Source organism: Microtus oregoni, unplaced genomic scaffold (assembly GCF_018167655.1).
Source record: "Microtus oregoni isolate MIOR12 unplaced genomic scaffold, Mior012 000035F_ref0000213, whole genome shotgun sequence".
NCBI classification, from domain to species: Eukaryota; Metazoa; Chordata; class Mammalia; order Rodentia; family Cricetidae; genus Microtus; species Microtus oregoni.
In genome coordinates, this window is record NW_024543094.1 from 14,742,821 (window position 1) to 15,319,536 (window position 576,716).

At 43.1% G+C, this 576,716-nt stretch overlaps 7 protein-coding genes across 14 annotated transcripts in view; 4 read left to right on the forward strand and 3 right to left on the reverse strand.

The window, feature by feature from the left end:
- The window catches only part of Sfmbt2 (Scm like with four mbt domains 2), a 178,680-nt gene extending 172,685 nt beyond the window's left edge, over positions 1-5,995 (reverse strand). For both annotated transcript variants that reach the window (XM_041630819.1, XM_041630818.1), the window contains exon 1: positions 5,732-5,995. The gene's annotated coding sequence lies outside the window, so the exon portion shown is untranslated. The remainder of the gene's footprint in view (positions 1-5,731) is intronic.
- A 128,702-nt stretch (positions 5,996-134,697) lies between these two features.
- Itih5 (inter-alpha-trypsin inhibitor heavy chain 5) lies at positions 134,698-225,417 on the reverse strand. Its single transcript, XM_041630775.1, has 14 exons — positions 225,309-225,417; positions 213,597-213,641; positions 197,685-197,848; positions 196,563-196,664; positions 192,784-193,034; positions 180,428-180,597; positions 179,462-179,578; positions 152,445-152,613; positions 149,634-149,943; positions 146,646-147,205; positions 145,197-145,250; positions 142,286-142,402; positions 138,952-139,329; positions 134,698-137,295 (listed from the first exon to the last, which is right to left on the reverse strand). The coding sequence occupies exons 1-14, from the start codon at positions 225,396-225,398 to the stop codon at positions 136,967-136,969; spliced, it is 2,856 nt and encodes a 951-aa protein (XP_041486709.1). The 5' UTR covers positions 225,399-225,417; the 3' UTR covers positions 134,698-136,966.
- Positions 225,418-246,963: 21,546 nt separating this feature from the next.
- Positions 246,964-288,833, forward strand: Itih2 (inter-alpha-trypsin inhibitor heavy chain 2). Its single transcript, XM_041630695.1, has 21 exons — positions 246,964-247,131; positions 248,337-248,411; positions 249,863-249,895; positions 251,301-251,470; positions 255,387-255,491; positions 259,550-259,712; positions 261,986-262,093; positions 262,735-262,863; positions 264,063-264,179; positions 266,345-266,513; positions 267,328-267,453; positions 270,080-270,261; positions 271,471-271,656; positions 272,040-272,179; positions 274,549-274,718; positions 277,233-277,370; positions 283,992-284,105; positions 284,470-284,668; positions 285,389-285,561; positions 286,730-286,841; positions 288,154-288,833. Exons 1-21 carry the CDS (start codon positions 247,048-247,050, stop codon positions 288,299-288,301), a joined length of 2,841 nt encoding a protein of 946 aa, XP_041486629.1. The 5' UTR covers positions 246,964-247,047; the 3' UTR covers positions 288,302-288,833.
- Positions 288,834-290,870: 2,037 nt separating this feature from the next.
- On the reverse strand, positions 290,871-299,132 carry Kin (Kin17 DNA and RNA binding protein). The gene is made up of 5 exons (XM_041630696.1): positions 298,969-299,132; positions 295,253-295,347; positions 293,569-293,612; positions 293,362-293,484; positions 290,871-291,799 (listed from the first exon to the last, which is right to left on the reverse strand). The coding sequence occupies exons 1-5, from the start codon at positions 299,080-299,082 to the stop codon at positions 290,997-290,999; spliced, it is 1,179 nt and encodes a 392-aa protein (XP_041486630.1). The 5' UTR covers positions 299,083-299,132; the 3' UTR covers positions 290,871-290,996.
- A 95-nt stretch (positions 299,133-299,227) lies between these two features.
- Atp5f1c (ATP synthase F1 subunit gamma) lies at positions 299,228-320,659 on the forward strand. 4 transcript variants are annotated; one of them, XM_041630697.1, is made up of 10 exons: positions 299,229-299,366; positions 307,139-307,173; positions 308,002-308,133; positions 313,016-313,220; positions 313,688-313,831; positions 313,934-313,998; positions 315,998-316,153; positions 316,818-316,914; positions 319,874-319,910; positions 320,537-320,659. In XM_041630697.1, the coding sequence occupies exons 1-9, from the start codon at positions 299,311-299,313 to the stop codon at positions 319,878-319,880; spliced, it is 897 nt and encodes a 298-aa protein (XP_041486631.1). In that variant the 5' UTR covers positions 299,229-299,310; the 3' UTR covers positions 319,881-319,910; positions 320,537-320,659. The 4 variants fall into 4 exon arrangements, with proteins under 4 accessions (XP_041486633.1, XP_041486632.1, XP_041486634.1 ...); XM_041630699.1 differs by lacking the exon at positions 319,874-319,910 and having other exon boundaries at positions 299,228-299,366; XM_041630698.1 differs by lacking the exon at positions 320,537-320,659 and having other exon boundaries at positions 299,228-299,366; positions 319,874-319,915.
- Positions 320,660-332,175: 11,516 nt separating this feature from the next.
- Positions 332,176-486,931, forward strand: Taf3 (TATA-box binding protein associated factor 3). The gene is made up of 7 exons (XM_041630806.1): positions 332,176-332,527; positions 336,396-336,638; positions 447,578-449,403; positions 459,342-459,424; positions 480,551-480,800; positions 484,096-484,202; positions 486,064-486,931. Exons 1-7 carry the CDS (start codon positions 332,362-332,364, stop codon positions 486,176-486,178), a joined length of 2,790 nt encoding a protein of 929 aa, XP_041486740.1. The 5' UTR covers positions 332,176-332,361; the 3' UTR covers positions 486,179-486,931.
- Positions 486,932-522,262: 35,331 nt separating this feature from the next.
- On the forward strand, positions 522,263-542,426 carry Gata3 (GATA binding protein 3). Of its 4 annotated transcripts, none has more exons than XM_041630801.1 (5): positions 522,263-522,690; positions 525,005-525,541; positions 531,002-531,147; positions 536,381-536,506; positions 540,929-542,426. In XM_041630801.1, the coding sequence occupies exons 1-5, from the start codon at positions 522,450-522,452 to the stop codon at positions 541,211-541,213; spliced, it is 1,335 nt and encodes a 444-aa protein (XP_041486735.1). In that variant the 5' UTR covers positions 522,263-522,449; the 3' UTR covers positions 541,214-542,426. The 4 variants fall into 4 exon arrangements, with proteins under 4 accessions (XP_041486735.1, XP_041486736.1, XP_041486737.1 ...); XM_041630802.1 differs by having other exon boundaries at positions 531,005-531,147; XM_041630803.1 differs by having other exon boundaries at positions 540,937-541,132.
- The last annotated feature ends 34,290 nt before the right edge of the window (positions 542,427-576,716 follow it).

Here is a 576,716-nt window from a genome sequence, read left to right on the forward strand (position 1 = left end):
CTTGTAAAGAACTGGGCTTCTATCCCCAGCACCCACTTGGTGACTGCAAACCATCTGTACTCCAGTTCCAGAGGATCCAACCCCCGCTTCTGGCCTCCACAGACTTCATGCACACGGTACACAGACATACATGCAGGCAAAACACCCATGCACAGAAAACAAAAATAAATCACACAAAGTAACAAAAGGAACTGTCCTGATCTTACAAAGAATGGACTGCCCAGTGGCCAAACCCAAAGACTGCAGATAGAAAGTTTTAAGTCTCCCAGGGGACAGGGGACACTTTCTCCCTAGCTACCAGTATTCCCTAGTCATCAAGACACACTGCAATCATTATCCAATGCAGTCTGAACAACCCCCATCAAATCTGGGATAGTAGTGTACATAGTGCAAGGGACCCGTTTAGACCTGGGAATGAGTAGACTCAAATCAAATCGGGCATTTCTTCATGACTTGCGTTCAAAGAAACCTCATGAAACCCAGTACGCACTACTTTCCCGAGCAGAGATGAAAACAAGACCTCATGTGGCTCTTCCACCACTGAACAATAACAGCACTTACTCCTGCACGGTGGCCTCCAGCTCACCAGCTGCTCTCGGACCTTATGTCACACAACTGTCACCTAAGGCCAGCCATGTTTTACTACACTTTGGGGACGTGAAGCTCAAGCATAGCTTGAGCACGTTAGCATAGACAGCCGGCATCATGGACTTTGTCTCTTTGTTTCTGGTCCCTCGTGACACAGCGACATCACCGAGTAAAACTCCAGACCAAGGTTCTTTTGTAGACAAGAAGGCTCAAACTCGTAGGATAGCTACATTCATCCAGGTCACACAACTAGACAGAGTCATCTCTGAAACTAAGCGCCAGACCTCCTGAATTTTCCCTGTCTCTTCCTATCAACAATTGTCCTTATATACAAACTAGGCAGACATTCCTGGGTTATCAAACTTAATGCACAGGCCGACCATCCAGTTTGTTACGGAAAAAGTATATTTTCCCTATTTTCTTTCCATTGTAGATCAGCGACAGCAAGTTGCTATTGAAGCAATATGGATATAAAGAGCTGGGAATGGAGCATAAATTTGAATTACAAATCTCAATATCACTTTGGTACAAAAAATCTTTATGAGCTTCACTTCCTGACAAGATAAATTTCCTTTTGAGAGCTGTATTGTTACATAGACACACAAGTTCCAAATCCTGAAATGCAAAGACAGAAGTGTTATCCAAACTGACTATACCAGACTCGAGGGCATTTAAACCCCACAGTAGAGCTTTTATTGGTTGATTGATTGATTGCTCAAAATAAAATGTTTAGAAAGCTAGAACTCTTATTCTAATATCTACAACAAACTTGTAGACTTAAATGTGGGCTCAGAAAGTGAGGGGTTTTGCTTGACTCACATTCAAAATTATATTATATTAAGTAAAACATAGCACATGTATTTAGGCTCAGCTCAGAACAATGTTGCTAACACTTCCCATTTCTTCCCAGAGTTTTTTGGAGGTATTATTGACATGAAGAACAAAAAAAGAAAGAAAATGTCACCTCAGCATGGGCAGAAAAGGGATTTGATGAACATAGCAGAGCTTGTGATAAAAAAAAAAAAGAAAAGGGATCTTGTTTTGTGTTGTGGTTTTGTTTTATTTTTCCATATCAAGAATCATGGAACTAGCTAGTTATACCTACAAAGGGCCATCGTTTTTTGTAAATGTAGTCTGTACTATCTCTCAGCCAAACAGACTGTATGAGGTTCATGGTCTCGGCACCCTACCTGGAGATGGGAAACACTCAATGTGTCACGGAAGCAGATCTAGGCTAGTATGTACAGAGCAATGGGTACTTGGTGCTGTTTTTTCTAAGATGAGGACTGCCCGATACCCATCCCTACTCAACTATGTTTGACACTGGCCTAGGAATGACCCTTGCAAGCAGTAGAACTTTGCTGTGGCACAAGAGATCTCTTAGGGTAGTGAACTTTTTTCCTGCCCATTGAAGGTCCCAGGAAAGATCTAAAAGCCATTTCTTCGTGGTTTGGAGGGTCTCAGAGAGCGCAAATTCAGGGGTAAATATGGAGAAAAACACAGAAGTTTGTCCCAAAGACAGCTTGACCAACCATTCCTTTAAAACACTAAAGCCCCCTCCCTATTCCCTATCACCAATTCCCCATAAAGACAGGCAGCCCTTTCCTCAAACCTGATGGAGCCTGAATGCATTCATTTGGTGTAGTTAGATTTGGTTCTTGGACTATGGTACCAGGATGAAGAGGTGAGAGTGGGAGGCGCTGACAATGATTTACTAGGGCAGTGAGCCCCGGTTCAAAGTAGCTTCCTTTCCACCAGGGGCTAAGACCTTCCCTTCCCAGTTAGTATCCAGATAGGAGCCCCTAATCCGCCGGTAACCAGGCATATGGGGCAAAAATAGAGCTAACAGGAGAGAACCTGAAGTCTGGAACTGAGTGAGCCACAGGTGCACGAACGTCGCTAGCCTTTCTGGGAATCCCACACAACCCTACAATCTTCCATATCCCTGAAATTCCAAAAGTGAAACTGAAAAGTTTGGGAACTGTTTCGGGAACCAGGTTTCCTGGCATTGTCTCCGGTACTCCTGGATGCTGCACTGATATCAAGACGGAGCACCCCGCCGCTGCTCCTCACAGGTTCCCCGGAATCTCCCTTGGATTTTTTATGCAAAGCCACTGGAGTGCCCCAAGTCTCCTCTGTGCAGCGCTGGTCGCTTACACCACCTCAGTTCCTCCCTCTTCTCTCCGCTTTCCATGAAAAAGGAATACTTGGGCCCTGCGACAATCCTGTGGAATATTCTTTGGAATTAACTGGATACTAGATTCCATAGCCCGAACCGGTGCAAAATTGTGGGTTTTGAAGCCTTAGGATGAGCTACGCCCTCATCAGCCGCAACATCAAGGAGGAAGAGGGGAAGGAACCATGGTTAAAACTGCAGTTTACAAACACAGATTTTGTACTTATCCTTATTTCAACAGAGCCCACGGATGCCCTCCCCTACCCCACCCCCATCCCCGGGGACGCGCAGGCTGGGAGTGCTGGGAACGCGCCGCGTGCTCTACTTGGGAAGATGAAATGCTTCCTGTCCCGCCTGTCAACAGTCGCTCAGGTGGGAAGAAATAACCTGCGGTGGAGTCTCTAAAGCTCATCTCCCACCCACCTGACACCACGAGCGGACTGGACGCCCCCACCCTACTTAGCGGAGTCTGAGGAACCCAATAAAAATCACCCTCTGGGTCCCTGCAACTGCCAGGTGATCACGTTGTTACAGTAACTACAGACCTGGCTTGTCCTGATTTTTAATCCAATCCTTTATAAATGCCTCCTCGATCTTAGCCTTGCGCTTTCACATCCGTTGGCGGAAGAATGTCCTCCCAGACCAGCCCTCACCAGAGCCGGCGAGCGCCTGGAGCGTGGCTCACGCCCACTCTCCTAGGCTCTTTTCTGCTCAACCCGCCGCGCAAACCTTACTCCTTGGCTGCGTCGTGGACACGGGCGACCCCTATCGGGGACCCCTGTTCCCAGCGAGGCAACTACGATCATGCATTCTGGGTGGCTTTTTTCCAGGTCCGGGTTTACTGGCTTTCCTAAGAACCCCTAGAGTGGCTCCAATCTTTGTCTCCAAACTCCACTCTTAGACCCTCCCATACCCATTCAGACGTCGGGTGTAGACCTTTCCCCTGCACTCCAACTTCCCTTCACATCACAAGACTACAGCCTAGCCCCGAGCGCATACTCATGGAGGACACCCCTCCCGCAGCAGTCCGGCTGGTTTCTAAACTGAGCTAGGGACAATTTTTTCCTAAAATTCACTCCCCATCCATCACCTTCCCTAGAACGGAAAAATCGAAAGTGACCTGGCAGCTCTTGAGGTTGACCTTGTATGCCTTTTGCTGGGAGGTCCGTGCTTTCTCGTCGTCTGCAAGACTCGGCCCCGGCCCCCAACCTCCCACCTTTGCAGGGAGTGCAGGAAAACAGGAGCCTATCCCTAAACGTGGCACGTACCTAATCTCCCCGGGCACAAAATCCCATTGACTGCGTGCAGCCCTCCCGACTGCACCGAGTACCCTGGACAGTTAGTCTTTTTTAATAAGCACCTCCTCGCTCCTCCTATTCCACGCAAGATCCAACAACACGGAGGAAAAAAGAAAATACAACCCCTACAAGAGCGAAATTAATCATTCCCTCTGCCCTCGTGGATTCTGCACCTCGTGTCAGCAGTTTGTCACGTCAGAACGTGGTAGAGTCTGGTTCCGAGACACACACACACACACTGACGTGGGGGATGGGGGTCTCTTTAATACACACCCTAGCGACTGCACATACAGACTTGTGCACGGTTCCACAAGCACACACACGAGGCAGTTGCGCTTGGTTGCCCTCATCCCGGCCCGAAACACCCCTCCACCTTGGACCCTCTAGCAATGGGCTAAATACGGATAAACCACGGGGGAAAAAAACTGGAAAAGCTAGCTTCTCCTCTTTTTTCCTACTTAATTCGCTAAAGAAGCTCCTGGAGTAACCAAAAGGAGTCGAAACTAAGGCGTGGCCACTTTGGTTGGGTTTTTTCCCACCTCAAAACCTTTATTTTCAGTTTTTAAAAGCCACCTTAGCCCGCCATATTGGAACTGGTACGGTGTCTAAAGACTCCTTCCCCGCTGCTGTAGCGCTTCCAAGAAAACACAAGTATGGACTGAGCTGAAGACGTGTGTCCGGCCACTGCAAATCAACCACTTCCCACACCCAATGTTCTCCCTTTCCGAGCCTAATCTCTTTCAACCGCTCCAAGTCAAAAATCAAAACATTCATCTAGCAGTTCTTACAGTTGCTTTTTTTAAAAGAGAATTTCAGCAAGACACACACGCACATAAAAATAAATAAATAAACTCCAGAGCTCGATTGGGTTAGTAATTCTGAAAAGAGACAAGATGAGTGTACACAAGAAAGCCCCGAGTGACGGGATATTACTTTAAAGGGTAACAAAAAATGAACAAAAAGATCGCCCTTGCTAGAGCTCGCTCCGAAACTACTATTGACAATTTCAATTCCGCTGCACAAGGCAAATGTTTCCAATCGGGCGATTCCAAATGTCTGCGGGATTTTGGAAACAGCCCCCACCCCACCCCTGCTGATTTACAATTCTACCACCACCACCTTGTTCTCCCTAGTCCCCACCAAACCCCCAATACAAACCAAAAGAGGAAGACCCCAGAGCGGAGGAGACGCGGGAACGCGGGGTAGGTGGCAGAGGCGGCTGCGTCGCTAAAACGAGTGCACAAACGAGGAAGGTGGGCGGCGGGAGGGAACAGGCTGCACCCGGAGGAGGACGAGGTCACTTTGCAACTCCGGACAGACTCCCGCAAGGCCTGGCTTTTCAGAGCAGGGAGCCAGGGGAAAGGGGGTGGGGAAAGAAAAAAAAAATGACAACCCAGAGCGCAGAGAGGAGTTAGAGGCTTCGCTCGTCGCTCAAGTGCTGCTCATTTCCTCCCCAGCCTCTGCTCTTCGGGTTTTCTCCTCCTTCCTCCCCAACCCCCCGCCTCCCCCACCTCCACCCCTAGGCTGGTTCGGGCTTCCTTTTTTTTTTTCTTTAAAAAAAAAAAACTAAACTGGAAAAAAATGCCTTTCGGTGCACTCAACCTGCGGGCCAGAGATCTGCTCAGGGGCCGGGTTAGGCGAGGGGACAGTGACTAGGGAGGCGTCTTACCTGATGAAGTTTATCCTGCCCAGGATAGTGAAGCCAGGCCCCCGGGTACGACAGGAGTGGGCGCTGGTCCCGCTCACCCGCCCTCCTTGCTCACTCGCTCTCTACCCGCCGCCTCACTAGCGCGCCCGCTCGGGTCCTCCAGCTCCCACTACAGCCTCATTCCAATATGGCATCCTCTCTATGCGCATGCCCGGCACTCTTTTTTTTTTTAAGATTTCTCTTTCTCTCTGTACAGCGAACTCCTTCAACGACCTTTTCCAGCGCTTGCAAAATGTCTCAAGCCAATTAGCCTGCTGTTCGTCGTAGACTCCTTCCGCCCAAAACGCGACATCCTCCCACCCCCACGCTCCGCCATACAGAGACACCTCCCCCAGCAGGCACAGTCCACGCCACGCGGCCCCCTTGGGGCCGCTCCCTTCCCTCCCCTCCTTCAACTCCCTCCATAAGTGATGGGTAGAAAGTTCACACTGCAAGCATTCCCAAACACCCATTTGCACCGACAACTGAACTAATGCCTCAATTCCTTCGCGGTTGTTTGTTTTCTGGGTTTGCAATGCCCTGATCGACCCAGTATACAAACTTGTACTATATCTGCCCAAGAGCTTTCTAAATGGGGAGGATGAGGACCCCCCAAAACAAAATCGATTGTCCCGCCCGGTCCACCCCACCCTGCTCTTTAATTGTACTTTTCTACTAAGATTCTCAAGTCTCCTGCCTTTGGGGGAGGGCAGAGGGATCTAGGAGAGGTTTTCCATGGACTGGTAAAACGCGTGAAAAGCTGGAAATTAAGTTTGGACTGTCGGGGAGCTCTACCAGCTGCGATCAGCTGGGATGCGTATGACAAAGCGCGCCGGGCTTCTTGTGGGACACCTGGCCAGAATGGGTTCCCAAAAGGTGGGGATAAGAATCCCTGAGCAGATCGAGAAAAACGAAGACTGCGGAAGAAGATCAACGCAGTCTGATTTGCGGGGTCAGTCCGCACTTTGTCAAAGATGTGGTGGGAGGAGAGAAGAGCTTTCCCAGCCTTAGGCGTGATGACTGGACAGAACGCAAACGAAATGGAAATGTCCCCGGTACGGAAAAGCTGGCGACACTTAGGTAGGCAAGATCCACGGCTTACAAAGCTAGGAAGCAGAGGCGAGGTGCGAGTGTAGATCCGATTATATAGACTAGGAAATGAGCAGACACAATTGCTCCCGGTCTTTGCCTTTGCAACCTTACATAAAAGTTCCCCACGCCCGAGTCTTCTATTGCCTATCTCTCTCTTACACCAATCACTAAAAAATTGGCACATTCTGGGATTTTTGTCACCCTTCCTGATCCCAACATCCCAGATATATATCCTCCCTCATGTGATGAGGACTAGGGACCTCCAGTGGAGTTTAAGGAGCCTGGGGCTAATCTTGAGCAGGAGAACTCACCAACTATGAGGCTTTAGGTCATCTGGAAGAATCAGGAAATGTGTCTGAAATGACTCTTGCCACAGATGGACCTCCACAAAACCTGTGGGCGAAAGTCAGGGATTTGGGGAAGGTGGTGGAAGTTAGGAGAGCCTGATCACTGCCAGAGGGGGAATACCCTATTTCCTTGACGTTTTTGGAGAACTCCTTAGGAACTCTAAAGCGCATCGCCTTCCCCCTCAGACCTCCATTTAGAACATGAGCTACCTTAGACCCAGAAGCGCCCAGTCACTCGGTTAACAGCACTCTCTGAGGCGCACATGTTAATCCCCAGCCTAAATTCGCCACTCCTAAAGCTTACCAGTGTTTTAGGAACACCAAACCATAGTTCTGAGCTCATGCCCCTTAAAGTCACTGACGGCAGAGAGTCCTCAAAACAACAGTGTCAGGTCCCTGAATATTACCCATCCCACCTGCGCCCGCAACTGACTCTTTCATTGTCTGGAAGCGGTTCCAAGATGGATCCATAGTAAATCCGAGGATTCCAGTGTTAACTCTGGATCTCAAAATCTTAAGTCACCTCTTTCCTCTTATTCAACACACAGTAGAGCCTTCAGAAAGAGGGGGGAACAAAATGAGAGACATCCTTAGAAACTTAGAGCGCACAAATCCGACTTGCGCTTCCGTCCTGGAGACAGTGGTCAGGGTCTTGTCCATCCCCCCAAGTGCAAAGCGCTCTTGGACCGGAATGGCCTGGAGCTCAAACTGGCTCTTCCAACTTCCCAAAGCCGCAGGCTGGGGCTGCGCTAGGCGCCCTAGGCTGCGGGACTTCTTTGTGCGACCCAGACCGCCCACCTAGCTCCCAGCTCCCCACAGGACTTCCGGGCAGCTCTTGTTTGGAAGGAAATCGGATTTTATCAGTCCACCAGCCAAGAAACTTGAGTTGTAACCAACCCGTAAGAAGTCTCGAGTATACTTAATGGTCTTAAGTCATGATTCCCCGTAGAACGTTATTCCATCAAAATTTTAAAACACACATCTGATTCTCTTACCTGATTCTCCAAGGCAATTGAGCAATTCCTCCAGATGGTTGATACTCAGACCCACGTTATATAATTTTGCCCGTGGATCTAGAATAAACGGCTCGGAGTTCCATTTATTTATTTATTTATTTATTTATTTACTTACTTATCTACCTTTCGTGGTTAAGGAATAAAAACATTGCGCTACCACAGTACACAATGGCTGCATTGTTTACACAATGATCTTCAATGATACCTACAGCGATCTGTCTCAAAGTTCAGTTTCCTTCACTTTTGATTCATTCTTTGCATGTGACTTTCCTTAAAGTCCCTTACCCTTTCTTTCTTTCTTTCTTTCTTTCTTTTTTAACCACCTCCCACTATTCTCTTTTATCCAAGGACACCAGAGAGACAAATGAAGACTGGTTAACAGATTACCTCAGGCAATTAAAGCTACCCCCTTCATCCTACTCCAATGCCTTCCAATTTCCATTTTCATTTAACAACCAGACCTTTTTGGGATGTGGGAATCCAAATGTGGGCTCCACCCCCAAATCAATAAAACAACAACCTTTGCCAAGAATAAAGAAGTAGTGGGAAAAAAAAAGACTGGTTTTTTTTTTCAAAGTAAAGACAATTTGCACTCCAGCTCAGAAAGTCATGTAAGTCTCACGATTAATACAAGATTTGTCTCAGCATCCTTAACACTTAAAGAAAAGCTCTTCCCAAATAAGTCTTTGATAGAAATGGCTATAGGCGCCATTACACTCCTAAATTCTAGCTAAACCATGGTTATCATTACCATGTTAAAATATTCAAATTCTTTTTGTTAACTGCAAAGTGTGTACATGCTCTTCCATTTCTTTGGTGACACAGAAAAGAAAATTAGGAAGTTCACAGACAAAAGTTTCTCCTTCATTTTCTGTACATTCCTAAGAATTGTATCATGAGAACTTGCAGGCTTGGAAAAGTGTGTGCTTATATTTATATTAAAGGCATGCAGGAGTTTAAATCTTGTTGCATTCTTAAATAAATAATAAAAATAAATACATGCTGCTTACTTGCTTAGGCACATCCAGTGTTTACATTATCACTTCTTTCAAAGGAAAAAAGAGAAGAAATCGCCTTCCCAGAGACTCTTCCTATGTGAATTTTCTTTAACAGATACAGGGTATGGAAGCCTGCACAAACCAGGAGCGCTAACAGCCAAAACTAATATTTGACAAATGTGTGCAATCTGCTCTTCCCGGGAACCTTTACCCCCAAAAGTGTTTTCTCTTAGTAAACATAAGAGAGCATTTCCTATCCCCTCCTAAGTCACCAAGTCCAAATTCTATCTCTCTCCTTTTCACCTTTCTTTATCCCTTATCATCATTAAAGTACTTGGCCAGAGTGCCAGGAATCGAATGACCTTGGTGCTTGCTTTGTCATTAATTTATCTGTATAAGCTCTGGGAATTCAGTGGCCTATCTGCTGCACGTTCTCCCAGTGTGTAAACTAAAGGCGTGGAGCTAGATGTTCCACAAAGGCTTTTAAGACTCCAAAGATTTTGTGATTTGCTTTACTCCAAAGCCATACATTGCTTTCTGTAATATTCTAACACTATCTCTACCACTTCCATATAGGGCAAAGCATAAACTGTGGAGGTCACAGAAAGAAAGAAAAATCAAGTGCACAGATTTGTGGGGCCTTCTTTGCCTGATTGGCCTGGGAAGCTATTCTTTGGATCCTGTTTCTTCCTTTCTGGACTTCTGTTCCGTTATTAGCATTACTGTGTGGGTTTTGCCTTGGCCTCCAGAAATGTCCAGAACTGAGGTGAGTGTGCCAAACATGAAGGTGATTTCGAAAAATACTTGGAGAAAGAAGGCATACTCACATGGCTAAAAAATTATTTATCTATATTAGTGATGTTCACAAAAATATAACCATGTCTCTCATGTATTTCTAGAAATTCCAGAGACTTATTATTGCTATGGCTACTTGTGTAATTTCAAGACATTTTGTGTTCCTTTGGAAAAAATTTAAAAAAAACATACACGAAATATTTTAAAAGCGCACTGTGTCTAGATGGGGCATTTTTTTTTCTTTTTCAAAGAGCTAACATCTTGTTTGTTTGTAGAGTGTCAGTTAGACTAATGGCTACTTTCTCCACAGAGGAAAATCCTGACAAACATCACTAAGGACTTTCACAGCTATTGACTTGAACACCTGGCACCCAGGAATGTATCTGAGCGGACAATGGTTCACACATTGCATCTTATGACGTTTTCTCTCAGGCAGCGTGTTTCCTGTCCTGCAGCCTCAGGCCCAGTCATTTTGAGAGCTGGAATCCAGAAGGATTATACGGTCAGTGCCATTAACTAGACAGAGCAGTAGGAGCAGCGCTCTGGCTTTCTGCTTCTGGCCCTTTGGGTTCCACTGTGCTCCGAATGATAACAGAAAGGGGGGTTGTTTTGCTTCCATTTCATTTCATATAGCCCAGGCTAGCCTTACATTCACTCATATACCAGAGGACGGTGGGTCCTCACAAGCAGCAACACAGCTGTTTCTAATGGGATTCTCGGGATCAAATCCAGGGCCTTATGAATTTAGCCAAGCACTCTACCAAGTGAGCCATTTCCCCAGTCCCAGACACTTGTCTAGGCATATTTTCATACATGATAGCATGTAATAACTATCAGTCAATATTGTGTATAATGTTTCTTCTAAATGGTTTTGAGAGAAACATCATAAACATGTATTCTTTGATATACAAAGTTCCAACTCTTTGTCACTCTACCTAAACATTGTATAACTTTTTAAAATTAGGGAGATGGCATTTTTCTGGACAACATGTCACTGGCTAAAGGTATTGCACACGCGCGCGCGCGCACACACACACACACACACGGAGATAAACTGGTCAGGGATATTGCTTCTAACTCTAGAACAGTCTTTCCTCTGTGTGTGCTGGCCAGCTTGAATGAGGTCAAATCGACACTGTGCTAATGTATACAGTCTCATTGGACTCATAACATAAAGTAAAATAAACGAAACAAGCAGGTAAAATCTAACATCATGCATAGACACAGTGGGTCACATCAGTGACAGGGAGTCCACTATTTTAGTGAGTATCCAGCTACTGTGTGTAGACAAGATGTCAGTGACAAAGCACAGTGCAAAGTCTCCCTATGTTTTGTGGTCACTGTGTAAGCTTCTTTATATGACCTTATAACAAAATAAATAATTATTTTCATAATCAAAGAAGGGACCTACAAAGGCTTGCTCTGCAGTGCCATCTACTGGAAGCAAGGGCTGACCTGCCTTTGAATTTTTTAAGGGTGGTCTTTTTGTTATTATTTATTTGTAATAGAAAGAACATTGGCCGATGTAGGCATCAATAGTAAGGGAAGACATGGGTCCTGATTATGTTTAATGTAATCTCATGTATTGATATCTCTGTGTAGAAAGAAGCTGCAATATAACCCTATCAAGACATTTGTCCTTTAAGTAAAAGGCATATAAAGTACTTGAATGTTCTTTGAAAAGTAAAATTGCTTCCACTTTTCAAAATAAATCATTAAAACTAGCTCTTTGAGAGAGCTATTTTTTATCATCCATTTAAGAATTTGTTAAATATTTGTCAGTGCCCATGATATGAATATCATGTTAAGTTCTTGGAGGTGCCAGCCTTGAAGAGAAGGAACTTCTTCCAAGTTTTCCTAAACCAATTTATTGAGGAAGCAAAGGTTTATCATTAAGTCTGGAAGAATGTGAAGCAATGAAAACTGAAAGCAAGGCTCAGACTGTGACTCGGCGATAGCATTGCCTCCTGGAACACACCAGGCCCAGGGGTCCGCTCCCAGCACGGCAAACAACCAGCAAAGGTAACTGCTGTGTTCACCCCGACTCCGATGTCCTAGACATTGCTGTGGGTCTGAACCGCAGAGAGAGAAGTTTTAATCCACAGTACTTACACTCCATTAGGGAGAAGTCAAAGGTAATCAATCTGACAACATGCCACTCAGAGGTTCACAAAAGGGAAAAGAGAGAAGCAGAGAAAGGGACAACAATAGAAAGAGGCATGGCATTTTATTTGGAAGAAGTTTCTGGAACTGACATTTGGGACAATGTGTGGAAGGAACCGTGGCTACAGATGCCCTGGGGTTATCTTGACTGGAAAAAAAAGAATTGTATAAAAGTCAGATGATACTTGTTCAACCACATGAGCATGAACTGCTAACTTTACCTGCCTAAACTAAGCCATGTGTTCAGAATTCCAGATAAGAAACCACATAAGTCCCTTTCCTTCCTTCCTTCCTTCCTTCCTTCCTTCCTTTCCATTCCTTCCTTCTTTTCTCTTTCCTTTCTTTCTTTTTGTTTTTGTTTTGTTGCTGTTGTTATATTTATTTTTCAATATAAATAGGGTTTGATGCAGCCCACATTGTACACTCCTTATGCAGCCAAAGAACCTCCTGCCTCTACCTAACAGACGCAGGGATTACAGATGTGGACCAGCACATCTGTTTTATGCAGTGTTGGGGATTAAACCTAAAGTCTCTTACACACTAGGCAAGCACTCTACCAACTGAACTACTCTCCCTTTTTAACCTGATAATTAACTAAAGTGTCAAGAATCAAAGAAAACCATAGAAACATGTTATTATGAAATCCAGAAATGGAAGAGTCTAATAAAAATGCCCAAATTAAAGTTTAACCTTGAGTCATATAAATGGGAGCAAACATTCTATTTTTGCCTTGGCTGGTCCTTGGGCAAAATGACACCTAGAGATAGCTATCTCCACCTATTCCTACCTCAGGTGCGTTATAAAACTTACCTTAATCCAAGTAAGTTATTATCAGCACTATTCATATTGTTTAGTTAGGTACCACTTGCTTTTACATTTGTGCATATATTTCAAACTGCCTTGGGCTCTTATACAGAAGAGAATTACAAAAAAAAAATTTTTTTTTGAGACAGGGTTTCTTTGTGTAACAGCCTTGACTATCCTGCAACTCACTGTGTAGACCCAGCTGGCCCTGAACTCAGGGATGCACCTGCCTCTCTACCTCCCAAGTGCTGGGATTAAAGGCATGCACCACCACGCCCAGTGAGAATTACAAAATTTTTAGCATGAATAAAATTTTTATTTTAGGTGTGTGTGGGGTGGTGGGATGACCTAGCTCAGGTCACGGAGTTTGGCAGGAAACACCATTATTAGCTGAGCCAACTTGTCAACCTGTAAATGACATTTCTTGTGACTCTTTTGCAGGTGTGGCTTTCACTGGTATAGCAGAAGAGGAAGAGGAAAACAAGAAGGAAAAATTGTAAAAATCAGAAAGTTCTGTGAGACAGAAATATCCTCATCTCTTTTTATAGTCTTCATCCTCGGTCATAGAAACCATGTTGAATGAATCAATATTTTCCACACCAAAAAGCCTCCAAGTATTTTTTTTATTCTTTCTGTCTACTTATTGAGGAAAATTATTTAGCTTGTGCATGTGTGCGTGCTTGAGTGTGTGTGTGTGTGTGCGCATGTGTGTGTGTGTTGAGCGGATGCACATACAGAAGCAGACTTAGGATACCTTGCTCTCTCATTCTCACACCTATCCCCTTGAGTCGGGGTCTCTCCCAGGCTAGGTTGATAGTAAGCAAACCCCCAAAATCTTCCTGTCTCCTCCACTACCTCTCACCACAGGGCTGGTGTTACAGATTCTTTAGGTGGGAGCTGGGGATTTGAACCCATGCTCTTCTGCTGGTGTAGCATGCGCTCTTCTCTGTTGAGTCATTTCCCCCATTGCCTGGCTCACTTTGGGCAGTGAAAACACGCCTATCTAAAGATCACAGCTTGAACCTGGTATTTACCTCGGTAATTTGTTCCTCAAAGAGTCTCAGTAAATGTTTGCTGTGTGAGGTCAAGGCTTTGGCCTTGACCTGTATGTCATCTAAGCACTAAGGCCTTCTTCTCCGTTCTGTAAACAGTGTAGTGTTACCTCGTGAACACTTGAGAGAAGACTGTATAGAAATCGGCCAGTGCCTTTCCTTAACTTCTCAGGAGAACAAATCAGATTTGGGATTTTGAAAGCAAAGTTTATTTACACTGCTTCTGAGTGACCCATGGACTCCATAAATGCAAGGTTTGCATTCAATGTGTATTGTGTCATTGGAGGGTGAGAAGGTGGACCCTGCCAGGGGTGGGAAGGTGACAGTAAAGGGCTGCTGGTACCTTTCGTAAGAATGCTACCTTTATCAAATGAATGTCAGCCATACGTAACCACCTAGAGGATGCAGAAGCCTGAGGGTGACTCTCACTGGGATAATCCAAGGTGTGGGCACAAAGCAGCTTTCTTCCTTCCCATCTCAGCCACAAGGAACGACACACGTTGGAATGTTGGTTTTCTTTGTTTATTATTGTTGCTCTGGAAACTGAACCAAGGGGCCTTGCAAGTCTTCTGCCACTGGCTTACTTGCCCAGCCCTCTTCTTATTTTACGTTCTACTGTCTTGTTTTGTTTTTTGAGACAGGGTCTCTCTCTGTGTAGAAGAGGCTAGCCTCAAACTCACAGAGATCTGCCTGCCTCTTCTTTTCAGTGCTGGAATTAAAGTGTGTGCCATCATATCTGGTTTCATGTAGTAGTAAGGATGGGAAAACTGGGGCCTCCTGCATGGTAGGCAGGCATTTTACCCACTAAGCCACTTACCCAAGCCTTATTTTCAATCTTGAGATCAATCTCACTAAAGTCACTAAGTTGCTCAGGATGGCTTTTTTATTCATTTTTTTTTTTTTCGACACAGGCTTTCCCTGTAGCTTTGGAGCCTGTCCTGGAACTGTAGATCATGTGAACCTCCAGCTCACAGAGATTCGCTTGCCTCTGCCTCCCAAGTGCTAGGATTAAAGGCGTGCCCCACAAACGCCTAGCCAGGATGGCTTTCAATTCACTCTGTAGTTCAGAATAATCTGGAACTTGGAATCTTCCTGCTCCAGCCACCTTTGACCTTGGGACTGCTAGCTCCCAAATAATGAAAGAAAGACTTTGTATTAATTCTGTAAGCTTGGCCTTAGCCTTGCCTTGTTCCCAACCAGCTCTTATAACTTTAATTAACCCTTTTATATTAATCTCTGTTCTGCCACGTGGCTCATTACCTCTCTTCAGTATAGTACAGCCCACTTCCTCTGTGTCTTGCTGCTGAATTCCCCAACTCTTAGATTCTTTCACTGGGTACCTCTCCCTCCCCACCCCTCCACCCTTCTACCCCCCCTAACCCCCCCCAGTCCCTCATATCCTCTCCTGCCTAGCTATTTGCTGTTCTCCTCTTTATTAAACCAATCAGAAGGTGCCTTGGCAGAGACACAGCTTCACAGTGTACAAAAAGATTATCATCCCACGACACACTTGTCCTCTGATGTGATGGCCTCCTCCAAACATCTCAATGTAAAAGTTCTCTGTAGCAACAATGGGAAATTAGAAGAGAGGAACTTGTAATTTATCCTGGGAGAAAGCGCATGGGTATACGCTGAGACCACTGATTTGTGTCCTAATTTCATTTCTACTGCTGTTATAACATATCCTGGTCAAAAGCATCTTGAAGGAGAAAGGGTTTCTTTTAGCTTAGAGTCCCAGGCAACAGTCCATTCCTGCAGAAGAGTCAGAAAGGCAGGGTTTTGTGGCAGCTAAGCGCATCACATCCACAATCAAAAGCAGAAAGAAGACATGCATGCTTGCTGAGTATTCAACTTTCTAACAGTTCAGAGCCCAACCCCAGGCAATGGCACTGCCTTATTCAGGCTGGGTCTTCTCACATCATTAAGGCAATGAAGACAGTCCTCCATAGACTGACCTTATCTAGATAGTGTCTCATTGAGACTCTCATTTCAGATGAAGCTAGGTTGTGCCAAGTTAACAATTAAAGCTGACCATTGTAGGATGCAATCAAGGAGCAAACAAATGGACCAGCACTATCAGTCCTAAAACTTTGGCTTTCTACTCTCCTTTGCCAAAGTGTGGGAGCACAGAAATAAGGATATGAGCACTCTCAAGGTTAACCTTGTGTGTTAGCTTGAGACTGAGTTGCAAATTGCCCTTTTCTGTTTCTGGAAGCTTCCACACTTCCAAAAAAGAAAATCATCTGTAAAGCTTTTTTTCGTTCACAAACCTCCCTCCCTCCCTTTTCTCCTCTCTCTCTCTCTCTCTCTCTCTCTCTCTCTCTCCTTTTAAAACAAGTTTCTTGTTATATTGGAGGTATTCTCCAAGCTTGTATCTATTATCTCTCTGATTAAAGCGCTGAATGAACTCAGTGGCGGTCCCTTGTAAAAAGCAGTTCCTAATAGAACCACCAGGTTCTATTAGGACTTCCAGAAGCAAAGGTTAGCACAGGAGAGATGAATGCTTGGGTGCTAACTCAAATCTTTTCAGGATCTCCACTCTGTTAGGGGCCACAACACTGTAACTTCTGCCCCTTGCAGACCCAAAGAGAATGAAGTCTGCTTCCCATTCAGTTCAGATGTAAACATCTTGAAGCACATTTCAATACTGTCCTAGCTAAACAGTGTGTACACTTTTTATTTCGTATGTGAGCCTACCCGGAGGGAAACTGAAGCACTGATTACCCCAGAGGGAACTCCTAAATACATGAATGAGTAGCAGTGGAGAAAACAGCTCAGCCAGGTAGTGCCCGGTCTTCAGATACCCTACCCACTCAGACATGGACTCACTCGCCTGGTGTGGTACAAACAACCCCAAACCACAGTCTAGATTAGTTTGATTCCACATTCTGTTATCGTCTTGGCCAAGTAATCTCACCACTTTCATTCTAAATATCCTCTAGTTGAAAAGAGAGGGGAAAAGAACAGACCTGCGATCAGGTTTGTCTACAATCTGCCCATTCCTCTCCTCTGCTTGAGTTGATGCTGTTATCGTGACTGAGAGATTGTAAGTGCTGTCCTTATCCCGTTTGTTTCTACCTCTCATCATTAAGAAAAGCATTAGCTGCAGGAACTCATTATGAGACTGTAAGCAAAGATATTCCGAAAGCTGCTTCAAAGATGAGACGCAAGATTTCCTTTTGGAAAGCAGAGACACAAAAATAAAATTTAACCAAGAATGTTTAAGATCCACCTTTTCTCCTAACATTTTCCTAGCTGGCACACAGGCACACTCTGTCCATCCATGGGAGGCAAAGACAGGGATTCCTTCTGCTCCTGTCCTTGAAGAAGCGCAATGCGACTCTTCCACTTTGGAAGAGCTGAAAAAGCTGAAGTCAACATTTCTTTCTGCCTGCTATCATTCTCAATCTCAGATTTAAGGAGGCAATGCCTATAATCTCAGCACTTAGGAGGCAGAGGTAGGCTGATCTCTGAATTTGAGTTACAAAGTGACAACTAGAGCTAAGCATAGAAACTCTGTCTCTCAAAGAGAAGAGAAGAGAAGAGAAGAGAAGAGAAGAGAAGAGGAATGAAAAGAAAGCATTCAATTTTTAAAAGAAAAAAGTTTAACTGAATCCATTTATTTAGAGTGCATGTGCAGGTTTGTGTATGTAGGTGTACACATCCTCACCTTCTCCCATTTAGGGGTTAGGGACTCAACTGGGGTCTTCAGGCTTCGCAGCAAGCAGGTGCCTTTACCCCCTATGCCATTGCTTGGGCCCAACAAGTCTCAATGTTACATGTATATCTTTACCTATCAATTTGGGCTTCTAGGAAGCTAGATTAAGAAAACAAGACCAAACTGGGCGGTGGTGGCGCACGCCTTTAATCCCAGCACTCGGGAGGCCGAAGCAGGCAGATCTCTGTGAGTTCGAGTCCAGCCTGGTCTACAAAAGCTAGTTCCAGGACAGGCTCCAAAACCACAGAGAAACCCTGTCTCGAAAAAAAACCAAAAAAAAAAAAAAAGAAAGAAAAGAAAAGAAAAAGAAAACAAGACCAAGACACAAACATGCATGCCTTTATCGCATAATTGTTAAAAACGCTCATCTCTGGAGAGCTGATTTAATTAAGTGATGTGCATACATACAAAAGAACAAAGCAGGAATTAGAAACTGTGTTCTCAATTTATTTACTTTGACATGAAAGCTATTTCTCAAATACCATGTGTAACATGATCTCAGGTGTTTAAAAAATACATTTCTGCTTGGAATTGAAGATTCTCAAAATCTGAAAATAAATATGATAATAATTGGATGATAGTTAAAATGAATAATTTCACTTTCAATATATGTAATTTTAATTTCTCTATTTATTATAATTTCTATATATTTAAAACTATGTAATGTGTATTATAAGATGCATCTTGACTTATGAAAAGTCCTTCATTTAGTAAATAATATTTGCACATTCGAAATGTAAAGGAGAGCAAACAATAGTGACAAGGAGAGCTTTCCTCCGTGATCTGTGCCAAAACATCACTATTATTCCCTTCCTAGTCATAATTCTGTAGCCCAGGATCTCCCTGGGGTAGATTCTGCCTTTCCACATGTTACTTCTGTGATCAAGAAAACAATAACTCTTTGAAAAGAATAATTTGGCAAAATTAAAATTCAGTCTTTAAAAGTTAAAGAAAATGGAAGAACAAACGGAGTAATTCCCTGACTTGAATTGTCTTATTTGCTTTGCCAAGAGTAGGGGAAAGTACCCAATTGTTACTCAGTTCTGTGATTGCTAACATCCTCTCCTTGGGAAATTCTATTAATTCATTCACATATTCAATTGTTTGTTTATTTATTTGTTTTGAGACCAGACCTTCCTATGTATCCTAGGCTGAACTGGAACTTGGTATGTAGCCCAGGCTCACCTCAAACTCATGATCTTCCTGTTGCTATCTCCTAAGTGCTGGGGTTCCAGGATGAGCTCTGAAGTGTAAAACAGACTTTTGTGTGTAAACCCTTCTCCCTCAGCCTGTCTTTAAACACCCTTCTAATTCTCTTGCCTGTCTTTATAAGTATGTGGTACTGTGCCAAGGAGTCCCTCCTCTTCCTTCCCTTCTTGTTTTAAGCTGTGGATCTAACTTAGGGCCTTGGCTATCCTGGGAAGCACTCCCACCACTGAGTGGTATCCAGCCCTAAACAGATCATTTTTGATGGCAAAGTTGTTGTAACACAAATTTGTGTTCTCCATAGTGTCTATGGGCTATACAGTTTTTTAAGTTTAAATTTCTAAAGTGTACAAGCTATCAAGATCTTATAAGGGGTAAGGTTCTATTAATACTAGGGACTATCATAACTGTTAAATATACTTTGTATGCAGCAGCAGGAATTATATATGCTTCATAGATAAACAAATATACCAAGTTTGAAATGAGATTCAAAAATTGTAACTTGAACAGCAATGTAAGCAGGTCCCTGCAAGACTCAGTCACTGTGTGCTGGGTTTCTCAGTAGTTGACAGGAATGACATCATTTTGTCTCCTCAACTGTGAAAACTTCCTCTACTTGGCAGATAAGGAAACCAAGGCACAGACAGAGCAGGTCATCTGAAGACCAAGGGGCATGGCCTAACCAAGCAGCCCAGCTCTAGAGCAGAGGCCCTGATGTCTGTTACTCTGGAATTTAACTTAAGTCCTTCGGAATGGATAAACAAGCACACACTACACTTTAAAGAGAGCCGTGCTGTTGCTGAGGCTGAATGTCAGTTACCTCAATGTCTCCAGCTGAGCTGGAGCGCCAGAGCTCTGTCTTTTCTCTATCCATTCAGCAGTAAAGAAGGTTGCAAGGAAGTACGGTGAATATGTCTCAAGCATGCAGTGTTGATCAAATATTCAAGACAATTAAAAGGAGAGATAGGTCTGAAGAGAGACTGAGTATGTGATCTTCAGCTAAGGTGAGTTTTATTTAGTTAGTATTCACTCATTCATTCCTTTTTCCCTTTTTTTTTTAATTTTTATTCCTTATTGCTGTGGGTATGTGCATGATGTGTGAAGGGGGAGGGGCCAGAGTACATATCTTATACATGGAGACCAGAAGATGACTGTGAAGTTTGTTCCCTTCCTTCTACCTTTCCCTGAATTCCAGGGATCAAACTCAGATTGTTAGGCTTGTATGACAAATACCTTCACCCACTGACCTGTCTCGCTGGCTCAGAATTCATTCTTTCCCCAGTTTGTGGCTTTTACTAAAACTTGACAATGCCAATTATCTGCTAGGCCAAAGATCACTCTTAAAAAGATTTTAAAAACAAAACCTAAAGCTGGGCGGTGGTGGTACATGCCTTTAATTCCAGTCCTCAGGAGGCAGAGAAACAGACCTGGTCTACAGAGTGCCTGACTAGCTAGGGCTACACAGAGAAATCCTGTCTTGAGAAAAACACAAACAAACAAACAAACAAAAAACCTAGGCTGAGCCTTCTCCAGGGAGGTGAGAGAAGCAAGATGAATGAGCAGTCATGCCCTAAGCTCCGCAGACAGCTCCAGCAGTGCACGATGGAAACAGAAATCGCTGGGCCATCTGAAGAAGTTCCTTACAGAGAAAAGAGGAAGCGTATGACCTGATATTGCCCCGAATGGAGGTCTTGCATCAGCAGCACAAGCACCACTTTGGAGCAGAGTGGGAGAGCTGACTCCCAAAGGCTCACCTCACAGATCTCCTGTTTTCAGACCCGAAGTTTTAAAAAAGATCCCAGGGTGGCACACATGCAAGCTGGAGTTTAAGAAACTGTGTTCCACTTCCATCTCCTTTTTCTCCAGCTGAAAATAAAACTTAGTATTTTGAAAGAACCAAATATACAGGGTAAATTTAAGACATAAATCTAAATGGAAGACTAGGAACAGACCAGTACGGTAGATATTGTCTCAGACTATGAGCTGCACACTGAGAGCTGAGCTTGCTCGGCCTGTGGCTGTCAGTAGAAGCTAAGGGTGATGCTGCAAGAGATACCTCAGTTTCCATGTAACCAGTTGATACGTCCCTGACCCCTACAAACGCTTATTTTTTTTGGGTCACGTGTATAGTCCTTCAGTGAGAATAATTTTTCCGGAATCAGGGTCCCCTCCCTTGAAGGCCTCAGGTGCAACTTCAATTAAAAAAATATAGGCTGTCTTCTCTATGATATGATAATTATTGCCATATTTAAAATGCAACCCTCTTCTAAAAATATGAATGTTAATGTAACATCTTAGCGCTACACTGTGATTATCTATCATTTTAATTTCTCAATTGATTTTCCAAACAGTTTCAAATCAGCTAGGTATTTATTAGAAGATTTTTTTCCCTTCTTCCTTTTGAAAAAAAAAAAAAGATGCATTTATGTTTGGACCAGTAGGGGAAAGCAAGTGATTCCAGATTTTAAAAACTTTTCAGACCTCAATTTTATTTATTTATTTATTTGGTTTTTCGAGACAGGGTTTCTCTGTAGCTTTGGTGCCCAACCTCAATTTTAAAGTCTTGGGAGGGACTAGTGATTATTTTGTATTTAGAAACAACAAAAAAAATGGAAATAGTTTCTTGAATAGCAAAAGGCAGTTAAAGTGTACAATAAACAGCCTTAAAATTGGGGCTTTTATTTGCCGAAATGAGAGAGGAATTTGAAGAAAACAACAACAGTCATTGTGAATAGTAGCAAGTTCCAGTAGCCTGAGTTTACACACAGATTTCATGGGAGAATCTTGTTCAGCTTTCCCAGAGTATAACGATATCCCCGAGTGTCGTTCTTAATCTCTTCCTCTGTGCAAAAGACTTAACAGGAATTTTTTAAACTTTTCCACTCACATTCTCTCACCAATTACTCTGCTAGTATTTACCAGCTGAATCGACCTTGAGTTTTAAATTTCTAATGAGATGAAATGATTTAAAAACAGACTCAGGGGGTTGGAGAGCACTTGTTGCTCTTGGCAGAGGACCCTGGTTCACTTCCCAGTACTGACACATTGAACTCCAGTTCCGGGAATCTGGTACCTTCTTCTGTCTTCTGTAGGCACCAGAACACACACACACGGGTGCACATACATGAACGCAGCACACCCACACACAGGGTACACAAAGAGGAATGCAGGCTAAACACTCATACACATTGAGAAGTTGACTTAAACGAAAAGCTTAAGAAAGAGTCAGAAGGAAGTTCAAGGACATTGTTCCTAGAGTTTGAGAGAAAAACAACAGGGCATGAAAACTTCAAATCAAAGAAGCTGCCTGGAGGAGGAAGATGGAGACGAGAGAAAAGCCCTGCCATTTCAGTTAGGTTACTGCGTTCAATGTGGAGGGCAGCAAGCAGTCACATGGTGAAAGTGGGGTAGTGTTAGAGAAAGCCCCAAGGGCCGGAGAAGCCATGCTGAAGCTTTGGGACAGATCCCGAAGAAAGAGCTAGGAGAGAAGAAAACTTAAGCTTTTCTAAAGCTAGGACTCAGAAAAGTAGGCGGACTTAACTTCCTGGCAACAGCTCCATAATCCACTGCACCAAGGGAGGGATTTCTTAGAATGAAGAACATTATATAATTAAGGGGATAATTATTCCTCTCATCTTTATTATGGCTTTAAGTGAATCACCTTTCCCAGGGGATGGTCAAGTGATTGACAAGCCCAGATAGACTAACCCTTAAGAGAGATGGCAGTAGAGTGTAATGTTCCGGTCTTTAGGGAAGATCGGAACGCCGTATCTCCATCTATTCTTTTGTCCAGAAGGAAACAGATTTTTCTGAATGGACCCCAACAGAGCCCTGATATGGTCCAAGGCATCTGTAACACTAGACCTTCTCCAGCTGACATTTTATAACAGAGATGAAGAACAGATCAAATCAGTCCTCTTGGCTTCAGTTATCTGTTCTTCCGTAGCACGCAACACAATACGGCCCGATATCTTCAGGGAATTAGATGATTTCTTCACAAAGTGGGTTGTAAATATGTGGGTTTCTAAAAATGCCCAGTCATTGTGGGGTGGTACTGCCCACATTAGACTAAGCCCCCTACATAAATAACCAGGACAATCTGCCACAGACATGCCCATGTGCCCACGCACTGTAGGCAGTTTCTCAATTGAGACTCTCTTCTCAAGTGGACAATCAAAGCCAATTAGGCAGCCTCTAAATTCCTCACAGCTCCATCCAACATCTTTTTACTGCCTCTTTTATCACTACATTATAGTCTATCTAGTGATGTGTGCCTTTCTGGAGATAATTGTATCTTTCTGCTAGTTTTTAACTCTTCAATACCTTCTACAGTATTTGATCTCTATAGTCTCCTCTTTTTTTTTCTGTTCTTTTTTTGTTTTGTTTTGTTTTTTTTTTTTCAAGATAGGGTTTCTCTGTAGCTTTGGAGCCTGTCCTGGAACTAGCTCTGTGGACCAGGCTGACCTCAAACTCACCAAGATCCGCCCGCCTCTACCTCCCGAGTGCTGAGATTAAAGGAGTGTGCCAGCACCGCCCAGCCTAGTCTGCTCATTTATCTCACAAGGCATATCATTTTCTCTCTCAGGAAGAGGTCTTTAATAAAGAGATCTTAAAGTTCCTTCCAGATGTTAATTCTCTTAGCAAAAACATCTTTTTTAATTTGTCAGTCTTGGACAACAACCGATATAAGGAGGTTCTGTGACCTGTGACAGTCATGTCAAAAGATGAGGCTAGAACTTGGGTAATTACACACCGAATACAATCTCAGTATTCCTTGTACAGAAAGAAACTGAGACAAGAAATATGATAAAATACAAAACGAACGAACAAATTAAAAAAAAATTACTGCAAACAGGCCAGTGAGATGGCTCAGCAGGAGAGGGCGCTTGACGCCAAGCTTGTTGAACATGGCAGAAGGGGAGAACAAACTGTAGTAAGTTCTCGTCTGACTTCCAAACCTGACACATGTGCTCATATACATACATGCACGGGGGCACAAGACAAATAAATGCAATTTTTAAAACCTCTAATCATCAAGTAGAGGAGCCCAGCATTGTACTGTTTCCTGGTGTAGAACCTGCAGAATGACTGCTTAATGGTGACTTAAACACTAAGATACAGGAAAGCTCAGATGGCCAGGGTTTTATCACGGCACTCATAAATCACACGTGGAGGACTTTCAGGATCCCTACAAAGTGTTTTTTGAATCATTAGAGCTAAATGGCACCTGTCGAAATAAATCAACCAAAAGCACTTCATGATTCAGAATTCAGCGTTTTATTGTTTCTATAAATTCATTCATTCTGAAATCTCTTCCTACAAAGAGAGTGGGTTAAAACGAATTTTGGCAAATGTGACTCTGCCTTTGGACTCATCTGGACTAAGTTTTGTCATTCAGTGTGAGTTTCCCAGACCCTAAATGACTTGTCCTTATAAAATGTTTTTACAGCTTTATGCCGTAAAAGTCGACCCGGCTGACAGATCTCGGCTGTCGCTTTTATGTACGTCTGTTTGATTTACCATGCTTCTGATTAACAATGGAGTTTCCTGATGCTGTCAAAATAAGTAAGGTATTAAATGCCTTTCTAGAAATGACTGTTTCTAAAAGAGAGATTAAGTAAACAAGCCGTTCCGCCAGTGAAAATAATTGATTATGTTGTTGACTATTTAAGGTTATGTTTAGTGGCACTCCCTGGGGACAGGTTATTACATTAGCGCAAACAAAGACAGAACAGGGCACTCAGTGAGGGAAGCAAAGCGGGGAAAGGGAGGAGGCAGAGATGTGTGTTTGGGGAGAGAACAAGCGTTCTCCCTGCTAAGTGACCTGCAGCCAGCATGAAAATGCCAGGGCCAAATGGAGAGCCGTACGCTTAGTCTTGCTGTGGTAGAAATAGGTCCCAAGTGTCTCACAAGTAGCTCCTACTTCTCAAACGAAACAAGCAATTCCGAAAATATTTTGGTTCATAAAATTGAAAATCCAAAGTCCAGTAGGTTTGGAATCGACTGTTTTTAGTGTTCCTTTTACTTCATATCCATCTTGTTTTGTCCCCACATCCTGGCAACACTCTGGGAAAAACCTATTCATTTCTTTTCTATGAGCCCCCTTAGTTAGGACATCGCAAAGAGAAAGCGGTCCATCTCCAAGGTCTCCTTGCTGAGTGAGATCGTTGGTTGGCTACTGCATGGATAGCTATACTTCCTTCTGTATAATGCTGTGAGACAGCTATGGGGATTTCCTGGCATATATTTACATTTGAGGACTAGGAAACGTTTATCTCTGTTGGATTTTGAAAGGAAAAGGAAGCTCACACCTGTTAGAAACCTACCACATCTTCCTTATCCATTGTGGAGGTGGGGAGTTTGAATAATCATTCTTTGATTACTTTCTACTCTAAAGCTGGGGAGGTCGACGTCATCCGCATTTCTCTAGCTCTAGAAGCACACTGAGTGGGGTCTAGTCATTAACCCAAGGCCACAGGGCTCCTCAAAAGCTTTGCTTCATGAATTCTCATCTTCTTGATGGTAAAGCTCACAATGTTTCCAAGCCCAACCATGAATGGAGACTGTAACACACATAGCCACATATTCCCCTTCTTGGGGATCCAGATGAAAATTCTAGCATCAAAGAATCAAAGGGAAGTGTGGAGATACCACCACTGACACATCCTGAACCAGCCTAAGAACACACACACACACACACACACACACACACACTCACACACGCACTCACACATACACCACTCCGGTTTCTCAGAGCTCTCTTCAGCCTGTCATCTCCTTTCATGGGCTAAGCCAGTGGCATCATGATGCGTCCCATTTTCTCAGGAAGATGAGCTGGCTGAATAAAACTGTCAAGAAAATTACCTCAATTCAAGGGATAACATACATTAACTTGGAAGTAAGAATACAGATGTGAGGACTGGAGAGATAAGAGTCGTCGGTGGAGGAATTTATAGTCATTGTTTCTTTTCAGAGTTTAGGGACCTTTGGAAGTCAGGTTCTTTTGTCCAGTTCTTCATTACTGGTGTATCTGGGTTCATATTTGTTCACAGAAGTGTTTTCTCCCCTAAACAAAAAGTCATAGCAGCTACAAGTGTGGTTGTGTCTCTGGTACCATCAAAACCCAAAACACAGAAAGAGTTGATGAGATTGGCACCTTGGAGAAGGATTCAACCATGTGTTGCTGTGTTGTGTGTAGTCTAGCTGGAAGATCATGAATTTTGCATTCCGAATGACCTATGCACATGGGTATGGACAAAGTCACTAATAGGACACATGAGCTCAAGGGTCACATTCTAGCTCCACGCAAGGAAGAATGAAGTTATGTCATTTGCAGAAAAATGGATTCAACTGGAGATAATCTATTAATCAAATTAAGGCAGACTCAGAAAGAGGAATATCGTGTCTTCTCTCCTTGTGCTCCCTCAATTTTATAAAGATATATAAAATGGTGGAAGTGTAGGGGCATGGCTGTTGAAGTGAAGTGTATGAGGGGGAGGGGAACTAACAGGACAGAGAAGAGAGGGAGTGAGTTGGGAGGAGACTGTACAATATATGTTTGAATGAAGATTCAACTAAATACATAAGCTAGAAATTAGAAAACTCTGGCTCCCAACTTGCTATATGGCCTTGAACAACACTTGACTCCTCTGGGCTAGCCTGTCCTTATTGGGCTGTGGCAATAGCACCCTAGTCATGGTCAAGGTAAGAACAAGGAGGCCAAAGTGGAACCTCTAGGTGCTGGTTAGGAGAAGATTGGCCAGAGCATGGGGTGCAGCCAGTGAAAATGAAGGATGGAACTCGAAACAAGAAAAGCACATATTGTGTGGCTGGGCCCACAAGACAATCATGTTTACCAAACCCATGTGACACACACCATACAAAAGATGGGTGGAGTTGGAGAAATAAGAGAGGGTGGGGCTATTGCTGGGTCCATGAGATGGCCTAGAAGGATGTGAGCACACTGGGTGGTCAGGAGGATGAAAGGCCATAATGGGAAGGGTCTCACCTAGAGTTACTGATCAGTTCTCCCAACAATGCCTCTTGTTCTTGCTTCCCCTTTCTGCTCTCCATAATAGCTGCTCAAAGGGATGCTCAAAATCCACCTGTCCCAGATGAGTTACTTCCAAATGACAGGTCATTAAATCAGTGACATTGTTTGAGCATGCTCGAAATCCTAAGACTTCCAGATGCCCCACTCAGCGTCACTTGGTGCTCATTTGTCATCATTCTTTTAAAAACAAGCTTTTCCATGGTAATTTATCCAAGGATAAAAATCAGAGCTAGTTTAACTTTTGGACCCAAGAAGCCAACCTTCTGAGAAAGTGGTATTTCCATCATTTTAAATTCTCACCACGTGTTCTGAAGCTCAGTTTTATTTTTTTTTTATCACAATAAAGCCAAATTCAGTTGGAGGACTGAAGCTGACCCCAGTGATAGTTCTCATTCTATTTTTTTCAGTTATATCAATGCTATAGGAATGGCATTTCACTGTTTGTCTACCATTGTGCTACCTCTAATATTATTATACCATATAAGATGTGACAGTGTTACTTTTAGAACCAAACATTAAGTTTCTTATTCACTTAACCACTAATAAATAGTTCCCAAGTGGATGGACTTCTTCCATGACCCTAGACTCAAAAAGAAAAAAAGACTCGGAGGGGTAGCTCCATCCTTCATGGACAAGGTTGGGGGCAAAGGCTTGCCTTTGGTGGCGGAACAGACACAAGCAGTGTGAACTCACTGTCAACTTGCTTGACAGGATGTAGGATAACCCAGGGGAGAAGCATATTTCTGAGGAGGTCTCTAGATCAGATTAATTAAAATAGGAAAACTGACCGTAGATGTGGGTGGCACCATTCTGTGGGCTGGGGTCTGGGTTGACGACAGAAACAAAGTGTGCTAGGCACCAGCATTCATCTGCCTGCTTCCAGCTATAGATGTCGTGTTAGCAACAGCTTTGTGCTCTCACTGCCTTGACTCCACCGTGATGAACCGCACTGCAAAACTGTAAATCCAAATGAACCCTGGCTTCCTTGCGCTGCTTCTGTCGGGGTTCTCAGCAAGAAGACAAAAGACAAACAGCAGTCCGATGCCTTCCCAGCCCTCCTCATGCTCTCACAGAATGTGGACAGGTACAGGAAGCGTATTCTCCTGGGAAGACCTGAAGTGGGTTCTACAGGCGGATGTGGAAGATGGCAGGGACCCTTTCCACTGATTTTCCCATTCATGCTCAGGACAGTAGCAGCAAGATTGACTCAGTCATGTTGTGGGAGTTGACCTAGTTAGTATATCAGAGCACTCATTCCAGGACTGGGGCTGTAGCACGGTGGTAGAACCTGCACACAGCAGTGTAAGGATTCAATCCCAGCATAAAAAAAGAAAAAAAGGGAAGCCTGGAGGGGGTGGCACACGCCTTTAATCCCAGCACTTAGGAGGTAGAGGCAAGCAGATCTCTGTGAATTCAAGGCCAGCCTGGTCTACAGAGTGAGTTCCAGGGCAGGCACCAAAGCTACAGAGAAACCCTGTCTTGAAAAACAAACAAACAAACAAACAAATAATAGAGGGCTGGAGAGATGACTCCATGATTAAGTGCACTGGCTGCTCTTCCAAAGGTCCTGAGTTCAATTCCCAGCAACCACATGATAATTCACAACCATCTGTAATGAGATCTGGCCCCCTCCTCTGGCATGGAGGCAGAATGTTGTATATATAATAAATAAATAAAGCTAAAGAAAAGAAAAACTAAATAATAGATAAAAAAAGGAATAAAAAGGGAAAAGTGTATGCCATCTGACAGTGAGTGTAGGCATCAAATCCGACTTCATGACCATCTAATACAACCCTTTGGAAAGGACTTTATGATGATGTTTTCTTCATCCTCTCAACAATTAGGAGAACTAGCTAGAAATAAACCCATCTGGCCACAGGAAAGTGGAGCCACAGAGAACTTACTCCCGAGTTGCTCGGGAGCGTGTGGTAGGAGCTGGGGACTCCACTTGTGGTTGGTATAGAAGCATGACCAACCCGGAAGGGCCACACGATCTATAAAGAGCTTGCTGCTTCAGAGAGAAAGCCCCGCGCTCCTTATAAAGGAAAAATTTTTACTTTTTACCTGTGAAGTGACGTTAACTTAAGTTACCAAAGCCAGTGCTGTTTATCTCCCTACAATGGCTTTTCTGGAACCCACTGATTCTGACTTTCACCTGTTACTTCAAGGAATTAAGATAAAATGTCATAATGAGGGTCAATAATCTACCTTGAGGAAGTAGAAGGTATTTAGAGAGAAGCTATAAGCCATGCAATGAGTAAACACATGGTTTGGGACCACCCCCTCTCTTTGGATTAAATTATAACATAATTATTGGCAGTCATCCAAAAACAATAGCACTTGTATGTAGCATCTGAAGTCACTCTCTGAAGGAATTGTTTTAGTGACTGTCCAGTTGTTTCCAGCAATGTTAAACTTGGCTGTGTAAATCTCTCCCTTCCCCCTCCACCGCATGTGTAAGGGAAAATTGTTGAAGCTAACTTCGTAGGGCCTGTGCCACTTACAGAACAGAAGGGGTGCTGTATGGAAGAGAAGAGAGGAACTCCACATTTCACAGGAGGAAAGAAATGGAGTTGATGTTTGGAGACTGGGCCAAGACTAAGAGGTCAGGTGACAGTGTTTCCAGGTCTGGGTGCTTTAGGGTGTTAAGTATTATCGTCAACTGCACTCTGTAATGTTCTGGCTTCTGGGGCCTAATGTCCACTTTCAACAGCACTGAGAGCTCAAGCAATTGAAGGATAATAAGAGGAAAATGAGTCATGAACCCATTTTATTATATGCTATAAAGGGCTTTCATTGAAACAGGCTGTGTTTAGCCTGGTAATAAAAATGAGTGAGGAGCAGACATTTAACATCGCAATTGGGTCAAGCAAAGAACATGTTTTCTTTCTCTCTTTCCCTTCCTTCCTTCCTTCCTTTCTTTATTTGATTTTTTAAAAATCTTTTTAAGCCCTAACAATTTTTTTAGGTTATAGGGAAATTTCATGCTGAGAAATTTTCTACGCCTATTGTACAGTTTTTATAGACCTTGGCAGGTGTGCTTAATGCCCACCCCACCCCCACTTCTCTCTCATTTTTTCTTCTTCATCTGTGGCTTGAGATATTGGTAAGAGCTGTAGCAATAGCCAGAGAAGTAAAATTTTGTTGTTGCTGTTAATTTGTCCCCATGTGGGCCTCTCTCTCTCTGCTGAGAATGAAGATGTTGAGAACATGACATGTTTCTGAGGCTCTCAGAATCTCAAAAATGGACAGATTTGTTATTCAGATAGTGCAGTTACAGGCCAAGTGAAAAGTCTGGGTACTGGAGCAGTGCGCGTTGTGAGGACACACCTGACACTCTTAGCAGGACACTGATTCTAACTCTGTGTACTTCTCCTTCTCATGGTTGTGACCAAACTCAGAAAAGCCTCATGATTTGCCTATTACTATGTAATGCAGTCTGAGCTGAAAGATGATTCCCATGAATCCTGGAGTCCTGGCTGTGCCTTTCAGAGTGATCACAATGCTTCACAGTCACCCAATTAGAAAAGGCAAAAACAATGATAACAATAAAGACAAGCAATAGAGCTAGGGGATGGCGAAGTAGGTGAAGGGTGAGGATTTAAATCCATATGCCCAGAGCCTCTGGAAAAGCCAAGTGCAGTAACCAGCATCTCTATAATCCGTGCTCTTGCAAGGAGATGGGAGATGGAGACAGGAAAATTCCCGAAAGATGGGGAGCAGCTATTCTAGTGTACAGCAGAAAAACAACAATAAGATTCTCCAGAGGTTGTTCACTGACTTCTACACACTTGTTATAGCACATTCACACTGCAAGATAGAGATAGATAGATAGATAGATAGATAGATAGATAGATAGATAGATAGAATAACATGTACAGACACATAAGACATTGTTTTAAGAGACAAACAATAAAGAAGCCCCTCTAGGAAAAACAGCATGGCTTTCTGCAATGTCAAAGAGCAGAAACAATTGTCCTTCCATGCAACCCTGGATCTATCCCCACTCGTACCATCTTCAGACCTTTATGTTACCTTCTAAACATATTTCCTGCCTTGCCTTTTGGACAGATTACAGAAGAAACTGAGAGTAGGAGGAAATGATGGGAGACTTTGTCAGGGAGGTAAAGATGAAATTAGAATAGAAAGGAGAGAGGAGACTGTGGGTCACTCCCTCCATTTGCTCCTGGCTGTGAAGTAATCCATCAGGTTCTACCAGTCCAATTTACTGTTTCTGGGAACATCCCCAGAAAGCGAAAGGACTTGCAGGGAAGAAAAATGATCCTCTAAAATTCCCTCATTGTTTCTCCTTTGAAATTGCGCGAGCCATATCTGGTTCACCCATGCTTCTTGGAATGCCTAGGCAAAAGATGAGATTGATGCAGAAGGTTCTAAGGTCTAAAGTGTCTGCACCATCATGAATTCTGGAGCTGGAAACATGGCTCAGCTGGTAAAGCAGTTGCACATGAGCATGAAGACCTAAAGTTGGTCGGATTTCTAACATGCACATAAAAAGACAGGCAAGGTTGCATGCATCTGTAATCCCAGCCCTGGGGAAGCAGAGACAGGTAGCTCCCTGGGGCTTCTTTGGACAGCCATCCTTCAGTAAGCTCAAGATTCAGTGAGAGATCCTGTTTCTAAATATAAGATGGATAGTTGGGTGGTGGTGGTATACACTTTTAATCCCAGCACTTGGGAGACAGAGGCAGGTGGATCTCTGTGATCAAGGCCAGCCTGATCTAGAGAAGGAGTTCCAGCACAGCTTTTACTACACTGAGAAACCCGATCTTATATGATGGAGAGAGACTGAGGAAGACACATGCTGCCAAACTCTGGCCTTCACATGCTCATGCACACGAGTATAGGAACAATGAAGCGCACATACACACATCACACACACACACACACGCCACATACACAGATTTTCATTTCAAAGCAAAATTCAAAACAACAAAAATCCTCACTGTGTCAGTTATCTGCATTTAGTACTTTTTGGTTCAGAGTCTCCAAAATCCATTAGAACTCTGCAGACAGAAGACCTGGAATATGTAAAATAGTAATGTGTCATAAACTGGGAACAAACTATTACCTCAACTGGAGGCAATCTACCAACTCCCATAAACAAAGCAGTAAGAACGTCAGCAGATCTGTGGAGGAGGATTACAGTCAAACTGTAAGAAGGGGCCATACAATCTTGAATAGTTGATCTGGTCCCTGACTGGCTAAGGGTCAAATGGCAATCAATTAACTACTCTTTCTACTCTGTAGTATAGTAGGTGTAGTCAGGGCCCCCTCACTGGGGACAGTCCTGCCTTCTAATTCAGAGCCTTGTGTTCAGCAAACAGGGATTCGATTTTGCAACAGTTGATTGTGTTTTGTCCCCAGATCCGCTGGTCTGGCACTGATTCAGGCTCCGTGTAGTCAATTTCTGTACAAGAAACACTAGCCTGAGTTTAGAAGCTAGGGTGTAGTCTTCCCACCCAATGCTCGTGCAACTACACTTTCCTTGACTTTCTTGTTGGCTTGCAGCCCTAGGATTTGGGTAGAAGAGGAGAGGTGAGAGGGAGAAGAGAGGAAACAGCTTAGCACACCCAGAGAGGGCAGCCGGAGACTCAGGTTCAACAAGTTGACATAGCCAGTGGACATCCCAAGAGTCAATCTGGAGATGAGTCAAGTGTCCCGATCCACAAGATGAGGGACTACCATAGGCCTCCCTGAGCACCCTCCGTGTGTGTGTGTGTGTGTGTGTGTGTGTGTGTGTTGGGGCACACACAGAGGGCAATGCTCAACTTCAGGTGTTGTTCCCTGGGGCCCATTTACCTTTTTATTTTCGAGACAGGGTCATTTACTGCCTCCTGGGGGCTTGCAGACTGAGTTAGGCTTGCTAACCAATAGACCCTAAGGATCCATCGGTCTCCGATCCCCAGCACTAGAGTTACACTTGGGCACCACCATCTCTGTGTATTTTACTTGGTTACTGGGGGCAAAACCCAAGCCCTTATGCTTGCAGGGCAAGAACTTTAACACCTGAGTCCTCTGCCCAGCACCTTCGCGTCAACACTGAAGTCATGACTTGCTGAAGCAAACGGAGCCGGAGCGAATGAAACCAACGGTCTCTGACATCAACACAGAGCGTGTTCCACGGCTTCTTCCTCTGTTATTTATTTTCCTCCATAGCCCAAGGGAAAATTCAGAGGACAAATACTCCCTTCAACAGACAAGTCAGATGACTTCAAAGTGAGAAGATTGCAAGGCTGAAATGAACCCAGAGACTGAGCAAACTGTTTGTAAGCGAAGCACTGACAGTCAGGGCCTTTCCATACTAAAGAATAAGTAATGTTTTTAAACAATGGTTTTTTTTAAATAGAAAGAAAACAAATTTATTTATCATACTGCAAAGAGAGAAGTGGGCCTGGCATGAGCAGAAGAGTAATTTACAAGAAATCCAATCATGATATTATCTGGAATAGAAAGTTAATTATGTTAAATCCTATGTTTTCTTTAAATGTCTACAGTGGTAATTTGTTTTAAATGTTTTTATTCTTCTAAAATCTCTTATTTTTAAAAAGGCAAATTTTATGTGTGTGTATGTGTGTGTGTGCACAAATCTGTGGAAGGGAGAATGTATTCCGGTGCCAAGGCACAGTCTGAAATTCAGAGAACAACTTGCAAGAGTCTGTTCTCTCCTTCCAACCATATGGGTCCCGGGGATTGAACCAGGGTCCTCAGGCTTGTCAGCAGTTTCCTTTACCCACTGAGCCATCTCACCATCTCTAAACTCTTATTTTGTTGTATCTACTTGTTAAGTTTTCCAAGAGGAACACTTAGAGGCATTTGCCTGGGCTCAGAAGACACTTACATCATCACAGTATCTAGGGTTTCCTTGTCTCTGAACATCACTCCTTAGAGCAAGGAGATGAGAGTGGGAGAACCCATGATTCAGATGCTAAAGTGGTGGGCTCCAAAATCATCTATTACAGCGTAACTGAAGCTTTCCATTACATGAATACTTATTTACTGGTAGGCTAGAATCCTGCATTATTGAACTGCATACCGTTATATCATAAATGGTCCGGGGGGGGGGGGGCTGATTAAGAAGCAGTGAGCTCAACTTTGTGAGCAGTTACCCACCCTCCTTAATTTAATCAACAACTTCCTGATTAAAGGCCATCGATTGAGCACACAGGAAAGGTGACTTCATAAGAATACTGCTTTGGTTTCCAAGAGCAGCTTCTTCCTCATATATGCTGCCAGACAAACACGCCACCCAGTCCAGCAAACAAAAACAGAACCACCACCCCAGGGAGCCTCATTGCCTCTGTCCTAAGTATATTTCACCCTGCCATGTGGCTGCCAGTTCATCATCTATGGCAGAGGGAGCTGCCTTGACTAACTGGTTCTGCCCTTCCCTGTGTGTCTGCAGAACAGAGCTGGAGACAGGCCACTGGGGTAGGGACGGACTTTTCTTCGCATATGCGTTTCTCATGAGACAATGCAGGGCACCATCACTGCCGCTTTCTCCGTTTCTCTGGGCCTAATTGAAGTCCTGTTGGCTATGTGCCAGGGCAGCTCGGTTCTACCTGGTGATGAACGGGCTTTCACTCTCCAGCTACCAAGCTCAACTAACCCTTGGACGAGCAGGCTGCTCTCCTGAACGGTGTTCCCAGCCCAGGGCTCTGTGTTGCACATAATCGATGTTTATCAAAATAAGTTGGCCAGGTCCAGCAGAAAAGCATAGCAGCGTCAGACACCAGCATATGATGGTTTTCCTGGCAAGGGCATGGCCTTCCCACACTCACTTGGGAACCTTGTTGGAGATTTCAGTAAAAATAGTCAGGCCATAATGTGGCTTCTTGAGAACACTCTGTTTAAAGTAGGATATTCCTGGCATCACTGGGTAACCATTTCTCTCTCTATCTAAATAAATAAGATAAAATTTGGTAGGAAATGGCTATGTGTACCACCCACCTATCCAGAGATAGAATGACAAGCCAAAAATGTATTGAATACATTGCGTGTATGCACATGTCCGTGTGTACATGGGTATGCATGTGTAGCGAGTATCCTTGTCGAACTAGATAGAAACCTCATGAGTCTTCCCCAGACCTACTATAGCTTGGTTTTTGAGGCAGAGGTTTCCCACTAGCCTGGAGGCTCCAGCTTTAGGCTGGGATGGCTGGCCAGTAAGTCTCAGGGACCTGCCTGTCTCTAACTTCCCAGTGCTCGAATTACAAGCATGCACCGCAACGTCTGGCTTTTAATGTAGGTTCTGGGGCTTGAACTGGAGCCTTCATGTTTGTGCTGCAAGCACTTTACCAACTGAGCCATGTATCTCCCCAAGCCTTTGTGGGTGTTTCTGAGCTTGTATAATAACACCAGCAATGGGAGAAATCAGAGTTCAAAGAGTAAAGAATTCTCCAGATCATCAAAACCTTAGCTACTACTGGACAGTGACCCACTTGGGAACTTATCTGTCATTGGAATTATTATTCAAAAACAAATGTTAACACATATTTTTAAATGTGGGATGTTATGCTTATTCTGGTTGGGTTTTTTTCAGTTTCCTTTCTTCTTTTCAAGTGCATAAATTTAGAAAGCTAAATAGTCGTCAATCAACATTTTACAAAGACAGTCTAGAAAGAAAAAAAGAGAACTAGAAGGCTCCATGCTAAGGCCAGGCCAAGACAAAACTATCAATTTCCAGAACAAAGTTTCTTGATTTCTAAAATGTCACAATTCATGTAAAACAAGACATCCATTTCCTCTGGGGCGTCTTCTCAGCTCACAGCAAAGCAGAAGTCCGCTTTCAAGTCAGCAAAATCAGCTGCTGTCTGGTCAGCACGAGCAATGGGGCCCGCTAGACTGACTAGCATTTGGAGGGTTTTCAGAAGCATCTTCTAAGTTACAAGTCTCACACCAGCAGTCAATCCTTCATCTGCGCATCGAGTCACATGCTGCTCTTCCTGTGTCGCATGCCTTAACAAGCTCAAGGTTGTTCAACAGGAAACATGGCACACATGCACACTAACACATGCATACATGCACACTAACACATGCACACTAACACATGCATACATGCACACTAACACATGCATACATGCACACTAACACATGCACTCATGCACACTAACACATGCATACATGCACACATGCACAGTAACACATGCATACATGCACACTAACACATGCATACATGCACACTAACACATGCACTCATACACACTAACACATGCATACATGCACACATGCACACTAACACATGCATACATGCACATTAACACATGCACTCATACACACTAACACATGCATACATGCACACATGCACACTAACACATGCATACATGCACACTAACACATGCACACATGCACACTAACCCTCACTCCGGCCCTTTTCTGTAATGGTACTAACTTTCTGGGCTTAGGAAAATCACATAGTCTTTGATCTTAAAATATTTCAAATAATGATATGATTTAAAATGAGGGAATCAGGGCCTTTCCCAGGTCAGACTTCTAATGCCATTGACCAGCAGTTTCTTGCATGCATTCTGACCAATGTAAGCTTGACAGACTCACCCCCGTGTCTTTATACAAGTGGAGATGTACAAATTATGTTCTTAGTGTTCTGATGTTCTTACTTGGCAATATTACTTGGTAATCTTCCTTTTATGTTGGTCTACCTGTGTGAATGGATATAAGGAATACCATGCCTGTGCTGGTACTTAGGGAGGCCAACACCATGGACCATGGACTTTTCTCCTGTCACTGTCTTCCTTTTTTTTAAAAAAAAATATGCTATTATTGCATGTGTATATGTGTGTGTGTAATAGAGTGTGATTATATGTGTGCCATGATATGTATGTGGAGGTCAAAGGACAACCCTTAGGAGTTGGTTCTTTTCTTCTATAGTGAATTCTAAGGATTGAACCTGGGCCATCATGTTTGTGCAGCAAGAACTTTTACTTGATGTGACTGAGCCATCTAGATGGCCCTTCTTATTTATTTATTCATTTTAGACGAGGTCCATTACTGTACCTGGAGCTTCCATTTTTGCCTACACTGGCTGGCTAGTGAGTCTCTGGTATAGTTACAGACTTGTGGGGTCATACCTGGATCTCACGTGGGTGCTGAGGCTCAAACACCAATCCTTCTGCTTGTGCGGCAAACACCTTCCCCACGGAGCCATCTTCCCGGAACAATCTTCCTGTGTTGCATAGGAAGTCTCCCACCCTGGAGCACTGAGAGACGGCATTACATATGTGTAATCCAGTTTACACTGTGGCTGAGATCACTTTCAGTGTTTAATCTGAAAAATCAGCTGTTATGTTTTTGTATAAATCTTTATATACATTTCCCGTGCACTCACGGTACAAACTTATAAAACTAAAATGGCTTGATTGTAACTATACCGTTTTGATTGACATCACCAAACAACACTCTAAGGCAGTAGTTCTCAACCTGTGGATCATGACCCCTTTGGAGGCCCAACAACCCTTTTACAGAGGTCATCCTAAGATCATCAGAAAACACAGATATTTTTTACATTACAATTCATAAAAGCAGCAAAATTACTGTTATGAAGAAACAATGAAATAATTTTATGATTAGAGTCACCATAACACAAGGAGTCGTATTAAAATGTCACAACATTAGGAAGGCTGAGAGCCATTGCTCTAAGGTAGGAAGAACAAGTGCATCTCGGAGCACTGTGCCAGTTCATACTTGACCTATGACACTTGGGAGGGGGGATTTCCCAGAGCCTCTTAAGCACTGACCGTTGTCAAGGAGACAAGTAAAAACAGTGCCCTGGTTTCATTTGAAGTTCTTACCAGTGAGATTGGGGGCACTTCGATGTTGGGGCTCTATTTATAGTGTTTTGTTTTGTTTTTTATGCCAACTGCCCACTTTTTGTTTTCTTTCTTTATTTCATATAAAAAATTTTCCCAACCTCTGATTTTTAGACTATATATAAAAATCTCCCAATCTTATGTATTACAAATATTTTTCTCTGCCATTTGCTTTTGGTATATTTCAAAGTATTAGTTTAAGATGTGTGTGTGTGTGTGTGTGTGTGTGTGTGTGTGTGTGTGTGTGTAAAATCTTTAGAGAAAGAAAGATAAAAGGAGAAGGGAGATTAAAACATTTTCCTATAGCTTATGAGGATCTGAGGTTGTGTCTTGCATCAAAAATACTTTATCTAATGCAAGATTATACAATAAAAAATCCTATATTTTCTCCTAGTTATAGTTTAAGTTTGGAAAGCTCAGCTCATGGCTCAAGTGTCTACTTCCCCACAGCACAAAAGGCTTTGGTTTCCCCTGAAAACACCAAAACACCAACAAATCACAGTATTTTCAGCAGTAGCAAGCAATGATTAAGGACTCGCTGAAGACTTACTGAGCTGCATTTCATTAAAATGACCTTGCCATTGGGCAAAGAGAAGATAGCAAGTTTCTTTTCCTGAGGAGTTTCTGATCCATGTATTGCAAGGCTGCCCTCAACCCTCAACAGAAAAAGAAGTCTGCTGAGCTGTGGATGGAGGTGAAGGCAAGAAGAGTGGGTCAGATTACAGATATGCCTTCATTGTGAAAATGTACTGGGCAGTTATTCTCACATCCCCCACCCTTATGGTTAAACTGACAAAGCGGTACATGTGAAGAAAAGGTTGAAAACAAAGAGGAGAATTTTGAAGACCCAGGAACTCTCCCAACAGTGCTCAGACTCCAGGATCCTACTGAGTGGCAGCTAAAAACCCAAGAGGGATGTCTAGAATGGAATCCCAGAAATTCAAATAGGGGTGACAATCAAAAGATAGCAGTAGTGCAGGGATGAGGGGGAGCTTGAAGACAAGTCACTTCAAAGTTTTTAAGGCTTCAATTCAGACCTAAGGCGATTTGATTCTAGAAAGAATCTCAACATTTTCCCTTTAGCTTCTCAGAGAGAAAGGCGCTGCATTCTCTGACAAACACAGCAAAAGCATTACCGTATTTAAATCATCACTGTGTTTTATGTGCACATATTAGATGCAATAAAAACTTTAAGACAGATAAATAGGAGATACTGAAAAATAACAAGAAAACCCACAAGCACAGTCAATAGAAGCAGACCTATAGTTAGGTCCAGTTATTGGAATCAGGTGCAATCATTTTAGAACAATTATAATGAATATTTTAAATAATGTAAAGTAATTTTAGATATAATGGGAAAATATAAAAGTATTTCAGAAGCCAGGAGAAAGATTTCAGGACCCTAAAATGCAATATTTAAAGCATACTGGATGCTATTGACAGTCTCTTGAGCCTTAGATGAAAACGTTGGTAAACTTGAACACAGGCTGACATGCCCAATTGGGACAAAGTGTGGGAAAAGATTAACAATCACAGGAGTCATAGAGTTAGCAGTAAGAATCACAACTGACTGCTCATCAGAAATGGTGTAAGCTGGAAGTCAAAGATAGGGTGACTTTCAGGGGGCGGAGAAGAAAAACACCGTCAACCTAAAATGCTAATACAGTAAAACCACCTCTCAGAGGCACATCCAGACAAGTCAGACACAAAAGGAACAGTCGAAGTGTGACCACCAGTAAGGAATGGCAGATGTCTGATTCTGAGGGCACAAAAAGGTATCTGGTCCCCAGAGCTCTTATTGGGTCATGGATATTAGCATCTTGTTCATCCAGATAAGAAATCATTGTTCTTTTTTGATTTTTGTCTTCAGTAGTGGCTGCTTAGTCACTGATTTATTTTCCCAAATCCTCTGCTTTCTCTTCATTTTTCACTTTGTAATAGCAAATCACCACAAGAAATTGGGAAAGCCCTCTAGACTTTGTACCCTGCAGGAGTGCTGAGGGTCTAATTATTTCGAAACAGAGGTTCCTCACTCTCAGTCTTTCCAGCTTTATATTTGTGACTGTGAGATGTTTAGATGTGTTTCACGAACGTTACTTTGTGCTTTAATTGCTCACATTTTAGTGCTGAAGCACAGAGAAGTTGACACAAAAGAGAACGCCATGTTTCTTCCAGGGGTTGTGGACCTCTGGGTAACCATTTCCTTCTTGCACACAAATATCATTCAACTAAACATGTAAATTCTCACAAACACTCTTCAGAAGAATACAATGAAAGAATGCAATACCACCCATTGGTTTGCAAACACTCAGAGATGGATGATGTTGCCCTTAGTGAGATTATACAACGGTAGACAGGTGTCAATGGGGGAAATAGACATATAATAAAGAGAAGGACAAATAATTTCTCACTGATTTGTGCATTCTAAGCCAAATGGGGGTCTTTTCTAAATGGCTTTAATTTTAATTAACTATCCTCTGGGCCACTGTCATTTATCAGTATAGCTTCTTCAAGCAGCATGGCTGTTACTGGGAAGTTGCTGTAGGAAGTGTCACCTGCCTGCCACCATGCAATGGTGGCATGTCTCCAGGTACTTTGAAGGCTATGTTTTCACTTTTGTTTGTTTTCCCTCCTTAAACATTTAAGGTTGGCATAAAATAGATGTCCTTCTTCCACATACATAGGAATTTAATCCACAGTTAATGAAATCTCTTCCCTATTTCTTTTGACTCTTCCTCCTCTCTCTATCAATTTTGTCCTCAAGGTGACTGCTCCTCAAGATCATATGGTGACCAAAGCATTGCTGGACACCACAGTCAAACATAACTGAAAGGGAGGGAAAGACAGAAGAGGAGAAAGAAAGAAAGGCAGACAATTTGCATGCATAGAACAGTGCCTGGGCACCAAAATATACCTGGTCTCAAATTATATCACAGAGCCACAGTGACAAACACAGCGTGACAGTAACACAGAAATAAACACGCAGACCAGGGGAGCAGAATACAGGGCCCAGAGACCGAGCCGCACCTGAGTTTTGACAAAAATCTTTAATTAGAAAAAAGATAATTTTGTCAATGAATGATACTGGGAGAAGTAGATATTCACATTCAGAAGAATGAAATTATGTTTATGCCCTTTATCCCAGACAAAAATAAATTCAGAATGGCTCAAAGATGTTAACATAAGACATGAAACTTGGCAATTGCTGGAAAAAGACAGAAAAGAAACACGTCAAGATATAAGTGTTTGAGTTCGAGACCAGCCTGGTCTACAGAGCTAGTTCCAGGACAGGCTCCAAAGCCACAGAGAAACCCTGTCTCGAAAAACCAAAAAAAAAAAAAAAAAAAAAAAAAAGATATAAGTGTTTATATCTTCGCCCTAGCCCCCTGGCATCCATTTTTAGAATGTTGGGCAAAAAGTTCCATTTCAAAGCTCCTTCCTCTGGGAGTTGCCTCAGTCCAAACTCCACCTCCAAGAACATTCGCTAAATGGTGACCCCTCCCCAGGGAAGGTCAAGACCATTCTCACAGACTATTTAAACTAGCCCCCAGAGAACGAACACTTGGTCTCCCAGTTTTCTGTGGTCTTTCGGTTTTCTGTTCTCCTCTCCGTGTTTGGGGGGAGGGGGATGCCCAGGATTTGGCAGCCATTAAACTTGGGTATATTTCCCAATTTGGTCTGATTGGAATTACTGCATTGGCAGAGTGGTTTGGTGTCTAAGGAAAAATAATTAACAATCAGCACAGGTAAAGGCTTTCCGGAAAGGACTCCAACAGCCTAAGAAATAACCCTAAGAAGTGGCAAATGGGGAGGCACGAAGTTAAACAGCCTCTGCGTCAGGGTAAAGACCCACCGGCGCAAAGAGCCCTACAGAATGATGATGTCTGCCAACTGTACGCCAGGGAGAGGTTGGTGTCTAGACGGGTAAAGAAGGGCCAAAAATTCAAACACCAAAAGTCAAACCTTCCAGCCATCACGTTGTCTAAGGAAGCGAAGGGACAGTTCTCAGAAGGAACACAAATGCCAAGAAATGTTTGAAAAGCATTCATTGTCCTTAGCCAGCTAACAAATGCCCATGAAAACTGCTTTGAGAGTCTTTAGGGAGGAAATAACCTCTTTTCTGATCTTATGGTTTCTTATTTATTTTAGATTTATTTTGTTTTTAATTGTGGATAGGTTTGTGTGTCTCTGTGGTTATGAGTGCAGAAGCCCTCACAGTCTGGAGACATCAGATGCCCACTTTGAGCTGAATTCCAGAAAGTTGTTAACTGACGGCTGTGGACGCTGGGAAGACTCTCGTTTTCAGCAGGGGCAGAACCAGCTTTGTTTGTTTGTTGTTTGTTTTTGTTTTGTTTTGTTTGTTTTTTTTAGAGAAGCTTTCTCTGTGTAACCCTGGAACTTGTTCTATAGACCTGGTTGGCCTTGAACTCGGAAGTCCGCCTGCCTCTGCCTCCTGAGTGCTGGGATTAAAGGCTAGCGCCACCACCAGCCAGCACAGTACCAGGTTTTAATCACCCAGTCACCTTTCCCCCAAGGTTCTAGCTTCCTTGTCTTGGTCAAAGTGGCTGTCGACATGAGTAAGACAAAGGACAATACATGTTGATGAGGATGTGGGAGAGAAACCCAGGGACGCAGATTGTCCTTCCTTATAAGGCTAAATGCAGAATTTCCTTATGATCCAGCTCTCGCCCTCCCAGGCGTTCACCCAAGGGGCTTTAAGTTGTATCACAGAACCTCTTACCCACTCGTGTTTATTGCTGCTCTAAGTCATGACGCTAAGAAGTAGGAGCAGCCTAGGTGTTCATCTGCAGATGAATGATAAAGAAAATGAGCACACACACAGCAGAATTTTATTCGGTGCAAAGAAATTACTTATGGCTTTTGCAGGAAAATGAGTGGTACTGGAAGTCTCCATGTTAAACAAAACAGACAAGACCCTGAAAGACAAACACCACAGGTTTCCTCTCATCAGAAACAGTCTCTAGGTTTTAACGTGTGTGTGTGTGTGTGTGTGTGTGTGTGTGTTTGTGTGTGTGTGCGCTCATGCATGCAGAAAAATGCCAAGATCATAAAAGCCTGTAAGACACCGTCACAGGGGGAATATGAGGTCTTAAAGCAGGGAGAGTCAAGACAGAGAGTAATGTTATACACTATACACTTGCTGCGAAAGAGTCAGAGTACTACCCGGAGGCAGGAAGTGAGCCACCAAGAGGGGACAGTTAGGAGGAGGGGGAGTAGATGAACACAGGATATGTAAAATTGTCATTAAAATCTATTGTCTTAAGTGCTAACTTACACTAATACAAAAGGAAGCATTTCTCTAACTCAAGTGCACCTTTGTAAGAATGTATATCTAATTAAAGAGGCTTCTCGCAGGGAGAGATATGGTTGCGAAGTACAACACTCAAGACTAGGAACTCAACAAGGAGCCGGCCAGGCTGGAGGAGCTCTGAGCTAAGAGCTGCCCTCCTGGACATTAAACTAAAATGTTGATGTTGCAACGACAGAAGCTTCCAAGTTCAGGCCCTCATCATCGGACTTAGATCACCCAACTCCTTATTGCCTCTTCTTTTTTCCGTCCCAGCCATCTACATACTGTTCCAGAGGGACTTTTCAGAGACACACATCTGGTCATGTGACTTCCCTGTGATCCTGGTGCTCCCATGTGTCCCCAAGTCCTGGCCCCTGCCTGTGTCTTTAACCTCATCTCTCATTCAGTGCCCCAGCGAATGTCTGCGGAGCCCTGCTGTTATAACATAGTCAACGCTTTCCGGCCTTTGGCCTCTGTACATGCTGCTCCCTCTTCTGGAATGTTCTTTCTTCCTTAGCCTTCTATTAAAATTTCATTTAACTTTCAAGCTTCCATACAAATATTTTATTTGAAAAGTCCACTGCCATCCAGGAGAAGTTAGTCAACTGCCACCACATTTTTCACCACCCTGAAGGACAGTAGCCATAATCTACCTTCCTTAAGTTAATTTTTTGCCAGGCTTTATCACAGCCAAGAGGAACGTAGCTGACACACCGTGCTTATGGGGTGTCCAGACCTAATGAATCTCCTTTCTCTGGATATCACCCAAACGTGGAGATTCTGATCTTCAACAGGAGCTTGATAAATCCCCGCAGAATTCATAAATAAAGGAATTCATGAATGAATGAATGATGAAGTCTTTACTGAAACAATTTAGTACTGTTATTGGCCCATGCACCTTATAGAAAACCATAACAATTTTTTCTAGACATTTTTTTTTCCTGTATAATTCTTCGAGTTGGCTTCTCTGAAACTGTGGCCAGAGATTTGTTAGGTTTTTCTCACCAATAAGCCTCTCTGCCAATGCAAATAATCCCTATCAGACCAAATCAGGCCAAATTTAAAGATATCCAGGTTTAATTGGACATCTGGGCTCTCGGGTGGCCTCAGGAAACATAGGGAAAGGGAAACAGGACAGAAGGCTGACATGACTACCATAGAGGAAAAGGGGTGCTTATTCTTTTATTCTCTGGGGGGGGGGCAGTTTAAATAGGCTGTGGGAGTGGTCTTGACCCTCCCTGAGGAGGGGGCCAAGCTTTGGCAGGCTTTCTTGACCATCCCTGGGGAGATGGAGTTTGGACTGAGGCAACTCTCAGGGGAGTGGTCTTAAAATGGAGTTTTGTGCCCAATATTCCAAAGATGGATGTCAGGGGCCAGGATGAGGCTCCCAACTTAATAAGATTAACCTTGGGCGTCTTCTGTACTCTCTAGTCACCTTGTTTTTCATCGATCACTGATTTGGATCAGCTGCCTGCCCAGCAAGTCCCAGGAATGTGTCTGTCTCCATCTTCCCAGAGAAGAGATTACAAGAACATACTCCTGCACCAGACCCTTTTTTTAGGGTTCTGGAGATTGACCTCAAGTCCACTCTGTCAACTGAGTTCTAACTCCCTAGCCCCCAACCAACTTGTTTGACTAGAAAGCAACAACAACAAAAACTTACTGGAAGAAAGACTTCCCTGTACTTCAGCGCGGTGCGCTATTTTGTAAGCTAGGAAACGCAGCCTTTTAAATAGCACGTGCTTAACTGCTCTCTGGTGGATAATAAATACTCAGAGTGCCTCTCAGCCCAGAACCATTAGAGCTGAGAAATGATTATGGTTCAGTGGGTAAGATGAGATTGACCACAGGGGTGTGCTTTCTTTGGATTTGGCAGCAAGACCTGTGCTGTTTCTTCTCTGGATCTGCCTAGAATAGGGAGTTAATTGGTATGGCTGATGGCAATTGCTCAATTCTGGTGACAAATGCCTGCCTGGTGAGCCAGGGAGACCCAGCTCTCCTGTGCTTCTTTGAGGAAAGACAAGATAAGAAAATTGATAGGTGGGGCGGTTTAGCTAGAGGGCACATACCAGGAGAAATTTGTGGAGAGCCAAAGCTGTGAGCCTATTTTCACCTTGTCTGGTGGTCAGAGAGTTGGGAGGTTGCTCAAAATGGTTGACAAGGGTAGCTACCCATCCTGACTAATGATGTGACTACTTGGTTCTTTTGACATTAAGATGGCTCATACAAGTAGATCCCTGCCATCCTGACAAATGATCAGGATATGCAAGCATACTTCTGCTCTTTCCTTTTTAATAGGAGGTTACCTGGTAAGTAGCGGCCTTTAGGATACTTGGTCTAGTATGGCTTTAAGTCCCGGGTCCAATCCCAAGTACATGTGTAGAGCTTTTTACACACATATGTGTCTGTCGAATCTCATGACATATATACAAAAATACAGTCGGTTCTCTGTGTCTTTGGGTTCTTCACTTTAGATTCAACCAATGTAAGAAGGAGGATCAGGAAATCAAAGTCAGCCTGGGACACAGGAAACTGTCAAAATAAATAAGAAAGAAAGAAAGTTTAAAAAATGTCTAGATAGTTCTTAAAAGAAAAATTCAATTTGCCATACGTTAAGTGCTATATTAAACCTATCTGTGGAATATATTCACATTATATTGAAATAAGTAATCTGATGACTTGAAGTATACAGGCAGATGTGAGGGTCACATGCAGATTTATTTGTAGGCCTGGAAAATCTCTGACTGCTGATTAGATGGGCAGAAAGGGTTTCCTAGAGCCAACTCCACATGGATAGGGAAAGACACATGTCTCCAAGACTCTCTCTATTCAGCCACAGACTTAGCAGTTGTAGAATAACAGCAAAGAAAAGAAAACTTATTTCCCAGACCCAGATGCTGCTAGATCCCAAGTCACATATTTGGTTCAATGTGGTCCAGCATTTGCTTTTAGCTATCCTTACTCCATCTAAAGCATTCATCACACTAGAGCAAGGATAGTGGGATAAGCAGTTTCTCTTCTGCTTCCTTCACTATTAATAACTACATAGACTCAATTGGCAACTGAAGCAGTCTACAGGGCAGACTCAAGCTCGTTCTGTGAAAACTGTAGTGTGTACCAAATACTAGCTACTAAGAGAACTAAATGTTGCCAATGAGTCCAGACAAGGAGGGGAAATGCACATTAGGGTATTGCTAGATTTTAGTCAACATCCTTATTCTCTTCTTGAACATGCGGAAGATGGAAACCCATTACAGCATTACAGAAGTTGCAAAGTATGTGTAAGTGGCATCCTCATGCTGGGACAACCAACATCCCATTCTGTATCCATCTTCTGCCCCTTCTCACCATCTCTATGTGTCCAGGAAGCAGAGAGCATGAGATGGGAGAACTACGCTGTAGTAGACTTAGGTCTGAGGAAGAGCTGTCTAACAATGTTGCATGACATGCAAAGAAGTTCATATAAACAGAAAAGAAGATGATCTGTGTAAAGCCACTGGGATTGCATCTGTTGTAGAAACAGATCCAGTTCTGTCGTTGGTCCCTTAAGTCCATCATAGAGCTCTCCTGTGTCCTCCATATGCTGGAATCTCATCTGAAGAGCAGCCTTCCCTCTCACTCAGTGATTTCTCTGCTGGTAGTAGACTGCTCACCCTTAACATGAGACCTGGAAAAGATTCTAGGAAACCCATACCTTTAAAAGTGACCCTTACTTAACAAGGGGTTAAAGTTGGCGACTGAGGATCTCAGCTGCTTTGCCTCTTGAAGAAACAACTACGGAAAGCAATCTCCTTATTATTTTGGAGTTCTGAGCAAGGTTGAGGTTCCAGTAACTACTTCTTCATTAGTGCAAGCTTGATGTAACCTCAACATTGGGGAGGCGAAGCGAGGTGGGGCCTTGGAGCTCACTGGCCAGCCAGCCTAGCTGAAACAGCGAGCTCCAGGTTCAATGAGAGACCCTGTCTCAAAAACTAAGGGGAAGAGCAACTGAGGAAAACACCTGATAATGACCTCTGACCTCTAAGTGCATGTGCATACTCCCTGTCACATACATTACACCACATACATACAATGCATACACAAATCAGTGTTGAGTGAGGACTTCTACAAATGCCAGGTTTCTAGGGTAATTACTGGTTGCATTTTATCTATGTTAGTCCTTTATCTCTATATAAGACCCACCTTCCACCCACAGTAACCACATCATCACCCCAATCTGATACCCCTGAGGAGCCTCAAGTTTTCTATCACGGTTCTGCATTCTTATAAATCACCAAACCATGTCACGTTTATCAATATGAATGACTTTCAAGTTAGAACACTATGGCCTCGATTGAATCATACAGACTTGTTCTGCTTCCAATTCTAGTCTTCAAGCATGTGGTTACAATCCTGTCCCTCAACAGAAGCCATGGTCAGAGGAATCATAGTTGACAGTGTCACCAACCTTCCACATCTTTCTCTGTTCTGCTCGAGGCAAGAACTTTTCAAAAATATAATTCTACTACTTACAATTACTATACACGAAGTACTAGATAGAACATAAGTGAAGGTTCACAATCTCAATCACAATAAACTTCAAATTTTGTAATTTTATTCACATGTCTAGTTCAGGATGAATATCGTTGATTCTTAAAATTGAGGGTTTTCTTTTGAGAATTTAATGAAAGCATGCAACTTATTTCAATCATATTTTAATTCCTCCTGCACATAATCATTCACTTAATTAACCATTAACCTTCCAACTTAATGCTTTGTGTGTGTGTGTGTGTGTGTGTGTTTTATACTGAATACAATCACCGCTGTCCAAATCCTCAATGGTGTGGGGCCATCCCCTGCGGAATGGACCATCTACAAGGGACCATATCCTTAAAGTAAACTGACCCTCCCTCCCTTGCCGTCATCAACTCTCAATAGCTCCTCAGCTAGGGTTGGGGTTGCCTGCACCCCTTCCTTATCTATGATCAAGCAAGAACCTTTGATTTGTTCCATTATCACACTATCAGTTCCTGCCTCTTGAAGGCTTTTAGATATTTGAAAGGTGATACCAGGGATACAAGAAACATACCTAAACATAATAAAGGCAATATACAGCAAGTCAACAGCCACCATCAAATTAAATAAAGAGAAACTCACAGTGATCCCACTGAAATCAGGGAAAAGACAAAGTTGTCCACTCTCTCCATGTCTTTTCAATATAGTTCTTGAGGTCCTAGCTAGATCAATAAGACACCAAAAGGAGATGAAGGGATACAAATCAGAAAAGAAGTCAAACTCTCACTGTTTGCTGATGATATGAAAGGTTACATAAGTGACCCCCAAAATTCTACCAAAGAACTTCTACAACTCATAAACACTTTCAGTAATATAACAGGATACAAGATTAACTCAAAAAAATCAGTATCCTTCCTTTACACAGATGATAAATGAGCTAAGGAAGAAATCCGAGGAACATCACCTTTTACAATAGCCACAAATAGCATAAAATATCTTGGAGCAACTCTAATCAAGCAAGTGGAAGACTTGTATGACAAGAACTTTAAATCTTTGAAGAAAGAAATTAAAGAAGACACCAGAAAGTGTAAAGATCTCACATGCTCTTGGGTGGGTAAAATTAACATTTTAAAAATGGCAATCTTACGAAAAGCAATCTACAGATTCAATGCAATGCCCAGCAAAATTCTTCACATTCCTTGAAAGAAAGGTACTCAACTTCATATGAAAAAGCAAAAGACCCAGGATAGCCAAAACAATCCTGTATAATAAAAGAACTTCTGGAGGCATCACAATCCCTGACTTCAAACTCTACTACAGAGCTACAGTACTGAAAACAGCCTGGTATTGGCATAAAAACAGACAGGAGGACCAATGGAACTGAATTGAAGACAAGGATATTAATCCACACACCTTCAAACATCTGATTTTTGACAAAGAAGCAAAAAATATCAAATGGAAAAATGAAAGCATATTTAACAAATGGTGCTGGCATAACTGGATATCAATATGTAGAAGAAGGAAAATGGATCCATATCTATCACCATGTACAAAACTCAAGTTCAAATGGATCAAAGACCTCAACATAAAGCCAGCCACACTGAACCTTATAGAAGAGAAAGTTGAATGTACATTTGAACACATTGCCACAGGAGACTACTCCCTAAATATAACCCCAGTAGCACAGACACTGAGAGAAACAATTAATAAATGGGACCTCCTGAAACTGAAAAGCTTTTGTAAAGCAAAGAATACAGTCAACAAGACAAAATGACAGCCTACAGAATGGGAAAAGATCTTCACTAACCCCACATCAGATAGAGGTCTGATTTCCAATACATGCAAAGAACTCAAGAAATTAGTCATCAAAAGAACGAGTAATCCAATAATAAATTGGAGTACAGACCTAAACAGGGAACTCTCAACAGAAGAATCTAAAATGGCTGACAGACACTTAAGGAAACGTTTAACATCCTTAGTCATCAGAGAAATGCAAATCAAAACAACTCTGAGAGTCCATCTTACACCTGTAAGAATGCCCAAGATCAAAAACACTGAAGACAACTTATGTTGGAGAGGATGTGGGGTAAAGGGAACACTCCTGCCTTGTTGGTGGGAGTGCAAGCTGGTATAGATCCTTTGGCAATTTCTCAGAAAATTAGGAAGTAACCTTCCTCAAGACCCAGCAATACCACTTTTGGGTATATATCCAAAGGATGTTCAATCATACCACAAGGACATGTGCTCAACTATGTTCATAGCAGCATTGATTGTCATAGCCAGAATCTGGAAACAACCTAAATGCCCCTCGACTGAAGAACGGATAAGAAAAATGTGGTACAGTCACAAAATGGAGTACTACACAGCAGAAAAAAAACAACATCTTGAAATTTGCAGACAAATGGATAGAGCTGGAAAACAACATATTGAGTGAGGTAACCCAGACCCAGAAAGGAAATTATCACATGTACTCACTCATAAGTGGTTTTTAAACATAAACCAGCCTACAAATCACAATTCCAGAGAACCTAGACAACAATGAGGACTTTAAGAGAGACATACATGGATCTAATCTACATGGGAAGAAGAAAAAGACAAGATCTCCTGAGTAAATTGGGAACATGGGAACCTTGGGAGGAGGTTGAAGGGGAGGGGAGAAGCAGGGAGGGGAGCAGAAAAAATGTAGAGCTCAATAAAAATCAATTAATAAATAAAAAGAAAGAAAGAAGGAAAGAGGGAAAGAAAGAACAAAGGAAGGAAGGAAAAAAAGGAAGGAAGGAAGGAAGGAAGGAAGGAAGGAACCCAATTCCATGACCACTTATCTGCAGTTTCACCATCTGGTGATTTCAGATGTCACCTGGTTGAACTGGCCCCACAGGGAAAATGTGACTCTGAAAGCTACTTTTAAGAGTTATATTTTAACTGGTGGATAAGTAGGGGAACATATCTTTGGCAAACTTGTTTCACAAGCGATTGCTCCACACCTGGAGGGCAATTCAGACTTTCCCCACATCTTAGGGCTAGTCGTCCGGGCTCAGCTCCCAGGCAGGCCTGTAATGTCCTACCGTATAATCGGATGTTATCTGATATTTCCTTTCAAAACTCAAATCTAATGCTGGTTATGATAGGGAAAGACAAAGGGGATCCATGGAGAAGGAAACCTATCAGTAGCTGTGTCAACAATAGAATCCCCGTGACATCCATCTTTGAAGCTGTAAGAGCGCTTACATCACCCTGGAGATATGGCTCAGGAGTTAAGAGTGTCCACTGCTCTTCTAGAATGCCCAAGCTCAATTCCCAGCATCCACATTAGATGGCTCAAACTGTCTTTAACTCTAGCATTGGCTGACCTAATGCGCCCTTTTCAGCCTGCATGCACTTACAAGCATGTGTGCAAACACATACACATAAACACACACACACACATAAACATAAAGAAAAAACTATTTTAACAGGAGCTATCACAGGCTGTAGATGCAGTGGGCAAGTCACACAAAGGGAACCACGTTGAATAGGATAGAAGGAGCCATTAATGGATGGACCATTCTGGTTGGCTTTAATTGTTTTTTTTTAAATATTTGTTTATTTATTTATTTATTATGTATACAACATTCTGTCTATGTGTATGCTTGCAGGCCAGAAGATGACACCAGACCCCATTTCAGATGGTTATGAGCCACCATGTGGTTACTGGGAATTGAACTCAGGACCTTTGGAAGAGCAAGCAATGCTCTTAACCTCTGAGCCATCTCTCCAGCCCTGGTTGGCTTTAATTGTGATGTAAGTGTAATACACTGCTCAAATCCAGTGCTACAACACTAAAGAAAGAAAGGGAGCAGTTATTACCTTTTTAAAATGTGCTTTTAGGTGGTACAGGACCCTAGACATGATGTTAGGCTTGATATCCTATGGGATCACGAGAATACACGTCCAGCAGATAGAGGTGGCAAAAGGCTGAACAGGACACAGCTGACAAGTTCTGTGCTTCCCCAGCCCTGAATTTTCCTGAGCCTCAGTTTCTCATACAACAAGATTAGATAGTTAGAGGGGAAAAGTCTGGTTCAAAAACCCTTAGGAACCCAAGTCCAAGAAAATACTAAACAGAGATGTCAGAAGACTAGGAAGGAGAGAGAAGCCCAAGTTTCAAAAGCAACACATTTCACCAAGAACATTCTTCCCTTTACATCGTGATTTGGGTTAAATCACTCACACTGATGAACTGCCAGAAAAGAGCTAGTTATTTCTACAAAGAGTCATGGAAAGTGGTTTTGCTCAAGCATCCGCGTTCTGGTGACAGTGACCCTCTGTGCCAGCATGCAGCATGTGAGCATTGCACAGAATATCATTCTCTGGGGGAAATGTGTCTGACATCCCAGATAATCCACCAATCTGCTGCCAGCATCATCAGGAGCAGAGAGGACTTTCTTCTTCCTTCCTGGCTATGCAAGCAATGTGGCCAATGCTTTCAGGCCTTGAAGTTACCTTAGCTCAAGTGATCTTCTGGGCACAGCATCAGGAAGCTCAAAGTCTCAGTGGGTGCCTGAGTGTGCACCTTCCTTCCTGTCCTTTTCCTCCTCCCTTCTTCTGCTCTGTCTTTCTCCATGTATATCACCTGCACATTTCTAATACATGCTACCTTTGCACAGGAAGGACATAGGAAGTGTCATTACCAGCTTCCATGCATACACAGACACGCTTTGATTGTAGTAAGTCTTTGGGATGGCCAACCTTGGTTGTCAGCTTTATAGACTTGAGAAGAGGGATGTCTTGGAGTTATGAAGTTTTCGTCACGCACTTTGTTTTTTTTTCTTTTAACGTGGTTTTGGTTATTTGTCTCCCTGGGATTTTATGTCAGTTTTAGGGTCAGCTTGCTGATTTCTGTATAAAACAGAACAAAACAAACAAACAAAAAGGATTGGGATTATGTTGCTACAGAACTACAGTGATCAAAGCAATGTGGTAATGCTATATGGAAAGAAAAATCAGTTAAATTGAATTAAAAGTACAAAAACAAATCCTATGTTTATGTTCAGCTGATTTTTATTCACAAGTGTGCCTATGCAGTTAGGGGGGGGGGGCGTTCTAAGACAGACAGATGGATACAAATTTACAATTATCCAAATAAATGTGATTCCACACTGCCTACCATTTAGAAAAATCAACTTGGAAAGTGTACAAAAATCTATGCAAAAGGATGAAAACTAGAAAGCTGTTTGGCCTGAGGGTTAGGCAGTGTTTTCTCCTCTGCCCCCAAACAATGAAGCGGTCTTTAAGAGTCAGCTTTACAGTTGGCAAGTTCAGCTATGCAGCTATGCGTTGTTCCTGCTGTAGAGGGACTCTAAATGTCAGCTCTGTGATGCAGCTCACATAGGTATGCCTGGTTAGATGTGTGTGCATGCATTAATGTTCGCACGTATACACACACAACACACACATATGATGAACAGTCACAAAGTTTAACTCGACCTCTTCCTAGGTTGCTAACAAAAACCATCTCTCCTAGTAACTCAGGAATTGCAGTCATTCTGGTCTTGAAACAGCTTTAACTATAACTCGGACATTTTAAACAGAAATGAAACTGAGTTTAATGAACTATGAGAAGCATGCATGTTCTGGTGGTTTCTTTGGAAACTGAAACCAAAAGAGAGAGTCAGCCCTTCCCAAAAGAGCCTGTGCAGTTGTGGGACAACATGGGGAAGCCCTGGGGCTTTCCCTGTGTTGTCACACGCCCCAGCCATGGAGCATGTGTTGGAGGGTAAGTGCTTTCAAAACTAACTCACTGAATGTTAAGGCAATGAAGAGGACATGGCGGTAGCTCAGCCAGATGCAGTGGCAAAGCGTTATCAACCCAGTTCTCCTGCCTCTCTGGTGTTTGCTGCAAAACTCAACCACATATGTTAATGAACTAAGATCATTGAGTGTTTCCTGTGTGCAGGTGTAGCCCTGCTACCTGTATGAGCTCTCATTTACTACTTAGATTATCCATACTGTTGTGTAACATTTTCCTTCCTGCAAGAAGCTCCTTAAGCAGACAAGCAAACAACTCAAAACAGCTTCAGAAAGTCCCTGAAACTGACCAGATTCACCAGGCCCCTCCCTGCCAGAGTAAGCAATAAAAGCTGAGAGTTGTCAGGGCGTGGTGGTGCAGGCCTTTAATCCAAACACATAGGATGCAGAGGCAGGTGAATCTCTGTGAGTTCCAGGCCAGCCTGGTCTACAGAGCTAGTTCCGGGACAGCCAGGACTGTTACACAAAGAAACCCTATCTTGAAAAACAAACAAAAATAAAATAAAACAAAGCTTAGAGGCCCTCTCAGACAAACTGAACTGCCACCAGATAGCTGCCCGGAAGAAGCAAAACCAGAAGAGCTATCTGGAAGAACTTTAGAACAACTGAGGCACCTGAAAAGGAGAATCTACAACTTGTCCAGCTGCCTACAAGGTGTGCAGTGGGCTTCAGGTTCCTAGCTTTGTGAGTTGTCACCCATGTTCCAAAGGGCTTTGGTGATGGAGTCATTTCTGCTCCTGTAAGTATCCCTTCGCCCATATTCCTGAGAGCAACCTGATCAAGCCCATTGGCTTCCCAAGTTGGACTTTGCTGGTATCTGTACTTCGGTCTATCGTGGGATCCCTGTCCAGGGTGAGAAGATGTGTATGTTGCATCTGCACAGGTAAAGTTTTGTCACACAACAGCTGCCAAAAATCAAATTGATTAAAAACACAATAAACTAAGAATGCGGATATGTGAATAGTTTAAAAGTAGGGAGGGGAGCTCCCAAAGGCTGAAACAGAGGGGAAAAAAGATGAGACGTTAGAACCTGGGTCCTGGAACATTGCACGGTTGGGCTGAGTTGAACTGTGGCATCTCATCTCTCCTGGGTTTATGCAGCTGTGATGTCAGCAGTGGACACATGTCCGATGTCTATAATAGCTGCCAGCACAGTGGGACTTTTGTTCATTTGCCTACCCAGGGCTTGAGCTGGTCACATTTACCTTTTATTCTGAGGGCTTGACAGAATCTCTTTCTTTCCAGATATGCCGCAAGCCACACCTCCTGACTGACTGACGTCATAGCTGTGGGTGTGTCCCAAGTGCTTTGGGTATCTGGGAGAAGTCTTAGTACTTAGATGGCCTGTTCTGTGACCTAGGCAGAGGGCCTGTTTGCACTTTGAAGACCTCCTGAGTGTGACTGACCCTGCTGAAGGGATGCTGTCTTGCATGCCGTGTTTACCCCTTGAATTGGTTTCTGTTCTGTTGCTACAGTGAAATGGTGTGATCAAAAACAACTACAGAAGAATTTATTTTGGCTTATGGTTTCACAGGGATAGTGTTTACACTGGTAGACTATTTTTCTGATTTGTCTCTTCATCCTTTGGGATAAATATACTTCCTTTATGAAATGCTTTTATTTATTTATTTTTTTATGAAATGCTTTATGCATCTCCTTTGCCCCCCTCCACCCTCATGCACAACTTCAATCAGTCATTTCTCCAACAGACAATTACATACTGTTTATTGAGGTCTTATTATAAATGTTCTCTTGTTAATTAATGGACTTTGCTCTTGTTTTTTAAAGACAAATTAGGCAGAACTATCTAAGGATAGACACATGTTCCTCCTTCTTCATATAGTCATTACCTACAACACACATGGTATAAAGCATAAAGCAATTTGCAGGTTAAAACAGAAGGGCTGTATTTTGTTTGTCTGATTGATTGTTTTGTTTTTCGATACAGGTTTTACTGTGTAGCCCTGGCTGTCCTTTAACTCACTTTTTAGACCAGCCTGGTCTCAAATCCACAGAGATTTTCCTGCCTCTAGAGGGCTGGGATCAAAGGTGTGTGGACTGTAGATTTAAACAAGGCAGAACATACCAAAGTGTGAGATGTGGCGAAATGAAGCACGTTTTCCAGAGCTGCGTGTTAGGGAGGCAGCCACTAGCAGGCTTCTCTCTAATCCATCTGAGACTCAGAACTCAGCAGGAGGCTAAAGACACTGTGACAAAATGAACCATCTATCTACACGGCAATAGTTTTAACATTGATGATTTATGACTCTTTGCAGGAACTACTGGCCTTAAGCCAGGGGGTCCCACAGTAGCTGCCAAAGTTGTCACTTACAGTCTCCAACCACATCTTCCAAGCTCACCCCACTGTGAAGACAGTGTTTCGGGTACCCTGGTTACTAGGGCTTATAATATATTAGGTAGCCAGAAACTTCAGATTGTTCACATGAAGATTGGGGTCAGCTTTGGGACCAGCCAGGGCCAGCCCAGGCTAAATTAACTTCCACACCTTCCTTCTCATGTCTCTTGCCCATCCCGGTTTCCTGCCAAGTATCTGTTTCTTCATGAGGTTTTTTTTCTAGATGTGGCTTGGCAACCATTCAACTCTCAAGTTCCTTTCTTTGAAATGTACATATTAGAGAACGTCACTTTAGTATCGCAGACATAAAGAATGTGCCTGGATCCCCCAGGAACTGGAGTTGCAGACAGTCACGACTGCCGTGTCAAATAAGTTCTGGGAATTGAACCCGGGTCTACTAGAAGAACAGCAATGAGATGTCTCATTTAAATTCTGGCTTCTGGACACTGCCTTCATGTGGAGAAATCAATCTTCAATAGATGTCTGTCTTCTAGAAGGAATGGAACAAACACTAGAAGGTTTGGGTAGCTCTTAAAATTTCCTCTTGAAGTCAACTTTCTTTGCTAACTACAGGTGTGTGGTGGGAGAAGCCCCGGCGTGCTTCCAGCGGTCAGCACGGGCTGGATCTCCACAGGTGAGAGAACAGACAGGACGTGAAGGGCTAAAGACCAAAACTTTATTAAACGATCACAGAGAGACAGTCCCCAACCCAGAGAACCTCACCCTCCTGGGGTTCTTTAAATCTTCTTCCAAGAAACCAGAATCTGTCCTAAGAGCTTTAAAGTTATTAGCATATAAAATCTAAAAGACACTCTTGCCAGAATTAGTGCTGCTCTTCTAGATTGGATAATATTCTTAGTTCCCACGGTCACATTCACTCAAGAGAAAAAGAATACATTTTAGGGGAATATGGCTCCTTGTAGCAAGAGACCCCATGTTCTACTCACTATGGTTAAAAGTAGTCTTCCAGTGATAGTGATAACATTTTTAAAAATCGAGATAGAATTTCAAGGAGCCCAGGCTGGCCGCGAACTCACTGTGTGTTGTAGGATAACTCTGAACTTCTGAACCAGCTGCGAACACCTCCGTATTGGTGGGATTGCTCAGTCCTGGGGATGCAGCCCTGAGTTTTGGGTATATTAGTCAAGCACTCGCAACCATTTTTTTTTGTTTGTTTATTTGCTTTTATTCTTTTTTTCCATTTATTTATTTATTAAAGATTTCTGTCTCTTCCCCGCCACCTCCTCCCATTTCCCTCCCCCTCCCCCAATCAAGTTCCCCTCCCTTGTCAGCCCATAGAGCTATCAGGGTTCCCTGCCCAGTGGGAAGTCCAAGGACCACCCACCTCCATCCAGGTCTAGTAAGGTGAGCATCCAAACTGCCTAGGCTCCCACAAAGCTAGTACATGCAGTAGGATCAAAAACCCATTGCTATTGTTCTTGAGTTCTCAGTAGTCCTCATTGTCCGCTATGTTCAACGAGTCCGGTTTTATCCCAGGTTTTTTCAGACCCAGGCCAGCTGGCCTTGGTGAGTTCCCGATAGAACATCCCCATTGTCTCAGTGTGTGGGTGCACCCCTTGCGGTCCTGAGTTCCATGCTCGTACTCTCTCTCCTTCTGCTCCTGATTTGGACCTTGAGATTTCTGTCTGGTGCTCCAAATTGGGTCTCTGTCTCTGTCTCCTTTCATCGCCTGATGAAGGTTAATATTCAGGAGGATGCCTATATGTTTTTCTTTGGGTTCTCCTTATTTAGCTTCTCTAGGATCACTAATTATAGGCTCAATGTCCTTTGTTTATGGCTAGAAACCAAATATGAGTGAGTACATCCCATGTTCCTCTTTTTGGGAGCAACCTTTTTTTTTTATAGGTGCTATTTAAGACCATTTAGATCTACCATTTAAAACCGATTTTATGGCTACTTCTCTTTATTAAGGGTCTATTTTTCCTTAATGTTCATACCATACTGATATAATAAAGGGAATTCAGAAAATTGGAAAATGAAATTTCTCCATAATTATACTTACTTTAGGGTATTTTATCATAGCAGTTAAGACAAACTGACATCCAAAAAAGATATCATTAGCCCACAACAGAAGCATTTGAACTATTTCTATATTAACATATATTATTAGTAATTGAGTATGCATATATTAGAATTGGAAAGATTCACATCATCCTGTATTCAGTGTAGCCTTTTATAATTCCATAGTAATTCCAAAGAGTGTGTCTTTTATATCATTAAATATTCTTTTGTGTACCAGCCACTTCAGACCTATCCCAGAACCTCTGTCCCTTCCCCTCACTCAGGACTGGAAAGAATTGCTGTTTTACCATGTGATTGCAACTCACGGGGTGTCTTCGTTCACTTCGCCCTCACACATATCCCCTGATGGCACTGGATGGAGAGCTAACTCAAATTGGGCTAGTTGGGTTCTTTTTTCCAAGAATTTTCTGTGAACTGTTGCTATTGACTTCATATTGTGTGGTGCTGGAATGTAGAACCCTCACACAAGTGAAATAAGTATCCTTATAAGGAGAAACAAGACAGACTGGAGAGGTGGCCCTGTGCATCACCACGTGGCTGTGGCTTACCATGTAAAGTTCCATCTGGCATCTGGCATCCAGCATCTGTCTCAGCGGAGCTACGTGGCTTTTCCTTGACTCTGCCTTCTCTCTCTCTCTCTCTCTCTCTCTCTCTCTCTCTCTCTCTCTGTGTGTGTGTGTGTGTGTGTCTCTGTCTCTGTCTCTGTCTCTCTCTCTCTCTATATATATATATGTGTGTGTGTGTGTGTGTGTATGTGTGTATGTGTGTATGTATCTTACAGCCTGGCTATATTCTGTTAAGCCCATTGACCGAAAGCAGCTTCTTTATATAGAAGGACTTCCCACACCACTTCTAACTGTTTCATTCGTTTACCGTGTTTAGGATGTTGGCACTGAAGTCACTTCGTTTTACTCTGGCCATAGTCCTAGAAGATATCAGGACTTACACCTGCCCTTTGCTTCATTTTAAGTGGTTGTTAATTGATTTAGTATGAATTTCTACAAATAAATTGAAATATTATAAGTGGTTGTTGCACAAGACTCTGTCTAGTCAAGATCTTCTCTTACAGAAAATCGAGAAATATTAGCTTCTTCAGTAAAATACTTAAGAGGGTTACACTCTCCTCTCTCCATTGTATACCTTTGATTACAGTCTCTGCAGACCTGACTTATTGGCTTATTTCTGTTTCTCTAATTGTCTGCTTTGCTTTTCCACAAGCATCCCACGGGTCACTTTAGCATGTGCTGTATGTATATTTGGGCATGTGTGTGAGTATATATGTATATAAAGGTATATGTGCTTGTACATGGCAGAGGCAGAGATCAACCTCCAGTGTTACCCCTTGGGAGCTAGCTATCTTGGTTTTTGTGGTTTTGTTGGTTTTCAAATGAGAGGGGTTCTCTCACTGACATGTGGGGGTTCTCCAATCAGACAAGGCTTGTTGTAATATGAGTGGCAGGGCTGCATCCCCAGCACCCCGACCGCCTGGCTAGCTTATGCCCCGAAATAGCAACACACAAATTGTATTCATTTAAACATTGCTTGGCCCATTATATCTAGCCTCTTCTCGGCTAACTCTTGCACCTGGACTAGCCCATTTCCAATCATGTGTGTAGCACCCCAAGGTGCGCTTACCGGGAAGATTCTAGCCTATGTCCATCCTGGGTTGGAGCTTCATCACGTGCGTCTGCCCGGGAGAGCGGAGCATGGCGTCTCTGCTCCAGAGAGCAGAGCTGTCGAGTCTGACCTCACTTCCTCTTCCTCTCAGCATTCTGTTCTGTTTACTCCTCCCACCTATGTTTTAACCTATGAGGCCAAGCAGTTTCTTTATTACTTAACCAATGACCTTCCTCCGTCAAAGGCTGACTAGCCATCAAGCCTCAGATCTCATCTTGTTTTCCCCCACCCCAGGACTAGGATTATTAGCACCATGCTGGACATTTTTTTAAAATATAATTTCTGAAGATCAAACTCAGATTTTCACGTTTGCATGGCAAGCCCACCCAACACACCCTTTTCATGGGCTTTTGATGTGGGATTCCCCTCTGTATGCAGTGAATACCACTGGTTAATAAAGAAACTGGCTTGGCCTGGTAGGGTAGAGTAGAGCTAGAAGGGATGTGGGGGGGAACTAAAGTGAATGCTGGGAGAAAGAAGGGTGGAGTCAAGAGAAACCATGAAGCCACGGGAAACAAATATGCTGCTAGAACCTTTTACCTTGTGGTAAAATAAAAAATAATGGCAATGGGTTAAACCAAGATGTAAAAGCTAGCCAATAATAAGTTAGAGCTAATAGGCCAAGCAGTGATTTATTAACACAGTTTCTGTGTGGTTATTTCGGTAGTCTGGGAGGCCGGGAACAAACAAGCAGCCTCCTACCACAGACTTTCTCTTTGTGGTATAAACACTGCTAGTGCATAAACAGCACGGTGTTCAAAGCAAATCATGGTCCCACATATATGACACCAGTGGTTGCTCCTTCCATGGGATCAGATGCTGCCCCGAATCCTCAGCTCACCAGGTCTGCAATGATTGTGGGTCCTGGCTGCCCTGACTGTGCTCTGACCACAGCAGCACTATTGTCTTCCACTCATAGAAGGGAAATCATTCCCTTTATAAATTTCAGTGCACAAAGCATAACTTCCTGTTACACTTTTACTACTTCATATTCAAAATAGGATGCCAGCAGTGGCCTTTCCTGCTATTATCTGAAGCTAGAATCTGTGCAGTGAATGACACTTCCTCTCCACAACAGCCACGGAAGGCAGAATGACTTTGGCACTGTGGGCTAATTACTTAGAGTGGACTAATGCCTAGAAAATACACATTTCCTGCATATATATATATATATATATATATATATATATATATATATATATAATCATACATGTGCACATGAGTATCTGGCCAACCCCTAAAAGTTGGGTAAAACGTTTGAATTCTTGTAAAATACAAAAATGGAAAAGGAAAAGCAAAACAAAGCAAAAAATATCTAAATATCACCTCATTAGGTTTACTCTTTCACCTTCAAGTCCTCATAGCTAGTTAGCTGCCTGCCCACTCAAGAATGAAAGGAAAGGGGGCCAGAAAGGATGAGAAATGGAAAAGAGAGAAGAGAAGGGGAAGGGGAGAAGAGGGGAGGGAAGGAAAGGGAAGGAGGAATAAGGGAGGGGTGGCAAGAAGAAAAAGGAAGAAGGAGAAAAACACCAGGAAGCTCACACAGCCTTTCTTGTTGGCTCCTTTCCCTCCATCAGCTCTTTCCTTCCTTCTGGGCTGGAGGCTTCTCTCTTCCCCTCTGGACAGTTGCTCTCCCTTCTTTCTTAAAGCCCAAAGCATCCCCATTCCTGGTAATAGGATGTGAAGTTGAAAGGTGAGGTTCAGGACCTGGGGAGAATGCTTAGTGGATAAAACGCTTCCCATGCAAGCTCCGGGCCCTGAGTTCAGATCCTTAGCACTCACGTAAAAGCTGAGCAGAGTAGCAGATGCTCTCAACCCCAGCACTGGGAGGCAGAGACAGGAGGATCTCAGGGACTTGCTGGGCAGCCAGTCTAGCTGACTTGCCAGGTTCAGTGACTTATCCTGTCTAAAGAAATAAGATAGAGAGTACTTGATATTGACTTCTGACCTCCTCAAAAGTGTCTACACTCCACTCATACATACAACACATATATTATATACACACACATATATATATGTATATTACAACACGTATTATTCACACACACACACATACAAACACACACACACACACACACATATATATAAAGTGATTTTTAATTCATTAGACACAAGGAACACTATGGAAAAAGAGAAGCTGATCTTTTTATCCCATGAACACTCAGGGTTAAAAAGCAATGAAGGCCAGAGCAGGAAGGTCAGCCTTTGGACTCACTCAGCCTAGCGTCCCCTGCCTGACATGACTCTACTCAGCCTTGTCTCTGCAATGTCACCCTGGCTTCAGTGACACCAGTTACACAACGCGGGAACATTATCATAGTGTCTAAACACACTGCAGTCGTGGTTGCCAACCAGGGCTGGTTTTGTATCGTCAGATATAATATCAAGGGACTCTTGGTTGTCAACACTCAGAAGGTATGTGACTGACATTCAGTGGGCAGAGATCCAGAGTGCTACTCAACACCCTCCCAGGACACAGGACAGCCTCTCCGTAGGGATCCATGCAGACTCCAATGGCACTGGTGCCAAGATGGAGTGACACATTCACACTTGACCCTCACCATGCTGCTCTGGGAAATCCAGAGCCAGCTCTGTTCCTGAGATTCACAAATCTGAGAGAAGTTCTAAGAACCTGTGGCAGGTGGGGAAACTTTGAAAATGTTCGGGTGCTGATATCAACCCGTCCATCCTGCTGAGAAGCCACTGTCTGTCTCACTTATAGATATCACTGGAAGATGTCACTGTTCGCAGAACTGGTTTTGAAGAAACCTGGTGTGACACTAGGAAGTGCACTGGAAATACCTGAGCACCGGAGTGGGTGCAGCCATGTGAAAATTACATGCATGGATGACTACTGGCTCTCCTGACACCTACCAGGCTCCAACATAAACCCTGGGGACAAAAACACCCTGGTGCAGCTCCTTTAGCTTCTCCTCGACTCCCTCCCCATTTGCTTCCCGACACTCATGCATCCCCCTCTGTATTATGTACAGTTCCCCAAATTAGACCTTACTTCTGACCATTTCTTTTATTCACATACTCCGTTTTTCACTTCCGGTTTCTCTATTTATAATGACCACCAATTCTGTGTTTAAAGTTCATTCCATACCATACATGCAATGACAGCGAGTCTGCAGGCTTGTGGGCTTGCTCTCACTAGCATTGAGAGAAAGAGAGAGAGAGAAAGAGAGAGAGAGAGAGAGAGAGAGAGAGAGAGAGAGAGAGAATATTGCTTTTTATTTACGTGATTGTGTGTATGTCCACATAAACATATTCCATGTGAATGCAGGTGTTCTTGGAGGCATAGGAGGGTGTCATAGCCCCTGAGTTCAGAGTTATAGGAGTTGTAAGCCACCAGACATAGGTGCTGCAACCGTACTGCCATCCAATGGAAGAGCAGCCGGTGCTCTTAGCTGCTGAGCCATCTCTCCAGGCTCTGGTGCTGACCGTGCTTTTAAAGCTTTGCTTCCTGCTGTCCCTGGCTTTGGCCCTACCGCTCAGGACACTGGAGTTGACACTGGAGTGGAGCGCATCCAACATCCGTATCCTTTGTTCTCTGTACACTCTGACTAACAGAACTCTCCTGGCAGGATCCTGAAGAATCTTTGAAAAAGCAATTTCTGAAAAACTGTATGTAGTGTGATGTTTTACACACAGGAAGCACCTAAGAAATCCTGGTGAACTCGGCGTGTGACCCGAACTGGCCACTCATGCCAGGGAAACCTATCACCGCCTGTTCTAAGTGGCTCACATTCCGCCAGGCAGCAGTTTCCAGTTTTCAAGGGACTGCCACTGTCCAGAGCTCTGTTTCTCCCTCCCCATCCCCCCAAGACACTGTCAGTTTCTGACAGACGCAAATCTTACTTTTACATGTCATTCTTCCGATGCCACCAAAGCCTTTAGTTATTTTTTCCCTTTCACTATTATTTATCCCTCGAGAACACAGAGCTAAAAATTAAGCAAGAAGAGATGTATCTCTCCTTTTGTGTACGTGAAAATATACAGACAAGACCAGTCTCTGAGAGTTGCGAGGCTTTTGAGCTCAGAGAGGAACGGATGCCAGTACACTGCTCTAACTGTGACCACTGTGACTCAGAGCGTGATAGCGTATGAAACCACACTTCTCTATGGGGCCTGTGCTTCCTAGGGGCAAATCTTCCCGAGCAGAAAACACAGCCACAAACGTCACAAGGAGCCGGTAAACACTGGACACTCGGTCATTCAGAAGCTGACACATCTCTGCTCTTTGATCACAGCCCTCAATAGCAGTCACAGTTCCATTCATTGGGGAGGGTGGGCTTGGTCTTACAAATGTCTTTGTTCGTGGGCTTTGGTGTGTTTGCACAGCACATCCGACTCATAGTGCATGCGGATGTCTTTCACAACTCAAAACCAGAAATGGTAAGAAAATTAAAAATGAGATGGAATATACACATAAGCACATACATACATACATATGTATATTCTCGGGAAGGCATGTTCTTCCGCAATTAGGCACACAGAGAGAAGTGATCTTTATAATCCTAGAAAGCGAGGGAAGTACAATCTGAATTTCCCAGCAATCATCATCATCCTAGCAGGAATGAGATTACGACACTGCCCTTTACCCGATGCCCAGGCTGCCAGAGGCCACACCATCGTAGCTTCATAGTCTTCCCTGGAGGCATGACCTGACTGAGGAATCTGTTGTCAGGCGTGACAAGGAGGACCCACCCTGAGGACAGCTGAAAAGCAAGGGTGAAGGGCTTTTTTAAAAATCTTCATGATAAAATTAAGTGAAAATGATCTCTGATTACTCAACATACCATTAAGTGACTGGGAGTGTTCTGTTCATTAAAAACGCCATACTTGCCGGGCGGTGGTGGTGCATGCCTTTAATCCCAGCACTTGGGAGGCAGAGGCAGGCGGATCTCTGTGAGTTCGAGGCCAGCCTGGTCTACAAAGGGAGTTCCAGGACAGGCTCCAAAGCTACAGAGAAACCCTGTCTCGAAAAACCAAAAATAAATAAATAAATAAATAAATAAATAAAATGCCATACTCGGCTGAGTTCTTTGTTTGTTTGTTTGTTTGTTTGTTTAGGGTTATATTGTCAGATGTTGGGAAAAGTTACTGATAATGAAGAGGACGGAAGAACACCCAGGTGGCAATAGTCCTGAGGAAGCTAAAAGCCAAACCTAGGGAACTTTTGCCAGCAAGACTGCCAACTATGTCTTACATGTGTGGTGTGTGTGCACATGTCTGTGTGCTTGTGGGTGCAGGTTAGCATATATGCATGTACTTGTGGAGGCCAGAAGTCAAGGCTGAGTGTCTGCTCAAGAGTTCTCCGCCTTGTTTTCTGAGATAAGGTCTCTCACTGACCTGGAGCTCACCACTCTGGGCAGTGAGTCCCAGGGGTTCCCTGATTCCACCTCCCCCACACTGAGATTACAGACATGTACCACAACACCTGCTTGTTTGTGTGTGCATGCATGCGTGCGTGCGTGTGACTGCTTTTTGAAACCCAAGTGCCATCGCTCCCTCCTCAGGCACTTTACCAAGTGAGCCATCTCCCCAGACCTGCAATGCTTTTTTCAGATTTAGAATTCTCGCCAACAGAAGTGAGTCAATTGCCTTTACGGTGGGGAGGTGGCTACTCACTCGGTATGGTAAGTGGGATAACAGGGCCTGCTGGATTCTTGACTTCTGCTTGGAAGGAGCCGCAGAGAGGACAAAATTCCCCCTCTGCTGCTTATTAATTTTCTGCAGAAATAACATCAACGAAGAGTCACATGTTTTTTTTTCTGTTTCAGATGTGAATTGTCAATTACTTTCTGCATCACCTTTTTGTGTCTTTTAAAAGATTTTTCATACCCTTGCATGGCATTTAATTTTAAATGCTCTTCCATGGTATTTAAAATAAATGCAGATTCTTCAGCGTTCACAGAACACTTAGTGAGACCCAGAGGTGTGAGTAGAGGCAATATCTTTATTTACCAAATGTGTTTCCTTTCTATTTCCATGGTTTTTATTTTCCCTACACTTCACTTGGAATAACATCATCTCTTATCTATCTGGGGATAAAAGATGATTACCTTTTTGTTCAGAACCCACTAAACTAATACAGTTTTTCAGTTTGTTGCTAAGCAACTGAGCTGGGTTACCTAGAAGCAGCCTATTCCACTCAGTTCCTTGTTCCCCTTTTGATAATTGCCCATAGAGAGTTTCCCTGGGATGGAAGAGGAGCTATAATCAGGAGACTTGCAGAACAACAACAATTGACTGTCCAGAGTTGTTAAAACAATACTTTTATATTAAATTCTGGTGTATTCATAGAGTGGGATATGGACGCAAGGACAAAACACGAACATGCTAGAATGAAGCCAGAAGCATGCAAGGCATAGTGGCTTATTCCTGTAATTCCATCCTTCCCGAGGCTGAGGCAGGAGGATTGCCATGAGTTGGAGGTCAGTGAGATCTACTGAGTGAGTTTTAAGCCATCTTTGACTGCAGAACAAGAAGCCAGTAAAGAAAAAGTACAGACTGTATGTGTGTTAGTTACATTTCCGTTGCTGTGATTAAGCTACCACACTGAAAACAATTTACAGGAGAAAACGTTTATTTGGGCTTCCAGGTCCAGAGAAATCAAAGTCCATCAGGGCTGAGAGGTATGGCAGTAAGTGGCAGGCATTATAGCCAGAGCAGAAAACTGAGAGATCACATCTTGAACTACAAAGGCAATGCATCAAGAGTGACCCAAAAGAGGACTGAGGTGATAAACTCTCAACCCCACCCACCCAGTGACACAATTCATCCAGCAAGGCTGTGCCTCCTAAAGGTTCCACAACCTCCCCAAACAGCACCAACAACTGGGGATCAAGTGTTCAAATACCTCAACTACGGAAGACGTTTCTCATTCAAACCACCAGGAAGACGTTTCTCATTCAAACCACCTCAATGTGTTTCGTTTTGTTATAAATCTCCAGGAAAGACAAGTCTAGGGCTAGGGAGATATTCAGTGCTCGGGAGCACTTGCTGGTCTCACTGAAGACCAGGCTTTGGGTTCCAGCATTCACATAGTTCTTTACACACGTCTGTAACTCCAGTGGTCTCTGAGGGCACCTCGTATGCACACGGTGCACATTCATACATGCAAGCAAAACATTCATACACATGATAGAAAATGTTTTTTTTTTTTCAATTTCAAATATAAGTAATGTAAGGAAACAGAGCATAGTCAGAGTTGTTTGGGAGTGCAGGTAGAAAAAGTCTGGGAGAGGGATGATGGGAACTCTCATTGTTGATACCCTGAGAGTGTAAAGTTGCATGCAAAATGCCATTTTTATTGCAAAAGAATTACATTTCAACCAAGAAACCAAAGTGCTCACCGTACCTCATATTCTACTAAATTTTCACTTAGTAATATTAATCTCAGGGCAAGAAATACATCTTTTTTTTTCTATTAAGGACTAATTTTTTTAAAAAACAGGTGAAAGAAATTCATGTCACATAGCGAGATGTGATTTCTCTCTTCGAGAGAGTTTGGTTTGTTTATTTGTTGAAGACGCTTTCTTGAGAAGTGTCATAATTAATATTTCTCACTTGGTTGCTTTTTCCTGTCACTTTAATTTTTATTAAGGTTGTGCATGCAAACAGTTAGAGATGAGAATTTTCAACCTTTTCAGCTGCCTCTTCTGGAAGGAAATCACACCCATTTTCAGAAAGAGGGTAACTCTGCTTCATCTTGGCTAACTTCTGAAGTTACTAGATGCTCAGAGTTGGTGTCTCTTGCTTGTTTGCTTGCGTGGTTTATTCCAGCCTCATCTTGTGCACTCCACAACTGGCAACTTTGGGTTCCTTCCACCTTAAGGCACTAACTAATGTGCCTGGTTCCAGGACCACAAGCTTTCTGTGACTCCTAAAAGAACAAGTGATAGGTTTGTATTTCTAGAAGCAGAGGGATGCTAAGGCAATAATTAACATATCAGAAATGTCCAACAAGAGAAGGGTGATTTTAAAAATTTTTTTGGAATTCGAAAGAGATGGCTCCACGGCTAAGAGTGCTTGCTGCTCTTCAGAAGACCAGGATTCAGTTCCCAGCACCCAGGTCAGTTGTAAATAACTCCAGCTCAAGGGGATCCAGTGCTTCTGACTTCTGTGCGCACCTGAAGCTCTCTCTCTCTCTCTCTCTCTCTCTCTCTCTCTCTCACACACACACACACACACACACACACACACACATGCACATAGAGACAGAGAAAGGAAGAGAGAAAAAAATCATTTTTTAAAAAAAGCTAGTTTGCACTTCAAACTCATTACTGCTAAACACAACAAACCTTCACGGTCTACTTTTACCACCATTTAACAATGAGGAAACAGAGGCTTAAGAGGTGACATGATTTTCCAAAACTACCCTAATAGGAGCTAGAAATGTAATTGTAGGAACTAGCGATGTGCCTGGGCAGTAAAACACCTGCACAAGTTTGCACAAGGCCCAGGGTGGGTTCCCAGCTCAGCAGAAAAATATTAATTCTTAAGCCAGCAATTATGAGCCTGGACCATGTTGCAAGAGATGCAAGCCACAGGCATCCCTTGCAGACTTTCTCTTCCAGGATTATGTATTTTGGTATCTTGAGATGATTTACCCTTGACAGATGTATTTTCACTGCTAGCTTCCTGGGAAGCAAGAATGTTGATGCTTCCAGGCTGGGACTCAGCATTTTAGCTAGGCAAGGCGGGTGGATACTTGGCAAACCAAGGAGCCGTGACATCATCTTGAGTTTCCAGGGCAGTGGGTTAAAAAGGCAAGTGGCCCTTGACCTCTCTAACCTTAATAGCAGGATATTGTCGGAAGTGTGTGTTCTTGACCTGTGAAACCCTGCAAAACACCTTCTAAATTTAAGTATTTTGAAACTGAGGAGGAACAGGAAACTTAAACCAATCCCGGGAGGATTTTCAAGATCGCAAAGAAAACTGAACAAGCCCCCACATTTCAGAAATTTCCACTATAAATGCAATATATGGCAACTTGTCACATTGTAAGAATGTTTGAAATTCTTGTATTCCACCTCTAACTCAGTAGAAGAGGCTAGCCATCAAAGGGTTGTTTTATAATCGGTCTACTCGGGAAGCAAGACGAAAATCAGAGCATGCACAGGAGTGCTGGCGGTCACACGTCACCATTGCTGAAGCAATTAGGCTTCCTCAGGCTGTGCCAGCCAGCCAACCACCTGAGCAATGGTTTGGAAGAGAATTCCCGTTTTGAGAAAACTCGGAAAACAAACAAGCAAACAAAAAAAAAAAAAACAGAAAGAAAGAAAGAGCCATGTTTTTCAAACTTGGCCATATCACCAAGGAGAAGAGTGAAATTCAAGCAAAGACAAAGCTCAGGCGAATGAGCACTTTCAGTGCAGAATTTCTGGGAAGCAGAGAGAATCGCACATTGCTTTTGCTCCAGTCTCCCTGTTTTTACACACGGCGGCTGCAGGAAGGGCAGACTCATGGTAGAATTTGATCCCCCAACTTCCTGTTCCAGATTGCTCTATTAAGGAATGTGTCCTTTGGATGTGTAAAGACTTAACAGCATCACAAGACCGAGGAAGATGTCTCCGTGTCTGTGTCGAGTGAGCCCTAAAATCAGCTGGAGTTTTGCAAAGAGTAGATGAGTTTGACAAAGCTCAGAACTGGAATGGAAATTTTCTACTGGGTTGTGGTGGTGCACACCTTTAATCCCAGCACTCAGGAGGCAGAGGCAGGCGTATCTCTATGAGTTCGAGGTCAGCCTGGTCTACAAGAGCTAGTTCCAGGACAGGCTCCAAAGTACTGAGAAACCCTCAATCAAAAAACAAAACAAAAACAGGAAAAAAAAAGCAAAAAACAAAGCAAAAAAAACCAAACACACTAAAGAAAGAAAATTTCTGAAGATGACGGACCTTCTCATAGCCTTCCACAAACAGAGAGACATTTTGAAGTCAAAGTTTGGCGATAAAGACACTGACCTGTGGACACAACAACCCCCTGACAGAAGTGAAATGTCACAGAGGCGATATTTCAATTGTATTTTAGTAAATAAAACTTGCCTGAAGATGACAGAGTAAAACAACCCCACTGATCAGCCTTATAGACCAGGCAGTGGTAACACACACTTTTAATCCCAGTAGCCATACTAGTTTGTCACAGAAACGGGGCAGTGCATGCCTTTAATCTCAGCCCTAAAGAGGATTATAAAATGGGAGGAGACAGTTCTCAGTCTCAGTTTCATTCTGAGGATTCCTAGAAGCAGGATCACCATTTCGGACTAAGGTAGAGGTAAGAGCCAGTGACTGGTTGTTTTGCTTCTCTGACCTTCAGGTTGAACCCCAATTTCTGTCTCTGGGTTTGTATTAATCGTGCCTCATCCTTCCCCATAGTACACAGATTTAAGTCTGGTCCATTTCCATATGTATGGGCTCTACAGCAGGAGCTCTGAGCCGGGCTACCTTTCCATTTGGGGAGAGCTCAGGCTGAACTGCAGACAGACCGCTTCATGAAAACGTCTGAGCTGAGCTGATTCAGACTCCCACACCAGCTCCTCATGTCCGTCTTGTGCCCCTCATTTTCCCTTTCATATTCTTTTTTCTTACTTATGTATAGGCTATTATTGTGTGGAATAATAAGGCCCTGCCAAATAATTATTTCCAATTATTCTCATGGAGGACTTAAAAATCGTATAGAAAGACCCGAGCAATTCATCCAATGCCGAAAGACGTAACTTTTAGGAAGCTGAAGGTGAGGAAGTGCCAGCAACTCTATTTTGCCTAAAGTTGGAATTTTCTTAAAGATTTATGTATTTATTAAGTATACAATGGTTTGCCTGCCTGTGGGCCAGAAGAGGGAACCAGATTTCATTACAGATGGTTGTGAGCCACCATGTGGTTGCTTGTAATTGAACTCAGGACCTTTGGAAGAGCAAGCATTGCTCTTAACCTCTGAGCCATCTCTCCAGCCCAGAATTTTTAAATTTTCAAAATATTCGTTGTGTGTCTGCATTGTATGCAGTACTATGTTATAGAAGCACATTTTCAGCAAGTACGTTTTTTGTATTATGGGGACAGTTCATCTTTTCTCCTGATGACTCTTCTGAGAGGTCATTGATCTCCTAGCTCTAGGGACATCAGAATTTGGCTGAGCTGTGCCCCCCATCAGGTTTCCTGGTTTGCAGATTACAGAGGGAAGGTTGTGGGGTTTCCCAGACTCCATGATAGAAAGATAAGGGAGAGGAGCTGAAGAGATGGCTCAGGGCTCTTCCTGAGGACCTGGGTTCAATTCCCAGCACCTGCATGGCAGCTCACAGCTGTTTGTAACTCCAGTTCCAGGGGATCTTGCATCCTCACACAGACATACATGCAGGCAAAGCACCAATGCACATGAAATAAAAATAAAGCATGAATTTTTTTTTTAAAGAAAGACAAGGGAGAAAATAAAAGATGACCAGCTACCCAATATCCATTTATCCTTATTTGTACGACATGGGTGCGTGTGTGTGTGTGTGTGTGTGTGTGTGTGTGTGTGTGAATACAAATGTGTTTTGTTTGTGTATATTCATGTCTGTTTGATTGAATGGAGGCAGAGGTTAAGGTTGGGTATCTTCCTATATTGCTCTTCTTCCGTTCCTCCTGTCTTATGATGTGTTACCTCTTGTAGTCTATAGTAGCCTCAAATGCTCTGTGTAGCCAAGGATGACCTGAGAATCCTGAGACCGCTGCCTCTACTTTTCCAGCTGGGATAATAGGTGCGCATCACCATGCTGGGTCCTATGTGGTGCTGTGGATGGACCCAAGGATTTTCTGTAAGCTAGGTACATACAGTCCCAACTGAGATCCGTATGTTTCTAACCCATTTCCTCCGTTCTAACAGCTGTTTATCCCAGTGCTGAATATTGCATTTCCTGGTTATTCTTGCAGCTTAACATGGCCACATGACTAAGATGTGGTCAGTAAGATATAAATGCATGTGCTGAACAGGACTTCCAATGTGTTTTCTTTAAAAGCATAGACTACAGGAAAGAGTCCTTTTTTGCCCCTTTGGTTTTCTCTTTATGTTCTTGAAAATGTCATGTCTGGAGCCCCAGTAACTGTTTTGGATGACCAAGTGACCTTAGAAACAGACTCCACATATGCACCGAGGATGTCCGTCTGCAAGCATCACCTTCCCAGCCTGTGCTACCCAGCTGCAGAGGGCTGTGGCAGAGAGGCAAACATTGACCTTGCTTAAGCAATTGCCACTTTGTAGTTTTCTGCTGCCTGTGACCAAGCCCAATTTCAACTAAAAAGAGATCTATTCCCTTTTGCCTTCCGACCCAGAGTGAATGTCAGTGGTTGACTGACGTTCCTGTGTGAAGCACAATGACAGTTTGCACATCACATGATGAGCGAGGACAACTTCTATTTTAGGATTTTAAAAGATTAAAAGTTTTAAAAATTTAATTAAAAGAATTAAAATTCATGTTGTCTTACTCATGCTCTTAGTGGTTTGCTGCTCAGGTTTCTAAGAAGAGAAAACCAGCCAAACCGTTTCCCATGCATTATGTCCTTCTCCAGCCTTCCCGCTGTGTCTCACCAGACAGAAAAAAAAAAAAAAACTAGAACAGCCCAGTTCCCTCCTTCTAGCACTGGTGGTCCCAAGAGGAAGGTCCTGTGCAGCCTCTATCTCCTCTTCCAGTGCTTTTGAAGCCTCCTAGAAGGAATCACTTCTGCCTACGTTGCGGTGAAGTTCAGCTACTTCCTTATGCTCCAGTTAGCTCTAAACACATCCTCCTCACTAGCCCCATTACCTTGTCCCCATGCGTTGTCACATGCTATCTGTACTTTAGGGGACTTTATGCAAGTTTTAGTGACTGTCAGTATGTGAGAACTTCCCCACATATCCTGGAAGTTTGGCTGGTGCAGGTCTTATCACCCTAACTAAGGAACTGTTGACCGTTGGTAGCTGCTGAGGCAGGAAAACTCTTCTTCAGGGATATGCCCGTTGGCAGGCTGCCCGTGCTCTGGTGGTTGGCTGAATGCTTGTGCACATATAGACAGCACTAACTGGATTTAGTGGTTTTTTCAGTTTTAATTTTAATTCATCTTTATTTCATGCGGATGGGCATTTTGCCTGTGTATATGTCTGTCTACCACGAGTATACCGGGTGCTCTCAGAAGTCTGAAAGAAGGTGTCAGATTCCCTGGAGTTACACACAGGTGGTTGTGAGCCTCCCTGTAGATGATAGGAAATAAATCCTGGTTCTCTGAAAGAGTATCCAGGGCCCTTAAAATTATACTCTAGAATCCATCTTAAAAAAAATAAAGAAAGAAAGAAAAGAAAAGAAAGAAAAAAAGGAATTGGAACTAGTCAGGCGTGGTGGTTGACGCCTTTAATCCCAGCACTTGGGAGGCAGAAGCAGGCGGATCTCTGAGTTCAAGGTCAGTCTGATCTACAGAATGAGTTCCAGGTTGGCCAGTACTGTTACAAAGAGAAATCCTGTCTCAAAAAACAAAAACAACAACAGCAAAAAGAATTGAAGAACGGCTCAGTGGTTAAGAACACTTATTGTTCTTGTGAAGGACTTGGACTCAGTGTTCAGCACAATATGGCAGCTCACAACCATCTGTAACTCCGATTCTAGGTGATTCTGTGCCCTGCGCTGGCCTCTGTGGGCGCTACCTCACACTGCATTACCAGGTGGCTCTGTGAAGTAAAGGGGCTTGCTACCCCACCTGACAATCTAGGTTTAACCCCTTGGACCATGTGAAAGAAGGCAAAAACTAACTCCCTCAAACTGTCCGGTGACCTCCACATACACACTACATGAATACATAGTCACACACACACACACACACACACACACACTCAATCAATCAATCAATTAACGCAATATAAAAAGTGAGTGGATTAGCCGGGCGGTGGTGGCGCACGCCTTTAATCCCAGCACTCGGGAGGCAGAGGCAGGCGGATCTCTGTGAGTTCGAGACCAGCCTGGTCTACAGAGCTAGTTCCAGGACAGGCTCCAAAGCCACAGAGAAACCCTGTCTCGAAAAACCAAAAAAAAAAAAAAAAAAAAAAAAAGTGAGTGGATTGCTCAGGTAGAGTGCTTAGCAGGTATGCAGAGAGCCCTCATTGAACTGAGAGTTCAATCCTCAGTTCTTAACAAACAATCAGATAAAAACGCTGGATATATGTTCATGACTCATCACACACACACACACACACACCATTTGCCCTTCAAACAATATGCATTGATCCTTTTATTAGCGTCCTTTGGTCAAAAAAAAAAAATGAAACTGAGGCTTAGAGAGGACTAATAACAGAGAAGAGTCACCAACCACAAGTGACAGTCCTGGAATTATAACTGGATTTTCCGGTTTGTTTTATGGTATTCTTTGAGGTGAACTTGCAAATTTATTTGGGCAGCATAATTATGTAACAGCCACCAGAAGAGAAGCACAGGCTGTCTGTACCTCAGTGACATTAAAATGCGAATGATCTACATCACAAATGGGGAGCCACTGTCACTTTTTCTTTAGAATTTACATAAAGTTCCTTGACCATCAGTCACACCAGTGACTCACATGCCCGTGTCATCAGATAGAGGCTAGCTCAAGCCCTAAACATCTGATAGCCTTCCATGTCTGACTAGGCTGCATTGCAACCTTGAGGAAAACACAGTAATACATTGTACACAGAAATATTTTAGTAATGCAAAGTCAGTTTTTACATACTCAAATTTTGGATGCAATAAATAATGGCTATATGATCAGAATGTTATAATTACAGCTCGCCACAGAAAATCCAGTTGCCCCAAAACACAGTTGGTGGGATATTGGGAGGTGTGAGCAAGACTTCCCTGTTTACGCTGTAAGGGGGACATTTCCGCTGTTCCCTTTATTTGAAAGAGTATCCTTAGTAACAACGCCTGCTTTTGCTTAGCACATAGAGTAGCTAACTTAGACTGTCAGAAAATTCTTAAGATTTGTAATACAGCATGCAGTGATTGCCCTTATCGTGGATTCCCAGGTCTGCCTAGACTTTAGAATTTGCCCCGGAAACGTTCTTTGGGGGTTCTGCCAGGGAACCTAAACACTAGCTCTATGACCCAGCTCTCTAAGACTTAAGAGTTTCTTACTTGTTTGAGTCTGAAAGCAAGCTACCAAGGACGGTCCCAAGACCCTTTCAGATCCGAGTTCCCATTCTCCGAGAACAGGTCTGGGTACCGGGAGGCCCAGGAAAATTTCCCAACTACGCGTCTGTGCCCTCCATAAACCTCTTCTCTTCCTGTCCACCAAGCAGGTGAACAGCAACTCTTATGTCCCCACCCTAGGGATGCAACCAGAGGACAACATGGGATGGGACCACCCTGGGGGCTACCCATGAACTTCTGGTTCTAAGCCGCTCAAAAACACGATATGTAAACAAAGCTTGCCTTTGCCATCCTTGCTAAAAGGTGGCGCTTTATTCCATTACCACCAACACAGGAAAAGCGACCAGCAAAGTTTCTCTGAGCTGGGTTGAGACTTGGGCTGTTGGCTAGTATGTCCCCAAGGGCTTATGAAATTATCGGTTGTAATTTTTATAAGATTGGAATAGGGGTGGGGTGAGAGTGGGCTTGGTGGGAGCATCAGTGTAAGCTGCGGTGCTGCGGGGTAGAGATTTCTACTTGGCCTCGTTTCCTTGAGTCCCAGGGAAGTGGTAATGAGGGATGAGCAGTGTGCGGGTGGTCGGGGACTTGGTTACCTGAGGGCTCCCGGAAAGGGAGGGGCCATCTGGCAGCAGACCCCTCCTCAAGCATGTTAAATTAACCAGCTGGTTGGGGATCTGAAGAAGTAGACACGACCAGGAGGTTTGCTGCAAACGACTGGGGGTGTTTGTGGTCTTCGGGTCAGTCCCAAATTGAGGGAGGTGATTTCGTTTTGGAGACAAGCGCCCTTAGTTAGACTGAGATGAATAGATCTGATTGCCTCCGTTGTCCAGAGCATTTGTATCTCTTGTTCTCAGTCATATGATTTTTCTGGGTCGATAATATTATTTCCCAAGTTGTGAATAAAAGCTAGCATTTTAAAAATAACGCTGAATGCCACGGGCTTAATAAATGCTGTACTCCTCATCCATGATGACTGAGTTTATCTGAGCCATCTCTTGGAAGGAGAAAAAAAATCAAGAAGTGATTTTTGTCGTCCTGTTGAGGAGGGAATAAATGATTGTTCTGGTGGAACCCAGATATTTTCAAGGTTAAGAGTAACCTTGTCCTGACAGCTCAAACGAAGGAAGTGACGCAATGGGTAGAAATGAGCTCGCTTCTGTTGCTTCTTTGGCAGAGATGAAGCAGAGCTGGATGGTAGCAGATGAGAAGCTGGGGCAAACAGCAATCCAGGTCAAAACAAGAGGCCATGTAGACTGGAGTGGACGAAAACAGGGGGCTAAGACGATACAGGAAGCAAAATCTGATAAATATTTCCTCGAGTCTTTGATCTGCTTGCCTTTCAAAAGACGTAAATTAACATTAGAGAAGCTGATCTCAATACTGGAAATATGTCCCCCCCCACTGGCCTGTGTGCATATATGTGCATACGTGTGCACACATGGATGGGTACATGTGTATACATGTATATACATGAATCCCAGGTGCTACCATTTTGGGGTTTTGGTTTTTTTTTTTTTTTTTTGAGACAAGGTTGGTATCTTCACTAACTAAGGACTTATTGATCAGTGAGCCCCAGGGACCCACTTGTCTCTGCCCCTACCACCGGGATTATAGGAGCTCTAAGCACTCATGAGGCTCAGTTTGTTTATCTTTTAACGTGCATTCTGGTCATCAAACGCAGGTCTTTACGGTGTGAGCTGTCGTTTAGATCACATTCCTCTACTGAGAATTGTACCATTGTTCTTAGTAACAGAGCTACACAATGGTCATGCATGTTCCAAGGCAGGACTCAACAGAAAATTTCTATGGAGCAACCCATCCTTCTGTACCCAACCATGATCTCCCTAGCCATTCCCCCTTTGAAAATTCTATTCTGAGACAGGATGTCTCAGTCTGGCCTCTAAACTCCCAATCCTCCTGCTCCACTCAGTCTCCTGAGTATCTGCAGCTACCAACATGTGCTACCATGATTCCCGAGAAACAGTTAAATGATATGACTGAGGGCCATTTTCTGCTACTTTGCGACTCTAGGTCTTAGAAGTAAAGTGTGGACTCGCAGGCCCTTGAATTGCTTCTTGCTCTGGTTCAAAGGTTTAAGGGGCATTTTCTCTGTGATCTGTGTTTACCTTGGTATTCCTATCACAAACTCCGTGGTGATGGAGGAACTGTGAGGACCTCGGAGAGGGGGAACCAGGAAGTCCAGGCAGAAAGAAAACTGAACTGCCACATAGAAGATGCATATATGGATTTCTTTTCAATTTTAATTGTGTGTGTGTGTGTGAGTGTGTGTGTGTGTGTGTGTGTGTGTGTACATATGGAGGCCAAGAAGTGTCAGCTCTTCTGGAGTTGAAGTTACGGGAGATGGTGAGCCACTCTACAGTGGTGCTGGGAAATGAATTCCGGTCCTCTGCAAGAGCTGTGTACAAACTTCCCCGCCAGGAGATCTCTCCAGTCCCTGTGGTATCTAGTGTTTGCAAAGCAGCTCTGAGGCAGATCTCTTCCTCTCCCCTCTCAGACCACTGTCTTTAAACCTGCACTGTCCACGTGTTCTGGACATCCATATCTTCACAGTACGCACTGTCTATTCCTGACACTTTTGTGCCCTAACTTCAGATGGGCTCTTGCTTTGCTTCCTGAGAAACCCTTCAAGGCTCACCACAAAGCTTCCCCAGGAACTTTGGTATTTTTAGCACTCCTTTCCAGCCCTTGGTGTCTCTTCTGCATTGCCAGTGCTGACCTTTAACTCACCCTTAATGTCTCCCCCCCGCCCCTGGGTCTCGGGTGGATCCTGTGTTTCCACGTGCCCAGCACCATCCTCTGCTCCTCCACTTCTGCACACTGCCTTCCAAGCTGGCACCGACAGACAGCAACTCCCTGCAGTCTTGAAGATGGGTTTTCCAAAGGGATGATGGAGGGCATCAGTTTTAAGTGCGGTCTATAGAAAAAAGAGTGCCAGGAGTCCTTTGAAATTGCCCACTGCCAGTCCTGCGGGAGGATCCAGTGCTTTTCCTGCTGGACTCTGAATGCTCCTCCAATCTGCTGCAGTCTCTGAGTTAGGGTTTATCTCAGCCAGTCTTGCAGGCCTTCCAACCACATTGTCCCCTCAAGCAATAACGATGTCCCTGGAGCCAGCAAGACCCGGGAAAACCAGACTTGAGATAAGGATTATGCAGAAGACAGTTTGACCAGGACTTCTTGTCTGCATGTGTTCCTAGTTCCCTATTTCTCCCATTCTCCTTCAAAAGCCCCAGCTGATAACAGCACCCCAAAGTAAAGGCTTAGCATGAGCCACGCCCTTCCCAACATGACCATCCAAGTATGGCCAAAGAAGGTCATCAGTTTCAAGATCCCCAGAGACGAGTCTCCTTCCTAGGGACTAGGAATAAGAGAACTCACAAGAATGTGGGCAAAGGAATGCACACGCTCATTTGCCCTGGATACACCACCTCTTACTTAAATGAGATTTGTAGCCCAGAAAAGTGGCAGGGAGTGTAATGAAAAGTGATTTTTTTCCTGTGGTTAAACAGAAAAAATAAGTCTAAGAAAGACTGAAGTGAGAATTAACCACAGAAATTCAACACAGCTTAACAGATATATTGATTCAGGTTTCACATTTTAATATTTTCATTTTCATGATGCTTGTTAATCTTGATGGTAAACTTGTTGGAATGTAAAATCATCTGGACACAATCCTATGGGTATGTCTGGGAGGGATTTTCTAGATTGGGGTGATGGAGATGGAGAAGATGCACCCTAATTGTGGGCAGCACCATTCCATAAGCCGGACTCGCGGGCTGAATACAGAGGAGAAAGATTGCTAAGCAGCACGGGTCTCCCCTGCTGTCTGACTGTGGGCGCAGTGTGACCAGCTGCCTCCTGCTCCTTCCTGCTTAACCTCTCGGCCAAGTGGACTGCGCCCCGGAGCTGCGAGCTGGAACAAGCCCTGTCCTCCTCCGGCAGACATTTTGTCACAGCAGCGGGTGACCAGTGCGGTGCTCGAGGTTCAGCTGTCACTGTCTTAAAATGGTTTTTAAAGGGAACTGTGAAGAAGTTAATATTAATGGCACTGACTTAAGACTAAAATCCTATTTTTCCTTTTCTCACTTTTCATTTTGCAAATTGGATCACAGAATATTAAACACAAGGGAAAAGCTCTCAATTCCACTATTCCGTTAAATGGAACAAAATTAAAATAGATAATTTAATTTAATTTGTTTTCCTGCAATCCTGACCAGACCCATGAACTATTTGATGGTTATAATCGAGAACAGAATTTGAGTTCTTTCTGTTTGTGTTTCATCGGTGAGAACGAGCGGTGTACCTGTATCCAGCTACAAGAGAGGCTGGAGCCACTGCTTTGGGCTGCCTCATGCATTGTCTTAACTTTATCTCTCCACATCAAGAGAGGATGGAATGAGGACAGGCAGTGATTTCTACCACACACACCAAGATTAGCCAAAGGGCTCCCCTGGTTTTTCTGCCCTCCTCCACGCCCTGGCCTTGCACAATATCTGACCTACAGAAACGGATGGAAACACTTGTTGACAAATGCATGACTGAAAAGGTTGAGCTGGAAAGGAGGTCCTCTATCAGGTCCATTCCTCAGCGTCCCTGTTCATACCTCCAAAACCAGGCCTCAGGTCTCAGTGTAAAATGTAGGCAAGATTCTGCTTTCTGCGCCACATCCCCGGACCGATGCTTTCCTTGTACGTAGCAATGATTTATCCATTCGCACAAATCCCAGCGGTAAGTACATCAACACTGAATGTTATTCTAACAGAGTCCATTCATCGACTGACAAATATTTAATGAACTTCATACAGAAGACTAGCATGGATTGTATTCCCCGCGTCTATTTGGAAATCCTTCTCTTATAAAGATGTAGCTGAAAACAGTTAGCACAAGGTCAAGAAACAAAAGTGTATACTTTATCTATTCAGAAAGCCTGTTCGGTGATTTCTTAAGTGCACACTTGCCGTGCCTATGGTTGCTGTCTAACTCAGCATTGTCCATTGGGTGTTAAACACATCACTGCGCTATTCAGCAGGGGCCCGGCTCTGTGTAATGACTTGTTTCTGTGTGTGCAGATAAATGTATTACTTTTTAACAACATGTTGTTGTGGCCGTAGAGAGTTCCAGCTTCAACAATGTACCTTGTGTTTATTTTTCTCCCCTCATGTAGACAGGAACTGGATCAATAAAGAAAAGCATAATGACTTTCCCTGCTTTATTTTAGTAGGTTATCTGATACTGTTTGCTGTTTTAGTCTTAGTCAATATTAGTGTCTCTGGGGAGGTGGTGGGGCCAGTGACTCTTCCCTCAACGCGTTCCTTTTCAATGCTAACTATAAACCCAGCCAAGACAAAGGGCACTGTTGGTGCGAGGGGTTTTCAAGCAGTCCTTGAACCAATGACAACTCAGCCTCATTTCCATCACAACAATGTTCTTTGCCCTTCCTGGGATCTTGACTCTGCACTCTGTATTGCAAGCTTGTGACTCTGAGGATGAGAACAACATGGCCACGTTCCTTAGGTGAGGGCTGCGGCAGCTTCCTCATAGATCAGGAGCAGGTTTTCAAGGTTTATCATAATGAGGCACCAAGCAAGCTGAAAAAGAAAACTCGTGGACTCAAGCCTACATATCTCGTGTTGTACCAAGGGCACTGAATTGTGGGGTACTATGCATCCCCCTTTCTCATCTCTGAAAGCTTGTACCCCCACCCTTTCCCTTCCTGCTTGATTTCCACATCTGTTTATTCTCCACCTGGCATGGCAGAGAGACTAGGATTCCACGCAGAATAATTGCTTTCACAACCCGTTTCCTGGGGCTTCTAAGTTTTTATTTTTGTTTTTTGTTTTTTTCTGGTCTTAGTAAGTCGGTATTGGTGGAAGCTTCTTCCTCTGCAGACTGCCACCACCGTAAGGACATTGGTGTCCAAGAAAGCCAGCCAATGACTTCAACAATTGAAACTGGAGTTGATTCTCAGGAAGCCGTGCAGGCATTTTTGCTGTGAGCTTAGTCACTCTCTGGGTCCTCGTTTTGTGTGCTGCGAGAGAGAGGCACAAATAAATAGACGCTTTGAAGGCTCTAAAGCATTGCTTACCACTGCTCCAAACCAGGCCCAGTGTGAAAGAAAACAGTGTAAACAGTCGGGTCCCCTCTACTTGGAATTGTATTATTAAGAAGAAAGGACTTGAGCAGTATAGCTAAGTATTAGCACTTGCAAGTCATTGTTAAATGACAAAACGGGAGTAAAATATATAGGCTTGGGGGGTTGTCTGTTTTCTTCTCTCACAGAAAAAAGTGACATATATTTAAAGCCTTTAATAGCTTGTAATATTTATAATGAAATAAAAATACACCTTAAAACAAAAATCAAAACAACAAACAAAAGCACTTGTGTTCTGTTAGTTCTATGATTGCTGTAACAGAATCCTTGAGGAAAGCAGCCCAGGCGAGGAGGGGTTTATCTTGACCCTGCTTACATGTGAGGAGTCATGACAAGGAAGGCTTGGAGGTGGGGGCAGCTTGCACCTGCGGTGGCAGGAGTGTGTGGTGGCTTGCTCACTTCTCAACAGCGTAAGAAGCAGGATGAGAACTCAGACTGAACCAGCTCTAGATGCTAACCAGACCCATGTCCCCAGGCCCGCTGATCCACACCTTCCACCCAGGCAGGTCTTTAAAGATTCCACAGCCTCGGAAGTAAATGTCGCAAGTTGAGGACAGAGTGTCCAAACCCAAGGGCCCGTGGGGAACATTTCCAGATCACACCACAAAATTCTACATAATGATTTGAAAAGAGAAGATAGTCCATGGGCTGAGTAGTGATGGGGGAAACTGCCTAAAACTCAGGAATAAAACACAGCTCTGGAGATTGCTGTGCTCGCCAGCTCAGCCCTTGGGCGTTCCACAGAGCCGGTGCCGCCCTTCCTTACCTGCTTCACAGATGGGAAGGGAAGGAAGAAGGGGGTCATTTTTCTGGTGGGCCCCTTTTAGAAAAGGTGCTTCAGGGTTTCCAAGCTTTTATATCCAAAACTAAAGGTGAGTGGCTAAGTGTGGATCAGCTCTCTTTTCTTCTGTGAGACTGACAGCCCGCTCATCAATTCTTACCTGAAAATTCAAGTGATTTTCATTCACTCAAAGGTGAAAATTCAGCACACAGGTCCTGGGACAGAGAAATTGAATTGAATGTGCTTTTAATAAAATCTTGCTCACCTTATTTGTGCTGGATTGCTGGAGAATTTTAAGTAGAGTGACGCATAGATTTTTTTACCACCCCTGTCTGGGATCTTTCTAGATTAACGCTTCTTAGCCTGATGTTTATTGACCGCCCCTGGGGAGCGCACGCTCCATCATGAGTGGGATGAAACAGATTTTGAATTCTCCTAATAGAGTTATGAATGACTCCACATGTCTGTCAATGTATGTAATATTTTTAACCTGAGCAGAAACCTCAGTTTCCTTTCAGAAATACAAAGAGATTCTATTTTTAAAGGAAACCATGAGTAAAACTATTGCCCCAAAGAGTGGGAGTCACTTTTCCGGGTGTTTATGGAACTTGACTGGTTAAGAACAGATCATTTTCCACCCCACCATCTTAACTAAACTGTGCTAAGTTTCAGAGCTATATCTCCTGAGCTTTAAAAAAAAAAAAATACCCCGAATTTCTGAAACAGAAGTTTTGTGTATCAGAACTAAGCCATGGGCTTTAAGCACCTCTCATTTGATGGACGTTATAGGTTGTTAACTGGTCTACCAGTCCTCTGTGTGTAATGAATTTATACAATACTGAGTTCACTGCAGCCTCCAGCCACTTCTTTTGTAAGTATCTGTTTTAAGGGAACATTTTTTTCTCTTTATAAGGAAAACAAGTGAAAATGCTCGTTTCTGCTCTTTAGTGAAACCTTCACTCTTGTTTTTCTGCCCTCTCCCCTGCTGTCTGAGCCTAACATGTTTCCACGAGGCTCTTATTTTGATCGATCACTTTGTCCTCGGTTTGTGGTGGTGGGTTTAGGAGGTGGGCTACACCACAAATGGTGGATCTCTGGAGGGATAAAACCTCTGATTCCAGCCATTCTCTCCTTCTTGTCTGCCATCTTGTGTAGGTGGACTTTTCTGTGTTCTGGCAGCCACGCCCAAACACCCACAAAGAGACTTGATTGTTATTATAAATGGTCAGCCAATAGCTCAGGCTTGTTACCAGTTAACTGTTACAACTTAAGTTAACCCCTTTATAGTAACCTATATTCTACCACGTGGCTTTACTGCTTTTTCATCTTGTACTTCCTGTTTCCTCCTGTGTCTGGCTAGTGACTCTTCTGACTGTGCCCTTCTGCTTCCCAGTGTCCTTAGTCTGGTGTCCCATGTGTGTCGTGTCCTGTCCCCGTCCTGTTCCTCCCTACTTATTTTCTCCAGCTACTGGCCAGTCAGCTTCTTTATTAAACCAACCACAGGGACATATATTCACACAGCATAAAGGAATATCCCACAGTCTTGTTAAGAAGCCACTTCCTCCCAGGCCCTCTGCTACCTGGGGAGCTGCTCTCTCCTGCCTTCCTCTCAGAGCCCTCAAACCTTGAGCCACAATAAACTCGCCCTCCCGTAAGCTGCCTCTGTCCGTTAGTTTGGACAACAGATACAAACTAAGGCACCTTCTTTCTGGTCCCAGTTTTGAATTTTAGCTAAGGTGGAATGTGTAGGATATTGTCTCCAAGAGGAAATGTTGGCAGAAATTGAGAAAATTCAAAGACTTGTCATGAAATATTGCAACTTACAGAAAATAAACCTGTAAGCCCTGCTCCTGTATTATCCATAAAATCAACTTTATATGGAAAAATAAAAAACCCAGGATAGCCAAAATAATCCTATACAATAAAAGTACTTCTGGAGGCACACCATCCCGGACTTCAAACTCTATTACAGAGCTACAGTAATGAAAACAGCCTGGTATTGGCATAGAAACAGAGATGTTGACTAATAACTTGTTCTTATACATTCCCCTTCCCCACTGCTGGAAGTTGCCTTTTTTCCTCCAAGTTCATCTCAACTTCTGCTTTCCAATTATGCATATCCTATTACTGTTTCCCACTTCCTTCCTTCCTTATCATGATCCCCTTTCTGATGTTGTTAACCCCTAATCACACATATAAAAAAATCTATAAGCACATATACATACATGCAACACACACACACACGTTCTATCCACACCACAGAAATGAAAGTAACTTTTAAAGAGACCCAAAGTGAACTCTGAAATGTGAGACAGAGATGCACATAGAAAAAAAAAGGGTAAAAGCATCCTAGGTAGGTTCTCTTGATGGAAACTTCAGTGGGATTTTCTCCCTGTACTAACTGCTGGCTCCGATAGGTCATTAGCTGACTTGGTGTGAGCCCAGCTTGGTATTTTAGCTTTATAGAAAGCATTTTAGTGGGTAGCTTTCTCAGGTAATAAATACAACTCCACAATTCTGTTTTCATGATTTGAGAGTCTACTCCTGCCAAATAAGAAGACTCCTCCACATTAAAAACAAATTAATAAAAAATGTCTGCCTTTGTCTTCACTAACTCAGGTAGATCGCTTGCCTTTGGTCTCAGTATGTATCTTAAGTACCACCATGTACGTTCCCCCATCTGAGTACATGTCTCCTAAGTGAATCCCAGTAGACCCATTTAAAGGGGCTTGGTCCAGGAGCTGGAGTAAACGGTTTGCTATCCATGCACGAGGAACTGCGTTGGAATCCACTACATAAAAACCTGTTGCAACAGTGTGTAGACTGTAATCCAAGCATGGAGGAGACAAGGGTAGGAGGATCCCTGGGGCTTGCTGGCCAACCAGTCAACCAAAGTTCAGGTTCAGTGAGAATCCTGTCTCAGAAAATAAGATAGACATTGGCTTCCACACACATGGATGCATGGGTGCACACACCTGGGTATCCTCTCAAACAACTAATATTTAAGTGGTCTCATAAGCCCAAAGCCTCAAACTCCCAGCATCCAGCCACTGAAGCTTGGCTTCTGGACCAAGCATCTTACTTGGATGCCTGATTAAGCAGTTAATTATTTCTCGTTGATACTAGCCTTTATTTTTTAATCTTTTAATACAACAGTTTTACTGTCTCTGATAATTACCCTGTCTCAGATAACTCTTTTAAACCTAATGAGGCGTGGCAAGCTCAGCTTAACAAGGCGACACATCATTAGCTTATGGCTTCCTCATTTGTCTTCTCACTGCACTCAATTACTGTACCACAGCAGTCTGCAACAGTCTGCGGGGTCAGAGCAGTGGGAGCTGACTTGCCTTCGGGTCAGGAAGCAGTGGTGCTTAATAAACTTCCAGGGGCCATCCCAGGCCTTGGAACCTATCCCAGTCAGGTGCAGGCAAGCTCCAGGCTTGCTCAGCTTCCCACCTTAGCTTTCCACCTGAGACAAATCTGCTCTCTCGACAGTGATCTTTGTTTTCCTTTACTATACCTGTGTGTCTGATTTTTTTTATTAACAGGCTACAATGTTTTTTTTTTTTTTTGGTTTTATTTTGAAAGTCTCCCTCCTTGAGAAAATACGGGAAGAAATGCCATGAATGCTTAGGTAAACGGTTTTGGGTCAGTCTTGAAAACTCTTTGCCATCTATCTCTCTTGGTTGGAGAAAACAACACAAACTCTCGAAAATGATTTCTTTGTCCAAGGACAGCTTTAACCATGTGTTCCCGAGGTTGTCCTGAAAGCTAGAAGAGGTCATTGTAATATCAACCCAAATTCTGGGGAAAATAGCAGACAGGTTAAAAATACAGATGGGTTAGTGTGTACATAAATATAAAGTCAAGATACTATAAAAATTAATTTCATTGGGCTGAGGATGTGTGTGTGTGTGTGTGTGTGTGTGTGTGTGTGTGTGTGTGTGTGTATGTGTGTATACACACAGCTCAGTAGGCAGAGTACTTGTCTGGCAGCTTGAGGCCCTGGGAAAGGTTCCTAGTACTGCATAAGCTGGGTGTGGGGTTGGAGCTCTGTTCTTTCAACACTTGGGAGGTGAAGGGAGGAGGATTGGAAATTCAACCTCACCCTTGGCTACATGATGAGTTTGAGACCAGCCTGTGATGCATGAGACCCTGCCTCAAAAAGAAAAGAAAAGAAAAACCCTCCATTATTCTAAACCCTCTCACTTGTTACCATTCCCAGGGCATTTGAGCAACTTTGAAATTTAATTTAGAAATTTAACTTATCATCCACCATGTTTTATGTGGAATGCTCAAGTAACACTATGACTTCATGCACAGAGGAAAACTAGTGAAAAGATATTGGTTTGTTTGTTTGTTTCACAGAACAGTGCCTAGCACATCCTCAGCAGGTCAAGGGCAAAGTTCCGAATGTGCTCGTGGCGGTTAGACAGAGGTCCAACGTGAGAGACTGAGTTGTGGCAGCCTGAAGACTGGGCTCCAATCTTAACTCTGTGCACACTGTCCCTGCTGCCTGTGACAGGTGCAGAGTGTGGGCACATTGTTAGAACCATGGCGGTCATGCAAGATTTGGGCAGATGAACACGGTAAACTAAATCATGTTAGAAAAATTGTCATTAATTTGGACCAATTTCATTAACTATGGAGTTCATCACAAGAGCTTAGGTAGGGGTGATGGTTCCTTTTAACAAACATTTACGTATTTATTTATTTCTTGCGTGGAAGTATGGGGAATAAAAGCATGTGGCAGTCAGAGGCATAACTCTCAGGAGTGGGTTCTCTCTTTCCACTTTGTGGGTTCCAAAAATGATCAGGCTTGGTGTCCAGTTCCCGTACCCATTGAACTGTCTTGGCCTAACAGGGGTGAATTTCAATAGGGTTTCTCTCTGAGCAATCAAGACAGCTGCAATTTCACATAGATGATCAACCCTTCCTCTGTTGTACGTGGGGGTTGCTCGTTAGCTTCCTGGCTGCCTAGACCGGAAATAATTACACAGAAACTATATTAATTACAACACTGCTTGGCCAATAGCTTAGGCTTCTTCTTAAGTAATTCTTACATCTTAAATTAGCCCATTTCTATTGATCGTGTATTGCCACGTGGCTGTGGACTACTGGTAAGGTTCCATCGGGCATTTGTCTCCTTCTGTAGCTACATGGCATCTTCTAGACTCTGCCTACTCTCTCTCTTACATCTCTGTTTGGATTTTCCACCTGGCTTTACTCTGTTAAGCCATTGGCCGAAAGCAGCTTCTTTATTAACCAATGGTAATAAAACATATTCCCAGCAAACAGAGGGGAGTCCCACATCCCTCAGCTACTTTGTCAGACCACATTCCTGCTCGGCCTCTGATCTCACAGCTAGGTGAGGCTATCATTAGAGATGAACATCAGAGGAGAAATCACAAGGAAAGTCTTCCATCCTGTAGGGCTTAATCTCGGATGTAAATCTTCCGCGGAAGGGTCCATTTTAATCTGAGCGTGCAAATTTCTTACTTTTTGCAAAACACAGGGGTGAGTCATCCATCAGATAGTTTCCAGGTTATCATCCATCAGTCCAGGAAGACTTTGGGACACTCACTGCCAGACTCACTTCCTTAGTTTTGATGGAGGAACAGGGCAAGCGGGAAAAGTGAGGGAATGACATCCTTCATAAACTGTCAAGAACAATGGCAGACAGCGCTGGACCCGCCTGGAAAACATGTCTGTCATACTCACTGCCCCTTAAAGCCCCATATGCTGTCCTGAGGTGGTTCTTTCTCATCTTTCCCCTATGACTTAGCAGAAGATGGGAGGTGAGAGGGTCTGGCCCCCATGAGCTATGTGCCCTATTCTTGAGAAACCAGGCTTTGCTCATCTGTTCACACACCTCCCAGAAACGACAGAGCTACAACTTGATATATAGATCCATCCTTTTATAGCCTTGGGCCCAGGTCACTCACCCAAAGAGAGTAGGGCTGGCAGTTCCCTTGAGGCGATGCTTGAGAAGAGGTGCCAAGGACTCAGGTGGCTTTCTGGGTACCTAAGAGCAGCCGACACTTCTGCAGAGTTCTCCGGAACATCTACCACACTGAGGGCATTGGGTCACATGGTGTCTCTGGGGTGGATAAAGGAAGCCCAGCCATCTCCCTAGAGCACCATCTCACCCAGTGCTGTGAACTTTGACCTTCCTCATACTCGGAAGGCTCTCCATTCAGAAGTTTGTAGAAATTTGAGCAATGGGCAATCAAATCCCTTCTGTTGAGTAGGTCTTTCGGCACTGGCTGACACGGTATCCTCAACACATCTAAAGGATGGTCCTTATCAAATCCCTGTGTTCGTTCATGAATCAGTTTGTTCTTTCAACAAAACTCACCAACCACCTGCCACTAGCCAGCGCTATTCTTCTTTTTTAAAATGCATATGAAGTTTCCGTGACCCAGTTATCAGAGCCCTCCCCACAGTGACGGCCCTCCATCAGATTGTTAATGAGGCCGCATGCAGGTCAGCAGGTTGGCTCATCCTCACTGCCCATCCCTAGCTTAGAAAGTCCTTTCTGTTGCTATAGTGACCGCAGATACTGGATCATTGTTAATGCTCTGAAATCGCTGCACTCATGCTTTCCAGAGGCTGGGACGGCCAGAATTGGGGGGTTACAGCTGGTGAGGGTCTTTGCACTGTCTCGTCTGAAGCAGAAGGATGACAAGCCAAGCAAGCTCATACAGAACCCTGATCCATTTATGACTTTTGAGATTTGATTGTTGTTATTGTTGTTTGTTTATATGGCCCAAGAGATGGAAGAAGGCAGGAATTGCATTCTAGGCAAACATTCTACGAAATTACAACCTAGCCCTTTAATAATTTTTTTAAAGGCTTCACCTCTCATATGGTTTCAACAGCAGTTACATCTCAACATGTGTTTAGGGGACACAAGCATTCAAACCATACCTGTTCCTATCTAGGTTACATATTTTTCCAACTCCATGTATTTTCATCTGTCACTTAACTCAGCACAGAAAGTAACTAATTCACACCCTTAATGGTTAAGCCAATCCAAAGCAGCAGCAGGCAGGGTCATGTCTTTCCAAGGCTAAGCTGCTTGCTTTTGCAAGCGTGTATGCACTTGACGCAACCTGACAGTCCCCAGTGGTAGCTGTCCATTCAGGTCCACGCTGCCCCTGTACATGTAGAGAAGGGTTGATTCATTTTGGTCACCGTCAGGGGTGTACACGCTTCCTGTGACAGCTGCCCCCCTATGTTACCAGTGGAAATTACTAGAAGCGTTTTAGCTTTTACAGTAGACAGATGAGTTTTAAAATCTGTTTGATAGATCATGAAATCTAAATGAGTCACAATGGGCTGTACTGAGCTCCCCTCCTCTCTGAAGAGAAGCTGTGAAAACACAGCTTTGACATAAAGAAAGCTTGCTTTGCTACAAATGAAGGGAATGTTAAATCCACGTAGAGAGAAGAAGAAATCCAAACCCGAGGGCACCCTACATCACAAAACAAACACTAAATGTAAAGCCATAAGTTAATCCCAATATGGTAATAACACATGAATTTAATGCCCATTTTCACCACCAAACAAGGCCTTTCAAACAAAAACCATAGAGAAATATTGGAGTGAAATGACATCGGATGTCATAGTCAATGAACCGAACACTCATCTACAGAACATTCATGAAAACACAAAAAAATACACATTCTTCTCATCTACCCGTGTGTCTTTCAAAACTAACCATGTTTTTAGTACACAAAGCAAGACTCAACAAATAAAGGAAAATCAAAATAACATAGCGTAGTCTATCTAACTACAAAGGAATAAAAGTAGTGTCAACCATAATAGAGGCTCCAGACAGCACAGCTCAGAGAGATTGAACACTCTGTGGACTGGTGTTTGGGTCATTGAAAGAAGTCTTCAAGGAAATAAAAATATTCCCAAGATTGAATGAAAGACACAGATACCAAAATCTATAGAAAATAATAAAGCTTATAGTTCTAAATGCCTACATCAAAACATTTGAGAGATGTGGGCCTGAAGACATGGCTCAGTGGTTAAGAGCACAGGCTGCTCTTCCCAAAGACTGGGGTTCAATTCCCGGAACCCACTTGGTGCCTCGCAGTCGTCTGTAACCCCAGTCCCAAGAGCTCCAACAGCCTTTCCTGGCGTTCAAGGACACTTCATACACATGGTAGAAAGGCATGCATGCAGGAAAAAAACACCATACACATTTTAAAAAACTGGAGAAAATGAAAAAAAAAAGAAAAACTGAGAGAACTCTCAAATAGATTAGGGGTACACCTTAAGACTCTAGAAAACAAGAACAAATAAACCCCAAAAAATATATGGGAAGAAATAGCAACATGCAGAAGTCAGTGGGAAAGAAATAAAAGATAAAAACAAATAGCACGACGAATTAGTATTGTGCACGAGAGTGAACCTAGGCGGAAAACTAAAGGGCGTCCTACGACAACCTTCCACTAGGTGGCGTAATCCATCCATTTATCTGCCACCGCCCACCTCTTCCACCAGGTTAATTCAATTTTTATACTTGAAAGCTAGAGGGCAAGATTTCCTTACAAATAAGTTACCAGCTGGAAAACTAATAATAGTAATTCCAGGTGTTTCATAGGAGGGAAGGCTTCGGAAGGGCCCAGCTGACAAGGTGAAAGGTCAGCTTTCACGGAGGGAGAAATGAGTGTGTGATTCTTGTGACTTCACCTGCGTAATGATTTTTTTTTTAATTTGAGTGATAGACATCATTTGTTTTCCAGGGAACACCCCTCCCCGGAATTATCATCGTATCCGTGTTGCTTTGACAGTCCTTAGAGCTCGGCTCTCCCTCCCATCCCTCAGCTTGCACGAGACAAGGATTGGACTCTTTCTAGCTTCTCTTTCCTTCCTGCGTGGGTATCGGCGAGAATAGGCACTGTTTCGGGCTGAGAGACTCTCCGAATGTTTGCTGTCCCGTTTGTGATCAATAGCAGCAATTTTTCATGGTCTCTCTTTGGGTCTTAGTTCCCAGTTGTCCGACTACTGCAGGAATCATGATGGCCCAGCAGCTTTGGTCAGAAAGGAAAGGTTGACATTCGCTTCACCCTCCTGTTCAGCCCGGAGTCATGGTCCTTCTCTTCCCGAACGCCAGGGGCTAGCTTTCCTCCATTCTGGGACCTCTGATCAGAACAGCCTTTGCTTTGTCTCTTCATTTTTTAACTTTCAAAGTTGCCGCTGAGATTTAAGCGCATTATTTATAAATATGAATGTAGTATTCACGGAGCTATGTAGGCAGTCGCTGTTTTTGATTCATGTGGAGCTTAGCACTCTTCCTGGCGAACCACAGCACACCAGGGCCTTTATTGCCCATGACTAGCTCTTAACCTGGAAGTGGGGGCAGGGGAGGCCAATGAAGCCGAGAAAGGAGCTCCTCATGCTCCATCGCCAGGATGATGAGATGCAGGTGACAGCTCTCCCCAGACCACCCTGACACCAGTCTGCTCCAATTAATGTCAGCGCTGTGATGGCGCTGCCTCTCGGGTCCTCAGGAAGGGGACCCAGACACACTGAAGAGAGGAATTCAAGCAAGCATACCCCTCTTCCCACCTCCACGTCACTTGGTCAGGTTCTCCTCCGCTGCCCACCTCCGTGTTTTCAGGGCACCTTCCTATATGTGCTGTCTTCACCAGGGTCCTCTGCCCAAGTTTCCCAAGAGCACCATTTAAATCACTTTCGCAAACTCTTTTAATTGTTCCCTTACATTTTACTTACTTTAAAAAATATTTATTTTATTATTGTTGCTATTATTATTACTGTTATTATTGTTGTTGTGTGTGTGTGCAGACTTGGGAATGCACACATATGCGTTGGATACACTAGAGATGGAAGCTGTAAACTGCTGCTATGTCTACTGGGGACCAAACTCTGGCCTTTTAAAGGAGCAACAAGTGCCCTTATGAAGCTGCTGAGCCTCTTCAGATCCTCCAAAGCATTGTTAAAAGATAAAGAAGAGGGAAGGATGTAGTGTAAGGACATAGGAAAGAGAGTGTGCAGCCTCTGAAATAGGGAATGCAGTTCCCCAGCAGAAAGAAAGTCACCAGAGACCCAACTGAGGTTGGCATTTGAGAAAGACAGATGACAGGAAGAAAAGTAGGCAGGTAGATAATAATTGATACATAGATAGGTAGGTAGATAGATAGATAGATAGATAGATATAGATGATAGATAGGTAGATATAGCTAGATAGACAGATATAAATGGATAGATAGATATAGATGATAGATAGATAAAGATAGATGAGAGCTGAGCTGGACAACTGACTACTGAGGGAAGACAAGCTACACTGACTAAGAGTTTAACTGATAGAGATTGGACCCCTTAGCTCAGAAACTAAAATATTCAACTGGAGGTCATAGCAGAAAATACCTTGGCACCTCTTCCTGGAGGTGTTAGTGACTCCTGCGGCTTACCCCAAATAAGTCACTCTAAAATCATTCGTGATTCCGTAAGACTGACTTCACCCCGTCACCGTGCTTCTTGGAAAGGACCCTGGACACAGTCCTGTCGTGTGCACTGGTGGGGCTACAATGGACTCCCTTAATGACAATGCCACATGCTTTAAATATTTTCACTGAAATCGATCAGGCCACAGGGAGAGAGAGTCTGAGTAACAAGGGAAGCTGGGGGAAAGCCCCTGGGGGGGAAAACGGAGATCGCTTCAAAGGCTCCCCCTACCCCAGACCCCAGGTAGCGATTGAAAAGCAGGAGGAAGGAAAACCCTTTACAAACAGACAGGATAGAGGTTCTGATCTTTGCTTCACATTCGGGCTGACTTTTCCCATGTCAGTAAGCCTGAGAACATAATTGCGGGACTCTGATTTTTTTTTTTTTTAACTTTCTCTTCAAGTAAACCCTATGAAGGCACCAAAGAACAAAAGACGTCCTTGGAGACTGAGATTGATCACTTTGAATACGGGGACTGATGGTGACCCAAAGACTGCTGGCTGGCAGAGTTTCTTCCTCCGTGACATTTTTGTTTAGCTGCGTGTTAGTCTGGAGAGGCAAGAATGGTGGGGGAGGGATATTCATTGCCCTTAGATTGTAAAATAGCCTTCTACACAAAATAAGTTGTTCTGATTCTTGTTACATGCCAAACTCAGAAGCCAAATGAGATAAAGCCAGTGTTTACAGAAGCACAAAACTATTGCAGATTTTCTTTAGCTTCTGCCTATCATTAGTTTTATTCTTATTATCCCTCTACTTCCCTCCCCTGCTATTTTTTTTTTTTTGACAGAGTTTGATTCGCTGTGTAAGTCAGGTTGGCTTTGAACTCAAATCCTCCCACCTTAGCCTCTCAGGGCTGGGAGGACAGTCATGTTCCATGGCACCCAAACCGTCTGCTTTTTTTAAACTCTCATTGGTCTGCTTAGCTTTCTGATTGTGCAGATGCTTCTCCACCTCAGTCTCCTTATTTTTGTGATAAGAAAATGGCATCATTACATAAGACCAAGATTATTGTGAAAATAAATAAAACACAAATCTCTCCATTTGGTTCCTACAGTGGAATCACTGTGGCAGACAAAAAAATGAATTTTTCCACAGCAAACTGTAATACATAACCAAAATTGGTTGAATTATCTGTATTCATAAGTAAAATTCAATCATCACTATAGTAGGAAATAGGTTAAAGTCAGCATTCTGGAGTTCCTATGATTGACATCGTGGTGCTTCTGAAATGGACCAATCCTACCCCATCGTGACACACCTGCCTTTCTTATTCACCCTTACCGGGTGAGGAGTCTTCAAGAGAACACTCAGAGGATGCTGACCCAACATGCTATGCTGCTTTGCTCTAGGAAGAGCATTGGTCTTGGGAGGTTTGGTGTGTTTCTCAGTTTTCGGCAGTAGTGCAGTTATTCGAGGCAAGACAGGATTTCACAATTGCATTCAATTGTGAAAACCTGGGTCAATTCCTACCATGTCATTGCAGAGTCAATACTAGGTTTGAAGCACAGAAATTAGTCTGTGCCCTCTGCTTGTGGCTTTGTGCAGACTCCTCCCATCTTATCGGATCTAAGCAGTAGCCTTTTCCTGTCTGTTCCTTAGGAATTGATTAAGGAACAATTCCTCCCTTAAAAAAAAAAATCCGTTCATCAACTCACTTCTTCAGCAAATCTATATGTATCATTTATTATTTGGCAGGCGCCCTGCTCTGAGTTTCAGGGGTAAAACAAAGATTAAAAATACCTGGTACATGTTCCTGGACCTGTGCATCCGATGGGAGAAAGACATCAATCTAAGAACCGTCAGGAACAAATGCAAAATGGGCTCACATGCCTGCCTGCGGAAGGGCACATGTGTCATGTGATCACAGGACCAAGGAGAGCAATACCAAGAGGACTTGAGAACCTAAGACAGAGAAACTACATCAGCACAGAGGGAAAGTGTTTCTCCCACCATGCAGGGAAGAGCCTGGCTGAAAAAGGAAGAGTGTGTGTGCGAGTGTGAACGTGTACACACACACACACATACACACACACACACACACATACACACACACATACACACACATACACACACATACACACACACATACACACACATACACACACACATACACACACATACACACACATACACACACACATACACACACATACACACACACACATACACACACATACACACACATACACACACATACACACACACATACACACACATACACACACATACACACACACACACACAAAGAGAAAGAGAAAGACAGACAGACAGACAGACAGAGCCTTTCAGCAGAGAAACTACAGAAAAGCCTACTTGGGGGCAGGGCACACAGAGGGGGTTTCTGGGAAAACACAGATCCTCACCCCAATCTGTTACTCCAGGAATTCCATATGCCAGAGCAAGACCACGAGAACGCCCTGCCTCTTTTCATCTTACAGATATGCTCTCCTTCCTAAGCAGGCAGCAGCAGTCCAAGCCCTTATGCATTGCTAGCTGCTCTTTGTAATACTTTGTATGGAGTAGGCTGAAGCCTCAGGAAGAAACTTAACCTCTGACAGCAACAAAAAGAAAATGGGGATTTTTGTGAATTATCTTCCTGCAATACGCTATGAAAAACACTGTGCAGTAGGTGAAATGGTGGAAGAAATTAATATTATGGACTCCTAGAATTCTCTTTTTTTTTTCAGACTATTCTCTTCCCTAAGTCTTCTCCAGGTCTGGAAATGTTGGCTCTTTTTCTTCCTTGTTGTTGTTGTTGTTGTTGTTGTTCTCCATCTGAATATTTTCTTTATTAGTTTTTAAGTAAAAAATTTTAATTGATTCTTTATGAGTTTCATATCATGCATCCCTATCCCATCTCCCCATTCCCTCATGTCCACTCTCCATCCTGTAACCTCCCCACCAACACAAAACAAAATTCAGAAGAAAAACAGAAAACACACACACACACACACACACACACAGAGAGAGAGAGAGAGAGAGAGAAAGAGAGAGAGAGAGAGAGAGAGAGAGAGAGTCTTTGTGGAAACTGTAGTGTGGCCCAGTGAATCACACAGTACATACATTTTTACTTGTAAGTATTCATTGCAATGAGTCACTGGTCTGGTTCAAGGCCCCCGATACTGGGCCCTCACTGGGACTCCTCTTAGATATCTTGTTTTATGTTATGGAGATTTTGCAGGTCTGGCCCCTTCACATGCTCTAGAAGGTCATAGATAAGGTAGATGCTGGGCTAACCAATTGATACCATGAGGGTAAGCTCTCCAGGACTGCCCTAGTTAGCTCATTCGCTACAGCAGGTAGCGAGAAGTAGGGCCAGTTTTGCTCCAAAGCCCTTCAGATCAGCTCCCCTGCTGTCACAATGCCCGGGGCCAGCTCTGCGGCTTTGTCCAGGTGAGGTGCAGAGCTGGCTCTCCCAAGGGCTGCGGTTGGTGAGGTGCAGGGCCGGTTCTCCCACTCTCATGCTCCCAAAGCCAGCTCTCCTGCCTGTTGCAGGTGACAGCAGGGTCGGGGAGCAGAGGTGGCTAAGGAGGACATCTTTCTCTCACCCATGACCTGGAGCGGCAGACGACGAGGGGCATGGTCTCAGGGCTGACTCACCTGAACAGACAGGGTCAGCTCTAGTGTACCACCCAGGTGAGATACAGGGCTCTTTCTGAGTACTACAGGTGATGAGGAACAGGACCAGATCTCCTACCGGCCACAGATGGCAAGGGGCAGGGGATGGGGCAGGGGATGGGGCAGGGAATCTCTCCCTCACCCATTCTTCCATATGGCAGAAGAGGGCTGGAGCCGGGTGACCTGTGTCCCAGTCTACAGGGTCAGCTATGCTGGGCTGCCCAGGTGAGGTGGAGGACGGGATTTCCCGAGTCCTGCAGCTGTTGGGGAGCAGGTTCAGCTTTCCCACTCTCGTGACCCCAGAATCAGCTTCCCTGTCTGCAGTAGGAGTTGAGGGGCAATGGGGGGGGGCATCTCTCCCTTACCCACCCCACACCCCTGCATGACAAACAGATAATGGGGCCAGCTCTGCCACTCCGATGCCTTCAGGGCTGGCTTACCTGCACCCCCACCAGCCAACAGGGTCAGTTCTACTTTGCTGCCCAGGCAAGGGTACCTCTCTTCTTTATCCAAAGATAAAAGGAGAAAGATTAACTTGTTTAAGTGGCATGAGGTGGGTGTTAGCAGGCTGGCTTTACCTATTGATCCTTTATTTTTTTTTAAAGGCTTTATGGAAAATATAGTTATCCTACTTAGAGAATATATTTAGAGGTATCCTCTTGTGGCCAAGATCTGCGAGCATCCTCATAGTGGTTCCCGTCCTCTCTGCTCTTTCGTTACTGGATTTACTGTTTTTCTCTTCTTGTCTGCAGTGACGTTAGCATCAGGGTGGCAGCAGAGGAGCTATTCCTTATCGGCATGGAGAAGACGACAAACACCCAGGAAACGTGGCTGAGTACATTTACACCGCGTCACAGAAAGAGAAACGAATGTGGTGCTTATGTTTACCCGGGACTTTGGCTGAACGCCACACAGGGTGCACCACCAGAGCAGATTCTTTGTCCAGTCACTGCTGCTCCTGGGCTCAGCTAACAGCAGTTCCAGGGCTTTTAGCGAGCACTTGACCGTGTGGTCAGGGTTCGCTTGAAGAGTGGAGTGTGTTCAGCTTGTTGAGCAGAGAACGATTCATTACAAGGTACTAAATGACTCCCAGAATTCCTAGTGGCACGAGGAAGCTGAAGAACCTAACTGTACCTAAAGCTGCATTGCCAAAGGGGGCCACTAAGAAACTAGTTTCATTGTCAGAAAATGGCTTGTCATTGCAGATGCCCTCCAGATGTCCTGTTTTTGTAGTGTCTCTGCCAACACAGCGCCCCCTGGCTCCCTCTTTAGGTCAGTTCAGAGGTTGCTACTGGCTGGTGGAACTCTGATGTGGGAGTGTCATATATCAATCTGTTGATTTCATTGGTTAAGCAATAAAGAAACTGCTTGGCCCTGATAGGTTAAAACATAGATGGGAGGAGTAAACAAAACAGAATGCTGGGAGGAAGAGGAAGTGAGCTCTGAAAGACGCCATGCTCCCCTCTCCCAGGTGGACAAGAGAGCTCTGCTCTCTGAGGCACACAGGATGAAGCTCCGACCCAGGATGGACGTAGGCTAGAATCTTTCCCGGTAAGACTGATGCTACACAGATTATTAGAAATGGGCTAGTCCAGGTGCGAGAGTTAGCCAATAAGAGGATAGATATAATGGGCCAAGCAGTGTTTAAATAAATACAATTTGTGTGTTGTTATTTTGGGGCATAAGCTAGCCAGGCGGCCGGGGTGCTGGGGACGCAGCCCCACCGCTCCTATTACTACAGAACTCGAGTCACGTTAAAGATTTAACAGTAGGCCGGGCCGTGGTGGCGCACGCCTTTAATCCCAGCACTCGGGAGGCAGAGGCAGGAGGATCTCTGTGAGTTCGAGACCAGCCTGGTCTACAAGAGCTAGTTCCAGGACAGGCTCCAAAACCACAGAGAAACCCTGTCTCGAAAAACCAAAAAAAAAAAAAAAAAAGATTTAACAGTAGTCGAGATTCTCTAGAGAAACAGAGCCAACGGGGAGTTACTGGCTCACACATTAATGGAACTTTGGCATGTCCAAAATCTCTATAGAGTTTTTTTAGCAGGGTGGACACACAGACTGTTGATGATGTAATTCATCGCCAAAGACTATCTGCTCATAGAGTCCCTTCTGACTTGGAGGAATCTGACTTTTACTCTACCTAGGTTGTAGCCAGGTCAAGTTGACCATTACATTCCCATTTGCCATGGGAACTGGCATGTGTTTCCATCCTCCTCAAACACACAGTACAGGAAGTTAACTCCAGAGAGTCTGCAATAGATACTTTGCTAGGTTGTCTGACACTGCCAGGCATCTGGGGAGAAATCCTGAGGAAACTGGAAAGATTCTTCTGGAAACACGAGGACCTGAGTTTGCATCATCCATGCCGTTATCCTGGCGCTGAGGAGGCAGAGACAGGGGGATCTCTAGTCTCCCTGAACAGCCATTCTAACTGAATCTGTGACCAATTTTCAAGACTTTAAGTGTCTCCCAAGATCTCAGCGAAATTTCCCCTTAAGCAAGAACCTTGAATTCTCCAGATAGTTGACCAGCCCAGCTCTCAAAACTACTGTCTTAATTACTGTATAGCTCCAGATTCTATAGGCGCTAATTAAAATACACACAGTAGTACTACCCCATCCTGGGTATGCTTTGTGTTTGGAAACAGTTCATGTCTGCTGTCTTCTTTGGTTTACAGGCAAGGCAGTCCCTGTGTTGATGTTTTCTCCTCAGAGGAAGAGAATGGAAGATGGGGTGCATGAAGCGTGTCTCTGTAGTATGGTGTTTGGCACTGAAGGCAGCGTTTCCGCATTCTTCTCTAGTTTGAGCCTCTTCTTTCCTTAGCTCAAAATCTCTAGATTATTTCTCAGCACACATCATGCAACTTTAGGTTACAAGACTCTCAAGACAGCAACTCTTAGGGAATTCTCACCTTTAGTGTGCAGTACCACACACACGGTGGCTCCAACAGGAAGTAGAACTTATCAGAAGTTAATGGAAATTCACTTTCGTTAAAGTATATTCGAGATTGATGCTTGAGATAGACCTTTCTCTGTTTTGGTATTTCTCAAGGTACCCCACAAGGGGGCAACAGGAGTTCTCAGAAGGACTGAACACTGTAACTGTCTTCCGGATGGTTTGTTAGACAGTCCTTATTTCTAAGCAAGCCAGAAAATTGTTTTACCATGAAAATTCAAGTATATTTGCTACAAGTATCTTCAAGGAAGTTCTATTTTAGCCCATTAATTTTACCGTTTTCTTATTAGAATTATATATTAAGTACTAAAGGTTATGTTAAATGTAAGGTTTACACATTTACCAAACCCTTTTCCCTTGTTTCTTCCATTTTAGTTTTTGCTGGAATTATCTGATATTTTCTTATGATCATTGATAAGCTCTTTGCCACCTTTTGTCACAAACAAACAAACAAAAAACCCTGACAGCTAAGATCACCATTGTGTTAATTTAAGGTTGGGAGCTCCCTCCTTTAAGGGAAAGACCACTGTAGCATGGGATCATCTTGGCGTCTAGGTTATGGAAAAGCTGTCCTCAAGTAGTCATGAAAGCACTTGTAGGATGCAGAACAAAGAATAACCTAAAGAATGAGTGACTGAGTTGGCCATAGCTCTTCAGCAGAGGAGGAAAATGGCAGACTTCTGACTCTGGTGCCTGTTTCTGGAAACCATGACTATAGCCATGTCTAAAAGATGGTGGTCAAGAAGTACACCAGATTACAATTTTGAATGGTTAAGAACATTTTCTTTGCACCAATACAAAAAAGAAACTATTTTTGTTGTGGTGGTTTTTTTTTTGTTTGTTTATTTTATTCCCTACGGAGAGAGTCTTCCCACAGACTTACCTTTAACAAGGACTTTCTGAGAGTCTTTTTGCCTCTGTTACATACTGCACTTTGTTGAATTGTGGCCAAGTCCCTGGAATACATAGATACCCATAGACCCTCTGTCCATTGGTTTTACTGGATAATAAAGTCACCTGAAAATTACAAAAGACATGAAGAAGCTTCTCCAGAATCAAGCAGCACCTGTTAATAGTTACTGAGCACATTCTGCATGCGGGGCAGTGACCTTACCACCTGACACTTGCCCCTTTGAGCATCCCAGCATGCAGCAGGATAAGTGGCCTTTTCCTCATCCCGACAGAAGAAGGAAGGCAGATCCTCCAGGCTCTGCACTAAGGCTAGAGCTCTGCCTCCAGGGCTTCTGGCTCTGTGGTTCTAACTCAGAGCTTTTAACCACTGTGAAACCCTGCTTTCTATTTAAGACTCTGTTTGGAAAGTATTTCTTCAAGCAGTGGATCTGTTTTTGAAATTTTCCGAAACCTAGCTGTTGTCATCAAATCCAGGTAGACTTGAGCAGGCCTTGGGAGACATCCAGAACTCGGAAGGCTAAGAGAAAGACTGACCAGAAAAGCCCTGAGTCAAAAAATAAAAACAAGAGCATTGCGGTGTTCTGGGAAAAGGCTGAAAACAGCCTTCCTGCTGGAATTCTGACCATTGAGTCAGGTGGGTGATGAATATGGATTAATTTCTAGTTTGCCATGTAGCGCTCACCAAGCAGGGATAGCTCTCTGATATATGTTAAAGGCACCAGATTTGTTGGTTTGTTTTTTGTTTTTATTTTGAGACGAGGTATTACTATGTAGCCATGGCTGGCCTGGAACTTGTTACGTAGACCAGGCTGGCCTTGAACTCATCTGCCTGCTTCTTCTTCCAGAGTGCAGGGATTAAGAATGTGTGCCAACACATCAAAAGCCCAGGCTTTAACCTTACTGAGTTTTCACGTTTGTAATCAATGACATTATCATAGGAGAGAAGTGGAAGAACCTATAGTGACTAGCAAGGGGAAGGATGTTTGGCTTTAAAAGGTGACAGATATAACCCACCTCCAGCCCCAAGTATGCTTAAGACCTGGAATTTGGCCACAACAGCAACAGGGACTACGTTGGAATCTCATCTTTGTCTCTGAGAGCCACAGGAAAAGGAAAGAGTTTGGATAAAGGGGCAGGGGCAGTCACAAGGGTCTATCCAGAGTCCAGGATAGCAGTGAGACTAGAGAGGGGTTGGGGTTGGGTGCTAGAACTATCATTTTATCCATTTTTCTGGAAAGCAAAACTTCAGAACCCGTTGCATAGAAGCCTGCCTCTGGAAGCAACAATATCCTTTAATGTAAAGTGGGCACCCTCAGGATAGATAGCCTTTGCTATCGTGAAACAGTGGCTCACTCTTCTCCAGTACCAGCCTTCCTTTAAAGATAACACTTATTATTTCTAATTGTTTGCATGTATGTGTGTCTATGTATGAGCATGTGCACATGAGTGCAGGTACCTTTGGAGGCTAGAAGCCCTGATCCCCAATCCCCATCAAGCTGGAGTTTCAGGCCATTGTGAGCTGTGAACTGATGTGGGAGTGTCATATCAATCTGTTGATTTCATTGGTTAAGTAATAAAGAAACTGCTTGGCTGGCTCTCATAGGTTAAAACATAGGTGGGAGGAGTAAACAGAACAGAATGCTGGGAGGAAGAGGAAGTGAGCTCAGACTCGACAGCTCTCCTCTCGGGAGCAGGCGCCTCAGAGAGACGCCATGCTCCCAGCTCCCAGGCAGACGCACGCGATGAAGCTCTGACCCAGGATGGATGTAGGCTAGAATCTTCCCGGTAAGACCGGTGCTCACAGATTATTAGAGATGGGTTGATCGGGATATCAGAATTAGCCAGTAAGGGCTAGAGCTAAAGGGCCAAGCAGTGTTTAAATGAATATAGTTTGTGTGTTGTTATTTCGGGCATAAGCTAGCCAGGCAGCCAGGGTGCTGGGGACGCAGCCCCACCGCCCTTATTACTACAGTGAACCATGGCTCTTGGGAAATGAACTGGGGTCCTCTACAAAGGCAGTAAGTACTCTCAAGTGCTGAGCCTTCCCTCCACCCCCCAGTGGCAGCTTTCCTTCGCTCTTTCCATAAGAACTGACTTCCCTCAGCGGGTGTTAAGCTGTTCAGTCTTTCCTGCCCACTTCAATTGTAACCTCTCAAGGCTCACTCCACCTCCCCATGCCTCTTCTGGCCACATTACTTGACAATACTCGCTCCCTTGGTTGAACTTTAGCTCTCTAGATCACTAACTGAGCCCTACAGACTATTTCTCCTATTACAAGTTCATTTTCCTGTGTGTGTGTTCTCCATTCAAGTAGATAATAAGTGCCGGGCATCTCTCCCAGTGCCCTGCACAGAGTGGCCATTCAATACACAGTCCTTGATTAGATTATGCACTCATGACGCCACTGCAGAGTTTGTCCCCCTGGGTCACATACCGATGTGGAGGGAAACTGCAGTCCTATGACCCAGTGTAAACTTCTTGCATCTCACTTGAGTGCTCAGTTGCCCTTCAAGCAGGAAAATAAAGGTCAGATTTGACTTGTCTGATCTTCATGCAACTGTGGCTTCATACCTCTGGTGACAGAAGGACCGGCTCATTTCATAACCGTTTGGAGTTAAGCGTTAAACACTGTGCGTGAGAAGGGAAATACCTAGGAAGGGCCACCATGATGAGTGGAATCTAGTTGGGTGATCCTCACTTTTTCCTTTGTGTGGGAGACATGCAGATGGTGGGCGGGTGGAGGAAATGGCTTTTTCAGGTCGCTCCACCATCAGGGAGTGTGTGGGAATAAAGGCGCTAACTGGTCAAGCTACTGCTGCTTATGGGTGCGGACGTTAATGAAGGCGAATGTTGGTGATTTCGTTGGGAGAAGTTTAAAAGTCCTTCCAGCAAACACCCCAGCTTTGTTTAATGTAACAATTTATCACAAGCAATCTTCATGGACTTAGGGAGGCTGTTTTCCCCATAGACTGAAGATTGTGGGTCTTCCTGAATCCAAACAGCCCAAGATGAGAGAATATGTTTTCTCTCTCTCTCTCTCTCTCTCTGATTTCCTTGTCTTAGGACCCTGCTCCAGCTGGCTCCAGTAATTGTCTTTGTAGGAGAGATAGCAGACACCCCTCCCTAACTCTCAGGGGCTGAAGATAGTCTCCCAGTCAGAACTGCAGAAAGGACCCTATAACACATCCAGTATCCATGCACTCCTGGAGATAAACAGGAAGAGGTTAGCTGGAGACGGAGGTGACTTCAAAATACCCCAGAATTTCAGGGAAGTGGAGCAAGCCCATCACTTCTGTAAGAAGTGAAAATCCTAATTCAGGTCTTCTGGGTTTGCCATCTTACCTAATGCTCTCATGTCAGCGTTTTCTGCTCAAATTGTGCTTATTTTATGGTGCAATTTCCTTGGGTTTTCTAAAGCATATTATTACCTACGGCATATGTCTATCCTGGACATGTGCTGGGTTGAGGGGAGATGCCCGTTATTGTTGCCAGTGACTTGCTACTGGTTGGAGCAGTCAAAGACAGCAGTTTTCTGCCTGCTTCATCTGTCCCCTCTTCCTCCCCTCCCTTCTTTCCTGGTCCATTGTTGACGAATATCAGCTATGAGAATCCAAAGGTAGGAACAGTCTATCATCCCAGTGTGTTGAATGTCACTTCGCTCCTTTCTATTTTAAATTTTAGAATAAACTTACTTAATTGTTCATTTGTTTATTCACTGACTCATTTATTTATGTATTTAGGGGACGTGACACATGTGGATGTCAGGGGACAACTGGCAGGAGTCTTTTCTCTCCGTCTACCGTGTTCATTCTGGGCACAGGTCAAAGGTTGCTTGGTGGCAAATGAAATGCCTCTCTGTCCCTTTGCTCACATTTGTAAGATTTTATTTTATTTTTAGTTGTTCATGCTTGTGTGTGTGTGTGCGTTGCACACATGCATGGACACATGCACATGTATATGCACATGAGGACAAATGTCTGTGGCGGCCAGAAAAGGGTGTCTGACCACCTTGAACTAGAGCTACAGGCAGCTGTGAGACACTTGACATCAGTGCAGGGAACCTAGGGACGCTGATCCTCTGGAAGAGTCATGGACTTTCTTAACTTATTAAGCCGTCTCACCAATTCATCTCCGTATTATTTTTTTTTTTTTTGGATTTTTCGAGACAGGGTTTCTCTGTGGTTTTTTGGTTCCTGTCCTCAACTAGCTCTTCTAGACCAGGCTGGCCTCGAACTCACAGAGATCCGCCTGCCTCTGCCTCCCGAGAGCTGGAATTAAAGGCATGCGCCACCATCGCCCAGCTCATCTCTGTATTTTTAAAGAAACATTGAAGTTTAAGAAGACTTATTGAATAGTTTGTACTTTAAATTCCTTTTTAAACATTAATTTATTCATTATTTATTATTTATTTCAGAGGGCATTGAAAGGAAGTTGGTTCTTGCCTTTGTCGCTGGGGCCCTGGGGATGGAGCTCAGGTAACCAGGACAAGTCATCTCACCAGTGCAGTGTTTCATAGACAGGTTATTTAAAGCGGAAGCAGTTGGTCTCTAAAAGGAAATCATATGGTATTCACACAACACCAGCATGACGGGCTCACAGGCAACAGAAAGTCACTCGTTCCATGTTCAAAGAGTAAGAAGAAAGTTTAGCACAGATTCCATTCTGTTTCCAAAAAACCAAACTCTATTTGTATAGATAAAAGCAGAACTGAAGATGCCCTTGGCTCTTGCTCGTTTTGTCTCCCACAGCTGTGTCTATAGGTGTGACGTGAGATCTGAGAGTCACTCGAGGGCTGGAGAACATGGGGGAATCCCAGTATGCATACAGCGTGTTCTCTGTTCACAGTTAAGCCCTGTGAGCATGTGTTCTGCCAGCTGCAGAGACAGAGGTTCTGTCAGTGCGTTGCCATGGCACCAAGCTATGTTTCCATAACACAGCCTTCCCACATGCTCACAAGCCAGCTTGGATGTTTTTGCCCTGCCTGATGTTAGTGAGGCTGAGAAGTGAGCAGGGACCTTAGGGAATGATACTCTGGCTTGTGTGTGTGTGTGAAAGCTGAACTCTGGCTAAAGCCAGGCATGCACATCCCAGGCTCATATCTAAAATGGGAAGAGCTGTGCACAGTTTTTTCTCTTGCAGAGGCTTTGCTGAGCCTGTTGAATGTTCCAAGCACTCTGGCTGTGGGATGTGTCTGTGAAAGCGGAGTAGTTTAGGGAGAGGATTGGAGGATAGAGGGCAGTAAACTCATGGCTGATGGGCAGGCAAGTGCTGACTTTCATGGTCCAAGATTTTTAGAAAACGATTTGCAAGTTTTTCTAATTTCCTTGTCACGAATGAATTCAGTAACTCAGTGTGAACGTGAGTGGAAGGAGATCTTTCGTGTCTTGGCCTGAGCCAATCACCCACCATCCGGTTGTCTTGTGTTATTGAAAAAAGAGTACACCCTTTCTCAGAGTGCTCCGCGTTGCTGAACATCTTTGTGGGAGCTCATGCTGATCCACAGTTCAATGGAGATCAAGACCCAGAAAGCAGAGAAAGCTGCTGTGCCTTCCTCAGAGCCAGAGAAAAGCTTGGACTTCGGTGGAATGAACATTTTGCTGATCAAGTGTTGGCAGAAGCTTCTGTCCTGTCAGCGGGTACCCAAATAACCACTCAGAGACTTGTTATTAATTAGAAATGCTTGGCCAATAGCCCAGGCTTCTTTCTAACTAAATTACAACTCAAATGAACCCATTTCTCTTCATTTACATGCTGTTATATGACTCATAGCTTGTTTCCTCATTTTCTACATGCCCGGCTCCCTCTCCCACTGGCTGGTGACTCTGCCCTTCTTCTTCCCTGCTGCTCTCAGTCTGGCTCCCCCACCTAACTTTTTCCTGCCTAGCTATTAGCCAGTTAGCTATTTATTAAACCAATAAGAACACCACATCTTCACAGTGTAAAAAAGGATTATTCTACAGCAATCAAGAGTCACCTAGAGCCTAAACAAAATATTTCTAGAACTGGGCCAAGGTGCTGTGGGATCCTGTGGTTGTTCATGCCGTTACTATCTTGGTCATGACATCCCTTCTCAGGTTGAGAGATTGACCTCTTTATTTGGCGGTTTCTCTCCCACCAACCAGTTCCTGAATAACCAGTCCGAGGCTTAATATTACTTATAAATGCTTATTAGCTAGCTCTTACATTTAATTAACCATTACATTTAAATTAACCCATTTTTTAAATCTATGCTTTGCCACATGGTTCCTGGATTGTTACCTCATTTTCTAGATGTCTACCTTCCTCAGTAGCTGGCCGACATCTCCCAGACTCTGCCTTTCTTCTCCTGTATCTCTGTTTGGATTTTCTGCCTGGATCTATCCTGCCTTGCCATATGCCAAAGTAGCTTTATTTATCAATTAATGAAAGCAACACATATTCACAGCACACAGAGAGTCTATCCCACAGCATTTCCCCCTTTCTGTCTAATCAAAAAGTAAAGTTTATACTTTAACATAGTAAGATTACATTTAATAAAACAGTTATCAAGTAAGAATTATAGTTACAATAGCTAGTCTATTTGTATTTGGAAAAAATTAAAGAAAATACTCTACCATCTATCCTATCTTTGTGAGTCTAAAGTTTCACATCTAATATATATTTTATCATAACTAAGGAAAACTGCAACAATCTAGTCTTCAACTCCATCAAAGATCCCAGAAAGATGTAATATTATCTGAATAAACAGGAAGTTCATTGCTAGCAACTTTCAAACTCTAGAAATGACAGAGACATCTGGCTGCCTGGGCAGTCACCCAAAGTTCTTCTGTAACATAGGCCTAGAGTATCTGAAAGACTTTTTAGTGAAGCAGGAAATTTAAAGGACTTTCCTGCCTATTTTGGCAAAGTTTGTCAGTCTTTTTTCTCTGTGTCCTGCAGAATGTCTGATAGTTTCTTCTGTGAAGCAGGAACCTGAAGGACCAACCTGCCTTGTTTTGACAGAGTTTAGAGGTCATTTTCCTGTGGGTGCTGTATGTCCAGCATACTGTCAATCAGTCCAGGTGAGAGCAGTTTCTTGCCCAAATGCCTAGCCTTGCCACATTAAAAGTAAACTCTATAATAAGTTTCTTTGATGCCCATCAGCCTCTCTGAAGTAATTGGTGCTGCCAGAAACATCTCATTTTTGACAAAAGTCTAAGTTCTTAAATCATTTTAAATGCTGTATTCTATATAGGTCTTCAAAGTATCTGAAGACTACCTATCTAATTAAAATAAATGTTTGTATACCTAAAAAATCCTAACCAACATGACTATAAGTTTGACTATTATAGATGACTTACTGTATTTTTTAAATCTGTATTTCTTAATTATTCATTATAATTTTAATTGAGCTGTATAAACATAATACCTTAAACAAGTATAGAATAATACATACAGTATAACTCAATTGACTTTAAATTTGTGTCAATAAACTAAAATCCATACCAATGTAAATTATTTTGAGATTAACAGTTGTTTGGGGATTAAAGTAGATTCAATAATCTATATTTTTATCCATCATAATAATTTACTCTTTTCTCCCAAATGTCCTATATCCCCTTTCTTCTTTTAGAAAAAAATGACTATGACCAATAACAATTTATAATCAACCCCCTTTAAATGAAAACAAACATTTATAAACAATATTTTGGTAATTTGGGTATAGTTCTATAGACTACTTCCTGCTGATCTGTGGGCACTGGTAATCTTATGGGGACCATGAGAAAGTTGGAGATAATGGCCAACTCTGAGGAACCAGTTATAACCTTTGTTGATTGTCACCAAGGTGCATGAGGTCTCCCTTTATTAAACCTGCTCCAAAACCTGGAATGCATCCTTAGCCTCTTGTTTCCTTCTCCAAAGGGATGTATTATTTATGTTCCATTTTACAAATATATTTTTTTACTTCTGTTTTAAAGTTAAGGCATTTTAAAAGCATTTAGATTGGTACATTGTATCAGTTTCCCTTTCAATCCCATGTGTCCCAGCAGCTGTCTCTTGCCCATCATCCATCAAGTATTTCAAAATCAGAACAATAACATATAGAATCCAGACTCCCTGTGTGTTTTCCATCTCTATGTGGCTTATATTTTATTATTTAATTTCTCTCTTTAAGACTTTATTATATTATTTTTTAACTATTTGATCCTTTCTATAACTGTTGATACCCTTTTATTTCTTTCTTAAGTCTACCAACATTGTAAAACACAGTGAAACCTGTTTAGAGATTTTTCTGTCTCGATCTTTTTACTATGCATGGTTTAGCCCCCCCCCTTTTTTTGACCATATAAGCAAACCTTTAAACTGCTAAGTAGTGTGGACCTCTGTCTGCTGCTTTGGTGGCTGGCTCTGCCTACTTCTCAGGTTTCAGAGGTCTAGCCTAAAGTTAACAGTCCAGTCAGAGGTTCATGACAGAGAATTGCATTAAACCATTCCTAGAGCTCTAGAATACAAATGCTTGGGCTATGGCAGGCATTTTTACTTAATTTTTTTGTTCCTATTTAAATGTACTAGCTACTCATGGGATCACTGTTCTGCAGAAACTCTGAAAGGAGCCATCTCCTCTTTTTTAAGTTCTCAAGCCCTATGGAAATTCAAGAGCATCATATTGGTATGCCATTTGTATTTGGAGGTTTCTCTCCCACCTGACAGTTTCCAAATAACAACTCAGAGGTTTAATATTACTTATAATGCTTGACCAATGACTCAGGCTTATTATTAGATAGTTCATACATTTAAATTAATCTACATTTTTTTTAACCTATGCTTTGCCATGTAGTTCATGGCTTGTTACATCATTTTTGACATGTCTTGCTTCCTCTGCAGCTGACTGGTATCTCCCAGACTCTGCACTTCTCCTGTATCTCTGCTTAGATTTCCCACCTGGCTCTATGCTGCCTTGCCATAGAAAAAGAAGCTTTATTTATTAACCGATGAGAGTAACACATACTCACAGCATACAGAAAGACTGTCCCACAGCAGACTTCATTTCCACCTTGAGCTTCTTTAGTCTTGACAGACTCTTGTCTGTCTTAGTTACTAACATGGGGCAGATATCTAATTTTTTTTGGAGTAGGTGTTTTGTGTATGATTTGTTTTGTTTCAGTATTTAGCCTAGGCTGGCTTAGAAAGAACTAATGTGTAGTCCACATGGATATCTCTCTCTCTCTCTCTCTCTCTCTCCCTCCCTCCCTCCCTCCCTCCCTCCCTCCCTCCTACCACTACACCACACCCTTCTTTGATGAAACAAAGTCATATGTATGCCATGCTGTCCTAAAACTTGTTGCATAGCAAAGAATGACTTTGGACTTCCAATCCTCCTGCCTCTACCTCCTGAGTGTTGGGATTAGGAATTAGGAAGGAACCACTTACCTGATTTCTATGGTACTTGGGATTGAACTCAGGATTTTTGTACATTCATCCCATAGTAGAATGTTTATTTTACTATCTGAGCTATATCCTCAGATTCTTTTTTTTTTCATTGTTGTTGTTTTTGAGACAGGATCTCATGTTGCCTAGGATAACCTCAACTTTGCTATATATTAAGACTGGGTTTGAACTACTGATCCTCAAGCATCCTTTTCCTGTGTGTTGGAATGACAGGTGTGCTGATTTTAGCTCTCAACCCTTCTATCTCAGCTTCCTGAGTTCTGGGATTATAGACATGTGCCATCATGCTTGTCTCTGTTTTCTCAAACTCTCTCAGTTAATAGGGTATCACATAACTGTTTATTAGTCTTTTCTATCTCCTATATGTAGCAATAAGTTTCTTGAACACAGATACCATTCTTGCCCATGTTTGTATCCCCTAAATAGATTTAAGTGTTTAAGTAATAAGCATATGGTGAGCATCTATTTCAGTAGCATAAGCCAGTGTTTGAATAATGCACATGTACTGTAAAGAATCACCCACCAGGTAACAGTGCTACTAAGACATCTGGTAGTCCACCTACCAGAAACATCTTGATGAGTGTGTAGATGGTATTTTCCCCTCAAGACATTTGTTTTCATATATTTGGGAAAAATAATTTCATGAATCTGTCATCAATATTTACTTTGACCATAGATTGGGTTGATAGATTTTGACTACTTAGTTTCTCTGATGCAATTCTGTTGGCAGAGTCTGCTTGTTCATTTCCTGGTGCCAAGACCTGAAATAATCACATAGAAACTGCATTAATTAAAACTCTGCTTGGACTATTAGCTTAGCATATTTCTAGCTAGCTTTTATATCTTAAGTTAACCCATCTCTATTAATTTGTTCATCACCACAAGATCATGGCCTATCAGCAAGGTTCTGGCATGCTCCCACAGGTATTTTTTTCCTTTGGCAGCTACATGGTTTCTCTTTGACTCTGCCTACTCTCTCCTCCTCTATCTGCTTGAAATTCCTGCCTTGCCCCATTCTGATTATTTATTAACCAGTGGTATTCACAGCATACAGAGGGGAATCCCACACCACAATTCTATATATAGACCTGGGAAAGTATCTTATCAATAAAAACAGTTAGCAGTAAGCACTGGTGGATATTTGAGCCTGGATACTTGGTTATTGGCCCTAACATTGCCATCTTGCTCATATGATCATTAGGAGAACAATTGCTGACTTATTCATTAGGAGACAGTGATGGCTTTTCTCTAGCCCCATATAATTAATATTCAATCTATAAAGGACTTTGGGAATCCAGAAGAAAAGAGTCCTGGAATGCCACTTCTCTACTAACAACATAATAAATGTCAGTTGTGTCTGGTTCAAGTTCTTAGGCTTGGCAAATGACCATCAATGAGTCTAAAAGAATGAACAAATCAAACTCTCAAACTAGCAGCATGAGTGGGGTGTCCTTATATTTTGGCCATCTGGTCCTTCAGCACACACGCAGCTTTGGGAGACTTCCCCACTTTGCAAGATCTGCCTCCCATGTGGAAGCATTGGAGGAAGTTATTTCTAGGAGTCAGAATGAGTCTGAAAGTTCTGTGCTCTCTCCCTCAGTTGTCTGTATCCCAGGGTATTCTACTCAGGAAGCTTTCTTGAAAAGAAAGATTGCAAACTTGGAGTGGTGCCCATGTATGTGATGTGAGTTTACAAGTGCATATATACATATGTGTTCACGTGTATAAAGGCCAAAGGTCATCATCAGGTGTGGTTAGTTCCTCAGGAGCCACCCACTTTGTTTCTCAAGTTAGAGATTCTCATTTGTAACTGCAGCTCATGGGTTTGCCTCAACTTGTCCAGCAAGCTCCAGGAATCCTCCTGTCTCTGCATTGCGAGCAAGCACTGAGATTACAAGCATGTATCACCATGTCTATATTTTTGGTAGGTGTAGGGATCAAAGTAGGACCTTCTGCTTATGTGGCAAGCACTTTACCAATTGAGACACTTCCCTAGTCCTAGAAGGATGGATTCTTATGAAAAAATTTTAATCTTGACACTTTTTAAATGTTTTTAGAGCTCCATAATCTTGATTTTTATTAGCAGGAAGCAGAGTTGACAACTTCTTGGAATTCGGGAGATCTTGAATCAGTCTATCTTTCTGTGGTGGTCTGAATAAGAATGACCCCATAGGATCATATATTTGAAGACTTAATCTTCAGAAAGTAGCATTATTGAGGATTAGGAGATGTGGCCTTATTGGAGGAAATGTGTTATCGGGTATAGGCTATGAGGTTCCAAAAGTTTAAGGCAGGCCTAGTATCACTTTCTTTGCACTTTTCTCAGCCCATGAATCTGTATATGGAACTTTTAGCTACTTTTCCAGCACCATGTCTGCCTGTGTGCCACCATACTCCCTTCCATTATGATAATAAACTAAACTCATAACACTATAAGCAAGCCCTAATAGAATGTTTTCTTTCTTAAGAGTTGTTATGATCATGGTGTCTATTCAAAGCAATAAAACACTAAGACTGAAGTTCATACTGGGAGCAGGGTTTTGCTTCGACAAGCTACTTTTTGGAGAAAGATGGAAGACTTTGGAACTTTGGATTAGAAAATTGGTTGAACACTTTAAGAAAGTTTTAATGGGATATCTAAGTAGGAGCATGGAAGACAGTAGTGCAGAGGGATCTGTGAAATGGGGAGGCCATGCTCAAGAGATTTCAGAAGAGTAGACTATTAGTAAGTGATGATGTGGGAGTCCCCTCTGTGTGTTGCTTGTATTGGTTAACGAATAAAGAAACTTCCTTGGCCTCATAGGGCAGAACTTAGGTAGAAAAAGAAGACAGAACTGAATTCTGAGATGAAGAAAGTAGAGTGAGGAGAAGCCATGGACCCGCTGCTGAGACTTTGCCGGTAGGCATGACCTCGTGGTGATATACAGATTAATAGAAATGGGTTAAATTAATATGTAACAGTTAGCCAATAAGAAGTTAGAGCTAATGTACCAAGCAGTGATTTAATGAATACAATTTCTGTGTGGTTATTTCGGGGCTAAGTTAGCCGGGTGGCTGGGACGAACAAGCAGCCTGCTCTCTCTGCAACAAAGTGGCCTAAAGACAATTATTGTGATATATTGGTAATGAATGTGACTGCTTTCTGATCTTATCTGAAAAAATCTGCTTAAGGCTAAATGAAGTGTTTTGGATTAATGATGTTGGCAGAGGAGATTTCAAGGTAGTCTGGTATTGACTTTGTCATGTGGTTATTAGTATTATGCAGACCTATAATGAAAAGGAGCAAACTGAGTGAGGAAGAATGTGAAATTTACACTTTGAGTAGAAAAAGATCACCAGGAAGTGTAATAGAACTAAATCCAATGCTCAAGAAGATAAAAAAATTAAAGAAAAGCCTGATGCTCTAAATATAATAAAGAAATTAGTGTCTTTGGGGCAATACCCCACCCAGCTATGCTTCCTACTTGTGGGAAGGAATTAAAGAAAAGTTTAAGCAGTGAAGGAAAACAGCAACAGAAAGCTGAGGCAGATGTTATTGAAAGAAGGAGCCAGGTTCTATCCCAAGCAAGCAGCACAACTTGGTAACTCTGGTCACTTGGTTCTAGCTTTAAAGTCAAGGGTACAAGAAAAAGGCTTATGGAATTTCCCTATGGAGCTAAGGAAAGCCACTGAGGCCAGCATGTGTCAAGGGTATGGTTGCCCAGAGAATTCATTATGTAAAGTCTGGATCACCTTGGATACCTTAAGATATTGGAGATGCCAGAGCCATGGAATACCAGCCAAAGAAAGCTGATAACAGGGAGTGAAAGAAGCCAGAAAGAGGGAAGTGTGTTGCTCTCACCACAGCTGAAAGGAGTTGGAGATCTGAAGTGTGCGTTGACACACGCCAGACACCGAGAGGCAGAATTTGGAATTTACTCTGCTTGTTTCCATCCTTGCTTATGATCCAGTACTTTCTCACTGTGTTCCCTTTCCTCAGTTTGGGACAGCATTTGGGATATACATTCTGTGCATGTTGGAAGTATGTAATCATGTGATCTGGGTTTTTTTTTTTTTTTAGACTGTGAAAGACTATGGGGACTTTTGAAGATGACTGAATTCATTTTTAGCATTATGGTGTGGCTACAAGGCTTTGAGAACCAGGGAGTGGAATGTAGTGGTTTGAATAGAATGGCACCCATAGGCTCATGTATTTGAATGCTTAGTCATCAGGGAGTGGCACTACTTCAGAGCAATAAGAGATGTGACCTTTTGGTGTGACCTTGGTGGAGGAAGTATATCTCTCAGGTGGTCTTTGAGATTCCAAAAGTTCATGCCTAGTATCTCTCTCTTTTTCTCTCCCTCTCTCTTTTCCTGCTGCCTATGGATCTAGTTGTTGGATTCTCAGCTACTTCTCCAGCACCATGTCTGCCTGTGTGCCATCATGCTTCCTGCCACGATGATAATGGACTAAACCCCTGAAACTGTAAGGCAGCCCCAGTTAAATGCTTTCTATCATTAAGAGTTGCCATGGTCATGGTGTCTCTTCAAAGCAATAGAACACTGATGAAGACACCTCTCCAACCCCAAACCACAATCTATGCTTTTCCATTTTCTCCGGGTGATTATAGGCATCTTAATATTTGAGAGGACTGGCTGAGAGAAAAGCCCAGGCAGCAATCTTCAGACTAATAAGAAGTGGTTACTTGACCAAGTCAGACGCAGACACTTGGCACAGCCTCACAGAAGACAAAAAATTCCAAAAGGATTTAGCAATAATGATGTAGTTCCAATACAAAGCATCATTGTAGAAGCTACTGGCTCCCTTAGTTACAAATGCTGGACAAGTCAACAGTTCGATTAGCCCCGCCAAGTCAGGGCAACTTGTGAAAGGGTGGCTGAGGAAGAGAAAAGGGAAAAGAATGTGATAATTTTCTTATTGGTTCTAAAGCAATTCATATACACTGTACATTTTCCAAACTCTAAGCAAATATGTAGTATGAAGCTTGGACAGAAGGATTGCTTCCTCCAAGACTGAACTAATCTTACAAAAGCAGTTCAGGCTGCACACAGGAACCAGCGTGCACTATGGGAGCAAGCACTCATCAGCTGTGTGATTTCAAGAGTTCCCTGAGCTGTAGAGTTAACAGCTGGGGTGTTGAGATGATTCAAGTCAAAGCATGTAAAGTTCTTTTACATTCTGGTCCTGGTTTGGCTGTTATTCTAGTAGCTGAATGATTTTTTTCACATTGAAAACTTTGTTCCGTGTGGTATTTCAAAGTAAGAATGACATTAAGGTGTTTCGAATTTGTTCTTCCTCTAGTTTAATGATTTGTCTGTTCTACCACCATCATTAACTGGCTAATCTTTCTACATGTCTTATGCATGAATTATGTCATCCCTCAAATATACTGATCTTTGTACTGGAGCTTTCTATTGCTGTGAAAAAGTATCTTGACAAAACCAGCTTAGGGAAGGAAGAGCTTGTTTTGGCTAACAATTCTGTGTTATGATCTTTCATTGCAAGGCAGGAATGTCAAGGCAGCCAACATTTAAAACAGCTGGTCACATGACAGCCACAGCCAAGAGCAGAGAATGAATGTATGCATGCTGGTTCTCAGATCACTGTCTACACTCTTACATAGTTCAGAAGCAAACCTAGGGAATGGTGCCTCCCCCAGTGGGCTAGGTCTTCCCACACCAACTCATGTAACCCCAGTAGACACACCCACTGGCCAAACTCATCTAGACCATCCCCAGTAGACACACCCACTGGCCAAACTCATAAGGCACTCCTTATTGGGAATCTATTCTCAGGTGACTCTAGACTATGTAAGTTGACAGGTTAAAATGAACCATTACAATGTCCAGTATTGTAGATTATGACCTTGTTTATAAATTGAGTTCTTAAAGATGTGAATCACTAAGATGAGGCCATACAGGGACAGAATTGGACCCCTTGTCCAATATCAGACTAGTCTTTTCATAAGAAAGAAAAAGACAGAGACATAAGGGAAGACTACTATGGTAGAGAGATAAAGGCAGGCATGAGAGTGATTCTGCCACAACCCAAGAAGAACCTCAAGCCCCCAGAAGACATGCCTCTCTCCAGTTGGTGGAAACATGTAAAAACTGCTAAGGTATAGGGGATAGTTTATAAATTCAAACCACAGATAAAACTGAAGGCTGTGTTGGGGGAAAATGAAGTCTCAGTCCCTGGCTTAGAACAATGTGCTTTATAAGGAGTATTGGTGAAGTTGGGTAGAGAAAGTGCCAATGCCAAGTTCTATTTCACTAGAGTAAAGCAAATGAGCGTGAAATAATGAATGACAATCCAGGAGTGGGAAGCCTCCTGGGGGCTAAAGGTAGCCTTTGGGGCTTAGCATGTGCCCTCCTCTGTGGTATAAATAGGGATGCATTTCATAGCATCTAAGCACCAGGAAATATGCTTTCAATTATCACTTAAGATGTAACCTGTCAGGGGTATTCCTATCACTTCTAGTTAATGAGAATTGATTTTGGATTGCATTACCCAGGAAGCTGAGGATAATGGAAAGTTCTGGGTCTTTTCTGAAACCTTCAGTCATGACATGTCTCTGTGCTGATGACTCTCCCCACCTCAACCATCACCAGACATTTGATCTGCCCACAGGCAGCCTTGGCAGAAGCCCCCTCAGCCTGAAAGTGGTTTTTAATGAATGAGAACCCATAAAGCTGAGCGCAGCCTGAGGGTCTCATTGCACGGTGAGGAAGCCCTAGGGAAAACTACTGAGGTGTTGAGTTTTCACTGAGGTCTGCAGGCTGGTCTTGTCGGTCTGGGGGGCAAAGTGCAGAAGTGATGTGTTAGTAGAAGTGTCCAAACAATCATGGCTGAACTGACCTTGTGGTGCTTGTTTGTGTGCATCCTTATTTGCTTTTGCAGTGCTGGGGTGGGGGGTATGGGGTGGGGGGGGATCAAACGTGGGGCCTGAGGCTAGCAGTCTACCTCTAGCCCTGGCTCTTCTGAGTCTGCGCTACTGTCATGTTAAATTGCTCAAGCTGTTCTTAAACTTCAGAGCCTCCTGCCTTGGCTTCCCAAGTAGCTAGGATTACAGGTGAGAACTTTTTGACTTGCCCGGAATGGTGGGTAGTTCCCGAAGAGGCAGGCCAAGGTAACTAACTGTGCTGTAGACACCATAGGGAAAGAAAAAAAAAATACATGATTATTCCAGTGTGTTACAAATTCGCCACTTTTGTTCCATCTGTCCTTGATTTACTTTTCTTGATCAAAAGGTAATACTACTTCCCTGATTATTTGGCTAATATTTCCTCAAGGGTGGCTTAGCTAGCTTTTAAATTTTGTCTTGCAAGGGCGATTTAAATTGTGACGTTATGGAGGTCCATCTTACATGTCTGAAGACACAGCATCTTTCAGCTGCAGAGGGATGTTGTCGAGAACCTGCGATTTTGCAGTATGGGTTTAGTGATTCCTTTAAGGTCATGGATATTTGAGAGGCATGGAAAAGAGACCTGGGATTTCTCCTTTTAGCTTGCCAGATTTAGAAAGATTGAAACTTATCTCAAGGAGTGTTTATTTACCCTGGGATCCCATGCTATTGGCATTTGTGTGTAATGTAACAATATCATGCTGGGGGTGTCAATATGAGGGAAATAAAATCTGTGTATGATTGTGTAGGGACCATGATGGAGGGCTATATACAAGGAAGTTGGGGAAGGTGGACTTTCAAAGACAAGATGAAGAAGTGAGAGAAAGCAGGTCCCATGCATCAAACCATAGCTTTTCTCAATCATACATTAGTTTTGTTTTGTATATGCATCTGCATGTGTGTGCATTTTTATGTACATGCATGTATGTGCAGGGGTGTGTGTGTTGAAATGGGAAAATTAAAAATACTGCAGTGTCCCCAGGGGCGGCAGGCAGCAGAAATGCTGCAGGTTTCCAATCAGTGGCAGCGGGCAGTGGACCCTGAGAGCAGTCAGTCCCAGACAGGGATGGCTGCAGGTCCCTGAGCTGTGGAGACACGTGGTGGCAGGCAACACAGATATGGATAGGCACGCCATACAAAGTGAGGTTGGATATTTATTCAGGGAGTTATGGAGGGGGAAGGGAGAAGGGGAGAAGTGGAGAGAGGCGGCCGGGAGATGGAAGCTGACTCACCGAGAGGGAGATGGAAAAGACAGAGAATTCAGGCTGGAAGCAGAAGATCAGCCTGTCTCAGCAGATGGGGGAGGGAGTGGGCATGACTTGTCTCTTAAAGAGACAGAACAATCATTGCGTGTGCGTGTGTGTGTACACTCGCGGGTGTGTGTGTGTAAACAGAGGCAAACCTCAGATGCCTTTCCAGTGGCTTTCCACCATATCTGAGAGTCTCTTATTGAATTTTGAGCTGGCTATTTGACTAGGCTGACTGACCATCAGACCACAGAGATCCTCTTGTCTCTACCTACCCTGTTCCGGCACTATAGGCACATGCCATTGTGCCTGGCTTTTTGTGGGTCCTGAAGTTCTCAGTTTAAGTCCTTATGCCTATGTGGCTGCTGTAGTGACTAAGCCATATTTCTAGCCCACAAATGCTGTTCTTAAAAGAAAATGATAGGATCTGGAGAGATGGCTCAGTAGTTAAGAGCACTGCTGCTCTTCCAGAGGACCCAGGTTTAATTCCCTGCACCCACATGGCAGCTCACTGTCTATAACTCTTGTTCCAGGGCATCCAACACCCTCACACAGATATATATGCAGGCAAAACACCAACGTACATAAAATACAAATTAAAAAAAGGAAAATGTGCTTGTTTATAAGCCTAGAAATCAGAAGGGTGGGGTAGTAAGGTAACAGGTTTGAGGTCAGACTGGCCTACCAAGTGAGACTTTCTCAAACAATAAACAAAGGGGGAAGGGAGAGGGAAAAGGAGGGAAGGAGGAAGGGAGGAAAGGGAGTGGGGAAAAGAAGAAAGGGAGGGAGAGAGGAAGGAAGGAAGGAAGGAAGGTAGGAAGGGAGGGAGGGAGGGAGGGAGGGAGGGAAAGAGGGAGGGAGGGAGGAAGGGAGGGAGAGAGGGAGGGAGGAAGGATGAAGAAAAAGGATTTAAAGTTGTTCCCAGCTGATTCTCTTGAACCTTCAGTCCAGGTTATTAGATTCACTTGGTGTGTGACAACTGTCAGCTATGTTCAATATGCTGGAGTCATAAGGATGTGTTGTCCTCAAGGACCTTGTACATTTCTACAGACAGACAGACAGAGTAGATGGAGAGCCGTGGGTCTACCCAGGAAGCCAGTTCCTTCTCCTATGCCATTCAGGACTCAAGCCTAGGAATAATGCCTCTTCCACCTTTAAGGTGAGTCTTCCCATCTCCAGTAACTTTGTCAAGATAAACCCTCATGAGCAGGGCCAGAGACCAATCTAATCTAGATAATAGGAATTCCTGGAGGCTTGTTTCCTGGGTGACTTCAGATTCTGTCAAGTTGACAACAAACACTGTCACAGAAGGTCTGGTTACTAAAGTTCCAAAGCCAGGTGGAGTGATTTCTCAATTCTTGGTTGAGCTCTGGGTCTCCTGATAGTTTCTGTAGATGCACCTCTGAGTGTCCTGCGGGGAGCTACAGTGCAGGTGTCAGTCAGTGGTGCCTGCCAGGTCGCCTTCCTCACACCAAGAGCACCATTTCCAGTAGCCTTTGAGAACACATCCACCAGCTTGCTGCTCATCTCAGGTCAGGCCACAGGAAGAACATTGGGTAGCATTTCTGCTAATTTTGCAGCTTGCTGTTCAGAAGGTGGTGAGCTTCAGGACCAAGAAAAGGCTGGATCTGGCAGGCTGTTGACTCTTTAATCACAAGTCAGAAGGATTCAGCATGATGCTGATATTTAGACCAATTCTATTCTTAAAATGGACTGAAGAGACTCCATTTTATTTATCACAAAACAGTTTTACATATCAGGGCAGAAAATGGGCTATAATCAGAGTTCCCTTGAGGCTGGGAAACACTAGTAGGCTTCAAGGCTTCCCTAAGCGCTCATGTCTTTGGGTAACTGAGAATTCAACTGCTTGATTTCAATGAACTGTTTTGAATACCACTGCTTTTGTTGATTGTTTTCTGTGTGTATGTGTGGGTCTGTGTACATGTTTGTGAAAGCAGGGTATACATATCTACAAATGAATATAGAAGCCAGAGGTCAGCCTTGGATGTTGTTCCTCAGAAGCTGCCCATCTTAAAAAGAATACTACATTGGCTGGTTGGTTTGTGTATTGCTTTCTTTTCAATACACATGCACCTCATCCCATGCCTTTGAATATTCTCTAATAATGAAGTCTGGCATATAGCTACACCACAGTCAATGCTCCTCATCGCCTTTTGGTAAGATTTTGTACTGGAGTTATCCCTACTCTGGCTAGAGTAGCGGTGTAAGATGAATTTTTTGGCCCACGTCCTGATGACCTTTATGGACTACTTTTCTTGAAGCAGGGCATAAGTCAAGAAACAGACACGTGTTAGAGATAACAGCTATTGCAAAGCTGCTTTTTGGACAGATGGCAACAGTTTTACTTCTCATCATTACAATCTCTGACTATCCACTCTGTTTAGTATGATTCCATGTAATGGTTGCTAGAGAGGCTGGGTGGTGATGAGGAAGGAAGAGCTGACCAAACAATCGTGTGCGGATTCTAAACTTATGTGAAGACTGGAGTAGGAGCCAAAAGTTCTGAGCTCAAGGCCTTTGCCAACAAGTTGTGTGATAAGCTTCAGTTAGCTTAATTTTTCTGTAGCTTCAAGTCCTCTTTTCAAGCATGCATGTTGGGTGATTATTTTATATATATGTATATACATATTGTGTGTGTATGTGTTTGCATGTGTGTCAATACATGTATGTGGGTGAAAGCACATGTGTGTGTATGATTATTTTGTGTGTATGGATGCTTTTCCTGCATGTATGGGTGTGCATCATGTGTGTGCAGAGGACTGAAAAGGATATCAGATCCCCTGCACCTGGGGTTGCAGATGGTTGTCCGCCACCATCTTCTCTCCTTTTACATTGTTTTAAATGTATTGTTACTGTGTGTGTGTACATTGATGTGTGGGAGCAGCGTGTATATAGTGTCAGAAGACAACTTAGTGGAGCCACTTCTGTCCTTTGTCAGGCTCAGGTTGCCAGATTTTGTCCACTGAGCAATCTTGCTAGGACCTTTTATTATTGAAACAGGGTCTCTAACCAAAGCCGGAGCTCATAAATTTGGCTAGTCTAGCTAGCCAGTTTGCCCCAGGGATTTCCTTCTCAGCCTAGCAGGCAGTCCTCCACACCTATCAGCTTTAATGTATTTTAATATATAATATAAAAATATTTTATAAGCTTTGCATTTTATTACATATTTAATATATATATTTCTGTGTGTATGGGTATTTTTCTGCGTGTGTGTGTGTGTGTGTGTGTGTGTGTGTGTACCACATGCATGCCTGTTGCCCAAGAAGGCCAGAAGGTGTCAGATCCTCTGGAACGGGAGTTGCAGATGATTGTGAGTACCATGTGAGCTCTGGGAATGAAACCTAGGTCTTCTGCAAGAGCACTGAGACATCGCTCGAGTCCTGACCCCCAGATCTTCCATGGTTCTGGGATCAGAACCCCAGCCCTCACGCTTTTGCCACACTGGCTTCATCCACTCAGCCGTCTCCCTGGTTTCTTCAGTCTTCTCTTTATTGAGATAGTTGACGAAATATATGGATTCTCTCAGGCAATAAAACTTCCCAAAATTAAACTTCCCCCTGCTCTGAAGAGTCTATGTTTGGGAGCTGCTGAGCCCTCTCACCACTGTGGGTAGATGGCACCATGACACCCGTTCTCAGTGTCCTGGCCATAACACACTCTCCAGGTTTCTGAAGACTGGCTTTTCTCCCTCTCAGCTGATGAGCTCCTGCCTTGGCAGGTATATTCAAGTTCAGTTGGCTTACAAAGCATTTATTACTATGCTAGTATTCCCTTCTAGACTGGAAGAGACCTGGAGGGCCCTGAAGTATGGGACAAGCTGAAGAATTCCTCCTGTTGGTGATCAGAACAGGACCCCAACCCTCCTAGTTCCTATCTGGATGCTTTCTGTGTGTGACTTGTCGCCTAGAAGGCTCTTCCTTGACGGTTCTATGAAATTTATAGATTCAGCAAAGAGATCGAGTCTTAACCATGCAAGAATAGTTACTCAGGGGCTCTCAGCCTTACCCAGGAGAAATGGGGTTTCCTAGAGGCTTCAGTTGCAAGGATAAAACTAAGACAAAGGCAGAGCATCTCCATTTATACAGTAGAAAATGATGAGGTGAGGTGAGGGGGACCCCCAGGTCAGGCACAAGAGGTGGGGTGGGGTTATACTTCCCCTGTCTACCTCCACACTCTTCAGGTAGAATGGGTACTATGCACTACTTTCTTCTCAGCTGATCAGTAGACAAAGGGTCTTCTCAGTCTGTCACCGGATGTGCGTTTCTCAGGACGGCAGCAGTATCATTTGGAACAATGTGTGGGGATAAAGTACCTTCCACGAGCTCAAACTGACTGGGAAATACTCCTTCCCATCTGCTCAGAGGTACGTGAGAATTCTTTCTGGTGTATGGTCCAGCGAGTCACATGTTTCATTCAGCAGAGCAGAAAGGTAAAGACACAGTGAGGTTTCCCTCACGTCCTCACAATTCACACTGTTGTGCCTCCCCCAAATCAGTCTCCCAAGAGGCAAGCGTGTGATAACAGAAGCCAAGTTAACAACAACAACAACAATAATAGCTATCCAGGAATGAGCCGGTCATTCCTTGGCTATGACCAAGGCTTTCATCAATTAGACTATGACTAGCGCCCTAATTACCCACAAACCTCGGATGACACAGTGTTGTGCGCTCAGTCTGCCTGAATGGAATTCTGCTGGCCGAACATGTTCTGATTGGTGCCCATCCTTTTTTTCTTTAATACTTGATCTGCATTAGGCTGTCTCCTTCCATTGACTCATTGGTTTTTATCCACAACTGGAGCAAGTCATCCACATGTTCAAGTTATTCATGAGGACACTTTCTGTTACATGACTTCCCCAAGTTGGTTGCTGCTTGGGTAGGAACAGGAAGCCTGCTCCTTAAGTTGCTTCTTGAATGCTCTTGCTAACACAATTTCTTTGTCTTTTGTGTGCGTCATGAGGGCAGGCTCCAGCTTATTTTGATAAACAGAAAATCCAGCAACATTGGTCTTTTATGACCCAAACCTTTGTTTCACAATTTAGGTTAAATGTCCGCCATCTTACCTCCTTTTGCTTGCTTGTTTGTTTAACATTAGGAAGAGAACCCAGGGATCTGCAAGTCACTGTGTTTTATCTCCAGGCCTCAATCTCACCTCTTGCCACTTTTATAACTGCTTATTGGGTATACTTATTCCCACTGTCAGGCCAGGTGTTTTGTTTCTTATGGATATTCTGAAAACAGATCTTTATTGAAAGCTTTTTCTCCTCCCTCCCCACAAAAGTACCTAAACGAGATAAAAAAAAAAAATTACATCCAAAAAAAACCAAAGTCTTTGCAATCATCTGTATTTTCCAAGGCATTATTCTTTCCTAAACAATGAATATGTATTGTTCAGCCTTCACACGTACAAACTCTGCTTTGTCTGTCATTGAAAATGGAAGACTGTCTATCAGGCTGCCTTGTAATGGAAGTAGAGCCGCAACTCAAACCCATTCTCCGATTCCACTTCTCAGGTGCCTGTTTCAGCCCGTGCTCTGAGGTCAGCAGCCTTGCTGCGGTGTCTTCCCAACAGGAACAAAGCAGCTTCTCACGTTCATTATCGCCTGGCAGCTGCACGTGGGAAGAGAGCGACACCGAGTTAGACACTGAAATATTAGAACGGAAAGCCTGCGGTGGAGGGGGGGAGGGAGCGGGGGGGGGGGGGGGCGGGGTGTTTGCAGCCTAACCCTAGGAGCCCCGTTGAACATCGGAACAGCGGTGGGTCTCGTTTCACTATCCACGTGGACTTGGAACTTTACTAGCTTTCAGAGAAGGGAAGAAGGGAAGGGAGGAAAGGGAAGGGAGGGGAGGGGAGAGAAGGGAAGGGGAAGTGCATCATCCTTGTCATCAGGCGGATTTCTAGACTGTCTTCATCATGTAAAACTGAAGCTGCATCCATGAAACAACAGCTTCCATCCCCTCTCCCAATCCCTAGAAGACACAACTTTATTCTCTATCTCTGTCTCTCCCCAAAGAACCTTTCCTATCATGAACTCAGTCAGGATTTCTCTTTCTCTTGCTGGCTCCTTTCTGTTTTAGCACAATGTCCTCAGGGTTCATTCATATTTTAAGTCCTCAGAACACCCTTCCTTTCTAAGGCTGCATGTATACCCCACACTAAGCTTATCTCTGGTCGGTGGACTTTGTCTCCCACCTCTTAGTTATTACAATGACTAAGGACATACATGTACGGATACATGGTAGCTGTCACTTACCATGCAATTCAGGGACATTAAGCACATTCACATTGTTAGCGTGGGCTCCCAGGACTGAGATTAGTCACTTAGGTCTGAGTTCCACTGACAGAGATGCCTGCTGTCACAGCCAGACCAGGCCAGGGGAAGTGGGACATTCCGACTGGTCTCCTACAGGTAGGTACTCTCTAGTTAGCATAGGTGAGTTTGGCAGGCAGAACCATCTCTAAATGGCTCCAATCACCGCCACAAATGGCAAGGTCTGCAGCATCTCAGACATAGGTCTTAACTCCAGGCTCTGCGCTTTCTGGGCAGACCTCATTATGTCATTAGAGTCTGGTGGGCTGGGCTGAGCAAAGTTGCCTTCTGGCAAATGTTCCCCCACCCACCACGTCTCCGCTTACCACTCCTCAATTGCCCTCTCCTGTCTCCAGGGTGCTAAAGTTTCTGACTGTATTGGGGGTGGGCAGTGAAGTGTTTCTGGGTTTATCAGAGTTCATCAGCCTGCTAAAGAGCAGGCGCCAGGCTGCCAGCATCCCCTTGACTTCAATTTCAACCCCTTTTCTCTGCTTAACACCTCCCAGGCCTCCCTTACATAATAAACTCCCTTCTTTACAGAGAGCTAGGAGCCATCGTAGCCTGGGATCTACCTTGTGGGGATAGGAATTGGCTCTACTTAACCTGCTGAGTTTTTTTTTTCTCCCCCCTCCCCCAGCTCACTCAGCTGTAATCCTAGTAGACCCCAGCCAGAGAGGGGCACTGAGGCATTTGCTTCTGGGAAGGATTAACCTCACAGGGTGAGAAGCTGATAACTCAGCTCTTCTTTGCACTGGCTGTGTGGTCGTCAGTGGGTCACTAGGTATGGCTTGAACCTTGACCCTATGACCTAGAAAGAGTAGGCTTGCCTCCCCTGACCTCACAGGGAGGCCTTTGGAACTGAGGCCATCTAAATGCTAAACTGCCCTGGAGGCAAGTAACCAAAGAGGTATGTGTGGGGGAGCAGTGGGGGGTGAAGGCAGTGGTGAGGTTGTCTGAGGACCTACGCTGGATGGATTAGTCCTAAAATAGGACAGGGAGGCAAGGTTGAGAGTTAAGTCTGGTTGTCCTCAGACTACGGCAGCAAAGAACCCGCTGCTACAGATAACTTTAACAGAATGCTCTTGAAAGTCCTTTACCTGGCCAACTTGCTATTATGTATATCTCGAATCTCTAGACTTCATACCCCAACACACGTTGCCCTAACAAGCTTTTTATTATTTTTAACATGTCTTCTGGAGGAGCAAAACCAGGCACTCAGGCTAAGAAGGCGGGGACTTAACTGACTGAAGTCCTTGCCCTCTAGACTTCAGATTTCATCAGATACTGAGACAACTGCCCAGAACACAAAGGTGGCTGAGCATGACATCGTCATCCCACCTCCTTCCTGCCCTTTGAGCGCCTGTTGCCTAGTGAAAACTAACTGGCTACTCATCCCTCCCACTGGTGATAGCTTCACTCAGACCCTAGGACTCAGTTTCTCCCAGTAGAACCATCTGCTGTGAGGCCTTCAATGGAGGCATTGGACAGGACTGATTCCCAGACAAGGGTACGAGAAGAAAGGGGGAAATAACTCTCGTGCATCAGCTTTGTACCAGAAGCCAAAGCAGGGGCTCCTTATAGATCTTCAGAGACTGCTTGCATTTTTCAAATTCGGTCCTTCCCAATTTCATTTGGCAGCATTTACCTGAGGGAGCTTTGATGATCAAAGGGAAATTGACACAGGAAACTGTTTTCCTTAACAATTCTACCTTTGGATCATGGCATTCTTTTTACAGTTATTTAAAAGGTTGTGGGGTGTGCATGAATGTATATGGGGTACACGTGTGTGTGTGTATACACACCATATATCATAGATACATGTACACACACACACATACACACACACACATATTGGTTTTTTTTTTTTTTTGAGACAAGATCTCTCTATGCAGTCGTGGCTGTCCTGAAACTTGCTAAATAGCCCAGTTTGACCTCAAACTCACAAAGATCCTCCTGTCTCTGCCTCCCAAGTTCTGGGGTTAAAGGTGTGTGCCACCATGCTTGGTCCATGACACTCTTATGCCATGCCTTGTTCTTCCTCATTCCTGCCTTTCCAGACACTGGAAACTTAACTCACGAGCATCCGACCCTATCTCAAGTACACGTGCATCGCCTTCATCTCTTACTGCAAGACTACCTGGGACTTGCTTATCTCTTCCATAAAAACTAGGGCACAGCTTGTCCCACGGCATAGCTGCATGGCTGACAAGAAAGGAAGTTCCTCCTGCTTCTACTTCTCAGGCTGCTGCCCTCTCTGCCAGGTGCCTCCCAGTGCTCTCATTAATCATGTCAATAGTGGCATTGTTTAAGTTTCTCTCAGGATGAGAAGTGACATTTCAAAAGCCTCTCAATATGCATATGAGCCTGTCTGCCTATTTCTGCATAGCTGGCACTTGGCTTGCTCTCTGTGGCCTCCTTCCCAGCTCCTCCGTGTGTTTCCATGTCCTTCCATCTCACAATGTTTTTCTTCCAAAATCCTCATGTCTCGGATGGCGTGTCTATGGGAAACTGAGAGCAAGGAGCTTCCAGCAGGTCTGCGGTACCCAAGTCTCCTGGGACCTGAGGAATTAAGTTGAGAGAGTACCACTTAACCATGGGGCCAGCAGAAAGGTGTAGCTGCCTTGATGAGGCTTCTCTACCCAGGTTCCGCAGTGTTCCTTTTTTTCTGGTCACTTCCTCCTTCATTCAACAGCAACTTGGAAACCACTGGCCATCCTTTCTAACGACTCTTCATGATATTTACTAACCATAACTCATGGCAAACCCAAGAGCAGTAGAGCAGTTGCTGGCTCAGCACACAAGAACACACACCTACCACACCTCCCTCACTCTCCTAGCCCTGTGATGGGTGTGGAAAGCACTGGAGGCAACTTGCTCCAGGCTCCAGGACCCACGGAAGCCACAGAGAATCTCTTGGTTTGTTGTGATTGGCCCCATGATTGGCCCCCCGAAAAGAGGACGCTCACTGCAGCCAGGCTGGCCCCAGCAAGGGATCTGGGTCTGAGGTGAGGGCTCTTCTTCACATTCTCTGCAGTTTTGCCTCTTTTAAGCAATTTATTTCCCTTTTCCTTGGCGTTCCATGAAGAATCTGTAACATCCCTGGGCATTGTCCCTTCTAAACCAGTTCAGGAAGATCTAAATCAGAGGTTCTCAATCTGTGGATCTCAACCCCTTTGACAAACTTCCATCTCCAAAAATATTTACATTGCAATTTGTAACAGTAGCAAAATTACAGTTACAAAGTAGCAACTAAATAACTTTATGGTTTGGGGTCACGACACCGACACCGTGAGGGACTGTATTAACAGGTTGCAGCATTAGCGAGGTTGAGAAGCACTGTGATTGATGAATTGGCAGTTCTTCTTTGCCTATGGTTATAAATAATCTCTCCACTTTAAATTCTTATTTAGCCCCCTATTTCTTTGACGCTCTGTAAATTGGACTGCTGCCTGTTACCCTAACTAATTAAGTTCTTCTCTGGGCTGCAAAGGAAGATCAGTGTACACCCTCCACTCACTGAGTGCTCCAAACATCCCCCTGAATAAATGATGAGGAAGGACTGTTCCGACGCGCTTCTTGTGGCGGAAAACTGCTCGAACACAACAGAATGCTAGTGTCACTGAATGGTGTTCAAGCTTTCCTTCTGTGTTTCCTTCAGAACCACAGGCTCTCAGGGAGGAATGCTACAGTGTCCCAACCAGGCAGATGAAGAATTCAAAGGAAAAGTGATTGCTTACAAATTCTAGAACATTCAGCTTCTAGAACATGCACAAGCTTCAAGTTTTTTTTTAATAAAAATTCACTTCATAAGTGTGTGCATATGTTGATTCTGTGTGCACACGTGTAGAGAGGTCAGAGGTCAACCCAGGATGTCTTTTTCATCACTCTCCACCTTGGTTTTGGAAACCAAGTCTCTCATCTTCATTCAGTGCTTGCTCACCCGGAAGTCTATTCTGGGCAGCAAATCCAGATCCTCACACTTCCTGGCCCAATACTTACCAACTAAGGCACCTCCCTAATGTGAGGATTCACTTTTGAATTGAGTCTTGAACTGTTTTTGCCTCTCTGTGGAGAGGTTAGCTTCTCTTGTGGCTTTCCATATGAACCTAAAGCATAGAAGCTGGACTTCATTGTTTGAGCATTTATTTATTTATTTTTAACATTTTCTGAGCTCATCTTAGCTTCATGCCTGAAAGATCGTGGGAACAAGGGCAGACAGGAACAGGAACAGGAACGTAATAGGATGAACAAGTATGTGTCTATCATTCTGGCCGTCATTTGCACCAGTGGTTCTCAACCTGTGGGCCATCATATATCAGATGTCCTGTATAACATATATTTAAATTACAATTTATAGCAGTAGCAAAATTACAGTTATTAAGTAGCAATGACATAATTTTATGGTCAGGTGTCCCGACAGCTTGAGGAACTGCATCAAAGGGTCACAGCACTAGGAAGGTTGAGAACCATTGATTTACACTAAGCTATTTTGAATACTGTATTTTCTGCACCGCTTTTGTAAGTTTGAAAAAATATTTTAAAAATCTTATTAAAATGTTTTCAAAATGAAGTTTACACTCATGGTTCAATGAAGTTATTTTGTAGCCATGTCAATAAACTTTAAATGACATTTTCACCTTATAGAACCAGAAATTCCCAGTACGCTGTCGGAATACTGGGTCTTCTCTCAGACAAACACAGCTGTTGTCTGGAGAAAATAAAATGATTAGGAAGAGGAACAGGAGGAGGGAGAGTCAGTCAAAACCAATGCTGTATGAAGAAGCCTTAAAGAAATCTGATACCTGAAAACTAATTAAAAGATAAAAATGCTAAAAATTAAAAAATAAGATAATACAATTAGCTGAGAATTCAGCTCCCTATGAAATACACCCGATCATAAATATGCATTGTTACCTTTATTGTAATATCAAAAATAGCAAAGGATAACGCTGGGATTTTTTTTTCCTTTCCACTCAGATTCCCAGATCCAAGTTCTCACTAAATTACGGACACTTTGAAGAAGGAAAGTTTGCTTCAGTTCCTGAGTTTAAGAAAAGGACAGCAACTACTGGGAAGTGATATCTGAAGTCCACAAATTCAGGAGCCAACTGTGCAGAGACAGTGGATCAGATCACTGAGGGGTGTGGGTAAGAGGCCCAGGAGGAGCCCCGGGCAAGCGCAGTCAGGAAGAGGAAAGAAATTCATCAAAGGAGACTAGGAAAGGTGTAAGAGATACTGGTAAAAAATAAGAGACCGAGAACCAAAGAAAAGGGAGATCCCAAATCCTGCTAATGGGGCTAGTTACACCCACAGCAGGAGTTGGATATGATATCAGGGATTTGGTTCCATGAACATGAGGACAGAAGCTTGAATCTGAGCTGTAAACAATGGGTTAGAAGGTGGGAAAAGAGGAGGGTTCAAATGCAGCCCCCAGAACAACCGTGATGCAGAAGTAAAAGAAGGACAAAAGTGACAGGAACAAGAGTCTCTCAGTCCGGAACAAAACTGTCATGGTAGGTGCACGGATCCTTGGCTGGAAAATCTGAGCCCTAATATGAGATCCATCTGAAGTCTGAGACTTCTGGGCAAATGAGAGATGATCCACCTGTGTTTGAAGTCAGGTGCCCCGCCCCGTGCCTAGTAGGGAGCAAGAGTCGGAGGGAGAAACTGAAAAAACCTTTTAAAGTAACAAAGATAACGCCTCATAAGGAAGGGACTGAAGGAAGATGGACAGCCATGCTGGGAAGGAGGAGGGTTGGGGCTAAGGAAATCAGGATAGTGCAAACAAAGGAACTCCTTTCTCAGTTTCCTGGCAAAGCCAAAGCAGGGTTCCTGTGGACCGCTACTGAGAAAACAGGAGCCCTTAAGACCGATGCACTAAAGGATTTTGGGTAGTTGCCGTTTTCACGTGCATTAGCAGGAGCTCTGTTGTCAGAGCCAACCTTCCGAGGAGTTGTGTGTTCTCCCAATCCCAGGAGCAGGAGACGGTGTGATGTGGCCACGGACTGTGATTCATCAGGTGCAGGGTCGGATTCCATTCTATGCCCGCTATTGTGGCTTCACGGAAGCCGCCAAATAGCTACACTTCGAACTGAATGGAGAAAGGAGGTTGGTTTGTGCAGGCGATGCCCTTGATTGTCTAGCATCCTGGAGAGCCTATCTTAATCTAGCGTGTCAGTATATGCCACTCTCCCTTGCGACCTAATTCTCCATTCCTTGGGCCATTTCTCTGGCCCTGTTCTCCTAACTTCTCTGTGCTCAGCCCTCAGCAAAGTTGTCATCTGGTATTGCTCATGTTGTCTTTCAGCTTTTGCTTTCCGTGCACGTCCTGTGCTCCGAGCTGAAAATTCTGCTCAAGAGGGACTGTGGTTCTCTAGTGTTTCCCTGAGCCTGGCGTAATGAACCTCCAATGTATCAGGGCCACTGAACGAGACTGAACTACTTACCACGAAGCAGGTCGGGAAGCTGCTTGCTTCATCTGAAGGCAGATGATGGCCTCAGCCATAAAGTATGTGCCTAGCGCATGCAGCACCCTGAGTTAAACCCTCCGTACAGAAAGGAGAAAGAATCAGGGGAAGGAAACCTAAAGCAAAAGACTACGAGCAGGGCCAGGGAGATGACTAGGATGTGTTTGGTCCCTAGAACACGTGTAAGAAAGCCAAATGCATTGGCCCACATCTGTAATCCCAGCACTCCTACTGTGAGACAGCAAGTGAAACAGGAGAATCTGCCTCAAGTTCTACAGTCGACTAGCCTGGAGTACGCAGCCAGAAACAGAGACCCTGCCTTGGAAACAAAGCGAAGGAGAGAATTAACTCAAGAAAGCGTTCCTCTGACTTCTCTGTGCACACTGTGGTTTGGGTTAGGTTTTTATTCATTGTTTGTTGTTCATTTGTTTGGTGGCTTGACACAAAGGAGAATCACCTGGGAAGAGAGAAACCCCAATTTAAAGATTGCCTCCATTAGATTTGCCTGTAAGCAATTCTGGGGGAGGGATTTTCTTCATGCGGTAGGAGGACCCAGTCCAGTGTGGGTGGAACCCACTGGGCAGGTGGTCCTTGGCTGTATTCAAAATCAAGGTGAGGAAGCTACTGCAAGTGAACCAGTAAGGGATATTTGTCTGTGGCCTCAACTTCAGTTCCCGCCGCCTGATTCCCGCTTGGGTTTCTGCCCTGTCTTTCTTGCAATATTTAGTGTCATCTGTAAGATGAGATAAAGCCTTTCTTCCTCAACTTGTCTTAGGTCGTGCTGTTCATCACAGTAGTAGAAAAAAAACAAATGAGGACATCATAGTACACACATGTGCACACACGTGCACACACATGCACACCAATAATGTCTTTTTTTCTTAAGGATCAGAAGATCTCAGAGCTTATCAAACTCAGGTCCTTCATTTTATAGCTGAAGGAGCTGAAGTCCAGAGAAGTCAACTTGATATCAGCCAGTTGTTTTCTCTTTGACACAGCCGATGGGTGATGCCACTCTAGTATTTGGTGTTGATTTATCCAGAATTTAATATATTTCGATGAAATATAAACTAAATTCGGCTGGACTACTCAGACCTGGAGGCAACAGTGTCAGAACCAAAAGTTGGACGTACCCTGAACGGAATATGTTGGGAGGAGAACCGTTTGTTTTGGTTTGCAGTTCTTGGGGGATTGAATCCATGCTGGTGGGGAAGACATGACAAAGACAGCAGGCAAGCAAAGCATGGCGGCAAGAACAGAGTTGGATGATCACACCCAGTCAAACCCAGGAAGCACAGAGAAACAGCAAGAGGGGCTGAGCTCTGAAACCCCAAAGCCTGCCTCCAGGGATATACTTATGCCAGCAACATCCAGCTCCTAAAGATTCTAGAACCATCCCAAACAGCAGCAGCATCTGGAGACCAGGTGTTCAAGCACATGAGCTAGTGCATGACAGGGACTTTCATATTCAAACCACAACAGTGTCCATGGAGAGAAATTACTTGCTTGGAAGAAGCACCAAGCAAGATGATGGGAAAAGTGTGTGTGATTGTCTGGCTCAATAAGAAAGGGATGAAAGTCCAGCATGTCCGAGGAGCTGGTCCCTCTTGGGTATTTGGCAGATTTACATGAACACAGGGAGGATTGGAAAAGAGAGTCAGTCATTAAGGGAACTTGCTGCTCTTCCAGAAGACCCAGGATCAATCCCCCAACACCCACACTGATCTGCTCACAACTTTCTGGACTCCAGCTCCACAGGATCCAATACTCTCTTCTGCTCTCTGCTGGAATCGGCAAACATACACTTGTGCATACACACAGGGACACACATGTACATGAATAAAAATAAAAGATCACAGGGATAGCTCCTGGAAATTTTCTGACCTCTATATTACTCTTCCAATGTCTCAATTGATGCATTGCATATACAATTGCAGGTCACTTAGTGATGAGTTGCATCCTGAGAAATGCGTTGAAAGGCCACCCTTCTTGTGTTAACATCACATAATGTACACATCCACACCTAGATGGCATTGTTTATTATTCACCAATGCTACATGGCATATCTTATTGCTTCTGGAATACAAACATGTATAGCTGCGACTATGAATATGAATCCTTTAAACAACTAAAACACAATGGTAAATATCTGTGCATATGAATACATCTAGACATTAAAATGCAGTAGCAATACTGGGCAATAGAATTTTCATCTCTCTTATAATATTACAGGACCACTGTCACATATACGGTCCATCACTGACATGAGAATACTTATGTTCAGGACTGTAGTTCAGAACTTTCTACAGACAAGCAGTGCGGTTAGAATTATCAAGTTTTATTCTCAGTAGCCCTGGTTGCGTTTTCCCTTAAAAAAAAAAAACATACTATGCTGTTTGCTTTTAGACATCATTTTCTTACAAGCTCTTAAGAAACAAAGCCCCTTGAGATGTGGACAATCTGTACCCTACTTATTTAAAACAGGCTAAAACAAATATTTAACATTGCATCTCTAAGTATTTGGTTAGCTGTGTTATTGTAATTGCTGTTTATTTTAGCTGGATCGTGTCCTTATGCTTCCAGGAGTCTTTCTGATCTTAACAGCAGCATGGCTTTTACATTCTGCATAGCCCAAATAGAGGTGAAAACTTGTACTTTTGATGCTTTATTGTTTCAGCAAGCCTGGGTTGTTATATGAAGAATACTATAATTCGGGTAGTTAAAACAAAAGTATTTGTTGCTTACAGGTCTGGAGACTGAAAAGATACGAATCAAGGCACTGATCTGGTGTCTGCTGTGGTTCCTGGCTTCCTCACGGACACCTTTGTGTTATATTTTTACATAACGAAGAGAAGAAGCTTCATGACTTCATGTCTTCTGTGTGTGTGTTCATATGTGTAGATGCACATGTATGTCCTAGTGTGCGTGCACAGGTGGAGGGCAGGAGATAACCTTGGTTTCCATTTTGCTGATGCCATTTTTTTTCTCTCTCTCTCTTTGAGAACAGATCTCTCACTGGCATGGGATTCACCAAGTCCACTAGATTGGCTGACCAGCAAGCCTGAGGGATCCACGCACCTCAGCCTCCCCAGTATGAGATCAAGGGTGTGCACCCCCCAAGCCTGACGTCTTTTGAGTTCTGGTGACTGAACTTGGTTTCTTCTGCTTGCAAGGTGAACACTTGACCAACTGAGTCCCTTGCTTATTTTTAACAATGATTTTTTTGTGTGTGAATTTCATATGTAAGTACTGTATTTATGTCATTCCCATCTCTCTCTCTCTCTCTCTCTCTCTCTCTCTCTCTCTCTCCCTCTCCCACCAGGCCCTCTTGTGGTATGTCTCTGCTCACCAACACTCTAAGCCACTTCACAAGGCCTTTATTCCTGGGATCTGATTCCTGCTGAAATATTCCACCTGCAGGGACCATTGCAGTGGGGATGTACACTTAGCGTGTGGATTTGGGAAAGATGCTTTCATTCCATAGCATTCATTCATCCAAAGAACCCTGCTCTGATCTATCTGTGAGGACACACAGTTCAGCTTATAACACACACGCGCACATGTGCGCACACACACACACACACACACACGTATGCAGTGATTTTTTGAGACAGGTTCTCAACATAGCCCTCTCTGTGGCTGTCCTATAACTCACTATGTAGACTTTGCTGGCCTCAAACTCATAGTTCTACCTGCCTCTGCCTCTTGGGAGCTAGGTAAATATTGACTCTGACTCCTGATAAGAACCATGAGCTGTTGTCCCCATTCCCAGATTCCTGCATCATCACGGTGACTTCTGGGCTCTCACAAGGGATGTCACGATGCTTCACCCTGCCAAGCATCCTCAGCTTCCATGGGATGGGTGAATGGGGCATTCAGATCATTTCATATAAAATTTTAATGAGATGACTCTTCAACATGACCCATTTCTATGCCTTTCTTCATTTAAAAAAAGGAGGGGATGGTGGCTGGAAGCCAGAGCCTGACTTTAACCAACAATTCAGTTCATTAGCGCTAGCTACTGCAGTAACTGCTTGATTTATCTCATTTAACTTCAATATTTTCCTCCAGCCCAGTCAATTGCTTATTTACTCCCACTCTAGCTTTTACAAAACACTCAAGGAAAATACATGGTTGACCAAACAAAAATTATCAAATCTAGCATGTGAATTAGGCGGTTCAGCTCCACCCCTGTTTTATGTCTTATATAGCTTGAAGAAAGTGGCTCAGCGGCCTCGGGTTCCCCTTTGGAAGCACCGTCCTCTCCTTTGCTGTCATGTGAGTTTTCTATCCACAGCACGCACGCCCAGTCAAATGAAAACTCTCCTGTTGTGTGGTTTGGGGTGCCCAGACAGGGCTTCCTAGCTTTATCAGATAATTTAGATCATAGAGTAGTAAATGCTTTCCCGGGAGGGAGGGAGAGAGAGAGAGGGAGGGAGGGAGGGAAGGAGGGAGAGAGAGAGAGAGAGAGAGAGAGAGAGAGAGCTGTTGTGAAATATCTGTCTAAAGTTTTAAAAAAAAGTAACTTCTAAGTGAAATCCGTCACCTTTTAATTTGATTTCTTTGCTAGAAAGGAGAAGGAGCGATGGGCAGTGAGTGGTGGGCGTCTCCCTGGCATCTCCCGTGCGCACAGAAAAACTGCTCTTGGCTAATGATATCCTTCTGTCAGCGGTGAAGCCAACATCGAGAACAACACACCCTATCATCTCTCTGAGTTCAACCCAGTGGGCTGGTGGGCTGGCCCTCCCACCCCTGGGCTGCCCCTCCCAGGCTGCCCCTCCCACCCTTACCCACACCACCTACCCCTGGCTCCAGAGCTGTCTCTCCAGCTGGGATTTATGTAATAAGAAAGTCCCTGGAACATGCAATGGGACCAGCATTGGTCCCTGAGATCCTCTCTTTCTCTAAGCCTGAAAAGATGGAAACATCTGGCAGCCACACGGGTTGCTCATCTTTGCACTCCTGGCTTGAAAACGGACAGATGAGCCTGGGAACGCAGCGAGTTAGATAAATAGCACAGCTGACCCGCTGTGGCCTGGTGGGTTCATGGACCAGAAAGAAAGAGACTCACGCAGCCCTAGCTGGCTCTTGCGGCTGCTGTGGGGTCAGACAGGAACATGTGGATGCCATTGTGCTCCCCAAATGCTTCCCACAGGAAGGAGAACAATTTTCTTGATGCGAATTTCTCTACAAGTGCCAAGCAGCCTTCCTGTTTCACTGCAGAGGTCGCCTTGGCGCGGTGCCTAATGGGAGAAACCTTCTGTGGGGACAGCACAGAGCCCTTCATTCTGGTCCACATCAAAACTCCGTTTCCCCCAGGCACGTTCTTCGCCTTCTTCCATTGTTCATTTCCATCTCTGCCTGCTCACCCGTTTCAGTGCCGGCCACTCACACATCAGCCCTGAGAAGCCCAAGCACAGCAAAGAACGGCACGGCGTGGAAGGATGGCGGCTCCCGGTGCTCCTGCATCTTCCTTGCTCTTGGATGCCATGGGCAGGCTTGTTGGAGGAGAGTCGTGATAAAGCTACACTTGCTCATCTTTTGAAGCCTCCTGACTGTAACCTTTTCCTTAGGGGGCTTAGAGCTGTCTAAGTCCGACAACTAAACCTCACACTGACCTCCTAGCTTGTGCCCATCTGAGACTGGGAATTGTTCTTAGATTTTCTTTTACTTCGCGTATGCATTCACAATTTTAGCCATATCCCTAATGTGCTCTGATCCTACTCTGACACTTCCTATGATCGTCTCTTATGGCTTCCTTCTCCCCATGAGTCCCCTCCTAATTTCCTGTCTCTTACGTTGATGTGATTCACTGTATTCAATTAGGGTAGTTGCTTGTTGTAAATATATGGCGGTTATTTTCTTGAGCAAGGGCACCTTACCAGCAGATATTACAACTGAGAAACACGACACCCCTTTCTCAGGCAATTACTAACTGCCCATAGCTCTGTCGGCAGGAGTGGGGCCTCATGACCCCGCCCATCGTGGATGGAATATTAAGGGGCCCTGTCTTGTGCAGGTATCCAGTGCTGTTGCTAGTTCATGGAGCAACAGCCATGCTTGCCGGCATGGATCCACTTTCTTTCCAAGAATGAAAAGTCGATTCTTCCCACAGGTAGGCTGAGCCGCTCACCCTAGGCTAGGTCTCTCTCTGCTGCCAGCACTGTTCTCACAAACTTTACTAATTCCTGGATATCCAAAGGCAAAACCACAAAGTGTTGGACTTACAGAAAAAGCTGAAGTGCTGTGAGCAAAAGATTTATCTTTCAACTAGCTGGCTCCTCAGCACCAAGACAGGTTAGTAAAAATCACCCACAGGGAGTTTTCCTATTTATTAAAAGCATTTAACTTATTAGAATAAATAGAAAGCACCCACCAGCCAGGTCAAGAGACCTGGAAAGCCAGTCAGGAAGAGATCGGGATCTGGGATATTGAGTTTCCTATTTTTAACTAAAATTTTACAATAGAAACTAGTTTTTAAAGGTAAGATTTCACAACAGAAAAAAAAAGCAATCTTCTGCTAAGAAAAGACTTAGTCGTTCAGAGCGAACCAATATGTGGATTACTGGTGTGCAAGCTTGGTGGCCTGACCTCCATGTAAATGACCTTGAGAGAAGTTGGGAGCACCATCTGAAAAGGGGAACTGAAGAGATTCCTAAGCATGAATACAGGGCAAAAAGCAGGGTGCCCAAACTCGGACACTGGTTCAGAGAAACGAAATTCCATGGCGACCCTCAGAAAAGGTTATTTTACGGTAGAGTACAATGTGGTCAATCCAGGTGCTACACAATTTTACTTAATTAGACCTCCTCTCCTCTTGGTGCTATCATTGTTGTCTGTTAGAGGTGGGGTGAGGAAGGTAGGAAGGGGAAGTAGAATGTAGCATTTTCACTCTGGCTTCCTGTCCCGACTCATTGCTCTAGCAGACATTGGACCTCCACTCCACCAGGGGGCAGGCTACAGAGTGCGGCTCATAGCAAGAGCTAAGGCAGGTGCAGGTAACTAGGCAAGCTGCATCCAGAGTAGACCCAAAGTCACTTCCCTGTTAGACTCTCTCCTCAAGAAGACTGCCAGTCTCAGCTCTCCAGGACTTTCTCAGGCCCAGTGTATTCTCCGTGTCAAATGGATGAGAGGCCAAGTAGTCCTTATACACCCCGTCAATCAGCTTGGCAGCGTTGTTTCTGTCAAACCAGCAGTCTACCTGCTCTTGCCCATTATAAATCTTCCTTTGTTTCCAGACCACTGGCACTCGGCGCCCTTTCACGTTTAGGATAGCCTCAGGCACCCCTTCTGCGGGAAATGGCTGATTACTGAGATTCTTGCCAGACACTGCAGGAGCTTCTATAAGTTTGGCATCCTGGTTCAGGAACTGACCTGAGAGAGGGGAAAAAAACCGGATGTAAGTTGAATACAGACAGCAGCTGCTACCTAGCGTTGGTCTCAGGGGCAGGAGGGTTTTTCATGGACCACTGTCCTAGGCTAGCGCCCCCCCCCCCAGCACTAATTTATTACCCAGGCTGTAACAAAGCCTGTGTACTAGACTATGTGGGGAGGAGAGAGTGAGATTCTCCTCATCGCGGGCTGCCCCTTCTGGAAACTGCCCAGCTGCTAAGGCTGAGCCAGAGTTAGCGCAATCTCGGCTAAATTGGGAGGACAGCATGGTAGCTGCTAAGTAGGACACGGGGCCATGTCTTTCCTCTCCTTTCCTTGGTAACAGACCCCCCTCGCACCATCCCCTCGCTGCTATGTACTGGGGTAGAGTAGTGGAAGCAGTCAGCTCAGTTCGGCCCTGACACTCAGCCTCAGAATTTTCCAGGTCAAGCGAGGGCATTGCTCTGGCCAAGGGAACGTGGATCTGCATCTGTGAGACAGTGCTTGTGCTTGGCAGCCAAACACAATGAAACACACGAGCTCAACTGCCAGGAAATCCTGCCTTCTAAACCGAGCTCTGAAAATGACTCAGGTTTTAGTTTTGGGCAGAGGGCCCACGTGAGATTGCACACTGAGGAAGGCCAGCCAGCATGGCCTGCCCGCTGCTCACAACAACACAGATGACTCCTGAGAAAGGCATCCGCCTCTCGTGCTCAGGGCTGAACTGCCCTGGATCTGCTTCTTCTTGCAGAATGGGCGAGAAACCAGCTCTTTGGAGGACTGCTCCCATCTCTTTGAGTTCTCGGAAGTCCAGTGAGAACTAGTGTATAAGACCCACCCATGAAACAAGAAATACACATTTCAGGACTGGGGAGATGGCTCAGTCAGCAACATCCTGACTCCACAAGCTTCAGGACCTTAGTTTGGTCACTGGAGAGCATCATAAAGGCAGGCATGGTGGCATCTGTTTGTAAATTCCAAAGATGGCTGGGTGTGGGGTGGAGACAAGAGACTCCCTGGAATACCACGAGCCAACTAGTCTATAGCTATACGGAAGTTGTAGGCTGGTGAGAGGCCCTGCCTCAAACAAAAAGTAGAAGGCATCTGAGAAACGATACCCAGATTTGTCCTCTGACTCTCATATGCACACATAGCCCACACATACATGAACATATGCATACCAAAAAAGTAACCTAATTTTCCCAGGATATATGAAGTCGGGCTTTCTGCATGTGAAGTTCTGGCATTTTTGTCAATGCAGATTTAATATACATGGGGGAACATACACTGGTAGTGAACGTGTGGACTTCCTTCCTGTCATTATCCCATAAACAATGCAATCCAGCAATTACTTGCATGGGACTCACAGTGCTTTGGGTATGGTAAGTAATCCGGAAGTTATTTAAAATGGAGAGAGGAATGTTAGTAGGTTTGATGCAAATGCTGCATGTTTTATACAAGGGACTTTCGAGCATCCTTAGAGTTTAGTCTCTTGAGAGATCCTGGATCCAACATCTTCATAAGATGCTGAAGGATAACTTAACACAGGACCACACTCCCGCTGTAATCTTCTGTCAAGCTCATACTGGCCACATGAATGCCCTTCCAGGACACCCCGTTCTATCCTCCGATAACAGACTGAGATATGCAGCCACCTACCTAACAGGCCATGGCAATTGCTGGAAAGTCCTTTGCTATTGGCAATATAGAAGCCCAGGTGGTTTCGCTGGAAGGGTGCTGGCTTTTTGTAGAGGTGAATGAGGATGACGAAGGCAATGGTACCCTGGATGGTGACAGTGACGTTGGCGTTGGCAGACACCGACACCTCCAGTCCCCGGCTCCCTACCACCACACTCTGGTTGCAGGGGAGAACCAGCCTGTCTCCGCCATCCATGATGACCCTGTTTGGTGTGATCTCAAGGTAAGATCTCTCTGGCCGGTTGATGAGGATGGTGATGGTGCTAAAGTATGTGCGCTGTTTCTTGTGACCATTTGGAGGTGCTGGGGCCCCAATAAGCTCTCCATTCACGGTCACACCTCAAAGGCCAAGAAGAGAAGAGTGGTTAGAAAAGCCATGCCCATGTCCTGGCTAAAGACATCTGTTATGGTTTGCATTTGAACTGCCTCTCCAGAGGCACATGCCAAGGGCCAATCTCTCAAATCATGGTTCTGTTTTAAGAGGTCATGGAAATTACAAGGTAGGGGTCACTTGGAGAGAAGAGGGTCCTTGGGAGATGAATCGTTGAGAGGATCTTGTGCCACCCTATTGTTTCTCCGACTCTCTACTTACTGTCAGCCATGATGTGAGCCCCCTCTGTCTCGTTCTTCTCCTACCATGATTCTTTGCCTCACCGTGGGCCCAGAATTGATGGAACAATGTAATGAACCTCTGAAACCAGGACCCTGAGTAAATCCTTCTCCCTTAAGTTTAATGTCACACGTTTTGTCATTGATACAGAAAGCCATTGACCGTATCTAGTGAATGTCCTTCTACCTTTCTTATCTTTCTATCTGTCACCAAGACTATTGTCTGAACTATACCTATGGGCCGCTTAGTGGTTGGTGACTGAGTGAGTGAATGAGAAAAGCCATGAATGTCTTTCTTTCCATGCTTAAATATAGGAATATATGAAGGGAGATGTAGGTTTGGGTCATAGAAAGTGATGAATATCTTCATGCATTTGCATTCTTGTGACATTCTAGTGTCTGCTGGTGTCGTTTTGATGGATACTGCGTCTACAAGCTGTCAATAATCATAATTTAGATCCTTTGATATCGCTGAGCAGGATTCAAAGCTCAGATGCCTTTTTTTTTAATTCAGAAGGTGACTTTCTTCTCCCCAATATGAGTTCACCCTTGCAAATGCCAGCTAAAAATTGAATCTGAAGTTTCTTGTTTTATAAAATGTGGGGGGAGTATAAAGCCTAAGAGAATAGGGAAGCGGTATCACAGAAGGAGGCTTGTGTGAAAGCCATTCACTGCCCTTGAGTGCAACTTCCTCTCTGTTTACTACATCACAAGTACAACTGCACCTTTCCAGCCTCCGGGAAACCTGGGAGCTGGATCCCAGCGTTCAGCGCAGTGCCACTGCACAGTAAACAGATGCAGTTGCAATTGGGGTATTTGGAAATGAGTTTGATGCATGTTGTATGCTTTGATTTCAGGAAAAGTAACTTTCACTAATAAAAGGCTGGTACATAATTAGTTCCCCTTTTGCTGCTATGACAAACGTCTAAGTGAAATCAGAATGGTTTCTAAGGAATAAGAGTGGTTTATTTTGGTTCACAGCTTCAGGGGTATTTCAGTTCTTTTTTTTGTAGTTGAAATCTGCTGCAATTTTACTAAATTAATGTTTTCATTATATAGTATTCAAACAAAGAACAAATCAGAAGGTCATGTATCATTGGTTGGCACAGTATGAAAGCTTCTTTTAGTCACATCAGCGATATTTAAGAAAAGTATATTATCAGGAGCAGGTGTTAGACATAAAGCATTCTTAGAAGAAGAAATCTTGTCCTGGTACAAAAGGCACGATGAGGCAGTGCTCTTCATGGTAGTGGGACAATGTGGCAGAGAATCTCAATGAGGGTTGGGACCAGGAAGCAGATAGCATAACAGCAAGGAGCCATGCAAAACATATGTGTCCCTTCCCAGGGACACAATAGTAATAGTGACTTTCTTCCTCTAAATAAGCCCTATCTCCTGAGTTCTATAGCTTCCCCCAAACACTGCCATCATTTGAAGACAAAGCATTCAAAACACAAAGGATGTTACACAGTCAAATCTTATTAAGCTCTTTAGAAGGAGTGTCTCCATGGAGGGATATGGTTAGATCACTGACTCAATGCCAGCTGCCTTTCTAGAAAAAAGAGATTTAACTTTGAGGCTAGAAAGAGCTATGTGATAGAGAGCCTTGTCAAGCAGACACAGCCTGGAATCAGCTGGGAAGAGACTCTCCAGGACAGATTGTCTACATTGGGTTGTCCTGGGAGGCATGTCTGTAGGATGTTGTCTTCAGTTGATTGATGAAGGAAGGCCCAGTCTACTGTGGGCAGCACCATGCCCTAGGCAGAGGGTCCTGAACTGTATAAGAGCGGAGACATTGCTTTCTGTTCTTGACTATGGATGTGCTATGACAAGCTTCTTTAAGTTCCTGCCTCTTTTCGTTCCTCACAGTAATGAAGTATAACCTGGGATTATGAGATAAAACAAGCCTTTTCTCCCCAGGTTACTTTGTTCAGGGTGTTTCAGCCCAGACACTGAAATGAAGTGAGGACAGCCTGCAAGAAAACCATCTGATAAAGGAGATCGGGGAAGCAAACTTCATGTAATTCCATCACAAATGCCACCTGTGGGTTATAATCTGCCTTGCCAGGACACTTACTGCTGAGTACCTAGCAATACTGGAAGGCACATGCCCTCACTGTGCTGTGCTGTATTGCTGTCCACATGGCTGTCCCCAAGCAAGGAGTCACCTGCAGTGTGCTCAGAAAGCACTTCCTATGCTCATTTCTTATACCTCGTCTCTCAAGAGCCTAAGGTAGCCAAATCTCTGTTCACATAAATTCATGATCTATGTATTTTCTGTTTGGGCTTTCAACAGAAGTCTCCAGGGACTATGACCTGCCTACCGCCACAGCTTCTGAGTGGACAGACATAATGACAGTAAGATGTGATAAATTACTATAGCAGGTGAGTGTTCCTACCCATGATTCAATCATGTATGTAATAGCCCATGAGACAGAACAGTACAACCTCCATTTCACATGATGGCCACTACAGCTGCTAAGGTGCAGGCCCAAGGCCACACTGGGGTATAAAGTAAGGGTTTGCTTCTGTGTCCAGAAACTTTGTACAGTGCCCTTACCAATCGGTACATGCTGAGCATCCAGGATGTCTTTCTTCTATAATTGGCCATTCACCTTCAGCACAGAGAATGAAATGCGCCGTCCCCAGGCTTTGCCTAGGAACCATAAGGGAAGGTAGTACTTACCAGAGCCCAGGTGATCAGAGACCAACCGTAGGATGTCCCCGGGCTCTCCGTCAATGTTAAAGCAGACAGTGAGTTTGCTTAAGGGGAAATCCACAACAAAATGGGGATCACCATCCACTACCGGGAGCAAGAGAAAAAGAAAAGAAAAGAAAAAAATTGTTTTGTATAAATACTACTTTACGTTATCAGATGGACCATTTCTTTAATCATAACCAGAAGGCTGAAAGAATAGTATTCTCAGTGCTAAAGAAGGAAAATATACAGAAGTGTAATGATGGCCCAAAGTTATGCAGCTTGTACATGGTGAGGGTAGACTGACTCCTGGTCTCCTGAATTTGGATGTAATAGTGTTTCCATCATATCTGAGACAGCTAAGCCTTGAGAGGTACGATGATGAGAAACGAGAAGGGACATGTTTTACACATTTCCGACTGCTGCTGAGTCTGACTTCCCACGGGTCTATGCCTATCATTTCCCTTGTCCCTTAACTGCCTCGGTGAGGAATGACGCACCAGAGCTGAAGAGATGGCTCGGTGGCTCAGAGCAGTGGCTGGCTTGCAGAGGATTGATTCAGGCCAGTTCCAAGCACCCACACGGAGGTTCACAGCCACCGACAACTCCTGTTCCAGGAACCAGACACCCTCCCCTGGTCTCCGTGGGCCCGGCATGCTAGTAGTACACAGACAGACATGTAGGCAGAACACTCAAACTCATAAAATAAGAATAAATACATCTTAAAAGAATGAAAGAATGGAGATATAAAATAAGAATAAATACATCTTAAAAGAATGAAAGAATGGAGATCCTTTCTCGTCCATGCCAAGAGTGCCATGGGGAATAATCCTTCACCAAGGAAGTCTGGAATATCCAGTCCTCACCCTGAGGATAGGTATGAATCAGGCCAACACAAAATTTAAACTTACTTAAATTATTATGGAGTTTTTGAGTGCGTATACCCAAATTCTCCTGTTTCTGTGCCCATGGCACTGGACATCACAGGTATAGTGTGGCCAAATCTGGATTTTGACACAGCTGCTAGGATTCAAACTCAGCTCCTTAGACTTGTACAGTAAGTGCTCTTCCCTACTAAGCCATCTCCCCAACCTCATCATGGATTTTTCTTCCCTTTTGGTAACCCACTTGTTAGTTCTAGACTGTGACTCTGTAAATTCTGCAGAATGCACATCACGTCACAATGTCAACAGGTTGGACACTCCCTCTACACAGTCTCATTAACCATATAGTGTGGGCTGCTTGTAACACTTGGTACTCACAGTGGAGCCCAAGGCAGTGCCAGGCAGAGTGTGAAAATCACTAGAAGGTCATGTAGTACAGTCAGTGATGATGGCAGAAGTCTCCCTTTCGGGTCACACAGAAGGTATAAGCCTCAGCCCTATTCTTTGTCTCTTTTGGTTTCTACTTCTGTTAGAAACAGTGTTACCTGTTCCTCAGCAGACCCTCCTGAGAATCAAGACCCATAGTCTTCTCTTATTTCGTAGGAAATTCAGTTTCTCTCTGACTTATACATAAGACCATGTGATTGGGAATAACTCTCTGCTCGGTGTGAATATGTGGACATGAAGCGGGGGGGGGGGGTGTGGGTTAGAACTGTGTGTCTGGAGGAGTTCAGTCTTTTCAAGCTGCAAGGAAATTCCTGTCTCCCCCGTGACTGCTGAATCCCCCTTTCCTTCAGGACTGTCTCTCAGGAAAGACAGAGAGAATCCCATATCTCTCACTGTGACGAGCCTCAAGTCCCACGTGAATGGAACATAAAGAAATACAAGGTGAGGATGGAGCTCAGTTAGTACAGGCCGTTGCCTCCCAAGTCTAGGGGCCTGAGCTCAATCCCTAGAGAGCATGTAAAAAGCCAGGTGTGGTAGCTTGTGCCTTTTAATCTGGATGACGGTGAGAGAGGCGGATCCCTGTAAGCTGGACATCAGCTACTCTCCCTACCGGAAGTCCTGAATCAGGGAAGATCCTGTCTCATATGAAAGGTAGAAGGTACCTAAGAAATGAGTCTGGAGGTTTTCCTCTGACAGCCACACACATGTACACCCCCCCCCCCACGAACATATGGGGGGTGTTGTTGGAGAATTCAAAGTATCTGCCTTGATGGTAGAGACAAAATATCTAAAGGAGACACCGTTTCTTGTCGCCTTTGGCACAGGTGTGTAGGACATAGCTCGCCTGAACTTTGTCTGGCAGTTCCTACCACGCTGAAAACATCATTTCCACCCTGATCCAGTACAAGGGAAGTTGTTGCTTGTTCCACCAGTGTGTGGAGGAGTCCAGCAATCAGCGCCACAGGCAGTATCCCAGAGAAGGTTGACCTGGATTCCACAGCACATCTGTGCTTTAGAAAGTGCATTCTTTCCGTGAAACTCTTCGTGCTTCTAGCCCCACGGCTAATCACTGCGGTGTCCCTGGCTTTGTGAACATGCACCTCTGGCCATTGGGAGAATAAAGCCCAGACATTCTTCCATCCAGATTCTTACTATATTATACACTTGGAAGATGCTGCCAAAAAAGAAATTTTACTATGTCTTCAGTCTCTGCTTCCCTTCAAAGCCAAGGATTCAAAAACAGCAAAAAAATTTTAAAAAGAAAAACTGCCTATACAGCCAGATATCTTTATTTTTCTAACACCATTTTTATCTTTGGGACAGAAGAGGCTGGATGCATAGATCAGCTCTCTAAAACCCAGGGTCCTTTAAAGCCAACAATGAGCAAAAGAAGCCTCCGCTCTCCATCTCCTCTCTTGGGTCATCTCTGTGGTGTTCATAAAATGACTTGTGATGGTTCTAGTTTATGTGTCTCATGCTGCTGAATGAAACAGGTTATGGGAACACATTCTGTGAGCTCCTGTTTTTACTGGCTTCAGAGAATTCCAAAAATTCCTTACTCATCTTACCTGATGTTTTAGTGATTTTAATTCTTGGGCTATATGATTTCTTGAGAGCAGATCCTGAAAGAGACACAGAAAAGAATAGTTGTTATGTGCTAGAGATGTGTGGAGAGGCACAGAGAAGAGCAGCTGAAGATGAGAAGCCCGTAACAGGTTTCAGATATGTTTGTAATAATTGTAAGAATCAAAAAAGGCAAAGATCACAAATTCCAGGCTAGCCTGGGCTATAGAGCGAGACCCTATATCAAACAATGAGACAAAAATAAAAGAATTAAAAAGACGCTCTGCACATAATCTAGGGCCTGCAAGATGACTCATCAGGTAAAGGCACTCAAGTTGACACCGAGCCTGACAACCTAAGTTCAATCCCTGAGACTTACAGAATAGAGGGGGAAAAGCCCAACTCCTTCATGTTGTCCTCCGACCTCTCCTTGTGTTCCGTGAACCACCATCCCACAGGAGCACACACACACACACGCAATAAATGAATGCGATAAAATAAATAAACAAAATATCATTTCAACTAAGTAAATCTGAATGAAGAATCACTAACTTTGCCAGCAGAAGCTGCATCTGAAACAGGAAGAAGCTTGCGCATGCGGACCCAAAATCCTCAATTCATTTTGAGAACTACACGCCCCAGGGGAGAGAAAGAGACTGCTAAAAGTACTAGAACACTCATTCTATGCCAAAGGACTCAAGCTGAATAGTCAGTCCTGCCAATGGACCTTCATGGAACTTATTATTATCCCCACTTCTAGGCAAGCAACTGTACTTGCGGGGAGGTCCACAAGTGTTCCGGATTTCACAGCTGCGCGGAAGGGCCCAGGGATCCTAACTTCATGTTCTCTCTGCCATTGAATGTTTGTCAGAGCTTAACGTGAGAAATTATTAGCTAACATTTGTGGGATTCTGGGAGGGTCTGGTTAACTTCTGTCTCCTCTCTAAGAGGTGAACATTTGACAGGATCAATAAAAAGCGTTATACAAGAAAAGCCAGGCTGCTTTCCACATGCTGGCGGTAGTAACATTGCAACCCTTGGCTTTGTTTAAAGTTCCTCCTGTCACTAAGGACTCTGTCAACTGACATCAAACGGCAAGTGTCCACACTTTTTAAAAAGTGCATATTTAGTATTTGTTTCTATTTTGTTGAGACAGAATCTGACTACATAGCCCAGGCTGAGCTCGAACTCACTGTCCTTCTGTCTGAGCCTGAGGCGCTGACATCAGTGGGTAACGTTTCTCAGCCTCCTGCCATTCTTTTCACGGCTCTTCTGAGCTACGCTTTATGACGAGTTTAGCTATTTGAGAGGGCATCTGGTGAGTGTGCACTTCATATATGGTCATTGTTTATAAGAATTGCAAGATGCGAACAGAAAACAGACTTCTGCTGAGGTTTCCTTGACCTTACAAGGAATTTGCACTCACACACAGGCCACTCCTGAGACCTTGCTACCTGGCTGCACGTCGGCTCCTCGCAGGCTCTGCACCACCGTCTCAGGGCCTGTGGCTGCCGACATGCCGCGGCTCTCCTCCAGCCCGCCTGTGTGGAACCCTGGCTTCTTCAGCTTCATGGAGGTGAAGGGGGTCAGGAAGTGGTAATTCAAGGCTAAAGCCTGGGCCTTCTGCCTCAGCTGTTCCTTCTCTTGCTCGCTGCTGCTCTGTACCCAGGAGCTCAGTAGTTCCTTCACAGTGAGGTAGCTCCAAAGACGCTCGATGTGGTTGGGGTCCTTCCCACTGTCACTGGTAGGCCCAGCGGTCACTGTGACGTCATTCCCCAGCTTTTGAGACTCCACGGGGATGTCTTTTTTCAGGATGACAAATTTCTTACTGTTGCTTGCAGTGACTTCCACGTGGAACTGATCAAACTTCCTGTCTACCATCTTCCCAGCAATGATGATCTCGGAGCCATTAAAGTAATTGGGAAACAGGGTTCTGGTGGCATGCTCCACTACATCCGGGGGATAATCGATGCGGATGTCAGAGAGAAGCGGGGTCCGAATCTCGTCATAGAACCTGCAGAGGAAGGACAGAGTGAATCAGGAGCTGCCTGGGCTACAGTCCAGGAGGAAATCAGGTTTGCAGAGGGTGTGGGTCTACTATGCACGGGATCGTCCCCTGCACTACAGTTAGTGCAGGATTCTGATAGCAGATGGCATAGCAGTCACTAGAGCCTCTCTAATGAGTGAGCCTTCGCTCCTTCACAAAGCTTCCTGGGACAGCAGCCTCCTTGGAATTAATTAAAATCTCCCGTTGCCTACATCAACCTTTGGTTTCTTGAAATAGTCTTCATGGGGTACAACTTCAAAATTCCTCAAAACATTTGCTATATTTCCTTTCTACACACCTAAAGTTTCTCCAAGGTTTCCGCGTAATTTGTTTCTTGAATTCGAATGCATGTTACAAAGGTGCTTGAAGCAGCAGGTTAATCTTGGGCACTCTTGTCTTGACTCTAAGAGCTTCTGAGGGACACAGCATGTTTCCATTAGCACTTCCTGTGGCCCTGAAATGACGCGATGGACACTCCCTTTTCAACGGCCTAGACAGTGAAGGCTGTGGGGTCTCTCTCCACCACCATCTTGGGACATGTGGCCCTATTTCCCCCAATGTAGGGGGAATGTAGGTAGGCTGCGAAGTTAACGGTATCCCTTTCACAACTACTAGCTGTCTCCCTAAGTCTATCCTCTCCTTTTTAAAAGGTAGTTTTCTAACTAGGCACATGTCCATCTACCTACAAAGGAAAATCCCCAGATTCTGTTGTGGATGGTTATGGCCATGAGGTCACACTTTCGCCCATGAACAAAAGCTAGGAATTGTATGTCCATCTTCCAAGACACAGGAAGATAGCGTGTGCTCACTTTTGTGGCTTTTATTCTTGCTGGGACTAAAAATCAGAAAGGACTTAGACTTAATTACAACATTGCAGATAAGGATAACTCCTAAGGAAGTGAGGCATAGAGCGATGAAGTCCTGGGCCCCAGAATGACTATCTGGAGTAGAGGCTAAGCTGCATCAACTATCAAAGGACGTTAAACCACTTAGTAAGCCTTTACAGCCAAAGGTGTCTGTACGGCATCGTAACTTCTACCTTATCTACTTATCTTCTAGAAATCTGTGAGGATCATAGGAAATGATGGATATATAAAAAAAATTGGGCTTGTTTTAAGTTCTCAGGAAATGCAAGGTATGGAAGGCATTTCCAGCAGAACGGCCGTGTAGCTAACGGTTTCAATGAAATTGCTTTTCCTTGTGACCTCCTGATTTTTGTTCTATGGTGCAGTAAGTTTTCTCTCTTTGAATCTGGTTTTGAATAATTTTTTATGATGTAGGAAGCAGATCTATGTGCTCACTTAACTCTTTCATTGACATCCGAGGAGAAAAATGGTGGCCAGTCCCTTAGCAACCGCCTGTGTTGATTGCATAGCTCAGAGACTGTCAGTCAGGCTTATGATTCATAAATTTCTTTGACTGTGGCTACCAAAATCTAGATAAAGCAGGCTCTTCCTTTGAAATAGACCCCATATGTGCACACTGAAGCTTGAGTTACATTGTGCTGAACCTGGAGACAGCACTTAATTCAACCAACAAAAAAAATCATATGCCATGATCAATAACATGTTATCTGAGACAAAGTAATTCTGTCTTAGGAAATCTAAGTTCTAGATTTTCTACCACTATTTTTTCCACAAAAAAAAAATTGATTTGAGTTTTCATCAGTTTTAATTGATTATTTTACTTCAAATTATAACATCATTTTACCAGTTATTTAAACTATCATGCTATTAATTATAACCCTACATGACATTAATGTGCAATAGTCACTGTGCCAAAACTTTAACTTTTCCCATTAACAACCATCAGTTATAACCCTTATGATGCAGAAGAGGAAACTGAGGCACTGGCAGTCTTAAAAGCCTACCTAAAGTCACATATTAAACTCAAATCAGACTGGTTTCAAAGCACATTATGAGGCAGGCAGCGTGGTACACCCAGGTAATCCCTGTCTACTGTAGGGGCTGAGACAGGAGGGTCACAAGTTCAAGACCATATGAGGAATTTAGCAAGACCCACATCTCAAACTAAAATAACAGAAGGGTTATCTCATCAGTGGGTGAATCGTTTACTTAGCATACACAAGACCCTCGGTCCAATTACTAGTGCCACAAAGTAAATAATTTTTTTTAAAATGGGACTAAAACACACTGCAATAATTCTTCAATGCAGTGAGCTGGCTTTATTTCCAGCAGATGTGAGGATAAGGCCCAGACATAGATCTCCTCAGCCTCTGGTTACAACGTTATCCTCAGCTCTGGATTCTTACTGCATCTACACTCAGCTCCTGCCCTGGCCTCTGGTTACAATGTTATCCTCAGCTCTGGATTCTTACTGCATCTCTCCTTAGGCCCCGCCCCGGCCTCTGGTTATGAGAAGACAGACAACAGACCCAATGAGTTGTGCTCCTGCCTTCTCCTCCTCATGAACTCGTCGTGTAAGACCACAGTTCTCCAGCGACAGCTTCTCCAGCAGTTTGAAGTCCACGTCGTTGCCAATGCCGATGGTGAAGATGCAGATCTGACCTCCAGTGGCTTCCTTGGTGTTGCTCAGAATCTTCAGGGTGTTGGTCTCCCCGAAGGTGGGTTTCCCATCCGTGAGGAAGACGATGAGGGACACGCTCCGATCTTCAATGTCGTTCTGGGCCACGTAATTGTTGAGCAGTTTGATGGCCTTCTGCAGGGCCCCATTGATGTCTGTACCTGGAGAACATCAACACAGGACAGCTCATGGCTTTGCAAGTCACCTTCTACCTCTGAATGTACTGCCACATGCATGTAGCAAAGGCCTATCAGGGCTCAGAATCAAGGCTCTTCTAAGGCGTGGCATCTTCTGTCCGCTCACCAGCACTGGGTCCTCTCCACAAGCAGAGTTGCCCAACCATTCCTCTGAGAGTTCACTGAATGCCCAGGAACCAGAAAGGGGACTACTGAGTCAGATAAAAATCAAGACCACATCTGACGCTTAAGGAGAACAGACCCCTTATCTGCTAGGGTCCTTCAGCACACGTGAAATAGTTGAACTATTTTACTCTGAGTGCCAGGTGCTTGCCAACCTCTCATTTTATGACGAGGAAAGAGGCAAATGGCTAATTGACGGTGGAGCTGGATTCAAAGCCAGGAAATCAAGCTTCAGGAGCTGTGCTCCAACCTTGAAAGGACATTTCATAGAGAATGCAGAGTCCTCTGGTTTGCTCCAGCAAAGGGCTGGGCAATGAGTGTCAAGAAAAAAAATAAATGAGAGATAGCTTAGTGGTTAAGAGCTCTTACTGTTTTTGTGGAGGACCCAGAATCAGGCAGCTCACAACTGATCCAGGGAACATTGCCCTCCGCTGGACCACATGGGCACCTGCACACATGAGGTGCGCATAAATTCATAGTTATACACAAATACATAGAAGAGAGAGAGGGGAGAGAGGAATAAAGAAATAAGAAAGAAAGAAAGAAAGAAAAGAAAGAAAGAAAGAAGATAGAAAACAAATATGGATTCTTAGGTTTGGGTTCCAAATGAATATAATACATATTAACTTATTTCTAAAGATGTTTATTGCCTCTCGGTGAAACACACCATTCTAATAGTAAGCAATATCATTAGCATAAGTCAAATTAGCAGATAATCACCGAGCATGCATCGTGTGTTAAGAAACATATTAGGACTTAGGGGCTACAATGAGGAAGGACTTCACAGTCTTGTCAATTTCTGCTATAGATAATAACTATGATATTAATCTAATATTTAATTTCCCCTGTCCAATGATAAAGCAGTTGCAATCACTGGATGAAAAATGACTATAAGGAAATGGGAATCTTCAGATGGAGGAAGGCTGGCCGGAGTGTTTTGCATACTGTTTCCATATACAGAAAGTAGAATTAGTAGTTGTGAGAACTCCACAAGATAGCACATCTGCCTTTGAGAGAGGGTCAGATGGGGGCTGGTGAGAAGGCTCGTCAAGTAATGGCATCTGCTGAGCAAGTCTGACAAGCTGAGTTCAGGTCCCAGAACCCACATACAGGCTGAAGGAGAGAGTCAACTGCAAAGACATCCTCTGACTGCTGTGTGACCGCCATGTTACACACGTGTTCTTCTCTCACATCCTCTGACTACTGACCGCCATGTTACACGCATGCTCCTCCCCCACATCCTCTGACTGCTGTGTGACCGCCATGTTACACACATGCTCTGCCCTCACATCCTCTGACTGCTGTGTGACCGCCATGTTACACGCATGCTCCTCCCCCACATCCTCTGACTGCTGTGTGACCACCATGTTACACGCATGCTCTGCCCTCATATTTTCTGACTGCTGTGTGACCGCCATGTTACACGCATGCTCTGCCCCCAATAATAATAATAAATTTAAGATGTTTTTCTTTTAAAGAAAGGAATCACATACAGCACAGTGGGCAGCAGAGTGCCTGGTTCTGGAGTTTTCGAAAGTTCGCTGTCTCCATGCTCCTGTCCTAACCTTCTACACAAACAGCAGGCACCACACTCAAGGTGTGTGTGCAGTGACCTGGAGACCAGCCCTCTCCTCCTTCCACTCTAGATCCACAGCCCAGCCCAGGGCATCTGAGGCTCATGCTTTCTCACCATGCTGCAGCTCGGGCAAGAGCATAGCTTGTTTTACAGGGCAGTTCCATCTGCCACTGCTCAAGTACATAGAAAACACTGCATCGTGGGCTTGGCTTCAATTCTCCATCCTAGGGAGAGATGACTCAACAGTTAAGATCACTTCCTGTTCTTCCAGAAGATCCAAGTTCAGTTCCCAGAACTCACATTAAGTGGCTCACAAATACCTGTAATGTCAGCTCCAGGGGATCTGATGCCCTCTTCCGGTTTCCAGGACACTCCCACATAGGTGTCATCAGTTTATAGAAACAGGTGCATACAAGTAGATTAAAAATATTCTCCAACTAAGAGCAATTTACCAAGACCAGCTTCCTTGTTCAGGATCCAAATTGGAGATGGATTTTTCCAATTATAACCTGATTGAAGGTCTAGGGGTTAAGAATTTACAAACTTGAAGAATATAGGCACCTGAGAATATTGTTGTCACTGCTTTCTTCGTTAGTATCAGCTTCAACTCTCAAAGCCTTGTTTCTTTGCAGAAAGTGAACCTCTGATCCTGTCAAGGCTGGGTAGAAAGGATGAGAGAAAAGGCTCTTACCTCCAGTGGGAGACAGGTGGGAGAAATGGCTCTTACCTCCAGTGGGAGACAGGTGGTAGATGTAGAGCTTGCCACTCCTGATGTTTTCGGGAGTCACTGGCAGCAGGTGGTCCTTCCACGCTTTAATCCGGTTGGAAAACCCAATGATATTGAAATGGTCCTGGGGTCGGAGGTCATTGAGAATTGTGACGAGAGCTTCCCTGGTCTAGGAAAAGACAAAACTCAACTTGGTCACATCTGGGCTCATTAGTCCATGTGTTCCCTGACTAAGAAATTGACGACCAGGAGCAGTCTCAGGATTCGTATTTAAAGTCAGCTATGCAAAGGACACTTGTCACTGGCTGGAACATGGCATACATGTGTGACAACTGAACAGAAGACATGAATGAATGTTTTACTCAATACTAGATCTCATGCTGCTACCAGGCATGGTGTGTCAGATCAATGCATCTTCACATTCTTTTCTAAACCTTTCAGACTGAGGTTTGATTTTATATATGAGTGAGTGTGTGTGTCTGTCTGTCTGTGTGTCTGTGTGTATGTGTATGTGTAGTAATATAAGCGGCAGGGCTGCCATTCTGTTGTATTAGGAGTAGTAATAAGAGCATCGGGGCTGCGTCCCCAGCACCCCGGCCACCTGCTAGCTTATGCCCCGAAATAACAACACACAAATTGTATTCATTTAAACACTGCTTGGCCCTTTAGCTCTAGCCCTTACTGGCTAATTCTGATATCCCGATCAACCCATCTCTAATAATCTGTGAGCACCAGTCTTACCGGGAAGATTCTAACCTACATCCAACCTGGGTAGGAGCTTCATCGCATGTGTCTGCCTGGGAGCTGGGAGCATGGCGTCTCTCTGAGACGTCTGCTCACTTCCTCTTCCTCCCAGCATTCTGTTCTGTTTTCTCCACCCACCTGTGTTTTAACCTATGAGGGCCAGCCAAGCAGTTTCTTTATTTTTTTTAACCAATGACCTTCCTCCATCATGTATGTATTTGAATGCACACTTGACATGTCACACGAGTGGGTGTCAGAAGACACTTTGTGGAAGTTATCTATTTCCACTACTGTTGACTTAGGTTTCTGTCTTGTCCGGTTCCTGCAGTCGTTCAGTCCCAAAGAAATCACACAGAGGTCGACATTAATTATAAACTGATTGGCTTAGTATCTCAGGCTTCTTATTAACTTTTACAACTTCTATTAGGTCATAATTCTTGTCTGTGTTAGCCACGTGGCTTGGTACCTTTTTCAGTGAGGCAGTCACATCTTGTTTGCTCTGTGTCTGGCTTTCTCTCCGTCTGGGTGACGACTGCAGACTAAAACTTCCCTCTTCCTAGAATTCTTGTTGCTCCATCTCTACTTCCTGCCTGGTCACCCCACCTATACTTCCTGCCTGGCTACTGGCCAATCAGCGTTTATTTAAAATACAAGTGACAGGGTACAGACTATTGTTCCACAGCACACCATACGAGTCCTGAGGGTTGAACTCAAGTTATTAAGTTTAATAACAAACATCTTTACCTTCCGAGCCATGCACAGATCCTGACCACCATTTTCCTGAGCTAGAATGTTCTTCCACATTGTTTTGTCCCTATATTTCACCTAAGAAGCCACTCACTCTTGTTCAGTACCCAGAAAGGTAGGCCAAATTCTCACTATGAAAACTGTCCTCACTGCTCCAAAGAGACCTGCCGTTCCTTCCTCTAAACTGGTCCTCAGTTTACCATCCTACTGTTATAAAGCACGTTTCAGAGTAATGATGGCTTGTTTTATGTCTTTTTCCTGAAACAGATGTGAAGGTTTCTGTAGGTGGGATTCACTCATTTCCCTCTCGCCCAGGAACATTCAGGAAGTGGCAGACGCAGGTGTAGTGATGAATGAATTATATAATAAGTAACACATTGTAAAATTAAAGGTAATAATAAATATATTTGTAGCAATTTGAATGAAAATGGTTGCCATAGGCTCACAGGGAGTGGTATTATTCGAAAATATTCGTGATGTGGCCTTGTTGTAGTAGGTGTGGGCTTATTGGAGAAAGTATGTTGCTAGGGGGTGGGCTTTGAGGTTTCAGAAGTTAAAGCTAGGCTCAGTGGAGTGCTCTCTCTTTCTCTCTCTCTCTTGAGGTTTCAGAAGTTAAAGCTAGGCTCAGTGGAGTTCTCTCTCTCTCTCTCTCTCTCTCTCTCTCTCTCTCGGTTTCAGAAGTTAAAGCTAGGCTCAGTGGAGTTCTCTCTCTTTCTCTCTCTCTCTCTCTCTCTCTCTCTCTCTCGGTTTCAGAAGTTAAGGCTAGGCTCAGTGGAGTTCTCTCTCTCTCTCTCTCTCTCTCTCTTTCTCTCTCTCTCTCTCTTGAGGTTTCAGAAGTTAAAGCTAGACTCAGTGGATCTCTCTCTCTCTCTCTCTCTCTCTCGGTTTCAGAAGTTAAAGCTAGGCTCAGTGGCGTTCTCTCTCTCTCTCTCTCTCTCTCTCTCTTGAGGTTTCAGAAGTTAAAGCTAGGCTCAGTGGAGTTTTCTCTCTCTCTCTCTCTCTCTCTCTCTCTATCTCTCTATATCTCTCTCTCTCCTTGCTGTCTGTATCATGGTGTAGCACTCTCGGCTACTCTCCAGCACCATGACATCATGCTAATTTCCATGATGTCAATGATCTAAACCCCTGAACTGCAGCCCAGCCCCAGTTACATATTTTCTTTTATTTGAGTTGCCATGGTCATGGTGTCTCTTCATGGCAATAGAACTTTGACTAAGACAATATTATTTTACAAACTTTTTATTTATTTTTGTGGGCAGATTAGCTGGGTGTGCTTGCGCAGTATCAAGTGTAGAGATCAAAATATAATTTTCAAGAGTCAGTTCCCTCTTTCCACCATGTAAGTGCCAAGGATCGAACTCAGGCCATTGGGTTTGGCAGCAAGAGCCTTTATCCACTGAGTCATTTCTTGTGCTGCTATCTTGGAATTTTAAAATATTATAAAATCTCTGAAACAGAATGACATGGGGGATATTCTATAAAGAGATGAATTTGAAGCTGGACACGGTGGTGCACTTGTAACCCCAGCATTTAGGGCTTGTGTCAGAACTGAGGCTAAGGCCAGTTTGAGCTACATGGAGAGGCTTTGTATCTAAGAGCTGACAGAGAGAGAGAGAGAGAGGGAGAGAGAGAGAGAGAGAGAGAGAGAGCAGGAAGGAGAGGAAGGATAAGAGGATGGGGAGAAAAGAAGAGGAGAGGGGAAGAGAGGGGAGGGGAAGAGAGGAGAGGAATCCAGGACTAGATTCTGGACAACTAGGTAGCATAGAGAACAGAAAACAAACGAGCTAAGAAGGCAAACACCTTGAGCATAGCAAAGAAGGAGGCCAAGTGAATTTGAAAGGTGATAACAGGATAAAGGTGATGTGAAACCATAAGAATCCGAGAAACAGCCTAGGCCTGGAGAAGAGGTTGTATAACCACGCAGAGACAAAGGCTGCCAGGCCTCATGAGCACTGTCATCAGACATAAAACAGACTCGGCATATGAAGTTAAGGACCCGCATTACATAGTCACCATAGCAATGGCTCTGGGCACATTATTTACCCTCGGTTCAGCCATGTGCGGGACATTCCATGGCATGCATTGCTGCTCCTAGGCTATCTTGTCAGCAGACTCAGGATAACAGTGCCTGCCTCATCCATCATGAAGGTTAAATCAGGGACACTGCGAAAGGTGCTTGGAAGGGAACTGGGAAGATGGTCAAGGTTATATTGGGTTTGCTATTATTTGGTTCCCTGCAGAAAATGCAAGGAAAATCCAGAGAACCAGTGGCTTCTGGGGTGTGTGTGTAGGGTGATGTTTATAGAATAGTGCATGGTACAGAATGCATGTTTGCTCTAGCATCCCGCCGGCCTTTCCCTGGGTTTTGTGGGACTTCCTGCATAGCCTGGATCCAGACAGTACTGTTCTTTCCTCCCCTGGGAAACCCCACCACTTTCAAACTGTCCCTTCTGTGTGTTTTCCTCTCCCTCACTCCCCTGTCATCTTTCCATTCCAGATCCAGTGCCTACTCTAAGATCTCACAGTCTAACTCTTGTATGTACCTCCAAAGTCCACTTTAGAAAACGATGCTGGGTGTGTCTGCATTAAAACTCTCCATTACACCCTCTCCCACAGAGCTTGTGAGCAGAGAGCTTCTATTCCGAGCGTGTGTCCGCTCAGCTCCCTGGAGATCCCTGATGAATTAGTGTTCCTTACCTTCGCTTCGCACCATTTCTTCACTCTGAAAGACTGGAAAAACAACAGGGTCTAAAGACATCACTAGAAGTATGGAGAAGACAGTGATGGTGGCCATACTAGCAGCTAGAATCAATACCCACTAGCTAGCATGCTGAGGGCAAGATGATCAGCCAGCTCAACCCCCACGGTCACCTGTGGCAAGGCCTCTATCAGTATTCCCACTTCACAAACGATGCAGCTGAGGTGTGGAGGAATTAAGAATCACATCCCATAGGACGGCGGATTAAAACGCAGGAAGTCTCATGCCAGGGCCCACACTGGCATCCAAGACAGTGGCATCTGCAGCTCCCAAACCGCTGGAAGCCAAGTATCCTGAGTGAGAGCCTTTCCAGCGTGCAGCTTGTTTCGGGAGCTCTTCCAGTTCTCCTGCCAGTCTGTTTCTTTCAGTTCAGTTTTTGGCAGCAGCTAATGAACTCATCCTCTATAGCATCCCTGCAGAAAGCACCGCAGGAATTCCGTATCCACCCAGGAATGAGAACAATGGCACAGCTCCTTCAGTCCATCTCATTATCCTTCCCAGGGCTGCCTCCCACAGTCCATCCCTTCATCCTTCCCAGGGCTGCCTCCCACCATCTATCTCCTCATCCTTCCCAGGGCTGCCTTTCACTCCCAGTTCTTCCAAAAAAAAAAAGGGAAGCAAGGAAACAATAACTGTCCCTCATAAAGCTAGGACAGCCCCTGTTCTGCCTCTTCCCTCTTCTGGCTTCTCCTAGCTCAAGGCCTTTTCTCCATGCAGAGGGTTTACATTCCCCTTCTCAGCCCTGACTCCCATCCCCAGGAAATATGGCTGAGTGCGCCGAGTCCATACACAGAATCCACACTCCAACAGGCCAGCACTGCCTGAGAGACATCTGTGAGATGCTCTGCCATGAGGGAGCTCTGGTTTCTGGAGGTGCCCTCCCACACTGGTGGTTCCATGGTCTTCCCCTAGCACGTCCTTCTTAATCCCTTCAATGGAAGAGCCATAGAATGACTTTTTAAGCCAAATCTCCAACTAGGCTCTCATCCCTCAATCTTAGCTTCGTGGCCCCAGCAGATTTATCTATATCCAGGTTATAACCACCATCCTCACCTCCCAGATTTCCAGATTCCCTTTTGGAATGTGTTTCTCTCTAAATTCAGGACAACCTGCCAATCAGTTCTCCAGGCAGGACCCTTGGGCAACTCAGACTCGACTTGGTGAAAACTGGAAACTTTATCTTCTTCCTCAGATCCTCCACTCTTTGCTCTTCTCTCTCTCTCCCAGGCAAAGGAGCCTTCAGAAGCCCTGAAGTTCAGCTAGCGAAGGTGGATTATGGAAAAGTGCCATGGTGCTTGCACCCATGAGCTATGAATGAACCAAAAGAAACCGTTCTGTCTCTGGCTGTTTTTGTCAGAGTGCTTGATCCAGACAGCAACAGGAAAAGAAACTAATTCAGGGACCACAATCAGAGATCACTGAGCGATGTCACAAGTCACTGAGATGTGAGCAGTAGGCTCATGGTGGTTGAGGCACAAGCTTCAATAAGAATACGTAGTTAGATGTCTATACTCTGCCCCTGTGAATGGGGAGCCCCAGCACGCACATGGTAGCCTCGTACAGAAAATGGATCATCCTGCTATTGTTCTTGTTGCTTTCTTTTGTTTGTTTGATCACTGATTTCATTTTGATTGACAGCTAGCTCACCAGGCAGAACACAAGACATCGGGTGTCTTTCCCTATCCAAGCATCTAGACCCCTGGAAGGTCTGTCAATAACCAGGTATTCTCGTTATTTAGGCTGTGTTTCTGGAAGCTCAAATCCATAGCTCTGAGGGACGTGGAGCTGGCTAGGCTGTGACTCATGGACCCTTGTCAAAAATAGCTGTTTGTTTAGCTGCTGGTATCTCTAGGGACTCTTAAGCAGTATGCTAAAAACCTTGGGAGCAATCAGCCTGTCTCCTTCGTGGGTATTTTCCCCATCGTGCCGAATGTTCTCTGTAGTCATTCGGTCTCCCTACCTTCCTCTTGGCTCAGTTACTACTCATGCCTCATGACCTTGTAAGGCCTCAGCTATGACTTACCCTCATGTGAACCCAGGGAAGGAGGGCCAGCGGCCCATAGTTGCTCCATTTCCAGTCCCACTAGAGCTGCCTGGGGGAATCTCAGAGGGAATACCCCAGAAATCCCATCGCTATTTAAGATCTCAAAAGTTAAAGAATATTCTCTATATAACAGTATTTTATTCTGAAAAACTCCTCGTCCTGTGTGAACTTTCCTTGGATTAAAAGAAGAATGGAGCATCTTCTTTAAAAACATCTTAGAAGTCCGTTCCAGGTCTGCCTTAAGCTGACTATGACGTAAATCTTTGACGTTCCATGAAACTCATGCAGGCACTAGCCAGGATCTAGATAAAACAAAGCACACTTTCGGCTTCAAATCTTCCCCCCATTCCTATGGGTGGCAGGGCTCCTTCTTGTTCCAATGGATGGAGATGAGGAACATCCCTTGGTCTTCTCAATGGTGCCCATGGGCAGTGGAGATGGGCTCCTATACATCAGCACCCCCCCCCCCAAAACCCCGTTCATTCTTTCCTGCTCATTCGGGGAAGGCAGCATTTCGAGGCAGCTCTGTCTTGCACACCATAGGTCTTGCATTAAGCTACACTTAGAGACAAGCGTTAGAACTGGCATTTCTCTTCCTCTTAATCTTTCCAGCAAAACTGCATCCATGCAGCTGCAGGCCCTTGGCACAGTCCTCAAAGGCGGAAGCAATTCCCTATGATCACTATTGTGTAGTGAATGACATCAGTGTCCATTAAGACCCTCAAGAAGAGGTCAGTGGAGGCCATGCCAAGGCCAGCTGCTGCCCACTCCTCCCCAATATTTCCATCAGGGTACCCATTGACACAGCTCTCCTCAGATAGCTCTGCATCTGTGTCAAAGCACATAGGAACTGACACAGAAGCCTTTTGTACCACAAGTCCTAGTTTGCTGGGCAAGGGCAAGGAAAACCCGTGACATCATGGATGAACCCAAGTTCAAGGGAATGAGTTATTAGCCACAATGTGTTTTCAGTACAATGACAGTGTTGTCCCCCCCTCCCCAGTTAGTCACCCACACACACCTCATTCTAAAATGTTTACCAAGGAGCTGACACTTTATATTTAATTGGTTCCTCATGGCCCGTTTTGAACCAACCCAAGAGAAAAAAATTTTAAAGTACATAGTTTAAAGTAATTCCACAAAGAGGTCAAAGACTTTGTGGAAGTCTGATTAGAAACATAGAAAGGAATGGTAATCAAAAAAAAAAAATACACTCCATGTCTGAGAAGCAGTGTAGGAAATAGATGCCCCCAAGATGCACTGGACTGCAGATCCAGATGCACTTTAAACACATTTGAAATGGATAGCGTGGACTAAAAGCCGTCAGGTCTCCAAGCGTTTGAGAACAGTGTGATTCTTCCGCCTCTGCTCACTGAGTGCGGGAATTATGGGATGTGCTGCCATCCTTGTGTTGATTTCCTTTTCAGCCTCACTCCACTGTGAGCATCTCCTGAAGTGGAGTACATTTTATTTACGACCCAGTCTCTCTCTTAAGCACTGAACCATCTCCTCTGCCCAGGTCTGAATGTCAAAATCGGTTCAGGACCGAGTCTCAGCTAGAATGACAGTTAGGCATAAAATTCTGCCTTAACATTTGTTAAAGGCTGAAAATGTTTAGATCCTAGAATAATTTCTGCAAAATAAGCGTAACTCAATCTTTTTAGTCTTTGTGTTTGAATGACATCATCGTAATGTGAGGGACAGATTGTCTCATCACACCCTTCTGGCTCTCATTAAGACAAGCTTCTAGTGCTTTGACTTTGCTTCAACAAATGTGTCAGACATTAACCTAATGATGTCATGGTACATATTTCTAGAAAGTGCTTTGTCAGTAATATTTCTTTACATCTTTACAACATGCTGGGAATATTCATGGTTTTCATACTGGATATGTCAAATATTCAAACATCCTAACAGTCCTGCTTTGGGGACAAGGTCTCATGGATCCAGGGCTGTCCTCAAACCCAGGTAGCTGAGGAGGATGACCTTGAACTCTTGATCTTCTTGCTTCTACCTCCAGAGTGTTGGCATTAGAGAGGTACACCACCACAGTCGGTTTTATGCAGTGCTGGGTATCAAAGCTAGGGCTTTGTCATGTTGGCAAGCACTCTACTAACTGAGAATGTGTGTGTGTGTGTGTGTGTGTGTGTGTGTGTGTGTGTGTGTGTGTATTCCCTAGCACACAAAATAGGTTCCTTTCCCTGGTTCCCTTTTTGTGGAAGGTCAATGCTTATGACAACTTATTCTCATGGTCAATTTCATAGCTCTCGCCCTAGCCAGATTCCAGCCTGACCACATGGTCTCCTTTGCCCTATCAAAAATACAGCCCATATTTATCTATAGACTTGTTACAGTTTGAGTATAAGACATCCTCCACAAACTTTATTAGATAGTTGGTCCCCAGCTGGTGACACTATTTGGGGAGATTATGGGAGCTTTATGAGGTGGGCCCTAGTCGAAGAAACTAGCCACAGGTGAGGGTGGGCATATATTTGAAGGTCAGGCCTATTCCTAGTCTCTTTCACTTTCCCCTCCTCCAAATGCTCCTGGCTGCTTTGACACTACCTCAGCAGAGGCTTAGGATCAGCGTAGCCACTGGGACCTGAACTGTCTGAATTATGGGCTAATATAAAGCTTTCCACCTTCTGTTTCTTCTCTCAAGCTTGCAAAAGTAATTCACTCAAGGATATGGGTAGCCATCCCTAGGTGTGGCGTCTTCCTTCAGCAGGGTGCTATCAAGAGAAATCTGCTTAGGGATGAGCAGATGGCTTGGCCTGTAAGGTATTTGTTGTGAAAGTATGGGCATACGACGTTAGATTTCACAATATCTATGAAAATAATCTGGGCGAGGCATCTTGTGCCACATTCCAATCGCAGGGCAGTCAGAGACAGGAGGATCCATGAGGCAGAACTGGTGAGCTCAAGGCTTAGTGAGAGACACTGTCTCAAAAATATAAGGTAGAGAGTGACTAAGAAAGACACTTCATATTACCTACATATACCTACACACACATACACACAAAGAAAGACACTTCATATTACCTACATATACCTACACACATACACACAAAGAAAGACACTTCATATTACCTACATATACCTACACACATACACACAAAGAAAGACACTTCATATTACCTACATATACCTACACACACATACACACAAAGAAAGACACTTCATATTACGTACATATACCTACACACACATACACACAAAGAAAGACACTTCATATTACGTACATATACCTACACACACATACACACAAAGAAAGACACTTCATATTACGTACATATACCTACATACACATACACACAAAGAAAGACACTTCATATTACGTACATATACCTACACACATACACACAAAGAAAGACACTTCATATTACCTACATATACCTATACACACACATACACACAAAGAAACATACACCTACACACACATGGTTTCCATGATGTACAAACCTCCCTGGTATTGATCTGACAAGCTTCCTGACTGAAATTATGAAATACCTGGTCCCTAGTGTCTGTTCTGAATCCTGAAGGCTATACTGCCTAGCTTCAGGCTTGGGCTGTGGACCTCCCCCCTCTTTCAATCTGCAGATGTTTGATGTCTAACTCTGCAGCTGCATCTGAACCATTCGACTGACCTATGCCCCATTCAACTTCCCCTTAGGTCTTGCGTTCTCATGGTTCCTGTTTCTCTGGCTTGTGTCCACACTTGGGTTCTCACTCCAGAGTCCCAGGATGTGGAATGCTGGAACCATAAAAGAGGGGAACACAAAGGCTGAGAAAAAGCCACTTTCAATGTGAAATTGTTGGACTATTATGTAAGAAATAAACACAGTTTACCAAAGATTTAGATTGTATATTCAGGAAATAGTTAGAGGAAGTGGAGCTCTCGTCTGTCAGGCAGGGAGAGTGACGCAATCTCTGTCTCCATCCATCTCCCCATGCTCTTAAGGCCGCCACCAAAGTTGGACAAGTACGACTTTTGTTATTGAAGGGAAGAGATCATGAGGCCATTTTAATCGTTAATAGAGAGTTAATTGTTTTCCATCTTCCGTATTTGTTCTAGGAGAGGCAAGGGTTTTCTCACACGTATAGAGGGGGGCAAAACTGAATCCTTACAGATGTGAGCCCCCTGACTCAGCTGCCTGAGGGAAGCGTATTGGTTATTTTCTTGTTGCTGTGTCAAAATACCTGATAGAAAAACATTCAAGATTTCTTTTAGCTCACAGTTAGAGGGTCTCGTCCACTGTAGCAGGAAAGAAGTGTCAGAGAAAGCAGAGAAGCTGCAGCTGTGGCCGTGGGAACAGGAGGTGGGTGGCTGGTCTCATTGTGACCACAGCTAGGGAATAGAGGTGGACGCTGGTGCTCAGCTTGCCTTTTCTTTTTATTCAGAGTGGGACCCACACTCAGCACGGTCTTCTGTCTCCTTGGACATGGGGCATGCACATGGTATGTAAACAAACATGCAGGCAACTCACCCACACTCATGAAATTAAAATAAAGAAAGAATAAATAAAAGAATAAACAAACAAATATTCAGAATGGATCTTTTAGTTACAGACAAGCTTCTCTGGAAATCTTCACACAGACATGCTCAGAGGTGTGTTTCCTAGGTGCCTCTGAACCCAGTCAAGTGGACAGTGAAGACTGACCATCACAAGAAGAAACCAAGAGCATAGGCTACTTGCTGGCATGAGTTTCAGAAAGCATACCAAAACACACCACACACAGAAATCTGAGTGGTGGACAAGAAGAAAATGGTTGAATAACTCGTAGTCTCTGACTTAATCTGAACTCTTAAACTTCATTTATCACATGGCCCACTGAACCTCATTGTGTCCTGTGGGTATTTTCCTCAATCTAACATGGTCTCTAAGCTATCCTAGTGTTCTCACAAACACTCCAGACTCCACAGTCTCTCCGGCCCGCTGCAGCCTCCATCTCAGTCAGAGCACTGCACCACCAAGCCCAGCATCGTAACTTCACTTCCAGTGTGCAGCATTATTTGAAGGAAACATTAAGGGCTAGGCCCTGGAAGGCAAGCATAGGTAACAGGGGGGGGGGGGGCAGACCCCTGAAGACTACATCCTCACCTGGCCTGATTTTTGGCTTCCTGATCTGCTGCTATGTGAGCAAGCTTTGGCCATGTGCTCCCCACACATTGATCCCCACCATGTCTTCTCTGCTATGAAACTGTGAGCCCAGATCAACCCTTCCTCCTTCACATTGCTCAGCTGGGGAACTCTGTCACTGTGATCCAAAGGAAACTAACGCCCCTGGGTTTGCCTTCTGGGTACCCGCCTTGTTCTCACGGTCTTGCAGATGAGGAGAGGTTCCTGGTGATCAGCTGGCTTCTATTTGGTGATCAAGTCCTACACGTGTGAATAAAGCATTTGCTATAGCCCGAGGGAATTGTGATGGGCTCAATTTTTGTGTATCTGCTCCTCATACTTACATTATAACCATGCTCAAGCAAGAAGGAGATTTCAGAGGATCACAAGCACAGTGTCTAGCTCAGGGATTATATAACTCGTCTCTCCTTTAATTCCAGTTCAGACTAAGTGCCAGTTCAATCGTGGTGTTGGATATCAAGAAAGCCAAATGCTAAATGTTCATCCAGGAGAGGCAGGGTTTGGTCCTCACAGAAGCAGATCTGCCTGAGCCAGACTCTAGAAGATTTTACCCAGAAATTGGGAAGTCATAACATGGCTGCTCTAGAGCCACGATTTTGCCATGGATCTTTGTGGCTTGTGTGTTACACACATGTGCCAGTGTGAGCGTGTGCACGTGCATGTGCGGCCGTGCACGCAAGTGTGTCCATGCATGTGGGAGCCTTACATTGACTCCGAAGCTCAATAGTTCACCTAGGCTGGCTGACCAGTGGACCCGCCTGGCTCTACCTCCCCGGCACTGAGCGACAGACCTGTAGAGTGACACTCAGCTTTTCTCGTGGGTACTGGGGAGCCAAGTTCAGGTTTCTGTGCTGGCATGATAAGTACTCGACCAGCTAAGCCATCTCCCCAGACCCATTTATGGTTCTTTAGCCTCAAGACACATGACTATAGAAGCCCCAGACTTCTCTCTAGTGTATCTACACAGCACTGTGTGCATCAGACACTAACCGGGTTCCATGCTACAGATTGAGAGATACAGAAGCAGGCTCTGGTACTACTGGGGGCATGGCCACATGAATGCACATGATCAGTTCCACAATGGAGAAGGGAGCTCAACAACTGGATCGCCACCCCTGAACAGTAGTGCCACGAGAAGAAAGGTTTTCGTTGTCATACTAAATTTCATTGCCAAAATATCTCTTCTTCCATTCTAGAATTATTCATTATACAGACAACATCCCTTTCCTTCTCCTACCTTTTCTCCTCTCTCTAGACCCCCTCCATAAGGCCTAGACTCTCTCCCTCTCTAAAGGGATCTCATCCATTCTTCAGCTACTACTTCTGCTTGGAGATTTCCCAAGTCCACACTCCCGGCTTGGTTTCTCTTGTTCTCCTTTCTGGATAATCATATCACCTTTATCTTAGTCTGCTGGGGACATGATCCAGGATATTCCTAAACCCAAAGCATTGCCCTGTTACTGGCCTCCATACTTTAAACATGGTTCCAAGTCTGCGGCAGTCCCTTTCACTCTCCCATTCTACTGGAGCCAGTTTTAGGGGAGCGAGGAGGGACGTGTGGGGTTTAATACCTTCCGAAAGGATTTTACTAGAGAGGAAACTACAGCATGGATATATGTTTCCAGTAAGCTTCTACTAAGAACTTCTGGGTTATCATGGCTCAGAAGCCCTTTATATATGTTATCAGAGAGTTCCTTGACCATATGACTATGTAGCTTTATCACCAGCTACAGGTCTATTTTACTTAAAACTCATGAGTAAAGCTCCCTTCCCCATCCAATCAGGTCCACAGACTAGACAGGCAAAGTGTCATTTGTGACACATCAGTGACTTGAAGTTTTTCATGTTAGAGGGAGGGGTGTGATCCTTCAAAGGAATCGGGTCTGTGCAAGGTCTCAGGCTCAACTCTCCATCTCAGAGGGTGCAAGGTCTTATCTGCTGTTCCCATGGCGATGCTTAAACCTTCAACTCCTGAGACTAATACCCTAGAGAGGGACATAACTTAATTTAAATACTCACCAACTGTTTTTCAGTGATCCTTCCTTCCTCCTTTTCTCCCTTTGCCCTCCCTCTCTCTCATTTTGAAATAGGATCTCACTCAGAAACTAGCCTCCAACTTGCTATGTAACTTCGGCTTGCCTCTAACTCATGGTACTCCTCCTGCCTCAGCCTCCAAAGTGCTGGGATTAGAGGCGTAAGCCACCTCTTCAGTGTTAGACACTATGGCATTGTTTGCTTGTCTAACAGCCCAGCTATACACTTGAGGTCTTGTTCTGATTTCACTTTCTTTACAAATGTTCATGTCAAGAAAGCTTTCATATGACCCACTCCAAACCTATCACACAAGCCTTCTGACTATAGCATGTTCATTCTCGTTTTCAGCCTTTCTTCAAAGTCATCCCTGTGCTGCCAAGAAAGCTGCACCCAACGACAGCCCCTTCTTACTCTCCCATCATTCTTTTTTTGTTGCTGTTTTGTTGTTGTTTTTGCTGCTCAGCTCTTTCTCATCCCTAGAATTCTTTCACTGTCTACATGGCAGAATGAATTTGAATAACGTACAAATGTTCGGCATTTCTCTTCCCCAGCAAAATGCTAATGTCCTGCATTAAAGTGGCTTACAGTTGGGTATTCTTTCTGAATCTCTGTGGATCAGTTACTTTTCCTGCTGCTATGATGAAGCATGCTGGCAAAAGGAACTTCAGGTAGAACATGTGTATTCTCTCTCAGAGTTCACAAAAGCAGTCACAGACAACAGAAAGTAATGAATCCATGCATAGTGCATGGCTCACTTTCTCTGTTTTGTGCAGGATCCCCTGTGTAAGGAACAGCCCCACCCACAATTAAGATGGGTCTTCCCACATCAATTAACATGTAATCAGGATGATCTCCTACAGACATGCCCAGAGGCCCATCTCTCAGACAAGTTTAGATTCTGGGATGTTGATGATTAACACTGGCATCACCCTCCCATATTCTCATGCATGCTATCTGTTTGTCGGCACAGATCTTCTCCCCCATCCTTACCTCACTCGCTCAACTAACTTCCAAGAACCTTCTAGACTCACCTATGCCATCCCCTAAGCCCCTCTCCACCTCCCACCACACATACACACACCACTTTTATCCTTAAGAACTGGTCCCCACCTTATGGCACAACAACCAGAGCTTTTATCTCTATTCTGCTGACCACTTGGCTGTAGTGATATTTTATTTGTATTTTAATAAATAAAGCTTGCCTGAAGATCAGAATGCAAAACTAAAGGCACTGCAGGCCAGGCAGTGGTGTCACACACTTTTACTCCCAGGACTCGGGAAGCAGGCAGACAGATCTCTGTGAGTTCAAGGCTACCCTGGGCTACACAAGGTAGATCCAGAAACAGATCCAGGTGGTGGTGGTTCACACCTTTAATCCCAGGATTTGGGAGTCACACACCTTTAATCCCAGCACTAGGGAGGTGGAGACAGGACCCACCCAGCACTAGGCGGGTGGCGAGAGGAATCCAAAGGGGAAGAGACAGGAACTCAATGGAGTGTAGAGTCTGAGGTTTGGTGGAGGTAGGATGGCTCATTTCAGTCTGAGGTAGAGGTAAGAGCCAGTGGCTGGCTGCTTTGCTTTTCTGACCTTCAGCTTGCACCCCTATATCTGTCTCTGGGTTGTTGTTATTCATGCTACCCTTGCCATGTCGGTTTTGTGTGATTCTCGGTTTCTTTTGGCTTCTTATGAGAAAAGGCTCCTTCTTATCTACGAATTTCCCCATGCCTCACAGTACACAACCACATGTTTGTTTCATTCTCGAAGAATCTGAATCTGGAGTCAAAGCCAAGATGAAACTTAGGGGAGAATTGGGTGTCCTGAACAAGAAAAGGGGGTGGCTGCACTCTGGCAGCCCTGAGGAATTTACCCAGCTGCAATTCTAATCACCCAGCCAAGGCTGTGAAGTCCCTGGATTGGCGAAGACTTCTGACACCCAGATAAGCACTTCCAGCCTGGTTATCTCCTTTAATTCTCTCTGACTCACAGTGTTTATCTTTCTGTTACCTGAAGTGGTTTCCTTTCAGCCTCTCTGTAGCCCTTTTGTATAAAACCCTGCTGATCCCAGCTAGAGAGCAGGGGGCAGACTTTTCAGGAAGCCGAGCTCTAGGTCCAGGCTTTCCATTATCAGCTGGTGCCGTGATTTCAGACACTGACAAACTGCAACCGGAGTGGCTTTGGGCGCCTTTCCACAATCTCTCTTTGTTCGGCAGTCCGAGGGTCTGTGCTCAGAGACGCTCCGCGTTTGTAATCCAGCCCTCATTTACGGAAATCTTCAATTGCCTCGAAACCAAATTTTTAAGTGGGGAGCTCCTAGTTGTTTAAAGTTAGTTGCGCTATTGCAAGATGGGTTGGTGGGTAAAGGCGCTTGCTGCCAAGCCGCGTGACTGGAGTTCTTTTTTTTTTTTTTTAATTTATTTACTTATTAAAGATTTCTGCCTCCTCCCCGCCACCGCCTCCCATTTCCCTGCCCCTCCCCCGATCAAGTTCTCCTCCCTCATCAGCTCGAAGAGCAATCAGGGTTCCCTGACCTCTGGGAAGTCCAAGGACCACCCACCTCCATCCAGGTCTAGTAAGGTGAGCATCCAAACTGCCTAGGCTCCCACAAAGCCAGTACGTGCAGTAGGATCAAAAACCCATTGCCATTGTTCTTGAGTTCTCAGTAGTCCTCATTATCCTAATTCAGAAACCAGTATGGTAGGAGAGGGAGAGAACCTTCTCCAGCTTTCTGACCTCTGCTGCAGTGTTGTTCACACTTGCAGACAAAACACACACCCACTGAATAATTAAGGTTAAAAAAAATATCTATATTATCAATGTGGGGGAACAAGTTTTTCTTGGAACTACAGATCTCAGGGCTTACAAATGACCCAAGGAAAGTATTTTGCCCTCTGTTCATATATTAATTACTTCATATCTTGGCTCTCTCTCTCTCTCTCTCTCTCTCTCTCTCTCTCTCTCTCTCTCACACACACACACACACACACACACTCACATGTTTTCCTCACTGTCCTCTGTACCCTGCCCTATGTCCCAGATCTCTATTTTGAAATATATTCCTGAAATATCCATCCCCTAGTGGCAAGGGCAGCTAAATCAGAGCATCGAACTGAAATGACTAGTCCCGTACAGTCATTGCACTAGGTGAAAGGCCAGCGAACTGCCACAGCACAACCCGGATCTCAGCTTGTGCTAGGAAATAAAGTTTTACTAGAATAAGACACTACTATCTCCGCATGTTGTTTATGGTTGCAGGACAGTAGCAGAATTGCTGGACTGGAATCGCAGCTCAGTGGTAGAGTGCTTGCCTAGTGTGAAGTCTGGGGTTCAATCCTCAGTACCACCCAAAACAACCAAGCAGGCATAAGCAGTGGTGGTAAGAAGTAGTTACAAAAACTTCCAGGGCTGCAGGCAGGGCTCAGAGATCCAGGGTTCTGGCTGCTCTTGCAGACCTCAGGCTAGTTCCCAGCACTCACACCGGCTCACAACCACGTGAAACTCAGTCCCAGGGGACTTGACTTCCTCTTCTGGTGTCTTCAGACACCCGACGTCCATGTCATGCACGTATGCGTATATATTCAGGCAACCACTCATACATATGAAATAAAGATAATTCACATCCAAAAGTAGTTACAATGTAATAACCTGCCTGAAGGTATTACTCCTTTCTAGAAAGTTTGCAAATCCCCAGAAACCAAAACCAAGGAGGCTAGGCTCCTTTGTTATTTCCCTAAGGACACAGAACTGTTTCCAATGTAGATACTTCCAACGATATCTAAGATCTAAACAGGCACTTAGGATACCTGATACTTCATACTAATTTTCTTTTGTATGATGCCACAGTCTTTGTCTTCTAATCCTTCCCAGGTTTTTTTTTAATTTTCAAAAATTTTTAAATGATTTATTTGTTTATTTGTATAAATAAATAAATGCCTGCACACCAGAAGAGGGAACCAGATCTCATGGCAACAGATGGCTGTGAGCTACCATGTGGTTGCTGGGAATTGAACTCAGGACCTCTGGAAGAGCAGCCTGTGCCCTTAACCTCTTAGCCATCTCTCCAGCCCCCTCCCAGGTTTTAAGACAAACTCTCATTTGATACACTTGCAACATGCCTTCTTTCTGAGTCTTCACACATTCTGGAAGCTTCATCTTCCTGAGCAAACCATAAGTCTGGGGAGGCCCTTTGAATCCCCCTGCTAATGCCCTTCTCACACCTCCCAGATGTTAGGTTACTGCACACTCCCTCCCTTGATCCCCAGATGTTAGGTTACTGCACACTCCTTCCCTTGATCTCCATCTGTTAGGTTTTTACACACTCCCATTCTTGATCCCCAGATGTTAGGTTGTTGCACACTCCCTCCCTTGATTCCCAGATGTTCAGTTGCTGTGCACCTACCTCCCTTGATCCCCAGATATTAGGTTATTGCACACTCTCTCCCTTGATCCCCGAAGTTAGGGTGTTGCACTCTCTCCCTTGATCCCCAGATATTAGGTTGTTGCACACTCCCTCCCTTGATCCCCATCACCTACAAGCTACTTCATTTATACCCTGGTAGCGTCCAGAATCCTCCCTTTCAGAATGTGGCAGGCTCACAGGTTCATGAAAACCTGTGTGCTAGAGTTAGAGTTCTAGATATTTCTGGACTCCATAGTCATGCTCTCTCTTAGCATCTGCATGGTCTTCATGCTCAGCTACAACCTAGCCAACCAAATCACAGAGGAGAAAGAAGTATGCACCATGTTTTTACCCAGGTGTATATCATGCTAAATAAAAATAAGTTGCTCATTTATTCTGTGCATCAAAGCAGAATCGCATCATTAGTTTTTCATAGCACCCAGCTGCTGGCTGGAACCCTGAGAAAGTGATTTCTATGTGCATCCACCTGCACTGTGCAGCATTCTCCATTACTATGCGCCAACAAGAACAGATGGGGGCTCAGAGTTTGAGAGGTGCTCCAGGACTAATGTTACCTTCAGGGGCTTAAGAGTGGGCTTGGGGTAGATTTGAATCCTAGCTTTCTTCTTTTAACTTTGTGTATTGCAGCCTAGTGACATCATGTTCCTGCCCATCACCATATCATCGATGTAAAGAAGGTGACAAAATCAATTTCTTCTTGGGCTTGCAGAAATAGTAAATAGTGAAGTCACTGTGGAATAATCTTTGTACATTGTAAATATGTATTACTCTTATTGGTTAATAAAGAGCTGAATGACCTGGAGCTGGGAAGGAGGAGATTGGGCTGGAAAGCCAGACTAGGAGAACTCTGGGGAGAAGGATGGAGTCTCAGGAGCTGCCAGTCAGATGTGGAAGAAGCAGCATGGTAAATAGATGAGGTAAATGAGCCTTGGGATTTATATATATAATCAGCACACAGATTAATATAAATGGGTTCACTTAAGTTATAAGAGCTACATAAAACAAGTCTAATCTATTGACCAAGCATTTATGGTTAATATTAAGTCTTTGTGGTTATTTGGGTATGGCTGGTGGGACAGAGCTGATTGTTGGTCCTGATGGGGCCGGGGACCTCACCTACATGAGATGTATAAAAAGTGATGCTGGGGACATCACTCAGTCAGTATGGGCTCGGCATATAAGCATGAGAACTTGTGTTCAGACCGTAATACTCACATAAACGCACAACTGCCCATGCCTGCAATCCAGGCTGAGGAGACAGAACAAAGAGGGAGGCCCTCCAGAGCTTGCTGTCCAGCCAGTCCACTCTAATAGCAAGTACCAGACTCAGTGAGAAATCCTATCTCAAAAAGTATGATAGAGAATGGTTGAGGAAGACATTCAGCATCAGCTTCTGGCCTCCATAAGCACAAGTACACATATGCACATATACACATATACACATACACACGTGCATATACATAAAAAGTGTGCTTGGTTAGTAAGTACTTATCACTCAGTTATATGCATTGTACCTTTAAAAGCACACAAAGTATTGCTGGGTCTTGAGGAAGGTTGTTTCCTAATTTTCTGAGAAATCACCACACTGACATCCAAAGGGGTTGTACCAGCTTGCATTCCCAGCAACAATGCTGAAGTGTTCCTTTTTCCCCACAACCTCTCCAGCATAAGTTGTCATCAGTGTTTTTGATTTTGGCCATTCTTACAGGTGTAAGATGGAATCTCAGTGTTGTTTTGATTTGTATTTCTCTGATGACAAAGGATGTTGAACATTTCCTTAAGTATCTTTCAGCCATTTTAGATTCCTCTGTTGAGAGTTCTCTGTTTAGGTCTGTACTCCATTTTTTTTTTATTGTATTATGTGATCTTTTGGTGACCAAACCTTGAGTTCTTTGTATATTTTAGAAATCAGCCCTCGGCCCGATGTGGGGTTGGTGAAGATCTTTTCTCATTCTGTAGGTTGCCGTTTTGTCTAGTTGACCTTGTCCTATATAGAAGCTTCTCAGTTTCAGGAGGTCCCATTTATTAATTGTTTCTCTCAGTGTCTGTGCTCCTGAGGTTATATTTAGGAAGTGGTCTCCTGTGCCAATGTGTTCAAGTGTACTTCCCACTTTTTGTCTATGAGGTTCAGTATGGCTGGCTTTATGTTGAGGTCTTTGATCCATTTGGACCTGAGTTTTGCTCATGGCGATACATATGGATGTATTTTCATTCTTCTACATGTTGATATCCAGTTATGCCAGCACCATTTGTTGAATATGCTTTTTTCCATTTTATATTTTTTTGCTTCCTTGCCAAAAATCAGGTGTTCATAGGTGTGTAGATTAATATCCAGGTCTTTGGATCAGTTCCATGGTTCTCCTGTCTGTTTTTATGCCAATACCAAGCTGTTTTCAGTACTGTAGCTTTGTAGTAAAGTTTAAAGTCTTGAAGTCAGGGATTGTGAAACCTCTAGAAATTCCTTTATTGTACAGGTTTCTTTTGGCTATCCTGAGTTTTCTGCTTTTCCATATGAAGTTGAAACAATCTACCTCAAAACCCAGCAATACCACTTTGGGGGTATATACACAAAGGATGCTCAATCATACCACAAGAACATGTGTTAAACTATGTTCACAGCAGCATTATTTGTCATAGTCAGAACCTGGAAACAACCTGAATGCCCTTCCACAGAAGAATGGATAAGGAAAACGTGGTGCGTTCACACAATGGAGTACTACATAGCAGAAAAAAATAATGACATTTTGAAATTTGTGGGCAAATGGATAGATCTAGAAAACACCATATTGAGTGAGGTAACCTAGACACAGAAAGACAAATATAATATGTTCTCACTCATAAGTGGCTTTTAGACATAATGCAAAGAAAAACCAGCCTACAGTTCACAATCCCAGAGAATTTAGACAACAGAGAGGACCCTAAGGGAGACATGCATGGATCTAATCTACATGGGAAGTAGAAAAAGACAAGATCTCCTGAGTAAACTGGGAGCATGGGGATCATGGGAGAGGGTAGAAAAGGAGGGGAGAGGAAAAGAGGGGAGCAGAGAAAAATATATAGTTCAATAAAAAAAATTTAAAAACCACACAAAGTAAATCTAATGCTTGGGTGATAAACTCTGGGAATACATTCTATAATGATTAAAATCAAGATGCCCCCAAGTCCAGGGAGCTCACAGACTGTTCACCTGGAAGGTAACATCAAAAATAATACAACTAGCTCCTGGGAGCTAGATTTCAAACAATATGGAAGAAACTGATACAGTAAAGCATAACACATGCCCATGGATGATGCATAAGCTATTATACAGGACACTAGAACAAGTCCTCCCCCTGCTAATTCGTACTTTCCCTAACTTCAAGGCATGGATGACAGACAAGGGATGCTATGCATGTTGCTTATCCTCTGATATTGTCTACCAAATTAACGAGAGAAAGAAACAGCTATCCAAGCTACCTGGGAACCTAGGACTGGCACAGAGTGGTGCGGAGTCACAAGGGGATCCCAACATGAAAACATCTGTGAAATGATTTGTTTATCACCATATTTGTTAATCTTTTTTTTTTTTTTTTTTTTTTTTTTGGTTTTCGAGACAGGGTTTCTCTGTGGTTTTGGAGCCTGTCCTGGAACTAGCTCTTGTAGACCAGGCTGGTCTCGAACTCATAGAGATCCTCCTGCCTCTGCCTCCCAAGTGCTGGGATTAAAGGCGTGCGCCACCACCGCCCGTATCACCGTATTTGTTAACGAGATCCCAGAGCCAGGCCTCATGATGAAGAGCAACGGATCCTGTCATACAGATTGGAGGGCTAGAGAGATGGCTCAGTGGGTAAGGTGCCTGTCACAGGAATGTGGAGACCTGAGTTCAGATACCCAGAACCTATACAAAGCCAGATGAAGTAGTGAGCAACTGTCACACCAGCGTTCCTATGGTGAGGTGTGAGGCACAGCCAAGAGAGTCGCCAGGAGCTCAAGGGTCAGCTAGCCTGGTACATGCGATGGGGACAATAAGGCAGTTTCTCAAAGGAAGTAGACGGGAGGCGCCAACATTCAAGGCTGCGCTCAGATTTCTATTCATGCCCCTGGCACCTGCACTTGTTCTCTCTCTCTCTCTCTCTCTCTCTCTCTCTCTCTCTCTCTCTCACACACACACACACACACACACACATATGCACCAATAATAACAACAACAATAACAACAATAGCAATAGTAATAATAATAATTGTACAAACTAGAAGGAAAAGTATGGGCTTTGGTCAAGGAAAAATGTAGTTTTTTTGGTTTTTTTTAAATATTTATTTATTTATTATGTATACAATATTCTGTCTGTGTGCATGTCTGCAGGCCAGAAGAGGGCACCAGACCTCTTTACAGATGGTTGTGAGCCACCATGTGGTTCCCGGGAATTGAACTCAGGACCTTTGGAAGAGCAGGCAATGCTCTTAACCTCTGAGCCATCTCTCCAGCCCCAAAAAATGTAGTTTTTGAAAACATGCTTACATGTATTTAATTATGGGATGGAGGGACATTTAGGGGGTCAGAGGACAGCTCTCGGGAGTCAGTTTTCTCCCTCCATGTAGGTCTCAGGGAATCGAACTCAGTTCATTGGAAACGACAGCAAGTTCCTTCACCCACTGAGCTATCTTGCCAGTCCAGAAAACTCTACTTAGTGGCCACAGTGTCATCGCCAGTGTTCCCTAGGACAGACATGTTTGCAGATGCTCATGTCTTAGTTGTGTGAGTCAACTAACGAAAGACAAGCACCCAGGCACATGGCCTCTCTTCCTGCTACTTCCTCCCAGCTCCCACCTCATTGAGCTTTTGGACTGAGTAGCAGAAGTCTGATCCAATGTCAGTCATCTCTCAACACACACATGGGAGAGGAAAAGCCAAGTGTGAGCCAGTGGCCATTGGGAGGCCCTATCTCTGCCCTCACACTGGGGAAGCCTTAGCATCCAGAAGCACATTTACACTGCACTAGGAAAAGAACCAGAAAACTCTGGATGCATACAGATTTAGGGGCTCCTGGTACAAACATGCCCCTACAGAGTATGCTTTTTTTTTTCAGGTTAAATAAACTTCACTGTTTGTGTGGGGAAGGTGTGTATGCATGCATATGTATTCATGTGTGTACTCACAAGTGTGGAGGCCAGGGGTCAGCAGCAAGTGTCTCCCTCAGTCATTCTCCACCTTACTATATATTTTTTCTAGATACCCTTTTACTGAGCCTGGTGCTCACCAACCCTGCTATACTGTCTTGCCAAAATCCCACAGAGACTTTCTTGTCTCTGCCTCCCTAGTACTGATAGTATAAGCAAGTGCCTCCATACCCAGCTTCTTTTACATAGATGCTGGGAATCCAAACCCAGGTCCTCATCCTTGCATGGTAGGCACTTGGTTTACCAACCCTCCCCTACCCCAACTCAATCTTTACAGTTCTTTAAAAGCCAATTGTTTGAGTAATTATTTTTTAAATTAATTTTTGTATGTGTATGTGTGTGCATACGCACCTTCATGTGTCATTGTTCCTGTGTAGAAGTCAGAAGACAGTCCTTGCGAGACAAACTCAGGTCATCAGGCAGGCCTGCATGGCCACTGCTTTGAATCACTGAACCATGCGTGCAGCCCTTGAGAAATTATTTAATACCAACTATACTCTTAACCCCATGATAAGAACAGCAAAACTGTTCAAGTCTGTCAAAGTTTTGAGAAGCCAAAAGCATGGAGAATGATTCCTAACAGGATCCAAGTGGACCCGTGTCATATGTCTCATGTTGCCTAGCCCATTGACCGAATACGAAAGCCCTGTGCTTGGGACGATTGTCTTTTTAATCAGTTATACAACATTGTCTATGAGACTCTCCCACAAGCCAGCTGAGCTTTTCACCGAGTGTTATGGCTTTGGAGAAATTACGGACTGCTAAAATAGGACTTGCAAAACCACTCAAGGCAGCAAGGGGCTTTGCAAATTGCTCAGACATGTGTTTGGCTGTTCCAGGGTGGTTCTCCTGGAAAGAGGCCATGCTGCTGCTGAGAAGCCAGGAGAAAGAAGCATGCCAAACTGACAGTGACTAGCAAGGAATGGGGTTTCAATGTCCAGAAATGACAGAAGAAAGAAGCGTGGCGATGGTCTCACATCATTCATTGGATTGTCCTTGCATAAGGAGGAAGCTCACGCCTTCCAGAGTGCAGCCTTCTCAATGAAGTCTTAAACTAAGAAATAGCACCGACCTTGCATCCATCCACACCTCTCTTGGCTGCACGCTATTGCTCCCATAATGGTGTGATAGTTTCATGGTTTGGTTTATGGGCTTCAGGGCAGACCTGGGACCAAAGCCTGAACCTTAATCCACTTATAGGCCAGGCTATGCACCTGTACAAACCCTCAGCTTTCCATCAATAAAGAAGGATGGTAGACTACTTCCACAAGACATAATTCATGTCCTACACTTAGGATAATGAATATCATGTTGAATATGGGCCCTGTTATGTTTTTAAGAGGTCTTCAAATGTCTGGAGAGATGGTCAAGTCTGTAAAGCACTTACCAGGCAAGCATAAGACCTTTCTAAAGTTCATCCCCAGCTCCAACATAAAATCTGCACATGGCAGTACATGTGTGTAATCGCACCTCGGGGGAGGCAGAGACAGGAGGATCCTGGCAGTCAGTCTAGGCATTCAGGGAACCCCATGCTCAACGAGAGACACTGCCTCAAAAAGAATCAGGTGTGGAGCGATTAAGGAGGACACCGTAAGTCACCTCCCACCACAGTGTGTACGCACACAGGTGTATAGATATCCACATGAGGGGCCCCTGCTTCTTTTATAAGTAAAGGAGAATTCGGAAGAGCCTTGATTCGTCCTTTTGTTTGTTTGTTTGGCTGATTTCTCTATATGACTTGAGCAGGATTTACCTTTACTTTTCTAGAAGTTTTTTTTGGCAAGATTTCTTTCTTTCCCCTCTTTTATTATTTTAGACAGGGCTGTGCTACATAACCCTGGCTGGCCTTGAACTCACAATCCTCCAGCCTCACTCAGTCTAAAGTACTGGGAACACATGCCGACAACAACCATGCTTATAGATAGGTATATCCTTGACCACCACCTCATCAGCTGTGGAGGATCATGGGTTTGAAAACCAACTGGTCTTGGACTTAGGCTGTGAAGTAGCTCGGGTGCTCAAAAATGAGCCTCTGAGCAGCTTCAGCCTTGGGGACAGATGGTCTTAGAATCAATGGGATGGCAACAGTAGACTGGCTGAGCATTTTCCCACTTTGGCACTTCTTAATACTTTATTGAGAAATAATGTAAACATGGTACTTGTGTAGTACACTAAAATGCACATTATTCAAAGTGTCCTTATAAATAATAATATTTATAGTTTAAAACTATGGAGATAACAATAGTATTTCTTTTTATGTTGTTTTCTTTTGTTTTTAAATAAGCTCCCGTATATCCCTGACTGACTTGGAACTGCTATGTTGCTTTGAACTTTCGATCCTCCTGCCTCCACCTCCTGAGTGCTGGGATCACAGGAGTGTGGCACCCATCCTATTTATGCCGTGATGGAGGCTGAAGCAGGACTTAATGAATGCTAAGCTTCAAGCACCCAAGACCCCATCAATAGCTCTTCTTTAATTGCTAATATGGTTGCCTCCCTTTTCCAGATTCTTCATGATTTTTTCAGGGATCGCCTCACATCATTTCTTCACCTTCTTATGAAGGTTTATTTCTTATTGATCTGCAATAGTTCGTTGACTATGGATGGTAAACACTTGTCTTTTTCCTGAATACAGCTTTCCAGTCATTTATTGTTTTTGTTTTTAATTTACAACAGAAGTTTACAATTTTCTTTTACCTGAAATAACTGTTTTTGTAGTCATTTTCATCTTCTATTTTTAATCTTTAAAAACTTGCTCTTTGCTATAAAACCAGTTAATAATATATCTTTTTACAGCTTTGAATGTGGTTCATTTATTATCTTTACTTATCCCTTTAGTGTATCTGGAACAGGTTTACCATTATTATTATTATTATTATTATTATTATTATTATTGTTATTATTATTAATCAATATAGTCTTTCTAGGAATAAATGCACATTAAGTGTTCAAATTCCTTTGTTCACTCTGAGATGGTTCAGACTCCCCTAGGGAATGATGCTGCCCATAGTGGGGAGTCTTCTCACTTCAGTTAGCATAATAAAGACTCCATGAGAGATGCCTACAGGGCAACCTCATCCATCTAGATCAGTGCTGACCATGGCTCCCTTCCCAGGCAAGTCTAGATAAAGACCAGTTGTCGATGAAAGCTAACATCACATCCATGAATCCACAATTTCATAAAGTATGAAAAGAAAACCTCTAAGGAAGAATAAATAAGAAACCATCATTCTAAAATTACAGAAACAAATATGAAAGAGAAAATCACAAAATCAGACACCAATAAATAATGCCCCCAAAGAGAACAAAAGTTAAAATTTTAGTGTCTTTCAACAGCAACAATCGAAGTCAGCCAACAATGCAAATGTCCTCTGGTGACCCCTCTGCACTTGGAGCTGTGGGAACGGGCTGCAGATTTTGTCAGAACCACTTCTGAATTATTGAGACCTGGATTCTTTGTTCTATGGGTATGCCAAAGGGACTGCTAAGGGTTCTGTTTCACTGTTGGCCAAGGAATCCCCACTGGACACGTTTTTGTTGATGTGGTACTGTTCTGTTTTGTTGTTTCATTTTTAGCCTTGTTTTGAGCCAGGTGTCGCTATGTAGCCCAGATTGTCCTGACACTTGCTGTGTACCCCAGGCTAGTCTTGACTTTGTGTTCCTTCTGCCTCAGTCTCCTAAGTATTTGCATTCCAGTGTACCTCACCATGGTCAGCCGACAACACTGTTGAGTGACCCCCTCACTGTGTTCCTATATCACTCTCATTGTCCTCCCTTGTTCCCTCTAGCCTGTCCTTCTGCTTTCTTCCATAGAATCTACCAATGACTCACGGAAAGCAGTTTAAGGATGTCTGTAAGGAGGAACAGCTGCATGGTAAAACAGACATTTGGCATCAGCTGAATGTCATTCACAAGGCAGATCGCCATCCCAGTCAGAAGCTTGAGCAAGCAATGGGCAGGCAGCACTCACTCACCTGCTGGAGTTTAGCTCCCACCATGGAGGCACTGATGTCAAGCACGAAAACCACATTCTTGGGTAGAGGAGGGAGGTCTTTGGGAGCAAAGTAGTGCACAAAGTAACCATTCAGAACCTGGTGGAAGAAAATAGTGTAACCGAAGTTGGATTCAGAATAAGTAAGAAAATTATGAGAACAGTCGTTAGAACTTGTAGAACACAAAGATAGCATGAAACTCAAAGATGGCATGAGACAGAGAGTCTAGGCTTCCACACCAAGAAGAAAATTATCTACAGTCTTGATTCCTCCAAGGGAACTAGTGTTAACTAATATAATAAAGTAGAATCAACTCTTTTAAATTTATTCATCATGGACTGCGGTGAAACTCAGTGACAGAGCGCTTGCCGAGGATATGTAGACCCTGGGCTGAATCTGCATTACCTTGAAAATAATATAAATGTATGCACGGGTATAGATACATAGACCATGACAAACCACCGACTTTAATTATGCATCTTCTTCGGACCTTGCTTCTTGAGAACCCTGCTTCTTTCATTATCTGTTTTTACTAAGCATCCTACACAGGGAGGTGTCAAGGTTGTCTGCATTCTCTGAGCACATCTACATAGTTTAATATTCTCACCTTGTCTCTGCAGCAATACAACCTGAAGGGAAATAAGCTCCGGAACGTCTCTTTTAATTAAAGCTGAAGAGGTGCTAAAATTCTAACCTCATCTAAAACACCACAGGGAAAATTATATTATAGATTTCATTTGCTGTCCAGGTTACTGAAGCACGAAATAGGTACCTTTGGCGGCCAGCAAGGGAGCACCACTAGTCTCTTCGAAGACATATTTGGGGTTTAAACCATTTTACCAAGAACCGGAAAGATCTTTCACCTTCAGGTAAGTGTTGGAATCCATAGTTCTGAACTGAACAGAAAGGATCATGCTCCACACATGGCGGCATCATGGAAGCCATTACCTGGATGTCACCAACGCTCTGTTCTCTCTTGACATCATATCGAATGATGAAATCTCCCAAAATGCCATTCTGGGCAATCTTAGCTTGTTGGACCACAGTCGGCTTAAAAATAACTTTGGCAAAAGTTTCATTTTGGTTGATGACTGTAGAAGGGGGAGGACCCGTGTCGCCTGTAAGTAAGATATAAACACAACAAATAGCTGAAATTATAAAGCCTTTTCCTGAAGAGAATTACTATTTTGCATAGACACAGGATGTTAGACTTCAATCTATTGGACGTTTGAAGACCTGGTATCTTCTAAGAACGTCTGTCAATTTCTCAAGGCAGAAAGGGTTTGTTTGGGCCCATCGTTTGAGTAGATAAGCCATAATGGAGTGGAAACTGGTCACATTGCAGCCAAGATCAGAAAACAGAGAGATGAATGCCTGTTCATCTCACTTGCATTTTTTAATCCAATCCAGGACCCCATCCCATAAAACAGTGCCACCCATAGTGAGGGTCATCTTTTCTACCCCAATAAAGCTAATCTAGATAGTCCTTCACAGGCACGGAGGATTGGTTTGCCTCTTGGATGATTCTGGCTCCTGTCAGAGCAACAATATTAGCATCACAGAAGAACTTGTGTTAGGATACTGATTTCCTTTGCACTGAGTGAGAGTCCTTGCATAGGTTACCAAGCCATCTGTAAAATATGTTAATAGGAGTACCGATGTCATGCCCTTGAGAAGATCCAGTGATGTGATGTACTTACTTATCACCATCCTAGCTTGTGCTAAGCATCACACTAAGCAATGTTATTACCAAACTTAAGCATCTGCAAAGTAGGAGGAATTCAATATGGCATCATGGACATGTCACACTTAGGATGACACATGACTGTCACAATGTAGATTCTTTAATCTACAAGTGATGCTGACAGTCTTGTTGAGGGAGAGCGTCAGAGGGTGGAGAATATATTCTCTATTCTTCACTTACATAGTGTTCAAAGTCAAATGCAACTTATCCAGAGACAAGTGAAGTAGGGTGAGTGCTCCTTTGGGAGGACAGGTGCTAAGTTAGAAAGAATACAAAAGAAACTTCAGTGGGAAGTATCCTCTTTGATACATAGCAATATGGGTGTACTTAGTGTAAATGTGTGAAAGTGTATGTATCAATACTTATGCATAAGTTTTACGTCCTTTATTCTCTTGTTTTAATTTAAACATGGGTGTGGGAGAGTAGAATAAATTGAAGACACTCTGTGGCAAGGAACATAGTTTGGGCAAGTGAACCCTTCTCTGTTCTTTTCCTTAGAGTAAATGTGCTTGATGAGCCACTTATATGGGAACTAGGGGGAGGGATTCACAGATGTTACAATCGGCAGAATTGAGATGGGGCTAAGAGTTACTGGGAATCACTTGCCATGCCTTTTAAGTTACATCAAAGACTATCAGTGGTCACGCCTCACTTTACTAGGGTCCCAGCAAAGGCTGAAGAGTCACCTACAGTGCATCAAGCAGGCCTCAGCCTCAGAAGAGTAGCATTAGCAACGCATCGGAACCTTCTAGAAATGTCAGTTCTCAGGCCCTTCCCAGAAATTCTCAATCAGAAACTCTGGAGAGAACTTTAACAAGTCCTGTATGTGACTCTGGTTTCTCACAGTGGAAAATAAGGAATATGCCTTTCACCCAGACCTCATACCATATATACAGATCATAGCCATGGCCTTTGCAGTATGTAAGTTATTCTAATACTCTGTAATAATCCAATGTATTATCTTTAAACTACCAGCATGCACCCACTTTATCTTGCTCCAAATCTCTCTCAAAATGTCTTTTGACAAGTTCCCCAACTTAATTCGTTCATAAAAAAATGAAAGTCCTGGGAATTTAAAGACTATCACTTCTTTCTTCTGATTTATTTGACTAGGTTCTTTGATACAGACCACGAGAAAGGATGTGTATTATTTGTGTTGCCTGTTGACCTCTGGTGTTCATTCATGATGAAAATTCATGAATTTCGTATAAATGCTTTATTTCACAGGCCCAAAGAGTGGGTGAATTCTCTATTTTGTTCTTCACCAAGAAGCCAAATTCCTGAGGCTGGCTCCCGCCCACTAAGTGCCATACAGCTAAGGTTTTCTACCAGCATGGTTTCTACCACTATGGGGAGCAACTCAAAAGCAGAACCTTTTAAAAACTATTACTGTACAGGGGTGCACAGGGGTGCCAGGACACGCGTGCAGAGGTCAGAGGACAACTTTCAGGAGTTAGCTCTCTCCTTTCCTCTTCGACTCCAGGGATCAAACTCAGGTTGTCAGGATTGCAGGGCATGCTCTTTCACAGCCTAGCCTGAGCCACTTGCCCATATCTCTAGAAAATGACAGTGCTCTGGGCTAGGAAGGTGACACAGCATGACGGCCCGAGTGCCCATCTTTAACCAGTGTAGAAAGACGGGCATGATAATGAGTGTCTGTAATTCCAGTGCTGATGTGTAGAGATGAGGCTCATGGGGTTCCCTGACCAACCAATCTAGTCAATTTGTGAGTTCCAGGTTCACTAAGGAATGCTGTCTTAAAAAAAAAAAAAAGTGTATAGTTGACCTCTGACCTTCACATGCACAAACCTGTGCACAAAGGCAGGTGTGCACACCTACACACGCAAACACAAAAGAAAGGGGAAAGTAAAATCCTCTGTATTAAAGAAAGGGAAATCTGATAATTCTATTAATATAGACTTCCAGCTACTCATCTAAACCCCAAAGCAAAATAATCCCATTTAATACTATTGAGGTTTCCTTGCTCTGAACTAGGGCTCACGCTGCTGACTGTCACACAGCACTTCATAAGCACAGTGAGCTGAGTACTCAGGGCCCTTCCCCGTGTTCTAAAGATAATGAAGCCCAGAAAGGAAGGCTTTGCAAGCTGACCAGAAGAAGGAAACCGCTGCCACACCTGTCTGATAAGAGGCCTTGTTTGTTTTCCTCCTCTTTGTTTTCTGCCCACTTGGTTAAGAGGAAGGAGTGAAGTGTGGCAGCTGCCACAGTTAAGGGCACTCTATCTTGTCAACCGCCATCAAGAAAATGTACTAGCTGCTCCCTGTACCCAGGGACTCCTCTCAGGCCACCAGCTTTCCCATGAGGCTGTCCTCCTGTGTAAAGCTTGGACTTCAAAAGCAAGAAACAATATTGTCTGTGGAAGCCATGTAATAGCAAAGAAAGCGCTTGTGTTTCACAGACCCTACGTGACTGACTCAATGTTTCAATTTTACTTCTGGCAAACTGGAGCCCCACCAGCATGCATCATTGCTAGGACAATGTTGAACATGGCTCCAGGCACATAATAGTTGTTCAATACATAATCACCGGTGTATTCATTAGTTTTCTAGTATAGTGTGAAAAAATGCCTGATACAGCAACTTAGGGCAGAAAGGCTTTATTTTGACTCAGTGTGAGTGTACAGTCCATCACCGTGGAGGAATCACAGCAGAGGAGGCCAAGCAGCTGGTCACATTGTATCACTTGCTTTCTGCTTTTCTCCTTTTAATTTCTACGACCCCAGCCCATTGGATGGTGCTGCTGCCCGCCCCCTGCAGGCTTAGCCTTTGGTCCTCAGGGAACGACTCTGGAAGCCCCTCACAGACATCCCCAGAGGCAAGTCTCTTGGCGACTCTAAATTCAGTCAAGAGAGTGATGAAGCTTAACCATCACAGACCCTCTCTTTTGGAGTCATTTCCTATACAAATTAAAAGAAAAAAAAACCTATTATTTTTCTATAACAGCTAGTCTTCATTTGGAATGACAGTTTGTTTACCCATGACAGCTTGATGAAAACAATAATTTGGAAAGGCCTGGTAAGTCCTTGTGAACATTATTGATCTGGAATGTAAGAGTGTCTATATAAAGAATAATTTTATAAAGTGCAATGAAGGTAGCTGCTTCTTAGAGAGCCCCCTGAGAGGCTGTGCAGAATTCTCATATGAATGCATGCATATGCTTTTCTGAAATGAAGATTCATAACTTCTGCTAAAGAAATTCAAGTTTATAAATGCTATTTCATTTTCTCTGTTTGATTCTATCCTTTAAAAACAAAACACGCATTTGGTTGGTATATATAATATATTATATATTGTTTTCTATCTAGAGAGAGGTTCAGAGGACACAAACTTCCAGACCTGGCTTTATGCTAAACCACGGATGCTAGTCACAAACAGATATTCTTTCAGACAACCACAAATGCTGGGGGAAGGAAGCCAATTACTACATAAAGTGTCTAAATGGGAAAATACACAGGGGCCAAAGAACCATGCTCAAGGACACTGGCTGGAAGCTACAGCCGTGAGAGCTGATGAGCAGAGGGATTTCCTGGATTCTGTTTCCTGTGGGCTTTGGGTTTGGCTACTGTCAACCCCAAAGCTGCCAATACCTGTGCCTTCTACAAAAGGATTTCCAAACAAACACTGCCTCCTCATTTCCCCTGAAAAGAGGCTAGATGGCCTAGGTGTGTTTATAAAAATTCATCAGCTGAGCTACTCAGTTAAATTCCAGGCAGTCAAAAATACTGTGACTTATTGGGCAGCTACAATTTGATGGTAAAGACAAAAGTCATGCAGATCAGCTGAGTACTGTAATAAAAACTAAGCAGCGGCAATGAGAAGAAACTGGTTAATTTTTACAAATCTCTCACTAAATAAAGTTTTCTTACTGGAAAGGATTCTTCTCACGTGTTTGATGTGATGGTTATTATTGATTGTCAGCCTCCCAGGACCTAGAGTTCCTTAGGAGACACACTTCTGGGCCTGTCTGTGAGGACTCATCTACAGTGAGCTAAGTGATGTGAGAAGACCCATCCTGAACGTGGGAAGCACCATCCATCAAACTGGAGGCTCAGACTGAATACAAAGGATGAAGAGAGCCGAGATCTGCTTTCTGGTTCTGACTGCAAATACAATGTGACCATCCGCCTCACCCTCCATGGCTTCCCCACACAATGAACCGAGCCCCTTGAACGGGAAGCTGGAACAAGCCCTTCATCCTACGCTGCTTCTTGATTGGTCTCAGCAATTAGATAAAAGTAACTTACATTGTTGGTGTGTGTGTTTTTTTCTTTTTGGAGAAAGCATTATATAAGCGCAATAGCATCATATAGCACAGCAGAGAAGAATAATGAAAATTTACATTTTAGAACTCAAGAGGTCTTTTTTTATAATTAAGTGGTGTTTGCCCAAAATTCTTAACAAATTTGCATTCTTCGCTACCTCTTTAAGTTTCTTTCTCCCTTAAATAATATATTACGGACTCTCAGTTTTCCATAATTGAGTGTGAAGAAAGTTTATACATGTTGACCACTTAACATGAAGGAGATTGCTATATCCATAGGTGGTTTCCATGAGACAACTGAAGACACTGATTATGAAACTCTGTGGGCAGACACAGCAGAGGCCGGCCTGACTTTAGCCACAGCTGCGACTGATGGCTTCGTTCACACAATGGCATCCACCTCACACACTAGAAGAATCAAAAAAAACCAAAAAACCAAAGTGAAGTCCTACAGGAAGAACAGGCTGTTCCCACTCCCTACCTAAAGAGGGAACGCCAGGCTTTGGTGACACATTCATAGCATGCTGTCCACAGATGGCCCCAACCAAAATCCAGTCAGAACAAGGAAGGTGACATGGGCTTCCATGCCAGGATGAAGAAGGAAAACAAAGCTCACTCTGGAGCCAAATGATTCACACCTGAGTCACCCCTGAGCTAAACAACAACGAACCATTTCGCATAACAATTAGTTGCTTTCCTGGCAAAAGTTCAGAGATCTCACCAAAGCCAAATCGGGCTATGCCCTTCAGCTGCTGAAAAGCAGCCGGATCTGAGGAAGGACATAGAACTGGGGGTTTTGTGGTGAGTCACAATACTATCCTTTAGTAACGGACACTTGCCGGATTTAGAAAATAAAAATACAGGATGTCCGCTTTTACTTGAGTTTTGGACAAATCATCAATAGCTTTCAGTATGTCCAGAGTGTTGCATGGCATCTGTGGCTTCCCCACAAATAAAATGTAAGTAGGCATCAAGATTTCACCCAGCAGCCCTAGCAAAGAGAGATATAATTTAGGATTTTTTGAACCAATTTCTTCTAGAACCAAAATGGGTAATTAATATGTCTGCCCTCTAATCCCTCCATGATAACAAAAGGAGAGATAGGCCCAAGACCTGGGATGGCAAGAGGCAACTTCTACAGGTTATGTAAGCAATTTTGAACTGACCTGATTCCCATAGTAAAAACCTTACTGGTAAGAAGGTGAACAACAGATACTTTTAAAAAAATCTAACAGCAGGTTGGGGAAACAATGGATTCAGCAGGATGGGAGAAAGAGAGAAGGAAGGGATATTATGAGAGTTAGAGTATGCATTCACGAAATTGTGAACAGACGGGTTTTTTTTTTTTAAAAGATCTAAAGTCAAGATTATTGTGAGGGGGGCTGGAGAGATGGCTCAGTGGTTAAGAGCATTGCCTGCTCTTCCAAAGGTCCTTGAGTTTAATTCCCAGCAACCACATGGTGGCTCACAACCATCTGTAATGGGGTTTGGTGCCCTCTTCTGGCCTTCAGGCATACACACAGACAGAATATTGTATACATAATAAATAAATATTTTAAAAAAACAAAACAAAAGATTATTGTGAGGGTTTCATGACATCCCAAAACAATCCTGCTTCATTTAAAAGCTGCTTCTTTTGGTCAAAATCCTGACCTAGTTGATGCCCCTAAATTCTGCTGGGAAGCCCAGAGTCGTGACTCCAAGCCTTTGCTAAGCACGAGGATGACAGTATAGTATCTAGAGGGCGGAGAGATGAGTGGGTGCCGGGGGCCAGGGTGGTGACCGGGTGACTGCATACAGATATCTTAGGGAGTGCTACAAGTATTCTAAAATCAGTTGTGGTGATGGTTGTGCAACTATGCAAACACTAAAATGCACTGAATTTCATCCTTAAGCTAAGTAACTTTCAGAGCACAAAATTAAACCACAATTAAAATAAATAAGATGGACATAGCAGTGCATGCCTGTAAACTCAACACTACGGAGGTTGATGAAGGAGGATCATGAGTTTGAGACCAACTTTGGCTCCTAAGTGAGAGCTATCTCAAGGAAAAAAAAACAAAACAGAAAAAGGAGAACTGGCTGGGGAGGAACCCTGCTAAGAGGTTAAGTGCTACGAGCAGAGGGGAAGGCTGCTTATGAGATGAACGTGTTAGTGTGTTGTGTTAGTTATTTCTCTCATGTCTGTAACAAAATACTTCACTAAAGCAACTCAGGAGAAGAAGGTTTTACTTTATCTCACAGTTTGAGAGTACAGTGAATCAGGGCTAGGGAGTCAGGAGAATGAAGTCACTGTGGCGGATGCAGAATGGCCCCCACAGGCTTCTGTATTTCAATTCTTGGACTATTTGGGAAAGATTCAGAGGTTAGCCTCATCTGAAGAGGTGTGTCATTAGGGGTGCCTTTAAGGTTTCAAAAGCCATTATGAGGTAAGTTCTCTTTCCTGCCTCTAATTTGTGGATTGGGATGTAAGCTCTTAGTTCCTGCTCCAGCACTCTACCAGCCTGTCTGCGGTCATGCTCTTGCCAAGCCCTCTGGAACCGTGAGCCCCAATAAATACTTTCTTTTATAAGTTGTCTTGGTCATGGTGTCTCTTCACAACAATAAAAAGGTAATCGTCCAGATTTAGGAAGCAGAGGGAGAAGAATGCTCATGTTCAGACTTTCTCTTTTTCATTCAGTCTAGGACCCCAGCTCTAGCTAGTACTGCCACATTCAGAGTGGATCTTCCCTACTCTGATAAACTTTTCCTGGGAACATCCTCATAGATAAAGACAAAGATTGCTTCCAAAGTGATCCTCAAGCCAGTCGGGCTGAAAATAGCGATGAACCGCCACACAGAGAGGACGGAATAGAGACCCCTGAACCCACACACATTTGAAGTACATGCCTCAGTGCACACCTGGAAGAGCATTCATCCCAGCTAGCCATCTCCCCGGAAAGGCTTTGTTTCAAATGCTGGCATGTGCTGCATAATTAATAGTGAGGCACGTGACAGACCATGTGCCTATGTGACACTGGCTCTGTACATGCTGTGACAAAGCTGAGGGACTCCTGCCACCTAGGGACACTGTGGTCTGCGATCATTCTAAAAGTGCAGTATAGTTCATGACTCATGCTTACACACACACACACACACACACACACACACACACACCACAGCCAGCTGCACAAAAGTAGAGCATACACAATTATGCATGTTGTTGGAATAGGTGTGGTCTTGTGGAAGAAATGTGTCATTGTGGGGTCAGGCTTTGAGGTCTTGTATATGCTCAAGCTGCACCCAATGAGACAGTCTACTTCCTGTTACCTGCATATCAATGTGTACCAACTCCTTCTCCAGCACCATGTCCCCCTAAGATGATAATGGACTAAACCTCTGAAACTGTAAATCACCATCTCAATTAAATATTTTCCTTTATAAGAGTTGTTGTGGTTAAAGTGTCTATTCACAGCAATAGAAACTCTAACTAAGACCATAACCCCAATAAAACTCATTGACTCCACCAAGTTGTACCTTGGTGGTATCCATACTTTGGTCTGCTGTGGGTCCCCTATCTAGGGTGAGTAGATGCATGTGCTGACACCTCCCCAGGAAAAAAAAGTTTTTCGGACAGCATCTATAAGGCTTGCTTCTTTATAAAGAAAACAAGCATGAAAAGATATGGACTAGCAAGGTTGTTATAAAAACAGAATGAGACTACACCATGGGCAACACTCTCTGTGTAGTACCTAACAAAATAATGCTTAGGCCAAATGCATCCTTCAAGAGCAATACAAGCAAAACTCATACTATTCAATGAAATAAGCCAGACTCAGCAAGATTAATCTACGTGACATTTCTTACATGCAAAATCTAGATTTAAAATCATACATGTTTGCATGTGTGTTTATGCATATAAGATATGGAACTGAAGAGGGAACCCTGAGGAAGAAGAAAGACATCCTGACATAGCCAGAAAATACAGAGAGTAATGGAGTATTTGTGAGGAGGAAGGAGAGAGGGAGACTAGCTTGACGATGGAAGGGAGCCAGCCAGCAGGAGAGAGGGGTGTGAGGAGAGGGAAGGAACAGAAAAAGAAGGAAGTCTAATGATACAGTGAGTGAAGATGCCATGATGAGACACACGGCTTTGTCTTCTAATCTAAAAATAAATAAATCATTTTTTTAAAAAAGATGAAATGGAGCCATAGGTCAGAGACACATTTAGACAAATTGCAAACATCTGATTTCTTAATCACAGATAGAACTATCTGAGAAATGAACACCCAGCCTTGAGTCAGGCTCTCTCTGTTCCAGCTCACGTTCTGGGGCAACCCTAACTCTAGTGTGATCTCTACCCTAGATTTATTTTGGAAACACACAAGGGTGTCCAGACAAAACCACAACATCCTGTGTTCCTTGCTGCCGGGGTCACCATTCTCAGAACAACAACAGCTGAGCTGGAAAGATCAACGGGAACGTTAGTGAGCAAGTCTGCCCCCTGCGTGGGGCTAAAGGACACCCCAGTGAAATCTGCAGGTTCCGGAAGACAGAGATCTGCTTTGATACAAGGAGTTGGGGGAAAATCTTAAAAATAAACAGACCTGAAGAGATCAATGGTCAAGAAACAATTCTTGGAGATACTAAGAAGCTCTAACTATAAACAATAAGCAACCGACAGTCATAACTCATACCCTGCCCAAAATCCACATGAACAGAGGCACGTAGCACATATTCAGCTCTGAAGAGTCATGGGGGTTCTGAAAATCAGGCAAGCATACATTTCAGTTGCCTTCAGTTCATCCTGAGGACATATTCACTAACCCTGTGTGTTTGTGGAGGCGCACTACACAGGCATTTCACTGCTAGGAGACTCTACCACCACTGGGAAGCTTCTTCCACTGAATAATAATTCTTCAAACAGCTGAAGCTAGAAAATATTCCCTCTAAAGTTACTATTAGTGAGGTAGTAGTTTCGAGAGCATTCTCCATTTTTTTTAAGTATTTGCTTTTGAAGATGCCGTATTAGTGATAAGCACTGTTTAAAAGGCGTTAGATTAGATCCTGCAAAGAGACAAAGGTTGATGGGAGATAGATAGGCCTCTGAAGGCACTTTATATGCTTTAAGATGTCTAGAGGGAAAAGGTAACTATAAGGAACATAATAATGATAATAATAACACAGCAATTATTAAGCTCTTACTCTGGGCCAAGAGGCTTCTGTGCGGTGTGCCTCAGATCACCCTGAGACAGCCTCTACCCCTGCTGCAGCTGTAGGAGCTCCGTTTCACACAGTTGCGGTGATTTCCTGATTTCCTTCCAGTTTATACCAATAATCTATGAGCCAAAATCTATGAACCATGTAACGACTCCCCACAAGGCATGAGGATGAAGGCTCGGATTTCCTGTCATTTCTGAATGTCAGACTCCTTGACAACAGTTTGGCTTTCACAGTCGAATGGGACTCGCAAGGGTCAAGTGTACTTTTTGTTTTAAGATGTGCCTGCTCTGGACTTGGCTAGCAGCCACGGGCTCTTAACTCAGAGTCTGCCCTTTCACCTGTTCATGTCTCATTGGCTGTTCCCCTGTTCCCAAGGTCACAGATACCTGACTGGGGTGATGTTTGAATACGGTTATCTTATTACTTGATTGGATTTGACATTCAGCAGTATTTGTGTGTCAAGCATAAAGACAGATACAAGTAAGTGCTTAATATGAATTATTACTTGGAATTAATGATGATTTCTGAATGGCAGAATGAGCGGGTCTCTGTTTCTTGTGCCTTTTTATGGACTCTTCTCTCTGCATGTTTGTTTCATCCAGCTCTAATGTGTCAGTTTTTGTTTTGTCTTATATTATATTTTATTATTGTCCCATAGAAGCCTGTTTGTTTCCTAATGAGAAACAGAAAGGGAGTGGATCTGGATGGTATAAAAAGGTGGGATAGAGCTGGGAGGCATAGCGGGGAGAAATCCATAATCAGAATATATTATGTGGGAAAAATTATTGTCAATAAAAAACAAATATGTAATATGTATAAATATATAATACATATGAAAGCTTCTACAGTAATAATAGGCTTCAGTTTTTAAAATATACATATATATATATATCACCTTAAATCTTTCATAATTACTTCAGTAAGTTGAATGCTATATTTTAAAAATATCAGAATTTAAGAAAAGCCTGAAATTTGAGTTTCTATGTTAAAAATGGTTGCTTAATATCCCGTATAGATTGGAACCCATTATTTTCAGTACTGAGTACTGAGTCTTGTTCTTCACTCAGCCTAGTAAAGTCTGGTTCTCTGCGCTCTGGCCTAGCTGCCCTCTGACTTTTCACTTTGAAAGCTTTACTGTGCTATCCAGTCTAGCCTTGATCTTACTCCACAGCTCAGGCTAAACTTTCAAATCTCCTCCTTCAACCTCCCGAGCAGCTGGGATTACAGGTGAGTGCCGCTGTCTCCAAACACGTTTTTCTTTGAAAGAATATAATATAACATTATTAAATATTGAAAAGAAGATTGATGAGGCTAGGAGAAGAGGCCAATGGTAGGGCTCTTGACTAACATTTTCAAAACCTTAGCTTCCAGTTCACTCACCATAAAAAAGATGAATTGTTATAGAACATAGCCATAACCCTATTCCCTTAATATGAAATGGTCGTTCTATGGAACTCTCTAGTCTCTGTCTGACACGCTTAATTTCATCATGCGTGCTCTGTCCGACATATTTGATAGTGCCATGCATGCTGATATGTTTTGTCTTTTCCCCATTACATGATGAGTCGCTTTTGATCCTTGCTCATTCCTAATTGCTCCTATATTGTTAAATACTTAGACTGATAAGATATTTTGTCTGTTTAATACTATTAGCTTTCTGGGTGTAACAACCTCAATATATTAAAAAATTTGACCTACAATCAGCTCCTCAGAGGGGGTTACAATGTCAAAATACTTAAACATTTATTCATCTCTTGAAGGAAGATGGGTCTTTAAAAAATAATTATACACTGTTAATCCCAGCACTAGGGAGTCAGAGGCAGGTGAGTTCGAGACCAGCCTGGTCTACAAAGCGAGCTCCAGGACACGCTCCAAAGCTACACAGAGAAACCCTGTCTCGAAAAACAAACAAACAAAAACAAACCAAAAAAGAGTTATACAAACCCTTGTCTTTGTTGAATTCCTTCCAATTCCCATAAACATGCAACCTTTGGGGAAGGGGCACCATTTCTTTTACAGAGTTCAGGAAATCCCAGTCCCAGGTCCCTAAGACCTGAGCACGGTCAGTCACAACTTACCTTCCGCCGTCCCACTGCCCTTCTTCCTGCTGTTGTGAAGAGGCAGCACCTCCAAGGCCGAGATACCCGACCTCTCCAGAACATTCACCTCCACAGTCAGCCTCCCCACCAGCTGCTGGGGGCGCACGCTGATGGAATGCTCATATTTCCCCAGCCTCCTCTGCAGAAGTTCCTCATAACTGAGTAGGAAAGCGGCTTTGTCCTTGCTGGGAATCACTAAGGAAGCTCTGAACATGTCAGCCCCCTTCTCCCTGTTAGGAAGTAAAAATGGACCACAAATAAGTTCAGGGGATGGGAAGTCTGTTTCCCTCCTCAAGATACCTTGCATACTTGCCAAAGAGACTCTAAGGTCGAGCCATATGAGAACCCTAAGAAAAGAGAAAGGAAACATATGGGTGTTCTTCAAGGGTACAGTGTTTGCCCAGTGAGCAGGAAGGCCTAAATTTAATCCAAGTATCATTAAAAAAAAAATTAAAAAGAAGAAAATCAATTTTAATTTTGGAAGAAGTATAGATCTATACTAGAAAAAGGCCACTGTCATGGTTTGATATGGAGTGCCCATCCCCCATAGGGTCTTGTGTTGGGCACTTGGTCACCAATCAATGGCACTGTTTTGGGGAGTTGTGGAGTTTAGCTAGAGGAAGTAGGTTATAAGGAAAGATCACTGAAAGATAATAGGCCAGCTCAGTTTCTGGTTAGCTTTCTCTGGTCCTGATGATGCCACATGGGGTGCCCCACCACAAACTCCTACTTCCCAGACAGTGGCTCCCACCATGCGCCTTCCCTATTGTGATGGATATGACTCTCTGAAACCAGAAGCCAAATAAATCCTTCCTCTCCTCAGCTGCTTCCATCAGAGTTGTTTGCCTTCTACCAAGGGCCAAGGAATACTGAGTAGGAGAGAATTCAAATCTGGCTGCCTCCCTTAACTCTCCCTGAGACAGACCCAGTGAGATGCTCTAAAGAGTACAGTTCAGAGGTGAATTGTTGGAACAGTGAGCCTGGACAAGATGTGAACGGGGTTCTCACTGTTACAGGTGTGGCCAAGAAATGTAGACATCTTACATAATTATAAAGTCCATAATACATCACAGTTTTGCACCTTGGTGATTGTGTTTGTCAGTAAATAAAATAAATGACCATACTATATAGTATAACAATACTAGCCATGGCAAATGTTTTCAGGACTTGGGGTTCAGGTTGTCTGCATTAAGGTGGCAGAATACCAACAGTGGTTAAGACACTCAAGAACATTCTAAGAAAATATGTATGTTGGGGGAAGAAACCTTTAAACAAGAATTCTACAGCTCAGAACGTTCTGGAAGAAGCTGCAGAAAGAAGAGACTCAAACTGTCGGGAGAAATCTTGGGAAAACTCCAAGCTCTGAATTTGGAAGAAATATATCAGAATAAGAATTTTTAAAAAAGGGACCAGCCAGAAGAGACCATTCCAGTTCCCATAGGAAAGGATCACTGTACTCCCCCCTGGAAGTGGAAAGAGATACAAACACTGAGACAGAAGTTTCATCCCACACTAGGCAGATAAAATGGAAAAGAAATGACGGCAGATTCCGTTAAAGTAAAATGGCAGAACGTGTGGTGGAGGGAGGTGGTGAAAGAATGGTATTAGGTCACTTTCAACCCATCACTAGTAAAACCAGATTTGTTTACACAAGACACTGGAAGAGTAACCCAAAGTTCAGGAGGAAGTTACTTTCATCTTAAGTTCCACCCACAGCCAAAACCTTGAGCCAGGTCTCCGAAAGTCTGTCTGTCATGCACCATACTGAGAAAGTTACTTCAGAATATACTTTCATAAAGATGAGAACCATAAAAGAGGAGGAGGATATAGAATTAAAGAAATAACAAAACCATCACGCAACAAAAGGGAGATCCCAGAGTAGATGTTTTACAGCAAATCTGCAAAGCAAAAGGAGTATGTTGCAGAGACAGGACTTGGCCATGTTTTCGCAGTTTGTGGAACCAGAATTTGCCCTCATCTTTCATTTGTCTTGTAATTGATGTTGGCCAGACATCCAGGGTGTGGGATGACTGGATGCCATTGCATCCAGAAACCCGGTTATAACTATTCATTTTGTTATTATTTCAAACAAACTACGTGTCTTCTTAGATGCTAATCTTGACAAAATTAAATCCTATCTCCTAAGAAAAAAAAAGAAAAGCAATTAGAAGTTCCAGGACTCACGGTTCAACTAAATTAAACAGGGCCACCATCCTGAGCAATTCTGATAGAGACAACTCGGGACACAGCTGCAGCTCAGCAAAGCCAACTTCCAATAACATGCTGCACCAAGGGAAATGGCATCCAGACGCATTGTGCAGCCTCCCACCAAACAAAGAGATGGAGCATAGGATTATGGGAAGGGGAAGGGGAGAGGGTAGGTCAAAGTTCAGCCAGTAATTGTTTGAACAGGCTCAAAGCAAGCAGGGTTGTGTGAAGCCATCAATGTCACCTTGACTGGAATACTTCACTGTTCTATGTCCTTGGGAACTGTAATGTTAGGATATAGGTGGAGCCGTCTATCTGTATCTGAATATCTGGGATGGCTTTACTTTTCAGAATCAGAGTGAAGCCAAGACTCAGGTCTTTCACACAGAATGAGCTCCTCCGTTCTCACTGATGGCATTTCTGACTACCAAGTCCTGTGACTTTTGAGAACTAGTTTTGCACAATGTCCCTTTATGAGTGAACCAAATGAGGTTTACAAATATGCAACCTTTTGTCTAGATACTAAAATGGCTTTTCTGTGAAGGGAAAGGAAACCTTCCAAATGGTCTAGTGGGGGAGGAGGATAAAGTCTTTGTGTACTAGACAGTACCTGTCGATATCAGTTATCATTACAAGAAAATGCTGGGACTGGAAAGACGGCTCAGTGGGTAAAGTGCTTGCTGAACAAACACGAGGACCTGAATTCAGATCCCTAGCATGGACAGAAAAGCCAGGTAAGGCTGTGTTCACCTGTAATCCAGGCATGGGGTTGGGGAGACAGAGGTCTCCTTGAGTGATCACTGGCAAGCCGGTCTAGCCAAAACAGCAAACTTCAGTGAGAAATCCCTTCTCAAAAGACTAGGATATCTGGTCTTCCTCCAACCATCACACACTCACTTACATGTGAGAGCATACACACACACACACACACACACACACACACACACACACACACCAGTCACTCATAAAAGTGTGTGCAAACACACACTTAAGAGCATAGGTAGTTTGTTGCTTTTAAAGAATGCAATTATCATTTCAGACCAGAATGTATATGTTAATAATTCTGACATTGCAAAAATAAATTATATATAACAAGCAATGGGTACAACAATTGAGAAGGGACAGTGTGAAGGGTGGGAAAGGATATTACCATTTAAGATGTTGGAGATAGCCTAACATAGTCTACAGATGGAGAAAGAAAATGACATTACAAAATTTTAGCTTTAAAAATGCCATTGAACTTCATAGTAGACTTTATAGATAATATTTTGTTTTGATGAAGAAATCAATAAAAATCATAGAGCTAGGGAGGTAACCAAGAAGACAACTGTGCACAATTTTTAGAAATACATATTCTAGAAAGCAAGAGTGAGGCACAGGCACAGTAAACCTCCCTTATTATTGTGTTTGTTGCTGCATTTTAATTAGGTATACTGATTATTTTGATTAAAATTAAACACATTTGGAGAAAGAGAACAGCTAGACAAGAAGGTAAAGGAAGGAACTCTTTGTTTGATTGGATTCTAGTTGCTTAATTAGCTGGTACTTACTCATTATTGTCTGTGGTTTTGTTTCTTTTTTCTTCTATCCTATCACGGCTTTTCTTTGCTTTCTCTACAATTTCACTCTGATACACTTTGTCTCCGATAAGCCTGAAACACAAGACACAGTGGTGTGTTACCAGTTCCAAGACAAACTCCAGCAAAGATCTTAGAGCCATGACAACCCCAGAAAATGTGCCTCCTGGGTATGCTGATAGAATGTGTTTCAGACGCAGCGACAGCCTTGAAGCATTCATTCCACTCATGAGCAATTTTCATCAAGACCAAAGGGCAGCACCCCAACCCAGGGTACCTTCATAATTCTATAAGAGAGAACCCCGAGATCTCAAACTCCTACAGGAGCCCGGCAGGTTCTAACTTTTCCAGATCAAAAATTAAACACAAAATATCTACCATAGTTATAACTCTATTTCTTGGATCAGAATAAGAGGAAGTACATTTGATCTAATAGCTCTAATGTTTTATAGTATCTCACTGTTCATGTCTCAATTTAATCATAGCCCCCTCTAATCTACTTCCCTGAGTTCCCATTCCAACGGAGCCCTTCTTGACAGACATGATGATAATAAATATAGTATCAGCCCTCAGGAGGCTGGGATGTGAGCAATGAGTTCAAAGCCAGCCTAGGCTACACAGTAAGACTTTGTCTCAGAAAACACAAATGAAAGTCCCTCTCAATCTTTATACTGAAGAGTTCAGTGCCATCTAAAATGATCGTATTTACTAATTCATTGGTTTAATTACTGGCTATTTCTCCTTCACCTGAATTTCTAGCGCAGAGCAATGTTCTCCTTCCTTATTATGCCAATACCTTCACAGAGTGTCTGTGCTAGAGTGGACATGAAGGATGGAGAGAAGGAAAGAAAGAGGGGAAGAAGGAAAGTAGAAGATGAAGAAAGAAAGGAAAGAAAACAGAGGAGGAGAAGAAGGAATAGAGAGGAAGGGTGAGAAGGAAGGAGGGAGAGAGAGAGCGGAAGGAAAGCATGCAGGCATCCCTTTTGTTCTTAGACCACCTGCAGGACGTGAATCCTCAGAATGTGATGGGCTATGGACCCCATGCTCTCTCAGGTTCCCCTTGACCATCTGTGGACAACTGTCTACATCACTTACATGGTGAAGTTGGTGATGAACGCTGCTTCTGGAATCTGCATCTGGAACTCCACATCCTGGTCCTCAGAAGCTCTGTTGAGCATTCTGCAGGAAACTGTGGTGAAGGCATAGCGAGAAATGATGGTCGACTTCACCGAGAACTCCGTCATCAAGGGCTTGGCTTTCTGGGGGAGTTAAAATGCACACTCTTCTCAGGGATGCATGAAAATTGATTTGAACACTTGAGGTTAGTAGGCATGACTCTTTTCCCACAAGGGAAATAATCTCCAGCTTGAGAACCTTTGGAATATGAATCCTCTGCCCTTTCTGTATCTTGTCCTTAGTTCTCCATTTTAACTCATTTCCCTTGTAAAACCAGCTCTTATTGAAAAATCGATTCATGATGAAGAACCAACTGTTCAAAACCAACTTTAGCCAAGCAGTGGTGGCACATACCTTTAATCCCAGCACTTGGGAGGCAGAGGTGGGCGGATCTCTGAGTTCGAGGCCAGCCTGGTCTACAAGAACACGTTCCAGGAGAGTCAGAGAAACCCTGTTTTGAAAACAAAGACAAAAAGCAACCAAACAAAAGAATTTGCTAAGAGGACACAATTTCCAGTGTAACAAAAAAAGTCATGTTGCTTAAATAGCTCAATAAATCGTTGAGATTTTAAAGGTATGTAGCATCCATAATTTGTGCTGCAAACTTTTAGATTACAATACAGGACCACTTAGCTGACCACAGCTTCAGAGTGTGTCCACCAGCGTGCTCAGATTTTCACGCTTATTTCCATATTCACTCAGAGAAAACTGTAGCCATGGGCTTCCCCACTTGGATTACAGCTACATAATTATAAATGAGTTATAGAAATTAGTACCAAACTCAAGAGACTATCTAGATTTAGAACCTAGAAAAAAGAAAACCTAAGTTTGTGATAGCTGCATTTACCACAAAAACTTCTTTAAAAAAAATATGTCTTCATGTGTATACATGTGCTGGCATGCATGACATCATACATGTGGAGGTCAGAGGTAACTCTCCTTCCAAAATTGTGGGTCCCAGGGTTTGAGTTCATAGCAGCAGGCTTGGAGGCAAGCCTCTTCAGCGGCTGAGCAAACTTCTTGTAAAGGCAGTAGCTGCGGTACAAATTTAAGAACTCAATAAAACTGTTCCTTGCTTTGTTTTTGTTTTTTGTAGCTACATCTGGTGACAGCTGGCAGTAGAAGTCTCCCAAGAAAGGAAACCTTTATGAGGAAATGCACTACTAACCTTGATTCCCTCACCCTTACTCCAGGAACTGGCTGAGCAACTGACAGGATTATGGGTTGATTGTATGCCCCTCCCCTTCCAGTCTTGCTGGAAGTCTTAACCACCCCTTGTGATGATATTCAGCTGGATTTGGGTGGCTTTGACAACAGAAAGTCCAAGATCAGTGTTTTGTCAGGGCTCAGTGTTGGGGTTCCCATCCCAGCTTGCAAAGAGCCAGGTTCAGATGTGTGTATGCATGCATGGCATTTTCAGTATGTGTGTGTGTGTGTGTCTGTGTATAAAGAGAGAGAAAAAAACAACACAATGAGAGAGAGCAAGAGAGAGACAGAAACAGAGAGTTCCAATACCTCTTCTTACAAGGACATAAATCCTCCATCCATTCTTACTCCACAGACTGAGGCAGCCAATCACACACAGCAATGATCACATTGGTGATCAACTCCCAGACACAGAGACGGAACTTGCTACTGCCCACCAGTATGTGGACATTCAACCCTCACCCGTTCAGTTTCTTTACAAACCTAGAGGCATTTCCCAAACACACATCAGGCTGTGACAAGTTCATGTCAAGCATATTGGTCATCTGATGGAGAAGGTGGGTAGAACCCTGTTTCTAAGGAGCTCTTTCATGGGCTTCTATTACTCAAAATCAGCAGAACAAGAAAAAAAATGTATTTGAGAAGTGGGCATGCATCACACATTGTGAATACAAAGGGAATGTACACCCACGGGAAGGCATGCAACTATGATCAGAGTCAAACATGTGAGCAGGAACAGAAAACTTAGGTGTGCTCCACACAAGGGTGTCAGCAATACTCATCTTTTTGTCAGTTTATAATAGGAACAAAAAGACTTCCAGACCTTATAGCTCTTGGTGGGGGCGGGGGGGGGGGAAGCTGACAACTAATGGGGGGATAAGGGAGTTACTGTGTCTCTCTGAAACAGGCAAAACACAAGGTTGGTATGAAGTTTTGTTAAGTAATCATTAAGTGTGTCGAGGGGGGGGGATGAAGCATATTTGAAATAATTTTTACTTAATGAAGAAAAGAAATTCCACAGTTTGGTTCAAGGAGGAGTTATTTTTAAATAGTGATTCTGTGGGTGCCTTCTTACAACCTAAGCTCCTGGAAGCTGGGAGGTGGGATTAGGAGGACCACATGTTAAAGCTGAAGGTTGACAGAGAGATGGGGAGGGGGCAAGAGAGGAGGGGATAGAGAGACAGAAAGGGGCTGTGCTTGTACATCAGAGTGTTACATTGACAAGGCAAAGCAGTGTACAAAGGTGTGTGTATATTAGATTGTTGCTTGTATAAAAAGTGTGTCCTCATGCCTCTGAATGTGTGTAGAGAAAAATGACGACCTAGTAGGAGATAACTGAGTGGCTAGAGGGACTCCATGCTCTTTGCTAATTGAACGAAGTGATTATACTCACTCAAAAACAAATAAAATTTGAATTTTTGTAATTATAGCATAAAACAATTCATCAAATTCAGTAAGACTTTTGCAGAATCCTATTGGAATTTCATTATATTTATTATTTGAGGAAAATTAATATTTATATGATATTCATTTCAACTTCTTCAGAGTCAATTTTCCCAATAAAAAGAATGTATTCTATACTGGGGGAAAAAAAGAGTGAATACCTTTTGAAAAGTTTCTGCACCCCGATAAACCTCTCCACTGATGCAGTAATGCAAATCAGACCAAATCAAACTAAATTTTTAAAAAGCCCAGGTTTAATGGATGCCAACACTCCCGGGTGGCCTTCCCGCCCCCCCAAAGAGGAGATGGGGAAGGAAGACCAGAAAACCATGTGCTTATTCTCTGGGGTACAATGTAAATACCCTGTGGGAGTGGTCTTGAGCATCTCTGGGGAGGGGGTCATCATTTGGTGGGCTTTCTTGGAGGTAGAGTCTTGACTGAGGCAACTCCCAGGGGAGGGGGCTTGGGATGGAACTTCCATCCAAACATTCCAGACTCTTTGGATATATGGATGCCAGGGGCTGGGGTGAAACCTTAACCCAAACACCTTTAATCCCAGCATTTGGGAGGCAGAGGCAGGCGGATCTCTGAGTTCCAGGCCAGCCTGGTCTGCAGAGTGAGCTCCAGGACAGCTAGGGCTACACAGAGAAACCTTGTCTTGAAAAACCTAGGGGGAAAGATGGTTTTGTCCTCTCACCATCGAGGTCACTAAAAACATGTCAGTAAGACAAAGTCTCCACATCACTCCAACCCCACAGATCCAGGAGTTTGGAGCTGTCCATCATAACAAACTGCCCAAAGAGTGAGCACTCACGTTCTAGTAACTTACAGTATCTGCCTTCATCTGTGAACTGAGATGGCTTGAATAAGTCACTAAAATCACCTCCACTTCTGATATTCGTGAAGCCCACGGTAAGCAAAAAAAAAAAGGTGCTAAAAATTTGGGGTTCAAAAAAGTCACACCCCAATTCAGAAACAACTGCATTGCACAACACTCTTTTATGACCATCTGGTCTCTCTGCGCAGTGGTGATTTGGATCCGAGAGAGATTCCAGATGTAGTTTAACAAAACGCTTCTGTCAAATGATGTTATTAAAAAATCTTTAGTACGTTTTATAAAAACAAGAATTAGGCCAGAGAGAGATGGCGAGAATGGTGGTCTCAGCAACATGACATCCTGGCAGGGGTATGAAAGTTAAAATCTGTAGCCCATCACCTTTCAAAGCAAAAACCCTAACGTGAAGCGTGAACCAAGAGGAAGCGTTCCCTTTGATCTGTTATGGCTGGGAACGGGCTTTCTTACTAAATTAAACATGATTAACTATATTCTTTTTCTCTCCAAATCTGAAGGCATGTAAGGAACTGTTCACAGCTGTGCTCTGGAGAATTCGTGAAAAGATGCTACTGCACACAGTTCTGCGCTGACTCCCACAAATGCACTAGGAGGAAAAGCGAAATTCTGTGGAAACCAAAGAACAAGTACAGGGAGCTAATTTTTTTTTAAATGGCTTTACTTAAAATTGAAACTGTATCTCAAAAAACTATTCAAGTAGGGGACTCAGAGTGCTTAGCACTCTCCCGAGGACACAGGCTCAGCTCTCAGCGCCCATCTCAGGCATCAGTCATTGGTAATGCAAGCCCCAGGGGAACCTGACACCTCCGGCTTCCACAAGCACTCACCTGCATAGACACATACACATAATTTTTTTAAAAAGCAATCTTTTCAATGATCAAGTCTCAGGGCTGGAAACATAGTTCAGCCATTAAAGGAACTGCCTGCTCTTCCAGAAAGCCCAGGTTTGGTTCTCAGCACCCACATGCAGCTCACAACCATTTGTAACTCCAGTCCCAGGAGATCCAACACTCTCTTCTTCCCACCTCAGGCACCAGGCATGTGCATGTACACAGACACGCATGCCTCCATGCATGTAAATACCAAAAAATGTATTTTTTTATCAAGTATCAATTTGTATCGAGTCTGGTGTACATGATTAAAACTTCAGATTACACCAAATGCAAGGCTCTCCCTCCCACCCTGGGTTCACAGTTCCACTCTCCAGATGTGATGTTTAACGGTTTGGGGGCTACCCTTCCACAAATGGGTACAGTACTCATTTACTTAATTGTTGTATTTTGGGTTTTTTTTTTTTCTAGTGATGCAGTAATTTTCTTATCTTTATCTATAAATTCCAATTAGCTTGTGCAAAGAACAAACCTGTCTAGAGCTTGGTAGCTTAATAACTCTGTCTCTTAGTGTGCTTTTCGTAGATCAACAGTTCAGACAAACTCGAGACGGGTCTGGCTCTTTCACAGTCCAATGGAGAACGGAACTAGAACTAATTCAGAGCTGGCTGCTGTCTTGTTGTTTTGTGCTGACCCAGCAGCAACCCAGGGTGGCCTTTGACATGTGCGAGTCTAGGTTAATCACAGCCTCGTCTGAGCCTGTTGTAGCTAGAGACTTCACTATCCGCATGATAGTTTCCCCAACAGTGAAATGGAAGGTACCCTCTGCTGTGTGGTTAGCTAGCTGGGCCTGGTCCAGTTTCTTGCAATGCTGTTGCAAGGGAGTGGCAATTTCAAGGCCTGCCTGGGCTTCCTTGAGCCCCAAGCCATCTGGGACAACTAAGTGAGATACTATTTTAAAACTAAAAAGGGTAAAGAATACGATATGGCTCAGTGAGAAAACCTTGCCTAGCACATGGGAGGCTACAGGCTTGAACTCTAGAAAAAAAAAGCACATAGTATTATTATTAGCTTATTTTGTTGACAAAAGCATCCTCAGTTTCCATGGCAGAGAGCACATGTACCACCTCAGTGGGAGAAATGGTGAGTCAAAGTGCCAGCATCATTGGAAAATGCTACTGAACAAAACCATCTACCTGTTCTTGATAGTTAAAGAGCGTCACATTCTATGAGTGCATTGCATCTTAACCAGCCCGCTCAATACCATCCATCAAGCCTGTGTGTTTAATTTCATTGTGTTTCAAACTCCCTTCAGATCTCTCTGCCCTGTGGTTCATTTACAGGGATGGGCAATCTGTGGTAGGTAGACCACCCACTCCTGTAAATGAATGCTTATTGGAATACAGCCACAAACCCATTCATTTATGTAAGATCTAGGGATGCTGCGGAGCTAATATTACAGAGTAGAGAATGTTGCTGTTACAGAGAATCTAAATATTTACTGTCTGTTCTCATACAGTTTGCTAGTCCAGCGTCCAACATCAAAACAGTTTAACCTGGTTAAAGGTGTTAGCCAAACACCTTTACAGATCAATGTTTATTTTTCTGAAAAAAAGGGGCTAAGATAGAATCAGTAAACCTATGTTACCACAACAAAAAATAAAAGGGAAATGGAGTTGCTACCAATCCTGAAGTGCAGGCTGGAGCAGCCCCTGAGCTATGATGGTCTCCTTGGTTATTTATAGATTTTTTTTCAGGGCAGATGATATAAATGTTGGAACTATAATGGGAAAGAGAGATAGGAAAATAAGTGTTATGGGGACAATAAGTGGTTTATTTTATTGTTCACTGGCTGGTTATATAAACCACTGAAATAACAGGAGAAGACACATGCTGGCATGTGGATGGATGGAGCACTGTCGGCTTCACTGTAGGACTGATAGTCTTCTGCCAACAAAACCACGTATTCATAAATTCACTAGAACAAGTTGCAAATTCAACCTGAGTAGCACTCCAAAACAGTACACACGTATATTCTACTACTAGACAGGGAAGTCAACAAGGGTCCCACCTTCTGCACTTCATCAGTAAGGATGGAAAGCCTGCTTCAGCACAAACAATACACAACGTTGTATGGAACTACACATTTACTGTGGACCAGAAATGCCTTTGTTTCTCCTCCCATTGCAAACTGAAGTTACCTCTCCCATCGCATCTGGACCCCAGTGGTGTGCATCATCTACAGAACACTCTGGAAATTGTGTTTGAGAACTCCAGGGCCAGGTCATAGCAAATCCCGAAGCTTTTATACAACTGCCCTGGAACATTCCTTTAGAGGTCTGAAATTACCAGGTATTGTCCTGCTACAGAGGCCAGACACAAACATCAGAGTTCTCAGACTTGCCTACCATCCAACCATCATTGCCAAGCTCAGCATGGAGGAAACTGTTTTGAACCCTCTAGGTCAGCCCATCTACTCTGTCTAAAGTGTAAGAGTATGTGTGTCTAAATTCCTGCTCCAACGTCAGGCTAGCTGGCTATTGCATTAAGCCACTGAATTTTACACCAATGTTTTTACACAATGGTGGAAGACAGAAGCACCTAAGCAACGTCTATAGTATGTGAGCTTGCTGTTCAGTGTAGCTTGACCTTGAGCAGAAATCAGTCACATTTTCTTGGTTATTTCAAACTCTGTGCTATTCTACACCAATAGCAGTGGTCCTCAACCCACGGATCCTGATTCCTGTGGGGGTCAAGTGGCGCTTTCACAGGGATTTCTTGAGACCATCAGAAAACACAGATGTTTACATTACGATTCATAACAGTAGCATAATTACAGTTATGAAGTAGCAATGAAAATAATTTTATGGTTGGGTTCACCACAACATGAGCAACCATAATAAAAGGGTGTAGCATTAGGAAGGTTGAGAACCACTGATCTAGAGAGGTTTAGGGTGGCATGTTCTGTAAACTAAGCTTTTACAGATCAAAACTGCACATGAGGGACTATGTAGATGGCCCAGTCAGAAAAGTGTTAGCCACACAAGTCTGAAGATCCAAGTTCAGGTTCCCTAACACCCACTTAAAAAGACAGCATGGTGATACACATTTATAATCCCATCTCTGTGGAAGTGAATTTAGGAGGACCCCGAGCTCACTGGCCCACCAGTCTAGCCAGATTGATGAGCTCCATGTTTACTAGAAGATACTGCCTCAAAAATAAGGTATAGAACAATTGAGAAACATCAAAGACAGCCAACACTGACATCTGTCCTCCACATGCACACTTATTACACCTACATGGATACACACATACTCTACTGCCATACCTTCCTCCACACGCTCTAATCCCCTTGAACCTTTCTAGAAGAAGTTAAAGGTACAAATGATAAAGACAGGTATAAAAAGAAAGATGCTCTCCAGATGGCTCCTTTTCTGCCATTGAAGGCTAAAATCATTTACTCTATGACTTCACCAGGTCATTAGCACAAGAAGATGGCCTTTGGAAGCCCTGGTTCCCACTCCTGGCCCCCTCCGTAAAGGATTCCAGAGACATCCCTCCTGCACACAGCCTTTACGGTGACATTTGTTAGATAGCCAAGAAAACACAGAACTCCCAAATGAAATATCTATAACCTGTTCTTGGCTGTTGACTTAGAGGTTAGTTGTGAGAGTCCCCAGTCTGCAGTAAACTGCAAAGTCTGAAGACAGGACACTGACTGAATCTGTTCCTTGCTCTCGGTGCAGTTGCACACTATCCAAAAATTCCTGGCCACTTTCCATCTAACTCCTTTGCCTGAAAGTCTTGGTACTTTCTCTAGGACAAGGGATTATTAAGTTTACAACTTAGTTAAACAGGTTTATAGCTCTCTAAATAAAATTTATCTCCTTTTGGTAGAAATTTCTGGTCCAGTACTATTTTTAAATAATTAAAATTTTTCTTCCTTTAGCGGTGTAATATTGTGGTTGTCTGATTCTTGCTTTTGAGATAAACAATTTTACTGAATTTTCAATGTTCAGAAGTTATTGACATCCGATGGCTGCCAGGACAGGGAGAGTCAGCTTTCTTCACTGGTGTAGCGATTGGTAGGTCCTCCGTGGTAGAAGGCCACATGTACAAGAGTGTATGGGCAGCATAAATTTGACTTGATGGATTTAGAAGAAGGAGGAGAAAGAGGAGGGGAAGGAGGGGAAGAAAAGGAAGAAGAGGAAGAGAATGTCACAAACTTAGTTGGGTGGTAGAGAAGTCTGGGTGGATCTGGGAGGAGCTGGGGGAGGGAGTAGGAATATGATCCAAAATATGCTGCATGAAATTCTCAAAGAAAAAAACTTAATTACTAAAAAATGAAATTGGGGCTAGAAATATGGCATAGCACTTAAGAACACTCAAAGCTTTTCCAAAAACTCAAGCTTGGTTCTCAGAACCCACCACAGGGCAGCTTACCACCTCCTGTAACTCCAGCTGCTAGGGATCTGACACATCCCCTTCTGGTACCAAGAGCAGCCACACACACACGTGTCCACACACACACACACACACACACACACACACACACAAGTACATTTTTAAATGCAAATAAATGGAACATGAAAATCAGGACTAGAGAGATGGCTTCGTGGATAAAAGATTCTGTCACCAAGCGCCACCAAGCCTGGTGGTCCAAGTTCAATCCCTGGGACAAAAATGTTCAAAAAAGAGAACTGACTCATACAAGCTGTCCTCTGATCTCTGTATGTGTGCCATGGCACCTATGTGCCCCCAATATACCAAATAAATACGTGAAACATAATAAAAGTGAAAAATCAGAAGATGCCCAATACAATATTAAGTTTATTTTCAGTAATTTAGACCGAAAATTAAGATTATGGGTACAGCTGATTTCCTACAGTGTTACTTTAAGAATATGAGCCATTCGCAAAACAAACAAGTTGGGCAGTGGTGGCACACGCCTTTAATCCCAGTACTTGGGAGGCAGAGACAGGCAGATCTCTGTGAGGCAGCTTCTCTATGAGTTTGAGGCAAGCTTGGTCTACAAGTGCTAGTTCCAGGACAGGCTCCAAAGCAACACAGAGAAACCCTGTCTTTAAAAACAAACAAACAAAACACACACACACACAAAAAATCTAAAACAAAAAAAAGGAATATGAGCCATGGTTTATGAGCCCAAGGAGAGGGGTTGGAAGAGAGTTAGATCTATTTTAGTTTTACAGCATCTGCCCAGATACTGTTTTCTCAGGAGTCCCTGTAGCTACCCCACAACTTTGCCTCTTACTGCAGCAGCTCTGATCTAGAACCTGTCAGAACCGTGTGCAACTGCTAGCAACCCCAGCTACTGCCTCTTAGCCCTGCTCCTACTGTGTGGTAAACACATAATTACATGGTAAATGGAAACCACACAATGGTGACTTCTCTGTCCCTCTCCCTTTTCTTCCTTTCCTCTCTCCCTCGTTCTTCTCTCCCTTCCTTTCTTCTCCTCTCCATTGCCCAGATTTCAGCACAGAACCACCTCGGGGCTGGAGAAAAGCCTCAGTCAGTAAAGTGCTGGCCATGTCAACCTGAGAACCTGACTCCCATCCCCAGAACCCATGTAAAGAAAACCTGGCGTGGTGGTGACTGCTGGCAGTCTCAATGCTGAGGAGGCAAAGAAAAGGGGAGCCCCAGGCTGGCTGGCAGCCCATCTAGCTAAGTCAGTGAACTCCAGTCCAGTGAGAGACTTTCTCCAAACACAAGATGGGCAGCTTCTGAGGAGCAACAACCTCTGGCCTCCACACACCTATGCATAAAATTGCATGGGCACCCTGTCCCCAACATACACATGCACTCGCAAATACATATACATGTATACATACACACTAAAAGGAAAACATCTGTAAAAATATTTGTGAAATTGAAATAAATGTTCTGCTTCTTGTTTTTGCTTTTTGTTTGTTTTTTTGGGGGGCTTGAGGGCTAGATTTTTTGTTGTTGCTTGGTTTGGTTTTTGGTTTTTTGAAACAGGTTCCTCTGTTGCTTTGGAGCCTGTTTTGGAACTTGCTCTGTAGACCAGGTTGGCCTTGAACTCACAAAGATTTGCCTTTCGTTGTCTCCCAAGTGCTAGGATTAAAGGCCGGTGCCACCACCACCTGGCGAATTTTCTGACTCTTGAACAATTAAAAAGAAGCATACACCCACTAAAGATGAAATGTAATAAGCTAATATTTCCTAAACACTCCTTCAGACTATATTTCATGAGGGTTGAGAAGAAATATTCCAGTTGGCAACTTATCTCAAGACATTTGCAACTGTATTTGGAAGAAAGAAGGAAATACAAAACTATGTACAAAGATACAGGAGGGACACACACATGGAATCTGAGAAGGGCAGGTAGAGAGATGCACACTGACAAAAATGGATGTCGTAGGGACCATGACTGTCAGACCTCCCAGAGCAGAAGAAAGGTTGTGAATTCAGCTCAATGGGAGAGCTGCTCGTATGTACGGGGCCCTGGGTTCAGTACTCAGGCCCCACAAACAAACAGAAAAGGGAATAAAACTACAGGAGAAAGATAATTCAGTGACGTCAGCAAAGTACGAAAGAAGCTTTTTTAAAAAAAATAAAAAATAAATAAATTCCAAAATGGTGGAATGAATGAAAAGGATGTTCTAGACTGAGAATAGAGTGCAGTGATAATCGTGTTTACCTAGCAGGCGTGAGTCCTGGGTTCAACCACCAATAAGGGAGAGAAAGAAAGGCACAAAAGCCATGAAATAAACCATGACCGTTCCAGGAGTGGTGACTACACCAGGCTAATTATGAAAGGGCACAGGGGGACACAGGCGACAAGCAGGCGAGTTAGTCAGAGCCTGACGGCAGAAATCAAACACAGAGCTTCGAACGGCAGAAGTGTATGAAAATCTGTCATAAGTGGGAGACTATAAAAGAGTCGTCTCAGATTTTCCCAATATAGTTCTTAAAAACTCAACATGGTCACCACATTTATATATAAATAATTATTTTGTTTGGAGACATCAACTGGAAAATACAAAGCAAAAGACATTGTCCTGTGACATAATATAATTTCTTCAATATTTTTTTCCTGCAAAACCAACCCAGATGGAAAAGTAGTTTGAGGCAGGGCGTGTCTTAATTAGCTGCCCAAGGGACCAGAGGTTCGGGTATGACTCACGGGAGTCACTTAACATCAAGCCACCCAGAGGATGTCATGAATTACCCAAGTTGCCATCTGGAAATGTCGCTATGGAATGTTTGGGACACAGCCCAGCTCCCCTCTTCCTAGAAGACTATTAACACTTCGGTGCTTGGTTCTTGGCTAAATATTCTTTTCTTTATTTCTTTTTCTAAAAGACCTATTTAGTTACTTTTATTTTGTGTGTCTTGGAACTCAATTATTTTCCTTAATAATTAACCCAAGTCACAGTTCATGTGGCCCCTCAATAGAAACTGATATGTTCTAGCCGTGTGACATTTCCTTGTTTTATTTTTAATCATTACAACTCTATTTAAAATAACATTATCATTAATAATTAGACAGTACAGCTTAGGGAGAAATCATCTTCATCATAGCCCATGGGTAAAAATGCCCAGTAGAACAGGATGTTTCCATGAGATAAACACACTACATCACAGACAGTGGGAGTCTACCCACACCCATTCACACCGTGCCAGATACTAGAGAAAGACGGCAGCAGCAAACATATGAAGACACAGCAGAAGGAAAAGGCATTCTGGAGTCTGTGGTCTTCAGAGCTTTCCTATCCGAGATTCACCAGTCAGGGATTTTCCTTCTGGTGGACTGACACCTGAACCTAACTGTCACCTGCTGCTCCTGTGACATAGGCATTCAACCACTAAGCTAACATCCCAGCCTTTGGCTTTGTGAGACAGACTAGTCTTGATCTCTTAACCTTTCTGCCCTAACTTTCCCCAATGCCAGGTGCACAGAAGTGTGTTCCCATGCTTGGATTGTAGCAGTACATTTTAATAGATTCCTGACGACATCAGAAGGCTCAGTTGATGTCCATTTTGCCTTGTTTTCCAGAGGTGAACAGCAGCAGCAACAACAAAAATCAGAGCTGGAGTTTCGCTGTCTGGCACTAGCTGAAAAGAACCAGCTACCATGTCTGCTCAGATCTGTGTTCATAAGGAATTCGAAGCCAGGCTAGTAATTCTGCAGAAACATTTGCAGGTGAGCAACCATATGTATGTATGTGAAATATGAAGCATATGTATGTCTACTGCTCACAGAGGCCAGAAGAGGACATTGCATCCTCTGTTACTGGAATTACAGAGGGCTGTGAGTGGCCATGTATGTGTTAGGAGCAGAACCCAGGTCCTCTGGGAAAGTAGCCAGTGTTCCTAAGCAATGAGCTATCTCTGCAGCTTCCTGGCCTAACCATCATTTACAGTCACTAAGAGAAATACACTGGGAGCAGCTCCAGAAAGCAGCTAACCTCAGGCTCCCTTGTTGTATGGAAGAGATCGGAATGGAGCGGGTGGCTGGATGTGAGGTCCATTGATCTTTGCTCAACCTTAAGGCTTCTCTTCTAGGAAAGCTGTAGTGTAGTGTGCATTGCCCCTGCTGAAATTTCCTTGGATGCATTCACCACCTGGGGGAAACCACTCCCTCCCCATTTGCAGACAGAGCATGACGCCAGCCCCGATTCACCTGTTCACATTCATCCGATCTCCACAGCATGGCCTCCCTTACATTTAGAGACAAGAAGGAATATTAAGCATAACTATCCCCATCTAGAGGGAAAGAACCATTCTGTGATCTGAAAATGACTCTCTGTGATGGTTAGACTTGGGGACAGGGAGACAGACACCGGGATGTGCGGCATCCACCAGAGACGAAAGGTCAGCACCAAGTCACCAGCTGTCCTGACTATAATTTATATAGTGTTTCATGAAGCCATTTCCATGCAGGTAAAATGCACTTTGAGTATTCTCCCCTCTGGGCCCCGCGATGCTCCTCTTTACCGGCCTCCCATCAGCCCCATCATTCCTCCAGCCAGTTTCCCTTCTAGCTTCATGTCGTCTATTCCTATCTGATTATATGAATCTAGAATCCACAGTGAAAGACCATAAACTAACCATCTTTCTGAGACTGACTTAGTTGACTTAATAAGGTTGTCTCCACTCGTATTCATTTTCCTGCAGCTGACAGAACCTGATGTCCTGGCATCCGAGGCTGTGTTCCTAGAGAGACTCCTTCCCTCACCCCAGAGACAGCAGTGGCTGCCCTGCCAGTACATCTTTAATATGAAAACCACATTATCTAGGTTTTTATTATCCACACTCCTGACCACTTCCTCTGTCAAATGCTCGCACAGAAAACTAAATTTCTCTTTGCCCCAAATCACCCAGAACCTGGTACTGGGCAGTGAGGGACAGCTGTTACAGCCCAGAGCCTGCCAAAATGACTCCGAATATCCAGTCCTAAACTCACTGGGCACATCCTCCAGTTCACCCACCCCTTCCCATGCAAATCCTAGTAGAGGCTCCGGGCTGTGCTCCACCATCCACCCCACCCACTGCTTCCTGACCGGCCCTGGTGTTTCTGTGTAGGGGTTTGTGTGCAAAGCACAAGTCCTGTTACCAGGGACGGGTGAGTGTGAAGTTCTTCCTTCACGTCAATCACATTGTATGTCATACCACATTGAAATAAAATAATTCCTGGCCCAACCTTTAGAATACCTCCTACCTAAGGGCTACCAAGAAGGACCCTTGATGTCAGAGGGCGAATGACAGCCTTAAGTTGCTTTAAGAAAGCTAGTCAGTGTCTTTTAACCATGGTGGAAGTTCAGATACAAAGATTCCCCTGATGTTCAGATTCAGTGTGTGTGTGTGTGTGTGTGTGTGTGTGTGTGTGTGTGTGCACGTGCATGCATAAGTGTCCAAGGACTGCTATAAAAAGATAAATCTAATTAGCTCTAAACATAACCAAGCATATCTCTGTGGTCCTGACAATGGTGGGAAAATCCCAGCTGTGGCTGCTTAGTTTCTGTTCATTAATTAAAACCTGGAACATTCTGCGCTGTCTGTTTTCTATAATTAATTATAATTTGGAACATACTGAGCACCACAGTTGGTGAGAGGCGGTGAGAGACTCCAGGCAGAATCAGAAGCGAGATCATGCAATCTCACATCAATAACTACATAGGCTATATAGAGATTTTTACCCTCTAGGTGATTGAGTTGTTGAAGACATGATCTGCATTACTCCTGGAAAGACCCATCATGGAGAGAACTCATGTTCAAAATGTGGAATGCATGAGAAAATAAAACTTGGAAACTTTAAGAGGTTTCTAAGAAAATGGAAGAGATCCTATGCACGGTGCAGGTAGTGGGGTCATGAAAATCTTTGTAACTGCTAGACGCAGTAGCACACAACAGCAATTCTCCATGCATTTGGGAAGCAGATGCAGAAGGATAAGGATTCAGAGGAGTCTTGGCTGCAGAGAGAGTTTGAGGCCATCCTGGTATACACGAGATCCGCTTCTCAAAACAAAACAAATCAAAAAAACAAAAACCTTTTTAATCAGTAACAAAATTTAGAGGCTTTGAAAGAAAGGACAAACAAAGGAACCTAAAATATTTTCATGGCAACTACATCAAAAACAATATCAGTAAACCGGTGGTGCGTTTCTGGGGGAATCTTCCAATTATGAAAACAGATGATGCCAGTCGTGTGAGGATCCCTGATGAGTTCACAACTGGGGGGATTAAAACTAATAGTAGGAAGAAGGGCAGAGATGCAATGAGGGCATTTCAGAGACTCGCTATTCCAGATGACCAACAACCTGTTTTCAGATGTCAAAATGTGTTCATAGTCTGGGAATGTGTTCACAGGCTCCATCATGTATGGAGAGCCCATCCGGCTCTCATCACGCTAAGCTTCAATCTACAAATGCTGTTCACTTCCATACCAAGGTCTTGTTTCCTTAATAAAGATATTATTAAAAGGACAAATATGCAAACTATGTTTAGATTTTTGATTACTTAATACAGGTACTTGGAGCTCCATGCGTTGTCTTTGTGTGTGTGTTGTGGGGCGGCCACGCACTCACGAGCACCCAGGCAAAGGCCAGAGGAAGTTCTTGGGAATTCTATTCTATTCCATTGAGGCAGTGTCTCTCACTGAACTGGAGGTAGACAGACAGTCAGCAAGCTCTAGGGATTCTACTGTCTCCACATTGCTCAGCATGCTGTAACAAGGCTGCATGTAGCCACATTAGGTTCTTTACATGGGTACTGGGGATTTGAACTCAGGTCCCCATGCCTGGACAGTAAGCGCTTACCCACCAAGCCGCCTCTTTAGTCCCTCATTTAAGAAAGACATATCTCCTTTGAGGAAATTTATAAGGGAATAGCTATACTGTTTCATGCTAGACTTCTTCTCTCAGGAGTTCCAGGAGCTTTGGGAAACATGCATCTAGGTCCTGGTTCAAAGGAAGCAGAAGGGGGAGGAATGGAACTTGGTATCTGGATATACGTACCAGCCTTTGCAGCAGCCTGAGTTGCCTGGGGACCCTGAGTGAGACCTGGAAAGACAGAAGAAATGTGAAATAGGACTGGGAAGTATTCATAACTGAGTCCTGTGAAGGCGTTAAAACCCGTTCAAATTCCCCACTAAGGATATCTGGCATGAAAAGCTGTTCCGAGGTGTGTTTGTTTGTTTGTTTGTTTTGATTAGAAAGTGTTAGGTCATTTCCTTATGCTTGTTGTTTGGTTGTTCAAGTCTTGCTGTTGTAGGGTCTCTAGATTTTACTGGTATTGTGTTGTTCTTTGTGGTGTTGTATGTGTTCTTACCTTGTCTACTCATCTTTTTCTCTAATTGGTGTGGTTAGGGCTGTTTGTGACTCTGGTGATTAATCTTCTAGGTGCCAGTGGATCCAAGGCTCAGATGGATCTTCATAGTACAGTCAGTGCCACAGTTCTAGTTACCCCATTGGTCACTCAGTGTTCTTGGAGGTCACTCAGTCCTCTCTGGGGGTTTGCTCCACTCCAGTGGAGTTTGCGGTATCAGGCCTGCTCTGGTCTAGGTTGCAGGCTCAGACCTGTTTCTGTAAATGTCCCTGATCTGAATCTGCTCCTGTGCAGGTCCCAGGCTTGAGGTTGGTCCTGCAAAGTTCTCTGGCTCTGATCTTCTCCCCCAGAGATCCAGACTCAGGTATGCCCAGACTGCAGAGGACCTGCCTCAGGCCTACTCCCTCAGAAGTCCTAGACTCATGCCAGACCCGCAGAGGCCTATTTCCTCAAAGGTCCCAGATTCACGTCTGAACCCACAGCAGTCTCTGGCTCTGGCCCACTTGCTCAGTGGTTGACCCCTGTACCTGCTTTTGTGGAGTTCCCTGTCTCAGGTCTGCTCTGGCCCTGGTCTCTGGCTCAGTCCTCAGTTTTACACATTTTTAAATACTTTTTGAGGTATAATTTTTATACCACAAAATTCACTCATTTCGTGCACAAGTAAAAGTGTCTTTCTCTATAACGAATGGGCAGCCATCCCCACAGTCAGAGCAGTTTTTATTAACTTCCTAAAAAGAAACTCTGGAGCCAGGATAGATGCTTTGGGGGGTAAAGTGGTTGCTGCATGCATGAGGCCTTGAGTTTAATTCCAGGTATCCACATAGGAAGCCAGGTGCAGCAGCACATACATGGAGTCCCAGAACTGGTGCAGAGTTGGGTAGAGGGCACAAGAGGATTCCTGGAGTTTTCTGGCTAGCCAGTCAGTATAAACAGCAAGCCCAGCTTCAGTGAGAGACTCTGCCTCAGAAAATAAGGCAAAGGGTGATGTAGAAGGAAATCTTATGTGAACTATACACACACACACACATACAGAGAGAGAGAGAGAGAGAGAGAGAGAGAGAGAGAGAGACTCAGAGACACATACACACACAGTCACACACACACAAAGACACACAGAAAGAGATACATACATACACAGACACACAGAGACACATACACAGACAGACACATACAGAGACACTCTCACACACTTTGCACACCCTGGTCAACACCTCACAATCACTCATCCCTAGGCCTTGTCAAACACTAAACTATTTTATATGGTATTCCCCATTCTGATCAGTTTATATAAGTGGAATTATATACCATGTATATTTTTTGAATTTTGCATTTTGAATAATGGTTTCAAGTCATCTAACTGTAGCAAACACTACTTTATTCCTTTTTATTGCTGAATAATATTCCATTGTGTAGGTATACTACATTTTGTTTATCTGTTCATCACCTGATGGACATTAGCATTATTGTTTCCCTTTGGCTGGTATGAATGATTCATAACTTGAATGAAAATTTAATTTTCATATACATACAATTGAGGATACAGGGATACATTTATGTGGTAAATTTTACTTTTAAGAAAGTGTAAAACTGTCTGCCCACACAAACCTACACACACATCACATCATGAACATGTACTCATACCCCTATACACACAAACATACACACACACCACAGACACACACACACACACACAAACTTGCACTCATACCCCTATACACACAAACATACACACACACACACAAACTTGCACACATGTGACTCCACATACAATGATAAACAAATATTGAAAACTTTTCTAAAGAGAGCATACATAGCATACTTTTATACTCCCACCTGTTTGTATGTTCTTCAGGTACAAACTCGACTTGCAGACAAGTAAATAAGAGAATAGAGTAGTTAGAAAAACAGAATGTATAATTTTAAAATAGCCGTTCAGAGTTGGAGACAGCTTAAAGCACAGGTTCTCAATCTGAGGGTCATGATCCTTTGGGGGTTCAAATGAACCTTTCACAGGCGTGGTCCAAGATTATTGGAAAAATATTTACATTACAGTTCATAACAGAAGCAAAATTTTGGTTATAGCCTGGCAATGGAAATAATTTTATGGTTCATCACCACAGCACGAGGTTTCTAATACACAGCACATATTAAAGGATCGTAGCTTAGGAAGGTTGAGAGCCACTGGGCTAAAGGAGCCACTAAACGTAGTTTGGCTAAATACACCACGAAAACCTGGGGACCAGAGAGATGGCTGTTGGCAAAGCATTGGCCACAAAAGCACAAGGACCTGAGCTTACTCCCAGAACCACATAAACACAAGGACCTGAGCTTACTCCCAGAACCACAGAAGAACAAGGACCTGAGCTTACTCCCAGAACCACAGAAGAACCCAGGTGTGGTGGTTTCCTTGTGATCGTGGTGCTGGGAAACCCAGACTCGGCAATCTGCAGTTTGCTGGCTGTGGAAGACAGGAGGATCTAGGGGTTCACCGGCCATGGGGAGACAGAAATAGGAGGATTACAGAGTTCACTAGCTAGCCAGCTCAGCCTTAAGAATTTCAGATTTCAGTGAGGGACCCTGTCCCAAGATCCAAGACAGATGAATGCCACCTTAGGTGGATCTCTGACCTCCACATGCACACAAGAGCACATACACCCACATATAAACATGCACACATATTGCCCACCTACACAAACCTACACACATATCCCACCACAAACATGCACTCATACCCCTAAACATACAAACATACACACATACCCACCATACATACACAAACATGCACACAAACAACCCCATACACAACGATAAACAAATACAGAAAATAACAAAGTAGCTCTATATTTATTGACCAGCAGACATATTATTTGGCCTCAACATTGCTCATTACATGTTTCCAGCTGTTCTCTGCCAGAAAGATCACCTGCTCTGGACAGATGGGGCCATAGAACAAGCTCTGACCAATATGTTACAGATGTAAGTAACATTTACCACTTCTGGGACAAGTATAAATTACAGATATTTAATCTTTCAGCACTGCCTGCTCCCTCTGGTACAGTAATTATTCACGCTGGGGTGAAGGTCATTCTCCCAAGTTCACAAGAGACCACATATGCATACCTGTTCCACTGCCAACTCACAACGGATGAGTTGTATAAGCAAGAATGAAATATGTGTTACTTAAGACATTCATATATGAGGTTGTTATCAATCATAACCTGCTCTATTCTGACTGCCATACTCATCAAAGTTTGGGGTGTTTGGGGCTTTGTTGTTGTTGTTTTGGTTGGTTTTTGGTTTTTGATGTTTTGTGGCAGGGTTTCTCTGTGTAGCGCTAGCTGTCCTGGAACTCTGTAGACAAGACTGGCCTCAAACTCTGAGATCTGCCTGCCTCTTTGCCTTGCTTTAGGGTGGTTGAATTCTTTCTATTAACATTTTTTCTTTGTTTCTTTGGTTTTTGACAAATTAGAAAATACTACTTCCATATTAGAAAAACAATAAATATATTTTCATTCTAAAAACTAAAAGTAGATCTCTCAAGATTGCTGAGTGGGGTAAAGGCACTTGCTGCTGAGCCCAGGACCTGAGTTTGAGCTCTAGGACCCATACAATCACAGAGAACCAACTGCCACAAGCTGTCTTCTACATACATGCACCATGGCATGCACACATACTCTCTCTCTCTCTCTCTCTCTCTCTCTCTCTCTCTCTCTCTATCACACACACACACACACACACACACACAAATAAACATTTAGAATTTTTAACCAAAAGTATAATGGAAGCTGCTTTATCCCCATCCTCTCTTTTAGCCCCGATCACGTGACCACTGTACAACCTCCTGTTCAATGAAACATGAGAGAGAAACTGGGACTAGGGAAAGTGCCAGCCACCTCCATGTGGGGACAAGGTCTCCTTTAGGAGAAATCTGCTCTGGTTTCTAAAGAGAAGGGAGATGAACAAGAGGTGAAAGCACGGTCCCAGTAAGAGCCCAGGGCAAGTTCTTTAGCAGTTCTGGGTTTACCCTGGGTCTTTCCCTCCCTCGAATTGCAGAATAGGCTGGGGAGCACTTAAGACAGCTGCTGCCAGAAGAAGCCCAGCCTCTCTCAGGTATTAAGTTCTTTGCTTGATCTAAAGGACGTTCTTTGAAGTCTCCTTGGCAAAATAGGTTTTCCAACAAAACAAGCAACTTGAAGGAAAACTAGAGAAGCTGCTTTTTCATTTCTGAGATGCCTATCTAGCATCTCAGGGGATCGCCATGGCAACACTTCAGTCCAAGTTTAAATTCAAACTGACCCAGTACTGACTCTTACTGGTACAGGCCATCTACTGGTGCCAGCCAGGACAGGAAGTGGAAATGACATTGATGTCACCATCATTGTTTGCAGTTAGGGATTTTGATTCTTTTTGTCGTTTGAGGATTCTTTTCCTCCATTATCTTCAAAGAAACTAGGAGTGAGAAATGTGGAGAGAAAAGTAAGGGGCTCCCAAAGCTAAGGCAATGACCATAAATAGTAGCCTAGGAGCTTCCAATGACTTCCTTTTAACTCCAAACCAGAGACTTAAGAGATGGTTCAAGTGCGATTAGTCAGATCTAGCAAGTAGGATATTTCTCCTCAGCATCAGAATACAAAATGTCCAAACTACAGTTTTTATTAAGAAATGTTAAGTCACGGCCAATGAGATGGCTCATTGGGTAAAGTTAGTTACCTGCCAGTGAGTCTGAAGACATGAGTTCTTTCCCTGGTACTGACACAGTGGAAGGAAGAGCAGATTCCCACTGTTGTTCTCTTGCAATCATGCACTTACACACTAGGTAGGTAGATAGATAGATAGATAGATAGATAGATGAATGACCAAACAAATGTAGGTTTTTAAAAGCTCTTAGAATCTCTGTCATCAAAGACATATTATATAGTGTGCAAATGAAAGTGGAGGGAAGGGAAAATGAAGGGAGAAAAGAAAAGGAAGAAAGGTAGGAAGAAAGGAAGGAAGGAAGGAAGAAAGGAAGGAAGGAACGAAGGAAGGAAGAAACCCATGAACACATAATAACAATCAGTACAATTACATGGTATAAGTTGCAAAGAAAACTGAAACAAATCAAGTTCACCACATCCTTGAGTAGCAGCAGGCTTTGGGGTATAAGAGTATGGCTAGAACTAGCTATATGAGGCACGATTAATAAAAACTGAGGGTCAGAAACTGGGGTTCAACCTAAAGATCTGAAAAACAAAACAGCCAGCCACTGGCTCTTATCTCAGCCTCAGTCTGAAAATGGTGATCCTGCCTCCAAGAATCTCAGACTGAGATTGTGTCTGAGAACTGTCTCACCCCGTCTTATATTCCTCTCTAGAGCTGGAATTAAAGGTCTGTGTTACCATAACCTGGTCTGTTAGGCTGACCAGTGGGGCTGCTTTATTCTCAGATCTTTAGGCAGTCTTCTTTATTTAATAAAATACGATTGAAATTCCATTAGATTTCCCCTTTTTGTCTAAAATAAAAATGGCTATAACTAATATAAGAAAACTATATACAATAAGTCCAATGATTATATACAATATATACAGGAAATAAATATATCAACAATGTCTAGTCCATTTGCATTTGACAAATTCAGAGAAAATATTTCATATCTATCCTATCTTGGTGAGTCCAAAGTCTTATACCTAATTTACTTTCTATCATAACTTGCTTTCTGCGTCTGGTAAACTATAACTATAGTTACCTAATCTTCAACTCCCTCAGAGACCCAAGAAGGAAATAATATTAACTGAGTAAGCAGGAAGTTTAAGCAAGTGACTTCCAAAAAATGTGAGTAATGACAGAAACAGCTGGCTGCCTGGACAGTCACCCAAAGTTCCTCTGTAACATTGGGGCATCCATCTTCGGTGTACAGACATAGCATATTCTACAGACTTTTCAGTGAAGTAGCATATTTTGTGTCCTGCTTGTCTAATTAGGGCAGCACACTGTCAGCAGTCAAGGCTGGGGCATTTTCTTGTCCAGTTGCTTACTTTTGCTCATTATCTTCTCTGAAGTAGATTGTGTTGCCAGGACATACATGTCTCATTGTCATAAAAAAGAAGAACCTAGGATATTAAAACATCTTAAATGCCATATTGGGTAGATCTCTGAAGTGTTTGAAGATGGCCTATCTAATCTAAATTATATCTTTGTTTGACCTTGAAAACATACTAATGTGACTACAGCCCCATGTTAGGCATCAAATTAAGCACGATTAATAAAATCTTGGGGTCAGAAATTGGGGTTCAACCTGAAGATCATATTCTCTACTCTCCCTTTTGAGTTCTATCCCAAGGTCCCTGAATCTAGGTCCCATGACCTAGACATGTGATATATGAGTCATTAAGGCCAACTTCAGCAGGCATCTTGAGCATACACTAAAGTCACCTTCCTAGTGGGGCAAGGACAAGAAACTGATCCACCCACCAGCTCCATCTTCTGAGTGTCTCCAGAACACTGAAAGCCAGACCTATCAGGAGAGCAACCACTGTCTTAAAGATCTGCCATAGAATCCAGAACAAAATTGAAGCTGGGTATTGGAAAGTCACTTGATGTGGCTTTTATCCCTGGTTGAGTGCAGTGAGTCGCACTCTAGAAGTGTTGGGAAGTGAAAAGGGGAAGAAAAGGAGAGAGAGTTTACATATCTGTTTTCCAAGGATACCTGGTGTACATATATACATGGTGTACATATAAGCACACATTCACATAGACAAAGTAAAAATAATTAAATCTTAAAAAAAATAAAAAAGTAAGACATTGTGCACCGAGGAACAATACCCACAATTTCCTTTGGCCTCCATACGCATGTGCCAACAGCAGCTTGTGCACCTACATACACTTGCACACACACAGAAGAGAAAAGACAAAGAAGAAAAAGGAAAGCAAAAGAATGTGTGGTCTCTTTACTTCCCAGCTCCCTAGAACTCTTAGGCCATCCTGTGCTTCTTTCTGCTGAACCAGCCTTTCATGCAGCAGCTTTGCTGGCCCTGCTGACTAAATTCACACTGCACGTTGAACAGAAGTTCATTACGTCTGAGCACCCACAATTTGAGAAAATACTAGTTAGGAACACAAAGTCGCATACAATTCATCGCCCAGTCTCAGGCAGCCCCCACCCTTTCTTTCCTCCCTCAAGACATGAGATATGGCTGATTTGGGAGTGAGCACATTTCTGGAATGCCTCCCACAGCATCTCTTTCCCCATTCAGTCCTGCCGTTCCATCCCAGAAACCACACCCCGTACATAAGGGAGGCATTATGGAGAGGCCCACAGCCTGCTGCTCTTGTACTGGCTTCACTTATTAGAAAGCTAAAAGAAATAGCTGTCTGTATTCAAATGTGAAGACATGGCAATGGGTACAACTTTATGAGGCATTTACTCTTTGGGAAGTTTGGAAATGGATCACCAGGATGGACATTTTGAACCAGCACGTGCCGAGCAGAATCTGAGTCAAAAGCATCGGACAAAATATCAGTCTGGGAGTTTCATGAGGAGCCCTAGCTTTGGGACTCAGCCCTCTTGGGCTCTGTGATCTGCATATACAAGCTTGAGGGCCCAGCTCCTCCTGATGGCCTGTCCTGGGTGGCTGTTCTTTGTAGATCAGATTCTTTGAGACCTTGGTGCGGCATTTGTGAGTTTAACTAGACTACACACACACACACACACACACACACACACACACACAATATCTTACTGCTCACTCTATGCAAATGCTTTGCCTGGACTGGCTCCGTATTCACAAAACCCTCAGCAGCATAGAATGAATATATTTGTTACTGTTTAAAATATTTATTACTAGGCTGATGAAATGGCTCTGCAGAATTTGATCCCTGGAAGAAAATTGATATCTGCAAGTTTTCTTCTGATACACACACACAGGGGTGCACAAATAAATGTGAAACTAACAAATAAAATGTTTATTTTTGATGTTATATTTAGACACCGATAGAGGTTTGAGAAGCCTTGGCTTGTAACAAGCCCCTGAAGCTGGACATTTAGGGTGATTGCCCTGTCGACAAAAAATGTGAGATTTGTTACACATTTATCAAATGAAAGGCTATTTTAGCATCTCATTTGTAGTCATAATTTCATATTCCTTCTCTTAAAGGAGTTCTTCAACATTATCTTCCTTCCCCAAACACAGACCCACCTGTGTCTGTGAGCTAGGAGCCCTACACTGACATGATGAAAATGAAATTTAAAGAGCTTAAGGTCATTGCCCAAGAATACACAGTCAAGAGACAGTGGGGCCCAGATTTGAACCCCACATAGCCTGCTTCCACCTGGAATATTTTTGAACATAATATTTCATTGCCTCTTTTTGCTTTAAATAAAGCTCCTGGCATTTGGAGAGCGTTCATAGACTCAGTAACTGATATTATTTTTTACTTAAAACTGCCTTTGTAATGACTCCTTATTTTCAAAGACTATATGAATGGAAGACATAAAGTGAATAAATCAGAAGATAGAAACAAATAGATTTCATGTCACTTCCCTTCAATATTAATTCCCTGGAATAGTCCTCTTTTAATATTTTATTGCAGTTATCTATTTACTCTGGGTAGGGGTATGCCAGACTTGTAGAGGACACACTGTGGGAGCCAGTTCTCTCTTTCTGCCATATGGGTCCTGGAGATTTAACTCAGGTCATCAAGCTTGGTGACAAGCACTTTTACCCACTAAGCCATCTCCCCCGCCCTGGCAGCTTCTTTTAAGGCAGCATCACTCAAACTATGGTCCTCCCTTCACCTGCCGCATCCCTTCCCATAGAGCAACATGGATGGGAGGGAAGCCACATTTCCACTATTCAATTAATTTCCCAAGTACACAGAGGAGGTTGGGAATCCCTGATTTTAGAGGTCACTCCACTAAGGGTCATATAACTTACAGATTCAGTAGCGGGTGGGGGTGGGGGAAAGAAAGTGAATCTAAAGTACAAGCAGTACTTTTTCTAGTTACAGGTAAATGGGCAGACTTGGTATGAAGGTTGATAAGCATGTCCAATTGCATTACAACTTCTATCAAATTTACATACGTGTGTGTGTGTGAGAGTGTGTGTGTGTGTGTGTGTGTGTGTGTGTGTTACTCATCGTATGTGCGTGAAAGGGTGTCATTCCTCAGGCACTGGCCTGGCCTGGAACTTTCTGAGCAAGTTAGGCTATCTGGTCACAAGTCCCAGGGATCTGCCTGTCTCCACCTCCCTATCACTAGGATTACAAATTGGCTTCCATGCCTGTCTCCTTTTGTTGTTTGTTATGTGGGGTTTGGGGATTGAACTCAGGTGGGTCCTCATGCTTATAAGTAAGCTTTTTCTCTGACCCAGTTGTCTTTCCCAGATCCCTCATACATTTTACAAACTAAGTTCGCACATAGCTTCAAAGGTTACAATTATTAAGACTAGAACAATGACTACAGTCTCGGATTCTAGTCTAAGATTTTACTGCATCAATTCTTCAGAATCTTTCAGTTCTTGGGATGGAACCCAGAGGCCTTATTGGTCCCAGGCTAGCATTGTACCACTAGGTCACATTCTCAGCCTATGCAGGTCACTTCCACTCAGCAACATGCGTGGGCATGCACACACACACACACACACACACACACACAAGAGCTAAATTTAAAATACAGTGTGAATAGAATGTAGAAATCCAAATTTCCACTGCAGATTTTTTTTTATTTTATTTTTGTCTGATTTGGTCATGTTCAAGAAAAATATTGCCATGGACCGAAGACAACGGAAATCACCAAAATGAGCCAAATCCATGTTTTTCTAAGAAGGGAACTTTAGAAAGTGTCAGGCTCACTTGCAGTTGTGGAGACGGCGTGGCTTGAATCCATCTCTAGTCCTCAAAATGATCCTTTGTTTCAGATCTTCCCACCCTCCTGTCCCCTTACACTCTCTCCAGGCATCAAGATCTTTACCCTGAATTCCTTCCCTTAGCAATTCAGCTGTATGAGCCTCTCAGCAGACACTGTGTCAAGTGCCAACCCTGCTGGCAGTCTAGGATTCAAATCTAGGCAGCCAAGTGTTAACCACTAAAATACCTCCCATTTATGGAGTGCCTGCTGGATGCCAGGTCCTTAACACAAGCTAGTTAAATCCTTAATAGTATGCGCAACAGAAATTGCCAACCAGACATGGTACACACCTGTAATTCCAGCGTTTGGAAGATTCAGGCTGGAAAACTGTGAATTCAAAGCCGGCCTGGGCTAATAGGAAGTGCCTGTCCAGCCCTAGCTCCATAGAACAGCTTGCCTTGGGTAGAAAAACTGTTGCATTCAAAACTAGAGGTTGTCCAGGTCACACAGCTAGCTGGCAGAGTAGGAGCAGCCTCTCTCTGGGTGAAAAGCCTACATTTTCCCTATGCCACCACCAAAGCTCTTGGGGCTTGGCTGGCTATCTTGCTAGCTCCTAAAGGGAACCCCACAGTTCCTACCTTACAGATAAACGCTTTCTTAAAGTGAACCCCTCAGTAAAATAACCACTGCTAAGGGGGTGGATTCTGTCTCTCAAGTCTAATTTCCAAACAAAGGCTGGGAAGAAATGTGCCTGTTTATGTCTTCCTCATCCCGTGAAAACACACTTTGAACTAAACAGTTTGTCCTTTAAATGATTGTGTCAGCATCAAGATTCACTTCATCTGAGATCTACAGGATCTTCACAGGGATGTTAGGGCGAATCTTGTTTAATAGATTTAATAGAACCTTCCCAGTGGTCAGGACTGGACTGAACCTTTTCATTGTCGGGGCTGTGGTCACCTGTGAGTTTAAACTGACTAAAACACAAATGCTGAGGCGTGAAGAGAGTACCAGAGCTGCTTCAGTTCTTGATACTGACTTAATCATGGGACCGCCTGTAAACTACCCACAATTGATAAGAAACCGGAGGGAAAATCGAGTTCTCCCACGTTTAGATGGAGAGAGTTTAGGTTTCCGGGAGTTCACGACTTTTAATCAGCTCACGACTTTTAATCAGCTCCCTGGATTCGCACTAACAGCTAACCACCTCAGACGTCTAAGGTGAAAACTTGCAATGAACTTCTGGGTGGGAGTCCGTCTTAGAAATTTGCAGGGACGGATAGGAATCTGGTAGACAGCGCCTTCCAACAAAAACACTTGATTCTACAGGACTTTGAAGTTCCATGCACAACTCTGAGGCAAACTGGTAAGGGGCAAGCGCTAACGAGCCCTCAGAAGAGGCGCAAGTGACCAACAAATGGGAAAGCTTCCCTGGAAAAAGGGATGGTGCAGACCGAGGTAGATGATGCCTCCCTTCCTTGCATCCTACGGGTCAGTTCCCGCCTGTCCAGAAGCCGATCGGCCCAGGGAGACAGAGGGAAGGGACAGAGCCGCGGACTGCCACAGCTCTCCTACTTACTTGCTCCGCGGCGTCATCCCAGCTCTGAGCCCCTTCCTGGGACTTCGAGAAGAGGGGCAGCCCCAGGCACAATCCCAGCAGCAGAAGCATGGTGAGGCCTGTGCGCGCTACAGCCCTGGGACAGGGAGTGAGTTTTCAGGGTGCTGAAGGAGCTGCTGCCTCAGAAAGACACACACGCTCCATCCAGCCTCGCCTCCACCAAAGCCCCGCCCGTCAAGGTCCCCGCCCCCTTCGTGCCCTCCAGGCCTGCTTAGTCCGTCTCCAGCAACACTGCTACCTAGGCCACGCCTCCTTGCTCTTTCGGAGTCCCCCCCCCCCCCCCCCCCCCCCCCCCCCGCCAGCCCCGGTTCCACCCGCTGTTCACAATGTGATCCCTGCCTCCTCTGGGCTCCACGACTGTCCGCAGTCCAGCTTCCTGTAGGCACCACCTCCAAGTCCCACCTCCAGCCCTTGAGTAGCTAATGGGTCCCCAGGGTCCCAGAAGGAAAAAACTCCAGACTGCCTCAGCTGTGTGCACAGCCAAGGCAAACTCTTCTTTGCCCCGCTTGAATGCCATCGTGCCCTCCCATGCTACATGCAGTGAATAGACTTCTCTTAGGTCTTTCCCTCTGCCTGCAGCTACCTGCACCATCACCCCCAAGTCTTCCTTCCCTGCTTCCCTTCGCTTTATGGACTTGCTTCATCCTTGTTGCCAAGAGATAGGGGATCAGCACATTAGGTTCACCTGAGGCCTAAAGTTGACAGGACCCCTTCCTCCCCTTACTCTTGGTATCAGCCACCAATGCTTAGAGTCACAAGTAAAGGATGTCAACTGGTGGTCTAAGGTACACAAACCGCATCGCCCTTTTAATGCCATTCTAGTACTGGGGGAGAGAAAAGAGAGGCAGAATTGGACCTGGGTGGATGTTGGCCTGGAAATGAATGTTCTGTCTCTTGATTATAAATGGTTGCTCTGTTCTTGCCTTGCCACAGGAAGGATCATTGCCTATGGCCCTCCCATGCCTGGCCTTCTAGAACCTAAGGGAAGTCTTTCTGCCCTGTACGTGTCTATGCAGCTAGGATAGTGTGCTTAAACCATCTTGCAAAAGGCAGTTGCTTCAAAGACTTATTCTGTGTCTCTGGCAAGTTTATCTAGACAGATAAGGTGAGAAGTGGGCTGTGGCAATAACCAGAGAAGTGGGTGCCCCCACCCCTGGCAGCATACATCCTGTGGAACGTTGGACCGTCAATGATAATCGTGGAATCTATAGAAACATGGAGAGTGTTGGCAGTATCATGGCACAGGGGTGGGGTGGGGAAGATCAGATCATGGAACTGCATCAGCACAACAGATTGTAGCGAGGTGAAAACACACAGGAATACACTTGACTGCAAAAAGAAATGGCAACGGTGGGTATTCTGGTTTAAGCTGCTACTCCTTCTTAAAACACCCCACTTACTCTTAGCTCCATGTCGCTTGCTCAGCAGAGAAATTAAGAGACGTTCAAACAAGCAAACTTGCTGCTGCCGTGAAATAAGAAAAGGAAGATCCTTGTTGTTAACGTTAATCGTTTAACTAGTCTAATCGCCCAGAGACTTGAGAAGCGCACAGTCGACAGGAAGAAAGCAGCCACTCCAGCAAGGTTTCTACACAGAACCCATATAGAAACCTGGCATCAAACAAGTTGTGTATGCCTCCACTGTTCTCGCTAAGGAAGAAAGTCAGGTCCCCTGCAATCAGTTCCACCATTTCCCCAAGGGAGGGTTGACTGCAGACGGAGAGTTCGCATTGCAATGGACATCAGGCTATTGGAAAGGGGAGAGTAATGGATGCCGTTTTCTGAGGGCGTGAACAGGCCTCCATCGTCTTCCTCTCTCATATTCCAGTTATCCTGCCATGCTAGACAGGATCATACACAACTCCCCCCCCCCTTCCATTTCACCTTTTATCAAACGTTCACTAGCTGAGTTTCACAACTGCAACATGAAGAAGTGTGTTTTGCTTTCTGTAGATTGAGGTTCCTCCCTCTTTCCTGGACCAGGGTACTTGGCACAGTGCCTGGTTTACATTTTAGTCAGATTCTGGAAGGGTGATCAGAAGTTCTTTGAAGACAAGCATATTTTACAACTTCAAGCCTCGTGCTAAATGCAGCTACCACTGAAACAATCTATGAGCGGAATGAGACGTAAGACACACGCATGCGCCAGATGGGTGGGACGCACGCGGAAGATGGTGGGACACATGCGGCGGCAGACGGGTGAGGCAGGGTGAGGAGGAAAATGGCTGGGCTGCAGTCCACATTAGCCCACTAGCTAGCTCCATGCCTTGGTAGAAGTTCTGAGCTGTCTGTTACAGGGCCTCAACTCACAAGGGTCCATACAAAGCAATACACACTAAAGAGAGACCATACTTAGACTTTGGGGATTTGTTTTCTTTTTTTCCCCCAGACCAGCAATATTTGTTGCTCTCTATCCCATAATATAGGACAGCCACTACCATCTGTAGCTTCAGATCAGCCATGTGCATATACAACCAACACTCTAGCATGTGTGTCCAGCCTGTAGCTGAGGATGGCTAGGAACATAGCCCGACATAAAAGCAAAAGCTTAGTTAAAACTTTATGAAATATCTTTGTGATTTTAAAAACCCACACGAATGGCTCATGAGCATGAACTTTGAAGCTGACTGTGTTGCAGTGGAAAAGGCTGGACACATCTGCCTGAATATGGTTCACTGCAAGCATTTTGGATATCATATTGTAGCTTATATTTAGCATATGATTGTGTCAACAAAATACCCATCTCTATGTGTGTGAGAGATACTCAGTGCTTCCTTATTAAATAGATGCGGGGTTGGATGGTTTAGCAAACTGCAGGCTAGAGGAAGTGTTCTAAGCAGGTGTGTGATAGGGAAGACCTTGATGGTCAACATTAGGCATACTAAATACACTTTCATGTGGATGATGTTTTCAACCCATGGTAGGTATATTAGGGGATAATCTCATTTAAAAAGAATCACGCATGTTTGCAATTTGTAGTATTTTATTGCTCTATATCGCACCTGGGGCTCTGTGGGATGTTTATAGCTATAATAAAAATAAGACCTAGTGAAATTTTCCAAGACAGTTAATAGATATTTGATCCGTGCCTAAAAATGAGGGGATTAAACTGCTCCTCAAATGAGACATACTTTAAATAGGACTAAGGTGTCCCCACACACATATGTACTCTAATACTATGAAAGAAAAAAGGAGACAAGGAGAAGGAAAGGGGCCAATGGAAGGGGGAAAGGGGCAAAGGAGATAAAGTACGAGAGGGGAAATGGGGAAACTATGTGATATACTTGAAACAAACTCTTTGTCAAGCCCATCACCATGCGCAATATGCACCAATAAAAATATAGTAAATCTACATCAAATAGAAATCAATATACACCAATTAAAAAATAAATGAAATCTAAATTAGGAGCTATAGAGATGCCTGAGTGGGTAAAAAATCTTCCGGTGAAGTTCAAATACCCAGAACCCATATAAAAATCCAGGCATGATCACGTGACCACTTGTAGTCTCTGTGCTTTTGGAGGCAAAGGTGGAGAATCACTGGAGGCTTAGTGACTGCCAGCATCACTCCAGGTGTGGAGAGCCCTGTTTTCACCCATTTTCCTCCCATTACACCTTTTTTTTCTTCCACTCCCAACTCTTATTTCTGCAAGGAGCCTCTACCGAAATTCTACTTGAAAATAACCCCTGCCTCCTTCAGCAGTACTCACAAGTTTCTCTCCCTTGAGAAAGGTTTATAAGATGCAGGGCTCAGGCCACATTGTAGGGACTGAATCTAGGTCTTTGCACATCTTTGTTAGAGATGTGTACTCAACTGTTACCACTGCCTGGGGGGCCAGCCTCCTGCAGCGCAGGGCTCCAAGGGAAATCACGGAGTCCTGTGTACTAGATGTTTTTATCTGAGAGGGTTCGGGGGAAAAGACACACTGTCTTGATGATTTCATTCTTTATTCTCTATTCTTTATTCTGTGTTCTATATTCTCTTTTCTTTTCTCTATCCAGAACTGTCCCTTCTGCCTCTCTTGATGCTTTCCTTCTCCTTCTAACTCTCTTTATGTTCTCCTCCTAATTTTCTCTTTCTTGATGTTCCCCTTCTAACTCTCTCATTCTTGATGGTTTCCTTCTAACCCATTTTAACTCTATCTTTATTCTTTCCCTTGCAGCTTACACATCCCAACAAAATCTTTCAGGCAATAAAAAAATTACAATGTGGTCACATTCTGTTTTTCAAGTGATGATTACAATGAACATGAGTAAAAAACAGCATGTTTTGGGGACCTTGAGAGAGGCTTGAAGGGGAGGGGGAGGCAGGAAGGGAATCAGAGAAAAATGTAGAACTCAATAAAAATCAATAAAAAAGCAAAAACAGCATGTTTTCCATATCCCTTACATGATTAAACATTTTACATATTACAGGTAAGAAATAAATTAATTGAAGAACCTACATACATTCATATCCAAGCAACTTGTTATAGATTAACCATGAAGGCAAGCAAGATATTCTTCTCCATCAAGTCTTTTACTGGAAGGCTGCATTTTGCAGTTACAAAGAAAGGACCAATCACTTTATCACTTATCTTGAAAGGTAACCTTAAAAGAAATCTTAAAGGAATCACAAATCTAAACTTTTATGTATGAAAAAGAATCAGTCAATTCTACTTTAAATCTTTATAGTGCATACCCACTCATCAATAGTTTTTAATCAGGAGAATGTGGGCAGAAATGGGTATAAGGAATAAATCATCACCTTTGATCATCAACAAACCCTAGTAGGAAACGAGTGTCTCTAACTGGGCTCCTTTGTTCTTGTTTCCTGACCTTAAAGAATTCCTCACTCACCTATGTACCTTTCTAAAACTTCAGATTGTCTTCTTGGATTTTTCACCTCAAAGCTATTAGCAAAACATCTTGATCTAACCTGCAGTTATTATAAGGCTTTGGTTCAGCTAATAATGCACACCAAAATCTGTGAACGCATCTCCCAGCATTAAGGTTAAAAGAATTTAAGCTAGCTGGGCTATTGTTTTCAATTGTCCTCCTGAATCATTAACCTAAATCACAGTCTATGTGGCTCCTCAATAGAAACTCTTGTGTTCTAGCTGTGTGACACTGCCTTGCTTTATGTTTAATCATCAAAACTCTATTTAGACTAACATTATCATCAACAATTGGACAACACAGCTTAGGAAGAAATCACCTTCATCATAGCCCATGGGTAAAAATGCCCAGTAGAACAGGATGTTTGCATGAGATAAACACACTACATCACAGACAGTGGGATCTCCCCACACCCATTCACACCATGACAGATACTAGAGAAAGACGGGCAGCAGCAAACATATGAAGACACAGCAGAAGGAAAAGGCATTCTGGAGTCTGTGGTCTTCAGAGCTTTCCTATCCGAGATTCACCAGTTAGGGATTTTCTGGTAGGCGACACCTGAAATTCAGTTGCCATTTACTACTCCTCTAACATGGCCACCAGCTCTCAACCACTAAGCTAACATCCCAGACTTTGGCTTTGTGAGACAGACTGATCTTGAACTCTTGACCTTTCTACTTTAAGTTTCCCCAAGGCCAGGTGCACAGAAGTGTGCTCCCATGTCTGGATTGTAGCAGTACATTTTAATAGATTCCTGAAGACATCAGAAGGCTCAGCTGATCTCCATTTTGCCTTGTTTTCCAGAGGTGAACAGCAGCAGCAACAACAAAAATCAGAGCTGGAGTTTCACTGTCTGTCACTAGCTGAAAAGAGCCAGCTACCATGTCTGCTCAGATCTGTGTTCATAAGGAATTCAAAGCCAGGCTAGTAATTCTGCAGAAACATTTGCGGGTGAGCAACCATTCATCTCTACAGAAAGACACATTGATCAAAAATGTTGTAATCAAAAGGAGAGTCATTCAAATTTTCTTTTGAAATTATGTAGTTATAGTACTGTCATCTTTACAAAATCTGGGATTGCCAATAGAACAAATCTCTGAGTGTATCTGTGGGCATTTTCTAGACTAATATTCTAGGTAAATTATGGTGGAAAAAGGCATCCTGACTGTGTGTAGCACCATCCTATGGGCTGTCTGGGGTCCTGGACTGAATAAAAAGGAAAGCTGAACATCAATGTTTGTCTCTCTGTGTGTGCTACCTGACTGTGGAGGCCATGTGGCCAGCTACCTCACTTCCCTCCGCTACCATAGTGGACTATGTCCCTTGAACCATAACCAAAATAAACCTTTTTCTCTTCAGTTGTTTCTTTTCTGGTATTTGGTCACAACAATGACAAAAGTAACTGATACAGATGACCAGAGCAACACTGGTGCTCCAGAGAAGAGCTCTCAGCTTTGACATGGAATTATCACTTGGCATAGCACAGAGGGGTTTTCAAACACAGATGGACAAGACACATGGCCTCTCTCCCTTGCTTCCTGTCACCCACTTGGTACTTTCTGTGACACTAAAGCCTGAAGTCAGAGAACCCAGCAACACCTGAAGGTAATCCCCAGAGAGTGTTTTCAACCTGAAGGACTGCCAGATGTGTCGCAGGCAGATGTTGGGAGAGCTCCAGAGAGCTTCCCCTGCCAACACCTGTCTCTGGAAGTGTTCTGGCTCCCATAGAGTGTGGGTTTTGTGGGTGGTGCTGAGAGATATATCATACCAGCTCTAACCAGGACCTGCCTTGGCAGCGTTGTTGGGTTCTCTGGAAATGTTGATGGGCAGGCTGCCTGGCTGGCAGAAAGGGGGCCTCTGTGGCATGCAACATGTGCAACAGGTACCAAACACATGGGTACAGACTTGCTGGGCAAATAATGCCATCCTTTCTCTTCCTGAATCTCCAGGATGTCTGATTAGAACAACCTTGACTCTTGCCAGTTTATGAAAACTGTTGAATACCTCTCCTATGTTTTTTTCTGGTATTACACGGGATTGCCTAAGGCCACATTCATACAAGGATCTAATAAACTTCAAGTACATATCTCCCACGCCCCACCACTCCTTTCCATTTTACCTGTGCTAGGTTAGTCCCCTTGTTCCTGTAGAGCAGTTTTACTTCTACCTCCCTGCTACCTGCACATTCTTGATTTTATCCATATAAAATCCAGGACCTGCAGAGATGGTTCAGTGGTTAAGAGCACTTGCTAATCTTCCAGGAGACCCGGGCTTTGTTCCCTACACTTTCGTGGTGGTGGCACACCTGTAACTACAGATCCAGGACACTCAGTGCCCTCTTCTGATGGCCACAGGCCTGCGATGCACACACAGGAACACATAAATAAAAAAAAAACAAGCATCTAAGATCCACAAATGAGAGAAAATGTAATCTTTTTTTAGAACAATGTAATTCTCCTAATACAATTTCTGGAAGATAACATAACTTGATTCCTTTTTATGATGAAAAACAATTCTATTACATACATACATACATATATATGTGTGTGTGTGTGTGTGTGTGTGTGTGTGTTTCATTTTTCAAAGAAGTAAAGCATTATTTTCTTCCTCAACTTAGAATTCATTTTCTTCCCACCTACCATTTGGGTTAGTTCTAAATTCTAAATTCTAGAATGTTCTTAGGAAATGAAGCCTGGAGGGCAAAAAAGATGTCTTCCTGATACACCTGATATTTTCCAGGGGCTCTGTGTGTTTGTGTGATAGTGTGTGTCTGAGTACACATGTATGTATGTGCTTGTATGCGTTTGGATGTTACGGTGGCTTGAATGATAAATGTCCCCTATAGGCTCAGGTATTTGAATATTTTTTTCCCACTTGGTAACAGTTTATGGAAGTTGACCTTGCTGGACGGAATCCAGCACTGGAAGCAGGCTTTGAGATTTTATAGCCTTATCCCACTTCCAGTTTGCCCCCTGTTTCATGCTTGCGGCCAAAGATAGGATGTCTCCATTCCTTGTTCCTGCTTCTATGCCTGCTGCTTGCAGCCGTGACAGATTCTAATCCATCTGGAATTCTAAACCAAAGTAGCTTTGTCTTCCTTGAGCTGTCTTTCATCGTGGTATTTCATCACAGCAGCAGAAAAGTGGTCATACAGATTGTGTGTGTGTGGGTGTGGGTGTGTGTGTGTGTGTGTGTGTGTGTGTGTGTGGTGTGTTGGCCTCTTTCTACATTTTCTCTACCGTATATCTTGTTTGCTTTTAATGATCTTATCAGAAACAACAAGTAAAGAGCTGGAGATTTAGCTGAGTGGTTGGGTGTTTGCCCAGTATTGTTTGTTTGGTCTTGGGTTTGATTCCCCAGTACTGTCAGAAATGGAGAGTACAGATAGCATTTCTTAGCTTCTTCTACCAACTGTACATGACATTATATCAAAGGAGAATGCTAGCCTCTGAGGTCCTATTATACATGGTTATTTCTCTATTCTGCTATTGCTTCCTGATTTAACCTTGTAATGTAATATATCTATCTATCTATTTATCTATCGTCTATCTCAACTCTATTATATCCTTTGACACAAATTATTGCTATGTATCCCAGGCTGGTCTCAAACTTATGACCTTCCTGCCATAGCCTACCCTATAGTAGGATTACATATGTGCCACTAGGCCCCACCAGTCGCTCTTATTTAAATGTCTTTCAAGGTTTTGCCACTATTTCAACAGGAATACCAGCACGTATCTCCCTTCTATCGGGAGCGTGTCTAATGTGACTTCATGACCACAAAAGGGAAAGACAACTTATGGACCACACGCCAGCATAATGCGAAGTGTTTTCCATGCCTTACCTTATTTGCTCCTGAAGATAATCTGCATAGCACAGAAAAATTACAGCTTCAGAGAAATGCAGCAACTTCCCCAAAAGGACAAAGCTATAAACAGTAGAGCTGGGATTTAATAAATCCAAGATTGTCTGAAGAAGAGCTGTGGAACTTTCATTTCCTCGTGAGGCTGCTGTACTTTTATTGCATATTTGATCTCTGTTCTAGTAGATTCCAAATCTTTCAGAGTTACTAAATTCTCACAGCCACTGAGAGTAACAAAGAAAATGCCACTGGGCAACAAACACACACACACACACACACACACACACACATAAAACAAAACAAAAAAACAGTCCAAAAACCATTCATGGCTAGGCTCAGTAGCACACAGCTCAGTAGGAGAGCACATACTTGGCATACCTCAGGCCCTGTTTTCAACCTCCAGCATACAGACAGAAAGGAAAGTCTTGCAAAGATGATCTTGTAGTCACAGCAGGGAAGTAGGTATGATCGATTTTATGTGCAATGATGCACTTATCAGTGGCAGAAGACAAAGAATTTCTCTGTGTTATTATTGATACAACAAAGCACACACTTAGTTATTTAATACAGAACAAATGTATTGTCTTACACTGCCCCTGTAAGCTGCGCGGCAGAATCCTTCACCTACTTCTCCAGCTACCGCAGCCCCAACACCCAACATCCCTCCACACTCTGTTTCCATACTGTTTTCCCTTCTCATCTCACACCTCCTTTTTGATCTTCCTGCTCTCTCGCTCTCTCTCTCTCTCTCTCTCTCTCTCTCTCTCTCTCTCTTTCTTGACCCTGTGATCATTGGAGTAACCCTGGTCACTCAGATCTCATCTCTCAAGATCCTTGACTTAACCTACACCTACTAAGTCCCTTTCGCCGTATAAAGAACATACAGTTTCCGGAACTGAGGACAGGAGCATCTCTCATCCGGCCTCCTACCATCAGAACATTCACTTTGTGTCATACCTTGAAGCCTGCTCCTTGTGCTTCAGAAGAGAAACATCTTACATAGGGATGTGTCTCTACACTTCCCAAGAACAAAACAGTCCTCACGGGGCTGGGAAGATGGCTATGTCAAGAAAGTACATGCCTCGCAATCATGAGGACCTGAATTTAGAGGAGAGAGAGAGAGAGAGAGAGAGAGAGAGAGAGAGAGAGAGAGAACCAGGGATGGGAGGGAGTGCTTACAACTCCAGCGCAAGCAGACAGAGATAGGAGGCTCCCTGACCAGCCATCCTGCCCTCTTTGTGAGTTACAGGTCAGCTGAGAGATCTTGGCTAAGGATACAAGACGGGGAAGAGCTGGAGAGACGGTCCAGCGAGTAAGACCAGGCACTATGAAAGCTTGAAGAAGTGAGTTTGGAGCTCAGTACCTATGGAAAAAGCCAGGTATTGCTGCACCTACACCTGGATCACTGGGGCTTACTGGTTGTTGCCACCAACATGGCAACAGATTTGGTGAAAGACGCTGTCTTAGAGAATAAGGCAGAGTGACAGAGCAAGACACCCAACATCTTCCTCTGGTCTCCATAGCAACCTCCCATCACCCTCCTCCCCACATCAAGAAAATTTTAACAAGTACAGTATTTTGGGTGAAGTTGTAGAGAAAACTAGTAACTTCCAAAGAAAATTTGTGTGAGATATTTTGATGGTTGGGCTCCTGAGTGACAGCCTATTATGGGCTGTAAAAGTTAGCAGTGACTTTCGATACTGTGTCTAGAAAGTCTTCAGACGAAGAAGGCTCCTTGACTAAATCTTCAGAGACATTTAATATTTTTAAATGTGCTAAATTCATTTACACCCACACTTTCCAGTGCAGGGGATATCAGTTAGCTGATTGGCTCAAGAATTTACTCTACAATAGAACATCCCCATTGTCTTAGTGTGTGGGTGCACCCCTCGTGGTCCTGAGTTCCTTGCTCGTGCTCCGTCTCCTTCTGCTCCTGATTTGGACCTTGAGATTTCTGTCCGGTGCTCCCATGTGGGTCTCTGTCTCTGTCTCCTTTCATCGCCTGATGAAGGTTAATATTCATGAGGATGCCTATGTGTTTGTCTTTGGATTCACCTTCTTATTTAGCTTCTCTAGGAACATGAATTATAAGCTCAGGTCTGAAAAAGCATGGGATAAATCCGGACTAGGTGAACATAGCGGACAATGAGGAATACTGAGAATTCAAGAACAATCGCAGTGGGTTTTTGATCCTACTGCACGTACTGGCTTTGTGGGAGCCTAGGCAGTTTGGATGCTCACCTTACGAGACCTGGATAGAGGTGGGCAGTCCTTGGGCTTCCCACAGGTCAGGGAACCCTGATTGCTCTTCGAGCAGATGAGGGAGGGGGACTTGATCGGGGGAGGGGGAGGGAAATGGGAAGCGGTTGCGGGGACGAGGCAGAAATCCTTAATAAATAAATAAATTTAAAAAAAAAAGAATTTACTCTACCTCCACACTTTCTGACTTATGCGCCTAGTTTCTGAATACTGTTTCTAAATATTTGTTCCCTCATATCTGCCCTAGCTTCATTTCTGTTGCTGTGGTCAAACAGCCAGGCAAAAATTAACTTTGGGGAGAAAAGTTTGTTTTTGGCTTACCATTCTAGGTTACAGTCCCTCACTAGAGGGACATCACACTGGCAAAATCTTGAAGTAGCAAGTCAACTCGCATCCACAATCAAGAGCAGAGAGAAGTGAATGCATGCATGTTTAATGCTCAGCTAGCTTCCCTCTTCTATGGCCCAGGGTCTCAAAGCATAGAGTGGTAGCACCCACTCTTAGGCTGGGTATTCCTACTCAATTAGACAATGAAGTCAGTTCCCCACAAACCATCTAGATGCTAAGCCGATCTAGACAGTCCTTTATTGAGACCCTCCTGCCAGGTTATCCTAGGCTGTGTCAAGTTGACAGTTAAACTAATTATCACAATACCTCTACATAGTTGCTGTATCTATGCTATTATATGAACCTTTACATATCCTTATATATTCATAACACACACACATGCACACATACACACACATACACTGCATGTGTATATAGTCAGAGTCAATCTGTAATAGTTTTAAGATGTGAATATTTCATGTGAATATTTTGTATAGAAAGGGCTTAATTTCCTATAAATTGCTCCCATGATACTATTTGTGTACTTATTTAATGACATGGCAGTAAAGCCCTGATTGCATTATTGTCCCAGTAACAACTGGACTGACCATCAGCTCCCAGCGTGAGGCCCTATTTTATTGGCGAGTTCCTTCAGTTTAGTCCTGTACACGAGTCCTGAAGTGATGACCACTGTCTGCCACCTAGTGGAGACATTCTAGAAAGTATAGCAAATGACTTGGGCTGCCCATACTATGCAAAACCCACAGGGTACAAGCAATGGAAATTTCAGAGAAAATGAGAATTTTCCCACAAATATGCAATAAGATATCCTCCCTACCATTTCTTACTCATCACTTCCGGCAGAACACACTGTTGTTTCCTGTAGCTGACCCGTTGATAACAAACACGTGTTTGCTTCATGCTGTGAGGAAGGCTCCTGCTAGCCTATGTTGCTAGGTGCTGACTGAAAGGGGCAGAGGCTGTGATGGGGAATGAAGATGTGTGATGGACAGGTGCTTGTCCCAGCTAACTTCGCTCGGCCTTGCTAACCACACGACTGCTGTTTGAAGACACCATTCCTTGCTTAGAAGATGAACTTTCCCCTCCATGGTGTTTGGTTTCTTTTCTGAACTGCTGTCTGCTTCCTCCACTTTGTTAACTTCCTTGTCTAGCTCTTGACTGATTTTCTCACCTTGATCCGATCCAGTAGTTTCTTGGTGAAAAGTCTGACCTGAAAGAGCTTTCTGACATTTCATCTGCCTCGTTTTCTTTGGTTTCCAGTCTTGAGGAGCTGTGAGCTTGTGGAGGTAGCATATGAGTCAAAGAATTAAAAAATGTATATTTTTAAACAAAGTAAAATGAGAGAATTTTTAAAAACTGATTAATTGTTCCAGCTATAAGAATGTTGTATAATAACACTGATCCAAAATATTTCTCTTTTGGATCTGTGTTCTTAGGCTGCCCACTATTCATATCTCAATTGGGCTAGCCTCCTTTATTAATATCTCAGACAGGCTCTCCACCTCTATTCATATCTCAGTTGGGCTAGCCTCCTCTATTCGCATCTCAGTTGGGCTATCCACCTCTGTTCATATCTCGTTGGGTTACCCTTCTCTATTCACATCTCAGTTGGGCTAGCCTGATCTAAAGCAACAGAAAAACAGAAGAAAGTTGTTTCCTAGCTCCCTATAGAGCCCTTCAAGTTTGTCTTTTAGCCGTTTACCATCCTGATGCAAGAATCCCAGCAGGTCCTTCCTGAAACATGGCTAGTGGCCTCTGTGTAAAGTTCAGGCACAGCATTGATAGTCACAGTGGCACCATCCAGAGCAAACACTGTCCAGTGAGACTTGGCTGTGTCCCATTTATTGCAACGCTCCTCACAGTAGCTTTAAATTACCTCTGGAGCACCTTTTATTAAGCATCCGTTTCCACTTTGGCAGCAAGTCTCTGAAAGTCTGTTTCTTTATGCCTTCTGCCTCATCCACTTCTCTTTGTTATTAAAGACATCCCCAACGGGCTTGGGATATAGTTCCGTGATAGAATATCCCCTAGCCTAAAGGTGGTTTCCAAATTCTTTTACATTCTTCATATTGGAGTTGGAAATTATTTTCTTTCCTTTGAATCAGTTCTGTCCCTCAGTCTTGATTTACCCAATTAAACACTATAGACCTATGGAATCCAAGGCTGGAACTTAGAGGTCTGCAGATTACACTATTGAGTATTCAGAATGTCTATATTGAGACCCAACTTGCTGTGTGTGTCACGTGGCGATTCTCTAGAGATGAGAATTCAGATGCTGGTCTTCCAGCCCCTAGTGAGGTCCAGGATGCTATAGCCTAGAGGAGTCTCTGCTTGACTACAGCCCCAGACAACAGCACACAGAGCCAAAGAACCTCCAAATGAACCCTGTAAACGTACAGGCTCAGGAGACTTATTTACTTGCTTAAACGATGCAGCAGAAGGAAGCCGAAGCATTCCTGGTACCGACCCGTCTTAGGCCAGCAAATGCTGCCAAATTGCACCTCAAAGGAACAGCTGGCAGATGCTCAGTGTTCCTGGGGTGAGCTACAGAGGGGCCCGGTTTCAACCATTTGAACTCCGTCTGCCCTGGCCTTCTTAGAGCAAGCCTACCCCTGCTCATCTTTCTGCAGCAGAGACTGGCCATCTGCCCGGCTTTCTCCAACCTTTGATTTCTCTCCCTGAATTTAGACTCTGTTCCTCCTTCCTCACATGGAGTCTTTGTAGGATAATAACTCCATAACAACCTTCTCTCTGGATTCATACTTGAATGGCTGCCAAATCCTCTCCAGCTTCACCTTTTTGAACTGTGTGTTCAGAGTCTATGCTCACAATGCAGTTTTGAAATCTCTGTTCCAGCAGTCTTCAATGTCATCCTCGAGAACAGGGTCCATTTCCTTGGAGACAGTCTACAGTTGGCCTGGAGCCCACCAATTAGGCTTGACTCCCTGGACATGGAGTCCCAGAGACCGTCTTGCCTCTCCTCTCCCAGCACTAAAATGACAAGCACACACCAACACCAACAAGCCCTAGCATTTTCAGATGGTTTCTGGGGAACAATTTGGAACCTCATGCTTACAAGGCAAACAGTTTACCAGCTGAGCCGTCTCTCAAGCCCTCGTTCTGTCTTCCAGGTTAGATTCGTTGAAACAACTGGTCCCATAGCTAACCAGATGAAAATTCATTGTACTTTCTTTTTCTTTCTCACCCATAAGAAGCATTTTGAACTCAATCTGTACTATGACAAACCTGTGTCTTTAGTTTAAAAACACCATAGTAAAGAGATGTAAAATTAGTTCAACTCAGTGCTCTGTAAAGCACTGTCAACTGCTGGTTATTGAGGCAGCAAATTTCCCCATGTCATTTACAAGCTCCGTTATCAGGGAGGAGTTAGCTGTGGTATGAAGCAGTGTTTATGGTGTGTGTGTGTGTGTGTGTGTGTGTGTGTGTGTGTGTGTGCTGACAAATTAGTTCGCCTCTGAGTGTCTGCCTAGGGTGAGGCTACAGCTCTGGCTTAAATGTAAACCCAACTTTAAACCTTCTGAAGATTCTTTGACTCCTCCGTTGCCTCACTCTTAAGCGCATCGTAACAGAACTCTCTGTACTTGGCCTGGTTTCCCAGATGCCCCTCTGTCTTCTTCCTGAACATGGGGCCCAGTCTATCCTCTTCTGTCTCCTTTCGTCTTTTGACCTTTGTCAAATAGTTTGTAGACCAAAGATTGGACCTAGGGCCTGCAGCATGCTAGGTAGCATTCTAGCACTGAGCTATTGCTTGAGTCTGGGACACCAGCCAGAGGTCCATGTGTTGAAGATTTGGGCACTATCAGGATGTGGTGGAATGTTTGGAGGAGACATAGAGGGAGGCGGTTAGGCCATTGGGTGTATTGGTTACATTGCTCACTTCTGAAGCCCAGGGTGACAAAGAGGAACTTAAAGGAAAGATTTACTTGGACTCACAGTTTGAAGGGACACAACCCATCAGGGTGAAGGCTTAGCAGCAGAAATGGATGCAGGTGTTCACATTGCTTCTGTAGTCATGGAGCAGTGAGATGAACACTGATGACTCATCTGCTTCCTGATTCGAACTCAGTCCACCACCAGATCAGACAACAGTATCACTCTCACTTCTATGGAAACACCCTCATAAACAAACCCAGGAGTTTGTCTCCTAGGTCGATCTAAGTTTCCTCAAGTTGACAGCAAAGACTATAATCATCAAGCTGGAGGTATGCCTTTGAAGGGTGTGTAGTGACCCTGCCCGGCCCTCATTGTGTGTCTGCCACTAGCATTTTTCCTTTGCCTCAAACTCCCACCAAGACACACTGCCTTGCCACAGATCAAAACACAATGGAATCGAACCTCTGAAACTGTGAGGCAAGGAAAATTTTTCCTCCTTCAGAACCCTCTCTGCTGTTTTTACAGAGGTAGAAACTAACACAGCCTCCAACCTCACACTGATCCTCTCTGCAGTGTGAGTTCTAACCTCCTCTCCACTCCATATCGAGTGAACCCCGGGCACATTCTACATGTGTGCACGCGTGTACGCACCACACACGCATGCACACACACATGCACGTTGGCTTCTTTTTAAGAACTACTTAGCATTTTTTAGATTGTTTCTTATATATTTTTTTAGATAAGCCCACTTCAAGCTCCCAAGCCTGTAATTTACTGACCCTTTGTTTTATTTTATAAACAAAATTTATTCAAATCCTAATAGTGATAGCTTAGAATCTCGTTCAACCTAAAACTTCTCTCAGTACACCAGTGTGAGAAATGAATTATTTAAACTACATTAGCACAACCTTGCTAGCTCTGTATTTCTCTTGGTTCATGTCTCCCATTGCACGCTCTATTCCTTACTGTCTGATGTTTGTGTTCCAAGGAAAAACAAGCCAAATAAGCTACTGAGTGGCATTAAACCATCTTTGCTGGACTGTCGGTCTCTTATTTTAATTCATTCTGTCCTGTATGTTTCAAACACAGTGTGTACATGGTGCCCAAGATCAATCCCTCCTTCATTATTCTCTAGTTATTTACTTTTGAGACAATCTTTCTGTGAAGTTAAAGGTCATTGAGTCGGCTAAGCTAGCTGGACGATGCATTTCAGGAATCTGCCTGTCTCTGCCTCCCCGGTACTGGGATTGCAGGAGCCTGTTGCTATCTTCTGCTTTTTCTGTGGGCTTTGAGATTTGAACTCAGATCCTTGTTTTGGTTTTAAAAGTGCATTTTGTTAAGATTTTCACAAACCACAATTTATTCCTTCTTGCAGACTTCCAACACCGCTCTCCACTAGTACTAATTCCTTTGTAACACTTCATATATTTCATATATTCATAGCCTTATACATTACTTATATTTACCCCCATCACTCTCTGCCCCCATTCGCTAGACTCTTTCCTCCCTCCTCAAATAGTTCCCCTTCAGCTTTTGATTATATTTATTTTCATTTTGAGATTATAGTATAATTACAACTTTCTTCTTCCTTCTCTTTTTTCCCTCCAAACCCTCCCATATATCTCTCTCCACTCTTCTTCAAATGCATGGCCTCTTTCTTCATTAATTGTTATTGCATGCATATATGCACATGTCTTGCTCATTAATATAATGTTATTTTTACATATATTTCCAGGGCTGCTCTTCCCTAGGGACGGCTACCTCTCCCACTCTTTTCTCCCAGCTTTTTTTGGTTGCCTATTGTTCTTTGTGTAGGGTTGAGGCCTCTGGGCTTTGACCTGTACACCTTGCCCCAGCATGAAGGTACTAGTGAATCAGAAATGCAGGCTGCCCATGTGATGGGTAATGAGGACCTGGAACCAGACTGCGTATTGAGACCTGCTGCCACCACTGTACTGTGCCCTTCATTCTGTTTTTTTTCTATTTGCTGCCTACAATGGCTCTGACCAAATGACAATCACTTTGAGTTACACTTCATCACTTTTAGAGGGTCCACTCGAATGAACTCTACCATCCCCATGTCCCAGTCATCCAAGTATACTCCTTACACTTTTTCCACCTTGGAGAGAGACCTACCTGATTCTTAACCAGCAGACTGATACTGATACCAGGTCTTAGGATGATCCAGCTTCTGGATACGCTCCCTACCTTTCCAGAAACATCCAGACACCCCAGGAAGAATGCCTAAGCCTGCTGTAATTGACTTATGGTGGCTGATTGTTGGAATAAAATGTTCCATAGATGTCTTACTAGGTCCATTTGAGTAGTGACATCTATTAGTTCTCCTATTTCTCTGTTAAGTTTCTCTCTGATATTTCTCAGAACTCTCAATGAGTACTCGCTCTATTATTACTTCATTCAAATGTCATGAAATAGTGTGATTTTTTTCTTGTGAATTTGCTGCTGATTTTCATACACATGAAAGTGAATATTCTCATGGTCTTTATAATACTGATTTTTGTCTTGTAAATCATGAACACTTGCAACAGTGGGTAGCTTCAGTTCACTGCTTTATCACTGCCTGGACCTGGAAGGTGAGGAGAAGGGTCACAGGTTCAGGACCCAGTGACCTAAACACACATGCCCTTCCTGGTTAGAATCGAGACACTTCCAAACATAAAGAGAGAGCAAACAGACTGTTTTTCCTGAAGACTTTGGCATTTGGAGACAAGTTGGCAGCAGGAAAAGGGAAAAGGGACCCAGACTGCCCCAAATTTGGTTTCTTCTGAGATAATTCTGAGTATCAATTCATAGTCAGTGAAGATGAGATGATGAATGACAGGGACTAGAATATTGAAAAATCATAATTGTTTATGGGCACTGTGCCATATGCCTGACTTGGCCCAAATCATTTTCTCAGTGGAGAATGTCTTTCCCACGAGGACTGGATGTGAGCCCACCTGGCCCATTCTAGACGGGGGAGGGAAGATCAATGTTCTCTCTCCCGCTGGACATGAGTTTCCCAGCAGATACACTGTTGTGTAATTTCCGGGGCTTAAGAGAAAACTAATTAGAGAAATAGAGATAAATGTCACTCATATTTCATGGGAGCCAGGTTTTAAATGGTCAGGAAGCTACCAGACACTACCATAGGCCTGGAGTTTCCCTACAAAGGACAGCTTCCCCTGGATGATAATTCTCCTCAGAGCAAAAGTTGCTTAATTATAATCTGCATCCAAGCATCTGTATTTTGGAACAAGGAAAATAAAATTCCGTTAGGTGAACGACACATAAAGTGTCCTCAGTGTACAGGTCCCCCTGTCTACAGTGAGGAAATAATGTCATATGCATTGTGAAAAATCAGAGAGATATCAAGTGTCTATGCATGGTTTACCTGCTTAGAAGAAACAAAAAGGAAAAAGGATAGCAATATAACAAAATAATCTATGATAAAAAATAAATTGAACAAGTCTTTATTCTCTCTGTACAATGTGCAGGAAAAGACTGCCAGGCACTGAGCTAAAGTTTACTCTCATTTATCTAGAACAGAGAAGTAGTTTTATGGATAAGGAGAGATAATAATTACTAAGCTCTATTTCTATATGTCCAAATGTTTTTTTTGTTTTTTTTTTGTTTTTTTTTTTTTTGGTTTTTCGAGATAGGGTTTCTCTGTGGCTTTGGAGCCTGTCCTGGAACTAGCTCTATAGACCAGGCTGGTCTCGAACTCACAGAGATCCGCCTGCCTCTGCCTTCCGAGTGCTGGGATTAAAGGCGTGCGCCACCATCGCCCGGCCTGTCCAAATGTTTTTACACCAAAATCTGCATTCCTTTGTAGAAACATAATTTGTAAATGTTACTTATTGAGCATTTAGCATTTGCCAAGAATTTTTTTTTTTTTGAGACAGGGTTTCTCCGTAGCTTTTTGGTTCCTGTCCTGGAACTAGCTCTTGTAGACCAGGCTGGCCTCAAACTCACAGAGATCCGCCTGCCTCTGCCTCCCGAGTGTTGGGATTAAAGGTGTGCGCCACTACCGCCCGGCTAGGATTTTTTATTTATTCACTCTTATTAGCTTTAATTATGTGTGGGACAGGTATATATGAAAGAGAGTGCAGATGTCCACAGAGATCGAAGAGGTTGGATCCCAATGAAACTGGTTTTGAGTAGCTTGCTGCGAATGCTAGGAATCAACTCGAGTCCTCTGAAAGAGCCCCAAGTGCTCTTAGCCACTGAGTGAGCCCCTCTCCAACCCCAGTGCCAAGTATTCTAAACACATGGTTATATTTAGGGCTCCAAAAGTCTATGATATAGAGGAAGTTAGTGTCCCAGCTCAAGCTATTATAATTTAAAAATACTACGAGTTGAGCAGATCAAATAATAAAAATTTACTTCTTAAAGTTCTGAACGATGGATGTCGGAGATCAAGGTACCATTCAGTTGCTTTCCATGAGGGTATCTTCTTGATCTGTGCATGGCTGCTTTCTTGTTGAGTCTTTATAATGACCCTACTCCTACTGGATTGGGGTCCTCACTCTTCTAACATCGTTTAATTATAATTGCTTCTTTACTCTAAACACATCTACAGTAGGTGTGAAGCCATGTGGATTTGCAAAGGACACAATTCCTTCTACAGCAATGGGAGATGATGCTTCTTCCACAACGAGCAAGTGGTAAAGCAGGTATGACCTAGGAAGATAGAATGGTAACTACTATTGCAAAGAAAAAGGCATAAGGTGGGGATAAGCCCACCACATGGACAATACTCTAGTCACTATGATGTCTTGGTTATTTGTCCCCAGTGAGCCAGGAGCAACCACTCCCATCTTTGTTGACACAGCTGAGAAAGCCTCACCTTCCCTGTGGAGGGTCTGCTCTCCTCCAGTCAGTAGGTCCCATCTTTGCATTGCACTTGGCCTTCTAGTTTGTCCCCCTTTCTAGTGTGCTTTCCATCCTCCTCCACTATTGCAATGAGCGACTCCAGGATGATTCCCATGCTTGCTTTCTTTAAAAGATTTATTTATTTATTATGTACATAGCGTTCTGCCTGTGTGTATACCTACAAGCCAGAAGAGGGCACCAGATCTCATTACAGATGGCTGTGAGCAACCTTGTCATTGCTGGGAATTGAACTCAGGACCTTCGGACAAACAGCCAGTGATCTTAACCACTGAGCCATCTCTCTAGTCCCCCATGCTTTCTTTTATGTATTTGGTATCCAATACACACAATAAAGCCTCCACTAATGCTTACAGTATATGAACTAATTCATTAACTGTCTTAGCTATTTGCTTAGCATTTCTCCTTTATTTGTCATATGCTTGTTGTTCATCTTTCAAAGACGTGGATTTTTCACACAATTTTCTCTAAATCATTTCCCAGAAATTTGTATTGGTGTTGTAATAGCACAGTCACAATTTTATAATTCATAGTAGGTATTTTCATTGCATGTCTCACCAGAATGATGGGACCACTATGCCAACAGAGGTGAAGGGCAGGAGGGAACACTTCGCTTTGTGAGCATCTTCCCTGAAGAGGGAGCCCTGGCCCCCAGCATCCTTCCCTGATAGTCATGTGTAGGAAGTACTCAGCTATCAAAGTGAGATGGGACCAGGAAGCATGAATTCTCGCCCCAGAAAATTGCTATATTTCTTCTCTTGCTTTTTCTAAATGCCTCTTTCTCTCTTTTGGTTTTTTTAGGCATATTTATTTCATATGTGTCTGAGCATTTCACTTGCATGTATCTATATACACCATCATGGGTGTGCTGGGAATCAAACTTGGATTCTCTGCAAGAACAGCAAGTGCTCTTAACCTCCAATGTCTGGAGATAAAATTATTTCATTTAAATGAAATGAAATGAAATAATTTTATCTCCAGATATTGTCAGTTTAGTTCTTCTCTCTGGGTTTATTCCCTAGTGCAATTCCTTACTTGGCCCTTTAAAGAAGCTGATAATTATCTTCAGGTCTGTCTGATTTTTAAGATAAATTAAAATCAGCCGAGCGGTAGTGGCGCACACCTTTAATCCCAGCACTCGGGAGGCAGAGGCAGGCGGATCTCTGTGAGTTCGAGACCAGCCTGGTCTACAAGAGCTAGTTCCAGGACAGGCTCCAAAACCACAAAGAAACCCTGTCTCGAAAAAAAAAAAAAAGATAAATTAAAATCAAGGGAGGGGTGCGCAGCCATCTAACCCAGGGCCTGATCCTGACTCATTCCTGCAGCCCAGGGATGGCTCCTGGCTTTGGTGTTTAAATCACCCCACTGTACCTTCCACCCCCACAGCTCAAGTTTCAGCTCCAGAGCAAATATTTGTCCTGAATTTGAGCAAAGTTAGAGTGCTTTCTTCTTTTTTCTTCTTTTTAAAGCGGACAGAATCAAGTTGCTGTGATTTTGATTCAGAGGAGGGGGAATTCTCCCCAGACCATCTGCTCTGGAAAGCTTGGCACAGCTGCCCAGCAAAATGCAGCGACTCGCAGGTCTTCTCATCTGGCTCTTTCTTCTGGAGGAACAAGCCTTTGAAATCCCCATAAACGGGTACTCTGAGGTAAGGACTTCTGTGGGACTCCTAGCTATTGGCCTTTACAAATGGGCTGTAAAAAGTTGAATGCTGTTTATATTCAGTGAATTTGTTCTGTGTAGAACATAAACTGAGGAGAACATTCATCAGACTTTATAATTATGAGATGTAGTTACCTCTTAAGACATTATCAGGTTTTTGCCTGAAATTTAAGTCAAGTTCAGTGGTCAGATATCCCGGTGTCGCATAAATGGAGCATAGTTGCTCACTTTTTATATAAAAATGTGTGTAACAACAGACCTATGCCAAAGGGTTGCCCTGAGGATTAAGAGATGTACATAAACTACCTTGCATGGCACATGAACTAGTACTACTTAGTCATTACTGGTATTGTTATATAGAAAGACTGTTGTAGCTCTTTTACTCGGCCATTCTCAAAGCAGCATTGCCTTTTATACCTAAGCAAACAGTTATTTTTGTAATAGGACATTTTAAATATTCTGATAAAAGAAGGTGGTAACACAACTGGAAAAATACAGGAACGACTCCCAGGGGTTTCAGGTCTCCTCTTGAGACCTTCTGCCACCCCAGGGTAGGAGAGATCTTGAACTGAGCCATTCTAAATATCACACAATATCAGCTACTTCTGTGCTGGCAGAGAAAAATGTATTACTACAGGATTATTCTAGAAAATACCAGGGAGTGAACTGCACACAAAATAGCAGAGGAAAAAAAATAGTGTGTTTTCAGGAGGAGTAAATCATTCTGCTTAGAAACTCTCATATTTTCCAACACTCTGAAAAACACAAGAGCACTTCAGAAATCTCAGATTGAAACTAAAATACCCAGATACGTTTGTGCTTTTTCAGTAATTTCTAGGCAGCCTTCTTTTCATACCTGCATCTGTCCAGTCTCATGTGATTGACATCCCCTTACTCCATCCAAGTGCTTTATGCAGGCATCTTTTATCATTAGATGACGTTGTCTGTCCTGCCATCTTCAGGCCTGTTCAAAATTGAATTCTTACACCCAACAAATTTGACATAGTTCATTTCCGTTTACTTATTTCTGAGACCTAACTAGGAAATGTATATATTGAAGAAATTATTATATTAAAAATAAGATTGTCCAAGGACAGAGGAAAGAATACAAATTAATGTCATGAGTGTAGGCTGCCTCTTTTCCCATAGATGATTTTTTAAAAGATATGAACATGTTCAACTGTTTTTAAGTTCGCAGAATATGAAGATCTTGTGAAACTGGCCCCAGGCAAATTTCCATTTGTGCAAGAGAACGGAAGATATCAGGTATAGTAAATTCAAACGGCAAAAATAAGTGAAAAAGATCATGTCGGGAGAAGAGGTCAAAGATGACTCTGTTTTATCAATAATTTGGGTGTTTTTCTAACAGAGAATAGGCCAGTATTGTTGCACTCTTGTGGAATATTGTCAAGCTGAGGTACAAAGAGACTTTTACATTGTTTTCCAGAAGTTTCTACCTATAAAGAACAACACACAGTAAAGCCACACATCCTCTTTCCTCTGGCCATTTAGTCAAAGGGAGAGCACTTTGGTCCAGAGAACTAAACAGGCATGAGGCCATATCCTGGAAGCTGCCAAGGAGACACAGAAAATCTCCTAATTTATGGGGAGGGGGTGCTCTGCCATGCAAGCAGAGGTTTGACTTCTCCCACCAAGAGCCCATACACTGAGAAAGGAGGTTATTTACGGAAATAACACTAAACCGAGAAGTGACTGGTTTTGTCTGGGTATGAATGTTTGACTTTCTAAAGTCCAACTTTTTACAAATCAATAATATTAAAAACCCAATAGGCAGGACCTGTGTCAGGGTTTTTATTTAGCCTGGGGAGAGAAAATTTAGTTGTTAAACCTCATATCAAAACTCTAAAAGAATTGGGTATTGTAGGTCACATAATTACAGTGCTCAGGAGGCTGGGGCAAAAGGGTTGCTACAAAGTTGAGGCCAGCTTGAGCTGCGTGGTAAACTCTAGGACAGTTTGGTCTAGAGAGAGTCTCAAAGACAAATAAACAAAAACCTTAAAAGGCGATCCTTGATCTGTGTCACCCAGCACCCGCTAAAATATCAGCTCACCCCAAATTAGCTCATATATATTTACTTTCTAAGCCTCAGACATTAGTTTACCCATAACCCTTAAACTGCTTACCTTTCAAAGGTAAGGGGGGCCCTTTGTCTGTGTTCATGAGTCCTTTACTCATGTGGCTAGTCTTCTAACACAGGGGGTAATTGAAGGCATAGAACCTTCAAGGTATCATTCACTGTGTGCGGTTCTAGGGCTAACCGTGTAGGAAACACATTGATGTCCCTAAGTAGCTTAGTCTAAAAGGAAGAGGCAGATCTTAACCACTTCCACACATAGGGCCGATCGTTATGAGCAAGGTAAGTGCTCTGAATGGCAAGTGTATCGTGCTATGTAAACAGTAAAGGAAGCTAACTTGAGGGTCAGAAAAGCTCATGGAGAAAGTTCTTCCAAAGCTTTGACCTGAGTCTTATAGAGCAGCATATATCACAACAGAAATGGCTGAGAATGTGGCTCAGAGAAGCTCACGGGTGGGAAAATCATTTTCCATACTACATATTTCCATCTTGAGGCCAGTGAATGACTTATACCACGATATAGAGGGAACCTAACTCTCTGACTGAGAGCATGGGAGTTGGCCTTGAGGTAGTAAACCTCGAGTCGCTGAAGAATCATTGTCTCTCTGACTTTCTCCCACAGAGAAGCCTTCCTGAAGAGTCAGGGGAGAAGACGGTAAGTTGGCTTCCGTTGTGTCGTGGATTGGTGTGTGAGTGATTTTTCTGTTAGTCATTACCTGGAAATCAATCTAGGTGTCTCCTTTGTCTCCGTTCCTGGAAGTATTGACCTGACTTTTGAACCTTTGCCTTGCCTAACTCTGTTTGGAAGTACCTCTACAGCTCAGCTCTGATGAGTGCAGGGCTTACAGACCGGGCAGGCAGCACTGAGAGCTGAAATGGTTTTCACATCTAATCATGTTTTACTAATGAGATAGCTTTTGCCCAACGATGTGTATTTAATCCTGACTTCATACCTTTGATTTAAAACTATGGTCTCTGATAGCCATGGCAAGTCAAAGAGTGGCTATGGAAACCACTCTCAGGCAGCACGGCTCAAGTTCCTGTAAGGTCCAGGGTGGCCCTTTCTGCCACAAGAGAACACCCAAAGGAAGCGGTTTGTGTTGGCTTCCTTTTCTGAACTGAGAGCTTCCCTATGAAACAGGGGAAGGGTAAATAAGTCAGCCTGGCTTTATCTTAGCTTGAAGTAGTCTGGGGGTTAATGAGTTGAAATCATCAATCTTGGAAAACAAAATCTGATGAATAATATCTAATAGTGATGTAGGCAAATCTTGGGGGAAGAAAGAGCAAAATCTAACAGGTCTGACAGAGCTTGCAGTTCTCAGGAACATCCTAAAGGAAATATTGTTTATACCTGGCCTGTGATCACCACTGTTTTGTTTTGTTTTGTTTACTTAAGCTGGCGATACTTTCACGATAGAAGAGGGAAAAAGAGGTCCAAGGTATTATTAAACAAATAATTAAACCAAAATGCCCAGTTCAGGACAATTGTGTTCACTGTGTGCAGCCTCAGTGTTCCCTTAGCTTGTTTCGATACAGGTAAAGAAGCATGGGCGGAAGGTGTAATATAAATGAATGAGACTGAAGGAAACACCTGGCAATGTGGAGTTTGGAGATTGCGTATAGAACTCATGCAACAGCACCCCTGCTTGCATTTCACTCTGAAGACACAGTCAGAGCCCCATCTCCTCTTTCTAATTGCGGCTCTGCCTTAGAAATTATTTCCTAAGTTCTTTCTGTCCATCTGCTTCCCGCATCCATTTTCTACTCAGATTCTAAGGTGGTGGAAACAAGGGAAAGAAGCGTGAAAGGAAGAAAGGAGGGGAAAGATAGGGAGAGGTAGGGAAAGAAGAGACAGGAGGAGACACATCACAACAATGGTTCGTCTCTTTCTGTGGGTATTTCAAGGAGTTAGAAGATTGCTTAATGATGCCTGAGCTGTGCATTTATCTACTACCCTGGAATTGTTCATAACAAGTAAAATAGAGCACTCAGAAGATCACATATATGTGCATTTCATGTGAGGCTTTGTTACTGCAGTTATATGTTCTTGCTAATTTCAGGACGATGTTGATCAAGTAACTCTTTATAGCTACAAAGTCCAATCCACTATTACCTCTCGGATGGCCACCACCATGATCCAGAGCAAACTGGTGAATAATTCCCCACAGTCCCAAAATGTCGTGTTTGATGTTCAGATCCCCAAAGGAGCCTTTATCTCCAACTTCACCATGTGAGTAACACCTATATAGAACCAGGGATCAGATGCTTCTCTGTCTTGGCACCAAAAGCGCTTCTGCTGTAATGGACCTTAGGGGTGCACGGCTCTGGTGGTTCTTACACTCAGAGCTATGGCCCAACTTTGGGGCATTATGGGATGGGCTGCCCTCGTGTGTGCATGTGGTATGTGTGTGTATGGAGTTGCACATGCATGTTCATGTGTGGTGGGGAGAGGCTAACCTTTGGAGCCTTGCCTCCAGCACTGTTCTTTTATTTGAGGCAAGATTCCTCACTGGCCTGGAACTCACCAAGTAGGCTAGCCTAACTGACCAGCGAGCTCCAGGAACCCACGGGTTTTTGTATCACCAGTGCTGGGATGACAAGCGTGTGTCACCACGCCCAGTCTTTATGTAGGTGCAGAGTACTGAACTTATATTTGTACAGCAAGCACTTCAGCAACAGTGCCATCCTCAGGCCCCTCTAGCACATACTGAAGCAGATGTAAGGCTCTCCCTATGGTAGCCACTTTCTACTTATATTCGTATGTGATTCCTTTGAGAGAGAAACACATGAATCTTACAGGAATCTTATAGGAAGCCACTTGAGTGTATTTGTAATGTACCACACATTTCTTTGGGAGGAAGGAGTTGAGAACCAGCAATTAAACCCAGGCTCATATCCAGCGTTTGGACTTCTCTATGACATCTCTAACGAGCGGGTTATAAAGGCTAGATTTGACTTTTAATCATAAACCCATTGCTTCCCGGGGCAATCAACTCAATGGTTGACAGCTCTGTTAGAATTATTTCTTATGCTTCATTTAAAATGTTTCCATTTTCTACCCAATGACCCTGTTGCTCACATAGAAGCTTTAAAGCTCTTCTACAAAGTGGATATTGAAGTGCTCATGGGTAAAATAATATGATGTCTGAGATTGGCTTCCACATAATTGAGGTGGGAAGCAAGTGAGGAAGTATGAACTAAGATTAGCCAGATATTCATAATGAATGCTAGTGATGTTTTCATGGTGGCATCATACTATTCTCTTGGTATTTTTATAATTTTGAAATTTTTTTTAATAAAAGAAGTTAACTACTCTGCTACTCTTCATAGCTAAGTCTTTTATCCATTTGGAACATTTGGATGTTAAAACTAAATAATGTTTCTGTGGGTGTTTGGAATGGTTGTCAATCACCTGGAAACCCATGAGGCCATCCCCACAGTGTTCTCGTTGGTCAATGTCTCTCTTAGACTGCCTGGAACGCTGTACATTGTTCTGCATACAACCTCAGAATTTTTTTCTTTATTAAGACCTTAGGTTGGATTACTTCTTGTTTGCTTTTCTCTTTCATACACCTAGATAATTAATGGTATTTGTCAATGAATAAAATAAAGGGGGTGGTTCTTTGGTTTTCCATTGTAAAAATAAAATAAAATAAAGAGGGGTAGGTTTTCAAGTGTTTCGACTAGCAAGTTTTTGAGTTGATAAGAACTATAGACTTGCCTTTAATCCCAGAGGCAGTGGCAAGCAGATTTGTGTGAGTTCAAGGCCAGCCTGATCTACAGAGTGAGTTCTAGGACAGCCAGGGCTGCTACAAAGGAAAACCCTGTCTCAAAAAAAAAAAAAAAAACCAACCTGTAGATTCATGTCAACTATATATCCTTTTAAATTTTATCTGTTATTCACTGTTTGTGTTCATGTGTGTGTATGCGAGAGAGTATATGTGGACTCATGTCTATGTGAGTGTGAGTGTGTGTGCGTGTGTGTTTGTGTGTGTGTGTGAGTGTGTTCATGCACATGTCTCTGTGTGTGTGTGTGTATGCACATGTCCATGCCTCCGCAAATTCATGTGTGTCAGAGGACAACTTGTGGGAGTCAGCTGTTTTCTACTATGTGCGTTCTGGGAATCAAGCTCGGGTCATCAGACTTGGTGCTTTCACCCACTGAGCCATCTCAACACTTCCTGTGTCAACTACATTTTCTAAAGTGGAAAAAATTAAATATGTGAAAAAGTAATATGCAGACTGGCATCTTTTAAATTACCTTTAAGTTTTACATTTTTTAATAGAGTATCTCTATAAATCTCGTCCTGCCCTCACCCATCTCTGTTTCCTAGTGCTGGCATTAATGCCTGGCTTCTAGAACAATTTCAGTTAGTTCTTCCTAAAAAGTAAAAGGGAAGAGTAAGTTTTCTATAGTGCTGCCTTGTGGCACCATGTATATAAATGGCATTTTAAACTATTTCAATAAACCTCAAAATTAGGGCTTATTCTAGGTGTTTGGGTTCAGTTTTAATTCATTCATTTTCTTTCTTTCCCTTCTTAAGGTAACAAAAGACAACACCATGAAATGTGCACTTATTTTGGTTTGCCTTTACTTGGGTTGAATTTATAGACTGTATAAAACAGAATGGGTTATGTAAACCTTAGGATCAGCCAAAATATTTTTCTACCTTTAATCAAGATCCCAAATGCAGAGCTGGAGAAATGGCTCAGAGATTAAGAGCGCTAACTACTCTTCCAGAGATTGAGTTCAATTCCCAGCAACAGCATGGTGGCTCACAACCATCTGTAATGAGATCTGGTACCCTCTTCTGCTGTGCAGGCAGAATACTATACACATAAATAAATATATCTTTAAAAAAAGATCCCCAATGCATCGCTGGGGAATATGACTGTGTCTCTGAGACTTGTTCAACACTGAGTCTGGACACCGGACTTGGTTTTCATTCCTGTCTGACCAGCTTGAGTAAGTCACTTGTCTCCTTGTGTCTAATTTCTGTCACTTAAAAGTTAAAGCCTTGAAATGTTTCTCCAACCTGCATACTTATTAGCACTTGGGAAGAAAAGCTCTTCAGAGATGTCGTCCCCTTGTTAAAGCATATCTAGCATTCTGGTGATTTTCCATAAGCGCCAGTGGCACTTGTCAGTCACCATGGCCACCAGAAACTTCTCCACCTACTTCTAAATGTTTCCTTCAGGGAGGTGATCCCATTTAAGGACCATTAAGCTAAAATTATAGAATTCTATTCCTCCAAACACCATTACTTGGTGAGAATTGAGTATAACCCAACTGAATAAGATGGACAGAGTCAAAGACACAAAAAGAAAGCAAGGAATCCCCAAGGGAGATAAACAGAAACTTTTAAGGGTATTCACCTGGGCTCTCCTCCATCTTTCCGCGTTCTTTTCTATCCTTCCAGGATGACATCACACCCTGTCATAATTGGTTGGTGCTGCCAAAACTAAGTACTACAGGCTGGATGGATGTGAAAAAAAATATATACTATTTTATAGTTCAGGGGGCTGGAAAACCCAAGATCAAGATTCAGTGTCTGGTGCAATCTCGCTTTCTAGTTCCTCAATGTTTTTCTTATATCTGCCTTGACATGGTGGGAAGGACAAAGAGAGCTTAGACTTCTTTTGTAAGACCTCATCCTACTTGTGAGGGCCCCTCTCTCATGATCTAATTACTTACTAACGTCCCCGCTTTCTAAAACCACTTCACCAGGAGCGAGAATTCAATCTACCAGTTTTGGTGGGACACCTTCATTATTTTGGACCAGACTATGTTTAATTTTTAACTCTCCAAAGAATGGTCTGATAAAAGAAATGAAAATTCAGCCACCTCTCCCAGCACCTGCCACCTTCAAAGGGCACATCCACACCCCTGTGCCTTGATTTGAATACAGAAAAGTTTAAACGAATAGTAGCACATGAGAGAAGTCTGGGGGACTGGAACCCAATTTAACTTCTCTCAAATCACAGTCAGAGAGTTCTGTCTATATATTATCCAAGGTCACGTTTCTTGTTTCCTGCAAGTTCAAAATGATCATTGCCCTGATTCGTAAAGTCTAACTGATGGCTTGTTCATTGTTCCTTCCCTAAGACTACTAATGTGGCCCACTGTTGACTTCCATCTGTTCTAGGACCGTGAATGGTATGACATTTACAAGCACCATCAGGGAGAAAACTGTGGGCCGAGCTCTTTATTCACAGGCAAGAGCAAAAGGCAAGACGGCTGGATGGCTGAGGTAAGGGCTAAGTATCTGCTTTTCTCCTGTCCCATTCCTCCCAGGGCACACCAGGCTCCAGAGTGCCTCGGAGCCTAGGAAAACGGCCAACTCCTAGTGTGATAATCGAATTTAGTGTCTCAATGTCTGTTTCCATAAAAACCTCTTTTCTATCAATGAAGTTTGGAAGTTTTGCATAGATTGTTTATATATATGGATTTCAAGACAGGGTTTCTCTGCAGCTTTTGTTGCCTGTCCTGGAACTAGCTCTTGTAGACCAGGCTGTTTATATATGTTTTTATATGACTTGTAAGTAAATGGATCTTCTTTAAATAAACACCTTACATCCCCAAAAGTGCAAAGATATGATCTATAAAAATACTTTACTAGTGATCTTGTTAAAAAAAATATAAACAGGGGCCTAGGGTTAAGAACACTGGACACTCTTTCAGAGAACCCAGGTTTGAGTCTCAGCACTTACATGACCACCCATAACCATTAAAAACTTCAGGTCTAAACAATGAGGACTCTAAGAGAGACATACAAAGATCTAATCTACATGGGAAATAGAAAAAGACAAGATATCCTGAGTAAATTAGGAGCATGGGGACCTTGGGAGAGGGTTGAAGGAGAAGGAAGCGACAGGGAGGGGAGCAGAGAAAAATGTAGAGCTCAATAAAAATCAATAAAAAAATATTTAAAAATAAAACAATCCCTCCAGGTCTAAGGGATCCAACTCTCTCTTCTGGTCTGCGCAGGTACTGTACACTCATGGTATACAGACTCACATACAGGTAAAACACTAACACATATAAAATAGAGCATATCCAAAGGAAATCGTTGGAACTAATTTTTAAGGATTTATTCTGCTTTATTTTTATGGGCTATGGCATTTAAAGCATTAATCACAAAACATAAATTCTGTTGTGTTCCTCTTTTGTACCTTATATGTGACCCACCTTCGGGATCAGAGGAAATAGCATAGTTAGTAAACTTCTTGCCTTACAAACACAAAAACCTGAGTTCGATCCCCTGGAACCTCTACAAAAAAGACGAAGGGATGACACACACTTGCAATCTCAGTGCAAGGGAGGCAGAGGCAGGTAGACTCCTGTGGCTCGCTAGCCAGCCACCCTATCCCAATTGCTAAGATCTAAGTCAATGAAAGACCTTACCTGGTAAGTGGATGGCTTTACTAAAGAACAATACCTGAAGGGCTGGAGGATGAATTGGAGGTTAGGAGCACTTGCTGCTCTGCTAGAGACCCAAGTTTGATCTCAATATTCACGTTGAGTGGCTCACAATTCCCTAATTCCCTATAACTCCATCTCTAGGGGATATGATGCCCTCTTCTGGCTAGAACAGGCATCAGGCATCTGTATGTTCGAATATATATATATATATATATATATATATATATATATATGTGTGTGTGTGTGTGTGTATTCATATATATATATATATCCATCTCCACCAGACATACACATACACATCACTTTTTAAAAAATATTTAAAACACACACCTGAGAATATACTTGGTACACACAAACACATTTACCTTCATACATATGAATATACATACATACTTAGATACATACATACAGGAAAAATGTGTAAATTTATAAATAAATGCAAGCAAACTTTTCAACCCAAAGCTTCAAGGAACTCTTCATTTACTCCTCATACCACAAACCTCATCTTCTGCTAAATCCCGCCATGTTTCTTCCTCTTTGCCTCCTCTTCTCCATCACAAAACTTACCTGTAGTAGAAGTGCCCTTCATTTCATTCATGTAGCTCTTTTTCATCAGCAGAATACATTGGATGTCAACTCTGCACCCAGTTCTATTAAAGGCAACATAAAGACAAGCACTGGCAGTCACACAGCACCCAGACAGGAAGCAGTGGCCACCATGTGGCTATAGTGGGCGAGTGCTAATGGACCCAGGGGGATCTGACTACCCAGTGTGCCCTTCTGTGTAGAGATCCATAAAATGCTCAGGGGAGACTAATAGTTCAGCTGAGCCCAACCAGATACACAGAATTCAGCCATGTGTAGAACAGAGAGAGAGAAAACCCAAGCAGATGGGTTATCTCTAGTACCACTGTGTGTCAATCATCCTTGAACCTTCGCAAATCTTTGTGCCATCTTTCTTACGTTGTTTTACGTGTGAAACCCAGCTTAGCATCAGACTCAAACTCCCCATGTCTCAACCTTCTAAGCCCTGGGATCACAGTCGTGCACCACCATGGACCCAGCTTTCCTTCCACGCTCATTATCACTCAGATGCCATTCACTTGTTCATTCCCCAGATGGCTTTGGAACAGCATCTTTTCTGGGCATTAGATAAATATCGCGAGACCTGGAACTTAACATCCGCTTCTTGTATAACATGAGTTCTTTTGGTGTGTTCTACCTAGAAAGTTTGTAGTAGGCATATTCAGCTTTTTCTTCCACTACTGACTATCCCATACTACTTCCCAGACCCCAAATTGGCTGATTATGCACAGTCCTACCTCCACTAGGTTAATATTTAACTTTAAATGCCATCCACCTAGGTGTGGGGCCACACATCTTTAATCCCAGAACTCCACAGCCAGAGGCAGGTGGGTTTCTGTGAGTTCAAGACCATCCTGGTCTACATAGTGACTTCCAAGTTAGGCAGGGCTACACAGTGAGACCTTGTCAAAAGAAAGAAAGAAAGAAAGAAAGAAAGAAAGAAAGAAAGAAAGGGAAAAAGGAAGGAAGAAAGAAAAAAGGGAGGGAGGGAGGGAGGGAGGAAGGAAGGAAGGAAGAAAGAAAGAGAAAAAGGAAGGAAGAAAGAAAAAAGGAAGGGAGGGAGGGAGGGAGGAAGGAATAAACAAAGAAAGAAAGAAAGAAAGAAAGAAAGAAGAAAGGAAGGAAGGAAGAAAGAAAGAAAGAAAGAAAGAAAGAAGAAAAATCATACACACACAGAAACATACACACACACCATTTGTTGCTAGTCTTGATGCTGTATTCAACCTCACTGGAAAATCTTCCTGCTTCCTCTTTAAAACTCTAAGCAAGCCCATCAAAAGGAGTTATATTAGACTTGAGAGTGATTTAAATCTCAAGAAAACCCACAGAATCAACTAACCTGGGCTCATAGGAACTCACAGAGACTGAACCAACAACTAGGGAGCCTGCATAGGACTGACCTAGGCCCTCTGCATATATGTTACAATTGAGTAGCGTGATCTTCTTGTGGGTCTCCAAACAGTGGGAGCAAGAGTATTCTCTGATTCTTTTATTGACTTTTGAGACCCTATTCATCATACTGAGTTGGCTTGCGCAGTCTTAATACATGGGGAGGTGTTTAGTCTTACTACAATATGATATGCCATGCCTGATATCCATGAGAGGCCTGCTTTTTTCTGAACAGAAACAAAAGAGGAGTGGATGGAGGTGGGGCAAAGAGGTGGTGGGAGGAGCGACTTTGAGGAGAGGAGGGAGGGAAAACTGCAATCAGAACGTAAAATAAATAAATAACAATAAATAAAGTCAAAAGTGTTTAACTAGAAAACAAAACAGGGCTTATACAGATTCAGCTTTATAAAACACAGACATTCGTCTCTCTGTAGAACTCCCAAAATATAACCAACTCAACGTAAGTCTCAGAATAAAATATAGAGAAAGCACCACTATTGGAGACCCCTAAGCTGTGTTTTAGGATAGACTAGACAACTGGCTAGTTTGCGGGGCACCCTGAGTAGGTTCCTTACCTCGATGAGCCTCATGTATCATCTGAAAGTTGAGGGTGATGATGTCAGTTCACATAGCCTCTGTACCAGAAACCGTACCCATCAATGGGCCTTTGACCAATGACACGCAAATCAATGAGAAGCTAAAGAATAAATACATAGGCCATATGGGAAGAAGTTAAAACTCTTGGTTTCATTAAATTTATCTCCAACTTGTCCTTTCCTCCGATGGACCAAGCTCACAAACAACTAAGCAGGCATGATCAACCAGGTTAAAGATGTGAACTCTGCCTAAGTTTTGTACCTTGCAACCCCTTCATGTGTATGTGTCGCTTGTGTTGGGGTCTCCCACATCTAGGAGCAGATATCTCGATATGGAGAACTTTAACACCGAAGTAAACATTCCCCCTGGAGCAAAGGTGCAATTTGAACTTCATTACCAGGAAGTAAAGTGGAGGAAGCTGGGGTCCTATGAGCACAAGATTCATCTGCAGCCAGGAAGGCTGGCCAAACACTTGGAGGTGAGCCTGAGTTTTTACAGTCAGCAATAGTGTGTATCTTTGCTTTATTTTTGTTGCCGCTACCATTGGTGGTGTTTTACAGCCTTAGCTCTAAAAGGCAATGCAGTATACTGAAAAGATTCGGGGTTTGAGTCAGCCACACTGCTTCTCTACAGGCTCCAACACGAGCTTTCCTTATGCTCTCATCAGTGTGTTGGTTGTTGTAACAAATTATCAGTGTAACCTAAAACAACAAACATCTGTTGTCACGGTCATACAGGCACCCGAGGAGTGCATATGGATTGTCCCCAGACTGGGAGGATGAATTAATCCTTGTATAATTTTAATTCTAAGCTGAGAGTGTAGAACACATATTTTTCTTGCTGCTGGTATCTGGCAGGTGCTGGCAGTCCTTGGCCTGTGGCCCTTCGACTCTAATATTTGCTCGTACTCTGAGAATCTCAAATCTCCTTCTACCTTCCTCTTGCTGGATGAAGAGCCGAGTAGCAGAGGATGACATCCCCTCAAGATCCTTAACTTAGTCGCATCCCTGAAGACTTGTTTCCAATAAGCTCAAATTCAGATTCAAGGGCTTGAGTAATGCACCCTTCAGGGAACCACCACCCGACTCACAAAGCTTCAGGGTGAAGGCATCGTGAGCTTCTACTTTGACATCTGTAAAAGGTGTACCATTTGAAAAAAAAAAAAAAAAAAAAGAATGTACTTTCAAAACCAGGAAGTGAATTAGAAAACAAAGAAATTTGTAAGTTTAAAATTTCTTCCCCGTGTAATCTCTTGAGTTCATATTTAATAAAGATAAGTTGCTCAATCAACAAAAAAAAAAGGTGTACCATTTGAGATTTGAGTCTTGCAGCCACTAGAATCATAAGCCAAATATACAACTTTGCCTATAAGGTATCCAGTCTAAGAGTTTTAACAAACCTAAAAGTGGAATAATATACTGTTTTCATACTGTTCTATTACACACACACACACACACACACACACACACACTCACCACGAAACACTCGTGCACATAAAATAAAATTAAAATAATTTAAATCCCTTAGTGCTAGCATCCTGGAGAGAGGCTCTTTGATGGCTTCTAATGTGGTGAAGAAACAGGCAGCCAGCTCTATGCAGAAGAGGGAAAATATATGACCTCCGTTCATATCAATTTCCTGTCTTGAGAACTAACTCACATCACAATTCCATCATTCATCCCTTCTGGGGTGATACCCAGTTATCTTGTTTGGCCCAATCTCTTGTTTGTGTGTAGGGGTGTATGGGTGTGTTCATGTGTGCACTCTCCTGTGAGTGTGCATGCAGAGGCCAGAGGTTAGCTTCAGGGATCTTCTATTTTCCACTTTTTTTTTTCAAGGCATGATCTTTTCCTGAACCTGAATCTCATTGCCTGGCCAGTGGCCTCCAGGCCCCTCCTGTCTCCATCTCCTGGTGCTGAGTTTATAAGTGCATGCTGACATACCCATGGACATTGAGACTGGACATGAGTAATGAGGACTAGAATTTAGATTCTCACACTTGTCTGGGAAAGCGCTTAACCCACTGAGCCATCTCCAGCCTGAGACCCACCCACTTCAGCTAGTGCCATACCAGTGACCATGCTTCCAGCATATGTACCGTTGGGAGGCCTTAAAGCCATGTCCTGATGGGCAGTGTTAATTGCCAACTTGTCAGAATCTAGAATCACATGGGAGAGGGGTCTCTGGATATGCCTGCTGAGGGTTATCTTGATTATGTTAACTGACTGGGAAGACATATCTTAATTGTGGGTGGGGACATTTCCTGAGCGGGGGATGCTGGACGATGTTAAATGGAACTGGATTAAAGAGCAACAGCTTGCATTCATCCCTATCTGTCTCCTGAATGGGTGTAATGGGATTTGTTCCATGCTCCTGCTGCCCATTATGGTCTGGGCCCACCATGATGGTCTGGGTCTTGAACTGTGAGCAAACACAAAACCAGGCTCTCTTAAGATACTCTTGTCCGTATTTTATCACAGCCACAGGAAAAGAAGCTAAGTCATACATCCAAACCACGGTCGGGGAACATAAATCCTAGAGGAACGAGGCTATAGAAAGGTATTGAGAGCTAGCAAGGAGGTAGCCGCTGCAGCAAGATAGGTCGTATCCAGGAACTCTCCAGAATAGCCACGGAACCATGCTGTGCAAACTGGGAGATGAAAGAAAGCATCAGAGGGCTCAACAGTAATTTTACTTCCTGCTTTAAAGGTCTCTAAAGACTTAATTCTGTTATTCCCTCTCCCCTTTTAGGTGAACGTGTGGATTGTTGAACCTCAAGGGATGAGATATCTCCATGTTCCTGACACTTTTGAAGGCCATTTCCAAGGCGTTCCAGTCATATCCAAAGGACACCAGAAGGTACCCAATCATTGCCTGTTGTCAGTTGAGTGGGCACTAGGTCCTGGCCCTTTATCTCCTGTGCCCTGGGCAGTGAAACAAAAAAGAGTGACTTGAGCCGAGGTCAAAGACTAGAGTTTCTTTCCTATTAAATATCAATATAAAATAAATATAAAAAAATAAAGCAACACTTCCAGTTATGTAATTTCATTTTGACCATTTTGGAACCTTCTATTTCCCAAGTCATCTACTTGACCAGTAGTTAGATTCAACTTTCACATAGAGAATTTTCATAACTCAAAAAAATATTCATTTTAATTATTCTTGCCTTGATGGCCAATAACACACAACTATGAAAAGGTCAGTATCCTCTAAGAACTTACACAGACCCTTTCCAGAGCTGGGAGCCATTCCTTCCACAGTTTTGGGGAGGGGGAGCAGAATCTTTGAATCTCTTTTTTAAAGGCCTGGCGCGTGACAAACAGCACCACAGTTTGTTGACTGCTCCACTATGCTCTAGCGCTGACACTTCCCAAAGTATTAGGCCAGTGGATGCAGTCCGCATGCTGTTCTCCTGTGTGCATGACAAGAGGCAGCGGCCAAGCTGTCAGCTGTCAGGATCTGGGAGCAAAGATCAGCTTCTGATGTCCCATCCTTTGCAGGCACATGTCTCCTTCAAGCCCACAGTAGCACAACAAAGAAAATGCCCCAACTGCACCCAGACTGCCGTGGATGGAGAGCTGGTGGTGCTGTATGATGTCAGCAGAGAAGAGAAGGCCGGGGAGCTGGAGGTAAGTGCCAGCTGGCTCCAGAACTATCCAGCTGAGGCCACCAATCGCATTGCAGTTGAACAACCTCCTTGGCTTGTAAGTCACTTCTAGTTGTCAAGGAAAGTGTTCAGGATAAAGAGAAGAGACTAGAATGATGTTTTTTTTTTTGATGTGCATTCAAGAATTATCTTTCATGCCATAAAAAAACGAATAAAAGAATCTATAGAGGTTGATTAGTTGGTAAAGTATTTGCCATGCAAGCATGAAGCCCTGAGTTCAACCTCCAGAGCCTACATTAAAAAGTCTGGGGATGATGGCATGCTGTCCTAGTTTTGTTTTTGTTACTCTGATAAAAATGCCCTGACCCCCTCCAAAAAAAGTTAGGGGAGAAAAGGGGTCTATTTCTATTCAGCTTACAAGGTTATAAAGTCCTTCATAACAGGGAAGTCACAATGGCAAGAAGTTAGAGCTGCTACTCACGTCACATCTTTAGTTAAGAGCAGAGATAAATGGATGTGCGCATGTTCACTCGCTTGTTTGCTTGAGCTGAGCTAAACGTCTCTACTCTTGTGAAATTCAGAATCCCTCTGACAAGGGAATAGTGATGCCCATAGTGGGCCGGATCTTCCAACAACAGTTAGTTAAAACAACCCCACATACATGGATATGGCCACGGGCCAACCAAATGCAGACAATTCCTTTGAGACTCTCTCCTTGGATCACTCAAAATTGCATTAATCTAATTGCATCAACGGTAGACTGTGCTAAACTCATCTCTCAGGGCCCAGCGTGGTTGCTATTTTGTTGGAGACTTCCTTCCTAACCATAACACTTAGCATGCTGTGCTGGGAACACTTGTTAGCTGTCTGCATCCTCACTGGTTGGGACCTATGAGGGCAGAGACTGCCTGATTCACCATTGCTTAGCAGAGTGCCTGGACAGAGGCTTGAGATAAAGACCAGTGAGGTAGAACGGGACAGAATGAAACAGAGTGGGGCAGGAAAGCAGCCTGAAGAAGGGCTTAGCCTCTCAGAGCACAGGAGCAAGAGACATCAGACAGGAAAGACGACCACAAGCCAAGTTTCTACCTCTGCTCTTATTTTCACCTTCGGGAACACCTTCCTTCTGTAGCCCACGTCTCCTCTGCAGTCTCCAGGCTCCACTCCCTACCATCCAAACACCGGCCATCATCTGACTCGTACATATGCTTTGTTGTTCAGGTGTTTAATGGATACTTTGTGCACTTCTTTGCTCCTGAGAACCTGGAACCAATTCCCAAAAACATCCTTTTTGTGATTGATGTTAGTGGTTCCATGTGGGGAATAAAGATGAAACAGGTAAGAACTCTTTGGTTATGATGGTAGGTGAGTGTCTCATCTTCTGTGATTCTCTTTAGATAATGCAGTAATTGAATGTTCCCTCTGACTCCCTACTTTGGGCTAAAACTCAGAAACTGTACTCACTGACACTCACAGACTGAGGGTGCCAATTTTTCCCAATTTTGTGACGTTATTGCATGTCCCCTGGGCTTATACCAAAATCAATGCTTCTTTGTTAAAAACAAAAGCAAAAGAAACTTTTCACCTCCATGTTTCCTACTTCCTTTTCCCTCTCCTGCTGTTTTTTAATTCACTGTTTGAAAAGTCCCATATTAACCTAATGTCTTCTCGCTCTAGTCATGCCTGAGTATGTTGTTTGGCTTTGGTATATTGCCATTAGTCACAAGTAACTTTTAAAATCCACACATGCCTATTTGTGTGTGTGTGTGTGTGTGTGTGTGTGTGTGAGTGCACACGCGTGCTCGCATTATGGCATTTGAGTGCCTGGGTCTATGTAGGTAGGGCACATGAAGACCAGAGATGAACTTTTGCTCTCTCCCTCCATCACTCCCCACTTTACCTTTGGAAACAGAGTCTCTTCTCACAGTAGGATAGACTGGCCGGCCAGCGAGTCCCTGAAGCTCTGCCTATCTCTGCTCCCTTGGTGCTGAGGTTATGTGTGCACACCACCACATCTGGTTTTCACATGGGTGTTAGTGATCCAAACCCAAGTCTTTATACTATCACAGCAAGCTCTTTATCCACAGAGCCATCTCCCCAGACTTTGGTCTATCATTTTTATTTAATTATCATTCCTTGGGGTAATGATCCTGCCTCATGTCTTCTAGTTCAGAGATCAATGTAAGCTTATTCATGATAAATAGAAGCAAATCTAAACAACAAATGAGGTTTTTGTTTATTTGTTTTGTCTTTTGGGGTTTTGGGGGTATGGATTTTGAGACAGGGTTTCCCTGTGTATCCCTGACTGTCCTGGAACTTGCTATGTAGACCAGGTTGGCCTCACACTCAGAGATCCATCTGCTTCAGCCTCCTGAGTGCTGGGATTAAAGGTGTGTGCCACCACTGCCCGGAGGTAATGTTTTAATTTGCCCATTAAGTCAAATAATTTGAACAATCTACTAACTATTCCTTCATTGGAAGCCATTTTGACCACCTTAAGTGATTACTATCTTAAGTAATTACTACTCCGTAACAACCCAAAAGAAGTTGGTGTCTTGAATGATCCTGGCCCACCTGAGCTTGCACTGCACTATAGATCCTCCAGGAATGTGCTGATGATAGCTGGTATGGTTCTTCTTCGCTGTGGGAGGCTGTCCTGCATATTTCATAATATTGAGCAGCACCTTTGGCCTCTGTCCACTTGATCTCAATAGTACAATGTCCATGCAAGTTGTGACAGTTAAAAATTACACCAGGGTTAAAGGGATAGGATAATTGCTAACATCTCTGCCTCATACCTATGATGAGCTGAGTTTGATTCCCAACATCCATGTGAAAAAAATCAAGCCTGGTAGCATGTGTTTATAATCCCAGCACTGGGGAGGCAGAAACGGACAGGTTCTAGAGTCTCACAGGCCAATCACCTCAGCACAATCAGCAAAAGGGAGGCCAATGAAAGACCCTGTCTCAAAAACCACAGTAGATGGCATCTGAGGAATGACAACCAAGGTTCACATCTAGCCTCCACATGCACACATACACATATACATGTATAAATACACACGCATGCACACACAGTGACTTCATATGTTGTCTTCTGTTTCTTGAGGGAACAGTTGCCTCCACTTAAACATCATTATTCTAAAGCAAATGCTTGTTGACTGTTCCTTTGTTCCTTCTGCTTTTCCTTCACTCAACAACTATCTGTGCTGTGCCTACTGCAACTATCTGTGCTAGGCAGTCCAAAGGAATACGTAAATTCGTGTTTCTTATCTTAAAGTAGAGCTAATCAAACCGGGGTGTTTAAGAAGACAGGCGATTGGAGTGCCCAAAGCCCAATAGTACATGTGGCTGATAGCCGCAGTGACTGACAAAAGGTTTCTTTAGTAAGTTGAGCTTGAGTCAGTACTTGAAGGTGAGCGAAGCCCGTGAGGGAACTCCTGATGTTTCCTTCAGCTTGAAGTGAATGTTATGAGGCTTCTCTCGGTCCTCTTTTGAACTAGACTGTAGAGGCGATGAAGACCATATTGGATGACCTAAGAACCGAAGACCAATTCTCTGTGGTTGACTTCAATCATAATGTTCGAACCTGGAGAAATGACTTAGTCTCAGCATCTAAAACACAAATTGCAGATGCCAAGAGATACATTGAGAAAATCCAGCCTAGTGGAGGTGAGTGAGTTTGATCTAAAGTCTACAGGGAAACTTCCAGAAGGTTCTAGTCTAGATTCACTTGAGAATCATAGTCCCTGCTGAGTGCTGTGATAGATCTTACACAATCTTAGCATTTAGGAGACTGATGCAGAAGAATTGTAATTTCAGTGTCCAAGGCTAGTTAGTTAGCTCAAGGCCAGCCTTGATCTTGGAGTACACAGTAAAACCTTGCCTCCAACAACAACAACCAAAAATTGTTATTCTCCACAAAACTGGTATTTGCCGAGTCTGCAGTAGTCTGCACTAAATAGCACATTTACTGATTTAAAAAAAAAATACTGCTTGTGAAGAAGTAAGAGCACAAATATAGCTCAGACATGTCTTTAAACAGTCCATCATTTTACCAAAAAAAATATTAAGCAAGTAATTCTAGGCTTCTTTGCTAACTATGAAGTCATTCTAGGCTTTATTAACTATGTAATGTAATGTATGTATGTATTTGTAAAATGTAAGTACCTTCCAGAGCATTTTGGTAAGGTCATTTAGATTCCTAAGTTTGTTGCAATATAAGATGACAGACTGATGCCTTAAGGGGCTTATTCATCTCTAAAGGAATAGTTTTAATAAATAATTTACTGCATTGTGAGATCTTGATGGGCATAGAGAAATTTGTCACTTGGAAAGCAATCAAATGAATTTAATATTGAGCAAATTACGCATAAGTAGTTCATAGAAAGATGAACCTAAATCCAAGTTGCGGTGTGTGTGTGTGTGTGTGTGTGTGTGTGTGTGTGCGTGTGTATGTTTGGTAAGCATTATGTTACTTTAACAGGCACAAATATCAATGAGGCACTTCTGCGAGCAATTTTCATTTTGAATGAAGCCAGTAACTTGGGATTGTTGAACCCTGACTCAGTCTCTCTGATTGTTTTGGTTTCCGATGGAGATCCAACAGTGGGCAAGTATTGTTTCAACTTTCTATTGACAAATGTTTTCACTGTTGCTTCTTAAGAATGTTATTTGCTTAACTGTGCAAACTGTGATGACATATATATATATATATGACATATATATATATATGTGTGTGTGTGTGTGTATGTGTGTGTATATATATATATATACACATATATATACATTTCTAAAACATTTTAAACTCTGGCTTGTGCAAGAACGTATCCCAGAAGCACCCAGGAGCAATCTTTTTAAAACTTTACATGAGAATATTTGCCTTTGCATAATAAGAGCTAATGAATGATAAAAGGCATCAAAATAAAAATAAAAGGAAATTCAAAGGAAATAAATATACAAAAATGTGCAAAAACAGAAAAGGACACCATCACAGCAGAGTTACCAACCAGAAAGGGGTGTCTGGGCGTCAATTTGCACAGCGATTCCTGACAGAAAGTCCTCGGGGCTGTAAAGCCACCCACACATGGTCAGGTGCTAATCCACCCCTCGGCATTGCTCCTGAATGCCTCTGTTTCTCCCCCACAGAACAGGCTCAGAAAGCTAAGGTTGAGTTCCAGTCTGTATTGAGAGAACTGCTAGTGCATGCTGGGAAACGCATTTATTTCCTCAACATTATGTCTGGAAAGGTGGTAGATGGGAGTGGTGAATGGCCCGTATTTATCTCAGTTCCCACAGGAATGTCGTCTCTATTGTTCTCCACATCTCTTCCGACTGCCATGGGAGAAATGACTGCTGGCTTGGACAACCTTTAAATAAATCATTTTTTCTTATCTATAGAATAGTTTCAACATCTCCCTGTTCCTATGACCGGCCATTATTTCTATGTTTGTCTTTATATTGACAAGTATTGGAAATAATGAATGCTAGATGGCAGAGCAAGAATGAGGGGTCATGTGCACGAGGTTGGTGTCTAACCAGTGCTGTCCCGCTGGAGAAAACAAAAGTATAGGAGGCAGCCATCACAATGGCAGCCAGGATTTCAGGAGGAGGAAGAGCGATCATTTCTTTAGTACCGAGACCAAGCTGAACAGTTGTTGCATGTTTGTGGTAGAGTTGCTATTTTCTTCATTCACATCTTGCAGCTTTTTAAGATGTAAGTTTTGAATAAAATCATAAAGAATACAAGGAAATACATATTTTTTTAAATTATTCCTGTTTCTTATTGTTCTTTCCTAATCACTCAGTCTCTGCGCTGGAGTTAGTCTCTAGCTACTAGCTTCCTGAGACATTAACACATTCCTGTTATACTTTATGCACAAATCTGTATACATACATGCATAACATATAAGGATACCCTACATGTGCCCATTTACTTTGATTTTTATCTTTTTAAAAAAAAAAAAAAAAACCTCTGAGGAACTGGAGAGATGGCATAGTGGTTAAGAGCACTTGCTTAAGCAGAGGACCTAGGTTTGATTCCCAGCATCCAAATGGTGTCTCACAGTCATCTCTAATTCCAGTTCAAAGTGACCCAGTGCCCTCTTCTGATCTCCACGGTCACCAAGCACACATATAGTGTACATACATGCATGCAGGCAAACCATTAATACACATAAAGTAAGTAAATGGTTTTTTTTATTTAAATACATTTGATGGAACTGGAAAAATGACTTGGGGATGCGAGTACTTACTACACAACATAAAGACCTGAATTTGAATCTCCAGAACCCATACTCTTACAATAACTGGTCAGGGCTCTTCATCCCTGTAACGTCAGTGTTGTGGAGACAGGGACTGGAGGTGCCCAGGAGCTTGCTGGACAGCCTGCCTAGCCAGTACAGCAAGTGTCCGGTTCAGTGGGAGACCCAGGCTCAAGGCAATAAGATGAAGGATGATACAGAAGGCAACCCCGTGCCAGCCTCTAGCTCCCGCAGGCAAGTGTGAGGTGTGAACACCCGCACACGCACAAATACACCTCTCACTCTCTCACACTCACAAAGACACAGTGTCTTTGAACACGAAAGTAGGAGAAGAAAGCGGCAGCAAAAGTGGGAAGGGTGACAAAAATGGATACCGGGGTGAAAACGCTTGAAATACATCATGCGCACGTACAAAATGCCATGATAAAACCCAATTGACACAGAATCAATATATGCCAATAAAGCTTTTGAATGCTTTTGAGATTGTTAACTATGAGTACAGAGAGTGGATGCATAGGCTTTTCAGCTGCACCATGATCTAACCAGGTTCTCTAGTGGGTGACTTGTTCTGAGCTGTTTCTAATGTCACTATGCTCAAATACTGTGGGTATGCACCATTGCCCTCACGTCAACGCTTAACAAAAGAGTGAATCTATTGAAAAAAAAACTCTAAATTTTGTCTTATTGGATCAAAGGGCAAATATAGTTTTTTTGTTTGTTTGTTTGTTTGTTTTTTATTTTTTCGAGACAGGGTTTCTCCGTAGCTTTTTTTTGGTTCCTGTCCTGGAACTAGCTCTTGTAGACCAGGCTGGCCTCGAACTCACAGAGATCCGCCTGCCTCTACCTCCCGAGTGCTGGGATTAAAGGCATGCGCCACCACCGCCCAGCTGCAAATATTGTTTTAGCCTTGAGAAAATTTGCTTATTATCCCCTTCTGACTGGTCCCTCTTGCTTTTCGGTCACGGCCAACTTCAGGTGAACTAAAATTGTCCAAAATTCAGAAGAACGTGAAGCAGAACATCCAGGATAACATCTCCTTGTTCAGTTTGGGGATAGGATTTGATGTCGACTATGATTTTTTGAAGAGACTGTCCAACGAAAACCGTGGCATCGCTCAACGGATCTACGGGAACCGTGACACATCCTCCCAGCTCAAGGTAGCTTTTCTCCCTTCCTGAAGACCATCCCGCGGCCCGAAACAGATTCCCGCAAAGACAGCTGAGCTTGGCTCGGATCTGTTGAAGCCATATTTGCTCTTACAATCCCAGCGACGGTTCATTGCCTTCTCACACGTTTCCCTCACTGCTTTCTGGCAGTGACATGTGAAACAGGGAGACCAGAGCCAAACCAAACACTTGTCTGCTGTTTGAAACAAAAGCCTCACACGTCTGCCAACCTCCTGGTCCCATGTGCAATTGCCCATCCCACTACAGTGGCCGCCTACTTTCACTTGGAATTGTTTGGCATTCTGCATATCATTTTTGTAATGTAAACCACTAACTATGCCCATTAAGCTTCCTCAAACAAGAGAGACCTGTTATGTGGCATGATGACAAGTGCCTTGAATTCCAGCAAGTGGATCTCTGTGAGTTCAAGGCCAACCTGTGTACATAGCAAGTTCCAGGCACACACGCACACATACTAGTATATTTTATTGAACTTTTAAATAAGATCACGTTAATTAACACACAAGCCCTCCACACTGTTAGTTAAAGGAAGCCACTCAGCACTTTTCCAGTCCTAAACTCTACACCTGTCAGTGAACTCTGTTCAGTTAGAATGGCTGTTCTGAAACAGGGAGTTTCACTTAGGGTTTTATGCTTTCAGTAGTTTTATTTACTTATCGATCACGATTACACACACACACACACACACACACACACACAGAGAGAGAGAGAGAGAGAGAGAGAGAGAGAGAGAGAGATGATGATGTCTGACTTGAGATTAGAAAATAGCTTTATACCCTCTTTCATGATTCCTATGTTTATTAAATGGACAACCAAATGATGCCAACACCAGGCACACCATTTGAAGCTTTTGATACCTAGAAGATTCAGTTCTAATTCAGGTTATTTTAACTCAGATGCAATTTTTTATGAATGCCCACATTTTCATTTCTGATCATAATAAAAAGTGAAGACAATTTTTGACTCTGAAATAGTAGGTAATTTTCTAACATCATATTTTTGTTGTGTGACCCGTAGTTCATGGCCACAGGCTTGTCCATCACCCCAATGATCCATGCAGAGAAATGGAGAGTTATCTGCTACGTATGTGAAAAGCCTTAGGAGAAAAATACTTTAGGTCTACAAAGTGGCATGAAAATAACTATTTACGGATTGTTTTTTCTTTCCTGTGTCTTCTAGAAATTTTACAACCAGGTCTCTACTCCACTGCTGAGGAACGTTCAGTTCAACTACCCCCAGGCGTCAGTAACAGACGTCACTCAGAACAGTTTCCACAACTACTTCAGAGGTTCTGAGATATTGGTGGCAGGCAAATTTGATCCTACTAAATTGTCTGAAGTTCAGAGCATCATCACTGCGACTTCGGTACTTCTGCCTCCCTGCTTATTCTGAAGATCCTAACTTGTCTCCTACTACACTTGGTCTCTGTACTAACAAGCTAATCCTAGCTGGTCCCCTAGTACACTCAGCCTCTGTGTTAACAAGCTAACATTCTGCATCCCCAGGCTCTTGGGAAGCCATCCCTAGGACCTGAAAGGGAAGGACTGGCACATCTCTGCCATCTTTTCAACCATTCTATAAAACCTCACTTTTTCTCCCAAACCCAACCCTGGTCTCTGGAGTTTGTGAACTTAACCTATCCAATCAAGGCTCTCTTCCTTGTCTAACTCCAAAGTGAATCTACAGCAGAGGAGCTAACTGTTATTCTGGTCCCTGGGTATCTATCAACTGATGCTTCTCTTGTCCAGGCTAATACAGAATTGGTCTTGGAAACCCTGAGTCAGATGGATGACTTGGAGGATTTTCTATCAAAAGACAAGCATGCAGACCCTGACTTCACCAAAAAACTATGGGCCTATCTCACAATCAACCAGCTGTTAGCAGAGAGGTAAGGCAAGAAGAACATACACCTTGGAGATATACAAACATGAAATGTCCACCTATAACATTTGAAGTCAAGACTAGGGTTTTATAGCTTATTGGGAAAGCTCTTGCCTACCACATGCAAGGCTCTGCGTACAATTCCCATACTGTAAACCAAACAACAAGTGGGATATTTGAAGTCACAAGCAAGAATTATTTGGAACCAAGAAAGACATCAAATTAATGACGGGATCAGATTGTTATTGACTGGTCCCCAGCACTTTAATTAACATTGAGTTACTTCCTTTCTTTCCTTTTTATTAAAAATGTAACATTTGGCACCTGAAGATATGACTCAGCAGTTAAGAGCACTGGTTGTTCTTCCAGAGGAACTAGGTTCAACTTTCAGCACCCACATGACAGCTAATAACTTTCGGTATTTCCAGTTCCAGGGCATACAATGCCATCTTCTGATGTCTGTGGTCACTACACACATGTAGTGCAAGAGACAGACATGCACACAAAATACCTGTACACATTTTTTAATATTTAAAATTTAAATGTAACATGTGAAATGTATTAAATATATGTGTGTGTATATATATATATTATATATATATAATCTTCAATGTAATGGCCATCCTGCTCTAAATATAGAACTATATATAAGGCCTCCTTTTCTACATCCAGGGGAGCCACGATTTTGGCATTTATTGTCATTGATTAGTTTTGTCTATTTCACATAATCACACAATCCTTTTTTGACTGTCACTCAACCTGATGCCCACAAGGCTTGACCATGTTGCTGCGTGTGTCAAGAGTCCATTTATACTTCCTCTTGAAAACAGGACCAAGGAAAAACGTATGACTGTGTGATGACAGTGTTCCCCAAGGACAGGTCGCTGATATTTATCCCATCTTTGGCTTCTCAGCTGAGCTGCATTCCATCTCTCTATCATAGCCCTCTCATTAGAGCATCCTCACCCGTGTGCACCAGAGCTTCATGGGGAATTTTCGCTAAAACTTATCTTTGCAGAGTTCCCACTTCACCCCTCAGGTCAGATTCCTGGGAAGATGGACAAAGGTCATTGAACTAGGTTACAGGAGCTGTAACCACCATATAACTGGACTCACAGACAAAATCCCTGATGTCAATGTGATTATGTATTTAAAAAAAAATACATGTGGCTATAAGCTGTGACTTTGAAGAAAGAACTATCCCTGTCTCGAGCAGAAGTACATTGGCCATATCTAAAGGCACAGAGAAGTTGCTCTGGAAGCTAAATACTTACTTTTAAAGCCCTATGGAAATATCAGTGGTTGCTAGGATTTCAGGATATAGATAGAGTTTAGAGCATTTGAGAGGTTCAAGACAGAATTTGTCTGTGAAACAGTGCTAGCTGCTCTGGAACTAGCTCTTGTAGACCAAGCTGGCTTCAAACTCACAGTGATCCACTTGCCTCTGCCTCCCAAGTGCTGGGATTAAAGGCATGTGCCGCCACCACCTGGTGAGCATAGAGCATTTTAGGGCTAAAGAACTCATCTATATGACTCTGTGATGATGGATATGTTATATCTATTTATCCATGGGATGTACAAGTAAACCTGGGTATAAATTACTAATCTATATGTCAATGTATGTTACAAATGCACATCTCTGGTACAAGATTCTGTAATCCAAGAGGCTATGGGTGGATGGGACACATGGAGTACCCTCAGTACCTTTTATACAATTTCACCATGAACCTACAACTGCTCTGAAAAAAAAAAGTCATTAAAAATTATCCCTTGAGGGTGTTGGGCAGTGGTGGCTCATGCCTTTAATCCCAACACTCAGGAGGCAGAGGCAGGTGGATCTTTGTGAGTTTGAAGCCAGCATGGTCTACAGAGTGAGTCCCAGGACAGCCAGGACTGTTACACAGAGAAACCCTGTCTCAGAAGATAAATAAATACATTAATAAATAAATAATAGATCACTTGAAGGAACAGTGAGATGATTCAATAGATAAAGGTGCTTGTGGCCAAGCTTACCAACATGAGTTTGATCCTGGGGTTCTATATGATGGGAAGAGAGAACCAGCTCCCACTAGTTTTCTCTGGTTTTCACATAAGCCCTGTGGCACATGTGTGCACACACACATACACAAATAAATGTAATTTTTTATTTAATTACACATAAAACACATAAATGTAATTTTTGAAATATTCCCTTAAGACTACATAGCTAGACAAAACATTAAGGTTCCTGAAGCCTGTTAGTTCTGTTTGCCTGTTGCCTTAGAAGCCCTACCCTGTGCCCAGGTCTTGACTAAATATCAGAAAGGTGAGTGTTGGTTTGGGCATGACTTTACCCTTGTGTATACTGACGTTATTCAATCTATCTTCTGAATGCAGAAGCCTGGCTCCTACTGCTGCCATCAAGAGGAAAATCACAAAAACAATCTTGGAGATGTCTCTAGACCATCATATTGTGACTCCACTGACCGCCATGGTGATAGAGAATGAGGCTGGGGACGAACGCATGCTGGCTGACTCCCCGCCACAGGACCATTCTTGCTGCTCAGGTCAGTGCTTCGAGACCTCATGGGGCAACAGTACAGAGTGGCCTTCTTGCCTTGTGTCGAAGCCCCAATGCCTCTGTTTTGCTCCCAGCTTGTGTCCATAAGTGTTCAAGCTTATTCCTTCAGTTTGGTTTGACACTTTATGAACACCTGAAATCCCAGCATTCCCAAGGCCAAAGCAGGAGGTTTTGATATAAGAGGCCACTCTAGCTGCCTAGTGAATTCATGACTAGCCTAGGCTACATAACAAGACTCTGTCTCCAAATAAAGGAGGGAATTAAGAGATGGCTTGGTAGTTAAGAGCACTTGCCACATTCCAAAAGTATCAAGGTTTGATTCCCACATGTTGGCTCACATCTGCATCTGCATCTCCAGTTCCAGGGGATCTAATACCTTCTGGATTATGTGGGCACAAGACATGTACACAGACAGGCATATATGTAGGCAAACACTCATACACAAAGAGCATAAAACATAAATAAAATCTTTTTAAAAAGCAAAACAAGGGGCTGGAGAGATGTCTCAGAGGTTAAGAGCATTGCCTGTTCTTCCAAAGGTCCTGAGTTCAATTCCCAGCAACCACATGGTGGCTCACAACCATTTGTAATGAGGTCTGGTGCCCTCTTCTGGCCTGCAGGCATACACACAGACAGAACATTGTATACATAATAAATAAATAAATAAATAAATACATAAATATTTTTAGCCAGGAGGTGGTGGTGCACGCCTTTAATCCCAGCACTCGGGAGGCAGAGGCAGGTGGATCTCTGGGAGTTCGAGGCCAGCCTGGTCTACAAAGGGAGTTCCAGGACAGGCTCCAAAGCTACAGAGAAACCCTGTCTCGAAAAACCAACCAAAAAAAAAAAAAAAAGCAAAACAAAAGTCTTTAATGATTTATCATTTGACAATGTACTTCTCTAATCATTCTTTAAGATTTATTTTTATTGTGTCTGTATAAGAGCATCCTGTGTATGTGTGTGCTGGTGTCCATGCTGGCCAGAGGAGGCAATCAGATCCCCTGGACCTGGAGTTACAAGCAGTTGTGAGCTGCCAGTTTGGGTGTTGGGAATTTCTGCAAGAGCAGCAAGCATGCTCATCCGTTGAGCCATCTCTCCAAACAAACCCCCTTTCTCTAATATTAATTGAAAGCAAAGCATAGACAAGCATTTCGCTTAAGAAAGAGAGTATTACTTAGTCACTGGAGTCATTCTTTCTTAGCGCTACACTATTTTAGCTGGGGCTTTGGCTCCTGGGGACTTTTAGCAGGGAAGCAGGAGAACTACATGAATTAGTTAGGAAAATAGGTTAGGGAAATGGCTGAGTCGCTAAAAGGATTGTCTTACAAGCATAAGGACCTGTTTCGAGACCCAACACCCACCTAAATAATCAGGGTGTGATGGCATGCACTTGCAATTCCAGCACCCAGGAGGTAGAGACAAGGGAATTCTTGGGGCTTAGTGGTCAGCCAGCTCTGCCTAAATCATGCCCAGGTCCCAGTGAGAGACTCTGATTCAAAGCACACGATAGAGAGCTCTTAAGAAATGACACTCGAGGTTAACCCCTGACCTCCCCTCAAATGTGCACCCACATGTGTATATATATATATATACACATAACCCTCTATCTCACACACATACACACCTCTATCATATACATACACACTCCTCTATCACACACACACCTCTCCAACACATACACACCTCTATCATATACATACACACCCCTCTATCACACACACACCCCTCTATCACATACACACCTCTATCATACACACACACCTACCCACCCCTCTATCACACACACACACACACATACACACACACACACACACACACACACACACACACTTCTTTAAAAGGAATATATATATATGGAAACTGGTTCCTAGACACAGCTTTGAAAGTCACCCTTGTGATCTATGTCCTATGGGAGTCTCCAGAAATGCCCAAGGCTAAGAGGACCTCTGATTGAATCAGTAAGATTCCCGCCTTAGTCTTGTCAATGCTTCGTCTCCCACCGTCCCGAGAGTGACTGCCATATGCTACAATGATCCTCCGAATTTTTAATTTTGTTCCAGTGGGTTTAATGGTATCTAGCCAAGGATAACCTTGAACTCGTTCCCTTGCCCTCACTTCCTGAGTGCTAAGGTTGTAGGCAGGTGTCACTACGTCCAGCAAGGCAGTTCCTTCTCCTTTTTATAGCACACCCATTTATAGTCCTAGATACCGGAAGAACGTGATCACAGGCTCCTGCGGTGGGATGCCATAGGGAGTAAGAGGAGGGAGGTCTCTGAAGAGGGGGGTTGTGGGCTGAAGCTCAGCAGTAACGGGGCTTACTTTGCATGATCATGACCCTGCGTTTGGTACCTGGCACTGCAGTTTTTAAAGAAAGTAGATAAAACTTTAGCTGAGACCTTTGGTTGGGGGAAGAGGATGAAAAAACCAGATTCTTTAAACTGAATGAAATTCCTATGGAAGAGTATCTTAGGAATTAATGGGCGTGGGTTCTTCTACACAGGTGCATTGTATTATGGCACCAAGGTTGCCTCAGGTTCCATCCCCTCATGGGCCAGTCCGTCCCCGACACCAGTGACGGCCATGCTTGCGGTAGGAGCGAAGCCACTTGAGTCCACCCCACCACCACATGTGAATCGAGGTAAAAGCATTTCTCCTGTCTCAGCCCATCAGAATCCCATGTAAATTTCCATAAGTTAATAGAATCACTGTGTCTTGAGAAATTGGGTGACTCCTACAGGCATTGTTGCCTTTCATGGAGAGACAACAGCTCCATGTATTAGCTTACTGCAGCTGCTGTAACAAAAGAGCTGAGACTGGAGTGCCTCTGGTGTCTCTTATTAGGGTGCTAACCCTAGCATCGGGTCCTCACTCTCTGACTCATGGAAACCTAATGAGCTCCCAAGGGCTCCATGTCCAGATACTATCACGTTTTGAGGGGTAGGCCTCAGGATATGGATTTGCATGGGGACAAATCCGTACCCAGCACTGTTTCCAACTGCATGAAGTGAACCCTCTGACATCAAAGAGACGCTCTTCTCAGGGAAATGCATGGTGGAGCATGGTTTCACATGTGATAAGCAGCCTTGATTGGTTAATGGCTTGCTAGTTGCTCAGTAAGTGGATGTTATCATTGAATAGGAACTAACAGTGTTTTTATTTTTTATGCAAATGTATCATTGTCCTTGGCATAACAGCATGTGGGAGGCACAAATAGCAGATGTGATCATCTGGGAGCCAATAACATGTATTTGTTGGAGAAGTTGGGCACTGAGGCTCCTTTGTGCTGTCCTCAACCTTTTGACCCATTCCCTCTCAGCACGTGAGACAAAGGCGCCACCTGGAGAACGTAGGCGTCAGTGCATCTCCTTGACGCCCCAGTTACAAGAACCTGCGGTCTTTGATTCCGCAGGCCTTCAGTCCATTACAGCTTTGCAAAGGATAAAGTTTACTCACATGTTGACTGAATATGGGGGATCGGGGACAAAGCTCTAAAAGCCACATCCCCTAGGGCTTGAGGATATTTACAGGGCAAAGAAACAGTGATTAATGTGTGGGGAAAGATGATCAGAGGGGGAGGAACCCGTGGTTTACAAAGATACAGTTAAATTCCAGAGGCCTTTGTGAAATGCACATTCAGAAAAGGGAGGTGTCGGCATCGTCTGAGGGGGGAGTGACATCATACGGTCACCCACCGGACACCTCTGCGTGTCCCAGGGAAGAGTCGGTGACTTCTCCAAGCAAGGTCTTCGAGGCTCTGAGAAGGAACTAGGCACCGTTACCACCATGATCCAAACACACCCAATTGCTGCCCACAGCAAAGCTAGGAGACAAACAGTGGATCGCTCAGGTGTGTCACCTCTGTGGTCAGTGCTTGCCAAAGCTGACAGAAAGCAACCGCAGCTGAGGGTTTGCCCAGGCTCCACTCTCAACCCCAGGTTCCAGGGTTCCCTGACATTGTCACTTTCACTTACTTCCTGGCAGCCCCTGGAGCTTGTATGCACTTCACGTCCTTCTGTCTCTTAGAGAACAGACTTTGGGCATTCTAAGAGTGCTTCCAGTCCCCTCCATGAGGGAAGGAAGGCCCCACCAGTCTGAAGCAAAGGGATGTTAGAGAAAGAAGTGGAAGACTGTTCCCGATGCTAATACAAGTGCAGATCTATAGCTTCTCTTGAATAGATTCATACTTAAAAATCTTCAGATGGGTCAGTGAGGTGACTCAGGGAATAAAGGCACTTGCTAACAAGCCTAATATCCTGAATTCAATCCTGGAACCCACTTGGTAGGAGAGAAGAGACTAGCACAACTTATCCTCTCAACTCCACATGCCTGTTCCACATAGACACAGGCCCATATGTATATATACACACACAATAAATAAATATAATTTTTTTAAAAAGGAAAGAAGCTTCAGGACTGATGTTTTAAGACTGTGAAGCCAGCACAGCGGCATAGGCTGGCAATACCTAACTGATGTAGAAAGATCATAGGTGTAAGGCTAGCATGGGCCATCCAGGGAAACCCTGTCTTATAGAATAATAAATTAAAATTAAAACAAAATAAAATGATTAAAAAACATTAACTCCAGACTGGGTGGGTGGCACCTCTTATCTCAGCACTCAAGGTGAAAACAGAACCTTGAGTTTGAGGTGAACATGGACCATATAACAATACCCCATCTCCCAAAAGAATGGTTGAGGGCGTCCCTCAGTAAAAGGGCACACACCTAGTGTGTGCAAAGCCCTAGGTTTGATATCACAGTACAGCGGTTGCAGGGAAAGGGAAGGGAGAAGGGAGGGAGGGAGAAAGAGAGAGACTCTGATTGTTTATCTACACACACCAAGCATCCTTTTGTGATAAGGAAACAGCAAGGACTTAGGGTGAACATATTAAGTAGCTTTGTCTCACTTCCTGTGCTTTATCTCTGAAAGTATTATTTGTGGCCCCAAATGATTTGGTGTTTCTGTTTTGCTGATAATACTCCTTAAAGCCACACTCCTGAGTAGGGCCCCTGTGTGGAAGATTAGTGAGCAGGGTTTGTACATTGAATGGTCCCAAGAGCAGGACAAACTATGACGTCCAGTATGTGAGCCATGCACACTGTCACCTTGCAGACTAAAGCTTTTTGCAACAAAAAGAGAAGCCTATTTCAAAATAATCTTCCCAGTAAGCCCACACGGCTTTTTCCACCTTCTAGTCTGCTGTTTGATCCAATAACAAGACTGGCCTTGAATCAGAGCATCCTGGGGTCCAACTCTTCCCACGTGACCATGAAACTTCTCTGGTCTCAGTTATCCTACCTGCAATGCGGGGTAACAGTTATAGAGCAGTTATAAAGTAAGATTCTCATATGTAGACATTTAACAAAATCCAGGTAGTATTATAAACTTTATGATTTCAAGAATGTATGAAGTCACCATGGAGATCGTCAATCTATTTCCAACCCTATTGAAAGTTAAAGCTACAACAACTAGCTTAAATGTGCCTAGAAACTCATCAATTCAATATAGTAGGAACGAGTGGATATTGTTTACCAATCTGACAGGATTTCAGTAAAGCAGGATGTCAGAAATAACCACTGTCTTCCATAAAACAATTTTATTCAAGCAAACAGTCTTAGTCAGTGTGCTGTGAAGGAACACCATGAACACATGAATTCTTGTAAAGGGAAGCATTTGATTGAGAACTCGTTTACAGTTTCAGAGGTTTAGTCTATTACCATCATGACAGGGAGCATGATGACACACAGGCAGACATGGTGCTGGAGAAGTAGCTGAGAATCCTACAACTGGATCCACAGGCAGAGAGAGAGAGAGAGAGAGAGAGAGACTGGGTCTGGGCTTTTAAAACCTCAAAGGCCAGCATCAGTGACACCTTCTCCAAAAAGACCACACCTACTCCAACAAGGCTACACTTCCTAATCCTTCCCAAGGAGTGCAACTCCCTGGTAACTAAGCATTCAAATATATGAATCTGGGTGCGGGGTCTTCTTAGTCAAACATCACAAGCAGTGTATGTATATAGAAGGAAAAGGTGGCCATCATTTCTTTTTTTTTTAATTTATTTATTTATTAAGGATTTCTGCCTCGTCCCCACAACCGCTTCCCATTTCCCTCCCCCTCCCCCGATCAAGTCCCCCTCCCTCATCTGCTCGAAGAGCAATCAGGGTTCCCTGACCTGTGGGAAGCCCAAGGACTGCCCACCTCTATCCAGGTCTCGTAAGGTGAGCATTCAAACTGCCTAGGCTCCCACAAAGCCAGTACGTGCAGTAGGATCAAAAACCCACTGCAATTGTTCTTGAATTCTCAGTATTCCTCATTGTCCGCTATGTTCAGCTAGTCCGGATTTATCCCATGCTTTTTCAGACCTAGGCCAGCTGGCCTTGGTGAGATCCCAATAGAACATCCCCATTGTCTTAGTGTGTGGGTGCACCCCTCGTGGTCCTGAGTTCCTTGCTCGTGCTCCGTCTCCTTCTGCTCCTGATTTGGACCTTGAGATTTCTGTCCGGTGCTCCCGTGTGGGTCTCTGTCTCTGTCTCCTTTCTTTTTTTTTTTAAATTTATTTATTTATTAAGGATTTCTGCCTCGTCCCCACAACCGCTTCCCATTTCCCTCCCCCTCCCCCCGATCAAGTCCCCCTCCCTCATCTGCTCGAAGAGCAATCAGGGTTCCCTGACCTGTGGGAAGCCCAAGGACTGCCCACCTCTATCCAGGTCTCGTACGGTGAGCATTCAAACTGCCTAGGCTCCCACAAAGCCAGTACGTGCAGTAGGATCAAAAACCCACTGCAATTGTTCTTGAATTCTCAGTATTCCTCATTGTCCGCTATGTTCAGCTAGTCCGGATTTATCCCATGCTTTTTCAGACCTAGGCCAGCTGGCCTTGGTGAGATCCCAATAGAACATCCCCATTGTCTTAGTGTGTGGGTGCACCCCTTGTGGTCCTGAGTTCCTTGCTCGTGCTCCGTCTCCTTCTGCTCCTGATTTGGACCTTGAGATTTCTGTCCGGTGCTCCCGTGTGGGTCTCTGTCTCTGTCTCCCTTCATCGCCTGATGAAGGTTAATATTCCTGAGGATGCCTATGTGTTTGTCTTTGGATTCACCTTATTTAGCTTCTCTAGGAACATGAATTATAGGCTCAATGTCCTTTATTTATGGCTAGAAACCAAATATGAGTGAGTACATCCCATGTTCCTCTTTTTGGGTCTGGCTTACCTCACTCAGGATAGTGTTTTCTATTTCCATCCATTTGTATGCAAAATTCAAGAAGTTCTTGTTTTTTACTGCTGAGTAATACTCTAATATGTATATATTCCATACTTTCTTCATCCATTCTTCCGTTGAAGGGCATCTAGGTTGTTTCCAGGTTCTGGCTATTACAAACAATGCTGCCATGAACATAGTTGAGCATATACTTTTGTTGTATGATAAGGCCTCTCTTGGGTATATTCCCAAGAGTGGTATTGCTGGATCCAGGGGTAGGTTGATCCCGAATTTCCTGACAAACCGAAACACTGCTTTCCAGAGTGGTTGCACAAGTTTGCATTCCCACCAGCAATGGGTGAGTGTACCCCTTTCTCCACAACCTCTCCAGCAAAGGCTATCATTGGTGTTTTTTATTTTAGCCATTCTGACAGGTGTAAGGTGGTATCTTAAAGTTGTCTTGATTTGCATTTCCCTGATCGCTAAGGAAGTTGAGCATGACCTTAAGTGTCTTTTGGCCATTTGAAGTTCTTCTGTTGAGAATTCTCTGTTCAGATCAGTGCCCCATTTTATAATTGGGTTGATTAGCCTTTTACGGTCTAGTTTCTTGAGTTCTTTATATATTTTGGAGATCAAACCTTTGTCAGTTGCAGGGTTGGTGAAGATCTTCTCCCAGTCAGTGGGTTGTCTTTTTGTCTTAGTGACAGTGTCCTTTGCTTTACAGAAGCTTCTCAGCCTCAGGAAGTCCCATTTATTCAATGATGCCCTTAGTGTCTGTGCTGCTGGGGTTATACATAGGAAGTGGTCTCCTGTGCCCATGTGCTGTAGAGTACTTCCCACTTTCTCTTCTATCAGGTTCAGTGTGTTCGGACTGATATTGAGGTCTTCAATCCATTTGGATTTGAGTTTTGTGCATGGTGATAGATATGGATCTATTTTCATTCTTCTACAGATTGACATCCAGTTTTGCCAGCACCATTTGTTGAAGATGCTCTCTTTTTTCCATTGTATACTTTTAGCTCCTTTATCGAAGATCAGGTGTTCATAGGTTTGTGGGTTAATGTCAGGGTCTTCTATTCGATTCCATTGGTCGACTTCTCTGTTTTTATGCCAATACCAAGCTGTTTTCAATACTGTAGCTCTGTAATAGAGTTTGAAGTCAGGGATGGTAATGCCTCCAGACAATCCTTTATTGTATAAGATTGTTTTGGCTATCCTGGGTTTTTTGTTTTTCCATATAAAGTTGATTATTGTCTTCTCCAGATCTGTGAAGAATTTTGATGGGATTTTGATGGGGATTGCATTGAATCTATAGATTGTTTTTGGTAGAATTGCCATTTTTACTATGTTGATCCTCCCAATCCAAGAGCAAGGGAGGTCTTTCCATTTTCTGGTGTCTTCTTCAATTTCTTTCTTCAAAGACTTATAGTTCTTGTCAAGTAGATCTTTCACTTCCTTGGTCAGGGTTACCCCAAGGTATTTTATGCTATTTGTGGCTATCGTGAAAGGTGATGCTTCTCTGATTTCCCTCTCTGCTTCCTTATCCTTGGTGTATAGGAAGGCAACTGATTTTTTGGAGTTGATCTTGTATCCTGCCACATTACTAAAGCTGTTTATCAGCTGTAGGAGTTCTTTGGTAGAGTTTTTGGGGTCGCTTATGTACACTATCATATCATCTGCAAATAACGAAAGCTTAACTTCTTCCTTTCCAATACGAATCCCCTTGATCTCCTTATGTTGTCATCATTTCTTTTCAAAGCAGCCATTGTTTCACACTTTAACAATGCCCTCTAGTGCCCAGCTCTGACATAAATCAACGAAGCGAGTAGCTGTTACCATTTGACCTGAACTATGTGGTTTGAAGGATGAAAGGAAGTAACAGGAGTTAATGCAAAGGCATGCCTGTAATCCTGCATTCTAGAGGCTGAAGCAAGAAGATCATAGATTCAAGAACAGCCTGAGCTACACAGCTACATCCTTTCTCAAACAAACAAACAAAAAAAAGACACAAATAATCTTCCTTTTTATAATTTTGTTTACATTTTCCTTGTGTATTTTCTAGTGGAAAATGACCCTCACTTCATCATTTACCTGCCCAAAAGCCAAAAGAATATTTGTTTCAATATTGACTCAGAACCTGGAAAAATCCTTAGCCTGGTGTCTGATCCAGAATCAGGTAACATAAAAGCAAATTATATTTGAATTAACTATTTGCATCATGGCTATGCTTCCTTCTGACCACCTGGGATTCCTTTCCTTTTCAGCTCACTAGAAATTTTACAGTTTCAAAAGTTTTATGATTAGTGAGAAATCAAATTATATATCAAGCATTTCAATTATAGCTTAAAACGTATATTTGAGCATGAGCTAGCTGATGTTATTTTGATTTATTTTATAATAAAAATATTACTGAAAAATAAGATTCTATAAAGAAAAATACTGTATTATGAAAAAAATTATTGTCTTGTTAAATTTTGTAAATAACAAACTGTGGGACTAACATATGGAGCCCAAGAGAGAAAGCATCTCTTCACTCACAGGGATTTTAGTCAATGGTCAGCTTATCGGTGCCAAGAAGGCAGAGAATGGAAAACTAAAAACCTACTTTGGAAAACTGGGATTTTACTTCCAAAAAGAAGACATGAAAATAGAAATCAGCACAGAGACCATCACCCTGAACAATGGTTCTTTTACATCTCGCTTGTCCTGGTCAGATACAGCTCGACTTGGGAATCAGAGGCAAGTAGTGTTTCATCTTGATTCCCATCTGCCCTTAAAACCTGGCTGCAGAAATAAGCCCGTGCTCAACGTCAGCAAAGAACATACAGTCATCATTGTAAATACATGGAAGTCGAGGTTCGGGGAAGTTGTTCTCATCTACTGCACTATCCCTGGTACCAGAAATTGTTTCCAGGCTCACTTTGTCTTACTGACAAGCCACAGTGCACAGCATACAGTAAGTGCTCAACATGTGTGTGTTGCGTCAGTAAGCGGATCCGTCCATGGAAATCTGTAGGTGACTACATCAGAAAGTATGCTCCAAGCAGTATGACTGCATTTTATGCAAGAGTGTCTTCCCTGCTCACTGACTGTTAGAGATATGCAATATCCCATAGCACAGACATGGTGACGCTCCCAGTGGAGAGTCTGTATTAGGCCCGAGAATGACTTGCTTAAAAATGTCTGCTCTGAGGATGGTAAGATGACTCAGTGTGTAAAGACATTTGCTGCTGAGATTGATTACCTGAGTTCAGTCTTAGGACCCACATAGTGGATGGAGAGAACAAACCCTTGCAGGTTGTCCTCTTCTGACATGTACTAGTGAGCAAACAGCATGCATACACACATGGGCACAGACACACAGATAACACCTAGTAAATAGACAAAATAATTCAATATTTAATACAATGTCTGTTCTGGAACTGTCTAGAAACTAGTTCTGTGTTTACTTTTACATAGGGTACTTATCTCTGTGAAGAAAGAAAAGTCTGTGACCCTCACCCTGAATAAGGAGATGTTCTTTTCTGTCCTGTTGCATCATGTGTGGAAGAAGCATCCAGTCAATGTGGACTTTCTGGGGATCTACATTCCCCCCACAAACAAGTTTTCACCCAGTGTGCATGGACTCTTAGGTAAGCATCTCAACCATGGACATGTAGGGACTGACTTTGACAACTATATTATAAGCTGGGAAGGTGGTGGTAGGCAGGTAAAGGTGGTGGTAGGTAGGTAAAGGTGGTAGGTAGGTAGGTAAAAGTGGTAGGTAGTTAAGTAGGTAGGTAAGTAAAGGAGGTGGTCGGTCGGTAGGTAAGTAGGTAGGTAGGTAGGTAGGTAGATAGATAGGTAGGTAGGTAGGAAGGTAAAGGTAGGTAGATAAAGGTGGTGGTAGGTAGGTAAAGGTGGTAGGTAGGTAGGTAAAGGTGGTAGGTAGTTAAGTAGGTAGGTAAGTAAAGGAGGTGGTCGGTAGGTAGGTAGGTAGGTAGGTAAAGGTGGTGGTAGGTAGATAAAGGTGGTGGTGGGTAGGTAAAGGTGGTAGTAGGTAGGTAGATAAAGGTGGTGGTAGGCAGTTAAGTGGGTAGGTAAGTAAAGGAGGTGGTAGGTAGGTAGGAAGGTAAAGGTGGTGGTAGGTAGGAAGGAAGGAAAATGCAATGCAGGCAGCGACTTTGACAATTACAGGTAGATGTTGGGAAGGTAGTGGTAGGTAAAGGTGGTAGTGAGTATATGGTGGCGCACATTTTTAATCCCAGCACTTGGGAGGCAGAGGCAGAGGCAGAGGCAGGCAGATCTCTGTAAGTTTGAGGCCAGCCTGGTCTACAGAGTGAGTTCCAGGACAGCCAGGGCTACACAGGGAAACCCTGTCTGGGGGTAAAAAAGTTGGGAAGGTGGCAGGTATGGCTACAAGAATAGAGGGCCCAACATAGCAGGGTGACCAGGGAATGTGATAGCCAAGGCCAGATGCCTAGTGACACCAATGTGGCAAGACAAGTGACAAAACAGGGTACAAATTGTGCAAAGACTTTTTTCTGTGACTGCAGAGAGGTGACTTCGGTCTGTGACATGCAGGTACTTTAAGGGTTCAGATGTAAGTATGTGGCATTCAAGCCGCCCTATTCCTGTGATCTGAGCTACACTCTCCAACGCCCACCCTGTCTGCTGCCATTAGGAAAGCAGCACCCCACTGGCGGTACAGTAGACCAGCATCAAGTATAAAGGGATTCCAGGGGGAGAACCAAAATGTCACTTGAACCCAATGATAGGCCTAGGATTCCGTGAATTAACATCTCTGCTTTGCGTCACTAGGGCAGTTCATGAATGAGCCGAGCATACACATCTTCAATGAGAGACCAGGAAAAGATCCGGGAAAACCAGAGGCGAGCATGGAAGTGAAAGGACATAAGTTGACTGTCACCAGGTAGGCCTTGGATGCAGAAGGCACATGAGACCCTCTCAAGCGCCACAAGTCACTGACAACAGACACACAAACAATGTTAGCCAAAAGACGGTTCAGATAGCCCAGATTAAATGCAAGTAATGAGCACACATATGTGCACGACACCATGAAATGCCGAAATGAATTAATCTAGTGCTCCCCTCTGCACGTTAGAGCCCTACAGTCAGAAACGGAGTAATTGAAAATGCTGACCAAAGAAAAAGATCATAAAATATCCAGGAAGCCCAGTGCTAGAGAAGGCATGCATATTTTATGTAAGGGCTTCTTGAAGACGGACAGACTGAGTGTATTTTGGGACAGTTTTTCTAGCATGGCTCACATCCATATGCTTCATATTGAAGTGGGAATTTAGCATTCTGAGCATAAATTATAAATCTTTTAATTTTCCACCTCTCTTTCTTGTTCAGTTATCTCCCTCGTGCTTAATTTAATATCATCTTAAAGCATTTTCGTCTTTTTGATATTTTATAAAGTAGTCTGTTTTCCTTATTAGACATACAGAAATGCTATTATCTTCCACATAATTAAAATGTAACTTTACAGAGAAAATTAAATCACAAAATTATATATGAAATATTACACAATATAGACACATGAACTAAACGGTGGATTCTGAGTACAGCACCAAATAGTATTGGCTGAGTTAATAGATATCATCAAGCATGGAGAAATGGTGCGGCCACTCAGCAATTGTCTTACACCATAGGCAGACCCAAGCCTTTCATGACCTCCTGTACCACTGCCAATGAGCAAATGAAACTGAAAGCCCCCCCCCCCCCCCCCCCCCGCTCCATTCTTTGAAGGCTCGTTGACGGCAATTCGCCATATGTATTTTTTAAATACTAGCTTCCTTATCCTCCATGGTGAAGACTTAAATTTGCTCATAAATAGCTCACACCACCCTTAATGAAAACACCCATAAACTGAGGAGGCACCTCGGATTCATCAGAGAGCACGGTTAGCTATGGCACTGAGTTCTATTTAGCCTTTCCCTTCTTTACTGTTCATTTGCTAATGTTACCCTGATGGAAGCACCCCTGTAGGCCAGCTGCTAGGAGGGTTGTCTTAATCGTCTGAGGACACACTGATTACTCTGTTCTTCTTGCACCAACCCCAGAAACTGACACCTCTTTTAACTTGGGGGTCAGGAAAGGAGTGGGGGTGGGTATAGAGTAGAAAGGGACAAAGGACAAAGGAAAGAGCTGCCATGTTTCCTGCTGTGCCTTGTTCCTGTGCTGTATTTTCCCTAAGCATACACGCCATTTTCTTTCAGAGGCTTACAGAAGGACTACAGGACGGATATAGTGTTTGGAACGGATGTGCCCTGCTGGTTTGTGCACAACAGTGGGAAAGGTTTCATCGATGGGCACTACAACGATTACTTCGTACCTCAGCTCTATAGCTTTCTTAAGCGGCCTTAATGGTTTAGGGTTTTGGAAGTTGTATATGTACGTTTTCTCCCTTGACACTTTTTGCAGCTATGCCTCGGCTCCAGCAATTCAAAACAAACCCAGATGTTTTAGTGGTCTAAAAGAACCTACCTGAAGAAACTAAACATTTGCAAACACGTCTGGTGTAGGAGGTCCTTCTGTCTATGTGTTAATTTCATTGGTTAATAAAGAACTACTTTGAGCCTATGGCAGGGAAGAACAGAACTAGGCAGGAAAAGCTAGGTTGTGTGTTGGGAGGAAGAGCAGAGTCAGAGAGACACCATGGATCTGCTGGAGGCAGACGCATGTTCATTGAGATGACACCCAGAAAGTGATTGGAGAGTCAAACTGCCACGGAGGCCAACCCCAGGAGTTGGTATTTACTGGGAAAACCCATCTACTTGCTGTTAAATGTCACCTCAGCACTGAGATTAAGCACACACTTGCTGTTATTACACAGGAGGCTCAGTTGGGAAACTTTGGGTGAATCCTGACAATAAACAGGGGATACTCCTTCTTCACAGCTGCGACATGACAGAGATCGACACTCAACTCCTGTGTTGTAGGAAGAGTACTGCCAAAACTGGACAGACATTTATGTGCAAAATTTGGGGTAACAGTTCTATAGAACTCTTCTATAGAATCAGCCTCATACATGTAACTCAGGTGATCAAACTTTGAAAGTGGATGTTTCAACACTCTTCACCTATAAAATTAACTTTCATCAGTAGATGTCAAATGTAATTCCTCTTGAGACAAGAAATATGTTGACTTGTTTTCTATTTTAAATGAATAGTCAGCCTTAGATTTCAAGTAAGGCCAAGCACTTAGTGGGAAGAGCTGGAAAAGGACAGTTTTCCTCCTAAGGAAGTCTGTTCATTCTTTGGAAGATGCCATAAACAACTTACAACTTGATACTTTGTTATATACAGGATGAACAACTGAGATTTCAGCCAACTAGCACCAACCTGTTCCTTGTGAGATATATTAGCTATCTTTTGGTCTCACATGGTCCAAATATCAATCACACAGTTACCATTAAACCAATTAAATGTGAATTTCATCTTAAATAAATGGGAAAAGTTAATTGAGAAAAACAAATCTCAGTTGAAATTATACCTGAGTTACGAGGTTTTGTTTTTTTTTTTCCAAAATTTAAAAGACTGTTTGTTTTAAAGTGACTATAAACTAAGTCAGTGTTCTTTAAGATAAAAACTGGAAATGCGAAGGGTTGGAGAGTTGGCCCAGCAGTGAAGAGCATTTCTGCTTTTGCAGAGGGGTCCAAGTTCAGTTCCCAGCACCCATGTGTCAGCTCACAATCATTTGTAACTCCAGGTCCAAGAGATCCGATGCCCTCTTCTGACCTGTGCAGGGTCCTGAACATAGATGGTAAACATACAACCACTTACATGCACACAAGATAAACAAATAGTTCTTTTAAACTCTAGAGAAAAAAATCCTAAATGAATAGAATTAAGCAGTATCTTATTAAATGTACATATGTGTGTGTGTGTATATATGTGTATATAGCTTCCTTATCCTCCATGGTGAAGACTTAAATTTGCTCATAAATAGCTCACACCACCCTTAATGAAAACACCCATAAACTGAGGAGGCACCTCGGATTCATCAGAGAGCACGGTTAGCTATGGCACTGAGTTCTATTTAGCCTTTCCCTTCTTTACTGTTCATTTGCTAATGTTACCCTGATGGAAGCACCCCTGTAGGCCAGCTGCTAGGAGGGTTGTCTTAATCGTCTGAGGACACACTGATTACTCTGTTCTTCTTGCACCAACCCCAGAAACTGACACCTCTTTTAACTTGGGGGTCAGGAAAGGAGTGGTCCTGATTGCCTGGTTCTCAAGCATGAACTTTGTAAATTACAACATCATGACCCAATGGTCACAGAAAATAAAAGAACGTTATGTTCTTACAACCTATGGGCCACCAGTTAGGCACCCTTAGACCTAACGAATGTTCCAAGACATTTTCTTTCTCCAATAAGGCCCAGAGAAACCAAGGGTAGGGCACAATAGCAACTGAAGGATTTATTTTATGTGTATGATGTTTAGCAGGCACGGACATCTGTAGAGCATACCATGTAGTGCTCACGAAGGCCATAAGAGGGCACAGGATCCAGGACTAGGGTTATGGATGGTTGTGAGCCATTATGTGAATGCTGGAAAGTGAAAGTGGGTTCTCCGCAAGAAAAGTTGGTACTCTTAGCAGCTGGGACGCCTCAACAGATTCTAAAGAATTTTTTAATAAAGTGACATCTTTCACTGATCTTATTTTAGCAAAAAATAAGTGACTTCAATGATTCACCAGAATGAAGGCCAAGCTTGCCTGATTAGAAACACACAGACACTAATGTGGTATATGAATTGGCTTTTTCCAAATTGTCTTACATGAAACTTTACTAAGTATTCTTTAATGATGGTTAAAAAAAAAAAAAACCATCAAGGGAGTATTATGAAAGAAAAAGGAACAAAGATAAAGACAGTTTTGGCATTTAAAAAACATTAGATTTCATTATAAATTTACCCAAACAACTATCCAGTAGTATTTAAATAGAACCATTCTTTATATGAAACGAATTCCCTAACACAGTAGAGTTACATAGTACCTTGGCTAACACCAATTTGATGTTTTACAATTTCAATGTATTGTTAACAAATTTTCAAGCTCAAGCAAGTTTAGATATGTCCTCATACTGAATACCTTCAACTCTACGTCCTTTCAGAGGTCCAGTTCCAATGACTATAGTGGCTGAAAAAGTCTTTTCAGTGATGGATTCTAGAGTGCCTTCATTTCCTCTGTAGCCACCATTTAAAACTAGAATTCTCTTCCCTGGGGCAGGAATGACAGTCTCTAAATGAGTCTGGTCCAGTTTCAGCCTGTCTCCAGAGTCAATCATCTTCACCACAGCTGTGTATCTGTCAATCACTTCCTTAACGACACCCTTTTTCTTGTGATATTTCTCTCCAAGTTTCTTGGTTATAATTTTTACAATGATGCCAGGCTGTAGCCAGGAGTCTGTTCGCGCATTTCTTTTCTTTTCCTCTTCAATCTCCATGATTTCGTCCAGTGCAGACTTCTTTTTCTTCTTTGCAGACTGAGCTGAGCTCTGGGATGGTTCTTTTCGTTTCACTGATGCTGCACTCCCAAGGGTCTTCAGTGCACTTGGTCCCAAAGAGCTTGACTTGGATGTTGTTGCTCCCGCTGAGCTACCTGCTCCTTTATTCAGATTGAATGTAACTTTTTCTTCATCATTTTCTCGGCTTAATTCTGTAAAAACAGGCGTCTCCTGCTCTTTCCCCTCCAGACCTCTTCTCACCTGTTCCTCAATGAATTTGGCAGTTTTTTCTTCATCGTCCAGATCTTGCTTCTTCTTTTTTTCCAATTCCAGTTGCCGGCGAATAGTTTCTGGGTCTCTGTCTATGTACTGAATATACCAGCCTTTTGGTGTCTCATCCACTTTACATAAGCCTTGGGGGAAAAGAGAAGAAGCCCAGCATGACTTTGCATATATCCAAAGTAAACTGCAAGCATACTGTGTTCCAACTCTGCACATTTACTCATTCAGTAACTATAACCAAGTATCCTCAAACACAAAGCTCCGAAACACAGGGAGTTTTCATTTCCATGCGTACACAGCTACACTGAGGTAACAACTAAACAAGAGATGCCCAAGGAAGAACTTTAAGAACAACTGTCCAACTACACCAGAGTTCTTACTGTCTAATGAATACAGAAGGATCTGTTAACTTAGAATAAAGTAATACTATAAATAAGCAAAATATTGACAACAAGTTTTTCCTGTCTTCCTAATTTCTCATCATCATATGAAGATTAGAGATGGGAGAAAAAAGCAACTTGAACAATCACCTCGAGATAGAACATGAAACATTTCCTAAAGAGGATTATAAAGCTGAGTGCTGGTCTTCATGCTATAAACCCAACACTTGGGAGGCTGAAGCAGAAGGACAGCCATGAGTACAGGCCAACTTGGGGCACATACTGAGCTCTAGAGTAGACTGGAGTACAGGGCAAGCCTCTGTCTCAACACATAAATGATGGGATGGGGGGGTGAATACGGAAGAGAAGGAAAAGAAAGAATGGAAAAGGCTGCTAATAACTTTTTAAATAATTTTTTACTTTATTTGTACATGTGTGGCACACAAGTGTATGTGGTATAGATGTGTATGTATGTGTGGTGCACAGGTACGTATGTGTGCAGACATACACGTGGAGGTCTGAAACTTTCAGGAGTTGGTTCTCTCCTCCCATGTGTGTCCTAAGGATCAATCTCAGGTCATTGGACTGCTAATAAGAAACTAAATACAAATATTATGGATTGGAGATGAACTGTCTCATAGAGCTCATGTGTTGAGAGCTTGGTCTCCGTGATTGTGAAGTGACTGGATCTGGAGGCTCTGACCTCATTGGCGAATTAACCCATTCACAAATTTATTCTGATAGCACTACTGAGAAGTGGTAGAGACTAACAGGTATGGCTGGCAGGGGGGAGAGGCCACTGGGCCACTCTGGAAGGGCACATCTCACCCTAGCCCTCTTGTCCTCCTCTGCCTCATCATGTGCCCCTGGCATGAAGCTCTCCCTCACCTCAGGCCCAGAAGCACAGGAGCCAAGTGGTCATGAAGCGAATTCTCACCAACTGCTAGTCAAAACCAATTTTCTTAGGTATTTTGTCCTAGTGATGGAAAGTGCTTACTACAGAATGCTTCAGTGCACTGTCAAAAGAAGTCCTAAAGCTGGCCACTGCGTATCCAAAACCTGTAGCCCCACCCCTGGGAAGCAGAGGCAAGAGAGTCATAATTTCCACTGCAGCCTGAACTATGTAAGTCCCAGCTTCAAAAAATAAGAGACAAAAGTGGCATATAACGAAGTAACTATGGAATAGTAGGTTCCCCTCCTGCTTTCCTAATTGCCCTAGAGATCTTATTTTCCATAAAATCAGGCAGAAACCGACAATGACTTCTCTCACAGAAATAAAGCCATGGAAGACCAGTTCACTGCTCTCCTCTTACCCTCTCTGCCCAGCCACTTGGTAAAGTCGGTCAGCGTTTCCCACTGAGTGGCATTCATATGGATGTGCTCTCGGTGGCTGATGTATTCATTGTAGACAATGTTGTTGTGGACTCTCTTAGTGCCTGAAAAAAGAGTGACACTGTTGAGCCTGAAAAAAACCCACACAATTATGAAATTGTTATTTATAAAATATTTAAGATGTTTACCAAAGCGTCTCCTCAGAAGTTCCAGAAAGTCATTTCGGAATTCTCTAGAGAAGAAAGAAATGAAAACATTAAGGTACTTGCTACAAACATAAAATGCCATCTTCTTGAAGTTTAAGCAATCATAAACTTTAGTGACCAGATGTCACATCAACCATCTATGTTACCATGTGCCAATGTGCCATAAACCTTTAACGTGACCATAGAAAGAACTGCAAAGATTAGCCTGGAGTTGAAATGCTTGGCCTTAGTAGAGCAGCCATGGTAAAAGCTAGTACATGTCTTTAGGTTCATCATAGGGTCTTTGTTCTAATGACTACTGACTATTGTGGTATAATAATACCACTCTGTCCAGGACGTCACATCTTAACCTTCAAGCAGTTCTAATAAAGTCAACTAAAAAAGAAATTTAACAAAATAACATAAACAAATTTGAGGGCATTGTCAGAGGGGATTTTAATATGGACAGTGAAATATGATTCAAAGGCCAAAAGGGAAGCCCATTCCTTCTTAACAGAATGTGAGTTTAAGACTAACCTTGGCCACACAGATCTTAAATTAACAGGAGTGGGACACACACACACACAAAGACCCATGTATGCGCACTTGAGTGTAGGTACACAGAATCTGTGTACATATGGAGGCCAGAGGTCAACTGAGTATCTTTCTTGATTGCTCTCCACTTTATTGAAGCAGGGACTCTTGCTGAACGTAGCAATTTAGCAAGTCTAGTTAGTGGCTTGCCGCAGAAATCCACTGTCTCTGCCTCCTGAGCACGGGGATTATGGGCTTTTCATCATGCCTATTTGGCTTTATTGTGGATGCTGCAAATTGCAACTCTGGTCCTCAAATGTGTACGGCAACCATTTTATCCTCTAGGTCCTCCCCCAGGTCCCTATTTTACTTGAATACAGGGTAAATATATTAGTATTTTAAATAAACTAATAAGAGTTTGTAACTTTTTTCAAATTTAATTTCAAATGTTAACACATATCACCCATAGAAACAAAAGCCCTTTGGAATCTTTAACATATGTATAAAGGGGTCCTCAGAAAATATCTAGTTTGGAAAAAAAAAAAAAAAAAGGCCAGGCGGTAGTGACGCAAGCCTTTCATCCCAGCACTTGGAAGTCAGAGGCAGGTGGATCTCTGTGAGTTCGAGGCCAGGCTGGTCTACAGAATGAGTTCCAGGACAGGCTTCAAAGCTACACAGACAAATACTGTCTAAAAAAGGAAAAAAAAAAAAAAAAGGCTAGTATTGGTAATAGTTAACAGAAAACCATTATTAGTACTAGACACACTCTCAGTCCTTTAAAAATATTAATTCTCTCACTCTTCTTCCAGACCTACACAGCAGCCCAACAGCTGGGTCAGGGTGCCCCTTCAGTGCCATCGTACCCATGAGAATACTAAAGCACAAAAAAACTCACGAACCTCATCCCAAGGCATCATCCAATACCCCTGCAGGAGGAAAGACGTGAGGCCAGGCAGTGCTGAATTGAAAGAAAAGGGAAGTTCTAAGATACACTATGGTAACAATGGCACTGATTGATTTCAGAAGACAAAGACTTAGTACAGTGAGACTCCAGCCATCACAACAAGTAAGAGACAACGGATCACCAATATAAAATAGTAAGCACTTCTATTACACGGCCAACTTAAGAGGGAAGACTGTCTGAGTGACTTACTCTGAAAAGTAATCCATGAACTGCTGAGGATTTTCCGATGCCAGCAACAGCTGTCTTTGATGAGATTCAGACATACAGTGACACTTGAAGCCATTCTAGGAGAAATTCAAAGGGCGTTAAACTCCCGCCTCCACATCACAGTGCTCCCCACATAGTAGGTCATTAAGCTTCTAAATGCATCCTTTAATGAAAAATTCTTTTTTAACTTGTAAAATATAGGTATTTTGCCTGCATGCATGCCTGTGCACCACTTCTGTGCTGTGTCCAAGGGGTCATACTACAGTGTTGGAACCACTGGAACCAAAGTACAGACGGTAGGGGTGCTAGAAACAGAACCTGGGTCCTCTGGAAGAGTAACCAGAGCTCTTAACCACTGAGCCATTTCTCTAGTCCTGATAAATTATTTATACAAAATCAAATGGCTAGCTATAACCATGCTCTAGCTTGAGTGTGTGTGTATGTGTGGGGGAACCAGAGATGGGTGGCAAGTTTTCCTGTCGCTCTCCAGCTCATTCTTTCAAGATAGGGTCTCTCATTGAACCTGGAGCGCACAGTAAGCTCTCTTGCCTCTGCCTTCAGTAATTAGTTTTACACAGGTACTGGGGATCCAAATGCAGGTCTCCATACTCGTGTGGGAGAAGACTGTACTGACTGAGACTTCTCTGCAGCCCTGTGTCAAATTTTGCTTCCCCAGAGTTGCGTCTTGCAACCCTATCAATTACTGGGTAGTCAAGGTCAAGAGACTGGAAGCGGTGCTGTGAAACAGACATTTAAAATGTTACCAGACCCTGACTTCACTGTGGGGATTTAACCAACTCTTACCCAGCACCTGCTTCTTAGCAAGACCCTGGGGGGATGCAATGGGGCAAAAAGGATCATATCTGAGTTTCCCCTACAAACACTCTTTTCTCTTGCTTTCTTCCTCTTTTGTTTATTATCCTATTACTTAAATTTTGTTAACTATATTTTAGCTGTGCTTTTTAAGACTGTTAAGAAAAAAGCAAGTGGGAGCTAGAGATGGTTCAGTGGTTAAGAGAACAAGCTGCTCTTGCAGAGGACCTAGAGTTCAGCTCAGTTCCCAGCATCTACAGCAGGGTGCTCACAACCGCCTGGGACTCCAGCCCAGGAGATACAGCGCCTCTTCTGACATAAATAACTTAAAATCAACATATATGCTTTGGTATATTACTTCTATCTTTATCTGAACTTATAATTTCGATAGTACATATAGTACTTACTAACTTTTTTTTTTTTTTTGGAGACCAGGTCTCACTGTGTTAGTACACCCTGGCCTGAAACTAGTGACCTTCCCATCTCTGCCTCTAGAGTGCTGGATTAGAGGTGTGCGCCACCACACCTGCACCTACTTGATCACCCTCTGAAGTTATTCTGAAATCAAATTCTCATGAGAAGAGAATGAATGACTACTTCTGTTAAGTGTCAGGGTGTTTTTTCTTTTTATTTGTTTGTTTTTTTTTTTTTTTTTGTAGGTTCTTTTGGTTCTGGCTGCCTTCCTCCTTCAAAGGTACTCAAGGGAAGGAAGATGCTGGCTCTTACACGTTCCCTTTTCTATTCCTACCCAGCAATGTGGGAGAACTGAGGAGGAAGAAGATAAGGGCCATATCCCTTTGACCTTTCCTAATCCATTCCTTTGGATTTCTAGAAATTAATAACATTTTGTTTTCCTTTTTTATTTATATTTTAATTTATGGAAAGCAATACTTGTCTTTGTTACCAAATCTCTTTTGAAGTAAAATTGAAATAACCATTTCTTTCAGGTAGTGCACAAATTAGGGGAAATTATAGGTGGCCCATGGATGACTAAGAGGTTAAAAATGACAGTATGACAGAGTTTTGAAGCTGACAGTGGTGGCACACCTTAATCTCAGCATGAGGGAGGCAGAGGCAAATGGATCTCTGTGAGTTTAAGGTAGGCCTGGTTTACAGAGAGAGTTCCAGGTCAGAAAGGGCTACACAGAGAAACCCTGTCTCAAAAAAAAAAAATCAACAACAACAAAAGAGACGGGTTTTGAGATCTAGCCAGTGGCAGTGGGATTGAGCAGCATGGCGTGAGTTGTTAGGAAGTTGGTAAGGGCAGTAAGGTAGCTCAGTGGGTAAGAGTGCTCATGTCAAATACTGACAACCTCATTTCAATCCCCAGGACCCTCGTGCTAGAAGGAAATAACCAATTACAGGTTGCCCTTTGACCCCTGTTGTGTGTGAGACTTGTATGCCCTTAATTGGCATCAGTAGGCATCTGTAGACATTTGGTGACACATGCTCATAAAAAAAAAATAAGATAATATAAATCGGGGGCATGTAGTATGAATAAAACTCAGAGACAGAAATTGGGGTTCAACCTGAAAACCAGAAAAGCAAAGCCGCCAAGCCACTAGAGAAGTCTTATCTCTACCAAGGCTGAGTGCCGCCAACTAAGCAGACTGACTTCTCTCTTTTCTTTCATATTCCCTGTTGCTGGGAGTAAAGGCGTCTGACTCCCGGAAACTGGGATTAAAGGAGAGCTGCGGTCACCTGGATCTGTTTCTGCACTGATCTTGTGTAGCCCAGGGTAGCCTTGAACTCACAGAGATCCATCTGCCTCTGCCTCCCAAATCCTGGAATTAAAGGTTTGTGTTGCCTCTAGAAGCTTTAGCTATGCCTCTGAACTTTAGGCAAGAGTCAATTATTAAAATACAAAATACCACTATAGGGGCATAAGGAAGTAGTTCAGTGGTAGAGCACTTGCCAGGCATGTGTAAGATTCTGGGTTAACTTGTAGTACTGCTAACAAGCAAGGCTCCTGGTCCCCACCACCACTACCACCAGACTACTGAGCAAGTATTACTATGAAGTGGGTTGGTCTACGTCTTTGACACCAGCGCTAGAGAAGCAGAGGCAGGTGGATCTTGTTTGAGGCCAGCAGGGTCTATCTTCATGGTGAGTTCCAGGCCAGTTAAAGTTATATACTGAGACACTGTCTCCAACATAAAGCAGAAATTAAATAGAATGTATTGGATGATGTAAAGGAATTTTTATTGGGTTTGCTCTATTGGTGGCATTTTGACATACTGAAATGAAACGGGCGATTACCTTGATATGTTGATCACATATTTAAGTTTTCAAAGGTTAAGTATACTGACATTTATATAATATATTATAAAATATTTCAGAAGAAAGTAAATTCGGTAAACACTTAAGGGTAACTTCTAGGTGCTATGGAACGCACGCCTGTACCTCCTGAAATCTATATACTGAATCTCTGACCCCTAATAGCAGTAACAAGTGGGAACTTTTGAGACATAATGACATTTAAGTTATGGGGAGACTCAGTCTCAAAGGGGAAAAACAAAACAAAACACAACAAAAGTACAACCAACCCAGTGACAACCTCAGAGCACGCAGGTACAGTGATTACCTCCACTTTACCAGTAACAGGGCACTTTATTTGCCCAAGCCCGTATCTCTATTAAGCAGTGCAGTTTGAGTTCCTAATTTTTACCAACCCCAGGGAAGTCGGAGCCTGGCAATCAGTAAGTGTCTGTCTGGGATCATTTCTGGTGGAGCTGGAGCGTCGCGCGAAGGGCACTGAGATTCACAGACCTCTGGCTAGGGAAGACTGCGCGGAAAAACGCTCCGAGGCGGGGCGCAGAGTCGGTTGGGTACCGGGGTCGCTGGCGGGACCCTCGGAGTCGCGGCCACTCTGAGCCACTTCTTACCTCGTCACGGCACTGTTTCTGGCACATCTGGCAGTACCAGCGAAGCTTCTGGAGCCCCTTGGATTTGATTCTATTCGCGATGGCTTTGGGGCTCAGAAAATCCGACTTGCCCATGGTGACCCAGATCACTACAACGCTGAAGCAGCCGGAAGCGGAACTGGATCGACGAGAGGACAGGCGGGACTAAAACTGACAGCAGGAAGTGGGTGGGGCTAGGGAACCCGAGGCTTCGGAGCTCACGAGAATTAGCGAGACTGAAGACGCAACCGAAGAGGGCCGGTGCGGTGGGAGCTCCCGCGCACGCGCAGTGAGCCCCGTCTGCCCGACCTTCAAGGTTCCACCATGTTCTCGCGGGCGAGTGTTGCCGGGCTGTCGGCCTGTGCCTTGCAGCCGCAATGGTATGACTAGATCGGGAGGGATGTGGGGCTCGGGCTGCTGCGAGGCTGGAGGGTTTCGGGCTGCATGCTCACCCGAGGCCGAGAAAGGTCCTGGCTCCTGCACGCTCGGGCCGCGGAAATGTCTACAAAGCGGGAAGGGCGCGTGCCAGTCCCGGGCCGGGGTCAAAGGGAACAAGGTCACGGCTTGGTCCCCTTAGACTGAAACGGCCATCCGGGACCTCAGGACCCGAACTGGAGTTGAATTGAGCATTGGAACCATCTGGGTTTCTATCAGCTCTGTACTTCCGCTGCGTACCCTGATTCATGGCTTGTAAAGTCTTTAGAAAGGTCCTCAGGGTGCAGAGGAGACAGAAGAAAAAGAAAGTTGGGTTGTACATTTTTTTGTCTGTGACGCCCTGTGAAACATTGCACTGTTGAGCTGCGAGGTGGATCTTGTGCTTGAGCTCATTCGTCAGGCATCCACTGGGTATCGGGCTCCTTGCTAGGTACTGGAGAAACTTAAGGGAATCTAAATTAGCCCCTCTCCTGAACTTGCTGGTCGCCTTGGTGTTCAAGAGACTTTAAAATCTGTCGATTTTAATGGGAAAGACATGAAGAATTGTCAGCAAGTGTACACACTCGTGTTGAGGTAGTTTCTCTGCAAGGTCATTAAACTGTGCCAAGAGACCTTGGTAGGAGGGGGAAGGCCACCACGTATGGGCTTTCAAAAAGTGACATTTGTTAGCTTCCATATAAAGAGAATAGATATTGTAAGGTTTGACTTTAAATATTCTTTGGGCAATATATATACATATATATGTATATATTAGAATGTCTAGGGATGGACAGATAGAATGTGGTTTATGGATAACACGGTGTAAAACCATGTAGTGCTTTGAAGCTAGAAGTCTGGAAGAATTGGTGCTAGGGGTTGTAAACTATAAACGATGCCTAGAGATTCCTTGGTTTTACCGTATGGAGGATTGTTAAGGTCCTCCAGCGCTAAACTAAATTCTTATAGCCTAGTTTGTGGAACTACTAAGCATGAATTGAAATAGTTCTTTCATTAAGCAAGAAATTTTTAGGCATATACCAAGGCTCCAAAGTCCTGAAGAAACAATGTGTACACGAAACGTGTTGGTAGGTTAACCTTGAAAGGAAGGTCGGTTCTTTTAATATGGGAAGTCATGGCAGCTGGATTCTCCCCGTGTCAGTCTGCCTTTGGACATCGGTGGAGTGCCTGCCTGCACCAGTTGGCACCACGGAGGTGTTAAAATGTGCAGGGTCTGTGAGCTTCCTGGGAAATTTCTTGACATCCGTGGTGCTCGGCAGCCAGCACTTTTCCATCCTTTGCACTTACTGTGCCTTTTATGGGTCCATAGTTTTAGAGCCTGAAGTTAATGCAAGGTAAATGTTTTACATAAAACTCATAGACGTAACTTTTTATGAGACACCGGTGAGAGCATCTGAAGATGAGGTCTGGTAATGTGTTGCTTTTCCTTAAGAGCTGCTGGGAACCTAAACTGGAACCTAATGGGCAAATGAAGTCTGAGTTTAACCTCTGGAATGTTGGTCTTAAATGGATAGACTGGAGATTCCGGGAGCCTCAGTATTCTATGGAATGCATATTCCTTTCTCTCTTCAAGTATTACGTTGTTCTTGATTGTGCATCCACTGTGTTTGGTATTGCCGAGTCTCTGTAATACCTCCAGAGGAGAAGTTGGGACCAAGACTGTGTCCTTTCAGTGCTACTTCACAGTGTGAGATTCAGTAGATTGAACTGTCCCTTAAGGTTCCAGAAATAGGGATGGGAAGATTACCCAAGAGGTACAAGCTTGACATTCTGAATCCAACATCCTGAACTCACAACTGAAGGAGAGAGCCAACTCCCAAAAGTTGTCCTTAGACTTTTTACCTGTGAGACTCTATATCCCATATTTATATTTTTCCCATAATACTTTTTTTAATATTTATTTATTTATTTATTATGTATACAATACTCTGTATGTATGTCTGCAGGCCAGAAGAGGGCACCAGACCTCATTACAGATGGTTGTGAGCCACCATGTGGTTGCTGGGAATTGAACTCAGGACCTTTGGAAGAGCAGGTGATGCTCTTAACCACTGAGCCATCTCTCCAGCCCTCCCATAATACTTTTTAAACATTTAAGCACCTCATGGCTGTTCAGTGATGAAATTGATCTTAAAGATGCATTTGTAGCATAGTCATCTTGAGCTGCGTGAAGGCAGACTATGAGAGCACTTCAAAGCTTATGCAGTGGCAGCCTGTGGCCTGCATAGAAAGTTCAAAGACATTTCCTCTCCATACTACAAACTTGGAATGTCAAAACAAAAGCATTGTGTTGGCTCAGATACATTGTGCAATTCAGAATTGTTCCGTGCACTATTCCTTTATGACGAACTCATGCCTGTGCCTAGAGGTTTCTCTCCTGCCCGCCAGTTCCCAGATAACCACTTGGAGGCTTAATATTTACAAACTGTTTGGCCTATTAGCTCAAGGTTATTATTTAAGTAGCTCTTACAATTTAATTTAACCCATTTCTGCTCTATATTTTACCATGAGGCTTGTGGCTTGTTGCCTCACATTTTGCTTCTCCAGTGACAGTTGATGTCTCCTGACTCTGCCTTCTTTCCCTTCGTGTCTCTGCTTATATTGCCCACCTAGCTATATTCTGCCTGGCCAAATCAGCATCTTTATTAACCACTAAGACATCGACAGCATACAGAAGGGCATCCCACATCACGTGTCTGTTAAATTGAAGCGTGTGCCTAAAACCACACTTTTCTAATTGTAATTCTAGAGCTTTTGATAACATCATTGAGAGAAAAGGGGCTTGGACAGCTCAAACTTTTGGTGTGCCATTTCTAGAAGGGATGAAAAGAACAATCACTATGTCCAATAGTCTGTTGAAATAGCTTGTTGTGTCTGCTGGCCTCGATCTTTTCTTATTTTTTTTCAATCAGACTTAATATTTTCTATATAGTCTGTTTTCTCTTATTTATTTAATTTTCTTTTCTATGGCTGAGTAATACCAGTATTAATTGTGTAAGTCAAAAGTTTTTTTGTGTTTTAGTTTCCTCATGTAGACCTTATATTCATAACTACTTCCATTTTTGGTGTTTTTTATTAAAAATACACACGATTTATTGTTTTAACTATTTTATAGTCTTAACTTTGTACCCCAACTGTCTATACTGGTTTGATTAGCCATCTTTTTTGTGGCATACATCTGAACGCTGAGCGTATTAGTCCATTTCATGTAAGGGACTTGAACACCAAAGGGTTTTGGTATCTAAAAAACATCCTGAAACCAAACCCTGTGGTTGCTGAGAGTTTATTGGTCTATACAAAAGCAGTTGGCTTTTATGTGCACTAACTTCTTGTCCTGCAACCTTCCTAAAATTATTTATTACTTGTAGGGGTGGTGTGTGTGTGTGTGTGTGTGTGTGCGTGTGTGTGTGTGCGTGTAGGACAGAGGAGGACATGAGGTGTTCCAGTTGTCTTAAAACAGGTTCTTTTCACCAGGTGGTGATGGTGCACACCTGTAATCCCAGGACTCAGGAGGCAGAGGCAGGTGGATCTCTTTGAATTCAAGGCCAGCCTGGTCTTCAAAGCAAGTGACTGGATAGGTTCCAAAACTACACAGAGAAACTCTGTCTTGAAACAAACAACAACAAGAAAACCCAGGTTCTTTCACTGAACCTGGAGCAGGGTTGGTAGTGACCCTTCTGTTACCCCTCCCTCCATGCAGGCAGCAAGACCTGTCCTTCTATTTAGGTGCCAGTGATTCAAACTTGGGTCCTTATTCTTTTGTTGTTATTACGTGTAGCAGCAGGCCACTTGTTTGTCCCGGCTGCCCAGAACCGAAGTAATCACACAGAAACTGTATTATTTAAGTCACTGCTTGGCCAGTTAGCTCTAACTTCTTATTGGCTAACTCTTACATATTAATTTAATCCATCTTCATTAATCTGTGCATCACCACGAGGTCATGGCCCACCAGCAAAGTAGCATCTGTCTCCAGTGGCAGGTCCATGGCTTCTTTCTTCCAGCATTTGGTTTGGTTTTCCCCACCTAGCTATAGGCCCAAAGCAGTTTCTTTATTCATTAACCAATAAAAGCAACACATAGAGGGACCGCCTACACCAATTACATGTGTATATGTATTAGTATATACACATATATTCCTAAATATTACCTGAGGAGTTTATATAATGCTATTTGTATGTGTGTTTGGCATCTTCCCTGTGAAGGGCGAGCCACCTTCCCTGCTCCCAGCTTTATTTACTCAGTTGCCTGTGGTTCTTTGTGTGGGGTTGAAGCCTCATGGGCTTTTCCATGTGAGGTTAGGTCCTTATACACAGCAATTGCTCTTATCCTCTGATCCGTGTCTCCAGCCACAAAGGTTTTTTTCCCCCCCCCTTCAGATTCTTCGGGAATTTTCTAAACAGACACTTGTGCCATCTATGGAGATGAGTTTTTCTTTTCTGTTTTTTTCTTACCTTCCCGCATTAGCTGTGACCTCGAATATAATGAGTGAGAGGGACATCTTGGGTCATTCCCAGGTTTGGGAGGAAAGCCTCTAGTTTCTCACACCATAAAGTCATAGGTTTTGCTTAAGGAAATTATCTGCCCTGGTTTTCAGAGGCTTTGTTGTAAATTCGTGTTAGATTCTATTTGATGCTTCTGCATTTGTAGATTGGTATGGTTTTTCTTCTTTAAGCTATTGGTATGATGGATCTATATTGTTTTTAAATAGTAAATGAACATACACAACTGAAATAAGCCCTACCTGGTTATGGTGTAAAATTCTTTTTTTTTTTTTTTTTTTTGGATTTTCGAGACAGGGTTTAAATATTTTGTGCCTGTGTTTATGAAAGGTGTTAGTCTCTGTAGTTTACTTTTAATTTATTCTTATTTTACATGCATTTGGTGTTTCGCCTGCATGTATGTCTGTATGAGGGTGTCAGGTCCCCTGGAAGAGCAGTATATGCTCTCAACCACTGAGCCTTCTCTCCAGTCCCTGTATTTTTATTTCTTACAGTGCATTTATTTAGCTTAAGTTACTACTTTCTTTGTAGAATTCGAAAGAGTTCCTTCTGCCTCTCCTTTTGCCTGCCATTATTGGGTATACTTTGCTTTTGTTAGTTGGTTTTAGAATCAACTACTGTCTCTACTGATGGTTTTCAGATTTGTATCTAAACTCTCAATATATCTCTTGTTTCCCACTAGACATTTCCAGCTGACCTCTAGTCTTTCTAACCCTATCTTCCTCAAAAGTCAGTTCTTCCAGGGAGCTTACCTGGTTCTCTGCATTGGTTATGATCATCAGTCCACTTAGATCAAGCCTCTGGGTCAGCCTTCCTGCTGCCCTTTCCTCGAAGAGTGTGCTAAGGTCTCGTCTCTGTTTGCTTTGCTGGACCACATGTGAGAGTCCATCGCATCCTCATCACATGCTGGTGATTGCCATCTGAAATCTAATTTGTGGGCTTATAAACATCTTTGCCTTAACCATCTACTTTCTGATTGTATTTGAAGCTTACCTTACAACAGGAGATTCACCTGTGGTACTGTAAACCTGGTCAGAACCCTGTTGCTGTGGAGGCCATAAGCGCCAGTAGAGAAGCTGCTGCTACGGTCTTGCTAGTGGATACGCTGTGCCTGCCAAACTGCCTCCTAAATACTTACTTTTCTGCCCATAGATTAGTGCTTCTGCCAGCAGTGGTCAGCAGAGGCTCATCCAGCTGGGGAGAATGGTACATCTGTATTGCTCCCTCCAATGTCCCTCAGGGAACATCCCCAACATAAAAAAATACGTAAGAGCCGTCAGGTGGAGTGGGGTGTTGTAGAACTTAGTCTTCTAGCCGTGACATGGTTGTGGCACTCTTTTACGTCCAAGATTGAGCCCTTCAACATTCATCAAGGGGAGGAGAGCAACCCTTCCCTCTGTGAGTGACATTTGATTGGCAGTTAACAGTTGCTTTAGGGGAGGGACTCACAGACCTGCCTCTTCCTGAGGATCTCTGGGCAGTTGAGGGTTGCTGAGGGAGGAAGAGGTGTTTTTTCCCGTGGAGCAGGCACTGGTGAGTTGTCCTTGCCCCTATAAATAGTCCTTTACTCCTGTTTTGTTTTTTTTAAGACCCTAATTAAACTCATTGGTTCACCTAAAATAAGGGGTGGAGTAGAAGGAAGACTGACAGGAAGGGGAGGGGACAGAAGAGGATAATGGGGGCTGAATGTGATCAAATTAAATAATCACATGTATTTAATTGTCAATGAAACACTCAGTACTTATAATTAATATATGTTAATAAAAACTCTAAAAAATAAACTTTGGAATAAAGTCTACCATATGTAGGTGGGGTGGGGTCATGTAGTGTGTAGCTTTGCTTTGTGGTTCTCTGCCCACTCCCATAGGGGCAAAAACTGTCTTAATTTTCCTAATATCTAACTTAAAAGAAAGAAAATACTTTAATGGAAACAAGAAAGTTTTATTGTAAGTGGCCTGAACTATCAACATGGACAAACGTGACAGGAATAGCCCAAGCTACTGCTGTCAGATTGCTGAGGGCACGGAGCCCACTCTTTAGGCTTGTTATTAGGGGAGTTTAGAATAGTTTTACTTGGTGTGCTAGAGGTGGGTTCCGTAGTGCCATTTTCATGCATCACATCTTTGTCACCTCTTGCTCTTTCATGATGTGCGTGCACATGCACTTATGTATGCGTAAACTCCCAGGCCCCCTCTATAAGAAAAAATATTAAAGACATAAATATTTAATATTTCAACACAGTCTGTGACCCTCACTTCCCCACTAGTGTCTTTTAATGCTCCCTAAACAAGACGCTGACCTTCAGAATGTATTCTAAGGTTGCCCTCTTTGAGTCCTCTATATAAGCTTGCTGATTGGTCATTGTTTTTAGTTTAGTAGCTTGTGTGGATCCAAAGCTTAGAAGTGGTATTTAATAACATGCTGTCTTTCCTGCTAGGGTAGAAATCTGTTTTCTCTGACATTTCCTTTAAGTCTAATCATTTTTACTTCTGTGTATTAGCACTTTTTAAAGACTTGACAAATATTTGATTACATTTTCTGTGAATTTTCCCTGAGATTATGTTCTTGTTCAGAAAACATGATCTGTTCACTAGTATAAATGTAAAAACTCTTTAGAAAACATTGAATAATATGAAAAAGTTAAACATAAATTGAGATGAATGTGCTAACATACTTGTGCTTATGCCAGTGAGAGCCTTGAGTATTATTTTTTGCTGGTGCTGGTTTTGTTGTGTTTGTTTTATTTTGTTTTGTTTTTAAGGTAGGGTCTCACTATATAGTTCTGCCCATCCTAGTCTACTATGTGGAACAGCAGGCAGGCCTCAAACTCACAGAGATCTACCTGCCTCCCTAGTGCTGGGATTAAAGACATGTGTCACTGTGCCCTGCTTAGCTTGAGTATTATTTTCAATATGCACCATGGGAGTCGGGTTTCATTTCCATCCTGAGTTTCAAATGTAGTTAGACAAAGATGGGAAAGACTCTATTGCTCTGAAATCACGTAAGCAGAGGTGTGGAAGTAGAAATCCAGCATTTAGGAGTGCTGTCATGCTTTATGGCTTGGTATTAAATTAATACTAGACTGTAAATAGGCAAACATTTGTGTTCACATCCAGAGTCCTGTATTTGATGTTTGTCTATATAGTATGCTCAGATAAGCATTGTGTAGCAAAGCTTCTTTAGAACAAAAACTGAAGTATTTTTTAAATCTTTATCCTCAGGATCCAAGTTCGAAACATGGCAACTTTGAAAGATAGTAAGTATGTTGTTTCTCTTGATATGTAAATTGAGTCAAACTAAATTTTGACAAATAGAACTAGTTTTTAAGATGCACCAGTTGGGCAGGCAGCATGGCTTAGCAGATAAAGGTTCTAGCCACCAAGCTTAAGGACTTCAGTGGAAAGAGAACCAACTCCTGCAAGTTCTCTGATCTCCGTGTGTACACCATGGTGCACACCCACATGGGAGAACCAACTCCTGCAAGTTCTCTGATCTCCGTATGCACACCATGGTGCACACCCACATGGGAGAACCAACTCCTGCAAGTTCTCTGATCTCCATATGCAAACCGTGGTGTACACCCACGTGGGCACTCTGACAAGATAAATAATAGCAAAAAATATATATGTTTTTATACACACACACATATGTGAGTTGTTAGCCTATTGTATCTTTTTCAAAGTTGTCAAATTAGTTTATACTCTGTGTGTTGGATTTATTTTCAAAGACCACATGAATGACACAGAAGAATGCTGGTCCTTATGACCTGCAGAATAATAACGATAGAAAATCTATACTACTTCCATGTTTGTATTAAAACAACTGAAAATAATGATATGATATGAAGTGAGGCCATTTTTTCCAGTTTAATATGTGTGTGGTGCTCATTTCTACATCCTGTGTAGTTGGTCTTGCTCCGTGACTGGGACTAGTTTGTGCATTTAGATTAGCTTAGTGTCAGCTGCTTGTTGTTGAGCTGTAGTGCTAATTATTCTGCAGGCCACTTAAGAAAGATTGCTCTCTGTATTCACAGATGAAATTGTACTCTGCCTCCTTTGTCTAACATGGCACTTTGAATTTTTAGTTACCAGGAGACTGAAGTCCATCAAAAACATCCAGAAAATTACCAAGTCTATGAAGATGGTGGCAGCTGCAAAGTATGCCCGGGCTGAGCGGGAGCTGAAGCCAGCTCGAGTGTATGGAACAGGCTCCTTGGGTGAGTTAGGAGGAGTGTCCACACAGAGATGATGTGCTCTTAGTGAATCTAGTGCTGGGTGCTTTTGTCCAGTTTCAAAAGCCCAGATGTACCTGGGAGGAGGAACTCTCATCTGAGGAATTTCCACCCCCCCACGCCCCCCATGAAATTGGCCTATGGGTGTGTTTGTTTGACATCTTTTTGACTGCTAATTGATGCAGAGAGGCCCAGCCCACTGTGGGCTGTGCCATCCCTGGGCAGGAGGACCTAAGCTCTATATAAAATAAGTGGAGAAAACCAGCAAGCTACAGTCCTCCAAGGCTTCTGCTTCAGTTCTTGTTCCCAGGTCCTTGTCTTGGTTCCCCGAGGTGATTGACTGTTACCTGGAATGTAAAATAAAATAAAACGTGTCCTCCTTTGTTAAGTTACTTTGAATCCCCGTTTTATCAACAGAAACCAAACTAAGATACTTGGTATGGTACCAAGCCCATCCTGAGCACTCTGTGTGCATTCATGTTTTCATGCATGTACATTTACATGCACATGTGATTTCTGCACAGCCCAGGGTCACATATGTAAACAAAGCTCTCTGTGTTTTGCTGCAAAGCCTGTGTATTATCACTGTCTGTGACTGTTAACTTAAACAGCCTAAAACCTTTCCAGGGTTATTGTGCTGCCATCTCAAAGACTAAGAAAGGCTGTCGTCCCGTTAATAACCTTGTGTGCTATTTTAGGACAGTGGGGTGGGGACAGCTAGTGAGTGGGAAAACAGACAGGGCAACTTGATTGTAACTTTATGTAATCTCTTCTTGAATTCTTTTCCTACAGAGAAAAGTGATATGGTATTTTTAGAACTTATTTTATGTTTAGATGATTTTATACTGATTTGATTATTTGTCATAGAGATAATAAGCAAAAGCAGTAGGAAATTTCCCATCCTGACTGTAATTACATTATCCAAATTCTTTCAGTATCCTGTTGCCTTTTACTGAAATCCATGTCAAAGAATTTGTTTTGTTTTGGTTTTGGTTTTCAAGACAGTTTCCCTATGTATCCCTGGCTGTCCTGGTGCTCACTTTATAGAGCAGGTTGACCATGAACTCACAGAGATCCCTTTGTCTCCCCAGTGCTGGGATTAAAGGCTTGCGCCACCACTGCCTGGCAGAGTTTAACTTACTGTGAAATGTTTGCAAATTTGAAAGTGAAGGAGGTCATATAGACGGCTAAGATTTTATTGCCCATCCTCTACAGCCTTCTGCTGGTTCCCTTGCTTTGCTCTCACCCAAGGCTGCAGTGAATGAAGCCATCCTGTCCCTCCTGCACACCTCTTTACAGTAAGAACGCAGTTGTCAGTGACACGCAAGTCTTTATATAGTTCTAATCCTGCTTCTTCTCTGGCCACCTGCTCTGTAGGCCTCCCGAGCCATCTTATTCCCAGTGGCATCTTTCCATATCACTTTCTGTACTTTATTTCTCTTGTCATTATGTTATAGCGTTCTCTCTTCTTTTTTTCTTTCATCTTGAAGGAAAGAATTCAGTGAAGAGACATAGAAAGTATAAGTAGCAGTTTATTTTGAAAAACACACACTCCAGACACTGGCGTGGGCTGCCATGAAGTCAATAGAGGTGGGTGGCATATTCTGGAGATGACAGCCAAGGTAGAATTATTAAAGGAAAGCGAGGAAAACTGAAGTGTGTGTGTGTGTGTGGGAGGGGGGTTTCCAAGAGAGAAACACCCTTCTTTCTCACAGTCACCTAGGAAAGTCCACTATAAGGATATCAAAACCACACTGTAAAACGATGCTGATGTATAACCAAGGTTTCTTGACGGTGCAGACCTTTTTACTATGCATGTATGCGGGGAATACGCTGGTTTTCGGATCTTTAATTAGTGCCTGTGTAAAAGTGCCAGTAAAGGCCAGGATAGGGTGTCAGGGCCCCTGGAACTGGAGTTATGGGGTTTATGATGCAGTGAGGTCTCGAACCCACCTCAGGTCCTCTGCAAGAGCAGCAGGTGCTCTTTACCATTGAGCCATTTGTCCCTTCTTTGCCTCAGTTTTTGGTGTAGCAACAGCAGTCTTCCTCCAGTCTCAAGGATGTTTACGCAGAAAGGAACATTTTGACAGTCGAGAGATCCCAACCCCAACAAGATTCAGTTATGGTTTGCTTGATAACCTTGTATCTAACTCCTTTGAGACTGCTCAGAATTCATGTTTACTCTTATGACTGGCATCATGAATTCTGGACCAAGATTTTAGTGCAAACAAGGTTTATGCTCAATGTAGTGATATTTTGTTTGTATTTTAATAAATAAAACTGGCCTGAAGTTCAGAGAGTAAAACAGCCACAGTGATCAGCCTTACAGACAAGGCAGTGGTGACACACACCTTTAATCCCAGTAGCCATACTAGTTTGCCATAGAAACCAGACAGTAGTGGTGCATACCTTTAATGCCAGCCTTAGAGAGGAATTTAAGGCGGGAGGAGACAGCTCTCAGAGTCTCATTCCGAGAGATTCCTAGAGGCAGAATTGACATTTTGGATTGGGGTTGAGGTAAGAGCCAGTGACTGACTGTTTTGCTTTTCTGATATTCAGGTTGAACCCCAGTTTCTGTCTCTGGGTTTTTATTAATTGTGCTACAGCTCTCTTCTAGGACTTTCTTCTCCCCACTCTACCTTTCAGGTCTATTGTATGTATGTACTGTGTATGTGTAGAAGCCAGGGTTGGATATGAGGTCTCAGTCAAATCTCTACCTATTTCTTTCAAAGATAGGCTCTTTCATTGAACCTGGAACTCACAGTTTTGGCTAGTCTGGCTGGCCAGTGAGCCCTAGGGATCCATCTGTTTGTCTTCACCCTAACACTGAGATCATAAACATTCACCAACATTTCTGGTAAACATGGATGCGTTCCTTAAGTCCTCGTGGTTGTGGGGCAAGCACTTACCAACAGAACCATCTCCTTTACCCCCTCGTGGGTTTTTTTTTTTAACCTAACAATTATGTTATGACCCATTGTGTCCTTGCTTGTTTTGCTATTGACTACTTTTTTTTTTTAAATAGAAATATCAGCCAGGTGGTGGTGGCGCATGCCTTTAATCCCAGCACTTGGGAGGCAGAGGCAGGCGGATCTCTGGGATCTCTGTGAATTCAAGGCCAGCCTGGTCTACAAGAGCTAGTTCCAGGATAGTCTCCAAAGCTACAGAGAAACCCTGTCTCGAAAAACCAATAAATAAATAAATAATAAAAAATATCATTCTGCAGGTCCAGCACTTAGGACAGTTAACCCTTGCTAAATAAATAAGGGAGTGAAACTAACTTAAAGGGGGGGGGAGGGAGATAGAGAAAAAGAAGCATTAACTTTCAAGGCAAATTTTGCTTGTTTTGAAATGAATTATTATCTGTGTATATATGCATTAGATGTGAATTGCCTCTTACGCTCTTCCATACCTTTTTTAAACATCCACTTGATACTGCTGAAGGACATTTTCCACACAGAAATGATAGAACACAGATGAAAGGGTTTTTTTATTTTTTTTTCAGATTGCACTTATTATATCTGCGGTGTTTGTATACCTGCATGCTAGAAGAGGGCACCAGAACTCATTGTGGATGGTGTGAGCCACCGTGTGGTTGCTGGGAATTGAACTCAGGGCCTCGCCCTGTACTCTACAGCACTTGAGCTGCACCTCTGCTGCCCTACAGTTGTAAACACGTCATTGCTTTACTGGTTTGCACAATCAAAAATTCAAACCAAGTTAATGTTCAGATCTCTACCTCATTCGTGTGAAAAGGAGAGCACTTAACTGATACCTTTCCTGCTAATAAGAGTGAAATAAGGAATCCTTCCCTTAATGAAGGAGAAATTCCCAAGAGTGTCTGTGATGGAGCAGTCGGGACAAAAGCTCCCAGCAGCTCAGGCTATGTAAGCTGGAAAGTGCTCACTGCAGACAGAAAACGAACGTTAATTTAAATGTCTCAAGATTGGGGGCAGGAGTTTATGCTGTGAAATGTTTTCTAAAAAGTTGCATGTGTGCTCCCCAACTCCCTGGACTTTGTGGTTTTAAGTTCTTTTGGCTTAGGAAGGGGGCACTTAGCATAAAAATGCGAAATTCTTACTATACAATGAACACAGAAATGATTTCTTAAGGTTAAGCACATATGGTGGCGGTGAAGATGTCCCTGCAGTCCTGGCAGTAGCCAGCTGTTGAAAGCCACCCCTGGGTCTGATGCTCTTGATCCCCTCAGCTTCTTGTTTTTTGTCACAGGTAATTCATCTAGTAAGATCCAGGTGTCTTTCCCCCTCTCCCGCCAAGACAAGAGTTTCTCTATGTAACCCAGGCTGGCCTTGAACTCACAGAGATACACTTGCCTCTGCCTCTCTAGTGCTGGGATTAAAAGCGTGCGCCACCACTGCCTGGCAATCCAGGTATTTTTCATCCCACTTAATTTCTTTGCCTCTGCTTCTTAGAAAACAGACCAGGAAAGTTAATAAAGTAATGCCAAAAATAAATTGACACCCATAACTTTAATGTCCACAGTTTCTATAAAATAAGAGCATGATGTGCAGGTTACACGAGAGGCTTAGTAAATACTTGCTTACTACTTTTTTTAGCTCTGTGCTGGAATTTACATTGTATAAAAGTCTGGTATCCAGTTAAGCAGTTACTTTTGTGTTCTACCTTCCTTTTGGTTGTATCTAGGTATTTTACTCAATATTTTTTAATAATCTGGCCACCAGTTGATCCTTAGGAATCTTTGCGGTGTCCTTCTGGTTGTAAATGGAGTAAGTACACAAAAACCCTTAATACTCATCAGGTGCCACCTAAGACAAGTGAAGAGTTGAAAGCAGCTCCCTTCAGCGACTTAAAATTTCATTTCAGTACTCCTTGTTTTGTTTTTTAGCACTTTATGAGAAGGCTGATATTAAGGGACCTGAGGACAAGAAGAAACACCTCCTTATTGGTGTGTCGTCAGATCGCGGGCTTTGTGGTGCTATTCATTCCTCAGTGGCTAAACAGATGAAGAATGAGGTAGCTAACCTCACAGCAGCTGGGAAAGAAGTTATGATTGTTGGAATTGGTGACAAAATCAAGGGCATACTTTATAGGTAAATGTGCTATGTGTTCATGTTCAGAGGAATGGAAACATGAATGAATGGAAGTTTCTTTGATAGAGAAGCCTCATGATGTATTGGAGTGTGTATTCTGTTTTACTTTTTATATTGTGTGTGTGTATACGCACGTATGTGTATACACTTCCTTGATACAATGGAATACAATAAGAATTAACAGGTCTATTGGCATTAAGCTAAAGAGGGAATCTGTACAGAATTGTCACGGCCTAAAAATACAAGAACGGAAATCTGTTAAGTAACTTGTTAAGGTTGACCAGAAGGAATATAAAATAGAGAGCCCTTTGTAGTTCTTAGCTCTTGGGAGGGGCCCTGAAAGCAGTGCTCATGATGTATGGGACAACTTCCCCACACCCCACAGAAGCCTCACCATGTTAACGTTTTTCTTTCCTGCTATGTTCTTGTAACACAAGCATCTCATTAACTCTTTCTATGATCTCTAGGACTTACTCTGACCAGTTTTTGGTGTCATTCAAAGATGTGGGACGGAAGCCCCCTACTTTTGGAGACGCATCAGTCATTGCCCTGGAATTGTTGAATTCTGGATATGAATTTGATGAAGGCTCTATCATTTTTAATCAGTTCAAGTAAGGACATTAAGAACTCAGAGCTCTTTCGTGTTCGTGTTCTGAATGCCTGCTTAGTTGAGAAGTTATTTTGTTACTCGCATGTGCTTCTGTCATTTGCAGGTCTGTTATCTCCTACAAGACAGAAGAGAAGCCCATCTTCTCTCTCAACACCATCGCAAGTGCTGGTAAGCTGCCTTCACACACAGGTGTTGGCGTCAGGAGCTGTCTGTACACTGAGGAAAGCCAGGGCTTATCGGGTTGTTTTGTTAGTGTTCATTTCTGAATGTAGTCTCTATCTGTAGCCCAGGCTGATCTCAGATTTTCATCGAACTGCTCGGCCTCCCAGGTAGCGAGGATTGTTAAGTGTGCACTGCCTCTCCTGGATTGGGCTAATTTTAAGGAGCACCAGATGGGGACTGGAAACATGGCTCCATGGTTAAGAGCACCTGTTACTCTTGCAAAGAATGTGGGTTTGGTTCTCAGCATGCACATGACAGTTCACAGCTATCTTCCAGTCCACTTCTAGCCCTCTTCTGGCTCTTTGGGCATAAGGCACACATGTGGAAAACACTCATACACACAAAATAAAAATCAATAGGTCTTTAAAAGAAAGGCGGCAGCAGTAGTGCATCTTAGCAATCCTCAGTCATGTAGAGTCATGTAGACAACCCAGCTCCATGCCTTCACTTAGTGAGCAAATACTGCTAAGCATGCTTCTGTTTCCAGTGACCAAAACCTTACTAAAAATTAGCTTTATGCATGTTTAACTGAATGTTGAGAGCCTACTTTGTATGTCAAGAAGTTAGTTACACAAACATGTTGTGGATCAGAGTATAGTCCAGGTAAAACACTTGGCCAAGTTTCAATAGAGAGTTTACCTTTTCCTAAAAATTTTATAATTCAGATTTCAGCCTTTACACTCAGGAGGGTTTTGCTCCAAGCATGAGCTCTTGTATTCTATCTCCATAGATCTCATTTATACCAGGAATCAAGTAGAATAAATGTGCCCATAGCCTTCCTTTCCTTTGCAGTGTTCGGTTCTCACTGAAGTTGGTAACCAGGTTATTTTCTAGTTGTCACTTCTGCATCCGTAAGTGCCATTGTTGTATGGTGGTGTTTCCTAGACTTTCCCTGATGCAGTTTTACCTTTGTTGGACTTGTATTATAAACAATTGTTTTTTTAAAAAATTGGATTTATGCTGTTGGCAAACACCACCTGCTGTGCAGTCAGATGTCTAGGAAGAGATTGAACTTGCTCACAACTAATTCATGACCCACTGACCTGTTGTCTTACTGTTGATGGTCATCTTTACTCAGGAGTACATCTTAAAAATAACGCTTCCTCCTTGTAGTTATTATAGTTCATCTATTGAGCTTTACATTTCTTTATTTGGGTTGTGTATAGACACGGAGTCTTGCTGTCTAGCCCGGACTAGCCTCCAGATGCAGAATCTTCTTGCTTTCGCTTCCTGTATGACACCACACCCTGTGTGGTTCTTTTTTTAAAATAGTTAAAATCAAAACCATCTAAGATTTAGTGAAGCACAGTACTATTTCAACACTCATGGATGAATTTGAAATATGCTTGTAAATATCCAATTGAATTCTAATCCTAGTATCAGCTTCTAGCTTTTCCAGTCTTGATATTACAAAGGCCTTTCCTCGCTGTGTCGTACTTCATTCTTAGTTCTTTAGTAATTAATGGCTATGGTTGATTTGTATAGTGCTTTTAGATTCAGTCTTTGATTTGTTTTTTTTCTTTTCATTGGAAAAAAGCATTTTTATAGAGTGCTGTGTATGTGGCAAATGTTTGGCTGCCTGCTATTCAGAGAGCTTTATAATCATGAAACCCAATCCCCACCACACACACACCTTTAATCCCATAGCTGAGGACTGAACCAAGGACCTTACACTTGCTAGGCAAGCATTCTGCCGTTGAGTTTAAAGCCCCAACCCCATAACTGAGATTTAGTGCTTATTTTAAATGTGAACTTCTTAATATTAAAGTAAACCTTCTGGGGCAAAATGCTAAATAACTATTGACACATTTTGTTGACAATATGCTATGGAAATAGAAGAAATTATTAGAATAAATTTTATTCAACTCAAGATGATTTCTATAATTATACAAATTCTAATGGATAGGTCTTTGTCTTCAGAGAAACTCTTGGCTTGTTTTAACAGAGAGCATGAGCATTTATGATGACATCGATGCTGATGTGCTTCAGAATTACCAGGAGTACAATCTGGCCAACATCATCTACTACTCCCTGAAGGAGTCCACCACCAGTGAGCAGAGTGCCAGGATGACGGCTATGGACAACGCCAGCAAGAACGCTTGTAAGCCCATGATACAGTGCTAGAGGACGTAGCCTGTCCCTAGAAACATGGGATTAGACAAGGAGAGGTGAACATTGCTCATGGTAGCTTCAAAAATGTTAACAGAAGCCGGGTGGTGCTAATACATGCCTACGGTTCCAGCACTCAAGAGGCAGAGTCAGGCAGATCTCTGAGTTCAAAGCCAGCCTGGTCTACAAAAGCTAGTTCCAAGCCCGGCAGTGGTGGCGCACGCCTTTAATCCCAGCACTCGGGAGGCAGAGGCAGGCGGATCTCTGTGAGTTCGAGACCAGCCTGGTGTACAAGAGCTAGTCCCAGGATAGGAACCAAAGCTACAGAGAAAAACCCTGTCTCGGGGAAAAAAAAAAAAAAGCTAGTTCCAGGACATGCTTCAAAGCTACAGAGAAACCCTGTCTCAATCCCCCCCCCCAAAAAAAATGCTAACAGATTATTTTGTCTTTTTGGGGGGGCGGGGGTTACTTACTTGGTAGGTAGTGGATTTGCAAGGACTGAAAATAGCCTATGAGAAATGTAAAATAACTTGATAAAATTCTTACTGACCAGAGTGGCCAGTTTGGTGATCCAAAATGCAGCAGGAACTCCTCTTCAATTAAGCAGAAATTACTCTTTTCTAATCTTTGGTTTATCCCTTTTCTGTTGTTTACAGCTGATATGATTGACAAATTAACTTTGACGTTCAACCGTACCCGCCAAGCCGTCATCACAAAGGAGTTGATTGAAATCATCTCTGGAGCTGCTGCTCTGTAAGTAAATGTAGCTGGGGGTCTTCAGAAGGCTTCTGTTATCTTTGCATGGGGTTAGTGGGTCTCTGGTTGCTGGAGTTCTCTGTTTTATTAAAATCAGGAAGAGTTGTTACAGCACCTTGTGTCCTTTCATCAAATCATGATGGAAAGGGTGGTCTCTGGTTTATTCTGCTTATTTGAGCTGACTGAATGTGTCAAATTTAATTTCCCATCTTGAGAGATACGTATGTTGCAGCTTTGACTTCCCAAAAGTATTAGGACCAAAGGTGTGAACAATTCCCTATCAATCTGGAAAGTCAGTCTTTGGAACTTAAGAAGAGCATTTATAAGGCAAGCTTCCTGAGTTATAAGACTGGTTTTATTATTTTATGTAATTCTATTATTTACTGAATGATGAGGATTTTAAATTATTAAATATTCTACATTGGTACCATAGAACAGCATACTGCTTTCCTCCAGAAAATCTCTGGATTGTTGAAAAATTAAACTAGGCATCAACCATGTGCAAAGTCTGCCAGGCACAGACAGTTATGACAATGAAGTGTGTAGTATATTGCCTTTGGGTCACTGAGTCTTACCTCCTCCTTACCAAGGTTTCTTTCACCTTCTAAATTCTTCTTTAATCTTTTCTTCATGCCCACATACTACAGGTTATTGTCATGTCATAAATTATAAAAGGGTTTGTTGGAAGTGGGGGTTTTATCATATTGCCTAAGTTCATCTCAAACTCCTAGGCTTAAGCTACCAACTCTCCGTCTCCTTAGCTGGGATCGATCATAGGCTTGCCTGGCAACAGCTTGTAGTGGAGGCAGTGTTTGTTTTCGGAGAATTCACTATCTTGACAGAAGAAACAGGTATTAAAGAAGAAATTACAAAATTGTGGAGCTAGAAACTGTGGTCCAGGTTATATCTTAGATTTTAAAGTGTTATAAAAAGGCAGTATATGGCTCACAAGGCCTAAAATATTTCCTTGCTGACTTTTTACAGAATCAACCAGCATCTGGTGTGTTGTATGTGATCCTGTATTTTCTGGCCATCAGCACTCTTTCCAGTATAATGTCGTATAGTTAGTTGTTTGCTTGGACCTCAGCCCTCCATCTTCCCAGATCTTTAAACAATTCATTCTGTTTCTCACCTCCAGGGAAGTGCTCTAGGGCTTTGCCTACTTTGGTTCTTCTCTTCTGATTGCTCCATTCATTCTTCATCTGATACTTGTTTGTCTTCCTTGACTGGGCTAGAGGAAGTCTCACTTCCAAAAAACCATCCTTCATAGTCTGAGTGAGGTATCTCTTAGCATCTGGCTTCACTTGGTCTTTGCATTTATGCCACTTTACTAGGGATTGACTTTGCATTGGTCTGTCCTCCTTGAGTCTCTGAAGGGACCGTGTCCTGAAACTGAGCCCGTGGAATATATGATAAAAGTTGCAGTTTGGCTGCATCAGCTTTGCCCTGCTGAGTATCCTCTTCCTGAACTATCTTGCTTTCTGAACATAGCTTTGAGCCGGGCGGTGGTGGCGCACGCCTTTAATCCCAGCACTCGGGAGGCAGAGGCAGGCGGATCTCTGTGAGTTCGAGACCAGCCTGGTCTACAAGAGCTAGTTCCAGGACAGGCTCCAAAACCACAGAGAAACCCTGTCTCGAAAAACCAAAAAAAAAAAAAAAAAAAAAAAAAAGAAATGAACATAGCTTTGTTAGGAGTGACCCATCTCCCAGCCTGGTCATCATTGCCTTATTAGCATCACACAATATGGAGTCTTGATATCCAGTTTATAAACATAGTTAAAGTATTCTGTTTGACACATGGGATTTTGTCTTCTAACATGGAGACTAACATGTCATACATTAAGTCATTACAACATTTACCAAATGCTAAGATGGCATTTTTTTAAAATTATTTTTGTGCTCTGGTGTTTTGCCTGCATGTATGCCTATATGAAGGTATCAGGTCCCCTGAAACTGGAGTTACAAACAATTGTGAGCTGCCATGTGGGTGCTAGGAATCGAACCCAGGTCCCCTGGAAGAACAGGCAGTGCTCTTAACCACTGAGCCATCTCTCTAGCCCCCAAACTTGCATATTTTTGAATGCTGAGTATGACATGGCTTAGGGGCAAATTGACTTTTCAAAATCTTAGATCAGGTTTTTTCAAAGGATACTGGGCATGAACTGTGAGAATATAAATTCTGCACAGTTGAGATCTAGGCCTTTTGTCTTGCTTAAGAATGTGAGAAATGCTGGGTGATAGTGGCACACCCCTTTTAATCCCATCACTCAGGAGACAGAGACAGGCGGATCTCTATGAGTTCTAGGACAGCTGGGGCTGTTACACAGAGAAACCCTGTCTTGAAAAACAAAAAGAATGTGAGAAACCTCACTTAAACTAGGGAAATGAAAATATGGGAATTGGGGCATTAAACTCAGAATTTAAAAAATAATCTTATTGGAAATGTATTTTCACTTTCTAGATAATCTAAGCCCTTATTTTAAATAGTTACTTGTCCAGTCTCAACAGTGGATCATTTTATGAATTGATTTGCATGCTCTGTAACCTAACAAAGATTGTGGTTCAAATTTTAATACAAACATTGGCTATTTTGTGATAAAGTGAAAAGCATGAGTAAATCATGTTTACATTGTCATATTAATGTTTTTAATGTGTGCTTTTTAGATAGAAAAGTACATGTTATCTTACCTATTTGGTTTTTTTGTTTGTTTGTTTTTGTTTGGTTGGGTTTTTTGAGTGTTGCCTGTTTATATGAGCAGTTTTTTATTGTCTCTGACTACATTGGAATCTGGTATTTTTTATACCGAGTTGGTGTAAACTATTTACCGATTGTGTGTAACTATTTGCATTGTATGCCCAGAGTAACATACAAAGAAATGGCCTGAAGTTAACTAGCATGGATTGCTTCTTAATCTGCTTGTTTTGTGCTCTTTTTTTCTTCTAATATAATAACCAGGGATTAACGAAAATCAAGTTGCATCCGCAGATAAGAGGTAAAGTCCATACACTCTTCCCCTAAGCCTCAGCAAGAAAACCTAGCCAGGTATTACCAAAGCCAACAAAGCAGTAATGAAATAGCTTCTCTAAGGCTAGATGGGTAGGCTGGTTTGTAGTGCAGCCAGCTGGTGGGTGTGTTTGGGCAGTACTGGATAGGGGGACAGCTAAATGTGGGTGGTGCTGGTGAGCTTTTTTAAACTGTAATTTTACATTGAATGAATGTATTCTAGAGAGTGCAGATAGAAGGAAATACTTGTAGGCATAGATCACTTGAGTTATTGGAGAGTATTAAATGTGGGTTAGTGAGAACAGTGGTTCTCAAGCCTCGTGGCTCAAACTCCTAAAGGTCTAGTTTATAGGAGAATCTCCTCTCTTCATTCTGTTGTGTTTTATGTTGCCTCTGGAGAAACAATCATTTACTTGTGAGTGGGATGAGGATGAAACAGCATTATTATGAGACCAGTTTGCCCTCGTAAATCCCAGAGTCCCATAGACCAGAATTGAGAGGCATCTGCATCTTGCTGTGTAAATGCAATTCCTTGTGCCTTATTTAAGTATGTGTTCTTCCTTATTTCCAGAAGGCATTCTGTTTGACTCCTTTTTGTTCTGCACTGTCTTTCAGGTAAAAGAAAACAGCAAGCTGATTTTAACTGATTGCTGTCTTTGTCAGAAGAAACTTGGTCCACAGAGTTACAAAGACAAGATGTTTGTAAATTATCTTACAATAAACAACTTACAATGAGAACATCAGTCTCGTTATTTAATATAAAATATTTTCAAAAAGGAGATAATGCTAAATGGTTGAAATTTTTTTTTTTTTGGTTTTTCGAGACAGGGTTTCTCTGTGGTTTTGGAACCTGTCCTGGAACTAGCTCTTGTAGACCAGGCTGGTCTCGAACTCACAGAGATCCGCCTGCCTCTGCCTCCGGAGTGCTGGGATTAAAGGCGTGCGCCACCACCGCCCGGCTAAATGGTTGAAAATATTAACACTGCATTTTTACAGCCCCTCAGGAGAAGATAATTTAAGAAGTTCTGATTTGCAGTTTTCTGCTAACCTGCAACAGTTTGGACTCTGTGACCAAGGCAGGAATACCTGCAGGCCAGTTTCCCAGGCTACCATTCCTCTGCAGCCTTAAAGACGTGGGGAAAATGCAGTTGTGCTACTGGGAGCACTTACTGTTTCTCACAAAAATGCTACAGAATTCCAGGTGCGCATATATATATATATATATATATATATATATATATATATATACACAGTAATTCTTTAAGTAACATTTTGCATGTATTGAGAAAGCAAGTATGTTTTATATAGATGACCGTTAAGATTTGGAAGGGCGGGGAGATGGTTTAGTACTTAACGCTTGCTGCTCTTCCAGGGAACCTAAGTTTGGTTCTAAGCAACTTCAGCTCCAGGGATCCAGTCTATATTCTGGTCTCCTTGAGAACCTGCGTACTTGTGGCATAAATCTGAATGTCTAAAGTGATTCCATGTATTATATTGGCCATACCAAAATGTGTGGGGTTTTCTTTTTGTTTCAAATAAAACACTTAAGGTCACTATGGAAATCAGTATAAAGGTCCCTCAAAAAAAAAGGAAAAACAGAACTACCATATGCTTCAGCTATATGCCACTCCTGGCTGTGTATCCCAAGCAGTCTGTTGGCATAACTTAATGTAGGCCCATATTTCGGTATGGCACAAGAGCCATTAGCCTGGTCTGAGCTGATCACTGTAGCTCTGCAAACAAGATGTCTCTGCCTAACAATAGCAAGGATGTAGATCTCCTGAGGAGAGGTGTTGAGGAGAGGTGTTGATTGAAACTGGTCAGGATGTTTGGTGCTTCCTTCCTTTGTAATTTGGAGGATGTCTTATAGAGATGCTAATTCATGGCCTACCTGACTGCTAGATGTGGACGTGACCTGAGCCCAGGCACCTGGTTGCCTAGGAGACAGCCTAATGTGTTCCCGCTCTATTGATGTGAGGGTATATAAGCTGTTTGGAGAATAAATGAGAGATCTTTGAAGAGAGATCTGGCCTTTCCATGATGACCGTGTAAGCTGTGTCAGTTTTATTCCTCGCGACTCCTTTCCAGCCGGGTTAGGAAATCTGTGTTGGGTACCGTGCATACCGTGTTTACTGCTGCATTGTTGACAGTAGCTAAGATACTAAACCAATCTAGATGTCCACCAACAGATGGATGAATAAAAGGAAATAGCCATCACAATGGAATTGGAATCATGAGTGAGGGACACTCAGAAAGACAGCATATTTTCCTCTCATGGTTTCAATTTTAGTTCCAGTTCACATGCATAGGATATGAAAGTAGAGTAGGGATCAAGTGGGAAGGCAAAGTCTCAAAGAAGAAGGAAACAGTAATGGGAAATCAAAACATGTTTGTGATGAGAACAGGAGCTCTTGGATGTGAAGTGGGCCCTGGGGAGAGTGAACAAGAAAGAGCAAAGTACTATGATTATCTGTATGAAACCTCATTGAAAAGGCTGGAGTTGCATGGCAAGCTCTCCTGGCATTTCTGAACAGGGCCTCATTTCCTGCTCTATTTTGGTGACACACATTCGAAGGCCTGCGTTCTGAATGTCCTCTCATGTAGCAGTCTCTTCCTGAGAATGGATAGCAATTGGTTTCCCTAAATTTGTAGGCTTTAGTCACTGGCTCCCAAATGACTGTCCAAGTCTTGGAGCTGTGTCATCCATGATATGTTCTGAAAGCTCTGTGTTGTGTGTAGGGCAGGGGAACACACACAGTCTCCCATGGTAAGCCAGTCGTGTAGTACTGAGCCACACCCCTGGCCCCTGAAAGCATTTAGGTTTCTGTCCTGATAATTCTGAATGAGGGTCTTGGTGAACCCTCCCTTTATGTACACTGTATTGAGCACTCAGCTTCAGCTGCGGGAACCGAGTGAGGAAAAGAACCTATGGTAGAGGACCGATATTCTCATCCCCCATTTCATCGATGGATTCTTCCTGCCACCTCTCTGCTTTTCAGAAGCTGTTTCTTACATTGATTTGCAATTCCAGTAAATCTACTGCAATCATTTCTCTCCTCAGTATTCTTGTAATTCCTTAAAACATTAACTTTAAATATTATTAATAATTCAATTTGTTTTCCCTGCATAGTGGCTAGTTCTCATGTTCCCGAGGCTTGGCAACTTTCAAGAGCCATATGGTAAACACCCTAGGCCTTATGAGCCATATAAGATCTCTGCTGCACATTCATTCTTGTTTTATTTTGTACAATCCTTTAAAAAACAAAAACGTGGTTAGCAGCTTGGTCCTGTTTTATCCACCAGCTCTTGTTCCTGAGGTCAGTTTCCCGGCACTCACATGGTGGTTCATCACCATCTATAACTGGGCCCATAGGATCGGATGTCCTTTTCTGGTGTGCAGATGAAAACCCATATATGTAAATCATAAACCTGTACTTGTGAATATATTGGTGGCCATCAGATAGTTGGGTTGTTTGCTGGACCGCTACCCTTATCAGTAAGTATCTTTAGGTCTTAGCAGATTTTTCCCAACTTCTTCCTGGAGAGTGAAGACTTTGAGGTTAGTTGTGGAGTACAGGGTAGAGAAGCAGCTAAGAGATCAACCACAGTAAAAATTCTGGCTAGCACCTGCACAAGCGAAACTCTCATGACTGACAAACTATTGTTAATTCTCCAGAAAACAAATCTCTGGCTTTTCCTAGGACTGGAGAGGGACTGGTACATAGGGGCAAGGCTTCAGCTTCAGAATTGATGTTTTCCTCTTGTCCTCTCTCCGGCCCTCTTAATCCTAGTGGGTAAAATAAATTTTTGTTTTGTTTTTCGAGACAGGATTTCTCTGTAGCTTTGGAGCCTGTCCTGGAACTTGCTCTTGTAGACCAGGTTGACCTTGAACTCAAAGAGATCCGCCCGCCTCTGCCACCTGAGTGCTGGGATTAAAGGTGTGTGCTACCACCGCCTGGAAAATAACTTTTTTGCTGCCTATTATTAGTCTGAGGAGAGTTAGGGAGCAATCGTGTTAAGTGCTGGGAACTGAACCAGGGTCCAATGCAAGAACAGCCAGAGCCATCTCTCCAGCCCCCTTTGTGTTGAAAGGCAGTCTTACTCTTTAGAGGCTGTCTTTGAACTTACAGATGCAGCTGCGCTGCCTGGGACTCTTGATCCTCCTGCCCAAACCTTACCAACAACTGGGATGACATATAGCTCAGCACTGCTTTTATCTCAATATAAGGTTTTGTCATTCTATCCTTGGCTCTTTTCATCTATGAAGAGAGAGTGATAGGGACTGGGGCTCAGAAGTCTTTGCTTTTGTGTCCTATTAAACTGTCTACAGACAAGACTGGAGAGATGGCTCAGTGATTAAGAGCTCTAACTGCTTTTCAGAGGACCCGGGTTCAGTTCCCAGCACCCACATGGCAGCTCGCAACTGTAACTCCAGTTCTAAGGGACCCAAAATCTATGGCTGATGTGGGAGTCCCCTCACATGGCAAAACACTAATGCACATACACAAAACAAAATTGAAAAAGTTAAAAATTTTCTGCAGACATTTAAGTTTTATTGCACTTAAAATCATATGCTAATAGGCTGGGTTTATAGCTTGGTGCTAGCAAGTGGAACATCATAGGTTCAGTCCCAGTACCAACAGACACAGAGGAGAGAGAAGAGAGTTCCTGCTACCAAACTTCCTATTTGAAAATAGCAGCTTTACTGAGATACAAGCCACTTGTCATAAAACACCCTTTGAAGTATATAGTTCAGCCAAGCAGTCAGCACTCCGGAGGCAGAGGCAGGAGGGTCTCGAGTTAACCAACTTCCAGGCCAGACTACATTGTGAGACTGTCTCAAAAAAGGAGAAATTCAATTTAGTATACTGAGTTGTAGACTGCCCCATTTTATAGGAAGATGAATTGTTGCAAAAGATGTTTATTGATTATCTGCTCAGTACTCTATACTAGATGGTTATCAGTGAGATGAAATCAACAGACCTCCAAGGCTATGCCAAAGGGGGGTGGGAAGAGAGGGAGAGAGTCTACAAAGACTCGGGGGTCTTTTTAGGGGTTTTATGGCCTGACTCAAAGGGGTACATCTACAAAGTCACGAGTAAGTAAAGGATTGCCTCTTACACCTTCCAGGATAAAGAAGCACCATGCTAGGTGGCTTCTATGGCTTCCGGAAGCAGAATGTGCCATACTTAGAAATTCTCCATGAACCAAACACAGATGGTATAAAAGGCCCTAAATTTGAGGTAAGGTCCAGTACAGGGTAGGGCGGCCTAAGTTCAGGCATCTCTCAAGAATACCACTACCATAGCAGACAGTAGTACCAGTAGTACTAGAGGCACCTGAGATGGGTAGTGATCCTGTGCAGTTGATGACAAGCCTTAAAGTGTAAACCACAAGGCAGAACACTGGGATTCTAGTAAGGCCATGGTATGTGTGCTATGCTGTGTGTATAGTGCAGGGGAACACACATGGTCTCATGTGGTAAAAATTAGACATACCTTTGGAGAAACACCTACCATGCTACCAGGCTAAAGTAGAGATGAAGAGTCTGGATGTGGATGGCAAGTAGTAACTATAAAGCCAGTACTATTCACCACATGCTAAGTGTGATAAAACTAGCAAGTCAAAACTTTCCACACTAGGCTGATCATGGTGGCATGGAGGCAGAGGTAGGAGGGCTGCTTTGAGTTCAAAGCCAACCTGGTCTCCATATTGAGTGCCAAGACACCAGGAATACACAGAATCTGTCTCTGAACTTTTCCCCCTCACAGTTGATAAGACTGCATCCAGAATCTATGATGGGGCCCACGGCACAGGCAAACTACCTGAGGAGGGAGGCCGGCCCCGCCTTGCCTTTGTTCATGTTTACCAGCACTTTTCCTCACCAAGAACAATGGTCTCACTACGGTTCTTTATATCCTGCTGATGGGGAGGAGAAAAAGCCAAGCTTCTTTCTTGGATGGGAGTGACTTAATAGGCAGATGGAGTCACAAGCGGAATGGGACTGTACCATGAGGTCACTGTCAGTTAAAGCTGCTCCATTAGGAACAAGGGCTTTGGGGGCTGGAGAGATGGCTCAGTGGTTAAGAGCATTGCCTGCTCTTCCAAAGGTCCTGAGTTCAATTCCCAACAACCACATGGTGGCTCACAACCACCTGTAATGAGGTCTTGTGCCCTCTTCTGGCCTGCAGACATACACACAGACAGAATATTGTATACATAACAAATAAATAAATATTTAAAAAAAAAAAAAAGTTCCAGGACAGGCTCCAAAACCCTGTCTCGAAAAACCAAAAAAAAAAAAAAAAAAAAAAAAAAAAGGAACAAGGGCTTTGCAAATCTCTAGGGCATTTTCTTGCAACAGAAACCAAAGCTGATTTTCTGTGACAAATTGAGCTAGCTGTGTCTCCTAATATGATTGTGAAACCCCATCCTCAGCATGTGACTGGATTTGAAGGTAAGGTCTTTTGGGTTAGGTTTTGGCTGTTTTGTTTGCTTTGAGACAGAGTCTCATTGGCCTTAAACTCACAGAAATCCACCTGCCTCTGCCTCCCCAGCGATGAGATTAAAAAGGTGTGCACACCTAGCTGAGATAAGGTCTTTAAGGAAATAATGTTCAGCTAGCAAGATGACTCAGTTGGTACGGGCACCTACAGCCAAACCTGAAGACTTGAATTTGATCCCCGGGACCCAAATGTAATTAAGAATTAATCCCCAAAAGTTGTCTTCTAATCTCCAAACATAATGTGGCATGTATGAGCATGTGCATGTGTACATACATAATACACACATACACACAAATAAATTTAATGGATAAAATAAAATGGTAATATTAAACTTTTATAAGGATGGAGTTCTGGTTCACTGGACTAGCTGTCCTTTAAGAAATGAAAGAGAAATAAGGGATGCACATACAGAGACAAAGGTCATAAAAGGTCACCAAGTGAAGCACAATTAATAAGAACTTGGAAAGAGAAACTGGGGTTCAACCTGAAGGTTAGAAAAGCAAAAAAGCCAGCCACTGGCTCTTACCTCAACCTCAGTCTGAAATGGCAATCCTGTCTTCAGGAATCTCAGAATGAGACTGACTGAGAGCTGTCTCCTCCCATTTTATAATCCTCTCTAGGGCTGGAATTAAAGGCATGCACCACCCGGTTTCTATGGCAACTAGTGTGGCTACTGGTATTAAAGGTGTGCATTACCACTGCCTGGTCCGTAAGGCTGACCAGTGGGGCTGTTTTACTCTCTGATCTTCAGGCAAGCTTTATTTATTAAAATACAAATGAAATGCCACTACAAGAGGAGGCAGCAGTCTGTAACCCAGGGAGAAAGGTCTCAGAGACAACCAAGCATGTTGGCCTGCAGAATGTAAGACAATGTTCATTGGTTAAGCCACCAGGCTGCAGAATTGTGTTATAGAAGTTTGAGAGTCTCTGGCGGTGGCAGTGGTGCACGCCTTTCATCCCAGCACTAAGGAGGTAGAAGGAGGCAGTCTCTGAGTTTGAGGTCAGTCTGGTCTACAAGCGAGTTCCAGGACAGCCAAGGCTACACAAGAAACCCTGTCTCAAAAAACAAAAGTACAAAAACAAACTAAGAAACAAAACCAGAAACCTTTGAGGCTTTCCAAAGAGAACAAGGTGACTGCATCTTGCCTTTCAATCCTAGAAAGAGCAGCCATTGCATTCCTAAGAAACAGATACATACTCTATGTTTGGAGTGGACATTTCTGCTCATGGTTCCTGATTCACTGGTGTCTTGGTTACTTTTTTATTGACAAGACACTGTGTCCAAGGCAATTTATGAAAGACAGTATTTAACTTGGGGATTCAGTTCCAGAAGGTTAGAGTCCATGGCCATCATGGTTGGGAGTACGGCAACAGGCAGGCAGCCATGACACTGGAACAGTAGCTAAGAGCTTACATTTGATCCCCACGCACGAGGCAGAGACGAAATGGTAACTGGGAATAGCATGGGCTTTTGAAATTTTAAATTTCATCCCAGTGATATACTTCTCCAACAAATTCACACCTTCTAATCCTTCCTTAGAACAGTTCCACCTACTGGGGAACAATTACTCAAATATGTAACCCTATGGGGGCCATTATCATCTGAACCACAATTGGTGACCCATGTCATGCTGCAACAGTTCACAAGACCTGTTTTACAGCACAGAGTGTTTGGGAAAGGCATCAGGTATGAATCCACTGTTAATGCCCTAGACCACTCAGAAGCTGCCATGCTGGCTTTCTGATGTTGTGGCCTTTCATAGATTGCTAAAGCACAAGATTATAGAGAATACTTTGTGGAGATGGGAAACAAACTCCGAGGATGCTGTACATACTTTAGCTCATAGCTTTTCTTTGGAGCTGGGTTCTCAACAGGCAGATAATAATGGGTAGAGGCTGAAGTTTCTCCACTTGCCACCACTCCCAGGGGCTTAGGTTCCAATCCCTACAACCCAGAGTTCTCTAAGCTTATGGGTCTAGTATCCAAAATAGGGCACTTTCACCAGGGGACACAGTAAAAGTCCTGCTAGAATAAAGGCAATAAAGGTGCTACTTGGGTACTTTAGCCAAGAAAAAGCAGCAGAGAGAAGTCACCATCCAAGCAGCTGACCTTGATTATAGAAGATGGTTGGCCGGGTGGTGGTGGTGCACGCCTCCTTTAATCCCAGGACAGGAGGCAGAGGTAGCTGGATCTCTGTGAGTTCAAGGCCAGCCTGGTCTACAAGAGCTAGTTCCAGGACAGGCTCCCAAATCTACAGAGAAACACTGCCTCAAAAAAAAAAAAAAAAAAAAAAAGATGGTTGAACTGTTATTACAGTGGGCAACGGGCACTATTTGCCTTACTAGCGGTCTGTTTGGGTGCTGTTGTTCAATTTTGATGGTAAATTGACAAGTTCAGCAGTCACATTCTAGGAAGAATATGGAAACCAAGGACTCCAAACACTAACAATGAGGTCTATGCAAAGCCACTGCAAGCAGAAGTGGGGCCATCTGCAGTAGGAAGAACGGTGACATCTCCCACTCTTCCTTGTTAATGGTGTTCTCAGGATTCCTGCACCACCTATGGAAGCTGTTCATCAAACCTATACCAAGAGGGAGACCAGAGCAGAAACAGTGGGACTATTTTGAATGTCATAATACACTACCCAGAGCTCCTTGGGCTGCAAGGACTTCAGTCTTCCTTGGGAATGACTCAGCTTTAAACAGCACCTTGGCCTAAGATCACACACCCTTTCCTGGAAAGTCTAAACCAAGTGACCTATGAATTGGCAATTTAAAGGCCCGGCAGATGCAGCAAGCACTCTGAAATTGACTTAGGCTTCCTTGACAGTGCATCTGCCTGGCTCCCACTCCTTCCCTCCCTCATTTGGTGTCCCAGGAGTCCTCCTGGATAAACCTGCTGTAGTGTTCGCTCCATCCCACTCTTGGCTTCCTGGGAAACCAAAGTTGTGGACATATGGTCATACATATGGCGATACAGGGAACTATGCTGGTTTGGGAAGATAAATGCTCAAGTTTTTCAGTTAAGTGTCATGAGGTTTGCAACTTATTTTCAAACTGTTCTTGGAAAAAGTGAGTACAAGTAGACTTTTAAAAATAGATTCACATATAGTAAATGTGGTAAAATGTTAATAATTGGCAAATCTAGACGAAGTCATTTATGTTTATTTCAGGTTTTCTGTAGTTTGGAAATTTTTCCACCACATACAAGCAAATAAAGAAGCAGTGGGGGTAAAATCCAAGGTATGAGTTTCAAATTAAGGGAGTGTTAAATGTTATCAAATAGTTATAAAAATGAGCTGGGTGTGGTGGCACACGCCTTTAGTCCCAGCACCTGGGAGGCGAAGGCAGGCAGATCTCAATATTCATGCCAGCCTGGGCTACAGAGAAACCCTGCTATGAAAAACCAAAAAATAAAAATGTTCAAGTAATGCTAGGAGTGAAAAGTGTCCTAGAGATTTTGCACCAAACAGGTTCCTGAGATCTTGGGGACAGAAGTACCAATGGACCTAGTATGTTGTTGCTTCCCTACAGACTGTCATTTGTCAAAAGCACCATATATTCAGACTCATTGGACTTTCAAGGCTGTGGTCCAGCTAGTTCAGCAATGGCTGTCTACCAGCAGAAGGTTCATGTATCCAGTAGTTGTTCAGTCTATGAAGCTGGATGTCTCAGCTGGTCTTCAGTATAGGCCAGGATCCTAAAGAAGAGGCTCTACTGCCAGTGAAAAAATGCACTTGCCAGCCAGAGTGAAGGCAAGCAGTCAGAGAGAGAGCAAGCTGCCTTCTTCCACATAGAGGCTGCCAGCAGAAGCTGCAACCCAGATTAAAGGTGTGTCTCCCCACCTCAAAGATCCAGATTAGAAGTGGGTCTTCCGACTTCAAATGATTTAATTAAGAAAAATCTCTCACATATGTGCCTGGCTATTTGGATTTCAGAGAATTCCAGATGTAGTAGAGTAGACAACTAAGACTAGCCATCATACCTACCCAGAAAGAATTCACTGGAGGAGCCACATAAACTTATAGCTCTAATATACAATGTTAGGCCGGGCGGTGGTGGCGCACGCCTTTAATCCCAGCACTTGGGGAGGCAGAGGCAGGCGGATCTCTGTGAGTTCGAGATCAGCCTGGTCTACAAGAGTTAGTTCCAGGACAGGCTCCAAAACCACAGAGAAACCCTGTCTCGAAAAAACAAAACAAAACAAAAACAAAAAACAAAACAAAACAAAATATACAATGTTAGGTACAGCAGGCACAGCTAAGGAGTTAAGTAGATGAACCAAGACCACCCGCAACTCATAGGTTGAGTATAGCTGAACTAGATTTGAATAGGCTAACTAGTCCTTTGGATTAGTTTGGCTTGCAAACTGAAACTTTTTTCTTTTTCTTTCTTTTCTTTTTTCTCTTTCTCTTTCTTTTCTTTTCTTCTTTCTTTCTTTTCTTTTTTCTTTTCTTTCTTTTTTTTTTTTTTTTTTGAGACAGGGTTTCTCTGTAGCTTTGGAGCCTGTCCTGGAACTAGCTCTTATAGACTATGCTGGCCTTGAGCTCACAAAGATCCACTTGCCTTTGCCTCCCCAAGTGCTGGGATTAAAGGCGTGTGCCACCACTGCCTGACACGAACTGGAACTTTTATATTGCATTCCTGGTAACCAGGGTCCACGAGCAGACACCTGAAGTTCCAGCTGTCATGGAGGCAGATGTGAAAGGATCAGTTCAGCCCGGGAGTTTAGTGACAGTCCTGATAACATAACAAAATTGAAAGACAAAGGGAAAAAAAAAACCTCAATATTTAAACCAAGCTATTTTATCAAAACATCTCAGTTTGTTACAAACATCCAGGCAAAATTCCGCTAGAGCTGGGGGAAGGGGAAGGTTTTGAGGAAGGCAAGGCAATCATTCTCTGGACACAGCCAATCTCAAGGGTTTAAATGAGTGTTCAACCTCTGTAGCATACTGTGAACGAGAGCTTAGCTATTTTAAAAGAAAGAACAGAAACCTGCACTAAAATGGTATGTATTTTGCTCACTACTTTGGGGGCAAGTCGGTTCCCATGAATTGAGCACAGAGTCCTCCTTCCCCTTAATTCCAGCTCTCTCATGAAGAGCATTGAACAACTTCAGTTTATTAACTTTGTTTGCTTTTTGGAGATAAAGTCTTTCTCGGTTGCTCGGGCTACACTCTAACATGATTCATTGGCCTCAGCCTCTTGAGTGAACACCTTGCATTTCATTCAAACTTCAGAGTGGCAAGCGATCATTGTCTTTTATTCTGTTTCATTTTGGATATTATCTTACATCCTATTATGTATGTATGTATGTATGTATGTATATATGATTATTTATTTTGGAAAAGGAAGACTGAATCGAATCCGCATTCTAGGAAGGAGGTTAAACTTCCAGTTCCCTCGTTTCACATTTAAATCTCTACCAACATTATTAATGCTAATTCTTTCCTGGTCCAGGGTCGCGCAGCGTCTCCCTGGTCTGCCCGTGGACCGACGTTGCCCTCTTACTTTGCTGCCACCCAGGAGAGAAGGACCGTGACACCTGTTGTCAAGGAGGCGCTGACTCCACCTGCGCCCAGTCGCTCGGCTTCCGGCCGGCTTCCAGGCCCTCCAGGCCCTAGCGTCGATCTCGAGACTATCGCTCCGCTCCCACGGGGCGGAGCCTGCACCTCCTCCCTCTCGGCATTCTGCTTGTGCTGCCTCGCCCCGGCGGCCGTCCAGCGAGAGGCGGAGCGAGTCCAAAATGGCGGCTCTCAGGCTGGCGCGCTCCGTGCTGCTGAGGCTTTGAGGTGGTCGCCCGGGGCCGGAGAGGGGACGATTTCCCCGGCGCGGGGCCCCCAGAGAATGAATCGGGGGCTCTGCTGAGACGAGGCGGCGGGGCTGGAGAGCAGTGGCAGCAAAGGGCTGCGGTGGCGTCCACGCAGCGGGATGTGCGAGAGTTACTCCAGGTCGTTGTTGAGGGTCTCGGTGGCGCAGATCTGCCAGGCGCTGGGCTGGGACTCGGTGCAGCTCAGTGCCTGCCACCTCCTCACCGACGTCCTGCAGCGCTATCTGCAGCAGCTGGGCCGAGGCTGCCATCGCTACTCTGAACTCTGTGAGTACTGGGGCTGGCTTGCGGGAGGGCTGCCTCCAAGCCGGTCACGAGTGACACCTCCGCTTCCCCCCTCGGGCCCCTTTGGGCGTCCCCTCCAGGGGTGGCGTTCCGAATCCGGCTTCGGGATGGGCGATCCTCTAAGACTCCGATGGTCCTGGGTTTCCACCGTCCCCTGCGAACTCCAGTCATCCTTTAAGTGCCTCTTCCTCATCCGCTAACTTCCCGCCACCAGCCGGGAAGCAGGGTCCCTGCCTGCATCTCTACACCCACTCACCTCTCCTGGTCCTGCCATGGAGCTGCGCGCTCTCTCATTGTCTCGGGTCGGCTGCGGCCAGAGCCACCCCAGAATGCTCTCCACCTCGCTCACCTTGGTCTTCTGCCTCCCCTGCCCGCAAACTACTACAAGTACTTGTCACAGGCGCTCCGTCTACCGGCCGTTTCTTACAAGGCTGGCCATTCTGGAGCTCCTAACTATAGACTCGTTGACAGCTCTGCTCAGTCAGGGTCGTCGCCTCTCGTTTTCTCTCTTCTGTTCGTTTCACAGACAGCATCTCCGCTGGCTACTTTTCAAGGCCAGCTTTGTCGATGTCACTGAATAACTTTGACTAGCATCTTAGTTACGCACGGAGTTCCCCCTTTATGCCTTTATGTCAGTATTGAGCCAAGTGTGAGGGGAGCTATTATAGGTGATTTGCAAGGTTTCCCGGGTCATCAGGGCTGCATAGCTACTGGCTTTTAACTGAATGCCCAATAGTATCTTTAGCCGGGGAGTATTTAATAATTGTAAACGTCTCTAAGAAACTACAGATCATTTTTATTGAAGTGTGAAGTCATGCGTGTGTGTTTGTGTTTGTGTGTGTTGTATTGGGAGTTACACCATTCATTTAAATTGCGTGATATGATGGGGGTAGGGGACGCAGCGGTTTCAAGACAGGGTTTCTCAGTGTAGGCTTGACTGTCCTGGGACTAGCTCTGTAGAGAGCAGGCTGACCTCAGATTTACAGAGATTCACCTGCCTTTGCCTCCCAAGTGCTGGGATTAAAGGCATGCACTATCACCACTCAGCCCACATACAGCTTTTAAGGTAGTAAGTTGTAGAATTAATGTGTTTTATAAAGTACTTTGGTCTGCTAAATTAAGACCTATAGACTCTTTGTACTTTTAAGACTCCAAATGCCATTCCTATCAAAATAATCAGATCCTGTCCATGATAAAAATCACATCCTGTCAATCATCCTTTAAAAAGTATTTTGATCATGTTCCGTTTGCTACCTTCTAAAAATCTTAGCAATGCACAGTTCCCTTTGTGAGCTCGTATTTTTTTCTTATCTTCTGTCAGCCTAACTACTAATCTGCAACCATGCTGTGGTGCCTGCCTTTTCCAGCACATTTGAAGCTCCCCACTCCCATTCATGCCTTGTTTTACTGACTGTCCTTCTGGTCCACCAGCAGTACCACTTACATTTTGAAATTTACTTATCACTTGCTCTGGGGAATTTGTGTTATCAGCTGTCATAATCCTCTGCATGTTTCTCATGCGCTGTTTGTCATCTTGCTTTCTAATTGTGTGTGTGTATGTACCCTGTCCCAGGAGACAAATAAATTATATTCATACTTTGCATAAGTATCTAATGTGCTGATTGGAGCATCCTGATTGTATTAGTATTAACCTAGGGTATGGCCAAAATAGTATAGAAACTCAGGAAACAGTTGTCTAGTAAATGAATGGATAGTCTACAAATAGTAGCTACTTACTGAATGAGTTCCTAAAATGCATTGTTTTGGAGTGCTTATTTTCCTACCCAGGGAATTCCACAGTGGCATTCATTCATTGGCACCTTAAAAATATGCCATGCAGAATGATTTTCTAGCCTTTGCTTCTTTGCCTTCAAGACCCTCTTCCACAGATCTTGAGTATATTGTTACTGTTATGTTTAAGATAAATTATATTTTGATACCTAGTTCTTGAGCTAAATGTTGTGTACCTTTTTGGTTTTCAAAATATCCCCTGAATACATAGTTACCGTTTATGTCAAAGTAGTCATGAATTTAAGCTTTCCAAAGTGGCCAAGGGATCATTGTGCTTTACTGTGAACCTCTTTCTTTTTCTATTGTGTTTTATTTTCGGGTCTTTCTACATAGTCTCAACTGTCCCAGAACTCTTTGTAGACCAGACTGGCCTCAAATTCACAGAGATCCACTTGTTTCTGCCTCATAAGTGCTGGTATTAAAGGCGTGGGCCATGACATCTGATGTGAACCATTTTCTGAAATACCCATTTTTTTCTGAATAGTTTTCTTTTCCTCATCCCTCCAGACTCCCCTCCTTTATGAGAATATGATTGTCAGGTTCATTATTTTCCATTTGGGTTTGGTGACTTGTTAGAAATGCTTATTTAAGTAGACAGTTATAGATTGTAGGGTTGTAGATGATTCATTCATTTACTGGACAACTATTTCCTGAGTGTCTATATTATTTTGGCCCCACCTTAGGGTAATACAGATACAGTCAGTGTGCTCCAATCAGATAGAACATTAGAATTTATGCAGAATATGAATACGATCAGTCTGTGTCCTGGGAAAGGGTATTCTAAGAAAGTTGTTCTGCCAGTGACATGTCAAGTCGGTAGCACTTGAAGCCACAGCCCTGCTTTATCTTCCTTTTACCTTCCAAAGCTCCCTTGAGCTTTGGTTCACTCCTGTGCATCCAGAAGGTTGAGACAGGAGGATCACTGTGAGTTTGAGACTGACCTGTGCTACATAATGAATTCTGTGTCAGTGAATACTATATCTAGAGCTTGTCTCAACAAATCACTCATGTTGAGCCACATCATAATAACCTTTTAGCTACCCTAGTCATGGATATTACATTATAAAAATAAGCAATTCATAAACCTTAAATCACTTTAAAGAGTATATCACAATTTTTCTGTTTTGGCATTGGTTATAATGTTCCATTGTGCCTAATGTATAAATTAAAATCTAACATAGTTAAGCTATACATAGGCAAAAACTGTAGTTTACATGACTTTGGTACTGTTCATGGTTCCAGAATCCACTGGGGTTGCTGTAATGTCTTCCGAGGATAAAGGAGACCATTCTTCTGTTTGGTTTTTTGAGACAGGGTTTCTCTGTGTAGCCCTGTCTCTTAATGAAACTCGCTCTGTAGATCAGGCTAGTTTTAAACTCAGAGATCTACCTGCCTCTGTCTCTAGTGCTGGGATTAAAGGCCACACCTAGTAGGCAGGAGACCATTTTTTACTGATAGAGTTATAGTAAAAATACAGTGTTGAGGAAAAAAAAATTATCTGAACTCTTTGGCAAGGAAAGGGGGTCTGGAGAGCAACAGAATTTCTTTATACTGAGACTATGAGACATGTAGAATTTAAGGTGGTTCTGTTTTTACATCAAAGACTTTAATGAGAAGAAGTGAAATGCATGTTTATTATTTAGTAAGAGAAGGATGAGTATTAGTTTTCTTTTTTGTGCATCACTGAAAATATTTGGGTTTTTCTGTTGTTATTTGTTTGCTTGTTGTTTTGGGGGGGGGGCGGATAGGGCAGTTCTCCACATACCACTGGCTGTCCTTGAATTTGTTATATATACAAGGTTGGCCTCAAACTCACAGAGCTCTCTGCCTGTCTCTTAAGTGCTGGGACTAAAGGTGTGTACCATGCTTGGCAGTGAGCTTTGTATTATTTAAACAATGTGATATTCTGTTTAAAATCTAAATTTTTTTTCCTGTAACTAGGGTTTAAATAAGTAATATATTTCATTTCAAATTGTGTATTTTATATATTTTTAATATTTTGAAAATAATCGTGGATTTTTCTTTCCAGTGATATGATTTGTTTTTGACTTTGTTTCAGATGGCCGAACAGACCCCATTTTGGATGATGTTGGTGAAGCTTTCCAACTTATGGGGGTTAATCTGCATGAACTAGAGGACTATATTCATAATATTGAACCTGTCACCTTCCCACATCAAATTCCTTCATTTCCTGTTAGCAAGAACAATGTCCTTCAGTTTCCTCAACCCGGAAGTAAAGATGCAGAGGAAAGAAAAGACTACATTCCCGATTACCTGCCGCCCATCGTGTCTTCTCAAGAAGGTTTGTGCCCTTTAATCGTCGTGCATTAGTGACTGCTTTGATGGGGTTTTCGTTTCCTTAGCTTCTCATACTCTACTAGGACGGACATCCTACAAGTTCAGTCTCTGCGTTTTAAAGTGATTTACAGATTATTCTAACCCTTTACTGGACATGCTTGTGGCTGGTGTTATCAGGCAGTCATGGTGTGATCAAGGTCCTTTGTAACGTGTAGATAGGCGAGAACAGAGTGTGACCACACAGAATCTTCTTGGTACATGTATTACACAAGTTAGAAGACCTTTGAAACAAAAAAGAAACTTAGGTATCTCTTCTCCTCCTGTTATTTGATTACTGAAGAGCTGAATGTACCACTGTATGCCTGGGGATAATGAGTGCATTGTGAGTACTTGCTGATATGAGGCCCGGCTCTCTTGTTTTGTTCTTTTTTTTCCCTCTCAGGATGAGTAGAAATAATTTCCTCTGGGCCATTTAAAACTTTTGGTTATACAGAGGATGGAGCTGTAGCTCAGTTGGTAGAGTGCTTTCTTGTATAGGAAGCTTTGAGTTCAACCCCAAGTGCTGTATAAGATCAGGTGTGATGGCACGTGCTTGTAATGCCAGTACTCGGGAGGTAAAAGAAGGAGGATCAGAAATTCAAGGTCATCCGAGGTTACGTGGTGAGTTGAGGCCAGCGAGGCCTATGTGAGACCCTGTCTCAAAGAAAAGAAGGCAGGCAGGCAGGCAAGCAGCTGACTGCCTGGAAGGAAGGCTAGCTGGTTTACAGGCTAAACAGATTCACAGAGACAGAAACTGAATCATATTTACTAAGGTTGGGGGGAAGTAAGGAATGGTGATTTATGTTTAATGAGAACAGTCTGTGTTTGGGAAGACAATACATTGTAGAGATTGATGGTGGTGATGGTTTCATGAGAATGTGAATATATTCGGTACCCACAGAACTGTACCACTAGAAGTGGTTAAATGTCCTATGCATGGACTCATGCAGTGTTTATACTTTGTGAGTGGCCTATCACATAGCATAATGTCTTTACGCTTTGTCTCCAGTGTTCGTGGGTTAAAATTGTCCTGTTTGTTTTGTTTTTGCTTTTGCTTATTGAGACATAGTTCTGGCTGTCCTGGAACTCACTGTGTAGACCAGGCTGAACTTGGACTCAGAGATCCTTCTATCTCTGCCTTCTGGAGTGCTGGGATTAAAGTTAGGCACCACCATGCCTGGTGCATTATCCTGTTTTTAAGGCTGGGTGGTGTGACATTTGCATATTCCACATCTATTTCAGCACCTTAATAGAACTCGGTTGTTTTTACCACTGCTTTCTGTGAGTAAGGCTGTTAGGACCATGTGAGCATGGAGTGTAAATCCTTGTCTATGTCTGTGCCTTCAGGTTTCTTGTGTGTACACCCAGAAATGGACATGCTGTGTTTGAATGAAATATAGAATAAAGAATCTTGCTTGGTTGAGTGCTGAGGTTTGCACATGCTTCTCCGCTGAGCAACCCATCCACATGTTAAGTTTTACTTTATTATATTTTATTTGTGTGTGTGTGTGTGTGTGTGTGTGTGTGTGTGTGAGAGAGAGAGAGAGAGAGAGAGAGAGAGAGAGACACCACAGCATGTGTGTAAAGATCAGTATTGGTTCTTTCCTTCAACTTTGTGGGTCCTGGGCATCACAGCCAGGTCATCAGGCTTAACAACTAGCTCCCTAACCTGCTGAGCCATATCTGCTACTCTAGTGTATATCTCATTTTTGAGAAACCATACTACTTTTCCAAAGCAGCTGGCATCATTTACCTTCCAGCCAGGAATGGCCAAAGCTGCAGTTTCTTACAGTTCGATTTGTATATCTCTTGTTCCCCTAGCCTTTGAAGTATTAGGTGCTTGTTTCATGGACTAGGCTTAAGCTTGGAGTAAGGTGTTTTACAATTCATGTGGTCATGCTGCCTATCTGAAAACTGGACAAGCATTGTAGTTGTAGAGCTTCTTGTGGACTGATGGGTTGCTGCTAGGCCCCAGCTCTAGTGTGCAGTGTGTTCCCCTGAGAAGTACTGGGGCTGTAATGCGTTGTTCTGAAAACGAAGCCAATTCATATAGGCAGTCGTCATGGTAGACAAGGAAAGTACGTGGCGTAAGCTTTCCTTTCTTGGGAGGTGGTGTGATGTATGTGAATATGGTTAGAATTGGGGTGCGGGCATGTGCATGCCTGAGGAAGCCAGAGGAAGATGTCAGATGTCCTGCTTTTCAGTGTCTGCCTTATTCCCTTACTGAGGCATGGCTTTACATTGAACTGGAGTTTGCTGGGTTTTGGCTGGCCTGACCGGCTAGTGATCCTCTTTTTTCCCCTGCAGCCCATAGTACTAGGGTTACCCGTGTGCATGTTTTACCCAGCGTTTTACAGGGTGCTGGGTATCCAGGCTTAGGTACTTGTTCCTGCCCAGCAAGCACGCCCACCCGCTGGACCGTCTGTCTCCCCTTCACTGTAACTTTTAAAGTTATCATCATTCTCTGGTCTGAGCCTGTTATGAGACAGACTGTGTTTACTAGCTCAGCACTTTCTCTACAAGATCTTGGGGAAAAAAAATTTTGTGGAGGATACTGACCAGAGTCAGGAGTTAGTGGTACAGAGTTGAGAGTGGTAGATCCATCGGTGGGTGTTCGTGATGGAGCAAGGCATCATCTGTTCTGCCAGACCTCTCAGAAGTCCCTGCTCTTTTTCCTCTGCGCCAGCGCTGTTCTCTCAGACTGTGAGTCTAGGCTATACCTCCGCCACTGCCAATGAGCATGCTACTCATCTCTGCCTCTGATCATCTGTGTTTATTTTTTTTTATTTTTTTTTTAAAGATTTATTTATTTATTATGTATACAACATTCTGCCTCCATGTATGCCTGCACGCCAGAGGAGGGCACCAGATCTCAGTACAGATGGTTGTGAGCCACCATGTGGTTGCTGGGAATTGAACTCAGGACCTCTGGAAGAGCAGCCAGTGCTCTTAACCTCTGAACCATCTCTCCAGCCCGATCATCTGTGTTTATGACCTTTATTTACTGTTGGGAAAATCTTACTTCGATGCAGTTCTTTTTAAACCTTTTATTGTTTAGTGATAATTTTTTTTTTTACCTTAGAAAGCTACTTTTGTTGTATCTGCTTTAAACGGAAATTATTTACTTTTAAAATGTAACTAGTGCATTTAAATACTAATATTAATGAAGGATTTCGGGGTGGGACAGTGACCAGATAATAATTGGATTGACTAGAATTCTACTGTCTCCTAAAGGCTGAGTCTGGTGGTCCTGGAATTTTTTTATTATTGGTGTCAATAAATGTGGTTACTTAAATATCCAAGATATCTTTGTGAAGATAGTACTAAGAATCCATGACATGTCCTTTCATCTTGTGAAAATGAACCCATGTATTTCTGTGAAGTTTTTATCTCCTATTGTACTTAGTAGTACCCAAAATTTGTACTTGTGTTCTGAAAACATGGATGAAACTCAAATGCTGAGAAGAAACAAGGAATTAGAGGAAGAAACTTAAAAAATGATACTAATATATTAGTAATCAGTACATCAATTTTTAAAAAATTTCTCTCTATTTCTCTTTATTTATTTAGCCTTAAACTCAGAGATCCACCTGCCTCTGCCTCTGCAGTGCTGGGATTAAAGGTGTGTGCCACCACCACCTGGCTCATCATTGGTTTTTAAAATGATGTGATCATGAGTGTTATATTAGTGAATAAGATAGAGAGAGGCTAAGTTAACAACCAAGATTTTACATATATTGTCATGTGCATGGCATGTGGCTGATCTGGAATTGTCCACCGACCCGCTCCCTCCCTCCGTGTAGTTGCTTTGTTTGTTTGTTTTGGGGGTTGGTCTTTCCTGTTTTCTTTGATGTAGTTAGGGTTGTTATACTATAACCCAAGTAAGCATGGGCTTCAGTATGTAGCCCAGGCTGGCCTTAAACTGGTAAACAACTTTCTCTGGCACTGGGATTGCAGGTATCTTTATTAGCTTCAAAACTTAAGCCCACGTTCATTGTACCTTTTAAACTTTCTAAATTGAACATTTTTGCAGTTTTCTTATCTACTACCCATAAGACTGCCTACTTAATAGTTAAGTTGCTTTATAATTTAAGGAGGAAGGGTTCTTTTAAGAATTGGACTTATCCACAACCCTAGAGAACCTAGACAACAAAGAGGACCCTAAGAGAGACATACATGGATCTACATAGGAAGGAGAAAAAGACATCTCCTGAGCAAATTGGGAGCATTGGGGTCACAGGAGTGGGTAGAAGGGGAGGGAAAGAAAGGGAGGGAAGGGGAGAGAAATGTATAGCTCAATAAAAAATAAAAATTAAAAAAGAATTAATTAAGAAATAAAAATAATTTGGCAAAAAAAAAAGAATTGGATTTATGCAGGGCAGTGATGGTACACACCTTTAATACTATCACTCAGGAGGCGGAGGCTGGCGGATCTGTATGAGTTCTAAGACAGCCAGAGCTAAACAGAGAAATCCTGTCTCGAAAAAACAAAGGGGAGGAAGGAGAACTGGATTTATGAGACTAAGGTATAGCATAGTGGTTAGAACAAATGAATAAGAGGCAAGAAATTTGGACCCAGGAAAACATGGATTTGTTTTCCTTTACTTTTATTTGATGTCATAAAATTCTGTTTTTGTTTGCTTGTTTGTTTTTTGAGACAGGGTTTCTTTGGAATCTGTCCTAGAACTAGCTCTTGTAGACCAGGCTGGCGTTGAACTCACAGAGATCTGCTTGCCTTTGCCTCCCAAGTACTGGGATTAAAGGTGAGTTGCCACCACCTGGCCATGTAATAAAATTCTTATAAAGTTATGGTTATCGTATTTAAATGCTGCCAAATAACTTTAGTTAAAATATCAGTTTTATAGTAAGTAGTGAAAATACATGAGTAAAAAAGAAATATTGGAGTTTCTTTTCTGGATTATTTGAAGCAAAATGATCTCACTTAAATTTTTTTTCATTAGAAACCATAAATTTAACTGGATGTGGTGGTGCATCATGCCTTTAGTCCCAGCACTTGGGAGGCAGACCCAGGCAGATCTTTGAGTTCAAGGTCAGCCTGGTCTACAGTGAATTTCAGGACAGCCAGGGCTACCCAGAGAACCTGTTTCAAAAAACCAAGGGTTGGGGAAGAAAAAAGAAGTCAAAACATTTAAAAGGGAACTGCTACATTTATTTATTTTAATTTTTATTTTATGTGTATGGGTGTTTACTGCCTGTGTGTATGTATGCATGAGTGCCCAGTCCCTATAGATGTCACCAGATTCCCTGGAGCTAGGGGTATGAACAGTTATAAGCTGCTATGTGGATGCAAGTGGCCTTAACTTCTGAGCTCTGTTTTACTTTCTTATTTGAGATAGGGTCTCTTCTTCATTGCCTAGGCTGGTCTTGAGCTCCAGGTCTAAGGAGTCCCCACTAACAGTGTATGAGAGTTGCCTTCTCACACATCATTGCCACACCTTTGCTTTATCTGTCTGGTAATAGCCTTTCTTAACTAGTGTGAGATAATGTGAGTTCAGTTTGTATTTCCTTAAAGATTAATGATGTTGAGCACATTTAAATGTGTATGTTAATATCCATGTCTCTCTTAGAGATACCCATTGCAGTCATACAGATATCTCTAGTTCAAGATCAGAACTATAGGGATTTTATCTAAACTAACAGTCCCAGTTCTCAGGGATAATGAAGATCATAGCATTAGAATATTCTATAATTGCTCATTTCTTATATCAGAGTACTGTCATTTATGATTACTAAAGCAGGTAAATACATTCTTTATTGTTTTCTTTGCACACACTGTCATATCCACATGTAGAGAAAGCTGTGCTGTGTATACACTGCCAGGTCATCGAGCTGCTTTCTTAGGTTTCCATCTTGTTGGCCATTTTTTGAGTGTCTGTTGTTTGAGTTGAGGTGTTGTTTTTGGTATTTAATCACCTTTTGCTTAAAAAATTCTAAGAGTGGCTACAGATATGCCTTTGAATTACTGTGGAGTTACATCCTCATGAACATATTATAACTTGAACATATCATAAATTAAAATGTATGTATAGTCTCAGAGCTCCTGAAGAAAATTCCCTGTTTATTCATTGACCTGGGCGTGGGACTTCTTGACTTTGCCCAGCATCTGTTGAACATCTGAACCTTGAAGTACAATGCCTCCTTTGCCATCATCACTTCCAAAAATCCTAAGCTGAACCATTGTTTGTCAAGGATGCCTATAGCTTTGGTGACCTTCTCGGAGGTTCAAGGTAGTTTCTCCATCTTCTCAGTGCGCCCTCTTCTGTTGCTTTTGTGTAATGCCCCCAAATATTGTAACTTTTCCATTCCTGTTTCCCAGGTTTTTACTTGGCTCTTTCTTTTCCCTTCAAGTTAGCTTTTTTAGTGCTCTTAAAAGATTAAAGTCTACGTATTACGTGAAATTATAATTTGGAACCATTGATGGAAAGCAAAGTTTGTGCCCAAACTGTAAACATTGGGGTTTTTAACTTAGTGAACAATAAAGATGAAGGATATGGATGGATTTTGTTTTTTAAAGTGTGTAGGGTAAGATGGTTCAGTTGGTAAATGCTGGTATTGTTGAGTGGGGAGGTGTCCAGGGATGTGGTACCCCTAAAGACCTAAATAGGCCTCCTTGTAGCTATCCTAGGAAAGGAGAATGATCATAGGAAAGAGCACAGTTGGAGGATGTTTCATAAATAAGATTTGGTTATAGAGTTGTTATAGAGAATTCACTACAGAGGAGAGCCAAGATTTCATAGTTGGGAGACTGTGGGTGATCAGATATGTAACTACCCAGACCTTAAAGAAATTGGCCAGATGTTGAATTCAAGTATATAGTAAGATGATATTCTGACACCTTTTATGCTTTTTGTAAAGATAGGAGTCAGATAGAGTTTAAGATTATGCAATATTGGGGGAGGGGGAGGGAAATGGGAGGCGGTGGCGGGGAAGAGACAGAAATTTTTAATAAATAAATAAATTAAAAAAATGAAAAAAAAACAGGAATCTAAAGTCCTCAATATCTAACCACAGTTGCAGCATCCTGTGTCAGTAACACCTCCCTTTAGAGGCAGCCATTTGTTACTATGTAATCATTCATATGGGTGAACTGAAAATGCATATGCGTGTAAGTAGAAGAGATACGCTCCGTTAATATTTTATTTCAAATAGGAAAAATTTTAAATATAGGTTTTGTTTTTCTTTAAAACATTTTGGTAAATTCAACCAGAATATTATACATTTATCCTTTTTTCTAATTTTTCCTAAACTTCCTGTATAAAATTAATTTTTATCTCTATATTTATTTTATTTGTACTTAAATAAGTATATTTTGTTTGGCCCATGCCATTTATAAAGACATTTAAATTTCACTGCTTTTAGATTTCTCTATATATTGATTGTAAATGAAACTCATACTTTCAAATTATTTAAGTAACAAAACTTCTTTACAAATTTTTAAATATATAGAGATACAAATAAAAATAGTGTTTTATCATTCTTGAAAAAAAAAAGATTATGCAATATGCCAAGGACCTTGGGCCCAAGGCAGGCAAAGGTGTTTGTTATGAACAGGAGATATGCTTGCTGTACTGCAGATGGGTGAAGATCTGGACGACTGACTGTCTTCCATGTGCGAGACATCCACTGGTACCCAGGTTCTCTCATTCATCTCTTGGTTTAGTGAAGTATTTAAAGATGGCCCTGCTCTCACTGGAGGATAGTGACCTCACATTATTTCTGTTGTTTTTCTGAGGTAGTGTCTCACCATGTAACCAAGGCTAGCCTGGACTTGAAATCTTTCTACCTCCATTGCCTGAGTAGTAGGACACTGGCATATGCCACTGGGTCTGGCTCTTTCAGTTCGTAAGCAGAAATCGCTAAAAGTCTGAAGTCAGTTTTGTTACAGAAGATTAGGTGTTAATCTTGAGGTTTGGGGGTTAAAGTTTCAAGTTACCTAACTACATTTGCATCTGATGCTATAGTATCTGCTGTTGCCACGTGATATTTGCCGTCCTGATTGATAGCTTGGTATTAATTGCAACAGGACAGTGCAAAGTTATTGTTTTTTCTCTCTCAAATATGATAGACCTGGTAAATGGAAATACTTATGATAGAACTGGGAAAATTATTTGATCTGGTAAATTGGGGGATAATTACTTTCTTGGGATTTTAATTGAATGACATAGGTTATCTTTTTTTTTTTTTTTTTTTTGGTTTTTTTTTTTTTTTGGTTTTTCGAAACAGAGTTTCTCTGTGGTTTTGGAGCCTGTCCTGGAACTAGCTCTTGTAGACCAGGCTGGTCTCGAACTCACAGAGATCCGCCTGCCTCTGCCTCCCGAGTGCTGGGATTAAAGGCGTGCGCCACCACCGCCCGGCTGACATAGGTTATCTTACTGTAGGTCTTGGGTGTGTTTTTCTGAAAATAGACTCCCATTTACATTATTTTTCCTGAAAATCTATAGTGGGTATGATGATTTACATAACACATAGCTTCAAGACCACAATGCAGCAAGTATATCTGTGATTAGTCTCCCCCTGAGTCTTTCTAACCTGGGAATAACAACACCATGTAAATGAATCTCATAGTAGGCCTTAGTTTACTTCTGCTTGGGGGGTTCCTCTGCATTCTGCCCGAGGGAGTTCTACTTCATCTCTTCCACAGAAGCTTCTTTGCACTTCCACTTCCACAGACCAGAGAGTGACTTGGTCTTGGGAAGGTAGTTAGTCCTGTAAGAAAAATGGAGAACTGTGCAAATGTATTTTTACTTTCCATATTTGCTTTTCACTGGTTTGTAATAATAGGCTTATTTTTAGGAATTGTTTCTTTTATATTTTTTAGTTTTTTGAAACCCAAGAATATAGGTAAGATATTTTTATTTAGAAATATTTAAATATAATTTCCATCTTATTTTACCATAGGAGGGAACTAGGTAATGCTTCTTGCTCTGTGCCTCTCCTCTTGTCCCGCTGTACTCTGTCTTTGCCTCTCTCTTTATTGTTCTTGCTTTATTTCACTCTATGACAAGTTTTGTTATGGTGCTAATTAAATTTTGGCAGTTGGTGCATTGTATATTGCAATACCCTATGTGTAAGGTACACACTTTCCCCTCATTTCATCAGACTTAGTTTCAACTAACAACTAACAATTTTTGTTTGTTTGTGTGTTTGTTTGATATTTTTGTTTTTGTTTTTTGAGACTGGGTTTCTCTATGTAGCCCTGGATGCCTGGAACTTGCTCTGTTGACCAGGCTGGCCTCGAGCTCATAGAGATTCACCAGCCTCTTCCTCCCCGTGTACTGGGATTAAAGGTGTGTGCCACCACTGCCAGGCTCAACTAACAATTTTTAATAAAATGTTATATGTACAAAACATAAAGTTGCTGGGCGATGGTGGCGCACGCCTTTAATCCCAGCACTCGGGAGGCAGAGGCAGGCGGATCTCTGTGAGTTTGAGGTCAGCCTGGTCTACAAGAGCTAGTTCCAGGACAGGCTCCAAAACCACAGAGAAACCCTGTCTCGAAAAACCAAAAAAAAAAAAAAAAAAAAAACCAAAAAAAAACAAAACAAAAAAAATATAAAGTTTAGGTATGTACTGATATTGCTAGTAATGTTCTTACTTGTTTTATTCTCATTGGAGCTGTGATGTACTGTAGTGTAAGGAAGAAGATATTTTCCATTTTCTAGTGTGGTGGGGACTGTAGTTCAGTAGGTGGCACCCTTTCCTTTCTTGTTAATATCAATGAGTATCCTGTCAAAGGCCAGAATGTTTTAGAGATTGTGAGTACAAGCAGCATCAGCTGTTTATTCACGGCTTTTTAGACCTTCTTTATTTCCATTTTCCCACTTAGCTCTTTGGAGTTTTGCTGGGATGATGACATGTAAATCTGTTGAATTTGTGTCCACCTTGAGGAAACATCTGCATCTAGAACAGATTCCTCGTCCTTTCAGAAGTCAAGTTGCCTTTCCAAAGCTTAAAATTACTATCCATTGTTTTCTTCTGTTTCTTATATGCCTTATTTTTAAACATTATCACCCAAGTTCCAGCAAAGGACACATTAGACTTATTTCTCCCATGCTAAAGCAGCAGACTTCCTTATTTATGCAGCTCCTCTTTCCTGCTTTATGACAGAGTATTTGAGTGACTGGAGCTGTGTCTCTTCCCTTCATAGATTCCACATATGTGTGGTGTTTATTGTGTCCATGTATTCCTTTATTTTTTGTGCATTTTGAACAATATACCCTGATTTACGTAGCTAGTCTCATATCGTTGGGCATTTTCCTTATTTTAAAATGTCTCGGCTTCACAGCATAGCTCCTCGTGTACATTCTTCTTTTATATTATTTCCTTATGACAAATTCTCAGGAGTTCTTGGGTCAAAGACACATCTTATACTCTGGTTTCAAAAAGAGTTGTGTCAGTTTACAGAGCCACAATGAATGTGGGATTGGGCCACATTCCAGTGCTCTCACTAAATGCGTGTCAAAGTCTCTTTTCCCCCCTGGTAGCCTAGAGTAAACATTTTTGGAGACAGGGTCATTTGTTTTTCAAGCTTTAACTTAAAAGGTAGGCACTAATGAAAATTTTAGCACCCCTGACCCTGGCTAGAATTGTGGCCACTGATGTAATTTTAATGTCTTTGAGGTCCTATATACGTCTATTTAAGTTTACATACACATGTGTGTGCAGTGCCCATTTTAGTGTAGCTTAGCATATATGATTTTACATGTTGCATTTTCCATGTGATTAATTCACACCTATTCTGTACTAGCCACTGACTATTTTCTGGCTGCTGGGTAGTTGTGAGTCCTAGGTTTACGGTAAATGTATAAAATGGACTGAAGTGGACCAGTTAGTCATGATCAGCTGTAGATGGAAGATTGTATTTGAGATACGTAATCTTATGGAGTTACGCAAGTATGTTGGGTAATTTTGTCTGGAATGCTTACTTAGTAAATATTTGAGCATATATACCTAAGGAATTAGCCACGCAGATTTAAAGTGAAGGTTGAGAGGTCTCTAAGATACAGGTAAAGAATTTGGTTCTGTGTTTCTGGATAGTCTCTCCAGCCACTGTTGTAAATGGCCACATGACAGGCCATCCCTGTGTGAAACAGTCACAGCTCCATTAACACACGGTGTTCAATTCATTTCATCCTCAGCTGAGCCTTCTGATTTAGTAGATGATTTATTGAAGTTTTCTGCTTTTATGTTTTTTCTTTTCTTTTTTCTCATGAGACAGTGTCTCATCTATCCCAAGTGGCCCTATACACAGCCATTTTTAAAAAAATTTTTTTATTTGTAGGAACATACAAGTATAGTCTCTTTTATTCATCAAGAAAGATTTTATCATGCAGGAAGACTCTTAGGACAAGAACCTAAATTTTCTTTCTTTGAAAAGGTATGTAACAGTATGAAAATACTTTATACAACAGTATTTACATAGTAATGGTTAATATATTTTATAGTAAAACATTATTTTGTTGATTTTTAAAAATATTGTGTGTGTGCACATGTGTGCACAGGTATACTTTGAGATCTGAAGAGGGCGTTGGATCTCCTGGAGCTGAAGTTACAGGCTATTATCAGTTGCCTTATAAGGATGCTGAGAACTGAACTGTGGTCCCCCACAAGAGCAGCAAGTGCTCCTAACCATTGGGCCATCCCTTTCCAGCCTTGTAGTAAAATCTCTAATAAAATTGTTTTCTTTGTCTTTTATACGTGCTTCTATAAATTATACACAAAATGAATTTTAAAATGTAAAGATTACATCAGATCCGTTTGCTAAATGGCAAGGACTGTGTTTCCTAACATAGGGAGGGTTAAAGTGAGAAAGGAAAAACCAGACTTGTCAGATCTAATGGTATTGTTGCAATTTAGCACCTCTCTTCAGTGTCCAGCCCTAATTGTGGCTGACAGACACAACTGGGAATAGAAAAAAAAAATGGTAGCTCTGGAGCAGTAATCAGTGGAGTGAAAACTCAGGAAGTCCCAGCACCGTGGTAAAGGAGAAAAGCTCATTTCTCATTTCCTTTCATGCACTCTGTGTTCAGATTAACTTTAAAGGGGCATGAGAGGTAGGTCAGAAGATTTTGTCTACAATTGAGTACTACCTGTGTGTGGAACCCGTCTCAGCAGGCATCCAGGCACCAGCTAACAAGCCTTGCCAGGCCCCTTGACAACTGCCAGATATCCTGTTGCAAATTAAATATGAAACAGGGATGGACTTAGTTTCGCATTTGAAGGATTTCTTCAAGTTCAAATGAAGTTGTTGGTGCATGCATTTTTATTAAAGCTGGCTTTGTTGAGAAGGAAGGGATAGCTTGACTGTCTCTGTGGTGTTATAGAAAATACTGTGGGAAAATGAATGCCGTTCAGTTCTGTACCTTTCCATGTCTATGTGGCGCATTCAACAGTTCTCCTTGTTAATATCCAGCGTCGGCAAGCCCACAAAAATGCAGTCTGTTAGCGAACTTGTTTGTAGTTTTCAACAAATGTTTCATAGCAGACTTCTTTTAAAGCTTTTCTTTTTCAATTTTCTCTTTCTGTGTCTTAGTAGTAACAAGAATAAAACATGGTGGGTTAGATTTAGACCTCGAGGGGCAAGAGGCTGGATTCTGGGTTTGAAGAAATGTTATCTGTAAAAACAGCATCTGTTGAGGACCACAGAGACAGCTGACCCGAGCTAATGGGAGCTCACTGACTCTGGACTGACAGCTGGGGAACCTGTATAGGACGGAACTAGGTCCTCTGAATGTGGGTGACAGTTGTGTGACTTGGGCAGTTTGTGGGGACACTGGCAGTGAGAGCAGGATTTATCTCCAGTGACTGCACTGGCTTTTTGGAGCCCGGTCCCTATGGTGGGAACCTTGTCAGCCTCGATACAGGGTTGCAGGAGGGGCTTGGTTCTGCCTCAACTTGATATGCCAGACTTTTTTTTAAAATTTTTTAAATATTTTATTTATTTATTATGAATACAATGTTCTGTCTGTGTGTATGCCTGCAAGCCAGAAGAGGGCACCAGATCTCATTACAGATGGTTGTGAGCCACCATGTGGTTGTTGGGAATTGAACTCAGGACCTTTGGAAGAGCAGGCAATGCTCTTAACCTCTGAGCCATCTCTCCAGCCCCAAATATTTATTTGTTTGTTTGTTTATTTATTTATTTACTTATTTATTATGTATACAATATTCTTTCTGCGTGAAGGCCAGAAGAGGGCACCAGACCTCATTACAGATGGTTGTGAGCCACCATGTGATTGCTGGGAATTGAACTCAGGACCTTTGGAAGAGCAGTCAATGCTCTTAACCGTTGAGCCATCTCTCCAGCCCCCAATATGCCAGACTTTGTTGACTTCCTATGGGAGGCCTTACTCTTTCTGAGGAGTGTTTGGGGGACTGGGTAGGGAGGTGGAGGAGGGAAGAGGGGAGGGGGAACAGTGATTGGTATGTAAAATGAAAAGAAAACTTTTAACTAAAAATAAAAAAAACAAAAAACAGCATCTGTGTGCCCCTGACTGAAGTACCATAAATGCATCCAAGGGTTTCTGCACACTAACCCTTCATTTACTTATTTTATCTGTATTTACTTTTTCCCTATTTAAAAATTCAGTAAAACTCACCCTCCTCATACACAGTGCTGGGAATCTTTCCTGAACCTACTACAGCAGCTGAAATAGAACTTCATCACACCTGATGAGGGATTACACCTAAGGCTGCTTGCATGCAGGGCCATGCTCTACTACTGAGGGCTATCCCCAACCCTCGTGTCTGTGTGTGTGTGTGTGTGTGTGTGTGTGTGTGGTGTGTGGTGTGTGTGGTGTGTGGTGTGTGTGTGTGTGTGTGTGTGTGTGTGTGTGTGAGAGAGAGAGAGAGAGAGAGACAGAGAGACAGAGAGAGAGCGCACAGCCTCAGAAGTCAATCTATGCTTTCTACCTGTTTGAGACAGGATCTCTTCCTGTTCGCTTCTGGGAATGAAAGATGTTTACTTCTGGGAATGAAAGAAATGCCTCCGAACATCCTCCTGTGTGTGTCTCATCTTGCTGTGGGAGCGCTCAAATGATGTCCCCACCATATTCAGCTGATACATGGGTTCTGGGATTCTAACTCAGGGCCTCACGACTGTATGACAAGCTCGTTTTACCCACTGAGCCATTTATATTTTGTTTTGAGATAGTCTCTTACTAACTTACCAAGACTGGCTTTGACCTCACTCTACAGCTCATGCAGGTCTTAAATTTATAACCCTCCTGCATAGTCTCCTGAATAGCTAGGATTACTGACCTGTGCCACCAAGCTTGGCTCACACAAAATCATTTGTTCTTTGTAATAGCCATTTAAAAGTAAATGTTACCACGTTTGTGATAATGTGTTAATTGTCAACTCCACAGTGTCTAGAGTCACCTGAGCAGTGGGCCTTTGGGCATGTACATGGGAGATTACTTTGCCTCTGTTGATGTGGGAAGGGCCTCTTCATAGTGGGTAGGACTGATTCTTGGGCTGGACTGACTGAAAGGGAGGGAGACAAACACTGGGTCATCTTGAGCAGATGCAGTGTGGCCAGTTCCCCAAGACGTCTGTCACTGCGGACTGTCCTTTGAGCTAAAAATAAACTCTTTCACACTGCAGTTTCTTTCGTATTTTCAAACAGTAACTGGGAAAAAAACTACTACAGTTTTATTTTATAGGTGAGCAAAATGAGGTGTAGGGATGATACCTTTTAAGGTTACACCTTAGTAACTGGTGGGGGAATCTGAGGTTTGAATTGAAGCAGTTTAGCTCTGAAACCCTTTTTCTTATATCCTGGCTCATTTTTGTAGTTAGAATTTGTTCCTATGAGTGATATTCACGAGTAAAGCATGTTGAATGGACCAGGGTCTACAAGACTGGTTAAGAGATCCAATGAAGGAACAGCTGCAGGTCTCACTTCAAGTGTGGAGCCCCATCATCTCCTCATAGCACCCTTCCAGCCAGCGCAGGGTGAGTTGTTCAGTCAGCAGCAGCACTCAGTGTTTCTCTGTCCTCGGTGATGTGTGTGTATTAAAGGTAGAAATCTTCTGATTATCTTTCCGGAGTGAGGAAGTGCTGCTCTCCCTCCCTTCATTCTGGTACCGATGAAAAACTCCTCTTGTCAATTTATGGGAGACAAAATCCACAGCACACATAAAACTAAGCCTAATGCTAACGCACATGATAACACAAACCAGCCTTGCAGTATATTTTGTAATATTTAGAGATAAAGGTTTAGCTGGGTGGTGATGGCTCAAGTCAAGATACCAGCACTGGGAGGCAGAGACAGACTGATCTCTGTGAGTTTGAGGCCAGCTTGGTCTACAGAATGAATTCTGAAACAGCTAAGGCTATACTGTAAGACCCTGTCTTGGAGGGAAAAGTTTAACTTTGAGGTTTTAGTTCCCAGTTTTCCCAGACTTGTATGTCAGTGAAGTGTCTCGAGGTACTTTGCACGTATTCATCCTATGGTAGGCTGTGGTTTGAATGTGTCTTCCCCCCCTCACATACACAAAATGTTTATGGGTTGAAAGCTTGGTTCCGAGTGTAGTGATGCGGAATCTTAAGAGATGGGGCTAGTGAGAGTTCTTTAATTCATTTGGGATACTGCCCTCAGAAGGAATAGAGTGAGCTCTCTTGGGAACTTAAGCTTTTTTGAGTGAGTTGTTAGGAGTGAAGCTGGCTGCTGAATCCAATTATGGCCTCCTATTTCAAGTTGTAACTCTCTTCTGGGCTTGGTATTCTACACCTATATCCCACCACCTAGGAGGATGAGGCAGCAGAATCATGATTTTGATGCTAGCCTGAACTACAATGTGAGATGCAATCTCAGAACATAAAGATAAAATAGCTTCCTCCCACATGGGCTCCTACTGTTGTGACATCAGCTGCTGTTAGGATACTCAGCAGAGTCAGAACAAGTACTCCCGAGGTTCTTCTCCACCCATGCATTATCTGGAACCTGAACCTCTAGAAACTGTGAATTGAGCAAGCCTCTTCTTTACAAAGCCGGTCTGCCTCAGGTATTCTTTTGTACGACTGAAGAAGAGGTGTTTATTCTCTCTATTTCTCTCTCTCAACTGGGGTCCTACAGCATGTTTTTTTTTTCTTTCTGATTTCATGTATCAAACACTGTTGCAAACTCAGAAAATACAAAAGTAGTTTGTACAAAAACATAAAAAATCCCCACTTTTGTGTTTACACTTTAATGGGTGGAACAAACAGGAAATAATAAGCATATAACAAATAAATTATATAGCATATTTACAATATATGCAGTAGGAAAAAGGAAGAACATACAAAGGAAAAAGGAAAAAGGTATGGGGAACAAGAGTTCATTAAAATTACATTGGGGGCTGGAGAGATGGCTCAGTAGTTAACAGCATGTGTTGCTCATGCAGAGGACTTGGGTTCAGTTCCCATTATCCACAAGGTGGTTCACAATCATCCATAACTCTAGTTTCAGCAGATCGGACACCCTTCTCTGACCTGCAAGGACAGCAGGCGCGTGTTGTTGTTGTTTTTTATTTTTTTAAATCATTCTAATCTATGGATTTAAAGACATTTAATGGGAGCTGGTTATAATGGCACATTCCTTTAATTCCAGTACTAAAGAGACAGAGGGGGGCAGCTCTCCTGATTTCAAGGCTAGCTAACCTGGTCTACTAAGTAAGTTCCAGTATACCTGGGCTACATAAAGATAGCCTATTTCAGAAAATAAAATGAAAAGAAAAAGGAAAAAGAAATTTGGTGGGTGTCAGGACAGCACAGTTGTTACTGATGTTTAGATTGTCCTGACTCTGGCATATGGGGCCTGTGGTCTGCAGAAGCTGGTTCCCACTCACATATAGAGGCTCTCTGTTCTATGAAGAATACCATCAAGATTTCAGAAAGTGTGTGGGTTGGTTGTAAAACACAGTGTTCATTAACAATCATATAAACTTAAATAAGTTACACTAAAAGCAAGATACTCAAAACCAATCACATCTTAGTTCGTTTCTACTAAAGCTTGCCATACTGTTTGGTGAGAATGCTACATAACTGCTCTCAATTGCTCATCTTACCTCAGGTTGAAACTAGCCACAGTGGAAGGATTTGCATCACAGAAGTGAGCAAGTGCTCCACATCATAGCTTGATTATTGTTTTACTGGTTGTCGTGATGTGAGAAAGTGATGGTGAAAATATTGAAAATGCATATTGGGCTCCAGAATGAGTCTTTTCTGCAGTTCTTTGGTTGTAAGTTACGAGGAATTTCCTTTCTGCATTCTGCAGCAAAGACACTGTTCCCATCATTTACCTCGAGTGGAATACTGACATACACCATCCTTAATTTTGCTTCCAATTCAATCAGAGGTCGGCAGAATGTGCCTGGTTCAGTAGATTGAACTTTATTGGAGCCCAGCTCTGTCCGTTTGTGTACATTTTGTCTGTGGCAGCCTTGATGCTGCCTCGGCAGTCAGGAGGAGGTGGGACAGATACTGAGTATCCCATAAGCCTATGATAGTTACCATCTGGACCTCTAAGTAAATGCTTGCTTCTCTGGGCTAAATCAACATCTGTGCCAGAACTACATTCATTCATCAGTTGGAAACATAGTAGGCTACTGATACATAATCTTGGCAAATATCAGCCAAAATATTCTGTAACAATCAGTTGCATATATGGGGTAATTTATGACAAATAGTACTATATTTTTAAATTATGTGCTATGAATCCTTTATGTAACTAAAATGTTAATAGCATGTGTGCATAGTGCCATGTCCCAAAGCAGTTGCTAAACTTGAACTGTCATCTAGCAAGTGAATCCAGTAACTGATTCTATTGCTAAAATAAATGACTTTGCCCCCTGAATGGGGAATTGGAAACTGAGTAAGCAGAAGGAACCATCGGTTTTACAAGAAGCAAGTATGTAGCATGAATAATAGAAACCCAGAGACAGATATTGGGGTTCAATCTGAAAATCAGAAAAAGCAAAGCAGTCATTGGTTCTTACCTCTGTCTCAGACCAAAAATGGGTGATCTTGCCTCCATGAATCCTCAGATTGACACTGAGCTGAGACCTGTCTCCTCCCATTTTATATTCCTCTTTAGTGCTGGAATTAAAGGTGTGCATCACCACCACCCAGCCTCTATGACTAGAGGCTGCTGGGATTAAAGGTGTGTGCCACCATTGTCTTTGCACTGATCTTTAGGCAAGCTTATTTATTAAAACACAAACAATATACCCTATATAAAACTCAGCAGGGATAGCTAGGAGCTCAAAGAAATTCCTGTCAGTAGTGAGTATTGCATATATTCATAGTTTGTATCTTTAAAGATTTTTAATTTTCTTTTATATGTTTGGATGTTTTGCCTACATATGTGTATGTATTGTAGGATATACGTGCCTGGTGTCTACAGAGGCTAGAAGAGGGTGTCAGTTTCCCTGGAATTAGTAGTAGAAATGGTTATGAGCCATTATGTGGACACTGGAAACCAGACCCAGACCATCTGCAAGAAGAGCAACTGCTCTTAACCAATGAGACATCTCTCCAAACCCCATAATTTGTATTTAAATTTTGCTGTTGATTTCTGGAGAACAGTGGCCCTAAGCTGCCACAGTAGATAATTAGAAGGAAATGTGTGGCTCAGACAGTTAGCTCTGTGTGTCCACTGTTGTGCTGGACATGGGAAGATATATAAGTTTGGTTAATTCAGTTAAGTTGTACTGAGCTCTCAGGTCTGTAACATACCATTATTGGTACTGACAGATTGGGTCATTTTGGCCTGAGTCTGTTTGATGTCTTGTATATTAGTTGAACTTCACTTATTTGTTCTGGCGTGAGTGAGTGGCTCTCTATCAGCTCTAGTCTGAGAATGCTAGAAGCATGTCTCCTCAGTGGAGCATCTGTGGACACACAGAACACTTCAGTTAGTCTACATTTTCCGTGTTTCTTCTATAAGTTCCTTGCAGTTTTCAGAGACAGCATAGGAGTTGACGTTTCTGTGATTTGTGATTCCTCACACTTCACCCCATGGCCAATTTCAAGCCTCTACTGGAAGGCCATCATTGTAGAACTGGGACTTCCTCTGTCACGGAGTTCCCAATGCACCATTTGTGAGGGGACTGCAAGCCTGGTGGTGGCAGCTTTATTGATGCAACTGAGTCATAGACTGTCCCAGAACACCACTGGGGATCGCACATTTTACAGTAGACAAACACCTGAGAAAAACCGTTACTCAGTTTGTGTTTTTTGTTTTGTTTTGTTTTCAAGACAGGGTTTCTCTGTAGCTTTGGAACCTGTCCTGGAACTAGCTCTTGCAGACCAGGCTGGCCTTCAGCCTTGAGCTCAGAGATCTGCCTCTGCCCTCTGAGTGCTGCGATTAAGAGTGTACACTGCCACCTCCCCACCCCAGGCTGTTACTCAGTTTTTTCAAAAGGGATTTAAAGTGAAGCCAAAAATGCTCCCCACTGAACGACATGTGCCTGAGTCTTTTGTGAAGTGACAAATCTATTCCAAAAGCCATGTGCTCATCTCCTAGTTTTTAATAATATCTTTAGTTTGCACATATTCATTGTATGTGGTACTGGGCTTCACAAAGATGTCTTCATAGAAATGTAATATACTTTGAACTATACTTTATACAAATCTAGTGAACTCCCCTCCCTCCTCTAGACAGCGTATCTTTTTCTTTGTCATATATGCTTGCATGGCTAGGTTTAGAGGAATATCTAGTCATAAAGTTCAGATCATAACACCGAAGAACCATCTTGAACTTTTCTATCACTGGAGGAAAGGTAGATAGTGCTGAATATTTAAAATATTATGTTAGCAATGTCCCTTCCCAAAAGGACAATACACTCTCCAGTGTTCTGAAGTTCCTTTTGAAATTACTTTTTAATTGGAATTCAATCTTCTCTTTGTTGGAGTAACAATTAGTGTAGGTAAGCCCCCTGTTTCTAAGGTGATAGAATTGGAAGCATCTTGCTGTTGCCTAAAATGAATGTCTATGAAGGGAGAGGAAGGCAAAACTAGAATTTACACAAATTCAAATTCAGGGTCTTCACCACACTGTCTGCTCATTTTTAAAGCCTTTTCTCCACTGCCTAGGCCTGTGCTTTCCCCATTAGCTGGCTGGAGCTGTTGTAGCACTGCTCCTAAGGTGCTGTGGCCAGGAGCTGGTTCTCTGAACCAGAGGAGGACTTGGCAGGATGCCTGTGGGATCGCAGTGGCTATTCCCAGAGTGGAAGGCTTGGTGCCGGCCAGTCTTTGGAACATTAGAGTGGACACTGGATAGCGTATTACTTGGTGGACGACTCTCCTCAGACCTGCTCTAGAGTTTTTAAAAGGCATTCTGAGTTTATGTTGCCTGAATTCATCATCCTATTTGAGAGTTATTTCATGAAAGGGCAATTGTACTTTGATTTGAGGGAAATCATGACTTTTTTCTTTCACACGGGTATAAATATGTAAGCAGAGCTCTTAGCTTTCTCTTTGCTTGTTAATGTGACTATTTACCTCAGTATATTAGGTGATGTTTTGTTAAGGTCAAGAGAGAAAAAAACGATAGGAGAACGTTGGAGAAGTTAGGAGCCTACTGTTTGTTCCCTGCCTTCCTAGGGAACTCCTTTCCAGCTGGATCACACCCATGGCTCTTTTCAACATTCCTTTTTTCCCTTCTGACCTTAGGGATTTCTCAGAACCTTGTGTCACTTGAATGACTTGAGTAGGAAGGCGAGAGTAGGGAAGACTGGAATTTGAGATTATGTGGCAGATGTATTACAAATACCATTGAATGTCTACGGAAGCATATTAACTTGAGCTTTGCTTTATTACAGATTGGAATATGAAATCACTTTACTTTCTTATATACCATAGTAAAAGAATTGCTCTTTTATGATAGTGGTTGGCCTGGGTGTCAAGGGCTTTTCCTAAAGAATTTGGAGAGTGTGGTAATAAAATCCTCATCTTTTTTTGTGTGTATTTTTTGTTTTTTTTTCCCAAAATGCCACGTAAATTCAGTTTATTAATTAGTCAACATTTTTAAAGATTTATTTATTTATTATATATACTGTGTTCTGTATGCATGTGTGCCTACTCACCAGAAGAGGGCACTAGACCTCATTATGGATGGTTGTGAGCTACCATGTGGCCACTAGGAATTGAACGCAGGACCTCTGGTAGAGCAGCTAGAAGCCACTGCTTTTAACCTCTGAGCCATCTCTCCAGCCCCAAAATCCTCACCTTCTTTTGTCCATTTACTTACAAGCTGTCAAAGAAATGGGTGATAATGCCAGTGGTTTTATATTATCTGGACTTGGTTGTTTTACTTTTTCTTTTTGTGTCTAACATTTGCTGTGCTGGAATATTCTAGATCACGTCAGGTGATCTACAGTTATCATCACAGGGGTTCCCTATTGTTGGACACACTTTGTTTTTTTTTTTAAATATTTATTTATTTATTATGTATACAATATTCTGTCTGTATGCCTGAAGGCCAGAAGAGGGCGCCAGACCTCTTTACAGATGGTTGTGAGCCACCATGTGGTTGCTGGGAATTGAACTCAGGACCTTTGGAAGAGCAGGCAATGCTCTTAACCACTGAGCCATCTCTCCAGCCCCCACACTTTGTTTTTAACCAACTCTGATCCTGACTGCTCAGTTACCTAACCTAAACTCTGTCTCAAAAAACTAAAACAAACAAACAAACAAACAAAAAACAAACCATCACCACCAACAAAAATCCAAAAACCTAACCTTAATTCCTCAGTTACTGATTCATGCTGGATGTGTCGTAAAGGAGAACTTATTTTAGGATATTTGTGAGTTTAATATATAACATACAGTTACTTAATTCTTTTATTGCTTATTGTTTTTAATTTTTTTTTCAAATTTTATATGTGTAGGGGAGGAGAGAAAGTGTGAAGGTCAGAGACAAACTCTGGGAGTCTCTTCTCTCCTTCCACCATGTAGGTTCTAGTGATTGAACTTAGTTACCCAGAGCGGTGGCAAACACCTTTACCCACTGAGCCATCTTGTTGGTCGTGTTCTTTTAATATCTTTTTACTTCAACATCATTTTCATCATGAGATCCACTGGCACATTATAGACATTTGTGTGTTGTGTTTTTGTTTATCAGAAAAGATATTACTTTTATATATTTTATTACAAATTGGGATATGGAATCTCTTTTATTGATTTTTATTGAGCTCTACATTTTTCTCTGCTCCCGTTCCTGCCTTTCTCCTCCCCACTTCAACCCTCCCCCAAGTTCCCCATGCTCCAAGTTTACTCAGGAGCATGTCTTTTTCTACTTCCCAAGTAGATTAGATCTATTTAAGTCTTTCTTAGTGTTGGGATATTGAATCTTATAAGACAATACCCTTAGCCATATTTACCTGAGTCCAGTTCTCTTCATACTAAATGAAGCAGAAAACTGAGTGCCCTCAGTAGCTTATTCCTTGGTTTTTAGTATAGTTAAAAACAAGCTGTTGTTTGTGGTATTATAAGGAAACAATTCTAGCTTTTCCCTTCTTTCTGTTTGCAATGTTATATGACCCCAAATGACCAAGGCCTTGTAACCCATCTGCTAAAAGAAATGCTGTGTTTCAGATTGGGGTGCAGGTTAGTTGGTAGAATACTTGGCTTGGCATGCACAAAGTTCTGTATTCAGTACCTGGCACAACACAGAAGCTGGTCATGGTGGCATGGCTGTAATCCCACCATTCAGGCAATGAGATAAGGTCTTGGACTCATAGCAAATTTTAGTTCATGACCAGACCAAAAGGAAATAAGTCAAAAAACTGCTGGTATAAGCCAAAAAAAAAAAATTTAGTATCTAGTAGTTTGTTTTTAATAAGCCTTTGGTCTGCTGGGCGGTGGTGGTGCATGCCTTAAATCTCAGAGCTTGCGAAGCAGAGGTAGGTGGATCTCTGTGAGTTTTAGGCCAGCCTAGTCTACAGAGTGAGTTCCAGGACTGTCTCTATAGCTACTGAGACACTTTGTCTTGAAAAACAAAACAAAACTAAACTAAAATGAAAAGAAAAAAACAACAAAACTTTGGTTTTCAGTGTCTTCAGACAGTATTTAATTTCAGAGGCTTTCTCGTTTCAAATAGGTGAGGCACTTGCTACAGGCACTTTGAATGGGCTTGTTGGTATCCAGTCTAGCCACGACCAACTTTTTCTGAGCAACATCCAGTGTCTCTGTACGTATTGCCTCAAGGACATTTTTGCAGTTCTCAACAGTCCTCTGAGGTTTGTATCATCCTCATTTTAAGTGAAAAATGAAGCTAAAAACCCAAACAGGTACAGACTGGGGAGTTACCTGACTGTTTAAGTTCACACGGTTTTTGCACGGGAGATCCATGTACAAAGGGAGGCTTATGTAATAGCATGAGTTTTTGTTTTTAATCTTACAGTGAATGAGTGTAAGTACAACTGGGGTGCACAGCCATTCTGAAAATCAAGCTGTCTCTTCTTGTTTAATTTGAATGACCTGAGGGTTGGTTCAGACGACCCCAGAGCCTGTCTGCTTGCTTCTTCATCATCTTCAGGTTGCTTTTCACATGTTTTCCAATTGTGACCTCACCCACCCTCTGTATGTACACAGGTGCCATTCAAACTGCTGTGGATTCTGGATTTCAGGAGAGCAGCAGTGAAGTCCAGAATTATCTAACATGGTCTTTTTCTTTTCCTCATTTCAAGTTGGGCTAGAAGGATCATGATGCTGTCTGTTCCAACACCCCTGGCCTCTAAAATCAGGGCTGAGCTGAACTTGCTCGCCCTTTACTGGTCTGATTTCATTTCTTTCATCCCTAACTGCTTCTCTTTGCTGGTTGTCATCGCCATCATCATCATTATTGTCTTTTTCCTCTTCTTCCTCCTCCTTTTCTTTTCCAGAGACATGGTTTCTCTGATATGCTTAATGCCTTAGTATTCCTAGCTTTTTTTTTTTAAAAAAATATTTATTTTATGTGTGTGGATGTTTTGCCTGCATGGATTTATGCACTCCACAGGTGTGCCTGGTATCCTCAGAGGTGAGAAGAGTAGGGAGGCCACTTGTTTGTTCCCAGCTGCTCAACCCCGAAATAACCACACAAAACTGTATTAATTAAATCACTGCTTGGCCCATTAGCTCTAGCTTCTTATTGGCTAACTCTTACATCTTAATTTAACCCATTTCTATTAATCTGTGTATCGCCACATGCCTGTGGCTTATTGGGTAAAGTTCCATCAGATGTCTGTCTCTGGCGGGGCTACATGGCTTCTCTAGACTCTGCCCTTCTTTCTTCCAGCCTTCTCTTTAGTTTTCCCTGCCTAGCTCTACTCACCCTACCAGGCCAAGCCAGTTTCTTTATTAACCCATGCTATTCATAGTATACAGAGGGGAATCCCATATTACTTCCCTTTTTTGTTTAAATAAAAAGGAAGGCTTTAACTTTAGCATAGTAAAATTACATATAACAAAACAGGTATCAAGCAAGAATTATAGTTAAATATTAGTTATCATAACTAAGTAAAACTATATTATAACTGTCTATTCTTCAACTCCATCAAAGACTCCAGAAGACTATAATATTACCTAAGTAAAAAGGAAGGGCATTGTAAGCAAGTTCCAAAACTCTAGAATTGACAGAGACATCTCACTTCCTGGACAGTCACCCAAAGTTCTGCAACATTGGAGCATCCATCTTCAGCCTACAGGACCATAGTATCCAGCAAACTTTTTCATGAAGCAGGAAATTTCAAAGACAGTTCTGTTGTATTGGCAGTTTGTCAGTCACTTTCTTCTGTGTCCTGCAGAATGTCTGTCAGACTCTTTCATGAAGCAAGAACCCTGAAGGACTGTCTCATCTTTAGGCAAGTTTAGCAGTCATTTCTCTGTGACTCCTGCATGTCCAGTTCATACAGCATAGCATCAAGCAGTCCAGGCAAGAGCAGTTTCTTACCCAAATGGCTAGCAAACTCCATAAGGAGCCTTTTTGGTGCCCATCATCCTCTTGAAGTTATTGGTGCTGCCAGGAACAGATGTGTCTCACTGTCATGAAAAGTCTTAACTTCTTAAAACATTTTAAATGCCATATTCTGAAGGTCTCCAACAGATTTGAAGAATTCCTATCTACCTGAAACATATCTCTATATTTCTAGAAAAACCTAACTTATATGACTACACACTTGACTATTATAGATGATTATCTATTAACCTATGTTTTTAATTATACATTATATTTTTAAATGAACTGCACAATCATATTACCTTAATCAAGAGCAGAAATATCCATCAATAGACCAAGATTCATACTGAGACAAATTATTTATATCTATATCATATCCTACTTAAAATATAAACAAACATTTATAAACAATATTTGGGAATTTGGGTGTGGTTCTCTCCAAACTGCTTTCTGCTTTTTGTTGGGTGAAGTAATTTTGGGGGGTGTTTAGGGTGACCTTTCGGGGGATCTTGGTCCATCAAACCACATTAGTCTGGAATTAATCCACAGGTTCTCATCTTTTGTGGAAACACAAACAGAACCTCTTTTCCAAAGCAACATATTCTTAGACTCAAATATTGAAGACAAGATACCTTTAAAGTATATATGTTGGTTACTTAATTCCTTCACAGTCAAAAAATTCAAAGAAACACAATAATATACATAATCCAGACTCTCTGTGTATATTCCATCTTTACATGGCTTATTTTTCTTACTCTATTAATTTTTTTATTTTTTAAAAAACTGTTTCTTTTATCTCTATGTTCTTTTCTTTCTCTCCCAAGCCTATGTACATTTATCTAACAATGTGACCCATTTAGAAATCTTTTCCATCTGAATTTGGCTTTATTCTGTATCTGTAATTTTTTTCTAACCAGGACTGCTTCTTAAAATGCTAAGTGCTTTTTTTAAAAACCTAAGCAGTGGCATTACTAGGGCAAATACAGTCCTGCCTGAATTCTTTATTAACCAGTGGTATTCACAGCATACAGAGGGGGATCCCACATCAGAAGAGGTTGTCACATCCCCTGGAACGGGAGTTAAAAATGGTTATGAGCCACCATGATCAGTTCTGGGAACCAAACTCAGGTCTTTTGTAAGAGTACCAAGTGCTTTTAACCTTCGATCATCTTGCCAGTCCTTATTAGCATTCTTCCTGTTTTATGCCTTCTAATCCATTGAATACTAAATGTGGCTACTAATGGCCACTATATAGACTGAAATTCACTCTGACATTTTCTTTAAAGCTTATTTAGTTTATGATGCAATAAAATATTGTTTTAAGAAAATAGTTTTTTATTACCTTCAAAATGTTTGTAAAAGTAACTGATAATGCAGGACCGGGAATACAGTGGTCTGGTTTTAGGATTTCCCGCTCTGTGCTGATGCTGTAGATGGCACAGTGAATGTGCAAGGTTGCCGTAAGAATTTTAAACTCAATGGAAAGCACAGCTTAACATCTTCCAGACACTTGTGTGGGGCTCATTCACCATGCTTTATAGGCTTAGCATTAGGTCACACATAATTCCTGATGATGTCATCTTATCAGAACTAGATTTTTAGTCATTGCTATGATTAAAAAGTAAGCAGTTCATTAAATCTAATGAAAAGCAGGAAATAGGGGTGGCTCTGTCCAAATCCAACTTAGCAAGGTTTTAAATATTTGTGCATAGTTTGTTTAAACAGTTAACGAAGTCATTATTACATGAATTCTAAATTATTAGTCTATAACTACTTAACCAGTAGAATCATTTTTGTGGCCTGAGACAGTAAGGGCACTGTGAACTGAGAAAGCTTCCTCACTATTTGATTGATCTCCAGTAAGAGTTATGTAATAGCACCATCAACAGGAACATTCAAAGAGTCGAGGAGCACAAAGAAGTCCTCTATAACAAAGTCAGGGATGTGAGCTGAGATTGCTGTCCATCATCAGTTCTGTAATTCTTTGAACTCTGCATATTTATTAAGCTTTGGTTTAAAATTCTATGTTGTTTAGTGAGCTTTCTTCAAGAAGTTTTACTTTAGAACTGCTTAAAATTGTTTACAGTAGCAGACATGTAGAAGCCATATAAATCTCCAGACTTTATCTTTTAGAAGGGATTTTTTTTTTCTTTTGGTTAGAGACCCAGTTTCCATAACCCCGATAAGACAATGCCATGTTCAGTGTTTGTTTGTTTGTTTATTTTTTGAGACAGGATCTCTCTATGTCCCCCTGGCTGTCCTGGAGCTCTCTGTGTAAACCAGAGTGACCTCAAACTCATGTTGTCCCTCCTGTTTTTGCCTCTGCTGGGATTAAAGGCATGGGCCAATTCAGAGTTTTAAATGCATAGGGTTCCCACACCTATTTTGAAAGTGGCCTTAGTGGTTTAGGATTAAGGTCAAAGTTCTCCTGCAGGTTTTTTGTTGCCCCTGAATCATAACCACTGCCTCTCTCCAAAAGTAACTCTTCACTTTCAGTTGAAAGCTTTTTATTTTTATTTTTTATTTTTTTAGTTTTTCAAAACAGGGTTTCTCTGTAGCTTTTGAACCTGTCCTGGAACTAGCTCTTGTGGACCAGGCTGGCCTCGAACAGAGATCTGTCTACCTCTGCCTCCCAAGTGCTGGGATTAAAGGCATGCACCACCACCGCCTGGCCAGTTGAAAGCTTTTATAATGACATTTTTGTCTGTATAGTTGGTATAATTTATGTAGTTAATAATTTTAGATAAATGTGTGTCTCCTTCACTTGCTCAGTTTGGAGGTTAGCAGAATAATTAAAGTTTGTGCATTATAAACTAGTTGGTTTAAACCTCCTTAATGGGTATGAAGCATTTCAGTTCTTTTTTTTTTTCCTGGTTTAGATTATTATTATTTTTTTTTATTTTTTAAATTTATTTATTTATTAAGGATTTCTGCCTCGTCCCCACAACCGCTTCCCATTTCCCTCCCCCTCCCCCGATCAAGTCCCCCCCTCATCTGCTCGAAGAGCAATCAGGGTTCCCTGACCTGTGGGAAGCCCAAGGACTGCCCACCTCTATCCAGGTCTCGTAAGGTGAGCATTCAAACTGCCTAGGCTCCCACAAAGCCAGTACGTGCAGTAGGATCAAAAACCCACTGCAATTGTTCTTGAATTCTCAGTATTCCTCATTGTCCGCTATGTTCAGCTACTCCGGATTTGACCCCAAAAATTCTACCAAAGAACTCCTACAGCTGATAAACAGCTTTAGTAACGTGGCAGGATACAAGATCAACTCCAAAAAATCAGTTGCCTTCCTATACACCAAGGATAAGGAAGCAGAGAGGGAAATCAGAGAAGCATCACCTTTCACGATAGCCACAAAAAGCATTTCAGTTCTTATCTTTATTGGAACTCATCTGCCCTGCCCTTCAGCAACAGGAGCCTTGTCACATTTGTTCTTTAGCCTCAGACACCATCAACATAGGCTTCTTGCTAACTATGTCAGGATGCTGTGGGCTAATCTTGTGTGTTCCCTGGCTTAGATCTACAATCATCCACTTCTCAAAACAGTCTTGGCTTTAAAACAGCTGCGATGAATATAGATGTCTGCACTGTTGGGCTCTTCTTTTCTTTTACTGCTTCACAGACACCATAATACTGCCTGTTAATGTCCACTATTTCTATAAGAAGCCAAATGTTGTTTGCATTGCTGCTTCAGGGGTCCAAGTGTTGTAATTTTGTAGAATTTTTGTTGTTGTTGCCATTACTTTCGAGACTTTATATTTGGATTTCAGCATTTTTCTGCGCTTTCCTCCCTTTATGCTCGGGAAACATACTTTTTCTGCTCTATTCTGTCATCTCTTTCTGAGACCTCAATTAAGCATATGTTAGACTTCATCTTTTATAATTTATTTTTATTTATGTGTGTGTCTATGTTGGCATATGTGCACAGGAGTACAGGTGCCTGTGAAGGCCAAAGACATCAGATCCCCTGGACCTGGAGTCACAAGCGGTTGTGAGCCCCAAAATGTGAGTTCTGGAACCAAATTCAGGTCCTCTGTAAGAGCAATACACACTTTTAACTACGGAGCCATCTCAGCAGCCCCATGGTTAGACTTCTTGTTTTGTTTTATTTGAGATAGGCTCTCCCTATGTATCCCTGACTTGTCTTGAACTCAAAGATTTGCCTACCTCTGTTTCCTGGGTATTGAGATTAGTGTTAGACTTCTTAACATGGTTCTATGCATTCTTGGTAGGCCGTTCATTTATACAGAATTTATTATTTCTGTTCTTCAGATGTAGTAATGATATATATTAATCTATATTTAAGGTCCTTGACTTCTGCAGCAATATGTAACTAATTTTTAACTTAGGGTCAGTATTTTCCAATTCTATTTTAATGTTTATTCAGGTGTGTTCATATGTGTGCAGGTGCACATATAGATGTGATGTGCAGACAAGCATGTGCACATATGTGTGATGGCCAGAGGACAATCTGAGGTGTCCTCAGGAACTATATATAAACCTCCTTTTGACACAATCACCTCATTGTTCTGGAACTTATCAATTAAACAAGAATAGTTGGCCAGCAAACTCGGGACTTTGTCTGTCTCCCCTTCCCCAATGCTGGGATTACATATGCTCATATATGCACGGTGGTCACTTTACCCACTAAGCTGTCTCCTGAGCCCCACTTCTTGAATTATCATCTGCGTTGCTTTGATAATTCCATTTCCTCGTCTGAGATTGCCTGTGAATATCATTTATGTTTTCAATATAGTGAGAGGTAGCCTCCTTTGATCATCTTAGTTTGGCTCTCTCTGCCTTTTCTTTAGTGTACAGGTCAGGCTTTACAAGCATTTCTTTGTTTATCTAATAATTCCTGGTTATGTTCTCTCTCTCTTTTTTTTTTTTTTTTTTTTTTTTTTTTTTGGTTTTTCGAGACAGGGTTTCTCTGTGGTTTTGGAGCCTGTCCTGGAACTAGCTCTTGTAGACCAGGCTGGCCTCGAACTCACAGAGATCCGCCTGTCTCTGCTTCCTGAGTGCTGGGATTAAAGGCGTGCGCCACCATCGCCCGGCTCCTGGTTATGTTCTTGACATCATTAGTGTCGGTCTGTAGAATACTTGAGCTTTGTTGCACTCCACTGACAAGTGTTGATGTTGGTTTTGTTGCTTGTATCAGCTGGAAGTTAATTATCTAAACTCAGACTCGCAGCCATGCCTCTTGGGTTGCAAAGCATCTAAAGTCTACATGGTTCAGTGTTGCTGGTAGTGCTCTTATTTCTTTTTTTTTTTTAAATATTTATTTATTATGTATAATTTATTTATTTATTATGTATACAATATTCTGTCTGTATGCCTGAAGGCCAGAAGAGGGCGCCAGACCTCTTTACAGATGGTTGTGAGCCACCATGTGGTTGCTGGGAATTGAACTCAGGACCTTTGGAAGAGCAGGCAATGCTCTTAACTACCGAGCCATCTCTCCAGCCCCCAAACAAGTAGTTTTTTGGGTTTTTTTTTTTGTTTTTTTTTTTTTTGGTTTTTTTTTTTTTTTGGTTTTTCGAGACAGGGTTTCTCTGTGGTTTTGGAGCCTGTCCTGGAACTAGCTCTTGTAGACCAGGCTGGTCTTGAACTCACAGAGATCCGCTTGCCTCTGCCTCTCGAGTGCTGGGATTAAAGGCGTGCGCCACCACCGCCCGGCATGCTCTTATTTCTTTTGAGATAGCTTAGCATTATGTATCCCAAACTGGCCTTCCAGCCGGAGTCTCATCTCAACCTGAGTTCTGGAATTGCAGCTTTTGTGTCACACCTGGCACTTGTTTGGGAACCTACCTTTTAGTCTTGATTGACGTATACCTGGTACACAGTAAATCCCATGTGTTTAAAGTCTAAGTTTTGTGATGTGTAAATACTTCTGAAACTATTGCCATAGACAAAGTAAGGAAATGCCCACCTCTCCAAGAGTCTCCCCTTCCTTCTTTCCAGCTCTGTCCCCAGGTCATTGCTGGCATGTTTTCCTTTATGGTAGCTTATCATTTTTTTTCACTCACATAATTATTTTGAGGTTCATTCATGTTGTTGCAGATTTCTATACTCTGTTCTGTATTGTGGAGTACAATTTATTATGTATATACACCACAGTTTATTTGCCTATTCACCTGTTAATGGACATTTGAGTTGTTTCTTGTTTTACACTGTTTCAGATAAAGTTGCTGTGAGCATTTATGTTTTAATTTATCTCAGATAAATACCTAGGAATGGAAAGGCTGAGAGAGATAAACTTTTTAATCTGTGATTTTGGGATCAGATATTGTCTATGAAAATGCAGAGAACTATGCCAGGCCAACTTCTAAACTTGAAGTAAGCTAGCATTTTAGACTCTTCAGAACTCTTGCCATGAGGCCTTTGCCTTCCCTCATGAGACTGAATCAGTCTGCTGACCTCTGCAGGAAAGACTGCAGGCAATTTATTGGGACTGTATGAAATCTCTAGTTCAATTTGGAGGAAATTTCTATCCCGACGATGTTGAGTCTTCCAATTAATGAGCTTGATTTATCTCTCACTTTCTTATCTTGTTTGATTTTTCTCAGCATTGTGCAGTAGTTTTTAGTGTGCCTCTTGTACATAATTTATTAACTTATCCATGAATATTTTATATTTAATGCTATTTTACATGACCTGGGTTTTATTTAATTATATGCTTAAATTAAGAGCCATTTTCAGTTCAAAGCAAAATTGTGCAGAACATACAAAAATTTTGGCATCCTCACTGCATCCACAAACACACTCTGCCATGCCAACATCTTAAATGAGGTCAGTAACCTAAGGAGCTGGGACAGTCATGTTGCTATTACCCTAGCTGTGTTGCTTCCTTAAGATTCACTGTTGCTCTTCCCTTTTTCCATTTTGACCAAACATCAGAACACCATAATAGTATCATACAGAGTGAAAACCTGTTTCCCCGCCTTGCCACTGGTAACCCTCTTCCCTCTATCCCTAGCAACCACTGATCTTTCCACCATCTCCAATTATGTATTAAGACTCCATCATGACTTCCCATGCTTGCCCACTTCCTCTTAGCACTGAATAGTATTCCGTTGCCCCATCTATCATAGATTATGTTTGCCCACTGAAGAACATTCCTAGTTGCTAGCCTATCTCATTATGATAAAGTTGCTGTAAAAATCTGTGCCCAGGGTGCCCCTTCAGTGTTGCTGTCATTGTCATTACCTGACCCACAGAGCCTGTCCTGTGCTTACAGAATTTAAGTTAGTCAGAGTTTAAAAGTAGAAGCCAGCACTCCCGTCCCCAGTCTCCAGATGATCTCCTACCCCCCCATCCATCTCCTTTGTAAAATTTGTTAATCACATGTGCCATCCTTTGATTCCAGAAGACGGCAGCATTGTAGGTTTCCATTTCTTTTTTTTTTTAATATTTATTTACTTATTTATTATGTATACAATATTCTGTCCGTGTGTATGCCTGCAGGCCAGAGGAGGGCACTAGACCCCATTACAGATGGTTGTGAGCCACCATGTGGTTGCTGGGAACTGAACTCAGGACCTTTGGAAGAGCAGGCAATGCTCTTAACCTCTGAGCCATCTCTCCAGCCCCGTAGGTTTCCATTTCTGACCCAGTGATTTCACAGAGTACCGGCAGAAGACCCCCAAAACGCAACACTTCCCAGTGTTTGCCCCTTTCTCAAGTGTAATTATTTTTCAAGCCTGTTTGCTTGTCTTTGCTTTCTAGAACCTTCAAATAACTGTCGTTAGTGTTTTATTCAGAGTTCTCTCATCTGTTAGCCAAAAATTACATTATATTCTCTGATTTGCAGCTTTATAGTTTGTAGAAACTGGACTCTGACCCACAAGTTTTCAGACTCGCGTTCAGGACCCTGGTCTGGACACCCATGGCCATTGGTTTGAACCTTGTTTCCAGGCCTTTTTTCCTTGTATGTAACATGTTTATTTTCCCTGTTCTGAAAGTCTAAGGAGTTTGTCAGTTCTTGATAGCAGCTGTTCTGAGCTGCATTTGGTGGCACACAGGGTCCTTTATGAATAATTAGTTCAGAATCTTGAGGAAATCTGCCTGGAATATTGCATCTGATTGATTGCTCCTTGTTTGGCTTCATTTGAGCTCCTGCTCTCTACAATGCTGAACCCTTTTTGCTTTTCTTCACTATTTTCTATTTTACGTGAATTCTCTTAAGCTCTTCCTTTACCTTCTGTATTGAAGACATTAATTTATGTGCTGCTGTGTTACTTTCTAGTCTTCATTTCCAAAATATTTGTTTTGTTAACTTTTATAGATGTATTTATTTTATGTGTATGAGTGCTTTGCCTGCATGTATGTATGTGTATCATGTATGTGCCTGGTGCCCATAGAGGTCAGAAGAGGATGTTAGAACCCCTGGAACTTAAGTTAGAGATGGTTGGGGAAAAAACCGTTGGGTGCTGGAAAGTGAACCTGGAACCTTTCCAAGAGCAAGAAGTTCTCTTAGCCACTGAGGCAGCTCTCCAGTCCCTCTTTGTAGATTTTTAAAATCTCACTTTTTGCATGTTTAAATTTAGATATTTTAGGTGTTCATACCTTAAAAATAGTAGATAATTAGGAATTATAAAAAGTGGCTTGGGATATTATACAAATAATAGTGAAAGTATACACACACATGCGTGAACACACCTGGCTTGCACTTTTTCTCTGACACACACACATATACACTGAGAGCTTGTGCAAGAGAAACATAGCCATGAATTATTTCTCTGGAGAGGAAACAGTAGAATTATGAACCCATGATCACTTTGCTCCTTGCCTTTTGTAATCCGTCGTGTTTTTAAGCTCAAAAGTAGCACCAGTCATTCATTCGCAAGATTCGACCATTTTGGGGAAAGTATATCCTTGTAAAACTTTAATTTCAGATCTGAAATCTGAAATGTGGGAATGGGTATATATTCTGTTCATTTTTAACTCTATGACAGTTCTTTTGTACTTTCAAAATTTATTCTTTGTTTCTTCTGTTTTTTCCTTCCACTAACAATGTTAAGCATAATTTCTTTACATAAGTACTACTGCCTAATGAAGGGTGCTTTTAGGAGTTCATTATAAAATAAAAGTTTAGATGAAAGTTTCATTTTTCTCTTGATTTCCCTTAAAAATTGAAAATTTCATCATTAATATGAAATGAAGATGTGTTGTTGAGGTGGTAACTCTGTTTTTTGTTTGTTTGTTTGATTATTTGCAGGGTTTCTCTGTGGTTTTGGAGCCTGTCCTAGAACTAGCTCTTGTAGACCAGGTTAGCCTTGACTCACAGAGATCCGCCTCTCTCTACCTCTGGAGTGCTGGGATTAAAGGTGTGGGCCACCACTGCCTGGTGAGGTGGTAGCTCTTAAACCCAGCTCATGAGTTTTCAGCCCCTCACGGTCTGTGCTGCTGGACTTGACACATTTCTGTTTGCTTCCTTCTTTCCCTTTTCAAAGTCTCCACTGTCTCAACAGCCCATTGCCCTAAGACTGTTTAAACTCTTGCCTGATCGCTTCCTTCTGTGGCCACTTTGTTCTTGAGAGAATGAATTCTAGGGAAATCAACTTCATTTTGGACCGACGTTATGATTAAATTTCTGCAGCTTGAGCTTTTAGGCCCCTCCAGTAGAATTAACCTGTTTATTTATAGGTAAGTAAAGGCAGAAAGTCTTATGTAGCCTAGTTAACTAATAGTGAACTAGCAATAATTTGAGATCAGTTGTTTTAAGTATGCTCGTTCCTAAACAGTTTTTAATGTCCTGTCTTAGAGTGTAAGATTCATGTTAGAGTGTAAGCTTTGGATTCATGTTGCTTAGAGGCTCGTATTGTGGTTTCTTACCAACACGTGGAGTTTTTGTTCCAGCTAAGAAACTCCGAGGTTGCTTTGTTACTGATGGGTGTGTGGTGTGGATGCATCATCAAGTGTGGCTGAAAATAAGGGTGTTCTTGGGGAACTACTCATTGCATAAAAAAGATACTGCTAGTTACAAGAGATAAGTAAAGCCGCATGTTGTCTCCGCGTCTGATTTGGCTTTAAACAACTAGCTGTTTAGTACCCACATGCATGAAGACCGGTTGTTTATAAGTCCGGTGCTCGTTTTTATGGCATGCTAAGAAATATAATTCATACATTTAATTGGGGATCTTAGTTTCTTTTTTTTTTAATATTTATTTATTTATTATGTATACAATATTCTGTCTTTGTGTATGTCTGCAGGCCAGAAGAGGGCACCAGACCTCATTCCAGATGGTTGTGAGCCACCATGTGGTTGCCGGGAATTGAACTCAGGACCTTTGGAAGAGCAGGCAATGCTCTTAACCACTGAGCCATCTCTCCAGCCCCCGGGGATCTTAGTTTCTTTTTCCATCCAAATCTTTGATAAAGAAATGTTGAATTATCCAAGAATTTCTAATATTTGTTCATCACTTAAACATTTTTTTTAATTCAGTTTTAAAACTCCACATTTCATCAGAAGGCCTCTCATATGTCAAGTTAAATATTGATTTAGGTCTAAAGTGACACAAGTTGGATTTCATCATTTAAATTAAAGAAAAACAGCATGATTTTTATAATTAAAGTTTGTTTTTCCTGGCTTTCCCCCTCAGTAAAAATGGCGTATTTTTATCTGCAGAGGTCCATAACTGCCAGTAGAGGGCACTGTTGTAACGTCACAGAAATGTTGTATTGATTCCCTAACTCCTTGTCTGCCTTTGCAATTTGCAGTGTTTTTAAAAGCAATATTCTCTGTGTAATTAAAATCAGTTCGCTGTATAATTAGCAGTTGAGCCTTATTCTTTGTGGATGTTTGCTTGTGGATGGTATTATTTTTTTAAGTCTGTGTTCATCTATAGTCAGCGCCTAAACTGTCTCCTATTAAAATATAGAAAGTTGTGTTGCTGTTTATCTTCACTAAGCAATACTGGAGATGGAAATGTATAAAATTACAGTAGGCTTCATTTAGGATCTGTGAGCTAATTATTCAGCAGGGAACGTTTAAGATTCTTGGTTGCAGCTTTAGAAAAAGCGGCGTTAATGTGCCACGGTCATAATGTTAGTGTTCAGGTGCCCTGCACAGTAATAGAGGACAGCTAATTCTGTGTTGGAGCTCTGCGACGAAAACTGCTGATCAACTTAGCAAATTCGCTAATAATTCCCCTCTCATGGTCCTTAAAACTCATGCACCTTTGATGCAGTTATAAACTACTAAAACAGGAATGGGGAAACATGGGTAAAGCTACTTCTCATGCTTAAAGCAAATAAATGTCATCTGGAGTGACTTGAAATGTGCCTTCATTGCCTGGCCGCTGTCAGGCTGCTGGAAGGCAGTGAGATTAGAGAGAATCCCGGCCTGAATTGTACGTTTTCGGGGCATACTTCAGAGCATTATGTTTACCCATCAATCCCCAAACCTCCACAAGTAGTTTAAAAACCAAAGAAAATGTATTTCAAGGCCACATTATAAAGTCTGTTCTGTCTCATTTTTGAAACTGAAACTTTATGACTAATTGATGTTTTGAAATTATTTCTTTTATGATTTAAAATTTATAAAAGAAAGTTAGCTGAGAATCAGAAATCTTAATGCTAATCTTTTCATTGGTAGCCATGTAGAATGAAGGAATCAACATTTTCTTGAGAGTTCTATTTAACTTTATGAAGCACTTTAGTTAAAAGGCCAGCAGGCTGGGGACGAAGGGAACTGTGTATCTGGAGACAGGTTCTTAGAAGTGAAAGTTGGGCTGGCATCAACCCACTCTGCATTGCCGACTCGGGAAGCAGCATGAGCCTTCCACTTTTATTTGGCCCTTTACTTTGATAATAAAAATGCGGTGCTACCGTTTGAGAGAGCAACGGAACTGTTTAAGGATGCTGTCGTGTAACTGAAGAAAAACACTTGGAAATACCTTTCAGCATCAGTCATTGTAGTGTAATCTTAGAATATTTTAGTGTAATTCAATTGAAATCTGAAAATTTAAGTGTATTTTAAGAAAGGATTCTGCTGTTTGTCCCTAAGTGTCTCTAATATTATAGCTGTCCCCAAAGGAAGGCATTCTAGTTTCTTCCTCCATCGTGTTGGTCCCCTGCTCCTTTGTGTTTCATGGCCTTAAGACAGAGGCTCTACTGGTTCCTTGGTTAAAATACATTAGGTAGATTAGGAAAAAAATAACTGTATGCTGTTTATCTGTAGTTATAAAACTGTTGCTTTCTCATTCGTTATTACCAAAGAGGGAATAAAGCAAATTTTCATTTTGCTGAGCCATTGTATTGAGTACTGTGACTTCCCTATATTGTCTTTAATGGTTATCGCTGCCTTTTCTCCCACGGAGGCTATCACAGGTTTCAGGCTAGGCTATTTGTATTCAGCAAGGTCAAGATAAGTTTTATCTCCACAGATAAGTCAAGTGCATTAGGATCGATAGGTAATAGTAAAATTCACTGGAAATATTATTGCCAAGCTCATAATGAATTTTTTAAGCTCTAAGCTTGTCATGTGGAGTATACCTGTACTGTTTCTTATTTATTTGAAAGGCAGTAAAGGAGTATCATTGATTTTCAGGTATTTTAAAGAAACAAGAACAGATTAAAATAGCATTTTGGAAACTGTGTTTTGCTTCAGATTTAAACTTTTTCCAATCTAGTCTTAGAGGCTGTTTGTTTTTCTTTTTAAAGAAAATGGCAAAAGAATAAATATTGTAGAAGGTATTTATAAATTAAAAGCATACCTTGAGTTTTCTTGTTAAAATAATCATTTTTGACTTTGTATAGATATATATCTTACCCAGAGGCCTCCCCACAGATTTGGGTTTCCTCGACTGAGGACCACTGGTGGGAACAGAGACACCCTATCCTTTCAAGGAACAGTAAGGAGCAGTTTAAGAACTGTTAACCTGAATGTGGCACGGTGAAGACAGAAAGAACTCAGATACATTCGTGGGTTGGTTTTAAACTCAGAGGGGACACTTTTCTGACATGTTAAAAAGTGTTGAGTCCGTTTGATTTTCTGCAGGTAAGGTGACCATCACCCTACAAGAAATGTGCTCCAATCGGTTTTCTTTCTGGGTAGGAATTCTGCCAAGTGCCTCGTGTGCAGGAGCCACAGAGCAGTTGGAGAGTACATACTCTAGAGAAATTACTGTGACACTTGGTGATTTTTCTCTTGCAGTGTTATGTAAGAGTAACTCCTTTAAACTTTTACAAGCTTGGTATTTAGGGTTTTGCTGTGGCTGCATGCGTTTATGCTTCAGTATTTTCAAATGTACTCTGTCCCTTTGCGCTCACTTAGAGATCAATTGATGGCTTTTCCTGGCTTTAAGGGAAGTTTTCTTATCTCCGTTGATAATTGAAGTAAGGAGACGGAAACCAATGTTGGTGTGGATCTTAAAGGTGTTCTTGTTCCTATGGCAGTAAATGACGTGTCTTTTTGCCACATAATTGGACCTCTTTGTATTATTTTCCCCCCTCCTCCTGTCTCTCAAAACTTCCTACATTTATTTGGCCATTTAAATAAAAGTTATAGAAATTATTTGGCACCCTTCTATATACTGTAAGCCTTTTCTTTAAAAATTCCTATAAAAGATGATTCTTGGGTCTTATGGTTATTAATTCTGATAATATGGGTGCATACAGTGTAGCAGTTTGCTTTTCTGGCTAAGGAATGACCGTGTTTCCTCAACACCATGTAGATTTATTTTATTCCTGGATCCTATATTGTGCTGTGAGAAAGAGAAAACGCGAAGGTAAGTGGCCGAGGTGTGCTGCCAGGGCTGAAGTGGCCCCTGCTCTAGAGCGGGCGGGCAGGCGGGCGGGAGGGGTGCTGGGTCTCCAGCTGAAGTGTCACATGGAAGAAGTTGGCTGTCTTTGTGTGGCAGACCTAATGCAACATTAAGAAAGTTAGAGCTTTAAAAATAGAACAATGGTCCTTTGAAAATATAGTGTAGTAAATTTACCCCAAACTCTCCTGTGTCTATTACCCTAAATGAAGAGAGGAGAAACCTTGCCGCCAGCAAAACAGTGTGTTGGGAAAATGGCTGCTCTCTTTGAGAACACTTTACTAAAAGAGGAAAACATTGAAAACTCAGTGTTTTCTTGTGGGATTGATTTTACTGATAAAAAATCGTCTCCAAACAGTGTTAGGAAGCTCACACTGCTGAGGGATGTAAGTTTGTGGTTGTGAAATGAGGTTTGTTTTCCCCTCATGCCTAGGGCTTTGCCTTTTCTGTAGAATAAAGGGACATACCTACTGACCAAAAGCAAACATTTTTCACATGTGGTTAATGGCTTGCAGCAGTCTTTATATTTTCTTTTTCTTTGTTCCTAAGTAATTATCAAGTAAAACTTTGCATTAGAGAAAAATGAGAGCATTGTTTAAGATTAATTTCCTAAAGCACCTGAAATGCATGTTAGAAATTAAAAAGACTAGTAGTCGCCCAAAAACAACACTTTTGCTTCATGTTTGGTCACACTCATATTTTAAACTTTTGAATCTGATTATCTCTAAGTTGAAGTAGAAATTTTTATATAAAGTTACTTGGAGCAAGAAGGTCCAGATGTGGATATTTTAAGTATGTATCTTCTAAACATTTCCTGTTGATTTCATTAGAAGAGCACTTATTTATTGAAGGAGGAGCTACAGAAATGTCGCTGCTGTTCAGAGGATGACAGGTGGAGGGATGGTCTTAGAAATTTACATGTGATTGCTGTGTACAGAGTCACGGATGTAAATTATTATATCATGTGTTGTGTATAATCTGTGAATTTGAAAACCGATGCATTGTTTCAAAAGTTGTGAAAGTTCTTTGGTTTAATTATCGTTATCACTGGAAAGATACCGAGATCATTATTTCTTCTGAAATCTTCATCTGTGCCTTAAGTTTTTCTACCTCATAAAAACTATTCTCCCCTCCCCAGATAAGTTGCCCTGTTCTCCCTGCAGAACTCTCTTGTGCTAAGTAGGACAGTGCCAGCTGTCCTTGTATCTTGATCTGCCACCTTTATCCTCAGCCATCTAAATAAAACTGTCACCCTGGCGTGCAGGCCTGTCTTTGGATTTCCGTTCCTACCCTGCTCCTGTTTTTGTCTGCTCACTCTTCCAGAGGTACTCCCACAACTGACACTCAGTGTTTGCTGTCACTGCCGTTCTTGGGGTTGTCCAAGTCTTTCTTTGTAATTTGTCTACTGCTGTTACTACACATTTAGTTGAAAGACTTTTAGAGTACACGAGACAGTAGCCAGTGCCTGAGTCTTTAGAAATAATTAATACTGATTTTATAAGTTTCTGCAAAGATAGTTTGGATGTGAAACTTTGGGACTGATTGTTGGAACTGACGGATGTTGAGGTGGAATATCTAGGGGCATTGCCATTCTTTTTATATTTTTATTTGACTGTTTGGAATTATTGATTTGTTAACTTCTCAGTGTTTAAAAAATGAAATCAAATAAGTAGCCACATTTCTTAGCCTAAAATTGTGTGCAAATGTTAAAGAAAATATAGTTGTAATTTCTTGCTCAGTTCTTGAAGGCAAAAAGGAAAAAAACACATACACTTAAATTATGTAGGCACCTGTTTATTTAACTTATCACTTGGGCCATGAACAAAACACTATTCTAATACACTACCGACCGTCGGGGCTGAGGGGCTGCTGAGTCCTGGGTGAGGACGGGACTTGACCAAGGGCTGCAAAGCTGGTTTGAATCAGAAATAGAGAAGAACACTATCTTTAATCACAAGGCAAACGCTTCCTCTCTTGCCATCTCTTGTGTTATTTTGGGAAGGGCCTGGCTGAGAGACAGCTCGTCTCTGACGGCATTTTGGCTAATGTATCTGTCCCCTTATATACCAGGGTGTCCTTGTGGTAGACTCATACTGTACTTTCTAATCGTTTTTCACTGCATCTGAGCACTTACTACAGACCACTGTGTGCATAATGAGAGGCCACAGGTGCCGTGCGTCTGTTCTCCTGCTGCAAGGAATGCTCACTCAGTACGACTTCAGCAGACGCGCCTGGCTTCTCGGTCTGGAGAGAGGAGATGGCTTGACCATGATATTCAGCTGTTAGTGATGGAGATGGAGTTGAGAAAGGTTTCTTGGCTCTTATTCCAGAGGCACTTCAGATGCTGAGGCAGGAAAATTGTGACTTCAAGGCCAGCTAGAACCGCTCAATAGCAAGATCCTCTCAAAATTTTTTGTAGTCAATTTTTGAAGTCTTTTAAAACACTAATAAAAGATTTCAAATATAAAAACAGATTAAAAGATCTATCAATAATATAAAAGATAAAGACTGTGTAATGTTATTTTACACTTTAAAAAAAAGGATCTTTAAGAGCACACAGTGTAGGAAAAGAAAGTCAAACATCAAGTTCAATGAAAGAATCCAGGCCCAAGCAGTACCTGTACCTGTGGCAGACTGATGCCTAGTTAGACAGTGGTTGGCTGGGAAAGAATGGTTCTCACAGTTTTCTGTTTTCATCTGAGTGTATCCAACTCAGTCTGTGTGAAGAGCCACAGTGTAAATAGATGTTCTTCGTGTGTTCTTCTTATTGTTGTTGTTTTGGAGTGTTTTTTTTTTTTTTTGAAACAGTCTCTCTATGTAGCATTGTTTGCCCTGGAATTCACTGTATTACCACGCTCAAATTCAGAGAGATCTATTTTCCCCAGCTCCTCACCCCTTACTAAGTGCTGGGATCAAAAGCATATAACTCTATACCACCATGCTTGGCCCTATATTCTGGCAAAAAGTTTTAAATCCTGTCTACAGTCTGAGCGAGAAGGCCTGGGGCCTGTAGCTTACGGGTCCCCCTCCTTTTGATAGACTAATTAATTTAACTGATTTATCCCTGTAAGATATTTGGATTGTTTCAGATGATTTACATAAGATTTTTTTATGTGAAAATCTTAAAAATTATAATCTGTGTAGTTCACCCGACATGGTGGATCATTCCTTTAATCAGGAGGCAGAGGCAGGCAGGTGTCTGAGTTTGAGACTGACCTGCTCTACATTATGAGTTCCAGAACAGCCAGGGCTATATAGGAAGATGTCATTTCAACTACAGATACATAAATGCACACACACACACACACACACACACACACACACACACACAGAGTTTCATAAAGTGTTTATTGTGTTCATGTTTTGAGGTGTGTTTTTTTGGGAGGGGGTTGAATTTTGTTTTGAGATAAGGCCTTACTAATATAGTCTACAGGGAGTAATAAAACATTTTTTAAAATTTTGTTTTCCCTTTTGTTTGTATGTTTGCGTTAAGAGAACACACCATTGGTATGTGGGAAAACAGCACATTATATAGCTGCTGGCGTAGCTGGCAGTTCAGCAGAGTTAGAAGAGTGTCACATGTTCTTCCATGCTCCCTTTCGCATGTCTGTTTACTGGCTAATTCTCTGTCCTTTCTTTGGACCAAGGCTGTTCACCTTTCTGCCTTCACTTGACTTGTGGCTTTTTTGTTTTTTGTTTATTCAAGACAGGGACTGTAACAGCTTTGGCTGTTCTAGAACTCACTCTGTAGACCAAGCTGGCCTCGAACTCAACAGAGGTGTCCACATGTCTCTGCTTCCTAAGTGCTGGGATTAAAGGTGTGTGCCATCACCGTCTGGCTCACTTGTAGTGTTTTAAGTGTTCTTTGGATCCAGGGCCCTCTTTATAAGTCCAGGTCTTAACCAGTGTGTGTCGTTGAGATAGCAGTGCATGCAGTGGAACACAAACTCAGGCATTTGATGTTCAGTTTTAAAGGCCTTTCTTGTCATAGACTTGGGGTAAATAGTTCTAATACGATGAAGCCCAAGCATTGCAGCCAGCAGTCCTCTGGGCATGGGATGGAAATGACAAGTCTCACTGTAAATGGTGCTTTCATTGCCCACAGTTTTGCTTTCTTGAAGCAGACAGTTTCCTGGTGAATGTGATCACCCATCTCGCCTTTCATGAGAGGAGGTTAGGGTCTGGAGTGAGTCAGTGGATATAAGTAATAAAAGCCACATGGATACCCTGACCAGTGTCCCTAGAACTGTACAGCAGTGCTCCAGTAGCTGGTGACAGGCACTGACCGTGGGTTTCGCCCACCGTCTTCACTCTCAAGTTGTGTGTAGGTATTATCTTGTTGTCATTGGTCCTGTAAGAGCAGATCTTTATACACATACTCATATTCCCACAGTCACCTCTCAACAAAGTGAGGGTGGTTTCCTATGCCTTAAAGGCCCCAGTATATGCGTTTTCCAGTCAGCTTCTATTCTGACTACCCAGGTCATCAGAATCAACTCTTTCCTCCTGTGTGCTGCTTATCTTGTAATTTGACAAATGTTAGTTTTGAAACAAGGGTATCCATAGAATGTGTAACATTTAAACTATGTAACTATTAAGATTAGCATATCTCCCTTTCTGCAAATTCATTCATTATATCACTGGTTGAGGAGCAGTGAGATAATGTAGAAATTATTCAGTTTACTAAAAACTTCCTTTAAAAAGTGAGCTTTATTAATTAATTACTATTATTGCCTATTAATTATTTTCCCTCACCATTTGACTTAATAGATTTCCATGTCTTCAAGAGCTCCCTCTAGTATCCCACATCAACATATCCGAATACATAATGCTCTCTAAAAAAATCTATATTCCATAAAATAGTGTGATCTAATTAAGTAGCAGAGACATAAACAATTAGACATTTATCTCCCAGACACACAAAATAACAAGTTTAGACACAAAGTTTAGCAGTAAAGTATGAGCTTGAGAAATGGTTTTCAGTATCAAATAGATACTGAAATGTTTTACACACAGAAAGGAGAAGACATCTTCGACTTCTGGAGGCCCCTCGATGTCAGATAGATTAACAACTGTGCATCTGAACATAGTGAAGAAGCATTCTAAGGACCCATTTAGTATCATGTTGGCAGAGTAATGCTGTAGGAGTCATGACAAAGGAGCCCTGACACGAGTTATCTCAGCTCTGTCTTCCTTCACTGAACTGTGGTGCTGACCTGACAGATAAAATTTACTTTATAATTACAGATGCAGGAAAAGTGCAAGAAGGCCCTGAAGAGTTTCCAAAGAACTCTCATCCAGGTTCCCTTGTTGGTTAGTTTCTATATATATGTGCTATTTATTTTTCTGACTGTGTTTGGAAATACATTGCAGACATGCCACCTTTCTCTGCTACATTTTTTCATGTATTTTCTTCAAATGGAGGATTTCTGATACTGAACAGTACCATTGTCAAGTCAGGAAATTGACACTGGGACACTAGTACTATCTGATCTATTGACTATATTCAAATTGCATCATTTGTCCCACTGATGTCCTCTATAGCAGGAAAAAAAAATCTTCCTGGCCCAATGTTCTGGAGCAGTTGTACACTGTGTGTGGTGTGGTTTTGTTTTGGTTTTGTTTTCTAATAGAAGAAAGAGTTTATGTGGGTCTTATCATTTCAGAGAGTTAGAGTTCATGGCCCTAATGGCAGACAATATGACAGCTGGCAGGCAGGCATGGAACAGTAGCTGAGAGTTCACATCTTGATACACAAGCATGAGGCAGACTGTGGTGTGTTTCTAAAGAAGTTACTTGGTTTTCCTTGCCTTGGTAGCTGTGATATTTTTTAGAAAATTTCTGATTTGAAGACTGGTTTGGTTTTTGTTGTTTTTGTTTTGTTTAGTCAGAAATGCTGTGGAAGTGGTTGGCATGTTCTCCGTGTCCTACCACAAGCCCCTTGGTGGGAATTTTATTTGGTCATAGTGCCATATTTCTTTTTTTATCAAGTCGTTTTCCTTTTTGTTGTTATTATCCACCTGGTGGAGGGATGTTTAAGTGTATATAAACCTGTTTCTTATAGACCTGTGTGTGCATGTGGTGAGTGGATGCACATGTGCCTGTTTATACGGCAGGACAGCCTCAGCTGTGCCCCTCAGACACTCTTTCATCTTTTGTGTGAGACTGAGTCTCCCATTGGCCTGAAACTTGCCAAGTAGTCCAAGATAGCTGGCCAACAAACTCTAGGGGTTCACCTGTTTTTGCCTACCATCTTGCCATCATGAGGATTACAGGCACACACACAGTGGTAACATCTGCCTGTTCCCATGGGCTCTGGGATCAAACTCAGGTCCTGATATTTATGAGGCAAACACTTTATCTACTGAACTATTTCTCCATTCCTCTCACTTGCTGCTATGCCTCCCCACCTTGATGGATTCTTAATCCTTTGAAGCTGTAAACCAAAATAAACTCTTCTGTATGAACCATTGGTCATGGTGTTTTATCTCAACAACAGAAAAGTAACTAATACAGAAGTTGGTAGTATAGCTGTTGCTGTGAACAATATGATTTTTTTTTTTTTTTTTTGGTGGAATGTGGAAGGCTTTGGAAATTTGGATTAGAAAAGCAGTTGAATGCCCTAAGAGCTTAATGGGCCATTCTAGTAGAATCCTGGAAAACAGCAGTCCTGAGAATAATGTAGTTTGTGGAGGCCTGGCTCAAGATGTTTCAGAGAGGAATACTATCAGTAGCTGGCTTAGAGAACATTCAAATGAGTGAAATTTTGGCAAAGAATCTGACTGTCTTCTGCCCATGTCCTAAGAACTTGTCTGAGGCTACATTAAAATAATAATGAACCAATTTCTTTGGCGAAAGAAATTACAAGATAGCAAAGCATTAACTCTGAGTCATGGTTATTACTGATTTCCATATACAGGTCTTCAAGGAAAAAGAGCAAGTGAGGCAGAAGGAAATACAAAATGTACTGTAGAAGTGAAAAAGAACACTAGGAAGTTTAATGTTACATTCAAGGGCCCTGCTGTGAGATTGTAATTATTAAGAAAATTGGTATCATTAAGGAGAGGCCTCCTGCTTTGCACTGGAACAATTACAGAGGTGCCATTGGGGCATGACCATGTCGAGCTAAGCTTCCAACTTGTGAAAGGGACCCTAAGGGGTTTTCTACTTCTAGAAATCACCTACAAACAAAAACCATTGCTGATGTGATTCAAAGGGTCAAGGTCTACTCCAAGCTGGCAACCAAACTTGACAGTGTTACCCTCATGGTCCTGGCTTGGAGGCATGAAGGATACAGGAATGAGGGTGTCATGGATTATTTGTGTTTTCAGAGAGCTGTTCAGGCCAGGCAATGTGGGTCAAGAGGATCCCCTGTAAAGAGATTCTAAGATGTTATTGTGGATCTTGCCCCAACAGCAATGTCCCCAGGCTGTGAAAGTAGAGCCTGGGTTGCAGTAGAGTCCCAAGATATTGGAGATGCCAGAGCCATGAGACTTCTGCCAAAAAGAGCTGCACACAGGGAGTAAACCCAGCCCATGAGAAAGAGATATTACAGGCAGCAGATCTTTAAGAGCTGAACCATTTACGTACTTGGGAACTCAATCCCAGATGCTGAACATAAACCTACAGAATTTGGAGTTTACACTGCTGGGCTTATTCTTGTTTTGGGCCAGTATGCCCCGATTCCTCCCTTTTGGAATGAAAATGTGTATTCTGTGACATTGTATGTTGGAAGTGTATAATTTGCTCTTTGATTTTATAGGGGTTATGGTTAAGAAATTTCCTTGAGTTTCAGAAGAGTCTTGGAGCTTTTAGACAGTGTTGAAACTGAGAAGGACTATGGGGACTTTTGAAGTTGAACCAATTTTGCGTTATGATATGACCATGAGCCTATGGGGGCCCTAAAGAGTAGAATGTGGTGGTTTGAGTGAGAAATGTCCCCAATCGGCTCATGATTTAAAGACATGGTCCCCAGTTGGTGGTGCTGTTTGAGGAGGTGCCTTGCTTAAGGAAATATGTCACTGGGAGTGAGCTTTGGGAATGTCTAGTCTTTCCCCTCTTCCAGTTTGCTTTGTCTGCTTTGTGTTTATGGTTGAAGTGATCCTTCAGTTTCCTGCTTCTTTTGCCATACCACCTGGCTCTTTATGTTTGTTTAATGGTGATGTCAATTTATACAACCTGGAGTTACCTGAGACGAGGGAACCACAATTAAGAAAATGATTTGATACATTGGCCATTAGGCAAGCCTGTAGAACATTTTCTTAAGTGATTGATTTGGGAAGACTCAGCCCATTGCTGGTGGGGCCTGTGGTTCTGGGGTTTATAAAAAAAAAGCAGGCCAGAAGGACTCAGTCAGTAAGCAGCACTTTTTCATGGCTTTTGCTTCAGTTCCTGCCTCCATGTTCCATCATTTAGCTTCTACTCAGACTTCCCTGGATGATGGACTACAAGCTGTAAGGTAAAACAAACCATTCTTCCCCAAGTTGCTTTCAATCAAGGTGCAGTATGACTGCAAAGAAGCCTAGCTGAGGAGGTATGATGCCAAAACTAGCATTCCTTTCTCCTTCTTCACTGCCCTGCACAGGAAGTCTGTTCTTACCGTTGATCTTAGCAATCCCTAAATTCATTTTCCCCCCTTTAATCGAGAGTCATTTCAGTTACAGGAAGCCCTCTGTAGCTTCTCTGCATATCTGACTCTCCAGGATCCCCATTCTTTTCTGTGGGCCATTATTAAGTAACATAAAGATCACTTGATCGCAGGCTATGTGATACTTTTGCACAGACAGGGTTACTAAGTGACTCATGGGCACGAGTACTAGCTACTCAGGGACTATCTGACTAGTAGTGTGTGCAGTGGGCTGTGCCAGACAGAGGACTGATTTACATCCTGGACTGTGTGGAGTGGAGTGGTACTCAGAATGCACTCACATGGTGCAGTCTATAGGATCCACATTATTTATCTGTAGAGGGCCACAGCTCTCTGACAGCATGAGCCAGGCCTTGCATTGGGCAGTCTCCAGCATAGGAGGAAGGAGGGGAAGACTCTAGCTCTGGTGCTTCATAGCTCTTAACCCTTTGAGCTAGTTTTCTTCTTAGTAAAATAAGAACAGCAATGATAGTTCAAAGAGTTTTAAATTAAATGAGAAATTTGTACATTATAGCATACAAAAGATAGTCAGCTGCTGGTGATTTCTTTCCCATTTCCCCATCCTAACATAACACTCACTTTGACATCAACACATGACATCTGCCTTCAAGTACTTCTAGTAGTCATATTTAGGAAGTAAAACTTACAAAATGAACAAAAGATGCTATTCGTTGGTATTATATTGAAATTGTTTAAAATATCTTCTTAGTGAAGAGTGAAGCAGGGTCATATTATGTGACACAGGCTGGCTTCAAACTAATGGGGGATTCCAGACATGTGCCACACGTCCTAGCTAAATTGCCTTCTGTAAGAGTATCTTTAGACTTAGTTTGCAATATCTTTTACATATGGAATATGAACCTATTAAGAAAGCGACTAAAAGGCTGAAAGGTCAGTGGGTAAGAGCGCCTACTATGCAAGTCTTGAATCCCTCAGCACCCATGAAAAACGCCAGACACGACCATGTGCATGGAGCTAACCCCTGCCCCAGGTAGGGCAGAGGCAGAAGGCTCACTGGGGTTTGCTGGTGTCAGCCTAGCTCCAGGTTCATGGAGAGATCCTACCCCAGAGAAATAAGGTAAAGAGTGATCAGATAGCCAGCGCTATCTATGTAGGCATGCACGTGTGCACACCCCCCCCCCCCCCCCCCCCGTGAGTAGAAAAAGTCGGCTTTCAGCAGTTTGTGAGCTGATGGAAAAGGGTTTACTAAAGAAGAAAGGTTTAGCCATGATCCCTGTTTGACATTTTTGCTTATAAAATCTTCTTAGATTTGGAGAAAAAAGTTCTTTTGTGTGCTCACCAAGAGTCAAGAAAGGCTTTATCTTCACAATGAAGAGACACTGAAGATGGCTCTTCTCTCTTCTCCACCTCTCTTCCTTTTCTTCCTGAACTTCTGCTGTGATAGGGAAAGGAAGCCATAGATGAGAGTGCAGCACCAGACTCCCCAGGTGATAACTGCAGACTGTTTAGGTACACCCTCCCGAACTGACTGCCTGGCACTGAACAGATAGGAGCCCTGGCGTGTTTGCTGAGTCATCTGAGGGCAGCCCACTTAGCCGAGGGAAGGGCTTTTTCATGCACACAAGCATTGGGTTGGCAAAGGAAAAGCTGGGGATTAAAGGGACGATACCAGATTGTACCATTCAGTCTTAAATATAGACTCTTTTTATACTTTTGATTGGTCAATTAAAAAGTGCCAATGTCAATTTGAGTTGAAACATTGAAACATTTTTACTGGCTTTTCTGAGCTACTGGCCAGGACTTCCAGCTTCAGCCTGAGGGCCAGTACTATCAGAACTCAAGGGGAGTTTTGCAAATGGAGATTTTTAGATCTCAGAGCCCAAATTTTAAAATGCTCTGATTGCTACTGCTCTCCCTGCCTAGTTTAGGCTCCACTGCTCCACAGCCCACCTCTCGCATTGACTCTCCCTCTCCCATACAAATATGCTTAGATCTCTCTTCTCCAGAAAAATGTTTGAAGCCTGTTCTTCCTCTAGGCTCTTTTACAGCCGTGTACACTCCTGAAACACTGCTCACAGTGTTCATACTTTGACTTCACTCACTGGGATCCAGGAGAATATGTTTAACTTCTATTTCTTTTTTTATCCAATTGTATTTTAAAACCTTACCAATGTTGGATACATTTAATTTTTTTACATTTAATACATTTATACATGGATGCTCTGTTACGTGATCTCATGAGAGTCTGTCAAAGGGTCTCAAGAATCTATTTAGGTATAAAATAGGGATAAACACTCACTGATACAGAACAGATTAAATGCCACCATGGCAATCCAGCTACTGCTGTGTCTTGCCGTTCTGCCCAGGGGAGATGGAAACCCAACTGCTGCTTCTTGCCCTCGCTCTCAACACCAGAAAGAGAGCGAGCTAGCATGCGACCCCTCTCAGCTCTTAAGCTTGTGTCCATAGACAAGACCATGCCTGCTGTGTGACATTTTACTCTTTTGCCTTTTTAAGGGGCCCACCAGCCAGCTCCCAAATACATCACATACAGAGGTTACTAAGTTATGAATGCCCAGCCTTAGCTTTTTTTGGGGGGGCATGCTTTTCTTAACTTAAATTATTCTATCTTTTGCCTTTGGGCTTTTATTCTCTCTTTCTGTATACATTTCTTCTTACTCCGTGACTGGCTGGGTGACTGGCCGCTAATGTCCTCCTCTCCTTGTTCTCTTGCTCCTCCTTCTCTTCCTTGTTTCTATTTCCTTCTATTTATACTCTCTGCCTGCCAGCTCTGCCTGCCCTTGTTCCTGGTCTTGCCACTGGCTCTTTATTAGACAGTCAGGTGTTTTAGATAGGCAGCGTAACACAGCTTCACATAGTTAAACAAAAGAAACCTAAACAAAAGTTGTTATTCTTTTTAGAGATATGATGGAGGAAGGCCAGTCTCATGACAGGCTTCGGTGGGTCCCCTTGGTGGGTGGGAGACAGACAGGCTATGCAGAGAGAGAGTTTGGGTATAGAGTTTATTTAGTGGGTTATATAAGGGAAGGGGAAAGGAGGGAGGGAGGGAGGGAGGGGGGGAGAGAGAGAGAGAGAGAGAGAGAGAGAGAGAGAGAGAGAGAGGTACCTTTTCAGAAGAGGGACCAAGAGAGAGAGTGCACACAGGCTGGAGGAGGTAGGAGATCCACTTGCCTTGGCAGAAGGGGCTAGTCTTTTAAAGGGACAGGGTACGCAGGTGACAGGCCAGGCCAGCGGATCATAACAAAAGTCACACACTTGAAAATAATATCCCACACACACACACACCGTAGAGCTTGCTGCCCCAAAAGTCATTGGCTAAATGGATTGAAATCCTACAACAATAGATGTGAATGAACTGACATGCATAAAGACTCCTAAACAGGGCTGGGAGGTCTGTGCTGTGACAGGGTGAAAGTGGTCATTCACTTGCTGTCCACAGCTATTTGTAACTCTGTTAGGTCAGAGTTTATGGTTAGATTGATACCCTCATGAAATAGGAACGAGTGGAGGAGGCAGGGAAGAAGGAGGAGGAGGAGTGACAGCAACTATTCTGTAAGCCTCTGAATGATTATGCTGTTTTGTTTTTGAGACAAGGTAGCCCCTGCTGACCTGGAACTCATAAGGAACCATGTGCCTCTACCTCCTGAATGATGTGATTAATTTTAGTTAAACTGACTGAGCATGGTAAGACTGCCATGCCTGCTCCTGGTCCAAGTTTGCCACTAGCCACGATATCTCTTTAAGAAATCATCAGTCTGACCAAATAAGAAGTTAGCCCCAAATTAGAATTCTTAAGAAACTGAGTTTTCCCCCTTTCTTTGGTATACAGAGCTGAATAAACCCATGATAGCAGCGTAGGTATATAGATTATAAAGATGCATAGATAGCATAGATCATTTTTTTATTCATATAATTAGAGAAGTTTGGAAATTGTTTTCTTGAATTATGCAGTGCCTTCTTAGTTCCCAGTTTGATCCACATCTTCAGAGTTCTGCTCTCTGTGTGTCTTCAACCTTCCTTTCTCTGACGTTTCTTGGCTTCTGTTCCCACATCTGTTCTTTCTCCCTCTTAAATCTTAGTAATTCTCACTCTCCATAGTCAAGGGATGGTTTCAGCCATGTAAAAGTAACAACACCACAGCAGCTTACAGTGGCACCTACTGCCCCCCCCCCCATTCTACTCTAGACCTGTCACGTACGTAGTAGATTTAACTTTCACAGTGGCCCAGTGAGGTAAAGACTGTTCTTATCCCTTTGTTACAAATGAGGAAGCGGGATCAGAGAGAAGTTAAGTAGCTTGCTGGCAGTCAGAGGGTTAGTATGTGACAGGGACTGAATTTACATATGTGTAAGGCTTGCATATATCTCCCATCTCTTTCCTAAGCTTTGGGCCTCTTTTGCAAGGTTTAGATTCTTATTCGGTGACTCAGTAGATGAAGTCCACCTCAAGGTTATTGTTTCTCCAACACAATTGATGATTTTTTTTATATTAGCCAGTTCTTGCCTATATCTGTATCTTGTTGGTAGCCTTATCATAGCTCAACTTTCTTCTCCTGGCAAATGTTTGGAGGTGGTCTTATAGGCACCTTCACACTCTCATTGATCTCTCATTCCTTGCAGTCTACCTCCTGCATGTGAAATCTGTATCCGTTCCCACCCCATGGCACCTTGTCCTAACTTGAATGGCTAATTTGAATATACAGGTTGTTCAACAGTCTCCCACTCTGTGTTCTATAACACTGTCTGAGCGATGTTCTGAAATCTGCTTGGTCACTTGTACTTTAAAGGCTTCAGCTTTGCTTGCCTAACTGATCCCTAGCTGTAGTAAGTGCTTTTCAGGAACAGCTTCTGCCCTGCTTGATCTTCAGTCATTTCTCCTGGAACTTTTTATCTCAACAGCTTTAACTTCAGCAGTCATAGAAACTGACCATCCTCTCACCCATCATCCGTTGTTCCTCTGCCTGCTAAACTTCTGTAGCCCCTTTAAGAGTCAACTCGTTCCATTCGTCTCCTCTTTCTTTTGCTCAAGTTTCGTTGGATGCTTTTAATAGCATCCTGCTTATATTCTGGTCATACTGTGACATACAGAATTTTATCACTCATTATTTAGCAATACTAGTAGCTTGTTTCCTTGTTTTCATCATAATAGAGTAGAGGCACAATTGATCAGTTCATCACACAAAAGACATAGGGAATTGTTCAAGAAAGATGTGCATCTATAGCCTAAATTTATATATATATATATATATATATATATATATATATATTCTATGATATACATACACATTCAACCTATTTTCTTAAGTGTGTTACTCTTTTCATAAGTGTTGATTATCTGGTTGGAATTTGACAGCATTTGCTTATGATAGCATCCTGCTGTATATTTAAGGCTATCCCAGAGCTCATCATACTGTGATCCTCTTGGTCTCAGACTCCCCAAGTGTGCTAGGAATTACACGTGCAACAACCATGCCTATCTCCATGCCTAGTGTCAATCTTGACTTTCATGCATAAATACACTTTTATGTAACAAGTATTTTCTCCAGATTCCATATCTTCAAAACTGAAGTTAGGGCCACGCGGTGGTGGCACACGCCTTTAATCCCAGCACTCTGGGAGGCAGAGGCAGGCGAATCTCTGTGAGTTCAATGCCAGCCTGGTCTACAAGAGCTAGTTCCAGGACAGGAACCAAAAGCTACAGAGAAACCCTGTCTCGAAAATCCAAAAACAAACAAACAAACAAACAACCAACCAAACAAACTGAAGTTAGAAGTTTAAGCACTGAAAGAAACTGTACAAAACCCTTCTAATTATAATTTTAGCCCCTCCATTTTGTATTTTAAATTCTTTCTCACACCTGTATAACAAAGGTATTGCTTAATCCATGAGGAGTCTGTATGGAATCTTTAAAGCATTCAGTTTAGTTTTCTAGAAACAGTCTCTTTTTATACTCATTTCCCTTTGTTAATAACAGAATTAAGAAGCAGTGTCTGTTCAAGAACAGCACAACTGGTGCTTAATGGGCAGTGAGCCAGGTAGGAGAGAAGAGCTGGAACCACAGGGCAGGCTGTATAGCAGCAGTCATGTGACAGGAAATGGAGAGCCTTGGTTAGCCCAGTGAGTCAGGGGAAGTGGGAAGTGCTGAGTTTCATGACATTATCTTCTGTTGTTTGGTTGCTGTATGATTGGGCCGGGGGTGGGGGGATCAGTTTTTATAATTTTACCTATTTTGGTATGAAGGAGTAATTTTGTGAGTCAGTTTTAACCTCTTGTTTTCTGATTATTTATTCCTTACTTACAGTCTCTCCATTTACCTTTAAGGGAAAAGTTTTATATGAAAGGCAGATATAAAAGGAATGTTGTTAATGTAGCTGCTTGCATAAAAACCTGCAAATGAATTTCAAAACTTTCAATATTAAAATGTTTGTGTTTTTCAAGTTGATTATTAGTGTGCCAAATTGAGCAGTGGTACAGTGTAACCCTGGTCCTGTATGTGTACCAAGGCCATGTCTGTGTGCTCTGGTGCAGTCCTTACCAAAACATGTTTTCTAAAAATAATAGTGAGCTTTTTGTGTCTTCTTTTCCCTCTCATCAGCACCTTCTCCATATTTTGGGTAAGCGCTTTTTCCCTTTAGATATTTGATGGTGGGATAGACAGCTAACTTAAACATCTGTTTATCACTGCCTGGCTAGTCTGAGTGCAAAATTTCAATTGAATTGCCTCCCAAGAGAGCTTTGAGCTCTTCGAGTAAAACACATCATCTTTTCTTCCCTCCTGGGATTGTGAGCTGAAGGAATTCATCTAAGTAGTTTACATGCATTTTGCAAATGTTGTATTTCCTGGACTTAGCTCTGTTGCTTGTGGAACGCTGCCAGCATGATGGGAGTATCTACTTTGTTAATTCAGGTATAATATTGTTTTATGGTATAACAATATGTGTATAGATTTAAACAGAAAATTATTTTTTGCTTATGGTTGAATTAAGACAGTTTGCTTACTAACACATAGTTCTTATAGAATTTCAGTTACCAAATTTAGGTGTTTAACCATTCCTTCATTAAATATTTAGCAATTATCAGCTCTGCTTATTACAAACTTCAGATATACATTGTGAACACCCATTGTACCCCCTTTGTTCTGGACGAGTTTTGGATTTTCTGTGCATTTTTATGTATTTCATAAGGGCTTGGTGAAGAAATAAATTACTGAACTAACTAAAAATACCAAAAAGTAAATGCAGAACTTAGTGTATGTTGGGTGCTGGAGGATGTTCAGAACAAAGGGCCTTCCTTTTTCCTATAATGCTGATTTCTTTCTTTCAAATTTGTCTCATAAGAAAGTAACATAATTTATCTTTCTTTAAACTACCTGATTATAGAAACTGAAAAATATAAAATATGAATAAACAAATGAAAAGTTAATTAACCGTATCCATTACAGTAAAAGTTATTTCAAAAAGTAGCATATATTGTGTTTTGTAATCTTAATATAATGTTCTTAATCTGGTAAAATATATATTATTAAAATGAATAATAATTTGTTGGGCTGGCAAGATGACTCAGTGGATAAAGGTGCTTGCCATGAATGCCTGACAAACTTGAGTCACTCCCCAGAACCCAATTAAGGTGAAAGGAAAGAAACTACTCCACACATAATTGTTCTCTGACCTCCATACATGCTATAGCATATGTGTATATACACCACACACTCGATGTGCATACACACATATATGTACACACATCACCGAAAGGGGGGGTGTTTGCTAAAATGAAATAGCTGTAATTCTTAGTTTGACATAAGTTTAAGGGTTTTTTTTTATATTTTATTTCTTTATTATGTATACAATATTCTGTCTGTGTGTATGTCTGCAGGCCAGAAGAGGGCACCAGGCCCCATTACAGATGGTTGTGAGCCACCATGTGGTTGCTGGGAATTGAACTCAGGACCTTTGGAAGAGCAGGCAATGCTCTTAACCTCTGAGCTATCTCTCCAGCCCCAAGTTTAGGTTTTTTTTATTAGATTGTTTTTATAAAGTTCTGATGACATGGATAGAAAGATAATGTGTGCTGTAGAGGAAATAGGAAGGCTATCTACAGTTTATAAATTTCTGCATGTATTTCCTATATTGTAACTTGTCAGAATCATATCTGAGCCTAGATTTCCTGGTATTGTACCAAGCTCTCATATTCTCAAGTGTTCTCCTGTTGTGTATATCTGGCTTTATTGCCCTAGCGTCTTGCTTTGTGTCATTGGTTGCTTTTGTTACTTCTGTTTCTCTCCTGGTGTCGTCTTCTGCTGTGACTGTTAGCACTTCCCCTTCATTGACCCTTTGCTTCTAACATTGTCCTTGTCTATCTGATGTGCTCTGCAAGGTTATCTCTTTCCCTGTTCTTCCACCTCCAGCTTCTCTTTGTTTTCCCATATCAATGTATCAACGGATATTTTCAGTCCTTGTTAGAATACTTCATATAAAATTAGTCCTCCCAATTGAAATACCTCTTTTAAAAGTATTTCTTTGTGCCCCAAATCTATTTAGTCAATCTTCTCAAAAGAACTTTAAGAAAAGCAAAAAGGAGTAGAATTAGTCTCTAATTTCTCTCTCTTCTGTCTTTAACTAAGTGTTAATCAGCACAGTGAGTATAAGATGCAAATTATTTCATCTGTAATTTTCTAACTCATATTACCAAAAAATTATACATTTTCTTGTCTTAGTTCTAAAACGACCTGTCCCACCAATGCATATGTTCTTATGTTATATTGTGGGTAGCTCACAATTGGTGATTAGTCAATTCTAGTAGAGGCACTCATGTATATAGTCCAGAGTTACCTATTACTATGTATTGACTTTGGAATGTAGCACATGCTTTAAACGTTTCTTTTCTCTAGCCAATGCACATTTCTTCAGTGGTATAATTATTGTCATCAGAGAACACCAGCCCTCAGAGAGCATATTTGGTCAAAGAAAAAATAGAAATTAGATTACACAAGTAAAAACAGTATCTCATAGAACATCAAAACCAACCAACCAACCAACCAGTCAACTAGCAGTTGCCTAGAGTATAGTTGAGGGCTCTGGTTTCCAGTGATTGGGTCTCTAAAGTGGAGAGGTGTCATCCATCACATTAGCAAGTACAGCTCAGAGTGGTGTGTATGGTGCATGTGCTGTGTAACAGGAGGAGCAGGCTGCTTGTCATCCCAGCCACCCGGCTATCTTACACCCTAAATAATCACACAGAAACTGTATTCATTTAAACACTGCCTGGCCCATTAGCTCTAACTTCTTATTGGCTAATTCTTACATCTTAATTTAATCCATTTCTATTAATGTGTGTATTGCCATGTGACTGTGGCTTACCGGCAAGATTCTAACCAGCATCTATCTCAGGCAGGAGATCCAAGGCGTCTGCCACTCTGCCCTTCTTCCCAGCATTCAGTTTTGTCTACTCCGCCTACCTAAGTTCTGTCCTATCAACTAGGCCAAGGCAGTTTCTTTATTCATTATCCAATGAAAGCAACACACAAACAGAAGGAACTCCTACACCAATGCTGTAATGTGTGTGATGTGGTATGTTGTAGGGTAGTGCAATATAGTTTTGTGTATAATGTGGTACTGTGTCATGTGTTGCAATGCAATGAAGTTTAGCATTTTATGGCATGGTATGGTGTCATATAGTATGTATGGTATGGTATAGTATAGATTATGTGGTGTGGTGCAATGTGGTGATGGGTGTGGTATAATGCAGTATAGTGTGTGGTGTGGTGCAGTGTAGAAGGTGTGGTGTAGTATGATGCACGCTGATTCTTTTTTGTTAATATTTATCTACCTGCATATATGCCTGCAGGTCAGAAGTGAGCCACTGTGTGGTTGCTGGCAATTGAACTCAGGACCCTTGGAAGAGCAGTGCTGTTAATCTCTGAGCCATCTCTTCAGCTCACACTACTGATTGTTACTTGATGATTAGATGTTGAACTATGAAACAGTGGTTCTTCTCTTGATTGTTCTAAGTTGGAATTCACTGTGTTCATTTACTCAGTTAATATTCACTGACTAGTTACACATGCCAAAATCATCTGTGAAAAAACATTTATTTTAGTCATTCATTCATTCATTGTGTGTGTGTGTGTTTTGAGAGGCAGGGCATGCATGTAAAGATAAGACACAACTTTGTGGAATTGGTCCTCTCTCTACTCCTTCTTCATGTGAATTTCAAGGTGAAACTCCAGTCATCAGTGTTATACAACAAGAGCTATAACCACTAAACCATTTTCTCAGCCCCAAAATGCAATATCCATGATACAAAACCCCATTTTAGTAGATTTTTTTTCCTTTTCAGGAATTTTTTTTTTCTCTTCAAGGATTTTTGATAAGCTTGAGTCTAAGCTAAGACTAAATGTAAGACACAGTGGTCTGGGACTGGAAAGATGGCTCAGCAGTTAAGAGCACTGACTGTTCTTCCAAAGGTCCTGAGTTCAATTTCCTTCCTTCCTTCCTTCCTTCCTTCCTTCCTTCCTTCCCTCCCTCCCTCCCTCCCTCCCTCCCCCTATCCCCCCCCCCCCCTCTGTTTTTTCTCTCAAGACAGGATTTCTCTGTGTAGCCCTGGCTGTCCTGGAACTAGCTTTGTAGACCAGACTAAGACTAGTCTCGAACTCACAGAGATCTGCCTGCCTCTGCCTCCTGAGTGCTGGGATTAGAGGTATATGCCCCCACTGCCAGGCCAGTTTGTAGACTCTTAATCTTCATTTCTGCCCTTGGATCTCAGAATGTTTATAGTTTAATATTTGGATAATTTTTACTTCTGTGTTCTGTTTTCTTTTGGAGTTGTTGTTGTTTAGACTGAAAGTATTAAATTTATCTTCTAATCTTTCTCTCTTTGGTCTTCTTATTCTTTCCAAGAACTTTTCTTGATTTTATTGTGTATCCCTTCTATATGTTCTCATTTCCAGGTAACAGAATCTTTAATTTAAAATGGCTGAAACAGTAATGATTTTTTTAATTAATGAGAAATTAAGAATCAATCCTCCTAAAACTGGCAGCACAGGGACCAGCAGTGTCATCACAAACCCAGACCCCATTTTCCATGTTCCCATTTTCCTTGGTGTGTGATGATGTGTTTTCCTCTCTGCCCCATCTAAGTTGACCACAAGACATTGGTGTTCTTACTGCATAACAACATGCAAAAGCAGAAGGATGTAGATTGTCTCTAATCTCTCTTCCCTTTAGAGAAGAAAAATATCTTCCAGAATCTCATTGGTAGAATTGAGCTTAAGTTCCATTAGCCAGAATTAGGCCACCTGGCCAGTCCTAGCTGCACAGAGTAACTGGCAGGCGAGTACCCGAATGACTGGTTGTGGGTTTTTCTTGGAACTTGGGGGACTCAGCATGACTCCAGACCTGTCTTGATAGACTGCCATGCTATGTCTCATCACTGTCATATGCCAGTGAACCTAATGTTCTAATGTGGATTTACTCTTCAGTACTTGTATGTTAAACTAGATATTGTAGCTTGCCAAAGGCAGCTGTTGCCACTCAGTAGAATGAATACATCAGATATAGTTGCGTATGGGAGAGCCTTGGTAAGCCCTTGCTTAGTTAAGCTTTCCACACATGACTTCACCTTGGGAAGGCAGAACACTATCACCACTGATTGATCCTATGTGTCCTTGTGAGTCACAGGAAGTCATATCTCCTACTAAACCATTCTGCTTGATGCTCCCTGGGCTCTTGTTGGCAGTATGCTGCTGCACTAAGAATGGCTCTAGAAGTCATAGGTATGGAAGGATCATTTCTGTCTCATCCTCAAATCCAGCCACCTTCTCTTGACTTTCAAGTTTGTTCTAGAATGCCATCTGTTTTTCTATGGAAGGAGAGAAGAAATAAATATAAACTGGACACTCCTTTTGTGTTCTAGGGACTTTTATATATCCTCGAATTTTTATTCTTTTGCTTCTTTCTTTTTGGTTTTATGAGACAGGGTTTCTCTCTATCCATGACTGTCCTGGAACTCACTCTGTAGAGCAGGCTGGTCTCGCCTCCAAGTACTGGGATTAAAGATGTGTACTACCATCACCTGGCAACTTCTTATTCTTGAATCACACACCTAATTGTTTTTGCTCTGTGGAGAATACGGACTGCAGTTTTGGTTTGCATTATGTTCTGGAGTAGTCTTTGTTTTGTCTGAGTACACTTACTTTCTTTACAGGGAAGTACCTCAGATGCCTTGCGTTCACTGACTGTGGTTTTACGTTTAAGTGGTGTGCGTACAATTGAATGAGAGCTCTGTTTATATGGTCAGGGGTTGGGGTGACCAAACTGTGGGGTGATTAGGAATCAGCATTTTTCATTGAGAAACAGTGTCAGTCCCTGTAGATCTTTCCACTTCTGTTTGAAAGCCACCCCACTATCTACTTAGAAGAATCATTATAACCCAGCTGCCAGGGTTTTGAAGAGAACAATCAGAGAGTGGCTTAAGAATGCTGATATCTTTGTTCCTTGAACAGACTGAAACTTTTACTTAGTGGATTAATTACTTGTAATCCAAAAATCTGAAATTCACAATGTTCTAAAAGACAGAATGTTTTGGTGCCAACATGGCCCAATTAGTAAATCCCACAGGTGACCTTATGTGACAGGTTACAGTCAAAATGCAAGTTCATTAAATTGTCATACACCTGAGTGTATAAAATATAGGTGAAACAATGAATTCCCAAGTCCAAACTAATGCAACTCTGATATACTTCTGCTCCCACACATGTCAGATAAGAGTTCCTGTGAGCACTCATGGTTCAGGCTCATTTGTAGTTTTCACAGGCACCCTTGGAGTTTTGCTACTGAGAGACCCATGTTCCCCAACTCCTGGCCACCTTCTGTCCCTGGATATAAACCGTCTTGTCTCCCGCCAGAGTAAAGAAACAGTAGTTGTCAGGCTGGGGTTGGGAAGACATCCAGGTAGCTCATTTTCTACAGAAATACATTCACTTTATTCTCAACTCCCCTCTTGATGGCTCCGTGTCCATCTTCTAAGGGCCTCCATCCCTCATCTCCAAACTTTCTGTCTTAAGAAGAGCTGTGTTGCTCGTGTTCCCTTTCCTCTGCCTCAGATTTTCATTACCCCTTCTCCATTCTCTGAAAACAATGATGTTTGTGTGTACAATAGTGTGCCAAGACTAGGAAGCAGGCAAAAAAAGCTCTATCTTCAAGAAGCTTCCAGACCTTTTGTTTTGTTTTTGTTTGTTTGTTTTTTTAGCTCTGGAGCCTGTCCTGGAATTAGCTCTTGTAGAACAGGCTGGCCTCTGCCTCCCAAGTGCTGGGACGTGCGCTACCACCACCTGATGCTTCCAGACCTATTGATCCTAAAAGACACACTGGAAAACATGGGAAGGAAAATCTAAATGTTCAGGAGTAGGAATATTAAATAAATCATATAGTGTTAAGTGAAAATAGAATATAAATTGCCTTAATAATATTTCAGTCATTAGGGAAATAAATATAAATATGCACAGAAAATGCCAAAATAAAATATAAATCTCACACCAGCACTGATTTCTCTTTTAAACAATGGGCTGATGCTGACTTTTAAAAAGAGTGTCTCTTGGACCACAGGAGGGTTGACTTTCCTCTTGTTTTCCTTAATGGCCTTAAGGACTAGAGTCAACACGTCCCACCAAGATTTCATTCTTTTTGTTTGTTTACCTCTCCATTGTTTGTCTGTTGACAGAAGGCTCAGGCCAACATGCTGTGATGGTAAGGCTTGCTAAAATGACCTGAGTGTACGTCACTGTTCTAGGACTTGGCCTTAACCAGGGATTTGACTACTGTACATTTAGTCACTTCCTGCCATTTCTCCTATCATTTATTGCCCAAAATTTCAAAAACAGCCAAGAAATGATAAAGAATATGTCGTTTTCAACAGTTTCATGCATGCGAACTTAATAGTACATTCTGGTCATATAGTATATGAGAGCAATTTCAAATAAATTAGTCATTCCTTGTTATCTACTGAAGACTGGTTCTAGTACCTCATAGGTACTGAAGTTCTTTACAAAAAAAAATGGTTTAATCAGTCAAGTTCCTGCCTCTAAAACATGAGGACCTTGGTTTGTATCTCTGGCACCATGTAAAAGCTAGGTATAGTGGTATTCACTTCCCTACTGAAGCCCTAGAGTTGGAGGATGGAGGCAGGAAGATCCCTGCAGCTCACTAGTCAGCCAGGCTAACCAATTGGTGAGCTCCAAATTCAGTATGAGACCTTGTTTTAGAAAATAAAGTGATAGATTAGGGAAAACACCCAAATTTGATCTCTACACCCCACCCCCTGATTTAGGATAATGTTATTTATATTAATGTATATAAATGTTATAATAATATTTATATGCAGTCTATTACAAGTCTTCCTACCCTTTGAGTAATCTCTAGCTTAGTTAGCACCTAATGTGATGTGATGCTCTTTAAGTTCCTATTTTATTCTGTTGTTAGGGAATAATGATCAGGAAAAAAGACTGTATGTCTAGGACAGGCAGTTTCCTTAGTAATATTTTTGTTGGTAGTTGGCTGAATCCAAGGATGTAGAACCTGTGTGTGTGTGTGTGTGTGTGTGTGTATGTGTATAGTGAGTAAGAACAAACTTAAACTTTTAATGGAGACATTTCTTCACATCGTGAAGCTATAAATAGGATACTGTTTCATTTTGTTTATATCTTTTACTATTTAGAAGTTCAAAGTGGCAGATAAAATAGGTGTCTATTTTTTAAAGATTTATTCATAATTTGTATTTTATTTTATGTATATTTTTGTGTGTCTGAGTGTATGTGTGTGCACCATGTGCACAGTGTTCAAGGAGGCTAAAAGATTAGTCAGCTCCCCAGGAACTGGAGGTACAGGAGTTGGGAGCTGCCGTGCAGTGCCGGGAACTGAAGCTGGATTCTCTGAGCCATCTCTCCAGTTCCAGGTGGCTGTTTTGTGTGTGATTCCGGGTTGAAATGACCAAAGTCACTACTACATTGTGACTCTGCAAGGACTTAGGGGAAATAAGCACAAACAGTGATCCTGATGTAATTGACCACTTTGTTCTTGTAATGGATTTGACACCCCAGAATCCCTTTCATTGTTACAGACAGACTTTATACAATATCTTTTTTATGACACATTTAACTAGCAAGTTCTCCATTTGAGGGGAGGTTATAAAATACAGGCATGGCATTCTTAACTCACGGAACTTTTTCACTCTTTAAGGTTTTGATTGGAAGCTTGTGGGATATTTTTCTAAACGTGAAGTCATATTTTTAAAATTTTTTATTTAATTAAAATATAATAACACTATTTTATCTTCTTATCTCTCCTATGTCAGCCACTTCTAAATTCATAACCTCTTCTTCTTTAACCATTGTTGTTACATATACATTAAACAAATAATAAAAACACAACCTGCTGAATCCTTTCAGTCTTGCCTGAATGCATGTGTTTCTAGGGCTGACCACTTACACTGGAAAAGAATCCTTGGAAACACTGATTTTCCTTCTTCCAACAATGAAATTATAATTTGTAAGTTATAGTGAACTTAATAAAAAATAATCCCCTCAAATAATACATGTTAATTTTGAAAATTATTTTTAAAGTTAATGCTTCATGAAGGAGTACTATGCAAATATTTATAATATCAGTGTTCTTATGAAAAAAAATTCACAGATGCTTTGATTTTTTTTTTTTTTTGGTGTAGACCAAAAATTTTTACAAAATGTTTTAGGTTACTTAAAGTTACTGTAATCCTATGTATATGATTATAATTTAGTTTAAAATGGACCATATTATAAACTTGGATTTTTGACATGTTATCTAGACAGGGGTTGTCATTTATATTATTAAAGCTGCTTGTAATTGAATTTAAATACTGTGATAGTCTGATGTATGCTTTTTAAAGAAAAATTATGAATAAAATTTTTGAGATTTAGTCTTGAAATGTTTCCCTAAATTCACAAACTCTGTGCTTTAAAAGTCAGGAGTATTTGGTGAATGGAGTTAATTACCCACAGGCTGCATGCTGGCCACTCTAAAATTCTTATAAAAACAAAGAAATTAATTATCCAGCACGAAAACAAGTCCTGCTCTTTCTGGCAAACATTCAATTAACTTTTTAGTGCTTGCTGTTTAATGTTGTTTTTGACCATCCAACCATTGAAAACTGCTCTCCTTTGAAACTGGGCTTGAGCAGGAAACAGCATTATGTGTAGCTGGTTAGGTGATTGGTCTCATTGGGTCATCGGCTTTTTCCCATGATCTCTGAATTCAGTGACCTCTTCTATTTTGGACCCAGTGCAAGATGTGCCTTCAACACATTTTTTTTTTTTGTGTGTTTAGCAGAATTAACCTCTAAGATATAATGGAATAACCAGAAAAAATTTTTAACCTGAGTTCATGAAAAGATACTTCAGAAATGTAATAATAGTATTTAAAATTATACCTGAGGGGCCAAGGCCTGTGACAATCATATTTAAATAATTTTCTCCTTGAAAAATCAAAAAAAAAAAAGAAAGTAGGTACTTGTATATCTTTTCTTTCTGATGTTTTAAGTGATAAATACATCTATGTTTTAGAAGATTTGATATTCTTTGTCTTTGAGCATTTGGTATACACCCCCACTCACCCTGTATATTTGGAGCCATGTAAATTACCTCCTGGGTTTTGACAGTTCACCCCTGTACAATGTGTGCCTCCTGAGAACAGGGGCAGTGACCCTCCATACGCGGGCGCTCTGATACTGGTGTGATGTAACTTTTGATATTGTTTGCCTCCAGTTTTCCCGGGCCATTACTTTTCACTCTCAGCTCAGGATTCCCTCCAGGACCACTCTTCAATCTCCATCAACATTCTGATTTTCAGAAGAAGAATGTTTTATTACTGGGCATTAATTGGAGAGTTCAATCCCATATGGATATGTATGGTTGTTTCCTCAGGAATAAACTTGGGGACAAGTGGTTAGGAACATTTTGTAGGGATACTCTTGGGATTTTTGTGCATTGCAGGGCTTATCGGAGCAGTTTGCCGGTGTGAGGGGAATGAAGATCTTTTATTTCAAGTAGTATCTATGAGATACTTTTGATTACAAATTAGCATTTTCCATTTATAATTAACAAGTGGCAGATTGAAGTGTATAAACTATAAAAACATTTTGTTTAGCATTCATTGATGATTATTGCCTACATCAGTTACTAAATTGTGGTTGCAAATTTGATTGCCTATTGCTTTTATTTCTTCTCCATTGGCATTCTCTCTTTTCTTGTTCTGCCTTAATATGTTCTTATGGCAGTCCTCCTATGCAGCCCAAACTGTCTTTGAACTTGTATCCTCCTGCCTCAGGCTTCCTGGGCTTGCAGGCTTGTGGACCACCACACCCAATTTATTGGAATTAAAGTTTTTAAAAAGTTCCATCCTGTGCTTATCTGAACTTAGGATTCTTTCTTACTCCACGAATAATAATAATGCCCCTGCCTAAACACATGAGAACCCTCATCTGACTCTTATGTCCTCTGAGGAACGCTCCTGCTTGTTTCTTGGAGCCTTTGCTCTGTTTTGAACTTTCCTGGCCCCAGACTCCTGTACACAGTTGGAGCCATTTCTCCATGGAAGATCAGCTCCTGTTAGTGACAGCAGGTATGTAGTAAATGATTATATTTCTTGTGGACTAGAGAGCTGGCAAGAGAGCTTACTGTAGGGAATCTGAGTTCAGTTCCCAGCACCCACATTGTATGGCTCACAACCACCTGTAAGTGCAGCTCCAGGGGATCTAGCACCCTCTTTTGGCTTCTCTTGGCGCACACACACACACACACACACACACACACACACACAATGACATACAGAGACACACAGGCACATAAATAAAAATCTTTTTAAATTGCATTTCTTAAATTTTATTTTTATTGGAATACTTTGAACTTCTTTTATTGGTTGAGACAAGATCTTGCTGTACAGCACAAGCTGGCCTCAGACTTGCTGTCCTCCCTCCCACCTTAGCCTCTCTCCCAAGTGCTGAGAGTTGAGGGCTGTGCTTCCATGCTCACCTCCTTTATAAAGTGTGAACTGTGGTGACCCTTGTGATATTCTGATGAATACTTTTTAAACACAGTAAATTTTGGCACCTATTATCTGATCTCCTGACACTTAACCACCACTTCCTTTCGTAAATTTGATTTTTTTTTTTAAATAGGACAAAGTGTTTAATCCTATCATGGGTATATGGTAGATGTATTTTTATTCAGGGAGATAACTTTTATCTATGAATCAGACTTTAAGATTGCTTAGATGATGCAGAGTCCAGCTCTATATAATACACCACAAGTTAGACTCACCTGTAAACTGTAATTTTAGGAAAGATAGATAGAAATAAGTATTGTGACTGCTGATTTTCTCTTGACTTTTATCACCTTTCTTTGGCAGACATATTCTTTTTATGCAGTGTGTGTGTTTAAGAGATTGTTATCATTATTCTAGGAAATTCGATGGTTGTTAAGAGGCATAGCACAACTTTCTCCAGGAGATCACCTTCTATTAGGGCACGTGGGATAAGAATTCACTTGTCTAAAATAGGAGATAAATTACAATAATCATCACAAAATATTTAAAAAGTGTTGCAGGTATCTAGAGAGCATTATACCTGGCTCAGGGTATCAGAGAAATTTCATGACTTGTATGAGTGAGAACAGAGTCTAATATCTCTGGAAATCAGAGCCACAAAGAGAGAAACAATAGAAAAAATCCCCTTTTTAAGGCTTACAGTTCAAACTGTGTTTGTGTCAATTCAGTAGGCAAGGAGAAACTACTCATAGCTGTGGAGTGATGTTTGGATATCATATTAGTTATTTTTCTTGTTGTTGTAGTAAGGTAATACCTGACAGAATGTAATTAGGAGCCTGGTGTGTGCCTTTAATCCCAGCACTCAAGAGGCATAAGCAGCCTGATCCCTGTGAGTTTGAGGCCAGCCTGGTCTACAGACTGACACCTGTGATAGCCAGGACTACACAGAGAAAGCTTGTCTCGAAAACCAAAAACTGATTAGGAAAGAATTTCTCCCCTCCTGGTTTGAGGGGATACAGTCTCTCATGGGGGAACAGTGTGGTGGCAGGTGGTCACATGGCAATCAGGAAGCAGAGAGAGATGCATGCTAATGCTCCACTCACTTTCTCTTTACACTCAGCACAAGACCCCACTGTGGAATAGTGTGACCCACATTCACAGTGGGCCTTCCCTCTAATAATTCTGTCTGGAAGCTGTGTCAGAGATACACCCAGAGATATGTCTCCTAGGTGATTCTTGAGTCCAGTCAAGTTGACAGGAAGATCAACCCCATAGACATGTTCTTCAGAAGCCATGCGTGGGTCTTGAAATGGAGCACAGATTGACTGAGCAATAATCACCTAAATGGTGATCTAGACATGTTATTACAGACACATGTTGACCCTCATGATGTTTAAGAGAAATTTGAAGTAATTGCCAACATTTATTTAAACCTGAAATTTTGGGCTGGGGATGCATCTCAACCATAGGCCACTTTTCTAGCACATTGAGGCCAGAGCTCAATCACCCAACACTGCAGAAAAAGGGAAAAAAGTCTAGAATGTGGGTTTTTTTTCTACGTTCTCTTGAAAAGCTAGCAGTTTTGGTATACCGTTAGAATAGAACTGTCTGAAGTTAATGGAACCTGTGTGAATTTTTTAAAAATAGCTACAATTCACTGAAGTGTCATTTGCTTGCCTGCACACTCTATCCTAAGCTGTCACTCGCTAAATCCTTTCTCTCAGGTTGCCCTTCCTCCTAGCTTTTTGTTTTGTTTTTGTTTTTGTAGGTTAAGGAAAATTGAAGTTTTTCTTTCTTGCACCTATAAGGGCCATGTGCTCTAAGAAAATCAAGAGAATGTTTCTTTATTTTTAAAAAAAAAAAAGATTTTATTTTATGTGTATGAGTGAGTGTCAGTACACCACATGCATGCAGTGCCCACAGAGGTCAGAAGAGGGCACTGGATTCTAGTGTTATGTGGCGCTGGGAACCTAATCCAGGTCTTCTACTGAGCGGTGAGTGTTCCTCTGAGCCATCACAGGCTGGAGAGCATATTTCTTTATGAATGTGTGAAATGTTCTTTGTCTTTAATTATGTAAATAAAGGGAGTGTTGGTATTAGTACCCAAGGGATAGAGTTTGATATCCCTGAGGTGATAGACAGGAAGAAACGAAAGGGCGAAGTTCTTGAGCATACATGATGCTTGCTGCCTTAATATGCAGTAGAAAGTTAGTTTGCTTCCACTCAGACTAGTGCAGAAAGAAGTTACAAGTAAGATCTTGATTCTTGTCATCCTCCAAATGAAAACAAGCTTAAAGCAGTGTTTTCTCTAAACGGCCAGGAACAGAAGAGATAGATGCTTCCTCATGCTAGGATTGCACATTTACACCACCATGCTGAGAAGAACTAATTGTTATACATTGGAGCTTTTCCCTATTATTTTTCTTTTGGTTTTCAAGACAAGGTTTTATTGTGTAATCCTGGCTCTCCTGGTACTCACTCTGTAGACCAGGCTAGCCTCAAATTCAGAGATCTGAATCAGCCTCTGCCTCCTGAGTGCTGAGATTAAGGGTCACCACTTCCTGACTTTTTTTTTTCTAATTTTAATTGAAACAGAAGTCTTCCTTTTTCCTTATTTCTAGTTGAAGTTGGTATTAAACATTTTGTTTGTTGTGATGGTTAGTTTTAAGTATCTAAAATACTTAAATCTAGTATTAAGTATTAATAATCTAGAATAACCTAGGAAGAGATTCTTTATTGGCCAATTATCTGGACCAGGTTGGCCTGTGAATATGTCTGTAGGGAACTGTCTTGATTATTAACTTACCCAGTCCATTGTGGGCAGCACCATTCCCTAGGCAGGGTGTCCCGGACTATAGAAAACAGGAGGAATGTAGATGAAATGAGTTAAAAGATTTATTTTTGAGGTGAATCAGTAAGAGTTGTTTGTTGTTGTTGTTGTTGTTTGCTTGTTTTTGTTTTGTGCCGGGATCTCAATATTTAGCCCAGCTGCTTCAGACTTTGACCTTCTGTCTTAGCCTTCCACATGCTAGGATTGCACATTTACACCACCATGCTGAGAAGAACTAATTGTTATACATTGGAGCTTTTCCCTATTATTTTTCTTTTGGTTTTCAAGACAAGGTTTTATTGTGTAATCCTGGCTCTCCTGGTACTCACTCTGTAGACCAGGCTAGCCTCAAATTCAGAGATCTGAATCAGCCTCTGCCTCCTGAGTGCTGAGATTAAGGGTCACCACTTCCTGACTTTTTTTTTCTAATTTTAATTGAAACAGATTATCACATAGTCTCCCTCTTTTAGGCAGAATGTATTTATTTTATGCACAGTGAAATTATAGAAGTGCTTGCTGTCTAAATATATTCATTTTTGAATTTAGCTCATAAAAGTGTAGCTAGATGTAGCTATGTTAGTCCATTTGGGGAGGAAAAATGGAAATAAACACATTGTCAGTCAATACTATGCCCTTAGAAATAAAATTAGACAAAGATTATGCCTTGTATAAACTGTATTCTAAAAAACTATGGTAAATATACTAATTTTAGGTGAGAAGTTCTAGTCAACTTTCTTGGCAACTGCTCATCAGGCAAAAGGAAGCGTAGTAGAGTGCTTACGTGCACTAGGGCACCTGCCGAGGGAGCTGGTCCCTTCCTGCTGCTTGAGTGCTGTAAAATATGTCTGTGCCTTTTCATCTCTTGTCTAACTTCCCCTTCCTAACTTTTCCTTAAATTTTCCCATGTAAGTTTCATTTTATAGTCTCTTTAATTTCCGTCTTGGATGGGAACCTTATTCTCAGTTATTGGCATCATTCTAGCCAGGAAGTGAAGCAAGCAGGATGTCGGATGATGGCATATTGAAGTAGAGCAACGTTGACGTGTTCAGTGTCTATCGCCTGGTGACAAAGCTGTCCAGAGCAGGCAGGCGGTAACTGTAAACTCCGTTCTTACTAAAAAGAAGCAGTCTGTGTTTGATGGGAGAGGGGACAGGAATTGATCAAGATTGCCCACAGCTCTCTTCTCCTTACAGAGGGTAAAACTCTGGGAAACAGAGAGATGTAGGAAGGTGGTTGTTTAGGAAACCTGAGTCCCTGCTAAGTTCCTTTCTGTGCAATAAAAAAGTACATGTTTTTTTTAAAATATTTATTTATTCATTATGTGTACAGTATTCTGTCTGTGTTATGCCTGCAGGCCAGAAGAGGGCACCAGACCCCATTACAGATGGTTGTGAGCCACCATGTGGTTGCTGGGAATTGAACTCAGGACTTTTGGAAGAGCAGGCAATGCTCTTAACCTCTGAGCCATCTCTTGAGCTCGGTACATGGTTTTCTGTAGCCTGTTCTTTTATTTATTCTTTGTATGCATGCATTCAAGTGTATAGGTGCACACGTATGCAGATGTGCATGTGTGTGGAGATCAGAAAGCAGCCTTAGGTGTTTCTTAAGTATATTCCACTTTTTGTTTGAGACAGGGTCACATACTCACCTGGAGTTTCACTCAAGAGACTAGACTAGCTGTCCCAGAGCTCCAGGGAGCTGCCCACCTCCACCTCCCATCTCACTGTCACTGGGACTACAGCACTATTTCTCTCTGCTTTTTATGTGGGCTCTGGGAATCAAAGTCACATGCTCTGGCAAATGCTCTACTGACTGAGCTGTCTCCTTGACCCCTCTTGTATCTTCCCCAGGTCAGCAGCATATCTGCTTTTGACCTTTACATCCTTTCCATGGCTGTTTCCTTTTCCCTAGACATTTTGGGTTGGCATTTATGTGACTCATTGCTGCAGGCTTTTGCCTCCATAGACTTAAAAAGCTTGAATAACTTTTAGTAAACTTTGTGAAATTCAGGCCCAGGTGTGGCACATATAGAGTAACAGCAGCACACACTGTGTTCATCAGGAATAAAATGCCCCATGTAGCACAGCTCTCCTTGGTGTGTGGTGTCTCAGAGCTGAGCTGTGGGATCAGCAGCCCCTCAGGAGGTTCTTCATCAGCCTTCCACTTAGACATAAGAATGAATCCCAAAGGATGGTTTGCATGTCTCTGCTGATAAGTGAGATCATAAATGAGTATTTAGACTGTGCTTTCGATTTTAATGTATGTAGAAAAATGTGATTAGCACGAGGATCCTGTGATTTCCCAGGATGTAATAGATAGGAAAAAGTTGGAAATATGTTAAATCTAAGCTTATTTAAAAGTCAGCTTGGTTTTGATGGCTCTTGTCTGTAGAAACTGGGATTTCGAGGCAGGAGGATTGCCACAAGTTTTAAGGCTAGCTTGGGCTACATAATGCCTGGGTGCATTGTAGAATAAGACCCTGTCTCAAAATAAAAATAAAAAACATAAAAAGGAAAGAATAAAAGGGATGTATAATTCAAATGATTTGCTGATTGCAAAAGTTTTGAAGATAATAGACAAATGCAGGCAAATACGTGAAGTTTGAAAAATACAGACTTAGTTGAAACCTGGCAGAAATGGCTTTTTCAAAATTAGATTGGTGATTTATAGCAGAATCTTAGGAGGTCCTATCCTGTGCCATACATACATACCCCAGACAAGCTGCTGCTTTGTAGTCGGAGAGCTGTCTTAGAATTTGGCAGCATCTTTTTGATAATGTGAAACCTTTCATGGTGGGCAAAATTATCAAATCTGAATTTGGCAGAGGTCACTCTGGAGTCAGGGAGAGTTTGGCTTGAAACTAGAAGAGACTGCAGGATAGGAACTAGTGACGTGTGTTCTGTAATAAGCAGCAGAAGTTGGTAAGAACCTCTGTTCTGCATTCTCGCCATGTATAGTCCACACTGCCTTCCTCCTCCATTACAATCCCCACCTGTATATCCAGAGATGTATATTTTTTTTTCCAAAGCAAGAGTCACAATGCCAGATGTCTTCGGGCATGAGTGAAATGAAGAGGGTTCGGTGTTGGGAATCTGAAAATAGACACACCTTTTGGAATGGTGTTTGGAATGGGTGGCTACTGCTTGCCTCAGAATGCTTATTCCCAAGCAGGAGTGCATGTTCTGTGGTGTCGAGTTTTTCACTTTTAAAATAGAAACTAAAAATTCAGTCATTATTTGAAATTTTTCTTTTTTCTTTCTGGAACTCAATCTGTAAATCAGGTTGGCCTCATTCAGAGATTTGCCTGCTGTTGCCTCCTAAGTGCTGGGATTAGAGGTGTGTCTCACCAAGGCCTAGCTGAAATCTGATTTTTCAGTGTTGGACTTTCCTTGAAACTTAAATAGTGGCTGTTGAGTGAGGCAGCCCAGATGTTAATAAATGGAAAGGTCTTAGGCTAGTGCCTTACTCTTGTATATGTCTCCTGCCATAGTCAGCACCATTTCCATCCCAACTCTATGCCCACCTCTTCCCCTTAGAAACATGGGTCATTGGTGGCCATTGAGGGAAAATGCACAAAGCCTGTTTTAAGATACTAAGCAGCCCAGTTACTCCTTACTGCTAGAGATACAGAGCACATAATGACACAGAAGCTAACAGAAGATATTTTTCAAGCCACGGAACCTTTCTTCAACAAACATTGACATGGGAACCCGATATGTAAGAGAGATTAACTTGGATCTGCTCTGTTTGAAGTCGTTCTGGGCAGTTGAGTCTCTACTAGAGTGCTTATTGTCAAACTAGCGTGCATGTGAATCATTTAGGCTGCCTACGGCGCAGTCTTCTGGGCACAGCCATGCATTTTCAGTCAGTGAGTCTGGAATGAGACTCAAGAATGTACACTTTTGATCAGTTTCCATGCTGTTGCTGCTGGTGATGGAGTGGTAGGAACAGGGAGAGCCACAAATGTGCTACTGTGTTAGATGGTAACCGTTTTCTTTAGTAACAGCCAGAGACTTGGACATTTTACACATCAGTCATAGCTAGGGTATGTTTTCTTCTTAGGGCCTGTGGAGGTCTGTTGTCTGCGGTGTGTTTAGTGGTGTGGACCGGTGGGGAGGTCTGTTGTCTGCGGTGTGTTTAGTGGTGTGGACCAGTGGGGAGGTCTGTTGTCTGCGGTGTGTTTAGTGGTGTGGACCAGTGGGGAGGTCTGTTGTCTGCGGTGTGTTTAGTGGTGTGGACCAGTGGGGAGGTCTGTTGTCTGCGGTGTGTTTAGTGGTGTGGACCAGTGGGGAGGTCTGTTGTCTGCGGTGTGTTTAGTGGTGTGGACCGGTGGGGAGGTCTGTTGTCTGCGGTGTATTTAGTGGTGTGGACCGGTGGGGAGGTCTGTTGTCTGCGGTGTGTTTAGTGGTGTGGACCGGTGGGGAAGGTCTATTGATCTATAGCTGGGGCTTATTTATGAATCCACATCCACAGCCCTCATTCTAAACCACTTGGAAGATCTGGATGTTCAAGGGCTGCACTTTTAAGAACTCTGTAGTTGATTCTTATACCTGCTGAAGTTTGGGAACTGCTAGCCTGGATGTAGTCTACTCACAAGCTTAGGAGCAGCTTAAGAAACTACCCATGAAAAGAACTGTGTCCACCTCTCTCTACCCCACAAAGCACTCTTTCTATCAAATCCAAGTTCTTGATTCTACCAAAAGCTTCCTTGACCTTTGTTGTATTCACAGCATTAAAGAGACTGCTGCATTTGCCAGCAGTTTCAGAGGTAGTGCAAGATAAAGAAAAGCAGAGGCTGAAGGGACAGCTTAGTGGGACATCTTTTCTGCATGTGTGAAAGTCCTAAGCTTAACCCTCTGGCACAGGAGAGATGGGGTAGTGGACCTGAAACTCACGGGTTCAGCTAGACTGGCTCCAGGGACCCACCTGTTTGTGTGTACTGTCCCTGACTGGTGCCAGGGTCACAGGCATATGCCATCCTTGAGGGGTTTTGTATGGGTTCTAGAGAGCTAAACTAACGTCCTTATGCTCGCACAGCGCTTTACTAACTGACCATCACCCAGCCCCAGGAAATGAAATTTGTAGCTCTTCAAAGGCTCACCATATGACCTCAGGTGGTTCAATTAACTCTTTAAAGGGTCTCTCCTGTCTAAAGTCACGTGGAGCATAATCCAGTTCATGACAAAGAGAAATGAACGGTAGTGAATCAAGGAAGCATGAGAAAGGAACCAACCCGTATCACATGGCAACTGCTTGAGCTTTTGTTTGCTCCTCCTGGCAGTATTTTGCATTTTCTATTTCTATGTCTTTTAAATGATAGAAATACAGAAACCAGGGGCTTGGTCCTTCCTCTGAAAGGCTGCTAACATTTCATGCCATCGTATTTTAGGCTTACTTTAAGAAAATCTCTTTAGATGGGAAACTGACCACCCAGTTTAAAAGTTGTCTCTTCAAGTCTGCAGTGTCTGTGTGGTTCATCATCTCCCCAGTAGTTCTTATCCTAGCACACAGATGGCATCCCCTTTACCAGGGACAGTCTTCTGTTCTCTCTTCAACCAGCTAATGAATCTTGACCTCACTTAAAGACAGACATTTATCTATTAATGTAGCCTAATAAACATCTGTGTTCTTCCCAAAATCTCAAATCTGAGTGTAAGTCTGACCTCAAGTCCAGCTGTGTGTACCTAGAGAGCACAGAGCTTAGGGGTCAGCTGCCACCATGAGGGGGAGGAGACCACTAAATCCAGAATGTGTTGTCCAGCCAAACAGATGTCACCAAAGACATGAGGATGAGAACAGAGATGGTTCAAATGAGATTTATGTGATATGCCAGCCAGTTGTAGTTCCAGTTCAAGTTTAGTTGTTGATTTGAAGATGACTAAAATATGTAATTTGGGGGTGAATTTTCCTGTAAATTTATATATTGAACTATTCAAATTGTTATTAATTTTGATTGATCTGACAGTGATGTTGATTATATGTGTCCTTAAGGTATCTGGGAGTACTTGCAGTTCATGTCTGGGGTTCATGCTAAAATGTAGTTGTAGGAAAGGGAGGAGAAAGGCTGGCTCCTTATCTTCAGGTGCTCCACTTTCCAGACCTCCTCGTGGAGCACATGTGTAGTGATATGGCTGCTAATTGATTGGCCCCTGGCCGCTTAGCCCCGAAAGAATCACACAGAAACTGTATTATTTAAATCACTGCTTTGCCCATTAGCTCTCACTTCTTGTTGGCTAACTCTTACATCTTAATTTAACCCATTTCTAGTAATCTGTGTATCACCACGTGGCTGTGGCTTACAGGCAAGATTCCAACAGGTGTCTGTCTCTGGTGGGGCTACATGGCTTCTCTCTAACTCCTCCTCCTCTCTCCCAGCATTCTGTTTCGTCTTCCCCACCTAGCTCTGTTCCCCTATAGCTCTGCTATAGGTCCAAAGCAGTTCCTTTATTAACCAATGATATTCACAGCATACAGAGGGGAATCCCACATCACACATGTCTGTTCCATTTCCATAATTTAGATTATTTCATTCTTTTGATGTATGGGAAATGTATTTTCATCACTGTGACAAAAATATCTGACAGAGCAACTTGAAGGAGGAAAGGTTTATTTTGATCTGGAATTTTTATGACTACAAGTCATTCACAGGTAGTGTGTGGTGAAGATTGTTACATCTCATAATCTTCAAGGACCCAACCCTTCCAAAAACTCCGTTGAAGTTTTCAGAATAGTGCCACAAGTTGGTGACAAAACACTCATGATGTAAGCCAATGCGGGGGGGGGGGGCATTCAGAGTTCCCTGTAGCAATCGATCATTTCATAGCAATCTAAGCTGTGGAGAGGAGTCTCCTGTAGATTTACTTACTGTTCCTAACCCCATGCTGTGCAAGCCACTGGCTGGGGCTGCCACTGGTAGGTAGCCTTGTATTCAGAACATAGCACAAGGCATGTTATTGGTTATTGGTCATACACAACAGGATAAATGAAGGTTGAGGGCAGCTCTGAGCAGGAGCTCTTACCTGCAAGCTTGAGAACTGGCTTCAAATGCCCAATACCTATTGGAAAAAGAAAAAACGAGGAATGGCTGTAACCTTGACATTGAAAGAGAGCTAAGCATTTACTGGCCAGCCTTCCTAGCCAGAATGGCAACCTTCTTATTCAGTGAGAAGATAATATGGGAGAGAGTAATAAAGAAGACACTGTACGCCTGCTCTGACTGCAGTGTGCACATGTGGGCGTGTACATCCACAGTCACATGTGCTTGCGCAACATACAACACCACATACACAAAAAGGAAAAATGAGAAAGAATTTGACTTTAATTTTTAATGTTTCCAAAGTTGGAACTTCACTCTAATTGTTCAATCTGTTATGAATATGTTTTTCTCTTATCTTGCTGACATGTTTTCCAGTGCACAGTGCACAACCTGTTTTTCTACTTGAATGTTCATGTATGAAACATGTTAATTTCTTTGAAGCTTATTGTTCAGTCATTGACATGTTGGAATTGTGTTTGTGCAAGTAGACATTTACTTAGGACAGGGACCTTCCATACCTATGTGCCTGTTGTAAGCTTTTTGTGAAAAATTCTCTGCTCTTTCCCTCCCTGTCATTCATTCCAGAGAGTGAGTTCTTGCAGAGTTTAGGGTGAGTACTTCATAGATTCCCAAACAACTGTGTCCACACAAGTTCTTTACTACCAGATCATGTCTTAGCACCATGTCTTGTTAGGAGTCTAAATTGTCTGTTATATCTCTTTTGCCAAAAAGAGTGACTAGATTGTGAGCTGTTTCACTATGGCTCCACTCTTAACCCACAAGTCTTTGGGCTGTTTGCTACCAGATAGGAGTTAAGCTTTGATACCAAACAGGAGACTTGCTGTAATCTAGCTAGATATTCCTTCCTCTTCATCTTCCTCGGGCAATTAATGTATATATTGCTTCTTTGCCCATGTCTTTCAGTTGCATATACCCATAGAAACAATTACTTTTAAAAAGTAGCTAACCTCATGTATCTGTTACCCGTACTCTTCAATCTCTTCAATATTATATGTAAATCTTTGGTTATGTCATTAAGAACTCAATGCTAGGAATATAAGACCTGAATTAACTCTAAAAATGTATTTGGTTCACATACCTATGTTTCTCACTTTTAGTTCATTTATAATTAATACCACATTTAACATATGTGGGTTTTTTTTCCTATTTAATAGAACTTTCAGGATAGTCAACTTATTAAGAGTGTGTTTTCCATAATGGGTTCTTTTTAAGTATGTATGTTTTAAAAAAATCTATGACAGTTGTTTTTATTCCTGTGTTTGTAAGCTTGTGTTGTCATAAAGCATGTCTCAGGGCAACCTAGGAATGTTTGCCACTTGCTTTCAACAAGATGCTTTTCTGTTTTGCTTACTGTTTAAGACATATTTTTATATTACTATATCATTGTTTTGAAGTGATTGTCCAAATAAATTGGGTTCACATTCATTTATCTGGTTTTCTTGATAAAGCTAAGACAGTGTGCTGTTCTGGAAGGTACCTGAGTTAGCCTCACTGCTGATTAGATCCACTCTTGCAGCACACTTATTGACTGTCTACAGTGTGCATATACTTGTTTGCTGATACAATTCAGTGAAGGAAACAACGTTCTTTAATTTTTGCCTACATCTTGGTTGGGAGACAAAAACCTAAAAGAACAAAAACCAATTCACCAATAGTTTCAAGCTGTAATAAGGCCATTGCTAAGCAAGAGGAGAGCCATTTCAGAGTTACCTGGGGAGGACATTTGATGGGAGACAGTGGAAGGAAGAGTGGACTGTGAAAAAGTGGAGGCAGTGAGTCCATATAGGCTGTGCTGAAGGGCGGCCGCCACAGGACAGATGGCTGGAGACCAAAGCAGGCTACTACCAAGAACTGGGTCACAGTATATACTTAATGGTTGTTTTCCTTCTATGTAGATAGAAAGATATTTTATGTTTCTAGTCTCCCCCATGCTTAAGAACATTTGATTATAAATGCCTGGTTCATTTGTTGGCTGGAGAAATGTGGGGGCTGTTTCTTGTACGTGTGTATTTTGTGTCATTACTTACAACATTGGGCTTTTTGTGGTATGTATTTGTTCTGAACTGTAAATGAGAAAGTGTTTTTCTAGCCATCTTATCCTAAATACAATCATACTGATTTTTATGTAGCATAAAACAAAATAGAAAATAATCTTCTAGTGTCTACTCTGTATAATTCAGAGACAGAGTTTTAAAGAGCAGTTCTGCATTGAACAATGTAAATGCCGTGTCTTGTTTATTTGATAGAAGCTGGCATTTTAAAAGTCAGAGTAGAGATAAAAATCACAGTTAATTGTTTTCATTCTTTAAACTAGTAGGACTAACCTTGGTAGCTTTTATATTTGCAGCTAAAACATTTTTCAAATAAAACTTACCTTCATATAAATAGTTTAAGGAAATGTGGTAACATTGCCAGAAAGGAAGACTGTTTTTATCGATTTAGAAAGTTAATAATTTTTGTGACAATGCCGTAGCTAAAGAGTCATTGCTAGTTTTCCAATCTCAACTCTCACTGACCTTCCACTTGAACCTAGCTATAATGTAAACATTTTCTTGAGGTGGTTAGGGGCTGGGCCAGCCAATCTGGAGGGTATTAGTGGTATTCTCTTGGGAGGTTGGAACCCTGGGTAATTCTCAGGAGCTCCTTTCCAGGCCAGAGGCTGTCTTCAACATTACATATTGCTTAATTCTTTAGTGCTCTTGCTAATAATGCCTACCGTGCCTCTTGGAAATCTCATTAGTTAAAAACGTAATTAACTTGCCTTTGAAGTGGAGGGCAAGGGCAATTGTCTTTGGAAGCTTCCTGTCCTTTCCATGCCAGCTGCTAAAATACATAGTGTGGGATTCAGCCTGCTGAAGTTGAGGTTATCGTCTTTGTGTCTCAAAAAGTTGGACTTTTTAGGAATCTATTACACATCCAAAATATTTTTGTTCAAAGCAAAGCAAAGTACTGTATCAACTCCCTTTGACCCTTCAACCCCCTTTAAACCTTCTGAGGTGTACTGAGCAGTGTTTTTCAAACTTCAGGTCGTGACCCATTAATAGTCGTTAAATCAGTTTAGCGGGTTTAAATATACATTAAAAATTAAATGGAATATAGCGATCATAGTAAGGGTAGGTATTGTTTCTTGGTAGTTTTGTTCCACCTAGATAGATGTATATGTGAGTCTTTGTACTTCTTTGCTCTGAATGGCTCTCAGAGTCTGAAAAGTCTTATTATAGAGAATATTTTGGACAAAGGATTTACAGTCTCATGTTTAAATGCTTATACGTTAATACCTTGAGTTTTCAGCTACCAAGCTGATGCCAGAGTTCACTGAGTATTTTAAATGTAATTTAGAAGACAGGAGTGTAAAGAAACTGCAATTAAAACTGGTCCTTCTTTTCTCATTCTGACATCATCCTGTAACCAAAAGCCAAACTCAGCAAAACTCAGGCGCCTCTTAGTTCACAAAATACTTGACAACTGTGTTTTACACATACAAAAAGAAAATTATACAGAGTGAAATATGTAACCGTTTGGTGGTAGTCTGGACATGTTATGGAAAGGATTTACATGCATCAAGAGAAACCAATGTTTTGTTTAAGAATGTCATGCGAGGGAGACTGGAGAGATAGCTCAGTGGTTAAGAGCGTTGCCTGCTCTTCCAAAGGTCCTGAGTTCAATTTCCGGCAACCACATGGTGGCTCACAACCATCTGTAAAGAGGTCTGGCGCCCTCTTCTGGCCTGCAGACATACACACAGACAGAATATTGTATACATAATAAATAAATAGATTAAAAAAAAGAATGTCATGTGAGTTAATAGGTGTATTGAAATATGTAGGCAGAAAAATCACAAAAAAATTGTCAGGCTTGTGTTCAAATTCATTATATCCCTACTTGTTTTACTTCATGTTCTTCAAAACAATGACTTATTCCCCCTCAGCATTCAATGTAAATAATTTTTTAGAAAGTTTGCTCCTTGTCCCATCAGTGTCATATTTCTCAAGCTTATAATTGAATATTTCTTCCTACTGATTGTTTTTTTTTTCTGCTCACTAAATTAACAGTGAGTTCTATTGTTAGTTCTTTAAAGTTTTAGATTAGGTTTGTATTTGAGCACTGATGTTATAAGTGTTGTTATTTTTACTAAATAAAGTTAACCTCAGTTTCTCCAAACTTTTCTTCTCTGTAAGATAGATGATATTCAAGTTGTATTCCAGACATCAGCCAGATACTGGGATATCTTTTTATATCCCCGAGTCACTACAAACCACTGTGTTCTGATTCAGAATGTGGGGCTATGATGCTTTCTTAAGTGCTGTGGGTATAAGAGTACAACACAATGAGACCGCATTGTTGATTAAGGACAGAGACATAAAGGTCAGCCAGGGCTGCACAGTGAGACAGTAATACATTCTGAAAACAGATAATTAGCTGTGCCTTGGTCATAACTTAATAGTGGTTTTTAGTGTTTTAACTACCAGCTGTCAGCTTTCCATCCTGAAATATGTAAAAAGTATTGTATTCTCAAGTTGTAAAGTAATAATGCTCCTCCTCAGAATAGTTAGAAGGCACTTAGGTTCACTTCGTCTCAGTCATCTCACTTTAAAGACAGCAAACGTAGCCTGAATGCCTCCCTGGGTGACCATGTGCTTCCAATACCCCCCGTTAGCCATTAAACTGTTTCCTAATGCTGTTTCTCTTGATGTGCGGAAATCAGTATTCTCATACTATAGCAATTTTTTTACATGAGCTAATAAAAGTTGTTAAAATATGAGTAACTGTATTTAAATACTTTTATGTCTCTCAGAAATTTGAACTCAAGATGAGGAGTGGGGCTCTGTTTCCTTGATATGACTACATTTAAAAAGTCGTAGTACGAACAGGATTCCAGATTTATTTATTTATTTTGATTTTCGAGACAGGGTTTCTCCGTAGCTTTTGGTTCCTGTCCTGGAACTAGCTCTTGTAGACCAGGCTGGCCTCGAACTCACAGAGATCCGCCTGCCTCTGCCTCCCGAGTGCTGGGATTAAAGGCGTGTGCTACCACCGCCCGGCGGATTTCAGAGTTTTTAAGTGCCTTGTTTTATCTCAAATTATAGCACAAAGAGTTTATGGCTGTTTATTTACCAATTTGGTGCACTTTTCCTGTATATCTTGAAAATAGACATACAGAGCTGCACGTGGAGCTTCACTCATCCTTGTGTTCTATAATACCACATACTTTGTAAAAGCAGTGCTGATTTTTTAAATTCTAATATTTGCCACATCTTCATGTTCAAAATGTCTCCAAATGCACTTAAACTTTTTTTTTCTCCTTGCTTCATTTTATTTTTGAAGTTACTTTTGGCTATAAAGCAAACTAAAGCAAAAAAGCCACTTCTTCCCTCTTGCAGTTGTTTGATGTTCATTCCGAATTAGTGTGGTCAATGCATGATGGATGATCGATGTCTGTTAAATACAAATAAAATGTGGACTTCCTTCCCCAATTACTTTGATTACCTGTATAAATATCACTGTAAGTGATCAGCTGTTATATTGGATTAAACGGGGGAAGATTTAAATTTTTGCCCATGATTGACTTTTTATACAAAAAGCAAGGCTAATATCTGGAGTATAAAACTTAGATAGAGTTAACATTTGATGAAAAATAATAGCAAAGTTGTTCATTTTTACTTTGGACAGAAAGGAGCACTCGGAAGAAAAGGACATTTCATACTTGAAGTCCATATTTGACAGACATATTAAAGCATTAATTGTTGCTAAAAAGGAAGCATTCCGCATCTTTTTTATAAACAGGGATCTCTTTGAAGATAGTGTATTGGACAATTGTTGCTCATCAGCCTGCACTTGGTGCCCAGGGCATCTGGATGTGAGGGAGAAGTGGGAAAACAACATTTCCTTTTGGTGGAGTCGTTTTTCCCCCCTAACTTGATGAAAAAAATCGATTAGCACAAAGCCACTGTTCTCGGCTAGCGTATTTGACTTCACATGACATCTGAGCAGGGTAAGCCTCTTCTGTAATGTAGCTGGTCTGACTTCGTCTCTGCATTTCCCTCTTATGTGAGTTTGCAGCTCCCCATGAGCTTTGCCTTCAAGGCCTGTGAGCTGCCCATCAAACCATAACAAACACAGAAGTCAGGTACATAGATCACTTATACACCTTGACATGGGTACGTCTGCCATTCTTCCTTTAACCTTTCTTAACACTAAATCTGTGTTTTTGTTTTGTTTTTCTTGGCAAAAATTAAGAACTCCCTGGTGGGCTGAGAGTAGCTTACTGATGGAAGGCCTGGTTGGCACATGTGAGGCCCTGGGCTGTCCCCAGAGCACCGTCCAAAAGAAAGAAGAGACTGCACTGTCTGTAGAGACTCAGCAACTGAACAGAAGTCCTTGGTGATCTAATCTTGTAAAAATGTTAATTTGCACATTACAGAAAAATTAGACGATAGATTTTTTAAATATCAGTAACTTCACGATTTCCATATGTATTTTCTGCCTTTTCTGTGTCACCTTTTTTTTATAATTTGTTTTATTTTTAGTTAGCATACATGTTCATGTATGTACATCAATGTACTCAAAGCAGGAGAATTTGTCTCCCAGTTACCACATCAGTTTTGTGTTGTCACCTACCCAGACGTCTTTCCAGCCCATGACAAAGCTCTGCTACAGAGATAATCAGGACAGTTTAGTCTTCTGGTCCATTATCTGACTTCTCTTTCAGGATCTTCAGGGTGAAAAGTACCTTGAAACTTCACTGTTCAAACTATATATAAGGAATTAATTTTAAATCCTCTCATTTAAGTTTATATACCAAGGATACCAAGTTTAGTTACTTTGGGAGACAAAAATATTGACACCTGGAATGTTTCCCGCCAGTTTTAGGATAAGGCTTTGTTTGATCTCGTTTAATCCCTGTTTCTGATGGACTTGTCTTTTTCCTGTGTGTGTTCCTGTGTTAGTGTCTGTGAGCACATGCCGTGGGAGGAGGTCAGATGTCAGATGTTGGTCCTCACCTACGAACTTACTTGAAACAGAGCATCTTGCCATTTGCCCATGTGGATCTGAGGCACAAGCTTCCTGGAATTCTTCTGTCTCTGACATCCATCTCACTGTGGGAGTGCTGGGGTTCCAAGCATACTGTGTCTGGCTTCATGTGGTTCTCTGTATCTGAGCTCAGTGCCTCATGCTTGCACATAAATTCTCTACACACTGAACGGTTCTGTAGTGGTTTAAATAAGTTTATCATACTTCCATCATTTTACTAATGCCTTGGTGGGCTCAACAACGTTTAATATAGCCAATTCTTTTTTTTTTTTTTGATTTTTAAACAAAGAACAAGTGGATTAATCTCTATGATACTGTACTTTGTGGATGTTCAGTACCTGTTGCCATTCACAATGGAGCAGCAGTTAAATAATTAAAATTTGAGGGGCTGGAGAGATGGCTCAGTGGTTAAGAGCACTGACTGCTCTTCAAGAGTTCCTGAGTTCAATTCCCAGCAACCACATGGTGGCTCACAGCCATCTGTAATGAGATCTGGCGCCCTCTTCTGGCATGCGGGCACACATGGAAGCAGGATGTTGTATACGTAATAAATAACTATATCTTAAAAAATAATTAAAATTTGAGTGATGATGTGAGTTGTCATCTTCATTTACTATACAAATGAGGAAAGAGAGTAGCTAGTCATTGAATTATGAAGAAAATTGCCAAGTGCTTGTATTGTAGCAATTAAAAAAGAAGTACTTTAGGGTTTAGTAAAGTGTTTGCCTCACAAGCATAAGGATTTGAGATGCATGCCGAGAAATCACATTAAAAACAAAAACAAGGAAAGGGAAAGAAGTACATGTGTGTAAGCCCAGCCGTGGAGAGAGAGCAGACTCCCTGCCCAGCTAACCTTGCCCACTGGGCTAGCTCCAGACCAGTGAGAAATCCTGTTACAAAAAACAAGGTAGACAAACTCAAAGTTGTTCTTTAGCCTTCATATACTTCCACATACATCACCATGCACATGCATATATCTGCGTGCATGTGCGTGCGCGCGCGCACACACACACACACACACACACACACATACACACACACACACACCTTAATCCTAGCACTTCAGAGGGTGAAGCAAGAGGGTCAGAGTGTTGCTGGTCATGCTCAGCCTGGCTACAGAGAGTGTTTAAGGCCACCCTACACTATACTGGGACCCTGCCTCAAAATCAAACAAACAAACAAAAACCTCTTGGTGATGCACCTTATATAAGGACTCTTAAAATCTCAGCAGCTACCCATGTCAGTTGCAAAACAGAAAATCTTTTAAATTTTCTACTAATCTTGTTACTTTACTATTCTATTTCTGTTTCCCTTTTTAGGACCTGAATTTGAGCTCAATATATACAAAGTAAAAATTTTAATTATCTATTACATTTCAAATTAGTAAACTATATTTTTAAAATTTTACTACTTTTTCATTATAGACAAATTAATATTATCTTGGATTCATGAGAACTTTTTAGTATTAACAGTACCAGAAAGAAAATTAGAATGTTTCTGTTGGGCTTAACATCATGCACATATAACCACTGGCACTGTTCTGTGTGGTGGAGACCAAATATAGAATGGCCTACGAGTTAAAACCTTGACCAAACGAGGAGATGCCTGTACTGGGAAGAACTGCTCCTCATGGCGAGGCCGCCATGCTTCATCAAGTGCTGGAGGTATGCTGCGCTATGGGGAGCATCCTTCCCTCTGAAGCTCTAGGACACTTCAGAGTTAATGTTACCTTCTCATCTTTGCAATTCATGAGGTCAAAATTAATTGCAAGTGCTTTTGATGGCTAAGTGTAGAAAGGGTAGGCTGGTGACCACAAATTGTTTTGTCTGTGTGACACATGGTGGCCACAAAACTCCCTGCCCTCATCGTCTCCACTCGGTTTCCCCCCCTTTTCCACTTCTTTTGAACAACTTCCTACATGTTGGCAGCCTTCTTACAAGTCCTCCTCAAAGTGTAATTGCCGTCACACTTTGGAGAATTGTTAGCTCACGAAAACTGAAAGCACACTGCCATTGTCACGCCCCCAGCTTCTTTCCTCTTCTCCAACAGTATCTCAGGCCATCAGTACTGGCTTTTGACTTTCCACAGAAATAGAAGCTACTCTTTTCCTCTGAAATATAAATTCCAGGTAGACAGGGATTTACATCTGTTTATTCTCTACTGTGTCCCAGAACTTAGTACTAAAGATTTGTTGAATGAGCTAATTAAAATAGTTACAGTGTAGCAAACTTACGTGTATTCCCCACCAATTTGCATTGTTAGACAACTGGGGGGAGGGATTTGCATTAATGAATTTTATCTTTCATCAAAATGCCATTGTAATCTATTTATGAAGATGTTTTCAAATTATGTCATAGGCTTTATTTTTAATTTTATAACTAGAATTAGAATAATTACTATAATCCTCAGTGAGTCATTGAAGTTTGTAGGACTGTCCTTGTGTTCATAGCCACAGGCTATTGTGTGGTTAGTGCAAACCATTATCAGGTGCAACTTTTTCTGTTGCAGATGGTGGGTTATTTTTTTACTCACAGGTATGGAGGAAATGGCATGACATGGGACACCTTTTACTTAGCAAGTATACAGATAGGTGTGTTTTGATTATTTGTTATGTATGTGTGTGTGTGTTGTGGGGTACAGATAGTTGCTATTTAGTGAATTTTTTTTCTTTTTTTTTTAATTTATTTATTTATTAAAGATTTCTGTCTCTTCCCAGCCACCGCCTCCCATTTCCCTCCCCCTCCCCTAATTAAGTCCCCCCCCCCAGCCTGAAAAGCAATCAGGGTTCCCTGTCCTGTGGGAAGTCCAAGGAACCCCCCACCTCCATCCAGGTCTAGTAAGTTGAGCATCCAAACTGCCTAGGCTCCCACAAAGCCAGTACGTGCAGTAGGATCAGAAACCCAGTGCCATTGTTCTTGAGTTCTCAGTAGTCCTCATTGTCCGTTATGTTCAGAGAGTCCGGTTTTATCCCAGGCTTTTCCAGACCCAGGCCAGCTGGTCTTGGTGAGTTCCCAGTAGAACATCCCCATTGTCTCAGTGTGTGGGTGCACCCCTCATGGTCCTGAGTTCCTTGCTCATGCTCTCTCTCCTTCTGCTCCTGATTTGGACCTTGAGAATTCAGTCCTGTGCTCCAATGTGGGTCTCTGTCTCTGTCTCCTTTCATCGCTTGCTGAAGGTTAATATTCAGGAGGATGCCTATATGTTTTTCTTTGGGTTCTCCTTATTTAGCTTCTCTAGGATCACTAATTATACACTCAATGTCCTTGGTTTATGGCTAGAAACCAAATATGAGTGAGTACATCCCATGTTCCTCTTTTTGTGTCTGGCTTACCTCACTCAGGATAGTGTTTTCTATTTCCATCCATTTGTATGCAAAATTCAAGAAGTCCTTGTTTCTTACTGCTGAATAATACTCTAATATGTATATATTCCATACTTTCTTCATCCATTCTTCCATTGAAGGGCATCTAGGTTGTTTCCAGGTTCTGGCTATGACAAACAATGCTGCTATGAACATAGTAGAGCATATACTTTTGTTGTATGATAAGGCCTCTCTTGGGTATATTCCCAAGAGTGGTATTGCGGGGTCCAGGGGTAAGTTGATCCCAAATTTCCTGAGAAACCGCCACACTGCTTTCCAAAGTGGTTGCACAAGTTTGCATTCCCACCAGCAATGGATGAGTGTACCCCTTTCTCCACAACCTCTCCAACAAAGGCTATCATTGGTGTTTTTGATTTTCGCCATTCTGACAGGTGTAAGATGGTATCTTAAAGTTGTCTTGATTTGCATTTCCCTGATCGCTAAGGAAGTTGAGCATGACCTTAAGTGTCTTTTGGCCATTTGAAGTTCTTCTGTTGAGAATTCTCTGTTCAGCTCAATGCCCCATTTTATAATTGGGTTGGTTAGCCTTTTACAGTCTAGTTTCTTGAGTTCTTTATATATTTTGGAGATCAGACCTTTGTCAGTTGCGGAGTTGGTGAAGATCTTCTCCCAGTTAGTGGGTTGCCTTTGTGTCTTAGCGACAGTGTCCTTTGCTTTACAGAAGCTTCTCAGTCTCAGGAGGTCCCATTTATTCAATGAGGTCCTTAATGTCTGTGCTGCTGGGGTTGTATGTAAGAAGTGGTCTCCTGTGCCCATGTGTTGTAGAGTACTTCCCACTTTCTCTTCTATCAGGTTTAGTGTGTTCAGACTGATATTGAGGTCTTTAATCCATTTGGACTTGAGTTTTGTGCATGGTGATAGATATGGATCTATTTTCATTCTTCTACAGGTTGACATCCAGTTTTGCCAGCACAATTTGTTGAAGATGCTCTCTTTTTTCCATTGTATACTTTTAGCTCCTTTATCAAAAATCAGGTGTTCATAGGTTTGTGGGTTAATGTCAGGGTCTTCTATTCGATTCCATTGGTCGACTTCTCTGTTTTTATGCCAATACCAAGCTGTTTTCAATACTGTAGCTCTGTAGTAGAGTTTGAAGTCAGGGATGGTAATGCCTCCAGACGCTCCTTTGTTGTATAAGATTGTTTTGGCTATCCTGGGTTTTTTGTTTTTCCATATAAAGTTGATTATTGTCTTCTCCAGATCTGTGAAGAATTTTGATGGGATCTTGATGGGGATTGCATTGAATCTATAGATTGCTTTTGGTAGAATTGCCATTTTTACTATGTTGATCCTCCCAATCCAGGAGCAAGGAAGATCTTTCCATTTTCTGGTGTTCTCTTCAATTTCTTTCTTCAAAGACTTAAAGTTCTTGTCAAATAGATCTTTCACATCCTTAGTCAGAGTTACCCCAAGATATTTTATGCTATTTGTGGCTATCGTGAAAGGTGATGCTTCTCTAATTTCCCTCTCTGTTTCCTTATCCTTAGTGTATAGGAAGGCCACTGATTTTTTGGAGTTGATCTTGTATCCTGCCACATTACTAAAGGTGTTTATCAGCTGTAGGAGTTCTTTGGTAAAGTTTTTGGGGTCGCTTATGTATACTATCATATCATCTGCAAATAACGAGAGCTTAACTTCTTCTTTTCCGATATGAATCCCCTTGATCCCTTTATGTTGTCTTATTGCTATTGCTAGAACTTCAAGCACTATATTGAAGAGGTATGGAGAGAGTGGACATCCTTGTCGTGTTCCTGATTTTAGTGGGATGGCTTTGAGTTTTTCTCCATTTAATTTAATGTTAGCTGACGGCTTGCTGTAAATAGCTTTTATTATATTTAGGTATGACCCTTGTATCCCTAATCTCTCCAAGACTTTTATCATAAAGGGGTGTTGAATTTTGTCAAATGCTTTTTCAGCATCTAATGAAATGATCATATGGTTTTTTTCTTTCAGTTGATTTATATGCTGGATTACATTGATAGATTTGCGTATGTTGAACCAGCCCTGCATCTCTGGGATGAAGCCTACTTGATCATAATGGATAATTTTTCTAATGTGTTCTTGGATTCGGTTTGCCAGTATTTTATTGAGAATTTTTGCGTCGATATTCATGAGTGAGATAGGCCTGTAATTTTCTTTCTTGGTTGGGTCTTTGTGTGGTTTTGGTATCAGGGTAACTGTAGCTTCATAAAAGGAATTTGGCAATGACTCTTCTGTTTCTATATTGTGAAATACATTAAGGAGTATAGGTATTAGCTCTTCTTGGAAGTTCTGGTAGAATTCTGCATTGAAACCATCTGGTCCTGGGCTATTTTTGGAAGGTAGATTTTTGATAACGGTTTCTAGTTCTTCGCGACTAACAGGTCTATTTAGATCGTTCACCTGGTTTTGGTTTAGCTTTGGTATGTGGCACTTATCTAAAAACATGTCCATTTCTTTTGCATTTTCTAGTTTTGCGGCATACAGGCTTTTGTAGTAAGATCTAATGAGTCTCTGAATTTCCTCTGTGTCTGTGGTTATGTCCCCCTTTTCATTTCTGATCTTATTTATTTGCGTGTTCTCTCTCTGTCGTTTAATTAGTTTGGATAGGGGTTTGTCGATCTTGTTGATTTTCTCCAAGAACCAACTTTTTGTTTCATTGATTCTTTGGACTGTTTTCTGCGTTTCTATTTTGTTGATTTCTGCCCTCAGTTTGATTATTTCCAGTCTTCTGCTCCTCCTGGGCGTGTCTGCTTCTTTTTTTTCTAAAGCTTTCAGGTGTGCTGTTAAGTCTCCGATGTATGCTTTCTCTGTTTTCTTTAAGTGGGCACTTAGTGCTATGAACTTTCCTCTTAGCACTGCTTTCATAGTGTCCCATAGGTTTGAGTATGTTGTTTCTCTATTTTCATTGAATTCCAGGAAGACTTTAATTTCCTTCTTGATTTCTTCCTTAACCCAGGTGTGGTTCAGTAGTTGACTGTTCACTTTCCATGAGTTTGTCGGCTTTCTGGAGGTAGGATTGTTGTTGAATTCTAACTTTAATCCGTGGTGATCTGATAAGACGCAGGTGGACACTGATATTTTTTTGTATCTGTGGAGCTTTCCTTTGTTTCCGAGTATGTGGTCAATTTTCGAGAAGGTTCCATGGGCTGCAGAGAAGAAGGTATATTCTTTCCTATTTGGGTGGAATGTTCTATAGATGTCTGTTAAGTCCATTTGCTTCATTACCTCCAGTAGTTCTCTTACTTCTCTATTAGGTTTCTGTCTGATTGACCTGTCCATTGCTGAGAGAGGTGTATTGAAGTCTCCTACTACTAGTGTGTGTGGTTTGATATCTGCCTTGAGTTTTAGTAATATTTCTTTTACATACATGGGTGCTTTTATATTAGGGGCATAAATATTCAGGATTGAGACATCATCCTGACAAATTGTTCCTGTTATGAGTATAAAGTGTCCATCTCGATCTCTTCTGATTGATTTTAGTTTGAAGTCAGTTTTGTTAGAAATTAATATGGCCACACCTGCTTTTTTCTTAGGACCATTTGCTTGAAAGACCCTTTCCCAACCCTTTACTCTGAGTAGATGCCTGTCTTTGTGGTTGAGATGTGTTTCTTGCAAACAGCAGAATGTTGGATCCTGTTTTCGTATCCAATCTCTTAGCCTGTGCCTTTTTATAGGTGAATTGAGACCATTAATATTAAGTGATATTAATGACCAGTGGTTGTTCATGCCGGATATTCTTGTTGTTTTTGGAAGTAGAATTTGTGTGTCTCCCTTCTTTGAGTTGTGCTAGTGAAGGGTCGCTAGATGCCTGAGTTATTGTAGGCAGTGTTGGCAATGTTGGATTCCTTGGGTTGCGGTTTTCCTTCTATTACTTTCTGTAGGGCTGGATTCGTGGCTACGTATTGCTTAAATTTGTTCTTATCCTGGAATGTCTTGGTTTCTCCATTTATAGTGAACGAAAGCTTGGCTGGGTATAGTAGTCTGGGCTTGCATCCATGGTCTCTTAGCTTCTGCAGTACTTCTATTCAGGACCTTCTGGCTTTCATTGTTTCCATAGAGAAATCAGGTGTAAGTCTGATCGGTTTACCTTTATAAGTTACTTGGCCTTTTTCCTTTGCAGCTCTTAGTATTCTTTCTTTAACCTGTATATTTTGTGTTTTGATTATTATATGGCGAGGGGATGTTTTTCTTTGATCCAGTCTGTTTGGTGTTCTGTATGCTTCTTGAATATTCAAAGGAATATCTTTCTTTAAGTTGGGAAAGTTTTCTTCCATAATTTTGTTCAAAATATTTTCTGGGCCTTTGAGCTGTGACTCTTCTCCTTCTTCTATTCCTATTATTCTTATATTTGGTCTTTTTATTGTGTCCCATAATTCCTGAATGTTTTGTGATGAGAATTTGTTGGCTTTGCAGTTTTCTTTGATCAGAGTGTTTATTTTCTCTATGGTGTCCTCAGAATCTGAGATTCTTTCTTCTATTTCTTGTATTCTATTGATTATGCTTGTTTCTGTAGGCTGTGCTTGTTGACCTAGATTTTCCATATCCAGCTGGTCCTCAGTTTGTATTTTCTTCCTTGCTTCCATTTCAGTTTTCAATTCTTGAACTGTTTCCATTACCTGTTTGATCGTTCTTTCTTGGTTTCCCAGGGTATTATGTACATATTTACTCATTTCTTCAAATTTTTGGTTATACTTCTCATCCATTTCTTTTTTTTTTTTTTTTTTTTTTTTTTTTTTTTTTTTTTTTTTTTGCTTTTTCGAGACAGGGTTTCTCTGTAGCTTTGGAGCCTGTCCTGGAACTAGCTCTTGTAGACCAGGCTGGTCTCGAACTCACAGAGATCCGCCTGCCTCTGCCTCCCAAGTGCTGGGATTGTAAGGGCATTTTTCACATGTTGTTTAAGGGACTCTACTGCTTTCAAAAAGTCAATTTTTTCCACTTCTTCTGTGTTAGGGTGTTGGAGACCTTCTGTTGTAAGATCATTGGGTTCTGGTGTTTTCATGCTGATTTTCAGATTATTGGGTGAATTCTTTCCTTGACGCCTGCCCATCTCCTCCTATCGATGCTATCTAAGGGGTCTGTTAAAACTGGTTCAGGTTTCCCTGCTGGCCAGGGGCTCCTTTTACAAAATGCCCTTGCTCTGTTTCCTGGTTCCTGCCGGGGGGGGGGGGGGGGGGGGGGGGGGGGGGGGGGGGGGGGGGCAAGATCCCTCTCACCCCTCAGAAGGGTCTTCAAGAATAGGACCGGGCTCCTCCTCTGCCAGGGACCTCCCCAACCGAATGCCTACCTCTTTGGTTTAATTGTAGTGGGGCGATCTGTTCTCCGTGTTTCGCGCGGTCCCTGCAGCCTGCTTCTGCTGCTGGGATGGTTCCCGCCACCAGCAGCCTGTGTCCTCTGCTGCCGCTCTGGTCCCCGCCGGTTCCAGCCTGTCCCAGTTGGTCCCCACCGGCTGTGCTGGGCGTCCTCCGGCCGCCTTCCGCCGCCCGGCCCGGTGTTCCCTTAGTGAATTTTTTAATATTTATTGCATGTGTCTATTTAGAGAGACAGAGTAAGTGTGTTCATGCGCCATAGCACACGTGTGGAGGTCAAAAGGACAACTTTCTGGAGTTGATTCTTCCCCTCCACCATGTGGGTTCCAGGTTCTTCAGGCTTGAAAGCAAGAACCTTTACCCACCGAGTCATCTCACTATCCCCTGTTTAGTAAATTTTTTTTCAATTCAATGAACTGATTTCTGAAATATCAAACTTTCTTGATACCTGACTCCTGGAAAAGCAGGCATATTATACATTAGGTAAGCTGTAGAACTGAAGGCATATGCTTATGAAAAATATTTCTTCTCCAAAGAGAATTGCTTTTTAGTGTTGTGGGTTTGTTGCACTGTGTAGAATGGCATGCTGAGGGAGAATATTTACTATGCTAAAAGCCAAGTTTTCATACTTGAATTTAATGTTAGCAACTGTTTGTTCTGAAATGCACAGTTGTATTTTAAGGAGGACTTATGCATTCTAGATTATTCTTTTTCAACTTTTTTATTTCACTCAGGATTTAATTCTCAGCATGAGAAAATGTTTTATAGGGACAAATATTACTAGAATTAAAATTCAAGGATTTCTTTGAGAGCTTTTTCTGTGTGTTGATAGATAGCTTCTAAAATGTTTATTATTCTCATCATCAGTTACAGTTAAGTACAGTTGTATACTGAGCACAAGGAGGTGTAACCCCAGGGTGTTGGGCTTGTGTATGGCTTTATTGAGGGGTTGGTTGCCTGCAGGAGTTTATATCTACCACATGCATCCTGGAGACCTTAGAGTCCAAAGAGGACATGAGATCCCCTGGAAGAGGGGTTGAAGAGAGTTGTGAGCCTGCCAACAAGGGAGCTAGATCTGAACTCCAATAACAGTAACTCCCGAGCTTCTGTCAGCTTTCCTCCACTCCTGCCTTGGTTTTTGAGACAGAGTCTTACTGGACCCTGGAACTTTCCGACTAGGCTAGACTGGCTGACTAGGGAGTTTAGGAATCCGTCTTTCCCATCCTAGAGCTGGGATTATGTGTGCATGCCACCATACCTGTGTTTTTATGTGAGTTCCGGAGTCAAATCAGAGGAAGAACTTTGTCCTTGTGTAGCAAGCCTATTACCCACTGTAGCATCTCCCCAGTTTCATAAATATTTTTGATCTATAGTTGTTGATTCCAGGCATTCAGATAACCTGTAAATACAGGATTGTTTATGGTGCACTGCAGGTGATGAAGTCACAGGAATGCACTAGGTCTTTGAGCAGTATGGACTTTACAGGTATGGATTCAGAACATATTTTCCAAATACTTTTTATGTTCATTATTCAAGAAAATTATTTTACTATATATTTGTGCTGTAGTTAGCGTTTGGAAACCATGAGTACTAGAAAATTACTTAGAAACACCTTCAATATGAGAAATATAATTTATTTTTGAGGAACAAATGAAATAATATTCAATTACTACAGTATTTTCTTACTAATCACATTTTTCTTCACTCTGCCACTTGTAACTTCTTCCTTTTCTCATAAAGTTTTTGCACTTCTGGAAAGTAAGAAGTACCTCTATTAGTTAGCATGGCCATTAATCCTGTTCAAAGGGTGTACAGAATAGATTTGTATACTCAAATGGTATCAGCTGTCACCTAGAATAATAAATTTCCTTTTCCACTCTTTGAGTATGGGCAGACTGACATGCTTGCACCCCACCTTCCAGGAGGTGAGCATCCTCACTGGTTGCTAGTCCACCAGAAGGCGTAAACCTGAAGTACTGGCTAAATATTTTCTGTGGCATATAAAGGTTAAGAGACAGGGAGGATGTGAGAAGAAGGAGGACAATTGATTGATTAGTTATTTGTGTTTATGTGTTGTGAATGTGCAACCAGAATACCAGTGAAACAGAAACGTTTGTATTCTCTAGCTTGGTGTAATCTTGAATATAAAGAGCAGTTTTGTTAATGTCACACTTTTTCCCCCAAAATACAAATGTGTAACTTGCATTGATTTAGCCTGTACTTACTATTGAAGGAGCAAGCCTGGAAGAGATCCCAGATCTGTTTACCTCCTTTGCATTTGAAAGTTGCTTACAACAAGGGATGGAGGTAATTTACAGCAAACCCGAATGACTGATGCCTCTGAAATAAGGGAGGTTGTGGTGTCTGCAGGACTGTCTTCACCTCGTCGGTAGTTAATGTTATTTACACACTGTTCCAGAAAGTGTTCCGAGACATTTACTCTGAGGGTACAAACACCTCAGGCATTTGGCTTCATAAAATCCGGATTCCCTGAAAATGTGACCCCCTGGAAGGAATTGCAGATCACGGGTGTATGGTGGAACAAGCGCCAGGTGCCAGTCATGCCTTATACATTTTCTCGGCATGGTAGTACTGTGGCATCTGCTGCAGGGACTAGAAATGTCCAATGATTAGCCAAGTGTTGTTGCCAGCTCTAAGGAAGCCTCACTTAGGACTGGAGAGCAGAACTGGGGCCGGGAGTGTACTTCCCCCCTCCACTGTATACTTCCCTGTGAACTGTGGTAAATGACAGAAAATGTCCTTGGTGTTTACACACACATAGACACTCACATGCACATCAGTGCCTCCTTTTCTGGGTCTCCAGGCATGACTCTGTTATAATCCTCAAAGGGAGGGAGGAAATAATACATACGAATATCCAGCACAAATTACAAGTATGTACACCAGCGAGCCTTTCCTTTGACTGTTATGGAAAAGAAGCCCTTTTTTCTCCTTTCAGTATTTGTGAATCCGGATGCTCTGCATAGTCACTGTCTGGCAGCTCTCCTAACCTAGCTGTCACCACCTGCACCGTGGACCAGAGCTGTAGTGTTCATCACTGGTTTGTAGGAAAGTCCTAGAGATAGTCACTGAGCACAAAACACTGCCTTTCCACACTCTTGATGGTGTACAGATGGATTCTGTGGGAAATCGTAGATTTTGAAACTCAAGACTGCAAAAATAACCAACAGAATTAGAGATTTGGAAAGTTATAGTACCAGTCTGTGCAACTTATTATAGTTTTTGTAGTTTGGGGAATGATACCTTGAGAATCTCTAAGCAAATCTGCAAACATTATTAAGTGCAAATGCCTTGTGTCAGGGTTTTCTCTAATGGGATGTGAAATGTATCTTCTAAGAGATGGCACCTTAGGGTCAAAGAAGCTCAGTTGCCGCAGTTGTCATTCCCTCCTTATCTGTGATACTCTTGAGAAGTAAATGTTGCTGTTAAATGTCAAGTGTGTGTGTAGCCGTGTGCTCCTGGCCTCCAGTGCTGCTTGTAGTAATGTGCTAGTGTTCTTGTTTCCCAGTCGCTCACTTAGCGGCTGCTCAGAGGCGGGCATGTTTTAAGAGTTGAAAGTACTCAGTGGATAAAGCCAGTCCCTTTCTTAACAAAGCTTATGTTCTAGACAAAATGCTAAACATTACTGGCAGGTGACAGATACTGAATAATAACATCTGGGGGATAGGGTCCCAGCCCTGTAATCCTATTACTTGGGTGGTAAAGTTAGAATGATCAAAAGTTCAAGGTTATCTTCTGCTGTATAGCAGTTTGACACTAGCCTTGGGTACACGAGACCTAACTCAACAGAAGTAGAAGGAACTGAAGGAGAGATAAAGAAGAGGAACAGGAAGGGGAAGGAGAAGCGGAGGAAGAAAGAGAGAAAATTGAAAACAAAAGCTAGGTAAAGTACCAGTGACTAATGGAGCTACTTATTTTATTAGGCTGTTCAGGAAGGTCTGATAAATGAAAATTAAATAGGACCTTGAAGAAAATAGGGGAGAGTTCTTGATAGGATCACAACCATATGTCAGACTAGTTGCATAGACAAAGGGCACACATAGTCAAAGATCTTGAGGCTGAAGTGCAGCTCATTGGAAGCACAGGAGAAAGATACAACTGGACTTGAACCAGTAAGACAGGGAAAACATAGTGAGAAAGATTGCTGCTGCCTGCTTGATTGACATAGTGCTGTAAGTTGGAGCTGCAGGAACTGGATCTTGGAACTCACTCTGGATGCCACCTGCAAGGGCTCCCAGATGGAAGCCACAAGACCTAAGAGAGAGGTTCATGAAGATGAGGAGATGAGATCATCCTAACCATGGTGTTGAAATTGTTAGTAAATCTAAACAAAAGACAGCAAAGTATGATGTATTCTATAGATGTGATAGTTGTGTGCCCATCTCTTAGAAGATTTGGGGCATGAAACTACACAATAAGTTTCCTGAAGGAAAACAAGCCTTACTTGTCTTCTGCTACTAGGGAGGCTAAAGTGGAAGGAGCCTTTGAGCCCAAGCTTCAGTGTCAGCCTAAGTAACACAGTGATACCCCAAGTCAAACAAGAAAATCCATCCTTCCTCCCTCCCTCCCTGCTTCCCTCCCTTTCCCTCTTTCTTTTCCTTCCTCCCATCTTCCCTCCCTCCCTCCCTTTCTCTTATGTACCCTTTCCTACCTGTCTTCCTGGTTCCCTTTCTCCCCCACTTCCTTCTTTCCTCCACAATATATTAGGCAAAAAACTATGAGATGCTGTCTCTGGGACCTTCTAGTTAGAGAGATAAGTCAGAATTGTTAAACAGTTTAAAGCATTATATGATTAAGGATCAAATGTCAGTGAGTTAAAGTTGAGAAAAAGATTTCTGTGGATTGGCATGTCATACATACATATGTCTTCAGAGACATAAGAGCAGAAAAGGAACTAGCAAGAAATGAGCAAGAAAAATGCTGGAGTTGAAAAATATTAATAAGCAAAAGAAAAAAGTTCTATAGAGGAGTTTGAAGATATAGTGAAGGAAATCTGAGCACTTACATAAAGAGAAGACTAATAGGAAACATGGTGTTAGGAAAGCATAGAATTAATTAAATCATGTGGCCCTATAGCCAACTAGAAAGATGTCCAGGAAGACAAAACAATGAAACCTAAGAACATATAATTGTGGAGACAGTAGTACAAGAAAATACTCAGAATTAAAGGATATTGAAAGAGGCTTAAAGGTACCACAATTATGAAAGAATATAAATGCACACTAAAACTCACTGTTTAAGATAGTGTTACATTAGAAATAAAAATTGGGGCACTGCACAAGCTTGGAACTTCATAAAGAGTACGAAGCAATAGCGGTGCCTATGGCCTGTAATGGTGGCTTGCCTTGTTAAGGTAAAGGACAACATTCACCAAAGCTTAGGTCTTCATTGCTTTTCTGTTACTGTAATGAAACACGTCAACAAGGCAGTTTATAGGAGGAAGAATTTATTTGGGCTTACAGTTCCAGAGGGATAAGAGTCTATTGTGGCAACAGGTGGCAAGAATCTTACACTCAAAGCCAACCTTGCACAACACACTTCCTCCAACAAGGCCACACCTTCTAAGCCTTCTCAAAAAGCCACCAACTAGGAACCAACATTTAAATACCTAAGACTCTAGGGACATTTCTCATTCAAACTACCACAGCTGGCAATGGGATTATTTGTAGTGGGATTCACACACCAGTGATAAGTGTGAAAACAAATTTAATCAGCATTGCCTACTACTCTTAGGTAGTGTAAGTGATAAGCCATTAGTAAGTGCCAAAAATCTCCATAAACACATGTTTACAGAAACTATCCTAAGGGAGTGGAGAGATGACTCAGCAGTTAAGAGCACTGGCTGCACTTCTGGAGGAACCAGGTTCAATTCCCACCAGCACCCATATGGCAGCTTACAGCTATCTGTAACTACAATTTCACGGGATCCAACACGCTCCCTCACACAGACATGAATGTGGATAAACACCAATACACATAAAATAAAATTAAATCTTTTTTTTTTAAAGAAATTAAACACAAAAACTAGCCTAAAACAAGATTCCTAGGTAGTGTTGAATGAAGTTTGCTCTTGGAAGGAGATCCTTATTTTACGATGTTTGCACGTTCTCCTGCTGGATGGTTTCCTGTGACAAGTCTTTTTCTTCAGTATTTGAATTTCAATTTGTCAAACATCTCCACTTCCAAGAAGTCTGGCTTATCATTTATTATGCCTAGAAGAAAGCTTCAGGTCTCATGCAAGGCTGTCACTGAGCTGAGACTGCTTCCCACTCAGATTGAGGTTCCTGAAGCACATCACTGTGAAATGAGAAGACATGAGAGATTAGGAGAAGAATGGCAGTTCATGTGGGGCGGGATTGGGAGGACAGGGGACAAGAAGACAATGATGCCGTGCCATCAGAATGTTGGATGAAGTCATTTCAGCCTTGAGTTCTGTATTCAGCCACACTCTCTGGTCATGAGGTAGAATATGGATGTTTCAAGCATACATTGTCTGAAAACATTCATTTCCCAAGCATCTTTTATCAGAAAGTTATCAGATGACATGTTCTAAATTCAGTTGCATCTAGTGGGTATTTGAGCACCCACTCTACCCTTAATGTGACACCATGCTTATAATAACTATCTTGTAAATATTTATAGATCTGAGCTGTAAGGTTCAGAAAACAAAAATAAGTTAGAGCACAGGCTCTGCCCTTAATAACTTTGTAGTTTACTAATCTGGGACAATGTGGATAAATAACATAAGCTCAGGTGTTCTTATAAAGTTAGAGGCTGCAGCGGGGATTTACATTGGGACAACCCAGATTTGACTGGAAGTCAGCTTCATGAAGGAACTGTTTGGGATATTTCTCATAAAATAAATCAAGCTTTCACAAGCAGGTATGGGAAGAAAAATGTTGTGGTCAATACAAAATGTAATTACAATTGAATGGAAAACTCCAGACATTAAGTAACTCAGGGAGTGAAGGGAGGCTGGAGAAGAAAAGGATAAAAGTCGAGTTTAGGCTCCAATATCGGGCTTTGTCAAGTTCACCCTTAGCTTTTTAGGCAGAATGGGAGTTACTGGGTGACAACCAGGGAGATGCATCTTCTGGAGAAACTTGTAGACCGACTGTGTTTTGCCTACTAGATGGAGTCATCACTGGATTTTATGTATTTTCTCTCTCTTTGGCACCTTCTTGATTACTTGGCATTGAATATGCACACAGTGAATATTTGTTGGAACTTTAGGTAAACATACTAATAGGAATTTAAGGAAAGAGGACGTGTGATCCAGTACTTGTTAGCTAGAAAATAAGCAGGAAATGACAGCTAAGGGCAGTGACGCACCTTTGTAATCCCAGTTCTTGGGAGACTTAAGCGAGGAGTCAGGAGTTCAAGGCCAGCTTGGGGTCTGGAAAATAGAGGGATAGAGGTACATGATGTGAACATGTAATCCTAGACCCAAGGAATCTGAGACAAGTTGATCAGTGTTTCTAAGCGAGCAAAAGAAAAGAGGAAGAAGGAGGGAGGGGATATGTTACAGAATATCACAGAGAAGCATTTCAAATGGAGTCTGGGCTAGGACCAAGAGCCAAGAGTTTAAGGGGGAGTGGGTGCTGAGGTGACCAGGTGTGTGTGACCTTTGGACGGTGTGGCTATAGCTAAAGCACATCTTCTCTGATTGTCACACTGTATTCTGAGTGTCCTGGCTCTCCTTCCTGCTCCACTGGTGTTCAGGTGGCTCTGAATACATTTCCTTATGGCTACAAGAAGTAGCCTCGTGGCTCTGAAAAATAGCAAATTCTCAAATTATCATTAGAAACGATTAGTACAAGGTCTCATTGTATGTGAGCTAGACAGCAGTGTTGAAGGGAAGAAAGGGGCTGAATGAAACAACTGATTTTTACAGTTATGAGCACTAGAAGCACTGAGCATGTGTGTGAGCAGCAGAGGAGAAAGACACTACTGTGTCAGATCAAGCAGTATGCTCCCACTTTCTCAAATTAAGTAAAATATTACTTTGGAGCACTTTTGGGGTGTTTAATTAGTTCATTTCAATTACTTCTTGTCATGTCCCCCCAAAGTATCGAGTTTAATACAGCTTCAAGGAGTCGGGAATATTTGTTCTGAGGTTAATTTCTTGCTCCACAAGTAGGGTGTCATGTGCTTCCACTTCACTGATATTTCAGGAGGTGACAGGTTGACATTTTCATTAAGTTCTATAATGTTCTATTAGTTATGTTCTTAAACCTGATTTGGAGAAATCTCTCTGAGAGTCCAGGGGAAAGAAGCGAATCTAGCAGTCTCCTGTGATGGTATATAAAGTTCCTTTTGTAGTTTTCAGTGAGGCTTCCTGTGTAAAATGTGCATATAAATATTGCCTATCTGAAAAGATATTGAAGGTAAATATTTATGAAATAACCTATAACCCATGTGCTTAATTAAATTTCACTGGCATGGATGTAGGAGTTCTCTCAGATAGTTAATGGTTCTTTTTTTAAACTTGAAAATTATATTTTTCAACCAAAATATTGAAAATGTGTTTCTCTGACTGCGTGACATTGCTTGTGTAGTCGTGATGCTGCCTGTCGGTCTCCCTGGTGACTGTAAATAGAAAACAATGAGCTTCTCTTTTCTAAAAGTAAAGTTGCTGTGGTTTCTCAGAGGAAGCCAACCTAGTCTTGGCTTCTTGATGCCTGAGAGAACCCTGGGGATAGGTCTATGTCAGACTTAGGCTGCAAACCCAGATCCCAAGTGGGACTTGGGTGACTGTGGGGTGTGTGCTCCCACCTCGGGCTGGCCTCCATGTTCTGTTATGTTCTTCATAGGAGATATGGAATGCTAAATCCAGTGTAGTAGGCAAGAAGTCTGGGTGGGTTTTGCTTGTTTGTTCTTAGTTTTCCTTCTTTAAGGAATCTCTACATTTGTAAATCCTGGCAGTTGTCCTTTCATTTCTGTTGCTGTGATAAAATATCCTGGTAAAAATCAACTTATAATAGAAAGGGTTTGTTTTATCATCACAGCTCCGGGTAATAGTCTGTTGTATGGGGAATTCAATGCAGGAGCTTAAAAAGAGCTAGTGACATCAGACCCACAGTCAGAAATTGAAGGAAATAAACACTTGTATGCTCCTTGCTTGTTTGCTTATGTTCAACTCAATTTCTCCATTCTTAACACAGTTCAGGACTTCCTACCTGGGGAATATCCCACCTATAATGGGCTGGGTCTTCCCTAGTTAACCAATTCTTCCTTAGTTACTATTAGTTAACTTAGACACTTTCCAGCAGACATGCCCTGTCTACTTATGGCTTTACATTTCAGAAGCCCATCAGTAAAACTGTTGGGCACTTCTGGCACTACACAAAGAAATATCACAACCCAGTGTTGATTAGACTCTCTATACCGATGATTCTAGGTTGTGTCAAGTTGACAGTTAAAGTGAACTGTCACAACAGCTAATTCAAAATGTTTAAAGACATTGCAAGCCAGGAAGCCTTGGCTCTTGATTGCCTATCTGGCCCTACCACCGTTGGAGGGAGTTTGACCATGTTCCGTAAACACTGGCCACTGTCACCACCTTGAGTGGCTGCATTCACCTCTCAGCTCCTCTGTGTTATTTGTTCTCCAGAAGTCAATTCTCAATCAGGGAGCTATTGTGAAACCCTGTTGTAGTGGGCTCTGTGTGCCTGGGTACCTGGGCATGGTAGGAAGTCTTCTCAGGTACCCAGACATGGCTAGTCTTTTAAATGAGTTTTTTCTTTTATACAATTGAGGCTGCTCTATGTTCTGACTCACTCATTTCTGAAATGTCTCCATGCCATCTTTCCTCTTGTCCCCATGTAAAATGGTTCCTGGCTTCTTCACAGCGCTAGTCTCTTCTTTAGCCCATTGCGTGGGCCTTTCTGAAAGAGCTGCAGGTTTTTCTGCATTTTTTTTTGTCCCAATCATTACTGTAAGCCTGGCTAAAAGCAGCTGCCGTAACTGTGCTCCACAGACCAGACAAATGAGTACATACATCACTTTTAAACTCAGTCTCCCTCAGACTGTCAGGACACAGATGAAACAGACAAATGCTTTGCCAAAATGTGAGGTGAATTCTATTCCAGTTCCCACCTAAAGCCTCGTGATCAGTCCTTACTGCTCTCATCTCTGTTGGCATCCTGATCTTCCGAGTTTATTGATCCAAACCCTTCCAGATTTCCCCTCCAGCCCACTTCCAAAGGCTTAAGAACTTTCTGACTAAGTTTAGTTGCAGCGACAATGAAACTTCTCTAGTGCCAATTTTCAGCGTTGGTTTTATCCTATGAGAGAATGCCTGCCATGGACATTGTAAAGGGGCATTGTTTGTGTTAGTTCGCAGTTCCTGAAGCTCTGGTCCAGGGTAGTGCATGTGCTAGCAGGCGCGTAGAGCAGAGGCTTTTCACCCACAACAGATAGTAGACTGAGAGGAAGGAAGAGGGTTCAAAGGCACGACCCTTGGGCCTCCTAAAGTCTACACCACCTTCCACAATACTACCGCCAGCAGAGGCCACACATTCAACACAAGGGCCTGAAAGGGACATTTCTTGTTTAAACTATTACAATAGAGTTCTCGGTGCATTGAAGGCAGGGGTTTTCTTGCTCTATCTGCTGTTGATATATGTAATAGGAAGAATAAAAAATTGTTAATCCATTCATAAAATGTACTTTTGAAATTTTCACTAATTTCTTAAAATTTGTTTGCGTGTGTGTGCGCATGCATGTGCATGCAAGCATGCTTTTGTATTTGAGAGAGAAACTAACTTGTTTAGGCACAATTGTCAATTTTATTTTCTACTAACTGCTTTAGATAAACATACTGGATTACTGCCAAAAATTCAGGTAGCTGAATGCTAATTTTGTTGAAATTAGATGGAAGACCTATTCCTGCCAATTTTTTATTAAATTATGCAGAGATTTGCTTTGTAAGACACAAATCTAGTCAAAAATAGAGTCCTAATTTTCTAGTTAGTAATACCTTCAAAAGACTAATTATTCTCATTTTAGCTTTTACTTTCTGTTTACCAAAAGAATCAGAAAAGCAAAATGCAGCAAAAAAAAAAATAGGGCTCATTTTCCTCATGTAACCTGCATGCCAATTTGCAATATTAAAGGATATAGTGTTTATAACTTTTTCTTCTGAAGCAGGATGAGAATAATAAGTGCATCTCTCAGATGCGTGGTAGTTACTGAATAATCACTCGCGTAGTGGTCAGGGATGGAATTCAGAGAGTTATCTTTCAGCTAATCCTCGAGTGATGGAATTGGTATATCTCTGATTTTTCTCTTAGCCTTCCAGGGATTAGAAGAATGAGACAAAAGTGATTATGGGAACTAGAGGGAGCCACTGGAGGCTACAGAGGCAAGGAGACCTTATCTTAAGCAATTAATCAAGAAACTAATATTGTGGGACAATTATTCAGAATTAATTCTAAAGTAGCTTTAAAGCCCCAGGTCTTGAGTTGTTGGCGTGTTTTTTTGTTTTTGTTTTTCTCCAAATTTTGTCAAGGTCATTGAGACAGTATTTGGCTCAGTAGCAGTACAGACATGTGTGGGTGACAATATATAGTGGCAGGAAGCATCAATGCCGCTATGGTTTTAGTGATGAGGCTTAGTCCCTGAGATAAATCGCCTCTTGCCAAGGGGATTCTCAGGTGCCCTGGCCTCCAGCCTCTAGCTTAAGAGGACTGCAGTACTGGGCAGTGGTGGCGCACACCTTTAATCCCAGCACTCAGGAGGCAGAGGCAAATGGATCTCCGTGAGTTTGAGGCCAGCCTGGTCTACAAGAGCTACTTTCAGGACAGGCTCCAAAAGCTATAGAGAAACCCTGTCTCGAAAAAAAAAACAATAATAATAACAAAAGGACTGTAGGTCTCTTGCCTCACGTTGTGGTAGTGAGTCTGTGTCTATGTCACATCGTGTAATAATGCTCTCCTGCTCACTATGGTTGTTCAATCTGACCAGTTATCTTGAGCTCCTCTGCTGAAACTGTCACATGGGTGGGTGTCTTATAGTTTCCCTTGTTCATTGAGAAGCGAGCACTTGAAGATCTGCTTTCCACTTCTTCTGCCCTCCTCCCTGCTCATTTACCTTCTTCCAGTCTCACTGTACTCCGGATGCTGACCAGTGGCTCCTTGTGGCCCAGTCATACTTTCTGGGTAACTTGGGCAGGCCCCTTCTCTTCTACATAGGCCCCGCCAAAGCTGACACCACAGCATGACTTTCTCCCTCTCTTTCTTCCCTAGCATGTCTGTTTAAGCATCACCCAGGGTCACATTTCTCTCTGTCTGGTGACAGCTTTGGCGTCACTTCTTTGGTGATCCTCTTACCAGCCTGTCCCTCTCCACAGGCATTGCCCTATTTTATTGGCGTCCTAGCTCCTAATCACGGTGAATGATCCTCGGTGTTTATTCGTTGCCTCTGCTTTCCTAGTAAATCTTTGAGATCAGAGCCTTGCATTGGTAGACTTGCTTTTAAATAGCAGAAGCCTCTTAGCAAAGATTACTTGCTTGGGAAAGATCAAGTCTCAAAACCCAAAGTGTGGCTTCTCCTGAACACTTAGCAGTTGTGAGTCCTCGTAAGGTGGAAAAATAAGCTAAACCAACATCAATTGGGACCATTTTTAATTCTTACCATGGTTAACAGCTGACAGTGACTTTGTTCCTATTTCTCTGAGTCTTAGTTGGAAAAAGAGGCAAAAATGGCATTAATGATCAGACAGGCATAATTGTTTCTCCAGAGTCTTAGGATGACTAGGAAGTACACTGAAAACACAATGCTAAGCTTGAACTTTGCAGAGTGAGAGAGAAGCAGGCTCAACTGAGAGAAGAGTGTTCTTTCAGGAGGAAAACAACATGAAAGGTCTCACCATGTTCTAGAAACTTGGCGGGGGTGGGGGGTTGTCATGTGGTTTGAGCAGAGTGCTCTGTGTATGACTGTTCTGTGACTTAATCTAAAATGTATCCCAGTTTGAATTTTGAGAAACATCTAAGTCAGGTATGTCATGATTAAGTGTGTGGTGGTTAGTTTTAATTTTCAACTAGGTAAAACCTACAGTCATCTAACAGGCAGGTTTCTAGACACGCCTGTAGGGGACTGTCTTGATTGTGTTCATTAAAACAGGAAGACCCACTCTGTATGGATGGTACCATCCCCAAGCAGAGGATCCTGGACTGGGTAAGAGTGGAAGAGAGAGCCGATGACTAGCATACTTACATTCATTACTTTCTTCTTGTGACCGTGTCTCTGTGACCAGCTGTTTCAAGCTGCAGATGCTCTGACTCCCTGCATCATGACTGAACCCAGAACTGTAAACTAAAATAAAGCCTTTTTCCATACAGGTGCTTTTGTTAGAATTGCTTTATCATAGCAACAGAAAGATTGTATCAAGCATGCTATTTTTTCTTGCCATGAAGTGCTTATGGGAAATGCAATTACTTTTGAGTAAAATGCCTTACTTTAAATCAGTAGTCCATACACGTGCTGGGTGGAAATGAAATCATATTCATATAGCAAACAACTGATCTGTACTTATGAATTCTGTTTTACTGGATTTGCCTATTCGTTATAGGCACTTTTAGTCCCAGAATACTCATGTCATTCCCAAAATAATTTGAGTACATGCAAGATGGCAACAAACAAAAACAAAAAACAAAATTGACTTATGGGGCTGAAGAGATGGCTCAGCAGCGACTAAGAACACTGGCTACTCTCTTAGTGGACCCAGAATTGATTGCCAACACCTATGTGGGTGCTCACAACCATTTATAGCTCCAGCGTTGAGGGTCTGATATCTTCTTCTGGCTTCTGTGGGTATAAGGCACAGGCATACAGGCTATCAAAATACCCATACAAATAAAATAATTAATTAATTTTAAAAATTGACTTACCTGTCACTCAGTTTTCTAAGCTGCTATTGGCCTTCCTGTCTGTTCTCATGGAACAAGTACTCTTTCCGTGTTCTGTGCAAAACCTTATGGCCCCTAACAGAGTTCTGTATGCTGCCTACTGCCCTTAAGCACAAAAGACTGAGATATGCCTACAGAAAATATGTGTAGACAGAATAAGTTACGTGTGTTAACCAAGGCTTCAGTGTTAGCCATCAATATATATTAAATCAAGTGTTGTTAAACAGGATTGCACATAGCTGACTGTGCTTACGTATGCCATCACTCAGGGGCCTGAGGAAGAAGGATGGCATTAAGTTCCATCTAGCAGGAAAGAGAAAAGGGAAGGAAGGCAGGTACATAGACAAGATTATACATTGATCATTTGAGGAAAACATGACCAGAGAGTCACAGGAACTTAATTCTATATTTTCCTTAGGAACAGTATTTGCCGCAAATGGTGAAGTAATGACAGTTGATTGTGCACGCACATATGAATACATAGTTAAAATGTTGCTGAACTGAACCTGAGAATTTAGTGTATTAAAACAGAAACGCCATTTCTCACAGTGTTTTAATTTGACACTTAAGCTGGGTTGGCTCAACCATTCAATTTGCTGGACATGGCTAGGCCAACTCACATAGTTGTGGTCACTGGTGATCTGTGGCCTCCCTTCCATGTCTGATGCTTTGGCTCTGCTGTTCTCACCATCCGGCAGGCAGGCAAGAGGGCCACCTCCAGAGGGCCAGCTGGTTTTGTTTTTTATGTACTTTGTCTTACTGTTACTCAGAAGCTGCATAGGTGCTGCTTTCCTTGAACACTGTCAGAAAAGTAAGTACTTCAGAAAGATGAGGCAACTGCACAACCAGTGACAGGTGGAGGCTTTGACCCATGTCTGTGTGACGGCAGGGTGGTTATTCTTTCTCTACTAGTTTGCTTTCTGATAGGCAAACAACTAGTTTGTCTTGTAGGGCTGAGGAACAGCAGTAAGATAGGCTCTATCAATTCAGGGAAGAAGCGACTGATTGCCGTTGTTTGTCTTGGAAAAACTGCCCTGTGGGCAGCCTTCCTGTATGACAAATTTAAGAAAATTGTGACAATCGTGAATTGTGAGTATGTGGTGCTTGATTCACACCAAGGGTTATATTCTGGATATGGGATCTTAGTTGTAGCAAAATTTATTCTGAATGACTTAAAGGAAGGTGATTGAAATATTAGAGATACTGACATTGTCTGAAGAGATCTGCTTATATTTATTTCTTGTAAAAATCCACAGTATTACCATAGCTGGAACTATTATGCTATTGTAATCCTAGTTGAACGGAGAAGGGTGATTAACGGTAGCAATTTATTGTATCTGAGGAGGAAAGAAAATGGGAGATGTTGTCGTTATCATAAATCATATCATAAATAACCAAAAAGAAGCACTCAGAATGCTTGTGTGGTGTCAGCAGCCAGCCCTTTCAGGCCCGTTAGCCAGGATGTAGCCATAGAAACCCCAAAGTCATATTGTTATCTTAGTCTTGCTGCAGGTATGTGATACAACAGTATTAACATATAGATTAGGCCATTTATAATGCTAGGTGTCATTTCACATTGGCTTGCTTAGATCGCATTCTAGTTTTTTATTGTGCAGAATGTTAGTGGAATGAGGCTTTTTTACACGTCAGGGTATGTAGGTATTTAGAACACATCTTCACTACTGCTAATTTATCGTGTCATTGATTGGCTGTGCTCTATGAATTGTCATTGCCTAATTGTCTTGTCTTTGCTAGTATTTTTTAAGTAAGTAGATTTTTTTAAAAAAAATATACAAGCTCATTTATACATGTTGTGTTTTAAGGATTCTGATTTTGGTTATAGACAGGACAGTTTAAAAATATTATATCCCACGGTATAGATGTTATTAAATTTTTTTTAACCTCAGACTAAAGGGTAGAATGTTGAAATGGGTTCCAGTTGATTTGACTGTCACTGCACCTCCTTTTTTCCCAGGCACCCACTGTCCATCTCCCGCTTACTGGTCATCTGTTCAGCCCTCCCCCCGCCCCCCGAACCCAGCCTTCTTAGCAATACCCTTTGTTCGGACCCATCGAGCCCTCACCATTCATTCCATCAGGTTGTTTCAGTTATGTGCCATCTTCTCAATCCTCCTGACCCCAAAAGTAGACTCTCTTCTTTTGTTAGTGTCACTGTCATAAGAATATTTGACAGCAACATTTTAAAGATGCAGCCTTTATCCAAAGACATAATGAAGTGGCTAGAAATATATGTGGGTAGCATTTTATTGTCCTTTTAGTTAAAGTTTAAAAATAGAAGTGTGTTTTCTGCCTGGTTTGAGAACACGCCACTGAAGTTAAAGTGGCATGCATCTGTGTAGTTAATGAGATAAAAAGCTTTCATGCCATGTGCAAACAATTTCCTCTTTTTCCTAATGTGTACTAGCTTTTTAGATTACAGTGTTTCTTTAAAGGCATTTACTGTTCTAGTTAAAACGATATTTTGTTCTAAGTCAATATTTATCATAGCTTAGAATTAACATCCTCAAATCCTTGCGGTGTGTTCAGACCTTATTGCCTTGTTTTGGTTTTGTTTGAGAAGTTTGCTAAGGAAGCATGTTTTTTTCATTATTCCTCAGAGAAATGTAGGGAGTGTGGATTATTTATGCTGTCAATGAGAAAAATAACAGTGAAGTTTGTACTGCCCTGCCCCCATCAACATTTGTGATTTTAAAAAGATGGACATTGCTGCTGATAGTATTTTTTTTCCTTTTGTGTGATTTAAGAGATTTTTGTCCTTAGTCATCCGTATTGTTTCCTACTATTTTCTTTTTCACTGCTACTGCAAAAGCATGCCAGATGTGTCTGTCATCTTTCCATCACTGTAGCAAATGCCAAGATGATGGACATATAAAGAGAAGCTTTTTGTGGCTCACGATTTTGGAGGTTTCTCTTGATTGGTTGACTCTTGCTTTCAGCCTGTGCAGAGCAATACATCATGAGGGGAGCACACAGAAGAGCAAACCTGCTGATGTCATGACCCAGGAAACAAAGGCAGAAAATAAAGAGACCAGAATCCGCATTCCCTTTAGAGGGTACCCCAGAATCCACATTCCCTTTAGAGGGTACCCTTCCATGATTTAAAGACCTTCCAATAGGCCCCATTTCTGACCCTCCTCCCTCCACCTCACAAATGCTAGAATTACAGGTGTGTAATTCTAAAGATAGAATGGATTCCAGTTGGTTTGACTGTCATTGCACCTCTTTTTTTCCCAGGCACCCACTGTCCATTGCTGGTTTATGCATCTCCGGGGATCCAATTCAGGTCTTCACATATACTAAGAAAGAATTCTACCAACAGAGCTACATCTTCAGCCCACTAATAAATACTCTAAAACTTTCATTCCCTGGGAAACTATCCTAAGCGATCTTCTTTCTGGTTCTTCACAGGTTTACCTCCTAGTAATTTAGCACATTTGAAATCTGTCCTGACATTTTCGTAAGTAAAAGAAGGAAAGGCAATGTTTAGATGCTCCAAACATTGAAAGTCTGGCACAGCAAACCTTAATTTGAAGGACCAGGAAGGAAATACTCTTGGCTGTCTTTTTTGTACATGTAACCAGAATATAGTTAAACCCAAAGACGATGTACTCAGAAGTTGAACTAGGAAGGAAAGTGGGCAAAAAAAAAAAAAAAAAAAAAAAAAAGGTCTGAAAAGACTCCCATGTTTCTGCCATGGCTACTGGAGAGATGACAGTGAGTTTGTCAAGTGTAGCAATAATTGTGTTGAAATTCTGTGTCTTTATAGTTTATAGAGTACTTTCGCTGTATTGCTTCACTCACTCACCCCTGAATGCTTTTGTAGCCTGACTTGCCTTCATTCTCACTGACCTCTTGACAAGCATTGACTGTATTCACTGGGCTTCCTTTTGTTAAAACAAAAACCTTTAAATGTTTTATTTTTTCATTTGGGGTTTTGTTTGTTTGATTTTGTTTTATTGAGACAGGGTTTCTCTGTGTAACAGTCCTGGCTGTCCTGGAACTCAACCTGTAGACCAGGCTGGACTGAAACTCATAGAAATCCGCCTGCCTCTGCCTCCTGAGTCCTGGGATTGCAGGTGTGAGCCACCACCACTTGACTCATTTGTTTATATGTGTGTGTGCACCACAATATGCATGTGGAGATGGGAGGATGACCCATGACATGAGTTCTCTCCTTCCACCATGTGGACCCCAAGACTCTAGCTCGTATCAGTCTCACTGGCAAGCATCTTTACCCACTGAGCTCTGTCTCTTGCCTTAAACTTTCTTTTCAGAACCTCTTGATCCTTTGAGCTCTTTGACACCTGATCATCCATGTATTTCATTGTTCCTTTTGTCTTCACATAGAAGCAGTCCTCAAAATTCTGAATCAGCCCTTCATATTTCATCCCACTCATCCATTGTTTTTCTAGTTATCAACAGAAGCCTCTCGCATCCAGGTCTGGTTTTGGGGACTTCAGTATACTTTTATTTGCTCAGTCAACACTACTGGCTAAAGTTTCCCCCAAGGCATCATTCTTCTTTCTGTTAATGGTGGAATGATGGCACTGATTAGTCCATGAAGCCTTGGATTTGTGTTTGAACCCTTCAGCTCATACCTGAGCCTGCAGCAGTCTGTTCACTGTCTTAAGAATTCATTTATCTCTCCTGCTTCCTATTTGCTTACTTCTTTCTAGTCTAGTCTCTTCTTCTGTCTTAACTACATATGTCCTCTTCTTTTGGTGTCTGTCACTCCACAATCTATTCATCGTGTGTACCTGTCAGGATAATCTTACACATATTCCAGTCTATAGTAGCAGATGTCTTCTGACTTCTGTGATGTGAATACAACTTTACTCAACATTCTTTTGTTCCCATTTTACTTTTCACTTTCCAGGCGCAATATTCCATGACTGTTACGTACTTTCTGTGTCATAAGTCCTCCTCTTTGCCAACTAACTGTTCTTCCTGTACTGTGGTATTCCTGGCAATGTTCTAATCACTGCATTATTCTTGAAGTCTTCCCTATTGACAGCAAGTTGCCCTCTTCTGCTTTGAAATCCTATAACTTTGTCTGTAGTACTAATTACTTTCCTATATACTATATACACATACTGCTTTAGGCTATGAATTGACCCTATAGTTTGCCTTTATCATCATGTTTTATATACTTAGTTAATATGCACAAAAATGTATAATCTGATCTTATAAGAACTCAACTCAGGCAAATAGGCGGGGCAAGTGCATCAGCTCCTTCTGAAAGTCAGGAAACAGGCTCAAGGAGGTTGAAATTGCCTAAGACCCCTCACTCCGTAGGGACAGAACTCTAGCTAAAGCACAGATTCAGATTCTGAGCCGCATTGCACCATGCGGCCCTCCAAGGAGTATACCTATGATGAGAGTTGTGTACAAGGAACTAAAATTTATTACACAGTTGTTTTTTTCCCCCAAAAGGCTGGGAATATGTCTTAATAAAATGCTTCCCACAAAAGTATAAGGACCTGAAGGCAATCTACCATAACCCATGTCTCCCTGGATGTGTAATATCCATATTTGTTTAGAGACACTGTCTCAGAGAGTACTGTGGAAATCAACTGACAGAGACACCTGTGTCAACCTCTGGCCTCCACACGCAAGTATACACATGTATACACATATAAAGATGCATGCACACACAGGTGTTTTAAGAGTATGCCTTTCCATCATTTCTGAGATTAGCAGTCATGAAAACTGATCTCTGTTTTTGAGGGGTATGGGGGTATTGGAGAAAGCATGAGAAGACTATAGAAATAGATAGTATTTTTTCAGATTAGGAAATGAATTTAGGAAGCTGGTCTTCCTGTTGCTACTTCTAAAAGAATGATAAGCCCAGGGTGGGAAGACCCAGGAGGACTCCCTGTAGACTCCATTTCTTCCATCAAAGAAGTAGTGTTTGTTACTCTCTGCTCCATTCTAATAATGCCCTTTTCTTCTATTACCAGAGGAAGAAGAGGAGCAGGTGCCCACTGATGGGGGCACATCAGCAGAAGCCATGCAAGTGCCCTTGGAAGAAGATGATGAAATGGAGGAGGAGGAAGTCATCAATGATGAGAATTTCTTGGGTAAGAGGCCACTGGACAGTCCTGAGGTGGAAGAAATGCCCACCATGAAGCGCCCACGACTCCTGAGCACCAAAGGAGATTCCCTGGATATTCTGTTGGAAACACGAGAACCTCTTAGTTCAATAAATCCACAGAAGATCCCACCAATGCTTTCTCCTGTGCATGTCCAGGATAGTACAGATCTGGCCCCTTCATCACCAGAGCCCCCAATGCTGGCTCCATTTGCAAAGTCACAACTACCAATTGCAAAGCCATTAGAAACAAAGTCATTTACACCAAAAACAAAGACTAAAGCTAGCTCTCCAGGACAGAAGACTAAATCTCCCAAAACTACCCTATCACCAGCACGGCTTGGAAGTCCTATTCGGTCACCAAAAACCATCCCCAAAGAAAAGAAATCACCTGGACGATCTAAGAGCCCCAAGAGTCCTAAGAGCCCCAAGATTATAACTCCTGTACCCCAACCCCCTGCCAGACCTGAAACGCCAAATAGAACCCCTTCAGCTATGGTGGTTGAAAAAACTGTTAAGGAAACCATCCCTATAAAGCTAACACAGACTCCCCCAGAAATTGGGAAACTGAACATTGAAATGCAGCCGAAGAAGGCTGTGGTGACAGACAAAACCATCGATGATTCCATCGATGCTGTGATCGCACGCGCCTGTGCAGAGCGGGAGCCAGATCCTTTTGAGTTTTCTTCTGGATCGGAATCTGAAGTAGACACTTTTACAAGTCCTAAGAGGATTTCAGGTTCAGAGTGCACCACTCCAAAAGCTTCCACTTCTTCCAATAACTTCACCAAGTCCGGGTCTACTCCTCTGCCTCTTTCTGGCGGAACTTCAAGTTCTGATAACTCATGGACAATGGATGCCTCGATTGATGAGGTGGTACGGAAAGCAAAGCTAGGAGCCCCTTCTAACATGCCTCCGACCTTCTCGTATATCTCTTCTCCCTCCATTTCTCCTCCTACTCCCGAACCTCTGCACAAAAGTTATGAGGAGAAAGCCAAGCAACCTTCATCTGTGGATGTAAAGAAAAAGTTGAAAAAAGAACTGAAGACTAAGTTGAAAAAGAAAGAAAAGCAGAAAGATAGGGAGAGAGAAAAGGAGAGGAACAAAGAAAGAAACAAAGAGAAGGATAAAATGAGAGAGAGGGAGAAGGAAAAGGAAGCCAAGGAGGTCAGGTACCCGTGGAAGGAGTTTATGAAAGATGAAGATTCCGATCCTTATAAATTTAAAATCAGAGAATTTGAAGACATTGATCCAAAAGTGCGATTGAAAGATGGGATTGTGAGGAAGGAAAAAGAGAAGCATAAGGACAAGAAGAAAGACCGAGAACGAGGCAAACGAGATAAAGAGAAGAGAGAAAGGGAAAAGGTTAAAGAAAGAAGCAGAGAAGACAAGATAAAGGCCCCTCCGATGCAGCTGGTGTTACCCCCAAAAGAAATGGCACTGCCTTTGTTCAGCCCTTCCGCTGCAGTGAGGGTCCCGCCATCCATGCTGCCTGCCTTGTCACCAATGCTCCCAGAAAAACTGTTTGAGGAAAGGGATAAGCCCAAGGAGAAAGAAAGAAAAAAGGACAAAAAGGAAAAGAAGAAGAAGAAAGAGAAGGAGAAGGAAAAGGAGAAGAAAGAGAGGGAGAGGGAGAAAGAGAAAAGGGAGAGAGAGAAGAGAGAGAAAGAGAAGGAGAAACACAAGCATGAAAAAGTAAGCTGGCTATCATTTTTGGCACTGTCTGAACAAGGTCCTAGTGCAAAATGCAGGTAAACTAAGCCAGGAGTTATATCTGTGGTTAAATTCAGGGGCAGTTAAGTGACATTGTATAATTCTATCACAAAGATCATTAGTTTTATAACTAAGCCCCACACACATGGGATGCTAAAAATGCATAAATTAGGAAGAATCTAATCACAAGTTATAAACTCTGTATTCACTAAACTGATCTCTAGCAGTTAACACACACACACACGCATGCACACACATGCACTAATCCTAAAGTGAATATTATTTTTGTTCAGTATCAAGTCTACTATATAATGTCTTATACCAATTCTTGGGTACCCAAAAACATCTATTTTCCTGAGATACGTAAACCCATGTTCCTTCTATAAAAGGACAGGAAGGCCTACAGAGGGCTAATGGTCTTTGTCTCCTTTAGGAGAACCACTTTGGCATTACTTAAGGTGAAGGCTGCATATAGGACTTGAGCAGTTTCTCTTAGTCCTGCCATTTCCCATATTAATATCGAAACTCTTTCTCTGCTGATCTGGTGGACCAGTCATCAGGTAAAAGTAACTCTGCATACAGAGATCCAGTCTGTCAAGTGAGGAGATCAGACTTGCAGAGTCCATGTAAAAAATGGGGATGTTTCATAGGAGCCGAGAGCTGTGTTCTGTGGATACAGGATATAGCTTCTGCTCAGACAGCTCTACCCTTCTTCTTGGTCTAGAGATTGTTGCAAACATTCACTCAGCGCTGAGGACCATCTGTAGAGCTTAAGAGACTCCTACCTACACATGATCATCTCTATTTGCACTTGGCTGCGAAATAATGCCCAGTAACTTCTTTCCATTTAATAACTACTTTTCTTCCTATAGCAAATACAGTACCAATAATGTTACAATATCTTTATCTTCAAACTTACCTGGAAAAGCTAACTTGACTAACAACAGCCACATTTTTCTGCCTCATTCTATTAATTTATTTAGACCCCTTGCTTTTGCTATGAGTAAAGAAATGTCAGTAATTGGACACTGGCAAGTTAATGAGACACAGCACACTAAGTCCTCTCTTTTTACAAGATGTCTGTCTGTCTGCATGTGTTTGTGTATGCACGTGCAGGTATCCATGGAGACGAGAATAGGGTATTAGATTCCCTGGAGCTGAAGATGGTTGTAAGCCAACCTGGGTGCTGGGAACCAAACTCAGTTCCTCTGAAAAAGCAGTCAGTATGGGTATTCTTGACCACTGAGCCATCTCTCCAGCATATCTTATTTCTGTCTTTACAGCTATGTTATCCTTTTAATACTATATTATTTTAACATGGTACTTGTCAAGTTTTAAAGCACTTCCACACATTTTTCTCCCTCCTGATACACCTATGACGCAGATCCAGCATGTATTCTCAACATTCATGAACAAGAGGCAGCCTAGGAGAGGGCCTATCCCAGGTGAGGATCACATATCCACAAGAGTGTCCCTTATTGCACAGTCAGTCTTCGCATTCTGGAGTGTTTTAGAGATAATTGTCTGACAGTAATTAGTCATTATTCTGTCACGCACCTAGAGTAACAGCAGCTGAACTCCCAGCCAGTCTGACATAGAGCCATTATATGTAGCACCACTTTGACTTTGGGAAGTCAGTGACAGTGTTTGAGCAGTCATTATGAATCTGAATGAAGGCCCCAACAGATGAAGTTGATAATAATAGGCAGGCCATGTCTGCTCAGGATCTACCTAACACTGGGGAAAAACAAACAAAACCCTCAGAGACCCACTTACCAGTAGCTAGACAGACTATCACCTAATAGATGGGTTCAAGCCTTCTGTTATTTTTGATAGGTTAAAGATCAGAGAAATGGCAAAATATAAAAAATTATCAAAGTCACTTATCTTACAGGAATTTTGCAAATACGTAATCGAATTGTAGAGTTAGACCTAAGTTAAAATCTTGGCTTTTGTGAAATTGGGCATATTGCTTATATGAAAATTAAATAAGATTGATGTCTAAAATGTGTATAGGAACATATCTGGCATTATAAGTAGTAAATGTTATCTGTGTAAACAAGGATAATTAGAGGAATAATATTATCCATTTTGATTTACCCTATAAAAGTGTAGAAACTTAGAGTTTGCAACTTCATTGGGCCATGCTAAGCAAGCTGTCAGTGCATCAGAGTCAGCTACTGTAGACTTACAGATATCCTTTCTTCTCCTAGTATTCTTTTGCAGCTTGGTTTCTGTAGCAGTAGAAAGGCAAGGGGTAGTATCTCTTGTGGAAGGCATTGATAGGAGTGGAGATTGAAGGCTAGTGTAAGCAACAAAGCATCTCTTCATTCCACGCACTGATCTGCCCAAGTTTCTGCAAAACCACACCCAAAATGGGGCTACACATAGCCTGCAGAGTTTCTTACATATCGTCAGAAAAAGGTAGTAAAGCAAACTAGATGATTCAACAAGATGGTTCAGTAGGTAGAGGCAATTGCTGGCAAACCGATTTTGATCCTCAGAGAATCCACACGATAAAAGGAGAGATGCTACTTTCCACAGGCTGACCTCCTCCGCATGTATACCATAGCACCTGTGGACTCCCACATACATATGTGCAAAATAAATGAATGTGAAAGTTTTTCTTTGGACATACTTGAACTGACAAGATCACTCAGCAGGTAATGTGTGTCACCGAGCCTGGCAGCCTTGATTCAACCCCCAGTATTCACATTGTTGAAAGAAAGAACCAACTCCCACACACTGTCCTCTGACTTCCTTATGTGCGCTGTGCCCCTCCCACCCCACCTGGAACTAAGTAAATGTAATAATAATCCTCCCCACATTTGTTCTCCCTATTTAGAAAGTTTTTCACAGCTTGGTCCCATAGTCTTTGACTATGCATTTCAATGCCTGCTTACTTGAATATAGTCTTGATGTAGAATGTCACTCCAAAAGGACAGCATTATCTGGAGATAAATAGACCCAACTTAGGCCCAAAGGGCCTTTGGCGGTTATCTGGTAAATTTCCCAACCCCACCACTGCCGAGCTATTGTGATCCTCTCCTACTTTTTGTGACCTTTGTTTCTTTCCCTCAGTCCCTGCCTCACAGTACATTTTAGAAAAAGACAGCATCACTCCAACCCTTTGCTTCTGTTTAAAACAGTTTTGGGGATGCTGGAGGTGTAGCTTACTTTAGAATGATTGCTTAGTATTCAAAGCTCTGAGTATTTAATCTCCAACACTGCGTAAGTCAGGCATCACAGCCCAGGTCTTTAATCTTAGCAATTGGTAAGTAGAGGCAGGAGGATTAGAGATTGAGGGTCAACCTCATTTTCACAGTCTATTTGAAGCCAAACTGGGGTACATGAGACCTTGTCTCAAATCAAACAAAGAAAACAATGTTTCATACCTTCTGAAAGAGTATCCACCGTGAAAGCCACCTTCATAGAAACACTGAGTAAACACTAGTTTTTTATTTAATATACAGATGACAGTTTAGAATTGTCTTACAAATAACTAATAATGATCATACATGGATAATAAAAATTTGTTTATAGGCCTGGCAGTGATGGTGCATGCCTCTAATCCCAGCACTCAGGAGGCAGAGGCAGGTGGATCTCTGTGAGTTCGAGGCCAGCGTGATCTACAAGAGCTGGTTCCAGGACAGACTCCAAAGTTAAAGAGAAACCCTGTCTCAAAGGGGGGCGGGGGGGGGGGAGATTGTTTATGCTGGTAGACTTACCAACATTATAAAGAACATGCCCAACTTTGACCTTCTGGCTGATCTGTTTTATTTGAGCTAACACTGGCTATTTATGAATGGGCTGACCTAGATAGGAGCAGTATTAGCACTCTCACTTGAGAGTATACTTGTCTGTCAGGCCATTCCGTGATTTAATCTGCAAACTGCTCTGTGGGTTTGATATTGCCGTGCTGACTTTGTAGTTGAGAAAATCGTACTCTGAAATGTTTGAGTGACATGGAGCAGCAGTGAGAGAAGAGTGACTTGGCTAGGCCTATCTAACCAAATCCTCTGTCCTTGCCACTCCCCATTCTGGCAGGTCTGGGGACACAGTAATGAACAGAAGGGTAAAAAGGGCTGAGGATCAGGAGTAAGGTGGCCTCTGGGCTGATAAAGTGTCAGACCTTAAAGAAACTTATGAGCTCCTATTTAACTCCATGTTTTTAAAAACAAGACAGTGATGACCTCAGAACCTGATGACTTTAGTAATCAGAAATAGTAAACACTTTAATCTGTCCTCAAGTCCTTTAGTATCTGTCCCAAAATCACCATTGGTTGAATTCAATACTATAGAGAATCATAGTCTTACTTTTTTGTTCCTTCAGCAAAAGAATTTCTTCTTTCTTCCTTTCTAATTTAAAGCAGCATATTTTTAGTCTTCTCTCATTGCTGTCATAACTAGTGAAATGAAGGCATTGCAGTAAATAAATTACAGTAAAATGGGGGAAATGTTCCCTCCCTGTTTCTCATCAAGGCCTCTTCCATGAGGCCAGAACATAAACATTCAGATGAATGTGTTTAAATTTGTAGACAGCTACTGCAGGCTGCATCTCAGGTACCTGTGAATGCACTGCAAGGGCTCAGACGGGAATCAGGCTTGCTGTTCACACTAGACACTCCCTACTCAACAGTAGCCAGGCCTCTGCGCTGTCTTCCCAATGGTTCAAATAGCTCATAGGCATTTTGTTAGCCTGTTTCAAAAAGGAACTCACATAAAGAGCTCAATTGCTAAGATGGACAACAGAGGGGTTACCAGCCATCACTGAGCATCCAGAGTGCAGAGTGGTTCCTTGTAGCTTTCCGTTGGGAGTGTGCTGGGGTTCTCTAACATACCTGCACAGGGGACATCGAAGCTAGTACCTGCTAGCCTCATTTACGCAAGCTAGTGCACACAGATGGTAAGGTTCTTTGCTTTTTTTTTTTTTTTAATGAAAGAAATTTAACATTTAAAAAATAAATAAATAAACTTGGACAGATTAAATTGACAAAGCTGCCCATTACCTTTGTAGAAAGTCCCTGTCAAAAGATAAACTTTAAAGCTAGGACGCATGAAAGGGTTCCAAGATAGAATTTAAATTTAAACTGATTCTTTAGAGATAAGCTTTTTAAAAAACCACCTCTTTGCTTCAAGTCAGGATTTTAAAAATAAATTTCCCCTTTAAATCTCTTGAGCGATTTTCATTTTTTGCAAGGCCGCACTGCTGGTGTCCTGGAAAAATGGAGAGTTAGGGCTTTATCAGTTGGTGCCCTGAGGTATGTGGCAAAGAAGCTAAATCCTTGAAGATTAGTAAAAAAAAAAAAAAAAAAAATGCAGCACATGGCAATAAGGGGCTTATATGACTACTAGTGTGAGCTCAGGTGAAAGGAGTATTGCTTATACATAAAACTGGACAAATCCACTGACAATGTATTTTTAGTTAGCTACAAAGGAGTCTTATATTGCTGGACTTTACCTCTTTGGTGAATTGGGAAGCTTAGTAATCCACTGTAAATGCTCTTCTGCTCGCCCCAATTCGCAGCATTACTCCAAAGTGCTGTTCTTTTATTTTAACCCTTAAAAGCTCCTCCTGGCCCCAGGATATGCTTTGTGCCATTAAAAGATGACATTTGTCATATTTTTAAGTGATTGAGTAGTCATTATTATCATTGGTTTGTTGTTTCCATGAAAGTTAAGGAGAGAAATTGTTTTTAATTTGTAGTTAGTACCTTTGCTTTTATTTGATAAGCATTCAGATAGAATTAGCATAAAAATTCAGTGAGAAAAAAAGTCTTATTTAGAAATTATTTTTTCTTTATAGTATTAGCATCCACGTTAGACCTTTGAGCAAAATGGTCTCACTCCTTTTTCTCTGTATTTCCAGTTTTTCAAGATAAACATGACTTAACTTTTTGACTAAAATTAAAGCATTTGCATAGTTTATGTGTAGAGCTCCATTTGTCCTAGCTGCCGGAGATAGCTCTGGCTCGTGTCAGCTTCCGAGTGTACTTAGTACTTCCCTCTTTTGCTAGCAGAGGCCATGTTGAGTATTGTGATTACGGATGAACTTTGAGCTGAAGTAGCAAAATTGTAGGCCTTGAATTTGCAGAGATCCACTCTGCCTCCCTGGCTCTGGGATTAAAGGTGTGTGCTACTGTGCCTGCTTCAGTTAACTTTTTTAGAGTAGTCATAAATAGCCCACCTTTTGGTTCACAGTACCTGTCAGATCATTCAAGACAGCAACAAAAAAAAAATAGCCATTTAGTTGAATAAATAAATGAAGGTAAACCAAAGTTATTCTCAACGTTATATAAAGTCACTGGCCTACCATAAAGAAAAAATACCATACAACTAACCCTAGCAAGGATGCAGGTATTTATCAGTTATCATAAGATACTCTAGTAAAGAAAGTAAACAGCTCCATTCAGGATGTGCATAATACCAGGACCCAAAGAGTATCCAAGAGCCAAGGAACTATATTCTAGAACCAGAGGTGATTTTGTGTCAGGAACTTTGGATTTACACAATTTATTTACTAATTTTGCAACCCTGAGCAAACGTTGCATTGTTTCAGAGTGGTCGTTATTTGGGGGAGAGTCTGCCCTCCATACCTACAGTGTGGATGATATGTATGTGTGTGAGAGTGGGTGATTCCTTAAAATGCTGGACAAGTCTGTTACAGTTATCACATAGAAAAGAAACGAGCCAAACACAGTGCAGTGTATAAAAGTTTTACTAACTTCACTAGCAGACTTTTTTTTTAAAGGTGGGGGAAGCAACTTTGTGTTGGTTGTGTTTTTTTTTTTTTTTTTCTTCTTCGAGACAGGGTTTCTCTATAGCTTTGGAGCCTGTCCTGGAACTAGCTCTTGTAGACCAGGCTGGTCTCAAACTCACAGAGATCCGCCTGGCTCTGCCTCCCAAGTACTGGAATTAAAGGCATGCGCCACCACCGCCCAGCTTGTTTTTAAAATAATAGCTTTGCCAAGTGTTATTCCAGCACTTGGGACTCGGGAAGCACAGGTGAGCAGATCTCTGATCTCTGTGAGTTCAAGACCAACCTTGTGTCTGTTGCAAGTTCTGTGCCAGCCAGGGATACATAGTGAGACCCTGTCTCTAAAATAATGAATAAAAAATTGAAGACACAGAGGCAATAAAGAGAATAACAAGATGCAAGTTAAACACTGAAAAACACATAAGGTTGTTAGCCAGAGGATAAAGGGAAGATAATTTTTTTCAAGATAAGAACTTAGCACATTTAAAAGTTTAATGAGTTTAATGAGAATAACTAATAGAGTCAAGAGGCTTGATGTTCTGTAAATTATGCTAAGGAAGGGAGAAGGTTCTTAAAAAGCCTAAAAGAGATGGACTTCGTTCTTGGGCACAAAGAAGTTTGTACATTTTTAGGTAATTTAAAAGATTTTACCTGCCTCAGGTATTGATATTTTTACTTTTTTGTTGATTAAAAACAATAAAGAAATCATGGCAGGGTTTTGAAAGAAATGATGGTTTGGAATTGCAGTTTTATACTCCGACTTTAAGTCTTTCTTTCTTTCTTTCTTTCTTTCTGCTTTTGGTTTTTTGAGACAGGGTTTCTCTGTTGCTTTGTAGCCTCTTGTAGACCATGCTGGCCTCTAACCCAGAGAGATCCACCTGCCTCTACTTCCCAAGTGCTGGGATTAAAGGCGTGCGCCACCACTGCCTAGCTAGTGTTTCTTTAGCATTTATATGCCACAGTGATAGGCACTGAGAAACAACACTAAACAAAACAGACATGGTTTCAGTGGTGTTTGAATGAGCTGGGAGTCCAAATAAACTAATAGTGTTTAAAGGTATCCATGAAGTCAAAGTTTTCTAAATGTCCCTTTCTGTCATTTAGTGCTCCAGAGGCTGAATTTGGACTGATTCTGGAAGAGTAATATGGTAACTGAGAGATGGGAGTTGACGCTATGTTTAGATAAGCATTATTTCCACAGATGTTTACTGAGCATGCACTACATGCCAGGCAGTGTTCTAGAGAGTAGTCCGACAGACTTATGTGATGATAAGTTTGTAAATGGACTTTAGGTAGAGAGGTGTGTTGTGTGTGTGTGTGTGTGTGTGTGTATGAGAAAGTAGATAAGATCCATATCAAATAACTGCATGATAAAATGCATTGAATAGTACTTTATATATTCCCCTACAGCCCACCACATGTTTTCATTATTGCTTCATTCTTGGGCTTTGAATATGTAAATCAGTGTTTGTAGATAATTGTCAGGGTTAACAATGACATACAGGCTTGCAGTATTCCAAGACAAGTGAAACATCTGTCAGTGCTTGGGCCATTCCGAAATGACAAAGAACTGCCAAAAATTACCTGTCCCATCACCGGTGAAAAACTCTGATGGAGATAAGAATTTAGGACTACAGAAAGTTTGGTTGGTTGTTTATTCAAAATATTTATTATACGGTAAGATCTTAACTGTCAACCAGGTAGTAGTGGCACACGCCTTTAATACCAGCACTTGGAAAGCAGAGGCAGGCAGATCTCTGAGTTCTAAGCCAGCCTGGTCTACAGAGTGAGTTGCAGGACAGGCTCAAAAAAACCATAACCTAATTGTCAAGAGACCTTGTAATGTCATATTAAATTTGTACATTTTCTTTCTGACTAATAGCTCAAATGTTTTTGAAGTCCTAAACTTATTTTCAATAGTCATCATAGAAATTGTGACACATACACATATGGGTTTCAAGTCTTTTTTTTTTAATTGAGCCCAAAATAGAATTACATAGTGCTCTAAGTAAGTTACCCAGACTTCAGATATAATAAAACAAACTTACAGTGCATTTTGCATTCATCAAAGCCTATAAATGCATGTTGTATAAGGAAGATCTCATGGTAAGCCTTTTTTGTTATGTTCTGTCTGGAAGTTATAGGGCTGGAAAGACTACTCAGTGGTTAAAAGCACTGGCTGCTCTTCCAGAGGACCCAGGTTTGTTTTTTAGCACCCACAAGGCAGCTCACAACTGTCTGTAACTGCAGTTCCAGGAGATCTGATGTCCCCTTCTGACCTCCACAGGCACCAGCACATATGTGGCACACAAACACACATGCACGCAAAATGTTCACGCATATAAAATAAAAATAAATAAGTCTTTAAAAGTAAGTAAACTCTAGTGGTGGTTACATAAATATTCCATCAGATGCTGTGATATCCCTGTGTTGTATATGTGTGTAAAACAGTACAGTAAAGCTAAAGAAATAACACAAACCAATAAGCCAGAAAAAACTGTCATATTAATGTGATGTAAAGTTCATAGACTACATTATATTAGCCTTCAGTTGTTAAGAAAACATGGACTGAGCCAGGCAGTGGTAGCATAAGCGTTTAATCCCAGCACTCTGGATGCAGAGGTAGGCGGATCTCTGAGTTCGAAGCCAGCCTGGTCTACAGAGTTCCAGGACAGCCAAGACTGTTGCACAGAGAAACCCTGTCTCAAAAAACAAAAAAAAAGCGAACAAATAGACAAAACCTGGACAGGGGCTGAGACAAATGTTTAGTTGATGCAGTACAAGGATAATGACCTGGGTTTGATGCCCAGAGCACAGGTAAAAGCAGAGGACCAGTAGTGTGCACTTGTATAGTCCCAACACTGATAGGAGTCAAGACAGAGGCACTTGGACCCCTGAATCTCACTGGACAATCCCCATCCTAATGGATGAGTTTCCACTTCATTGAGAGTATTGTCTTCAAAAAGCTCAAAGAATGGTTGAGGAAGACACCCATTTCTACCTCTGGCCTCCCACACTCACATCTACACACAACACACATACACAACCATGTCTTTTTATCTAGTATTTCGAATGTGTTTATTAGGTTTGTGGGGCGGGGAAGTAGAAGAGATAGGAAATACTTTAGGAAGATTTTTTTTAACTAATGTACTAATTTTTGCAGATAAAAGTGGAGCCTATCATTCCACCCCCAAGTTCAGTTATCCCCAGGTTGACTCTGCGAGTTGGTGCTGGCCAAGACAAGATGTAAGTATGAGCATTGGGAATGGTGAGACCTATGTTCTCTGTGCTATCCTAATAGATTAGGACTCTGCCAGATGTCCAGGTATGAACAGAGTCTGGACCAGGAACAGCTTGCTAATTTTTATTGGTTTCTTCTTCCAGGTAAAAGCTTTTTTTCTTTGCTTGGCATACAGGGTTCTATGCTCTCCCCACACTGTTTTCTCTTTCTGAAAGGTGAATATATGGCATTATTTCAGAACAGTATCTGAGGTCCTGACTACCTGGGAAATAAGAGGTTGTTAGTGAGTGGGTGAAGTGCCGCATTTCACCCACATGAATACAGTGCCGAGCGTCTGTCTCTGGCAGAGCCTGCAAATTCAGATGGTCTAAGAGAAAATGAGGAATGTCTGTCATTGTTGACTATTTGTCCGAATTTTAACAAATCAACTTATCGGGTAATCTTTTTTAATATAGTTTTTACATTTTGTGAGTAGGCATACTTTGCCTGTATGTATATATACCACGTATATATGGGTACCTGCAGAGACCCATTTTTCTTTAAGGGAATTGTTTTCTTTCGTTCATCCTTTAAGGAAGTGTTAAGACCGACAGTATTCTCATAGGCTCCTGACGCAGTATGAAATATTAGTCTCTCTATCAAGCCATGTTGAAACACTTGATTTGAAGAGCACACTGTGTGGCGTTTCAATGAAATTCATGAGTATAACTTATTATTTTTCCCCAGTAGATGTGAAAGTGGAGCAGTTTGCTTTGCAAACAGATATTAGAGAGAAAGCAGAAGGCTTTCAGTTTCCACTCAGATTCCGCATAAAAGCGAGAAGAAGACTTAGGAATTTATTAAGTAAGGAACAGAATGTGTACTGGGCATAGTGGTCCATATCTGTAGTTCAAGCGTATGGGAGAATGAAGCATGATAGTCAAGAATTCAAAGCCAGCCTGAGCTAAATAGCAGGACCGTAGCTCAAGGAACAAAAACTAGAAATTTCGCTTTTTTATTGAAATTTTTATTTAATAATTTTATTTATTCTTTGATAATTTAATACATATATACAATGCAATTTGATAATATACAACCCAATTCCTTACACACTTTATAGAACCCACTCTCCAAGCCTCCCACCTTTATGTCCTCTTTTTTGTTTTGTTTTGTTTAAGTAACCCACAGTCCAGTTACTGCTGCTTGCACATGCATATGGGGGGGGGGGAGCATCCACAGAGGCCAGAGCAACTGGCTGCCATACCCACCCCCCAAAAAAGACTCCTTCTACCACCCCACTGCAACCATCAACTGACAATAGCTCAGCTCAAGGCGGGCTGGAGTAGTGACTGGAATGCTCTGTGTAGGTGACCACACCCCACTGTGAGTTCAAAGTGCAGCAGCCTTGCCATCTCTAGGACAGAGCCTTTCACAGCATAGCTCCCCTACTTCTTCCACAGTGTTCCATAAGCCTTGGCTGGGAAGGATGTGTGGACTCTAATGTCTCACCTAGGGTCAGTCACTTATTCTCAGCACTGTGACCAGTTAACAGTCTCTCACTAACTGCTGCCCACTCCACAGAGAAGCTTCTCTGACCAAGGTTGAGAGGGAATGATAACATGAAATAAAAGGACGACATGACTACTTCTACGTATGGAGAAGATTTTTTAAAAATATTTCTTATTGTTTATTTACTTTATTTTATGTGCACTGGTGTGAAGGTGTCAGATCCCCTGGAACTGGATCTTCAGACAGTTGTGAGCTGCCATGTGGATGCTGGGAACTGAACCCCGGTCCTCTGGAAGAGCAGTCAGTGCTCTTAACCGCTGAGCCATCTCTCCAGCCCCCTGGAGAAGATTTTTATTGTAGACGTAAGGGAGAAATCAGGCAGGGGGCTGAATATGTCCAGTAGACCAAGGGGAAGCAAAAGAGGCCACCAGACCCAAGAGACCAGCATAGTCAAAGTGGATGAGTTATATGGGAAAGGAGGCAGAAGCCCAGCACCTGGGAGAGATTTAGGGTGGGGGGGGGTGAGAAGTGCTGGAAGAAGCCTCAGGTAGGTGCTGGGTGCTGCTGGGAGAACTGGCTGGTGTCTGCTTTGATATGTTAATAGGCACTCTGCCATTCCTGTTGGGGTTTCTGAGACCTAAAGGAGAACTGCAGCACTAATTAATAGGTATAAATGTAAATATTTAGACCACATGTCCATTTAGTAAAACAACAGTAGAAGATCCCCCCTACCTCTATCCAGGGCTCTGACTTCCCCAGCCCTGAATTCTGTTTGTGATGTTTACAGTGCACAAGACCACTGTTCTCAGTTGATTTCATCACAAAGTGTGCGTATTTTACATACGGCCGCTGTCAGTTCTAAATGTCCGTCAGTTAAATTCCTCAGGATTATGAGGAAAGGTAAGACAGAGACCAAAATGGTCTTTCAGGAAAGTATATGCTCCTGAAGAGCTGAGACACTGTCCAGATGGTTCTTATTTTCTACCTGTATTCTCTGAATGCTTTCCATGGTGTTCCTCTTTGTTCTGCCTGTAGAGAGCCAGATAGCAGGTGGTCCTATTGCTGACAAACAGAAAATCTTCAAAATCTATTTAAATTCCACTCTTTTTTCTTCTGGCATCTGATGTGCCCACACCCTTGGACTTACTCAGGAAGATCAGATGGGCCAGTTGTCACACTTACCTAGCCTGCATGGCCTCTAGCTGTCTATATCTGGAAACTGTCTCATTTCTCTAAGGGAAAATGTTCTTGTTCATCATTCAGAACATACTTTTCCCAATTTCTATTTAATTCCTATTTTTCCCCATAGTTCATCAGTACCCAGTCAAACTCCCACACAGAGAAGCCTGGCCTCCTCCCTTTAGAGAATTAAGATGGCCTTTCTAGTTAGTTGGTCTCTGCCCGAAGCATCTGTTGGTGATTCTGTTGGCTGTCTATTGTTTTCGCCTTTCAATAAATCATTCATATTCCTAAGAGACTGGAAGATATGAGGACTGGATCCTATTACTCTGGATCAAAATGTCCAGCTTGAGGGAAATTAGAATAGCTGGGATTCTAGACAAATTACCCTCAGAAGTACAATGTTATATAACATGTAACTTGTAGATACCTAGAAAAGAACTGCCCTGTTATATTAGCAATTAATTATTTGACCAAGGCAGGTATAGAAGTGTATTAGACAAAGAAATTAAGTATTACACATTACGTGTTAAAGTCAGAGGGAGGTGGAGACTCAAGTCCAATGGATTTCATATAAACATAAATTCAGTAAATATATTTGAGGATGCAAAGGTCTAAATTGGGGGTTAGTAAACTCCATCCTGGTAGCCATATTCAACCTACTACTTGCTTTTGTATGGCCTGCAAACTAAGAATTTTTCTTGTGTTTTTAAATGACTGGAAAACTTAAAAGACTATTCTATGAGGCTGTAGAGTTGGCTCAGCAATTAAGAGCACTTGTTGTTCTTCCACAGGCCCAGAGTTCAGTTCCCCCCACCCACATCAGGTACCTCACAGCAACATGTAGTTCCAGATCCAGGAGACCTGCGCCCATGTGCACATACTCATAAAAATGTTTAATTAGAAATTTAAAATATTTTGTGACACAAGGATATTGGGTAACATTCAAATTCTAGCTATCTTTTATGGTAGCAGAGTAAGGAACTACTCTGCTATATTATAGTAGTATAACCTATTCTATGGCTGCAGTGACAATAAAGTAGGGAATCATATAAGTGTATGTCTAGTTATTGTCTGTATACACCTGGGGGTGAGCTAATACTCTTTTAAAGTGAAATTAATGAGCAGACTTGGTTTCAAAAACAAGGGAGTCTGTATTCCTTGAGGGGTGGGGGTTGTTTATTGCTGAAGGACCAAGTCTTTTGAAATTATGAGAGAAAGAAAAAGCTTTACAAGGTTCAAATTATACCCTCCCGTCGGAAGATCTTTAAGACAATATTTAGTTTCTAAGTCTTAAAGAAGTTAGGTCCTCTGCTCTTGATCCCCAAAAGTGCCTTGTGGTTACAGAGGGTCCTCTGTTCTCTGTTAGTGTTCCTAGCAGCAAGACAGCAGTAATTTGTTTTCCCTTGGTTTCACATCCTTCAAAACTGTCTTCTAAAGGGGTCTGTGACAAGCCAGTACCTTTTCCTGACAATGTTAAAATTCAGGACAACTTTGCAAGGATCCCAGATTCCTTGAACATGTCTACTAATAATGGATATCCTGGGTTCGCATTGAAGCACTAACCCCAAAACTACAGTTTCAACTGTGTGAGTGAGGAAGCCACACATTCAAGTCTGTTGCTGATGTGTCCAAGGCTAGGCTCCCAGTCAAGCTGGGCTTTCAGTTTGCCCAGGAGCTGCTCAGGATCCTGGGGTTTCCCCAGCAGATGTGGTGACGAGGAATGCATGGGACTCACTGACAGCACAACTGTCCTGTGTCTGTCACCCTGACCGTACTTACCTTGCTGGCCTACTTTATTTTGAGCAATTTTAGGACAGATGTCTAACTGATGTCATGATCTTAGTCCTCTTCATGAAAAATGCAGAGCAAAGTAATGTGACAGAGTTTGTTAGGGACAGAGTCCCTTAGAGAATTGTCAGAAACTGTGTGTATTGGTGCACGCCTCTAATCCCAGCACCCTAGGAGGCAGGGGCAGATGAGTTTCTATAAACTTGATGCTAACCTTGTGTTCATAGCAAATTCAAGTCAGTCAGAGCTACAGAGTGAGACCTTGTTTCCTACCCCCAACTGAAAAAGAAAAAGCAGTTGTCAAGAAAGAAACATGACAGAATAGGGCCTGCACATTTTCTAAGTTTAAAGGTCTGAATATTTATAAAATTCAAAATTCAGTTAAGCTTCATGGGAAAAGGTAATTTTCTATATTGTAAAGCATTAATAAAAATGTGATATGAATTTGTGCAAACTGACTGAGAATAATGATTCTTCCCTCACGTTCTGCAGATGCCCTCTCTAATGCTGTCCTGTCACAGGTGCTAGAGGGAGCATCTTAAGTCTCCCCCCCAACCCCAGATAAAATCTCACTGAGTAGCTCAGGTTGGTCTTGAACTGGAACTGTGGGCATGTGCCCCATCTTTGAGCCTCTGCCTTTTCCATCTGCTAGTCTATACTTCTCCCATAGACAGAGGCTCATAATGAGAAAATCACCATCTCTCTCCTCTGCTCTCAAGGTGATCCTGCCTGTAGGGCTGCCTGGACAGTGATGGGCCTATCAGATCACAGTGTCTGCTCTCAATGAGAACACAGGTTCCCTCCAAGAGTTGGCAGTGGGTAGTCTCTTTGGCAGGTTTTGCCCTTTTCTGAAGTTAGTTTTGAATTATTTGGGGGCCGCTTTACCACTGGCAATTGTGTTATGCTGGTGTTTTGATTTCAAATAACAGCTGGGTTGATTGCTTACCTACAGGAAGTTTTCCCTTCTCCTGCCCATTCATGACAGAGTTGCTGAAAATTTGCTATAGTCTTGTTTATGTCATCCTGCATTGCTTAAACTTGGTGGGGCTTTTTAATAGTTATAATATATTCATCAGTCCCTATATACTGTGAAAATTAGAGCTGAAGCTTATTAATCCATAAAGCAAGTTTCATATTTTAAAACATAAAATAGATCTAGATACTGTCTCTTCATTGACAAACTTTTGACAATTGAAATGAGTAATCATAAAGAAATACAAATTATAACCATTTAAGGATACTTTCAAGGAAAATAAGCATCTTTCTATTTTCAGATGTAGCCAATTTCAGTGTGCATTAACTGTAATTCTTCACTCTAGAGGGCTGGGGCAGGAGGATTACTGCAAGTTTGAGCCAGTCTTTGCTATGTAGTAAAACTTCGTCTGAAAGGTGGAGACTCTAGAAGGAGAGTGGGCTCTCACCAGAATATAGGACAAGAGCCAATGAAAAGAGCAAATGCCTTTTGTCACCATTAGAGAAAGACAGGTAAAGGTTCTGTCCCATATAAGGAAATCAAGGACCAGGGTGACCAAGCATTTTGCACAACATGGCTCTTTAGAACAAAAAACAAAAACGAAGTTGTGTGCTTTTCATTTTTGTCTTTAATTGAGGTGTCATGAATTGCCTGTCTTTTGCCCTGCCCTGGTGAAATTATTGTAGAAACAGAAACATTTCCTAGATGTTTCCCATGTTTTAAACTAAATTACAGGAACAATGACAAAAAGAAACCCTAAAATTGACTATATTCAGATTTTGTAAGTGTGATTTAAATCTTACAAAAGAATGTATCTGCAACTTTAAAATGACATCTTTTAGTGCTAAGCATTGCTGCTGATCTTTCCCTGGCTGCTGAGTAACTGGCTGTGAAGTCCTCTTTCTTCTCCCTGTTGTCTCAGAGGCAGCTCTCAGCCACCTGTCACAAACAGGTAGTTCGATGCTTTTTTAATTTGGATCCTCAGCCATTTCTATTTATTTCTGGGGAGCTCTGGTCTTTCTCTCATTTTCCCTGACCTAGAATTATGATGAACTCTACATTTAATTTTTTTCCCTTGGAACTTGTAGTTTGCTCACCAACACCAAAGATGCAGTGTGTATATTTAAGAGAAAAACTAGTCTGCTGTCAGAACAACCAGCTTTGGGTTTGGGGAAATGTTTTTATGACCCAGTAAAACAAGTGGAAAGATTATAATCAAAGCATTTCCATCTTGCTTGTAAACAATTACAGCAGACCTTACAGGGATGCCACATTAGAAGACTGAGCAAAATTTACTGGATTCCATTCTAATGCAATTAGAGCTAATTTTGTTCCTTAAATGAATAAAAGGTCAGCCAGTAAATCTAGCTTATCTGGAGTCCAGACTTCAATAAATTGTTTTATTTAATTTGTTGTAAAAGATCTTATCCTTAATGGGTCTAGGTCTTATTAGTTCACTTAGGTTTTAAAATATTTATGACCACCTTTTGAGATATGATTTGAATGATAGTTGGAAAGTTTCTCTCCACAGCTTTATCAAGGCCCAAGATCGCTAATTGGATGAATATAGGAAGGTACTTAAGATTTGTTATCTGAAGAAAAAAGCTGATGTGAACTTCCAGAATTTAAATGTTCTTTAGCCTGTGACAGGCAGAGATAATTTAGCTGTATCATGGTAACCTTTCAACTGCTATCTGATGATAATTCTCCCTAAAGATCAACTTGCTCTCAGCTCAGGTATTTATCAAACAATATATGCCTAGGGGCTGAAACATGTAGACCTCCTGTTCCATCATTTGCATTCTATATTTTCTGTCTATCCTGTGGTAGATTTAGATACTTGCATAAAAATATTGAATACATGGAACAACTTGTTTGTTAACCTTTTCCACACCTATATTGGGAGTGTATAAAGTGGATATCCACATCACTACACGGGTTCTGTTTTCCCTTTTGTTCTTACCATTGTGGTCTCATTTCTGCATATAGAACTGACAAGCCACGTTGACCTGTCTGTTTGGATTTGTTCTGTGGGGTTCCAGAACTGCCTGTCACATCCCCTCACAGCTTATCTTCCAAGTTCCGAGAAGGAGCACAGCAGCATCCGTACTGACCCATAAGGCCCACATCCTACCTTCTATCATCCCACAGCTCCTAGCTTCTCTGGGGCCTTCTTCTCTCCTGCTCTTTTGCTGTGTGCCATTCTTCCTTTCTCTCATGTTTTCCTCCAGTCTCGCCTTCTCATGCCAAACCTTCCCCTTCACCCACTTCTCACTATCTGAAAAAAACCTGAGAACTCTTCTCCTCTGCCTTCCAGATCACGTTATTCTGTTTTAATCATCCACCTACTGGATCCTGGTTTCTTATAGCTTATAGCTTCTGTTTTAGAGAATACTTTCCTATTCTTTCAAAGTTCCATGCATTTATACAATGTGTGTTGATCATGCCCATCAGCTACTACCTCCCTCTCACTCCCAGTAGTGCCCCATCTCATCTCCTACCCAGCTTCATGTCTTATTTTGACTTTTTTGGTTACCAATAATTTTCAAAATCCAGTTAACGCTTCCCATATGCATATGAGTGTGTGGCCATCCACTGGGGCATATGCAACCCATCCCCATGGCTCCAAAGGAGGGTAAATTTCCCTACCTCAGCAGCCACCAGCTGTCAATAGTGCCTCCATTTTTGGTGGGCCCTTGAGAGCCTCGCCCCACTTATGCTGGAATTTTGACTGAGTTGATGTGTGCAACAGCCACATCATGCCCCAAAGTTAACATGTCTTAGCTTTCCTCCCCATCTACAAGCTCTTACACTCTCTCCATCCCCACTTCCTCCAAGTTCCCTGAGCCTTAGATGATGGGAGGTTGATGTAGATGGTCCATCCATAATGTGGCTCTCAGTGATTTATACTTTAACCAGCTATGAGTTTCTGCATTAACCACCACCCACTACCAGAAGAATCTTTTCTAACCAAACAGGAAATAGTGCAAATCTATGGATAGAAACACAAGTATTTAGAGCACAGTTTAATAGCATGACCATTTAGCTAAACAATAGTCCCGTTCTGTCCCGTCACCCAGGACCTATGACCTCCCAGGCCCTATGACCTCCTCCCAGCTTTGGAGCACATTCATAGCAGCAGGCATGTCATCATCCTTCCTGAAGGATGTCTAATCAGACAGAATGCAGCTGGTTACACACATATATGTCATGCCACTCTTACACCAGTGGGCACGTCTTACCAGCAGGTCAGTGTTAAAGAATGCAAAGTCTAGTGCTGAGTAAGACCATTGTTCCCTCTGTCTAGCAGCACTCCTGACATTATGTAAGCCAAGTCATCAGAGATTTCTGGTTAGTCAAGTTTGATTTCTCCATGTCCTGCAGCTGAAGTAAGTGGTATGTCTTCAGCAACAGAGTTTTAACCTCTAGTTACGGTAGACAACCATGAGCTTGTGTTTAGGGTTCCTCTGTGGCTTCTTTGGCCAATGGCTGGTAGGATGGCATCCCATGCCTGATACTGAAATTTTCATTCAATAGCTCATATCTTCTGGGAGCAGCATTGTTTACTCATTCAGAAGGATACTTTAAAAATAGTTATTACTTTTTTTTAGTTAGCTTATAAACTAGTGAATTTCTTCTAGGTTTCTGTATGTACTATTCTCACATAAACCTTTAACCCCAAACATACTTCTCCTCTCTCTTCATGTCACCTTCTATTCTCTTTAATTGAATTCTTTTCTTAGGTTGGAAGATCATAGCCTTTTCACATAGCCTTCATTTGCAAAATTTGGATGCCTTATTACTGGGGCCATTTCAGAGAGTAGCCTAAGTCCTGATAGCATTATTCCTCTCTGCTCCTCTGGGTCCTGTTGCCCATGAAACTCTTTATTATCCCAATTTCTCCCTACTTGTTTTGCGTCTCGTTCTCGTACCATCCCTTTTGCTTCTTCTTTCATGTACTCCTCTTTCTTTATCCATCTTCCTTTCTTGCTCCTCACCCCTACTCTATTCTTACTCACTCTTAATGTTTCAGTGAAGCAGTGATGATTATAAATCCTTTTTGTTCGTAGTATTCTACCTAGTTAATGTTGAGAAATGTTCGCCTAAATGGACCAATGCCATTGTCAAGCATATTTTGAAAAAATGAACCATGATGGTGCCCTCCACATTGGTTCTTCCTGATCCTTACATGCTGGTTGGTGATGAACTCAGAGCTTTTTCAAGCCGCTGTAGATCTTAGGAAAACTTGAAAGAGGACTAAGGCTGAGTAATAGAATTGGGACAGTGTGTTTATTTTAGACTACTGTGCTGAACAAGCAAGCTTCTTTGCTCAAAATGTTTAGTTCTAAACAAAAAAAAAAAAAAAGGAAATAAAAGACTCTATACTTTGGTCTTTACCTCTCTGCATTTTATATCTTTTGGATAAAATCAGTAGTCCTTCTATTTAAAAACCATTTAAACAAGTACTGCTATGTGTGGAAGTACTTGACATAGTTTTTAAATCTTTTTTTTTCTAATTGCAAAAATAATACATGGTCATTATTTTCTTTAAGAAGTTAACTGTGGGCCAGTGAGATGACTCTGAGGGTAAAGGTACTTGCCATCAAGCACCCACATGGTAGAAGGAAAGAACTGACTTTTACAAGTTAACTCTGACCTCCACATGTGTGTTGATATACACACACAAATAAATGTTTCAAAAATTTAAATTAACCCGTTGGGGCTTTAAGTTGGGGCTGAAGCGCTTGCCTAGCATACACTAAATTCTAGGTTCAATCCCTAGTACCACATTAAACCAGGCATGGCAAGACACGCCTGTAATCCTGTCACTAGGAAAGTGGAGGCCAGAGGACTGGAAGGTTGTCTTTGCCTACACAGTGAGTTTGAGGCCCTCTTGGAATAATCGAAACCTTGTGATGATGATGGTGGGTGGTGATGATGGCAATAAGTAGAAAAATATGAAACTTGGTTGTAATGATAATGATTACATGAAATGTTATCATAATAAATAATTAGCTGTTTAAAATGCATAGTTTAGAAAGCTAAGCTCCTTACCCTCCACAAATCCCATCCTTTCTCCCAAATACGCAGCACTAACTTCAGTATCTGTTTTACCAGTTTTTTTTTAATAGAATTATCATATACACTATTCTATAGCTTGCTCCCACCTCCTGGCCATAACTACATCGTGGACATTTCATGTACTTTTATTTTATTTCAACTATTAGAATACTGGTATTGGACATGAACCAGATTTTAAACATGGCTGGAGCATGTATTATGACCTAGCTATGAAGCACTGAATAATCTGTACCTGGACATGTGAGTTTTGTTAAAGCACAGAGGAGCAATGGCAATAAGTAATGCTACCAGGTTCGTTAGTTTGGAACCAAGCTGAACAGAATGAGTAAATCATAGTTCAAGTGCTAAATGTTCCTCACCACCACCACTACCATTAAGCGATTCAAAGCAAAATAACTAAGGCACAGCATCTTTTTGCTTTTTTATTGTTTTCGTCATTTTATTTGGTCTATTAAATACAAAGAAATTAACATCTGTCTTGTAAACTTAGGCTACTGTCAAAGAGCTTTGTAAAATAGACTTTAATTGCCCCTTCTGCTTTCTTCTGGCCTCTCTAAAGGCATGGGCTATCCTTCTTCCACAAGCATACGTCTGTCTCCCAGTACATATGCTTTCAATACTGCCATTGCTCAATTTTAAAACATTAAAAGACATAGCTCTTCTTGCTGGGCTGTGGTGGTGCACACCTTTAATTCGAGCATTCTGACAACACAGGTAGGTAGGTCTCTAGGGAGTTCCAGGACAGTCAAGGCTACAAAGAGAAACACTGTCTCAAAAAAAAAAAAAAAAAGAGAGAGAGAGAGAGAGAGAGAGAGAGAGAGAGAGAGAGAAAAGATTTTACTTTATATTATTTATATGTGTGAGGGAGGTGGATGGTGTTTGTGTCCTGAGACCAGAAGAAGATGTCAGATCCCTCAAGAGCTGAAGTTACAGGCTCTTGTGAACAATCACATGTGGGTGCTTAGAACTGAACGTCTGTGCTGGAAGAGCAGCCAGTGCTCTTAATCACTGATTTATTTATATTGTTTTAAATTAAGTGTAGGTGTAATGTGTATCCACATTTAGGTATGTGCACATTAGTGCAAGTGCCTTCAGAGGTCAGAGGTGTGGGATTTCCTGGAACTGGAATTACAGGTGGTTGTGAGTCACCTGGGAACCCAGCTCTGATGCCTACAAGTGCAATAAATGTTCTAGTTGCTGAGCTAGCTCTCCAACTCCGGTATTGTCCTATTGTCTCACTAGGGGGCACGTGGTGAGGTTTATAGCCTTAAACAATATTAAATCAGTCATTTCACTAGACTTTGTGAAATGCTGGATTTTGTTTTAATGTGACCATCTCTTTAGTATTCATTAACTAAAACCCTTCAATAAAAATATACTTTTGTTATTTTGAAATGTAAATCATACAGGAAAGCACAGATAAATGTTGGGTGAATTCCTCCTGTTGTTGTCTTTAGAGAAAGGAGTTGGAGAGCTGATCCAGAATTACACTTAGTAATGATACTTGGATTTAGTCTATCTCTTCCCATGCCCCCTCAACCTGTTTCCTTCTTCTTTTCTTTCCTCTTTTATTATTTTCATTTTCAAATTATCCTGTGTTGTCTAATGGTAATTCTTTCATGTTGTTTATTAGATTCAATACAATCTCATCAGTGTTGAATAGGTTTTATGTATTTCCTATGTGTTATTGTCCATTTTCATAGACCTCAAATTAGCCATTCTTCCAAAGAACATTGATTCCACCAGTGGGGTAGGAATCCAACTCAGATACTAGAGGTGCCCATTGCTATTAGAATGTTATAACTTCTAGGCCTTTGCAAGGGACAGAACTAGATTATAGGTATATTTGTAAATAAAAGAAAATCAGGCAAGGGTGATGGCTCAGTGGGTAGACTGCTTACTATATAAATATTAGGGCCTGAGTCCAGATCCCCAGCAGCCTTATAAAGACCGGGGCATGGTGACACAGAACTGTAATCCTAGGTCTAGAGAAGTAGCTCTCGGAGGATCTCTGGAGCTTGTTAACCATCCAGTTCAGCCAATTTCTAGGCTGCAGGTTCAGTGGGAAACCCTGTCACGAAAAAAGTCAAGAAGCAATTGTGGAAGAAGCTTAACTTCAGCCTCTTGCTTCTATAGACCCACACGAGTGAGCACACCTGAACACACCTACAGACTTTCATACAACACACACACACAGGATAATAAGCTTTTCAGATTTAATATTACTGTTACTTCTCTGAATTTATTCTGTGTCCTTTTTACATTAGCCATCATGAGTGCCAACCAAGTGGCACTTGTTCTGTCCTATAGGAACTCTACAAAGTACTCTGCATGTGACAGTGTCACTACTACTCCTAACAAGACTACCAGATGAAGTTAAGGATTAAGTTTTTTTCCTAATTTTTAAAATATAACCAATTTACTTTAACCCACAAATAAAAACATTATCTAGCTAGATTACGGAAGGCATTCAAACACTTCCAGTGGCTAGTGAGATGGCTCAGTGGAGAAAGGCGCTTGCCACCTTGAGCATAATGACCTGAGTTCTCTCCCAGGAGCCCCTACTCCCAAAAGTTGTCTTTTGACCTCCATCTGTGCACCATGACATACTCATACCTCCCAATGCACGCATAAATACATTTTAAAGTTGAAAAATAAGAAGATTCAGATTTTCTTGATGTTTTTGGTTTTTTATTTGGGACGGTAAGATTTTATCGCTGTTGGAATTTTATTTGTATTTTTTACAATATTGTACTTGTATCCAATGAACTGTGGGTACACTGCAGTCACACTTACTCCCTGCCCTCATTATTCTCTCTCATGACCTTCTTCCCACTCTTGCCCGCTGTGATGGTTTGAATAAGAAGGACCCACATAGGCTTTATACTTGTAAGAAGTAGAACTAGTTGAAAAGTTTAGAAGAACTGGGAAGTGTGACCTTGTTGGAGTAGGTGTGGCCTTGTTAGAGGAAGTGTGTCACTGGGGGTAAACCTTGAGGTTTCAAAAGTCCATGCCAGGCCCAACCTTTCTACCTGCTTCCTAAGAATCAAGGTGTAGCTCTCGGCTACTGCTTCTTTACCATATATGCTGTCACCATAATGATAATGGGGACTAACCCTCTGAAACCGTAAGCATGCCCCAAATTAGATGCTTTTCTTTTAGGAGTTGCCTTGGTCATACCTTCTCTTTACAGCAATAGAACACTGGCTAAGACACATACCTAGTCCTGGTTCGTCCCCCTCCTATCCTCATGTCCCTCCTTCCTTTCTTCCATTCTTCCTTTTTGTTGGGTGGGTGATTTGGGCAGTTCGCAGACAGTCATACTGCTGTGTGTTCAGCCACATTGCGTCCAGAAAACAGTGTTCCATGTGCCTCTCTGCCATTCAGTTCCTACAGTCCTTCTGTCCCTCTCTGCAACATCCCATCTTAGGTCAGACACAAAGCATTCACTATTCTTAGCACTGTAGCCAGTTATAAATCTTGCTATGCCATTGCCCAATGCTAAAAGAGTCTTTTCTGACCAAGACTGAAATACTAGTCTGAGTATAAACATGGGTGTTTAAAAGACAATTTAACTATATGTCCATTTGCTAAAACATCAGTAGTGGTAGTCTCTGGTGTTGAGTCTTCCCAGGAGTGCCATCGATTGTTCAGGGCCAGCTCAGCCCCACAGGAATGGCGGGACTGCCCCAGTAGTATGTACTGTGTCATTCCTATTGGTTTACCTTGGTGGTCACCCAAGTGGTCTCTCAGTCCCAAGTGAGGCACCTTCCGGGGCAAATATGTAGTCCTCCAGTGGAGCAGGCCTCAAATCCAATTAGGAAGCAGTTGGTTACCCTCAGAGTATGTTGTGCTATTGTACCCATGGGCATATCTTGCCAGATGGTAAGTGATGTAGTATGGAGGATTTTGATCATTAATGACCCTATTCCACCAGCAGCCTGAATAGCATCTCCCTGCACTGTGACACTCGTCAGCAGGAATCTTCATGGCGTGGTTTCTCTGTGTCCTGTATCCAGAGCACATGTCTTCTGTAGCAGGGTCTTTCTTGTATAGTTCCACTGGGCATCCGGGAACAGTAGCAACAGCCTGTATTGCTTTGGGGGCTTTTGAAATACCTGGCCAATCTTAGGGATTGCCCCACACAGTATTTTTTAACATTCTGCTATGGATGTGTGAACAAAATACCAGCCTTCCAAAGTCTCCTGATGATTATCATCATAATTGACATGCTTGGAGATTTGTTCAGTTCTGTTTATTTTCCATTTAAAGGCAGTTTTTAAAAGTTAATTTTCTCTGCCAGGTATAATGGTACCTACCTGTAGTCCCTGCACTTGGGTAGCTGAGGCAAGTGGATCCTTTTGAGTTCAAGGCTAACCTAGTATACATAGCAAGTTTCAGGCTAGCTAGAGCTACAGTGAGAACCTGTCTTAAAAAGCAAGTTGAATCTAGAGATCAGTTACCTGACTCCAAAGTAAAAAAATAGATGACAAAAATATTCAAGGATTTTTTTTCCTTCTTCCCTTTCCTTTTACGTAGTTACTTAGAGCTTACCATTTCATTTTCATTAGCACCAATATCGCTGTGCAAGTGTGATGAGATGTTCGTTATTCATCACTTATCTGAATGTTGGTGCCCTTCTAGGGTATTTTACAGATTTGAATATTTGACAATAGGAGTGTAATCATTTGGGCCTCTCCCTTGGAAACAAGATTCTATAATGGTGATGTTTTTCTCTAATTACTTCATGCAATTTGTTTCATTTTTCAAATAGGTCATGCCTGCATTAAAAGATAAAATGTTTGCCACTTGATGTGTACTTGGGCTATGACAAGATAAAATACTCGTTTTATGAGACGATGTAAATATTCAAGAGGCAAACCACAAGCTTGAGGAATTAAATCCATTTGTCGTTGTCTTATAATTATACAAATGTTAAAATTTGAGCTGTAAGGATCAAGAAGAAAAAGGAATCATGATTGATTTGAAGAATCAACATAAAACTGATTCTCCTAATTGTTTTTGGGTATTTGATCAATGTGAAATATGGAAATGACTGTCTCACTGTTTGGCATTCTAAGTAATAATACTCAAAAATAGAATTCTTCCCAAGTTTGGAATATTTACTTAAATACCCACGTTAGAAAAATGGAAAGCTTGATTTACTTATTTTCCATTTCTACACAACAAATAATCTTGGGATTTAACCATTTAAAGCAACAGCCGTTACTTCCTGGCGTCTTAAGGTTTAAAACAGTTCCTTCTCAGGCCTTTAAAGCTGCTGAGCAAGACAGCATCGTCTGAAGTCTCAGTGTCTCCAGCTCACACAGAACATGTGCTCCTTTGTCAGGCAGCTTCTGCACATGCAGACACAGCATCTGACTTCCCCAGTGAATGGTCCCAAAAGGGGCAAGGGACGGTGTGGAGCACTTGTGGCCAGCCTTGGAGATCACCTGTAGTCTGCTTGTGTGTGAACAATAGACTGACTAGAAGTTTAGGCCAGGTATGTCTGGGGCTTTCCATAAAAGTAAAAAGGCGAAAGTAGAAAGATTAGTTAGACATGTCATGTCACAAATCAATTGTACGGTTTCACAGCAATATTGCTGTAAAATTTCAGTAATATTTTCTCATTTGTTGTAAGAAGAGATTCATTTAGCAAATGTGAGAATGTTTTTCTTATGGGTGATAGTGTGTCTAAAATCTAAAATTAAACACTTAGAAAGAAGTAAATGAATTGTGATGTAAGGAACACGTTTTTCCTCAAAGTGATTTTTCTCCATTGAATAATTTCTGTGTTCAGAAGGTCACATAAAATCCATAGGCATGATCACAGTGCTTTTCCCTATGGTGTCATGTCACCATTTAAAAGTGGCCATTCACTGTTCGGCTAAATAAGTAAGCCATTGTGAGGGAACTTTTGAACTGTGAGAGCACTTCAGTAACCAGTTATTTGGACTTCTAATTTAGATTGCTGGTTTCATAGTGTTTGCACACAATAGCTGAATAATGAGGATCATTAAACCCCCTGTGCAGAACATATCCAAATTGTGTTTGCCTCTAACCTCGGAGGCTCTGAGGGCCAGGAGGCAGTACCTGGCTCTTTATTGACTTGTCAAACTGTGAGTTTGCATTACAGCTCGTGACCCATTCTGTTTGTTTCACCGATTTTGTGGTGGGGAAACAGGTAAAGAAATCCCTCTGACAGTCCCTTCTTCTGCACATTTGTATGAATAACACCAGTGTTTATAGCAGTTAGGGTACTGTGACTAAATCCCCCAAAAGATGTAACGTTAGCAGCAGAGCCAGCTTGGGGCACAGCTGTGGGCAGTATTGCTTTCTCTGTGAGACGTTGGCCCTCACAGGAAACTCCAGAGGGTTACTTACTGTGCAGTTCAATAGGAGGGAAAGGGCAGCCGGAATCCAGCATCACTCTACAATGAAATTGATTGAGTGTTTATACTTCAGCTAATCTGGGCTGAGGATGTGTATTATGTTGCACTACTACATGATTCTTCATATTGCTAAAACTAGATAATAGAAAATTTTTCCTTAAGAAAAAGAATTGCTTTTAAAATTGTATATTCAACTACCCAAGTCACATAGAACCTATAATCAAATAACTCAAACTCTCTCAGAAACTGTCCTTTGAACTACAAGAGTTGAGGAAGTGGGTCACTGTAGTAATTAATGCTGCCCCAACCGCTTGGAAGTAGGGTAGTTTGTTCTGTAAACCAAGTGCTCACTTTAATCTCTCTCTCTCTCTCTCTCTCTCTCTCACACACACACACACACACACACACACACACACACACATAGCTTTACACTACACCCCACCCCTTGAAGATTTGGCATATGAACACATATATCTTCTGGGACAAGCAGCATTCAAACTATAGCAATATCTAAAGAACTCATTTATTAATTTATTATTTTAGTTGCATAAACAAATAGTATGTTACCAAAGACTCACTTTCTTGTTTAGGCTGTTGATCTCCATTAACCATGAGAGAGTCATCTGTATTGTGAAGCCCTCTGGCTTAGCTTGGGGCTTTATGTCCTAATGTTTATAACTAAACTGCGACCAATATTTCACTGGAACATATTGGCTAAGCCATCATTCTGTTTAAAAGTTCCCAGAAACACTTTAAATTATATATTTTTACTTTTTCATTATTTTTATTGTAAGATTTATATGTTAATTACAGATAAACCAAGGGAAAGTACCTTGTAATTCCAGCTTATAGAGGCAGTTTCTGGATTGTGTGTGTGTGTTCTTTTGAACTTTTTTGTAACTACACACATAAATATTCATGCCTTCATTTTTCTTCTTAGAAAGCTTGAATTTTATTAATGTGGTATTTTGAGACAGGGTCTTGCTAGCCCTAACTGTCCTGAAACTCACTATGTAGACCAGGATGGCCCTGAACTCACAGAGATCTGCCTGCCTCTGTCTCCTTAGTGCTAGGGCTACTATACCTGACTAAATAACACACTGTACACTGAGGTCAGCTTGGTCTACAGAGCATGTTTCCTGATAGCCAGGCCTACACAAAGAAACCCTATCCCGTAAAACCAGGGGAGGGGGAAGGAAAGAAGGAAGGAAGGAAGGAAGGAGGGAGGGAGGGAAGGAGGGAAGGAGGGGAGAGAGAGAGAGAGAGAGAGAGAGAAAGAGAGAGAGAAAGAAAGAAAGAAACTCCTCCACCAAAGAAATTAGCCCATTACTTTAAAATTTATCCTCAGGCAAGTTCTTAAGATAAGAAAACAACCAGATTCTTTTTCTCTTTTTTCTCCATTTCATATTTAAAAGTTTTATTTTTCAAACCAACCACAGTTTCCCTCCCTTCGTTTTCCTACTTCCCCCATCTGCCTCCCATTCTACCCCACTCCCCATCCACTCCTCAGAGAAGTCTTCCCATGGGGAATCAACAAAGTCTGGCGTATCAAGTTGAGTCAGGACCAAGCCCCTCCTGTGACCCTGTATCGAGGCTGACAAGGTATCCTTCCATAGGGAATGGGCTCCAAAAAGCCAGTTAATGCACTAGGAATAAATCCTGGTCACACTGCCAGTCACCCCACAAACTGCCTAAGCCACACTGGAGTCCACATTTAGAGGGCTTAGTTTGGTCCCATGCAGGCTCCCCAGCTGTCAGTCCAGAGTTCATGAGCTCCCACTAGCTCGAGTCACCTGTCTCTTTCCCATTCATGATCTTGACCCCTTTGCTCATGTAATCCCCTCCTCACTGTCTTTGACTGGACTCTAGGAGCTTGGCCCAGTGCTTAGCTGTGAATCTCTGCATCTGCTTCCATCAGTTACTGGATGAAGGTTCTGTGATGATAATTAGGGTAGTCATCAATCTACAGGGGAAGGCCAGTTCAGGCACCCTCGTCACTATTGCTTGGCATCTTAGCTGGGGTATCCTTGTAGATTCCTGGGAATTTCCCTAGCACCAGGTTTCTCGCCAACCCCATAATGGCTCCCTCTAATAAGCTCTTTTTTCTTGTTCTCCTTCTTTGTCCCTCCCCCAACTGAACCATCCCTTTTCTCCTCCCCTCCCTCACACTGACAGGAGATCTTGTCTACTTTCCCTTCCTAGGGGCATCCATGCATCCTCTTAGAGTCTTCCTTGTTAGCTAGCTTCTCTGGAACAGACAGATTCTTACCAAAATATCACATGAATGCCCTCTAGTCCAGTTGCTAATAACATTCCTCTTTCATACCGCTTGAGCTGGGCCTTTGTAGTCCACACTATTTTCCAGGCTTCTATTAGAATAGCTTACTAAGTGCTGCTTAAAGCATTCAATCACTCTTGATTCAGTCTTCCACAGTCCTCAAAAAAGTAACATGGTGTCTTAGGGTTTTTATTGCTGTGAAGAGACAGCATGACCATAGCAACTCTTATATTTAATTGGGGTGTCTTGCTTACAATTCAGAGGGTTAGTCCATTACATAATAAACGAATTTAACAATCTTAAAATGTTCTTATCAGGAAATGTGGGAAGCAAGGCAGCATGCAGGCAGGCATGTAACTGGAGTTGAGAGTCCTTACATCTTTATCCAGAGGCAACAGGAAGTATACTGTCTCACTGGGTGTGGCTTGAATATATATATATATATATATATATATATATATATATATATATATGAGACCTCAAAGCCTGCCTCTGCAGTGACACACTTCCTCCCTCAAGGCCACACCTCCCACTAGTGCCACTCCCTTTGGCTTTCCTTTTCTTTCACACCGGCCACACTTAGTGACGTCAGTGTGAGGCAGCAGGCCAGTCTCTACCAACTTCCGTATTAGTTACTTTGTGTTTGCTCTGATCAGATTCTATGACCAAGTCAGTTTATGGAAGAGCTTCTGTGGGCTTATAGATCCAGAGGGATGGGGCTCCATTGTGGTAGGGAGGCATGGTCACAGTGGCAGGCATGGTCGCTCAAGCAGGAAGATGAGTGATCACACCTCTAGCTATGAACATGAATTGAAGTAGGCAGAGCAAACTGGAAGCACAATGAGACTATATAATCTCAAAACCTGCTTTTCTCTGGCCATCACATAACCCTAAATAATTTGGGATGTTTTAAGTAAAGTAAACCTATACCATCTAAATCTCCCCAAACTGCCTCCAACTGGAGACCCAAGTCAAGTATTCACATAGTCGAGCCTTATGGAGAACATTCTCGTTCAAAGTATAAAAAAGTAAAACATAAAAAACACCTGCAGGTTTGGGGGCAGGATAGCTTCTGGGGAGGAAGGGATTCTTCTGACTCTAACAAGACTTCCCAGTCCATGACAGTTTACAAGAAGCTACTCAGAGCCCGTGGTGGTGGCACACACCTTTAATCCTAGCACTCGGCAGGCAGAGGCAGTCAGATCTCTGTGAGTTCAAGGCCAGCCTGGTCTACAAGAGCTAGTTCCAGGACAGGCTCCAAAGCTACAGAGAAACCTTGTCTCGGGGGAAAAAAAAAGAAGCTACTCACAAGGGCCACAATGCTTCTCATTTCATCAGCCGCCGAAGTCATGTCGAGACCTGTAAAGTCAATAAAGGGAGTGTAAATCCAGCTACAGACAACACAATCTGTGCATTACACATCTGTGGAAACACATGTACGTTGATGTGTAGAGTATGTCTACATATCTGATCACTGAGGGGCAATTGGAGAAAATGAAAAGTTAGCCTCCGGTGCAAGAATAATTGATGATGGGCTGTGAATTCTAAGTTCATTAACTGTTTCTGGATGCTTAAAAGCAGATTTTGCAAAGCTGGGGATATAGTTCAGCTCTTAGAGTGGTTGCCATTCATGCATGAGACACAGCAAAATAAATAAATGTGGATGACAGTATGGCTCAGCAGGTAAGGATACCTGCTACACAAACCTGACAACCTGTGTTTGATCCCTGGAACTCACATGGTGGAAGGAGAGAGCCATCTCCAAGCAAGCTGTCGTCTGACCACCACATACCCTAAATAAACGTGTTGTTTTGTTTGTTTCTTTGTTTGTTTGGTGGGAGGCTGTGTTTTAAGTAAAGTAAGCCTATTTTGCTTCCAGACAAAGGATTTTTGTAGTAATTGTTTGAATACGTGATATATTTTAACTTTTACTTTTCTCTCTTGACAGTGTCATCAGCAAGGTGGTGCCAGCCCCCGAGGCTAAGCCAGCCCCTTCTCTGAACAGACCTAAAACCCCACCTCCAGTCCCAGTCCCTGTTCCTGTGCGTGTGAGCCCTACTCCTCTGCCACCACCACTCCTTGCCCAGGCTACAGTGTGCCCAGCCCTGATGCCATCCCCAGCCCCTGCCCTCTCTGGATCAGGGAGTGCCAAAGCCCCAGTGCGGAGCGTGGTGACAGAGACAGTCAGCACTTACGTGGTGCGTATGTTTCTACAACATTTAAGTAATTGCTAATTCTGTGATGTTGACTCTCACAGGAAGTACTCGATAAATGGAGAAGCATTTCCATTGCCTTTTTCTCAAAACTTACTTTACAAAGTTCACACTCAGCTACATAAATGATGTCAAATTGCTTTTATGTTGATTTGAAACATGGCTGTGTACCTAAATATAAGAAAATCAGTATATACTCTGTTATTTAAATTCATCAATGAATTCTTACTAGAGTGAGTAAATTAGTGACTGGAGTATAATTTATGTACTAGACATAGATCTGATGGTGTTATAAGGAGGTCGCTTGTTTGTTCACGGCTGCTCAGTCCCAAAATAATCACATAGAAACCATATTATTTGCAATACTGTTTGGCCAGTAGCTTAAGCGTATTTCTGGCTAACTCGTATCTTAAATTAACCTATCTCCATTAATCTGTGTATCAGCATGAGGCTGTGGATTACTGGGTAAAGTTCTGGTGTCTATCTCTAGCAAGGATACATGGCTTCTGACTCTGCCTTCTTTCTCCCAGCATTCAGTTTAGTTTTCCCATCCTACCTCTGTTCTGCCCTGCTCAGGACTAAGACAGTTTATTAACCAATCATATTCACAGCATACAGAGGGGAATCCCACACCATTATGGGCCAGCTATGTTTCTTAATTATAGCACTAATTAGTTATTGTACTTTATTTGGTGAGATCTAGCATATGTTAGAACTTACATTTTAAATAGAAATGAACCATTAAACCAGATTATTTTCTGAGATTCAAGTGTATTTTTTTTATTATTAGACCTACCAAATATGGGCTAGAGACATAGCTCAGTGGTAGAAAGCTTGCCTAGCATGTACAGGGGCCTGAGTTTAACTCCTAATATTGAAGATAGATAGATAGATAGATAGATAGATAGATAGATAGATGGCGTTCCATCATATCGAATGATTCCACGTTGTCCTGAAACTGCACTTAGATGTCTTCCCCATAGTTAATATAATCAGATCTTATTCTAACCCCAAATGAAGTATTTATAAAGGCATGCTCTCAAAGCATAGTGAATAGACACACACAAGCACACAACAAAATGTTTCGTAAATGGAGACGTTGATGCTTTTGAATGACAAGCTCTTTTCTGTTGTGTTAGCCTAACCTTGTAAAGAAATGAATGACTGGCAAGTGGCAGCACAGGACTGGTGCTATTTGTTAAGAGATATCTAACCGTGTGTTACATAGGGGAGTTTGGAAAAAGACAAATCATTAAGTATGTGAGATACTTTAAGGACACAAAGCAGTATTTAAAAGGAAAATCCTGAATGCACTCAGATAGTGCGTAGGCAGGGAAAATTAGTAATTGGCAATAATAAATTATCAGATTAATCTATTATATATAATAAAAATAATAAATTGGCAATTCAAGACAGAAAATGTGATACAAAAACCTGTGAGGAATAAATTGGTCCATCAAAGGATCAATCGGGGGGTCTAATTGAGGCGTCACCCCAGGTGAGTTGGTCAGGAAAGAGTTTATACTTAATCTCTTCATCCTCCATTTGTTTATCTCTAATTAAGGGATTTGTATTAGACGCATTAATCTCTGCAGTCTTGTCTGGCTCTAAAGATTGTGGCTCTCCAGTAGACATTTGAACTTACTCCACAGAAGTGACACCAACTGGGATAGAGCCCAAAACGTCTCCTAGTCTAAATACTTATTAGGACACAGAGAGACTCTGTCACTACCTGTTAGTGTGATGTTGACAGTGAAATTCTTGTAGTTCCTGTTCCCCCATTTCTAACCTATCCAAAGATGGTTTACAATGATTAAATAAAGTCATGTTTGAAAGAACTCTATACCCTAGAAAGTATTGGGTGTAACTCAGAGTCACAACCCGCTAATGTCAAGAAAGGTCAGCCAGCAGCAAGACTGGCCATGCATGGTCGCTTCAGTCACTGGACACTCAGTGCCTGGTGACTACTGGTTCTTTCCCCATGGTGCAGTTTTCCCCACGTGAGGGCCAGCAATCAGAGGCAGCTTCCTCCACATTCCTGTAGAAAGGGTTCAGGTCAGTGTAGTTTGCCTTTGTAGAGACTTTCAAAACTAGTAGGCCTTATAGTAAGCCCATACGTACAGAGGAGTATATCCACTTTTGATAACCCTCACAAGGAAACCACTTTCTCCCACACTTTAGTCAGTGTAGTGCTTAACAGCATAGGAGGAGGCCACCTTGAAAATACACAGTGAGATCATGTTGTCTTGCTATGAGGACATTTAAAAGGGAGCTTGACCCAGCACTCTTTTATAGTATCCATGCAGAATTGGTTTCAATAATACAACATCTGAGAAAGTCATAAAGTTAGGGACACTTACTGTTGAGAACAAAGTCAGAACTCTAGGACATGCAGTCTTTGGAGCATAATAATAATTAAGTATGTAGTTCTTTAGTTGATTGTACTTTTCTAAAATGTCATAAAGGGAATGGAAAGTTACTTAGTAACAGCTCTTTTATATCCTTGATCTTATCACCTAGTTCAGGAGAAGGGTTTGGCTAATAAGTAATGAGGGAATACATGCATGTTTGACTGTATGTGCTAATTCCATGCTATGAACGTGGCTGAAAAAATATGTAAAACTGAGCACTTTCAAAAATATCAGTTATTACTGGCGGGAAGACTCATAAAGAGTTCATGAGATTATAGGAATTTCTTAGATGAAGCCAAATGTAGGTCATGTTATGGTTTTTAAAGCTGATTCTAGAATGCTTTGTTTTTAAAAACTTTACAGCACAGTTTAGAGTACACATTAGAAATATGTTACTATATCCAGCTGTGGCAGCATGCACTAGAAATCCCACCACTCAGGAGCTTGAGGCAGAGATTGGAGTTCAAGGCCAGCCTGGACTATATAATGACTGCCAAGCCAGCCTGAGCTTGTGAGACCTGCCTCAAAAAGAAGGAAGGAGGGAGGAAGTAGGGAGTGTGTGAGAAAGGGAGGGGAGTAGGGAGAAAGTGTGAGAGGGCCTGAGGAAAGAGAGACATTGTGTGAGAGAGAGGTAGTAAAAGGGAGGGGGAAGAAAGCATATTGGGATGGAGGGAGACAGTGAGTGGGAGAGGGAAGAAGAAGAGAGTGTGTGAGAGGAACGGGAGAAGCCATTGTTGAACAGCAGCTAATCTACCATATTTCCAGCTCGTAGTTTGCTGTGTTTATAGTATACAGCGGCATTCTTATCTGGCGTCTTCTGGTTCTTTTTCCGCACACCATCTGTTTTTGTTCCTCCACGTTAACATCAGATCCGCGATGAGTGGGGCAATCAGATCTGGATCTGTCCAGGGTGCAACAAGCCTGATGACGGAAGTCCTATGATCGGCTGTGACGGCTGTGACGACTGGTACCACTGGTGAGTGCCCCCCAGTACCCCAGATGCTCAGACAGCACAACAGAGCATACCTGAACAGGGATCCTAGCCAGCTAGTGTCTTTAGACCAGTTGAGCTACTCTCCTGAGGACAGTGAAATGGAGCCCACACTGTGAAATAACTGGAAAGTTAATTGTGCTTATATTACAGAGTCTAGAGTGTGAAGATTTTGCTTCATTTGTAAACCCTTTCCTACTAAAATAAGTAAGAACTTAGGCGTTGGGTGAGAGCTGCAGCACCTGACTGGCTGTGCTTGAGAGCAGACTCAAAGACAGCTTGTTTGTTTCTGAAGTCTCAGTTCTTCCCATCTGAAGATGTTCAGCCAAAATGTGCTCAGCCTTATTCATTCTTAAAGTACCCGTTTGGCCATGATGTTTGTTGTCTGTACAATAACAACAGAGCCAGGTATAATGGAGTTCTGGTAGTCTCAGTGCTGAATGCTGAGACCAAGGATCCTTGGTTACATGGTAAGTCTGAGGTCAGCCCGGGTTACCTGAGATTCTATCTCACCCCTTGCCCCTTTTCCCAAATTAAAACATAAAAGTGGAGCCGTTGCATTATACTCTTCCTGACTGAAAGGACAAAAAACTTGTGATTTCCCCATAGGGCCTATGCAGAGACATTGTATAATAAGATAACCCAGACACCCAACATTAGTGCTCTGTAAATTAGATCCTTAGGCTGATTTCTGGTACATGCATCATTTTTTACATTTATTTTTATTGTGGGAATGGAGCATGCTATATTGGTATGCACATCATTTTACCACATTCATGTAAAGGTTAGAAAGTAACTATTTTTTTTTTTTTGAGACAGGGTTTCTCTGTAACCTTGGAACCTCTTTTGGAACTCTGTTTATAGACCAGGCTGGCCTTGAACTCACTAAGATCTGTCTACCTTTGCCTCCCAAGTGCTCGGATTAAAGGTGTTCGCTACCACCATCTGGCCAGAGAACAACTTTAAAAAGCCAGTTCTCTGCTTTCAAACCCACCGCATGACTTGGAAGACCACGTCATCAGGCATAGTAGCCAATGCTTAGCCATATCACCATTCCTTAAAAAAAAAAAAAAAAACAACTTAAAGCATTGAAAAAGGAGTGATGGACTTACCTCAGTTGGTAGAGTGCTTGCTTGGCATTTTGGAGGGGTTGGGTTCCATCCCGGAGAACAAGGGCAGTATTGACTGTACCGGGAACCGTGTTGCTTTCGAAAACATGGCAGTAGGGGCTGGAGAGATGGCTCAGAGGTTAAGAGCACTGACTGCTCTTCCAGGGGACCTAGGTTCAATTCCCAGCGCCCACATGGTAATTAACAACTGCAACTCCAAAATTTGACACCCTCACACAGACATGCATGCAGGCAAAATACCAATGCATATAAAATGAAAATAAATTATAAAAAAAAACACATGGCAGTGACTGAAGAGACAGCTCATTAGTTATGAGCTCCATCTGCTTCTCCTGGGAAACTCCCAACATCCTCATGTTGACTCATTGTGGTCTGCAGTTCCTTTCACAGGGGATCCCACACCCTCTTCCCGCCTCTGCCAGCACCAGGCACACAAATGTTACACAGGGAATATACTCAAACACATAACACAAAAATAAAAACTTTGTAAAGTTCTGTGGGGGTTGCAGGGGAGAGCATGGTAGCTTGCAGACCATGCCTCAGAAAAAGAAAATCATGAGCGCAGAGCTGTGGTGGCATGCGTCTTTAATCCCAGCACTCAGGAAGCCAGCCTGAGTTAGTTCCCAGGACAGCCAGGGCTACGCAGAGAAACCTGTCCCAAAAGAACAAAAAAGGAAGAAAATTGTAAGAAACTTACCTGAACTTTTGATGTCTAGGCCCTGTGTGGGATTAATGGCAGCTCCTCCGGAAGAGATGCAGTGGTTCTGCTCCAAGTGTGCCAAGATAAAGAAAGACAAGAAGCACAAGAAGAGGAAACACCGTGCGCACTGACGTCAGCATGGGCAGGACTGCTGCCCCGTACTGGGTCCGGGCTGGGCCGGTTCTGCCATTCTGTCTCCCCCAGGCCCTGTGGACAGCGCGTCCTGGTGGAACAAGGACAAGAATATACCATCATTCTGGACGCTCCTTCTGAAGCACATGGACCTGAGCTCCCAGGGCATGTGACTGAAGAAAAACTCTAGTAGAGGCGTGGCTGAGGGCTCGCACCGCCATCTGCCTATTACCAGTGACAAGTATTAATAAAGACACCACACATCTACCCCCCCCCCATTCCCTTTCTTCTCTCCAGAACCTTTTATTACGGTGTTAGATGAGAAGGTAGTGTACAAATGCCTTGATTGTAACTGAAGGATGCATCGTTAGCTATAGTTCCAAGCCCTCTCTCCCTCACAGAGATAATCATAAGGAAAGAACGCCCCAGTCAGAGGACTGGTAAATATTTTTGTGATGAGAATATATGAAATTCCCCCACCTTACCCCACTTTTATTACTAACATGTAAAATGTTCAGGCTTTTGTGAGATACCTTATATTTTTTAAGAAAAAGGTTTCTATCATGTCCTGTTCGCCTCTGTGCAAATTATTTTCCTTTAGCCTATTTTATAACTTGGTTGTGTTTGAATCCTGCTCTCTGTAACCTGCTGGAGCCTCTTCTCCCCACCGCGTGTACATTCATCAACTTGTATAAAACTCTTGATACTAAGAAAAATGTCCCTTACTGTAAATAATAAATATTTATGAAGTAGTTATTTTTAAAATTTTTTTATCGTGTTTAATTCTGGTTTTCTCTGGAATTCACTGTGATTTCAGCCATGTCTGTAATTGCTGCTGTACACAGGCCAAGAGGATAGAGAGAAAGACCCAGATCCCTCCCCAAATGTCATGCCCAAAACATGGTAGGGAAAGGACCCTCGCAGTCGGAGGGAACAAGGCAATTGAAATCTAGAGTTGATGCTTTGAAACTGTTTTGTTTGTTATATATTTTCTGTAAATTTTTCTCACTTTTACTAAAAGGACATGTAGTTTCCACAAAAGTAAAAAAAAAAGAAAAAAGAAAAACACTGTAGCATTTTTTGTTTATATTGTTTTATTTCTACAGGTTTGTTCATGGATGTTGTGCTTTAAGGTTGAAATGAAGTATATTATGAAATTTTTTTTAAGAAAACTCATCAAATTTCAGGGTATCACAAAACTTTATTATATTACTATGCTGCCCACTATTTATTATATGTTATAGATATCTGAAACATAAACCAAATATTTTATTTTTAATGTAAAAAACATCAAATTTAACTTTATTAGCATATTTTAGTGACTTTGGAATAACTGTGGACTTTTACTTGATTTTGAACTAATCCCAATTTGGGCTTGTGTGAAGGCTATCTTGAATGTTAGAATGTGGAATTTGAACCTAATATAAAATATATGAATAGAAATGTGATTTTTTTACTGCTATCTCAATGGATATTAGCATTATAATTAGTCCTATTTTAAAACATACAATGTGGTTTCAGAAATGTGGTTCTCTGCCTTGATGTTCAAATGCAGAACAGTGGGAATGGAGTCGACCCGAGAAGAGTGCTGAAATCACCACTCTCTTTATTCTAGAAGCCAGAAGTTTTCTTCCCCTGCCTCCCAAAAAGTATCGATGTTGAGATATGTGTGTCTTTTTTGTTTGTTTGTTTGTTTGTTTGTTTCATTTAGTAGAGATCATCCTAAATACTTTATACAATATTTTCACATGCACAAATATACCCACTAGTGCTTTTTGGAGAGGGGTGAAGGGTGGGGGAAGTGCAAAATAAAGATTATTGGCTGTTTCGTAGTTTGCTTTTCTATCTTCTTTATTTAGTAATTAGTTCCCTGAGGCATGGTCAGTGGATCTGAAGTTGCCACGTCTAAATGAGCAGGCTGCACTCCTAAAGTAAGAAAGGAGGTACCTATATAGAACTTTCCCCCTTCCTCCTGTCTGAGAGTCTCCAGCCCACGAGACATTTAAGGAATTTCAATCAATTTGTTGTCCCTTGCTATTTCATGGTTGCTTTCCTAAATCCAGTTCATGATTTTATAAATGGTCTTTGCAATAATAAAACCAAAGAATCATTTTCAGGGGGCTGGATGGCTCAGGGATTAGTAATGGGACACAGAGCCTTTCACTTCTAGGTCAGTGAGTCGAATCCAGTCTAGGTCACTAGAAACCAAAAGTTGTCCCCATCTTAGGACTGTTCAGTGGCCTGTGCAAAATGAACGGTAGTTGCAGTCTCCACTGCACAGCTGTTTGTGACACCGGCCAGAGGAAGTTCAAGAAACTGCAAATAAGTGTGGGTTAGAAAATAGAACATCGATGTTACAAAGAAAAGTTAGGAAGTTGGTCAGAATCATTCTCCACAAGGGAATATGTCAGAGGGGGGGAGGGAGGGAGGGAGGAAGGGAAGGGGGGGAGGGAGGGAGAACACAAATTATAAACACAGAAAAAAAGAACGGAGACTGCTTTCCTTAATGGTGGCATGGAAAATGAGTCTGGCTTAGTAGAGGAGGGTGACAGGGTAGGGAACTACAGTAAGTTCTAGAAAAAGAGGAAAGGTGGGCATAGAGCTGGGGAGATGTCTCAGTGAGTAAGTGCTTGCTGGACAAGCATGAGGACCCGAATTGTCCCCAACACACAGAAAAGCTGGGCATGAGAATGTTCACCTACAACCCAGCTTTGGAGGCAGAAAGATACATTTCTGGGACTTGGTGGCCAGCCTGTCTAGCCAAAATGGCAAACTCCAGGTTCGGTAAAAGACCTTACCTCAAAAACAGAGTGCTGGAGAGATGCATCAGCAGTTAAGTGCTCTTTCTACTCTATTAGAGGATCAAAGTCCAGGTCTAGCACCGCTCCAGGATGCTCAGTGCCTGGAACTCCAGGGCTGCTTTCTGTCCTCCATGGCGTCAGCACACAGATTTGCACATGTGCATACACCTAAGTACTTTTTAGTTTGCCTGTTGGCTTTTTGGTGTTTAGGTTTTGGTTTTTCTTTTTTCTTTCTTTTGTTTTTTTGAGAAAGGGTTTTCTCTTTGTAGCCTTGGCTGGCCTAGAACTCACTCTGTAGACCAGGCTGGCCTCAAACTCAGAGATCTGCCTGCCTCTGCCTCCCCAGTGCTGGGATTAAAGGCATACACCACCATTATCCAGTGATTCTTTTGGGGGGTCATTCTAGATAAGGTTTCTCTGTATAGCCCTGGCTATCCCGAAACTCACTCTGTAGACCAGACTGGCCTTGAGCTAAGAGATCTGCCTGCTTCTGCCTCCCAAGTGCCAGGATTAAGGTCATCTACTTCTGTGCCTGTTTATGTCTCTTAACAACAATAAGAAACAGGATGGAGAGCAATAGAGAAAAATAGGAAAAATAGCGCTGGCTTCCACAAGTGCACACACTGGCAAGTGTGACTGCACATACGTGCACTACACACGCAGTAAAAGTGGGGGTTAGCTCTGCAAAGCGGAGGGACTCAGCTGCAGGAAATGCGGGTTGTAACAGAATTTGAAGCAAAGGAATGAAGTATTTCTCATTCGGAAGGTTGGAAGTTTCCAACTGTAAGTAAAGCAGCAACCTGCTTTCCCTTTATCCCACGCCATCATCTGAACAGCATCCGTATTTTCTAACAAGAAGGTAGACAAAGTACTTACCCTACCAGTGTTTTTATAGGAGACGGTATCCAGGAAACAGATACACAGGAAACTGAGCTGCTCGTATGGTGCGATAATCCGCCGGCGGCGACTAGGGTAGCTGGCAAAGCTCCTTCTCTGTGGCCAACAAGGTATTCGTAAGGCATCTGCCACTAAATACAGAGAGGATCTTTATCCTCTGGCTGATGTGTGATTCCAAACCTGGAGAAGATCAGGGGCTATCGCAGCATTCTTACCATGGGGCTTTTACAGAGATAAAAATATAGTGCATTACTCAACAGTCACCCAAACCACCTCTGTTCTCCCCTCAATAGGATGATTAAACAAAAACCTACCAAATTAAAGTATAGAATGAACACTGAGATAGGGAATCCTTGCCACAGAGAACACTAACCAATGAAGTTCACTGAGGGGACAGTTCTCAATACAAATACTTTTATAGCCAGTCTCTTCCCATCCTTGCTGTTCTCTCAAAGTTTAAAAGTAGATTAGTTACCTGGACTGAAGAATGAAAGAATGTCTTGTTTGTACAGCAGTACCAGTCATTTCTGTTAGAAATTGTTTCTTTGGGACACTTGCATTCATTTCTGTAATGTCTAGAGACCATTACTCCATATGTTCAGGCACTGAAACTAGAACATTCCAGAAGCTGGACAGCTTTTCCTTCCCAGTGCAACATTTTTGGCCTGGGAAGATAGGTCAGTGGGTAAGAACTCTTGATGTGAAATTAAGAGGACCTGAGTTCAAATCTTTAGAACGTTGTAAAAGTCTTGCATGGATGTGCATACCTGTAACCCCAGTGAGGGGCATGGACAGAGGCAGGGAGATCCCCAGAAGTCACTGGATGGCCAGCGAAGCCAAAAGAGCAAGCCACATCAATGTCCTCCTCGGTCCTTTACACTTGTGTGCAGGCATGTACACACACACCAAAAGGAAAAAGAAAGAAAAAGAAATCAATCGTTTTTGCTGAGAACGTGGGTGTAGGAGAGCATGTGCTTGGCATGGGCAAAGCCCTGGATTCAAAACCTGGCACCAAAATAAATAAAGAGCACATATATGAGTTATTAGAATAACTGCTGTTGGCTGGTGACATGACCATGGGGGAAAAGCAGTGACTGCTAGCTAGTTTTCCATCTCTACTGGACAAATGAGGTTTTCAGTGTTCACAGAGCAGGACCTGACTCGTTCGTCCACCGCGCATTTGAGGGCAGCTTTCACAGAAGGCGAGGCACTATCACAGCCAAGTATATCTCGTGGGTTTGGCTGGCTTCTGTTGTTCCTCCGTCTGCACTCTGCTCTGATTTTGCACTGCTTCCCTCAATGTTCTGTCAGGGACCGGAAAACTGGTAGTTAAGAGGGCATAGTGCTATTGCCGGGGACCAAGTTTGCGTCTCAGCACCCACATGGAGCTTCTTGGAATTGCTTTTAACTGCGGCTCCAGAGGGATTCAGTGCTTCTGTTCCTCTGGAAGCAGTTGTACTTAAAATACATGTTCCCACACACAGACACTCAAATATACACATAATTAAGAATAAATAGTAGAAACCAGGCATAGTGGAGCACGCCTTTAATCCCAGCACTCCAGAGGCAGAGGCAGGCGGACTGCTGTGAGTTCAGAAACGTCTTGGTCTACATAGTGAGTTCCTTGCAGCCAGGGCTATGTAACCCTGTCTCAAAGAATAAATCTTAATTTTTTTTAAATGACTGCATAATTTGGATGTTTTGGCATTTACTTATAATTCCAGTACTCAGAGGCTGAGGCAGGAGAATAGAGATTTGAGACCAGCCTGGACCGGCATAAAGAGGGAAAATAGACCCCCCCAAAAAAGGTGTGTGTGTGTGTATTTCACCAAATTGTAAGTGTGTTTGTTCCCCTTCTACTTTCTGGTTAGGGTCTCTAGCTCAGTCTAACCTCAAACTTCCTCTGCCTGAAAACAATTTGGAACTTCTGATCCTCCTGCCTCTACCTCCTGAGTACTGACCTTACAGGCAGGTGCCACTGTGCCCAAATAATGTAGTGCTGAAGTCTGTACCAGGGGCTTCACACATCCTAGGCAAGAGCTCTTCCACTGACCTTCTGTTCTAGCCTTCTGCTCACACTTTTCTATGACTAATTTCTCTACTGCCTTAGACCTACCAAAACAACATATAACAATCATAACGCACAAACAGATGACAGATTATAGATAGATAGATAGATAGATAGATAGATAGATAGATGGAACATTTAAATGCGATAGATAGATAGATAGATAGATAGATAGATAGATAGATAGATAGATAGATGGAACATTTAAATGCTCAGCAAATGCTTGCATGAACAGTCCGAAGGGCTAACTGTAGATGCTGCATGAAAAATACAAAGATAGGGCTGGAGAGATGGCTCAGAGGGTAAGAGCACTGGCTGCTCTTCCACAGGTCCTGAGTTCAATTCCCAGCAACCACATGGTGGCTCACAGCCATCTGTAATGAGATCTGGTGCCCTCTTCTGGCCTGCAGGCAGGCAAAATATTGTATACATAATAAATAAATAAATAAATAAATAAATAAATAAATTTTTTTAAAAAGCGTGAAACGTAAGAGCTACCACTTACTGCTTGTTGGCTGTAAAGCCACACATGGACTGCACCAGGACTAAGGATGTGGCTCAGTCAGTGGCTTGTTTGCCTAACGTGCCCTGGGTTCAGTTCCTAGCTTATACTAACCATGGGTAATGTTGCTGGACTATAATCCCAGCATTTGGGAGGTAGAAACAGGAGATTCAAGTGTTCAAGATCATCCTCACTTAAATAAAGAGTTCAAGAGCAGTCTGCCCAAGAAATGATTATTCCCTCAACATAACCTTAAGTTAATTAATTGAAAAAAAAAGATGAAAACAAACAAACCCGAGCAGTGGTGGCAGACACCTTTAATCCGAGAACTAGGGAGGCAGAGACAAGTGGATCTCTGAGTTTGCGGCCAGCCTGGTCTACAGAGGAAGTTCTAGGCTAGCCAGAACTACACAGAGAAACTCTATTTTGGACAAGAAATGAATGTGGTTGATCATATGTAGTGGCACATGCCTGTAATCCCAGTGCTCAGGAGACACAGCCTCAATCAATAAGAAAGTGCCTTTAGCTGGGTGGTGATGGTGCATACCTTTAATTCCAGCAGTCTGTAGGCAGAGGCACACAAATCTCTGTGAGTTCAAGGCCAGCTTGGTCTACAGAGTGAATTTCAGGACAGTCTCCAAAGCTACACAGAGAAACCCTGTCTCGAAAAACAAAAACAAAACAAACAAAAAAAACCTGTCAACACAAGATGCTTCAAGGAACATATTTGAAGCTAGATACGGTGGATCATCCCACTAGTCCCAACACATGCATGAGCAGGACCACAGCACTGATGTTACTATGCAACAAGCCAAGCAAGTCACAGTGGCACTCAGAAGTCAGAAACAGGAGAACCATGAGTTCAAGGTCAATAAAGCTACATCATGAGAATTTACCACACAGGAACACCGCCGCCGCCGCCGCCGCCGCCGCCGCCGCCGCCGCCACCACCACCACCACCACCAGGAAGCCATTGTGCCTTGTTTTCTAGTCAACACAGTTACAAAGAGCTGGGCCTTCAAATCTCAGAAGGATAGCTATAGTTGGCTTCCCCTGGACTCTACGAGTTCCAAACTCCATTTCCATTTTCAGTCATCCAAGGCCCCGCTGTAGACAGGTATCAGAGGAAGGAAGGATGCTCTTACACCTACGGGAGCAGGCATTGCTCAGAACTAATTTCATTCCAGCTAGACACAGGTGTTCTTCATAGAACAGAGCCTGCTGGACTGTCTTCCCCACTCTCCGCAGCAGTTGTGGGATGTGTTCACGCTACAACTGTCCGTGCTCTTTAGCACCTCTTCATAAAGAGGTTCACAGGTGCAACGGAGCTGACTGTGGCAAGGAGAGTGTGCATCTCCAGCCACTGCAGCATCCAGCACAGTCACTAGGAATTTTTACAAATGTTTATTGTTTATTTATTTAATTACCTATGTGTGTGCACATTCGCTTATGAGCGCATGCATATAGTTGCATGCATACTACAGCATAATTGTAGGGTCAGAGGTCAGCTTTCAGGCGTCAGCTCCCTCTTTCTATCATGTGGGTCCCAGGGATCGAACTCAGGTCTTTGGTCTTGGCGACAGGTGCTCTTTCTAGCTGAGCCATCTTGCCAGCCCTGGAGTGTCTTTAATGGACAAGTGGGTGTCACTAAACTGTGTTTCAAATTACTAGAAAAACAACGGAGAAGATCCTCTTGTGGATTACAAAATACCAAAACCGATTTGAGAGTTTCAAGTGTCTGGGCCACTAGTACAAAGATAGCCCCTGGTTTCAGTGGGTTGTCACAGACAATAGGGCAATTTAAAGCCACAGAAATCCTGGGTTATTTTTAAGACATGGAATTTAGAAAGAAGAAGTGCCCCCACAACCCACAAGCAGCTAATGAACATGGATGCTTGACGGTCACTCACTGTGTCGCTGCAATACGTCTCTAAGTTTGCACATAGAGTCATATGAAAGGCATTTAAATAAAGATATAAAAAATGGAGTCGGGGAGGTGCCTCAGATTGCAGCATTCACCTAGTCTAAACTTGATCCTAGCATAAACTGGGTAGGTGGGGAGGATCAGAATTTCAAAGTCATTCTTGGCTACACAGCGAATTCAATACCAGCCTGGTGCGCATGAGACCCCCTCTAAATAAATAAATAAATAAATAAATAAATAAATAAATAAATGCAGTGCTAGTCTGCACAGCTCACAGTTATTTCTATACATCTATATTTATACTTTTTGTGGTTATGTAGGTTAGGCACAGTCATCAAGCAGTTATCACACTGAACACATGTGATACCCTTGGCAATAAGCCCACAACTGGCATGTTTTCAAACTCGTATGTTTCATCCCGTTAGTAACATGTTTTCTGAGGACTCAAACTTTAAAAGAAAAAGAAAGGTTTTTGGAGCAACCACTAGAGAAGACACAGACAGCTTTCCTTCATTTATTTTCTTTTGGTCACTAGTCAGGTCTATGGCCATTCCATATCACTCACAGCAAACAAAGCGTAGCCTCACTCTTGGTATATCATCACTACCCTCATCTGCTTTCTTCTTTCATGAGAAAACCTGAGCCCTTAAAACTACTAGTAGTAAGGGGAATATGGTCCGAATTAGACAAACCCAAGACAAAAGCGAGAAGAAACAGGAGACTTTATGTGAAGAATCAGTCCAAGGTTTGTCAAATGTGTCAGAGCGTCAAGTGGCTCTTTAGATTCAGGTGAGAGCAGCGCCATTAAGAGCCACATGGGGGAAAAGGGGGAGTAAGAAAAAAGAAAAACACCCAAAACGAACCATTAATCATGCTGTACATATGCCAACCAGCTAATCAGAAATACAAAATATAGTGCTAAGACATTAAGGCGCTATAGAAACGCCACTGAATACAGAACATGAAAGCAAATACACCAGATTCCCTAACGTCCTGGTACCTAATCTGATGGAGCCACCAGTGCTTTGCCTGAGGTAAGCGGAGACGCTGGCAGGGCAGTCTGTCGCTGGCTTCTAAATGGACTTCTGTGGAAAAAACCTCAGTTGGCTATCTCCTGGGATCAGAGTGGCATTTAGTTGCCGGCTGGCCCCAATAAGTTCCAGCCACCCCTGCCGCAAAACCCCCGCTGTTATGGAAAGCACCACGTGACCTCCAAAGGTCCACCCCTGGGTCTCTGTTTTCAAGGTCTTTCCTGAAAGTTGGCCATGTAGATAACCTGGTTTTCATGCTATTTACTGCCTAGGAAGGAGGAAGGGTTGAGCCCAACCCCTCTGGGATGTGAACTTGTGGTTCCAGGGAGTCTAGGAAGTCAAATTTGATGCTTTCAGGACTCGGCTGCCCCATACAATGAATCACACTGGAGGTTTCTCTGAGAATCCAGAGCGACTGGATTACAATAGCTCTTTCTTATTTGTACACACACACACACACACACACACACACTTATACACTTTCCTAAGATGAACCTAAAACATATTTTACAAGTAGTAATTTTTCTACATTAAGAATAAGTTATTTTTAGTATTCTTTTTTATTAACCAAAGCATTATTTCTTCCCTGGGAACCTCCATTTGTTTGTGGCAAATCTGGTTCACTACGTTTGGAAGCCCAGTATCACTTCTGCCATCAAAATTGTTTGTCTGAAGACGTCAGAAGATTCTAAGGTCTGGTCTGGGTCCCTTCTTTCTTCCGAAGCATTTTAACACAGATAAAATTCAAATGATGTTTTAGGTAGAAATGATTGCCTTCTTTAAAGAAGAAAAAAAAAAAGCAGTAGTAAAGAACTCGGAGCAATAATATGTCTTTAGCAGCAGAAAGCTCGCCTGCTTTAATAACGGAGCCAAGGAGATGTAAATGAGTTTTGAAGTCTCCATTTGGGGGGACGTCTGAGAAGAACACACCTGTGAGACTTTAAGGTCCCTCCATGATGAGATGTAACTGAAAAACAGAAAGTGCAAACCCACAAACTCACCAACTTTTAAAAGTAAATCTTAGTGGGTGATGGTGGCACATGCCTTTAGTCCCAGCACTTAGGAGGCAGAGGCAGGTGGCGTTCTGAAGCCAGGGCCAGCCTTGTCTACGAAGTGAGTTCCAGAACAGCCAGGGCTACACAGAAAAACCCTGTTTTAAAAAACCAAAATAAATATCTATCTCAATAGGCCCATCTCTCTCTTGCTACATATGTGTGTATACATATATATGTATCCATCTCTTCTGAGACAGGCATTTTTAGACTACAAACCCAGGTTTGCCTCAAATGTTTCAGCCTTCTGAATGCTAGTGTCACAGGCATGTACTACCATGTAAAAATAAATATTTAGAGCTGGGGTGATGATTGGGTTTAATTGTCTACTTGGCACAACCTAGAGTCAAGAGAGTATCAGTGAAGGGTTGTCTACACTGGGTTGACCTGTAGGCCAGTCTTTGTGGGGGTAGGGGTTGTCTTATAAGGTAACTTATGTGAGAAGACCTTGGCCACTGTAGGCAGCACCATTCCTGAACTATACGAGTAGAGAAACAGGGCTGAGCACAAACAAGCAAATGAACATCACACATTTATTTCTCTCTGCTCCTGACAATGGTTGTAATGTGACCAGCTGATTCACTCCCCGGCCACCTCAACTTCTCCACTAGCGTGGACTGTAACCTGGAATTGTAAGCTAAAATAGACTCCTTCTTCCCAAAGTTCCTTGTTTATTTGCTTGTTTGCTTTGTTTTGCTTTACAAGGTATTTTATCACTGCAACACAAATGAAACTAGGCCAGATAGGAAGATAACTCAGTTACTGGAATGCTTGCCATGCAAGCATGAAAACCCAAGTTCCAGCTGAAAAACCCATAAAAAAAAATATCCAGGCCTGGGGGCATGTGTTTGTAATCCCAGCACTCAGGAGACAAAGACAAGTGGATACCTAGGACTCTTTGGGCAGCTCCTTTAGCCAAATCAGTGATCCCTGGAGCTGTGGAGGCAACCTGTCTGGAAACTAAGGTGGAGTGCAAATGAGGAGCTTAGTAGGTCCCAGGACTTCCACCTAGCCCGACGGCCTGAGTTTGATCCCTTCAGGACAGACCCACAGAAAACCGACTCCCACAAATTGTCTCCTGACCTCCCAATATTCACTATGGCACTCACACTGTATACCAGCTACACGCACACACGCACACACATACACACCCTCACACACACACACACACAAATACGTTTAGCAATGGACTTGGACTACGACTTTGCAACTGACAACATACCAAAAGACAAGCATCTCCGGCCCCTGAGTTACCTTATAAAAAAATGTTAATAAACAGTGAGGGTCTGAGGATACAGGTCAGAGGTCTGGCATTTGAGCAACATGGGTAAAACAGTAGGTCACATTCCTGGCACTGAAAAAAAAAACCAAAATAATCCAAGCAAGCAAACACAAGCCACCACATATATTTAGTGGCTTCTCTTGCGTGGCTAGGAGAATCATTGTGCAGACCCTGCCTGTCCCTGGGGACCTAGTGCCTCAGACTTGCTTGGATCTCAGCTGATGGGAATACAGCCATCCTAAAAAAAAAAGTATGGAGGGTCAGTCTGACTTAGAATCCTTACTGGTGGCTTAAAACTATTTGGATGTTGATGAACCAAGACACATGTGCAGTCGCACAAAGAAAAATCCTTCCTCCTCGCTCAAAGGAGTGCAAAACGCAGACCCATTTTTAGCCCTTTAAAGAAAGTTCCTCTTCTTGGGATTATTTATCATGATTAGTGGTGGCCATCAGTCATGAAAAGTTAACAAAGACCTATTGGGTTTATCTACAGGCAGCGAAACAAACATATCTTGCTCTTCCGTTATCTTCTTGTTAACAAAGCCGTATCAGGATGTTGGAAGCATCAGCGTTTACTGCCCAGTGGCCTTTTATCAGGATTATATATAGAGAGCCCATCAATTAGTGAGAAGGTTTGTAGATACCTGCCATATATTCATGAGAAAGGATTCCCTCTGCTCTCTCTGCTCCTCGGTGCAGACACATCCTAGCTCTCTGCGTGGTGTCCTGCTTACCTGCTGGGCTTTGGGTCATCTCTGTATCACCAGTTAAGCATCAGACAGTATTAGGTGTGAGCAAAGTGGTGACTTTGTAACAGAGCTGATGAACAGGGCTGACTTTGCCACCACCATAGAGGACCACAGGTCTGTGCAGAAGTCTTGAAAAACACAGAGTGCCTGCTGCAACTCCAACATCTAGAGGCTGAGGGGCAAGAACCACAAATGCAAGGCTAGAATGGGCTATAGAACAGGTTCCATGCCAGCCTGAGCTGAGCACCCAGACTCTATCTCCATAATAAGAAAAAAAAATCAAAACACTTTAAAAAATACACATAGTGGAAGGCCAGCTTTGGTGTATGTATATATTGCTTTTATGTAAGTATGTTGCAAAAACATTGCCAGACACACTTATTTGATGAAGTGTAAAATATTTACATAAATACTTTCATTCTGAAGATAGATAGATAGATAGATAGATAGATAGATAGATAGATGGATACAGATCATGGGGAACTAAGCCACCGAGATGACATCTAGAATCTGTGTGGTTTCACTCATTCTCATTATGAGAAGAGAAGGTATTTACATATAAAGCCACCTAGGTCCCCAGAGGTTTACAGAATAAAGCCACCTCCCTAGACTAAAGAAGCACTTCTGGATAATGTGGGCCCACCCCTTTTGCTTACCATCCTTCTCAGGGCACATCACAGTTCACAGCTTGGCTGCATTGCCCATGCACTTCCTAGTCCTCTTCCACCACTTGTTAGGCTTGCTGCTGTTGTTTTTGCCTTCTAGCTCTCGACACCATCCTGTAGCTCTGGGTCATCCTCCTAGAGCCACAGGCTGGCCTCGCTGATAGAATGGGGAAGCACCTCTGATATTGAGTCTGGATTTCCACATCATCAGACTCTGTATTTCATATAACTACCCTTCTCCTCCTCCCCCCCCCCCCCCTTCTCTCCTGACGAAGGTCTCATGTGATCCACGCTGCTCTTTACCTTCCCAGTGCTGAGATTGTGATTATGGACCACCACGCCTCATTTTATGCTGTGCTGGGACTTGGTGCCAGGCAAACCCTCTGCCAACTAAGTTACACCCACCCACCCCCAACCTCATATAGATTCTTATTGTATCGAGAACGATCTATTTGCTCATCTTTCTCCATGATGTACTTGTGAACATCTTAGGAAAGTAGAAAATTCCTTGCCAGCTTTGGAGCTCATCAGGAAATGAGGAAGTTCTGAAAGGAGCCGTGATGAATGGGTGTTCCTAGACTTCACCCCATTGATAACACTCTAGCACCTGCTGATGTTTGCTAGAAGGAGAGCAAAGGAAAGCCGGCAGGAGCAAGAATGGGTGCTGTGGTCAGAAGGACCCGTTACTTATAAAAAACACAACCAACCGTAGCGGGTGTTCTGTGAATGTAACAGACTCGTGCTTGGAATCCCTTTGGTTTATGGTGGATGAAACTGCTCCAGTTGCCACTGCCAGACCATGTAGTACCTAGGTTGACACTTCTAGTAAAAGATGTCTTAGGAGAGAATCACCGTGAAGTCCACTTTCTTCAAGGTCACCCGATGACCTTGGATAGCATATGGTACCTAAACCACAAGGACAAACTCAGACTCAAAGAGGATGTCAAAAAAAAAAAAAAAAAAACCTCTGGGCAGAGGATGGAGAGATGGGCCTGTGGTTAAGAGCACTGGCTGCTCTTCTAGAAGACCTGTGCTCTGTTCTCAGCACCCACAGGCTGGCTCACAACAGTCTGTAACCCCACTCCAGGTTCTTAAATACCACTCTTACTGCTTTCTGGGGCTTTGTTTTGTTTTGTTTTGCTGTTTCTGTATGAAGACAGGTCTCACTGTGTGAGCCCTAGGCAACCACAGACCCACTGCGTAGACCATGCTGCTCTTGAGTTTGCAACATTCACCCTGTCTCTGCTTCTTGGGGCCTAGCACGAGTTTTTCCTCCAGTGACAAGCCTTCCTCTAAGGGTATAACGCTATGAAACATCCCCACAGGCCCTTGGACTGGGTAGCCTTTCTCTAGCGGCCACTCCCTCACACTGACCCAGGTTTCTAGCCCATCCCATTGCAAGTCTGATCAACACCAGGACTTGGGACATTTCTTGGAACCTCTGAACCTTCCCATTGAGAGAGAACTTCTTTCTGATCTTCCCTTGCCTCACTTTATGTTTTCAACTCTTTCTCTATGAAATTTGGGATTTCAGAAAACATATTTGCCAGACAGGGATACTCGGCTTGCTGTTCCTGCTGGCAGGAGAGCTGTCTCCTCAGTCCTGCCTCAACTCTCTGTTTGCTCACTGACCTGTACCTGTTTGGGAAGCTCCAGACCAGCACCCCAAGGTGAGCTTACATGCTGTTTTCTCTTCAGGTTATTTTACTAAGAAGGAATGTACATATGGAACCCCTGACCCAGGGAAAATGCCACCCCTTTTTTCCTTGAACTTTAATGTTTCTGGGGTTGGGAGCCTCTAAAAATCTTCTTTGCCCAGGGAGTTTCTGAGGTGCTGGGGTTTTACCTTCAGAGCAAACAAACCTCAGTGTGCAGCAGTTCAGCCCAGACTACTAGCAGCCCAGGGGTGGGGGAAGGATGTTGGCCCCTGGGAGCTTTCGAGTCACTTCCTACTATTACTTAGGAATCTAGGCCCTTTCTTTAGACTGCCTTGCCCCACTGCTGTGTGTGGAGTAGGTCTCCTGGGGGGACCTTGTCCTGCCTTAAGGGTCCAAGAGAAAAACAAGAGCTGTTTCCTGGGTCTCAAAGAGAGCTCATTTGGGATCTTCTTCAGATTGCTGAATAACACAAGAACAGGGTACTCCAGGGACTGCAGTGACCTTTTTAGGGGAGAATGAGGGAGCAGTGGTGGACATCAAACCAGAGACACCGAGACTTGAAGGTGACAGAGTGCACTCTAAGGCCTGGGTGTGTCCATCTCTTTTCTTCCCTGAGCAAAAGGAGCACAGTGTGGAAAGAAGAAGAGGAAAAGGGAGAAGGACATGAGGGAGAGAGGAGCTGGCGGGGGCTGGAAATAGAAGCCTCCACCATCAGTGACCTTCACAGGTCAGATTCTGGTGGCCTTTAAGATTGGGAACAGAAATGTTTTCCAGCATTTCCTGCACTGTAGACTCTCTTGAACCATCCTTGGGTGGCTACCAATAGACGTTCCTACTGTTTACATCCCACTCACCCACCACAGCCACACCTCAGAGAAACCTGAACCAAACTTAGGCATTTCCAGAGTTCAAGGACCAATGGAGGACATCTCAAGAACCTACACACTGACTGCCTGAGCAGGAAACCTAAAGCCAAGACAGGCGGCTTTCTCTGGAGCTCCAGTACATCTCAAGGGCAGGAGGTACCACTATGCCAGCAAAGAGGGTTTCCCCATCCAAGAGAGGGGAGGTTTCTTGGTGTGTGTGTTGGGGGGCGGTTAGAAAATGGACGGATGGTGGCTTCCTGTTATTCGAGTCTTTGAAGCAGAAGTGCAGGTGATCTCAGAAGCTGGTTCCATCTTCTTATCTAGACGGTGACCCCATGGGTGGACAAAATGGCAGTAAGACCTTTTCAGCCTGAAGACTGATGCCCAGGGCAAGGGGCCAGTGACTCAGACCTCTGTCTGTGTCAGTGTGCAAATGAGCACCTGTGTGGGCTCCTCCACTCTAGGGCCGGTTGTTAACCAATACAGAACAGGACAAGATAGCACCCCTTCCCTGCAAGTGCAAACTAGTTTCTGTGTTGGGGGTAAAAGGAGAGAATAAAAGTTGAATAAACGTGCGTGCGCTGTGTTGTGGATGACTTTGTGGCGACCTCTGTTGCAAATGGCCTATGCATGCGGAATAATGGCCTCCTTGCAGAGAGGGAAATAGCTTAGTGCTATCATCGTTGCCTCGGTAACCATCAGAGTCCCCATCTAGCAAGAGAGAAATGAGTTATGAAAAGGCTTGAGTGAAGAAGGGATTAACACATGATCCCAGGGACAGTATGTCAATCAAAATCAACTGAGAAATTACACTCTCTGTTTGAGAATTTCTCCAGAACCCAAGGTAGAGGTTGGCATTCTCTCTCTCTCTCTCTCTCTCTCTCTCTCTCTCTCTCTCTCTCTCACACACACACACACACACACACACAACTTTTTTTTCTATTTGAGTAGAGTATCATATTTTTCCTCATGATTATCATAGAGTGATTATCATATACTGAGGGGAGGGAAGAGTTCTATTATAAAAAAGAAGTTAAGAATGCACCTGGGTACCCTCTGCCTCCATCCCTCCCTCCTGCCTCCTGCCTCCTGCTGGGATCCAACTCCTGCACTTTCTGTCTCCTGGAGCCTGGTCTGAGCCTTTGCAAGTGGCCTTGCAAACAAGGCACTGGCACTGAGGAGGAGGTGAAGGCCCAGAGGCATTTCTGCCATCGCTAGGAACCCAGTGGCTTTCTAGGCAAGGTCTCCCTAGCTGACACCTACCTAGTTTTCCTGTTCTGTGTCCTAGGGAAACAAGTCGATTATATTGCACACCCCGCCCCTCAGCTTGTGAGACCTTCTCTCTGGATAGGAACACACACCCCACCCACGCAGCTTCTCACACACACGTGACACCCGAGTCTCAACACAGACAAGAGACCCTAGGCCGAGCGAAGGAGAAGGCTTAGTGAAAAGGGTTCAAGAGCCGGCCCTGTCCTGCCACCGCATCCGTTTACACTTTCGGTTTTTTGCCACTTGAATTAGGAATTTAGAAAGAATCCTCAATCTGTCGCGCTCCCACCCGTTCTCAAAGAGGATGCTCTTTTTCCGTAAACACTTGAGAGGCCAAAGGCATGCCTGAAGGGAACCTGGATAGGCAACTGTTTGTGCGCTGGTGACACCGCAATAATTTCTAGCCGCTATGGGCTACAGACCCGGTTGAGGTGGACTGGGGTGGGGAGCGTTTGGTGAAGCCTAGTATCATGGGGCTCCAGGGGCTTCTAGGACTCTTGCTTCTGCGAATCGGTGTTGTCAGAGACTATAGCCCAGGTTGGTGGTGGGATCAGGTTGCTCAAGTGACACCGGATGGGGAAAGGGACTATAGAGTCACTCACACACCGTTCCCCATTTTCTCTTCTAGCCCTCTAGCCTGCCTGAGTGGCCTTGGCTATCACCTTGTACAATCCCTTCAGTTAGCATACGGGGGAAACTGAGACCCGGTGTTAAAGCCAAACTTTGCCAAGATGCCAGTTTTCTGAACGTTGGTTCAGGAAATCGGTTCCATTGAAAAGAATAGAAGGAGCAGGGAAACTTTGTCTGAGAGCTTCAACCGTCGTCTGTGAAGAGCCCCGAAATAGGAGGCGAGGCCAGGACCAGGTGAAGGCTGGCTCCTCCCTCAGCCTTGCTCTAGCCGCTTCTCGGTGTGCACTTCCCTCTATCCGTCTCTGCACGCAGCGGTGTATCCATCCACCCATCCATCCGTGAGCGCTCCCCTCCCCCCCTCCCCCGCGGAGTCCCACACAAATTTGAAGCCCTGAGCGTCCCGTGGTTAACTAAATCGCCTTGACCTCGGTGCTATTTGATATTTGCCTCTTTGACACTCATTTAGGAGCTCGCAGCGGTAACGCAGACATTGGACAAGTCCAGCCTGAAACCGAAGCCTTATGAAAAGAGGAGATGGGGAGAACCTGATAGCTGGAAACTCGTTTTCTCCAAAGGCTTTCGGGACATTTTAGCCCGGCTCCAGGTCCACAGAGCGCCAGGGCGCCGCCAGTGCGGGTGTAAATGTTAAATGTTAGCTATTTGTTCCAATGATTGCCATGAAAATCGACTCTTTCTTGTCTTCTCTTTTTTTTTTTCTCTTTTCCTTTCCTTGCCCCCCCCCCCCCAACCCCGATTCCCACAGATACCACTATAGACAGCGGCTCCCGAAGTCCCCCTTCCCTCCTACACTCCCAAACTTCCAACCTGGGGACAAATAACAGCAAGGGTGGGGCCAGAGTGTAATTTTTCTGGTTTGTTCTACTTTGGGGGCAACACGCTTCCCGTTTTCTTCCGGATCCCCTGCATCTTCTCTTACTCCTCCACTCCTACTTAGCGCCCCCATTTCTTTGAAATAGGGCTGGGGAGACTGTAGGCAGAGCCTTAGTAAGTCAGGAGACCTGTGCTCTCTACAAAGAGGAGACAAAAGGATGAGAAGATGAGGGGGGGTCAGGTACCTTCCCATTTCTGTTTAATGGCAGCAGAGACTTCCTACTCAGAGCGGCTTATGCCTTCGACCTTAAGGAAAGACTCGGCCTAGAGATAGGGCTGGGCACCGAAGAACACTCCCCACTAGGTATCTGTGGCTCAGCACTTGTCCACTCCCTCTACCCCCACTCGGCATTAAATAATAACACATTTATCATAGAGTTTCCCCCCTCCCTAGAGTGACGTCTCCACCCCATGCCTGTTGTACCCCAACTCTCTCCATTCCCCTTATTGGCTCCTTCAGTACCTACAGCTTCTTGCAACACAACCGTTCCTAGGTAACTTCAAGCTTCCTTCTCCTCACTCATCCTTCTCCCCCAGTTCCTCCTCCCCTTCGTTTCTCCCACCGTAGAAGATTTTGGAACCGGGAAGATAAGATAGTCAACCCTCTATCGGGAATCCTGTGATATTAAAGATCAAACGTGGCATCCATAGAAGGACCAAATGCAGGGGGAAACAAAAGGGGGAGCTGGGAGATGTTCATCAGCTAATTACAGCTGCAAATATTATGCAAATTTATCTTGGCACAGAAATGGAGAAAGCGAGTTTAAGTGTGAAGATAATGCCGGAAAATTGAATGTTCATCTGGGCATGGGAAACGGCCCAGGAGGCTCCAGCAGTAGCTGCATCTAGGGAATCTCGGTTTCCAGGCTCCTATCAGATCATCTGCTCTTCGCTGGTGGAGACTGGGAAATTCATATTACTTATAACTGATACTTGAAATTCTTGGAGAAATGTGTCATAAAGAAAGGAGAGAAAGAGAGGGAAGTGGAAGGGGAGGGGAATGTGGAGAAGGAAGAGAGGAAACCTTCCAGATACTAAGCACAGACTTAGTAAACTCCAACTCTGAGGTTCACTATCAGGAACAAGGTGAACTAAGAGATAAAGGGACAATAGCCCAGAAAATCAGGTGTCTCTTGTTGGGTAAACCTAAAACCTGAGAGTTGTTTAGAAACCAAACTCAAGCTTTAAAGAGACAATAATTGTTTGATTGCCTCTTGTTCCTAAGGGTATGGGGGCAGGCTCAGGAATGGTGACATAGATGGGAACCCTGGGGAACCCCACAGTGGGGAAGGTGGGACCACTTCAGGAAAGGATGGAAGGATGCTTTGCCCCGTAGAATCTCATTCCTGCTCCTGCCCCTCCCCCTGTGTACTCCATCCCATTGTGTCTGCCATGTTCACACCAATGTTTCAGTCTCCTCAAGAACTATCTAGAATTATAGTCCCAGAAACAAACTTCAAATGCTCTCACTGTAAGGAGTAAACTGTCTTAAGTGTAGGGTAAAAGAAAACAATAGGAATTACAGAAAATAGCTCTTAAACAAAAATTCTTTACCCACCTCCCCCAAACCTCCTGCAACCTAAAGAAACACGTGTGTGTTGGGGGAGGGGGTTCGGGAATTCAGAGAAGCATATTTGGGTGCAAGCCATCCAATTGCCAGTAAATTACCATCTGACGTCAGGAGAAAGAACTGAAAAGCGAATATGTATGAATCTCACTCGTTTACATATTTCCAATGATTATTTGATCCAAACAACAAGAAAGTAATCAACAGTCACAGAGAGAGAGAGAGAGCTAAAAGAGTAAGTTATCAGGACACTGGAGCCCACCGGGTCTGTAAGCCTGGATGTCAGATGCTGGGAGGGGACTGCGGGTTCAGTCTTGGATTCTGACGTCTGTCCTGTCCAGAGGCCACTGATGCCTGTTGCATTTCCATGGCTTTTGTTCTTCTGGTGTTAGGATGAGAGACAAAAGAAAACAAAAAAATGTCAATTATTGGAACTAATTAGCCATTAAATGAGATGTATGCCCCCCTTCTCTCTAAAACAGAAAGAAGTTGGTGAGAATAGGGGTGAGGTGGAGGGTGAAAGGAGCCTGAGAGAACCCACCCACCCTGGTTCTCTAAGAAAATCAAACTGTGCCTATTTTGCATGTGTTCACAGACAAAGCCAGACAAGCTGGAAGCTGAATACACGAGTGTGTGTGTGTGTGTGTGTGTGTGTGTGTGTGTTGTGTGTGCATCATGAACAAGAGCAAAAGCAATGACTATTTGGAAGAACCTGGAACTGATCTTTATTTTCTGGTTCACTTGAATTGAGGCTGGAGTGGGTAGTGGTGGTGGGAACTGGGGGGCAAGAGAGATGTCGAAGGAGAGAGGAAATCTCATCTCAGGAGGGAGACCATTATTGGTATCTTCCTATATAAAGATGCCAGTCGCGTTTTATCTTCACCTGGCCCTTTGCTTTAGTCAGCGTTTATGATTAATCATCTCCTTTTTCATAAAAATAAATCATGTTAAAAATTAGGATCTCGGCACTGGGAAGAAACTAGCCACTGGTTTCAGGTCGATCTTGTTAATTTCAGTCTGAAATTGACACACTAATTACAGAGCAACGTGGTAAAGCACAACCAGGCAAGATTATACCCAGGCTCCCCCTCCCCCCTTATTTTTTTTTTTATCAGATCTACCTTATATTTTCCCAATTAAAAACTGCAAAAAGCAGTTTCATTGCCCAGGGATAAAAAATAAGGGCCCCCTTTTCACAACGTTGGCCATCACTTTCCACCATCAGATTCATTGTGATGTATTAGATGCAATAAATTATCCCATGTAACAAAACATTGGGAGCTGAAAAGCAGATAATCTGGAAAGCAGAGATAAGGATTCATTATCCAAATCATTATGAATCCAGCGTTGCCTCTGACTTCTTTCTTAATCAGCTCCTCTGATCCTGGATATGTGAGCAGTACAGATAAGGAAAGAGTCGTTTGTAATTCTCCACCTCGCCTAATATTTTAAAATAAAGTCAGAGGCAAGAAAACGCCATAAAACACTGGTGAGCAGGCAAGCACCGAATGAAAAATCACTTCCATGCCATTATATCCACAGTAAGATTTAATTAAAATTCTCCCCTTCCACGTGCTTTATTTTCAGATAGGATTTTTTTCTCCATCACGTAATAATTGATAGGAATTTGCAAACGGGGCTATTTATTTAGGATGCCTGGGTGGAATGGGTAGGAGGGTTTTTTTGTTTTGTTTTAATTTCTAGTGGCTCTTCTTCAAAACTTTAATTTGAGACATTCATAGCTCCCTATTGGCCGGGTGACTACTGCAGCACACTCCCCAATCAGACCGTATCAGGAAAACATACTCAGAATCACAACCCTGGTCAGCGATTTTAATAAAAATGTTTTGTTGCAGAGGGGGAAAAAGGGGGGGGGGGGAGAGCACTAGGCTCCATGCTGCACAGCCTCTGCACCCTTTCAAGCCAAGCTCTCTTCCTCTATAGTAGGTTTCAAAAAATGGGATTGAAAGATTAGATTTTTGTTTTGTTTTTTTTTTTTCTATTTTATTTTGTTTTCAGGCAAAATCTTACTTTGTAGCCTAAGATCACAAACTCATGATCCTCCTGCCTCAACGTCTCAACTGCTGGGGTTACAGGTGCACACTATCACACCTGTCTCGAAGGATTAGAACTTTAAACCCGGGGTAATAGTTCCACACACTGTCGTTTGGCAGAGTGCCTATTGAAGTCCTAAGATAATCTCAAAGTGTACACACGAAGTCTGAAATGGAAGCAGGATGGTAGGGAAGACTGATGGACACAGGGAAAACTACTTCCTGGTTGTAGGGGCAAGAAATGGGAAGATGAGGACACACTGGAACAGGAGGACTATGGATTCCTTGTCCCTGTACACAACGATACTCCACTAACTGACCACACAGTCTTTGAAAGATTGGAAAGAGAGATTCTGTCAGAGATTATTTCCTCCATGTGGGGACTCCTTTTCTTTATCCAATGGGCGAACCTGTCTCCATGACCATCCCAAAGAGCTGCAATCAGTGTTTCTGTTATCCCTAGACATTTACTTATCCATCTTCTTCCACGTGCCTGGTGACCTCCCTTGATGTTTCAAGCCCCAATACCATAGATTCTGAGCTCAGCAAAGTTATAGAACTCATATCTGGATTTGGAGCAGCTGGTGATGGTGACGGTGGCAATTAGGACAGCACAATAGCCTTCGGGAAGGTCTCAAAGCTAAGGTGTGTCCCCAGGCTTCATACCATCTCCCTAGCTAGTTCAGCTCACAACCCTTGCCAAAGTAGAATGACCTCTGTCTCTTGTCCCCAGTCCTACTTCAATCACAGGTTGCTCCACTCAGGGGAAGTAGAGTCAGAGAAACCTGAGGTAGGGTGAGGAGGTAGGGAACCAACAGTTAAGCCTTCAGGGCTCAGTGGCTGGGAACCGTCCTGTGTACACACACACACACACACACACACACACACACACACATCCTCAATGAAATCACTCCCTAAAATTAGCAAGTGGGGCCATCCTGTCCTTTCTGGAGGAGTAACTCCAGGCGCTCTCAGAGCAAACCTGGCTGGCTTCTTAGATACAGAGCCTGAAATAGAGTCACTCTTGAACAAAGCAATGTTTTTCCTTGTTTCACACCCACAGGTGCCCAGGCTCTCACACACACACGCACATGTGCGTGCATGCACACACACACAGATTTCTATAGGAATCAACGAGCAAGAGCAACAGCATTTTAAATTCACACAGCGACTCCTAGCTCCCTCAAAGCACTGTCCTTTAACGCCCCCACTGGTGCCCAGGAATCAGGATTAAATCTTCAATTCTCTGTCCAGGAAATGACTCAGAGCCTTTCCCCCACTTCGTTTACTACTCAAAAAAAAAAAAAAATTCCCCACCACCCTCCACTTTTTGTTTTTCTTTTTTTAAATATAATTTATATATTGTTTTATTTTGTGTGCATTGGTGTTTCTCCTGTGTGTGGGTCTGTGTGAGAGTGTCAGATCTTAGAGTTACAACAGTTGTGAGCTGCCATGTGGATGCTGGGAACTGAACCCCTGTCCTCTGGAAAGGCAGTCAGTGCTCTCCACTGCTGAGCCATCTCTCCAGCCCCTTGCTTTGTTTTTCAAGACAGGTTTTTTTTTTTTTTCTGTATAGCTTTGGCTGCCTTGCAACTTGCTTTGTAGACTAGGCTGACCTAGAACTCAGAGATCCATCTGTCTCTGGGAATGAGGTGAGTTGTTAAAGGCATGCATTCATGTGGGGTGGGGGAACTCTTCTTTCTTTATCTCACTTCCTTCCCACCTTCAATTACGCACCCACCCCAACTGCCCAATTTAATTTTCAAGCTTTTGTCCATTGAGAGAATCATATCATGCATTCAGTCCCCTGTCCGATCACTGCCAACCTTAGGATTTTCTTCTTTAACCTCAGAAGATTTTTGGCAGCCAAACTTTCTTCAGTTAAGGCTTTTTGGATCGATAGGGGTGTGTGTGTGTGGAGGGGGGAAGCATGAGATCACATTTTCACACCCCTTTACACTTTAGAACTGTAGATGATCTGAAGCCCATATCTGAAGAAATGAACGCGCGCAGCCAGGCCAGCAGACCCGGGGACTCCTTGGGGAGGGAAGATTGCTGGTGCTCCCGGGAGGGATCCCTAGTGGAGGATTGAGAGAGGAAGGAATGTCTGTCTTGAATCTCGGATGCAACCGGACTGGACACATACTTTAAAGAAAAAAGGACTTTCAAATTGGAGGCGAACTTGTTGAGGGTAAGGAGAAAGAGGGGCGGGCCAATAGGAATCTTTAAAGGGGACAAGAAGCATGAGGGGGAAGCTTGGAGAAGCCATAAATGGCCTCACCCGCCTACCGGACCTGTAACTGGGGTCTAGATACCGCTGGGTGCTGGGGGGGGGGGGGGGGGGAAACTACTGTAGTCACGTGGGTGCACGAGTGTCTCCTGGGTCCCTGCTATAGCTCCCATCCAGTCGCGCATAAGAAGGAAGGGTGTTTGTGTCTCCTACGCGTCCTGGAACCAGTGACATCTTCCTAGGACCCAGGGCTTTCCTGGACAGTTCCCCAGGGTGCATCAGGGCAACAGGTTGGGCGCGGGCTGCCTCGAGAGCATGGCCCCCCGCCGAGCCTCCAAAGCTTACTGGAGAGCTTGACTCTGCCACTTGGTGGCGGAGAGCTGGAGCGACAGGGCTGGGGACAGGGGCAGGGTTGCTTGGGCGAGAATGGATCTTCCGAGATCCTCCCGAAAGGGCCAGAGACCACCTACTTTCCTTTTGCCAGATTGGCAAACGGTGTTCTCAACTTGCCCCACTAGATGCTTCATCGTACCCGGGAGAGCATTAGCGCAGACTGGCTGGGAGGCGGGTTGGTGTGTAACTGGAAAGAATTTCTGATTTGTGAAGCTAAACACAGGCCACCAATCCTACCTAGGTGGAAAGAGTGCCGGTTCTGGCATCACCCACTCTGCAAAGAGATATCCACACCCGGTTCCTCCCTCCACTCCACGGGTCCCCATGCATTTCCACACTAACACTTTTGGGCCTCCTGATCTCTTCCGTCCTTTATCCTCCGCCCTACCTTCATCCACCAAGCAGTTCCTTTGGCTCTCGCCATTCCCCTACTCCCTGGGACTGTCCACCCCAAAACGTTACCTTAGGACACCTCCCTACGCAACCGGTTGGAGCAGCCCAAACTTCATGGTTCAGTCATGAACAAAATTTTGTTTTATTTCTCCCCAAAGAGATATTTATTTTTAAAGTCAGTCTCCATATTCTTTTTGTACAAATATTGTGAAGGGAAAGCCCGACCTGTCAAAACAAATGGGCCCTGACCCTTTCCTACCTCCGTTTTTATTTCAGTGTAGCTGAAATTTATTCACTGCAGATTCCCCCTGGTGCCCTCACTATTAGGGTGGGGATGAGAAGGGGGGGCAAAGGGGAGCGCCACAGTTTCCTGGGTTCTGCATGGGTAAACGATATCATTTCCTTCAGAGATTTTCTTTCTGGATGCTTCTGGTTGTTCCTGCTTGTTTCTCCTTAAAGGAAGATTTTCCCCTAGAAGTCTTTAAAAGAATCGGAATCCAGAGGACCCTTTAATCTGTGCGCCACCGATGAATATTAATCTACCCCTGAGTCAGACAGCAGCAGCCAAGCCCAGTCAAAAAACATTCCTGTTCTAACTTACTTGACATCCCCAACTAAAGGGATGTTGGCAGTGGGGTGAAGTAAGGGCAAAGATCCTGCTTTTAAGAAGGGGGGTGCCAGTGTGAATCCAAACTGTAGAAGAAAAGCACTTTGAAGACTTCCACTAGTTTGCTTTGCTGACTCTGCGTGCGATGGTCCCTACTTGGCTGAGCTCTTAGAAGCTATTGAATCCCCATTTATTCAAAAGTGAGAAGGAAATTCTTCAAACATGTTTATACCTATGGTAATGACCCAGTCCACAGGACAGTGACATTTATAGTGTTAATTCCAACCCTCCCAGAAAACAGCGGGCTGCCAGAGGCAGGTCACATTTCAGGCGATCATTCTTGCCCCCCACCCCACCCCTTCCAACTCTCTCAGTTTCACACACCTCTGATGTGCGGTTTGTGTGTTTGCAAAGGGGGGGGGGGAATGCTATTCATTCCCTCCCTCTTTCTTCTTCCCTCCCCCCCTTCTCCCCACCCCTTTGCAACCCGGAAGAGCTCTGCTGTCTACAGTGAGCCGAGGAAGGCAGAGGGGAGGGGGCTCTTAGCAAGGATTCACAGCAGCCAGGTTTTACCTCTGGCTGGAAGCCTGACTGAGAAGCAGCTGAGCAGCCGCTGAGGACTGCAGCTCCGGAGTGTCGGCAACCGGCAACCGTGGTGAAGCCTGCCTGTCATTGCTACCTTCAGCTCTCCAGCAGCAAGTCGGGTGGAAAAAATAAAAAACAGCTGGCCCTCAGGAGAGAGCTGCCCAGGTCAGTGAGTACATAGCTCTCTCCCTTTCTTCTGTTCTCCTTCTCCCTGCTCCACGTGGAGAGAATTAAGAGGAGGTCTACCCCGTGGGGACAGCTGTCTCTGGAAGAAAGTGAACTAGACTCCCAGTCCTTTATTGTTCTATCTGGTCACTGAAAATCTTTGGCTTTCTGCAGTGACCTTGGGTGATTGTGGTGTGAGAGTGTGTGCATGTCCTTGTTTGGAGAAAGGGACTAATAGAACTTGGGGTGCAAAGAAAAACTGGACAGACAAATAAGAGCTGGTGGGGGAATGCTTGGGAAGGGGCTCCAGATACGAGCTTTTCACTGCATGGGGCGGGGGACAGGAAACTGAAAGAAATCGCCCATCTGCTCCGGAGCCTTCTCTAAAGGTGGCCGCAGTGTTCAAGTGTGAACCCCATGTTTATTTTCCTCTGCTTACAAGTGTATGTTTAGGCTCATTGTCTCTGCATATCATTTAAGAACTAGATGTGCACTGTGAGATAAAGTTGGAGCCCAGATGTGTCAGTATCTGGCATCCCCTCAGGGTAGCTGGTGATGGGTAGGTGGGTAGGTGTCCTTGCTTACAGAAGCACCCTGAGGTGGGAGAGGAAAACCACCGTTTCCCAGAGAGGGTGACCAGGGTTGCATGGAGTGAGATGGGCAGAGGGAATAAGATTTGGACTTTCTCCCGGGACATCAGACCTCCAAGATGCCACTGAGAAATGTATGCTCCCACAAAAAGGGGGAGGGGGACAACTTTAAACTGCAAGGAAAGTACGGTAGACCTGAGTGGAGCATTTGCTTTGAAAATGTTATTTTTTCAACAGAGCAGGATGATACGCTGATGAGTACGATTCTGTCCCGAGTGAAAATGAAGTAAGCTTGCTCACTGCACCCCCCCCCCTTGACTTGCATTTATATCCCATAGTTCTTGGCCCTCTCCTCCCCTTAAAGACCACAACAGGATCCTGAAATAATGGTTTGAGAGATTCAGAAGGGACAAATAATGAAGGTAGCCTTTCCGTGGCTCATCCACTCACTCTTTAGTGGTGGTGGGCTGTCCCTCCAGCGACATGTTGTTGATAGCCAAGGAATCTCCTTCAGTCAGGTTGAGTCCCTCTAGGTATTTCTAGGTAAGATGCTTGGCTGCCCAATTTGATATTTGTGGGGAAGAGGGTTTCCCATAAGACGGTTGCACCACCCCCAAGAACAAAAATGTCTCCATCACTTTGAACTAGGTCTAGATGTCATTTCTGTTCTGATAGACCGAGACTGTAGGTATCAATGGGCTATGATTCTTGATTGCTTTCTAACTTAGGATTTAGCCGAAGGCTTCAAGGTTCAAACCAGTGGCTCAGTGAGGCCTAATGTTCATTGCTTCAGGACACAACAGTGCTTAGAGAATGCCATGCATATTGGTGGTCTGCCTAAACTGTAATTTCCAGCAGCCCCAGATTCCCTGGTTCTTTCCTGTTACAATACAAAGCCCGGGCACAGGGAAATCTGCATGCCCTGCCTTCTTGCAGGACACATAGGTGGTGGGTGTCAGGCAGAGGTGCAGTGAAGGGATGGATGCGGGCATGAGGGGGATAGATGATAGATCCCTCCTGTCGGTGTGCCAATAGCCCAAAGCCACACAGAAAGGCCCAGGGAAGGTGCAGGGATGTGGGAGTCCCAAGGCTTCCATCACCTTCGGCAGTTTGTGTCCCCATAGTGAAGACTGAGATAGAGTAAATAAGGATTTCTGACACTGAGTGGGACCAGAAGGGGAAACCTTCTGTTCTTTAGCTCTGGGCTGTGTTAACAATCTCGAGGCTACCCTGGAGGGTTGTTTTATTCTCGTGACCAAGCCATGTCACCCTCCAGTATGTGCTCCTTTACAGGGATGTCTTTGTGTCCCAATCCAATATTTCTGATCATTCCCTCTGCACATCACGGATGGCTGGAATACACAGGGAGACATACTAACTGTGGGGAGGGAGTCTTCCTGTGCTTCCTGCGGGGTAGCCTGGGACTAGGGTGCTTTGGGGTGAGTGCCCTCTCCAGGTCTAGGTTTGTCTGGAGAAGGGAGTCTGCAACCAGCTAGTAATGAGCAAGCACGTGGGTCTGGTGGTTGCTTTATTTTATGTAACAAATTGCTGAAGTTCACGAGGTCGCAGGATGTGGAGGGTGTCCAGCAAGCCCGGGATCTGGACCCGAGAGGCAGGCAGGCAGGCAAATAGAAGCCCTGGTCAAAGAGCCGGTGATGAGTCGGGAAGTCTTGGTTTTGCGCCTTGGTGACAGGCGAACGCTCAGCGTTTTCTATGGGGGTTACCAGCTCCTTCAATGACACTAAAGACTCCCTGCTTTTTTAGGCTTTTTAGAAGCCATCTTCTGCTCTCAGGATCTGAATCGCCTGTCCTTCCCTATTTTCCTACCTTTGCTGTGAATTCCCTACAGCACTCCCTGTGCCTCAGTCCTCATCCTCGGTGGACTGTCCCTTAACAATCAGCATTTCAGTTCCTTAGCTTAATCTAGAGAAGTAAAAGCCCAGCATCTCCAAGATATAGTCCATTTTCTCCTCTTGAAACCATCAAAGCTCAGGAGAAGTGTAGGCTGAAGCAGGCGCTGGGAACTGGGTGGGGGGTGCCTCAACCAGTCGGGAGAAGAGGGGGGGGTCAGAAATGAAATAGGGCAGTTGACTAAGGCTGGTCCTCCTCACAGTCTCACGTCTTTACATCTTTTCTAAGACCAAGAGGCCTGTGTGTTCAAGTGGTCGAACCCAAATCACCTGGCTCCGGATTTTCTTGGATGCCTGGCAGAATCCTGGGTGCTTCAAAGGTGGGGCCTGGGGCTTCGGTGGGAGCAGGCCGGGTCTAGAAGCGCTGAATCTTCCCCCCAAAAATTAACGATGTCGTCGAAGGTCAGGGGAGCGGCTGTCGCGCGCGAAGGGGGTGGGGGGGGCGCTGCGCTTCCCAATGGGTCACCAACATCCCTTCCTCTTTCCCACGGTTCCTAAGCCTCCAGGGCTAGGACCCGAGGAGAGCTAAAAAGTGTACAATTTTTCCTTTCTGGGTAAGTTCTTTCTCTTCCCACCCTAGGCGAGGGCTCCCCAGTTACCATCCCCCTCACGTGTGCTTTGTTCTGTTCGAAAGCAGAAATCCCCGGTCTTCTCCCTGTCCGCCTGCCCCTTTCCGCTTCACTTCTACCATTTTTTTTTTAAATCTCGCTGTAATCAGGGGTTTTCTCAAGGGGGGGGGGATAGTAGTGGCTGAGGGAGGGCCAGAATCCCTCGAAGCTGAAGGCGCAGGCCCGGGCTGGGCTGGGGGAGGACTGCGAACTGGGTAATCGCCCAGAGAGCATCTCTTCCCTTATAGACTCTTCGACGTCGATCGCTGCTCTTCCCGGCCTGGGCTTTTCGCCGGTGTTTTAAACTGTTATGGATGAATGAGCAAAAAAGAAAAGGAAAGAAAAGAAAGAGAGAAAGAAAGAAAAAGAAAAGTCAAATCAAATCACATAATCAAAACAGTGGCTTATTTTGCTTGGAAGGTGGACCCCAGACCAGGAGCGGGTGGGTGTGGGAACCGGGAGATCTGTGGGTGCATAACCTTTTCATCCAAGTTCCCACGGGTCTTCCCACCCCCACCAACCCGGAGGCTTCCACTGCCAGATCCTTTTGTGGCCAGTTACTAAATTTTAGGATCTTTCTTTCTCTATATCACTAAAGCCCCCTGTCCACTGCTTTAACTGGAAAAGGATCTCCGTTGATGAGCAGCCTCAGCCAGTATGGCCCACTGCCTGACTCGTTTCTTACCACGTTTTGATTTTGCTCTGTTTTCTGTATTTCAGCTCTTGTGGGGGTGGGGAGAAAAGGGGACACGATGAAAGCTACGGTGATACGTAATATGTCTTTAACCTGTGAGGTCCGGGTCGCCGAGGCGAAGCGGCCTCCCCAGCCGTTTTGTCCACTCAAGCCAGGCTGGCCGGTGGCGCCTTGGGGCTGTGTCCCCGGCATAACCCTCCTGCCCCGTAGTCGGAGAACTGTTTATACAGCTTTACCTGTACTATTCTCGTATCCAGTAAAAATCCTTGCCCGGCCTGGGTAACCTAATCCGGAGGCTAAAACGGAGGAGGGGGTAGTGGGGTTGACTCCAGAGAAGGAGGTGTGTTACGCGACCGGAGCTGGGGTCTCTCCTTTGCTCCTCCCCCGATTGGGAAGGTAATTCGGATTTGGTTCGAGGAACCGAGGCGGGGATGTAGGTTTTAGAAAGGAGACGTGGATTCATGTCCCAGCCTTCCTGGCTTTTTTCCCTCAAACAGGCACTATGGATTGACGCGGCGGCCGCAGCTCCAACCCACGCTCCAAGAAGGAACAGTGGTCCGGGGGGTGACCAGTGGGGACTAGCAAGACCAAGGACGATTCTCTCACCGTGGCCTGCTTGGGGCAGATCTGGCTCCCCCGTCTTTCTTTTACAACTCCCATGCCTAAGACAAAATGATCAAGGAACCGAACTGGTACCTTCACAACCAGACTCTCCCGGTTATCCCCGGCCTGTCTATCGCTGCGCCCGAGTCGGGATTGCAGCGCGCACAGAATCGAAGTAAACGCGTCTTGGTGGTTATTGTCTCTCGCTAATTGCTTCAACAATGGCCACTGTTAAAACGGATACACCCAATTAAAGGCCCCGCGCCGTCGCCCTGGGTTCTCGCCACCGCCCTGCTTCCCCAGTCTGAGGCGTTGCAGACCTCCAGGTTAAGAACCGGATTGGTAAGGGGGCGTCGGCGCCGGCCTGGATACCTCTGGCTTCCTCTTCCTTCCCCGACTCACAACGACCACTGTCTTTTCACTTCGTTTTTATTGATCGATCGCATCAAAGGAAGATTGATAGAGCTGGAATGGGAAGGGACTTTTCCCCTAGTCCTCGGCTCGCCCGGGCCCGGGGCTGTGCATTCATTCGGTTTCTGGCCATCGGTGCTGCTCTGAGCTCTCCCCGACCTCCCAGCCCCGCAGGTTCCGGGCTTTACTTCAGTCGGTAACCGCGCCCTCAGGTCCGCCCAGGCCGGCGCCGCGGCTCCTGGTGGGAGGGACAAGGCAGTTCGGCCCCGCTTTGCTTCGTTCTTCAGCCTGCAAATATTTGCTGCCTCTAGGAGTATCCTACTATTCCGCTCGCGCTCCGCTTGCAAAGTCCTTAAGTAAACAAGCTCAAATGACTGCCCTAGGCATTCCGAGACAAGCTCTCTCTACCCCTGCCCAGGATTAGTAACTATAGTACTTTGACTCCCAAGGTTCGGCTTTGCTGGTCACTCTCTGGCTGGCAGCGCTTAAATCCTAAGGTAGCATCTTTCTGCATCTCGGCCCCGCGGAGCTCGCCTGCCCTCTCTCAGAGTCAGGCTCGGGTGGGTGATGAAAGTTGCGTGGATTTCTACCTTCTGGGTCTGTGGCCCAGTCACCTTTAGCCTCTTTGCAATCAGGGCTCCAGAATTTTGAATGGGACAGACTGTGCCTACTTCCAGAGGGATGGGGGTCTCAAAGCCACAGGGAAGGCAAATGGGAGGGATCTGAAGATGGCCAAGCGTTTGTGTGTATTTGTGTGTGTGTGTACGCGCGCACGCGCGCATGTGTGTGTTGGGGGGTGTCCCAGCTTACTCCAAGCATAGTGAAAGTCAGATCCATTTCTAACCCTTTCCCCAAGAGGGCACACATACCCTGCTCAACTTGACGCCTACAGTTGCAGCCCCAAGGCCTGGGGTTTCAGATAGGCCAAATTGGTTCGGGCCACCCAACACACAGCTCCAGGTCCCGGCTTCTTGATGGTCCTAGTAGAGCTCTCCGCTTCAGGATGCTGGGTCGCCAGGTACCCAGATCATTGGTCAGCCCCTTACCCTATTGTGGGAGGCCTCAGGAACTAGAGGAGCCAAAGGCTCTAGGCAGCAGCGGCAACAACAGGCTCCTTGATGGCTTTCTCTTGCCTTTCCCCCAGCTTCGCCAGATGCTCCTGGGGAATAGGGGGAGCGAGCAACACCGAGCCCAGGGCCGGGGTGTCTGGGGTGTCATCTCAGGTCTTCAGGAGGGCGTTGAGGCGTCCCCTCACGAGGCCCGGATCAGCTTTGGAGGCTCTGGCAACTGGAGGATTCGGACTACCCTTTCCCTCCGGCTTCAAGCCCCCTCCCCTCCCCCGCCATCCGCCAGGGGAGGAGGAAGCCCGGCCTGCATTCGCGAGCGAAGCGGGTCAGACCGGCGCCTGGCCTGGCCCAGACCCCCGGAGTCCGGCTCTCTGCCTCAGGCCACGCATCGCAGCCTCCCTCTCCGGACTCGATCCCTTCCCCCTTCTTCCCGGTGGGTCCCGGAGCCGACCTCGGCCCTCCCTCCCCGGTAGCCCTCTCCTCTCCACTCCCCCCCGCCCCCCCCCCCCCCCCCCCGGGCTCTGTGTTTCTGACTCTGGGGCTGGGCCCGTGACGTCAAACCCAGTGTGGCGTCGGCGAGACTGGCCGGCGCGGGCCATCAAAAGAGCAACGTCCTCTTTCCCAATTACCCACTGTCAGTCCGGGAACAGGGGCGGACCGGCTGGGAATTACAAGTTAAATACCCCCTACAGGCTGGCTCCATTACCCTGGGCATCCAGCTTCAGGCCCCCTACCCTCCTCTGCCAGCCCTAAACTACCTCAGACCTGGAGGGGCCTTCTAGATGTTTTATTTTTCCAAGGCAGGGGAGTGCCCTCTGCATCCCTGCGTAGCTCCTCTGGTGATTAAATTAAAACGAATAATCCTCTGCATTCCCACTACCAAATTTATTAGAGAGGAGCCCCTAATAGGGAAGCCTTCCTTTTCAGAAACATTTTCTTTTTCAGTCTTTTAAAGTAAGTTCTAAGCCGTATAAATTAACACGTTCAAGTCTTGGCGTCAGCAGCTTTGTTTAGGATTTCTTTTGCTTTTTTTTTTTATTTATAGATTTCGATGACCAGGACCAAAGAGTTAATACTTAGTTGCTTTTTGTTGTTGATGTTGTTTTGTTTTTTTCCCTCGAAACTGTGAACTAAGGTCAAGCTGGTATCCTACATGATTCATCAGCGACACAGGAACACCACTTTTTTTTTTTAAATTTAACTCCCATCCTTAATCTTAATCCCGGGTCTCTTAGCAAAAATGTGTGTGCGGTCCTCTCTGCTTGTTTATGGAGTGGTTTCCGGCGAATGTTAGACAGCAACTAAATAATTAAAAGGTTTTCAGAGCGCCGTGAGCTGATGAGATGCTGGCAGCTTGATTGGCCCAGGAGAGATGAGTTGGTCAAAGAGCGAAAGTAAAAATCGATTTTCGGAGACTGGGTCGCCTCAGAAACGCGAGACCAAGGGGTTTAGGATAAACTCAGGAGAGAGATTTATTTAAAAAAAAAATAGGTAAATTCATGTTTTGTATTTAGAAATTCAGCCTGGATTTCGAATAAAGATCAAATGTAAAAAAGATGAGGAGTCAAGAGAAACACCAAACCCAAGTCCGCAGGGCACATTTGCAAATAAATTTTACTTGTCTTCTTCAAGGGATGTGCTGTTAAAAGAACGCACCCCCCCCCCCCCCATACCGGCTACAAGGCAGACATTGATGCTTCTTATCCACTGTAGGACAGAAGTTGTTTAGAGATTTTTAGGAAGGGAATCGAAGTTTTGTATTAGTGGGACATTTTAAGAAGTCAATTCCAGTAACCCTACAAGTGCAGCTCTCTGCCCTGGAATAGAATCACCTTCTTGTACACTGCCTTGGGGTGCACCCAAAGTATTTTCCCGCCCGACCTTGCCTCGTTCGGGCTATTTTCCGGACCCAGGCTGCAGAAACCTTTACGCCACTAGGGGATGCAGTGACTCAAAAGACCGCACAGGGCCGCAGAGGTTGAAACCCGTGGGGCGGGGCGACTGCAACCCGGTCTTGGTCTTGTCCAATGATTGGCCTTTACAATGGTCCCGCCCTCGTCTAGCCCCGCCCCTCACGGGGGCGTCTTGCGGCTGCTCTCCCAGCGTCAGCAGGCTGCCCACCCAACAGACCCTGGCCCTGAGACTACCGAGTCCAGGCTGGTTGCTGCTGGGGCTCACCTCAGAGGTCAGGGTTAGGGTCTGTGGAGGGGACCGTGTTTCTCGGGTGGAAGGCAGAGTGAGTAGGGCCCCGAGCTGAATGTAGGGAAAAGTTAGGCCACCCGAGTAAAAGATCAAGTCAAACACCGTACTTCGGGGACCAGTGAGCCTGGGTCTCGCCCACCCGGCTTTCCATGCATCATGTTGTCACTCAAGTCAGAAGCACACATCGATTATATCATTAGATCTGAAAAAGACAGCTGCAACAGCTGACGCTGTTCACACTGAAGAGGTTTGTGAAAGTAAGCGGAGACCTTAACAAAAACAATGCGGGCGACCGAATCAAAGCCCAGGTCCTCTGCGCGATTCATCAGCCCCTAGGGAAACTGGTTCGGGAAGCAAATCTTCATTTATTTTGACATGAAACTTTACTGATCGGTTTTACATGCACATAGCCTCCAAGTTGATATGATCTGAAAAATACTGTGGCTTGAATCCCAGTTTCAAAGTTTGCTCATTTTAAAGAAGTGTGGAAAAGAAAAATCTGCTTATGGAAATTAGCTTTATGAATGGGGCGGCCGGGTTTCACTGGTTCGGAATAATCTACTGAGCCCGAATGAATCGGCTCTGCTACATTTAAAGGGCCAGAGCGCGAATTCCCACTTGCCGTCCCCTCCGCCCCAAGCCCCGGCCGGCCTCGCCCACCCTGCCCGCGGCCCCTCTGCCCTAGGCGGCTCCTGGCGGCGCCCCTTTCCGGTCAGTGGAGGGGCGGGAGGAGGGGCGGCGGTGTGCGGGGGTGGGGGGGATGGGGTGGAGGTGAAGTCCTGGAGCGGGTTTGGGTTGCAGTTTCCTTGTGCTAGGGATCGTGTCCCCTCCTGCCAGAGCCAGGCTCCTCCCCCTCGGCGCGGATGACACTAGAACCTCCTTAAGTTGCGTCGCGCCACAGCTGTCTGCGAACACTGAGCTGCCTGGCGCCGTCTTGATACTTTCAGAAAGAATGCATTCCCTGTAAAAAAAAAAAAAATTCCGAGAGAGGGAGAGGAAGAGAAAGAGAGAGAAAGAGAGAGAGAGAGGGAGACTGAGAGAGCGAGACATAGAGAGCTACGCAATCTGACCGGGCAGGTCACACGCCTCCTCCTCCTCTCAGCTCCTTGCCACTCAGGTCGGTATTGTGACTTTTTTTTAATCCCCCTCCCTCTAAGTGGAGGGACTTTTTCCCCCTCTAAACTTAAAGCTCAGCTTTCTTCCTTTGGAGGATTTGTAGTTGTAGGAAAGATCCGGGGGCCGGTGTCCTCCAGGGAGGACTTGTCCCTAAGTTTTAATTGCTTAGTCAGTCCCGGGCTCCTGCGAGATGTGCTGGGGAGCTTGGCTTCCTCTCCCGCCGGGTCTTCGCGTGCGTGTGCACGTCCTGGGTGAGCCGGCCCTGCGGGAAGCTCCAGGAGACCTAGCGCCCTGCAGAATTTCAGGTGTTTAAAGTACTTAGAGCTCATCCAGCTCTACTCTTCTCTCTTTTGCAGGTGACTGGAGGAGCAACCGTCTCTGAGAGCCGAGAAACCAGTGTGCTGTGTGGCCACACTTGGATTGGAGCGTCCTTTTTTCCTCATCCCTTTTTTATTTTTATTTTTTTCATTTGGCCTCTTTATTCCGCCGCTTTTATTTTTTTAAAGGAGGGGGGCTCCCTCTTCTTTCCTCCCTCTCTTACATTTTCTTTTTCTTTTTCCTTTTTTTTTTTTTTGGTCAAACTATCCTACAAAGATTTTTCTTTCCCCCCTAAATCCTCTTTTTTTTTTGCTCACCTTTCCTACCCACTTCACTACAAGCAAACCATTAAACGACCCCTCTACTGGGCTTCCGACGGCAGGAGTCCGCGGACCTCCCAGGCCGACAGCCCTCCCTCTATCCGCGAGGGTTCCGGGCCCGGCGAGAGGGCGCGAGCACAGCCGAGGACATGGAGGTGACTGCGGACCAGCCGCGCTGGGTGAGCCACCACCACCCTGCGGTCCTCAACGGGCAGCACCCGGACACGCACCACCCTGGCCTCGGCCACTCGTACATGGACCCGGCTCAGTACCCCCTGACGGAAGAGGTGGACGTACTTTTTAACATCGATGGTCAAGGCAACCACGTCCCGTCCTACTACGGAAACTCGGTCAGGGCTACCGTGCAGAGGTATCCTCCGACCCACCACGGTGAGTTCACCTGGGTGCAGGAATCCTCTCTATCCGCTCCTGTTTTCCTGGGTCCGGGAGACAGCCAGAGACTCAGGCTGGGCAGAGCAAGCAAAAGCCCTTAAGTGTGTCACTAGTTCATTTTAAAAAAAAAAAAAATTGGGGCCCGGAAATGGGCGAGGAAGCAGTGTTGCTCTTTGGGAGAGTGTTTTTTAAAGTGTGCTCAGGCGCCTCTCTTTGCGGTGTCCTTTGGGCCAGGCACTCACCTGGCAGGCCCTAGACTCAGCCCTGATCCTCAGGCTGTTGGTTGTAGATTTTGCAGCAGGGGACATCTCAAGCTGTGCCTGCTCGCGCCCGCCGCGCGCGCCGAGCCTTTCAGGCCAAGCAGCAGCGCTGGCCAAGCGGGCCTGGAACCGGGCTCCTCTGAAGGGCTTCCAGTTTCTAGCTACCTAGTGGAAGGGGTCTTTCGCTAGAGCCTTGCAATTTGAAAACAATTTAATTTTTATATTTTCAGAAAAGCCCAAACACATGTATTTATTTCTACTTTCTTTGCCTTTTCCCTAAAACTAGTGCATTTGAGTTTTACGCAGGTTTCCTGGTGGCTTGAGGAAGAGAATCTGGTGGTTGACACGGTAGAAAAGAGGTAGAAGCTTTAAGTCGAAGAGAAGTCAGGTTTGCTTAGACTCCCGGCTACACAGAATTTTCCTACGTTTTTGCTTTAGATGCTTAATTGCCAGCAACCCTGGCCTTATTTTCTCCTCTGGCCTACAGTAGTTCCTATGGACTCCTCAGAGATATTTAGGATACACCAAAGTTTCTTTTTAAGTAGGAGAGTTTCCAGTTGCCTCCCTCAAACCACTTACCTTGAGAAGTTGAGGGGAGGTGTTTAAAAAAGAAAAAGAAAAAGAAAGGAAGAAACCCAGCCTGATGTGATTGGGACAGGGGACCCTTAACACTTCTCAGCTGTGAGATTGTGCTCAGAGGAGCAACACCTTGGAAGGGAGGAAAATGTGTGGCTTTCTCAGTCAGCTGCGCCTGCTCAGGTCTCCCTGCTCAGAGCTAGCCTTGGCGCCGTTTTCACAGCCCCTCTGGCAGCAGGCGTCCTCTGCCTCACAGCCTCCAGGTCTTAAACAGTCATTTCTGCGGATGCGGCGCTCTTTGCTCTGGTTGTGTGCAGATTAGCAGTTGAGTGGAAATGAGGTAGATCAGACCTAACGTTATTTACTATACTACTTCCTGCATCAAAAAAAAAAAAACCTTAACCCTTGGTGCTCAAGAGAATTCTCCAGCTCTTTTGACTCCCCTCCCCTTCCTCTAGTTAAAGATTTTAGTTTCAGTATTGCTCTTAATGGTTGACAAGACTGTCAAATGGTGAGGCAGGCATACAGGACAAAAAGATCAATAAGAGTGTAGATTTGCACTTGCAATTTAAAGTTTCCCCTAGCAGAGAGTATGGACCTGGATGGATAACAGAGGAACGCCTTAAAATGGGGTATTTTAAGTGAAAGCTAAACTTCTGTAGATGAGTCATCCTTGGCTTAAAAGACACACATAAACTGGAATTTTGTGTCTCAGGTGAAAATTCACCTACTGCCCTGGTGACTAGAAAAGTCTCAAGGGCCAGGGAGGGGGACTTGTTTTCTCTTCTTTTCCTATAAGATTTGGAAGGGCGAAGGAAAATTAGGAAGGAAGATCCTTCACGGTTTTGGACAATTTTCCATTTCAGGCCTTTTGGAAGCAGCTTTGCCAGTTCTAAGCAAGCATTGAACTTTTCTAAATTAACTCTCAAATGCAGCCTGCCTTCCTTGCTTTGGGTGTTGGGAGCTGGGCCTCTCCCTAGGGTTGTGGAGTGGTGTGGCCCCACTTCATCCTTCAGGCCTCATCACTCATGCTGACTCTCTTATCAGCCTGGCTGGGATTAAGTCTGCGGTGGGAGCATCAGGGCCATTGAAAGAAACCAATAAATCAAGGCAGGTTCTAGAAAGAGACCCCAGGAAATCTGGTTTAGACTGCGAATTTGGACAGGACAAATAAGCCATGGAACCTTTCTTCGCGTCCCTGCAACTCCTCTGGAGTATTTTAGGAGCAGGCCTTTCGTTTTAGATTTGATGGGTGTGGACAGGGTCTGTTTCCACCTCGGGGCGCATGGGCCCGGTACTCCTGGAACCACCGAAATTAGAGTAGGTTTGAGCTCTCTTGCTCTGTTGGGCCTGGAGATTTGCTGACTGGGAGGTTGGGGGCGCCAGGAATAGAACCTCCAGGTGTGTTTGCGAGCAGCTTTCAATGAGGTCCTCTTCTCTGTTCTTCTCTTTCCCTGTTATCGCTGGCGTCGCAGGGAGCCAGGTATGCCGCCCACCTCTGCTGCACGGATCCCTGCCCTGGCTGGATGGCGGCAAAGCCCTGAGCAGCCACCACACTGCCTCGCCCTGGAACCTCAGTCCCTTCTCCAAGACGTCCATCCACCACGGCTCCCCGGGGCCGCTGTCCGTCTACCCTCCGGCTTCATCCTCTTCTCTGGCCGCAGGCCACTCCAGTCCGCATCTCTTCACCTTCCCGCCCACCCCTCCGAAGGACGTCTCCCCAGACCCGTCGCTGTCCACCCCAGGATCAGCGGGCTCCACCAGGCAAGATGAGAAAGAGTGCCTCAAGTATCAGGTGCCGCTGCCGGATAGCATGAAGCTGGAGACGTCCCACTCCCGAGGCAGTATGACCACCCTGGGAGGGGCCTCGTCCTCAGCCCACCATCCCATCACCACCTATCCGCCCTACGTGCCCGAGTACAGCTCCGGACTCTTCCCACCCAGCAGCCTGCTGGGAGGATCCCCAACAGGGTTCGGGTGTAAGTCGAGGCCCAAGGCGCGATCCAGCACAGGTAAGTGCCTCCACCCTTGGGAATTTTTCTTTTGCTCCCTCCTACTTCCTCTACATCCAGGTCAAGGCAAAAAGGGGTCTTTCTTCCCTTAAAAAAAAGTGGGGGGTGTTGGGGAAGTCTCTGGAAGGCCTACAGGTATCGCCCAGCACTTCAGAGACCTTCCATTCTTCCAGCCTGGGAAGAATGTGGTGTCTTAACTCCTGCTGATTTAGGCTGCAGAGGGGAAGTGTGTTCTGCTTGTAACCCCCCCTCCACCCCCCCCATCCAAGTGAGCTGGGAAAGGAAAAAGATTAACACAAACAAATGGATGCCCCTTCCTCCTGCCTGCTGAGGGACTTCTGGATTCTACAGCTAGCCTTTAGAGACCAAATGGAAGGCCCCAGGAATAAATCTGTAGTGTTTAAAAGCTAAAACGAAACCTTCTCCAACCTAAACAAACACAGGTCCCTTCTATGACCCCTTTGGCCTCTGTCTGTCAGACTGCTCCTCTTCCCTCCCCTCGGAGAGGGTCACTGGGGCTATAGCCAAGGACTGTCCTTTATAGAGATACATATAAATAAAGCGTGTGTCTGTGTCATTCGGGAAGGAGGCAGACACTTGGTAAAACCAGCAGGCTTCCCATGAAAAAGGGACTCCTCTTAGCTGAACTTCTGAGGGCTGCAGAGCGAAAGGACCATCAAGCACCCCTTTTCCCAGTCGGTTCCCCACAGTGTCTTTTGGAGCACTCAGTCCGAACAGGGGCCAGAGCCCCACTTCGGACCTCCAATTCCTGGAGTTGATTGGAAGCCAGGTGTGATAGATAGAAAGGCTGAAAAAGATTTTGCAGGTGCGCGCTTCTGCTTCCTCTGCACCTCCCCTGCCCCTCAAAAGCCAACTGTGTTTTCCAGCAAGCGGAGAGATTTTTTTTTTCTATTGAAGCCATTGCAGGGACGCATGCTCAGGCAGGGTTTTTCCTTTGCTTTAGAAGTAAGACAAATTCATTCTCAGTGTGTGGGTACACAAAGCATTTTAGTCACCAGAGTGTGTAGTGTGACCGGTGTTTTCAGAAGGAATTTTGTGAAGACTGTTGTGTCTCCAAAGGTGTGCTCATTTCAGAGTGGGCCACTCCAGCTACACAGATTGCATTAAGGAAGAAAAAAAAAACTATGGTCAAAAAGTTGCCTATGAAGGGCAGGCTGGATGAGCGGTCTTCCAACCGTGCTTGGGTTTGGAAGACTTCAGAGGCATGGTGCCTGGAGCCTAGTGACCAGGAGATCAGTTTTCAGGGTTTGCTTCTCTCTCTTTCTTCCTTCCTTTTTCTTTTTCTTTTTTTTTTCTCAGGGTGACATTCACTCTGACTGCCTGAGTAGGACTGTCTCTATTTAGTTGATATGTTTTAGCTAATCCAATTATTTTCAGACGGCTGCACGCGACAGTTGCATTGTTTATCCTGGGCCAGGAACTTTAATAGAGTCCGGATGCGGTTAGGCTGACAGAAAAACTCAGACCTGCATGCTCAGTACATGAAAGTAGGCAGGAGGGAGAAGGGAGGTAAGCTCGTTGGTAGAGTCAAAAAGAAAGCTAGAGGAAGAGAGAGCTGAGGGGCAATGTGATCTGCCAAGGTGCCGGGACAAGAGCTGGGCTGGTGGGGAGTGAAGGTTCCGGACTAGAGAGAGAGGCGAGAGGACTGGTTGCCTCCTAATGTGCTACTGGAGGGCTGAAATCAAGGACCGACACCCGTGTGTTTTGAGGTTGCAATGGGGTTTAAAAACAAAGCAAAACAAAAATTCTCTGTACTGGTGGGGCTCTGAGGTCAGGGAAGTGCCTGGGCTCTGAGGCCCGTGTGGTGGCTGTGGGGGGAGGGGACTCTGACTTTCCAAAAGACTCTCATTTCTGTGCCCTCATTTCCAGGCTTCTTCTTCATCCCCTTAGGTTTGCACACTTTTTGTTCTTGGTTTGATCTGTTTCCTTCTCTCATCTCTTTCCTTAAGCTGGAGGGTGGGGTGGGGGTGGAAGAAGCAGGACCAGTACTAGGTTTTCTCTAAGTCTTGTTCCCAGTTGTTTGTTGTTTGTTTGTTTGTTTGTTTAGGTGAAGGGGTGAAATTTGGCTTTGCACTTCCTCCTTCTCACTCCTTTCTCACAGTCATAAAAACCAAGAGTGGCATACCTGGCCCGCAAAAGACCTGGGACTTTTGGGGAGTATAGAGGGAAGTTTCTAGAAGTGCTCAGTATGCAGACAGAGGACTAGTGGGAATTCTTGTAGAGGGTGCTCTCTTATTTCCTTTCCCTTCCCTGCTCTTCTGTCCTCCCTCTTCCCCCAATTCCTTTCTCTTTCCTCTTTGCAGATGCATTTATTGGATGAGACAGAAAAGAGATGCAGGTCAGGGTTATTGCTGTCCTTTGGAGAAACGTTTGAGGTTGTGGTCTGGGCCTGCATTGCTTTCTTGATGTCTTTGCTTTCGGTCTGGTATCTATCTTTCTGAACAAAAGACAAAGATGTTGTTGTTGCTTTTATTTTTCCCTAAAGGGTCATTTTTCTCAGTTTCCCTGATCACTTTTTGGATATGGGTACCTCCTTCCACTTTCCTGAGAAAAATAGCTTACCGGCCCTCTGCTCCTACGCAGCCCAATTTCAGGGTTTCAGTCTGAAAGCCCAAGGGGCATTTGAAAATGGCTGTTGAATGTCAAGAGGCCTCACAGCTCTGTGGTTCTTGTCACCTTAGAGAGGTGTCTGCCTGGCAGCTCACAGCAGACAGGGGGAGAGGCAAGAGGAAGACAGAAGGCAGGAGTCAAGCCCTCCATTAGGAAAATTGGCTGTGTGCTGAAGTCACAGTAGAGGCAGGGAGAAATGAGAAGAGTAAAGCCCACGCGAGGCAGTCGAAAATTTGTGGAGTGAATCAAGACAGAAAATTGCTCTAGTGTGCAGGGCTCTGCCTGAGAGCAACCAACTAGTCACTCTGCTTTCAAGGGCCCTCTGAAAGGAAGCTCTCTTCCTCCCTCCTACCTGACAAAGAAAAGGAAATCAGCCTGGCCACAGGCTGGGAGATCCCCTTAGTGTCAGGGTGCCTAGGCCTTCGCCCTGCTCAGGGCGGCTTGCTTGCTACCCTTCTGCTGTGCCTGGTTCAAGGGACATGTCAGCAGCAAGCTTCCGTCTTTCTGCCCAGTGCTTATACAGGGAAGGGGACCTAAGTGACCCCTGTGCAGACAGGATAAAAAGCAGGCCTTGGCTGGGCTGTGGCCCATACTCACTCACAGCATTTGGGCTGTGGAAGCAATAGACACTTGGGAAGCCAAAACAGCAAGGCCTCCTGGCCATGGCTCTACAGCTGGTATCCCTTTGCCCGCCCGCTCATCCCTTCAGCTTCTTCACAGCCATTGGCCATATGCCATCGGAATTTGGCCCTACATGAAAATTGTCTGAGTACCCTCTAGAACCTTTGAGGAGAATCAAGAAAAGTTAACTGAGATCCTATGAAAGTATCTTTGGCTGTATGTATAAGCAAATTTTATATCTAGTCCCAGAGACTCTAGACACCAGGGGAGAGTTCTCTGCGGACCCCATGCTAAAAGCCTTTTTTGTAATCTGGATGGTAAAAAAAAAAAATTCTGTTCAAATCAGTTTTGAAAAAGCAGGTTTACACACGGCACCCTTAGTAATGGAAAACGTGATGTCTCTCATGGTTTTCTGACCACTGTTAGGGAGGGTTGGAGTTACATTGTGGTGATGATAACTTGAAAGAATTTGTCCCTGGAGAAGGTGGCAAGTCCACAGGTGTAAACACCCCCCTTTTCCTTTGGTTTTGACCTGGGGCTTTCTAAAAAATCATTAGGTCTTTTGTCTACCAAGGTAGACTTTGTTCCTTTCCTGGGAAGTCAGAATTCCCAATCGCTCCTCTGGAGTTTCTTCCTTTAATTCATTTGTCATTGATTAATCCCTCAAGACAAAGGGATCCCGCTTTTAAGTGCTGAGGGTCAAGCCTGGTGTCTTATACATGCTGGGCAAATGCTCTACTCTGGAGTTATACTTTCAGCCCCTCAAAGAAATTTAGGGCTGTTCTTCACTGCCCCATCCACCCTGAGAGTCTCCCTCTCATTCCCTTGACCCACCTATGTGGTGGCCCCGCTGAGCTGCCTCTTACAGCAGGGGATTGGGCTGGCCACTTTCTCCTTGGCCAGAGGAACCAACAATGCTACTGTGTTACTCCATACTCCCCAAAATGGAAGAGGTTCTTCTAGAAGGGATCTTTCCCACTTTCAGAAGTTGCAAAGAAGTCTCTCTGTCCAGTTTCTACTGAGGAACTTTCTGGAAGTAGGTCCCTGTTCTGATTCAGCGCTGGTTCTGGGAGTGAACAAACCTGGCTAAGCTGGTTTTTCTGTTTGTTTATTTGTGGTTTTGGAAAAAAGAGAGAGAAACTCCAGTCGGGCCTCAGTTACTGAGTGGGGAACATCCTCCCCTCCTCTTCTCCCAGTCTTTGTCTGACCTTCAATCTATCCTTGCGGCCCTTTCTTCTCTTGGCTTTTCCCCCTTGAGATCATCTGCCTGAAGGCTTGTACTGTGTTTCCTTCCATCAGCCCTTGGCTGGCCAGGCTGGGGCCAGAGTCTAACTCTGGTTCTTCTCCTAGCAGCTGGAAAGCTCCAGCAAAGGTGGTATTTTCTGAAGGAAAGGCTCTGAGAATTAGAGGTTGAGTCAGTCCTGCTGGGCCTTAATTGATGACTTTGCAACTAGGGGCACTTACAGTTTTATTGGAAGTAAAAAAATGTGAAGTTCTAGCTACTCAATCATCATCCAGTTGATCAATCTATAATCCATCTATTATCTGTTTATCTATTGATTAATCTTTCCTTTCTCCCTATCCTAATCTTCATTATTGAGTCAATCTATACAGACAGCCCGGGGACCAACTGGGTCCCCATTCCTTGCTTCATTGACTTTTTTTTCTGAGGAAAATGAAAGAAGTCTTTTGTTTGTGGCCCGAGTGTTCCGCACTCAGCGTGCTCTTAGGGAAATGTTTGAAGGTCTCCCTCCTTCCTTTTGGCTCTATCTTCCTCACCAAGTGGGAGATGTCAAAGTCAAGGGTCTGTTATTCTACTCACCTGAAGTCTATCTGTAACAGTAAGGGTTCTGTCACACAGAGTCAGAACTTCGGAGCACTTTGGAGCTGGGATGAACTATTTCCCTGCCCAGATGAGTTTGCAAATAATGTTTTTGTTTTATTTTCCCTTCTAATTTCAGTGTGATGTGTGTGTATGCGCATGTGTGTGTGTCAGGGTATATGTGGAGGATGGATAACAACTTCTGGGGGTTAGTTCTCTCCTTACACCATGTGGGGTCTCAGGGATGGTACTGAGGTCCTCAGGCTCGGTGGCATGTGCCTTTTCTCGCGGAGGAATCTCACAGACCCTCCCTCATAATTCTAAATGTTATCTCCTGTTTGTATGCTTCCCTTCCATAAGTGGCTTATCTCTTATCTTGTTTTCAGAAGGCAGGGAGTGTGTGAACTGCGGGGCAACCTCCACCCCACTGTGGCGGCGAGATGGAACTGGGCACTACCTTTGCAATGCCTGCGGACTGTACCATAAGATGAACGGACAGAACCGGCCCCTTATCAAGCCCAAGCGAAGGCTGGTGAGTTCTTGGAAGGACTGAACTCATGTCACTGTTTGGTGTTTTCCAAATTGTCTCTGGGAAGGATGGCTTTCTGCGGGAATTGGCAGGACAGTTCAGAACCACATCAGCGTGCTTAGGACAGTTTTCCCTCCTCTCTTTTTCTCCTCTTTCTTCTTTTTTTCTCCCCCCATTCCCCTTTTCCTCCGATTTTTTTTCAAATTAGATACAGAAAAACCTCTGTACTGTCTTTCATGTTTCACTTCTTAAATTTTAAGGCTACTAACTTATTGCTGTCACACCTGAAACTTATTTCCCAATAGAGTAACTAAGCTTAGTAATGGCAGGACGACTGTGCCAATTGTGTCATGGACAGAAATTTAACGTGGGAATGGAATATCCCAGGCACCATGTAGAACCTACCCTGGGAGCAGGAAAAGGTTCCAGGGAGGCAGTGTCAGATGCAGAAGTGGGACTGACCCTCTGGTGTCAGTACTTCATGACATAGTGGTATGGTAGTGCACTTCTGTAAGCCCAGAATTTCGGAGGTGTACCCACAAGATCAGGAGTTCAGGGCCAGCCTCAGTCATGTGTAGAGTTTGAAGGTGACCTGGCAATGGGATGGATGTCTGAAGTAAGCCACTTTCAGACTCAGCCCTTGGTATTTTTTCTGCTTCTGGATCTGAGACTTTGAGGACTTAGGAAAGGTGATTCCTTCAGGGGAGTTTTGTGGTTCCTGTCTTGACTCGTGGTCTCATCTAACCTTCGGTTTTATTTATTTATTTATTTCGTACAAATTATCCACAGGGCGATACTTTCCAGCTCCTACCACACACACACTTGCTTCTATTTTTTGAGCTTTTTGGTATTAGGAATACTTGAGAAAACCTCGAACTATTGAGCATTTATAAAGGAAGCAAACAGGAGCTGTTTGTTTGTAAACTTGACTCTGAAGCCTTGGGCCGGGTTGAGCAGTGATTGTATATAAGACAATAAGAGTAGTCATGGGGCCAACTACGCATAGGCGATATCAAAATGCCGAAGTTCACCAAGTGAAGGGGAAGAATTTCTCCTTGCAGATTCTAAGGAGGGGGGGGGGAGCAAAAACCAAGCAGAAGGGACCCCCACTTCTCCTTTCTTACAGCACTGTCTTTCCTGCTAGACAGCAGTGTAGAGACAGCAGTCAGTTTAGCACTTTTTACATCTTCTTTAGAAAAAGGAACACTTTCTAGGGGTGGAAGTGTCCACATGACTTTAATTTTTTTTTTCAATCTTAGATCTCTAAGCTTCATTCTATCTGATCTTTGCCCTTTTCTCTATCTCTCCACCCTCTCCCCATGCAGTTTAAGTTTTTCTTGTTTTTTTTTTTTTCTTTTCCCTGTGCAAAGCTAACTTCCTAGGAAAACGCTGCCGGATATCTGGGTGCTAGAGATAACTCATAGCAACTCAGCTTCTCCAACTTAAACATCAAGATGTTTAGACGGATCAGAACAAGAAGCATAAAAAAGAAAAGAAAAGAAAGAAAGAAAGAAAGAAATGGCTAGAGGTGTTAGCTCAGAATGAGTGTGATCACACCACAAAAGAATGTCGTGAATCATTCAGAACCCAGCCTTGGTGAAAAAAAAAGAAAAAGAAAAAACACAAACCCAACAACAAAACTTTTTGTTGCAATATATCCAGTTTTTAGTTTTAAAGTAAGGACAAAGAAATTATAAAGATCTGAAAAGTCTCATAGTTTTCTGATGGTTGAATGAGAATTTATCTGGCATTTTCTCCTCTCTGTACAGAGAACACAGGGGAGGACTCTGTATTTTCTATAGATCTGCTTTCACTCACCTTACATAGGAAGTCTTGAACCTCTGAGTAATAATTGATTTTAATTCTAGAGTGCATGGGCTGTCACAGTTTAAGCTATCCGTGTTAATCATCCCACCCAGAGGGGGTATTGATATTTTCAATCCCATTACAATTCCTGTGCTGTGTGGAGATACGGAAAAATTCCTCTTCCTCTTTCCTCAGTTCACGTTTGTGTGTGTGCTGTGTGCTGCTGTGTACACGTCGTCGAAGTTAGCAGATAGCTCGCAGGAAGAGTCAGGGCTCTCCACCCACTGAGTTCTGGGGAGTGAATTCGGGTCAGCAGACTTGCTGGCAAGCCCCTTGACCCTCTGAGCCACCGCACTAGCTATCCGCCCTCCCCGTTTAGGTACAGTCTATGCCTAAACACCTAGAACCTTCTGCTTTCTTTTTTTTCCTTCTCTTACTTTTATGCTGGGGTGTAGACACCTAGGTTTGTGTCTGCTGAGGACGCTAGAGCCATATTTTCTTCTATCTCATGCTTCCTGACTATCACATCGGCTCGGCCTTTCTAGCTTGCTGGTTTTGTTTCGCGTGTTTGCAGACACACTGATGACTACCTAGCCCATCGTATCTCTAGCTTCTCTGTGAGACACAAGCAAAACGTAGCAGTTAGGACCGATGGCTTTCCTTCCTACTAGTATTCCAGAATTCTCTTATGTCTTACAACTAGAACGGGTTGAGCTGCTTGCCTTATTGAAAGACTTATTGATGTCCGGGCCATGGAGCCCAGCAGTGTTGTTCTGGGCAATTCTGTAAGTTTGCATAAGCTCTCTGTCTTACCAGAAACCTATCTGGCACACATGTGTATTTATGATCTTTACAATCTCCTGCAAAGTATTATTTATATATGTATTGAATTCTTTCGTTAGAGCGCTCATTGTATTAATTGGCCTATGTATTTACATTATACATTCAAAATTATTGAACTGGGAAAGCTGGTCGCCTGAGTGGATGCTGTTGGTCTTGCTCTGAATATTTCTCCTGAAATACCATAGGACGGTGACAGTAATCACATGTAACATAATTGTCACAAATCATTAGGCGCTGGTTTTCAGTAAGACTTTCTTCCAGAGAGCACTTGAGGGGAAATCGTTATTTAAGTATTAAATGATCACATTTCCCAAAGGCAGGTGGCCAAAGGCTCCAGAATCGGCACCAACGCTCTTGGGCCTTGGTGATTTCATTTCGGAATGGGCAGCGCGAAAGCAGCACCTTCTGCACGGTGCTAGACAAGGGCCGTTCTTAATTTCACTTCCTTACCATCCCTAAGAGAATCACCACAATAAATAAATAAATAAAAGGAAAAAGAAGACAAGAAAAAAGTCTGCGCTCCCTCTTTAAGGCCATGGGAGCAGATCTGTGGGACAGCCTAAGGACTTTAGAAGGAAGGGATCTGTCTGCTGGGTTTCCCAGTGCACCTCTGAGTATTTGCTGCCTCTTTGGGCTTGCTGCAGTATTGCTAGAGAGAAAGCCAGGGGCGCACAGGTTTTATTTCGTGTTCTTAAAATCGTGCCAGAATCCATTTTTCTTTCTTCTTCCTTCTTTCCTCCCTTTTTTCTTTCCCGTCCCTCCCTTCCCCCCTGCTTCCTCCTTTCCTGCTTTTCTTTCTTTCTTTTTATATTTTTGTGGGGGGAGGGCTAAGGATCCAGCCTGGGCCTTTGCTTTGTTAAACTCACTGAGCTGAATCTCCAGCTTCTATACCAGATGATTCTTTATCTTCTGATTTTCACTATTAATTTTGAGCTCAGGATCCAGACTCATTTTTGAGTTAACTTTTTCTATTCAAAATCAGAAAGAATATTTTAGAAGTGACAGCTCCATTTTCTTTTGATTTTGTGTATGTATATGTGTGTGTGTTTATGTGTGTGTGTGTAGATCAAAGTGCAACTTGGTTTTTTTCCTTCCACCACGTGGGTTCTTGGGATCTGGTCAGTCTTGGTTGTAAGTGTCTTTTCCTGGGAGCCTTCTTGATGGCTCAAAGTTCCATTTTCTTTCAAAAGTTTTGACTTTAATTTTTCATTAAAAAATATGTGCATAGAAAAGCTGCCCAATAAGTTCAAATACACAAACGGTAAAAGAAATCTCTCCCTGTTAAAGAAAATGAAAGCAGAACTAAGGACATTTAAATTTAATTTTTGAGACAAGATTCGCCTCTTTAGCCCACACTGTCCTGAAACGCCTTGTGTATGTAGCCCAGGCTGGCCTCAAGTTGGTGGCAATCTTGCAAGTTTTCAAGTGCAGGAATTACAGTTGTGAGTGAGCCTTCAAGCTTACAGAACCAGGGAATTAAAATTCATGATGAGGCCGACATTTGGCCTATGATGCTTGCACGCTACTTTAGAGAACAGCAAATAGGAAATGCTGAACTTCACACAGGAGGTGTGAGACTTGAGCCAAGGGGGCAGGTGGTGTCCAGGATCCCTACTAAATAGTCAGAGTATCTTTTCTTTCTTTTTTGGATTGCCTGATTGCATGATGACTGCCTACCTAAAGATATCGAGTATGGCTGTCCTGGGAGTGCCAAGTGACGGGCCACGTCTGATAGTGTCGGGCGTGTGAAAGGCTGCAGGGTGACTGGGCAGGGTCTTAACTCAAGATGTCCTCTTCCTAAATTATGGTAGCCTGAGTCTTTTGTATTTTGTAGTCTTTAAAATATCTGTAGTTATCAGTCTATATATAATAAATTCAGTCTTTAGCTTAACATACAAAGTATCGAGTTTCACCAGGCTATCTTTGTACCTCTGTATTAGTATATCTCATTCCCATTCTCTCCCTTCTCCTGATGTCTGTCCCCAGTAATCCTCCTGCCCCAAGCTCATGTCTATATTTCTAAACATCCACTACTATGCCCAACTAGTTCAACCTTTCCTGATTTGGGACGTCTAGCAAGGGGTTTCTTAGCTCAGGTTTCCTTTTATTTTGCTGTTCATGTGCGCAGAAAGCCAACAGCTGATGTACAGATCAATAGTTTTGGTGGATCCTTTCTGAAAAAGAACTCTTGTGGGCCTGGGAAAGATAACTGGGAATGACTAAGATCTTGGGACCAAAATTAGCCAGGCTTATTAGAAATTGCCACCTTAAAAATGAACTCTGTGGCGTATACTTCATGGGGATGGAGGGAGGGGGGGATGTTCCCAAGTAGGTGGCATGGCATCCTGCTTCTCTCCAGTTCTGCACGCAGGTTGCCTACTGAGGTCCCGCCAACTCCTAAACACTGGATTGGCTGCATTTTTCTTCTCGAGGATGATCTCGGATCTTTATGGCTTTCATGTGGCCCACTTGCTAGTTTTGATTTCAGTATCTTTTTTTTTTTTTACCTCCACGCTTGTCTCTGTAGCTCCACCAACACATTTACTGTTTGTTCTGATTTCATCCTCTCCTCTCTCCCCACCCCCAGTCAGCAGCAAGGAGAGCAGGGACCTCCTGTGCGAACTGTCAGACCACCACCACCACCCTCTGGAGGAGGAATGCTAACGGGGACCCCGTCTGCAATGCCTGTGGGCTCTACTACAAGCTGCACAATGTAAGTGGGACTGGACCCAGCGGGGTGGTGGCTCTCCTGTACAGGACGTGGGAACAGCACCAGCATCCAGATTTCCGATGGGTTACCGTCAGTCTCTTTGGAGCTAGGCGATTGGTTCAGAAACCAACACAGTAGGACTGAGTTTATTATTTGTAATTCTTGGGTTTGTGAGACACCTGTTTTATTATAGCCAAGGTTAGCTTTGCCTTCTATATGTAGAGGGGGCTGGCTGGCCTTTGACTCCTGATCCACTTCTTCCAGAGTGCTAGGATTATGGATGAGTGTCACCACAAAACTGTGAGTTTTGAACACATCTTTGCTGAGACAGAAGGGCTTAGAGATAGAGAAGGAACCCAGGTTTGGTAACACTCAGAAGGCTGAGCAGGAGGACTACCATGAGCTAGAGGCTGCCATGGCCTACATATAACTAGTACTAGGCCAACCAGGGCTACATAGCAAGATCCTGTCTCAAAAACAACAACAAAAATGGTGGAAAAGAACACTGCCACTACCCACTTCGTATGTTTTGGATATTTTTTACCTGATAAGTATCATGGGCCTGTGTAGGTTTTAAGGGGGAAAAAATATCTTCTTGAAAAACAGAAAAATCATCAGTTCTAATCATCGGGTCAGGTGGCCCTGCCTTTAATCCCAGTGCTTAGGAGACAACTGCAGGTTGAGCGTTGTGAGTTCCAGGCCAGCCTGGGCTACATACTGAATTCTTGGCCAGCCAGGGCCACATAAAGGGATTGGGTGTCAAAACAAAACAAAACAGGAAATCGCCAGTTCTGTTTCCATGTTCCCTTGCATGGGGTGGGGCCAGGGAGCAGCACCTTCCTTTCAGGAGAAAGGGAGAGAGATGAATCTGCAGTGTGGCTGTCTATTTCCGAGCAAAAGAGGACAGTTGTGGTTACTGATGAGGGGAAAGCCTTGGCTGTTCTGTGCTGTGAACTTCAGATGATCTTCTGTGTGACAAGCATGAACTGAAGCGTCTGAAGATCTCTCTGAAAGTCTTTGTCCCAACAGCGTTCACTTGCAAACGGCTGAGGGGAGAAGTGAGGTTGGAACACTAGGGGAAAGAAACGGTTCCTTCCTCCTTCTGGACCTTGTTAGCAGAACGATAATTGCCAATCAACAGAGTCTAGCTGCATTTACCCTGACTTTTTTTTTTATTTTTCTGAGTCAAGGTCTCATATTGCTTAGATTGTCCTCGAACTCACTAAGTAGCAGAAGACATCCTTAAATGTAGTATAGTTAATCCTAAATCACCCCTCCCCCCCACACCAAAAGCCACCTCTCTTCTCTTGGTGTCTTTTGCCTTTGGCAAAGTCTGGGAGGAATGAGGAAGAAGCAGAAATTATTGCTTAGGGCTATTCTGGCAGTAAGTCACTTTACCCAGGAACACCCGGGAATCAAGGAAGCTTTCCTCCCTCCCCCTTCTGTCTCTCTCTGTCTCTCGGTCTCTATCTCTGTCTCTCTCTCTGTCTCTCTCTCTGTCTGTCTCTCTCTCTCTCTCTCTCTCTCTCTGTGGGATAAAGTTTCTGAGATTCCAAAGGAATCCTAAGCTCACATCTCTTGACACGGTCGGTCCCCTTCGGTGTTGCCCAGTAGAAGGAAACCAGAGGCTTCCTGAATGGGATCTGCTGGTTTCTCTCGATTCCTGACTCCCGGGGCTATCGGCAATTAAACCAAGTCCTGCTTTCAAACGCGGGGAAAGATTTGTGATTACGATCTGGTGGGGACTGGAGCATTAGCGTTTATTAGCTCTCCAGGCATCCCCATGGCCTATGTGGTTATTTTCTGAGCTACAATTTCCAGCTCTCTAAGAACGTCCATGACATGTGAGCCCTGTGATGTAGCTAGGGCGAAGACTCGTCTTATTTTAGTTGTAGTTGAAGGAGCTATGACTCAGAAAGGCGTGTACCTAGGGTATGCACGGTAACATGGCTAGTGAAGTAGAATTCAAGGCTGATTTCCCCAGAAGTCGGGGTATCAGGAGTGACAGGACACCTGGAAAGTTAACCATCTGACCTGACAGGGCATCAAGATCCCCACGCCCACCCCCATAAGTGGTAGTGTGTACATTTCTTGACCACCTTTATGGAGTTACAAAATTATGGGGAATTAGCTACCTCCAATTGTTAAATTCACAGTGATGAGCATGAAGCTGGTTTCTCACCTAAAGATGTGTGTGTATTTTTGAATAATGGTTTCTTCCCTAGTAGAACTAGGGACAGACCCGAAGCTTCAGCATGAGTCAAGTGCTGTAGAGCTGACTCATCCTTTGAGCCTGTTGACTTTTCTCTATTGCGCATGCGTCCATCCCTTCCTGGATCCAGCAGTGCCCCTGCATCAGCCCCCAAGTGCTGCTGTTACAAGCTTAGGGCGAGGGGGAAAAATTTTCTCATTCTCATGTGTGGACATTTTTTTTTCTTTTTCTGCCTTTTGGCTTAGTATGGGTTCGTCAAAGGAGGCAGCTTAGGTGTGTTTAACAATGAGATAATAATCTAGGCCCATGTTCTTGGCGTGTAATTTCTTCTGCCCATGCTGTGTCTGTACATGTGTGCCACGGGCTCCTCTCTTCTTATCTAGGTCTTTAGACGATTGCCTATCTCTGCATCAGCGTATCTAGGTGTGTTGTGACTAGCTATCTGTGGCCATGTAGCTATTGGTGTAACTAGATATTATATTTAGATATCTGACTACATGCATCCAGTGATTGGTGTACACAGTGGTGTATCTAGACATTATCTTAGGGAAGGTCTGATGTGGGAGTGGATACCTGTCATCTCTGTGGGCGGCATCTTTATCTCCCTGACAACCTGAAGGAGCCCTGAGACAGTTTTCTGGCACTGGCTTTGACTCTTTCGCTTCTACTCACCCCCTCTTCCTGTCATAGGGGTAAATATGCTCTGAGGCTCCAGTGTTGGGGGGCTCTGTATTCCTCTCGGGTATTCCTCTCTATTTCTCTGCCAGCACCAGGAAGCCATGTTCCTACCGTACCCAAAAAACTCAGTCCTTCTTGGCTATTTGGATCTTTTCTTCCTTAACTGCCATTTCTAGCCTCAGAGGCAGAGAAGTGAAGAGATGGAGCCAAGGCAGCCTTTTTATCCACCCTTGAGAACACTGGTGGCTGGGGCTGTTTACCTTTAGTATGGCAGGCAGCACTGGGCCCTGGCTGCCTCTTGTCAAGATTCTTGGTCGTATCCCTGGGAACACGGCTAGATATGCGGTTGATTCATTGCGGTAGATGTGTGCCGTTGACATTGACTTGGCTGGCTCTCTATGAAGAGAAGCCTCTTAGCTTCGTAAAATCCCATCCTTGATTCTGGGTCCCCAAAGTATATGAATTTTCAAAGGACACTTAATCACTTAACCGAAAGGATGTTCAGGTGTCGAAGCCTAGTGCTCTTTTTCTCTCAGTGGGGTCTTGCTAGTAGCTCAGGCTAGCCTGGAACTCCTAAGCAAGCCCAGAAATCTTCAGAGTAGGGTTTTGCATCTTTCTCTGAAGCTTTCTTGGTCTTTAATTATGACCACGAGTTTACTTATAAGCTATCAAAACACTTTGGGTTGATTGATTGGTTTTAGCTGCTTTTCCTGTCCAAAGTGCAGAGGCAGGCTAGGGGCGGCAGCAGCTTTCAGTCACTGTGCTTGCTGTCGGGTGACGAGGGCACAGGGGTATCCTCTGGAAGCACACATTGCTTTAGCATAGGCTTCGAGACTGTGTATGCAGCGCCTAGCATGGTGGAGGCCCCAAGTTCCATCCCCAGAACACTCCTCCCTCCAAAAGTCTCAGAACGCACACATTGCAGGGGAAAGAAAGGTTCTCTAGCACAGCACATTGTGAAAAAGCCAGGTGGTGGTGGCAGCCAGACCTTTGCAGAGAGGTACAAAGAGTCTGATTTCCAAGAAAGGTAGATTTCAACACGGGAGGCTTGACTCTCCCCTGCTCTATGTGGCAAGTCTCAGAAGAGATTCATGAAACAAGTAAACAAAATGGCACTCCCCTGCCCCCCCCCCCCCAAGGTGCCTCAAAGCCCGTCTTCTCGGGAAATGCTGAGGGAAATTTTAAGAAGGAAGACAGGTTATGTTGTCAGACAATCCTCGTACTAGACGGGGCCTGAACTTGCCAGCTTCCCGAGTTGGATGTCAGTGAGCTTAGTTACTCTGCTTGGGGTCCCTGGACTTTGAAAGCTGTGGCAGCTGAGTCAGAAGCCCTGTACCCTGAGACCTGCAGTACCTGGGTCCCTGGAATTAAAAAAAAAAAAAAAAAGGAAGGAGCAGGGCTAAGGAAGGGGCAACCAACCAACACAGAAACACATTGCTGGCCTGGGGCAGGTGGCAGGCCCCATGTGCAAAAAACCTGTACCATTTCCAAGGCAGCAAAAAAGTAAAAAAAAAAAAAAATTGATCTTTGTTTAGATTAACAGACCCCTGACTATGAAGAAGGAAGGCATCCAGACCCGAAACCGGAAGATGTCTAGCAAGTCCAAAAAGTGCAAAAAGGTGCACGACGCGCTGGAGGACTTCCCCAAGAGCAGCTCCTTCAACCCGGCTGCCCTCTCCAGACACATGTCGTCTTTGAGTCACATCTCCCCATTCAGCCACTCCAGTCACATGCTGACCACACCGACGCCCATGCACCCGCCCTCCGGCCTCTCCTTTGGACCTCACCATCCTTCCAGCATGGTCACCGCCATGGGGTAGAGAGGGAGAGCCCTGCTCCGTATGCACGAGGAGTTTCTGAGTCCGCAAAGAATCCATCCCTCTGACCCCTTCTACTTGCGTTTTTGCAGGAGCAGTATCATGAAGCCCGAAAGCGACAGATCTGTGTTTTTTGAAGGCAGAAAGCAAAATGTTTGCTTCTTTTTCAAAGGAGCTGCCGGTGGTGTCTGTGTTCCAACCACTGAATCCGGATCCCATTTGTGAATAAGCCATTCAGACTCATGGTCCCTATTTAACAGGGTCTCTAGTGCTGTGAAGAGAAATATTGCTGAACATTGCATATAACTTATATTGTAAGAAATACTGTACATTGGAGGAAGACTTTATTGTACCTGGATAGCTGTAAGAAAGGCATGAAGGACGCCAAGAATTTTAAGGAATATAGGGAAAATAAAGTATGGAGGGGGATACAGAAGAAACTAAGTCTCGATGTCCAAATGGGCACGCTGTCAGTTTTGTTTCCCTTTAGTTGTTTGATGCATTTAAAAAAAAAAAATTTAAAAAGAGAAAAAAAAAGAAAAAAGAAATGAAAAAGAAAAAAAAAGAAAAGAAAAGAAAAAAAAATCCAAGAAAAAAAAATATTGTAGGCAAATCATCTGTTCCAGGCTGTGAGCCTTTGCAAAAAAAAATTTCAGATCCGGCAATCATGTGTGAGATCTCACCAGTTGCCAGTGAGGATTTGAGAATGTCATGTCTAGGCCTACATGCTCTGTGAACTAGGCCCTGTAATTGTTGTCTGTATGTATAATTCAGAAGCACCAAAATAAGAAAAGATGTAGATTTATTTCATCATATTATACAGACTGAATTGTTGTATAAATTTATTTACCGCTAGCGTTAAGAACTGCTTTTTTTTCTTTTTTTTTTTTTTTGTTTTAATGTTTTCCTTCTCCCTGGATTTTTGGTTGAATAAACTAGCTTGCTTTCAGTTGACTTAAGGTGGATGTACTCTGGAGGGTTTATTTTTCCTTTTTATTATTTTTTGATGATGATATTTATTAAATAGCTTCCACGGGCCCAGTGGTACCTGTCTTTTCCGTCACTTCTCTTGCAGCCCAAGCTATGAAGGTAGCAGCGTACTCGCTACCCGCGTGCATGTCAGTGACCTGGCCGCCACAGGCCTTGTCCTGAGAGCAACCCGGCTGACCGTTAGCCTCTGTGTGTTCTGTATTAGTGATCACTGCCTTTAAACAGTCTGTTGGAATAATACTATAAAAATAATAATAAAGTTAAAATATTTTAAAACAACAAAGTAACATTGTATCAAAGTGATGGCCACGCTCCTTATAGAACTTGGTAGTGCTACCCGATTTCAGAGTTGGTTTCTTTGTGAACTGAACATCAGCAGGGCAGCATGCATTCCTTGAATGGGGAGGGTTAGGGTTTCTACTGTGGTTTGGAGACATTTATCCCTGGGTAGACACAGTTTCAGGGTCAGCCTGTGAGCTGCCTGCATCCCTTGGGCACCTCTAGGAGGAAATCTAGGAAGAGTGGGCCAACTCTCCCACTGAGATTTCCAGGACTCAGGCTTTATGGGTAGATTCCTCTTTGGCATTGCAAGCCAGCCCGGTGGCTCCTCAGACCCTTCCCATGTCACTTAGCTACTGCTGAGTAACACCGCAGTGGAGGGTTGTCCAGAACGTCTGCTCCACGTGGAATAACCTTTTTGAAGCTGCTGTGTTCCGCTTGCCCTGATGACAGAATGTGTAACTCTGGCACACACTTATTTATCGCCCAGCTTTCTTAGCGACCGTTTTAAATCTAAAGCTGTACGTTGAAATAAAAGAGCAAGAGAACTAACTGAGAAGCAGCGGCGACCTTGCTGCCTCCTAACTGACGACCAACAGTGCCAATATTGTTTCCAATCATGTCTGAAGGAAAGAGGGTCTCATTGAACCTGGGGGATTTTGTTGTCAGGTTGGTCCCCCATCTCAGGATTCCCTACTTCTCTTCCTAAGACCATTTGTGTTAATGCCCTTTCCCCTTAAGAACAAGGAATTCAAATTCTTGACATTCTTCAGAAGGGGTAGAGGGACATAGGAAAAAAAAAGTCTCAATGCTGATGAGCCTGAGTTTTGCTTTGTTTTCGGTAAGGCAGTTACCTCACTAAGTCAGTTCACCATAGCACACTTTGATTTAATTTTCAAAGTTGTTTCTAGAACACGATAGAAAATCATTGAACAGTCTCTATATAGCTAGATGATACTGGTTCAGGTTTCCTTGGGAATGTCACCACATTGCCATAGCTCCAGTAGTTTTTGTTCAAAGAAAGAAGGAAAGAAAGGAAAGAAAGAAAGAAAGAAAGGAAGGAAGGAAGGAAGAAAAGAAAGGAGAGAGAGAGAGAGAGAGAGAAAGCGAGTGAGCAGGTGAACAATGTTGATGAGGGTATAATCTGGAAAAACAAGAACCAGGATACTGTTGAAGTGTTTTTTGAGTAAATTGTATCTTTGATTAATTTTCAATCATTTTCCAAATACCTGTAGAAGTTTTTCCATGGAAGAATATTTGAGACATAATATAGGGATTGGAAGAAGGGAAGAAGACACAGGTTTGGTTTCACACTTGGGTTGACTTGGTACTCATGATATAGCTTAGGCTGGTCTCAAACTCTTGGCAATCCTCCTGACTCAGCCTTACACGTGCTGGAGTGATGGGCATGAACCAGTGTGCCTGACTTAGGTTAGTTCTTCCAAACATTTCAAAGGCTAACATAATAAGGGAAGGACTAGCTTTGGGAGAGGTCAAGGGGTAAATATCACTGAACTGAAACACTTTGAAGTTGGTTGTTCTGGCCCATGCCTCCAATCACAGCACTAAGGAGGCAGAGGCAGGTATACTGCCTTTAGTTAGAGGCCTGCCTGGGCTACCTGGTGAGTCCTTAGGCAGCCTGGGCTACAAAGTGAGACTCTGTCCTCCAAACAAAACAAAAGCAAAATAAGCAAGTAAAACAAAAACAAACTCTGTCTCTGTTCCAACAAATACCTATTGAGGATCTAGGTCAAATTATCTTTTGGGCTAAATGGCTCTACACATAAAGATGCTAAGTCTGAAGACCTAAGCTTAATTCCTGGGACCCAGACATCAGGAGGAACTGACTCCAATAAGGCTCCTCTGATCTCCACATGTGAGCATGCACGAATGCATACAGGTACACATGAATGCATGCGTGTGTACACATTCACACTCACACATAACAAATAAAAAGTTTTTTTCTTAAAAATTTAAAACCGTCTTTACAAAAATAGACTTTAGAAGAAGATGAGCCAGACATGGTCGCTTACACCTGGGAAGACTGAGGCAGGTGGTTGTTTCTAGTCAGGGGTCAGCTGGAGTAGTGGTGTAAGATTCTGTCTCGAAAGATTGGCAAAAAAAAAAAAACTTTAAAAAAAGGAAAGAAAAAGAAAACTAGACCAGGAAATAGAGGAAACTTATAAGACACTAGTGACGTCATTCTTTCTTTGTGATATTAACCTTGTTATTCCCCTTCAAAACGAGCTTCCTAAGTTGTGCTGAGTTCCCAGCTGGGCCCCTGGGTTAGCCCTTCAGGCGACGGTTGAGATAGAACTGAGGATGCCCAGGGCCCATCTGCTGAGATCAATGTTTATTCTCTAAGGTTTAAAAATGACTGCTTAGGGGACTGGAGATATAATAAATGTCTGCTGTAGAAACTTGAGGATTTGAGTCTGAGCCCCAGACCTCCCTCACAAAAGCCTGGAGTGGGGGAATGTGGTTGCCACCTCAGTGGTAGGGAGGTGGGACCAGCAGATCCTGATTTTGACTTCGGTGTGTCAAATGAGTGTGTACACAGGCACACACACATATACACACACACTTTTTTTTTTTTTTAAGATTATTCTTCATCTTGAGTGTTTGGCGAGCTCTCTCTCTCTTCCCCTCTCTCTGTCGAGGACTGGCCAATCTCATGTAGCCCAGACTGTTCTGGAATTCCTTATGTAGCCAAGGACAACTGTGAACTTGTGATCTTCCTGCCTCCATTTCTCAAGTGCTGCTATTACAGGCATAGTCTACCACACTTGGTTTACGCGGGTGCTGGGCATTTGTGCAAGCTGAGAAAACACTCTGCTAACTGAGCTACATTCTCAAAGCATTACTATTTTGAGAATTCCTTAGTAGGAAGGGCTAGAATTCTGAAAAGTAGCGTTTGAAAATCCGGGAGTGACGGGATCCAGAAGATTCCAAAAGAGCCCAGCGGCTCCTCCCTCGGCGGTGCGCACTAGCTTATAGAACATAGATTACCTTGTGTCGTCTGACTGGCAGTTCTACACAGGAGTCAGCATCTCTGTCTTTGGAACCTCTGCTCTCTCTGAACTGTGTCCAGGCCCCTCTGGAACTGAATACGTGGGACTTACTTGCCCTGCTGATTTTGGCAGCCTGGTTCATCCATCCTGCAAAGAAATCCTGCCTGAATGGCTTACGGGCTATTCTCGGAGTACAGCCAGCATTCAACTTTTCTTTTTCCTCGTCTCTCTCTCTTTCCCATTGGAGAAGGGATAAACAGAGGAAGTAAACGAACGTTCACAAAAGCAGTTTCTTTCCGGGTGCCTTGGTCACGTCCCTTCCTGAACGGCCCTTGGCTCCTTTGCAGGGGATCCTGGTACATTAGCTACATTGTCTGTGGTGCCTTGTTACAATCCCCTGTCATGTCTGTGTGCACGGTTTGTCAGGCTGAGTATTGGAGAGGGGATTTGGAGAGTGGGCCCCCTCACCCAACCCATCCTGTTGGCCCATAGGCCCTGAGCTCAGTAGAAGCTACAAGCTTGGAAACACAAGGGCTCACAGCCCTTGTGGGAGGGGCCTTGTCCCTAGCAAGAGCCTAAAGGTTGTGTTGATACCTAAAAGGGACTTTGTGTTATGAAGAAGCAACTTTGGGATGTAGGTCTAGAGATCAGGGTGCTGAGTAAGGACACAAAGCCAATGGGTCTTAAAAGGCGACCTGATTCTGCGGCTTGGTCTGAAGGGGATGTAGCTACAGAAACAGCACCACAAAAAACTTGCTTATCTGGGTTATTTGGTGGGTGAAGGAGAGAAGGAAGCCCCGTGAGCACAAGAAACTAACAGAGAATGAGAGTTTTGTTCACTCTCTCTTTTTTCGTTTTTTTCCTGATGATAAACTTGGCTAATATTTATGAACTAAATTTGCAAAGTCCCCAAACATTATTTATGCTTATTCTTGTATTGTTGAGGATTCCACTCAAGGCCTCCGACGTGCTAATCAAGTAACTCACCTCTAAGCTACATTCCCTGTGCAGCCTAAAACATTTTGTTTGTTTGTTCGAGACAGGGTTTCTCTCTGTCGCCCTGGCTGTCTGGAACTCTAAGCCAGGCAGGCCTTGAACTCCTCAGAGATCTGCCTGCCTCTGACTCCTGAGGGAGTGCTGGGATACCATCGCCTGGCATGAAGAAACAATTTTTCAAAGGAGTAGAAACAGTGTTCACCCTGCTTTTGAGCTGGCCAAGAGTAGGCAGTTTTTGGGACAGTTGACTTCAAAGGTCTTCCTGAGTAAGTTGTTCCCTGGGGGTGGGGGAAGGGGCCTTGAGTATAACCGTTGCTCCATTTTATTTTTAAGACAGGGCCTCACTCTGTAGCCCAGGCTGGCGTGGGATTCACAGGGATCCTCCAAGCGGTTGCTATTTGAGGGTCACTAAAACTCTGTTTCAACTGGATTGGGTTGTCAAATAAAGGCCCTGTCATCTGACCTGTCTTATATCCGAAAGCCGAGAGCATTGTTCATGACAGTGAACACCCTCAGTGGTCTCTTGCTGCAGCTAAGTGTGTTTTGTTTTTTTATGTGTATGCCCACTTTGTCTGAGTGAATGTATGTGCCTTGTGTACATGTCTAGTGCCCTGAAAGACAAGAAGAGGGTGTTGGATTGCCTGGAATGACAGATGGGTGTGAACTACCAGGTGGGTGCTGGAAACAGAACTTGGGTCCCCTACAAGAGCAACAGTGCTCTTAACCGCTCAGTCATCTCCACAACCCCATTCCGAGTAAGTTTTAAAGCCACCTCACCTCCTTTGAAGACACATATCCGATGGGCAAGTGATGGGATTCACTTTCAAATACCCCAGGACCTCTGTCCACTTCCACATGTTGTCCTTTGACCTTCACACAGGTTACTATGGCATGCATGGGACAGCACACACACACACACACACACACACACACACACACACACGATAACTAAATATGTGTAATGAAAAAAATGAGAAAGACAGGAAAACTGATCATTTCTTCAGTTCATCCCTTAAGACCATGGATTGCAGGGAGGAGATGAAGGAGAAGAAACTGTGCCTGAGATGATAGATAGATAGATAGATAGATAGATAGATAGATACGTAATAAAGACCTTGGTGGATTGCTCAAAGCGGACAATGGAAGGGACAGACAGGGCTAGAAGGTATGAATCTGGTCTTAGGCACCACACTGAACTGCTGTACACTAACATAGAGAGCGCGCACAACACTGAACTGCTGTGCACACACACAGAGCTGGCACCACACTGAACTGCTGTGCACACACACACAGAGCTGGCACCACACTGAACTGCTGTGCACACACACAGAGCTGGCACCACACTGAACTGCTGTGCACACACAGAGAGCGCGCACCACACTGAACTGCTGTACACACACAGAGAGCTGGCATCACACTGAACTGCTGTGCACACACACAGAGCTGGCAACACACTGAACTGCTGTGCACTAACACAGAGAGCTGGCACCACACTGAACTGCTGTGCACACACACAGAGCTGGCACCACACTGAACTGCTGTGCACACACAGAGCTGGCACCACACTGAACTGCAGTGCACACACACACATAGAGCTGGAACCACACTGAACTGCAGTGCGCTAACACAGAGAGCGCGCACCACACTGAACTGCAGTGCACTCATCACACACAGAGAGCTGGCAGGACACTGAACTGCTGTGCACACACAGAGAGCTGGCACCACACTGAACTGCTGTGCACACACACAGAGCTGGCACCACACTGAACTGCTGTGCACACACAGAGCTGGCACCACACTGAACTGCTGTGCACACACACAGAGCTGGCACCACACTGAACTGCTGTGCACACACAGAGAGCGCGCACCACACTGAACTGCTGTACACACACAGAGAGCTGGCATCACACTGAAGAGCTGTTCACACACACAGAGCTGGCACCACACTGAACTGCAGTGCACTAACACAGAGAGCTGGCACCACACTGAACTGCTGTGCACACACACAGAGCTGGCACCACACTGAACTGCTGTGCACACACAGAGCTGGCCCCACACTGAACTGCAGTGCACACACACACATAGAGCTGGCACCACACTGAACTGCAGTGCGCTAACACAGAGAGCGCGCACCACACTGAACTGCAGTGCACTCATCACACACAGAGAGCTGGCAGGACACTGAACTGCTGTGCGCTAACACAGAGAGCGCGCACCACACTGAACTGCAGTGCACTCATCACACACACAGAGCTGGCACCACACTGAACTGCTGTGCACACACACAGAGCTGGCACCACACTGAACTGCTGTGCACACACAGAGAGCTGGCACCACACTGAACTGCTGTGCACACACACAGAGCTGGCACCACACTGAACTGCTGTGCACACACAGAGAGCTGGCACCACACTGAACTGCTGTGCACACACACAGAGCTGGCACCACACTGAACTGCTGTGCAACACAGAGAACTGGCACCACACTGAACTGCTGTGCACACACACAGAGATGGCACCACACTGAACTGCAGTGCACACACACACACATAGAGCTGGAACCACACTGAACTGAAGTGCACTAACACAGAGAGTGCGCACCACACTGAACTGCAGTGCACTCATCACACACAGAGAGCTGGCAGGACACTGAACTGCTGTGCACACACACACAGAGCTGGCACCACACTGAACTGCTGTGCACACACACAGAGCTGGCACCACACTGAACTGCAGTGAACACAAACACACAGAGCTGGCACCACACTGAACTGCAGTGCACACACACACACAGAGCTGGCACCACACTGAACTGCAGTGCACTAACACAGAGAGCACGCACCACACTGAACTGCAGTGCACTCATCACACACAGAGAGCTGGCAGGACACTGAACTGCTGTGCACACACAAACAGAGCTGGCACCACACTGAACTGCTGTGCACACACACAGAGCTGGCACCACACTGAACTGCTGTGCACACACAGAGCTGGCACCACACTGAACTGCTGTACACACACAGAGAGCTGGCACCACACTGAACTGCTGTGCACACACACAGAGCTGGCACCACACTGAACTGCTGTGCACACACACACACAGCTGGCACCACACTGAACTGCAGTGCACACACACACACAGCTGGCACCACACTGAACTGCTGTGCACACACACACAGAGCTGGCACCACACTGAACTGCTGTGCACACACACAGAGCTGGCACCACACTGAACTGCTGTGCACACACACACAGAGCTGGCACCACACTGAACTGCTGTGCACACACACAGAGCTGGCACCACACTGAACTGCAGTGCACACAAACACACAGAGCTGGCACCACACTGAACTGCAGTGCACACACACACACAGAGCTGGCACCACACTGAACTGCAGTGCACTAACACAGAGAGCGCGCACCACATTGAACTGCAGTGCACTCATCACACACAGAGAGCTGGCAGGACACTGAACTGCTGTGCACACACACACAGAGCTGGCACCACACTGAACTGCTGTGCACACACACAGAGCTGGCACCACACTGAACTGCTGTGCACACACACAGAGCTGGCACCACACTGAACTGCTGTACACACACAGAGAGCTGGCACCACACTGAACTGCTGTGCACACACACACAGAGCTGGCACCACACTGAACTGCTGTGCACACACACACACACAGCTGGCACCACACTGAACTGCAGTGCACACACACACAGCTGGCACCACACTGAACTGCTGTGCACACACAGAGCTGGCACCACACTGAACTGCTGTGCACACACACACAGAGCTGGCACCACACTGAACTGCTGTGCACACACACAGAGTGCTGGCACCACACTGAACTGCTGTGCACACACACAGCTGGCACCACACTGAACTGCTGTGCACACACAGAGAGCTGGCACCACACTGAACTGCTGTGCACACACACAGAGCTGGCACCACACTGAACTGCTGTGCACACACACACAGAGCTGGCACCACACTGAACTGCTGTGCACACACAGAGCTGGCACCACACTGAACTGCAGTGCACACACACACACAGAGCTGGCACCACACTGAACTGCAGTGCACACACAGAGCTGGCACCACACTGAACTGCTGTGCACACACACAGAGCTGGCACCACACTGAATTGCTGTGCACACACAGAGAGCTGGCACCACACTGAACTGCTGTGCACACACACAGAGCTGGCACCACACTGAACTGCTGTACACACACAGAGAGCTGGCACCACACTGAACTGCTGTGCACACACACACAGAGCTGGCACCACACTGAACTGCTGTGCACACACACACAGAGCTGGCACCACACTGAACTGCTGTGCACACACACAGAGTGCTGGCACCACACTGAACTGCTGTGCACTAACACACACAGCTGGCACCACACTGAACTGCTGTGCACTCACACACAGAGCTGGCACCACACTGAACTGCTGGCAAACCCTAGCTGACGTTCCACTGAGCACATTTCAAGCCCTACAACCAGTTCTGTTCCTCAAGGGGATTTTCTCACTTGATTTCTTCCACAAAAATTCTGCGAAGCTCTTGCTTCTATTATTGATAAAGACTATTCCAGAAAAAGCAAATATTTTGTGCCATGACTCACATCTGTTAAGTGTAAGAGGACAGAACTGGTCCTGGCTGGGCCAAGAGTCAGTTCTCCCCACTAGTGTTAATGGCATTAGGAGAATGACAGCCATGGAAGCCTGCTCATAGATCAGGGCCTGGCTTCTATCTAACACGTGTTCCTTGTGTTTTGTTCAATACACAAATGCCAGTGTTCCATTCCTTTGAACAGAAATGGGTCCCTTTCCAAGAGGAGATGCTGTGATTCCCCACCAAATACAAAGGTTTCCATGCTAGGCATGAGGCCCTGGGTTCAAATCCCCAGGGGAGGGGGATAAAGTATATGTATAGAATAGAGACAGTTGCACGACATGATTTTACTCAACTGAAAGTGTTTGTGTGCATGTGTGTGCCACTGCTTGGGTGGGCAGGTGTCGATGTTAAGTGTCTGCTTCAAACATTCTTTAATTTTTTGAGACAGGATCTCTCACTGAACCTTGAGATCACCAATTAAGATAAATTAATGACCAGCAAACCCCAGGAAGCTTCCTGCCCCTGCCTCCTCAGCCTTGAGATTTCAGGCACGTGACGGTCAGGCAGGCCCAGCTTTTCAGGGGGTGCTGGGGACTGAACTCAGGTCATCAGGCTTGTGTGGCAAACACTACCAACTAAGCTATCAAATAAAAAAGGTGTTGTTTTTTTTTTTTCCAGAATGAACTTTAGAGATTCTAGTGTATGAGGAGGGGGTGAGAACCAGGGTGCTGGGCTGTAGATGTAAGATGCGCTTATCTACCATCTATAGGATCCTGTGTTCCACAGCCAGCACTGGGCAAAAAGAAGCAGTAGAAGGAAGCAGGGGGCCTGATGGTGAAAGAAAAGAAAAAAAAAGGACATTCTTCTTCAGCTTTCAAGGATGAGCACTAAGTAGAAACATCTAATCCAACTCACGTGGTGTTAGCCTTCCCTTAAGTGGTTACCATCTTGTTGGGTAACAACATGTGCCTGGGAACAATCAAATTGTGAGCGAGCCTCTGGCTCACTGGTTGAGCAAGATGCCCTACCCTGACTTTAGAAAGAAGGCAGGAGGTCCATGCCTCTAAAATTGAATCAGGGGGTCCTGAGTTGCCACTTCAACTTGAAAGCCATTGAAGAGACGGGGGAGACGGGGTTGAGAGCTTCCTTCACGTTGCTGCTGTCCTCACCCGGCACACCATGCTCTCTGCTCTATCAGAAGCCAATGATCCAGCCTATGAATTATATAGGCCCTTTGCATCTTGAGCTTTGCCTTCTGGATTCCAGAGCTGGACCACTTCCCTGCTCCCAAGCATATCCACAGAAGGTAAGGATAGTTTTAAAGGCCAGAGCATCCCTGTGGGCCCACATTGCTAAGCAACTGCCGCTCTGAGGAGGGTGGAGGTTTTAAACTACAGCGGTGGCTGAGGGGAAGTTCAGGGCTAAGGTGTCTCCGCTTTCCATTACCCGAGATAGAAGAACGCTGGCGGAATGTCTGCCCTCTGAGCCAGCTGGCCGAGCAAAGGTGAAAGGAGAGGAGGGAGAGCAGAGGTGCTCACCAATCCTCTTTTTCCATCAGCCCAGCTTGCTGAGGTGTACTGTTGGATGGTGTTCTTTCTCTGCTACCAGCTGGGAAATCGAAGCTCTGGGGACATATCGGAGTTACTCAAGGACACAGAAAGTTCTGTCCCCAGGGGCCTGCCCTAGATCGTGGGAGTGTTTGTACACCTCAGCTCTAAAGAATAAAAGGGAAAAAAATTAGAAAAGCCCACAGTAGTGCGAATCTTAAACGTAAGGGAAACCCCAAGTTGGCTGACCACTGAGAAAGACGTCAGGAGCTAGACAGATCTCTAAGGGAACCGGTATCTTTGCTTTCTCGTATCAGAAGGGCACAGCTGCTGCCCCAGTGGTGGAACTAGGCTTGCCCCACTAACCATTGACTTTTTGTTGTTTTTGTTTGGGACAGGATCTCATGTAGGGCACGCTACTCTCAGACCTACAATGTAGTTGTTAATCCTGAATTTCTGGTCTTCCTGCCTTCGCCTCCTAAGTGCAGGACTATGGGCACAGGCCTTCATGCCTCATCGATGTGGGGCTAGGGATTGGACCCAGGGTTTCCTGCATGCTGACAAGCTCTCCACCAACTGAATTACAACCCCAGCCCCGGCCATTGAATTTAATGCCTATTGAGGGTATGAACTAAAAAAAAAAAAAAAAAAAAAAAAAGGAGCGGAGAAGATAACAGGGTTAGAGAGATGGCTCAGTTAGTTGGGCCTGAGTTGGGATCTTCAGCACCAATGTAAAAAAGCTAAGCGCATGCTTGCAATTCCAGTACAAGGGAAGCTGGAACAGGAGGATCACTGGGACTTGCTGACTTGCCAGTTTATCAGTCGAACAGATAAGCTCCAGATTCAGTGAGAGACACTTGTTTCAAAAACTAAGGTGGAAAGTGATTTAGAAAGACGCCCAGATGTTGGCCTCTGGCCTCCACTTGCACACAAGGGCACATGTGCGCTCAGGCACACACATACCTCACACACATATATGCCACCCCCCCCCCAAAAAAAAAAAAAGAAGAGGAGAATTCTAATCTGACCACCATGAATTTTGATTTTGAATGGCCAACATGAATTTTCACAGGGGCAGCCAGCTGTAACTTGGCAAGAATGAATGCCCGAATCAGACCTGCTCGCAAATCAATACAATGTGTTGGCCTGCTGGAGACTTGTCCCATTTTGTTAAGGATTATGTTTCTACATGGTTTGCAGACTAGATGTTAATCAGTGGCTCTTGGCCAGAGAGGGCAACTCCTACCAGCAAATAAATGCATTTAAGATGTCAGGGGATGACCAAAGAGGAATATGTATACAGAGACCTGAAAAAATATGCAACCAGTTAGGAACTTAGAGGTCATTTTGTTGAGGGCAAAATTTTTTGTGCAGGGTGCTGACAGTTTGCCCTCTGGGTGTTTTCAGAGCTTAAGGGATCAAACTGTCCACACAAAATATGGAATGTCTAATACAGAAACCCCGTGTACCCTTCTAGCTCAACCTTTTTGCCCTCATTACTGTGGCTGCAGCTTCGTGTTGGATAGCACTTTGCCTGTGACTGTGGCATAGGCGTGACATTATGTGGCCAAACGATTGGCTGGCACCATCCTCTAGATAGTACTTTAGAGGAGTGAACTGAAATACAACTTTTCACTGTAAGAAACCTGGGTTTTGTTTTTTTTTTTTTCCTTTTCTTTGTAGATTGATAGGAGGTAGCAGTATTTCTGGTCTGGATCTTAAGAACATGTGCTTGGGCTAGAGAAACGGCTCCTGAGATAAAAGCACTTGCTTTGCAAGAGTGAGAACCCAAGTTTGAACCCCCAGAACCCACTAAAGCTGGGTGCCATAGCATGCGTCTGCAATCCCAGCATTACTATAGCAAATGCTAGGTAGAAGTTTACTATGTATCTCAGGCTGGCCGTGAACTCAAGACCCTCCTTGCCCATTCTCAGCAAGTACCCCATCACTGAGCTCCATAACCACATAAGAGGTAGAGTCCAGAGAACTGTTGGAAAGGTTCTGGCCAGGTAGCTTGGCATTCACACTAGTAAACAACAAAAGGTTCCTGTCTTGAACATTGTGGGGGGTTAAAGGCCAAACTTGAAGTCATTCTTTTAAATCTACTTGAGTGCTGTGGTGTTTGTACACTTGTATTCACACACAAGAATGTGCACTCACATACATATACATTCTTCATTCCTCATATACACATCTTATACACACACTTTAAACACATACACACACACACACACACACACACACACACACACACACACACACAACATGGTATGCCAAGAGGAGGATTAGGGAGAAGTAAGTTTGAGGCTTGCCTTGGCCTCATTTCTGTCTTCCTCAGCCCCCATCTGCTCTGTCTTGGCAGTTGTCAATAATACTGAGCCTCTGGTCTCATCCTCATTTGGCTGCAGAATCTTGCTGCCTGTACAGCCCTGTGCCCTGGGCTGATGCTGTTTGTTCCTCCTCTCTCTGAATCCGACTCCATGCTAAGTCCAAGCTGACGCACTCTTGAGCTAAAGTACTGATGATGTTTAAAGGTTTCATGTTATCATCCTGTGTTGGGATTTGCACAGCAGAATGCTTTTTACAGGTAAAGTAAGACTGCAAGTCTTGTGTGAATTCTCGGTACCAGGGGAGATAGAATGTTTTTGGTTTGGTTGGTTCTTGAGGTTCTGGGAATGGCACCCAGGACTTTACCCATTTGAGGCAAGCCTTGTGCTACTGGTTTATATTTCTAGTTAAGATATAATTTTTTTTGAGCATAAAACTTTTGGGTATTTCAGCACCAGGTGTAACTAACAAAATTTAAAAAATTGTAGCTGGGCAGTGGTGGTGCACACCTTTAATCTTAGTACTTAGGAGGCAGAAGCAGAGTTCAAGGCCAGCCTGGTCTACAAAGTGAGTTCCAGAACAGTCAGGGCTATAAGGAGAAACCCTGTCTCGAAAAACCAAACACTACCCCAAATGTCCACATACACAGATTACATTTTAGTGTGTGTGTTTATGTGTGCCATTACACAAGTGTGTCAATTGCAGGACAATTTGCAGGAATGGGTTCTTTCCTTCTTGTGAGTTTGGATATTTGAAGTCATGTCATCAAGGTTGGTGGCTGAGTCATCTTCTTTACCCCACTATTTTGAGACAGAATCTCACTATGTAGCACATACTGATATCAAATTCACAATCCTCCTGTCTCAACTTCCTAAATACTGAGATTATAGGTGTGTGTTGACAGAGAAGTTGGTTGAATAGTAATCTGACCAGTTTATGTGTGGGTCTGGAAACAGTATTTTGCTATAGCAGAAAATTAATATTAATAAGCCATTTGTGGACCCATCTCTGTGCTCGACTTGTGGCCACTCTAAATGCTGAGAACTTAGTTTGTGCTTTCCACAGGCATGGTATCTCACTCTACCCTCCAGACTGTCCTGGGATGACTTACAGAGGGCACAAGGAGGCTTAGAGAAGTCAGGTTAGCTCCAGTTTCATCCCCAGAGCTGTGTGGCTACCTTCTACTTTGTGCTGCAGGAGGCTGACCCTCAGTCAGAAATAGAAGCCAAGTCGAGCATGGTTGTGCACTCCTGTAATCCAAGCTTAAGGGAAGCTGAGGCAGGATCATGACTTCAGGACCAGCCTGGGATAGGCAATGAGATTCTGTTTTAAAGAGCCAAGGCCAAGACACAAGAGGAAGGGCTCTGAGCCCTACATCCCTGGCTCTCAAGTTCTTTTCCTTAGGCGCCTTCCCGATGGCTCTTTCTGCTGAATGACAGTTCCGCAGTTTCTCTCTCATAAGGTAACATCACCATTTAACCCTCCTCCCCCAAGGGGTTAAGTTACTTGCCCAACATCTCACAGCAGGCAAAGGTCAAGGCTGAGTTGACAGCTAAGCACAACTCTCAGGGTTGTGTGTCCCTTAGGGAATGTTCGTGGCAGAGGTGGGTTATGTTTAGACTTGATCGCTTGGTGGTCATCAGCAGTGTTCAGGAGCCTAGTATAATCTCTCACGTGGAAACTCTGGCTCTAAAATCCCTTTCTGAGTTGGGGATGGTAGTACATGGCTGTCATTCTAGCATTTGGGAGTTAGAGGCAGGTAGATCTCTGTGAGTTTGAGGCCAGCTGTTTTTTTGTATTGAATTTGAAGTACAGGTCAACCAGGGTTACCCAGCAAGATCCCGTGTGTGTGTGTGTGTGTGTGTGTGTGTGTGTGTGTGTGTGTGTGAGAGAGAGAGAGAGAGAGAGAGAGAGAGAGAGAGAGAGAGAGAGAGAGATTGAAGCCTGGTACAATTCTGTTGTTTCAACTATTTGGGAGATTGAAGCAGAAGGGTCATAATTCAAGGCCACTTGGAATGTAGAGTATGTTTAGGGCCAGCCTAGGTACTGCATCGAGATTCTGTCTTGAAATAGAAACAGTAAAAGGGGGTGACAGGGTTGATATAGATCGGGGTGACACAACACTTGCCTAGCATGGACAAGGTCCTGGGGTTTAATCCTGAGTTCTGAAAAGAGGGGAGTAAAGAAATAGAGATCTATCCCCTTCCAGGACTGAAGGAGGGTGCATTTGCCCTCTGGACAGCCTCCAGAGAATGGTCCTTCTCCCTCTCATTGCTTGCTTGCCTCACACTTGAGATAGAACGGAACTCCAGACGCCACGTGGCGACTTGCTGTCCTTAATTACATTCAGGCTGGTAAAACTCAACCAAACTAATCACCAAACAGTCTGTCCAATAAAAGTACCCTCTTCTCATAATGGAGAAATTAACCAGGGTTGAGCAGTAGAGGTTAGGAGAACAGCCATAAAATATAATTATAATAATAATAATATTAATAGTGGCACACTTCTTCGTGGCCTCTTGCCTTTCATCCCAGATCTGAGAGAGACTGGCTACTGTTAATTAATATCATTTGGACCTGTTGAAACTAAACTATACAAAGGGGCCTGAAAAGGAAGCAAGGGTTTGTTTGTCTTTTGTTGGGATCGGAGCATTGCTTTCCCTGTCCTATGTAGGTGGGGTGGGGAGTAGGGATATAAGGGGCGGAGGTGGGAGATTGACACAATCCCCTTCTTTACTGGGGGTTGGAAAGAGCTAATAGGTAGACACAGTTTTAGAAGGCTGCTTTCACTTTAAGGATTTTCATGTTTATATACTTCCCTGTTAGGTGTGTTTGGTTTTGAAACCAAGTTTGCTGTGCTCAGCTGAGAGACTGTTTGGGCTACTGTTTGAAATGGACTCTTGCACACACTGACCATAGGTGTCGTTGACTTGGGAAAGATGATGAAGTTGATGGGGAGGGCCCACCATGTGTGTGGCCAGTTTTCCTTTTTCTTGCTTTTTCACTTTGGGTTTTTGAGATGAGGTTTCATGTAGCTCAGGTTGGCCTCAGTTTAAGTAGCTGATGATGAAATGGCCTTCTTCCATTTCACAGGTGCTGGGATTACAGATGGACATGCCCATTCCAAGCTCCTCCACCTCCTCCTTCTCTTCTTCTTCTTCTTCTTCTTCTTCTTCTTCTTCTTCTTCTTCCTCTTCTTCTTCTTCTTCTTCTTCTTCTTCTTCTTCTTCTTCTTTCCCTCCTTCTCTTCCTCCTCCTCCTCCTATCATGGGTTTTGGGGGAAATGGTGAAAGGCAGTGGGGAACACTTTCCAGAGCTACTTATCAAATGGAAGATGAAAGTTTTCAGGAAGATGAAAGAGGCCCAGGTAGATCTCGTGGATCTGAGAACTGGGCTGCCAAGGTCAGGGATGGCTCTGGAGCTCTCTCAGCTGTTTCTTTACCTCTGGTTGGAGCATAGTAGAAATGAGTGTGTACTCTGAATTAGGAGGCCTGCGTGCAAATGCTGGCTCCATCAGTGACTACTGAATAATTTAACCAGGTTTCATTGTTTCATCTGAAGAGAGGCAGTAGTCTGTATATATATAATTTCGAGGATCAAGTAAAATGCTTTGGACAGTGCTTTCAGACCTGAGTTTACAATGATGTCTTTAGTTCTATCCGTTCAAGGGTTGGGTGATGTTGGTAGAATGCTTGCCTTGCAAGTATGAAGTCCGGTTTTCAATTCCAAGAACTGAACTTCCTACATGCCCCTCAATGGTATGTTATTAAAAATAATTTAGTAACCCATCAACTTCAGTTTGTGCTGTTGATGTACTTTTGGGTGTAGAGCCATGTACTGGAGTGTGATAGGACCTACTTGAAACCTTACCCTTCAAGAAAATTGAATCTCTCTTCAAGAAGTCTCAACTCTCCATGAGCCCCCTTCTTATTCCAGGCTAGGATGCTGACTGGCTTGCTCTTGTGAAGGTCTTCTGCAACCAACCACAGCTGTTGTGAACTCATGAGGGAAGTGGTTCTGTCACAATCACAAGACACTGCTTCCCTCCAGTCTTCTCCAGCCTCTGGTTCTTACTTACAGTTTTTCTGCCTCCATTTCTGTGATGAGGCATGTTGTGGTGACCCCAACCATAAAATTATTTTTTTTGCCACTTTATAATTGCCATTTTGCTTCTGTTACAAAAGTATAATATAAACATCTGATATGCAGGGTCTCTGATGTTTGACCCTTGTGAAAAGGTCATTTGAGCCACAAAGGAGTCCTGACCCACAGGTTGAGAACCACTGGTTGAGACAGTACCACCCCTGCTGCACAAAGATGAGGACCTGATTTCGGCTCTCAGCACCTATGTAAATGGCAGGGGCAACAGGGACTTCAGCGCTGGGGTCACAGAGACGGGCAGAGGCCAAGAACTTATTGACCAGCAGCTTAGCCGAACCAGTGGCTTCTAGTTTCAGTGAGAGACGGGGTCTCAAAACAGAAGCTGGATCAATCAATATTTCAGCCTAGAGAAAAGAGGGTCTCATGGTGGCTTCTAAAGGAGAGAGTCAGCTATTACAGATGTGTTCCCTGGTAGGTTGTATGCACCGGAAGATGGCCCCACACCCATGAATATTTGGGCAGCACAAATTGCAATCAGTGCGCTGTAAGAAAAAAAAAAGAAACAACAAACAAACAAATAAACAAAGCCTGAGGATCCAAACTTGAGAGTGTGTAAAGAGATAGGAGAAGTTATGGGGAGGAGTAGGGATGAATATGATCAAAATACAGTATATATATGTTTAAAATTCTTAAAAATTATTTAAAAATATATTTAAAATAAGTCAGAGAACACTTGAAGAAGACACTGGAAAACACACACACACATATACTTGCACACACACACATACACTCACACACATACGCACATGCACACACAAGCATGTGCGCGCGTGTATCGGCATAAATAAATGCAATGCAGATACTAAAGAATATTCACACTTTAATGATAAACTTACAGAACTGAAGTTCCCGCGTGGCACAGGAGGTAGGAAGGAAAAAGGGCCGGAACCGCCTCCTGTGCGCCCATTTATCTGTAGGCATTCGCCCGAGGCAAACCCCGCCCCCTAAAGGGGCTGTCTTAACCCTACACGCGCGTGCATGCACACACACACACATACACACCTGAGAAGAGAACAGGAACTCTTGGAGCTGGCTGACTCCTATGATCTGGAAAACAGATTTGAGTAGATGTCATGGTAGCTGTGGTATTGTCTGAGGCAGAAGCATGGGTTGTTGGAGAAAGGGAAGCCCAAGCTGTGCAAACTCGTGAAAGAGTAGAGTAGGGTGTTTAGCTGAGCAAGACGACCACAAGAAGAACCCTTATTCCAGAAGAGGCTTGATTGAATAAACACTCAAGAGAAGTGAAAGAAGCCAAAACAACAGGATGCTCAAGAGATGGGGCTGCATGGAAAGAAAGCCTAGAGGATGGGAGAGGGAGCTTGGGGAGAAGGGGTGGGGCCCAGAGGTAGAATCAGCTTTCTTGTGAGAAGAGATAAACGGAAGGAGGAGTCAGAAGTCGGAAGAGGGACAGAGAAGTTGAGGGAGGCTGTAAAGGACCCACATCGTCAGCAAGGTGGAAGTCAAGCCGTCATAGGGGGAGGTGGAGGACAGGGCAAGGAGAGTTCTTTCTGGATTGTATGGGACACAGGGAGACTCTACCAAAGGCTTGCCAAGCAGCAAGGATGGCTTTCTTGAACTTGGGGTTCAGAACAGAGACATTAGACTTAGAATGATTATATGGGGTCTAAAATGCCGAGTCAGCCATTTTAGGCCCGTGATTTCTTAAGTGTGGCCTGGTGTGCTTACCTGTAACCCTGGCTGCTCCAGACTCGAGGCAGGAGGATCATGAGTGCAATGCCGGCCTGAGAAACTCAGTGAAATGCTGTTTCCAAACCAAGAGCGAAAGGAGCTGGGGATGTGGCTCCATAGTAGTCTAACATACATGAGGCCCTGGGTTCAACTCCCAATACCTCAAAAGAAAAAAATGAATATATTTGTTTCCACTTCTTAACTTTGGGCAGAAACCTCCACATCAGTGAGCGGGGTCAGTGTTTACGCTACTTCCGATTGTCCCAAAGAGCCCGTTATGCTATTCTGCTAGATTTCTGAAGAATGATTTCCTTTCTCTTTCTTGGAAAGATGGGTGAGTTCTCTGTCCCGAGAGGCAGAAATATCTAGCTCATTGTTTGAGCTACCTTCCACTCACGTGCAGGACACTCAGCTTCCTTATGGCTCCTTTAAGAACTGTATTTAATCACTACTGTCAAGCTGCAGAGGCAGCTGATAGCAGCGATGGCCTCAAGGCAGTTTAAAATCTGGGGCCATATGTCCTGGAGGAGCATTCTTCTTGCAATACCATCAAGACAAAAGGTAGTTTTAATAGCAGTATGAGCCCTGAGTGAGGAGGCTTTCTTTACAGCAACCTGGCAGTCAATTCTGCATCTAATAGGTGAGTTCGTGTATGTGCAGGGTTGAAGAGGCCTCAGCAGCAGGTGTGAGGCACAACAAGGAAACTAGTAGAAGGTCTGGTGGATACTTTAAGGGAGGCTTCCCAACCCCACTAAGACAGAAAGGGGTCTGGCAGGTAAATCTGAATTAAGAGCAACATTCTTGAGGCCTGTCTTGGTAACACAGGCCTGTGACCCCAGCACTGGAGTCTGAGGCAATAAGATCACTTTGAGGGCAGCCTCCAGAGGAGTTTGAGACCAGCTTAGGTTAGTTGAGATTCTGTCTTAAAATAATGACAGCGAGTGTTTGAGGCCAGCCTGAACTACCTACTATGACCCTGTCTCCATCAAACAGAAGAAAACAAGACATCACTGTGATTGAGCTCAAAAGATCCACGTTGAGTGACCTCTAGACCTCAGAGGTGTCAACTGTAAACTGGACACACCAATATTTATCAAGCCAAATTCCTGGGAAGATTCAAAGATAATTCATAAAATGGTGATTGCCGTGTACACCTCACAACATAATCATTGTTTTTAGTATTTGTTTCTCTAACTGGATGACCTTGAAGATAGAAACCACCACATATGGGGGGGGGGGGGAAGCATGGTGGCCATGAACACAACTGTTGAATTAGGCTGTGGACACAGCTCTGTTGGCGGACTGTCTAGTGTGCGAAAGGCCCTGAAACTGATCACCAGCTCAGAAGGTTTGGTGGCACAGGCCTTGGCTATTCCTCTTTGGCTACGAAGAAGGTTTAAGGCTAGCCTAGGTTATAGGAGACCCTGTCTCAAAAAACAAAGGAAGGAAGAAAGAAAGAAAGGAAGGAAGGAAGGAAGGAAGGAAGGAAGGAAGATCATAGTTGAATGAATGACTTGCTAGACTGGAATGACTACAATCACTGTGAATGTGTCAGCTTCTGCATACATTTTATCTCATTTAATCTTCATAACAACTTTATGGGGAAAATATTTTCATGACAGGCAACCTGTAAAAATGTCAAATGACTTGTGTGGTGGAGTGACCTCTTAGCCCCTCTTCAGGGCGGTTCCATAAGAGAAACACAGAGGCAGAGATGTGCTTCATCAAAGAGTGGAGTCACAGGAGAGTCTGTGCACCCCAAGAAATGATGGAAAAGGGGTTTGGACAGAAGTCCCTACCTCTAATGTTCTGGTTGTTTCTTCTACTGAAATGTTATGGGGATAAGGCCGCCCACCCCGCTCTCCAGTTTATGGTTTAGGTTTTAAGAATGTCGACGCTATTATACATAGGAAGAACAACGAGGGTTCACACAGTTCCGGGTGATTCTACCAGGTAAGTGGTGATGAACAGTGGGCTGGGTGGGTCGGGTGACCTGGAATGCAGGTCATGGAGTTTCCTGCTCCCTGCCTGCTGCTCTTTTGATTAATGGGGCAGTGGAAAATTCCTCTCAGTTTATTTTTTTTCCCCTGAAGATTTAGGAGCTGGAGTGCCCCAGGGTGATGCTTTCTCATTTGTCAGTATTGAGTACTCCACCCTCACCTGGACAGGGTGTCTCTCATTGCAGCAGATCCAGGAAGAGTCTGAGCCTGGCTGCAGCTCCCCAGGCTAAGACCCGGTTACCCTGCAGGAAGAGGCCCTGGGAGCATGGAGTTGTTATTTTCCAGGTCCCCAAGCTGGTCTTAGTCATCTTGCTACATGGATGCACCGTCTTACATGACAGCACCTTGGCTTTCTTGAACCAGAAGTGTTCTGCCCTGGAATGACTCTCTTCTGCAGCACTTGGGAGAGCAAGGAACACTTCTCTGTGCCCTGTGTGGTGGGGGTCATGTTGGTTACTATTGCTGAATGGGTTCCTCGTCAGATTCTCTATAAAGAGGATGGAGAGAAAATTCTAGTATAACCTTCTTAGCCTTCCTTTTAAAGCTCAAGGGATTCCTCATAGCAGCTAGTTTCTCACCGGGTGTCCCTTACTCATGAATATGGTCAACCATGTTCCCTCTTGAAGCTAATCCTGGGCCGTTAAAGTTGCCATCTTAAATAAACAAAGAGCAAATAGATAACTCACCAACCCAGCCTGTTCCACAACCAATGTGTTCATCAGTGAAAGAGTATAATTTCTTGATCGATTTATAATGATTTATAATTTCTTTCCCACCTTTTATGAGCCTATCTTGACTTCCTTCTCCTGTGTTTAAGTGTTTAATGTTGCCTTTCGTTGGACTATATGAGAAGTCATGACTAGTTCTGTTTCGTTCCACCTGTTGTTTTTTTTGTTTTTTTGGTAGTGTTGGGGGATGAATCCCACAGCATCGTGCATACTAGGACAGCACTCTGCCACGGTGCTCCTTCCCTGGTGCCGCCGATAGCATCTACACATCACTAGGATAGACTTCCTTATGTGCCTTGCTAGCCCTTGGTTTTCTCCTAGAAAAATCTCTGCAGTTTGTGCTTGGGGCTGTGTTCTGGTGATGAAGAACATAGATGAAGACAGGAGAACAGAGGAAGGAAGCAGATTAATCATCTCTGGGATTTTCCCAACTCCAGTTGGAACACTTTCTTTCCTAGTTGCTTCCCTAGAAGGATATTTATGGACTGGGAGCTGAGCTCAGAATAATAAGAATTTTTAGGACTGATACTGTTGCAGTTGGAGTCCAGCTGATTCACGAGCAGCAGAAGGAATTACTGGCTTTGTGAAAAGATGCTTTGCTAATCCCAAGGATTCCTTGCATGCAGCTCCCTAGTACATTCCAACGTTATCATCACAAAATGCAATACAGACTTAACAGCTTAGAATTCATCGCAGGAAAGACAGCAGCATATCTACACTTGGTTTTTTGTTTGTTTGTTTGCTTGTTTTTAATCTTATCTTTTAATTTAACACAGGACTTCTGATGCTGCCAAATCTGGCTTTGAACTTGTGATCCCGACTTAGCCTTCACGTCGCTGTTGTTGCAGCATTCACCACCTCGAGACAGCTGATGTTGTTATAAATTCCAGTGCAATGTTTGTTTGTTTGTGACAGAGTCTCACTTTGTAACCTGAATTGATCTGGAACTCACTGTAGCTCAGATTGGTCCCAAACTTTTTCAGTCCTCCTGCCTTAGCCTTCTGGGAGCTGGGATTATAAGTGTTGCTACTATACCAGCTTTTTGTTTGTTTTGGTTTTGTTTGTTTCTTTGTTTTTTTGAGAGATGGTTTCTCAGTATAGTAGTCCTGGCTGTTCTGAAACTCAATTTGTAGACCAGGCTGGCATCAAACTCACAGAGATCCACCTGCCTCTGCCTCCTAAGTGCTGGAATTAAAGGTGTGCACACCATATACCAGCTTTTACTTTTACATTTCCTTCCTTCCTTCCTTCCTTCCTTCCTTCCTTCCTTCCTTCCTTTCTCCTTCCTTCCTTCCTTCCTTCCTTTCTCCTTCCTTCCTTCCTTCCTTCCTTTCTCCTTCCTTCCTTCCTTCCTTCCTCTCTTTTTTCTGTTTTCTTGTTTTTGAGACAGTGTCTCATTGTGTTGCCCTGGCTGGTATATACCAAGTCAGCCTTAAACTCAAAGACATCTGCTTGGTTCTACCTCCCAAGTGTTGAGATTAAAGGCACGCACTCTATCACATTCCTTGTTTCTTTGAGACTGTTGGACTGCTTTATTATTTTTTATTTTATTTTTCTTCAAGGTGATATTGCTGATTATATTAAATCACTCAAATTGTAGTTATGAGGTCAAACTGACAAGCACCATGCTTATAGTATTTTCATGTGTCCTGTAGTACCAAGGGATCACCTGACTATAGTATTTTCCTGTGGGATGTAGTACCAAGGGGTCACGTGACTATAGTATTTTCCCGTGGGATGTAGTACCGAGGGGTCATGACTGTGGTGATGAACTGGAAAGCAGGAGCCTGGGATTCTAAGCAGGCTCCTTACACTCCTAGCAGTGCTCTTGAGCTGGTCACATGACCCTTGGAGAGCCTTTGTTTTCCTGTGCAAACAGAAGTATGGGCCGGGATATCTCTGGCTGTCTTTCTAGATCTGATATACTCATTCACTTGTGGGTAGGAGAAGCGAAGAACTTCTTGGAAGTTGTGCAAGACTCTTTGGAATTCCGTTTTATCTAGTTAGTCCTGCTTCCACTACTTTTAGGGAATGTCACAGGCAGTATGGTAGCAAGCAGCAGATCTCTAAGATAACAATGCTGGGAGGATGACACCCTTTCGGGAAGGATATTCAAAGTGTACTCTGAATTGTGCCAAGATGAACTACCACAGAGTCCTCTTTCTTCCTATAGGAGCTGGAGGGAAGGGGAAGTCTTCCTTCCCTAGGTACTCGATTCTGGTGATTCTAGAACACGCAGCTCCCGGAGGAGGACCCTTCTTTCCTTATGACTTCCACTGTCTCTCAGCCTCAGCACGTCTAGTGAGTGCCCCAGTTTCCCTTCCCTGTCAGCTGTCAACCTGCCTCTAGCACGGCTGGACAGAGTAGCTAATTGTTTACTGTGCTGGGAAGGTGTACCAGAACAAAAACGCCAGGGGACTCTGCTGTCATCATTCAAACTGCTGGGCAGATAATAGAGGAAGGGAGGTAGCTGGGAGCTTAATGAAAGGGATTATTCTTAGGAATAATTCCAAATTGTTCAAGGCCAAATGTTTCGGACAAAATGTCCTCTTAACCCAAGTATCCAGTGGTCAGACTGCCTGCAGAAAGTTGCTGGAGCCTTTGGAACTTCAGCGAAGCTCAGCCGGACTGAGGTTATCTCTTTCCCGCTGAGAACAGAGCGAGAGTAGAGTGTTTCTTCTCTTCCACTCTTGGCTTTGGCTCCAGTCCTGTTGCCCCCATGGCTCTCTTCTTCTGTCCTCCTCTTCTTCTCTTCCCTGCTAGCAATTGGTGTTGCCGGCCAACCAAGAAACAGATCTGGCTCAATCAAAAATCTTAATTATATTTTAATTTAGTTGCGGTGTGTGTCTGTGTGCGTGTGTGTTTATACTTTGAGGGCAGAGGATAAGTTTGGAGAGTTGGTTTTCTCTTTTGACCACTCAGGTATGAGGAATTGAACTCAGACCATCAGCCTTGGCCGCAGCTGCTCTCTCCCTTCACCTGCTGAGTCTCCTCTCTGTTCCAACATCCTGCCTAATTTTCACCCCAGCATCAGAGACTACAAAACACTAATCTGGATTAAAATAAACCATCTTTCTGGATATAGAAGTGTGCACCCCTTTAATTCTAACACTTGGGAGACAGGGGTAGGCAGATCTCTGTGAATTCAAGGTTATCCTGAGCTACATAGGGTTTGAAGTCTCCCAGGGCTCTCTTCTTCTGTCCTCCTCTTCTTCTCTTCCCTGCTAGCAATTGGTGTTGCTGGCCAACCAAGAAACAGATCTGGCTCAATCAAAGATCTTAATTATATTTTAATTTAGTTGTGGTGTGTGTCTGTGTGCGTGTGATTCCCTGTCTTAAACAAACAAACAAATAAAACAAGAAAGATAAAGTCAACTAGTAGTGGTGGCACAACCTTTAATCCCAGCACCCAGGAGTCAGAGGCAAGCAGATGTCTGAGTCTGAGGCTAGCCTGGACTACAGCTCAGCCAGGGCTACACAGAGAAACCTTGTCTTGAAAAAAAAAAAAACAAACTACCTGGGCTGGGGAGATGACTCAGTGAGTAAGAATGCTTCCCACACAAACATGAGGACCTGAGTTCAGATCCCTAGTACCTACTACAGAAAGCTGTGTGTGTGTGTGTGTGTGTGTGTGTGTGTGTGTGTGTGTGAGAGAGAGAGAGAGAGAGAGAGAGAGAGAGAGAGAGAGAGAGAGAGACCCCAGTGTTGTGGGGAAGTGCAGACTGTGGGGTTGCTGGAGTTGTCCAGTCAGTATAAGCCAAACTGGTGAGCTCCAGATTTAGCAAGAGCCTGACTCAGACGTCTGATGTATTCATGTGCATATCCTCTCCTCACTACAATTAAAATTCCTTTATATATATAAAGGAATTATAAATTATATATATATTTTAGAAAAAGGTCTATGCTCAGCTGGGTGGCTTTGTTGTCATTGCTCAGCCTCCTTAGCCTTGCCGCTTCCTTTGATTCCAGGTTTGGTGCTGTAGGTTGGGTTGAGCCGGGACCCCTGCCTGTTTTGTCAAGCACTCTACCACTGAGCCTCACCCCACGTTCCTCCTCCCTGTCTTCTTATTTTTCACTACTGTCATGGAGCTGAGGACCAGGCACACAGCTACGCCAGGGCTCCACCACAGAACTCTGTCCCTAGCTTGTCTTGTTAGATTGTATATTTTGAGGCAAGGTCTTATTGCCTTGTCTAGCCTACCATCAAACTTACGGTCTCACTATGTAGTTCTAGGAAACCTTGAACTTGCACCCTCCTGCCTCAGCCTCCCAAGTTGAGGCCTGGCTCTCAAAGTGCTTTTTCTCATCTGGACATTTCCCGCCCCCCCCCCCGCCCCGCCCCCTTGTCTCCAGGTTTCCAAGGCTGGGGTAAAAATTTTGAATCTCTGGGATTCTCATTCAAACATTCTCTCCCTGAACAGTGACCTTCTGTTATGTCCAAATGTTTCCTGGTAAGGTAACAAATCACACAGACCCAGGGTCATGGACTTTTCCAGAGAGCCTGGGTTTGGAGTGACAGAGAGCCTTGTGGGTTTACCTCAGTCCACCTGAGGTTCCTTGTCTTTGTTTCTATATTTATTTGTTATTTATTTATTTGTTTGAGGGAGGTCACTTGTTGTTTCCTGGCCGCCCTGCTAGCTTAGACCTGAAATAATCACACACAGAAAACGTATTATTTAAATCACTGCTTGACTCTAGCTTCTTATTGGCTAACTCCTATATCTTAATTTAACCCATCTCCATTAATCTGTGCATCACCACGAGGTTGTGGCCTACCAACAAAGTTTCAGCATGAAACTTCCCCTGACTCCACCTCCTTTCTCCCAGCATTCTGTTTAGCCCCCCCCCCAGCTCTGTTCCCCTATAGCTCTGCTATCGGCCCCAAACAGTTTCTTTATTCATTAACCAATAAAAGCAACACATAGACAGAAGGACCTCCCACACCATGTTTATTCATTTATTTATTTAGATAGCATCTCATGTAAGTGCTGGCTGGCTGGCTTGATACTCAATGTGTAGCTGAAGGTGGCCTCAAATTCCTGATCCCCTGGCTTCACCTCCTGCACGCTAGAATTCCAGGTGGAAGTGACCACCTTTGGCTTGTTTTTGATATTGTTAAGTAAACAAGGGTCTGTGTACATCTACAGTAGCAATTTCCTGGAGGGGGCCCTCTGTTTTTTGTTAGCCACCACTTGTGAAAGATTCTAGACAGAAAGCTCTTTCATTTATTTACTTATTTATTTGCTTGCAGATGACATTTAGTGTGTGTGTGTGTGTGTGTGTGTGTGTGTGTGTGCACGCTTGTGAATTTGTGCATGCACATGCACCCGCCCACTACAACGCACATGTGGACATCAGAGGAAAACTTCTGAGAATATGTCCTAGAGACTGGACTCGGCTCCTGAGGCTGAGGGATGAGCATATTTACCTATCTGCTGAGCTCTCTTCCTGGTCTGTGTCCAGGCTGGCCTTGAACTTGTGGCACTTTTCCTGTCTCAGTCTGCTGAGAGCTGGGATTAAGGACCACCATGTCCAGCTGCTGAAGTTCTTTTCTCACTGAGGAGAAATCTGCGTGCCATCCTTCTCCATGTCTCTGAAGGTCCTTGGAGAATTCTCCTTCCTGTGCCATCCCTGCGGTGGGAAGGAAAGGATTTGCCCTTCCAAAGTCTTCTTGTGGCTCAGATTGGCTAAGGCTCTGAGAGTTTTTCCAGTTGGAACGTTCGAGTGGCATGTAGAGCTAACCACTCATACTGTGAGAGCCAACTGCCAGCTCCAGGAGACCAAGGGCTGTCCCTGACTGTGTTGGTACTTTCCTAGTCCAGCTGGGTGCTAGGCCTCAGGGGTCACTGCAAGAGTGGGTATCAACCCGCTTGGGGGCTCAGTTGCTGGAGTGTGAAAAGATCTAAGAATCTTTCACATCTAAGGGAGCATTTTAATTTCCTACACAAATCCTGAGAGGCAGCAAGGGTGATTCTTCTCATCAAAATGGGTTGGTGGGAAGGCAGTGAGGGAGGGAGGGCAAGAGGTAGGTTTTTGCTTTAAGACTTGGTAGTAGAGGTTTCTGCCACCAGGCCTGGGGGGCAGAAGGGAGTGGCTGGGCACCTCCCTAACCACCCACTCCCACTTGGAGGAAAAAAGGGAGAGGCCAGAGCACCTGCATTTGTGTCTTGCCTCAGGAGAAAAGCCAGAGACACCTGCTGGGACGGCTTCACCCCCCAGAAGCAGGAGGGAGGGGCTATCTCGAGCTGCTGCATGCCCGCCCCAGGAGGGGAGCTGGGAACCAAAAGTCGTTTGCCAAGGTTTACAGAAGTCAGCTACAGACCTTGGGTGCTAGCTCTTTCCCTGGGGAATTTTTCCGAGATCTTTTTGTTGTTTGATTCAAAGTCTCATGTAGCCCAGGCTGGCCTCAAACTTGCTGGGTAGTCAAGACTTTCATGTTGGGATAACAACCATGCTCAGATGCTCAAGAGAAATGCTGGGGATTGAACCAGGGACCTCACACACGCTAGGCAGATACTTTACCACTGGTCTTTATCCCCAGTCCCTGGTCTGGAATTTTCTTGGTCATTGCAGTTACCTTTGCTTTACACAGTGTCCTGAGGAAAATGTCATTCTGTAAGAAAGGGCTCTAGCTGAAGAATCTTACTTTTCATTATGTCAGATTCTTGCCTATTGGATTTTCCCCTGTGGTCCTGCCCTGTGGATATTCTTAGTGGGAGAGGGAACAGCAAAAACCAGAGGATTCATCCAGTGTACCCCTTCTAAACTTTCTGATCTCCCCCAAAGGCAGCTAATCTACTTGTTGGGGATAAACAGGTCATTGGATTGACAAAAATCCCTCATTTCCAACTCTGGTGGTTAGGACTTCCCAGAGACGCTGCAAGACTTCCACATGGTATTCGATGTCCAACCTAGGCAGTTTACCCCACTTTGGCTTATCAGACCCAAATAAATGATCTTACTTTCATATTCAAGCTATCGGTTGTTCTTTGTGTGTGTGTGTGTGTGTGTGTGTGTGTGTGTGTGCGTGTGCACACATGTAAATTTGATTAGTACAGTATTTAAAAGCTGGAAACAGAGTTAACCATGTACCTCCAGCAGTAGCTGGAACAGAGGCTGTGCCTCTGAAGGGATCAGAGGATGTGACTCCCTGGTTTAATATTCCCAGGGCCGGGAGGGACAGGGTGTGGTGGCGACACCTGTAGATCAGCACTTGGAAACTGGAGGCAGAAGGAGCCCAAGTTCAATAGCATTTGTTCTTGGGTTTCCCACCCTGGGCTGAAAGTTTGGGGATTTTCAGTGACTCGACAAGGAAGAGGCCAAGTTTAGTTCCTGCAGCCCCTATTTCTGCCAACCTCCCTCCCCTTCTCAAGAGGGCTGGCCAGCTCCCAGTGATCTACTAGTCATGGAAAAACAACTCCTGGGCAGGCCAACTCATAAATATTTGTGATTGAATGCTAAATAGGATATCGGGTTTACAGCCTAAACTACACAGTGCTGAATTAGTTAGTGAAAGCCACTTGAGGAATAGACAGCCTGTACAATGATATAATGAAGAGAAGAGGGAGAGTCTATAGAAGCTTCTAGAAGCCAGAGTCTTTTTTTTTTTTTTTTTTTTTTTTAACCACATTGCACCTTGGTCTCCTTAAAACATGAACTTCTTCTCAGGCAGGCGTGGTGGAACACAATTGTAATTTCAGCCCTGGAGAGGTAGAGGCAGCAGAATCATCAGGTGTTCAAAGCCAGCCTCAGCTTCACTGCAGGTTCAAAGTGAGCCTGACCTCCACAAGACCCTGTGTCTCACCTTCTCCACCTATCACCTATAAAGGACTCTTGTTGTTGGGCATAGTGGTTCAGGTCTGCAGTCCCAGATACTTGGGAGGCTGAGGCAGGGGGATTACAAGTTTAAGGCCTATGTAGACTGCTGTTATAGTAAGCTCAAAATTAGTTTGGCTAACTTACCATAATTGCCTCAAGCTAACAGTAATAATAAAGGCTAAGGGGGTAGTAGCATACTCTCCTAGCGGCTCTATGGCCCTGAGTTTGATTTCGGTACTTCTAAAAAAAATCCATAACAACAAAATATTCTGGGCAGGTAGCTCAGTTGGTAGAGTTCTAAGGCCTGGGTTCGATCCCTGGCCACTGAGAAAATTTGTTTATTTTTATAAGGGTACCATATGCTTACAATCCAGAACTTGAAAAATTGGAAAGTAGAGGCAAGAGGATGAGAGGTTCAAGAGCATCTCAAGTCCTGTAGTGAGTTTGAGGCTAGCTCGGGCTACAGGAGACTGAGAACAATGGCAGCAGCAACAAGACTTCTACTGTGGCCATAGACTCATCTCCCTAACACACAGAGAAAGGCTTCCCTGGGTGCTCATTGTAGAAACTGCTGTGGACCCTGGGAACGAGGCTGCTTGAGATTGGGGTTTCCAGGCTAGGAGGAAGTCCTATGAGCTGCAAGAGAGTCCCAAAGGGACCAGGCAGGGTACAAAGCTGGCCAGGAGCTGGGAGTCACCTCTGAAGACTCCTCCTTATCCTCCTCAGAATCTCAGACATCAAAGAGGACTCACATTAGGAAGGCATCAGATGCCTCACCAGGATCAAATACAGCATGAGGTACCTGTAAGTTATCATCTAGCTGTTATCTGATGCTGGCAAGGGGCAGTTTGGGCTGACTCCCCTGAGAATGACTTGGGGCATTCCCCATGCTACTCTGGGAATTTAGAGCTGTGCTGAATGGGCAACTGGGCTTTTCAGCAAGTAATAACCGTCACCAGTAGCAAAGGCAAAATAACCTCCCCTCCTAATCTCAGTGTCCTTTCTCTCCTACCTTGGGGATGAACCATCATAGAGGAAAGGGGGCTGCTGACCGTGTCTCCCACCTCTGATCTGGGGAGATAACTTCATCAGTCCCTCACGCTCAGATGGGGCTTGGAAGGAAGCAAAGCTGAGATGAAAGTTGCTGGTTTTGACTGGCAAGTTTCAGATGTCCGATTGTCTTGACAGCTTTGGCTGATCTAGGCTTGTTTTCTCTAGAAACAAACAACAAACAAAACGGAAAACACCTACTGGTAGAACAGCAAGCAGCAGCCCTCCTTGTTGTTCCTGGCTTTGAACTGGAAGCCGAGCAATTTTCTCTTGTATCTCTTCCACGTTTGAGGACGGCGGTGAAACAAACAACTATACCTTACTATTTACATTTTTATTTTCAGGACTGGGGAATTGAACCCAGGGCCTGAAGTATGCTCCACCATTGGGTTATTCCAGACAGTACTGTTTTTACTTCTTATTTTGAGACAGGGTCTTCTAAGCTGCCCCCACTTGCCTTGAACTCACTCTGTAGCCCAGGATGGCCTTAAGCTTGTAGTCTGCCCACCTCATTCTCCAAGTGGCTGGGATTTCAGGCACATCCCAGCCAGCTCACCATAGAGTTTTGTCCTTTCTTGGGGATGTTTTCCAAAGTCCCAGGCATTAGAGCAGCTTCAGTGAGTGGCAGGTAGATCTTTTTGTCTATGGTGGGGGGCATGTGGTGTGTACACCCCATGACAGGTGAAGCTTTGGCAAAGCATTATGGGCTGTGTGCTATCTTTTGAGTGGGTTTGTCATACCAACATCTCAAGTTCTTTGACGATTGCTGCTTCCTCTCCCACCATGAGTGCAGCAAAGGCCACTAGGAAATTGCTCGGTCATTCCCTGCCCACTCACTTAGTTCGGATCATCAGGAGGAACTATTGGGTCCCTGAGCTCAGAGTGAAGCTGTGACTGGCTGTCCTGAGCCTGTATCAGGTCAGGAAACTGGTGAACTGGTTTGTTAAAGTGCAGAGTGTCAGCAGCTGTTCCCCTTGCCAGCGAGGTAAACTCGGGCCAGTCATTCGATCTTATTCAGCCCCACTTTCTTCTGCTGAAAATGAAGACAGCCCATCTCCTGGGTGTTGAGAAGATGGGCTGTGTGGAGGTATCCGTATGGTGCCTAGCACTGGGAAAGTAAGGAGCAGCTGAACCCCTAATCCCCAGCCCCACTGCTGCATACCCCTGGCCCACCTCCATTGTCAGAGTTCTAAGCGCTCCTGGGAGGGATTCTGTTGGCTGGACGCTGGTGTTAGCTTGTCCACAGTGCTGAGCCTGTCAAGTAGTCGATCTACCAGGGTGACTGTGGAGCAGGAGGAGTGGGTGATGACTATCCATGCTCCTCTTTATTTTCATTTTTTACCTTTCTCTCATATTCCATGCGACTTGGTCCATCAGTTTTGTTTTGCTTTCATGTGCAAATGAGATTAACATAAAAACACTGACTGTGTGCATTAATTACCTGAGTAGTCAGGACATCAAGGAAGGAGGGTCACGAGTTCAAGACCATCTTGGACTACACTGTGTGTTCTGAAGTAAGATCCTGGTGTGCATGTGTGTGTGTGTGTGTGTGTGTGTGTGTGTATGTGTGTGTGTGTGTGCAGAGAGGGAGAGAGAGAAAGACAGAGACAGAGAGACAGAGAAAAGGGAGAGAGAGAAAGACAGAGACAGAGAGACAGAGAAAAGGGAGGTGACAAGTGTGGGCCAGAGAAAAGAGACAGCAAAAGACGGGGGAGGTGGAACTCTTAACAGTTTCTAGAAGATAAGTATTAGAGGAGGGAGGGGAGAGAGACAGACACACAGAGAGAGACAGAAACAAGGAGAGAGAGAGAGAGACAGAGACACATACACAGAAGAAAGAGAGAGAGAGAGAATGAGAATATGCAGGCTGTAGTTCATGAGTGTAATTCAAACATGCAGGAGGTTGAGTAAAGGGGATGGTTATGAATTTGAGGCAAGCCTGGTCTCTCATCCAGGCCAGCCTAGGCAACAGAGAAAGATTCTGTCTCCCTCACTGAAATCAAAGTCCTCCACCCAGATGCAACACTCAACATATAAATAAATAAAGAAATCAAAATAATTGATTATTATTGTCTTTAGAAAAAAAAAGAACAAACAAACAAACCACAACAACAGCAACAAAATTTGGACTGTTGAGACGAAGTGAGGGAGCTTGCTACTAAGCCTGAAGACCTGAGTTCAGTCTCTGGGACCTGCATGGCAGAAGGAAGAACTAATTTCCTCAGGTTGTGTTCTGACCACCACACCTGTGCTGTGGCGTACACGTACTCACATACACATACATGACCACATAAATAAATGTTAACAAATTAATTAAAAACTAAATTTTAGCAAGGTATAGTTAAAGACCAGTCTGGGCTGTAATAATGGCAACCTGTCTCAAAACGTTAGAACCAACCAAGCAACCGGTTAACAAAGCCTCACAAAGTTAAATTGTAACTTTTGTCTAGTTATTTAAGTTTACAGATAGAAAACCAGAAACTGCTGGGACCAAGGAGCGTCCTCTGGCCTCAGTTCCTGCTTTTGAGGACAGCACTCAACTTCTAAACTGTTTATTGGACAGTGACCTTCGCATCCCCACTGTTTTTATAAGCCCGCTCCTTGGTTCTTGGGACTGTGTTGTGAACTTTTTGCTAGGGTTACAGTGTCCAGTTTGAACAAATAGAGATACAGAACACACTAGGCTTGGTGACAATGGCGATCTCAGTGCAGTAGGCCGAGGCAAGAGGATTGTAAGTTCAAAGCCAGCCTGGACTGCATAGGTAGTTCTAGGCCTCCCTGGGCTTCATTGCAAAACACTAGGTAAACTGAGACATGCCTGTAATCCTAGCACTGGGTGTGCAAGGAAAACGGTTCAGGAATTTAAGCTATTTTGTGAGTCAAGAAAATCTTGGTACATGTGTGATCCTAACATGTGGGGGTACAGAGGCAGGGGGATACCCCACAAGTTCATGGTTCAAAGTCAACCTGGACTATTTTCTCTCTCTCTCTCTCTCTCTCTCTCTCTCTCTCTCTCTCATATACACACAAATAACAACAAACAAAATCAAATCAAAACAAAAATAATTCTTTAATATGCATGACCATAATCTCATCAGCAATAAAAAAATGAGCATTGCGATTTAAATATTCATAGTTTTATTTTTTTCCTGGTATTTCCTTTGGAAACAAAGTTAGATCATTCTGTCATAGGGAGATTTTAGTTTTATTCTGGCACATGTTTTGTTTTCAACCATGTTGCCAGTTATTTTGGGATGCATTTGATGTGGCTTCCTGTGGCGTCATGAATGGAAGTGCTATACCTTGCGCATGCTAACTGCTTATGGTTCATTCAAGAGTTTCTTTCCTTTCTTTTTCCTCCCTTTCTTCACCCAGTGTTGGAACTGAACCCAGGTCTAGACAGGCACTTTACCACAGATCTAACCTTTCCAGCTCTAAGATTTGCCTTTCCTCTTCCTCCTTCTTCCTCCCCCTCTCCTCCTTCTTTTGCTTTCTTTCTCTCAGTGTGTCTGTCTGGGCTTGAACTTAATATATACGCCTCATTGGCCTCAAACTGCAGCAATGCCCCTGCCTCTGCCTCCTAAGAACTGCATCACAGTGCACTACCTTGCCCTCGCAGACACGCACAATTTCTTTTCTCTCTTTTAAAGCACAGGAACTATCCACTCTATGGGATGTAGATTGAGTTTCTCGTTATCTAGGATTCCCAGTCTTGCCAAGAAATGTTCTCTGAAAGTTACCCGATTCTGAGGAAGTTGTCTTACTTAACAGTCAATAAAAAATCATTTTCCTCAACTTTATCTTTCATTCATCAAATTCCTTTCTCCTCCTTTTTATCTTTGCTTTTTTTCATGCTAAGTAAATAGAATTGTGTTTGCTACATCTTCCCTACAGCCACATCCCTATTTTCCCTACAGAACTGGAGCAAGCGGAGACCCTTCCAGACGTGCCCTTTGGACCCACCACTGCCATTCTTCCTGTGCTGTGGTCACAGACCACAGGGAACAGAGAGGCACACTTGTCTTTACAACAATCTTGTGTAGTGGCTGCTAAAGATAAGCTCACTAGTCAAGTGCTTGCTGTTGCTGATACAGGGACCTGAGTTTCGTTGACAGCACCCATGGTAAAAAACCACACATGTACTGCACACTGCTAATCTCAGAGTGGAGAAGGCAGACACTGAGATCTCAGGGCACACGGTGAATCAGTGAGCTCCAGGTCCCAGAGAGAGACCCTATCTTAAGAAACAAATCGGAGCTTGGAAATTTGCTCTGCTAGTAAAGG

What these genes read in the sequence shown, in the direction of transcription:
- Itih5 (XM_041630775.1), bottom strand. Translation starts at nt 225,398, where the DNA reads ATGCTTCTGCTGCTGGGATTGTGCCTGGGGCTGCCCCTCTTCTCGAAG. An exon ending in GGGCAGTGGGACGGCGGAAG is followed by an intron (nt 180,598 to 192,783) that starts GTAAGTTGTGAC and finishes TCTTACTTACAG; the next exon opens with GCGACACGGGTCCTCCCCCT. An exon ending in CCACCTGTCTCCCACTGGAG is followed by an intron (nt 149,944 to 152,444) that starts GTAAGAGCCATT and finishes GATGTTCTCCAG; the next exon opens with GTACAGACATCAATGGGGCC.
- Itih2 (XM_041630695.1), top strand. Translation starts at nt 247,048, where the DNA reads ATGCAGCGACTCGCAGGTCTTCTCATCTGGCTCTTTCTTCTGGAGGAA. An exon ending in AAGAGTCAGGGGAGAAGACG is followed by an intron (nt 249,896 to 251,300) that starts GTAAGTTGGCTT and finishes TGCTAATTTCAG; the next exon opens with GACGATGTTGATCAAGTAAC. An exon ending in GGTGTCTGATCCAGAATCAG is followed by an intron (nt 284,106 to 284,469) that starts GTAACATAAAAG and finishes CTTCACTCACAG; the next exon opens with GGATTTTAGTCAATGGTCAG.
- Kin (XM_041630696.1), bottom strand. Translation starts at nt 299,082, where the DNA reads ATGGGCAAGTCGGATTTTCTGAGCCCCAAAGCCATCGCGAATAGAATC. An exon ending in ACTTCTGAGGAGACGCTTTG is followed by an intron (nt 293,485 to 293,568) that starts GTAAACATCTTA and finishes CTCTTTTTTCAG; the next exon opens with GCACTAAGAGAGTCCACAAC. An exon ending in CAAGTGGCTGGGCAGAGAGG is followed by an intron (nt 291,800 to 293,361) that starts GTAAGAGGAGAG and finishes TTTTCCCCCAAG; the next exon opens with GCTTATGTAAAGTGGATGAG.
- Atp5f1c (XM_041630698.1), top strand. Translation starts at nt 299,311, where the DNA reads ATGTTCTCGCGGGCGAGTGTTGCCGGGCTGTCGGCCTGTGCCTTGCAG. An exon ending in TGTGCCTTGCAGCCGCAATG is followed by an intron (nt 299,367 to 307,138) that starts GTATGACTAGAT and finishes CTTTATCCTCAG; the next exon opens with GATCCAAGTTCGAAACATGG. An exon ending in CATGGCAACTTTGAAAGATA is followed by an intron (nt 307,174 to 308,001) that starts GTAAGTATGTTG and finishes TTGAATTTTTAG; the next exon opens with TTACCAGGAGACTGAAGTCC.
- Taf3 (XM_041630806.1), top strand. Translation starts at nt 332,362, where the DNA reads ATGTGCGAGAGTTACTCCAGGTCGTTGTTGAGGGTCTCGGTGGCGCAG. An exon ending in AGAAACACAAGCATGAAAAA is followed by an intron (nt 449,404 to 459,341) that starts GTAAGCTGGCTA and finishes TAATTTTTGCAG; the next exon opens with ATAAAAGTGGAGCCTATCAT. An exon ending in AGACAGTCAGCACTTACGTG is followed by an intron (nt 480,801 to 484,095) that starts GTGCGTATGTTT and finishes CGTTAACATCAG; the next exon opens with ATCCGCGATGAGTGGGGCAA.
- Gata3 (XM_041630801.1), top strand. Translation starts at nt 522,450, where the DNA reads ATGGAGGTGACTGCGGACCAGCCGCGCTGGGTGAGCCACCACCACCCT. An exon ending in GTATCCTCCGACCCACCACG is followed by an intron (nt 522,691 to 525,004) that starts GTGAGTTCACCT and finishes CTGGCGTCGCAG; the next exon opens with GGAGCCAGGTATGCCGCCCA. An exon ending in TCTACTACAAGCTGCACAAT is followed by an intron (nt 536,507 to 540,928) that starts GTAAGTGGGACT and finishes ATCTTTGTTTAG; the next exon opens with ATTAACAGACCCCTGACTAT.